The sequence below is a fragment of the Ptychodera flava genome, chromosome 5, assembly GCF_041260155.1.
Source record: "Ptychodera flava strain L36383 chromosome 5, AS_Pfla_20210202, whole genome shotgun sequence".
Taxonomy (NCBI): Eukaryota; Metazoa; Hemichordata; class Enteropneusta; family Ptychoderidae; genus Ptychodera; species Ptychodera flava.
In genome coordinates, this window is record NC_091932.1 from 396,519 (window position 1) to 885,437 (window position 488,919).

The 488,919-nt window shown below is 37.2% G+C and overlaps 2 protein-coding genes and 2 long non-coding RNA genes across 21 annotated transcripts; all 4 read left to right on the top strand.

Moving 5' to 3' along the window:
- The first annotated feature begins 22,855 nt into the window (after positions 1–22,855).
- On the top strand, positions 22,856–265,921 carry LOC139132396 (probable 3',5'-cyclic phosphodiesterase pde-5). 11 transcript variants are annotated; one of them, XM_070698724.1, is made up of 26 exons: positions 22,858–23,805; positions 68,531–68,623; positions 100,242–100,391; positions 114,983–115,020; positions 115,589–115,750; positions 120,853–120,884; positions 131,012–131,120; positions 131,790–131,883; positions 161,700–161,758; positions 170,023–170,073; positions 174,031–174,060; positions 186,306–186,364; positions 196,136–196,187; positions 197,094–197,236; positions 204,248–204,340; positions 205,184–205,252; positions 225,485–225,599; positions 235,063–235,202; positions 235,536–235,622; positions 235,757–235,907; positions 248,440–248,595; positions 249,026–249,198; positions 250,541–250,652; positions 254,869–254,949; positions 255,555–255,643; positions 260,728–265,921. In XM_070698724.1, exons 1-26 carry the CDS (start codon positions 23,640–23,642, stop codon positions 260,954–260,956), a joined length of 2,733 nt encoding a protein of 910 aa, XP_070554825.1. In that variant the 5' UTR covers positions 22,858–23,639; the 3' UTR covers positions 260,957–265,921. The 11 variants fall into 11 exon arrangements, 10 of the variants coding, with proteins under 10 accessions (XP_070554834.1, XP_070554825.1, XP_070554827.1 ...); XM_070698723.1 differs by lacking the exon at positions 250,541–250,652 and adding an exon at positions 251,030–251,141 and having other exon boundaries at positions 22,860–23,805; XM_070698726.1 differs by lacking the exon at positions 174,031–174,060 and having other exon boundaries at positions 22,859–23,805.
- Positions 63,146–64,921, top strand: LOC139132417 (uncharacterized). The gene is made up of 2 exons (XR_011552280.1): positions 63,146–63,976; positions 64,654–64,921. It is a non-coding gene; the product is annotated as an uncharacterized lncRNA (long non-coding RNA).
- A 67,330-nt stretch (positions 265,922–333,251) lies between the features above and the next one.
- On the top strand, positions 333,252–488,371 carry LOC139132398 (regulator of MON1-CCZ1 complex-like). Of its 8 annotated transcripts, XM_070698739.1 has the most exons (20): positions 333,255–333,485; positions 334,120–334,298; positions 362,982–363,262; positions 369,632–369,708; positions 387,254–387,395; positions 389,381–389,467; positions 392,725–392,796; positions 396,114–396,182; positions 398,054–398,157; positions 398,698–398,787; positions 401,920–401,989; positions 402,452–402,487; positions 440,443–440,602; positions 455,197–455,309; positions 465,077–465,253; positions 468,993–469,097; positions 477,472–477,549; positions 477,855–478,028; positions 487,255–487,480; positions 487,954–488,371. In XM_070698739.1, the coding sequence occupies exons 5-20, from the start codon at positions 387,255–387,257 to the stop codon at positions 488,031–488,033; spliced, it is 1,782 nt and encodes a 593-aa protein (XP_070554840.1). In that variant the 5' UTR covers positions 333,255–333,485; positions 334,120–334,298; positions 362,982–363,262; positions 369,632–369,708; position 387,254; the 3' UTR covers positions 488,034–488,371. The 8 variants fall into 8 exon arrangements, with proteins under 8 accessions (XP_070554841.1, XP_070554842.1, XP_070554837.1 ...); XM_070698734.1 differs by lacking the exon at positions 362,982–363,262; XM_070698735.1 differs by lacking the exons at positions 333,255–333,485; positions 362,982–363,262 and adding an exon at positions 333,705–333,939.
- LOC139132400 (uncharacterized) lies at positions 455,320–464,188 on the top strand. Its single transcript, XR_011552273.1, has 2 exons — positions 455,320–463,164; positions 463,347–464,188. It is a non-coding gene; the product is annotated as an uncharacterized lncRNA (long non-coding RNA).
- Positions 488,372–488,919: the final 548 nt, after the last annotated feature.

The window sequence follows — 488,919 nt, forward strand, 5'->3', positions numbered from 1 at the left end:
AACAACTTAAGTGTCAACTTTGAAAGCAAACAATGGCCAACATTTAGCCGTTGGTTTTGTTGTAAATAGATCCAGGAATGTCATTGCATGTATTTGTCTCATAATGGCCAACATCATTTCAACCCATGAATTTTGATGCAGGCAATGCTGTTAAGGTAATATGCACCTCGAAAGTGAAAGACTTAAACTTTTGCTCTTACTTTCCTCAAGGGATCTTTCAATCATTCTCTTTCAAAATCAAGAATAAAAATAGGGGGTCACCGTGCAAATTTTTGTACTAGAGAAACAAATTACCCAAGATTTACCGATATTAGAAATTCAAAATGGCCGCCATCCCTGTGTTAACTCTATGGAGAATTATAAAAATTTTCGAATTTCGAAAAACTAAGCCGGTGAAAAGTTTTCTTTCACCAAGAGCTTTAAAATGAACCCCCACATGTGGTATATCAGAAGAGAATTGTAAAAATTTGAGAGTCTGTATGTCTGTCCCTGAGGTACGTTCTACCTTAAGGCACACTTTTAAATGAAATTTCCTACATAACAAGATCACAAGAAATTGATAATTTTGATTTCATGAATTGTTCACAGACCTGTGTGCAGATAATAGCTTAAAAAACTTAAAAGTTCAGATATAGCTAAGTCTGATAAGCCAGTGTCAACCTAACTGTTGCCAAGAATGATAGCTTCTAATAAAGCTTTCAACAGAGGGTCAATAGTGATCAAAAGACAATGCTAGGTCTGTGTAATTACCAATTTTGCTTCCATTTCCATTTCATAAGGGTGCATAACAATGGTATGAGGAATTAGATAAAATGGTGAAACACAAGATATAATAGAAAACATTATCATACAATCAAAGGACTGAGAATACAAAAAGTGTAGCTATCCATGTTATTTATCATATTTTTGTCTCTAATACATGTGATTTGATTTCTTTTTTATATAAACTATTCTTTTACTGCGAATCATTGTGAAATACCAAAAGTAAAAATAAATTAGATTTTTTTTTTTCTTCTGCAGAATGAGTGCCTTATCTACAGCAATATTGTACCTTACAGAGAATCAATTTGTGTTGTAACCAATAATGAAAATATCAAATGCAAGATCAGGGAAAATTTCTGACAGGCTCCATAAATTCAAGTAGAATTACAGTCTTTGTGCTATACAGAATTTAATTGAACAAAACATCTGCAAAATTTTTACTGATGCTTGTTAAGAGGTTGCACTAAGAATATTGGACATGTTTATGCATAGCTTTCGTAAAACTCATTCCCTGGAGTATTAGACGTGCTAAATTTTTTTATGAACAAATGTCACCATTATGCATAGTATCTTCAAGAATGCATCATTTTAATTTATTCAAAGAGAGAAGTACATGGTTATATGCCCAGGCAGCTCTTCCATGATGACCCTTTTTTTGACAATTCCATGGTGTACATGAAGCATCATACTGAAAGTAAGAAGTATTGACATGCATGATCTGTTCTATGCAATACCCATGATGATTCCTGTGGTCAAGATTAATTCCGTTTTCTCAGTTATAGAAGCAACAAATTATCCTTGACAATTATAATCCAACAAAGAGATAACATAGTTCTGAAGGTGCAACGTCCAATTTGCATAATGTACTTGAACAACTTATTGAAAATGATTAACTTTGATAGATAAGAAAAGTTGTTAGTGTTTTATTGACCTGCATGTGAACATTATTAATTATAAAGGGGTTGAGAAATGGGTATGAATTGAGTAAATTGCTGTATCATTATCGTTACATTTATGTGGCCTCTATTAATTAATATCTACTGGTATGCAGCTTTTGATGTCCAAAAGCTTTTAGCAATCCCTGCAGACTCTATCACTCATATCCTAATTTGCAGTTTAGCTTCCTCCATTTATCCAATATACCACAGCAATTTACTGAGTATCTCAGAATGAATCATGACTAATAACTTAGATATTGTGCTAGACTTTTCAGAAATGTTTTCCCATCATCTGAAAACATTTTCTGGCGCGCATGTCGGTAAGTTTACATTGAACTATTTTTGAGCAGGTTTCATCGACATATCATGATGGTCAATAATTTTATCAAAGTAATTGAATTCCGCAACATATTTTCCAATATTTGTACATGCTACAGATTTCGTATTGCAACTTTTGGTCCCTATCGGAGGCACACAAAGGGGCCAATGTCATCACTGTATCGGTCTGTGAATGTGTCCTTCCATCCTTCTGTAGACCAAATTATGGAGCTCGTAACTCAAAAATTCTTGCACCTCTGTGACTTAATTATTAGTCCTCACGGGATGGTGAACGTTCGCGTCTGACGTAAACACAAAATTGGTCTGTCTTCGCTCTATGGGCAATCACATACACGATCCCTAAGACAGGAGACACTACAAAAGTTTTTGTGATCAGTTTATTGATTTCCATTTTCACAGATCACGGTTCGAGCGCCTGAATAACTATACCACTCCGGTCGGGAGCCGCCATATTGATTTAAGAAAGCGTGCGCAAAGGACTGTGGGATCGGCCGAAAATAATTCGAGCAAACACATATAATTAATTCGAGCAAACACATATAATTAATTCGAGCAAACACATATAATTAATTCGAGCGAACACACATAATTACTTCGACCGAACACAAAATTAATTCAAGACACTGGTAGAAATTAATTCTAGCACACATTAATTAAATTAATTGTAGCACACATTAATTAAATTAATTGCAGCACGTGAAAACATTTTGAACCCAAAATCAATTGAAGGAATTAATATATTAAATCTAGACTACATAAAATTAATTCCGGCACATAAAAAACATATAAATAATTTGAAATGTTAGCAAAATTAATTCTAGACTACATAAAATTAATTACAGCAAAGATAAGCTGAAATAATTAATTGGAACACATAAAATTCATTCGGCATGACTACACCAAATTAATTAAAGCATATAAAAATTAATTAAAAGAAACATACAATTAATTCGAGGTGCTAGTAAATTAATTCCAGTCTACATAAAATTAATTCTAACATACTAAAATTAATAAAACATAATTTTGACTAGAACGGGCCCCCATATAACCAGACTGGTGTAAATCAATTAAGTACCGGTATGTGGTCATATTTGAGTTTACCTGTGAGACGGGCTGCATCATCCTGGATAGACTGCAGGCAGTTGGTCATTTGCAATACCATATAACAGACTGTTAAGTTTTGAAGTTACAAATGCATGAATGACTTTTTCAGTAGTGGGCCTGTCGACATATCATGATGGTCATCTGTATTTTATTTCAGTTTGGTAAAATGACTCCATGACTGACAAGTCCAAGAGCATGATAAAAAGCTTTCCTTTATTACTTTATTATTATAACTATTACTTCATGGTTGAGACATATATTTTACAACATTTCAGTGTAAATGTTACCATCTAGTTGTCAAGAAAGAATGAGAACACATTGTGTTCAAACACAAAGCGACTAGTTTGGTTTGATATTTACAAAATGAGTACCGTGTAAAGCCTATGAAAATGTTGACAGCTGTGTCATTCTCAGCGAATATTTTTTATGCATTCAAAAGTACCATTTTTATGACCTTGTATGAATCTCAGAACTACTACATGCCAGTGTGACTTCAATTTTTAGCTAATATTATGGTATTTATATAAATACCAAAAAGAGCTTATATGGTGGGTCGATGGCGTCTGTATGTCTGTATGTATGTATGTATGTGGGTATTGTATGTGCGGATGTATGTCCGTCACACGCAAAGGCTGCCATACCACCAAAGCTACCATCTCAGTATTTGGTGTACAGGTAGATGCAGGGGTTGAGATGTGACGTTTTTAAAATGAACATGTCAGTGTCAAAAATATGCAAATGAGGTAAGAAAAAGGAGAAGTCCTGCAAATGTGCAGGAGTGGTGGCAGTAACTGAAACAGCCCACACATCTGAGTAAGACGTTTTTGACCTTTAACCTATTTGTATGCAGGGTACCTATTATGTGTGGGAGTGGTGGCAGTAACTGAAACAGCTTATTAGTCATTTCCTGTTATTGTTTATGAAATGACATATTAACAGACCTGCTGAAACCATGGATGTGTATTTTTGTACATCCATGGTTGAAACATTCTCTGCTATGCATGTTGCTAAAGTTGACCTCCAGTACCTAGTTTCAGACCTTATTTACTTCTGTCAATGTAGTCTATAGAAGCTATTGGGATGGGTATCCGTCCGGCGTCAGTCTGTATGTATGTATGTATGTATGTATGTATGTCCGTTTGTGAGGCGTCCGTCCACTCAAATATCTTGAGAACCGCAGTACTTACTGATTTGATATTTGTTGTGTAGATGAAAAATATGATTTTGAAAAACTATTTTTTTTAATTTTTTGATATTGTTGAAAATAGGCAAATAAATGCCAAAAAAGGTGTTTTTGGTAAAAAATCTTCTTCTTCATAAACGCTGGTCAGACAGCTTTGTTATTTGGTATACAGGTCCCTAGGGACAACCCAACTTAGATTTGTTCAAATGGTGATGAAATATGCCAATCTGTATTTTTAAGGAATTTTTTTTGTCATTTTTGATCAAAATTTGACTTACATTGTATGTAATTCTTGTACTGTATAAACCCTATCAATTCACCCAGAAAAAAATAATTAATATGATTTTAAATAATTGAATTACTTAGGGAATCATCAAAGCCAAAATAATTTTAGTGTAGAATTATTAGAAAGTTCAACTTTTTTTGACAGTTCATAGTGAAATGCTTACCATCTTGGAGGATCAAAACATGTAAAGGCAACTTTCCTGAATCCCAACTTTGACATATTCTGAACCATCATTTATTGTGCCCTGTATGTTATCTAAAAGAAATTGCTCAAAATAGTTTGTCATGATAGGGTGGTCAAATAAATAGAGATAGAGAAAGTTCTAATTTCCATTTATGGTTTACTTGGTAAGGGTAAAATAAAATTACTTTTTGAGGAAAAAAATAGAGTGGTCTATTAAAAGAGTGGTCAAAGTGATAGGGTTTGTATGGTAAAGCTGGGCTGTAAGATTCCTCATGTGCTATTTATAGCAATTATGCTATCTGTGTAAACAGTGTAATGAAAGTGTTACATGATGCTTTTGATGACCTTGAACTTCTTAAGTTTCAAACATTTGTCTCTTCAGTGTGCTTTCTCTGAGTAAGTACAGTCACAACTTATTCAACAGAACTTACTTACAATGTTAATTTGAAAGTTAAAATGAAAATACTGATAAAGGTAACCAGCTTAAGATTCTTTATAACCTGACAGATATGCTGTTTTTTATGACGAAAATCTTGATTTAAGCAAGTCTTGTTTACTTTAATTAGAATATAATTAACTCTTGTTTATTAGCTATTATAGACTAATATAGTCTATAGAAGCTATTGGGATGGGTATCTGTCCGGCGTGCACTGTCAGTATGCACCAGTATGTATGTATGTATGTATGTATTATGTCCATTTGTGAGGCGTCCGTCCTCTCAAATATCTTGAGAACTGCAGTACTTACTTATTTGATACTTGTTGTGTGGATAAAATATATGATTTTGAGAAACTATTTTTATTAGTTCCAGAGACCAGCTCTGGAACTGTTAGTTTTTGCTCTCTTTCCTTCTTTCTTTCTTTCTTCCTTTCTTTCTTTTTTTCTTTCTCTATTTCCGGTATAGTATTACTACCATAGAACATGCTATACACAAATTTTACCTTAATTACCCAGAATGCACGTCATCACTCAGCTCGGATGGGTTTTACGGGCATTTCTTGTTTGTTTATTTATTTATTTTTTATTTTTCATTGCTTAACTATCATATTGCGTTCAGCTATTAATAATTCTAGCTTTCTTTCGCTTTGTTGTTTGTTGCTTTTTGATTTTATTTTTCTCTAAATACTCGCCGTACGTGGCTATACTGTTTCGCCCGAATGCTCAATGGCGGATACGATCCGCTATCCGCTTCGCTCGCATAGAGAGAGAAAAGTAGGCTTTCCTTAAGTTTACAAGCGCGGCCGGGCACATCGTGTACCTAGGCGAGGTGGGTGTGCTCGAAAACGAAGATCAATGCAAAATTTGGATTCAAAATTGGCTGTTTTGGCGGAGAAACTGCCCGCTGTATTTCTGAGGAGCCACCAGCGTTTTTTCCTATATCAGTCTGCGGGGCTGTGGTGGGAGGCCGTTTAACGCCGGTAACACACAGCCAGGCCCTGGCCCTAAAAGCAACTCAACTTTCCAAGATCAAACGGTCAGTATCTTGTGAAAACAGCGACATAGCAATGAAAATTGTTTTAGTCTGTGCTTTTAATCAAATGAAAATGCATGTGGCCTCGGTTTTCAATTTCAACGGCCTAGGTCCGATGTTTCATCTCATCTTTGTTTGTTTTGTTGACTTTGCTAAGGCTTTCGACTCGGTATGGAGAGTTGGTCTTTTTCATAAACTTCTCAAAAATAACATTAATGGCAAATTATACAGACTTATAAAACACATGTACACCAACACAAAAATACACATCAAAACAAATAATTTTATCTTGCCCAGCCTGAAAGTTGAAAAAGGAGTAAAACAGGGCTGTGTTCTAAGTCCTAGTCTGTTCAATTTATATGTCAATGACTTGAAAACAAATCTAGACAAAGTAGATACTCAACCACCAGTGTTGAACAATACCCCAGTTAACTCATTATTTTACGCTGATGACCTGTCTTAATCTCTACTTCAAAAGAAGGTTTGCAGAGGGAGTTAAATACACTACACACATTTTGCTCCAATTGGAAACTTGATGTTAATTTACAGAAAACCCAAGCAATTAATTTTAGTAAATCTCCTTTGATAGATAAACACTTATTTAACTATGGTAGTACATGCATCAAATCTGTTAAGAGCTATACATACTTAGGACTGACAATTAAATCAAATGGCAGTTTTAGTGACACAATTACAAATTTGGCTGATAAAGCAGCAAAATCTTTGTATAGTTTAAAAAGGGTTTTATTGCACAACAAAAAGATAAAATTTTCCCTACATCTATTCAATATTTTCATTAAACCTGTTTTACTGTATGGCTCAGAGATTTGGGGACAAGATTTCATGGACTACAAGAAGTGGGATAAATCAGCAATTGAAAAAACTCACCTCAAATTTTGTAAGAACATTTTACAGTGTAATAGACAAGCTTGTAATGTCGCTGTGACGGGTGAACTAGGACAATTCCCACTTCTACTTGAGATCAAACTTAATATTGTTAAACACTGGCTTTATATCGTACAACTGCCACGTTGTAATCTCGCTAAAGAAGCTTTTCTGGAGCAAATGGTAAACAACACTAACAATAGATCCTGGTTTAACTGTTTAAGTGCTTTAATTAAAGACAATGGAATGGACTTTCTCCTTGATAAAGCTCCATCGCTTAAACACCACAAAGTTATAACTGGATTAATGAAAACAAATTTAACAAACAATTATGAGGTCTTTTGGAAAAAATTGATCACTGATGAAAATAGTAAACTAACAATGTATGCCAAAATAAAGCATAATTTTAGATTAGAACCCTACTTAACACAGTTACAAGGTGAGAAAAGAAAATTACTCACCAAATTTCGCATTTGCAATCATGATCTAGCAATTGAAAAAAGAAGACACACTGTTCCAAAAACCCCAATTACTGAAAGATACTGCAATCAGTGTAACACCAACAGTATTGAAGATGAAACACACTTTTTATTAGTCTGTCAGAAATACAAAGTCCAAAGAAAGAACTTTTTCAGTAAAATCAACTTCCCAAACGACAATACTGAAAACCAGCATATTTTTCTACTAACAACTCAGGAGTTATCCTTTAATGAACAACTTGCAGATTATATTATTACTTTATATAAACAAAGAAATACCTTAGTAGTAATATTTATTATTAGCTACCTTTATTATACTATATTATTTTACCTTTATATACTATATTATTTTATCTTTATTGGAGAAAAGTTTGAACTTATTTTTGTATTACACGTTTATTACCACATTGTTTCCTTCCCAAACTTGGTTATTACAGCATATAGCTTATGATGTCATGTGCAGCATGATAAAAATCTTCCAGTCCTGACACCTTACAAACAATGCCAATTCTGAGTATCTCTTGCTTTGGTCAATATCAAATAATAATGAATGATATATAAGAAATCACAGGCAAGGGAAATTCAGGGGTTAACATGAACATGGAAATTTGATTTTACTGAAAAGTTCTTCCTTTGGACTTTATATTTCTGACAGACTAATAAAAATGTGTTTCATCTTCAATACTGTTGGTGTTACACTGATTGCAGGATCTTTCAGTAATTGGGGTTTTTGGAACAGTGTGTCTCCCTTTTTCAATTGCTAGATCATGATTGCTTATACGAAGCTGTGATTTTCTTTTCTCACCCTGTAACTGTGACAAGGGTTCTAATCTAAAATGATGTTTTACTTTGGCGGACATTTGTACTATTTTCATCAGTGATCAAAGTTTTCCAAAAGATTTCATAATTATTTGTTAAATTTGTTTTCATTAATCCAGCTATAAAGCATAACTCTTTGGTGTTTACTGTTAATAAAGTGATGGAGTTTTATCAAGGCGAAATTTCATTTCATTTTCTTTAATTAAAGCACTTAAAACACTTAAACCAGTATTAATGTTAGTGTTGTTTACCATTTGCTCCTGGAAAGCTTCTTTAGCAAGATTATTATGTGGGAGTTGTTATATTATTTCTAAGTGAATTTTGAGGTTTTTTCCTTTCCCTCTGACTTGTTCAACTTGAAGTTGAATATCTATATTGTATGTACTAATATGCCAGACTGGCATGGTACGGTTTAATAAAGATCTATTCTATTCTATTCTGTTCTACTCAAATTTTTTTTCACAGGATCTAGGACAAAACTGAACTATAGTGAATTCATTATCAGAAACATATTTTAATTGACTTCAGACTTTCCATTAGAAGCTGGCAGCTGGAGAAATGGAACAAGAAGGTCAGCGATTTTCCATTCCTGCATAGTCTCTGTATAGTTTGGTTGTTCAATATTGTGACTCAAACACTGATCATGCAAAAATGTCATAAAAATACAGTTTTACTGAGTGCAAATTGAAACACCTCTCAGATTGCACCATTGCACACACAAATTTCTCAAAATTTTTGATGCAAGAGGGGGGACACCCCCACTTCGTGCCTCCCCTTGGGATGTTCTAACAGTTTTACTATAAGTAAAAGACAAACTGAAAACAAATCTCAGATTGCACCAGACTACACAACTGCACACATCAATTTCTCAAAATTTTCCACACAAGATAGGGGACACCCCGTCTGACACTTCCCCTTCAGCCTCTCGCGTGTTGTCCCCATGTACTTTCATATTCCGCCCTGTCAGATATCCTAGTGAAAACCCCGCCATTCACCCATCCCAAAGTTAACAATACTATATGGTTGGATACTGGTTTTAGTGTGAGCATTTATATCTGTATTTGTTGTCACTTTGAATTTCAATTTGATGGATTCTCCTTTCTCAACTGTCATGAGAAGATGATGATCTAGCTGCATTGGTATATCAGGATTTGCAAGGTCTTTACTTATTGCTGTACTTTTGTAAATTTTACAAATACATGTATTGGTATTTATAAGTCTTCATAGTGGGGGTGGTCATGTGCAGTCAAAATTTCTGAGTTAGAGAGGGGGGGTTACTCAAATTCATCATGGTTGGCAAGGGGTGGGGGCTACTTGAAATTTCGGAGTTTCCAATGAAATTCCTCCGACTCCCCAGGCTGTAAATAATGATGGCTCCCTTAGTGTCTCCTAGGCCTTTGTTTTCTATACTGAGTGACTGGGTGGAGAAATGATGTACATTCTGGGTGTCAAAATACAGTTTATTGGCAAATTGATTAATAGAAATGATATCAGTACTACATGGAGCATATGGAACCAACTTTCTATCCTATTAAATTTTGTTTTCTCATTTTTCATACTCTGACAATGTATCAAGTTTATCAATTTTGGAGCATCATAGTAGGCTCATGATATGTGATGAGAGAATGCTTGAGCATAATTATTACATGTATAAGGGAAGGAGACTCTGCACAATAGTGGATAATTTCCTCAATGAAAGAGGTGATGAAAGGATCATTTTGCCATATAAAATACATAGTAGTGAAGCATTATTGGCTATCAGATCATATTATGATTGTAATCCACTTTTCAAGCATATTAAAACCAGAAATCACACAACATCAAGTACTGAGCTGCCATAGTATATGTTTGTGCCTGTATTTTACTCTTATTGTAGCTGCATGACTCCTTTAATAAGGATAATGATTTTTGTTTCTGAAGGGAGCAAAATCCGTGGTACTTTACGGCCAGTCCATTTTCTAATTTAGGTATTCCATTAGAAAATGGAAATCAAGCTAATAATCAATTTTTAAACGTTTCTTCACGTTGATGAAGCGCATTTTGGTCCTTTTCGAAATAAACATTGTTTTCAATGCCGGTGAAAGTATGAGAAACCGTTGTGAGGAATGCGGCCAATCAGTATTTCATTTGTAAACGTCATCGTAAATGCTATAGTTCCATCTTAGAAAAGTGTCTATTTTCATTTATGTTAGGTAACTCTGTGCAGTGTGGTGTTCGCCTTTCATAACTGCACGTTGGAATTTGCGACTGCAAACTCACTTCCAATTCGCCATTTTCCGACTATTAGCGTGGTCTATGCTAAGGAGAGGCGAAGCATGAGATGAGTTGTCATGACATCTAGATTGATTATATATATATCTACATGTCTAAGAATTCCCGTGAATATTACAATTAGGCTTAGCCTAACTGTTACAACAATATAATTACGAATCAGCCTGTTCTTGTACTTTTTTTGGAATTATGACATAATTTAATTGCTCATTTTCTCCACCGTTATAGCATGGCATGCCCATACAACTACTCCGGTGGCAAATTAGATTTATTTAAATATTTGTATTCAGCCACAGGAAGTTGCCCTATCCTGAAATATCATGCTGGTCAAGATAGTCAACATCGAGATTGTTAAATGTTCAACCTCAGTTCAACGTTGAACCGTTGGCTGTCTAAATTGAGTTGCCAACATACAACTGTGATCATCTGCTGACTAACATCAGCCAACCACAAAAAAAAATCAACTCTACGAAAGTTCATGAAGTTGGAACATTGTCTGGCGGGAGACTTGTAGTCAATCAATCAATCTTTTTATTACTCAACACACACTGACAGAGAGTGTGATATGGTACATTTCAGATGAAAGAACAACATGTCCAAAACTGAACACCGAAACAAATGACACTGCCACCAGATCCAAACACTCGAATCCACGCATTCTCATGTTTAACCTCATGAAATAAAACATAATTCTCTGACGATCAACTTATCGCATTATAATTTAATTTACATGTAACATATGTACAGTGTCTCAGGGTGGTTGATTCCACAGGCTCTTGACTCCGGAATGCAGGCGAATGGCCAGCCGTCAGATGCAATAGCATCAGTGATGGTTGGCGGTTTGCCTGCAGAAAGTGCCTGTGGTTGATTGGCTTTATAACTTTATAACTTATGCTGTTGGGTGACTTTAATTTGCCATCTATTAACTGGTCGTTCCCTTCAGCACCTACTTCATCTAATAACATTGAGGTGTATTTCATTGACAGTATACTCAATAATTTTTCTTTAAATCAACATGTTTCTAAACCAACAAGGGGTAACAATATCCTTGACCTGGTTTTGTCTTCATTTGAGTGCATTCCAATTTATATTGGTGAGAACTTGCTTGATTCTGATCATTCTTCTCTTACATTGAGTATTCCCACGTATAACCATTCTACCATTGGCTTTCTGACACACCGTAAATTCTATAATTTCAAGAGGGCTAACTGGGATGACTTCAAAGCCGACCTCCATGCCATTCCATGGAGTTCTTTGTTGTCTGACTCTCTAAATAGCGCGTGTAATATATTCTATGACTTTTGTTTTTCTACTCTAAAAGATCATGTTTCTCTTATCCATGCGAAAAAACCAGTTCCACCATGGTTTGATGACGAGGTTTTTGACCTTTTGAAAACAAAGGAAGCATATTGGAGATCTTTAAAGAAAAATCCATCCTTGCACAACCGTGAAAGGTATTATAAATCAAATTAGGTCCTCCTTTAAAAAGAGGGTCAAAGACAACTATGCTCTTTACATTAACTCAATTGCAGATGATATACCAACCAATCCTAAGCGTTTTTGGACATTGCTGCAGTCACGTAAGCGTATAAAAGGTTTTCCATCAGTTCTTACGTACAATAATGATTTAAAGGCGAGCTCTGATTTTGAAAAGGCCAATTTGTTTTGTAAATTTTTCAATTCAGTTTTCAATAACAATATTGCTGCTGATATTCCCGATGTTGCTACTATAATTGACGACCAATTTTCTATTGACATTGATGTCGATGGTGTCAGAAAAGAGTTGCTTTGCATTAGCACCAGCAAAGCTATAGGAAGTGATGGCATTCCCAATATGTTTTTGAGGGAATGTGCACATGAACTTGCTATACCAATTACCATCTTATTCAATAGGTCTATTAAAGAGGGGATTTTTCCTGACATCTGGAAACGTGCAAACATTATCCCTATTTCCAAATTAGGAAGTCGTTCAAAAGTTGAACATTACCGGCCGATTTCCATTTTACCAAGTCTGTCTAAAATCTTTGAAAAGATAGTTCACAGACAACAGTCACATCATGTTTCCAATTCCATATCTACTAATCAGTATGGCTTTGTTTCAGGTAGATCTTGTATCACTAATTTATCTATTCTTATGAAAGATCTCCTCTCAGCAGTAAACAGCAAATCACAATGTGATATCATATATACCGATTTTGCTAAAGCATTCGATAGTATAAATCATAAACTTTTACTTCATAAGTTGACTTCTTGGTGTCCAGGGCACTTATCTGAAATGGTTTAATTCATATCTTGATAACAGGCTACACAGAGTGATTATAAAAAATGCTTTTTCTGAATGGACTCCCGTCCTTTTGGGCGTTCCTCAGGGTTCTCACCTTGGTCCACTTTTATTTATTCTTTTCATTAATGACATCTCTGATAATCTTGTGTCAGATTCGTTACTTTTTGCCGATGACATGAAGATTTATCGTATCATTGATTCGGATAATGACTCTTTAATGCTGCAATCTGATATCGATAGAATTGTCAGCTGGTCCGACACTTGGTTATTGAATCTTAATCCTACTAAATGTAAAGTTCTTACTGTTTCATTGAAAAGAAATATTCATATTTTCCCTTACAAACTCGACACTCATGCATTGAGTAGAGTCAGTAGCATGAGAGATCTCGGTGTTATTATTGACCAAAGATTATATATTTGTTACCATGTAAATAACATGATTCAAGGTGCTAGAAAAGCTCTCGGTTTTATTATGAGGAATAGCCATTGTATTAACAGTGAGCACGTTTTAAAATTATTGTACTTTACCTTGGTACGGTCTAAGCTTGAATATGCTTCTGTTATTTGGAACAGTATAAGTAAACACCAGTCTGATAGAATTGAAAGAGTACAGCATAAATTTTTAACATTTCTTCATAAAAGAATTACTGGTTTTTACAGTGATAACATTGACTCGTTGTGCAATATTTACAATTTACAGTCATTAAAATCAAGGAGGACTATTTTTGATCATATATTTTTATACAATGATACCTCGTTAATCTTCAGACCCTCCCCCCCTTGATATCAAATGGTCCATCCCCATGTCTTTGTGCACACATTTTACAATACACTGCATCTCAGTTGAAGATACTGTTACGTGCAGAGAAAACGAACAAAAGGGTGAACTCAGCAGTTTCCGTTTAAACAAAATATTACGAAAACAAAACTAATTGCTAAGTTAGGGACAGAGTACAAGCTTTAAAAGTGTACAGACTACTTATCTCAGCTGGGACGGCAAAGCTCCAGTCTCAGAGTTGTAACAGTCAGTTGGATGAATGAACAGTCCTTTGGCTTGCAGGCTTGAAGCTGCACAAAGACCACAATATAAATCCAGCGTTGACAGTGAAGGTCTTGAAAAGTCTTGAGAATGACTACTGCTGGAGTTTAGTAACACACAAGAGACACGATCCCAAAGTCTGACTGGAAGCTGTGCACGTCCCTTTTATAAAGGCATATAAGAACAATCTAGAACTTTTATTGACATGCTAATTACTGTTCTAAAATTATCTCCCTTACACAACTAATCAACTTTCCAGAACATTCCAAACATGACTAATTGAATTCAAGGTTGTGAGGTCATCAAGGGCAGTGACCTTGAGAATGTTCTAGACTAATTGAACTCAGGTCATGATGAGTGTGGGGGAAATGACCTACATAACACACCCCCTCTTCAAAAAAAGAAAATTTTTCAAAGAAAAATCTTTCTTTTACAAATGTAATCTTGAAAAAGATTTAAGTACTCAAAATTTTTTTACTCTAAAGTAAAATTTCTTGAAAGTGAACAACAATAAACTCTAAATACGAGAGAGACAGTCTGCAATTAAATTGTCTCTGCCTTTGATATGTCTAATGTCAAGATTAAACTCCTGTAACATTAAACTCCATCTTAGCAATCTCTGATTTTTGCCTTTAAATTTCTGCAGAAAAACAAGAGGGTTGTGATCAATATAAACCACTATTGGCTGATTTGAAGAAGTAACATAAACTTCAAAATGCTGTAAAGCTAATATCAAAGATAAACACTCTTTTTCAATTGTAGAGTAGTTTCTCTGGGATTTGTTAAATTTGCGTGAAAAATAGCAAACAGGATGATCTACACCATGACTATCCTCTTGCAATAAAACAGCACCAGCAGCCGTATCACTAGCATCTACAGCTAATTTGAATGGCAAAGTGAAATCTGGTGCAGACAACACTGGGGCACTTTGCAGTATGGCTTTAAGTGTATCAAATGCCTGTTGGCATTGCTCTGACCAAACAAACTTTACTTTCTTTTTAAGTAAGTTAGTCAAAGGCTCAGTAATTGTGGAGAAATTTGGACAGAATTTTCTGTAGTAACCAGCCATACCGAGAAAGCGCATCAGTTGTCGTTTGCAGTTTGGTATGGGAAAACTTGAAATGGCACTGATTTTGGCATCAACAGGTTTTACCTCACCCTGTCCTACAGTATGTCCGAGGTAAGTCACCCTCGCCCAACCAAACTCAGATTTTGCAAGGTTGACAGTCAACATTTGTTTTACTCAGTCTCTCAAAGAACTTCCGCATGAGCTTGATGTGTTCCTCCCAGGTGTCACTATACAGGACGACGTCGTCAACGTAGGCTGCACACCCATCTAGCCCGGATATGACGTCGTTGATCATCCGTTGGAACGTTGCCGGAGAGTTCTTCATTCCGAATGGCATCACCTTGTACTGGAACAATCCGTCTGGTGTAACAAAGGCGGATATTTCACGAGCACGATCCGTCAGAGGGACTTGCCAAAATCCCTTCAGTAGGTCAAATTTTGTCACATACTTGGCTTTTCCCACTCGGTCGATGCAGTCATCAATCCTCGGGATTGGGAAAGTGTCTGTCTTTGTTAAAGTGTTGACCTTCCTAAAGTCCGTGCACATACGATAACTGTGATCTGATTTGGGAACAAGTATGCACGGCGAACTCCAGTTACTTTTACTGGGTTCAATAAAGTCATTGTCCAGCAGGTATTTGACTTCTTCCTGGAGATATTTCGCTTTTGTTGGATTCAGTCTGTATGGATGCTGTTTTACAGGCTTACTGTCCCCAACATCAACGTCGTGATAGATGACGTTTGTCCTCGTTGGAACATCTTGAAACAGGTGTTTATATTCATGGAGCAGTTCTTTCACCTGTTGTTGTTGTTCTGGCTGGAGGTGTGCCAACTTTGTAGACTCCAGCTTCTCCAGGATTTCTGAGTTCTGAAGCTTGACCGAGCCCAGCTTTGAGTTTAGAGTATTTTCACTTAAGTCAGTTTCAGTATCACTATCTTCATAATGGTTTGAACTGACTGCACTGACAGGCAGAGTTATAGTAGGATTATCCCTATCAAAATATGGCTTAAGCATATTTATGTGACATAGCTGTTTTTGTTTTCGCCTGTCAGGTGTTATTATGATGTAATTTAAATCACTCATTTCTTATCGATTAGATATGGCCCAAAGTAACGAGCATGGAGTGGTTTGCCAGGAATTGGAAGTAGAACAAGAACTTTTTGACCTGGTTCAAACTTCCGTTTTGAGGTGCTTTTATCATATCTGGTTTTCATTGACTGCTGAGATGACTCAAGATTTTCTCTGGCTAATTCACATGCTTTAGAGAGTTTTGTACGAAAATCTGACACATATTGCAAAATATTCAGACAATCATCGTCGTCAGACAGGAATTTCTCTTTAACGAGCTTAAGTGGGCCACGGACTGTATGTCCAAATACAAGCTCAAATGGGCTAAAACCAAGAGACTCCTGAATTGACTCTCTAACAGCAAAGAGCAGAAAATGAATTCCTTCATCCCACTGCTTCTCTGTGTCAAAACAGTAGGTCCTAATCATGTTTTTCAAAGTTTGATGAAATCGCTCAAGAGCACCCTGACTTTCTGGATGATAGGCGGATGACCTATACTGTTTAATGCCTAGCTGATCCATTACTTGTTGAAAAATACCAGACATAAAGTTGGAGCCTTGATCGGACTGGACACATTTAGGGAGGCCAAATAAAGTGAAAAATTTGACTAAAGCTCTCACTATAGTCTTTGTCTTTATGTTTCTCAGTGGTATGGCTTCTGGGAACCGAGTTGATGTACACATAATTGTCAACATATACTCATTTCCTGATCTTGTTTTTGGTAGGGCCCAACACAGTCTATTAGTATCCTACTAAATGGTTCTTGAAATGCAGGAATTGGCTGTAAAGGGGCCTTTGGAATGGTCTGATTCGGCTTTCCTACCATTTGACATGTGTGACAAGTTTTACAGAAATGTGCTACATCCTGCCTGAGATTAGGCCAATAAAAGTGACTGAGAATTTTATGATAAGTTTTCCTGACTCCTAAGTGACCAGCCCAGGGCGTTTCATGGGCCAGGCGCAATATTTCAGCACGATAGGGCTTTGGAACCACAATTTGATGTTTTATAGCCAATCGTCATCAACCAAGACATCTGGAGGTCTCCATTTACGCATGAGAATACCAGATTTTGTATAATAGGAAACAGAGCTATCTGAAGTTTTACCTTCATCATCTACCCTGTCAAACAAAGACAAAATATATGGGTCTTTGTGTTGTTCTGCAATGAGATTTGATCTAGAAAATGTCTGACTTTGGTCAGCAGAAGTTTTACTGGAAGTTTCAAATCCACGAGGGATAACGGAATGATCCGTGTCAAACACCTGACTGAGAAAGGTGTCATTTAAGTCAACATCTGTGACATTATTTTTGAGAGTATTTTGATTCTCGGAAGTTTTCTTTGACATGGCTCGAGTAATGGCACATGAAGGAAATAAATCGGGTATCTCTTGTTCAATTGGCTCTGGATCCTGATCTAAACTAGGATTATCAGTCACAAGTGGATTAGTAATGACCTTGTCCCCAGCAGGTCGTTTCCAAGAAGAAGGTGAATCCCTTCAAAAGGCAAAAAAGGCCTAATACCTAAAGCCACAGGTCCAGAAACAAAGTCCGAAGACAAATAGACATTATGGAGAGGAACAGGAATGTAGTCATTACAATCTACCCCCTTAATAAGAACTTTAGAACCTGAAAATGACTTTTCAGAAAACGGCAGGGTATCTGCAACAAAAGAGACTGGGAAGCCCCGGTATCTCTTAAAATTTTGACAGGGGTAGCGGAAGAAAAATCACTAGAAAGTGATATAAAACCATCATGAATAAATGGTTCGAAAATACCCATAATGCTATCTTGAGAAGAATTGACCTTGACCTCATTAATTGGGGATAAGAGGGGTTTAACCTCAGAAAATGTGTTGCACACATTATTAGACTCTAATCGAGTTGATGAAGAAATAAAGCCGGTGGGCTTAGATCCACTTTGACTACTTTGACCTTCACGTTTTCTTTTCAATTTGAAACAATCTGACATTAAATGGCCGTCTTTCTTACAATAATTACAAGAAAGTGTACCGAACTGTCTGTCAGAAGGAGATTGAGACTTGGGATCTGATGATGTGGGAGTGTTACTTGAACTCTGTGAACTGTTGTCATTTGATTTTCTACTCTCCTTTGAAAAATTCTTGGATGAAAAGGAGGAGTTAAATTTACCTGCATTGTTTCTGTATGAAAAGGACTGGGATGGTTTGCTGAGAAATGAAGATTTATGGGTCAATGAATAATCATCGGCCAAACGTGCAGCAACCTCCAATGTATCTGCCTTTTGTTCATTGATAAACGTCTTGATGTCACTCCGGATGCACCTTTTAAATTCCTCAATCAAAACAAGTTGTCGTAATTTGTCATAATTCTGACTGACCTTTTCCGAAGAACACCAACGATCAAACAGTTGTTCTTTTGTTCGAGCAAATTCAACATAAGTTTGATCCTTCACCTTCTCACAATCCCTAAATTTCTGACGGTAAGCTTCAGGCACCAACTCATAGCCCTTGAGAATTAATTCCTTCACAGAATCATAATTTGAAGCCTGCTCTACTGACAACTGAATGTAAATTTCTCTGGCTTTACCCACCAAAGCACTCTGCAAAAGCATAGACCAGGACTCCTTAGGCCAGTTCAGACTCTGAGCAATTTTCTCAAAATGAAGGAAATATTTATCAACATCCTTTTCTTGGAAAGGGGGAACTAACCTGAAATGCTTAGTGATGTCAAACTTGTCTGAAGGGAAGAATTTTCCTGACTGTCCAAGCTCTAAACGTTTTATTTCTACCTGTAATCGCTGTTCTTCTAATCGCAATTCTTTTTCTCTCTGTCTTTCTTCCATTTCTAATCTTTCCTGCCTTTCCTTTTCTTTCTGTCTTTCTTCCATTTCTAACTGCATTCGTATTTTTTCTTTTTCTAATGCCTGTCTCTCTTTTTCCATTTGTAATTCTTTTTCTTTCTGTCTTTCTTCCATTTGTAATTCTAGTTTCTTAATCTCCAATTTGTCTGCAATTCTAATTCTAATTTCTGAGTTCAGGAAGACTCAGGCTCATAATCTTTTAAGGCAGACTCCTCAAAATGGCCAGAATTAACTAAATGTTTTGCAATCTTGAACTGTATTTCTCGCTTGCGCATAGATCTTTTGACATCTACTTTAAGGAAATTTGCCAGTGCTATGAGGTTGTCTTTTCTGAGGGAATTAAATGTGTCCTGATCAAGGTCATCCATAAATTCGTCTGGCTTGAATTCCACCATGATTGAATTTCGCTGAGTTCACAGTATACAGTAGTTTTGAAAAGGCTGTCAAAATGTTGTCAAACGGCTCAAAATATTCGTATCCCGGACAAGCCCCCAATTTTGTTACGTGCAGAGAAAACGAACAAAAGGGTGAACTCAGCAGTTTCCGTTTAAACAAAATTTATTACGAAAACAAAACTAATTGCTAAGTTAGGGACAGAGTACAAGCTTTAAAAGTGTACAGACTACTTATCTCAGCTGGGACGGCAAAGCTCCAGTCTCAGAGTTGTAACAGTCAGTTGGATGAATGAACAGTCCTTTGGCTTGCAGGCTTGAAGCTGCACAAAGACCACATATAAATCCAGCGTTGACAGTGAAGGTCTTGAAAAGTCTTGAGAATGACTACTGCTGGAGTTTAGTAACACACAAGAGACACGATCCCAAAAGTCTGACTGGAAGCTGTGCACGTCCTTTTATAAAGGCATATAAGAACAATCTAGAACTTTTATTGACATGCTAATTACTGTTCTAAAATTATCTCCCTTACACAACTAATCAACTTTCCAGAACATTCCAAACATGACTAATTGAATTCAAGGTTGTGAGGTCATCAAGGGCAGTGACCTTGAGAATGTTCTAGACTAATTGAACTCAGGTCATGATGAGTGTGGGGGAAATGACCTACATAACAATACCAAGTCAAGTCAGGATTTGAAAGGAATAGTCAAGTTCACCACGGTTAAAAATTCTTAAGTTAATCTCAGTGCCATCACCCTTGTGACATATTGGTTATAAATTATTCCACAAGTGGATGCACCAGTTGTACTGGTAGAAAACAATGTTTACTTTTCCCTGTAGGGTTTTTGAGTTAATGGTTGTATGTTGAAATCTCTCTGTGTATCTGGTGTATGAGGAAAATGTAAACATTGGTTGCATGTTGTTAAGCATTTCAGTCAAGGTTATCCGTTGTTCATGAAAATCAAGAAAAGGTAGGTGCTTGCCTGTATTTGCCAACTGTCTTCCAGGTTGATTGTCTTAAACATTATCACATACTAAGTAGAAAGAGGACAAGAAACTAATCAAATTGATGTATAATATTCACCCTGAGTGCCTGTATATATAACTAGTTTATACATCCAGCTGTTAGGTATACATTTATCACTCTCCATGGGCCAATTAAAGCACACTGAGAAGCCAATCCCACAATGTCATCACAGCCAGTCTGTGTATGTCAGTCTGTCTGTATGTCCATACATTTACCAGTCTTTCTGTAGACCAAGTTTGTGGAGCTCATAACTGAATAATCTCCATATTAAATGTGGCCAACTTCGGAATGCTTAGATGGTTATCTATAATCCAATGGAATCTTGTAGGTTGATACAAGAACAAGAAAAAAACATGATTTTTTTCATAATCTGCAATTTAGGTTGATAAGAGAGTGATTACTTTATTATTTGGTCTGTACGATAGGAGGAACAATGTATGCAATAGTTTGATTGAGAAGCATAAAATTCATATATATGTATTTTTGAATTTTTTACCGAATTTTTGTCAAAAGTCTTGTTTTTGAGAGTCACGCCATGTCAGATACCACGTATCAAATTTGGATTTTAAGTTCTAAGGATTATATGATTACCATATATCAAAATATTGATGAAATTTGTATAAGTAAATATGAGCGAATTGGAAGTTTGCAGTGCAGCTGCATACACACTGTTTTACAAACAAATTAGCATAGAGCTATCAATATGTTGTGTTTAAAAGAAGTTTTGAGGTACCATGTTTTGCATGTTTTATTTTTTCAAAAATGCCAAATATGATATTCTTGAAGTCCCTGGTGTAATTGCAAAAGATTGAGAATTGCAGCACATTTTACCTGTGTATTTGTGGTAGATACATGTCAACTGTAAAATAGTATTTGTTCAAACGAAGTCAGGGTTACTAAAATGCTACTGAGCAACAAAAGTGAAAACTTGGTGAATAAACATTGGTCAGATTATCTTGACAAGGCAGCTAACATACCACATTGTACAAAAAGTGTTGCATGGAAGTTGCTATGGACGAATCTAGAAGAAGTTATGGTGTACAGATCTTGTATAAAACCAGTCTTTCATTTTCAAGATGCAGGACAATATAAGTATATTCATGATAAGTGTCATCTGTATTAGTCAGTAAACTTTGCTGCTTAATCCAACAAGGTCAGGTTATTAGTTACAAACTCTTACAGCTGTGGATGCAAATATGACAATTTTGTGTGAAAAAAATGTTCCAACTTTGATTTGAAAGGATTTTGTTTTTTTCCATTGTCATATTGTATAATTAATGGAATTGCTTGTCTGTATAAGTCAAGTAATGGCTTCTACACATATCCCTGGTTTGATGCTTTGAAAATCGGTTTGAATAGCTTTAAACAGATGTACATATCTGATGCTTCAGGTTTCTTGCTAAATGTTTGTGTATGGAAATTTCCTCATTTGTCTATGTCACTGCAATGCTTGTTTAACTTGGTGGCAGGGAAATACCATTATCATTTAGGTGTGGCAGCTTCATTAACAGTGGAAGGTGAGAAATGCCCGTTATAGTCTTCGATTGTGCAACTACAGACTGTTACGAGAGACCAAATATTGTCTACATATGATTAATTTTATGTTTTCCAAATTTTAAAAGGGACACGTTTAGTTTGGTATGGCTGATTTTATCACTAGTTATGATGTACTAGGTTGCATGGTATTGTGTAAGTGTGTGTGATCAACATGCAGTTGCAATTTGCCAACCATTTCATACTTCAATGGACGGTGTATGAAAAAATTTGTTCAAATGCACTTGAATTTAAATATCACAAGCTAAGGTAAATAGAAGCGTGTTGAATATCATGTATATACACTCATTCTTGCTTGCCACATGTAACCAAATGTGAGCAGTGTCATTGACGCTATTTTTTTCTGTTACTTAATGCATAATTGCAACTTGAATATGTTCTGTAGAAATTTTGCTTTTAAAATACCATTAATCTAAATCCTTGTATCCCTGTACTTGTGTTGAATTTGGAGTGTGGAGCCATGGCCCAGCCCTTTTGATTATTTTACATGATTTGGGATTTACAGTCCCCCAAAATAAACCATATAGACACTGGATTCTCCTGAGATACCCGCAATGATATGTTTGGATTGCATGGGTCACATTTATCATGAAGCTAGTACCATAGATAGATATAATGAAATAGTGATTTTATTGATGAAATGACAGAGGAGCTTGAAAAGGTCAATTTAATCTGCACAGTTGGAAACTAATTTTATTGCACAAATGGTTGCCATAGAAACATTTGACAGGTCAATAAATGAAGGGCCAAAACTGTATGCTTTCATACAAACCCCAACCCACTCCCTTGGTTGCCACATTCCTTAATTGCGAGTACCGAACAGGAACTCTACCGTCACTGTCGTCAGTTCAAACTGACGACGCGACGCAACCAGGGCCTCTATCTGCCCCGAGTCCCTCCATAATAGTATTAGTCTGCCCATGAAGCTGCCAAAGACATCTCTATGCCATACGTACATACCGTACGTCTTCAGTACCGACTCTGCTCACCCCGTACGCGAATGGTACCGACCATAATCTCTGTCAGCGCAGCGATCCTATGTAAAGTGCAGTGACAGTGTGGCAACATCGTCAAGATATTCAGATACGTGTTCAAGCATAAACATTGAACGTTGAACGTGACCGTCCATCTTTTTGTTGGTGCATGCGGAGATTACAACTGCTTTGTGACAAATCGGGTTGACACTAACTTCTGAAACTAGTTGGACGACATTTCGGCTTGAGACATTCAGAATTTCCCGCGGGTTCACGGCAGGAGAACGTTCCAGTGGCAACACAGCGGCCGGCCGCAAACGCCAGCTCACGCTTCTGTTGTGGTGGGCGTGCGAGTGGCAGTTGGACCCGAGTGTGATAAACTTAAAATTATCATTTTATCAATTTTCTTCGAGGTCGTTATACTCTAGCATACGCTAAGAGGTTTGGCAGCCATCTGCAGGGACACATTATGGTGAGAGGCGTGGTGTAAACTTCAACGGAATTCTCGGCCTCAATACGACAGTAATAATGTTTGTGTCAAACGGCGGCGTGAAAGTATGTCATCGTTGAGGTTAATCTATTCATACGCAATAGAAATACGGGGATTAGAACCTCGCAAACTTGGGTTTCGCGAATCGTGTAAGTCGGGACAACATTGGAACAACAAATATGTCTAGTCCAGCTAGGCAAGTTGGAAACCGTAGATTACCACCGCTCCCTCTCAATAAAAGAGGGGCAAGTCCGCTGTCTAAACCGCTCAGGAGTCAGGCTGCAACATATGTGGGGACGTCATCACGATTCACTTCAGTACACCCGGATCATATGATCGTCACTGGTAAGTATCATATCAGTTCTCTTATTTTATGTGTGATGGACCTGATTTAGTTTCCGGGAACGTACCGATTTCAGAGTTGAGCACTCTCGCTGGACCAGAGCCCCGGTCGTATAGCAACGCTATCTTCATCTCGCCATCGAAAGAGCGCATGGCAACACTTTCATTCTCTGAGCATTCAGTATCAAAGTACCACGACAGCGCCAATATTATTGCCGCAATATATTTCGTGTAAGGCAACGCATTGTATCTTTCTCAACAACCGCTGTGTGTTTCTTAAGTCCATTTCATTGTGATTACGTCAAAGCGACACATTCCCCTTATCCTGAGAGAGAGAGAGAGAGAGAGAGAGAGAGAGAGAGAGAGAGTGAGTGAGTGTGTCGATGTCCTCGTACATACATGCATGCACGTACCATTTTAATGCTATATGTTTCGGTCGTTATGGAAGTTTGAAGGGCATCTCTGCCGAGTTGCTAGGTATGACCCAGGTAAATATGGCAATGTTACCATGGCTTTGATTTCTCTTGTTTTTTGTATAAAACCCAATAATGTAGCCAGAAGCATAAACTAATTTGTCAATGCCTACAGATGCTAAAAACCTATCTACAGTTTGTCAAGCAAGGATCTGGTAGTTGTTACCATGGTAATAGGATATACAAGCCTTTGAAGGGTTATTATGAATCATATCCTAGGGGAACCAGTACCAGTAGTGTTTACTTCACAGTGGACTGATTTAAAAACGTGGTTTTTTTTTATTGTGCTATTGAATTGGCTTCTAGAAAATATTAATACTATATTAACATATACAAGATGATGTGCAGAACAAAAAAATGATTAATTCACGTCCAAAAAATATGTACCAGTATCTCAACAGCGTTCCTTAGCGTTTCAATCATGAAAGGTCATGCCACAGATAGGTGATCATAGGGCTTGGGAACTGTCATGGTAGTGTCAACAAATTTAATGATAACATTGGACAAAGGCCACCATAAATTTTAAGCCTGGGTTTTTGATAAAACACAATTTTAAAACCTCAAAATATTAATGCTATGATCACACAATTTGTACTAACCCTATCAATAATTTATTGTCTCTCTTATAAAGTTCCAATATTGCTCATCAAAACTTTCACACCATTGTACTAGTTTACTGAGAAGTAAAAAATTGTGCAATGATATTGTCAGATTGCCATAGCAAAGCATGGTCACTGCTGAGTGTTTTAATTTGCACCCTTGGCTACTTTAAGGCAAAATGGTTTGTCTGAATTACTGTGAGATGCATTCAATCCTACCCTTTAAGCCCTATTGTTGTCCTGTACAGTTAGCTAAATAATAGATGCATGCTCAAGTACGTCATTGACGTTTGGTATTCATGTGTTGTGTGCCTTTGGACAGTTGGTTTGTCTGTCACATTTGTACAGCCAACGCAGTGATTAAATTGGTTCACACCTAGATCAACATCTTAGGTTTCAAAATATAATTGATATTTGTACAAAACTAAGAGTCAGTAATCATCTCGGATTGAAAGGTAAAGAAAATCAAACTTTTGATAGGAAAGCATTGTTAATCTAGTTAGCTATAAATACACTTTGGTCTTTGTTAGTGTTGTTGAGAAACCAGTCTTGCATTGATGCTGCACAAGTAATTGTTGAATTGACAATCAAATATTGACCATTCAAGTAGTCTGTTTGGCTCATTGGAGAAGGGCATCCAATTTCTTTTGCTGTCTTTAATTAGGTATAGCCAGCCTAGATACATATACCATACTGTGTTGTACATACCGTTGTCATTGCAAGTAGTGCAAATATGTCATTCTTGATAAAGTCTATTTGTTCTGGTAGTTTTTATCTTGACTCCTATAGGTACATTCTTGACATGAATTGACATACTTAAATCTTTGTCATTAATCAACACTTAAGGTTGTCAACTGGAACTTTGTGAAACATGCAAATTAATCTTTGTTGTATGTTTACCAAAAGAGTACATGTAGGTGACATTAAATCTATTTAAAATAAATGATACCAGTAAGAGTTCAGTGCCTGTTGGATGAAACCCAGTGTAGGGTCTGTAAATTTTGCTTCGTCTATTCATGTTCCACTGTGCCTTTATATATCATTTCTCAGACATGCCAGGGCTAATTTATAATGTTCAAACTTGGATATGATTTGGGAAGATGTCCGTGGTAATATTCTTTTGTAATATTGTATGGGTTCAATGTCAATAATATAGCCCATTTGACTATATTGATTTGTGAACCATATAGTGGAGTTATAATGTTATAGTTCTGTTGAAATGCTTGTGGATAGAGGGAGTGTGATTATGTAAATTATAATTTTGCATTTCCCTCTTAAATTATCAGACCACTTACAACATATACAAAGGCAGCCTTTGGACTGAAATGTACTAAGTTACGAGCGATCATGCAATTACAATATTTTCTGGCTTCAAGCTATGAAAAGATCTGGCTAGCTGTGAGCTAGATCAATGAAAGATTGTAAACCAAGGTGATTAGTCAGAGAAATTTGTGATTTCTGAAAAATTGATGCTACATTTAACTTATATGTGGGCACAAGTACATCCTACATTGTAGCTACCATATTCCAAGAAGGTCAAATCCATGTTGCCAATCGGCCCCCACCAATGTTTCACAGATTTTTTTTTTGTTTTTATGTGTTTAAAATTTACCGGTACTGCTTGAATAGTCCTCTTTCTAATTTCTAAGATCATTGATTCTTTTCTTCATGAAGGGAATGCAAAAATTAAGAGAAGTAATTTCATGCATCAGAAAGATCTTTTGTACTTCAGATGACAGTGGCTTGGCAAGAAACGTTTGGAACATATAACTGAATTTCACTTCTTAATTATACCCTCATCAGTTTATACATTGCATATCGAGCTTAACTTTTGCCTTTATAACCAAAAATTTATATCCCTCTTGCTCCAGAGTTTGTACTCAGTGCAAGGATAAATATACCATGATTTAAATTTTTATGGATTGATCCCATGACACCACACTTACTACAATTGCTTCAGTTGAAAATTTGCAAAGCCATGTGCCAAAACTGACTGTATAAAATTTTAGGACAATAAAATGTACTGTCATGCACATATGTATATAATTTATTTTTTGATTGATACAGATCAATTTTTCTGAGTTAGGAATTTTTTCGTTCTTCTTCATTGTGCTGTCATGTTTAACTGATTTGGTGATTTGACTCACAATAGTTTTTGTGTAAATTTGCTTGAATTTTTATCTGGCATAATCCTATACTACCATTAGCATTCAAGCATCCAAATTAAACTTTACTATTTTGCATTATATTACCATGCCCAGTTCATCACATTTTAATTGGTCGAGCTGAACCACATGACTGCCCACAAATACACAGTTGTTTACATGCCTGTGACAGTGCGGACACAGATATGCGATTTTTCCGTTGTTGCTAAGCATGCTTATGCCAAATTCCATCGTTGCCAAGGGGTCCTGGCGTGCGCTTCAGAGCAACATCAGACTGACTGGGTGACGGTTCAGGTAGGTGGAGCTCTCCAAATTTTCGTTTAATTTCGCCCGGTAAGTTTGAGATCGAATATTTTACGTAATCTTTTCTCAAGAATAATGGTCTCCGATCAAAATTGACCGTTCATGCAGTAATCCTCCTCTAAACAATGTAAATATGCCCAAAGAAAATTGACATTGCTGATGATAATGGATTGCATCGTTAGGAGAAAGTTGTGGGTAGTATGTCCTGCTTTCTGATGTGAACATCTTCGTCTCACGGCCTTATCTTGAACAATTTTAGTAATTTTCTTAACAGTCCATGTATAGGAATAGATTTTGTGAATATAGCTTCTGGAGGAGGTCATTTGACAGTATGATAGCGGTTGAAATGCAGACACCTGAAAACTGGAAGTACATCAACTTTCCAGGCGATATCAATGATGACAACTTCGTTCACAATATTTTCATTTAGTATCATGGTCGTTTAATCCAGTTATTTGTTAGGGTAGCATTAAGTTGACAATCTTCTGTTGCTTACTTAATGTATAGTCATGTAGAATAGTTATAAACGTCGCGGTATTTCAAAAACAATAAATAACATGCAAGTTATCCTCGAGCCACTGTCACTTGCGGTTTGATACACGGCGATGGCTGCTTTAGTATGCATTAGAAATATAGGAAGTTGGGAAATGGAATAGCCGCTGTACACACATATAGCCGAGTTCGGAGATGGATTTTCCTGGCAATAAGCTATAGTTTACTTAATGAACCAGCATTGATGGCTTCTAATACGTCTCTGAATCCATTGTTATAGTCTGTCGTCAATAACGATCTTCTGGCATGTTTTGGTACAATTTCCGATTCTTCTCTTGATTTTTCTCTGAGTGTCTCCAATGTGACATAGTAACATGAAGAAAAACAAAGTCCCCTTCCTATGACCCGCGTCTTTAGCCATAGCAGTGATTATAACACGCCACCTGCTCATTCCGTGTCGCGATTCGCCAGAATACGTCACGTGACGAGAAAATAGATACGGCTAGTCCCCACCAAATTGACAAAAGTGACGTCAGAGGGTATTTTTTGAAAAGCTATTTCCCTAAGGAAATAGTTCTGACCAAATTTGGAAAAGTGCCTGGTCACGTGACCGTAGTGTCGTCTGCGGCTTTGCAACAAAGGCGGATGACTAATAGGTGATGTGCGTCCGGGATAGGTGACGACACATTCTCTAAAGCAGATTTTCCAACATTTTCCAACATTCCAACAGCGTAGGAATTTGAATAGCTCATCGACGGAGAAGATTAAGATTAAGGATGTCGCTAGGTATGCTTAGAATATTTTTTGGAAAGAAAGTGGTACTGTGTACAACTGAAAGCGCTGTGGAAACATCGCCCAGTAAACTTGTCACAATGGATTGTTGCGGTGCAAAATATCAAAACACATTAAAAACTATATAACAATACAACATGAGCATGTGGTGTGTTATAAAACACCTATAGCCTGGTCTTTATTCGGGCTATAGCGCTCGTCTATTACCCCTCGTGGCCGTGTGTTACCAGAAACACATCGCTATACCCCTCGGCCTACGGCCTCGGGGAATAGCGATGTGTTTCTGGTAACACACGGCCCCTCGGGGTAATAGACGGTCGCTATAGCCCTCATGACCAGGCAATAGGTGTTTACTATTTACTTTAGAGTCACCTGTACACATTAGAGAAAATGATAGTCTAGAGGGCGATGCTGTACCGGTATACTAAGTAGGCTGAAGTTCATATCAAGTATAGGGAGTCTATTGGGAGTTCAGATGTGCATTAAGTTTGTGAGATGAGATCCTATCAGAAATAAATGAGAGCATGCTGACATTAAGTCGGGACGATTCCACAGAACAGCTGATAGGGAAGGATGTTTTGAGATAGAGAAAAATCCTTTGTTTTAAATAACAATATCTGCTACTGATATCTGTTAATATATCATGCATGTATATCCATCGAAGAGATAATTTTCAAAGAGTGTCATTCTTTATAAAATTCACGCACTAAAGTGTCCTAACAATTGACTGAGGACTTAATGAATAATCATTGACAAATACTTTTAAAACATATGTATAAAAAATGATAAATTTGCTGGTTTTTTGTATGCATGTATTAATAAATGGTGTGAACTTATTCTTTCAGATCAACACTACATGAACTGATGGCCAGTGAGCGTGATGCGTGACCAGACTGAAACATTTAAATTTCTTTTTGACATGTCATTACAACAAAGATTTATTGCCATTAAAGACATTAATCATTATTACAATCTAGATTTGCTGCAATTTTATGAATTTTGATTGAAAATGAACTCAAAGTTCCATCATAAGATGGCGACAATGATATTGAAAATGTAGAAAGCGAAAAGCTGCTTGGTGTGGAAGATTCAGAGTCATTTAACATGGACATCACGTGTTGATAGTATTGTGAAAAAATAAAGAGTAATCTGTATTTTCTTGCCAGAATTTAAGGATTTTTATCAGTTTCAGCAAGGTGTCAGTTTTATAACAGTTTCATTTTACCATATTTTGATTATGGTCTCGGTGTTTGGGGTTGTTGTAGTCAAAAGGATATGGATCACTTGAATTGTCTTTTAAAGCAGGCAATGAGACTGATTTTGAATTGTGACATCGGTACCTCATCCATTGAAATGTTTACATTTCTACAATGGTATAGACTGCTTGTGGCCAGTCTCCTCCATACATCCAGGATATGATAACATAGTACAAAGATCCACAAAGATCTTTAAGATCTGTTAGTAATAAAGCTCTACATGTTCAATTTGCTAGAACCGAATTGTTAAATCAGTCTTTTCGAGTAATTACCTGTATAACAATTTGCCTACAGCAATAAGAAGTTGTACAAGTGTTAGAGTTTTTAAGCAGGCTTGTTACAAATTTTATTGACAATGCTTTTTCGACACTTTTACATGAAACCTGTCTGTGTTGTAATGTTATTGTTATCCTGTACTTTGTCTTCTGTGTGTAAGTTTTCTTTGTGCTCGACCCTCGTGAAAAGAGGCGTATACCTATCAAGGCTATAGAGTTAAAATAAAGTTTATATTGTTGTTATATTGTTATAAGATACTTATTGCATCAAATTGTAATAGATTTATAAAAAATACGTATTTTAGTTAGGTAAATCGCATAACCTCATCATTAATTAAACCTGTACTTTTAGAACAATAATTGTTAAAATAATTGCACTCAGGTAAAGCCTTGATGCTGTGATTCTTGTAATTTTTTCCCCTTTACATGCAAGTGTGCATTTCAGAAAAATCAGTGACAATCAGTAATAGTTCATTTATGTTTATAGTAAATTTATATTGACCACTTCAGAGACAAGGCTTCAGTAAATCGCCTATTTTTTATGCTTAATTTTCTGCACTTTTATAGGGGAGATACTTTTCCAGCGCAAAAGTTCAGGATGAGATTCTTGGAGAAACGCTACAATGAGTGTCGTCGCTAGAGGGCAACCTTCACGCATGGGCTTTAGCTGTTGTTTTAGGGATTTGCAAGGACGACCTGTACAATCTTTCAATTTGCCTAGTTATAAGTAACATAAGTTGAATATTCGATGAACAATAGGCGATATTTCTTTACAATGTGTAGCTAGATTAAGTGATTTTTTTTTGAAATTTTCGTGTTCGATACCACCCACGAAGGAAAATCGATTTTGCGCGTCTCGGGTATCTGCGTCCGCACTGTGAATATGAATAATATCGTAAACATAGTACCTTTACTGCTAAAACGAAAATTGTGATTTGTACAAAGATCATAATGAATCACAAAATAAAATGGAGCACTTGTGGGCCAAGTTTAGACACTTTTTTCAAAAAAATCTCCGGATTTGCACATTTTTTGCAAGGCATGCACTACTCATTGACAAGTTCTGGGGCCCCGTTGTCGTTCGCATGGGAAATTGCATAAATTTTGACGTTTTTTTGGGGTTCGTTGATAATATAATAGAAATAACAGCTGACTCTGTGCTGACCATCAACATTTATTTATGGGCGCGGGCGAGAGGAAAGCCAAAATTAACGGGCTCGGGCAAGCCTTGCGCGTTAATCCTCTCGCCCGCGTCCATAAATAAACATTAATGGTCAGCGCACTGTCCATTATTTCTATAATATATGTGAGCTACTTATACTAATATTATGCTGCATGCTGCTAAATAACACAATTACTACAGCGCAGAAAATCTTTTAGGAGCTCTCAGTTAAGTAATTGTTTTAATTTTTCTTTGCCCGGAGCTGTAAACAGCCAGTGGAAACCTGTAGCAGCTAGATTGTTGACCAGGATAATATGAACATTGATGAGGGAATCATTTTAAGTTACAATACAATGCTAGCTGGAGCTGTCACCACAGATGTCCATGACCACATTGCTTTGAAAGATTGACGTCATGTCAGATTTTTTCAGTCACGTATAGGGAGCTGTGGTCAACACACTGACTCATGTATCAACGTCTAACCTTGTCAATTGTTCAAATTATGAATCTTGAGCACTTTGACAGCTTTTAGCTTAGTTTCAAGTACTGTATCTATTAAAAGATACTGAAATTTTGTATACTGAAGAGTGAGGACAAATTCTTTTTCAATAAATTTGTTGCAGCTGGTTAAATGTGCCTTTCACTCCTTTTAATCTAAGCAATATATTACTGTAATCTTCATAGTAAGTGTTACACTGGTACAAATCATGATTGTGATAAAATTTCAAAATCATGAATAGTAAAATGTACAAATCATGTGTGGTAAAATGTGGCAGTATTTATGCAAAGAAACTTACCAGGCTTGGGAAAAGTTGAGTGTTTGATAACTGAATTTTATTAGCTCATATTTAGTATGTACCGGTATGTACCAAAAAGAGTTTATATGGTGAGTCAGTGGTGTCTGTATGTTTATTTGTGTGTTTGTATGTATGTATGCATGTGCAGATGTATGTCCGTCCCACACAAAAGCTCCTAAACTGCCACACCTACCATTTTAGTATTTGATGTACAGGTAGACTCAAGGGTTGAGATGTGATGTTGTTCAAGTGAACATGTCAGTGTCAAACATATGCAAATGAGGTAAGAAAAAGGGGAAATCCTGCAAATGTTCAGGAGTCACTGATGGTAGTAACTGAAACAGCCTACACATCTGAGTCAGAGCTTCTATGATCTCTAACATTTTTGTATGCAGTGTACCTACTATGTGTAGTAGTGGTGGCAATAACTGAAACAGCTTATGAGCCATTCCTGTTATTGTTCATGAACTGTTACATATTGGTAGACCTGCTCAAACTAAGAGGGACTGTATTGAAACATTCCTCTGCTATTCATGTTGCTAAAGTTTACCTCCAGTACCTAAATTTTCAGACCTCATTTACTTTTGTCATTCTTGTTTTTCTGGTTTAAATATTTCTTGAATGGACTAATTCAAACCAAATATGAGCACACAGGGCTCGAAATTAGCGGTAGTCCCGCGTCCACAGACTACCAACTTTTCCCTGGGGCTACCAAAATCCATGAAATGGTAGCCCGCATGGACTACCAAAGCCTGGGACCTGCAATTCAGTCAATTCAGTACTTGGCATGCCATGTCCGGTCTGTCACTTTGGGACCAGCTAAATGCAGTCAAACCCAGCGGACACAGAAAGACCAGACTATGACTTTGTTATGCAAATTATGCAGACGACCGTGCTGCGAAAAGCAGTTTCAATATCTGAACTGCCGCACTTGAATGACAGGCACAGGAAATGATAGCCAGTGAAAATGCATCTTGTTGCATTTTGATCATAATATATCAATCACAATTACAGAGAAATTATATGCCTCCTCCCTAGAGGAAGCCCATGGTCTATTTTTAGCCCTGCTACAGTATGTCTCAGTGCTGAGCAGGTCGTATCGTTGTCATGACGACTATCAAAATTTGCATACAACTCTGACAGTGAAACCGTACCGGTTGTCAATAGATCACCAAACTTTTTGTATCACTAACGTTCATTATGCCTGTTTCCTTGGGTATTAAAGGTGTGCAAATGTCGCAACAAATGGCTAGAAAATTCATTTTATGGGCAGAATCGTAAAAAATAGCTTTTTATTGTCTGGTTGACAAAAATTGATATACTTGAACTAAAATATGCTTGGGCTACCAACCATTGTCCATGGGCTACCAACTTCGGAAAATGGTAGCCCAAGTGGACTACCAGGGGAAAAAGGTAATTTCGAGCCCTGGCACACTGTCCTTGACGGTATTTTTGTTGTGAATTACGGGTCCCCCATGTCAACCACTTAGACAAAAATTCAAAATTTCTGTCCAGCAATATAGCAATGAAAATATTCAACGATACAAATGCTGTTAACTTGGATTAGAAATCTCATTCAAAGCTGATCGATAAAGGTTTGGAAATGTAAATTCTAAGCAAAAGAAGCTGCCATAGGTACTGCAGTGTTTTGCCAAAAGACATAAAATTTCCAAACTGTTGAAAAGTTATCCGTTGACAAATGTGCCTGGAGTAGAATGCCAAGCAATGAAATAGGACATAAGAAACCTTCATGTACCTTGAAGGATACTTTAATGGGACATTGCAAATGTGTAAAGAAAATTCTCAAGAAAGTTGATTTTGATCTGATCACACCATGCACATCGGTTAAGATAAAAATATATCAAATATAGTATATCTAGGTCTTGTTTTCATCATTTGTGTCTGTAAAGTGACTCATATACAACAAGAGTTTGATATTCCAGAAATTACAAGAATATCTGTTGTACTTTACAGAGATTCAGTTTTGATACTGTGATGTGGCCGTACACGTGTATGGAAAGCCGTCACTGTCTTAGGCAGCTGTTTCCAACTCAACAATGTGCATTGGCATTATGATTAAACCATTAACATTATTATGATGTTCATTTACTCTATTGTGATGCCGATTTACACAATAGTGATGTCCATTTACATCGTGATGATGTCCATTTAGATTATGATGATGTCCATTATATTATGCTGATACTCTTCTACATTATGATGATGTCCATTTACATTATGATGATGTCCATTTACATTATGATGATACCCATTTACATTATGATGATGTCCATTTACATTATGATGATGTCCATTTACATTATGATGATGTCCATTTACATCATGATGATGCCCATTTATATCATGATGATGCCCATTTATATCATGATGATGCCCATTTGCATTATAATGATGTCCATTCACATTATGATGATGTCTATTTACATCGTGATGATGGGCATTTACATTATCGTGATACCATTTACATTGATGATGGTGTCCGTTTACATTGTGATGCTGTCCATTTTCATCTTGATGATACCAAATGACATTATGATTATGGGCATTTACATGGTGTTGATGTCCATTTACATTATGATGACGGCCATTCACATGTTTGTGATGTCCATTTATATCATGATGATCCATATTTGTGTCATGATGATACCTATTTACATTATGATAGTGCTCATAACTTTATGATGATGTCCGTACAATTTGTGGTGATGCTCTATCACATCGTTATGGGGGCCATTTACTTCGTTATGTGGGCCATTTACTTCGTTATGATGGTCAAATTTCCCAGAACCCCATGCGAAATCTTAGACATGCGCATTCGTTTAAACTAGTCTAGCTGAAACTTTTGTCGGAGATCGAGAGTAATACTCAACACAGTATCCAGTAAGAATGGATAGTATCTTGAGAGAGTTATCTCTGCAAACACTTACGCCAAGATTCCAACAACAGAGGCAGGTCCTGTTTCACTGTGACAGAGAAAAACCGCAATCGGAGAAGGAGATATGGCGGTCCGAAGACTACACGGAGTGATGGACTCATTTAGCGACGATGACATTGACTCCACTCTACGCGTAATAAGATACATACTCTAAAGACGACAAAGCCGAAAGGAAAGAGAAGAGAGAGAGAGAGAGAAAAAATCAATCAATTGCAAGCTATTAGGGTAGGGAGGGCGGGTGGGGAACGCTCTGGGGTTCTGATTAACTATTAGGTAGCCTCGTCCGTAGACCGTCCCACTCACAGCCTCGAACCCGGCCCATTTAAACCACAATAAAACAAGTATGTACTGATAAGATACAGACAGACAGACACAAGTGTTGGGGGTCAAGGTCAACAACTTTATTCCCATGTTGACTGGCTATGAGCCGATTTCCGCCAAAAGCCCCCAACATTAGTAGTAGGCGCTAGCCCTCCGGCGCCCTGGAAATAGCGTCAGGTAACTTTACAAGCACGGACACTCCATTTTATGAAAAGATCGTTTGTGATCTAAGTCGAGGGCTAACAAACACGAGAATACCCTCCGGGGTATCCATCGACTACCTCATATGTAACGTAGTAAAAAAAACCATGGATACATGGATCATTTCAACTATTATCTTTGTGTAAAAATATATTCATATTCTAACCATGGCTCTTACACGGAAACCATTGGGACAAAATAAACTTCATCAAAGTTTAGTGCCTGAAACCAATTAACCTATCAGATAGCGGTCCACTTTGACGTTGACGTAATGTAAATATACTCAAACCAGTAATCACATCCTCCCTTGCTACAAATAGAACAAGCTCAAACAGTCTGAGACGATCACAGATAGCGATGTCTCCGTATGTACGGCCTGCTCGCTTAAACTGAGCACATAAGGAAGGACTCACAGTCCCTTGGTGGGCTATTCAGCTCTGGGACTATTCGCCCCATAGACGAGTGTACTGAAGCGAGAAACACCTCAAGTCTGGAAACAGAATGGCTATAAAAACCACGCCATGTCACATTCCGTGTCAGATTTCACTGTGAAAATTAGCAAGTTCATCTATCATGTAACCGTCGATCGTTCCCTTTCATTCTCAAAATTCATACCTGGTACTTAATTTGCTTCAAAAACGCTCGTTTCGTGTGACTTTCGGCCGACTTCGACGGACACATCGTCAAAACATAAGCATGAATTTTGAGAATGATAGGGAACGGTCGACGGTTACATGATAGATGAACTTGCTACTTTTCACGGTAAAATCGAATGTCGAAGATGACATGGTGGCACAATCCCTATACGAAATAGCCATTTCATTTCCTGACTTGGGTTGTTTCTCGCTTCTGTACACTCGTCTATGGGGCGAATAGTCCCAGAGCTGAATAGCCCACCAAGCGACTGTGGGAGGACTCTATCAACACAGGAGAGTGAACTGAAAATCACTGCAGCTGAGCTTACTTCTGGGATCAACCCTCGAGTCGTTTTCTAACGACACTCCTCATGGTCTATAGGCCCTAAAACGAACATCTAAAACAAATCCTTCTTACAAAATCATAGCTCGTTATGTAACTTTGACCAACATGTGAAGGAGTAAGCATTCCGTCGATATCCGGAACGACAACCGAAAAGTCCGGTGAGTTAATTCAAACACACTTTGCCCATATCGCTCAAACAGTTAAAAGGTTTCACGATAGCGGTTTTAACAACGGGGAATCTGATTTTTTTTGTCTCCATTTTATGCCACAACTTATCGTATAAAACTAAGATGCAATCTGCCATCGAATTGGTACTGCACTCAACCAAGCTAAAAAGATTGCTGATCAATACAAAACAAGCATCTGGCAAAGAAAATCAAAAACTGAGAAAGCTGCCATATTACAGTAATCAAAGTTGGCGGCATGAATTAAATAAACCAATACTCTCCTCAGACCAAACCGATTTCAAAGGCCGTTTACAGCAAATATTGTTAACGAAACCATGAAACCTGGGAATGACTAAACACAGAGAAATAAGATTTATTTCTCGAAACAGCCTTTCACAACATGCTTTTCAAACACCGGAAAGCAGGCACCAATGTCGACCCGAAATCTATTATACAAAGTCCATGAACTTAAAATTGAGACAAAACCAAAAGTTCGGATGATCGATTTAATTGCCTAAAACAAACTAATCGTTGTCAAATTAGTACAACATGTACTGTTAACATAACGAGCACTAGCAACGCTCAAAATATGCCCTAAAACAAAAATCATTATGAGTGTCCAGGAACTCCGGTCGATGCTGGGTCATGTTAATTATAATATGACACCACACACCCGATCGCTCACTATAGAGTCAGTCAATAGTGGCTAACTCTCTCAATAACGAATCTGGCTTCTCCTCGAGGACGAAGATGACATCATCACACAACCAAGCGGAGGGGATACAAAACAAGAGAGCAACTGATGAAGGAACCCCATTTTTGGTTCCGAAACACTGTTAAGACGAATCACTTAATCAACAAACCGGTTTACCGGGGACCCAGATCACAAAGCACTATCGATTCACCGATTTCTCGCCATGTATCCAACACAAAATAAATGCAGTGATCCTTTTATTCACCATATCGTAATATTAAACAAACTTGGTAGAGCCGATGTGTGGAGTTGCCCTCATTTTCCTTTATATTGAAATTTAGAATAAACATAATGTTAATAATTATCATGGTTTGCAAATAGCCATCACGATAAAGTTAATGAGCATCATCATAATGTAAATGGGCGTCGTCATAATTTAAATGGGCATCATTACAATGTAAACCGGTATCATCATGATGTAAATGGGTATCATCATGATGTAAATGCCCATCATCATGATGTTAATGGGTAAAATCATGATGTAAAAGGGTATCACCATAAAGTTAATGAGCATCATCATATGTAAATGGTTATCATGATCATGTAAATGAACATCATTATAATGTAAATGGACATCATCATAATGTAAATGGACATCATCAAAATGTAAATGGACATCATCATAATGTAAATGCCCATCACAATAATGTAAACGGGTATCATCATAATGTAAATGAACATCAGTATAATGTAAATTGACATCATCAAAATGTAAATGACCATCATTATAATGTAAATGGACATCATCATAATGTAAATGGGCATTATCATAATGTAAATGGACATATTCATGATGTAAATGGACATCACCATAACGTAAATGCCCATCATCATAATGTAAATGAACATCATCATAATGTAAATGGACATCATCATAATGTAAATGAACATCATCATGATATAAATGGACATCACCATGGTGTAAATAGACATCATCATAATGAAAATGGACATCATCATAATGTAAATGGGTCTCATCATAATGTAAATGGGTATCATCATAATGTAAATGGGTATCATCATAATGTAAATGGACATCATCATAATGAAAATTGACATCATCATAATGTAAATGGACATCATCATGATATAAATGGACATCACCATAATGTAAATGGACATCATCAAAATGTAAATGCCCATCATCATAATGAAAATGGGCATCATCATAATGTAAATGGGTCTCATCATAATGTAAATGGGTATCATCATAATGTAAATGGGTATCATCATAATGTAAATGGACATCATAATGTAAATGGACATCATCATAATGTAAATGCCCATCATCATAATGAAAATGGACATCATCATAATGTAAATGCGTCTCATCATAATGTAAATGGGTGTCATCATAATGTAAATGGACATCATCATAATGTAAATGGACATCATCATAATGTAAATGGACATCATCATGATGTGAATGGACATCACTATTGTGTAAATCGGCATCACAATAGAGTAAATGAACATCATCATAATGTTAATGGTTTAATAATGATGCCAATGCACATTATTGAGTTGGAAACACCTCCCTAAGACAGTGACGGCTTTCCATACACGTGTATCACTATAAAGTGCCCTCAAACTTGTGTCAGTTACAAGAAGACTGTTCCTCAATCACCTTAATTATTTAGCACTACTGTACATTGGCCTTACAAGTTTCTATGCATGGCTACCATTGATTTCAAGTATCTGCTTCAAAATTTATGGATGAAGCTCTAAGGGGAGAACCATTTGATTTCTGGGGGGGGGGGTATGGAGGAAGTGGGTATGGGAGCAAATTTTTTTTTTCCTGTCAAAGTGACAGCAATTTCTTTTTTCTACTGTCAGATCTGCATCATTTTTTTTTTTCAAATGGAGTAGCAGTGCAAATTTTTTTATTGGTCATCAAGTTTGTAATGCGTTGTATATAAGGGAGCTGTCATTATTTACGGCCTGAAACTCCGAAATTTCGAGTGACCCCCCCCCCTCGCCAACCATGATGAATTTGAGTAACCTCCCTCTCTAACTCTGAAATTTTGACTGATCCCCCACTTAGAAAAGTTAAATACCAATACATGAAATTGTAAACTTTACAAAATACAGCAACAGTAAAGTCTTTTTTTAAGACCTTTCAAATCCTGATGTACCCTGCTAGACTATCATCAGTTATCTCATGATGGTTCAAAAAAGGTGAACACATCAAAATGAAATTCAAAGTCACAATAAAATAAAGATATAAAAGATCACGCAGTATCTAATCATATAGTATATTGTTTAATTTGGATGGGTATTATGACAGGGTTTTCACTAGGATATTGACCGGGTAGAATTTGAAAGTACAGGGGGAGAACACGCAAGAGGCTTAGGGGGAAAGTGTTACAGGGGCTTTCCCCTATCTTGCATGGAAATTTTTAAGATATTGATGTGTGCAATGGTGCAGTCTGGTGCAATCTGAGAGGTGTTTTTTAATTTTTTTACTAAGTGAAACTGTTAGAATACCCCAAGGGGGAGAGCACGAGAGGGGGTTTCCCCTCTCGTATTGGAAATTTTGAGAAATTGATGTGCGATCTGAGAGGAGTTTCAGTTTATTTTGCACTCGTTTATTTTGCACTCAGTAAAACTGTTTGAAAATGACATTGAACACTGCAATATTTTTTTACATTTTATGCATGATCAGTTTTTGAGTCACAATATTCAACAACCAAACAATGACAATACAATTTGTGAAAAACAGTTCTGTTTGCCAAAGACTGAAGACAAATGAATATACAGGAACAGAAAATCTGTGACCTTCTTGTGTCATTTCTCCAGCTGCCAGCTTCTAATGAAAACCTGAATATGGTATGTTTGCGATCCGGTGTTTGTGGTCAGAAAAACAAGGCTCACACATTGTATTTCATTATATTTGTTGTTCCTCAATTTTTCATTGTCAAGGTACATCTTTCTGACAAATTTATATTGAGAAAATAATATATTGGTTTTAACACTTAGTTTATTGACTCCTGTCTTGTGTTTTAAATTTTCACAATTTACAGAAGTCAAATAGTCCCCTTTAGATAGTGCCTATGCCATTGAAATATTGCAACAGAAATCCTGAAATATGATTTCTTGGGTCAGAAAAGGGAAGGAAAACATTGAGTGTACTGAGGTGTAAAGTAGACCTATGTAGTGCATGCTTATATCATAAGTGCTGGGAAAAGAAACATAAGAATTGCTTGTGGTAAAACATTTGCGCCGCCTATGACGGCGCGCCAGCAAAGAATACATGAGAATAAGGTTTCCAAATTTTGCTTATTTTCTGGTGCATTGTGACAATTTTTTTTTTCTCTTCTGTCTGTTATGACAATTTTTTTTTCTCAGGCCATGACAGGATCAATTTTTTCTTTCTTCTCTCTCACCTGGTGACAAATTTTTTTTTCTCAAAATCCTCCATATCCCCCCCCAGAAATCAAATGGTTCTCCCCTAAACAGCAAGAGTGTAAATCTAGATAGAGTTATGAATACAACAGCTGTTGGGTGGAAATGGATATAATAGATAACAGGTCTCAATGCAAACAGACAAGAGATCTAAGATAACAAAAGCTTTTGGGCAGTGTGAATATATGCCAGACATACCAATCACGGTACAACTGAAAACAGACTGTATAGATACATGCCTTTATCACAGAGCTTACAGGTTTTAGTCTCGTGCTAACTTTGGCACAGGGCCAGGCAGAATTTGAAGAATCTTTCCGTTGATGGTGATATTTTCTTGGCTACAATATTGAACAGTAGAGGGAAACTTCACTGGGAGCTATGGCCAGTAGTTGGTGAAAATGCATGATTCACATTTTTGAAACTAGCATGATTATAGAACCCAAACGTGTACGACAAACGTGCATGACTATAACGTGTACGACAAACGTGCATGACTATAAACAGTAAATATGACATTAAACTGGTCCAATAATCATTTTCATTCAAGGTAATACATTACCAGGTCCATGGGACATTTGAGATTTACAAATTTAAGTAGGACCATCCTGAACCACTGATAGTTAGTGGTGGTACCAGGTGTCCGTAATGGGTAAGCATACCCTGCTAGCATGCTACACCCGTCAGGATTGGACCCAAAATTGTCTAAATATTGTATGAAGTGATACAGTATATGAATTACTGTTATAAGTCAAAGCCGGGAATGCTGTCGCTAATCATTTGAGTGACCGAGGTGTCATATTTGGCCACAATGTCATCATATCGACGGTAGAACTTTTTGAAAGTCTTCACGAGTCTTTTGGATGTACGGTATATCCCTGTCTCACTAGTCTTGATACTAATAAGCTGTGTCTCATTTGAAAATCCGTGTAGGAATCACAAGCCCTACAATATCTGAGAAGTTGAGACACATACACATAGACATTTTAGACACATTAGCGCATGATTGAATTTGACTAACGTTGAGACGCAAAAATGATATATACAAACATACCGGTATGTTAGACATTTTAGACATGTTAAGTCCATACACGTTTGGTCGGCACAATTGGTATGATATAATTAGCTCTCATTTGGTATACCGAAGAGAGCTTATCGTATAAGGTGAATCATTTCATTTGCATCTCATTTACATGTTGTCTATGTGTATGTATGTATGTGTGTATGTATGTTAGTCCGTCCACATCAAAAACTACTAAACCGCAGCAGCTACCGTCTTAGTATTTGGTGTACAGGTGCACCCAGGGATGGAGATGTGAATTTGTTCAAATGAACGTGTCAGTGTCAAAAATATGCAAATGAGGCAAAAAAAGGAAAAATCATGCAAATTGCTAAAACTCAGTAACCATTGATCAGATTTAGTTGAAACTTGGTATGTAGGTTCCTTTAGGTAGCGTAAATTAGTTGTATACATGTATGGATGAAATTTGCATGTTTGTATTTTTTGGGGAATTTTTTTCAGTTTTTAGTCAAAATATCATCTTCTCTGAAACAGCTTGTCCGATTGCTTTGAAAGTTTGTATCCATGTTCCTTGGGATGACCTCAGTTAAATTTGTAAAAATTGTAGTGAATATTTAGGGGACAAAGCCCTATGGGGCTTGTCCCCTATTGTATTTACTCAGGATCACTTCTTCTTCTTCTTCTTCTTCTTCTTCTTCTTCTTTTTCCTCTTCTTTTTCCGTAAATTCTTTGCAAAGCTAGATCTCCAAACCCGTTGCGTACAGCCTTTTCAAACTTGCAGGGCATATTAGGCATACTTAGTACTGGTGCACCTGACCCTTCATATTTTGATTCGATACATGACCTGGCTGTTATTAATTATTAAATGTTTTTATTTCACCTAATTTGCATAAAAATTGAAAAATCGAAAAATCTGTTAAACAGGAACTTCCCCTATAAATGCCGGATTACTGTAATTCTATGCAAATGTCAAAAGCCACGCTACTGATCGGACGTGCCGTGTTTGGTCCAAGAATCGTGTCATTTTACCGTGTTCAAGCTGTTTGATGTCACCAAATGTCGCATATATTGTCTATGAATATACAGCAAATGCAGTCGGGTTGAAAATAAACTTTGAAAATGTCGTAATTTTTGTCAGAGCCGGCATATATTTTCAACAGCGTGTTCCGGAACGAGCATTTGACCCCCATTTGCAAATGTCACGACACTGTCAATCATGAGTATTCAAATTTATCACGTGGTCAGAGCGATGTTTACCCCACTTGCCGAGACAAATATAACGCACCGACTTATCAGAGCAATGCAATTAGATAAAGATTACAAACAACAAATACTAACACGCATACATACATCCAGGGAAGGAGTCAACGATACACGGTTTTCTCTTTTTGGAGCATGTAGTGGTCCTGAAAAGGACCGTTTGGCATTTGGTCCTGAGAAGGGCTGTTTTTGTGGTTATAATACCACCTGTGTCCCAAATAAGGAACGCCTTGGGGATTTGGGTATAAACCTTGAACTTTGGTAAGCACCCAGTCGCGCATTTCCCTGCGGGTAAAGACGTCGTTCTGTTAGTCAAGGCATGGCATATCTTCTTCAGATATCTTGGGTCTTTCCAGCCTTGCTATTTGTCTATCAACCGCCAAAAGTCTTTTACATGCTTCTTCTCAGGCCGGGGTTGTGATGCGAAGGAGCCATTTCTGCTCCCTTGCTGTGACGCATGGCTGGCGAAAACAATGTTGACATTCGGGCAGCCCTTCATCTCTCTGTACTTTTGGCGTTGGCACTTCCGGAGGAGGCAAAATCTCTGTCTGCACTACGTTTCCATCTGCCTGTCTCTGTACTTTACTTGACCGTTGATCAATAAGACAAAGCTCCCATCCTGATCGAGCAAAGAAAGCGCGGGTTGCTTCCTTTTGATCTTCGGATAGGAAAACTGTGTGTGGGATAGGCATAGCCGTAGTTGTTACCGTTGCAAACGACCAACAAGAAATGACGCTGAAACTACTTCCCAACGGCTAGCTAGTCATCAATATTCATGACAAAGACGACGCACAATAAATCACACTAAAGGTGCTAACAGCTGCGGCTTGGTCATGTCTACATACAAATAGGAAGCACTTTCTGCTCTGTCCACCTGCCCAATCGCTTTTTTTTTCATTTCTTATTTCGCTGATATCTGTGAACAAAAATGAGGTGTCGGCGTATTATAGATTACCCGACACTAAAATCACAGTCCCTAAACACATCCATGAGTTTGTCATGCGAACAATGCGTAAAATTTTCGCCTTTGGACGACGGCCCCAGGACCCCACCAGAATGTCGTCCGTTTTTTCACACTAACGGACAGCAAAGGGAGATGATGTACTGCGCAACTTTTCTATGCTTCTTCCTGTGACAAGACATTTGGGTGCTAAAAGGCTTGAAATATGTTCTGATATCACTCTCGTCATTTCCATCCACCAATGGCAAGTGCGAAACAAGTGTACAGTCTTAGTTCTGTCTAAGATCATATGTTCAAAATGATAGGAAATTATCCTAGCAGAGGTCGTATCACGGCTTCTTATCACACGGAGTTTGACAGTGTAAGCTTGATGATAGCGTAGATAATATTGAAATGAACAAAAATTGCCTATTTGAGAGTATGTGACGTCAGGGCTTGACCTAAAAGTTGCCAGTCTCGAGTCTTAGACGATGTCACCAAAATCACCCTGAATGGTCGATAAAATATGATCTCAGGGTCAAAGTTATGACCTTATTTAGGTCTCAGTCAGGTATACATCCGACATTGTAATCAAATAATGCTGATTAAAAGCCAACGGCGTCGTACCTCAATGGAATTTTCAAATGCACGCAATATTCAACATAGAAACGTGTTACTTTGCTGCAACAGGCTTTTAGATATTTGGCCATGTACTGCAAAAAACGGAGTCAGCTTGGACTCTTTGTTGTGCTGCGCAAGAAAAACGTATATAGCCACTGATATGACGTTTTTTTCAGACAGAACACCCAAGCTAAACCTCATTGAAGGTACAACGCATATTCAATCAATTCCACAAATAAAACAAAAGATTCAGTATGATTTCTTATTGTTACCATAACAAAAGTTGCTTATGATGAGTTAAGAATAAAAACCAAAAATACGGTAAATCCTGAAAGAGCTTGAACGGTGCGGTATCACATTTCCTACGTCTGCAGCTATACACACAAACTTCCTTGTTCAATCGAAGTGGTTGCTTCAACGAAGCTGGGGCAGCATTAGCCCTAATACGACGTTGTGTAGTGGGAGGCCGTATAACGCCGGGAACAAACAGCATGGTATGCAGGGATAGGACAGCATCAACCGAACAAACATGGCAGCATGTAGTTCAATATTAATCAGATAAATTGCTACCATCGTTATTGCCAGTCTACACCTCATCCTTATTATTCGGTGCCACCGTCATCACCGTACGTCTATTAGAAACGTCCGGATGAAATTCCGATGACAGCGAGCACACCGTCATCGACTGTATGACCGACTCCTCTGCCCCTCCCTCCCCAACACACACCCCCAGCGACTATCCATATTGTTTTTCAATAGACAATATCAGTGTGTAGCGTCAGAAAGACGGAAAACCATCACTTCAGTTTCTGAGTTACATGTAGATGAAACCACTGATAATATTTAAATTTCACTTTTTCAATTTTTTTTGTTCAAGAAATGGATATCTTTGTCTTACACGTCCATGATGAAATCAACACGTTCCAAAAAAAAGTCAGTCCCGGTAACGTCATCATACTGCAGTATCATCATGACATTTGTCTGTGTGTTTTGTCTGTAGAAAACGCCAGTGGCAGTAAAATGTGGACCATCTTTTCAAATTGGGTTGGAGTCGCCTCAGTTTACTCCTGTTGTCGTTCATTCATCAGAATAAACATTCAGGAAAAATTGTCCGGTTAGCAGAAAATTGGAAATCATGGCTCCACATCAGTCTTTGTTGCTCCATGCTCGCTGTTCATCAGCGTTTAGATTGCACACGTTTTATTAGCTACTATAGTCTATAGAAGCTATTGGGATGGGTATCCGTCCGGCATCCGTCATCAGTCTGTATGTATGTATGTATGTATGTATGTACCGGTATGTATGTATGTCCGTTTGTGAGGCGTCCGTCCACTCAAATATCTTGAGAACCGCATGACTTACTGCTTTGATATTTGTTGTGTAGATTAAAAATATGATTTTGAGAAACCATTTTTTTTAATTTTTTGATTTTGTCGAAAATAGGCAAATTAATGCCAAAAAAGGCGTTTTTGGTAAAAAATCTTCTTTTTCATAACCGCTGGTCAGACAGCTTTGTTATTTGGTATACAGGTCCCTAGGGATAACCCAACTTAGATTTGTTCAAATTGTGATGAAATATGCAAATGTGTATTTTTAAGGAATTTTTTTGTCATTTTTGGTCAAAATTTGACTTACATTGTATGTAATTCTTGTACTGTATAAACCCTATCAATTCACCCAGAAAAAAATAAGTAATATGATTTTAAATAATTGAATTAATTAGGAAATCATCAAAGCCAAAATAATTTTAGTGTAGAATTATCAGAAAGTTCAACTTTTTTTGACAGTTCATAGTGAAATGCTTACCATCTTGGAGGATTAAAACATGTAAAGGCAACTTTCCTGAATCCCAAGTTTGACATATTCTGAACCGTCATTTATTAGGCCCTGTATGTTATCTAAAAGAAATTGCTCAAAATAGTTTGTCATGATAGGGTGGTCAAATAAATAGAGATAGAGAAAGTTCTAATTTCCATTTATGGTTGACTTGGTAAGGATAAAATAAAATTACTTTTTGAGGAAAAAAATAGAGTGGTCAACTAAAAGAGTGGTCAAAGTGATAGGGTTTTTATGGTAAAGCTGGGCTGTAAGATTCCTCCTGTGCTATTTATAGCAATTATGCAATCTGTGTAAACAGTGCAATGAAAGTGTTACATGATGCTTTTGATGACCTTGAACTTCTTAAGTTTCAAACATTTGTCTCTTCAGTGTGCTTTCTCTGAGTACGTACAGTCTCAACTTATTCAACAGAACTTACTTACCATGTTAATTTGAAAGGTAAAATGTGCCTTGTTAATAGGATGAAAATACTGATAAAAAGATTTCCAGCTTAAGATTCTTTATAACCTAACAGATATGCTGTTTTTTTATGACGTAAATCTTGATAAGCAAGTCTTGTTTACTTTAATTAGAATGTAATTAACTCTCATTTATTAGCTACTACAGACTAATATAGTCTATAGCAGCTATTGGGATGGGTATCCGTCCGGCATCCACCGTCAGTCTGTATGTATGCATGTATGTATGTATGTCCGTTTGTGAGGCGTCCGTCCACTCAAATATCTTGAGAACTGCAGTACTTACTGATTTGATATTTGTTGTGTGGATAAAATATATGATTTTGAGAAACTCTTTTTATGAATTTTTGATATTGTTGAAAATATGCAAATTAGTGCCAAAGGCGTTTTGGTAAAAAATCTTCTTCTTCATAACCACTGGTCAAACAGCTTTGTTATTTGGTTTACAGGTCCCTAGGGATAACCCAAGTTAGATTTGTTAAAATTGTGATGAAATATGCAAATATGTATTTTTACGGAATTTTTTTTTCCATTTTTGGTCAGGCCACCCTGAAATGAGCTATCAAAGATATCCACCTTCTTCATCAATACATGTGTCACAAAATGTTATTCTCTACACAACACAGCAGAGCTCTGTCAACTGTTGAGTCGCTTTTTTTTTCAAAACTGCTGGTCAGACAGCTTTAATATTTGGTTTACAGGTCCCTAGGATGACCTTAGTGAGATAATTTCATACAGTCAGGAAATACTTAATTTTGTATCCATGTCTATAGTAGCTTCAGGGACTTTGGCTCTATGTTTGCAAGATGTGACAGCAAATCTTACCATGTCGTTACTAGATAAAAGTTATAGAGGTATAGCATGACAAAAACGTAAGGCCTAGAAATTAAAATAAAAAAAACAATATATAAGTGCCACTTCACTGTATTCTCGTACCATAACTTGAAATTATGGAGGACATTGCCAGCTGATGCTATTGGGCATTTGGCTTTTCCGTTCACGTCCAATTTTCTTACGGTCTATTAGTCTAAGACAACAAATTACACCTGTGTACCCTAATCAAGACACAGATGTAAACATGTGAGCTGTGGATACCCTACTCGTGACACAGGACATGTTCCAGAAACGATTCACACATTCTGCTTGCATCTATAGATTGCCAACTTGGAGGGACCGTGCTTCTTTGTACCGTTTATCAAACTTGATACCAATGCCAGTCGATCCGTGTCGACAAATGTTACTAGTGATTGAAGAAAAGCGGGCAAAGACGCATCTGTCTTTTCATTTTCGACAGTGTCGAAACGTTATCAGGCTTCAGAACTTAAATCACCAGATAAACGAAAAATGCAAAAACTGCATGGACAGACAAGCGTCATTCGCACGTATAGACAACTCTTGACGGCGATGTATCCGAACAAGCTTACTCGCGCGATCGCGGCGAACTACACCACAGCGTCATGAAAATTGAAATATCAATGCATGGATTTACAGTATTCCAAGTCTAAGTTTCAATGTCAATGGAAAACTTTAAGTTCTGTTTGTCACAAAATTTATGCATCGTGCGAATTCCTGTAGGCATATCGTATCGTATGCAGTCAAAGTTTACGTTACCTCAACGTACATTTCACCTCAATTACGTCACCCTGGGGTCAAAATCCTGCCAGTGACAGTCACGCTTCACTTCGTTACGGTCGATGTTGTGTCCCATTGTTTGTGAATTTGCGGCAGTTGTCGGACGCAGCCAGCGCTGTTTATGTTTTCAAATAGAAGGCGAAAATGTTGCCTTTGATTCATTCCTTATATGCTGTAGTATACAACCAAGTTTTAGTTGACGTTCACTCTGACTGCAGTTAGGCAGACCTCAAGCCCGGGACCTCAAGTTGGACGGGGTTTACTGCGGACATAAAATGATCACGTTCAGTTTATTTTACCCGTGGAGACAAATTTCTTGTTCAGGTTTCCATTACATTTAGACAGAAGGTGATAATTGAATGCTCTAAATCCCTCTTAATGGGTAACAGAAAGTGTTTACCCCTCCATTAACCATCGTCCACACGTGACTTCAAAAAATCCCGCCCAGTGTATGTAAATTATGAGCGTCACGAATAATCGCTCTATTGTGCGCCCACGGTCCTGTAAGTTCCTGTTTAAGAAATTTTTTAGACAGTACTACCTAGATGCTGCACGCCAAATTTCAAGAATTTTCACCTTGCCGTTTATGAGAAGATTTTTAAAGAATTATTTTTCTGATTTTTAGCTACTATAGACTATAGTCTATAGAAGCTATTGGGATGGGTATCCGTCCGGCGTCAGTCTGTAGTCTGTATGTATGTATGTATGTACCGGTATGTATGTATGTATGTCTGTTTGTGAGGCGTCCGTCCACTCAAATATCTTGAGAACCGCAGTACTTACTGATTTGATATTTGTTGTGTAGATGTAAAATATGATTTTGAGAAACTCTTCTTTAATTTTTTGATATTGTTGAAAATAGGCAAATTAATGCTAAAAAAAGGCGTTTTTGGTAAAAAATCTTCTTCTTCATAACCGCAGGTCAGACAGCTTTGTTATTTGGTATACAGGTCCCTAGGGATAACCCAACGTAGATTTGTTCAAATTGTGATGAAATATGCAAATGTGTATTTTTACACTTCCATATATGCATATGTATATATGCAAATGGGAGGTATTCGTATAAGGTGGCAAAATGGCGTCTGTGTGTTGTATGTATGTATGTCTGTTAGTCCGTCCACATCAAAAACTCCTAAACCGTAGCACCTACTGTCTTAGTATTTGGTGTACAGGTGCACCTAGGGGTGGAGATGTGAATTTGTTCAAATGAACATGTCAGTGCCAAAAATATGCAAATGAGGGGGATAAAAGGAAAAATCCTGCAAATGGCTAAAACTCAGTAAGCATCGGTCAGATTTGGTTGAAACTTGGTATGCAGATTTCTTTAGGTATTCTAAATTATGTGTGCAAAAATTAGGATGAAATTTGCATGTTTGTATTTTATGGGTATTTTTTCCGTTTTTAGTCAAAAAATCTTGTTCTCTGAAATCGCTCGTCTGATTGCTATGAAACTTAATATTCATGTTCCTCAGAATGACCTCAGTCATGCTTGTACAAATTGTATTGATATTGTCATATTTGTAATTTTGGGGCAATTTTCTGAATTTTTGATAAAACATTTTGATAGCTTTTATACATGTATTTGGTATACAGGTATCTAAGATTAATCTCAATATAATGTATTGAAGGTATGTTGAAACTGGCAATTTTTTTTTTATTTTGGGGGCAATTTTTGCCTTTTTTGGTCAAAAAATTTTTCTCCTAAAACTTGTGATCTGGTAGCTTTGATATCTAGTGTACAGGTTCCTAGGGTTTATGTTAATTAGATATATTTAAAATTAGGATGAAATCTGCAATTTTGTACTTTGGGGGGCAATTTTTCTCATTTTTGGTCAAAATATTTGTTTCTCAAAATTTACCAGTCTGATTGCTTTGATATTTAGTAAAGCGGTCCTTAGGGTTTTTGTTAATAAGATATATTAAAATTAAGTTGAAATCCAGAATTTTGAATTTTTGGGGCAACTTTGCGAAACTGTCAGTTTTACTGGGATATCTTTCATTTTGTATTTTTAAGATTTGTTTTGGTAATTTTATACCTACTGGAACTAAGAGTATATAATGTGGTGATTTAGTAAGCATTTGATATGGTAAAAACTGTATTTGGTGTTGAAATGCGGTAAAAAAATCCTGGCAGATTTTGAAAAAATTTCAAACAAATGCCAATAAAAAATTCAGCCAGAGAAGGTTTGACAAAAAGAAAAGGTGGGAGAGTGGGGAAAAAAGAATGTACAATGGATCGGATAAAAAAGATAATGTACCTCAACTATCTTCCAGACACCATCCGTTATCAAATGGTCCACCCGATGTATTTTTGTGCACAATTAACCATGCAGTGTATTTTAGTTTAAGATGTCAAGTTAGGTAAGGATTTGAAAGGAATAGTCAAGTTCACCACAGTTTAACTTTATCTCTTGTGTCATCATCCTTGTGTAATTGGTTAAGTTTGTAAGTTGTTCCAGATGTGGATGTACCAGCTGTTCTGGAAGAAAACAATATTTACTTTTCCCTGTAGGGTTTCTGAGTTGATGATTGTATGTTGAAATTTCTCCATGTATCTGGTGTATGGGCAAAGTGTAAACATTGGTTGCATGTTATGTATTTCAGTCTATGTCAAATATTGTAAATGAAAAATCATGAACAGTTTACTGTGTGCTTGTAAAAGATAACATATTTGTCAATACATAAACTGCCTTGCAGATTGATTGTCTTAAATATTATCACAGAAGTAGAAAAGGAAAAGAAACTAATCAAATTGCTGTAACATATTCACTCTCAGTGCCTGTATAGGCCTATACCGTACTTAACTATTTTATCATTACATTCAGCTGTTTGTTATATCTTAATCACTCTCCATGGGCCAAGGCACACTTGGCGTCAATGTCATCACTCTGTGCCAGTCTGTGTATGTCAGTCTGTCTGTATATGTATGTCCATGTTTCATACAATTGTTGACTTGTTTTGATAACTATATGGGAGCGAACAGTGATGTTGTCACTATTTGTTATGAGTACCTGGAATGTATAAAATCGTTTTATTTCTTAAAACAGCCTACAACAAATATTTCTAACATCGAGAACCACAGATGCGGGTTAGGGCTTCAGTGAAATATGTGCCAACACTGAAAAGTTTTTATTTGCGAATTTCACGTTTTGCAAATCTCTTGAAAGAATAAATTTTGTTCGGTTTCTTTACGTATAGGGAAAGTCACCACAGTCACTGGCTGCATGCCCTCATGTCTTTAGGAACAGCAGGACCTTCTTTCACGCACGAGTTACTGGCCCGGCCTGAAAATAGCTGGCCTTAGGCCCGGCATCAGGTTTGCGGATATGGAATCTACAACTACATCTCAAAAAAAAACGGGCGAGTTGGAATCGGGCGAGTTGGAATCTAGCTAGTTGGTTCTGGGCAGGTTTGAAAGGTGTGAGTTGACTGTAATTCTGCTGTGCACAGTCCCAAAATGAAAAGTTAATCCCAACAAAAAAATAAATGACGATCATCTGCAGCGTTTTAAAAGTATAACTGTCTCTGAGAAAACATAAGCAGGATCACCAGTCTCAGTTTCCTTACTTACTATAAATTTGCAGTTATAATGAGACAAAATTTGTGCGAAACCAGACTGCCAAATGTTCTGATCAGTGGTTGTTTAGAAGATTTTCCCTGGCGAGGAGTTGATGAACAGTTCATGAATAGTGCATGAATTTTGTTCATGCACTATTCATTAAATGAACATGAATAGTTCATGAATGTGCATGAACGTTAAATTGAACAGAACTTTTGATGAACAATGATGAATTTTGTAATTCATTAAAAATTCATCAAAATATGATTCATGAAATATTCATCAAACAGTAGTCTTCATCTATTCATGATATATTTATCACCAACATGTGCATGATGTTCATCAAAAATTCTGTTCAATTTAACGTTCATGCACATTCATGAACTATTCATGTCCATGTCATCTCATGAATTCATGCACTATTCCTGAACTATTCGTGAAATATTCATCACATGTTCATAACAATGTAGTGAATATTTGATGAATATTTCATGCAACAAGTTGATGAATAATTCATGAACCATGTCTATGAATTGTTCATAATTTATTCACTTACAAAGTGCATGAAATATTCATCACATGTTCCTCATGTTCATCAAAAATTCTGTTCAATTTAACGTTCATGCACATGCATGAACTATTCATGTCCATGCCATTCATGTATTATTCATAAAATAATCATCACATGTTCATAACAATGTTACTGAATATATCATGAATATTTCATGCAACAAGTTGGTGAATAATTCATGAACTATGTCTATGAATTGTTCATAATATTCACTAACTAATTGCATGAAATATTCATCATTATAACACCACTACTGAATATTTGATGAATATTTCATGGAATGTGTTGGTGAATTTATTGTGAATTATTCATAGACCTGATACATGAATTATTCACAGTATATTCACAAACAAACAACTTGAAATATCTATCAGAGATTCATCATCGTCAATGACCATGAGTTCATAAATTGTTCATGAATCATGTTCATAAATAAATTAATTATACATAAGCACAATTCATGAATTATTCATAATGTATTCATCTACAAATTGCATGAAATATTCCTGTTCATCAACAATGTCAGTGAATATTGATGAATATGTTATGTAGTGCTTTGGTGAACATATTCTGAATAATTAATGTATTATTCAGAAGTAGGATTTTGAATTTCTCAAGATATATTCACCTAAAAAAACTTCATAAAATAGTCATCACATGTTCATGAACGTAATGAATACCTCATGTAATATGCGGTAAATATAGCGGTACAGTGAATAATTCATGAAACATTTCAATGAAGACTGCATTCACAATAATTGTGGTATCCAAACTGATAAGAATAACTGAACCACGTAGTATGTGTAAATAAGACAAACATGCTTGTTTAAAATTAAAACAACACTGTTGCATGTGGATTTCTTGTTATCTAATATTTTATTCAAAGTCAATGGCCAGAGAATGAGCAAGCCTGAAAAGGCTCCACATTGAATGAACGGTCTATGATACTCCCGTTCTCCCAAGCTGCCCATTTAAAAGTCTTTAGTGTTTGACTGAATATTGTTAACAATGAATCTGAGGAAAGAAATCAAGATTTAATTTATTAATAAATCAAGATTTATTTGAAAGTGAGACAAAAACTATTTGAAAAATTGAAGCAAAGAAACCAAATGCACTGAATATATGTATGGGTCAGAGAATTCTGTACTTGGTGCATTAAGACATGCTCCAAATATAACAACGTTTAAGGTGAAAGTGAAACAATTCATAAAAGAAAATGTTCCTCTGCAATTATTTTTGTTCTTTGTATTGAGATTTTTGCTTTTTGTATTGATATTCTGCTGCCTTTTTTTCCTCTGTATTTTTGAGCCCTGATGAAAATTACTCTTTGAGTAGCTTGGTTGCTCAATAAAGGTGTAAATAAATAAAATAAACTAATAAATAAATGAATTAAAATAATTAATATTTTCCATTCAGATTGGTATTTACGTTCAGCACTTGTAAAATGCAAATGAATCAGTTCTTCTCGAAAACTTATTTTTGGTTCAATATAGGCTATATTTAGCGTTACAATGATTGTAGAGTAAATCATTTAATGATGATGTACAGATGTACGGTACACTGATTTACCGATCTAATTGATATCTTGAAATGGTAGAATTCAACCAGGCCAAAGCTCAGCCAAATTTATATCTCTAGCTGGACAAACTAGTTTAGTACTGGTTTAACCTATCTCAATTCATTTAGGCATAAAATAAGGAGCAACCACACAGTCGTACAACATAACACACAACATATATGTATTACTAGTTGCATCAAATCATCAACGGCTACATACAATGTAGCAATTCTATTCTTCAAAAACCACTAATTTTACTCTAAGATAACAATTACTGTTACAGTACTGATCGATCTCCAAATAGAGGGAGTTAAACTTGCTTTCAGTATAAATAACTCGGTTTTAAACTCTTTCAAAATACTCAACAGTTTCTATAAAAATTATTACATTACCACAGAGGTACGTCAGACTCGACCACGTAGCTCAGAAATACGGAGAATTCACACGCGACTTTAAACTCTTGACAGTGGGGATTTGGCCGGGCGGTTCTGTCTATTGCTTTTCCGCTAGGTGACTGGATAAAGGATACCGTATTTTGTGGGTTCGAACCCCGGTTGAAGACACCATATGTTGTCAATGTGAATCTTGTTCGTCAATGAACGCGACTGTCAGTCTGGTACAATGTCCGTGCGTAGAAATCGGCGACAACACACACTATCCACCGCAGACCCATGGCAATACCATGTGCGCAGCCGTTTTGAATTTTGTTTACTTCCGCTCGTATCCTGAGAAACACTCGTATATGAATTGATGAAGTGTTCACAACTCAAACTGTGTGCATCGGCAAATGCTCAGAGAAACAATCACAAAAAATGTTCTCTTGTTAATCAAAGACATCTGACCGTACTTATGCACTACGTAAAGTTTGTAGTCAGCACACACTTTGCTGTAGAAATACTAAATTTCAACTCACGGCAATACATCTCTGCGTACAGTACAACGCATATATATACTTGCACGGCTTTCACTTGCGAGCAATGCGATGTCCGTTCGATCAACTAAGTAGGATGGTTTTAGAGTTTACAAAATAGTCCGATCCACATAAAGTTCGATCTCTATCAATACATCAGTCTTCATGTATATTCATCGCCTTGAGAAAAACTCCAAACTGTAGACACTAGAAGGTTTCCGGTCTCGCTGTGCTGCACCGTGCACGATATGTAGACATCGTACTTCTCAGAAAGTATAGTCGGCATCCACTATCTTTTATACTGCTTTTCGCGTTCACAAATTTCGAACTCTGTCTTCTCCCTGGTACTGTGTACACATTTTTGCGACACCATGATGTCATTTGGCAAGCGATTCCACAGAGAGATCACAAAACTATCCGCAAAGAAACTCTTTTGGTCATAAATACCCAGCTGGCAGCCGACGGATACAGAAATCGTACTTCGCGCCGGTCAAGCCTTATGACGCCATGGAAAGGCGATCTACAAATCATTATGCGATTGATAACAAAGTCCTGTTTTTCAACGCTGGAATTGTCGATTCTGGTCTATCTGCTTCACACCATTAGTTTTCATACTACCGGTAGATATAGAATTCAATTTATTAGTTCAATAAAACTGGTTATATTTCTTATATTAAGACTCAAAAGAGAATAAATTATTTGAGCATGAAGAATTGATATCAATGCGCGAAGTGAACTTACTATTATAAGCGTGACCCGAGAGTAAACATGTTGGTTGCAAACAGCTGGGCTAGCCACGATAGCAAAGTAGCCGTACTCGATTTTCGTACGGCAGCTCAGGATGAAGTGTAATTCTAACCCTCTCATCTATGCTCGGCAATATAGCTGTCATGCTGAAAACATGTAGTACAAAAACCTTCACCTCAATGGGCTAGTGATACAGCTGACTATATATCCACCACGGGCATTCGAATCAATGCATGCAAACAGTCGCGACTGATGCAACCAGTAAGTACAAAGTACTGTAAGTAATGGTTGCATCAGTGACATTTTGCTAGTATTGAGTTGAATGCCTGTGATATCTATAGCCCTGCGTTACGATGCTGTGTCCGTACAACGCGCAGATCACGCAGGGCTATGGGATCTACATCTTATACAGTAGAAGTGACCATGGGTGTAAAACACGACCGGCATGCAGTATACTTATCTCCATCACCGGGGGCTTAATTGTACCAGACATTTATGCATTAACAGCAATTTCTGTTTCTACAAAGAAATAATCTCTTCTGTCGATATTTTAAAGGTAGAAATTTGCAGTAACAAAAGTCTGTGACCCCTTGTAGCTTGTTTTCAATGATGATATAAGGGCAAGACGTACGTTGCGTTCAAAACTACATAAGCTTACACTTTCACAGAAATTATAGGGATATATAAACTTGCAAGACTGACAGGTTCACCAGATATTCCTGAATTTGTTGTTTCATGCACTTCATTATTCATCGACATTCATTAGAAATTCATCATAATACTTCATGAGTTATTTATGAATTTTCATGAATACATCGAATTCATCAAAATTTCATAAAAATGTTGTTTTACGCACTTGATAGTTCATTGAAATTCATTATAAGGTTCATCATGTGTAATGCCTGAATTTTTAGCTCCCATAGCCATATGTATATATGGCAATGGAAGCTATTCTTATAGGCTAGGGAAATGTCTGTATGTCTGTATGTCTGTCCGTCAACATCAAAAACTCCAAAACCGCTGCACATTTCATCTTGATATTTGGTGTGTACATGGATGATGGGCTGTAGATGAGATTTTGTTCAAATGAAGTTGTCATTGCCAAAAATATGCAAATTAAGTGAAAAAATGTAAAAACAGTCAAAATTGAAAATCTCAATAACCACTGAGCAGATTACATAAAAAATTAGCATGTAAGTACTTTGGGCTGACCTGAAATAATTGTGCTTTTTTTGATTTTTTGATATTGTTGAAAATATACAAATTAGTGCCAAAAAAGGCGTTTTTGGTAAAAAATCTTCTTCTTCATGAACCGCTGGTCAGACAGCTTTGATATTTGGTATACAGGTCCCTAGGGATAACCCAAATTGGATTTGTTCAAATTGTGATGAAATATGCAAATCTGTATTTTTAAGGAATTTTTTTGTCATTTTTGGTCAAAAATTTATTTCATCAAAACCGCTCGTCTGACAGCTTTGATATTTGGTATACAGGTCCCTAGGGATAACCCAATTTGGATTTGTTCAAATTGTGATGAAATATGCAAATCTGTATTTTTAAGGAATTTTTTTGTCATTTTTGGTCAAAAATTTATTTCATCAAAACCGCTCGTCTGACAGCTTTGATATTTGGTATACAGGTCCCTAGGGATAACCCAATTTAGATTGTTCAAATTGTGATGAAATATGCAAATCTGTATTTTTAAGGAATTTTTTTGTCATTTTTGGTCAAAAATTTATTTCATCAAAACCGCTCGTCTGCAGTTTTGATATTTGGTATACAGGTTCCTACAGATAAACTAAATATGATATATTGAATATATGATGAAATCTGCAATTTTGTATTTTTGGTGCAATTTTTGACATTTTTGGTCAAAAAATGTGTTTCTCAAAAAACTACTTGTCTGATGCCTTTGATATTTGGTATACAGGTTCCTGGGGGTTCTCCTAGTGTGATATAGTGACATTTGATGAAATCTTCAATTTTTGTATTTTTGGGTCAATTTTGCCATTTTTGGTCAAAATATTTGTTTCTCAAAAGTACTCATGTGATAGCTTTGATATTTGTATACATTTTTATACATAATTATGATGAACTCATCAATTTCGTATATTTGCAGCTAATGTTGCCATTTTAGGTCAGGCCATCCTGAAATGAGCTATCAAAGATCTCAACCATCTTCATCAATACATATGTCACAAAAAGTTGCTCTCTACATAACACAGCAGAGCTCTGTCGACTATTGGGTCGCTTGTTTTTTTCAAAACCGCTGGTCAGACAGCTTTAATATTTGGTTAACAGGTCCCTAGGATGACCTTAGTGAGATGATTTCATACAGTCAGGAAATACTTAATTTTGTATCCATGTCTATAGTAGCTTCAGGGACATTGCCCTATGTTTAAGATAATGTTGTGATTCAGTAAGCATTTGAAATGGTAAACTGTATTTGGTGTTGAAATGCGGTAAAAAATAATGAGAAAACATAGCTGAGGTGATTTTAGCAGGTTTGGTTTCCAACAAATATATTCAAAGTTTTTTCAATGTTAAAGAGTGATGGAGGGGGGGGGGGGGGGTCCTGGCAGATTTTGAAAAAAATCCAAACAAATGTCAATAAAAAAATCAGCCACAGAAGGTTTGTCAAAAAGAAAAGGTGGGATAGTGGGAAAAAAAGAATGTACAGTGTATCGGATAAAAAAGATGTTCCTCATCAATCTTCCAGACAACCCCCTTTTATCAAATGGTACACCCCCTTTTATCAAATGGTACACCCTGATGTATTTTTGTGTGCCATTAAACATGCAGTGTATTTTAGTTAAGATGTCAATCAAGTTAGGTAAGGATTTGAAAGGAATAGTCAAGTTCACCACAGTTTAACTTTATCTCTTGTGTCATCATCCTTGTGTAATTGGTTAAGTTTGTAAGTTGCTCCAGATGTGGATATACCAGCTGTTCTGGAAGAAAACAATGTTTACTTTTCCCTATAGGGTTTCTGAGTTAATGATTGCATGTTGAAATCTCTCCATGTATCTGGTGCATGGGCAAAATGTAAATATTTGTTGCATGTTATGTATTTCAGTCTATGTCAAATATTGTAAATGAAAAATCAAGAACAGTTTGCTGTGTGCTTGTACAAGATAACATGTATGTCAATTAAATTATATAAAATAATTAAATATTAAATATTAAATTAAATTATGTCAATTAAATATTAAAACTGCCTTGCAGTTTGATTGTCTTAAAAATTATCACAGAAGTAGAAAATGAAAAGAAACTAATCAAATTGCTGTAACATATTCACCCTCAGTGTCTGTAGGCCTATACTTAACTATTTTATCATTACATTCAGCTTTTTGTTATATCTTTATCACTCTCCATGGGCCAAGGCACACTTGGGGTCAATGTCATCACTCTGTGCCAGTCTGTTAATGTCAGTCTGTCTGTATTTAGGCCCATGTTTCATACAATTGGTGGTTTGTTTTGATAACTATATTTGGTATATAGGGATAACCTAGCAATACAATTTTTTCGACAAAATGTGACATGACTTCGATGACCTTTGACCTCAAATATACATATTTGTCCATAACTCAGTAACCACAAGTGCTACACCCTTCATGTATAGTATGATGGGACACCTTGTGATGCCACATATTGTACCTCATTAATTATGTGCATATCTAATTTTGAGCAAGCCAATAGAGCCAGAGGTCTGATTTTTGATATATAGGGATAACTATAGGAGAGAATTTTTTTTTGACAAATGTAATGTGACCTCGGTGACCTTTGACCTCAAAATACATATTTGTCCATAACTCAGTAACCACAAGTGCTACACCCTTCATATCCGGTATGATTGGACACCTTATGATGCCACATATTGTAGCTCATTAATTATGCACATATCTCATTCTGAGCAAGCCAATAGAGCTGGATGTCTGATTTTTGGTATATAGGGATAACTATAGAAGAGAAATTGTTTGACCAAATGTCATGTTACCTTGATGACCTTTACCTAAAATATATGTTTATGTCAATAAATAAGTAACTACAAGTGCTATGTCCTTTGTATTTAGTAGGATGGGAGACCTTATGACAACACATGCTTTACCTCATTAATTTTGCACACATCTAATTCTGGGCAAGTGAATAGAGCTAGAGGTCTGATTTTTTGGCATATAGGGATTAATTAGCAATATAATTTTTTTTTCAAAATGTCATGTAACCTCAATGACCTTTGACCTTGATTATACATATATATGCTTATCTCAGTAGCCACAAGTTCTATACCCTCCAATTTTGATAGGATATTAGACCTTAAGATGTCACATCTTGTACCTCATTTATTATGTGCATATGTATTTCTTGGCTGGCCAATACTGCTAGAGGTCTGATCTTTTTTCCTGATTTAGAACCATAACTTAGACATGCCTCATGTGTTTCAAATTGGGAACAACGACATAGACCTATTTGCCCACAGATCTCAACATATACACTCCAGTGATACTTCTTAATGACCACATTTCCCTGCCCCATCAAGACTAATACTCCTATTACAAGTGGGGACTGTCATTGTCAATGACTTGTTTAGTTAATGGTTGTATCACAGTATACGATATTTCTAATTCTGTATTTTTTCCATTTTATATTCTGAATAAATACATTAAACATATTTCACTGTCTCCAGTACATTACATTTAAGTATTTTCACTTCATGCACTTTATCCCTTTCACACATGTTCAAATATCTGACCAGAGAACAAACACTAAATAGTCCAGGATGGGAGCTACAGTGTCATTGACGCTATTTTTTATGAACACATCTAGTCCGTGATTTATTCATGAAATCTCATTGTGATATTTTCTTGAACTTATTAAATTCATCAAAAGTCTTGAAATGTTCATCAATAATGACATTAATGGTTCAACAAATTGCAAGACTGACAGGTTCACCAGATATTCATGATCTTTTTGTTTCATGCACTTCGTTATTCATTAAACATTCATGAAAAATTCATCATTATACTTCATGTGCTATTTATGAATTTTCAAGAATAAATCAAATTCATCAAAATCTTATAAAACTTTTGCTGCATGCACTTGATAGTTCATTAAAATTCATCATAAGTTCATCTTTATGTGTGATGAATTTTTTATGAACACATCTAGTTCATGATTTATTCATTAAATTTCACTCTTGACCTTTGATTAGTTTAATAAGTTCATGAAAAATTCATAATGAAATTTCATGAATAAACCATGAACTTATTAAATTCATCAAAGGTCTGGAAATATCAATAATGAGATGAATGTTTCATGATTTTTTAATGTACTGAAGAGCAATTCACAAAATGTGCATCAAAGGTTCATGCACATATTTTCTTATTCATCAATGTTCATCAAATGTTCATGCACAGGAGTTTTGTGGTACAGGCCAAAATAATACATGAACTGACGGGTGAATTTTTAGCTCCGCTGTCAGCGACGCGGAGCTTATCAAATAGGTTGATTATCCGTCGTTGTCCGGCGTCCGTCGTCCGTCGTCGTCCGTCAACAATTGCCTTCTCCTCTGAAACCACAAGTCCAATTGCTTTGAAATTTTATATGCAGTTCACTTGGGGTGACCTCACTTCAGTTTGTTCAAATCATGGTGAAATTTGCATATTTGTATTTTTGGGGCATTTTTTGGTGTTTTTGGTAAAAAAATCTTCTTCTCTGAAACCGCTTGTCCGATTGCTTTGAAATTTGATATGCAGTTTGCTTAGGGTGACTGAAACCAGATTTGTAAAAATGGTGGTGAAATTTGCATATTTGTATTTGAAAGGCAATTTTTGTCATTTTTGGTAAAAAAATCTTTAAAAATCTTATTCTTCAAAACTACTGGTCAGATAGCTTTTATATTTGGTACATATGTCCCTAGGGATGATCTATTTCAGATTTGTTCAAATTGTGCAGAAATATGCAAATTTGCATTTTTAAGGCAATTTTTGCCATTTTTGGTCAAAAAATGTATTTCTCAAAAAGTACTGGTCTGATAGTTTTGAAATTTGGTATACAGGTTTCTATAGACAAACTAAGTAATATATATTGAATTTCTGATGAAATCTGTAATTTTGTATTTTTGGGGCAGTTTTTGCCATTTTTGGTCAAAAAATGTGTATTTCCAAAACTACTCATCTGATAGCTTTGAAATTTAGTATACAGGTTCCTACAGATGAACTAAATGATATTTGTGGAAATAATGATGAAATCTGCAATTTTGTAATTTTGGGGCAATTTTTGCCATTTTTGGTCAAAAAATGTGTTTCTCAAAAAGTACTGGTCTAACAGCTTTGAAATTTGGTACACAGGTTTCTACAGATAAGCTACGTAATATATTCTGAATTTCTGATGAAATCTGTAATTTTGTATTTTTTGGGCAATTTTTGCCATTTTTGGACAAAAAATGTGTATTTCCAAAACTACTTATCTGATAGCTTTGAAATTTGGTATACAGGTTTCCATAGATGAACTAAATGATATTTATTGAAATAATGATGACATCTGCAATTTTGAATTTTAGGGCAATTTTTCTCATTTTTGGTCAAAAAATTTTAGCCACTTTTTTCTGGCCACTGCATTGAGTTATCAAAGATTTCCACCTTCTTCATCAACATGTGTCAAAAATAGTTATTCTGTACATAAACACAGCGGAGCTATATCGGCCGCTAGGTCGCTTGTTTATGAATTACGATGAATAGTTCATGAATGTTCATAAAGTCATGAATTTTTCTTCGCCGGGGTTTACACTGATGAACATGGCATAATGACTGCAGCTACAGAGGCACCACCTAGTACCTATGGATGACATGCATACATTCAAAGTAACAGAGCTTTCAAAATATGAAAAACGGGGACAGATTTTCTGGCATCTAAAACTTGTGCAAATACATAATATTAATGACTATATATTAATTTAAATAATCATCAACCACTGACTAAACACACACAAAGGGAGTTACGATTTGTGTCACAATATACTTGAAAATGTTATGTTGTGTAATAAAGATCGATTAATTGAATAACATTCATAGGCTGGTTGACCAAAATGACACACTTTGTTGAGACAATGAAGAAAGTTCAATGTTACAAGCATTCATGACCCATGATGTACTGTGTTATTCACTGGATCTTTTGAAAATGCGTATCAAAATATGAGTGACGTTCATTGTCAAAAAAACTAAATTTAAGGAATTTTTCATTTTCTTTTGTCTATGATGAAATCATTCATCATTTCTATCCCCATCATTTCTTTCCCCTAAAAATCAATTATTGAGCACCAGAAGTGCTTGTTGAAAATGGGCGGGCTCAGCATTACATAATTTGTGCTTACTAATATTTTTTCAACTGAATTCGTAAATTTACTAACAATTTCGAAAGGCCATGCAGGGAGAGCACAGAGGGGAGAATGAATTGCGTTCCTCATGGGTTTCAAGTATGGCAAAAATACAAATTTTTGAGTGGATTTATGATTTTTTAAAAGCCAATTCGTAAAATTACGGGCGAAAATTTCAGCTTCCAATTTCATTGGTGCAATCAATTGTGCAAGAAACCCCAGTCTGTAAGCATTTCACACATGTAAAGGAGCCATATGAGACCCCCCTAGTCTCAGCCACGATAGAAAATTGCCATTGTTTGGTAACATCAAATTTGATTGGATAGGAGTGGATTTCTAGAAGTATTTTGGCAAATAGAAAATGCCCAAACAAAATTGCTATACCTCTGTGAGTTTATCATGGCTGTCAAGCATCAGGACATAAGGATCGGCTGGTCATTTTCTGTTCGAATTTTCCAAACGTAGACAGACTATAACTGTGTATAGCAAGTAAGACGAGAGATGAAAGAAAGAAGATAGCTTAGAAAACAAGATAACAGACACAAAGAAGCCCTGAGAAGATTGACAAAGTCCTTGAACTGAACATAAAGGTCAGTACACATATTAGTAGCACTTGTATTCATACTGTACAGTGTACATGTCAGCAGCGAGATGCGAGATGACTTTGAAAATCAAGCGGCTCAAATAGGTCACTCATCAAAGGTATCTGAGACATTTAGTGAACTATGTAATGAGACTGTAACGTGAACACCATTTTTGAACTAACACAACTACCGAGAGGTATTTCATGAGATTCAAGTGACACTATGGCAAGTGCATTGTAAATCAGAGTATGAGAGTGTAGCAATAGGAACACGAAATTATTTTTGGGCCGGGGACTGGCAAAGTCAATCAAAATTGTATTTATAATTTGTGCCATAATTTGGCCATGTCAGTGAATTTACATGAAAATTCTGCAGTCATTTATATTTCGTAATAGTAAATACAGTATTTTTGGCTTGGCATATCTACTTTAATATCACTGTTTATGGCCACTGTAAATGTTCACTTATTACTACCGAATGTTCGTAAGAGTGGGGGACAAGACTGGCACTTTCTATAACTAATAATTTTAATGAGTTTGCTAATTCATCTTTACAAGCTTTGCATTTGTATTTCTATGTCTCATATTTTCAAGACTGTTGAATTGATAAAGTTTATTTTGACATGCCATGTCTACTTTTCATGTTATATTGTTTGCTAAAATCAGATTTAATTTCTCTTTCAGATAACTCTTCTGTGGCATTAGCATGACAGAGAACGACATGTCATGATGTATGAATGGTGAAAAAGGGGAGAAGTTATATAGGTTGCTACTCTGTCACAAAAGACAACAGTTAGTGTTGAAATGTGCCCAAATCAAGAAGAGTGGCAACTGCTGCTTGCTTCAGCTAGAGACAGTGCACATTTGAAGATTTGTCTGAAATTTGTGAAAGGTCTGTTTGAACCTGAGATTTGATCAAAGGATGACAATAAAGGTGTTATTACATGAAGTATTAATTTGTGTTTGTACCATCATTCAGTGTAGTCCATACAAAATAGAAGTTGCTTTTTTGCTTGTACAATGTTTCACTTTGTAAATTCCCAGTTTACTAACAAATTTTGAAATTGACTTAAACTTTTGAGACTAAATTGTAAATTTACTAAGAATTTTCAGAAGCCAGAGGAAACACAGGCATACCAGTGCAATGGGCGACCAGAAAGTCCATTGAAATCAAGCAGGTTGTTTTTACATGAACATTGCTGTTTGGTGTGTTGATTTGTGACACACTGTTCTAACATGTTTCAACACCCAAAGAAACATTTGCAACTTTATAGTCAATGTGACATATTAATCACAATATTAAAATTTTGTATCGGAATATCACAAAACATATTGTGATCATCACGGTCCAGCCGTTATGAGTAAGCATGTGAACTTGGCTGGGCAGATCAAGTTTCTCAAAAAATCAATTCAGTGTCATGGACAAGCTAAAGTGATGTCTTTCATAAATATGTCCATTCAATATCCAAAGGAAGTCAAGGCTATCAATGACACGAAATTTTGTTTGAAATTATATTTTCTTCGTAAACTTAGTTCTTTGATGCAGTGTGGTTGCCTGGCAATCCATCATCACAGCAGATGTAGTGCATACAATAGAGTCCACATTGTCCTGTCATGCGTGCATGTTTTCCTAGTATAATTCAATCGGGTCAGAATTTTGTAGCAAGGAACGTACAAAATATTGCAGATCAATTAAGTTTGGCGGACATGTGAAAACAAAATTTTTTTTTCCTTCATGTACGAGATGGCACATTTACCAAGCTAGATTCTCACTGCTAACAAAACAATAGGTTTTATTAGTTTCACATTTCAACCCTTTCTGTGCATCTTTCTCAGCAACATTCTTAAAACCTCTCTCCTCGCATCCCTGCCGCTTAATGCACTGAGGAGCACAGTGTCATCATTGACGCTATTTTTGGTCCACAGGGACATGTATCAGTGTTAAGGTTTTTTAACAAAATGTCACATGACCAGCACATCCTCTACCTCATTGATTATGCACATATCTAATTCTGGGCAAGCCAATAGAGCTGGAGGTCTGATTTTTGGTATATAGGGATAAATATTAAAAAGAATTTTTTTCACAAAATGTCACATGACCTTGATGACCCTTCACCCCAAATATACATATTTGTCCTCAGTAACCGCAAGTGCTACACCGTTCATATTTGGTATGATGGGAGACCTTATGACGCAGCATCCTGTACCTTATTAATTATGCACATATCTAATTCTGAGTAAGCCAACAGAGCTAGAGGTCTGATTTTTGGTATGTAGGGATAACTATAGGATACAATTTTTTTCACAAAATGTCACGTGACCTCGATGACCTTTGACCTCAAATATTCATATTTGTCAATAACTAAGTAACCACAAGTGCTACACCCTTCATATTTTGTATGATGGGAGACCTTATGACGACACATCCTGAACCTCATTAATTATGCACATATCTAATTCTGGGCCAGCTGATAGAGCTTGAGGTCTGATTTTTGGTATATAGGGATAACTACGGAAAACAATTTTTTTTTCTCAAAATGTCATGTGACCTTGATGACCTTTGACCTCAAATATACATATTTGTCCATAACTCAGTAACCACAAGGGCTTCACCCTTAATATTTGGTATGATGGGAGACATTATGACGGCACATCCTGTACCTCATTAAATATGCACATATCTAATTATGGGCAAGCGAACAGAGCTGGAGGTCTGATTTTTGGTATATAGGGATTACTATGAGATACAATTTTTTTGACAAATGTCACGTGACCTCAATGACCTGTGACCTCAAATATACATATCTGTCCATAACTCAGTAACCACAAGGGCTACACCCTTCATATTTGGTATGATGGGAGACCTTATGACGCCACATCCTGAACCTCATTAATTATGCACATATCTAATTCTGGGCCAGCTGATAGAGCTTGAGGTCTGATTTTTGGTATATAGGGATAACTACAGAAAAGTTGATCCAGAAAACAAAGCTGAGGTAAATTTTTTCATTGCGAACCAATTTTTGCAACTTTTGCATGTAAGACACACAAGAACTGATGAGAAATTTGGATCCAGGATAATTCCATATGTCGTAATCCCCCCCACAGTGGAAGGCATTTCACTATATGTAACTGATTAAAGCGCTGTTTACATTCGAATGATAGCACTCATAGCATTAATTAAAACATCCCCAAAGTTGTAAATACATTTCCAACCAGCTGGTCTTATGTAAACATGGTTAACCAAGGGGTGGAACATTTGATATTCCGGAGGGGTAGGGGATAGAAAATTGATGAGGTAGCATTACTTTTTACCAGATCCCTTGTACATTTTTTACCATGTCTTTATTTTTTCCCCACTCTCCCACCTTTTCTTTTTGTCAAGCTTCTCTGGCTAATTTTTTTGTTGACATTTGCATATTTATGTAGGGTCTGCTTGTCCCATTGCTATAGAAGTCGATATGCATGTTCCTAAAGATGACCTCCAATACCTAAGTTGCAGACCTTATTTGCTTTTGTAATTCTTGTTTTTCTGGTTTAAATATTTCTTGAATTTACCAATTCAAACCGAATGTGAGCACACTGTCCTTGACGGTATTTTTTTATGTCTAGTGTGCACCCTTGTACCAAACACGAGACATTTTTATGAAATGACGAGTCAATGATCATTTGTGCTGTTAGCTGTGTTTTCACCCATTTTCGCATATGACTGTTGGCAATTTTTACATCCTCGATGTTTGACTTAGCTGGGTAAGCCGCCCGGAATGTGACAGTTATGACCCAAACAAGCCGCTGAAGCACTGTTCGTATGCTGTACAAGAACGAGACGTCCAGTCCATTACTGCTTAATGGGCGATCTGTCAGGTTGGCTTGTCACCGACTCATTCTCGGCCACTAAGCCCCATCTGTATCGCAGTATTTTTAATCACAGACCTAATTAATGAAGAGGACTATCCTCTCCGAGGACTTGTGATTAAAGTACCCATCAACAATTGGGACTGTGTCATTACCGATGACTTGTTAAATCAAAAGTATACATCTGTATGTCATAAAAAGTCCTTCTCATGCTACCCAAGTAGGGTATTGTTTGTTACAGATGCTGGCAGTATTAGAAATTGATGCTGTTAGAATATAATTAATGGATGTTGGTATCATCTACCTTGCTTTGAAAACACTGCTAGAACAGTGCCCTGAATGGCTTAATATGCATTTTTAGGGGCGCCATGACCACATTTGACTATCTATCATCATAGAATATAGAAATTTAATTACTCAATTTAACAAAAAAACAACCAAACAGCTGATGCATGGTATGGTATTAATTCTTGCTGCCTGCAGTGTACCGGTATAATGATTTATACCATAATAAAACAATATATTGATGTATATTTTTTGCCAATTTACTGAATGATATCATTGTATATATGACACATAAATAATGTTCATAAAACATTAAAAGTATTGAGAGATAAATGCTTTGTCACCTGTGACACATTCCTGAAGTGTAGCAATAATACCTTGGGCTGTCACTGCAGTTATTATTTTTCTCTGTTTAATAAAGGTCAGTCCACATCATTTTCAAATGGGTCATCCAGAACACATGTGTCTGCAAGGGGAAGTCAGCTAAGTACAGAATCCGCAGACCTTTTGTCTGGTATGTACGAATTCAAATATTTGTAGACTAGCTGACAAAATGTCAAGAAAATTATCCGATAGTTACACATATTGACTGGCCATGAGGGTAACAGCCTATGTTTGTTGCTTGGAGGCTTTAGAGTTATTCCAAAACAGACTGTTTCACAATCAGCCATAGACTGAGGGAAACCGACCGTGTTAGGGCAACTCCTAGGCCTGAGGGTAAAAAAACTTAATTATGCTCCATACCTGAATACTGCCAGTCAATATGTCTTTTGTAACACACCTCATCCTATTTTCTTGCCAAAGGATTGAGAAGTTCCTCAGCTATCATCACTTGTCTTGTTGCAGAAGACACTGCAATATTGTGCATGCATTCTAGAATGGCACTTTCAACCTTCCCTTGTCACAGATTTTCCTCAATGTTAACCGGAAAGTTTCAGAAAGTGGTGACTGATAAGTTGCCCTATGCGTGTATCAATGTCAAACTGATGCATACCAAGTGACTGTAAATTAGCAGATAATTTGGATGACTGTGTTACAAATTGAATTCTGAGGGAAATCAGTTGCTAAAAGGAATTAACCTTGTTAACAGTTTTGTGAGACATATTAAGGTGGCTGGAAAGGCTATTTTTGCACCAATTCTTTTCTCAGAGTTAATGTCAAGTTTCAAGTGTTAGAATCAAGATATTTAGTTCAAATTTTCAGGATAACTCCCTTAGTTAATATTTTCTCCAAAGAATATAAAAATAGTATATTTGCAGCCATGATTTTGAAATATGACACCAGTAAATATTAAAATTTAATTTTTCATATTTTTTTTACATATTTGAATTTAATAATAATTGGACAGTATTAATATTACCAAATTAGTTATAAATATGTTGACATTATTTATTGTAAGATTTGTACGGCAGGATTTGTAAATAAAATTTGTTTTTATGATTTTACATGGGTTTATGTATCAAAAAATTATTAAAAATTCTTTCAAATTTCAAAATGTGATTTTTCAAAAAGTACTTCAAATACAGGAAAATTGTGCCATACAAATCTTATCTGTAACCTTGTTAATAGGCTGTAAAAATTCCATGTCCATATCTCATTTCAAAGTTGGATTAAATTGGTATACAATTATGTAGGAAAAACTGTTATTCTGTCAAAAATGTTGAAAACAAGCCATATTTGCACCCCTCTTTTGAAGTCATAGAGCAGTTTTTTTTGGTTAATCTCACTTTTGACACCTCTTTGACACTCAAAGAATCTAAAAATGCATTTACAATAGCAGTCACTCACTCTGAATGCCAGCACCGCCTTGTCAAACTTTCCTGAAAAACAGCAAATAATGACTTTCCCTTTTCAAACATTTTATTAAAAGCTAGGGGACCTCTACCATAGTTAATACACTAAGGACTCCCCAACTTCTTCTTATTTGGTCAGTTTTTCAGAAGTTTCAACAGGCTATAACTCTGCAATGCCTTTGTGCCCAAATGTCTAGTTTTTTTTATTCCACAGAGAATGTTGACTACTTTTATATTTTAATAGTTTTGTTGAAATTTATAACTGACGCTCTAGCCTTTCCAACCACCTTAAAATGATGATAAAGCTCAGTTGATATTGTACATTGCAAAAAACATATGTATGATTCTTTGACTGAGCAAATGACATTTTACAGCTTAAGATAGGATGATAACTAAATCATCTCAAGTGGTTGGACATTACTTATACAAGCACATTTTAGATTGTCTAAATAGCAGTTGTTAACTGTTCTTTGAGTGGCACTGTGGATTTAATTAGTTCCCACGGACACCGTCCGAGGTTTGGTCATGTCCGTGCGTGCGTGTGTGCATGCGTGCGTGCGTCCATCCGTTCACGCAGATATCTCAGAGATGCAAGAAGCGATTTCATTCAAACTTGGTACAAGGATTACTTCATATGTCATACAGATGCACGTCGATGTGTTTTGTGATATGATCCAATATGGTCGCCAGGCGGCCATTTTATTACGATTTTTTCATGTACAGAGCCATAACTCAGACATGTTTCAACCGATTTTATTCAAAGTTGGTACAAGGATATTGACCAATGTCATAGATATGCACATCAATTTGTTTTGTGATACAATCCAATATGGCCGCTAGGCGGCCATTTTATTACGATTTTTTCATGTACAGAGCCATAATACTCTCAGGCATATCTCAACCGATTTTATTCAAAGTTGGTACAAGGACATTAACCTATGTCATACATATGTATGTCAATTTGTTTCATGATATGATCCAATATGGCTGCATGGCAGCCATTTTGTTACAATTTTTTCGTGTCCTTAGCCAAAACTTGGGTATGTCTCAACTAATCTTCCCTTACCAAAAACATAGCGCTATTTTTAGTAGGTGATAGCGCTATTTTACAGAGGTGACAAAGAGGTGACAAAGAGGTGAATGTTTTGTGTACAGAGCTTTATTTCCAACTAAAACAATGGATATCTGCTTGAAATCTACCTACACCTATTACAAAACTACAAGCGAACAGGTAGGTCTATCATAGGCGATAAGTAGTAATTTCAGCGAAATATTTATGAGATGCAAATTAAGTCATTTAAATATCTACGAAAATCTACTGCACACCTACCACTTGCCTCACCTGGAAAAAAAGGATTTCAACCTACATGATACCTACAGCAATCTACTAGTCACCTACTGAGACACCTACCTTGTACCTAGTACAGACCTACGACAGACCTACTAACATGCCTACATAAATCTGCAACACACCTACTAAGATACAACTAGCACCTATTAGTGAGCTATGATAGACCTATGTATGTGACCACAGTAACTACATTCTAAAAAGCACGGAAATGCACATTTGATCAAGTAACATTACAATTTATGAATTGAGAATTTTAGTAATCTGAGATTGGTTCGAAAATTTTACAAGAAATTTATTTTTTTTATGTGCTTGTGCTTAGACTCCAGTTAACTTACATGCTTGGCTTGTTTCTGTGGAATAATATCGTCCCTTGAACTTGACCATGGTTACATCCACAAACAAACATCGCTCAGAATTTTCTAAGATTATACCGGTGATCATGTTCCATGAATTCGACGAATTTTCCAAAGCTCACCTCTTTTATGTATTACTCTGTCACTGTCAACAAAATTAATTAACATGTCTCTCGCATAGTAGCACTGAAGGCAGGCACTGGATCAAGTTGGCCAGAAATTCAAGCTAAAATATTTGAAAAACATACATGCATATCAACCAGACCCATCTTGGTGTTACCAGTCCGAAACAAACTTGAAAATGTTCAATCAAAAATGTTCCGGTTTCTCAAGATGTTCTCAGGCCATTTTGACTTAGAATCATTTTGCTTCGCCTCCATGCTGTTCAGTTAGTACGCGTATCGTTCTATTCCTACATCCAACTCATTGTACCTCCATGGCTTCGGGTAACAATGTAGTTCAATATTACAACAGGTACTGTCATTCTCCGATTACTGATTCCCGCCATGACCAAACATCAATGTTCTTATCGTCAAACCATCTCTCGTTTCAAATTCATGACTCCACTCACCCGAATCTTCGTCAGAATTACCGCAACTTGGAGTTGTTGAAGCATACGATGTGGTCTTGAATCGATGTTAGCGTTATTTCCGGGTTGATCATTGCTGCACTGTCTTCGTCAACTTTCTTGTCAGTCGATTCATGGCGATCACATAGTCGAACCAGAGACTGAGAGTATATGTCATCCTCGATGTCGGGACTTGGTAAAACCATAAAATGACTCACTGCTGCTACCACAAAAAATGTCAGCAAAGCGATGTCCAACCTCCGTGCTATTGCTCAGATCGGCAAATTTTAACATTTGGGTCGAAAACTCGGTGCAATACGGAACCAAAACAAGCGCAAAGGTCACATAAATATTCACCAGCCTGCAGCCGACAAACTTTTATCATAAGAAAGGCCGGGAAATGCCCTAAGCAATGATCAATTGGGTGTACCCCTGTAGGCAGAATTCTTTATTCAAATAGGGTTTAAAGTTCAATCACGGCTTTTATGTTTGTTCGCCTGTGAGGGCGCCTCAATTTTCCTTTAGGTGCATGATAGGTCATGATAGGTCTATGTAGGTGTGCTTTACCTACACAAATCTATTTGTCACCTGCAGTTGATCTAATACAGAAGTAGGTGTAAGATAGGTGTTATTAGGTACTAAGGAGATGCATAACAAGACTTATTCCTGAAGACCTACAAGTAAACTGACACCTATTTAACACCTCTTGAGATATACCAAAAACTCCTAAGAACCTACAAAAATAGCGCTATATCTACTATAAATAGCGCTATCTTTTTGGTAAGGGTTATTCACCGATTTTATTCAAACTTAGTACAAGGACATTGACCTATGTCATACATATGCACATTGATTTGTTTTATGATACAATCCAATATTGCCGCCGTGTGGCCATTTTTTTTCCGATTTTTTCATGTCCGGAACCATAACTCAGACCGAGAGCCATAACTCTGGCAAGTCTCAACTGATCTTATTCAAAGTTGGTACATGTACATTGACTTACATCATACATATACACGTTGATTTTTTAAACAGTAAGATCAAATATCGCTGCATGGCGGTGATTTTGTTACAATTTTCAAATGTACAGAGCCATAACTCAGACATATTTCTACCAGTATCATTCAAAGTTGGTACAAGGACATTGACCTATTTCATACATATGCTCGTCAATTTGTTTCACGTCATGTAGCAGTAACATGTCAATTATTGAAGTTTCGTAAGTAGGCTGATATGTCAAGAAATATGTACTGCATCAAATTCATGAAACTTTATACAGCATCGATGTTAACTGATGTTAAGCTCACATTGCTTTAACATTGAAAAAGACATTTATCAGTGTCATTTTAATTAATTTGCAATTGCATAAGTAATGAACTTTCCAAATTAGGATGATATAGCCACAAATTAATACAACGTCAAATGTGATGAAACTTGATACAGATGTTGATCTCATAGTGTTGTAAATACTGCATCAAACTTTATGAAATATGGTACCAGTGATAATCTGTTAAGTGTTAGAATTGTATGCAAAAATGTTTTGCAACATCCTGTTGATTAATTCCTAATTGACTCATTTTATGAACTTTAGGATGGTGGCCTACATTGGTTTTATGTTTTCATCACCATGGAACTCATTCTTGGCCATTGAGCGCCATCTGTATCAAAGTATTTTTATCACAGACCTAATTAATGAAGAGGACTCTATCCTCTCTGAGGACATGTAATCAAAGTACCCAGTAACAAGTGGGGACTGTGTCATCAACGATGACTTGTTTTCACAAAAACAGAATTCCTGATTATATCAATGGGCTTTTCATAAAAAACACTTGAATGGTGGCAGCTGTAGCCATCTACGCCAGCTACATTGCGTAGTCAGCAGGGGGCTTTATTACATGCATGCCTCCATGTTAGTGCAAATATGTGCATTGATTTGAATAGGAACATCTGGGGAGTTAGCAGGTGTGTGAACAATGTACTGACCAGTTTGCCTAGTTACCCGGTCCGGTGAAGCCCTTTGACGTTTTGACATCAAAGTAGATGCTTAAGTTAAAATGTTTTATTTTATTTTATTTTATTATATTAAACCTTGTTTAACGAGGGTAGCCTGGTAAGCTTCAGTAAGGATGCTTATCTTCCCCAGGGCCCTCAGATGAACATACAAACTAATACAAAGCAGAACAACATGAAACATGACAAACAAAGCTAGAACAATACAATGCACAGAAAAAAGTGGCCAGGAGTGAACCTGCACACAGGAGAACAAAATGCACAATCACACTAGATAACAAAAACAAATTTGACAAGAAAACTTAAACTCACAAACACAAAAATTATAGCCAATAAGCTTTCAGGTAAGCAGTTTTAAAACTGCTCATGAGTTACTAGATCTTATATTTAAATCGACATTATTCCACCGATTGGCACTATTTACAGTAAACCCTTTTCGATAAAAATCCTTATTTGTTGCAGGAACCACTAACAATTTTTGCATCTTAGATCTTGTAACTCTTTTCTGATCAATTTCGGTAAAAAGACTTGTCATATATTGCGGTGCAAGATTATTTAAACATTTAAAAACCATACAAACATTCTTATAAACTATCCTATCAGGTAATGGCATTATATGCATTGTTGTAAATAAATGCTCGGTTGAAGCATTATACCTTGCATCACACATCACTCTGATAGCACATTTCTGAATCTTATGCAACCCTTTCGTAAACGGTGATGCTCCCCATAAATGACAACAGTAATCCAAGTGTGGTAAAATATAGCTATAATAATAAAGTATCAAAGTAAAAAATATCAGTGCTATTTTGACTTTCGTTAAAATCTGTTCGATGCTGGTCGATAATGGTAAAATTATTTGAGAATGCCCTGCATGTAACTAAATGTCATAAAGAGTTAACTGTAAAAGGCATGTAATAAAAATATTATTGCCTGAATACATGGGTTTATGTGCCCTCGCAACAGGAGACAATGTGTCCTCCTGGCGTCGAGCAACTAGCCACCAGCTCTCGGGCACGTTTTTGATCATTTTCCTCATTTGAAGCGGACACCATCTGGGGGGACTTATAGGTTTGGTCATGGCCGTGCGTGCATGTGTGCGTGCATCTGTCCGTCCGTCCGTTCACGCAGATATCTCAGAGACGCCTGGAGCCATTTCGTTCAAACTTGGTGCAAGGATTATTATGCACGTTGATTTGTTTTACGATCCGATCCAATATGGCCGTCTGGCGGCCATTTTGTGCGTCCGTCCGTCTGTCCGTCCGTCCGTCCGTCCGTTCACGCAGATATCTCAGAGACGCCTGGAGCCATTTCGTTCAAACTTGGTAGAAGGATTATTACCTATGCCATACATATGCACGTTGATTTGTTTACTATCCGATCCAATATGGCTGTCTGGCGGCCATTTTGTTTCCTGTATTTGATGTCTGTGCATATGCTCACACAAATTTCTCAGTGATGCTAGGAGCAATTCCATTCAAACTTGGTACATAGATTACTCTATATATTATACATACGCACATTGATTTTTGTTTTGATCCGGTCTAAAATGGCTGCCTGGCGGCCATTTTGTTTCCTATATTTGACGACTGTGCGTTCGTTCACGTAAATTTCTCAGCGATGCCGCTCGCGATTGCATTGAAAGTTAGTTCATATATTAATCCCTATCACATATATATGCACGCTGATTTTTGTAATGATTCAATCAAAAATGGCTGTGTGACGGCCGTTTTCTTTCCTGTATTTGATATCCATCCACAGGCTCCCCAGGTATGATCCATGGGAGTTTCAGGATGAAATTAATATTAATGCTGTGTCCATGCATAGGGGCTCATGAATGCAGATATCTGAAATATGCCTGTGCCAATTCTTTTTTAACTTGGTACAAGGATACTACACCATGGCATACCGATACATATGCAGGTCCATTTATATTGTTGTGGCATGCATAATTAGTGCTAATTTGCATAATTCTGGATTAGAGAGCTGTTTCTGGCACAACTGTGCCAAATTTGATGAAACTTTGTGCAAATGATTTTCACACAGAGTTCTAATATCAGTCAATGTCATATGTCAGTATTGCATCAATTAATTGCTAATTTGTATATTTGATGAATTTTTGCAATTAGGGTGATGTCTAGAATATACTGCAACAGATTTAATGAAACAAATGGTACAAATCTTAAACACATAGCCCTACAATTAGTGTACGAATACACTTCACACTATCATGTTAATTAATTGCTAATTTGCATATTCCTTTTCCTAATTAGTGGGCTATCTCCAGAAATACTGTTTTAAATTTTATGAAACGTGGTGCAGATGTTGATCTGTCAGCATTATAATACTATGTGAACACATTAAGGAGTATCATGTCAATTAATTGCTAATTTACATATTTAATGAACTTTCATAATTATTGTCATATGTCTAATAATGCTGCATCAAATTTAATGAAACATGGTACAGACTTTTTCTTTCCAGTAGTCAAATGGCATACAGATATGTAGCAGTTTCTTATCAATTAATTGCTTATTTGCATATTTAATGAGTTTTTGTAATTAGGCTGATATGTCAAGAAATAGTTCAACAAATTTCATGAAACTTGGTACAGATGTTGAGCTAAAATTGCTTTAACGATGAAAAAGACATCAGTGTATAGTTAATCAATTTGTAATTGCATATGTAATGAACTTTCCTAATTAGAGTGATATATCCACAAATACTGCGTTAAATTTGATGAAACTTGGTACAGATTTTGATCTCATAGTCTTGTAAATACAAATCAATGACACTTAGTGGTATCATATATATATATATATATATATATATAATATATATATATATATATATATATATATATATATATATATATATATATATATATAAATTAATTGGTAGTTTGCATTTACATAATGGATTTTTGTTTTTAGGGTGAATGTCCAAAGTACTGCATCAAACTTTATGAAATATGGTACCGGTGATAATCTGTCAGTGTTAGGATAGGATGCAAAAATATTTGGCAGGATTTTGTCGATTAACTACTAATTGATTCATTTTAATGACCTTTTGTAATTAGTATTAGCTTACAGTAGTCCTCTCAGAGGACTTGTAATTAACCCTTTTCCTGCCAGATAGTATCAATTCCCCATCAGCCAAGTCAGTAAAAAGCGGTTTTGGCCAAAACACGACATATTTTCACCCACTTGGCTTGGTCTGTTATAGCATCTTTAGTCCAAAAAAATCAAGTTAACAGTATTTATGTTTTCAACAGCCTTCAAATGTACAGTATTATGTTAAAATACACCATATGGAATATATTGTTTCATGAATTTTACTGTCGTATGCAGATAAGGATCGACAGTGAAATTGATCTAAATGTTATCACACTTGTGTAATTGGTTTTGTAAAGTTGCTCCAAAATTTAACAAAGAATCGGTAATTTTAGTTGAGTTGCGGCAAACAACAGACAGATGATAGTGTTGTTTCACAGTAGGCTTCCGCTGTAAATTGTTGAGATAAAGCAATAAAGTAGGAACTGATTAGTATCTGTGTTGTGTAGGGTAAAGATTTCCTGACTTTCTATCCACGTACATTTCGACAACTTTCTCACGTACTGCTTCTGCCATATGTACACCTCTTTTCCTATGGATCATGATTTTTTTGCCAAAGAACTTCATACAATGCAAAGGCAACAAGAGTCTATTAGACTCTGACTTGGCTGTGATACAATGTAACTCGGAGTGTGATATATAAGAAATGTAATATGATTCTGTGTATGTGCAGTGCACTGCCAAGTTTACTCCCTGGTGTGTTTATTATGGATCCATAAAAGCTCTTTGATTTTCACCGCAGTAATAACAAGCCAGTGCAACTTCTGAGGCAAGTTTTGGAGCAACTTTACAAACCAACTACACAAGTGTGATAACATTTAGATCAATTTCACTGTCCGTTCTTATCTGCATATCAGTGTAACCATCTTGACCTGGTGGTGAAATATGGACTTGGCAGGAAAAGAGTTAAAGAACCCATTAACAAGTGGGGACTGTGTCATTGTCAATGACTTGTTGAAATTATGACAAAATTGGGAAAATTACTATTTTGGGGCAATTTTGTCATTTTTGGTCAAAAAATCTTGAACAATATTTTCTTTTTAAGCCCCTGGACACACAGCTTTTATATTTGGTACACAGACGTACAGAGATGACAATAGTTAGATATGTGGAAATTGTCCTGAAATATACAAATTTGTATTTTTAAGACAATTTTGTCATTTTGTCATTTTTGGTCAAGAAAACTTATTCTCAAAATTACTTGTCTGATAGCTTGTAATTTGGTGTAAAAGTCCCGAGGGATGTTATTAGATAAACTTTCTGCTCAAAGTGTTGGGAAACCCCAAAATTTGTATATTTTCAGAGGTAATTTTCTCAGTTTGACCTACACCAATCCTGGATATGTTTTGAGACAGTTTTGAGGGTTGTGAACATAATTTTGTCATATTTTGTATCAATTTGTAGGAAAATTTGATCCAGAAAACAAAGCTGAGGTGAATTTTTTCATGGCATGTATCGCAGACCAATTTTTGCAACTTTTCTATGTAAGACACACAAGAACTGATGAGAAATTTGGATCCAGGATAATTCCAAATGTTGTAATCACCCTCACAGTGGAAGGCATTTCACCATGTGTAACTAACTTAAGTGCTGTTTACATTAGAATGATAGCACATAGCATTAATTAAAAAATCCCCAAGGTTGTAAATGCAATTCCTGCAATCTGGCCTTATGTAATACCAAGGGATGGAACATTTGATATTTAGGAGGGGGTAGGGTCTAGAAGATTGATGAGGTAGCATTACTGTTTTACCAGATCCCTTGTACATTTTTTCCCACTCACACCTTTTCTTTTTATCAAGCCTTCTCTGTCTATACCGGTATTTTGTTGTTGACATTTGCTTATGTATTTAGGATCTGCTTGTCCCATTGCTATAGAAGTTGGTATGCATGTTCCTAAAGATGACCTCCAGTACCTAAGTTGGAGACCTTATTTTCTTTTGTAATTCTTGTTTTTCTGGTTTAAATATTTCTTGAATAGACCAATTCAGACTGAATGTGAGCACATAGTGTCCTTGATGGTATTTTTGTTGTCAGGGTGAATGTCCAAAGTATTGCATCAAACTTTATGAAATATGGTACTGATGATAAGGCCAAAGTAATTAAATTCTTTCTTTTGCGTCCCCACCCGCTTAGGTTTTTTAAGGTTTTCATGAAAAACACACACAGTGTATTTCAATAGGAAATTTTAGGATATAACGGCTTAGCTTTTCTGAAATTACATTTTGTTACAATTTTTTATTTGCTGCAATCAAATTACATTTTGTTAATTTTCTTGTGTGTATTTTTCAGTCGCATAGATGTGTACCTTTTCCCATTTAGAGTGGACGCAAAACAAAGAATTTAATTACTTTGGCCTTATCTGTCAATGTTAGGATAGGATGCAAAAGTGTTTGGCAGCATCCTGTCGATTAATTACTAATTGATTCATTTTAATGACCTTTTGTATTTAGTATGGTGGCTTACATTGGTTTTATGTTTTCACCAGCATGGAACTCATTTCTGGCCATTAAGGCCCATCTGTATCGCAGTATTTTTAATCACAGACCTAATAAATGAAGACGACTCTATCCTCTCTGAGGACTTTGTAATTAAAGTACCCCTTACGAAAGATCAAAGCTTGCCACAAGTTCGCATTCCTAATTTGTTACAAACTTGATACAGATTCTGACGTCCAAACAAGCACCAATCTTGCCAGTCAGTTATATACACTTTGATTCAAACATAGGCTAAGTTTGCAGCAAGTATGTGTGGAGAGTGTGATGAACATTGCACCAAGTTTGCATGTTTTTGTTTTTATGGAGAGCGCTCCAAGCTTGTGGGTGTGGGGGGGATTTCATATCAAGGGCATGGTAACTGTTGCCTTAGCAACAGCTGAAATACTGTTGCCCTGGTAAAATTTAGGGGATTTAGATGATTGTAATTCCTGACAATGTCTTTTTCACAGCAATGTTTACACAGCATGTGGTACATGACATCGTGTTGCTGCTTCTCCCCACTGTATTGTATACAAATGATTTTTCTAAACTGGCTTAGAAATTTTCACTCCTTAGATATGTTTACCTTGTGAGCAGCAAATTTTAAAATTCACCTTAGAGTCATGTATCCAGATGCTAGATATTAACAGTTATGATAAAGCTGATAGGATATCACTACATCCAACATGCACTCATCCTAAAACGCATTCCACGTACTGTACTGTGATGTACTGCACTATACTGTAAAATAAAAAAAACTTCTCAGGCAATAAATTGTTCATTAACAAAAATAATGTATTACTGTAGAACAGAACAAAATATCTCTTCTATCATAAACATACAATAAAAGTACTTTCTCCATAAAATGAGCTGTAAAATATATGTATTCTTTATAAATATTGGTTTGATACAAAATATAAAACGTTTGTAGGTTGATCTATCATATTAGACAATAATTGCAAAATCAATTTGTTGGAAACATAACCAACAGTGTAGAAAATGAAGTGAACATGAAAATCTTTCAGTAAATTCTATCTGTTTAAAAACGCTTTGGCAAGATTATACAGATCCGTCATCTAGAGTTAAACATAACAAATTTTAATTAGTTCTTGTAACAGTTAGTAAAAATAAATGAATATTGAATTTTGTGTAAGAAAAATATCCATTATAAATTCTCAGTACTTTTGTTGATCTTCATTTTGGCGTACATGTATGTTGTACGGCACTTACTAAGAAATAATTAAAACTGTTCCCTGAGAATGGAACTAATTTTACTTACATTACAAAATAGTAAATTCTGTTGTTTTAAAGAGCTCTGGCAAAATCATACAGATCACGAATATTTAAAATGTATACCAAATAGAAACTGATTGGTGAAAAAATGTTATGTTAATTTGTCATATCTAAAGATGAATAAAAAACCTGGCATTTTTGTCACATGTATACCATATTGTTGACACATGAAATTCATTTCAAATATTTTGAAATGCCTTTCATGATAATGGAGTGTACATGGAAAACGAGATCTTTGACTACATGTTGAGTTTCAATCAAAAACAATTTCCATTGCTACAAACAGGATTGAAACTGTGATGACCTTGACTTGATTTACTGTAACAGCTGCAGTGATATATAAGACACATAGCAGTGAAACTTCAAAAACCAAATAACTAAAAACCTCCAAATCCAACACTACTTGGAGAGAGTAGTTCCGTCAAGTCCAAAAACTTTTATTCCACCATTAAGCATCGACAACTGAGACGACAATAAAACTGCATCATGTCCGATTTGCACTGTGTTATTCCTAGTATCCTACACACAGCATGCAGTATAGTTGCTATCGACGTAAGTACCAATGCAGTGATCTATAGGAAATGAGGTCACTTCTTGTCGCCATATGTTCTAAACTTTGGTTTGAAACAGTGCAGTCCTCTTTAGTGCGGAAAGTGTCAACGCAGCAAACTCTCGGTCGACGCCTCACTAAAAACCCGGAACTCAACGTATCCGCGGCCATTTAGAATGTACATAAAGGACATCCAGTGATCCACTGGTCGACGTATTTAACTTAATAATATGTGACCTCTCAGCGTCGCATGCAGGCAGTCTCCTTCAAACAATAGTTGTACTCTCGCATCTCTTCTTTGTTCCCTTAATCGTCCAATGAGAGAAATAATCGACAATTTCTCCCTAAACGGCGTTTTAAACTGTAGCAATTAAATTTGGCGGCTATCCTCACTCAGTCCGCACTTGAATTCGAATGATGATGGCGTTTGCAAAATTGACTAATCAAGTGTCTTGCTTTATGACACATGATGTTGTAAGGCCAAAGTTCGAATACATAATGATCTGTTTGACGTGTAACCTCGCTACTGTCATGCATCCAAGCGTCTGTTTCTCGTAAAAAAAAAACGGAGTACTTTTACTTTTCAGCCAACCTTCATTCTCTTGAAATCAATCACTTGAAGACATTTGGTGTCAGTGTACGTCCATGGTCATCTGACATGTGCAATAATGCAAGTAACCATCGTGATTAGCCTGGATTACCTTTCTGTGGGTTCTGTGGCATTAATCATGGTCCCTCCAACGAGGGGACCATGCAGTAATGTAGGCCGGACTTGCTTTCTGGCAGGCACATGAGAGGTACATTATTCAAAGAAAAAAGTCTAGTAACTAGAATATGTGTACCTAATTGTTTGAAATACGCCAAAGGAAATTGTTTGAATATACAGCTAAGTTGACTAATTGATGGATGTCATTCTTTTTTTTTAAATTTTTTTCATTATACATGTAGGCCTAAAGCAGAAAATGTTGCAAGTTAACAATACAACCAAAATAAAAACTTAAAACTCTACAAGAGAGTTAATTTTTGGACACCGTGGTGCGAAGCACCAAAGGTGTCCTATGCATAGGCGTAGGAACCGGGGGGGCAGGGGGGCGGCAGCCCGCCCCCCCAATGCTGAAGTTGGGGGGGCAAAGGTATACTTTTGCCCCCCCAACTTTTACAAATACACATTGACTACGGCTAGCTGTCCCAACTATTGCTGAGTGCTGTGTAGGGAGTTAAACAACTGGAGTTAAGGCGCCGTAAAATAAATTCTTTGTTTACCGTCCGCGTGCGAGTAGGTTTTTGGACGAAATCTGAAAAACAAACACCTGAAACACAGATCGTATGATCGAAATACAGCGGGATGTGCTCTCCTTTGTTCGCGATGTCGCAGTAATTTATTTTCATGTCGCAAAAACGCAAATGTCGTACGATCGTTTCCATACAAATCAGATTACCTATCTTAAAGGGGTACATCAACCGCTGTACGTAAAGTGTACATGTGCACCTCCTGTTGTAGCGGACTGCAGTGTACCATAAGTGAAGATCAATCGACCGTTTCACAAGTTGATTTCTCCCTCAAAGTTTTCAAATCGGCGGAAGTGCGTAAAATCTTTTTGGTCTCCATACAAGACGGATCGAAAACAATTCTTGACTGGTTTAGCTTCGAATAAGGAACGGAACTGAATTTCCATCAGCTTTTCCACGATCCGCGATTGATCACGATGTTGGTCTGCACCGTGGCAAGCAGGTACCGCCGGTGAAATGTTCTGAGTCGTTGTTGAATGCTCCAAATAGTTCGTACGCGGTGGAAGTTGCCCTTACTTTGAACATTTTTTTCTGCTAAAAAACGATTTGGACATTTTATAAGTCCGGATTAGATTTCAGTTTTCAAAATAGCAATGGCTATTCGGCATTGCTGTCTCGACAAGCAGGATATTTAGCATTTTAGTATGCAATAGCGTCAGTTTTCTGTCATTAATATGCAAAAATAACGATGATATCAAAACCTGCCAGTGTTATAATGAATACAAAAACTCACACTAATTCCTATGAATTTATGGCTCAGACTACAACTGAGCTGCAACAACGACCACGCATGAAAAGATTTGTCCGAATTTCAGGCAGCGGTTGTCTGAAGTCGCGCGTGCAGCTATATTTAGTAACAAACCTAACATCGCGATCAGCGCTATTGGAATTCGGCTGAAAAATAGTTGATACACAAAATTCAGAATAAATAGCCTTTAAAATTACAGCTTATGAAGCATTTAACTCAACAGAAACAGTGATCAGGACTAGTATTTATTTGACACTTAAAAAGGAGGATTGATTTGTACTCGAGGCTGTTATGATTTGTTCAGCTACCCACTCTTCTTACTGTAAAAATTGTAATTGTATGGAAGAGATAGTAGTTTCACCTTTTACCAAGATGTTTAGCATTTGTTTTCTGAGTGACAACTACATACTTTGTTATACTCAGTAACTTTTGCAGTTTTATATTTGGAATTTTCAGGTTTTGCAAGAACACCTTTTTGTTCTAAGCTTACCCCAACATGTTGAAATACATAGTGTACAGTTGTCAAAACAACTGTTACTACTCGTTTTTCTCCTATTATCTCATTACGTCATCTTGGCCTGCTTTTACTCATGGACTCGTCTTAGCTTGCTGAGCGGTGCTGGTTATCTTCGATTGACTACACGAGATGTTCAGAGTTCGTTGGTACTACATAGACTTTATTTCTCGTAGACAAGCTTGACAGCTGCCATCGCCCAAGATACGCTTCTCCAATTGTCTGTCCTCCTGCCCTGTCTGTTGTATTTTTCTCTCTTGTCCTTTGTATTCCCTTTCCCGTATTATTTTAGAATGGGATTTTAAACGTTATGTTTAAGGCTTGGTTTGGATCATATGATAGATATGAATTAAAGATGGAAATATACGTCCAATCGTAAACATCAATACAGATCTCGATCTTAAATGTACATGTCATAATTAATGTACAAATGTCACTTAGACACGTTGAAGCCATTGCGTAAACGGTGAAGTTCTTATGTTCCTTCATTAGGTGTTGATTCAAATATATTTTGTTTTCTTCAAAACTTCGTAAACATCGTCGTAATACGTAATTTGCATCTTTTACATTTGTCGCAAATATGCTTTTTATTCATAATTGAGATCTTGTTATTTTAATAGTTTTACTCTTGCCTATGACTACCTAGTGCATAAACCTCCGTCAGAGACAAACTATAGATCTGCGTAACACAACCAGTTGATTACTATCACACTGTACATGTGGTACACAGGGCCTATGTACTGGTATAGTGTTTATTGCCATTGTTTATTATGGGATTTTTGTTCAGACTCACAGTCACCTAACTCTAAGTATGCTTGTTGTACTTATACAAATATAACCAGTGTTTCCAAGCATTGCTTTCAACGTGCTTAATGAAGAGCATAAAAAACACTGCATTGTAAATGTAACAGATGATTTTTCATACTTGTGACCCATAAACCGATGGAAAGTTAAAGTTTATGCGATTGATCTATGTTGTGTGTTTGTTTTGTTTTTTTTTTTGCTGGCTGGCTGGTAGGTTTTTCAAAATTCCAAGGACGGCAAACAAAGAATTTTCTTTACACGGCCTAATACATAAAACACAAATATTGAGACATTGCCGTATGTGAAAGTAGTGGTGCTTTAATTACATTTTTTACTATTAAGATTGATTTTGGCCTGTTTTAATTATTTTAATTTATTCGTGTATGATTTAATATTTTAATTTATTCATATATGCAAATTTTAGATCGTAATTCATTCATCACCAGAATATAGGTTACCTTTGCCCCCCCAACCGTGAATTGCTTCCTACGCCCCTTGCTATGTCGCCACAATGTCTTGTGTGTGTCAGTCTGTCCGTCCGTCCGTCTGTCCCGTCCGTCCGTAGACAGATTTTGGTTCGACTCATAACTTAAGAACCCTTAGGTCCAATGTCATGCAATTTGGTATTTGGTATTATCATGATGAGACTTAGATCTGATTAGATTTTGGTGGGTGTGGCTTATCAATTAATTGCTCATTTGCATATTTTATGACTTTTTACGTTCACGCAGATATCTCAGAGACGCCTGGAGCGATTTGTTCAAACTGGTAAAAGGATAGTACTCATACCTCATACAGATGCATGTTGATTTGTTTCACAATGCGATCAAATTTGCCGTGTTAGAGGACTTTTTAGTTTTCACCTCCATAGACTCCCATGTATAAGGCAGTCCATAGACTCCCATGTTTAGGCAGTCCATAGACTCCCATGTATAAGGCAGTCCATAGACTCCCATGTATAAGGAAGTCCATAGACTCCCATGTATAAGGCAGTCCATAGACTCCCATGTATAAGGCAGTCCATAGACTCCCATGTAAGGCAGTCCATAGACTCCATGTATAAGGCAGTCCATAGACTCCCATGTATAAGGCAGTCCATAGACTCCATGTATAAGGCCAAGAAAAATAAAATTTAGTTTCTCATCGTATTCATATTGCAAAAAGGATGCAGTGACACAGTTTTTAGTCCCCACAGATAAAGTCCAGGGGGCTCATAGATTGGGTCATGTCAGTCCTTAGTCCATCCATGTGAGTCCATCCGTTCACGCAGATATCTCAGACGCTTTGACAAAATGTCACGTGACCTTTGACCTCAAATATACATATTTGTCCATAACTCGGTAACCACAAGTGCTAAACCTTTCATATATGGTATGATGGGACACCCTATGATGCCACATATTGTACCTCATTAATTATGTGCATATCTAATTTTGAGCAAGCCAATAGAGCTAGAGGTCTGATTTTTGGTATATATGGATAACTTAGCAATACAATTTTTTTGACAAAATGTCATGTGACCTTGGTGACCTCAAATATACATATTTGTCCATAACTCAGTAATCACTAATGCTACACCCTTCATATTTGGTATGATGGGACACCTTATGACGCCACATATTGTTCCTCATTAATTATGTGCATATCTAATTTTGAGCGAGCCAATAGAGCTAGAGGTCTGATTTTTGGTATATAGGGATAACTTAGCAATACAATTTTTTTGACAAAATGTCATGTGACCTTGGTGACCTTTGACCTCAAATATACATATTTGTCCATAACTCAGTAACCACAAGTGCTACACCCTTCATATTTGGTATGATGGGACACCTTATGACGCCACATATTGTTCCTCATTAATTATGCACATATCTAATTTTGAGCGAGCTAATAGAGCTAGAGGTCTGATTTTTGGTATATAGGGATAACTTAGCAATACAATTTTTTTGACAAAATGTCATGTGACCTCGGTGACCTTTGACCTCAAATATACATATTTGTCCATAACTCAGTAACCACAAGTGCTACACCCTTCATATTTGGTATGATGGGACACCTTATGACGCCACATATTGTACCTCATTTTAGCAATACAATTTTTTTTGAAAAAATGTCATGTGACCTCGGTGACCTTTGACCTCAAATATACATATTTGTCCATAACTCAGTAACCACAAGTGCTACACCCTTCATATTTGGTATGATGGGACACCTTATGACGCCACATATTGTACCTCATTAATTATGCACATATCTAATTTTGAGCGAGCTAATAGAGCTAGAGGTCTGATTTTTGGTATATAGGGATAACTAAGCAATACAATTATTTTGACAAAATGTCACGTGACCTCGGTGACCTTTGACCTCAAATATACATATTTGTCCAAAACTCAGTAACCACAAGTGCTACACCCTTCATATTTGGTATGATGGGACACCTTATGACGCCACATATTGTACCTCATTAATTATGCACATATCTAATTTTGAGCGAGCCAATAGAGCTAGAGGTCTGATTTTTGGTATATAGGGATAACTTAGCAATACAATTTTTTTGGAAAAATGTCACGTGACCTCAATGACCTTTGACCTCAAATATACATATTTGTCCGTAACTCAGGAACCACAAGTGCTACACCCTTCATATTTGGTATGATGGGAGACCTTATGACGCCACATATTTTACCTCATTAATTATGTGCATATCTAATTTTGAGCAAGCCAATAGAGGTAAATGTATGATTTTTAGTATATAGGGACAGACTATAGGATAGAAATTTTTTGACAAAATGTCATGTGACCTCGATAACCTTTTACCTAAAATACACGATTATGTCAATAAATAAGTAACCACAAGTGCTATGTCCTTTATATTTAGTAGGATGGGAGACCTTATGACAACACATGCTCGTTAATTATGCCCATATATAATTGTGGGCAAGCCAATAGAGCTAGAGGTCTGAATTTTGGCATATATGGATTAATTAGCAATACAATGGTTTTTGTTTTCAAAATGTCACGTGACCTTGATGACCTTTGACCTTGAATATGCATATATATGCATAACTCAGTAACCACAAGTTCTTTACGCTTCAATTTTGATAGGATAGTAGACCTTAAGATGTCACATCTTGTACCTCATTTATTATGCACATATGTATTTCTTGGCAGGCCAATACAGCTAGAGGTCTGATCTTTTTTCCCGATTTAGAACCATAACTTAGACATGCCTCTTGTTTTAAAATGGGAACAATGACATAGACCTATGTGTCCATAGATCTGAACATATACACTCCAGTGATACTTCTTAATGACCTCATTTCCCTGCCCCATCAAGACTAATACTCCTATTACAAGTGGGGACTATGTCATTGTCAATGACTTGTTACTTCTAGAATATACAGATTATTATCTCACATATTGAGTGTCTGAATATTATTCTGAATTGTATTCCAAAGCACATTCTGAAAGGACTCTTCTGGAATATACAGAATATTATCTCACATAGTGAGTGTCTGAATGTTATTCTGAATTGTATTCCTAAGCACATTCTGAAAGTAACTCTTCTGAAAATTTCACATTCTTTGCTACTGCACCATCTCCCTAATACATACTGATGACCCACGGTGTCCACTCAAGTCTCACTTTGATTCATTTTGTAAGAACACAAGGGTGTTTTAGCTGTCTTTCATTGTATCAATTCTGTACAACAGTGCCATTTGGGACAGCAAAAAAAGTCTGAAGTCAGTACCAAACTTGATGCATATTTCACATATCTCTACATGCTTGGTTTCAAATTCCACCACAATCACGGTGAAAATCCCATTAGTTTGTACCAAACTCGAGCAAACTTGGTGCATATTTCACATGTTCAATTAAAGTGTTTAGCAACTTTGTAACATATATGTACTAATATGTAGCAAGTTTTGATCTTTCGTACGGGAAGTGTGGACTGTGTCATCAACGATGACTTGTTGAATGTGCAGGTCCTATAGAATACATTTGTTTTACAAACTATCCTAAATAAGTGCATAAGAGGGCATTATTTTCAGAATTATTTTAAAGACAGTCGTACTAATCAAATTTAGTATAAATATAGTTCAGCAGAGGAGAATACATGAACATTGTGCAAATCTCTTTATGTGTAACTTTGTAACTATAATATATGCATCTAGGCAAGTTAAAGTACCTGTGTATGATTCCTCCCAAGTTATTGGTAACTTTACTGTCCAATGCAAGGTGTGATGGGTAATGAGAATAGTCAATTTCAATCAAAAAATGGGGTGTCCGGGTAGTAATAGCCTATTTTATTTTTAGCTCACCTGGTCACATACGTCGCAGTGATGTCTGTCTGTCTGTGTCTGTCTGTCTGTCTGTTGGTCCGTTATTCCAAAAACAGCTGATCAGATCAGAATCAAATCTGGTACTTAGATTCAGTAAGCGAATGGAAAGAACTACTTAGTTTTTGGCAGGTGTAGCTTGCATACTTTTTGCTCATTTTCATAATAAGGATTTTAGAAAAAAACGGATATACATTGAGAAGGACAGTACACAAGTTGATGAGATTGGCTACAAATGTTGGTCACATCAACATATATCAGCTGTGAACGAAATTAAGGGATGACATTAAATATAATTCCTAATTTGCATATTTAATTTGCATATTTAATGAAGTTTCCTAATTAGGGAAATTGACAGGACCAAAGTTGACGAAACTTGCAACGAAACTTGCTATATACCGTACATTGAAGATACTATGATACTATGATATAACATTAGAGGAAGTTATTAAAGGGCAAAGTCCAGTGTTGTTGGCGCACAATAGGCAACGTGTAGTGGGGTTGGTTGTTGGCAAACACTGGGCGGGATGGTTATACACTTGCTTAGTCGTTGGCTTATCAGAGAAACATAAACGAAACTATCTGTTACACTAAGGCCTACCGATTATCACCTTTGCCTGAATATTACGAAGTGTGCAGGGTTCACACAAATCAAGCCTAGCTTATAACTAGTTTTTGTGGAGTGGCCGAGGGCCTGTGATCTGGCCGACCTTCCTTGACTCTGATGTCTTCGCTAGGTGGCTGGATGCCGTACATTGTGAGTTCGAATCCTATCTAAACTTTACTGAATTCAAATCACAGTCATTTGTGGTGCAATAGACGGTGATGACCGCTGTGGTATGCAATAGAAATATAGGAAGTTTTGAAACAGAATGGCTGCGCACATATCAAGTCGTCGAGTTCCGAGACAAATTTCCCCTTACAATTTTAATACTCAATAAAACGGCAATGATGCATGGCTTTAATATATCTCTGAATTTCTGATAACTTTTTTGTGTCTAAGTAGATGTTTGCATATTCTGTTGCGATTTCCAAGGGGACCCTGTTTTCAACCCTCGGCTTTCAAGATTGAACGGCTACTTTTTTACAACAGCAGTGGGTGATTTGAATGTGAAGGCGCTATGATGGAAGCCAGTCATCGAAATGGGCAGGGCATACGGTATTACAAGTTTCGGAAGGAAGACACAAACGTCATGAGTCTTGACTTAGTTTAGGAGAGAATTTTCTCGGGCACTGAGTTCAAATCTAGCCCTGAGTGTCTCGTGTTTGGTACAAGGGTGCACACTAGACATAAACAATAAGGGTAAAGTCAAGGAAATAAAAATTATAGTCTCTAAGGACGGCAGCAGATTGTGATCATAAGCAATCGTAAGTTAGAACCTTTCTACTGTTTGTAGCTTTATGGCTTTTTTGTAGGCAGTGATATAGATAATTGCCGGTCGCCGGGAAAAATGCCGGGACATGCAGCTTGCAACTGGCTATAAGACGCATGGAAAAAAATAACATGAAGACATGCAAAAAAACTTTGCGAATTTGAAAAACAAATCTTCACCCATTCATATTGTCAGTGTTATAGTTTAGGTATTTTGAAACAAATCACAGAAAAGGGTGAAGAAATTTTGAGTAAAATCTAAAACGTTGCAATCTGCAGTTAGAGCTTGGTATACAGCAGCATGACCCGAAGTACAGTAAGCGCAGATCGCATATCCGGTTACCTAGGATAGGCAACCTCTGAAAACATCAACAACCATTTGCAATATACAAATGACATGTGACTGAGACTTAGTGGAAAAGTTGTCCGTAGTTCCGTAGATGAGCATGCATATATGAATACCATATATGCTGCTTTTCACGATATGTAAGCAAGAAAACTTCAACAAAAGGAACTACTAGTAATCTGTAGTAAATGGTCAGCCAAGTATTTGAAATACATTGGTAAAGAAAGTTAATGAGGCTGATGAGTTCCCCAGGAGCAGGGCCGTGGCCGTCGTGGATGAGTGGATGATCGATCAAACAATGCAATGTTAACGTAGCCAGTGACAGCTGTAACGATGTGGTTGATGCTGAAATTTCAAGTCAGATAAACAATGACCAAACTTGTCACAATGCCAAAGGGTAATTCCTCAAAATGTGAGAGAAAAGATTTAGTTTCGATGTCTGAAGGAAGAAATATAATTGGAAATAAATTAACGCTGTTCACACATCAATTTTCTTGAAATTTCGGAGCAAATCGAGTGCGTCTTACCCATAGCGTGGCTTTTTGACATTTGCATAATCTTACCATAATTCCCCTTTTGTAAGGGCCTTTGGCATTTAAAGGGACATTAGCTGTAAACTGTTGACTAATTTTTCACTTCTCTGTTTCAATGTGTCAACTACAGAATTTTACTATAATCCGATCATATGTACCCGGTGTCCTTCTTGCCAACACAGCCTGTATATATGAAATGACCATTTTTAGCTCCCATAGCCATATGTATATATGGCAATGGAAGCTATTCTTATAGGCTAGGGAAATGTCTGTATGTATGTATGTCTGTATGTCTGTATGTCTGTATGTCTGTCCGTCAACATCAAAAACTCCAAAACCGCTGCACATTTCATCTTGATATTTGGTGTGTACATGAATGATGGGCTGTAGATGAGATTTTGTTCAAATGAAGTTGTCATTGCCAAAAATATGCAAATTAGTGCCAAAAAAGGCGTTTTTGGTAAAAAATCTTCTTCTTCATAACCGCTGGTCAGACAGCTTTGATATTTGATATACAGATCCCTAGGGATAACCCAACTTGGATTTGTTCAAATTGTGATGAAATATGCAAATCTGTATTTTTAAGGAATTTTTTGTCATTTTTGGTCAAAAATTTATTTCATCAAAACCGCTCGTCTGACAGCTTTGATATTTGGTATACAGGTTCCTACAGATAAACTTAATATGATATATAGTATCAGGTATGTAAGCGGTCTGAAATCACCAAAGTGCGCCGGCAATCTGCGCCGGCGCATTTCAAACTGCGCCCCCATTTTGCGCCGGTATATTGCGCCGCCCAAACTGCGCCCTTAGGCCTACTCTGCGCCAAAACACTTCCGAGTGTCACAACATCGAGTAGTCGCACTTGCGTAGCAGGACGCTTTGGCAGTGCAGACTGTAGATATTAATATCCGTGCCCTAAAAAATGCAGCTCGAAAAATGATATGACATGTTTTCACGGAGTCTCGGAGGTACGAGACCATGTTATGTTTGTATGGGACGGATTACACTCACTTGGCGGTATCGTGGCTTGGCCTCAGCAGCAGTCAAAATTTGTGAATTTTGCATCTCCATAAAGGCCAGGGACTTGATACCGGGATCAAGTTAATCCCGTTCACCTTTGACATCCACGGACGGGATCGAATGTTTATGTCTGTGTAAATTACGGTCACGATTAGTGTGCACAGGAGGTTGTACACAGGCCAATGTGTTGACATGCAAACAACAGATTATACGACACTGAATATAACGGCAAGACCAGTAGGCCTATACATGTACAGAGAAACAACGTTTCATGAAGCCCACAATTCTTGTAGCAATAATAGGTGTACTTCAACAGAAATGACAAAGGTACAGTCAATCCACGACGCCGCTGCAACTGGCGTTATTACGTTCCGAATTCGGCTTACCCGGGGCTCTGGCTGCAACTGTACAATTATTGCAGCTAAACGATAGCGTAGACGTCGTGCCATATCCAAGATACTCTGCTGTTTCTGATCGTTTTGTCTACAGAACTACTAAAAACTCTCTCAATTCGACAAGAAAAAATAATTACGGTTTGAAATCGGTGCATTAATTTATATTTATAAAAATAATAAAATGTGACATCACCGATCATAAGAAACGTGGTGTTGAAGAACATATATTTTTTGAACAGAAGACTACGGCGTCCATTTTCTGTAAGTATACATGTAATCTAACTTTAGCAAACTTGCAAGTCAAACATCCGAAGAGTAACGTCAATAATTTTGGTTTTGTTCTACTCATGTTATAAAATAAGTCAAATTTCGGGAAAGTATCTGTACATTTTCGATATCTGTGCATCGCAAATGTGTAAACCGACCCTGCATTTATCCATCCTAAAGACCATGATCAGTTCGCGACTGCAGAAACCCCCCTCCCTCTCTCTCTCTCTCTCTCTTCTCTCTCTCTCTCTCTCTCTCTCTCTCTCTCTCTCTCTCTCTCTCTCTCTCTCTCTTCCTCTCTCTCTCCCCCAAAGTTTAGCCATTTGATGTTTTATTTTGCCGACATTATTTAACGGTTCACGATCACCGCTCAATGTTGATGTCGATTTTGATTTACGAAGTTTCTTCGTGACTAGAGACATGTCACGGCCTGGAGCTAGTTTTCACTATAAAAACATTCTGTGTAAACGTTTTTGCTTCCGAATGGAGGTGACAGGTGACTTCGTGTGTAAAATATTGAATGGCAATATGAATTTCACCTATAGAAAGTCTATGACTTTCAAACTAGTCGCACAAACAACAATAAACATGGCGGAGCAACGATACCGACATATTTATTTTCCTCGACCTCTGATGAGAGCGACTCGCTGAAATTTTCCAACCTGGTATTGGTAAGTATTTGGCTTTTCCCCGTGTGCTGGGTTATGTACACGTAAACTAATTATACAAAAGTTGTATTCACTGTAAATCAATAAGCCTTTCGAACACGAAAGATATTCGGATATCTGAACCTCAACATCGGTTACGCAGCTCGAAAGTTATCCTCCGAAACAGGACAGGAACATTGGTCAAAGCCGGATTTTGTATGGTATATAGATATGGAAACACGCAGCTCTTTGTTAGAAAGCATGCAATGCATGATGCTCCCTAGCTTGGTCCTTGGATTGTTTCTTTCCGTCTCGCCCCTACACACCATCAATTGTCTAACAATCACAGGATTTAGTCACATGTGTCTTCAAATTTTGATACAAAAATTCTACCGATCATCAAGCACGGAACACATCAAAAAACAATGGTCGTGGCTACGGGTTCAAGGACGTTCACGGGGAGAAACACCACGGATTTGTCGCAGAAGTGTTATGACTAGCTTTATCTGTTTATGGAGAATATGGGCGATCAGCGTATGGTTGCACATCGAATCGACGCCAAGATAAAAATATGATGTCCGAAAAGTTTAGTTTTGTTTTATGCAACTGAGTCATCGCCTTTGTTATCGCCTAAACATCCTCGGGTTTTGTTTTCGGGCAGACTGCAACATGAATATCTTTCCAATGCATAGAGTACGGCCGTTCACGCAATCATAGACCCATGTGCTTTGGCAAACGGGCCAATTTTTTGTACGTTGGTTAGAAACTAATGACAATATATAGGTGAAGATGTTACATCTGTCAAAGAGTATTGAAGATTAATTACTTTCATCGATCGACAAAGAAGAGAAAGAATGAGTCAGTGAATATCGAATCATAGACGGGAGAATCGAGGTTTATGATCAATTGGGAACAAAAATATTTCGATTAATTGACTAACACAACCAAAAAGGAAATTTTATTCAACTTTGAAAAAAGTCACCACCTTTCGTTGGCATAGGATTCCATGGCAATGGACCAACACATGATGTCGTTTAGGTCCTCACAAATCTTCTAAAACGGCACGACGATAGTAACTAAAATGAATGAACGATTAAAAGCCCGTATTTAAATGACACGATATCAGTTGTCGTTTCAATTTTTTTCCTTTCTGTTAGAAACTCCACGATGATGTTTTGGAAATCAAACGGGAAATGCATATTCTCGGTGCTCCGATTGATCCATCCATTGAGGTAAATTTCACTGCCATGATCCGCCCATGGATGTAAAAAAATAGATGATCTGCCTCAGTAAATATCTGAAGTTTCTACAGGAAATCTCTCGTCCGTTCATGGATCTTTTTTCGTCTTTCATTTTAGTTTCAAGTTGTTTATAGGGTAAGGAAGCTAGAAATCCATCAAAACATCGCTCCAGGGTCTATGATCAAAAGTATGAGCGTGTTTTGTCATCAGCTGTCAGCAGGTCGTTTTCCAAACCGCGACAGGGACTCGGAAACCCGCCATAGTGTCACAGGACTCTAGACCTAGATTGTATGTAATTGTGTGCTATCGTTTGGTCCGTTTCAAGGTTAATTGACTCTGAATAATCTAATCACGGTCGTGACTCCCGTTTTTGACATAACTATATAAATACCCATCGGGATTTAGTGTTCATGGCGTTCCCTTTCACTTTGACCAGCACTTTGAATCAGTCTGTGAATCGTACGTCCCAGCCCGATCAATCTCGCGCTGATTTTTAAAACCTGGTAAATAAAGTTCTTCGTAGTCAGATATAATATTCTATTCTCCATTATGTAAAGATGAATGTCTCATTCATATTTTTATTTAGACGAATATATCAACTTCTTGGTGTTTGGAAATAAGAGTGTTGCAATACTTTCCATCGGGGACTCCAATGATGAATTCACTCAGCTGTTCGCTCATGATACACAGCACTGTACTTCCATGGAGATCGTATCGCTGTTTTCAGCAATGACTTTGATCGTAAGTTTTCATTCGACCAAAGTGATGAATAAATGCTGACAAGCACTAACTATGTACAGTCCGAGTTCACTTCACATTCTCACTATCGCTCGCACTTTCAAAGTGAGCACGTACACTTCAAGCCCTCACATTCGCTCTCGTAACTTTAGCCTCGCACTTGTCGATTTCCGGTACCCTTTATACCTTACGTCAGGAAGTCAGTCGTAAGGACGGTCGCATTTGCTGTTTGCACGTTAAATGAGAGTCTCAGACCCGGTCTCAAATTCACTCGCAAATGTACATCACAAAGCGAAATGGGAGTCTCAAGTTCAGTCGCAAACGTGATCGCACTTTGACTCTTCTATGAACTGAGAGTCTCAGAATCAGTCGCATTCCTTATCATTTGGGGTCGTCATGAATTGGAAGTAGCAATTATTGGACGATTCAAAGGTCGCAGAATTAGAGCAAGAATTACGGTCCACGAGGTTCCGATGGGACACTGAGACAGCTAGGACACTCTCGCCATATACTGAGTATAGAGTAACCCTACGAAACTTATAATGGCAGAGATATTTGGCCATCGAAATAGTTTGAGAGTAAAATTTAGCGTCTTTTTTTACTTTGAAAGTATTTACCGTCAAGGTTCGGGTAGAAACTACAAACAGATTCAAAGGTCGATTTAAGATGCAAATGACACTCGACTGGTCGGAGTTACCTTCCCTCTCGGGTGATGTTATTACATACTTCACATACGTGTCGGAAAAAAATTACTCCCATCCTCCGCATTTTAGTGACACATTTCACCATATTTCCCACGAAAACATGAATTTTCTTTGAAATCGCCTGACTAAACCAAAATAGACTATTAATACCGTGCTTGACATTTAAACTTCGCAATGGCGCAGAGTAAGGGCGCAGTTTGGGCGGCGCAATATACCGGCGCAAAATGGGGGCGCAGTTTGAAATGCGCCGGCGCAGTTTGCAGGCGCACTTTGGTGATTTCAGACCGCTCACATAGCTCATAGAATATATGATGAAATCTGCAATTTTGTATTTTTGGTGCAATTTTTGCCGTTTTTGGTCAAAAAATGGGTTTCTCAAAAACTACTTGTCTGATGCCTTTGATATTTGGTATACAGGTTCCTAGGGGTTCTCTTAGTGTGATATAGTGAAATTTGATGAAATCTTCAATTTTTGTATTTTTGAGTCAATTTTTGCCGTTTTTGGTCAAAATATTTGTTTCTCAAAAGTTAGTCATGTGATAGCTTTGATATTTGGTATACATTTTTATACATAATTATGATGAAATCATCAATTTTGTATTTTTGCAGCTAATTTTGCCATTTTAGGTCAGGCCATCCTGCAATGAGCTATCAAAGATCTCAACCTTCTTCATCAATACATGTCACGAAAAGTTGCTCTCTACATAACACAGCAGAGCTCTGTCGACTATTGGGTCGCTTGTTTTTTTCAAAACCGCTGGTCAGACAGCTTTACTGTGAATTGCTTTGGAGCATTGGCATTAGACGAACTAGACACATAGTCTAAATCGAGGTGTTGCCAACACTGTCAGGTGTAATTATCAGCTGAGCAGTAATTCCAGTGGACCACAGAGAAATCAACTCTGCCAAAGTTGAAACATTGTCTGGCAGCAGGTCAGATGTAGTCAAAACAACTACACTGAAAGCAAGTGATAAGACTTAGACAGTACTCTAATAGACATATGTGGTGGTTTTGTTTAGACTATGTCTGACCTCCTGCTAAACAATGTTTCAACTTTTGCAGAGTTGATTTTTTATGATCGACTCATGTTACCGCTTAGCTTTTAATTGCACCCGGCAGTGTTGGCAACACCTCGATTTAGACAATATGTCTTGTTCGTCTAATGCCAATGCTTCAAAGCAATTCACAGTAATATTTGGCTAACAGGTCCCTAGGATGACCTTAGTGAGATGATTTCATACAGTCAGGAAATACTTAATTTTGTATCCATGTCTATAGTAGCTTCAGGGACATTGGCCCTATGTTCAAGATAATGCGGTGATTCAGTAAGCATTTGAAATGGTAAACTGTATTTGGTGTTGAAATGCGGTAAAAAATAATGAGAAAACATAGCTGAGGTGATTTCAGCAGGTTTGGTTTCCAACAAATATATTCAAAGTTTTTTTCAATGTTAAAGAGTCCTGGCAGATTTTGAAAAAAATCCAAACAAATGTCAATAAAAAAATCAGCCACAGAAGGTTTGTCAAAAAGAAAAGGTGGGATAGTGGGAAAAAAGAATGTACAATGTATCGGATAAAAAAGATAATGTTCCTCATCAATCTTCCAGACAACCCCCTTTTATCAAATGGTACACCCCTGATGTATTTTTGTGTGCAATTAACCATGCAGTGTATTTTAGTTTAAGATGTCAATCAAGTTAGGTAAGGATTTGAAAGGAATAGTCAAGTTCACCACAGTTAAATTTCTTAACTTTATCTCTTGTGTCATCATCCTTGTGTAATTGGTTAAGTTTGTATGTTGCTCCAGATGTGGATGTACCAGCTGTTCTGGAAGAAAACAATGTTTACTTTTCCCTGTAGGGTTTCTGAGTTGATGATTATATGTTGAAATCTCTCCATGTATCTGGTGCATGGGCAAAGTGTAAACATTGGTTGCATGTTATGTATTTCAGTCTATGTCAAATATTGTAAATGAAAAATCATGAACAGTTTGCTGTGTGCTTGTAAAAGATAACATGTTTGTCAATACATATTAAAACTGCCTTGCAGTTTGATTGTCTTAAAAATTATCACAGAAGTAGAAAACGAAAGAGAAACTAATCAAATTGCTGTAACATATTCACCCTCAGTGTCTGTAGGCCTATACTTAACTATTTAAACATTACATTCAGCTTTTTGTTATATCTTTATCACTCTTCATGGGCCAAGGCACACTTGGGGTCAATGTCATCACTCTGTGCCAGTCTGTGAATGTCAGTCTGTCTGTATGTTTATGTCCATGTTTCATACAATTGTTGGTTTGTTTTGATAACTGTATGGGAGCGAACAGTGATTATTGTCACTATTTTTATTGTTGTTAACGCAAAGGAACGACACGGAGACAAGTGTTTGGCCGAAATCCGGGGTTATGCATGCACTGCCATGGCAGGGGCGACGAGGCGTCATAGCGGCCTGGATGGCGGTACCGAGCTCTGGGTACCGTGCATCGGGCAACGTGTTACCGGTCGCCCACAGCAGACCCATGACAGTACCCCCCTGGAACTTTATTGTATAGAGCAAGCAGTATATAGACGTACAATATCTTTTATTGTGAGCTGCTAGCCTGCAGCGAGGCTTTATTTATTTATGTATTTATTTTTTCTTTTGCGGAGGGTGGGCGGGAATTTTGTGGTGTGAACTTGATCGTGGCAGAAGTTGAAATGGACGAGCTATAGATTTGCTCACACTGGTATGCGCATGAATAGTGACGTTGAGAGGGTGACGCAAATTGTTAAGATAACGGTAAAGGGGGCAGTTGGTAGATAAGGTTACGTCATAAGTGCATCCAGCCAGTGGTTGTAGGTGGCTCATGGTGACCCACACATGTCAAGGTCTAAACCCTTTTCCCCGTGTCCTCCCAGACGTTAACAATGATTATAGCAAAGCCATAATCACCCAATAAATGTATTCTAGTCCCGACCTGAATAAAAAAATTTAAACAATAACAATGCAGTTTATACTCATATAGGGTATATTTATGAGCTAAATGTTAGGAATTTCTCCATGGTTCAGGGATTCAAACCAGAAACTGCAGATGATACACTGAAACAAACAAAATAAAAAATGACCAAAGTTATGCTAATGGATCTTTAAGCATTTTTACTTCAGGTAGTTCCTAATTTGCATATTTAATGAACTTTCCTAATTAGGGATATTTATCTGAATTGAATTGACTAAAGTTGACGAAACATGCTGTATACATTGAAGATACTATGATATAACATTATTGGAAGTTGATAAGCATTTTTACTTCAGGCAATTCCTAATTTGCAAGACTCTTTCTTATTTATTATAGACATCAAAATGAATTATTATTTCTATCAGCTTATAAATTCTAATAAATATAAATAATGCAGTCCATATGTATGATGTCAATATTGTGCATTGAGCTGGGTAGAGATAATTTACATTTTGAAGGAAGATTTCAATTTTTTATGATATTACAGAATTTGTTCTCTGATATAAGTATTTTTCATTAGTAGAGAATGGTCTTATATGTCTGAGCATATTTTGATATGTTATTGGTACTGAACACAAATCTGAGGACTGAGTATTATTGTTACTGCCCTCAAAACCATAGATATCTTTTGAAAACAATATGTTGTTCTTTTCTGCTCTTCTAGATCATATTTATCCAGAACAAGTAAAAGTATTTTTAAATGAAAATCCTGCATTTTTAGAGGAGTATGTGTTGAACAATGTCAATCAAGAAGAGTTAGAAAGATGGTTAATAAGGCGGGCACAGCGAGGAACAGAGTCATACAAAGTGAACAGTAAGTATGTCTTTCAGTACTATCCATTATTGTGCCACTGTAAACTGTAATTCAGTTTAGTTAATGATGACATATCAGCAGTATAGTGGTTTATGTGAAAACACTGTGCTGTTTCTGCAAAACCTCTGAATCAAATGTGACTAGTTGTGGTAGGTCCATTATCTTTCTTTGATGATTTTGACTTTGTTGTGTGTACCGGTACATTATTGTCTGTTCTGTGCTGTTCTGTGTCTATGTTTACAGCTATTGTATTATGAATTTTGACCTAGGGTTTAAGATTATGGATGGGTATGTGTTTTCAATCATTTTCATGAATTTCTTGTAATCATTTGATTGCTTTGATGTCTGGGCATATGTGTTCCTTGAGTTGAAATGGAGTCAGATTCATTTTTTCACAATACATTTTTATCCATTGTTTGATAGTCAACTTTCACCTGGTTTGTCATGAACAATGATTGATGTTGGCATGCATGTATTTGTGGCACAGTTACGGTATGAAAAATTGTGTTATTACTCCAGCAATATAGCCAATGCCTTGCATTGTATCAGCATTCGTGTCATTGTACTGCATCAGACACTTTCCTTTTAGTCCAGTCAATTTAGGGTTTAACCTAGGACTAATTGCAACAGAAATTATTTCTTCACCATTACCTTTGGAAAGGTCTCACTAATGACATATTAAAAGTATAGAAAAATATAAAGGGTGCAAATTGGTTAAATTTGCATATATTCAAATTAGCTATATATCGCCTTTAAAATGACTGCTATACTCACATTTTGGGCATGTAAACTGTATTCAAGTGACTTTTTTCATTGCAACACGATTAAGTAAGGTTCAATAAGTTATTTTCTAAATGTCTTGAACAATAAAGAATATGCAAATTAAGTAATTTGCATATATTCACAGTTTTTCCACTATTTCAGACAAAATGAATGTTTAAGCTCAGATTTAAACAATTTTTTTTCTCTATGAAATTGTTAAGGTTTTGCAAGAATTACCTAAAAGAAAAGAGGTTGATCTAATTTGCATGCATAATTTGCATATTTTAATACAAAATGCCTAATTTGCATAATTGACACAAACGATCTTCTGTATACAATAAGCCTATAATAGCTTCCATTGACATTTCTGGTTATTCAGAAATGCAATGAATAAAGAGAAGAGTTTAAGAGAATAACTGTTTAAATAAAAGGAATCAGAATTCTTTCTTTGGATATCCTTCTTTCTTTTACGACAATAAGGTTATTCATAAAAATCATTGGACATGCTCAAGTTTTTGACATCAATTGTCATTTTAAGTCATTTTCTCCTACAACATGTTCGATTGCAGTAAAATTTTTGAAGGAATATATTATGCAATTGGTCATTATCTTCAATGACGATGGAAATATTCAGTTACTAATAAATGGTTCACCACACTTAACAGTTGTGCCTGTGAATCATCTTTCTCATTATTGAACTGTTATTAGTATAAATACGAACATCATTTGAATCACCATGGTGGTAGTGGTGATGACAATTATTATGATGGTCATTATCATATCAAAATTTCTTCCTCTTCCTCTCTGTTTACATCTTCCTCTAGGTGGTTCATTTGTTTACAGCCAGAATCCTTTCGTTGACAACAGAAAGTCTAGATTTTGCTTTCTGTCGGGGTTATTCATACTACTGCAGTTCATTGTAGAACCCATAAATATGGGGAAGGATAACTCAATGAAAAGATGTGAAGCATAGGATGATATAATTGTACTACGTATCATATTAGATCTTAGATGTGCAAGTATCACTCATGGGGCTGTTATGTAATGGACTTCCCATTTGCAGATTATTAGACTTTTGTATTATTACCAATAAGATCAATCACTCAAGGAATTGAGAGTCTGGCCAATCTGAGGTGAGACTTCCATAAGGTTCAAAATACAGGATAACCAATTTTATCATAATTTGATGTCAAAATTTGATATCCTAATTGATAAACTCGTTAACGGTAGCTTCTGTGATGCAAATCCCTTCACATCTTGGTTTTCTTGTTTCACGGTCATGAAAATTTGAAAGAGCAGCTAGACCATGTAACATTATGAAAAGTATCTAGATTTGCTTTTACCAGTGATTTAGATTATCATGATTCAGTCAACATATTTTTTTTCAGTTTTTCCTCAAATGCTATGGCTGTGTACGGTAAGATTTAACAGGAAATCTCTCTCTTCAGTTCACTATATGACTTTATATTAATTTTCAATTGTTGTCTTCAAGAAATTTCAAAATTTTGAGAAATGCAGTGTCCTTTGATTATTGTTATGTCTTTCAGCTGATAAAGGAAAAGCTTTCCTAATCCATATTTCATGATAATTGGCAGTATAGTATAACAATTGTACCTCTATATCATCATGATCATTATAATTTATTTATCATTATTATCATAAATTTCTGTATGTAGCATGAACAGGCAAGTTGCACACAGTCAAAAGTATATCTGATTTACCAGTGACCACACAACCTGGTCTTTAATTACATTTTATCAACACTTAATCTATATTAGTAATACGGGTAAGGGTGAAAATAAAATAAAATAGAGCTGAAACACAAATTTTCTTCAGCCTCCCTTAGTACAAAGTGTTGGTTATTTGGCCAAGCATTTTGGTATGCATTAAGAAAATCCAAATCTTCCAGTAAGTTCCCAATGTTATTGACATTATGCAAATTCTCTAGATAATTGAAATGAACTATACAAATCAATCATTGTTTATTCTTACAGGGCTTTTCATTTTGTAGGCCCTATTAGTATATAATCATTAAAATGAGTTAAAATACACAGAAAATAAATAACCATGTCAATTTCTTTGTACTGAGCAAAATGTTCATTCAAGTTATAAAATGGACATCTTTCGATAGGAAGAATTTAAAGTATTAAATAACTTAAACTAGTAGTGTCTCTTCATGTAACTTCTCATTTTACTGATAACATAATTAATTAAAATAAGTTGACGTCAATTTGAAAAATTAAAGAAATTATTTTAATGATCATCATATATGATTTATGCACATGAGGAATCGCTCAAAATTTGGTAAAATATATTTAGCAATGTCAGTAAAAACTTCCAATCTCTCTTTACGATATTGTAAAACCTTTCAAGTTTCAATTATTACATTAAGTACAGTGTAGGTATTTCCTATAAAATCTTTTAAAATTAGTCCTTTGCACACTGTAGATTGTATTAGGCTTTGAATATACCATTCTTGGACCTTTTAAGTATTTAAGGTGAAGAAATAATTCATGTTCCAATTAGAAAAAGAAAGTGACATGGTTGACTTATTGGACAAATGCAAATAAGAATTCTTTTATCGCTTTAAGATATATTTGAAAACATTCCCTGAACTAACACAGTCATTACAATGTCAGCTTATCTCTTAAATCACTTTCGTAAAAAGATTATCAGCACCAGGTTTGTATAGCATCTATGACCCGTTTAGCATTTGGGTAAATTAGCTGTTTTATGCACAACTTCATTAAATACACTTTTCGCGATCCCTGGGATCGCCTTTGTTCTAGTCTGTAAGAGAATGATTTAGATGTAAGAGCCTTTTGTTTTCCATTGAAATTGTAATCTGGTGGATAAATTTTCTGATGAGAAAATCTGGTGCCAACACAGGCCTTTAAACTTGCGATATGTAACTTCCATGACCCTACTAAAATGTAGTTCCAATGATCTCCGTTGTTTTTTAACATTATATATAGTCATTTATACTATAGGTCAAAAAAGGGAAAAGTAAAGTGGTAGGAGGGGCAAATTGCAGTTATATGTAAAATGAGGAATCTTAAATGATTTTATGCATTGCCTAGAAACACAAAAAATACATTAAATAATGAAATTGCTTGAATTAAATATCAATTTGCTGAATATATTTTTAAGAAATCTATTAACAGCAACGATTTTGTACCCTTTTCTAAGTTTTAAATTTATTCAAATTATGCACTGTCTCCCCTCTTAACACTCATTTTGTTTGTCATTCTATACATTCAATACAGAGTGGAAACAAAAACTACTTGTTGTGTAGATTAAATATAATTTTTAAGTGAAATGCAGTGGCAGCCATACTTGATTTAGGCAAATTAGGAATATTTCTCGGGCGATAAAATGTATTCAAAAATATTGCCTGGACAAAAATCAAGATAAATGCATACATTACTTGAACATAATGTCGCATTTTTCTCAATCCAATATGCTTATTTCTTTTATCAGTGAACGTATTGCTCCCATTATCCGTTTATATCTATACAAATAAGGTAATGTTATAAATCTTAGATTGTATTGGACTTTTAGTATGTCATTCCTCTCTAAAATACAGAGAAAATTTAATTCTATTGCAGTCAGAAGTAGCTTATATAGTTATTAATTAGGGACATACAAAGAAAAACGAAGTGTTGTGGCGGCCATATTGGATTTATGCAAATGAGGAATATTTCTATGACGACAAAATATTTTAATCAACATTGCCTGAACCAACAACAAGGCAACTAAGCCCAAAACCCGCATATATCATGTTTAGCCGAATATTTTTAGTAGCAACATTCTATCAGCACCTAGTTTGTAACCATAATCTTTTTACATATATGCAAATTAGGCATTGTTTACATTTGTAGATTGTATGAGGCTTTTAGTATGTCATTGTAGGGCTTCTCTGAAATACACAGTGGATAAATAATTCTATTGATGTCAGAAGTAGCATAAAAATAGTTATTAATTGGGAAAAATACAAAGAAAAGTGAAGGTTTTGGCGGCCATATTGGATTTATGCAAATTAGGAATATTTCTATGAAGACTAGATATTTCCATCAACATTACCTAAACCAAACACAAGGCAAATAAGCCAAAAATCTGCATAACATATCACATTTAGCCAATTATTTTTAGCAGAAACATTCTATCAGCACTTAGTTTGTACCCATAATCTTTTTACATCTATGCAAATTAGGCACTGTTTACAATTCTAGATTGTACTAGGCTTTGAGTATGTTATTCTAGGACTTGTCTAAAATACAATGTGAAAAAATTATTCTATTGCTGTCAGTAGTAGCTTAAAAATAGTTCTTAATTCAAGAAAAACTAAGAAAAGTGAAGTGTTGTGGCGGCCATATTGGATTTATGCAAATGAGGCATATTTGTATGACGACAAAATATTTTCAACAACATTGCCTAAACCAAAAGGAGGCAAATAAGCCAAAAAAACCTGATCAAAAGCATGTTTAGCCACATATTTTAAGTAGAAACCGTCTGTCAGCGACAATTTTATACCCATGAGACCCCTTTACATTTATGCAAATTAGGCACTGTTGCACCCCTTAGATTTTATTATACTTTTAGTATGTTATTTCTAGGACCTTTCCAAAATGCATGGTGAAGAAATAATTTCTGTTGCAATTAGTCCTAGGTTTACCCCTTTTTTGGCTTAGATTGACTGGACTATTTGTCTCCTGCCAGACACACCACAAATGATACTCATACTGATACAACCCAGGAACAGGGGATATTGGGTGACAACCTCTGAGTAAAAATTTTACAGGCTTTATCTCCTTCAAAAGATATTCCATAAATTTATAAATATCAAGCATCATCAAGGTTGTAAAATAATTCACATATACAGTACTGATACAGTTCCTGTTGTCTGGTCATTGTATCTTTATAAGTAAACATGGTCTATGCTTCCTGATGTGTCAATGAAGCCATACAAGTGTCTCACAGTTGCACGACTTCCTTTACAAAATTCTTTAATCAAGCGCTCAGTTCAGCATGCAAAGGTGGATCAAGAGATTTGAAAGATATATATATATATATATATATATATATATATATATATATATATATATATATATATATATATATATATATATATATATATATATATATATATATATATATATATATATCGAAGTATACAGATGTCCTCGAGGGAAATTACAGTGCTCAATGCAAAAAGCAGAGCGTTATAAATAAACAGATTACTTCAAGTACAAAGTAATGAAATCTATTACTTAAGTTTCATGCATCTTGCAATCCTCAGATAGAGTGAAAGGATTTCTAGCTCGACACTCTTACATATAGTATTGGGACGAACCATTCTATTTGTAGGTAGTGTTAAAATTCGATAAATAATATTTGTTTTGGTGGCGACATTTTGAAACCAACTCAGAGCGTTTGTTTAACAGTGTAGATTTGTCAGCATTGATAATGTGCAGCTTTTCTGATATACAAAGATTACATCGCTTGTTCATGTTAGAGTAGCTCAATGCTTTATCAATGATTGACCATGAAATGTCAAAGTCTTGTCCCTTATTTCTTAAGTTCCATACATATTTTGATAACTCGGTGTCGTTTTTGTATCTCTCGTTGCGGAACGACTTCATGTGATTAGCGTAGCGCGTCTTGAAGGTGTTATCAGTGAGGCCGATATAAACCCTCTCTCCGTTGTCCTCCGTTGATACGTTGGCCTTGTACACCACGCCTTTGACTTGACAGTTACCCTTCAGGGGGCATGCCGACTTAACCCTGCAATTGCAATCAGCTGGTTGTCCTTACGCTGTTCTCCGGAGATTACCCTCTTATTGTGCGATTTGATTATACTTGCCATATTCCTCATACAGCTATAACTCACTTTAATTGTGTTTCTGTTGAAGATCTTGTGAAGTTTAGACCCCTTTGGAAAATATTTATCGACAAGTTGGAGAAATTTCCTGCCGATGTTTGTTTCCACGCTCTTGCTGAAAGGGGGGTTGAACCACGTGATATGACGCTTCCTGTTATTGCTTCTCCTCGCTGATTGGTTGGTCTTGGTGAATTCAATTTGTTCGGTGTAGCCGCTTGCCTTTAGCGCTGTATTGTATCGCCCTTTATATTTATCAAAGATGCCCTTATCACTAGATATTGTTGAGATGCGTTTGCTTATTGCGTCAGGTATGTGATTAATAATGGTTGGCGGGTGATTAGACTGCTTATGGACATACATTGTTTGGTCGTTCGGTTTACGATACGGGTAGAACTTGCCGTCGTTCAGATTAAATGTCACATCCAAGAAGTTTGTAATCTTCTGGTTTGTCTCGATCGTGATTTACAGGCCAATGTCATGAAATATCTTTGTTATTTCCTTTCTGATCTTATCCGCCTTGCTGGCCGTGATATTTTTGAGTACACCAAGCCCGTCATCCCGGTATAAGCCGATATGATTCTTATCATACTTTTTGGCGAGTGTGTTAAGTATATACAGACCCACCAGCTCGCATATTTCAGCACCATCGAAGCTTCCCATCGCCACATCGAATAAATCCTTATTCTCTCTTTTAATCCAGGGTGTTATGTCGTCAAAAAGGAGGGTCTTTCTCGAGTGCATTATGATATCAACCACTTCATCAGAAACTGAAGTATATTCTCTCGCAAAATCAAGTGATTTACGTAAGAGATCTTCTGAGATAGATGGATAGAAGTTGACAATGTCAAATGTAATGAATCTACATTTTGATTTACCTCGTATCCCCTTGAACCAGTCAATGACAGCTGATGAATTCCTCCATTGGTTCACACACGTACGTAATCTAATATCATTGTTGATTGTGTCAAGTAATTGCTTACTTACTTTGCCCATCTCGCTCTTGGTCGGGTTAATAAGTCTACATGTTGGATTGTTCATGAAGTTGTCTTTGTGGTCTTTTAATGTAATGAAAGCCTGGCGCTTAGCGAGTGTGTCCATTCTTTCTGCAATATTGAGTTCACTTGCTATTTCCTTCGCTTCACTATTAATTTCGTTGTAAATGCTGTTGTTCGCTAACTTGTATGACTTTGTTATGTTGTCACGTAACATCTTCTGATAACAATCAGCACTAACCTTGTAGAAGTTACGTGTCTTGTCGGCAGGGACAAAAATCTTCCCTGATTTCTTGATTTCGCGGATGTCAGATTTGAGTTGTCTTTGGAAGCCGTCATTCACCTTCCTGAATTTGATATTATCCACCAAATTTAACACAGCCTCCTCAAATGGTCTCAACTCTTCGCCCTGAAGGGTAACTGTCAAGTCAAAGGCGTGGTGTACAAGGCCAACGTATCAACGGAGGACAACGGAGAGAGGGTTTATATCGGCCTCACTGATAACACCTTCAAGACGCGCTACGCTAATCACATGAAGTCGTTCCGCAACGAGAGATACAAAAACGACACCGAGTTATCAAAATATGTATGGAACTTAAGAAATAAGGGACAAGACTTTGACATTTCATGGTCAATCATTGATAAAGCATTGAGCTACTCTAACATGAACAAGCGATGTAATCTTTGTATATCAGAAAAGCTGCACATTATCAATGCTGACAAATCTACACTGTTAAACAAACGCTCTGAGTTGGTTTCAAAATGTCGCCACCAAAACAAATATTATTTATCGAATTTTAACACTACCTACAAATAGAATGGTTCGTCCCGATACTATATGTAAGAGTGTCGAGCTAGAAATCCTTTCACTCTATCTGAGGATTGCAAGATGCATGAAACTTAAGTAATAGATTTCATTACTTTGTACTTGAAGTAATCTGTTTATTTATTTATATATATATATATATATATATATATATATATATATATATATATATATATATATATATATATATATATATATACATATATATATATATATAAATAGAGGAATATAATATAATCATAAACTTTATCTAACTTTTAATTTAATATGTGTAATTGGTCAGGCAAGTATTGTTCCAAAAGTTGCTTCCCTGGTTGAAAATGTTAGTGGAGGTGAAGACTGAACAAAAACAGACAGTGTTTAACCCTTTTCCTGCCAAGTCGGTGAAAATCCGCTTGAAATTCGGTGTAGCTATAGAATCTGAGCAGCCACGGCCGTTATCCTGCCAAGGCGGTGGAAATCGGGCTACTTTTTGGTACCCCCTTTCCTGCCTAGTCGACGGAACTACGTGTAGCAAACCCTTGCTCACGCTAAGGGTCGTTCGAGGACAGGTTTTGGGCGAGGAACGGCGTTTGCTCTCGAAATGGGTTCACAGAGAGTCCAACGACAGGGAAAGGTGCAGAAGCTACCCAGCCAGTCCCCCACCCTGTTGGGGGACTGTTTTTTTGGGGGGGACGAGTAGCGTACTTGGCAGGTTAGCACGGTGACGTATCCTAGCGGAGTTTGGGCTAACTTGGCTCTGAGGCACTACATAGATTGCGGCCGAAATTGACCGTCTCGGTAACGCTAATCTGTAAGGCAACCGCCTAAGACCGCCTCAGCTGGCGGTGCAATTTTTGCCAATGGTGCGAGACGAAAATCACGGACTTAATCCTGATTGACGGGAAGTGCGGACGGATTTGACGGACTCGGCTTGATTAGTCCCTGACATGGAACTGATCCAAACAGACTTGAGCGACATTTGTGAAGGGTAACCACCGCTTTTAACCGACTTGTTACCTTCTCGAAAAGACTACCCACTCAGATGTCGGACGTTGTCGGCTGCACTTGGCTCTAGACGTTCAAGCCGTGCAACGAAACACACCGCCTCAGCCTTGCCATTCACGAACATGGCCTCAAAATTTGATACCATTGTTCACCGACTTGGCGGCTGCGGTTAGGTGCGTGAACCGTTGTTCACCGACTTGTTACGCCTATGTTGTCCCTGTGAAGTTCGGCTAACGGCCGAGTCTAACGGGAGTTGGCAGACCTGTGTTTGGTTTATACCGTAGTATGACCGACTCAGGTAGAGGTACCTGTCGGTATATTCCGGGTTTTACGCACTCAGGCGTCAATGACGGGTCGTCATCACCGCTGATGACGTAGACGTGCTGGCCACGTTATTTGAAGGAGCCATGTTTGCCCAACGGACGAGGCCGAGACATTTTGGCATCCTTCATCTTTGACCGCCTTAGTTGGGTAAGCCGCTCGGCAGGCGACGGTTATGACCTAAACAAGCCGCTGAAGCACTGTTCGTTGCCGTACAAGAACGAGACGGCCAGTCCATTACTGCTTAATGGGCGATCTGTCGGGTTGGCTTGTCACCGACTTGGATGACAATACGCCCTGCGCAGGCGTACTTAGAAGGGACATGAGGTTAACGGGTTTCCCACCGTACTAAACATGGGCTTGGGCCAACGTCCTTGGGTGGCAGGTGCGCATGCCACGTACCCAGCTGGACGGAATGTCAAGTTGAGATGCTAATGACATTGACTATGTTATGCTAAGTGCTCGAGGGATTTGCATTGCAAATGAGTATTATTAGCATATCAAATGGTACGGACAGGCAATTTACATGACGGGTAGGAATGTCAGCGCCGGTTGGTGGACTGATTGCCGTAGGTCCATTGTAATAACAGGTGGCTGCATATATAAACACCCCTGCGTCCAATCATGTCCAGGGCTTTGTTTCCCTGTGGCTTTAAAAGGGTGGGACCTGCTAGTCTGTGGACACTGTTCCAGACATGAGCTTGACGGACCGCAAAAGTTTTCTGAAGGCGAGCAGACGACTGAAGCAAAGATGCAGAGTCTCCGGGCGGTAGTGGTAGCGATCGTTGTGATGTCCCTAGTAAACGTTCTAAGAAGTCGGGCAAGAAACGCTCCCGTAAGGCGAAGCTATCTCCGGCTGAAAAACCCAGTGGTAAGCGTAAACGTAAGACTGATCGTTCTGCCGATGAGGATGATGATGGGTCACCGGTTGCCAGTGGTTCTCACCCGGCTGCTCCGGGAGAGACTACTTCACCTGCAGAGACTACATCTGCTCTTGTGGGAGATACTTCACCTGCACTGACTACGTCTGCTGCTGCTATTGAGACAGTTAGTAACGAGACAGCTGATGCCATTGGTTCTCCCCCGGCTGCTCCGGGAGAGACACCACCTGTTGCGTGCACCATGAGCCCTCATCCTGCGTCAGGAGAGGTTCCTGTGCCCAGTGCGAAAGAGCTTGAGTCCTCGTCATCAGCAGAGGCTGCCCAGCCCGCTCCTGCCATAGTTTCGTGTGCTGCGATGTCCCTGCTGAAAAAGATAGTGCGGAGGGTTCGTTATCAGGATAGCCCACCTGATTTTGAGCCAGATATGATCCTTGATGCCGCTACGGGCGAGTTCAGGCCCAGACGCCCAGACGACGGTGATATCACCGCTGAGTCCGACTCGGAGGTTGACGAGGATGCGGCAGAGGACGATGACTTTTATGACAGGCAGTATGTAGGTGAGGCAAGCTCTGACGACGATGATGACGTTGCTGCTGTGTTGGCGGAGGACGACACCCCTCCTGTCTGGCGTATGTCGGAAACTACCGATGCTAATATATTTGAGGAGACCGATTTTGACCATGAGAGAGGACCGACCTTCACCTTGCCCAGCCACTCCCGTGAGATCGATTACTTTTTAAAGTTTATTCCAGCTACACTGATCAGATTGGCAAAGGACGAGACTAATAAATACGCCAAATTCCACCAGTGATATATCGCTAGGAAGATCGATAAATACTGGCGTAACGCTGACTACCGAGAGGTGCAGGCGTTCAGTGGCGTCTTAGTCTGTATGGGTATCGACTGTAAATCATCAGTGGAGGATTATTGGTCTAGCGATCCATTTCTGAGAAACCAGGGTATTTCTACTGTGATTACCCGCAGTCGCTTTCAGCAGCTTATGCGATATTTTCATCTGGCAGACCCAGAGAACGATCCACGTTGTGATCCTGATGAGCACGCCGCCGACGTCGGTGTCAGGAGGATCCCCTTTATAAAATCAATCCATGGATGGAGCCCATAGTTGACAGGTGCGTAAATAATTATAAGATGGGTAGAGAGATCTCCATCGACGAGGGCATGGTGCGATTTAAGGGCCGTTCTAAATTTAAGCAGAGATTACCACATAAGCCTGACCGAGACGGTTTTAAGATATGGCAGCTGTGCGACTCCAGCACTGCATACATCGCTAACTTTGCACCGTACCTAGGTGTGAAATTTCGGGATCGGACTGATGGGAGACGGCAGGAGCAAGGTGTGGTGAAAAGAATTACGATGGAGCTGGTCCAGCCATTTTGTGGATATAATCACAGCCTATTTTGTGATAGCCTGTTTAGCACGGTCGTTACTGCTAGAGAGCTGATGGAGACCGGGATCTACATGGTCGGGAGTTTTAACCGCCGTAATCGTCGCACCATGCCCCTCAATTAATTCCGCCGGGTAAGAGGAAGCGCCTTCCTCTGTCTGTTGGGGATATGAAAGCCACGACCAGAACGGACTCTCGTCTTAACATCACTGCTTATCAGGATAGTAACGCTCAGGTGCTGATCTTGAATACGGTCTATCCACCTTGGAGTGCGTGCCAGTGGGGGAGGGAGACGAGCAGCGACAAGTGCCTCTGTCGCTGTATAATTATCGCCGGTACATGGGAGGTGTCGACCGAGCCAACCAGAAGCGCAAGTACTTTCACACTGGGCGCAAGAATCACAGATGGTGGACATATCTGGCATGTTACCTGATTGATGTTGCCCTGGTAAATGCATATATATGCTTCAAGCATGTACACCCTGATAGTAAGCTGACCCATAAGATGTTTCATCTGCGTGTCGGGAAACAACTCATTGGCGGTTATTGTGGGCGATCGCAGCCCAGTGTGAGAGAGGTCGAGGCCACCGTTTCTCTTGCCTCGTACATAAATCCACAAAATCAGCCGATGTACGTTGTCAGCCGTTTGGAGGGGCGGCAGAAATGCTGTAAAGTATGCAGCAGAGAGGGTAAGACCACTGCGAGCGGACGACTGTCTGAGACGTCCAAAGGATGTAGTCTGTGCGGGGTTCATCTTCACGAGGGCGAGTGTTTTGCGGCTTTTCATCATCGCATGATGCTACGAGGTAAGAGGAGCGTTGGCGTGCAGACCTCTACTCACACAGCCCCGACGACACCCATCAGCAAGAGAACCCGACGTAAATAACGGACAGGGGATAGCTTCGCCTCACAGTGGCTTGACTGTATTCTTAACACGGACCATGATCACATTTTGAGCACGGTTGTGCCGTTTGTTTGTGCTTTACGATCCCGCTGATTGTAAATTGAAACACGGATTATTTTGTACAATCCCCCGATTGTAATCTTTGTAACACGGACCATGCACTCGGACGTCGAGACAGACTCTGAGATTTATTATTCGGCATAATGTAAATTATTTCCCGAATAAAATACTATCTATGGATCGCATATTTTCGTTTGTTTTGTTTAGACGGATTATTTTGTACAATTCCCCCTATTATAATTTTTGTAACACGGATCTGTCACCCCGATTGTAATTTTTGAAACACGGACCATGCACTTGGACGTCGAGACAGACTCCGAGATTTATTGTTCGGCATAATGTAAATTATTCCTGAATAAAATACTATCTATGATCGCATATTTTCGTTTGTTTTGTTTTTACCCCCACTTTCGTTTTTGGCAGATCCGTAAGGACGCTATAGTAATGGATGAACGTGCGTTGTATCACGTGGGAGGGGCACAGCCCAACGGAGGCTGTGCTCGTGCGACGTACACGTTGTACCAACCATCTGTCGTTTGGGTTAGTGCATAGAGCAGTTGCACTGTCCAGAGCTAAGGTGGTACAAAACTGCACCTTAGTAACAACTGCACAACTAACCTGTTAGGAAACGGTAACACTAACGAGCTAAGTGTGCACTGAACTGGCCAAACTACGTACACGCTTCCCTTCAATGGCGAAGCTATGTCGTTGACACTACGTCAAAGCAGACTGCACTGTGCGACTCTTCCAAGTCGTTCAAAGTACATGGCCAAGTGACACAACCCAGGGGGAACAGGACAGGTTTGAGGGTGCTGCCGCACCCATAGCACTAACCCCTGGGTCTTCTACTAACTCACGAGCGAGGTGATGTTTCCCCGGTGTGGACGTGTGTGACGGCGAACGAGCTTTACTTCCGCAAAAGTAAGCTAGAAAAGGGCATAAAAGTGTACGTCCCCCGGGGCAAACAACGCCCAAGACCTCGTTATTTTCTCGACACAACCTCATCAGCGGTTGTCCCTCTATACGGGCATGCAAAAATTTTTGAAGTCTAACACGTATATGGTCGGTAATCGTACCCCGAAAATGTGGTATTTTCCCGCCAAATGCCTGGCAGGAAAGCGTGCAGGAGAGCCAATCTTCTGTAGACACGGAAAAGGGGGCTGGTTTTGACCGACTTGGCAGGATAACGGACAGGGGCGCTCGGCAGGAAAAGGGTTAACTTTCCAAATGCTTTCTAAGTGTGTATGTTGAAATCTGACTGTCAATGTGATGGATGGGCAAAAGTTAATCATTGTTTGAATGCTACATGTATTTCAGTCGCTGATTACTTTTCATGGAAAATCAGGCATAGATATTCTATGTGTCTGTGAAGAGTGACATATTTGTGAATACCGAAACCACTGAAAGCAGCAGCTTTTAAAATATTTCACAAAGTAATTACATAAGTTTGTTAGCATTAAGATTAATGTCAGTGTTCTCATTGTTTCATTGTCAATTGATGTCAAAATGCTGTATAAATTATGTGGAATATTAAAGTCAGCATTCTTCATCACTGAGGTTTACTTTCTTCCAGGAACAAACTCACCACCAAGGAGATTGTCAAGATGGAAGGTAAACATAAATACTGGTAGATAAAATGGAACAATAATAAAAAAGACTAAGCCTATTTATATTCTGATCATTGACTAAATTTGTGATTCTGTTTGCTGATAGGTTTAGTTTTGTACCAGTACAGTGTAAAATTTCATTGTACTGAGTTTTGATTTGCATTGCAAACATTAACATGTAAAATTTAATGTTTTCACAATTACAGATTACTTCGAAAATAATAGAAATTTCTCATTCATAGACACAAGAAATTATGAAGGGCACAAATTACAGAATTATCAGTTTTCTCTGATAAAAGGTATCATGCCAAACTGTGATTAAGTACTGGTACTTTGTAACCTGCTTGCAGAAAAAACCTATCTGGTACCAATACTGACATGGCAGTGTACCAAACTGTTGTTTAGTTCTGATACCTTGTAACTTGCTAGCAGAAAAACAGTTTGTACCAGTACTGACATGGTAGTATACCAAACTGTTGTTTAGTACTGGTATGTCTTCAGATAATATGTCAGTGTAATATTGACAAATCATACACTTGAATTGATATGAAATGTATCTTTGCATCTTCCAGTTTTGTGTGCATAAAGATAAAAGGAAAATGTTACAAGAGCTTACCAAGGATATTCACCAGCGGCCAAATAAAGCACAAGTCTTAAATGAACTCACAGACTGCATAAGCTCAGCTGTCAATGCAGACGGTAGTCATCTCTACTTACTAGCAGAAAATGCAAGTGTAAGTTCTTATTCCAGCTTTTTGATAGACACCTAAGAATATTGGGAAATGTTTAGTAGGTAGTATGCTATGTTTTGTTAGAACTTAGTATACCAAAAGGAAGTCTTGTCCATGAGGCTTACTAGTGTCAAAGTCAGGGCAGCATTTTGGCTCCTTACCAATATTTGTGGTACTTATTGTAATTATGTCATTGTTTTCTATATCAGTGCTGCCTTTGAGTTGGGTTAAAGGATGTTGCTGTTAACAATTCTGTCTGCATGCTTAGTGGAAATTTGGACTCAAATAAATGAAGAGCTGACAAAAATAAGATGCTTGAATGAGTCTATGTCAAGACAAACCAGTTGTCAAAACAATGTCAATTGTCTTTGTAAATCACAGCATATTTTTTAATCAACATAATTCTGTTTTCAGTTTTATTTGGAAGAATGTCATGATAATACACTTGCACTTTAACCCTTTACCTCCCAGACAGTATCATTTCTCACATTCATGGCCACTAGGAGTGTGGGATAGACAGTGTGGGATAAATAAACTAATTAAATTAAACAATCTGAAGGTCAAAGGTTTCTAGTTCCAGTTTCTGGTCTGACGGACCACATTGAGACACTGACTCCACGGCTTCGAACAGGGTTTGCAGCCCCAAGAAGCAACCGATGAACCCATATATTGCACTGTCCCCGTTTCAACATGTTAGAAAACTACTGGCGTTTGTAAAATTGGGAAGTGTTTATCATAAAGTAGGTTTCTGCGGAAATGGCTTTTGAGAGTTTCTCCCTTCCTTCTGTTATACCTTACTGGTGTGTTCGTTGTTGACTTTGTCAAAGTTAATGCGGTGATAATCTGGTGACAGTGTCCACAGATTAGTGATTTACCCGTGCTTACTTTGGCAAATTAGGCACTCAAACTCATCAGATAATAGAGGCAACACAGTGACAAAACTTCGGAGCATGGAGCTCCTTTTTAGCTCCATGGCGTAAGATTGTCAAACAACAAATATGTGGCACGGCGAAGGAGAAAAGAAATCGTTACAAAAACTAGTGCTGACATAAGACAATGCAACCAAAGCTGCAAAGAAAGATTGGTGGTATAAATCTGTATTGGCACTACATATCGCAGTTAAACATACTGAATGAAATAAACCATAGCAAGAAGAACCCTGTGCAGACACCCTTACTCCCACCCCAACCCCTGAGGATGGACTTTTGTGCTTTCCGTATGGATCTTCTTGATGGATATCTCAATTGGAGCCGAAGTAGAAGGATCAGGAGATCGTGCAAGAGGCTCCACCTGCTGTACCAGTTGCTGTACCGTCGTCGACTTCGAGCTCTATATTTGCTGCGTTGTCCTCAAATGACATTGACCAATTCGCAGTGGATCAGCAGAGCAGTGAAACAGTACGGAAGACTATTCAAACAGTATTTGCAAGAATTCGACGAACATCGCGAAATTGCCAATATTACGCCCTGTGAGCTCGACAGGCTTGTCAGAAATTTCCTGTGTGTTTGTAAGCAGGATGGAACTGGGTACGAAATGTATTACCTAAGACTGATGTTAAATACTTTAGAAAGACATCTACATTTGGCCAAGTATGAAGCATTGTTGATGCAAGTTTGGATTTTTTTTCTACTCGACAATTGAAAACAAAAGCCATAACAGAAAACCTAAGGAAACATAGTAAGGGAAATCTACCACATAAAGCTGATACTCTCACTGACAATGATGTAAATAAGTTGTGTGCAGACTACTAGGCAACTGTGCGCCAACGTGCACACAACCCATTTAGTCATTATAACGCTGTGGTTGAACAATATGTTGCATTTTGGAATGAGCGCAGTGAAAGAACATAGATTTCTATGTTGGGGCAATGTTAAACTTAAGCGAGATGCTGATGGCAGAGTTTTAAATGACAAATGAACACCAGGCGAAGACTAGAACAGGTGAAAATGTGAGCGATGTTAGACCTGTAAAACCACAGATGTATATTCATACCCGATGACAAAAATAGGTGCCCAGTTGCTCTATATTCATTCTACACATCATTGCGACCAAAGAACATCATGGGTCCAGAAACCCCTTTCTACTAATTAGCTATTAAAACAAACACACCGCAACAGTCCGATACCGTTTGGTTCAAGTGTCAGGCAATGGGTCCAAACACAATTGCCCAAACAATGAAGAACATGGCTGGGAAAAGTGGAATATCCTGTCATGGGAAATGGCTCAGCAATACAAGTGCCAGGAAATACTTGCTACTGCAGAAACTGAATGACAACAACATACCACCAACACACAATGCAGAAAAGTGCGCACAAAAATGTGTAGTCAGTTAACCCTTTGCACCCTGACCCCCTGGTACTCTATGACATCATCGGACATTTCTGTCCGAGCCGGGTTCAAAGGGTTAATAACTATTGCAAGTTGTCTGACAAACAGCAGTACACTATGTCCCATATCTTGCCTGACAAATCCCATCAACATGACTCTTCATGACTCTTCAACAGCCTCAGACATATACTGTACCATAAGCACACCAAAATCCTCAAAAACTTACATTGTCGAATCCACATCGATATTCGATAACTGCACTATAGCTGATGGTACATTCAATGTTACCTGTAGTATTTGTGAACCTCCATGCAAGCGAAAATATGTGATTTTAAATAGTCTGACACAAAAAGTGAAAATAGTCAGTAGGCACAGACATACAGTAAACTATGACTATACCAGTGTTTCTGAGCATTGATATTTATTGTTATTTATTTTAACTCAACGTTGAAATAACATCTTTTTGCATGTTATCAATTAAATAAATTGTATTAAGGTATTTATATGCGGTTTATTTGTGGCATGTGACCTGAGAGAAATTGGGGACTATATTTGGTGACGCAAAATAATACATGGCAACAAAGTAGGATAGTTACTGATATAGTTAAAATGAGCCAAAACTATATGTGTTTTCACTCACTTGGCTTGGTATGTTATAGCAGCTTTAGTCTGTAAACATCATGTTTACAGTATCTCTGTTTTCAGGGACCTTCAAATATTCAAGTTTTTAGCTACTATAGACTATGGTCTATAGAAGCTATTGGGATGGGTATCCGTCCGGCGTCAGTCTGTATGTATGTATGTATGTATGTATGTATGTATGTATGTATGTATGTATGTATGTATGTATGTATGTATGTATGTATGTCCGTTTGTGAGGCGTCCGTCCACTCAAATATCTTGAGAACCGCAGTACTTACTGATTTGATATTTGTTGTGTAGATGAAAAATATGATTTTGAGAAACTGTTTTTTTTAATTTTTTAATATTGTTGAAAATAGGCAAATTAATGCCAAAAAAGGCGTTTTTTGTAAAAAATCTTCTTCTTCATAACCGCTGGTCAGACAGCTTTGTTATTTGGTATACAGGTCCCTAGGGATAACCCAACTTGGATTTGTTCAAATTGTGATGAAATATGCAGATGTGTATTTTTAAGGAATTTTTTGTCATTTTTGGTCAAAAAAATTTAACTTACATTGTATGTAATTCTTGTACTGTATAAACCCTATCAATTCACCCAGAAAAAAATAATTAATATGATTTTAAATAATTGAATTAATTAGGAAATCATCGAAGCCAAAATAATTTTAGTGTGAAATTATCAGAAAGTTCAACTTTTTTTGACAGTTCATAGTGAAATGCTTACCATCTTGGAGGATTAAAACATGTAAAGGCAACTTTCCTGAATCCCAACTTTGATATATATTCTGAACCACCATTTATGTTATCTAAAAGAAATTGCTCATAATGGTTTGTCATGATAGGGTGGTCAAATAAATAGAGATAGAGAAAGTTCTAATTTCCATTTATGGTTGACTTGGTAAGGATAAAATAAGATTACTTTTTGAGGAAAAAAATAGAGTGGTCAATTAAAAGAGTGGTCAAAGTGATATGGTTTTTATGGTAAAACTGGGCTGTAAGATTCCTCATGTGCTATTTATAGCAATTATGTAATCTGTGTAAACAGTGCAATGAAAGTGTAACATGATTCCTTATAATGCTTTTGATGACCTTGAACTTCTTAAGTTTCAAACATTTGTCTCTTCAGTGTGCTTTCTCTGAGTACGTAGAGTCTCAACTTATTCAACAGAACTTACTTACAATGTTAATTTGAAAGTTAAAATGTGCTTGATTAATAGGATGAAAATACTGATATTGAAAGATAACCAGCTCAAGATTCTTTATAACCTGACAGATATGCTGTTTTTTTATGACGTAAATCTTGATTTAAGCAAGTCTTGTTTACTTTAATTAGAATGTAATTAACTCTCGTTTATTTGCTATTATAGACTAATATAGTCTGATGAAATATGCAAATCTGTATTTTTACGGAATTTTTTTCCGTTTTTGGTCAGGCCATCCTGAAATGAGCTATCAAAGATATCCACCTTCTTCATCAATACATGTGTCACAAAAGGTTATTCTCTACATAACACAGCAGAGCTCTGTCGACTGTTGAGTCGCTTGTTTTTTCAAAACCGCTGGTCAGACAGCTTTAATATTTGGTTTACATGTCCCTAGGATGACCTTAGTGAGATAATTTCATTCAGTCAGGAAATACTTAATTTTGTATCCATGTCTATAGTAGCGTCAGGGACTTTGGCCCTATGTTTTTAAAAATGCACCATATGGAATATTTTGTGTTTCATTAATTTTAACCATATTGACCTGTTGGTGAAATATGAACTTGGCAGGAAAAGGGTTAATGGTCACTTTGATCTCATAAAATGAAGGACTCATTTCCAATGTTTCAAAATAGCTGGTTCAGTAATATTTTCTACGTTGCAGCATGGGGAGCATAATGAAGGCTGATTTGGGGGGTGTCATGATGAAATATTAGTTTCACCAGCAATTTAATGGTCAATTTTGGGATTGTCCTGAACTAGTTTTTGCCGAGACGAGTCAAACTATTTTTACAAAATTTGGGGGAACATAAGGGAGATGGAGTTATCAATTGTTTTGTTTGACTTGTTTCTTTGGACACTGTATCTGCACCGGTACATGTGTAGTTTTGAGTCACATATCACTTATTTCTGTATTTTTCTATTTTTCTTCAGGAGCTTTATCTTTTCAAACCAAGCAATTTAATGTAAGTAACATTTATTAATACAATACTAATATAAAAGTCTGGAAATAATTTCCTGTGATGATCTGCATTAGAATTTCATAACTGCAATAGATCATTTACATAGAAGTGCATTGACTGCTAAGGTGATGATAGGTCTTTTTTTAGCTCACATTTGGTTATACCAATGTGAGTTTATCGTATAAGCTGAAGTCGATGGCGTTTGTATGTATACGTACGTACGTACAATATGTCCGTCAACATCAAAAACATGCAAACCGCTGCTCGTTTCAGCTTGGTATTTGGTGTGTGGATGCATCCTGGGCTATAGATGGGATTTTGTTCAAATGAAATCTGCATTGCCAAAATTATGCAAATGAGCTTATAAAATGTGAAAATGGTCAAGAATTAATAACTCAAGAACTGCTGTTTCGATTGCTTTGAAAATTTGTGTGCAAGTACCTTAGGTGAACCTTATACAGTTTTATGAATATTGTGAAGATATATTTAATTTTGTATTTTTACTGAATTTTTTGGTGATTTTTCTCATTTTCAGTAAAAATTATTCTTCTCTGAAACCGCCAGCCCAATCCATGCCAAGATTCCCCGGCACAAACGCTGTAGGTTCGAAATCATTTGCATATGAAAAGATACCTTACTTGAGGTGTGAACTGACTGTCAATCGGTGATTGCTCTACAAATATCACGGGTGATTTCATATTCATAAACATTGTGATCTTTTGTTATACTTGATCGGTAGTTTATTTACTCTCTGGGGAGTCATAAGCCGTTAATTCGGTAATGGGGAATTTTTCCGCTCTCAGGGGATTAGTCTACCTACATGGTTTGTGCCGGCCAATCCCCTCATGATCGCTCTCAAATTTGGGTGGGATCTTTGCGAGGGTGTTACTCTCCTAATTTGTTGAAATTATGACAAAATTGGGAAAATTACTATTTTTGAGCAATTTTGTCATTTTTGGTCAAAAAATCTTGAACAGTATTTTCTTTTTAAAACCTCTGGACAGACAGCTTTTATATTTGGTACACAGACGTACAGAGATTACAATAGTTAGATATGTGGAAATTGTCCTGAAATATACAAGTTTGATATTTGGTATACAGGTATCTAAGATTTATCTTGATATAATATATTGAAGTTAGGTTAAAACTGGCAATTTTTAGCTCCCATATATGCATATGTATATATGCAAAGGGGAAGTACTCTTATAAGGTAGCAAAATGGCGCGTGTGTGTGTGTGTGTGTATGTATGTACCGGTATGTATGTATGTATGTATGTATGTCTGTTAGTCCGTCCAGATCAAAAACTCCCAAACCGCAATAGCTGCTGTCTTAGTATTTGGTTTACAGGTGCACCTTGGGTTGGAGATGTGAATTTGTTCACCGAACATATTAGTGCCAAAATATGCAAATGAGGGGGAAAAGGAAAATCCTGCAAATGGCTAAAACTCAGTAAGAAGTGGTCAGATTGGGTTTCAAACTTAGTATGCAGGATCCTTTAGTATTCTAAATTATGTGTGCACAAATTTGGGTGAAATTTGCATGTTTGTATTTTTTAGTCAAAAAACCTTATTCTATGAAATCGCTTATCTGATCGCTCTGAAAGTTAATATTTATGTTCCTCAGGATGACCTCAGTCAAGTTTGTACAAATTTTATTGATATTATCATATTTGTAATTTTGGGGCTATTTTCCTAATTTTTGGTCAATAATTTTTTTATCCAAAAACTACTGATCTGATAGCTTTGATATTTTGTATACAGGTATCAATACAATTTATTGAAGTTAGGTTGAAACTGGCATTTTTTTTATTTTACGGGCAATTTTTGCCTTTTTTGGTCAAAAATTTTTTCTCCTAAAACTACTGATCTGGTAGCTTTGACATTAGGGTTTATGTTAATAAGAAATATTGAAATTAGGATGAAATCTGCAATTCTGTATGGGGGGGGGACAATTTTTCTAATTTTGGGCAACAAATTTGTTTCTCAAAATTTACCAATCTGATTGCTTTGATATTAAATAAAGAGGTTCCTAGGGTTTATGTTAATATGATATATTGAAATAAGGTTGAAATCTGGAATTTTGAATTTTGGGGCAATTTTTGCCCTTTTTGGTCAAAAATTTGTTTCTCCAAAAGCACTTGTCTGATAGCTTTGATGTGTAGTAGACATGTTCTTACAGATAATTTTATTCAATATGTTCAAATTATGAAAAAATCTTTAAATACATTAGGTATTTTTGCAGCTATTTTTGCCATTTTGGTCAGGTGGACCTTAAGTGGGCTTGTAAAGATTCCTCCTCCTTATTCTCTACATAACTGCTAGATTGCTCATTTTGAATTTTCAGAGAAATATCTAGAATTGTGTGCTTTGGTAAAATTTTATTAAATAAATCATTAGAAATTATACTGAGGTGATTTTAGCAGGTTCGATTTTCAACAGATATATTCCAAAATTTTTTCAATGTTTAAGAGTATCAAGATTGTAAATAGTTGACACACTTCCTCCCTCTGGTCATTGTATATCTCAAGCAAAGATGGTCAGTACAAAGGGGTGGACCATTTGATATCATGGGGAGGGGGTCCTGGCAGATTTTGAAAAAAATACCAAACAAATGTTAATAACAAATTCAGCCAGAGCAGGTGTGACGAAAAGAAAAGGTGGGAGAGTGGGAATAAAAGAATGTACAATGGATAGGATAAAAAAGATAATGTACCTCATCAATCTTCCAGACACCCCCCATATCAAATGGTCCACCCCTGATGTATTTATGCCCACAAGTAACCATACAGTTTATATTAGTTTAAGATGTCAAGTTAGGTAAGGATTTGAAAGGAATAGTCAAGTTCACCACAGATAATTTCGTAACTTTATCTCTTGTGTCATTGTCCTTGTGTAATTGGCTAAGTTTGTAAGCTGTTCCAGATGTGGATCGACCAGTTGTAAGGGAAGAAAACATGATGATGATGATGATGTTGAAATCTCTCCATGTATCTGGTGAATATGGGAAAAATGTAAACATTGGTTGCATGTTATGTATTTCACTTTCAGTCTATGTCAAATATTGTAAATGAAATATCATGAACAGTTTGCTGTGTGCTTGTAAAATAAAAGGTAACATATTTGTCAATACATAAACTGCCTTGCAGATTGATTGTCTTAAAAATTATCACAGAAGTAGAAAAGGAAAAGAAACTAATCAAATTGCTGTAACATATTCACCCTGAGTGCCTGTTTGCCTATATTTAACTATTTTATCATTACTTAAAAACTATCTTCTGTTGATTGACCAATCAGAGTGCTCAATTCAGGGTGTTTTATCTACTCGTAAAGCCTTGGTCACCAAATTCCAGAAACGAATGACTGCGCCGTAGTAAAGTACTGTTCAATCAAAAGTGAACATGTCATATTCTGTAGACATCTGGTACGTTTTAATATTCAAATTTGGTAACACAGCGGAAACCAGCTGCAACACAAAATCTGCTGTGCCCTAGGGCATTTATATAATGTGCCCTAGGGCATTTATAGGATGTTCCATTACATTGGAAGGCTATTTCACAAATAAAAGTTTTAATTCATATCCTAAACATGTTACATTGACAAAGGGGACGGTTGACATAAACACATTGAAAACAAAAATATATCAGTTAGGGGCGATAGTTTTTAAGTCTGATAAAACCCTCGTACTCGGGCTCTTCTGGTATATAAAGTCCAACCCTACGATAAAATGTCTCGGCCTGCAGCCTCGACATTTTATCGTTGGGTTGGACTTTATATACCAGAAGAGCCCTCGTACTCGGGCTTTATCCTATACATTCAGCTGTTTGTTATATCTTTATCACTCTCCATTGGCCAAGGCACACTTTGAGGCCAATGCCATCACTCTGTGCCAGTCTGTGTATGTCAGTCTGTCTGTATGTATGTCCATGTTTCATACAATTGTTGGCTTGTTTGATAACTATATGGGAGCGAACGGTGACATTGTCACTATTTTTAGCTACTTTAGACTATAATCTATAGAAGCTATTGGGATGGGTATCTGTCCAGCGTCCGTCGTCAGTCTGTATGTATGTATGTATGTATGTATGTATGTATGTATGTATGTCCGTTTGTGAGGCGTCCGTCTACTCAAATATCTTGAGAACCGCAGTACTTACTGATTTGATATTTGTTGTGTAGATGAAAAATATGATTTTTTTTTTTAATTTTTTGATATTGTTGAAAATATTTAAGTTAGTGCCAAAAAGGCATTTTTGGTAAAAAATCTTCTTCATAACCACTGGTCAGACAGCTTTGTTATTTGGTATACAGGTCCCTAGGGATAACCCAACTTAGATTTGTTCAAATTGTGATGAAATATGCAAATCTGTATTTTTAAGGAATTTTTTTGTCATTTTTGGTCAAAACTTTATTTCATCAAAACTGCTCGTCTGACAGCTTTGATATTTGGTATACAGGTTCCTACAGATAAACTAAATGCCTTGGTCAGAAATGTTCAAATTGTGGTGATGTATGCCTTTAAATAATACTTTTATCCAATTTAATTTACATTCAGTTGATTTTTAGTCGATTGTGCTAAAGCTACTGTCTGCGCATGCACACAATTGAAGGACAAAAAATGCAAGTTGAAGAATCGAAAGAGACGCCATCTTGTTTCTCGGACTAGTCCAATTTTTAGCTCATATTTGGTTTTATATATAAATACCAAAAAGAGCTTATATGATGAGTCTGAGTGGCGTCTGTATGTCTGTATATTTGTGGGTATGTGCGGATGTATGTCCGTCACACACAAAGGCTCCCATACCGCCAAAGCTACCATCTCAGTATTTGGTGTACAGGTAGATGTAGGGGTTGAGATGTGAATTTGTTCAAATGAACACATCAGTGTCAAAAATGTGCAAATGAGGTAAGAAAAGGGAAATACTGCAAGTGTGCAGGAGTGGTGGCAGTGAACTGAATCAGCCCACACATCTGAATAAGAGGATTTTGACCTTTAACCTATTTGTATGCAGGGTACCTATTATGTTTGGGAGTGGTAGCTGTAACTGAAACAGCTAATTGTTCATTTCCTGTCATTGTTTATGAACTGTGACATATTAACAGATCTGCTGAAACCATATGGATGTCTATTTTTGTACATCCATGGTAGAAAGATTCTCTGCTATGCATGTTGCTAAAGTTGACCTTCAGTATCTAAAGTTTCAGACCTTATTTACTTTTGTCATTCTTAATTTTCTGGTTTAAATATTTCTTGTTGTTTTTCTGGTTGTACTGTGCAGAAATTGTCATAACATCAACGTATAATTTTCCTGCACTGAACAGATAGAAATAACACTTATTGTTGATCTTTGGTATGTACCAATTCTGATCAAATTTGAGCGACACCGTATAATTGCGGTATTTTTTACGTTGGAAACGTTTCAGTGTAATGTTTCATAAATGTAAAGTTGACAGTGATGGTACTTTTAGTGATGTCGTGTATTTTATGGTACGAAAGTTGCCTTCGATCAACTGAACAATGATGGCCTCTGTAGGCGATAATCAACGGGTACCGGCAAATCTATTTGTTTTGCTGGCAAAGCGGTAAGATCTACCGAGGAAGGCAATCCACCGGCCTGTATGCATCTGGGTCCCGAGCGAGGCCATGCTTAGTGTGTGCACGTGCATATAACTTTTTAGCGTCATTGTGGAGTTGAAGATATGCTGTCCTCTCAACGCAGTGATAACTTATGTATTTTCTGTTGCTTATTTGGGTAATTTCATCAGTTGTGTGTTGATTTTGACATAATTGTTGACTTCGATCGCTAAAGACAGTGTGTGCTTATATGTTGATCGATTCACTTAGGAAGTACGCGCATATGTTGTTACCTAGATATTTCCATGAAAATACCCTCAGAATTTCCTCGTGGCTACTTGAAATCGTGCACTTGCATCCATGTAATTGTCAACATCACTATGCTTGAATGTAGTTGACTCTAAATTATTACATCGACTGCAGAGTGCACATATGTGTACTTGTGCAAGTCACCCCGTATCATAATCAAAACATTTTAGTATTGCAACGTTTGAGCTGCCTGAAGCCAGAATTTACAGTTTACGAGAAATTTATCTCACATGTAAAATTGAGTTCTACTGTGAAAAAATGCAAGCTATGTTAAATAACTATCGTGAATAGCAGCATATTATAAATATTTTGTACCTACTACCACTGTATCACTATCAGAAAATCAGAAGGAAACAAACCAGTCAGAGCATGGAGCTACACTCTATGGTCAGAGAAACTGTGGTCAGGATGATGCTGTCCAATTTTAACATTTGTCTCTTAGCACACACCAGATACTTATGACTGTCTCACAACATTTCCATATCATTCTATATTCAGTTTTTATGATATTTAGTTTGCTGTATGTCCTTCCCTGCATAACGTAATTCAAAATTAAATTTTGTTTTTGCCTACACACAGTTGAGGGGTAAACTTATTTAGTGTCATAGATTAAGATGTATGGTTGACTTCACAGTCTCCAAACTTTTTTCATTGAACATGTATTGTAGATAGGTGTACACTCAAAACACTAAGTACACTATCGAACATGTATTGTAGATAGGTGTACACTCCAAACACTAAGTACATGATAGTGTGGTGAGTGTAACAAGCAAATGTTTTTTAGTCAATGGCCCAAACTTATTTTCTATTTGATTGACAATAGATACATGTGTAATCAATGACAACAATCCAGTGTAAGTAATTTGGTTTAGATTAGCGATTGTCCACTTATGGTACAATACTTTGTTGCTAAATTTTTCTCCCGTTCTGCATTTCATAAGTTCACCATTTCCTGTTTTACAAATTTTTTATCCTTAGTTAGTTCCATGTCTTAATTCACTTTCACACATATCAAAGCTGTTGATACTTAAGATTCCATCCTTGAACTTATGCTGGAGCAGTAACCAACCAGTTCAAATAACTTTCATTTATGTCCAAACAATTTGAATTTTTGACGAACTTCACATTTTATCGCAAATGATAAACACTAAGGAGGTCCAAAGGACGTTGTTGCCACCAAGCCGCTGTTGAAATTATGATGGAATCTGCAATTTTGTATTTTTTGCGCAATTTTTGCCATTTTTTGGTCAATAAATGTGTTTCTCAAATTCAACCTGTCTGATAACTTTTATATTCGGTATTCAGGTTGCTAGGGGTTGTCTCAGTTTGATATATTAAAATTTGATGAAATCTTCAATTTTTTTTATTTCTGGGACAATTTTTGTCGTTTTTTAGTCAAAATCTTTGTTTCTCAAATGTTACTCATCTGATAGCTTTGATATTAGGTATACAGGTTCCTATATATACCAGTATATATATTGAAATTATGATGAAATCTTCAATTTCGTACTTTTGCAGCTAATTTTGCTATTTTTGGTGAGGCCATCCTGAAATGAGCTATCAAAGATATCCACCTTCCTCATCAACACATGTATCACAAAAAGTTATTCTCTACATAACATAGCAGAGCTCTGTCGACTGTTAGGTCACTCGTCATTTTGTTACAATTTTTTCATGTACGGAGCCATAACTCAGGCATATCTCAACTTATTTTATTCAAAGTTGGTACAAGGACATTGACCTATATCATACATATGCACTTCGATTTGTTTCACGATCTAATCGAATATGGCCGCGTTGCGGCCATTTTGTTACAATTTTTTCATGTACAGAGCCATAACTCAGGCAGATCTGAACAAATTTCATTCAAAGTTGGTACAAGGACATTGACCTGTATCATACATATGCATTTAATTTGTTTCACGATATGATCCAATATGGCCGCATGGCGGCCATTTTGTTACAATATTTTTATGTCCTTAGCCATAACTCAGGCACATCTCAACTTATTTTATTCAAAGTTTGTACAAGGACATTGACCTATATCATACATATGCACTTCGATTTGTTTCACGATCTAATCGAATATGGCCGCGTTGCGGCCATTTTGTTACAATATTTTTATGTCCTTAGCCATAACTCAGGCACATCTCAACTTATTTTATTCAAAGTTTGTACAAGGACATTGACCTATATAATACATATGCACTTCGATTTGTTTCACGATCTAATCGAATATGGCCGCGTTGCGGCCATTTTGTTACAATTTTTTCATGTACAGAGCCATAACTCAGGCAGGTCTGAACAAATTTTATTCAAAGTTGGTACAAGGACATTGACCTGTATCATACATATGCACTTTAATTTGTTTCACGATATGATCCAATATGGCCGCATGGCGGCCATTTTGTTACAATATTTTTATGTCCTTAGCCATAACTTAGGCACATCTCAACTAATTTTATTAAAAGTTTGTACAAAGACATTGACCTATGTCATGCATATCCACATTGATTTGTTTTGTGATACAATCCAATATGGCCGCATGGCGGCCATTTTGTTACGATTTTTTCATGTATGGGGCCATAACTAAGGCACATCTCAACTTATTTTATTCAAAGTTGGTACAAGGACATTGACCTATATCATACATATGCACTTCGATATGTTTCACGATCTAATCGAATATGGCCGCGTTGCGGCCATTTTGTTACAATTTTTTCATGTACGGAGCCATAACTCAGGCAGGTCTGAACAAATTTCATTCAAAGTTGGTACAAGGACATTGACCTATATCATACATATACACTTTAATTTGTTTCACGATGTGATCCAATATGGTTGCATGGCGGCCATTTTGTTACAATTTTTTCATGTCCTTAGCCATAACTCAGGTAGGTCTAAACAAATTGTACTGTATCAAACTTTACCGGTGATAATCTGTCAGTGTTAGGATAGGATGCAAAAATGTTTCGCATCATCCTGTTGATTAAGTACAAATTGATTCATTTTAATGACCTTTTGTAATTAGTATGCGGGCTTACATTGGTTTCATGTTTTTACCACCATGGAACTCATTTTTGACCATTAAGCCCCATCTTTAATGCAGTATTTTTCATCACAGACCTAATTAATGAAGAGGACTTTTTCCTCTCAGAGGACTTTTAATTAAAGTACAAGTGGGGACTGTGTCATTGTCAATGACTTGTTTTGATAAAAAAAATTTCTCCTAAAACTATCAAACTGGTAGCTTTGATACTTAGTGTACAGGTTCCTAGGGTTTATGTTAATAAGGTATATAGAAATTAGGATGAAACCTGCACTTTTGTATCTTTGGGGCAATTTTTCTCATTTTTAGTTAAAAACATTTGTTTGTCAAAATTTTCCAATCTGATTGCTTTGATATTTAGTAAACAGGTTCCTAGGGTATTATGTATTGAAATTAGGTTGAAATCTGGAATTTTGAATTTTTGGGGCAACTTTGCGGAACTGTCAATTTTACAGGGACATCTTTCATTTTGTATTTTTAAGACTTTTTTGGTAATTTTATACCGACTGGAACCAAGAGTATATAATGTGGTGATTTAGTAAGCATTTGATATGGTAAACTGTATTTGGTGTTGAAATGCGGTAAAAAATTATTAGAAAACATTATAGCTGAGGTGATTTTAGCAGGTTTGGTTTCCAACAAATATGTTCCAAAATGTTTTGAATGTTTAAGAGTATCAAGGTTGTAAATAGTTGGCACACTTCCTGCTATCTGGTCATTGTATATCTAATGCAAAGATGGTCATACAAAGGGGTGGACGATTTGATATCCTGGGGGGGGGAGTCAAGAATAGTTTGCTGTGTGCTAGTAAAAGATGACATATTTGTCAATACATAAACTACCTTGCAGATTGATTGTCTTAAAAATTATCACAGACGTAGAAAAGGAAAAGAAACTAATCAAATTGCTGTAACATACTCACCCTGAGTGCCTGTAGGCCTATATTTAACTATTTTATCATTACATTCAGCTGTTTGTTATATCTTTATCACTCTCCATGGGCTTTATCACTTTCCATGTTACATCTCTATCACTCTCCATGGGCACACTTGGGCCAATGTCATCACTCTGTGCCAGTCTGTTTATGTCAGTCTGTCAGTATGTATGTCCATGTTTCATGCAATTGTTGGCTTGCTTTGATAACTATATGGGAGTGAATAGTGACATTGTCACTACTTTTGTATCTTGTTATATTTTCAGTGATAACTCTGCAAGATGGAAAGTTGACAAAGGCTTGACAATCGCTGGTTTTGTTGCTCATTCTTTGCAGACAGTTTGCACATCAGAAAAAGATGTAAATCTTGAAAAGGTGAGATACTTTATCGACATTGTTGTCATTTAAGTTGATTTAGTAACAGTTGTGTGTAGCTATGGATACTACCTCCCCATACCTTTCGTCAAAGTCTTGAATGATGTCGTACACTTTCTTATAAATTTGACTTGGCTAATATAGGTATTTTTACTAGTGAGCTTTGACAGGAAGATTCATATCTTTCATTGCAGCTGTGGTATTTGCGCAGGTTTGATATTTTGTATCAGAAGGAGTCTATTGGATTGGGTTTTAGTGAATGAAGGTTGCATTATCTGTGAACTAGAAAATACTCAATGACATTCTCTATTGTATTTACTGTCATTTTGTAATTAATATTGAATGTCTTTGCTGCTACTAATGGCATCATTGCTTAAAGTACTTTTCATTGTTATTGTTAATGACACAACTTTTATACATAAATTTGTCCAAAAATTTGTCCAAATTCTAGTGGCAGTGTCTGGTGTTGCATGTGCAGCCATATTCAGTATAAACAAACCTCCAATCGCAAACAACCATATTGGAGTCACACTGACATGTGTTAAGTAAGACCTATGTATTTCTATAACAGAACACTTGTTTTCTCTGTGAGTTATTCAATACCAGAACTAGTTATTATCACAATTATTTTTACTGCATAACGGCAACCTTTGATTTGTGGTTTTCCAGGATTCTAGGTATCCTGATGGAATGGCTGTAAAAGTTCCGGATGTACACACAGTATTGGCATTACCAATTATGCAATCCAATGGAGAATGTATAGGTGCGTAATGATTCAGTAGATCAGTAACTTTTCTAACAATCCATCTCTTTGAAGTAGATGGTTATTGAGTGTACTTGTATTGTAAAGATAGCTTTTCGTACATGAAGGTATTACCAGCTTCAAAACCAAAAGATGTTTCATCCCTACAACCATCCTCAAGGAAACTTTAAACCAATTTCAGTACTAGACATTACAAATAAATTACCTGACATTTATCAACACTTGAAATTCAAAATGGCATCTACCCTCTGTTAACTCTATGAAAAAAAATCAAATTTTCAATTATCACAAAAGTGGTGGAAAACTTCATTTTCACAAATGGTTTCAAATCGAGCCAACAAGCACTAGACCAGCAAAATATTGTAAAAATTTGAGAGTCCTAATATCTGTCCCTGAAGCATGTATTACCTGCATGAAAAAAGAAAAGAAAAAAAGAAATATTCCTTTTCATTTGTCCATGGCAGCCTTGTCATCTCTGGTCACACTGACTGACTTTACCGGTACATTATTATCCTTTATCAGTACTGTACAGGTCATATATGAGCACATCAATTTTCATCAAATAGGAGTACAACTGTCAGTAATATTACATTTCTGCCCAGAGAATATTCCCATAGAGGAGTCTGTATGACGTCAAACAGGCTCCCACATGATTTTAGTCATTTCTCTATTGTACACACATGTTGTTTCTAGATGGCAGTGTCTTTGCCTTCTTATATGTTATTGAACCAAAGTGAATTTCTCTGTGCCTTCAACAACAAAGACATGCACTTTTACTTCCTGTTATTTTTCAACTAAATACTTAGTACTGTTATTAATCTTTGCCTCCAATTTTGGTTTCAAGCATTATTTGGAGGATTTGTAATGTGCTTCGTGTGTAGGCGCTGTCTGTCTAAAAAGTTAAACATCATGCATATTCCACCTACCGCATGGTAGTTGTTCTCTCAGTCCTTCATGTATTAGAATCTCTCTCTTTCTAAGCTTGGCTTTACCTTTGTCTTCTTGTATGGTATTTTATTTTACTGCAGATGGTGTTCCCTTGACAGCAGACTGCTAAGAAGTCTTAGTGTACCTGTAACACTCACATGATACCCATGTTTTGCTCAGCTGTTTATGTCAGCTTTTCAATCACAGTTACATAGGACTTCTCTTGATAGCAACCAACCGGTCTCCCATGTCTATGATTGATCATGAAATATCATATCATTCTTATTCTCTCCTTCTGCTAGCTCCTCTTTGAGCACAATCTGATCTTCATCTGCCCACAAGAATGAAGGAACAGATTGCTATCCAAGTCAGCCCCATCTCCTCATCGCAGGGGCATTATTGCATTGTACATGAACTGCTTCATATGTTATCCTCTACATTTAGGATGTGCTGGAATGTGCTGCAAGGCAGATAATCAGTCCCCGAGGACGCAGTCCGGTGGGGACTTATAGATTGGGTCCCGTCATCTGTTCATCCGTCAGCAGCCATTTCTCTGTTATCCCTGAGCCGATTTTTTTAAAACTGTGTGGAAGGATGAAGTACCGTGCAATGTTGTCCCACCTGTTTTGCATTTTTTCCCGGCTACTTTTAACGTAATTAGATTATTCTTATAGACCTATTAATTTCGGGATCGTACAGCCAGCTATTTGGTGGCACACGTACGATTAGCAGTTTCGTGACCCCTTTCCCCACTTGAACTGCACAAACATAAAACAGTTTCTAAGTACCCCATTTGTGGTTTTTTGAGCCCGATCTTTCACTTGTTAAATAGTGTGATTGGCTGATGGACGCGCCTATGGTGTTGCCTTTGTTATGAGCAGCGTGATTGGTTTGATTAGTATTCATCTCATGTGTTAACAACGGATAGCGTCAAAAAGAAACGGCATCGGCCACTGGCACCTTGCCGATGGAATGTTTTTTTTCCCTAAGAAAGCCTGTTCAAAAGGTATACTTGATCCCAACAATACATTTAATGTTTGAAAAACTTCAATTTCGCTGAATTTGTGAGAGAAAAGCACCGAAAAGATGTGATTTTGATCGCAGATTCAAAGTTCACAAGAGTGGCAAGCTAGTTTTCCGCCGCCGCGCTGGCTGCCAACGTTACTACAAGTATGATAATCTTCTAAACAAATCACAAGTTATTCTCAGAGCAATACATTTTCTAAATTTAAAAAAACTGAGCTAGAACAGAAATTTTTTTAGAACCAACTGTTTATTTGAATGCGTATCTTATTTTCATTGATTATTTTTACGTAATAGAATCCATGGTCACAGGCATGTGTGTTGCCGATCGTTAATTACACAGTCACAAGCAGTTGTGTGTTTCCGACCGTTTTACGCTGTTTTCTCTGACAGCCTCGTCCTGCTACTGATACTCTATAAGTGTCTGCGTGTATGGACGATACAACTATGTCTGAGTCTTTTCTTTGTCAAAGCTCCATGCAGGGGGCAGTAAATTACACAACTGAATGGTCAGAGGTAAATAACATGAAATTGAACCCAAACAAAACAAAAGACATGTTAATCTGTTTTAGGAAAGACAAACCAGACATTCCAAATATTGTCATAAATGGATTGGTCATAGAAAGGGTAAAGGTCCAAAAACTCCTTGGAGTTTTGATAAATGATACACTGTCTTGGTCTGATCACATTAATTACATTTACAACAAAGCTTCAAAACGTCTGTATTTTCTCAATCTCCTTAAAAGATTAGGGTTGAGCACAAAGCATTTACAAACATACTACATGTCAATCATAAGACCCGTGGTCGAGTATGCATGTCCCTTATGGCATAATGGCCTCACATCAGACCAAAGCACCCTTCTTGAATCAGTTCAAAAGAGAGCATTTCGAATCATATATCCAGGGAAGTCTTACCAAGAATCTATTACAAATGAATGCAACACATTGCATCAGAGAAGAGAGAAGTTATGTCATTCTTTTTTTCATAAAATTTGTATTGATACTTGTTACGTGCAGAGAAAACGAACAAAAGGGTGAACTCAGCAGTTCCGTTTAAACAAAATTTATTACGAAAACAAAACTAATTGCTAAGTTAGGGACAGAGTACAAGCTTTAAAAGTGTACAGACTACTTATCTCAGCTGGGACGGCAAAGCTCCAGTCTCAGAGTTGTAACAGTCAGTCGGATGAATGAACAGTCCTTTGGCTTGCAGGCTTGAAACTGCACAAAGTCCACAGTATAAATCCAGCGTTGGCAGTGAAGGTCTTGAAAGGTCTTGAGAATGACTACTGCTGGAGTTTAGTAACACACAAGAGACACGATCCCAAAAGTCTGACTGGAAGCTGTGCACGTCCCTTTTATAAAGGCATATAAGAACAATCTAGAACTTTTATTGACATGCTAATTACTGTTCTAAAATTATCTCTCTTACACAACTAATCAACTTTCCAGAACATTCCAAACATGACTAATTGAATTCAAGGTTGTGAGGTCATTAAGGGCAGTGACCTGAGAATGTTCTAGACTAATTGAACTCTGGTCATGATGAGTGTGGGGTAAATGACCTACATAACACACCCCCTCTTCAAAAAAGAAAATTTTTCAAAGAAAAATCTTTCTTTTACAAATGTAATCTTGAAAAGGATTTAAGTACTCAAATTTTGTTTTACTCTAAAGTAAAATTCCTTGAAAGTGAACAACAATAAAATTTCTTGAAAGTGAACAACAATAAACTCTAAATACGAGAGAGACAGTCTGCAATTAAATTGTCTCTGCCTTTGATATGTGTAATGTCAAGATTAAACTCCTGTAACATTAAACTCCACCTTAGCAATCTCTGATTTTTGCCTTTAAATTTCTGCAGAAAAACAAGAGGGTTGTGATCAATATAAACCACTATTGGCTGATTTGAAGAAGTAACATAAACTTCAAAATGCTGTAAAGCTAATATCAAAGATAAACACTCTTTTTCAATTGTAGAGTAGTTTCTCTGGGATTTGTTAAATTTGCGTGAAAAATAGCAAACAGGATGATCTATACCATGACTATCCTCTTGCAATAAAACAGCACCAGCAGCCGTATCACTAGCATCCACAGCTAATTTGAATGGCAAAGTGAAATCTGGTGCAGACAACACTGGGGCACTTTGCAGTATGGCTTTAAGTGTGTCAAAGCCTGTTGGCATTGCTCTGACCAAACAAACTTTACTTTCTTTTTAAGTAAGTTAGTCAAAGGCTCAGTAATTGTGGAGAAATTTGGACAGAATTTTCTGTAGTAACCAGCCATACCGAGAAAGCGCATCAGTTGTCGTTTGCAGTTTGGTATGGGAAAACTTGAAATGGCACTGATTTTGGCATCAACAGGTTTTACCTCACCCTGTCCTACAGTATGTCCGAGGTAAGTTACCCTCGCCCAACCAAACTCAGATTTGGCAAGGTTGACAGTCAACATTGCTTTACTCAGTCTCTCAAAGAACTTCCGCATGAGCTTGATGTGTTCCTCCCAGGTGTCACTATACAGGACGACGTCGTCAACGTAAGCTGCACATCCGTCTAGCCCGGATATGACGTCGTTGATCATCCGTTGGAACGTTGCCGGAGAGTTCTTCATTCCGAATGGCATCACCTTGTACTGGAACAATCCGTCTGGTGTAACAAAGGCGGATATTTCACGAGCACGATCCGTCAGAGGGACTTGCCAAAATCCCTTCAGTAGGTCAAATTTCGTCACATACTTGGCTTTTCCCACTCGGTCGATGCAGTCATCAATCCTCGGGATTGGGAAAGTGTCTGTCTTTGTTAAAGTGTTGACCTTCCTAAAGTCCGTGCACATACGATAACTGTGATCTGATTTGGGAACAAGTATGCACGGCGAACTCCAGTTACTTTTACTGGGTTCAATAAAGTCATTGTCCAGCAGGTATTTGACTTCTTCCTGGAGATATTTCGCTTTTGTTGGATTCAGTCTGTATGGATGTTGTTTTACAGGCTTACTGTCCCAACATCAACGTCGTGATAGATGACGTTCGTCCTCGTTGGAACATCTTGAAACAGGTGTTTATATTCGTGGAGCAGTTCTTTCACCTGTTGTTGTTGTTCTGGCTGGAGGTGTGCCAACTTTGTAGACTCCAGCTTCTCCAGGATTTCTGAGTTCTGAAGCTTGACCGAGCCCAGCTTTGAGTTTAGAGTATTTTCACTCAAGTCAGTTTCAGTATCACTATCTTCATAATGGCCAGAACTGACGGTACTGACAGGCTGAGTTATAGTAGGATTATCCCTATCCAAATATGGCTTAAGCATATTTATGTGACATAGCTGTTTTTGTTTCGCCTGTCAGGTGTTATTATGATGTAATTTAAATCACTCAATTTCTTATCAATTAGGTATGGCCCAAAGTAACGAGCATGGAGTGGTTTGCCAGGAACCGGAAGTAGAACAAGAACTTTTTGACCTGGTTCAAACTTCCGTTTTGAGGTGTTTTTATCATATTTGGTTTTCATTGACTGCTGAGATGACTCAAGATTTTCTCTGGCTAATTCACATGCTTTAGAGAGTTTTGTACGAAATCTGACACATATTGCAAAATATTCAGACAATCATCATCGTCTGATAGGAATTTCTCTTTGACGAGCTTAAGTGGGCCACGGACTGTATGTCCAAATACAAGCTCAAATGGGCTAAAACCAAGAGACTCTTGAATTGACTCTCTAACAGCAAAGAGCAGAAAATGAATTCCTTCATCCCACTGCTTCTCTGTGTCAAAACAGTAGGTCCTAATCATGTTTTTCAAAGTTTGATGAAATCGCTCAAGAGCACCCTGACTTTCTGGATGATAGGCGGAGGACCTATACTGTTTAATGCCTAGCTGATCCATTACTTGTTGAAAAATACCAGACATAAAGTTGGAGCCTTGATCGGACTGGACACATTTAGGGAGGCCAAATAAAGTGAAAAATTTGACTAAAGCTCTCACTATAGTCTTTGTCTTTATATTTCTCAGTGGTATGGCTTCTGGGAACCGAGTTGATGTACACATTATTGTCAGCATGTACTCATTTCCTGATCTTGTTTTTGGTAGGGGCCCAACACAGTCTATTAGTATCCTACTAAATGGTTCTTGAAATGCAGGAATTGGCTGTAAAGGGGCCTTTGGAATGGTCTGATTTGGCTTTCCTACCATTTGACATGTGTGACAAGTTTACAGAAATGTGCTACATCCTGCCTGAGATTAGGCCAATAAAAGTGACTGAGAATTTTATGATAAGTTTTCCTGACTCCTAAGTGACCAGCCCAGGGCGTTTCATGGGCCAGGCGCAATATTTCAGCATGGTAGGGCTTTGGAACCACAATTTGATGTTTTATAGCCCAATCGTCATCAACCAAAACATCTGGAGGTCTCCATTTACGCATGAGAATACCAGATTTTGTATAATAGGAAACAGAGCTATCTGAAGTTTTACCTTCATCATCTACCCTGTCAAACAAAGACAAAATATCTGGGTCCTTGTGTTGTTCTGCAATGAGATTTGATCTAGAAAATGTCTGACTTTGGTCAGCAGAAGTTTTACTGGAAGTTTCAAATCCACGAGGGATAACGGAATGATCCGTGTCAAACACCTGACTGAGAAAGGTGTCATTTAAGTCAACATCTGTGACATTATTTTTGAGAGTATTTTGATTCTCAGAAGTTTTCTTGGACATGGCTCGAGTAATGGCACATGAAGGAAATAAATCGGGTATCTCTTGTTCAATTGGCTCTGGATCCTGATCTAAACTAGGATTATCAGTCACAAGTGGATTAGTAATGACCTTGTCCCCAGCAAGGTCGTTTCCAAGAAGAAGGTGAATCCCTTCAAAAGGCAAAAAAGGCCTAATACCTAAAGTCACAGGTCCAGAAACAAAGTCCGAAGACAAATAGACATTATGGAGAGGAACAGGAATGTAGTCATTACAATCTACCCCCTTAATAAGAACTTTAGAACCTGAAAATGACTTTTCAGAAAACGGCAGGGTATCTGCCAACAAAAGAGACTGGGAAGCCCCGGTATCTCTTAAAATTTTGACAGGGGTAGCGGAAGAAAAATCACTAGAAAGTGATATAAAACCATCATGAATAAATGGTTCGAAAATACCCATAATGCTATCTTGAGAAGAATTGACCTTGACCTCATTAATTGGGGATAAGAGGGGTTTAACCTCAGAAAATGTGTTGCACACATTATTAGACTCTAATTGAGTTGATGAAGAATAAAGCCGGTGGGCTTAGATCCACTTTGACCACTTTGACCTTCACGTTTTCTTTTCAATTTGAAACACTCTGACATTAAATGGCCGTCTTTCTTACAATAATTACAAGAAAGTGTACCAAACTGTTTGTCAGAAGGAGATTGAGACTTGGGATCTGATGATGTGGGAGTGTTACTTGAACTCTGTGAACTGTTGTCATTTGATTTTCTACTGTCCTTTGAAAAATTCTTGGATGAAAAGGAGGAGTTAAATTTACCTGCATTGTTTCTGTATAAAAAGGACTGGGATGGTTTGCTGAGAAAGGAAGATTTGTGGGTCAATGAATATTCATCGGCCAAACGTGCAGCAACCTCCAATGTATCTGCCTTTTGTTCATTGATAAATGTCTTGATGTCACTCCGGATGCACCTTTTAAATTCCTCAATTAATACAAGTTGTCGTAATTTGTCATAATTCTGACTGACCTTTTATGAAGAACACCAACGATCAAACAGTTGTTCTTTTGTTCGAGCAAATTCAACATAAATGTGATCCTTCACCTTCTTACAATCCCTAAATTTGTGACGGTAAGCTTCAGGCACCAACTCATAGCCCTTGAGAATTAATTCCTTCACAGAATCATAATTTGAAGCCTGCTCTACTGACAACTGAATGTAAATTTCTCTGGCTTTACCCACCAAAGCACTCTGCAAAAGCATAGACCAGGACTCCTTAGGCCAATTCAGACTCTGAGCAATTTTCTCAAAATGAAGGAAATATTTATCAACATCCTTTTCTTGGAAAGGGGGAACTAACCTGAAATGCTTAGTGATGTCAAACTTGTCTGAAGGGAAGAATTTTCCTGACTGTCCAAGCTCTAAACGTTTTATTTCTACCTGTAATCGCTGTTCTTCTAATCGCAATTCTTTTTCTCTCTGTCTTTCTTCCATTTCTAATCTTTCCTGCCTTTCTTTTTCTTTCTGTCTTTCTTCCATTTCTAACTGCATTCGTATTTTTTCTTTTTCTAATGCCTGTCTCTCTTTTTCCATTTGTAATTCTTTTTCTTTCTGTCTTTCTTCCATTTGTAATTCTAGTTTCTTAATCTCCAAATTTGTCTGCAATTCTAATTCTAATTTTCTGAGTTCAGAGGAAGACTCAGGCTCATAATCTTTTAAGGCAGACTCCTCAAAATGGCCAAAATTAACTAAATGTTTTGCAATCTTGAACTGCATTTCTCGCTTGCGCATAGATCTTTTGACATCTACTTTAAGGAAATTTGCCAGTGCTATGAGGTTGTCTTTTCTGAGGGAATTAAATGTGTCCTGATCAAGGTCATCCATAAATTCGTCTGGCTTGAATTCCGCCATGATTGAATTTCGCTGAGTTCACAGTATACAGTAGTTTTGAAAAGGCTGTCAAAATGTTGTCAAACGGCTCAAAATATTCGTATCCCGGACAAGCCCCCAATTTGTTACGTGCAGAGAAAACGAACAAAAGGGTGAACTCAGCAGTTTCCGTTTAAACAAAATTTATTACGAAAACAAAACTAATTGCTAAGTTAGGGACAGAGTACAAGCTTTAAAAGTGTACAGACTACTTATCTCAGCTGGGACGGCAAAGCTCCAGTCTCAGAGTTGTAACAGTCAGTCGGATGAATGAACAGTCCTTTGGCTTGCAGGCTTGAAACTGCACAAAGTCCACAGTATAAATCCAGCGTTGGCAGTGAAGGTCTTGAAAGGTCTTGAGAATGACTACTGCTGGAGTTTAGTAACACACAAGAGACACGATCCCAAAAGTCTGACTGGAAGCTGTGCACGTCCCTTTATAAAGGCATATAAGAACAATCTAGAACTTTTATTGACATGCTAATTACTGTTCTAAAATTATCTCTCTTACACAACTAATCAACTTTCCAGAACATTCCAAACATGACTAATTGAATTCAAGGTTGTGAGGTCATTAAGGGCAGTGACCTTGAGAATGTTCTAGACTAATTGAACTCTGGTCATGATGAGTGTGGGGTAAATGACCTACATAACATACTGACAAGTTGAACTACTTAATCAATTCAGTCTCCACCAGAAAGACTCGTCACTCTAAACAATATGCTACCCCTAGGTGTCGTACACAAAGGTTTAAGAATAGTTTTATCCCCTACGCTCTTTACAATTATCAAAGATAGCTTTCCTTTTTATATGTATGTGCTTTTTGAACCACTTTTTGTGATTTTTATGACTTTTAACAATGCAATTTTAATATACACCTTTTAATCTGTTTAATTTTTTAATTGTAAGAATTCAACCTGTCTATACTTCTATGGATCTGGTTGCAAAACGTTTAATAAATAATATACGTGCTGTTGAAATTAAGGGAATGTCAGGATATTTCAAGGTTCATCGATAGAGTATGTTAAAAAATCTAAATTCTTTAAAAATAGTTTTTAATCAGACAGAAATGATATTCTAGTTTGATTTGGTTGAGAATTCTTAAGAAATGATGACGTAATTACATATTTTTGCTCCTTACATTGCTGTAATTGCAGCTGGAAAACAACTTTTTGTTATACTTGTCTGAAATAAACATTTTTATATTGGTGCATGTGTTTACATTACAGTGAATTATCTTACCGATAAGTTTTTCTTAACAAAAGTAAATATGTTTTTCATTAGAATACTGTTGTTATTTACAATTTTCCATCCTGATTGTGTTTTAAGTATGATTGGCATTATCACAGTAAAGAAATAATGGGAACATCTGATAAATATTCAAATAAGTTTCAAGGAGTGGCAGAAAGCTTAAAGAATTAAGTTTTTAATCAGACATCCATCTTTTGACGTGGTTCCTAAGTTAGGTCCCTAATTAAATTGAATATGAGCCACGTCTAAGACACACAACAAATTACTGTTTCAGTCTCAGCTAAATGTTCAATGAATTAGTCAAATGTCACCTCAGATGCCACCAGAGAACACCATTTCCACTCAAAAATATCATTTTTCGCCTTGTGGTGGGGTGACACCCCCCTCTCGCGCTCTCCCCCCTCGTTCACTACACTCACTCGTAGCTCAGCCGCTTCGTTCCCTCGCAGTCCATCCATCTACTTTCTTAAATTACCTGGCTACTTTTAAATATAAGGACAACACTGTGAACGTCAATTTATTTTGCAATATGATCCAATATGGCCACCTGGCGGCCATTTTCTTGTGATTTTTCATGTTTTTGAGCCATAACTCAATTATCCCTGAACCGATTTCATTCAATGTTGGTACACAGATAAAGTACTATGGCATATATACCATTTTGTTGCAAATTTTTCATGTTTTTGAACCATAACTCAACTATCCCTGACATATTTCATTCAAACTTGGCACACACTCATTGTATTGTAGTGTGCATGTGCATCACAATTAATGGTGTGAGCAGGGCCTGCGTCATCAGCAATGACTTGTTCATTGACAGAATTGCATAGCTGGTATACCAAGTCATTCTCAATGCGCAGGTAATAGTTCTGTATGTAGATACAATCACCATTGCCCCCTGATTGATGGTCAAAGACTAAACACAAGTTGAAGGACAGGTCCAAACCCCACACCAGCAAATATGTGGAGTACGTCCTACTTTAATACAGGGTACAGGGCTTTCATTAACAGCCGTCAGGCAGCGATTTTTTTGCCGCCTGACAACGGAGGATCGCCGGTTGAAAACATATATCGATATCCCTTCTTTCACCCTTGTTATTGGCGTTTACATAGAAAATGGAATGATCGTTGGTTGAAATCAACACTGATCCTTCCTTTTACCCTTTGTGATTGGCTTTTACACAGAATTATAAAAAGTTACACGTGAAAATGTGATTTACGCTTCTATTAAGGGCAAATTCTATAACGTGAACTTGCCTTGCTAACTTACTTCACTCGGAGTCAGATAATGCTATGATCTAACTGTCCAATCAAGTCAGTTGACATTGATGCGTTGCGTCATCTGATTGGTTTATGTCCACTATCCTCAAATGTTGGATCCTGTGATTTGTCTATTGTGTACTACTGGTACACCTTATACCATTTTAAGCAGCTGGCGACGACTTTGTTTGAATTATGGGGTTGGGAGGAAAGAAAAGAGGTAATTTTTAATTGTTTCAAATTTCTTGAAAGTCAAGAATTTATGCCACGATGAGGATTTACAATGGAATACGGACGTTTACGTAGTTGCAATCTCGGATTTACGAAGTCAACTGAATGAAACTGTATAATGCCATGAGGCTAGTTGGCATGATTCCACAGTAGTCAGCTCTGGAATAAACTTTTACCAATTTCAGCAACAGTAAGAAAACTAAATACATTATTAAATAGACGAGAGATACTGAAAACAAAAGAAGCAATACAATTAAGTGACTGCAAAATTTCTTGTATTGTACCAAAAGTTTCATCACTTTTTATCTTCTCCAACAATATAATAAGTTCAGTTCAGATATGTACATAGATGTTGTAAAATCACTTGTGTAGACATGGCAAATGTCAGTGACAGAGTTAGAATGAAAACCTGACAAATCTTTAAGGCCGATTGTGGACAGCACAAGATGTGTTTTATCCAACTAAGCTCTGAAATAATAGCTTCACAAGAAGCAATGGTCAGCGCAAATAAAGTTATTGTTTCATATAAAAAAGACAACATAGAAAAAAAGGTTAAATTCAAATTGTAGTATGATTAATTTTATATGCCATGTTCATTTTATGCCACATAAGTGTCTTCAAGAGATTTTCTTTTGACCCGAGAAGTTTCATGCAATGTTTACATTACTGTCAAAGGCTGCAATTTGGCTTTCTGTTCTCTGAATTTCTTGTCCCTTGAGAGCACCAGCAATGCATTCTGAAAAATGCAAATCATTTAGGGAAGAGTGTAAGTTTTTACCGTTTGACCAAACATTGTAAACATCGCAATTTGATGAAATAAATCAATAATTATTTGAAAATGAGACAAAAAAGTTGTAAAATTGAAGCAGAAAAATGCATAAATATTTATGATTGTTATTAAATTAATAATGATCAAAATGACCAACAGCGGACAGCTCGCAGTATGTTGTTGAATACACGACGGCGACAATCTGCAAAAATCTCAGCATCTCAGAGAGGTCACCGCTACGTCACTGTAGTGACGTTCTGCGAGAGCCTCGAACAACAGTTTTATGCCAGCAAAATGGCGATCTCTGGGTAGTCATGTCGGTTGAAGCTAGAAAAAAGGCAATATTTCAGTGAATTTTAAGCAGATTTCTGGTCGTGGTGAGTCCCTAATAACCAAGTTGTCGAGTGTTGGCAATTAGTAATTTGGATAAACTTTTCGAAATATCGCCGAACAAAGTTGCGACAAGGGTGCTGTCGGGCGTAACATGGACGCTATTCTACGCATTTTCCTATAGCTGTGGTGGCGGGGTTAAAATCATAAAAGTCAAAACCAGCCCGTAAAAGGCAGGAATCCCGTCTGAAAACACCACAGCTATGGACCCAAAGCTAGCATCTTTACTGCTGTTTGCATTCACAAATTTAGAACTCCGTCTGTCTCTGGTATTGTATACACTTTTTGCATCACTATATGACATCATTTGACTGGCGATTCCATAGAAAGATCACGAAATTGTCCATTAGATAACTCCCTGATCACAAGTACACAGCCGATGATACTAAAATCTAACTTCGCGCCGATCAAGCCTCATGACGTTCATGGAAGTGTGATCTATAAATTAATACGCGACTGATAATGTACTCCCGCTTTTGAAACGCTGGAGTTGACTCTACATCTGCGCCAATCCGTTATCTTTCATACTTGATTTAGCATTTAATTTATAAGTTTAATGAAAATGGATATTTTTACCATAGAAAGACACTAAAGAGAGTAAAATTTCTTTCAGCATGAAGAATCAATATCAATGCGCCAACTGAACTTGATGAACCGTGACCTCAGAATGTAAACATGTCGGCTGCTCACGCAATGCCTCGCTCGCTGCTCATAGCTTGCAGGGAAGAGCAAGGTAGCATTTTGTTGGATTTTTGTACAGCGGCTCGGGATGGAGTGCAATCCTAAACCTCAAATTTGTGCTCGGCAATATAACTCTAACGCTGAAACATGGACAAAAGCCTTTACATCAATCCATGTCATCAATAGGCGAGATTTTGTTCACGATGACGGGACACAGACTGTATACAGTGCTGGGCACTGTACGTACGTACCGTATTCTGAAGCATGGCCCTGCTCGGAGGTAGCAGCACATCCTTGTATACCATGGAGGTATGCTTGTACCAACATTGACATTTACTTTACTGTTTCTACAATGAAAAGTTCTCATCTCTCGTTATCACAACTGGAAGTTGTGATATAGGGTTAGTTTCAACCGGTGTCAGACGTCGTCCATTTTCCGTAAACGACAAAAAGTCAAAAACTGCTGAACAGACTGCATTGATATTTGGTACCGATATTCAGACTGGTTCCAAGGTTCCGATTCCGAAAAATGGAGCCAAACGGAGCAGCGGTTAGATAGTTTTGGGAAATTTCTAACCCCCCCCCCTTTTAACTAATTGATTTTAGGGGTCTTTCATATATGTAGTTTTGGAATGTACACCAATCCTGCATTGTGGACTATTTAATGAGTTGTGGAACAGAAATGAGGTTAAGATGAATGTTAGAAATATGCAGGATGGCTGATTCAAAGTATCAGAGATTTTCATGCGCTTTTGGTAATAAAATTGATAAAAAACAACATATTTAATGTTTTAGATTTCTCACATTTGTTATGACCCTTAACATTACAGACTTGATGACATAACTAGCTTCTGGACCTGTTTACTTGCGCATTGATTTAAAGACAAAGATCGTTTTATTTTGTGATAAGGACGTGTGATTTCGTAAAACATAGTCTATTAGCCTGGAAATGTGATTTTTGCGAATATTGTTTACCCCACTGACAACAGTGTGGTTTGAAAATGGCTGGAATTCGCTACTTCGGGACTTTGTTTTGTGTGTGCATTTGGATAAAAAACGTGTATGGTGTGATCAATCCGTTCAGTGAGAGAACAAAGGACTCTTACAACAGCACACAAATTAACCGCAGACCAACTTTGATAAGCCCCTATCACTTTCCCTCCAATCTTCCAATATCCCTTGAAAACTGGAAACTCCGAGGTACTTTGGTCAGAAAACATACACTGTGCCTGCTGTGCTATCTCCATTCGATCTCCCTATGCAAGCTTCTGCATGGATCAAACCATTTTGTGCCAGTTTACAGCTACCTGGCTGTTTGATATCAGTGTATTCAACGAAGCTAATGGCACACTTGTTATATATTACAAAACAATAGGACACTGGAGGTCCCGAGACAGTATGTATTTGTGTATGTATGTATGTACGTACGTACAGTATGTCCGTCAACATCAAAAACACGCAAACAGCTGCACGTTTCAGCTTGGCATTTGGTGTGTGGATGCATCCTGGGCTATAGATGGGATTTTGTTCAAATGAAGTTTGCATTGCCAAAATTATGCAAATGAGCTTACAAAAGGTGAAAATGGTCAAGAATTAATAACTCTAGAACCGCTGTTTTGATTGCTTTGAAAATTCGTGTGCAAGTACCTTAGGTGAACCTTATACAATTTTATGAATATTGTGAAGATATCTTTAATTTTGTATTTTTGCTGAATTTTTTGGTGATTTTTTGCTCACGTGTTGACACACGTGGGCATATGTCGCAGCGATGTCTGTCTGTCTGTGTGTCTGTCTGTCTGTCTGTCTGTCTGTCTGTCTGTCTGTCTGTGTACTCAATATCTCAAAAATGGCTCATCAGATCAGAATCAAATCTGGTACATAGATTCAGTTTGCAAATGGCAAGAACTGATTAGTTTTTGGTGGGTGTGGCTTGCTTACTTTTTGCTCATTTTCATAATTAATGATTTTAGAAAAAACTGATATATATTGACAACGACTGCACACAATTCAATGAGATTCGCTACAAATGTTGATCACACCAAGATATATCAGCTTTGAAAGATATTAAGGGGTGACGTGAAAGATAACTACTAATTTGCATGTTTAATGAAATTTCCTAATTTAATAGGTGTATATATCTGAATTTACTCGATCAAAATTGACGAAACTTGGTATGCATATTGAAGATACTATGATTTAACCTTACTGAAAGTCATTAAGCATTTTTACTTCATCCAAATCCTAATTTGCATATTTAATGAATTTTTGAAATTAATGATTTAAATTTGAAGTTACATGACCGAAATTGATGAAACTTGCTATGTACATTAAAAATACTATGATAAAACATTATTAAATGTTATTCAGCATTTTTACATCAGCCAATTTCCTAATTTGCATATTTTATGAACTTTCCTAATTAGGGGTATTTATCTGAATTGACCGGACCAAAGTTGATGAAACTTGCTATGTACATTAAAGATACTATGATAGAACATTATTGAAAGTCACTGAGCATTTGAACTTTAGCCAATTCCTTATTTGCATATTTAATGAACTTTCATAATCAGGGATATTTATCTGAATTGACCTGACCAAAGTTGATGAAACTTGCTATGTACATTAAAGATACTATGATAGAACATTATTGAAAGTCACTGAGCATTTGAACTTTAGCCAATTCCTTATTTGCATATTTAATGAACTTTCATAATTAGGGATATTTATCTGAATTGACCTGACCAAAGTTGATGAAACTTGCTATGTACATTAAAGATACTATGATAGAACATTATTGAAAGTCACTGAGCATTTGAACTTTAGCCAATTCCTAATTTGCATATTTTATGAACTTTCCTAATTAGGGGTATTTATCTGAATTGACCGGACCAAAGTTGATGAAACTTGCTATGTACATTAAAGATACTATGATAGAACATTATTGAAAGTCACTGAGCATTTGAACTTTAGCCAATTCCTTATTTGCATATTAATGAACTTTCATAATCAGGGATATTTATCTGAATTGACCTGACCAAAGTTGATGAAACTTGCTATGTACATTAAAGATACTATGATAGAACATTATTGAAAGTCACTGAGCATTTGAACTTTAGCCAATTCCTTATTTGCATATTTAATGAACTTTCATAATCAGGGATATTTATCTGAATTGACCTGACCAAAGTTGATGAAACTTGCTATGTACATTAAAGATACTATGATAGAACATTATTGAAAGTCACTGAGCATTTGAACTTTAGCCAATTCCTTATTTGCATATTTAATGAACTTTCATAATCAGGGATATTTATCTGAATTGACCTGACCAAAGTTGATGAAACTTGCTATGTACATTAAAGATACTATGATAGAACATTATTGAAAGTCTCTGAGCATTTGAACTTTAGCCAATTCCTTATTTGCATATTTAATGAATTTTTAGCTCCCATATAATATGCATATGTATATATGCAAATGGGAGGTATTCGTATAAGGTGGAAAAATGTCGTCTGTATGTATGTATGTATGTATGTCCGTCCACATCAAAAACTCCTAAACTGTAGCACCTACTGTCTTAGTATTTGGTGTACAGGTGAACCTAGGGGTGGAGATGTGAATTTGTTCAAATGAACATGTCAGTGCCCAAAATATGCAAATAAGGGGGAAAAAAGGAAAAATCCTGCAAATGGCTAAAACTCAGTAAGCAGTGGTCAGATTTGGTTGAAACTTGGTATGCAGATTTCTTTAGGTATTCTAAAGTATGTGTGCAAAAATTGGGATGAAATTTGCATGTTTGTATTTTTAGGGTATTTTTTCAGTTTTTAGTCAAAAAATCTTGTTCTCTGAAATCGCTCGTCTGATTGCTATGAAACTTCATATTCATGTTCCTCAGAATGACCTCAGTCATGCTTGTACAAATTGTATTGATATTGTCATATTTGTAATTTTGGGGCAATTTTCCCAATTTTTGATATAAAAAATTTTTATCCAAAAACTACTGATTTGATAGCTTCGATATTTGGTATACAGGTATCTAAGATTAATCTCAATATAATGTATTGAAGGTATGTTGAAACTGGCAATTTTTTTTTTTATTTTGGGGCAATTTTTGCCTTTTTTGGTCAAAAATTTTTTCTCCTAAAACTTGTGATCTGGTAGCTTTGATATCTAGTGTACAGGTTCCTAGGATTTATGTTAATTAGATATATTTAAAATTAGGATGAAATCTGCAATTTTGTATTTTGGGGGGCAATTTTTCTCATTTTGGTCAAAAAATTTGTTTCTCAAAATTTACCAGTCTGATTGCTTGATATTCAGTAAACCGGTTCTTAGGGTTTTTGTTAATAAGATATATTGAAATTAAGTTGAAATCCGGAATTTTGAATTTTTGGGGCAACTTTGCGAAACTGTCAGTTTTACTGGGATATCTTTCATTTTGTATTTTAAAGATTTTTTTTGGTAATTTTATACCTACTGGAACTAAGAGTATATAATGTGGTGATTTAGTAAGCATTTGATATGGTTAACTTTATTGGGTGTTGAAATGCGGTAAAAAAATCCTGGCAGATTTTGAAAAAATTCCAAACAAATGCCAATAAAAAATTCAGGCAGAGAAGATTTGATAAAAAGAAAAGGTGGGAGAGTGGGGAAAAAAGAATGTACAATGGATCGGATAAAAAAGATAATGTACCTCATCAATCTTCCAGACACCATCCCTCATCGAATGGTCCACCCCGATGTATTTTTGTGCGCAATTAACCATGCAGTGTATTTTTTTAAGATGTCAAGTTAGGTAAGGATTTGAAAGGAATAGTCAAGTTCACCACAGTTTAACTTTATCTCTTGTGTCATCATCCTTGTGTACTTGGTTAAGTTTGTAAGTTGTTCCAGATGTGGATGCACCAGCTGTTCTGGAAGAAACCAATGTTTACTTTTCCCTGTATAGGGTTTTCTGTGTAATGATTTTATGTTGAAATTTCTCCATTTATCTGGTGTATGGGCAAAGTGTAAACATTGGTTGCATGTTATGTATTTCAGTCCATGTCAAATATTGTAAATGAAAAATCAAGAACAGTTTACTGTGTACTTGTAAAAGATAACATATTTGTCAATACATAAACTGCCTTGCAGATTGATTGTCTTAAAGATTATCACAGAAGTAGAAAAGGAAAAGAAACTAATCAAATTGCTGTAACATATTCACTCTCAGTGCCTATATAGGCCTATACTTAACTATTTTATCATTACATTCAGCTGTTTGTTATATCACTCTCCATGGGCCAAGGCACACTTGGGGTCAATGTCATCACTCTGTGCCAGTCTGTGTATGTCAGTCTGTCTGTACATGTATGTCCATGTTTCATACAATTGTTAACTTTATTGATAACTATGTGGGAGCGAACAGTGATGTTGTCACTATTTTTGAAGTTAGGGATATATATTTGAATTTACATGACCAAAATTGATGAAAATTGCTATGTACATTAAAGATACTATTATGTAGGCTAACATTATAAAGCATTTTTGCTTCAGCCAATTCCTAATGTGTATATTTAATGAACTTTCCTAATTAGGGATACATACTTTATGATTTATTTGATCAAAGTTGGCATAACATGCTATGTATATTGATGATTATACCAGGTTATACCAATATTGAAAGTCATTTCGCACTTAAGTTTTCATGTCAGCTAATTAATAGTTTGCATATCTAATGAGCTTTCAAAGTTTGGAATATATAGTTTGAAGGACTTGACCAAAGGCAATTACACTTGCTATATAAAGTGGTGATACAGTGACAGCAGTCAAAGAAATTAATTATTTCTATTTCAGCTAATTGCGTATTTGAATACTTAATGACCGATAGAGTGTAATCTGTGGTGAATATTGTTCATTATGTTGATCATAATACTTTCAATGAAGTTGCAAACATGTGGCAAAGGTTCAAATTTACACATAACTGCAATATACATGTACAATGAAACACGTGAGCATTTACAGTTCATATCTGGTTCTCATTTTCAGTAAAAATTCTTCTCTGAAACTGCCAGCCCAATCGCTTTCAAATTTGGGTTGGATCTTTGCGCAGGTGTTACTCTTCTAATTTGTTGAAATTATGGCAAAATTTGGAAAATTACTATTTTGGAGCAATTTTGTCATTTTTGGTCAAAAAATTTTAAACAGTATTTTCTTTTTAAAACCCCTGGACAGGCAGCTTTTATATTTGGTACACAGATGTACAGAGATGACAATAGTTAGATATGTGGAAATTGTCCTGAAATATACAAATTTGTATTTTTAAGACAATATTGTCATTTTTGGTCAAGAAAACTTGTTCTCAAAATAACTTGTTTGATAGCTTTGTAATTTGGTATAAAGTCCCGAGGGATGTTATTAGATAAATTTTCTGCTCAAAGTGATGGGAACCCCCTATATTTGTATAGTTTAGGTAATTTTCTCAGTTTGTGACCTTAAATGACCTACACCAACCCAGGATATATTATGAGACAGTTTTGAAGGCTGTGAACATAATTTTGTCATATTTAGTATCAATTTGTAGGAAAACTTGATTGAGAAAACAAAGCTGAGGTAAATTTTTTCATTGCGGACCAATTTTTGCAACTTTTCTATGTAAGACATACAAGAACTGATGAGAAATTTGGATCCAGGATAATTCCAGATGTTGTAATCACTGCCCACAGCGGAAGGAATTTCACTATCTGTAACTAACTTAAGTGCTATTTACATTAGAATAATAACGCTCATCCATTAATACCAAGGGATGGAACATTTGATATTCAGGAGGGGGTAGGGTCTAGAAGATTGATGAGTTAGCATTACATTTTTACCAGATCCCTTGTACATTTTTCTACACCCACCTTTTCTTTTTATTGAGCCTTCTCTGTCTATTTTTTGTTGTTGACATTTGCTTATGCGTTTAGAATCTGCTTGTCCCATTGCTATTGGAGTCGATATGCATGTTTCCAAAGATGACCTCCAGTACCTACCTTTCAGACCTTATTTGCTTTTGTCATTCTTGTTTTTCCTGGTTTAAATATTTCTCAAATAGACCAGTTCAAACTGAATGTGAGCACAGTGTCCTTGACGGTATTTTTTACAAAATACTACCTGCTTGATTTTTTAATACTGTTCAGTGTTTATATATTGAATAAAATTTGTTTACAGTTAAAATCCATTCTTGTCCCATGTCACTTTTTCCCCAGCTGTCAGCTACAAATACCAGGTGGTTATTCTTTACATTTGAAGTGCAGGCACAATCAACAACTTCTCCTCTACATGTATGTCAGTATGTAGAGCTAACCCATTCAAACTCCCATATGGCCAAGAGTATATGTGCCAGTGAAAACTCTTCTTATAGGTTTGAGATTGTCTGTCTTTAAGTTTGTCTGTATGTATATGATATGATTGTGTGGGTGTGTGTACTGACAAACTCCAAACCCACAGCAACTACCCATTCAGTATTTCATGTACAGGTGTACCCAGAGATAGAGTAGTTTCACAATGTGCCAGTTGTGATCAAGTGACATTGGCGCTATTTTTATTTTTATGGTACAGATTTGCAGTAGCAAAAGTCTTCAACGCTTCCTTACAGACGATCAGACACACATTTCGTTCAGAACTGCTTGCATTTTGGTATCATTCACAGAAAATACAGAGTTTAACTTGCAAGACAGACAAGTCCCTGTTTTAAAAATTTGTTTTCCTAAAAATTCAGCTGTCAATCCAACCATGATTTACCCAACCAGATTGTCACTTTCACCAGCCGAACTGTGCTTTAAAAGCTGTTCATTGTCTACCAGTTATAATAATTTAAAAAAGTGGATTGTCTGTTATAAAAATACATAAATATGAAATATAAATGAAAGGTCAGTTTTGTTTTCTTGAGTATGAACTATCATGAACTCCAGTGGTTCACTGTACTTCCTGGGAATGCAATAGTTGGCAATATGTCCAGCATGTGTTGCTGCATATTTACAGCAATAACCTTGTTTGCAGCAAATTTGCAGCAACTTAGCCGTTTACTGCAAATTTGCAGCAACTTAGCCGTTTACTGCAAATTTGCTGCAAACTGATTTAAGGGTTTGCCGGAGGGTCATAGCTAGCTGTAAACTTCTGCAAGCTACCGTATGCTTGCTGTAGATTTGCAGTAGAAATAATCTTTAGCAAGGGAAAATATTCAAATTTTATTTCATTTGAAAACCAGGTGCAAAGCAGTCATCTACATGTAATCAGAGTCAAATTCCATTTAATTTCCCAGGCATTCCCAAATGGTCAAATTCAATTTCATTCACAAACCAGGCACAAACTGGTCATAAAAAATGAAGAAATTCAATTTCATTTGCAATCCAGGCATAAACTGGGCATAAATGTTGGTTAAGAAAAATTAAGTCATAATGCGGGTCGCTTTCCAGTCATAAAAGTTGGTTAAAAAAACTAAGACCTAATGCTGGTCGCGTTCTGGTCAAAAACGTGCAGTTTAGGCCAGGAAGAAAAAATAAATTGTTCATCGGAATCGCCGCTTCTACTTTGGCATATTTGGAATTTTTTTTTTTTTGATTCCGGCAAATTCTTACTTCCGCATTACAAATATTTTTAGTACTGCCGCTGGTGGCGCCCTACACTGTGTCGGGTTTTCGCGGGCACGGGATCATTCTTCTGAATGAGACTTCATTCGTGTTCGGACTTAGTTGACCGCCAACACGTTGTTGTTACGTCTGAATTTGGCGAATCACGACGCAAAGTGGGTCGATTTGGCCAGAAATTTGCTCGTTTTGTAAAGGTTAGTACATGTCACATGAGTATTAATTTGATCGCCAACATTCGACGTGATGGCCAACAGTTAGTTCCAGAGACGCTATTCAGTGCAGTGTTTGTCCTGATATTACGTTCGGCGAATTGTTCAACAAGATCGTGACAGCAGATGGACGGTGCATCCGATTGAATGAAAATTGCATCGAAAGTATAAAAATTTACGGCAATGACAAAACACATGGTTGCGTCGATGTTAAAGTACGATCTGAATGATGACTGTATAACTTCACTCCGATCACAGTACAGTGTTGTTAGACCATTATCATGTAAAATGTGTATATATAGACAGTGGTAAAGAGGCCAAAACATGGGGCCAAAGTAAAGTGAAAAAACTCAGATGCTAGGTCCCACCAGAACAATATTAAAGGACAATACTGAATTGTTGAATTTCAGTGATTTGCTGTACATTTCAGTTTTATTCTGAGAGAATGTTGAAATGCTCAGAATATGTTGTGCAAACACTAACTGTGAATGTAATGGCCTATGTTATTGTTGGGAAATATAGTATTGAATTCAGTTGCCAGTATCAGTGTTTCTTGTCTGAGATATTTCTGGTGAAAAGGGAAACAATTATCTTGCCTTGTCTGCATCTGTGCAAAAATGCCACCCCGTTTACCTTCGGCCTAAAAAAAATAAAAAAAAATTTTTTCGCTCGCCGCTCCTGGGACTTGGTCCAAATAATCCGATGAACAAGATTTTTTTTTTCTCTGGCCTTACGGTCACTTGTGTTTGCTTAAAAATCAAAGTAAACACTAAAACAGGCACTTTCCAGGCACTGAAAAGGGGCACCAGGCACAAACCAGACACAAACCAGGCACAAACTAGGCACATACCAGGCACTTTCCGGTCAACAGATTTGGTAAGGGGAATGAGCCATAAAATACTCATATTTTTAATGTCATCTGGAAAGCCACAAATAGCTGTAAAAAAAAGCCATTAAATCTCAAAATTTTCTAGGTGAGGCCCGCTAAAACCCCCTTCGAGAGGGGAGCACATCCCCCCTCTTGAACTCTTCCCCTTGCTGATGACCTTCAGTCATCAGCCGCAGTAACCTTTGGTCGCTGCCTAAACTAGCGACCCGATAAATGCTTTCAGCGTGTTGATAAAAATGTAATAAAAGCCCTGAGGGTATATCAAGGCATAATGTACCTTTGGTGGTAGTATGGCTTCTACTAATGCTGATTATCTCAGCTTGGCGAGTGGAACAACGTCACTCTCCAGGGCACCATCATATGCCTATCTTCCAGTCTTTCACACATCTGTCACTTCAATTCTGCTTCCAGCAGTGCTAAGTTGTGAATCTGAGCAAATTCCATGGCTTACCAGGTCAAACTCGTGTACAGCATGTCTACTATCAGACGGAATGCTCTTGATGAAAGTATCTTTACCAGCTTGCCTTCTGCTGGTATATGTTGTCAGGTCCCCTCATGTAAAACTAGCCATGTCAAACAACCGAAAAATTGTTCTGTCGAGTGAATTTCACATAAAAAGTCCCAACTTTAAAGGCATATTTTTCCTAAATAAATTATGTTTTTTTCACTTTTGATACTTCATTTTGATTGTCATAAACTTTTTCTTTCATTTGTAAAGAAATAAAATCGAAAAAATAAAACTAATAAAAAGTTGTAAAAACTTGAAAATTGGGTTTCGTCCTCTTGCGCGGATCGCCAGAAAAGGGTGATTTTGCAACCCCTATATTAAATGGAACATTCCACTGAAACGTATGGGCCGATTTCAATGTATGACCCCTTGTTGGAAACGTCAGTAATTTTCTAATGCGTCAGAGCCCCAATGTTGCGATATTCACATGTTGTCATCGTTTGAAATTGAAAGAAGAACTTTGATCGAAAATCTCAACCTCAAGACAGCAAAATTTTGTATGAGTAGCTATCTGATGATAAAATTTAGTGTATATTTAGTAAGATTCGAAGGTTTCATGAAATTTTGTTGAGCGGTTTCGATGGAAATTGATCGACAAATACGTTGAGCGTCTTCGAGAGGTAGCATGAGTGCCACTATCGACATTTCCGCTGCAAAAATTTTAGCCCATGGGCCTTTGTTTGCCGTGTTGGCTGTCGACATAGCTGCAATAATTGTAGTCCACGTGTCTTTGTTTTGCCGTGTTGGCTATTCAGCCACTGGCATGGCCTGGGCTGAATAGCCTACATGGTAAACAAAGGCACGTGGGCTACAGTTATTGCAGCTACCGACATTGTGACTTGAGTGAGGCCAGTGTGTACGCTATCGCGTACTGCGTAGACAGTTTGGATGAGTGTATATTCGCGTAAAAACAAAAATATTTACTCGTAGTTTTTTAAAGTTTGAAACCACTGTGATTCAGGATTTACTTCAGAAGATGCTTTAAAAATGGAACTTGTAATTTTTTTCTGAACGAATGGACTATATGGCTTTATTGTTAACAAATGCTAATAAACATCGGGTGGCAGCGCGCAGTACAAAACGAACAAACTTTGATGGGAATTTTTGACCTCAAGACAGCAAAATTGGGGGTAACTGACTTTCTGATGATAAAGTTTAGTTCATAATTAGTAAGATTGTGAAGTGTCATGAAAATTTGACAAGCGATTTTGATGGAAATTGATCGACGAGTGCGTTGAGTCAATTAGAAGCCCGAGCGCCACTGACGTTATGACCGAGCAAGGCCGGGTACGTGTGCTCATAGATTGTATATATTCACGTAAAACAAAGTATTTACTCATATCCTTGGAAAGTTTGAAACCACTGCGATTCAGAATTTACTTCAGAAGATGCTTTGGGACTGGTAAATTTTCGTAAACTGAACAAAATGTTACTTTCTTTAATTTTAACAAATGCAAACAAATTTTAGTGGCAGAATGCATACATCGCACACCATGAATGGTTTTTATGGGCTAGTCTGGCACCAATGATTGTAGTTACCCATTTAGCTGACATATTGCTAATTACAGAAACTTACAATGAATGTAATAATTTGCATAAATTAGCATACCTGAAAGGCTGATCAGGGAAACTACATAGGATATGGTCAGACATCATTTTGAATGATTTCATTGAATTCAGCATGTTTGAAAACCTACAAATTGAAAATTCTCTGTCTCTATGTGGAAGAATAATCGAGATATTTAATTTTTGCATATTTAATTAGGTGGACTTAGTTTTAAGCTACTATAGACTATAGTCTATAGAAGCTATTGGGATGGGTATCCGTCAGGCGTCCGTCGTCAGTCTGTATGTATTTATGTATGTATATATGTCCGTTTGTGAGGCGTCTGTCCACTCAAATATCTTGAGAACCGCAGTACTTACTGATTTGATATTTGTTGTGTAGATGAAAAATATGATTTTGAGAAACTAGTTTTTTTAATTTTTTGATATTGTTGAAAATAGGAAAATTAATGCCAAAAAAGGTGTTTTTTGGTAAAAAATCTTCTTCTTCATAACCGCTGGTCAGACAGCTTTGTTATTTGGTATACAGGTCCCTAGGGATAACCCAACTTAGATTTGTTCAAATTGTGATGAAATATGCAAATGTGGATTTTTAAGGAATTTTTTTGTCATTTTTGGTCAAATTTGACTTACATTGTATGTAATTCTTGTACTGTATAAACCCTATCAATTCACCCAGAAAAAAATAATTAATATGATTTTAAATAAATGAATTAATTAGGAAATCATCAAAGCCAAAATAATTTGTGTGTGGAATTATCAGAAAGTTCAACTTTTTTTGACAGTTCATAGTGAAATGCTTACCATCTTGGAAGATTAAAACATGTAAAGGCAACTTTCCTGTATCCCAACTTTGATATATTCTGAACCGTCATTTATTGTGCTCTGTATGTTATCTAAAAGAAATTGCTCATAATAGTTTGTCATGATAGGGTGGTCAAATAAATAGAGATAGAGAAAGTTCTACTTTCCATTTATGGTTGACTTGGTAAGGATAAAATAAAATTACTTTTTGAGGAAAAAGAGAGAGTGGTCAATTAAAAGAGTGGTCAAAGTGATAGGGTTTTTATGGTAAAGCTGGGCTGTAAGATTCCTCATGTGCTATTTATAGCAATTATGCAATCTGTGTAAACAGTGCAATGAAAGTGTTACATGATTCCTTATAATGCTTTTGATGACCTTGAACTTCTCAAGTTTCAAACATTTGTCTCTTCAGTGTGCTTTCTATGAGTACGTACAGTCTCAACTTATTTAACAGAACTTACTTACGATGTTAATTTGAAAGTTAAAATGTGCTTGGTTAATAGGATGAAAATACTGATATTAGTCCCCACGGACACCGTCCGGGGGGACTTATAGGTTTGGTCATGTCCGTGCGTGCGTGCGTGCGTGCGTGGGTGTGTGCGTCCGTCCGTCCGTTCACACAGATATCTCAGAGATGCAAGAAGCGATTTCATTCAAACTTGGTACAAGGATTACTTCATATGTCATACAGATGCACGTCGATTTGTTTTGGGATACGATCCAATATGGCCGCCAGGCGGCCATTTTATTACGATTTTTTCATGTACAGAGCCATAACTCAGACATGTTTCAACCAATTTTATTCAAACTTGGTACAAGGACATTGACCAATGTCATAGATATGCACGTCAATTTTTTTGGTGATACGATCCAATATGGCCGCCAGGCGGCCATTTTATTATGATTTTTTCATGTACAGAGCCACAACTCAGACATGTTTCAACCGATTTTATTCAACATTGCTACAAGGACATTGACCAATTTCATAGATATGCACGTCGATTTGTTTTGTGATACAATCCAATATGGCCGCTAGGCGGCCATTTTATTACAATTTTTTCATATACAGAGGCATAACTCAGGCATATCTCAACCGATTTTATTCAAAGTTGGTACAAGGACATTGACCAATGTCATAGATATGCACGTCAATTTGTTTTGTGATACAATCCAATATGGCTGCTGTGTGGTCATTTTGTTACGATTTTTTCATATACAGAGGCATAACTCAGGCATATCTCAACTGATTTTATTCAAAGTTGGTACAAGGACATTGACCTATGTCATACATATGTACGTTGATTTTTTATGTGATACGATCCAATATGTTTGCTAGGCAGCCATTTTATTACGATGTTTTCATGTACAGAGCCATAACTCAGACATATTTCCACCAGTATCATTCAAAGTTGACATTGACCTATTTCATACATATGCTCGTCAATTTGTTTCACGTCATGTAGCAGTAACATGTCAATTATTGAAGTTTCATAAGTAGGCTGATATGTCAAGAAATATGTACCGGTACTGCATCAAATTCATGAAACTTTTTACAGATGTTAACCGATGTTAAGCTCACATTGCTTTAACATTGAAAAAGACATTTATCAGTGTCATTTTAATTAATTTGTAATTGCATAAGTAATGAACTTTCCTAATTAGGGTGATATAGCCACAAATTAATACAACGTCAAATGTGATGAAACTTGATACAGAAGTTGATCTCATAGTGTTGTAAATACTGCATCAAACTTTATGAAATATGGTACCAGTGATAATCTGTTAAGTGTTAGAATTGTATGCAAAAATGTTTTGCAACATCCTGTTGATTAATTCCTAGTTGACTCATTTTATGAACTTTAGGATGGTGGCTTACATTGGTTTTATATTTTCATCACCATGGAACTCATTCTTGGCCATTGAGCGCCATCTGTATCAAAGTATTTTTATCACAGACCTAATTAATGAAGAGGACTCTATCCTCTCTGATTACATGTAATCAAAGTACCCATTATTAACAAGTGGGGACTGTGTCATCAACGATGACTTGTTAAAAGATAAGATAACCAGCTCAAGATTCTTTATAACCTGACAGATATGCTGTTTTTTTATGACGTAAATCTTGATTAAAGAAAGGCTTGTTTACTTTAATTCTTTAATTAGAATGTAATTAACTCTCGTTTATTAGCTACTATAGACTAATATAGTCTATAGAAGCTATTGGGATGGGTATCCGTCCAGCGTCCACCGTCAGTCTGTATGTAATGTATGTATGTCCGTTTGTGAGGCGTCGGTCAACTCAAATATCTTGAGAGCTACAGTACTTACTGATTTGATATTTGTTGGATGGATAAAATACGATTTTGAGAAACTATTTTTATTAATTTTTTGATATTGTTGAAAATAGGCAAATTGGTGCCAAAGAAGGCGTTTTTGGTAAAAAATCCTCTTCTTCATAACCACTGGTCAGACAGCTTTGTTATTTGGTATACAGGTCCCTAGGGATAACCCAACTTAGATTTGTTAAAATAGTGATGAAATATGCAAATGTGTATTTTTAAGGAATTTTTTTCCATTTTTGGTCAGGCCATCCTGAAATGAGCTATTAAAGATATCCACCTTCTTCATCAATACATGTGTCAGAAAAGGTTATTCTCTAAATAACACAGCAGAGCTCTGTCAACTGTTGAGTCGCTTGTTTTTTCAAAACCGCTGGTCAGACAGCTTTAATATTTGGTTTACAAGTCCCTAGGATGACCTTAGGGTGATAATTTCATACAGTCAGGAAATACTTAATTTTGTATCCGTGTCTATAGTAGCTTCAGGGACTTTGGCCCTATGTTTACTATTTTTCTGTGAACGCACTGTTTTTACGGTCGGTGAAATTAGATAATATTCAAATTTTAACCGCATATAATTTGTAGTTGAATACGCTTTTTCAGAGTGAATGGCCACAGTTGGTTTCAAAAGGAATATTGCAACAGGTTTTAAGCTTTCATAAAAGTTATTTATGTATTATTTCTGATATATTGACATCAAAACTTCATTAAAATTAAAAACGTCAAAAACTTTTTTTGAACGGCAGAAAAAAATATGAAAATTTATCATTTTAAAAATCTGTATCTCCGGAACTACTCATCCAATCTTGATCATTCAAGGCTTGTTTTGTTTCCCTCAGTGAGATCTTTAGATTGAAGTACTTTCCAATTCTCTTTTCCCAATATTTAAAATTGGCCTGACATGGCTAGTAAAACATGCAGTGATGATGTTATATCACTTGCTACTGTCCACAGTCAAACTATATGTCAGTATTATCAAACCAACCTCATGAACTCCCATGAGGTGCATGACTTATAAAATGAGAAGGCAAAAGTACCCTTCAGTAAATCCACCTAAGGTGTGTGATGGGCAGTGGTGATGCCGTCGTGTTCAGTCAATCAATGTTTATTAAAAGTGATCTTATTCATGGTCAGTGCTACATGTCACAAAAATTGTCAGTGCTATATGTCACAAAAATTGTCAGTGTTACATGTCACAATAATTGTCAGTGGTACATGTCACAAAAATTGTTAGTGCCACATGTCACAATAATTGTCAGTGCTACATGTCACAAAAATTGTCAGTGCTACTTGTCACGTGACAATAAATGTCAGTACTGCATATCACAATAATTGTCAGTGCTACATTGTCACAAAAATTGTCAGTGCTACATGTCACAATAATTGTCAGTGCTAAATGTCACATTAATTGTCAGTGGTACTTGTCACATTTTGTCAGTGCTACATGTCACAATAATTGTCAGTGCTAAATGTCACAAAAATTGTCAGTGCTGCATGTCACAATAATTGTCAGTGCTGCATGTCACAAAAATTGTCCGTGCTACATGTCACAATAATTGTCAGTGCTACTTGTCACAATAATTGTCAGTACTGCTTCATGTCACAATAATACATTTCAGTACTGCTACATGTCACAATAATTGTCAGTGCTACATTTCACAGTAATTGTCAACTGTTGACATTAACATATCTCACTCAAAAATAATAATATTTTATTGCATCATATTAATGACAAGGATTTTTTCAATAGGTGTGATGGAAATGTATAAATTCCATGGAAACAGTGTCTTTGGAGAAGAAGATGAAGAGGTACGTATGTACAGGACTAAAGTTAGAATGCAATTCCTTGATAGATCATGAGACTTGTAGGGGTAGGGGCTTATTTTGAAGCTCGTGAGTAACTTAAGTTTTCAACCCCTTATTTTTTAGCTCCGCTGTCAACAACCCGGAGCTTATCAAATAGGTTGATTTTTTGTCGTTGTCCATCATCGTCCATCATCGTCGTGTTCCGTCGTCGTCGTCCGTCAACAATAGCCTTCTCCTCTGAAACCGCAAGTCCAATTGCCTTGAAATTTTGTATGCAGTTCACTTAGGGTGACCTCACTTAAGTTTGTTCAAATCGTGGTGAAATTTGCATATTTGTATTTTTGGGGCATTTTTTGCTGTTTTTGTTAAAAAAAATTTCTTCTCTGAATTGCTTGTCCGATTGCTTTGAAATTTGATGTGCAGTTTACTTAGGGTGACTTCAGTCAGATTTGTTCAAATCGTGGTGAAATTTGCATATTTGTATTTTTAAGGCAATTTTTGTCGTTTTGGTTAAAAAAATCTTTAAACATCTTGTTCTTCAAAACTACCGTCAGACAGCTTTGATATTTGGTACATAGGTCCCTTATAGGGATGATGTATTTCAAATTTGTACAAATTGTGCAGAAATATTCAAATTTGCATTTTTAAGGCAATTTTTGCCATTTTTGGTCAAAAAATGTATTTCTCAAAAAGTACTGGTCTGATAGATTTGAAATTTGGTATACAGGTTCCAATAGATGAACTAAGTAATATGTATTGAATTTCTGTTGAAATCTGTAATTTTGTATTTTTAGGGCATTTTTTGCCATTTTTGGTCAAATAATGTGCATTTCCAAAACTACTTATCTGATAGCTTTGAAATGTGATATACAGGTTCCTATAAATGAACTAAATTGTGAAATCTGCAATTTTGTATTTTTGGGCAATTTTTGCCATTTTTGGTCAAAAAACGTGTTTCTCAAAAAGTACTGGTCTGATAGCCTTGAAATTCTATATCAGGTTCCTACAGATAAACTAAATAATATTTATTGAAATTATGATGAAATCTGTAATTTTGAGTTTTTGGGGCAATTTTTTCCATTTTTGGTCAAAAATTTTTTTCTCAAAAAATACTGGTCTACTAGCTTTGAAATTTGGTATACAGGTTCCTACAGATGAACTAAATGTGATATTTTGAAATTATGATGAAATCTGCAATTTTGTATTTTGGGGCAATTTTTGCCATTTTTGGTCAAAAAATGTGTTTCTCAAAAATTGCAAGTTGATAGCTTTGATATTTGGTATACAGTTTCCAAGGTATTATTGTAATATATGATGTATTAAAATTATGGTGAAATCTGCAATTTTCATTTTGGGGGCAATTTTTGCCATTTTTTGGTCAGAAAATTTTATTCTCAAAAAACTACTCGTGAGATAGCTTTGGTTGACATGTTCTTAGGGATGATCAGATGTGATATATTCAAATTATGATGAAATCTTCAATTGTGTATTTTTGCAGCTATTTTAGCCTCTTTTTTCTGGTCACTGAAATGAGCTATCAAAGATTTCCACCTTTTTCATCAACATGTGTCAAAAATAGTTATTCTCTACATAAACACAGCGGAGCTATATCGGCCGCTAGGTCGCTTGTTTGAAAATTGAAAATGAAATTTTCCCGTTGAGTGAACACACTGATGTGGCATATTGAATTTCAAGTGTCTATCAACATTAGGTTATGAGATATGCATATGTATATCCAAGTGGGAGGTATTCTTATAAGGTGGCAAAATGGCATCTGCGTGTATGTGTGTATGTATGTATGTATGTATGTCTGTTAGTCCATCCAGATCAAAAACTCCTAAACCGCTACAGCTGCAGTCTTAGTATATGGTGTACAGGTGCACATAGGGGTGGAGATGTGAATTCGTTCAAATGAACACGTTAGTGCCAAAAATATGCAAATGAGGGGAAAAAAGGAAAAATCCTGCAAATGGCTAAAACTCAGTAAGCATTGGTCAGATTAGGTTGAAACTTAGTATGCAGATTCCTTTGGGTATCCTAAATTATGTGTGTACAAAATTAGGTAAAAATTGGCATGTTTGTATTTTAAGGGTATTTTTTCCGTTTTTAGTCAAAAAATCTTGTTCCCTGAAGTCACTGGTCTGATCACTCTGAAAGTTGATATTCATGTTCCTCAGGATGACCTCAGTTAAGTTTGTACAAATTGTATTGATATTATCATATTTGTAATTTGGGGGCAATTTTCCCATTTTGTGGTCAAAAATTTTGTTAACCAAAAAAGTTCTGATCTGATAACTTTGATATTTGGTTGATATGTATCTAAGCTCTTAAGGAAAGGACATCTTATCTGAACTATACCAGGGCAGCACACCAAGGAGAGATTTCTGACGTGTTTGTAGTGATGTGTACCAACCTACAGTGGTATTTGTACTGCCTTTCTCTAGAAGAAGCTGGTGTTATTGTAGCCTGTGAGATTAATCTTGATATAATGTATTGAAGTTAAGTTGAAACTGGTAAGGTTGAAACTGGCAATTTTTTAGCTACTATAGACTATAGTCTATAGAAGCTATTGGGATGGGTATCCGTCCGGCGTCCGTCATCAGTCTGTATGTATGTATGTATTGTGTATGTATGTATGTATGTATGTCCGTTTGTGAGGCGTCCGTCCACTCAAATATCTTGAGAACCGCAGTACTTACTGATTTGATATTTGTTGTTTAGATGAAAAATATGATTTTGAGAAACTTTTTTTTTTTAATTTTTTGATATTGTTGAAAATAGGCAAATTAATGCCAAAAAAGGTGTTTTTGGTAAAAAATCTTCTTCTTCATAACCGCTGGTCAGACAGCTTTGTTATTTGGTATACAGGTCCCTAGGGATAACCCAACTTAGATTTGTTCAAATCGTGATGAAATATGCGAATGTGTATTTTTAAGGAATTTTTTTGTCATATTTGGTCAAAGTTTGACTTACATTGTATGTAATTCTTGTACTGTATAAACCCTATCAATTCACCCTGAAAAAAAATAATTAATATGATTTTAAATAATTGAATTAATTAGGAAATCATCAAAGCCAAAATAAATTTAGTGTGGAATTATCAGAAAGTTCAAAGGCAACTTTCCTGAATCTCAACTTTGATATATTTTGAACCACCATTTATGTTATCTAAAAGAAACTGCTCACAATAGTTTGTCATGATAGGGTGGTCAAATAAATAGAGATAGAGAAAGTTCTAATTTCCATTTATGGTTGACTTGGTAAGGACAAAATAAGATTACTTTTTGAGGAAAAAAATAGAGTGGTCAATTAAAAGAGTGGTCAAAGTGATAGGGTTTTTATGGTAAAGCTGGGCTGTAAGATTCCTCGTGCTATTTTTAGCAATTATGCAATCTGTGTAAACAGTGCAATGAAAGTGTAACATGATTCCTTATAATGCTTTTGATGACCTTGAACTTCTTAAGTTTCTAACATTTGTCTCTTCAGTGTGCTTTCTCTGAGTAGTACAGTCTCAACTTATTCAACAGAACTTACTTACAATGTTAATTTGAAAGTTAAAATGTGCTTGGTTAATAGGATGAAAATACTGATATTAAAAGATAACCAGCGCAAGATTCTTTATAACCTGACAGATATGCTGTTTTTTTATGACGTAAATCTTGATTCAAGCAAGTCTTGTTTACTTTAATTAGAATGTAATTAACTCTCGTTTATTTGCTATAATAGACTAATATAGTCTGATGAAATATGCAAATCTGTATTTTTACGGAAGTTTTTTCCATTTTTGGTCAGGCCATCCTGAAATGAGCTATCAAAGATATCCACCTTCTTCATCAATACATGTGTCATCAAAGGTTATTCTCTACATAACACAGCAGAGCTCTGTCAACTGTTGAGTCGCTTGTTTTTTCAAAACCGCAGGTCAGACAGCTTTAATATTTGGTTTACATGTCCCTAGGATGACCTTAGTGAGATAATTTCATACAGTCAGGAAATACTTAATTTTGTATCCATGTCTATAGTAGCTTCAGAGACTTTGGCCCTCTGTTTTATTTCTGGGGCAAGTTTTGCCTCTTTTGGTCAAAATTTTTTTTCTCCTAAAACTACTAATCTGGTAGCTTTGATATTTACTCTACAGGTTCCTAGGGTTTATGTTAATGAGATATATTGAAATTAGGTTGAAATCTGGAATTTTGAACTTTGGTGGGCAACTTTGCGAAACTGTCAATTTTACAGGGATATCTTTCATTTTGTATTTTTAGGATTTTTTATGGTAATTTTATACCTACTGGAACTAAGAGTATATAATGTGGTGATTTAGTAAGCATTACGGGGAAAGCTCCATTAACTTAGGAATACCCTACTTCCCTACTTAGTTATCAGAGGATCAATTTCACAGACCTGCCTTTCCTTCAATGGTACTACAGTTGCACCAGCTGGATAGGATAAACATAACAATGGAACATTCACACCTTGGGGGATTAAAAGTCTTCTGTTTGTCACCCAAGTTGGTCAGGCAAGGACTCAGGTTTCAGGTACCAGGCAAGTTAAAGCAGTCTTTCCCTAATGGCATTTGATATGGTAAACTGTATTTTGTGTTGAAATGTAGTAAAAAATCATTAGAAAACATAGCTGAGTTGATTTTAGCAGGTTTTGTTTCCAATAAATATATTCCAAAATGTTTTCAATGTTTTAGAGTATCAAGGTTGTAAATAGTTGATACACTTCCTGCCATCTGGTCATTGTATATCTCATGCAAAGATGGTCAATACAAAGGGGTGGACCATTTGATATCCTGGGGGGGGTTCCTGCCAGATTTCGAAAAATTTTAAAAAAACTTTCTTTTTAAAGCCCCCGGACAGACAGCTTTTATGTTTGGTATACAGATGTCCAGGGATGACAAAAGTTAGATATGTGGAAATTGTCCTGAAATATACAATTTTGTATTTTCAAGACAATTTTGTCATTTTTGGTCAAGAAAACTTGTTCTCAAAATTACTTGTCTGATAGATTTGTAATTTGGTACAAAAGTCCCGAGTTATGTTATAGGATAAATTTTCTGCTCAAAGTGTTTGGAAACCCCTAACTTTTTATATTTTAGGTAATTTTCTCAGTTTGTAACCTTAAATGACCTTAAATGACCCAGGATATGTTGTGAGACAGTTTCGAAGGCTGTGAACATAATTTTGTCATATTTGGTATCAATTTGTAATAAATTTGATCCAGAAAACAAAGCTGAGGTAAATTTTTTTCATTGCGAACCAATTTTTGCAACTTTTCCATATAAGACAGACAAAAATTGATGAGAAATTTGGATCCAGGATAATTCAAGATGTCGTAATCACCCCCACAGTGGAAGGCATTTCACTATCTGTAACTAATGTAAGTGCTGTTTACATTAAAATGATAGCACTCGTTGCATTAATTAAAAAATCCCCAGGTTGTAAATACATTTCCTGCCATCTGGCTTTATGTAAATATGGTCAACCAAGGCGTGGAACATTTGATATTCAGGAGGGGGTAGGGTCTAGAAGATTGATGACATAGCATTACTTTTTACCAGATCCCTTGTACATTTTTTCCCACTCTTTATTTTTTCCCCACTCTTCCAACCTTTTCTTTTTGTCAAGCCTTCTCTGGCTAAATTTTTTGTTGATATTTGCTTATGTATGTAGGATCTGCTTGTCCCATTGCTATTAGAAATTAATATGCATGTTCCGAAAGATGACCTCCAGTACCTAAGTTGCAGACCTTATTTGCTTTTGTCATTCTTGTTTTTCTGGTTTAAATATTTCTTGAATAGATCAGGTTTAACCGAATGTGAGCACACTGTCCTGGACAGTATTTTTGTTATTTTTGGTCAAAAAATCATAAAAAATCTTTTGTCTTTTAAACTGCTGGACAGACAACTTTAAATTTATATTTGGTGTACAGATGCCCAGGGATGACAATAGTTGGATATGTGAAAATTGTCCTGAAATATGCAAATTTGTATTTTTAGCCCAATTTTGTCATTTTTAGTCGCCACGGACACCGTCCGGGGGGACTTATAGGTTTGGTCATGTCCATGCATCCGTCCGTCCGTCCGTCCGTTCACGCAGATATCTCAGAGATGCCCTGGCCAATTTCTTTCAAACTTTGCAAAAGAATAGTACCATACCTCATACAGATGCAATGCGATCAAATTTGGCCATGTTAGAGGACTTTTTAGTTTACACCTCCATAGACTCCCATGTATAAGCAGCTCTCCATAGACTTCCATGTATAAGGCCAAGAAAAATAAAAATTTAGTTTCTCATCGTATTCATATTGCAAAAAGGATGCAGTGATACAGTTTTTAGTCCCCACAAATAAAGTCCATGGGGCTTATAGATTGGGTCATGTCCGTCCGTGAGTCCATCCGTTCACGCAGATATCTCAGACACTTTGACAAAATGTCATGTGACCTTGGTGACCTTTGACCTCAAATATACATATTAGTCCACAACTCAGTAACCTCAAGTGCCAAACCTTTCATATATGATATGATGGGACGCCTTATGACGCCACATATTATACCTCATTAATTATGTGCATATCTAATTTTGAGCAAGCCAATAGAGCTGGATGTCTGATTTTTGGTATATAGGGATAACTATAGGATAGAAATTTTTTGACCAAATGTCATGTGACCTCGATGACCTTTTACCTAAAATATACGTTTATGTCAATAAATAATTAACCACAAGTGCTATGTCCTTTATATTTAGTAGGATGGGAGACCTTATGACAACACATGCTTTACCTCATTAATTATGCACATATTTAATTCTGGGCAAGTGAATAGAGCTAGAGGTCTAATTTTTTGCATATAGGGATTAATTAGCAATGCAATTTTTTTTTTCAAAATGTCACGTGACCTTGATGACCTTTGACCTTGATTATACATATATATGCATAACTCAGTAACCACAAGTTCTATACCCTCCAATTAGCCGGCTATTGAACCACTCTTTATTGGGAGTGGAGATTTAGCCGAGCGGTTCTCTCTGTGGCCTCTTCGCTAGGCGACTGATGCCGTTTGTTGTGGGTTCGAACCCGATTGAAAACTAGCCGTATTTTCTACCCTGGGTTGGTAACTCTGCTGGTGGACAGAATTGTCCCCGAGGTTATCGTTCGCCCAGTTAAAGCGATGAAATTCGTTTCTTCGCTTCGATAAAGTTTGTACGTGCGATGTATGATAGTGATCATGCGTGCGTGAGTGCTTCACGAACTCTACAACGTGTGGAGCGGTCTCAGTCAGAAAAATGTAACAACTTAGCCGGCTATTGAACCACTCTTTATCGGGAGTGGAGATTTAGCCGAGCGGTTCTCTCTGTGGCCTCTCCGCTAGGCGACTGATGCCGTATTTTGTGGGTTCGAACCTGATTGAAAACTAGCCGTATTTTCTACCCTGGGTTGGTAACTCTGCTGGTGGACAGAATTGTGCCCGAGGTTATCGTTCGCCTAGTTAAAGCGATGAAATTCGTTTCTTCGCTTCGATAAAGTTTGTATGTGCGATGTATGATAGTGAGCATGCGTGCGTGAGTGCTTCATGAACTCTACAACGTGTGGAGCGGTCTCAGTCAGAAAAATGTAACAACTTAGCCGGCTATTGAACCACTCTTTATCGGGAGTGGAGATTTAGCCGAGCGGTTCTCTCTGTGGCCTCTCCGCTAGGCGACTGATGCCGTATGTTGTGGGTTCGAACCCGATTGAAAACTAGCCGTATTTGATAGGATATTAGACCTCAAGATGTCACATCTTGTACCTCATTTATTACGCACATATGTATTTCTTGGCTGGCCAATACAGCTAGAGGTCTGATCTTTTTTCCCGATTTAGAACCATAACTTAGACATGCCTCATGTGTTTCAAATTGGGAACAACAACATAGACCTATGTGCCCATAGAACTCAACATATATACTCCAGTGATACTTCTTAATGACCACATTTCCCTGGGCCATCAAGACTAATACTCCTATTAGAAGTGGGGACTATGTCATTGTCAATGACTTGTGTTAATAATGTGATCAAGAACTTGGAAAAACTAGTAGCGACCAATTCTTTTCTTTTTGATGATGTAATTATAATCAACAATTTGTTTTTCTCTTGTAGGTCTAACATCTGTTGCTACTTTGACAAAGAATTATTCTTTCAACATAGAACTATTCCTTGCAGTCAGAAAATTATCACATTTAATCGCCTTTATCATACATTGATGTAATTTCTGTTTGATTCCAACAGATTGCTAGTAGTTATCTGGTGTGGGGTGGTATTGGTCTTTACTATGCTGAGGTAAATTATTTCATATTCACCCAAAAACCCCAAATTACCATATATTAGCTCTAATTAACAAGTGTATTAATCTATTTATTCTTGCAAAATATTGATAATTTTGATTATTTTACTGTTCTGTTTTCAGGTATATATATATATATATATATATATATATATATATATATATATATATATATATATATATATATATATATATATATATATATATATATATATATATATATATATATATGTATATATACCTTTTCCTGCCAGACAGTATCACTTCCCCATCAGCCAAGTCAGTAAAAAGGGTATTTAGCCAAAACAAGACATATTTTCACCCACTTGGCTTGGGCTGTTATAGCATCTTTAGTCCAAAAAAATCAAGTTTACATTTATGTTTTAAACAGCCTTCAAATGTACAGTATTATGTTAAAATGCACCACATGGAATATGTTGTGTTTCATTGATTTTAACCATCTTGACCTGATGGTGAAATATGGACTTGGCAGGAAAAGGGTTACACATATACATATAAATATAAATATATATATATATATATATATATATATATATATATATATATATATATATATATATATATTATATTATATATATATATATATATATATATATATATATATATATATATATATGCAATGTCAGAGTTGTTGTGATAGAATGACTTGATCAACTCTGTGTATTTTTGCAGAAAAGTGAATTAATGCCTTGCATCTATGATCAGAAATCATTATGAAGATCAAAGTAATGTTTATTTATGCTCAACAAGAATTTCAACGATATACAATGCTTTGAGTCAATCAAAAGATGCATTAATCTAAAATTTTTGATATTTCTTAGTTTGAATTAATCCGGGTAAGCCTAATTCAAGCACCACATGCCACATGCCAAAATTCATGATTCACAGTTTGCATTTTAAGCTAGAAATAGATACATTTCACTTTAATTCACTTTATCGATTCATCTTCACTGTTAAATCACATTTAATTGATGCCTTGTATGTGCATGAAGTGGTGACCTGCGATATGTGTGTTCACGACTTCAACATGTGCTGGCCAGTAAGGGACTGGTAAAAAAATTACAGAGAGTGAGGGCGAATTTTCAAAATGATGCTGAGAAAAGTGACTCTCCCCATTTGTTATGTCCAACAAACATTGACTGTCCCTGTACGTCCCATAGTCAACACAATAATATTCTATTTGACAAAAAACCAGTTCATAATGTGACGCCTCATTCCACCAAATGAGGAGGCTGTTGAACTAATTTACTGGCAAATATGTTAAACTCAGGTCAAAGGTTATCCTAGCACATAATATTTTTGCTGTTATCTTTCCTCACATGATGGCCGTCCGGCAAAAATCAGACCTGTAGCCATATTGGCTAACCATGAATTAGACGTGTGCATAATTCACAAGATACAGGATGTTGCACCATTGGTTGCCTCATGTCCATAAATATCAATGGTGTAGTAAATGATTAATCGGAATATTCGTTAAATTGAGGTCAAATGTCATCCTGGTCGCTTGACATTTTAGCAGAAATCTTAGTTAACATAATCATCTCCTTCCACTTAACTTCAGACCTCTACCTCTGATAGCTAGCCTATAATTTATAGATGTGCATAATTAGTGAGGTACAGGATGATTTGAGGGTCGAAGGTTGGTGTCCCATACCAGTCACAGTTCGATAGACACCAGCCGTCTTTGACTCTTACATAGGATAAGCCACAGCTTAGTTGCAGAGGGGGGATAGGGCAGGTCAAAGGTCAAAAATCCTCAAAAATAATATTGTAAAAATCTTCTTAATGTTATCATGGCTTAAGACCTAGATATTAGAAATATAGCAACCTTACCAGATGATCTACTAAATTAATGTACAGAATTTTGATTAATCAATTTTTAATGTTACCATTTTACGCGCAGTGTGATTTTAAAAAATACTGGCCCTCCCTCCCTCCCTCCCTATAGTTTCTCTCAAGTCCCTTTCTGCATATGCCCGTTGATGTAGAATTCGTAAACACACATTTGCTGGTCACCAGTTCATGCATTTAGAAGGTGGCGTTGAAGCGCAAATGTTAATTTATCCATGAAAATGAATCAATGAATTAAACTAGCTTGACATGCTAAGCTTTGGCTCACAGCACGTGGCTTGTGGCTCGTGGGTCATGGCCCTTGAATTAGGCTTACCCAATTAATCCAGTGCTGCATTTCACAGGAGATCTAAAGCAACTACCTCATGACAAATAAAAAAATAACAACAATGACCCACATGCTCTGATAAGTAGTAAAATAGAGCTATCTTGCATTGCTTAAATAGCTTAACAGTGCACCATGGAACATCTTGGAATCTGTTATTTCAATAGTCATTATGAATATACTGATTAAGCTAAGGTTACTTTGGTTAGTTTTCAGAAATTGCTTCAGTATAATTATTGTGTGCTTTGAATGGTAAGGAAATACAACCATTTTCAGTATTAAACAGCGAAACTGCACCAGTGAACTGCAATATTAAAAACTTCTTACACCAATTAGTTTCAGCTGTAGCTAGCTGGCAAAGTCGACAACATTAAGGGAGTCATATGACACAAGATCAGCATGTGGGCAGTCAAAATAAACTAACAGAAACTGCCCAGTTATATAACACACTACACTGACATGGCATGCCAAAGCATGTGTTAGCTGTCTATTTTCATAGGCAAGTAGGTGCCCATTTGCTTGCCAACATTGTTATATTGATATAATTTTAAACGTTTGTTTAAGTGGTAATTTGTTTTCCCGCAATAAAATGTTTCAAACCAGATTGGGGTGTCTGTGTAGTGCGTTATAACTGGGCAGTTTCTGTTCATTTATTGTGACTGCCCACATGCAGAGTTTATGCCGATGTTGTGTCATCTGACTCCGCTAATGTTGTCGACTTGGCCAGCCATGTACAGCTGAAACTAATTAGTGTTAGCAGTTTTATTGCAGTTCACTGCAGTAGCTTTGCTGTTTAATACTGAAAATGGTTGCCAAATGGTGTCAGACTTTCATATTTTCACTGATTTTTAACCTTACCTGAAATAGTAGTATGATCAATGGTGAGTGTTTGGGGGTAGACACACAAGTTTATCTGAGTGTTTGAATTTTTACTGTATTTTCTGAAATTGTGTTCTATTCAAATTCATCAAACTTTATGCAGCTGGGTTTGTTTGAGCAATCTTTTAAAATTTGCAATGTTTTACAAAAAATACATGACATCGTATCATTTCATGCATATTGTCTATTCATTTGTTATGAGACAGTCATTCATTATCATTCATTCGTTCAGAGACATATTTCTGCTTACCTTTGCAGTGCCAATTTGCAACATTAAACATCTTTCCTTACTTGCAAGCTTTTTTGTTAACTTTTGAATGTAAACTGTTCACTTTACTCATATTTCAAGTAATGACTAGCTAATAAACTTCAAAATTAACGCACCCTTTTTGCAGGCATATGTCAGTGAACAGGTAACTCTTGAGGCAAGTTTTGCTCTTCAAGCCCCTCAGAGTGTTGGTACAAAATATAAATATCTGTTATCCTCATATTATCACTTTTCATTTAACATTTCTGTGATGAATAAAAAGATCTTGAGTCTTCATTGTGTCATATTCCCTCCTGGACCAAAATTTTAAAATAGAGACATTTTTTGAAACTGATTACAAAGGTCAATGTCAATGATTTGATTTTGTACCAACACCATAGCCTTAGTGTTTTACTAGTTCTTTAGCAAGTACTTATTGTTAAAAAAGTCAAGTGTAGAGTATAATAATTTAGTTTGGCACTGGAAAGGTCAAAGGTCAGATATTGTTATGGTAATCATAATGCGTACATGTATTCCTAAGTTCCCAAACTAATTTTTTTTTCCCATATCCTTTTTTATATGCACCTTACTACTCTCCCTGCATGCATGTGCTGTGTTATGTGAATGTAGCATTACAATACCAAACTCATGGAAAGCCAGGTTTGTTGATTTGCACCTGTGTGGTTACTTTCCCCAACCTCTCACTCTCCCTCTCTCTGGACTATTTGGGAATATGGGGGGAAAAGAAGGCTATATTGCATGAAAATTCTGAGAATTGCATGCCAATCAAAAGATTTAATTTTTTTTTAAAAGGACTTTTTAATGCCCATGTTAGTTTTTTTATCAAATATCTAATTTGTCTGCATTGTGTTGACTCTATGGTAGCTGTACCAGTACATGTATCTTGACAACTTACTTTTGCACCAGAAAAAGTGGATACCAAAGTTAATAAGTCCCTTGGAATTTCCTCACAATTTTGTACTCTGCTGTAACTTGAAAACCGTAAGGAACTTTATCAGTGTTTTGAGAGTAATTTTACTTGATGAGTGTTATCTTAGATCTGATCTCTCTGGATTACTGTCTAGGAAAGTGCCATAATAATGGATGCAAATCTAACAGACAGTGAAGGTTCCACACTGTTATTGTTGAGGAGATAGGAAAATTGGGAGGGAACTTGATAGGGACTTGTCCATTGTATTCAAGCATCCACAGTGAAAATGATTTGATTGATTTGAATTTTTTGTGTCATTTGGAGGTCAGAGGTCAGTTAGAATGATCAAAATACATTCAGTTAAACAAGATAGACTGTGTCCTTCCCTACAAGTTCCTTGAATGTTCTTGATGGGCAATTCTCAGAATTTCAATGGTTTTGCTGTTTCTTTTTGCAATAATTTTTATTTGTTTGCAGATTATTCTCTCATTGATTTTTCTTTAATTTTGCAACAAATGCTTTCTGTCTATTATCATTCAAAGAAAATTCATTTTTTATATGTTGTTCACTGTCTTCGTTTTTTGTTAAAGTCTGTAATGTCAACACATCTTAATGTCACATCAACAGTAACATGTTCATTTCAAGCAATAAACTCTTGCTAATAGCTTGACATTTCAGATATTCAATCAGAACTGAATGTGTAAACTACTCAACTCCAACAGTAATTTTAATTAGTGATCTCTGATAAAATTATTTAAGTAAAAAATCCTTGCCACTTTTAATCAACACCATAATAATTTGCTGTTAATGTCATGCACTTCAAGTAAAAGATATATTTTCCTCTTGCACTTTATGCACTGAGCATTTACAACCAGAAAATACATAATTTGGTATTCATAGGTATAATTTGGCAATTAAGGCTTATCAAGGGTTGATGTAAGGGACCATTTTAGTATTTGTCTAATTTTAAATGTGATTTTCACTGACTTTTATAATTGGTGATTATGGCTTTGCTGTAATCATTGTTAACGTCTGGAGGGACACGGGGGGAAGGGTTTAGACCATGACATGTATGGGTCACCATGCGTCACCAACCCTACCACTTCCTGGATGCATTTGAGACGTAACCTAATCTACCAACTGCCCTCATTTACCGTTATGTAAAAAAAATTGCATCACCCTTTCCACGTCATTATCCATGCGCACATCAGTGTGATCAAAGCTATATATCGTCCATTTCAACTTCTGCCACGCTCAAGTTCACACCGCAAATTCACCATGCCAAAAACGAAGAAAAGCAAGGGCCGCGCCCGGGTGGCCACCCGTACATCGACGAGGTCGAAGAGACGCCCAGCGCACCTCGACAAATACCTACTCAGTCAGTACCGATGGAAACCACACCAACCAACCCTGCCGTCGACATGCCGACAACCGCCGCAGCGGCAGCCGACCCAAGTTTGTCAGACCACATCGCCAAACTGATAGAAACCGGCATTTCAAGCGCAATTGACTCAATCCGAAGTGAACTACGGCAGCCAACTACCAGCAACGCCACAGCAACGGCGCCCATCCTGATGTCCAACTTGCAAGTCCAGCCAACTGATACAGTCGTTGGTGCATTATCACCTGCTTCAGTCGTCGTCGCTGGGCCGGCGTCGCTCACCGCTCCGTACAGCTCGCTACCTACTCAAGCCCACCCAAGTAGTCATCTCGCTAATCATGTTAATGAATACCAACCCACCATTACAGCTACCCCACCCGACTTGACCACAAGTGGTGGCGCTGCGCACATCCGGGATAACTCCACCGCTGGCGGCGCACCTCATAACAACAACACGAGCAATATGGCCGCACCCTACGGTCAACCCGCTCAGCCAGCTGGTCACATCGCACCGCCATGGCGCCCACCACCTAGAGCCGGGCCAACGGGCAACACTCCAGCAGCAATATCCCCAGACGACCTGCTCCTGCCATACGTCGACCAGTCAACACTCAACGCCATGGCTAACCTCGGTAAATTCATCGAATTTGGTGACTTGCACCCTGATGCCCTAGCTCCCAACTCATCCCAGGCTACCAAGACACAAGTAGCTTTCGACCCAGACAACCGTGGCATAGCCACGTTCACAACCGAGGTGAAGCGGAAAACCATCGGCGACTTTGACACCTGGTTACAGTGCTTCCTCGTCTTTTTCTCCTATCGAACATTCTACTACCCACATCTGGCGATCCCCATGGCCACCTTCCTTCGTTTCCTCGCCTCCAAAGCTGTTGCTTACAAGCCGGAGGCCTGGCTTGCGTACGACAAATTCTTCCGCCTGAACGCTGCCCGCTACCCAGATAGGGCCAACTGGAGCCAGCCAAACCAAGACCTCAACTTCCAGTACTTCCAAAACCAGCCACACCTCCTGCGTCCTTTCTGCTTCGCCTGTGGTCAATATGGTCATGTGAAGACTGATTGCCCAAACCGACGCAGCAGCACCACCAACCCATTCTACTGGGAGAGCCCAGCAAACAAGAAACAGTCTGACCAACCTCAGGTATGTCGATCTTTCAACCGAGGCTCATGCAAGACCCCCTGCCACTATGGCAGGCTACACAAGTGCTCCGTGTGTAATGCGACCGACCACAGTGCTCAGCAACACCACCAACGCGTCAAACAAGAGACCCCCCAGCCCTTTCAAGGGAGTGACCGTCCACACAGCGACAATCGCAACGCTACAGCCACAACGCCAATCAACCTCATTAAGCTCTCAGCTGCCCTGCACGACCACCCGCACAAACAATTCACAGCCAGCCTCATCCACAACCTCATTCATGGTGCCGACATCGGATTCAGTGGGAACCGCGCACCATGCTACACTCGCAACGCCTAGTCAGCAATGATTGATCCGGATGCCGTCACCACCGCCATAACAAAAGAACTGCACCTAGGCCACACAATGGGCCCATTTGCCGTGCCACCTCTGCCAAAATTTGTTGTAAACTCGCTTGGACTTCGGCTAAAAAATCAGGCGGCCACCGCATAATAATGGACCTATCCCAACCAAGAAATGATAGCGTCAACCACTACATCAACAAGGAAGACTACACCCTCACCTACTCCCGCGTTGACGATGCCGTCGCGATATTACAGAGACTTGGCCAAAGTGCACTCATCACAAAAGTGGACATTAAGCACGCGTTCCGACTGTGCCCGGTACGGAAAGCAGACTGGCACCTCCTCGGCTTTAAATGGCAAGGACTGTTCTTCTTCGATCGTGTGCTCCCCTTCGGCCTTCGCTCTGCACCATTCTTATTCAACCGCCTGGCTGAAGCACTCCTCTGGATTGTCAAACACAGAGCAAACTCTCAGGACTTATTGCATTACCTGGACAACTACTTTGGCACTGGCCCCCCCCCCAACTCCCCACGATGCCAGTGCCTCCTCGACACTATGCTCAACACATGCGGCGACCTAGCAATACCCATTGCCCCAGAAAAAGTCGAAGGCCCATCACCCACCATGACGTTCCTGGGCATCACATTGGACACACTTACCATGACACTACGCTTGCCAGACGATAAGCTACAGGACCTGATTCAAACACTTCCCACTTGGCTCCACCGACCGACACTCATGCACTAAACTGGAGTTGCTATCCCTCATCGGCACCCTCAGTTTTGCATGCAAGTGCATCCCCGCAGGTCGCATCTTCCTCCGCCGCATGATCGACTTAAGCACAACCATGCGCAAGTTGCGCGACACGATCAAACTATCTGACGCCTTCCGCCTTGACATGAAATGGTGGTGTGACTTCCTACCTACATGGCACGGCACGGCCTCATTTCTCGAACGAAGTGGACCCTATCTCGCGACCTTGTCCTCTACACCGACGCCTCGGGCACTGTAGGCTCTGGTGGCTACCACCCAGGGCATTGGTTCACTGTTGCATGGCCTGCCTCTCTCCAAGCCTCAATCGAATGGAAGGAGATGTACCCAATACTAGTCGCCTGTTCAATTTGGGGGCATTGCTGGCATGGCCGCCGAGTGCTGTTTCATTGTGACAATCAAACGGTCGTGCACATCTGGAAAAAAGGCACAACGAGATGCCCGGACATCATGAAACTAGTAAGGAGCATCTTTTATGAGGCAGCCAAAGGAAATTTCCATGTCATGATTGCCCACGTCAGTGGAATTGATAACTCAATTGCTGATGCACTTTCTTGTTTACAGATGGAGAGGTTCTGAGCATTGGTGCCCGAAGCAGATGCCGGCCCCACACCTGTACCAATGCAACTATGTCCATCCCGCTTGCTACACAACAACTGACGGAACTAGCAACTGCCTACATCCATAACAGTGTGGCAGGGAACACGCGACGCACATACCAGGTAGGACAAAAGTGTAACATGGATTTCTGCATAGCACATGGACTAGTGGCCTTACCTGTCACGACCAGGACAGCCATACTCTTCATTACGAACCTGACAAATCGAGGACTAGCATACCGAACCATCAAGGTGTACCTAGCCGGGGTGATGCATCACCACGTTGAACGTGGTATGCTGACGACGTAACAACGCACGCTCTCCTGCAACGGACACTGCAAGGGATCAGGAGAAGCATTGGAGAAGTGCGCCGGCCGCGACTACCAATCACCATTGACCTGCTCCGTCGCCTCAAGGAATGCCTGCGTCAGCGTGCCGACATGTGCAGCAACGACAAGCTCATGGTATGGGCAAGCTTCATGCTGGCATTCTACGGCTTTCTGAGGGTAAGTGAGTTCACCGCGCGATCACCTACGGAATTCAACGTAAACGCCACATTGCTAGCCCGGGACATAGTGCTAACGGACGTGATCGAAATCAGGATAAAGTCATCAAAGACTGACCCATACGCTCGTGGGCACACCATCCGTATCGCTCCGACCGGGACCTCTGTGTGTGCGGTCCGCACCTATGGGAAATATACCGGGAACCGCGGCTACATGTGCCCTGAGGAACCGGCGTTCCAATTTACGGATGGCACATGGCTTACGCGACAAAGACTGAACCAGTGCCTGCGGGAACTGCTTACCCAGGCAGGAATTTCCGATGCTAAAATGTATGCGACACATAGTTTCCACAGTGGTGCAGCCACAACTGCTGCCGAAGCCGGCTTGCCTGACTGGCTCATAAAGACACTGGGCAGATGGAAAAGTGACGCGTACCAGATCTACATCAAGACACCGAGGGAGACCCTTGACATAGTACCGAAGGTACTCGCAACATGCCAGCAATTCGATGTAGGACTCGGTTCGCAGTGGACAATGCCAACGTTGTAATAACACTACACGAACTGTAGAGACATGAAATGTAGGAACAATAAACATATATTAGGAGACATCTCCCAGTGGCGCATGGTCACCAAGGGGGGGGGACTGTATCGTTGCCTCACCGCAGCCGTGCACGTCCGCGGCTTGGCCATAATTTTGGGGGGTACTGTCATGGGCCTGTAGCGGGCGCCCGGTAGCATGTTGCCTGACGCACGGTGCCAGGAGTCCGGTACCGCCGTCCAGGCCGCCATGACGCCTCGACGCCCCCGCCGTGACAGTACATGCATAACCCCGGATTTCGGCCAAACACCTGTCTCTGTGTCATTCCTTTGCGTTAATGGGTGATTATGGCTTTGCTATAATCATTGTTAACGTCTGGAGGGACACGGGGGGAAGGGTTTAGACCATGACATGTATGGGTCACCATGCGTCACCAACCCTACCACTTCCTCAATGCATTTGAGACGTAACCTAATCTACCAGCTGCCCTCATTTACCGTTATCTAAACAAATTGCATCACCCTTTCCACGTCATTATCCATGCGCACTGTATCAGTGTGATCAAAGCTATATATCATCCATTTCAACTTCTGCAACGCTCAAGTTCACACCGCAAAATTCCCACCCACCCTCCGCAAAAAAAAAAAAAAAAAAAAAGGTGCCTCGCTGCAGGGTAGCAGCTCACAATAAAAGAGTACTGTATGTCACTATTTTGATAGCTTATCCATAATAAAATTCCATTGGGGTACTGTCATGGGCCTGTAGCGGGCGCCCGGACGCACGGTGCCAGGAGTCCGGTACCGCCGTCCAGGCCGCCATGACACCTCGACGCCCCCGCCGTGACAGTACATGCATAACCCCGGATTTCGGCCAAACACTTGTCTCCGTGTCGTTCCTTTGCGTTAACCAGATAGTTATGCATGAAGTTTGCATATGTATGAATCTGCAGGAACCCTTAAGAACACAGGACAAACTTTCTCAATGGGTGACAAATTTTATCAGTGGAAAATTTCTAAAACCTGGCATTTTCAATGATACCTTCTGGTCTTTGTCTATATTTCATGCTCAAAATTCCAAACTTTCCCATTTTGATATCTGAGTTTGAAATAATATCCGAAAAGTGGTTTCCATGTGTGCAATTATTGTAATCCAACGCTTCATTCCATGTTTTCTGACATGTCACAATACAATGCTCACTCTTGCATGTATTGTCAATAATTGTCAAACTGCAGGAAAGAGAACAAGACCAATGTTACCAGACTGGTGTGTGTTAATCTTTGACACGTTAAAGAACCAGTATCTGTGACTTTCAATGATTTGGAATCCTTTGGATTGAAGGTCCAAACGACTGATATGCCATGGATTTTTGTATGCCGTAGATGTAAGAGAGATCTCTCAAAACCATTCAGTAACTTTTTCTTAAACTTGGCAGAATGGTCACTCAGGCCAGATGACTTTATATATATATATATATATATATATATATATATATATATATATATATATATATATATATATATATATATATATATATATATATATATAATTGTCAATTTCCTGGATGTGACGCTAGACCTGAAGAGTGGTAAGCACACGCCATACATGAAACCGGGTAATGTGCCATTGTATGTACACCGCAAATCTAATCATCCATCCTGAAAAATATCCCTGAATCGATCAACAGGAGACTGTCAAAAATATCATCAGACAAAGAATCTTTCGACAACACCAAATCTGCATACCAGGATGCCTTGGATAAGAGTGGATACCATTACAATCTTACATACAAGGTAGAACCACCTAAAAGGAAAAGAAATAGACAAAGAAACATTACGTGGTACAACCCCCCTTACAGCAAAAGCGTGGATACTAATATAGGAAAATGCTTCCTTAGTCTGATCGATAAGCATTTCACCAAATCAAATCCTTTGCACAAAATCTTTTCGAGAAATACACTAAAAATTAGTTATAGTTGCATGAGTAATATTGGTACAATAATAACAAACAACAACAAGGCTAAATTAAACAACTTAAACCCCAGTGAAGAGAATAAGACAAACTGCAACTGCAATAATAAATGCCCGATGAATGGTAGTTGCTATGATGAACACATAATATACCAAGCGGAAGTCATTACATCAGACACAAAACAAACTTACATCGGACTATGTGATACAACATTTAAATTTAGATATAGAAACCATATTTGCTCGTTCAAAAACCAACGCTATAAAAATGCAACTGAGTTAAGTAAATATATTTGGAACTTAAAAGACCAGAACATTGAGTATGAAATCAAATGGAGAAAGGTAAAACAAGCTAAGCCATACTCCAATACCAACAAGAAGTGCAACTTGTGTTTGTGGGAAAAGTTTTTTATCATATGTAGACCAACCATGGCAACGCTCAACAAAAGAAATGAGCTAATTTCGTGCTGCAGGCACTCTAAAAAATTTCTGCTATCCCACATAAATTAAACACGTATACGCGCGCGTAAACACGCGCATCACGATATGTTCCATTCAGAATGCCTTTGTTCTATTTTCTCATTACTCTAGAATGTATTGGTTTGTATTTGGCAGTTGCCTGATGACTGCATCGCAAGATGCACGAAACTCTGAGTAGCGAATAAATGTTTTAATCTAATAATCCAGCTCCGGACTTTCATCCATCTATATATATATATATATATATATATATATATATATATATATATATATATATATATATATATATATATATATATATATATATATATATATATATATATATATATATATATATATCCATCTATATATATATATATATATATATATATATATATATATATATATATATATCATATATCTATATATATATATATATATATATATATATATATATATATATATATATATATATATATATATATATATATATATATATATATATATATATATATATATAACATTTCACTGTTTTTTTGTTTAGTATATCCATTGCAAGTTGTTGTTCTGCTGCCAAAAGCATGCTAAAACACCTACCCGGTACTATTTTACTAAGCTTGCCAACACAGTGTCTATCATTCAATTGTCCACAATAATGAATTCAATTTAGACATGAACAGGCCGAATACTGTGTATCTCAAATACTTTGGAGAGTACAACTTTAAAATGTAGGTGACATTAAAAACAAAAATAGTGAAAAATCGTCAAAAGTTACAGCTACTTTCTCTTTATGTAGCAGTTGACCTCTTAGGTCAGTCATTAAAAAGTGTTGCTGTCAACTATAGTTAGTTGACCTCCTAGGTCTGTCATTAAAAAGTGTTGCTGTCAACTATATTTAGTTGACCTCCTAGGTCTGTCATCAAAAAGTGTTGCTGTCAACTATAGTGACTGATACTAGTAAATACACTCACTCAAAAGAGCAGTGAAAGATACCATAGAGGTAGACTAATCACTAGTCGCTTGGTGTTTCATAGGCCTTGAGGGATAGATTCTGGCTCCCCAAGCATAGGTTTTGTGGCATGCTACAGTCTGATTTAGTATCTATCTTCAATGTACACACCATATGTCATCAGAGTGATGGTCTGCTGAAGTTTATTCCTTAAATTGACTCTGTTATGGTATTGATTTAAAGCCCACAGACCTGGGGCAAGTCTCTGTAGAGGATACATGAACATGCTTACATTAAATTCTTTCCTGCAGCTGGCTATCATTAAAATGCAAAAACAGCTAATGTACGTATCATGCTTTGTCAGATTTCAAAATAATATTCAGATACATATTTCTTTCTCCAAGGGTTTCTTTCCATTATCATTGGCCCTCTATGATTAATTTGGCAGCTTGTGAAGCTAAATTGTTGCAAAATTATTTTTCTCTGTCTAACTAAGTATATCACATTGACATGGATATTTCTTTAAAGTGCCACCTTTTTTTTCACTTGAAGGTATCATTCTGCAGAAACTATTTATACAGTGAGTGATGTTGGAGTCGTACTGATCAACAGAGTATAATAAATTGGATGGGAAATTCAAAATAACATCTGAAAAAGAGTTGACTTTTATCCATTAAACATTTCTGTATCTTGTGAACTTTACAATCTTTTACTGTTAGTTTCAAGGAAAAACCATATACTGGTAATACTTTATGAAACACATTAGTCAGTAAAGTCCTGTGAACTGAGTTTCTCGGACAATAAATATCAATAGCCATAATTACAGTAAATGTATGACCACAGCTACAGTTCCATTTGATAGTCATATGCATTTGCCAATGTAATAATAAAGATAGCTAACCAAAGAGAGATGGATAATTTGAGTTTCTTGGACAATAAATATCAATAGCCATAATTGCAGTAAATGTATGACCATAGCTCTTTCCATTTGATAGTCATATGCATTTGCCAATGTAATAATAAAGATAGCTAACCAAATAGAGATGGATAATTTGAGACATGAAGGTAAAAACTGATTGACAAGCTATTAACAACTTGTGATGAAACTACAGTGGGCAAAATTGACATGGTGGAAGCTAGTTGATATAATATGGCTTTAATATGGAGCACAAACCATGTCAAGCCTCTGTGTCTCAAATGTTAAGAGTCATCAAAAACTTGCAGAATGGTTAGAATAGCAAAACATTATAATTGCAGGGTGACAACCATTTTCTATATAATGATGATTCATTTAGCTATACCGTGGTTTTTCAGTGTGAAGTTATCTCCACTCTAATATTGAGTGTGAAACTCTGTTTGTGTACTACATGTATTGATATTTCTGATTTTCTGAAGTCTAAATACTGGGCCTTGTAACATAAGTTGTCTTACTACAGGGTTTTGTTGTGTATCCTCAAGACTAATGTAGCTTCTACCATCATGCAGTTACATCTTATAGCTAGCAAGTTGCATATCGAATGAAGCTTTGCAATAGCATTTCACAATGTCTGTCATAACTTGTCTGCAGCTAGGTCACAGTGTTGAGGCCAGGAATTTTACATCAGGGGACACTGTATCCCACTACCATTTATATTTGGGGACATTTTGTACATTTTGGGGACAACAAGCAGTTGTCAATCAAATTTTGCATTATTTCGTAACGCATTAGTTTGACTGAACAAAATTCAAGCTACCGGGACCGCGTCTCTATGCTTGAATTTCAGGCAATTAAAGCAGTATACCATATCTGCCGCAAATCAGAGCTCAGGCGGACTACAGTCAAGCAAATTATGATATCAAGTGCAGCGTTTTAATTAATTTTAATCATATAGCTAGCTCCTAAAGTATGTAAGTGTAAGCCTCAAAATAATTATGAAAAACAAAGATCATCGTCAGTAACAGATATTATTTGTAGACTACACCCATCACAGTCGACTCACGAGTGCGCCCGAGGTGACCCGCAGTACGCAAGAGTGCGGGACAACGGCTTCCGTTTTGGGGACATTGTCGCAAGGGCGCGTCCTGGCGGCAACACTGAGGTCATACAAATTAGCATATGGAATAATTATGGAAGTTTTAGATTAGCTTAAGATTGGTAGCTACTTGCATATCAACAATCATGATCAAATATAAACATTCTCACTCTAACTGTGGACACATTTGTCAATGATAGTTTTAAGCCTCTTCTTCTTATATTCTAATTCTACGATGTTGCTTAGACTTACATGTGATCCTATGTCATTGTAAAAATACTAACTGGCCAAAACACTAAGATGCAGTATGCTAATAAAATCATACTTGTGTGTTCTCAAGAAACCCTCATTTTATCAATTCCTTATTGCTTATTGTATCGATATTTTATCCTAACATTAAGTTTATCAATGAACTTATAATGTAAGATGCTGGTTACGTAATGCTGCCACAATGATAAAAGTTTACAGATTCTTTAAAGAACAGACACACCTCAATGGTATTTTTGTCAGTGGAATTTTCAATTACTTTAGTGGCCAGTTCAGTATGAACATTTCTATGAGAAGTCATTTCAATATTGAGATGTGAAATAATCCTGTATTATAACCATTCAGTACAGCAATGTTGTATTGTTTGCTGATCTGTTATTTTGTTCTTTCTTGGTTTTTTTTGTCTTTTTATTCTAATTGTATGCTTTTAATATGAGTTCCGGACTTTTGATCAAGATATTGAGATTACTTAACTGTATATTTAAATTGGCTGTTTGCATGCAACTTTTTGACCTATCCTTAGAGTGTTTGAGATTAAAGAATAGATGAGGGAGTGGTTTATTCTTACAAAAACCCTTGTCCATCCCTGAATATTAAATTATTGAAAACAAACTCCTTTCACATTTTGTAGGTGCACTGATGCTGTGTGCTTTGAATTTTACAAATGTTGACACATGTAGTGATAGTTTTCCCAAAAGAAAAATATAAACAAAAAAATTATCAAAAACTAGTTACATTGTATTCAGACAAATTTGCTGGTACCTTAGTAACAAATTATAGTTTGATTTTTACCATGATATCATATGGCATACACTTTATCATGTGATATTGAAAATCAAAATTGATGTCAGCTATCAGCATTGTGCATATCTATAAGTTTCTACCTTATTTATTCACTGTTTAGATTATAGCCCAATTTAATGCTGATACAATGTTAAGTTAATTCAACTTACGAAGTTTGAAAGTTTACCTTTATCTGAAAGAACATTTAGAAAATTTTATAATCTTTTTTATTTTCTATAGATGTACCAAAACATGCAAAAACAGAGGAAATTGAATGAATTCCTTCTGGCAGTGACAAAGTAAGTAAAATTTTATCCTTTCCCATCATAAAAAATCAGCAATTGCTAAAAAGGATGATATTCTCTCCAGAACATGTACCTGTAGAAATATTATTTTGACAAATGTTCTACCAGATGTAATGCAAAGACTTGATAATGTTGTGAATGCATTAACATCCAACATGGGTTTGAATGGCTTGGTAGATTATACATGATGCCCTGAAATTATTAAATCATCCTTGTGAATGGACACTACAGGTGATGATGATTAGTAAAGTTGTGTGTATTGATCCATGATAATGATTTCTGGAGATAATTCTATTATTGAGTAGGAAATGAGAATATTGCACCTGCCACATTAATGTTGACCATTGGAGTATCATTTATTCTACAATTTATGTCAGTTTGGAAAACAGAGAATGATACCATGGCATCATATACATGTAGTATCAATTTGTCTTACCGTATATATGCTGCAGATGGTGTATTGACAGAGAAAATGCTGGTTTGATCTGCAATCCAATTGTAAAATAACATGTTTTGCTCAACATCGAGAACATTAGCTCATGACACTTATATATCCATGCCTTGTTGTGGTTAGAACAATTCTAGTGTCTCCATTCAGTAAAGAAACTTATAAAATAGAAAGTAAATTAGCAAAGACTTTCTTGATAATTTAGATGTGAGGCTATTTATTTAGCCAACGTGCTTTGTTGATTTGGATATCAACACGTACTTTTATCTTTGTCCTATGAGTCCATAAAAACACAGTTTTTACACAGTTTTAATAGACAGATTTTCCTTTCACTGCGGTCCAAAAAGGCACTACAATTTTAGCAATAATAGCATCCCAACTTTTCGCCACACATACGTTGAGTACGTGTAGAGAGAGTCAACTCCACCTCCCACATAATGTTGAAAATTTCGCTGAATTTCCTCGCTGCACAGCTAAATATCGATACAAGAGTTACAGATTCTATTTCCCTTATATGTTGCTCTTTCCATTGTGATATTTTGGCAAGAATTTCATGAAGGAAATCAAAAAATTCCTCAGTGATATTAGTCGTATGCAAAAATGGGTGAAAACACTGCTAACAGCACAAATGATCACTGACTCGTCATTTCATTAAAATGAGAGGGAAGCCTAAAAAAATAAAATGATAGAGTTTAAGTTACCCTTCATGAGATGTGTAATCTCAAATATTATAAAAAATAACAGCAAAATGAAAAAGTTAACCAACAGTTGTTCGCATATGTATTTTTCATTTTACGATGTGGCGAATAAACTCAACGAGTTCCCATAGAAAACGATGACCTCTAATGTACTGAACAGATTGCACATTTCTCTCGGGTTCAAATTCCTCAATGATACAAAATTACTATGGTTTTTGATTATTGAATTTCTTGACAAAACTTATTTTATTTGCATTATATTTATTCCGGTCACTAAAATATGCTCCTGCCCTCAACAAAATGGCGATCTTATGCCGTTTACATGTGCAGAACAAGGGTTTTAAATTGACACTTTTAATTAGTAAGCATCTCCTAAGTTGAACAGACCAAATACCTGTTAGGTTTTTAGTCCCCACGGACACCGTCCGGGGGGACTTATAGGTTTGGTCATGTCCGTGCGTGCGTGTGTCTGTGCGTGTGTCCGTGCGTGCATGCGTGCGTCCGTCCGTCCGTTCACGCAGATATCTCAGACATGCCCCGGTCAATTTCTTTCAAACTTTGCACAAGGATAGTACCCTACCCCATACAGATGCACGTCGATTTGTTTCACAATGTGATCAAATTTGGCCATGTTAGCGGACTTTTTAGTTTACACGTCCATAGACTCCCATGTATAAGGCAGTTAACCATAGCCTCCCATGTATAAGGCCAAGCAAAATAAAAATTTAGTTTCTCATCGTATTCATATTGCAAAAAGGATGCAGTCACACAGTTTTTAGTCCCCACGGATGAAGTCCAGGGGGCTTATAGATTGGGTCATGTCCGTCCGTTCGTCCATCCGTTCGTCCATCAGTTCATGCAGATATCGCAGATATTTGACAACATGTCATGTGACCTCAGTGACCTTTGACCTCAAATATACATATTTGTCCATAACTCAGTAACCACAAGTGCTACACCCTTCATATATGGTATGATGGGACACCTTATGACGCCACATATTGTACCTCATTAATTATGTGCATATCTAATTTTGAGCGAGCCAATAGAGCTAGAGGTCTGATTTTCGGTACATACGGATAACTTAGCAATACAATTTTTTTGACAAAATGTCACATAACCTCGGTGACCTTTGACCTCAAATATACATATTTGTCCATAACTCAGGAACCACAAGTGCTACACCCTTCATATATGGTATGATGGGACACCTTATGACGCCACATATTGTACCTCATTAATTATGTGCATATCTAATTTTGAGCGAGCCAATAGAGCTAAAGGTCTGATTTTTGGTATATAGGGATAACTTAGCAATACAATTTTTTTGACAAAATGTCACGTAACCTCGGTGACCTTTGACCTCAAATATACATATTTGTCCATAACTCAGTAACCACAAGTGCTACACCCTTCATATATGGTATGATGGGACACCTTATGACGCCACATATTGTTCCTCATTAATTATACGCATATCTAATTTTGAGCAAGCCAATAGAGCTAAAGGGCTGATTTTTGGTATATAGGGATAACTTAGCAATACAATTTTTTTTTGACAAAATGTCATGTGACCTCGGTGACCTTTGACCTCAAATATACATATTTGTCCATAACTCAGTAACCACAAGTGCTACACCCTTCATATATGGTATGATGGGACACTTTATGACGCCACATATTGTACCTCATTAATTATGTGCATATCTAATTTTGAGCGAGCCAATAGAGCTAAAGGTCTGATTTTTAGCTACTATAGACTATAGTCTATAGAAGCTATTGGGATGGGTATCCGTCCGGCGTCCGTCGTCAGTCTGTATGTATGTATGTATGTATGTCCGTTTGTGAGGCGTCCGTCCACTCAAATATCTTGAGAACCGCAGTACTTACTGATTTGATATTTGTTGTGTAGATGAAAAATATGATTTATAGAAACTATTTTTTTTAATTTTTTGATAATGTTGAAAATAGGCAAATTAATGCCAAAAAAGGCGTTTTTGGTAAAAAATCTTCTTCTTCATAACCGCTGGTCAGACAGCTTTGTTATTTGGTATACAGGTCCCTAGGGACAACCCAACTTAGATTTGTTCAAATTGTGATGAAATATGCAAATGTGTATTTTTAAAGAATTTTTTTGTCATTTTTGTTCAAAATTTGACTTACATTGTATGTAATTCTTGTACTGTATAAATCCTATCAATTCACCCTGAAAAAATAATTAATATGATTTTAAATAATTGAATAATCATCAAAGCAAAAATAATTTTAGTGTAGAATTATCAGAAAGTTCAACTTTTTTGACAGTACATAGTGAAATGCTTACCATCTTAGAGGATTAAAACATGTAAAGGTAACTTTCCTGAATCCCAACTTTGACATATCTGAACCGTCATTTATTGTGCCCTGTATGTTATCTCAAAGAAATTGCTCGCAATAGTTTGTCATGATAGGGTGGTCAAATAAATAGAGATAGAGAAAGTTCTAATTTTCATGTATGGTTGACTTGCTGAGGATAAAATAAAATTACTTTTTGAGGAAAAAAATAGAGTGGTCAAAGTGATACGGTATTTATGGTAAAGCTGGGCTGTAAGACGACTCATGTGCTATTTATAGCAATTATGCAATCTGTGTAAACAGTGCAATGAAAGTGTTACATGACTCCATACAATGCTTTTGATGACCTTGAACTTCTTAAGTTTCAAACATTTGCCTCTTCAGTGTGCTTTCTCTGAGTAGGTACAGTCTCAACTTTATCAACAGAACTTACTTACAATGTTAATTTGAAAGTTAAAATGTGGTTGGTTAGGATGAAAATAACCAGCTTAAGATTATTTATAACCTGACAGATATGCTGTATTTTTATGACGTAAAGCTTGACCTTAGTGAGATAATTTCATACAGTTAGGGAATACTTAATTTTGTATCCATGTCTATAGTAGCTTCAGGGACTTTGGCCCTATGTTTGGTATATTGGGATAACTTAGCAATACAATTTTTTTGACAAAATGTCACGTGACCTCGGTGACCTTTGACCTCAAATATACATATTTGTCCATAACTCAGTAACCACAAGTGCTACACCCTTCATATATGGTATGATGGGACACCTTATGACGCCACATATTGTTCCTTATTAATTATACGCATATCTAATTTTGAGCAAGCCAATAGAGCTAAAGGGCTGATTTTTGGTATATAGGGATAACTTAGCAATACAATTTTTTTTTGACAAAATGTCATGTGACCTCGGTGACCTTTGACCTCAAATATACATATTTGTCCGTAACTCAGTAACCACAAGTGCTACACCCTTCTTATATGGAATGATGGGACACCTTATGACGCCACATATTGTTCCTCATTAATTATATGCATATCTAATTTTGAGCGAGCCAATAGGGCTAAAGGTCTGATTTTTGGTATATAGGGATAACTTAGCAATACAATTTTTTTGACAAAATGTTATGTGACCTCGGTGACCTTTGACCTCAAATATACATATTTGTCCATAACTCTGTAACCACTAGTGCTACACCCTTCATATATGGTATGATGCTTATGACGCCACATAATTTACCTCATTAATTATGCACATATCTAATTTTGAGCGAGCCAATAGAGCTAGAGGTCTGATTTTTGGTATATAGGGATGACTTAGCAATATAATTTTTTTGACAAAATGTTACATGACCTCGGTGACCTTTGACTTCAAATATTTATATTTGTCCATAACTCAGTAACCCCAAGTGGTACAACCTTCATAATTGGTATGATGGAAGACCTTATGACACCATATACGGTACCTCATTAATTATGTGCATATCTAATTCTGAGCAAGCCAATAGAGCTGGATTTCTGATTTTTGGTATATAGGGATAACTATAGGATAGAAATTTTTTGACCAAATGTCATGTGACCTCGATGACCTTTTACCTAAAATATAGGTTTATGTCAATAAATAAGTAACCACAAGTGCTATGTCCTTTATATTTAGTAGGATGGTAGACTTTATGACAACACACGCTTTACTTCATTAATTATGCACATATCTAATTCTTGGCAAGCAAATTGAGCTAGAGGTCTGATTTTTGGCTTATAGGGATTTATTAGCAATACAATTTTTTTTTCAAAATGTCGCGTGACCTTGATGACCTTTGACCTTGATTATACAAATATATGCATAACTCAGTAACCACAAATTCTATACCCTCCAATTTTGATAGGGTATTAGACCTGAAGATGTCACATCTTGTACCTCATTTATTATGCGCATATGTATTTCTTTGCTGGCCAATACAGCTAGAGGTCTGATCTTTTTTTCCGATTTAGAACCATAACTTAGACATGCCTCATGTGTTTCAAATTGGGAACAACGACATAGACCTATGTGCCCATAGATCTCAACATATACACTCCAGTGATACTTCTTAATGACCACATTTCCCTGCCCTATCAAGACTAATACTCCTATTACAAGTGGGGACTATGTCATTGTCAATGACTTGTTGTAATTTAAACAAACTCTGGGTGAATATGAACGACAAAAATTGCAATAAATTGAAAACATAACATAGAACGGAGGCAAGGGGCGCAGAGTTTCAACTGTATTTGTGTAGTGAACAATTTATCCATCGATTCTTTTATCAGAAATTGATATATTGTTGTCTTGCTCAGTCGCATGTTGTTCCCAGCTCACAAAAGGCATCGAACTTGGGCAAAGTGCGCGAAAATATGCTGAAACATAAAGGTATCACCAAAACTGAAAATAGTGTCGTTGATTTCATTTCGGTACTGGAAACCAACGGATACATTGATGTTATCGTATATAAGTCAGTATATATAGGTGTTATTGTGGAAATATTCATGACATATATGACCTGAACACACGAGCGGCATGCATGCAGCTTTTGATATCAGTTGGTGTATTCATCAGAAAACTCTCAAACCTTTACGTAGAGCCTGTCTAGTGAAAGTCACTGATTTAGTTTGCTCAGCTTTCCATACACATGATCATTATGTAAGGTCACATAGGGTTTGAAACACTATAGTGTTTGCGTGGCTCCTTTCTGTTCATTGCATCAAAAAATCTGTTCATGTGTACATGTATTGAATAACATAACACTTATAACAAGCATTTAATTTAAAACAGATTACTCTAGCTTGATGTTTCATTACATTGCTAATGATGCAATAATTGAATACCAAAATGATATTTCCATCACGGCATTTAATCCGATAGCATTAGTGACATTGACCAAATCAAGTAAACTCAACTTCACTGATTCAAGTTCCCAAATATGTAAGGGAATATCATATGAATTAAATTGTTTAATTGTTGAAAATCAATATTGGATGAATATTCACAGATTACACATTATGCAGTTGACTTTCCTGTCAAAGAGTAACAAACAAATATTTTCCTTGATTGTCTATGTCAGCCTCATGTTGCCTGAAACCTGAAAGTGTCATGTACTTTTATAAAGTTAAAGTGTCACTCCTTAGTATAAATCATCAACGCTACATGTAATGTTGTTTCTGTTAATTTGTGTGTATCTAGTTGGACAGGCATATTATCTCTTGAAATGCTAATTGAATGTCAACCGTGCATGGCTTCAATTAAAGATGTAATTCAGATTGAATCTGGATGGCAAATTACACAAAATGAAAAAAAACTGAATGAAACATATATATCAATGACACTATTTAGTTGTTTAAGTACCCTTGTTGCAGCTGTACCAACTATATGACAGCTTAAGTTCTGTATACGGATACCTGTATCGACAGTTGTCATAGAAAGATCTACAACATGCAATTTCCACTAGGGATTGTGAGAAATTCCATTTATCAACCTAAATGCCCCATTGATTATTTGTTATAATTCTACCTAGTCACTTGGCCAGAATCTTGGGTGTATGACTTAACATGTTCTCAACCACTGTTCTCTATGCAAATTTTCTGATGATGAATTAAAACACAAAACCACCATTTTACCATAAAAAATTTGATGATATTGCTCATAACATTTGAACCATTGAAAAATCTGTTAACAGTACTTTCAAATCTGAATAATGCATCAAAGTGTCAAGCTGATGACCAAGAGCCACAGTTACAGTGAATGCTGATAATGCTCAGCACTGAATACATTGCTCATCGAAATCACAGTTATCATGGAATTTGTGTCTCCTTCAAAGTTCATCATTTTTGTCAATGAAGTTCTGTAATACCAGCCTAAAGTATTTGAATTCTTTAATGTCACAAGATAGTTTAATTTTCATGACAGTATTTGCTGATGGATATAGCTATAGTAGTTCACATTTTATGGCAATGTAATGCAATTTTTGATAATATCTCAATACACTGGATTTGGGCTACTTCTGGCATTATTCAAAACCGTCCACTTTCCATCGTACATATAACAAGTAAAGTAATATTTTATGGTTTAAGAGAATGTACAGAATGTAATAAAAATGTTATCCAAATATGGGTAGTTGTGAAGGTTATATGTAATTGCACGCCCACTGGCATGTCGTCAGGAAGTCAAGTGCGTGATCACTTTATACCTGTTAACATTTACAGCATTTCGTTCATTCTTCATGAAATACGGTATCAATTGAAATTAAACCCTGGCTTACGTGTACAACACATGAATTTTTGTACATTTTAATTTAAGTTTATTTAAAAGCAAGTTAGAAAACCACGATCATTTTAATCGTTGACTATCTGTGTTACATTTTGAGCTACTATAGACTATAGTCTATAGAAGCTATTGGGATGGGTATCCGTCCAGCGTCCGTCGTCAGTCTGTATGTATGTATGTATGTATGTATGTATGTATGTATGTCCGTTTGTGAGGCGTCCGTCCACTCAAATATCTTGAGAACCGCAGTACTTACTGATTTGATATTTGTTGTGTAGATGAAAAATATGATTTTGAGAAACTATATTTTTAATTTTTTGATATTGTTGAAAATAGGCAAATTAATGCCAAAAAAGGTGTTTTTGGTAAAAAATCTTCTTCTTCATAACCGCTGGTCAGACAGCTTTGTTATTTGTTATACAGGTCCCTAGGGATAACCCAACTTAGATTTGGTCAAATTGTGATGAAATATGCAAATGTGTATTTTTAAGGAATTTTTTTGTCATTTTTGGTCAAAGTTTGACTTACATTGTATGTAATTCTTGTACTGTATAGACCCTATCAATTCACCCAGAAAAAAATAATTAATATGATTTTAAATAATTGAATTAATTAGGAAATCATCAAAGCCAAAATAATTTTAGTGTGAAATTATCAGAAAGTTCAACTTTTTTTGACAGTTCATAGTGAAATGCTTACCATCTTGGAGGATTAAAACATGTAAAGGCAACTTTCCTGAATCCCAACTTTGATATATATTCTGAACCACCATTTATGTTATCTAAAAGAAATTGCTCATAATGGTTTGTCATGATAGGGTGGTCAAATAAATAGAGATAGAGAAAGTTCTAATTTCCATTTATGGTTGACTTGGTAAGGATAAAATAAGATTACTTTTTGAGGAAAAAAATAGAGTGGTCAATTAAAAGAGTGGTCAAAGTGATATGGTTTTTATGGTAAAGCTGGGCTGTAAGATTCCTCATGTGCTATTTATAGCAATTATGCAATCTGTGTAAACCGTGCAATGAAAGTGTAACATGATTCCTTATAATGCTTTTGATGACCTTGAACTTCTTAAGTTTCAAAGATTTGTCTCTTCAGTGTGCTTTCTCTGAGTACGTACGGTCTCAACTTATTCAACAGAACTTACGTACAATGTTAATTTGAAAGTTAAAATGTGCTTGGTTAATAGGATGAAACTACTGATATTAAAAGATAACCAGCTCAAGATTCTTTATAACCTGACAGATATGCTGTTTTTTTTATGACGTAAATCTTGATTTAAGCAAGTCTTGTTTACTTTAATTAGAATGTAATTAACTCTCGTTTATTTGCTATTATAGACTAATATAGTCTGATGAAATATGCAAATCTGTATTTTTACAGAATTTTTTTCCATTTTTGGTCAGGCCATCCTGAAATGAGCTATCAAAGATATCCACCTTGTTCATCAATACATGTGTCACAAAAGGTTATTCTCTTCATAACACAGCAGAGCTCTGTCAACTGTTGAGTCGCTTGTTTTTTCAAAACCGCTGGTCAGACAGCTTTAATATTTGGTTTACATGTCCCTAGGGTGACCTTAGTGAGATAATTTCATACAGTCAGGAAATACTTAATTTTGTATCCATGTCTATAGTAGCTTCAGGGACTTTGGCCCTATGTTTTAAGCATTGCTGTACCTATCACAAACCTCCACCCAACTAAGTGATATAATTAGCATCTGATATTAGCTGATAGTGTGACATCATTTGATGGATAAAGCAGGTTAGCTTTTTGATTACAGGTACTTTTGTAAAGCTGTTGATATCCATATTTCATAGGCCTATAAAGAGGTTCTTTTGTAGCAGAACTGTTTGATATATTATAATGAGGTACTTCGGATTCACTTATGAAATATCAAGCATGCATATATGTGTGTACATTTGCAAATTTTTTTGTTCAGGTTTTTAAGTGTTTTAATTGTGATATCCAAATTTTAGGTCGATATTTCAAGATATTGTTAGTATGGACACTGTCATTATGAAAATTATGGTGAGTATATTATATACACTAAACATAAATCCGTCTTTGTACTAGTACCAGTGCTGAATGTACATGTACCAGGAATGGCAGGTTTAGAGTTAAACATCTTTCTTATGACAGTAAATTACCCATAAGTCTCCTTGATTTGTACCAAATAGACATTTGAATCTGTCTGAGATTTTCTACTTTACAAATCCTGGATAAGATAGTATGTTTTTGTTAACATTATCATCAGACAATGTTTGACAGAAGTACATTCTCAAAACCCTGATGCTGCTAAAAATGAAAGTATAACTTCTTTGATGAGCAGGATTTTGAGATACTATAAATATTAAGCTATTTGTAAAACTTGCAATGAAAAGTTAGGTGATCATTTGCATGTAAAGCTGATGAATAAACATCTGTGGTTATGTCTATTCAGAAACATGGTGTATATTTTGACAAAAACAGGTGCAACTTGTTTCCCTGTACATGTTCAAACTATTTTGTATGCCCATCTACAAAACTACTTGAAACTTTCACAAAATTGGTGTCTCTACCCACAGACACTTACCAATTTCCATTTCTTTCATAATGAAACACTAGAATTGCTAATGCTTAATTATTCTTTGTATTAAAAAGAACACAGTTGAGGCGATTGACAAAGCAGCAATTAACTGCTGCAAATGTTATTTTGTCATATCACAGTCTGTGTGTAATAAATTCACCCATAGATATAGTTATTGCTGCTTACTTTTACAGATTATAGTGATGATGTCCAAGACAACTTATGAAAGTTGAATGCCATAAATGATATGCTCTATGAATATTACAAATTATTTGAAAAGTGCAAAAGCATACAATGTGCGACAATTAATGTATCTGAACCCTGCAGCTGAATATTGGATTGTGTGACTGTCTTTTGATTTTTTTCAGAACTATGCACAGAAGTTAGTCAATGCAGATAGAGCATCCTTGTTTTTGTGTGATACCAAAACGAGAGAACTATATGCAAGAATTTTTGATGTTGGAAATGGAGAGGGACCCCAACCAGCAAATAAAACACAGAAAGAGATCAGGTAACAGCTTAGTGTTTTTACACTTTAGAGTTGAACTTCACAGTGATACATTTCCATTGCAGTTCTTCTTACTAGTTGAAGGTTGTCATATGAAATCCTAATACAGTGTATGTATTCAACTATAACCACACAGACTTGAGGCATGGCCCTTTCCTTTGTGCTGTGCTATCTGTATTAGCTGTACGTATTATCTCCATAATAGCAATTCCTGGTGTAAATAATTGTCAGCCATCATGTATAAAGGAGTTCATACTAAAGTATGAAGATTTGTATGAGAATTAGGCATAAGGTACTGTTCTGAAGTCTCAGTCTAATGTTTCATCAAAATTTCAAAGTTTAACATGAATCAACACAAAGGACAGGTTTCTGTTTCTGTTTGTTATTGTGTATGACTTGCAATATAACAGAGGCAATGATATTTTCCAAAATAAGTTTGCAAATTTTTACAAGATTGTAACTTTACTCTAAATTAGTGTAAAGCCCCTTGAGAACAGCTTGGTTTGTAGCCATCAATGTACAAAATGCACAGTGTGTTTGACTTTAAATGATGCCTATACTGACAACATACAAACAGACACAAGTGTTGGGGTCAAGGTCAACCACTTATTATTACAATGTTGACTGGCTACAAGCCAATTTCTGCCACTCTAGGCATATTAAGATACAGATTATAAAGACGAAAGAGCAAAAGTAAAAAACATTCAATTTCGAAGCTAGTACAATTGGGAGGAAGGGTGGGGAACGCTCTGAGGTCAAAGCCAATTGTGATTAACTGTTAGGTAGCCTCGTCCTAGGACCGTCCCACTCACAGCCTCAAACCTGGCCCATTTAAACTACAATAATTAAAACAAGTATTATTGTGATGCCTTTACTGACAACATACTGATCAGACACAAGTGTTGGGGGTCAAGGTCAACAACTTTATTACAATGGTGACTGTCTTCGAGCCGATTTCCGCAAAAGACCCCCAAAACTAGTGGTAGGCACTAGTCCTCCAGCGCCCTGGAAGTAGCGTCATTGTCACTAAGAGAGGCCATGGTTTTTAATAGGTTTGGAAAGTTCTTACTGCAAAGGTCCTGGAGCAATGTGGATTAAGTGGAAACACGTATATGATAGTGCTATTCCTGTAAAGGGTGTGTCTCACGAGTTAGCAGGGTGTCTAAAGTTCTGAAGTAGTGTTTAATTTCCTGCAGGTGCGATAAGGAGTCCGCGTCGTCATCATTAGTTTTGACGTATCTGATGGTAATCTGAAAGTTCCAGATTGCTGACAGCCAAAAGAGTTCGCGCAGCCACTCCATGGCTGTTGTATTATGTTACATGCCAGAGTTTATTATATACATGGTGGTGGTATTGTCCATGTATACCACTTTGTGGCGTTTATCCAAGAAGCAATGCCGCCGCCTGCACACAAGCAGGACAGTATAAAGTTCCTTGAGGTTGATATGCGCATCTGCAGTACTTGGATGGTCCGCTGACCATCGCGTCTAGAACCAATCATTCGCATAAATGTCAACTCCCGCTGCTGAGCATGCGTCATTGGTGAAAATCTGCAAGGGCAACGGAGTTTCCTCTATGAAGAATGTTGTACCATTAAAAGTTTTGCTGAGATTCGCCCACCAGCTGATGTCTGCTCTCGCTTGCCTTTTAAGGCGTATGTGATGAGACTGCCGTGAGACCGAGTTTGTCATATTGATGAGTCACCGCAAAAATGTGCGCCTGCCGCAAAGAACTCTTGCCGCCCAGTTGAGTTTACCAAGTAGTTGCTGAAGCTCGCGTTTTGTCACTCGCCACTTCAGAAGCCAATATTCCAGGAGGTCGCTTAGCTCTTGTAACTTGTTACCGTCTAAGGACAAAGTCTGTGTGTTCGCGTTTATCTCGATCCCTAGGAATGTTAAGCATTGTTTAGGCTCGACCACCTTCTCCCAGTGTATGAAAAATCCAAGTCGCTGAAGTAGTTGTAGCAAAGCCTTAAAAGCTTGTTTGCATGCTAATTTAGAGTCCGCGGTGATTAGGAAATCGTTGAGATACACGATTACGACAAAATCGTTGAGATACACGATTACGACATCATAACTTTTCCTGTGCATCATTCTGGAATACTTCCTGTAATGCGAGTGAAAATTTCCGGGCTCTTCGCTGCAACAAATATCATATACGTCCAAGTTTGACGCTGCGGGAATTTGCAGTGTAGGCCTGTAGCATGCTGTGAGTCAACACGTATGGGTATACAGAGCAATTAGCGGATTTCAGGTCGACTTTGGCCAGGTACGATCCTGGCTTGCACAGAGTGACAGCGTGATTGATAGTTTCTTATTTGAACAAGTTTGTAGATGCATATTAGTTCACAATTTTGCCGGCAGGTTGACTGCAATCGTGAATGTGTCTAACCTTGTTTGATTGCTTCTTGGGTATAGCACCAAGGCCGCTTATAATGTGCGGTTTACTGTTCGTGATCTTGTAATTTCCTGCTGATATTTTGTGCAAAATTTATTGTTATACTGCCTTGCAGTAAGCTGGATCGGTGTATGATGCATAGTTCGTTTGTGACACATTTTGAAGAGGGTGCCAGGGTCGATGATGTCGAAACTGTATTTTATGCCACTTAATACGTAGTGGTAATCAATGTCGCATTTGAGTTCGTTTTCGCATTTTTCCAGGCAATCAATCAGAAGGCTAGCTACCTTATGCTAGTACTGACCACCCCGTACTTGGATGAGTAGTGAATTGTGGCGGTATTGTGGGTTGTCTTGGCGGCAGCCATCCTCTATGCACACGTGCATGAAACGGCAGGAAGTGCAGTTGCAGCTGACTTTTGAAAATCAAAGCAGATTCCGGTTTCTTGTGTGACAAAGCTGTGGCGCCTGACGTCCTTCGTTAGTGTTTTTCTTGGGAGCATTTCCGTTTGCCTGGTGAATAGTTTGTGGTTTATCCAGGTGATACAGCAATAAATGGAGTTCTATGTATCCCCATGTGACAGAGTCTGTCGTCTCTTTCTCGTGATACTCATGATCATACGATAAAACTGATGACGTTGTAAATGATTGTGCGTAATCCCCGATAGTAATGTGTCTTTCGTGGACAGGCCGCTGTTAATGAATGTCTTTAAGATTCGGGCTTGGCTGATATCTACTGTGGAAGACAAACTTGGTCAGGTTTATGTCTACACTTGCCAGGTGGTCCACATAATTAGCTTCATGTCCCCTTCGAGATTAAGGGTGCATGTAACAACATAAGTGTCTTTACAAAAATCATCAGAAACTTCCTTTTATCGTGATCATCATAAATTACACTATAAAATGTAAAATTTTGTAAACAAAGAATTGTAGGCAGTAAAATCCTATTCAAACCCTTGGCAGTAGGAAAAAACCTAGTATGTGCTGTGCACACAGATGCAAAACAAAGAATAAATTATTTTGGCCTTAGTTGGGATCTGTTAAATGTGGCGTATACCTATAATTATGTCAGAGTAAAAAAATGAAAACATTAACAGATTGTTAGTACGAAGTACCAGTAACTGGGTTTTATCATAGTGGTCCCAGTTCACAGTTATATGTGTTCCTGAAGTGTACTGGGACTGATCCTGGAGGCCAACTGGGACTGGTCCCAGAGTTAATTTTGAAGCCAACTGGGACCAGTCCTGGAAATCAACTGGGACTGGTCCTGGAGGCCAACTGGGACCGGTCCCAGAGTGCATTTTGAGCCAATTGGGAGTCCCAGTTGGCGGTCCCAGTTAGGGGTTTGAGCTACCCTTACATACCTGCCCCTTCAGCTGCAAGCTCCGTCTCGTTGGTAGAGTCCAGCGAAGCAATCTTTGCGGTTATATACAGAAGTCCAGAATCAGTAACGCTTTACCCTCATCCCTCGCTGGATTCTGGGCAGTGATGTGCTGGTCTGATACAATGTCTTTTAGCACATCGTTGCTAAACACTTTGAGGAGTTGGATCAGCTCTGCATTTTTGGCTAGGGACTTTCTTGTCACCCCTGATGTTTCTCTTCCGTGTGCAGGTTGGTCTTGAGGTGCCTGTTGTTTTGCTGGTTTTGTGTTCCATGCCCATGAGCGGAGCAGTCCGCGTTGGCCAATAGGCAGGTTAAGTCCAATGTCTTGATTGTTGAGGCACTTCAGGACATCGGTTGATTGGATGCCTTGTGCAGTTAGCATGTCGTGTGTATCCTCCGTCTGCCATTGCTGCTATTCGTTTGAGGGAACAATAGCTTTGTGGACGAAGGCTATCCGTATGCGAACGCTCTAAGGTTGAAGCTAATTGTGATTAACTGTTATTTGGCTTCATCCCAGGACCGTCCCACTCACAGCCTCAAACCGGGCCCATTTGAACTACAATAAAACAAGTATTATTGTTCACTGCATTGACAATCCCTAAAAAAAAAGAACTAAATGTTGCTGAAATTGCTTGATTAGAAATCATCAGAAAATGCACAGATGAACTTCTAGACAGTCAGCCTACACATCAACAAGCTCGTTTACATCGTAGACAACATACATTTCTAGTCATGTTTGGTAGTTGTTTGAGATGAACTGCAGAAAGTTATGCAAAAACTTCATAATTTTAGTTGGAGTGAGACTTCTATGTTGTGAGTACAAGTGGCAGATATTTGCCAAAATATTCCCACAGTCAAAACTTATAAGACTAACTCCAAATATTATAGTGTTAGTTTTCAACCTACTTCATCAAACACTTCAGACTAGAAGGAAAAAATAATGGGCACTTTACAGATGTGTTTATGTAAAGCTTGAAAGTAGGTTCTTAATTCATCCATTGTCCTGATTATATCTTTAGTTAGTTTACATTTTAAGTTGTGAATGTGAATATCAGAAGACAATTTACAACTTCCTATTCTTTTTAATGTTAATGTATCATGCAAAACTTTATTGCATTGGAAACAAAGAAAGGATGATCGCAGAAATAAACATTTTGGTGCGACCAAAGTTGTCTGACTGTTCAGAAGAGACAAAATGGCCAGGTGTAGTTAGTCTTGGCCGTTCTTAAAAGTGTTTCAGTATACCAGTAGGAAAATGTTTAATCAATAGAGTATTTATATGCCAATAGTCTTTAATAGGCTAGTATTCAATAATATGACAGAACCCCATGGCCTTGGAGGGCACTCTGTGGCGTTCCAAAGGTATTTCCCGAGGGATATGGTGTATTCTGCCGCCAGTACTTTTCCGAGCGAAGCGAGGAAAAGTACAGGCAGAATACACCGTATCCCTCGGGAAATACCTTCGGAACGCCACAGAGTGCCCTCCAAGGCCATGGGGTTCTGTTATTATTACATAGTTACGTTCCCCAACTTTGTCGATCGCCGTCGAAAAAAACAGGTTATCATGACACGGCCTGTTTGCATATAGATTCTCTATAGTGCGCATTGATATGTTGTCAATGAACTTTTCATCAGCTGTGAGCTCACTGATTGGCTAAGGGAAACTTTCTACCATTCATATGCAAATGTTTGATGCAGGGTACTGAGTTCACTATGTCACTGTATTTCCATCTCGACTAAGACAACAAAAACATACGCACACAAAGACGTTTTCGGACAGAAATCTTAAATATTTTAAATACATGTGAACAAAATTGGTATTTAGAGTAACAAGATCAATTGTAATAAAAATTACAATGACTGAAACTTCAAAATTGTACGCGAAATTAGACTAATCAGAGTCCGAGTACGGCTGTCAGATCTACGGTGAATGAAACACGGTGGTGCACGGACATCTGGCGAAGAAAGACGCTGTAAAAGTAGTTTTCTGAGGCCGCGATGTTGAATGTGAAGTTGGAGACTCCTCCGGTGATTTGATAATAGCACGGGTAACTGGTTTTGAACTTGCTGGCTACACCATTGCAAGGATTGCGTAGTACTGATTGCCGCGTTATTGCAGGAGCCGATCTATCACATTTGTCTTTGCCATGGCCGACACGGGTATTGCACTATCGCTTGTCGATGTGCTCGATCACGGCACGGTCCGGTCCCTCTCTCACGGACCGAGGTCACGGGTTGAATTTGTCATCAACCCCACTCAATATTACTCATTTGCCGTTGTTGATCTTCATATGCGAGTGATTTATTGTAACTGGATACCGATCACGAATCTAGATCATATTCTTCGTCGCTGTTTCTGTACGCCAGCTGACGTAAACTGGCAAGCTTTACGTCACGGTCGTGGGTCTGAGTTTGGAAACTCTCCAGTATACAAGTTTGCGCTGGTATTGCCCAAAGTCAGTCGTTGAAAACAGCAACTTCGGGACGCGTTTTCATAAGGGTGTTTCCGTTTATTTTTTGCAACCTGACGAGAGCTAGAGCTTTGACGTCTTCGGTCGAGACCGCAGCAAATCTTGCAGATGTCAATGGCTTCGCCAGTACACCGCTTCCAGCGTAGTCACAGTATTTTGCTCCGTCCGTGCCAAGATATTAGTTTCACTTCGATAATAAAATTCTGATTCCAAATGTTCGAAATTAATACAGTTCTGCCAATCGTAATATGACTTTTCTTCCACAGATACACAATCCGCTTCAGTATTTATTGTTGTTCAGGACCCGGCGACAATATTTACCAATAGGAAGTAGTACGGGATAATAGCTAATTTGCATAATTTAGCGTGAAATAATTTCTTAACCATGGTTTTTTATGTAAACATTATTTAATGGCACGTGACCTGTTTCTGAAATGCATTGAAGTTGATAAAACACGTGAAATACTTTGTTGAAAGCAAGCAATTAGTAAAATATTTAAAAGAAGTGGTAATTAACTCAATCAAAAGCTAAAATACTAAGAAAAGTGTCACAGTTTTTTAGAAAATGCAAAAAATATAGAGGGACTATATTATCTCTGTCTGTGAAAATACCAACTTTATTTCGCTGCCAACAAATTGGTAATCTGTGGTACATATGTAATAATTGCTTCTATGACGGTTGACATGGCATTAGACGTGCTAACTTTGACATGCAACAACCTTCCAGTTAAATTGAAACTGTCAATGTGTTTACTGTTACTAGGTTTCCAATGGAAAAGGGAATAGCTGGGCATGTAGCATCAACTGGTGAAACGTTAAACATACCTGATGCATACCTTGATGACAGGTTTAACAGGTAAGCAAAGGAAAGCATGTGAAAATTTTTACACAGTCAGCCATATTGAACTGAAAACTTTTTCACAGTCTGCCATTTGAAATGTGAAAATTTTACACAGTTAACTGTAGTAAATGGAAAATTGTACACAGTCAGCCATATTGAATTGTGAAACTTGTACACAGTCAGCCATATTAAATTGAAAATTGTATACAGTCAGGCACATTGAATTGAGAAAATATTTGTACAGTCAACCATATCAAATTGTGAAAATTTTGCAAAGTCAGCCAAGGTGAAATGTGACAATTTTACACAGTCAGCCATATTTGATTATGAAGACCGGCTGAATCTGTTCTTGGAAACAATCATTGATCAGTCAGTTTCAAGATGACCCATTCAGCTTACATTATTGCAGTATTGAAACCAAAAATATATTTGCATGAAAAAAATGCAACATGTTTTGTTTTTTATTCCAGCAAGACTATGAGATTGGCATCAAAGAGAAAGAGATACCGAAATCAAATGTTATCCAAAAGAGTCTGTCTGTTCAGTGTTCCTTTGTACCACTAGTGGTATAGAGTGAAATGTACCACTAGTAGTATAGGGCTAAATTGACTACTAGTGGTACAGGGCTAAATGTACTAGTGGTATAGGGCTGATGCAAAGAAATTCTGGAAATTCCTAAATTGATCCAGTTTAGAAATGTCATCAGTTAGAAGGCACACTGTTTACTAAAAAGTATTACCAATGTTAGTAATCTGAAAATATATTATTTGATTTTGTTTTCAACTATTGTCTGCATATTTCTTAAAGGCAACACGATAGTCCTTTGGTAACCTGAGATCATTTTCTGTTTGTTTGCAGGGATGTTGATGTACAAACAGGTTATGTTACCAAGACAATACTATGTATGCCAATTTATATTAGAGGAAAGTAAGTAAAACAAAAGCTCTATCTCTGGTATCACAATATGGAACCTAACAAATAGATGGTTTTTCAATATTCTATTTCATGGTCTGTCACGTATCACCTTGCCCATAACTTCTTACAATTTTTTAATTGCACTGATAGTTAAGTAACTGGTATGTGGTTTCCTTAAGAATGTTTTGTTCTGCATCTCATTAAACATTTTCTGATAGTTTTCAATAAGGTTCTAGGTTCATCAAATTGACTTAATCCAAATTTATTAGTCCCCACGGACACCGTCCAGGGGGACTTATAGGTTTGGTCATGTCCATGCATCTGTCCGTCCGTTCACACAGATATCTCAGAGATGCCTGGAGTGATTTCATTCAAACTTGGTACACGGCTTACTTCATATGCCATACAGATGCACGTCGATTTGTTTTCTGATACGATCCAATATGGCCGCCAGGCAGCCATTTTGTTACGATTTTTTCATGTACAGAGCCATTACTCAGACATGTTTCAACCGATTTTATTCAAAGTTGGTACAAGGACATTGACCAATGTCATAGATATGCATGTCAATTTTTTTGGTGATACGATCCAATACAGCCGCAAGGCGGCCATTTCGTTACGATTTTTACCTCCCATTTGCCATACATATATGGCAATTGGGAGGTTATATGGTTGAAAAAAGTCTGTATGTGAGATGTCTGTCTGTATGTATGTATGTATGTTAGTATGTATGTATGTATGTATGGATGTCTGTCCGTCCAATGCAAAAACTCACGAACCGCTGCACGTATTAAGCTGATTTTTGGTGTAGAGATGCCATATATGGTGTAGATGTGCTGTTGTTAAAATGAACTCTTTAGTCACATAGATATGCAAATGTGGTAGAAAAAACAGAGAAAATGGTCAAAAATCAATAACTCAGGAACTACTCATTTGATCATTGTCATATTTGGGTTTTAGGTACCTTAGGCCCAACTCATTCAAACATATAGATTTGATGTCAATATTTGATGCTTTCTATTTTAAATGATTTTTTTCTTTCTTTTTTTTTGCCATTTTAGTAAAAAATCTTTTTCTCTTAAACAAATGGTCGGATGGCTTTAAAATTTGGCGTGCAGGTGCCTTGTGATAACTCAAAATAGAATTCATCAAAATTATGACAAAATTTACATATTTGTATTTTTTGGCAATTTTCGCCATTTTTGGTTAAAAAAATCTTCTTTGAAACTGTGTATGCCATTACTTTCTAATTGGGTGTTCAGGTTCCTAGGAGTGATCTGAAGATGACTCTGTGAGCTCAAGCTGAAATTTGAAAATTTTTTGGTACTTTTTGTCATGCTTTCAAATTTGGTACATAGGTGAACTGTCGTAGATCGTTCATTCAAAGTCAAGTACTGCCTGTGTGATGAGCAGATTATGATTGTGCTGTTCCAGGCTGAGGTGCTATTTATAGGAATGATGCAACGTTAGACGGTAATTGATGTTTTAACTGAATTTGACTGACATTGTATGTAACTCTTGTACTGTATAAACCCTATCAATTCACCCCCCCCCCCAATAATTAATATGATTTTAAATAATTGAATTAATTAGGAAATCAACAAAGCCAAAATAATTTTAGTGTAGAATTATTAGAAAGTTCAACGTTTTTTACTGTTCATAGTGAAATGCCTACCAACTTGGAGGATTAAAACATGTAAAGGCAACTTTCCTGAATCCCAACTTTGACATATTCTGAACCATCATATATTGTGCTCTGTATGTTGTCTAAAAGAAATTGCTGATAATAGCTTGTCGTGATAGGTTGGTCAAATAAATAGAGATAGAGAAAGTTCCAATTTCCATTTATGGTTGACTTGGTAAGGATAAAATAAAATTACGTTTTGAGGAAAAAAATAAGAGTGGTCAATTAAAAGAGTGGTCAAAGTGATAGGGTTTTTATGGTAAAGCTTGGCTGTAAGATTCCTCATGTGCTATTTATAGCAATTATGCAATCTGTGTAAACAGTGCAATGAAAGTGTTACATGATTCCTTATAATGCTTTTGATGACCTTGAACTTCTTAAGTTTCAAACATTTGTCTCTTCAGTGTGCTTTCTCTGAGTACCTACAGGCTCAACGTATTCAACAGAACTTACTTGCAATGTTAATTTGAAAGTTAAAATGTGCTTGGTTAATAGGATGAAAATACTGATAAAGATAACCAGGTGAAGATTCTTTATAACCTGACTGATATGCTGTTTTTTATGACGTAAATCTTGATAAGCAAGTCTTGTTTACTTTAATTAGAATGTAATTAACTCTCGTTTATATTATTACAAGCAGTAGTATTAAGTTGAACAATCTGATATTGACAAGTTGGTCGGCTGTTGGAGGTTAAAAGCTGTAAAAATAAATGTCTGCATGTATGCATGTCTATCTGTTTGTCTGTCTGTCTGTCTGTCTGTCTGTCTGTCTGTATGTATGTATGTTAGTTAGTATGTGCGGATGTATGTCTGTCCACATTAAAAACTCCTAAATCGCAGCACCTACCATCTTAGTATTTGGTGGACAGATGCACCCAGGGGTGGAGATGTGAATTTGTTGAAATAAACATGTCAAAGTCAAAAATATGCAAATGAAGGGGAAAAAAGGAAAACTCCTGCAAATTGCTAAAACTCTGTAACCACTGGCCAGATTTGGTTGAAACTTGGTTTGTAGGCTCTTTATAGTGACTTTACTTACATTTCTTCAAATTGTGGTGAAATTTTGAAAGTTGTATTTTTTGGGCGATTTTCCCGTTTTTGTGTCAAAATTTTTTTTTTCTGTAAGCGCTCATCCCATTGCCTTGAAAACTTGTATGTATGATCCTAGGGTTGGCCTTTGTCAGATTTGTTCAAATTGTGGTGAAATTTTCATATTTTTATTTTTGGGGCAATTTTCCCCATTTTTTGTCAAAAAATCATTTTCTCCCAAAGTATTTGTTGGATTGCTTTAAAACATGATAGTCTCCAGTCCTAAGGGTTGTTTTCTGTCAGATATGTAAAAGTCATTATGAGATGGAGCATTTCATATTGCTGGGGTATAAGATTAATTTGGACTTGCAATGGAATTTTCTTAGTCAAGCATGTGTGTAACTAGTAGTTAGTATCTCTGTAAAATGGGAGGACAGTGTCATTGACACTATTTTTTCATGTACAGAGCCATAACTCAGGCATATCTAAACCGATTTTATTCAAACTTGGTACAAGGACATTGACCTATGTCATACATATGCATGTCGATTTGTTTTGTGGTACGATCCAATATGGCCGCATGGTGGCCATTTTGTTACAATTTTTTCATGTACAGAGCTATAACTCAGGCACATGTGAACCGATTTTATTCAAACTTGGTACAAGGACATTGACCTATGTTATATATATGCACTTTGATTTGTTTTGTGATACAATCCAATATGGCCGTCAGGCGGCCATTTTATTACGATTTTTTCATGTACAGAGCCATAACACAGACATGTTTCAACCAATTTTATTCAAAGTTGGTACAAGGACATTGACCAATGTCATAGATATGCACCTCAATTTGTTTTGTGATACGATCCATTATGGCTGCCGTGTGGCCATTTTTTTACGATTTTCCATGTTCTGAACCATAAGTCAGACATGTATATAGCAAATTATTCAAAGTTGGTACAAGGACATTGACTTATAGTATACATATGTACATCGATTTGTTTCTCGATATGGTCCGATATGGTCCGATATGGTCACATGGTGGCAATTTCGTTCTTATTTTTTCCATGTCGAGAGCCATAACTCTGGCAAGTCTCAACTGACTTTATTCAAAGTTTGTACATGGACATCGACTTATGTCATACATAAAGGTGTTGATTTTTTAAACAGTAAGATCAAATATTGCTGCGTGGCGGCGATTTTGTTACGATTTTCTCATGTACTGAGCCATAACTCAGACATATTTCCTCAAGTATCATTCAAAGATGGTACAAGGACATTGACTTATAGTATACATATGTACATCGATTTGTTTCTTGATATGGTCTAGAGATATGGCCACATGGTGGCAATTTTGTTATGGTTTTTAGCTCCCATAGCCATATGTATATATGGCAATGGAAGCTATTCTTATAGGCTAGGGAACTGTCTGTGTGTCTGTATGTCTGTGTGTCTGTATGTCTGTATGTCTGTATGTCTGTATGTCTGTCCGTCAACATCAAAAACTCCAAAACCGCTGCACATTTCATCTTGATATTTGGTGTGTACATGGATGATGGGCTGTAGATGAGATTTTGTTCAAATGAAGTTGTCATTGCCAAAAATATGCAAATTAAGTGAAAAAATATAAAAACAGTCAAAATTGAAATAACTCAATAACCACTAAGCAGATTACATGAAAAATTAGCATGTAAGTACTTTGGGCTGACCTGAAATGATTGTGCACATCTTGGGTCAGTATCTTGGACTTGCTATTTTTCATGAATTTTTTTGTAATTTTCTCCCATTTTTGGTCAAAAAATCTTCTTCTCTGAAACCACAAGTCCGATTGATTTGAAACTTGGTATGGAAGTGCATAGGAGTGACCTTTCCCAAATTTGGGCAAATCGTGGTGAAATTTGCATATTTTTAGTTTACACGTCCATAGACTGCCATGTATAACGCAGATCTCCATAGACTCCCATGTATAAGGCCACGAAAAATAAAAATTTAGTTTCTCATCGTATTCATATTGCAAAAAGGATGCAGTGACACAATTTTTAGTCCCCACAGATGAAGTCCAGTGGGCTTATAGATTAGGTCATGTCCGTCTGTTCGTCCATCCGTGAGTCCATCCGTTCACGCAGATATCTCGGATATTTTGACAAAATGTCATGTGACCTCGATGACCTTTGACCTCAAATATACATATTTGTCCATAACTCAGTAACCACAAGTGCTACCACCCTTCATATATGGTATGATGGGACACCTTATGACGCCACATATTGTACCTCATTAATTATGCACATATCTAATTTTGAGCGAGCCAATAGAGCTAGAGGTCTGATTTTTTGGTATATAAGGATAACTTAGCAATACAATTTTTTTGACAAAATGTCACATGATCTCGGTGACCTTTGACCTCAAATATACATATTTGTCCATAACTCAGTAACCACAAGTGCTACACCCTTCATATTTGGTATGATTGGACACCTTATGACACCACATACTGTACCTCATTAATTATGCACATATATCATTCTGAGCAAGCCAAAAGAGCTGGAAGTCTGATTTTTGGTATATAGGGATAACTATAGGAGAGAAATTTTTTGACCAACTGTCATGTGACCTCGATGTATGCACACATCTAATTCTGGGCAAGCGAATAGAGCTAGAGGTCTGATTTTTTGGCATATAGGGATTAATTAGCAATATAGTTTTTTTTTCAAAATGTCATGTGACCTCGATGACCTTTGACCTTGATTATACATATATATGCGTATCTCAGTAACCACAAGTTCTATACCCTCCAATTTTGATAGGATATTAGACCTTAAGATGTCACATCTTTTACCTCATTTATTATGCGCATATGTATTTCTTGGCTGGCCAATACTGCTGCAGGTCTGATCTTTTTTCCCGATTTAGAACCATAACGTAGACATGCCTCATGTGTTTCAAATTGGGAACAACGACATAGACCTATGTGCCCATAGATCTCAACATACACACTCCAGTGATACTTCTTAATGACCACATTTCCCTGCCCCATCAAGACTAATACTCCTATTACAAGTGGGGACTATGTCATTGTCAATGACTTGTTGAGTTAATGGTTGTATCACAGTATTCGATATTTCTAATTCTGTATTTTCTCCATTTTATATTCTGAATAAATACATTAAACATATTTCACTGTCTCCAGTTCATTACATTTAAGGTGGTTGGAAAGGCTATTTTTGCACCAATTCTTTTCTCAGAGTTAATGTCAAGTTTCAAGTGTTAGAATCAAGATATTTAGTTCAAATTTTCAGGATAACTCCCTTAGTTAATATTATCTCCAAAGAATATAAAAATTGTATATTTGCAGCCATGATTTTGAAATATGACACCAGTAAATATTAAAATTTAATTTTTCATATTTTTTTTACATATTTGAATTTAATAGTAATTGGATGGTATTAATATTACCAAATTAGTTATAAATATGTTGACACTATTTATTGTAAGATTTGTACGGCAGGATTTGTAAATAAAATTTGTTTTTATGATTTTACATGGGTTTATATATCAAAAAATTATCAAAAATTCTTTCAAATTTCAAAATGTGATTTTTCAAAAAGTACTTTAAATACAGGAAAATTGTGCCGCACAAATTTTATCTGTAACCTTGTTAATAGGCTGTAAAAATTCCATGTCCATATCTCATTTCAAAGTTGGATTAAATTGGTATACAATTATGTAGGAAAACTGTTATTCTGTCAAAAATGTTGAAAATAAGCCATATTTGCACCCCTCTTTTGAAGTCATAGAGCAGGGATTTTTTTTGTTAATCTCACTTTTGACACCTCTTTGACACTCAAAGAATCTAAAAATGCATTTACAATAGTAGTCACTCACTCTGAATGCTAGCACCACCTTGTCAAACTTTCCTGAAAAACAGCAAATAATGACTTTCCCTTTTCAAACATTTTATTAACAGCTAGGGGACCTCTACCATAGTTAATACACTAAGGACTCCCCAACTTCTTCTTATTTGGTCAGTTTTTCAGAAGTTTTAACAGGCTATAACTCTGCAATGCCTTTGTGCCCAAATGTCTAGTTTTTTTTATTCCACAGAGAATGTTGACTACTTTTATATTTTAATACTTTTGTTGAAATTTATAACTGACGCTCTAGCCTTTCCAACCACCTTAAGTATTTTCACTTCATGCACTTTATCCCTTTCACACATGTTCAAATATCTGACCAGAGAACAAACACTAAATAGTCCAGGATGGAGCTACAGTGTCATTGACGCTATTTTTTTCCATGTCGAGAGGCATAACTCTGGCAAGTCTCAACTGATTTTATTCAAAGTTAGTACATGGACATCGACTTATGTCATACATATACATCTTGATTTTTTAGCTCCCATATATGCAAATGGGAGGTATTCGTATAAGGTGGAAAAATGTCGTCTGTATGTATTTATGTATGTATGTATGTATGTATGTATGTATGTCCGTCCACATCAAAAACTCCTAAACCGTAGCACCTACTGTCTTAGTATTTGGTGTACAGGTGCACCTAGGGGTGGAGATGTGAATTTGTTCAAATGAACATGTCAGTGCCAAAAATATGCAAATGAGGGGAAAAAAGGAAAAATCCTGTAAATGGCTAAAACTCAGTAAGCATTGGTCAGATTTGGTTGAAACTTGGTATGCAGATTTCTTTAGATATTCTAAATTATGTGTGCAAAAATTGGGATGAAATTTGCATGTTTGTATTTTTAGGGTATTTTTTCTGTTTTTAGTCAGAAATCTTGTTCTCTGAAATCACTCGTCTGATTGCTATGAAACTTAATATTCATGTTCCTCAGGATGACCTCAGTCATGCTTGTACAAATTGTATTGATATTGTCATATTTGTAATTTTGGGGCAATTTTCCCAATTTTTGATAAAAAAAATTTTTATCCAAAAACTGCTGATTTGATAGCTTTGGTATTTGGTATACAGGTATCTAAGATTAATCTCAATATAATGTATTGAAGGTATGTTGAAACTGGATATTTTTTTCTTATTTTTGGGGCAATTTTGCCTTTTTGGTCAAAAAATTTTTCTCCTAAAACTTCTGATCTGGTAGCTTTGATATCTAGTGTACAGGTTCCTAGGGTTTATGTTAATTAGATATATTTAAAATTAGGATGAAATCTGCAATTTTGTATTTTGGGGGGCAATTTTTCTCATTTTTGGTCAAAAAATTTGTTTCTCAAAATTTACCAGTCTGATTGCTTTGATATTTAGTAAACCGGTTCTTAGGGTTTTTGTTAATAAGATATATTGAAATTAAATTGAAATCCGGAATTTTGAATTTTTGGGGCAACTTTGCGAAACTGTCAGTTTTACTGGGATATCTTTCATTTTGTATTTTTAAGATTTTTTTGGTAATTTTATACCTACTGGAACTAAGAGTATATAATGTGGTGATTTAGTAAGCATTTGATATGGTAAACTGTATTTGGTGTTGAAATGCGGTAAACAAATCCTGGCAGATTTTGAAAAAATTCCAAACAAATGCCAATAAAAAATTCAGCCAGAGAAGGTTTGACAAAAAGAAAAGGTGGGAAAGTGGGGAAAAAAGAATGTACAATGGATCGGATAAAAAAGATAATTTTCCTCATCGATCTTCCAGACACCGTCCCTTATCAATTGGTCCACCCCGATGTATTTTTGTGCGCAATTAACCATGCAATGTATTTTAGTTTAAGATGTCAAGTTAGGTAAGGATTTGAAAGGAATAGTCAAGTTCACAGTTTAACTTTATCTCTTGTGTCATCATCCTTGTGTAATTGGTTAAGTTTGTAAGTTGTTCCAGATGTGGATGCACCAGCTGTTCTGGAAGAAAACAATATTTACTTTTCCCTGTAGGGTTTCTGAGTTGATGATTGTATGTTGAAATTTCTCCATGTATCTGGTGTATGGGCAAAGTGTAAACATTGGTTGCATGTTATGTATTTCAGTCTATGTCAAATATTGTGAATGAAAAATCAAGAACAGTTTACTGTGTGCTTGTAAATGATAACATATTTGTCAATACATATACTGCCTTGCAGATTTATTGTCTTAAAGATTATCACAGAAGTAGAAAAGGAAAAGAAACTAATCAAATTGCTGTAACATATTGTTATGTAGGTCATTTACCCCACACTCATCATGACCTGAGTTCAATTAGTCTAGAACATTCTCAAGGTCACTGCCCTTGATGACCTCACAACCTTGAATTCAATTAGTCATGTTTGGAATGTTCTGGAAAGTTGATTAGTTGTGTAAGAGAGATAATTTTAGAACAGTAATTAGCATGTCAATAAAAGTTCTAGATTGTTCTTATATGCCTTTATAAAAGGGACGTGCTCAGCTTCCAGTCAGACTTTTGGGATCGTGTCTCTTGTGTGTTACTAAACTCCAGCAGTAGTCATTCTCAAGACTTTTCAAGACCTTCACTGCCAACGCTGGATTTATACTGTGGACTTTGTGCAGCTTCAAGCCTGCAAGGACTGTTCATTCATCCAACTGACTGTTACAACTCTGAGACTGGAGCTTTGCCGTCCCAGCTGAGATAAGTAGTCTGTACACTTTTAAAGCTTGTACTCTATCCCTGACTTAGCAATTAGTTTTATTTTCGTAATAAATTTTTGTTTAAACGTAACTGCTGAGTTCACCCTTTTGTTCGTTTTCTCTGCACGTAACAAAATTGGGGCTCGTCCGGGATACGAATATTTGAGCCGTTTGACAACATTTTGACAGCCTTTTCAAAACTACTGTATACTGTGAACTCAGCGAAATTCAATCATGGCGGAATTCAAGCCAGACGAATTTATGGATGACCTTGATCAGGACGCATTTGATTCCCTCAAAAAGGACAACCTCATTGCACTGGCCAATTTCCTTAAAGTAGAAGTCAAAAGATCTATGCGCAAGCGAGAAATTCAATTCAAGATTGCAAAACATTTAGTTAATTCTGGCCATTTTGAAGAGTCTGCCTTAAAAGATTATGAGCCTGAGTCTTCCTTCGAACTCAAAAAATTAGAATTAGAAATTCAGGCAGATTTGGAGCTTAAAAAATTGGCATTAGAAAAAGAAAAATACAAATGCAATTACAAATGAAAAAAAAGAATTGCAAATGGAAGAAAGACAGAAAGAAAAAGAAAGGCAGGAAAGATTAGAAATGGAAGAAAGACAGAAAGAGAGGGAATTGGAAATGAAAGAAAAGAATTGCAAATGGAAGAAAGACAAAGGGAGAAAGAAAGAGAGGAAAAAGAAAAGGAAAGAGAATTAGCAGAACACCAACTGCAGTTAGAAATGAGACGTTTAGAGCTTAGGAAAGTCAGGAAAATTCTCCCTTCAGACAATTTTGACATCACTAAGCATTTCAGGTTAGTTCCCCCTTTCCAAGAAAAGGATGTTGATAAATATTTTCTCCATTTTGAGAAAATTGCTCAGAGTCTGAATTGGCCTAAGGAGTCCTGGTCTATGCTTTTGCAGAGTGCTTTGGTGGGTAAAGCCAGAGAAATTTACATTCATTGTCAGTAGAGCGGGCTTCAAATTATGATTCTGTGAAGGAATTAATTCTCAAGGGCTATGAGTTGGTGCCTGAAGCTTACCGTCAGAAATTTAGGGATTGTGAGAAGGTGAAGGATCAAACTTATGTTGAATTTGCTCGAACAAAAGAACAACTGTTTGATCGTTGGTGTTCTTCGGAAAAGGTCAGTCAGAATTATGACAAATTACGACAACTTGTTTTGATTGAGGAATTTAAAAGGTGCATCCGGAGTGACATCAAGACGTTTATCAATGAACAAAAGGCAGATACATTAGAGGTTGCTGCACGTTTGGCCGATGATTATTCATTGACCCACAAATCTTCATTTCTCAGCAAACCATCCCAGTCCTTTCCTACAGAAACAATGCAGGTAAATTTAACTCGTCCTTTTCATCCAAGAATTTTTCAAAGGAGAGTAGAAAATCAAATGACAACAGTTCACAGAATTCAAGTAACACTCCCACATCATCAGATCCCAAGTCTCAATCTCCTTCTGACAAACAGTTCGGTACACTTTCTTGTAATTATTGCAAGAAAGACGGCCATTTAATGTCAGAGTGTTTCAAATTGAAAAGAAAACGTGAAGGTCAAAGTGGTCAAAGTGGATCTAAGCCAACCGGCTTATTTCTTCATCAACTCAATTAGAGTCTAATAATGTGTGTAACACATTTTCTGAGGTTAAACCCCTCTATCCCCAATTAATGAGGTCAAGGTCAATTCTTCTCAAGATAGCATTATGGGTATTTTCGAACCATTTATTCACGATGGTTTTATATCACTTTCTAGTGATTTCTCTTCCGCTACCCCTGTCAAAATTTTAAGAGATACCGGGGCTTCCCAGTCTCTTTTGTTGGCAGATACCCTGCCATTTTCTGAAAAGTCATTTTCAGGTTCTAAAGTTCTTATTAAGGGGGTAGATTGCAATGACTTTATTCCTGTTCCTCTCCATAATGTCTATTTGTCTTCGGACTTTGTTTCTGGACCTGTGGCTTTAGGTATTAGGCCTTTTTTGCCTTTTGAAGGGATTCACCTTCTTCTCGGAAACGACCTTGCTGGGGACAAGGTCATTACTAATCCACTTGTGACTGATAATCCTAGTTTAGATCAAATCCAGAGCCAATAGAGGAAGACATTCCCGGCCTTTTCCCTTCATGTGCCATTACTCGAGCCATGTCAAAGAAAACTTCTGAGAATCAAAATACTCTCAAAATAATGTCACAGATGTTGACTTAATGACACCTTTCTCAGTCAGGTGTTTGACACGGAGCATTCCGTTATCCCTCGTGGATTTGAAATTCCAGTAAAACTTCTGCTGACCAAAGTCAGACATTTTCTAGATCAAATCTCATTGCAGAACAACACAAAGACCCAGATATTTTGTGTTTGTTTGACAGGGTAGATGATGAAGATAAACTTCAGATAGCTCTGTTTCCTATTATACAAAATCTGGTATTCTCATGCGTAAATGGAGACCTCCAGATGTCTTGGTTGATGACGACTTGGGCTATAAAACATCAAATTGTGGTTCCAAAGCCCTATCGTGCTGAAATATTGCGCCTGGCCCATGAAACGCCCTGGGCTGGTCATTTGGGAGTAGGAAAACTTATCATAAAATTCTCAGTCACTTTTATTGGCCTAATCTCAGGCAGGATGTAACACATTTCTGTAAAACTTGTCACACATGTCAGATGGTAGGAAAGCCGAATCAGACCATTCCAAAGGCCCCTTTACAGCCAATTCCTGCATTTCAAGAACCATTTAGTAGGATTCTAATAGACTGTGTTGGGCCCCTACCAAAAACAAGATCAGGAAATGAGTACATGCTGACAATAATGTGTACATCAACTCGGTTCCCAGAAGCCATACCACTGAGAAATATAAAGACAAAGACTATAGTGAGAGCTTTAGTCAAATTTTTCACTTTATTTGGCCTCCCTAAATGTGTCCAGTCCGATCAAGGCTCCAACTTTATGTCTGGTATTTTTCAACAAGTAATGGATCAGCTAGGCATTAAACAGTATAGGTCATCCGCCTATCATCCAGAAAGTCAGGGTGCTCTTGAGCGATTTCATCAAACTTTGAAAAACATGATTAGGACCTACTGTTTTGACACAGAGAAGCAGTGGGATGAAGGAATTCATTTTCTGCTCTTTGCTGTTAGAGAGTCAATTCAAGAGTCTCTTGGTTTTAGCCCATTTGAGCTTGTATTTGGACATACAGTCCGTGGCCCACTTAAGCTCGTTAAAGAGAAATTCCTATCAGACGATGATGATTGTCTGAATATTTTGCAATATGTGTCAGATTTTCGTACAAAACTCTCTAAAGCATGTGAATTAGCCAGAGAAAATCTTGAGTCATCTCAGCAGTCAATGAAACCAAATATGATAAAAGCACCTCAAAACGGAAGTTTGAACCAGGTCAAAAAGTTCTTGTTCTACTTCCAATTCCTGGCAAACCACTCCATGCTCGTTACTTTGGGCCATACCTAATTGATAAGAAATTGAGTGATTTAAATTACATCATAATAACACCTGACAGGCGAAAACAAAAACAGCTATGTCACATAAATATGCTTAAGCCATATTTGGATAGGGATAATCCTACTATAACTCAGCCTGTCAGTGCAGTCAGTTCAAACCATTATGAAGATAGTGATACTGAAACTGACTTGAGTGATAATACTCTAAACTCAAAGCTGGGCTCGGTCAAGCTTCAGAACTCAGAAATCCTGGAGAAGCTGGAGTCTACAAAGTTGGCACACCTCCAGCCAGAACAACAACAACAGGTGAAAGAACTGCTCCACGAATATAAACACCTATTTCAAGATATTCCAACGAGGACAAACATCATCTACCACCACGAAGATGTCTGCGACAGTAATCCAGTGGAACAACATCCAGACAGACTGAATCCTGCGAAAGCGGAATCTCCAGGAGGAAGCCAAGTATTTGCCGAACAATGACTTTATCGAACTCAGTAAAAATAACCAGACTTTGCCGTGCATACTTTATGCCAAATTCAGTGCCATTTCAAGTTTTCCAACAACAAATTGCAAGAAGATAGTCATGGGACATCCTGTTTGCTACTTTTCACACAAATTTAACAAATCCCAGAGAAACTACTCTACAATTGAAAAAGAGTGTTTATCTTTGATATTAGCTTTACAGCATTTTGAAGTTTATGTTACTTCTTCAAATCAGCCAATAGTGGTTTATATTGATCACAACCCTCTTGTTTTTCTGCAGAAATTTAAAGGCAAAAATCAGAGATTGCTAAGATGGAGTTTAATGTTACAGGAGTTTAATCTTGACATTAGACATATCAAAGGCAGAGACAATTTAATTGCAGACTGTCTCTCTCGTATTTAGAAATTATTGTTGTTCACTTTCAAGAAATTTTATTGTTGTTCACTTTCAAGAAATTTTACTTTAGAGTAAAACAAAATTTGAGTACTTAAATCCTTGTCAAGATTACATTTGTAAAAGAAAGATTTTTCTTTGAAAAATTTTCTTTTTTTGAAGAAGGGGTGTGTTATGTAGGTCATTTACCCCACACTCATCATGACCTGAGTTCAATTAGTCTAGAACATTCTCAAGGTCACTGCCCTTGATGACCTCACAACCTTGAATTCAATTAGTCATGTTTGGAATGTTCTGGAAAGTTGATTAGTTGTGTAAGAGAGATAATTTTAGAACAGTAATTAGCATGTCAATAAAGTTCTAGATTGTTCTTATATGCCTTTATAAAAGGGACGTGCTCAGCTTCCAGTCAGACTTTTGGGATCGTGTCCTCTTGTGTGTTACTAAACTCCAGCAGTAGTCATTCTCAAGACTTTTCAAGACCTTCACTGCCAACGCTGGATTTATACTGTGGACTTTGTGCAGCTTCAAGCCTGCAAGGACTGTTCATTCATCCAACTGACTGTTACAACTCTGAGACTGGAGCTTTGCCGTCCCAGCTGAGATAAGTAGTCTGTACACTTTTAAAGCTTGTACTCTATCCCTGACTTAGCAATTAGTTTTATTTTCGTAATAAATTTTGTTTAAACGTTAACTGCTGAGTTCACCCTTTTGTTCGTTTTCTCTGCACGTAACATATTCACCTCTCAGTGCCTGTATAGGCCTATACTTAACTATTTTATCATTACATTCAACTGTTTGTTATATCTTTATCACTCTCCATGGGCCAAGGCACACTTGGGGTCAATGTCATCACTCTGTGCCGGTCTGTGTATGTCAGTGTGTCTGTATATGTATGTCCATGTTTCATACAATTGTTGACTTGTTTTGATAACTATATGGGAGCGAACAGTGATGTTGTCACTATTTTTAAACAGTAAGATCAAATATTGCTGCGTGGCGGCGATTTTGATACGATTTTCGCATGTACTGAGCCATAACTCAGACATATTTCCACCAGTATCATTCAAAGTTGGTACAAGGACATTGACCTATTTCATACATGCTCGTGAATTTGTTTCACGTCATGTAGCAGTATCATGTCAATTATTGAAGTTTCGTAATTAGGCTGATATGTCAAGAAATACTGCATCAAATTTCATGAAACTTTGTACAGATGTTAAGCTCACATTGCTTTAACAGTGAAAAAGACATTTATCAGTGTCATTTTATTATTAATTTGTAATTGCATATGTAATGAACTTTCCTAATTAGAGTGATATATCCACAAATACAACGTCAAATTTGATGAAACTTGATACAGATGTTGATCTCATAGTGTTGTAAATACTGCATCAAACTTTATGAAATATGGTACCGGTGATAATCTATTAGTGTTAGGATAGTATGAAAAAAAGTTTTGCAATATCCTGTCGACTAATTCTCAGTTGACTCATTTAATGACCTGTAGGATAGTGGCCTAAATTGGTTTTGTGTTTTCATCACCATGGAACTCATTCTTGGCCATTGAGTGCCATCTGTATCAAAGTATTTTTATCACAGACCTAATGAAGAGGACTCTATCCTCTCTGAGGACCTGTAATCAAAGTACCCATTAACAAGTGGGGACTGTGTCATCAACGATGACTTGTTTGTTTAAAGGGCCTGTGACATCATTTCCAAAGTTTTTATTTTTTCCCTTCAAATACTCAGCTAGGGGACCTGTCTATGGATTGCATATAGTGTCAGTTCGGAAAGATGTATACGAAGGGCGAAATTTGACTCCTCTTTCATGCTTGGTGATCAGGGAGCCACTTTGCACCCGAGCCAGGCAGCAGTATTTGCATATTGACCAACAGTATACACATATTGACTGGCCATGAGGGCAACAGCATACGTCTGTACCCCGAGGGACTGTGAGTCACCCCAAAAAACAGACTGTTTCCCGAGGCCGTAGGCCGAGGGAAACAGTCTGTTTTTGGGGGTGACTCACAGGCCCGAGGGGTTAAAGACGTATGCTGTTGCCCCCATGGCCAGTCAATATGTGTTTTGTAACACACCTCCTCCGTAGCCATGCATAAGAACGTACTATACACAAAACTTGTCGCATGTAGGCCTACGATGTAATATGTTGGAGTGGTTCTGAGAAAAAGTTTTTCCCAAAAGAATCTGCAAAACCTTCAATACACCGTTGATTATTATAGTTTTTGTCCGTATCGAGTCCTTGTTGGAAACCAAAGCATTGAATTCTTCTTCAGAAAGTAGGATAAACCAAGAAATTTCTCGACTATCGTTTCGATCGGCCGCAGACGACATCTTTGTTTACATTCCGGTCCGCGTTCGCGTCAATGTCGTTTTTGACGTCAGCGGGCATCATTTTTCGGAACTGATGCCTGGCAGGCAACAGTTCAAACAAATGATGCCTGATGACGTCGTTTACGTGGATCAGCACAAAAAGAATGCATCCCACGTGACTATCAATTGGCGAATTAGAATACAGACTGCGGATGAGGTGTGTTACAATTACAATTGACGTCATTTGTCAAGTTAAGATAAGATAAGTTGACGGCTGAACTTCGAAAAGCCAAAAAAAGTCAAACGAGTTGGGCTAGGGGTACACGCCCACCCGTAACTTTTACTTGCCTTCTATCTGGACAAAGTGGGCGATACACAATTCAAGGCAGTGATGTAAGCTAACTTCGAGACATAAAGAGTGATTTTACGTTCAGTTGTATGGGCATGTCATAGGCACTTTAAAACATTATGAAGAATTGACAGAATATATACTACCATTTACTGTCAGAAGAAATTAGCTACCAGCTTTCAAATTTTCAGTTTTTTGGGTCAAGTAGGGCCAGCTAGCCAATTAAGTTCATGAAAAACCAATACATCATAGTACCATAGAAAAGGTTGAATGTCAGGAAAACTGCCAAAAATCACAATTACAATATTTCATATACGAAGCTTACAGGCTGTACCCTGTTGTATTGACATCTATACTGAATCCCTTTTTTAAGTACAGCCAGAGGGGAGTTCAAGGATTATCAAAGAATAACATAATTCATAATACTCATGTTAACATGAAAATATGCTGCTTCAGGGGTACTTTTTATGAAGCTTTAAATATAGGTGCCCCCAAAAGAGAGCAGACAACAGACACAGGCCACGTATACTCAAGTGTCTTGGTACAATAGGGGATAATTTTATTCAAGAAACTTAAACTACAAAAAACCCCGAAAGTTTAACAATGAGGGACCAAGTTCTATTGTAATGCAAATGCATAATGAATATGCAAAATAAATGGCTTGATTCAGGGAGAATGCTGGAACCCTTCTAACCTACACACTAAAGTGTACAATAAATGACTAACTAAAATCTATCCCCTGAAAACACTACTTATTGAACTAATCAAGGCAAACTTAAAGAAATACAAAAGTTTAAAAGGATTACATCCTGCAAAAAGCGAAAAGCCACAACCACACTTTGGGAAACAGGCAAAAGGGTGGTGGGTGAGGAAAACAGGCTGTTTGCACACTGGCCAGAAGCAGCACACTAAAATATTTTGTAAAAACTCCCCATAAGAAACTTCTGTCCATTATGCAAAAATACAGCGTGACCAAACAGCATATCACAGCTGTGGCATACCTATGATACAGCATATCACAGCTGTGGCATACTTATGATCTCTGACATTGAATCGAGCTGCCCTGCATTTAAAATCAGTTAAAAGAATTTAACTTTACCATATTATCTTAGACAGAGAACTGAAAAACAACAGTGTTCATACAAAACTGAACTCATTTGTTTAAAAGTATAACAGCACAGGTATTTTATTTTTATTTTTTTTTTATTTTTTTATTTAGACTTCATTTAATCTCGATAAACTGTTGAGCCAGTGGCTCTTCTCACACAGTGTCGAGAAATAATTAAAATATACAATATATACATTAAAAATTGCACACATCCATGAAGACATGAAAGGCAAAAATACAATAGGTACAAAAATCAAACGGACAATAATCAACATTACTGAACATCTGTATCACATAAAAAATGAAATTTACATTTGTCTTTAAAAGCCTGCAGTGAGGAACATGACTTTAAGTCAACTGGTCAACTGTTCCATATTTTTACACCACTGTATATAAAACTTTTCTTAAAAAACTGTGTTCTGTGTTTTGGAATGTATAAATCTTCCCTGGCAGCAGATCTTGTATTCCGACTGTGAACATTATGTATCCTTTTAAAAATATTCAAATAGCCTGGTGCTAAATTGTTTTTAGCTCCTCAGTTTTATATACTGAGGAGCTATTAGAATTGAAAACCAGGATGGCGGCGTCAACTTTTACTTCCAGCTGTCAAGATTTGGCGTCAACTTCCTTCTGTCAAGATTTGGCGACAACTTTTACTTCCTTCTGTCAAGATTTGGCAAATTAATTTCCGTCTGTGTGTCCATGTGTCATGTGATAAACTGGTGGTGGCCAATTACAGTGAAATTTGATCAAGCTGCAGAACTTCATTAACCAAGGTGTTGTTTTAATAGATGTGTATCAGCAATTTTTAGGACATTAACACAGCTGGGCTTTATGTGGTCTTGTTTACATCTTTAATCAGCTACATGCTCTCAGTTACACAACACACCAGGGCCACGTCCATGAATGTCAGACAGAGAAACATAAACAAATCACCACACTTTGCAATGTCATGTATCTGTCATTTTTATCTGTGATGAACAAGTGAGCGTGAAAGTTCAGGTAGCTTTGGGAATTGACCGGCTAGACCAGCATCATATAAACTTGCATGTTCAAAATACATTTGTAAATGTATTCGTGGAGTTCCTGATTGGACTCAATGGTGCACTGCAAGAACCTTTTCAACATAACGATTCTAATAAAACGTAAAAAAAGACAGTTTGTTACAAGGCATCCTTTTCACTGAAACACTTGCAAACATGATTATGATGTGTTCTATTACTTGTAGCTCATTTCATTTATACCATTTAGACAAATTTTTCACTATTATTTCTACTTTTAGCTGTAAGGTATTTTTAAAGTTGTAACAGCTCTAGTACTTTCTCTTTTGTTCTGTTTTTGAGGTATATAGGGATAACTATGAGATACAATTTTTTTTGACAAAATATTATGTGACCTGGATGACCTTTGAACCCAAATATACATATATGGCCATAACTCAATAACCACAAGTGCTACACCCTTCACATTTGGTATGATGGGAGACCGTATGGTGCCATATCCTGTACCTTATTAATTATGCACATATCTAATTCTGGGCAAGCCAATAGAGCTAGAGGTCTGATTTTTGGTATATAGGGATAACTAAACTATGGGATACAATTTTTTTTGACAAAATGTCACATGACTTCAATGACCTTTGAGCTCGATTTCACAAATACTACTGTAGCCTTTCATCTTTTTTGCATATTTATTTCTCTATTGCGCCTGTGCAGACAGAAAGATGGTAAACATTTTGCAGAATTACTTAATCATCTCAGAGTTGGCCAATATACACAAGAAGATATAAACCTACTTAAGCAAAAGGCTGATGCATTTTCTGGTCAAGCAGATCAATGTGAAAATGCAATTCACTTGTATACTACAAATTTAAATGTTGAAAAACACAATGAAGCAATTTTCACTAGAGTGCTGACAGAGAAATTACGGTGGCTCTCCTGCATTCCAATGCAGTAAATGGCGCTTACTCACTTTACTAGTCGCCTAATAATAAACCGCCACATACTCCATCAGGATAGATTGGTGTTAATGTATGCAACTTATTTTTATATTAATGCGCCAAATCATGCCGTATATACAATTCTATGTATCTAACACAAATCTTGTGTATCCCGTATCCAAACCCCACGCCTCCAAGTCAATTACTGCTTACCAACAACCAATTACTTCAACTGGCCTCACACTTGAGGAGCTTCAGTGTCCTTGACGCTATTTTGTATTTTATACATTAAAATTAATTCATGATATAAAACCCGTTTTCTGAATAGCATCCAATGCAATGTACGGAATAAAACGTCACTAGAAGTATTAAAATCACAATCTAAAAGAACTCTCGCAACAGCTTACTTGAGTCGCTCAATGCGCACGAAAAGTTTGATAGAACAGTGACCCCATATGTTGGAACAGTAATCAAAATGGCGTGAAATTAAACAATTATAGAAACTCATCATGGCCCTTTTAGTTATAAAGGGGCGAATACACTTGAGTTGAAGTAACTGAAAGGTGATACTTTAACAAACAGAGTTGACGTGTTTTCCCAGCTAGGTATCATCAATAATTATACCCAATAATTTATCATGTGTAACACACTCCAGTTGATCTCCATTACATAACCCATGAATTGATTCATCTATTCTAGCTTTTCTCTGAGAAGTTCCAAGGACCATTACTTTTGTTTCCTGTGAGTTAATACACATGTTATTAGGTGACACCAGTGCGTGATGTGATGCATGTCTTGATTAAGCTTATCATAAGGTTATTGTTTAAGGTATTAAATAAGGTATCATAAAGTTTTCTGTTTTGTTATTCCCACAGTATCATTGGAGTCATGCAAATGGTGAACAAGAAAAATGGAAAGTTTACAAGGAGTGATGAAGAGTCATTTGAAACATTTGCCATCTACTGTGGTTTAGCATTACATCACGCAAAGGTATGTGCTGTGATATGGCCAGTAACCATCTACTGTGGTTTACCATTACACCATGCAATGGTATGTGTTTTGTGATATGGCCAGTAACCATCTACTGTGGTTTACCATTACACCATGCAAAGGTATGTGTTGTGATATGGCCAGTAACCATCACTGTGGTTTACCATTACACCATGCAAAGGTATGTGTTTTGTGATATGGCCAGTAACCATCTACAGTGGTTTACCATTACACCATGCAAAGGTATGTGTTGTGATATGGCCAGTAACCATCACTGTGGTTTACCATTACACCATGCAATGGTATGTGTTGTGATATGGCCAGTAACCATCTACTGTGGTTTACCATTACACCATGCAAAGGTATGTGTTGTGATATGGCCAGTAACCATCTACTGTGGTTTACCATTACACCACACAAAGGTATGTGTTGTGATATGGCCAGTAACCATCTACAGTGGTTTACCATTACACCATGCAAAGGTATGTGTTGTGATATGGCCAGTAACCATCACTGTAGTTTACCATTACACCATGCAATGGTATGTGTTGTGATATGGCCAGTAACCATCACTGTGGTTTACCATTACACCATGCAAAGGTATGTGTTGTGATATGGCCAGTAACCATCTACTGTGGTTTACCATTACACCATGCAAAGGTATGTGTTGTGATATGGCCAGTAACCATCTACTGTGGTTTACCATTACACCATGCAAAGGTATGTGTTGTGATATGGCCAGTAACCATCACTGTGGTTTACCATTACACCATGCAAAGGTATGTGTTGTGATATGGCCAGTAACCATCTACTGTGGTTTATTACACCATGCAATGGTATGTGTTGTGATATGGCCAGTAACCATCTACTGTGGTTTACCATTACACCATGCAATGGTATGTGTTGTGATATGGCCAGTAACCATCTACTGTGGTTTACCATTACACCATGCAATGGTATGTGTTGTGATATGGCCAGTAACCATCACTGTGGTTTACCATTACACCATGCAAAGGTATGTGTTGTGATATGGCCAGTAACCATCACTGTGGTTTACCATTACACCATGCAAAGGTATGTGTTGTGATATGGCCAGTAACCATCTACTGTGGTTTACCATTACACCATGCAATGGTATGTGTTGTGATATGGCCAGTAACCATCTACTGTGGTTTACCATTACACCATGCAAAGGTATGTGTTGTGATATGGCCAGTAACCATCACTGTAGTTTAGCATACACCATGCAATGGTATGTATTGTGATTCTGTTGTGATACCACATACTGTGGATTACAATTTGCACAATCTGGTATACTGGTATGTCGTGATACGGCCACTAAAATGGAATTAGCTCATTGTTAAACAATGACGTATACACCATTACTCCCAGAGGATGAAAGCATAATTTGGTGTGACCTGGTGTTGGAGACCACAGCTGAACGAATTTGAACCAGAAGTGTACGTCAGTCCATTAGGGCGACATTTTTTATTTTAATTTGTGATTCTCATCTTCCAACCGACCGTAAATTTCAGCTCTGACATGAAAATTAAAAAAAACTTTTTTATTTGCGCCGCCTCTGAGGCGATCATCCTAGCAACAGCACCACCGTCATCAAATTGTGAGATTGCAGCGACTCAGACTGAAAGGACAGAGAGTACAGAACACTGAACTGAAAGACAAGCAATTGCAGTGACAGTGAATGGACAAAACATTAAACTGAAACAAATATACAGTTTTTTTGTACTTAAAAATTGTAGAGACTTAAATGACAGAACATTGAACTGAAACAAATAGATTTTTTTTTTGGTACTTGTTTTTTTTTTTAATTTCGACCACCCTCCCTGCCCGAGTATTCCTCTGGAGATGAGAAACAAAAAAATAAAAAGGTCACCCTTATGGATGAACTAATGTAGCAAACAGTCTCTTTGTTAAGCTTTCTCAATACCCAGGGAATATATAAGCCCTCACACTCATTAACTACATAAAAGATCTTAAAATGCATTTCACAAGGAACAGGTACACCATATGTACACTGGCTCTATACTGAATAAATCAGTAAGTAAAAATGCATGAAGAAATCAATAATTTCAACTGAAAGACCTCAAATTTCCTGAAATGAATTTGCAGTAATGATAATGATACTAACCAGTGCAGACAACTGAAATTTAATCCAAGAATGATATTCATTATTAAGTGACGAATTTTCTCAAATCCCATGTGAAAAGGGAAATATAAATTTTCATATCCTTGGAATTGACTAAAAGGCAGTTCTGATAACACTTCAGCTATTCAGTGTGGGAAAAAATGGAATTTTTAAGTTACAGTTAAATATTTTGATATACTCTTGGAATTTGCAAAGAATTAGTCTTGAAACTTTTATACCATTGTGGTATGAAGTTTTACACAAAGAACCAAGTTTATAAATTAAAACAAACAACAAGTACATGGTTGTTGTTGGAAATTGTACTGGCATTAGGATAGTAAGATTATCACACCGTGGCAATCCATTTCATACCGTACATGCTACCATTGTGCCTTTGTGTCATGTTGGTCTTGAGAATAATTAGACCATAATCAGATGAAGACAGTGTCAAGGTTGATCAACTTGGCTGTTTAAATGTGGCAGGCAGTTCTTTAGATATATGCTTTGTATGGACTATTGCACACATGCACAATACACAATATCATCTCTTATCATTACACCAATGCACTGTTTCACTTTCAAATTGTTGTTTTTAGCTACTATAGACAATAGTCTATAGAAGCTATTGGGATGGGTATCCGTCCGGCGTCAGTTTGTATGTTCGTATGTATGTCCGTTTGTGAGGATGTCCATCTACTCAAATATCTTGAGAACCGCAGTACTTACAGATTTAATATTTCTTGTGTAGGTGCAAAATATGATTATGAGAAAGTAGTTTGTTTTGTTCTTTGATATTGCTGAAAATATGCAAATTAGTTCAAAAAAGGCGTTTTTGGTAAAAAATCTTTTTCTTCATAACCGCCAGTCAGATAGCTTTGATATTTGGTATACTGGTCCCTAGAGATGACCAAACTTAGATTTGTTCACATTGTGATGAAATATGGAAATTTGTATTTTTAAGAAATTTTTTTGTCATTTTTGGTCAAAAATTTATTTTATCAAAACTGGTTGTCTGACAGCTTTGATATTTGGTATACAGGTCCCTAGGGATGACCTTACTTCGTAGGGATGATCAAAATACGATATATTCAAATTATGATGAAATATACAATTTGGTATTTTGGGGGCAATTTTGGCCATTTTTGGTCAAAAAAATTATTTCTCACAAAACTTGTCTGATAGCTTTGACATTTGGTATACAGGCTCCTAGAGATGAACTAAATATGATATATCGAACTTATGATACCTTTAAAGGGACAAAGTCGCCCATTTTTTCATGAATTTTGTTTGATACGAGATACTACTTATATTGTCTCACGTGATGAAAGATACTGATTGAATGGGTGACCATGCATATATTCTACCCAGGTTTTAGACAGCATACATGGAACCATGGCGAAAATGAATTAATAGTCATGACCATTAATTCATTTTCGCCATGGTTTCATTTAATTTGTCTAAAATCAGGGTCGAATATATGCATGGTCACCCATTCAATCAGTATCTTTCAACATGTGAGACAATATAAGTAGTATCTCGAATCAAACAAAATTCATGAAAAAATGGGCGACTTTGTCCCTTTAAGACCTTCAAAATTGCTGATCAGACAGATTCGATATTTTGTATGCAAGTAGGTCCATAGGGGTGAAATATTTTTGATTTGTTCAAATTTTGGAAAATTTGCCATTTTTGGTCAAAATTTTTGTTTCCACATATTTGTCAGAAGTTCTTGTCTGATACTCTTGACATTTATTAAAAATTCAAAAAGTTCTTTTATCTAGCATATTCACAGCTTCTCTGAAACGCTTCTCCAATTGGCTTCAAATTTTTATGCACAAGTTCAACCATCGAAACCACAAAAAACTATCTACAGCATGTTCTGAAATTTCTTTCAAATATTCATATATGTACCGTGTTCATCATTATTCCTTTATTTAAAAACCAGTCACACTTTTTACATCAATTGCTTTCATTACTACACATGGTGATATCAGCCCCTTATAAGTTGCTTTTACATCCACATGTATGATTGTATATTTTATGTTAGAGGCTGATGGCTAGGAAATTATGGACCTACAAGACAGTTCTCTCCTGGCTATCGTTTCTAGTCTGAGTACATGTTATCTAATATTATACTTTGTACGTCTTCAAGTCTATAGTAGCTACAGGAACATTGGCCCTATGTTTTGTCTTTCTTTTGCATTTTTAGCTCACATTTGGTATACCAATGTGAGGTTATTGTATAAGCTGAAGTCGGTGGCGTCTGTATGTATGTGTGTATGTATGTATGTATGTATGTATGTATTTATGTATGTATGTATGTATGTGTGTATGTACAGTATGTCCGTCAACATCAAAAACTCGCAAACCACTGCTTTTTTCAGCTTGGTATTTGGTGTGTTGATGCTGTAACCTCCACAAATGTAATAATCTCCATAAATGTAACATCAACCATAATTGTAATAAAGTGCACCCATAAATGTAATATCACCCATAAATGTAACAAAAATCAACCATAAATGTAATAAAAACACCAACCACAATTGTAATAAATGGTAACCATAAATGTAATAAAAAAATCACCCATGAATGTAATACTTGTCAACCTTAAATGTAGTAAATCTATTTTGGCGTTGCAATTGAGGAGTTAGCCCTTAAATATTTATCTTTATAATAAGGAAAGCAACTCCACACATTATTCATATCTTAATTGTTTGCGTTTAGTGTGTTTTGTATATTTGAAAGTGTATTTTACGTTTCGCTGTTTTGTGTACAAAAGTGATTGGCCATGGCTAGACACAGCTGAACGTCAGTGCAGTCTCTACTCCAGAGTGGAGGAGACTGTATAACACTACAATTCTTTAACGCTGTTTTTTAGCTACGCTGTCAGCAACGCGGAGCTTATCAAATAGGTTTATTTTCCGTCATCGTTGTCCGTCGTCATCGTCCGTCAACAATTGCCTTCTCCTCTGAAACCACAAGTCCAATTGCTTTGAAATTTTAAATGCAGTTCACTAGGGGTGACCTCACTTCAGTTTGTTCAAATCATGGTGAAATTTGCATATTTGTATTTTTGGGGCATTTTTTGCTGTTTTTGGTAAAAAAATCTTCTTCTCTGAAACCGCTCGTCCGATTCCTTTGAAATTTGATATGCAGTATACTTAGGATGACTTCAGTCAGATTTGTTCAAATCGAGGTGAAATTTGCTTATTTGTATTTTTAAAGTTCCATTAGCTGTATCTTCTGGCAATTTTTCCGTTAGTTTTGATTGAAATGATCACTGGCTCATGTTGAATAGTCCGTCAAATAACAGAGAATCGCACATTATTCGGAAACATTACGTGCCCTACAACTAAATAACATGTGATTTTACCACGAAAATTTCAATTTTTGTCCGGACAGAAATACAAACTCTGTTGACACGCGGATTGCAACGTTGGCATTCTTCTGCACCTGCGCAAGCCATTTACAGCAATTTCAAAATAAATATTCATTACTTATGCCCGGTACTTACGTCGTAGTCCATTGTCCGAGCACGTAGCCAGATGTCTGGCAATCCACGACGCAATGTTGTTTTGATCCCGCAATAAACGTGAGCTTGTACATCTCGCGTGATCGCGGCGTCACCATATCTGCGTTCTCCACAGCACGCTGAGCATGCCAGATGTCAACAAACGAGCTCGGAAAGGCAACACGTTTGAACAAAAATTAGCAGTTTTATGTGGCTATAACATCACTAATCATGTTTGTTTCTTCATAAAACAAAATTTTGCAACAAATATGAGCGTCCAACATGGAATTTTCCAAGGTATAAAATGGTCAAAAGTTACAAATAATGGCCCTTTAAGGTGAAGTACTACGAATTACATCAAAATTAAGTTGTGGTGTCATTTTCTTGAAACTTTGCACAAATATTCTTGGAAGTTGTGCAAGTGCAAAAATGAAATAAAAAATGGGGGTCACCATGCTTGTTTCCATGGAAACGGACGTTAAAATGGCGTCGTTAGAAATAAATAAAAATGATATAATTCACTAAAACTAAAGAAAGCAATTATAAAACGCTTAGCAAATGAGTTAATTTTAATAAATACCAAGACTTAAGATCCATATCTATCGAATGTATAGTTTTCATGATGTTTGTGAAGAAATTTTAACATAAGTATCGATTACAAAATGACGATATCGAAATTATGTCACTACGTAATTTTCGAACTTTCTTCCTGTCGCCTTGAATGGTGTCATTTTGACCAAACTTGGCGAATAAACTCCTGACATAATACCATTTAGTTTACACTTTTAATAAAAGGGTGTCACCACGCTACTTTTTACAATATCTCCAGGTGAATGGGTAATTTGCGCCATGTAAATGGGAGAGAAATGTTAATTTTTCGCTCATATTGAATAAAAACCAGCTTCCTAGGGGGTCAAAATATGACAAGGTTATAGGTCACATGTATTTCTAAGACACTGGGTCAAAAAATTAGGTAAAAGCGCAATTTCAACAATGACAGGTGATGTTAAATACATGCGCTACAAAATAACCCATTTGCGGCAGGCTGGAGTTAAATCTGCGCAGAAACGTTCTAAAGCGTGTGCGCGTCCGAATTCGTCGCCCTTTACCTTAAGGCAATTTATGTCGTTTTTGGTAAAAAGATCTTTAAAATTCTTCTTCAAAACTACCGGTCAGATAGCTTTGATATTTGGTACATAGGTCCCCAGGGATGATCTATTTCATATTTGTTCAAATTGTGGAGAAATATGCAAATTTGCATTTTTAAGGCAATTTTTGCCATATTTGGTCAAAAAATGTATTTCTCAAAAAGTACTGGTCTGATAGCTTTGAAATTTGGTATACAGGTTCCCATAGATGAACTAAGTAATATTTATTGAATTTCTGATGAAATCTGTAATTTTGTATTTTTTGGGCAATTTTTGCCATTTTTGGTCAAAAATGTGTATTTCCAAAACTATACATCTGATAGCTTTGAAATTTGGTATACAGGTTCCTATAGATGAACTTCGCCTGTCCGATTGCTTTGAAATTTGATATGCAGTTTACTTAGGGTGACTTCAGTCAGATTTGTTCAAATCGAGGTGAAATTTGCATATTTGTATTTTTGGGGCAATTTCTGTCGTTTTTGGTAAAAAAAATCTTTAAAATTCTTCTTCAAAACTACCGGTCAGAATTTTTGGGGCAATTTTTGCCATTTTTTGTCAAAAAATGTGTATTTCCAAAACTACTCATCTGATAGCTTTGAAATTTGGTATACAGGTTCCTAAAGATGAAGTAAATTATATTTACTGAAATTATGATGAAATCTGCAATTTTGTATTTTTTGAGCAATTTTTCCATTTTTGGTCTTAAAATGTATTTCTCAAAAAGTACTGGTCTGATAGCTCTGAAATCGGGTGAACAAGTTTCTGTAGATGAACTAAGTAATATGTATTGAATTTCTGATGAAATCTGTAATTTTGTATTTTTGGGGCAATTTTTCCATTTTTGGTCTTAAAATGTATTTCTCAAAAAGTACTGGTCTGATAGCTCTGAAATCGGGTGAACAAGTTTCTGTAGATGAACCTAAGTAATATATATGAATTTCTGATGAAATCTGTAATTTTGTATTTTTCGGGCATTTTTTGCCATTTTTGGTCAAAAAATGAGTATTTCCAAAATTACTCATGTTATAGCTTTGAAATTTGGTATACAGGTTTCTATGGATAAACTAAATGATATTTATTGAAATTATGACGAAATCTGCAATTTTTAATTTTTGGGGCATTTTTTTCCATTTTTGGTCACAAATGTGTTTCTCAAAAAATACTTGTCTACTAGCTTTGGAATTTGGTATACAGTTTTCTACAGATAAACTAAGAAATATATATTGAATTTCCGATGAAATCTGCATTTTTGGGGCAATTTTTGCCATTTTTGGTCAAAAAATTTGTTTCTCAAAAACTGCAAGTCGATAGCTTTGATATTTGGTATACAGGTTCCAAGGGATTATTGTAATATATGCTTTATTAAAATTATGGTGAAATCTGCAATTTTTATTTTGGGGGGCTATTTTTGCCATTTTTTGGTCAGAAAATTTTATTCTCAAAAAAACTACTCATCAGATAGCTTTGGTTGACATGTTGTTAGGGATGATCCGATGTGATATATTCAAATTATGATGAAATCTTCAATTGTGTATTTTTGCAGCTATTTTAGCCACTTTTTTCTGGTCACTGAAATGAGCTATCAAAGATTTCCACCTTCTTCATCAACATGTGTCAAAAATAGTTATTCTCTACATAAACACAGCGGAGCTATATCAGCCGCTAGGTCGCTTGTTAAGACAATTTTTTCAATTTTGGTCAAGAAAACTTGTTCTCAAAATTACTTGTCTGATAGCTTTGTAATTTTGTATAAAAGTTCTGAGGGATGATGTTAGATAAATTTTCTGCTCAAAGTGTTGGGAAACTCCCAAATTTGTATATTTTAAGTAATTTTCTCAGTTTGTGATGACTTACACCAACCCAGGATATATTGTTCGAGAGTTTCGAAGGCTGTGAACATAATTTTGTCATATTTGGTATCAAATTGTAGGAAAATTTGATTCAGAGTACAAAACTGAGGTGAATTTTTTTATTGCGGACCAATTTTTGCAACTTTTCTATGTAAGACACTCAAGAACTGATGAGAAATTTGGATCCAGGATAATTCAGATATCGTAATCACCCCCACAGTGGAAGACATTTCACTATCTGTAACTAACTTAATTAAGTGCTGTTTACATTAGAATGATAGCACTCATAGCATTAATTAAAAAATGCCCAAGGTTGTAAATACATTTCCTGCCATCTGGCCTTATGTAATACCAAAGGGGTGGAACATTCGATATTCAGGAGGGGGTAGAGTCTAGAAGGTTGATGAGGTAGCATTACTTTTTTACCAGATCCCTTGTACATTTTTTTCCCCACTCCCACCTTTCCTTTTTATCAAGCCTTCTCTGGCTATTTTTGTTGTTGACATTTACTTATGTATTTAGGATCTGCTTGTCCCATTGCTATGGAAGTTGATATGCATGTTCCTAAAGATGACCTCCAGTACCTAAGTTGGAGACCTTATTTGCTTTTGTAATTCTTGTTTTTGTGGTTTAAATATTTCTCAAATGGACCAATTCAAACCGAATGTGAGCACATAGTGTCCTTGACGGTATTTTTTAATTCCATGTAGGGATAGTTTTGTCAGAGTATAAATTCTTCTGATATGTTTCGAGTTGCCATCTCAAGGTACTGTCAGTTAGAATAAAATGGTAATTTTCTGTCTTCCAGCTTTATGACAAAATTAGACGATCAGAACAGAAATACAAGGTTGCATTGGAGGTGTTATCATATCACAGTCAATGCACAGACAATGAGTACGATGAACTACGGAACAAGCCATTGCCACAATCGACTCCTGAACTTGCAAGGTAAAACCAGTGTCATCTTGTCATGACTTTTTGTACATCAACTACAGAAATCATATTTTTACTGAGATTTGTCATTATACTTTTGACAATTTACATGACTGAGTATAATTATACTGTTTTACTTATATTTGGAGACACTTCAAAAGTCAAGCACCACACTGATATTATAGTTTATTCCAGTATTTCAGAAAATTTCAACCATATGAACTTTTTTTTTTTAAGTGGATGCCAGTTTTTCATGTAAAACTCAATCAAAATGTATGATTAACTGAAAATTAATGAGAATTTATAAGATTTATTGATGTGCATATAATTGTTCTCCTGTTCACTTAGGTATGAGTTTTCACCATGGCATTTAGAAGAGGAAGCTAAGCCACTCTATGTATTGTGTATGTTCAGGGATTTGTTTGGTTTAACCAGGTATGTTAAATCAAACATTCTTTACTTGCCTGACATTTCAACACTTTGAAACATAGATGTGTTGCCAAGTATCATGAGTGAAGATCCTTCTGAAAATGACAACGGTAAAATTTGCCAAACTTTTACTGTTGCAGATTTGACTATGATGAATTATGCAGATTTACACTCAGTGTACGGAAGAACTATCGCAAAGTACCATATCACAACTGGACACATGCTTTCTCAGTGGCCCATGCAATTTATACTGTTGTCAAATCTTCACCAGGAATATTTTCTGACTTAGAGGTGAGTATTTCCAACTATAAATTGCAGGCAATTATAAATGGAATAGTTCTCATCTCATCACTCATCTCATCACTGCCTTTGACAATATTGCAATGTCATAGATGTAATTGGAAAACAGCTCAGTACCTTACATATAAAGTCCTATTGGATGGTAATAAATGGTTTATGAGTCCACGGACACCATCCAGGAGGACTTATAGGTTTGGTCATGTCCGTGCGTGCATGTGTGCATCTGTTCACGCAGATATCTCAGAGATTCCTTGAGCAATTTCATTCAAACTTGGTAGAAGGATTACTCCTTATGTCATATGCACGTCGATTTGTTCTGTGATACAATCCATTTTGTTACAATTTTTTCATGTCCTTCGCCATAACTCAGGTACGTCTCAACCAATTTTATTCAAAGTTGGTACAAGGCTATTGACCTATGTCATACATACATGTATGCACTTTGATTTATTTTAGGATAAGATTGAATATGGCTGTGTGGTGGCCATTTTGTTACTATTTTTAGCTACTATAGACTATAGTCTATAGAAGCTATTGGGATGGGTATCCGTCCGGCGTCAGTCTGTATGTATGTATGTATGTGTGTATGTATGTATGTATGTATGTCCGTTTGTGAGGCGTCCGTCCACTCAAATATCTTGAGAACCGCAGTACTTACTGATTTGATATTTGTTGTGTAGATGAAAAATATGATTTTGAGAAACTATTTTTTTTAATTTTTTGATATTGTTGAAAATAGGCAAATTAATGCCAAAAAAGGCGTTTTTGGTAAAAAATATTCTTCTTTATAACCGCTGGTCAGACAGCTTTGTTATTTGGTATACAGGTCCCTAGGGACAACCCAACTTGGATTTGTTCAAATTGTGATGAAATATGCAAATCTGTATTTTTAAGGAATTTTTTTGGTCATTTTTGATTATAGTTTGACTTACATTGTATGTAATTCTTGTACTGTATAAACCCTATCAATTCACCCAGAAAAAAATAAGTAATATGATTTTAAATAATTGAATTAATTAGGAAATCATCAAAGCCGAAGTAATTTTAGTGTAGAATTATCAGAAAGTTCAACTTTTTTTGACAGTTCATAGTGAAATGCTTACCATCTTGGAGGATTAAAACATGTATGGCAACTTTCCTGAATCCCAACTTTGACATATTCTGAACCGTCATTTATTGTGCCCTGTATGTTATCTTAAAGAAATTGCTCAAAATAGTTTGTCATGATAGGGTGGTCAAATAAATAGAGATAGAGAAAGTTCTAATTTCAATTTATGGTTGACTTGGTAAGGATAAAATAAAATTACTTTTTGAGGAAAAAAATAGAGTGGTCAATTAAAAGAGTGGTCAAAGTGATAGGGTTTTTATGGTAAAGCTGGGCTGTAAGATTCCTCCTGTGCTATTTATAGCAATTATGCAATCTGTGTAAACAGTGCAATGAAAGCCTTACATGATGCTTTTGATGACCTTGAACTTCTTAAGTTTCAAACATTTGTCTCTTCAGCGTGCTTTCTCTAAGTACGTACAGTCTCAATTTATTCAACAGAACTTACTTACAATGTTAATTTGAAAGTTAAAATGTGCTTGGTTGATAGGATGAAAATACTGATAAAAAGATTCTTTATAACCTGACAGATATGCTGTTTTCTTATGACGAAAATACTGATAAAAAGATTCTTTATAACCTGACAGATATGCTGTTTTCTTATGACGAAAATCTTGATTTAAGCAAGTCTTGTTTACTTTAATTAGAATGTAATTAACTCTCGTTTATTAGCTACTATAGACTAATATAGTCTATAGAAGCTATTGGGATGGGTATCCATCCGGCGTGCACTGTATGTATGTATGCATGTATGTATGTCCGTTTGTGGGGCGTCCGTCCACTCAAATATCTTGAGAACTGCAGTACTTACTTTACTTTAATATTTGTTGTGTGGATAAAATATATGATTTTGAGAAACTCATTTTTTTAATATTTGATATTGTTGAAAATATGCAAATTAGCACCAAAAAAGGCGTTTTTGGTAAAAAATCTTCTTCATAACCACTGGTCAGACAGCTTTGTTATTTGGTATACAGGTCCCTAGGGATAACCCAACTTAGATTTGTTAACATTGTGATGAAATATGCAAATCTGTATTTTTACGGAATTTTTTTTTCCATTTTGGTCAGGCCATCCTGAAATGAGCTATCAAAGATATCCACCCTCTTCATCAATACATGTGTCACAAAAGGTTATTCTCTTCATAACACAGCAGAGCTCTGTCAACTGTTGAGTCGCTTGTTTTTTCAAAACCGCTGGTCAGACAGCTTTAATATTTGGTTTACAGGTCCCTAGGATGACCTTAGTGAGATAATTTCATACAGTCCGGAAATACTTAATTTTGTATCCATGTCTATAGTAGCTTCAGGGACTTTGGCCCTATGTTTTCATATCTGGAACCATAACTCAGACATATATTAACCGAGTTTATTCAAAGTTGGTAGAAGGACATTGACTTATGTCATTCATATCTACGTCAATTTGTTTCACGATATGATCCAATATGACCACGTTGCAGCCATTTTGTTAAAATTTTTTCATGTCCAGAACTTGGGCACATCTCATTTGATTTTTAGCTCACATTTGGTATACCAATGTGAGGTAATCGTATAAGCTGAATCAGTTCATTTGCATGCCATTTGCATGTCTGTATGTATGTATGTATGTATGTATGTATGTATGTATGTATGTATGTATGTATGTCCGTCCACGTCAAAAACAGCTAAACCGCAGCACCTACTGTCTTAGTATTTGGTGTACAGGTGCACCTAGGGGTGGAGATGTGAATTTGTTCAAATAAACATGTCAGTGCCAAAAATATGCAAATGCAGGCAAAAAAAGGAAAAACCCTGCAAATTGCTAAAACTCTGTAACCGTTGGTCAGATTGGGTTGAAACTTGGTGTGCAGGTTCCTTTAGGCATTTTAAAGTAGGTGTTTAAAATTTGGGATGAAATTTGCATGTTTCTATTTTTAGGGTAATTTTTTCAGTTTTTAGTCAAAAAATATTTTTCTCTGAAACCACTCATCTGATTGCTTTGAAAGTTGGTATACATGTTCCTCAGGATGACCTAAGTCAAGTGTATACAAATTGAAATGAAATTTTTATATTTGTAATTTTGGGGCAATTTTCCAAATTTTTGGTCAAAAATTTTTTTATTGAAAAATTACTTATCTGATAGCTTTGATATTTGATATACAGGTTCGTTCCTAAGGTAGACCAAAATCAATTTAATGAATATCGTGAAGATATCTTGAATTTTGTATTTTTGCTGAATTTTTTGGTTACTTTTCTCATTTTAAGTAAAATTTCTTCTTCTCTGAAACCGCTAGCCCAATTGCTCTCAAATTTAGATTGGATGTTTGCAAGGGTGTTACCCTTCGAATTGTTGAAATTACAACAAAATTTGAAATATTACTGTTTGGGGGCAATTTTTGTCATTTTTGGTCAAAAAATCTTAAAAAATATATTCTTTTTAAAGCCCCTGGACAGACAGCTTTTATATTTGGTGTACAGATGTCCAGAGATGACAATAGTTTGGTATGTGGAGATTGTCCTGAAATATACAAATTTGTATTTTTAAGACAATTTTGTCATTTTGGTCAAGAAAACTTGTTCTCAAAATTACTTGTCTGATAGCTTTGTAATTTGGTACAACAGTCCTGTAGGATGTTATTAGATAAATTTTCTGCTCAAACTGTTGGGAAACCCCCAAATTTTTATATTTTAGGTAATTTTCTTTTGTGACCTTAAATGACCTACACCAACCCAGGATATGTTGTGAGAGAGTTTTGAAGGCTGTGAACATAATTTTGTCATATTTAAAATCAATTTGTAGTAAAATTTGATCCAGAAACAAAGCTGAGGTAAATTTTTTCATTGCGAACCAATTTTTGCAACTTTTCTATGTAAGACACACAAGAACTGATGAGAAATTTGGATCCAGGATAATTCCAGATGTCATAATCCCCCCCCCCCCCCCAAGTGGAAGGAATTTCACTATCTGTAACTGATTTAAGTGCTGTTTACATTTGATTAATAGCACTCATAGCATTAATTAAAACATCCCCAAAGTTGTAAATATACTGCCAGCTGGTCTTATGTAAACATGGTCAACCAAGGGGTGGAACATTTGATATTCAGGAGGGGGTAGGGGATAGAAGATTGATGAGGTAGCTTTCCTTTTTAAAAGATCCCTTTTATATTTTTTCCCACTCTTTTTCCCCCCCTCTCCAACCTTTTCTTTTTGTCAAGCTTCTCTAGCTAATTTTTTGTTGACATTTGCTTATGTATGTAGGATCTGCTTGTCCCATTGCTATAGAAGTTGGTATGCAAGTTTCTAAAGTTTACCTCCAGTACCTAAGTTGCAGACCTTACTTGCTTTTGTCATTCTTGTTTTTCTGGTTGATCTTTGGTACCCATACTGGTATGTACCAATTCTGATAAAATGTGAGCGACACCGTATAATTGCGGTATTTTTATTCTAAGTTGGTACAAGGACATTGACCTATGTCATACATATGCAGGTGGATTGGTTTCACAATCTGATGCAATGTGGCTGCCTAGCGGCCATTTTGTTACATGTTTTTTCATGTGCAGAGCCATAACTCAGGCAAGTCCCAACTGATTTTTTTTCAAAGTTTCAAGGACATTGACTTATATATGTCATACATTTTTTTTAGACAGTAAGATCAAATATGGCTGCGTGGCAACCATTATGTTACAATTCTTTCATGTCTGCTGCCATAACTCAGACATGTATCAACCGATTTTATTCAAAGTTATAAATATGCGCGTCTATTGCTTTCACAATCCAATGCAATATGGCTGTCTGGTGGCCATTTTGTTACGTTGTTTTTATGTACAGAGCCATAACTCAGACAGATTTCTACCAATATCATTCAAAGTTGGTAAAAGGACATTGACCTGTGTCATACATATGCACATCAATTTGTTTCACGTCATGTAGGAGTATCATGTCAATTATTGAAGTTTCATAATTAGGCTGATATGTCAAGAAATACTGCATCAAATTTCATGAAACTTGGTACAGATGTTATGCTCACATTGCTTTAACAGTGAATAAAGACATTTATCAGTGTCAAGTTAAAGGGACATTATTTGTATCTTTTGACCTCATATTGTTGCAAACAAGCAGTTGATAAAGTTATTCGACTTACTGAAAGATGTCTAAAAAACGGTCAACAATAGACAACTTCCATCCCGTTTGCGTACACCGTATAGAAAAACCTTGGGTCTGAGGTTTATGGTGGGCTACTTTTAACCTCAGGCAGGTTGACCTGCGATCAGACCGCACTGCTAACTGCTATCTAGGCCGCTGTAAGCATCCGCGTGTAAAAAAAATAAAACCATAAGAAGTGACAGTCAAAAGCGCAGTATTGCAGTTTTGGGATTCCCTATTACCGATCCCGTTTGCTCAGTTACATTTTGATGGTCAGTTTTTCATGGAGATCTTGATGGCCAATCCTGCTCTTAGATACACTATTCTTTGCTGCTAAAGAGCACATTTTAGAATGGGCATTTCAAATGCCTACCAGCTAGCTGCAAGAAGCCGACGACAAGGCCTATAATTGCGGATTTTTTTCGTCTCGTTTGTTCCTCCATATGCATATGTAGACTTGCCCAAAGCCTTTGGGCATAGAAATGTGAAAACAGAGTAAAATGAAGGGATATTTAACTTCAGTAGACAGTCACGTTATTGTCGAGGTGATCGCGAAATTGAAGCAATGTACTTTGGCAACTGACACGTACATCATGTACATTGTTGGATGAAAGCTAACTCTGCGTGGCAGGGCTGTGCCAAACCGCTTGCAGCACCTTGGTTGCGGCGTGCAGTTTCTCCACCAAAAACAACCCATTTTTAATCCCAAACTTGCATTGAGTTTCATTTTCAAGCACACCCACCTTGCCTGGGTACACGATTAGCCCTTGGTACAGGTCTGTATGTTCCCAGCGTTATACGGCGTGGAAGCCGTACGCAGGGCTTTAGGTACACGATGTGCTGAGCTGCGCTTCTAAACTTACGTAAAGCCCACTTTTTGGAGTGGGTCGGAGGCGTGGAGGCCGTAAGTGATCGGGTCTAGGCAACTGTCATTGCGATGTACTCACTTTTAGTTCGAAATGCGATTCAACTGATACAAATAATTACAGGATGCACAGAGAATAACAACATTCAAACAGATATTGTGTGTCGAGAGGTGACTCCAATCGCGAGCAGTATCAATGACAGTACTCGCCCGGCGCGGTGTCACAATGTCACCGATGCTACACAGTGCACTGTTCAGTCCGAGTGTGATGTTTCCAGGTTCAACAAGTGATCATGTCGTGTTTGTAAAACGAACCAACGTAATGGCAAGAAAATGCCCTAAAAATCTTAAAAGTTGACGAAGATTTGCTAACGATCAAATGCACAGGAAATGCATTACTCTGTCTGTACCGGTTTCACTATCACCACAGCAATCTGACATCCTTTTAGTTTTACCATAAAAAAAAAATTTGACCCAATTGCATCTATGGTTTTATTTGTTTCACAGTCCGTGTCATCCATACTAAAATCAAACTTACAAGCATATGCCCTGCTTAGTTTCACTATTTGACAGTAGTTTGTGAGACGTGCATTTGTGTATGCGCCGTGTGCTCCTCGATATCCATTGTGCTGAAGTTAGTGTAGGTCACAGGCCTTTCACGTTCCAGCTGTACTTTGATGGTTGACGTATGCATAGTAATATTGGTCATGTGCAGGGGTTCAATCATGGTGGTTGGTTCAAATCGTGCAGACGCCCTTACCAACATTGAACCTTGCCGTAAAGAGCAAGAAGGTGGTTTTACATATCCTTGAAGCCGTCCATAATCACAATTTAGGTCTCCCATTGATTTGACCGGGGATTTCAGTCATCGAAAAAATGAAAAAAAAGTCAAAAGATACAAATAATGTAATTGCATATGTAATGAACTTTCCTAATTAGAGTGATATATGTACTGCATCAAATTTGATGAAACTTTGTACAGATGCTGATCTCATAGTGTTGTAAATACAATTCAATGACACTTAGCAGTATCATTTAAATTAATTGCTAATTTGCATTTGCATAAATGAATTTTTGTTTTTAGGGTGAATGTCCAGAAGCACTGCATCAAACTTTATAAAATATGGTACCGGTGATAATCTATCAGTGTTATGATAGAATGCAAACCATCCTGTCAATAAATACTAATTGACTCATTTATCCCTTTGTAGTCCAGAGGGCCCTCAAACGCCCTATAGGGGTGCGGCTAAAGCGCCCGAAAGCGCCCGAACGTTCCAGACTTCCAGGTCGATTTGAAAATGCAGGAAACGTAACGGTTATCCGTGATGTATCACCATTTTCCTATGACGTACTAAGCAAATGTTAGGCTGTATTTTTCCGCTCATAAATATACAGGTTACCATTAAAAGTTTTTGCACAAAATCGATCAATGTTTTCTTTGCTGCGTTGCTTAGTGTGAATGTTAAATTTTTGTTTACGTCCTTCTGTAGCGTTGAACCCTCACTGAAAAATTGTGGATGCCGAAATCATAAGAATTTTCCTTCACAATGACAAAAAGGAGGAATTTGAAGGTTTTCCAGACATAGAACAGTGAGTAACATCGACATTGGCAAGAAAGATGTAGCGCTACAGCAAATACTCCAGTTTGAGGACTTCAAACTCTAACTGGAAGTGCCCGATAACTTGCGTGAGATCCATGGTCGTCCCATGGTATAAAATTTTGATCTTCCAAATTTTCTGGTCGCTTAATCTGGTCTTGATCATTGTTTAGGCGTCGGAGCTCAGCCGTTACATTATTTTTTCTGTTGATTCCGCTTCCAAGACGTAGAAACAGTGAGTGACATCGACGTAGGTGAGATAGCGATACAGAGCTACAGCAAGATATTACATGTACATGCTGCAAACTACAACCGGAAGCGCCCAATAGTTGTGTGAGATCCCATGGTAGGAAATTTCAATCTTCTGAATTTTCTAGTCTCTGAATCTGGTTCTTGTCATAGTTTAGGCGTTGCAGCTCAGCCATTAGATTATTATTTTCGGTTTATTCCGCCGCCTTTCTGTCAAGAAGTTGTCGATGAAATCAACCACTACGCAACTGTTTCAATGGCGTGGCGCTGGTGTGACCCGTACTGGTATGAGATGAAGGTTGATGAAATGCAGGCGTTCATAGCAGTGAATATTTTGATCAAAATTCACATAATGCCAGATGTAAACGACTACTGGTCAACCGACGACAGATTACAAGTACCGGGGATCGCAAAAATAATGCCAAAGAACCGATTTTAGAAGTATTTTCATGTCAATGATAATGAACTTGATGTGCCCAGCGGTGACCCCAACCATACATGATCATGTGTTCAAAGTTCAACCTCATCTTGACCTTGGGCGTTCAATTTTCTTTTCCCGCAAATTATGTGTCATTTCACCAGCTGTCGATTGATTAGGCTATGGTCAAATTCAAAGGCCATATGATCCAGTATATGCAAGCCAAGCCAGTCAAGTAGTATTTCAAAGTTTAGATGCTGACTTGTCCCCTTAGCGGATACTGTCTGAACTTCGATCCCTATAATTTATTGGAAAGAAAGGCGGACGTACAGGCACCAAAAAGAGAACTACCATACCCTCATTTTTAGCTCCCATAGCCATATGTATATATGGCAATGGAAGCTATTTTTATAGGCTAGGGAACTGTATGTATGTCTGTATGTCTGTGTGTCTGTATGTCTGTATGTCTGTCCGTCAACATCAAAAACTCCAAAACCGCTGCACATTTCATCTTGATATTTGGTGTGTACATAGATGATGGGCTGTAGATGAGATTTTGTTCAAATGAAGTTGTCATTGCCAAAAATATGCAAATTAAATGAAAAAATGTAAAAACAGACAAAATTGAAAAAACTCAATAACCACTGAGCAGATTACATGAAAAAATTAGCATGTAAGTACTTTGGGCTGACCTGAAATGATTGTGCATATCTTGGGTCAGTATCTTGGACTTGCTATTTTTCATGAATTTTTTTGTAATTTTCTCCCATTTTTGGTCAAAAAATCTTCTTCTCTGAAACCACAAGTCCGATTGATTTGTAACTTGGTATGGAAGTGCATAGGAGTGACCTTTCCCAAATTTGGGCCAATCTTGGTGAAATTTGCATATTTTTAGTTTACACGTCCATAGACTCCCATGTATAAGGCAGATCTCCATAGACTCCCATGTATAAGGCCATGAAAAATAAAAATTTAGTTTCTCATCGTATTCATATTGCAAAAAGGATGCAGTGACACAATTTTTAGCCACCACAGATGAAGTCCAGTGGGCTTATAGATTGGGTCATGTCCGTCTGTTCGTCCATCCGTGAGTTCATCTGTTCACGCAGATATCTCGGATATTTTGACAAAATGTCATGTGACCTCAATGACCTTTGACCTCAAATATACATATTTGTCCATAACTCAGTAACCACAAGTGCTACACCCTTCATATTTGGTTTGATTGGACACCTTATGACACCACATACTGTACCTCATTAATTATGCACATATCTAATTCTGAGCAAGCCAATAGAGCTGGATGTCTGATTTTTGGTATATAGGGATAACTATAGGAGAAAAATTTTTTGACCAAATGTCATGTGACCTCGATGACCTTTTACCTAAAATATATGTTTATGTCAATAAATAAGTAACCACAAGTGCTATGTCCTTTGTAATTAGTAGGATTGGAGACCTTATGACAACACACGCTGTACCTCATTAATTATGCACACATCTAATTCTGGGCAAACGAATAGAGCTAGAGGCCTGATTTTTTGGCATATAGGGATTAATGAGCAATATAATTTTGTTTTCAAAATGTCATGTGACCTCGATGACCTTTGACCTTGATTATACATATATATGCATATCTCAGTAACCACAAGTTCTATACCCTCCAATTTTGATAGGATATTAGACCTTAAGATGTCACATCTTGTACCTCATTTATTATGCGCATATGTATTTCTTGGCTGGCCAATACTGCTAGAGGTCTGATCTTTTTTCCCGATGTAGAACCATAACTTAGACATGCCTCATGTGTTTCAAATTGGGAACAACGACATAGACCTATGTGCCCATAGATCTCAACATATACACTCCAGTGATACTTATTAATGACCACATTTCCCTGCCCCATCAAGACTAATACTCCTATTACAAGTGGGGACTATGTCATTGTCAATGACTTGTTGAGTTAATGGTTGTATCACTGTATTCGATATTTCTAATTCTGTATTTTTTCCATTTTATATTCTGAATAAATACATTAAACATATTTCACTGTCTCCAGTACATTACATTTAAGTATTTTCACTTCATGCACTTTATCCCTTTCACACATGTTCAAATATCTGACCAGAGAACAAACACTAAATAGTCCAGGATGGGAGCTACAGTGTCATTGACGCTATTTTTTTGAAATAAAGACCCCTTTATAAATAAATACTTTTATTTTCTTGTAAATTTGAAACTTTTGTGTTCAATATTACCTTTACTTTATTATAAGTTTAAAAATGATGCAAACATTTCCTCAATGTGCCATGAACACAGGTTAGTTGATGATATATAATAATATGTACAGCAAAATCTCGGTTCTATGATGCTACAAAAATTGCAAAATTAGGAAAACATTGATCTTCAAAATAACATCATGTAAAAAACTGAAGAAACACACTCAAATGATGTGTTTTATTTATTTTTGTTTCATCTGGGACTTGTTACCAGAAAAGGAAAGTGTAAAACTGCACAATAAATCAGCTGCCAGCTTCATTTGATGAGGAAAAGGGTAGAGAAAATTTCTTGAATTCCCCATGAGCAATAATATCAATCATTGGAAAGGAAATTTCACAAGCTTTAAAATGATTTCAGGTTGCTCTAGTCAGTTTTGAGCCACTTTTTACGAATTCAGAATAAATGATACACTGTTACAGAATATATTAATTGTGGAGTGGGGAGTTCTGGTGTCCACTGTGCATTGTTATGCAGATGAGCTGGGCTGCAAAGGGTTAATGACCTTTTGTAATTAGGATGGCGGCCTACATTGGTTTTATGTTTTCGCCACTATGGTCCACATTCTCTGCCATTACGCCCAATCCGTATCACAGTAATTTTAATCACAGACCTAATTAATGAAGAGGACTGTATCTTTTCTGAGGATTTGTAATTAAAGTACCCATTAACAAGTGGGGACTGTGTCATCAACAGTGACTTGTTAGTCCCCACGGACACCGTCCGGGGGGACTTATAGGTTTGGTCATGTCCGTGCGTGCGTGCGTCAGTGCCGTCCGTCCGTCCGTGCGTCCGTCCGTTCACGCAGATATCTCAGAGATGCCTGGACCGATTTCATTCAAACTTGGTACAAGGATTACTTCATATGTCATACAGATGCACGTCGATTTGTTTTGTGATATGATCCGATATGGCTGCCAGGCGGCCATTTTATTACAATTTTTTCATGTACAGAGCCATAACTCAGGCATGTTTCAACTGATTGTATTCAAAGATGGTACAAGGACATTGACCAATGTCATAGATATGCACTTCAATTTTTTTGGTGATACGATCCAATATGGCTGCCGTGCAGCCATTTTGTTATGATTTTTTCATATACAGAGCCATAACTCAGGCATATCTCAACCGATTTTATTCAAACTTGGTACAAGGACATTGACCTATGTCATACACATGCACATTGATTTGTTTTGTGATACGATCCAGTATGGCCACTGTGTGGCCATTTTATTACGTTTTTTCATGTTCAGAACCATAACTCAGACATGTATCAAGCGAATTTATTCAAAGTTGATACAAGAAGATTGACCAATGTCATTCATATGCATGTTAATTTGTTTTGTGATATGATCCAGTATGGCTACTGTGCGGCTATTTTGTTATGATTTTTTCATTTACAAAGCCATAACTCAGGCATATCTCAATCGGTTTTAATCAAAGTTGGTACAAGGACATTGACCTATGTCATACATATGCACTTCAATTTGTTTTGTGATACGATCCAATATGGCTGCCAGGCGGCCATTTTATTACGATTTTTTCATGTCCTGAACTACAACTCAGACATATATCAAACGAATTTATTCAAAAGTATTTTTATCACAGACCTAATGAAGAGGACTCTATCCTCTCTCAGGACCTGTAATCAAAGTACCCATTAACAAGTGGGGACTGTGTCATCAACGATGACTTGTTTCAAATACTATTGACAATCATACCTGATTAAGTGGGATGAAATATGAAGTATGTGCATGCAGTACCTTTATGACAGATTACCAAGTACTTGCTGTACTATATCTGAATATTTTTCCTTGTTCCTCTGTTGTATGCCTGTATCATCATTATATGAAAACCAAGATCACAAATACTTTCTTATTATTCTGCAGTGCCTAGCATTGTTTGTGGCCTGTCTTTGTCATGACCTTGATCATCGAGGTAAAAATAATGCTTTCATGATCAACAATGCGACACCATTAGCTTCTGTATACAGTACATCCACTATGGAACATCATCATTTCAACCAAACAGTCACAATCCTTCAGGTAAGACCAATCTTAACACCAGTTTGTACATTATCAGTCTGAACATATTGTCTTTTGTTCATCAAAATGACGAGGCATTGAAAGTCAGTTTTCATTCGTGATTGTTGATATGGGTATTTTTGACAATTTGCTCTCTAATGCCTTAGTTACAGCAGTGTCAGTGACTATTTGGAGTATTGGGTATTTCAGATTTTCTTTAACCTGTAATTTTCCTGCAAGCATGTTACAAAGAATCATCAGTGGAAGTTCTTCGGATCCTTTTCAGGATATGATATTTTATGTTTATGTCCTAAAAAAAAAAAATCTGATGTGCTTTACAGTCTTCAGTGTATATAGTTGGTATTTGCAGGGATGAATAATATTCAATTTGGCAAATACAAAGGCATTTGCATCATGCTACTACACTTTATTGATATTTTTCTCTCCATAGCATGATGGCCACAACATTTTTAGAAATTTCACGGCTGAAGAATACAAACAGGTGATTGGTGATATTAAACATGCAATCTTGGCAACAGATTTAGCCCTCTTCTTTGGAAACAAAGATAGACTTAAAACCATAGTAGATGAAGGAAAGTACAGCTGGCAGGATGCAGAGCACAGGTTAGTGACAGATACTTTGTGTGAGATGACATCTTTCTTATCATCTTTGTCCACATCTGGTCTAGTTCACAATCACGGTGATGCATTGTAGCAACAACCTCTCTCATCATGTATGAGATCAATAGACTATTCAATTTCCAAACTTTTGTGTGTGACATTTTGATTCAGCGAGTTTTACTTATTATAATTTGTTATCTCAAAAGTACATTTAAAAGGTCACTGATTTCAATGTAGTAAGTACTGACTGCGATGACAAAAAGGAACTCAGTACCAAGAGGGAATTGAAATTTCCAGATATTAGTTTTCCAGAGTTGTACAGTGACAGACAGATTCAGAATCCTTGCATAAAAATTTATTATGTGGAAAAATTTCCAGAATTTTGAAGAGTAATCTTGTATGTCATCTTGTTTTTTCCTTCTTTGAATTTTTTTGTTTTTCATCATAAAGCCAAACATTTTTCAAATCTCGATGCAAATCTCAGGCAGAAGATAAGTAGTATGCATGTGAAGCTGGAACACAGAACATTAATTGGTTACTGATGGTATGGCCTCATTTAGGCCATACTTTGTGAAGTGCTGCATGAAAACTGAAATCATTCAGTTGTGCATGTGTCTGTTTTCCATCTGGAACCTTCTGTCAAGTGCATGCACTCATGCTTCATTAAAATTTGACAAAATATGACAACTTGATCTGTGAGACACATTGCATGCTATCTGAATCCATAATATGGAGTGTAATTCAACCGTGGCTGCCAAAACTGTTAAGATCAAGATCTGCTTGAACTGATTCCCATGATACTTTGCATGACACTATAATATTATTTACATTTGCCAATCAATAAGTCATGTAGTATGATACAATATGGCTAACTAACAGCAATTTAGTAAAAACATATGTTTACAAGGCCCTTGACTCACTATCATCCATTTATTTTTCATACAAATCTAGCATTTTAGAGTGGGTGTACTTTCAAAAAAATGTCATTTTTGTAATCCTTGAGTATATAATTCTTAGGCAAAATGAATCATTACGTTCCATACTCACTTATTAAAAGTTGCAAACTTGTTTTATTTTCACAAAAATAAAAATTAATGAAAACTGTTGGCAGGCCATTGTGTTTATAAATGTGATGTCAGCAAAGACAAAGCAACCATGACTTTTATTTGAATTTTTGAGCATAAAGTAGTTGAGTGCTATAGTAGCCATATTGGAACATAATATTGCCTAATGCTAACAACTGAAAATTTTCTTCATTTCCTCATGCTACAATGTCGGATTTCTACTGTCACAATAATAATCTATATCACCATGACAACCATGTTGTCTTACTAAAAACACTCAGAATGCGTGTGAGGGCGCTGTGCATGACAGCATGTGATCTGTCAGCTGTCATGAAACCTTGGGATGTCCAACAACAAACTGTGAAAGTCATATTTGATGAATTTTATGCTCAGGTATCTTTGTTTTAAATTATATCATAGCATTATGCCTATTTGGAAACATTTATATTTTAATTAGAGTTAAATAATGACTTCAATCACACGAACAATTCCTCATCAAAACTGTGAATGCTGAAATAAATGATTTTGACAAATGATACCTATATATATTATATTTGGTTTGCTGTATGGTAGATAAATTTATGAAGCATGCCCCTCAATTTATCAATGTACAGGTTTTGTCTCATTTGATATGACCCTCTTGTTTAGTTGATCATTGACTCTAATTAATCTATAATGTTCCATGTATTGGTTTGTTGTTATTGTCACCAGTGTTGATGTAGTGTAATGCATGTTGTGTGTTTGTATTTTGTACTTCCTTGTGCCCTTAGATATCTTATCAAGGCAATATCTATGACAGCCGCTGATCTCTGTGCTACATCTAAACCCTTTGATATTTCCCAGCTCGTCGTCAATAATATTTTTGAAGAATTCTGGCAACAGGTGAAGTAGTGTTCTTGAAAACTTACTATCTTCCCATTGAACTGTCAATATATGCAAATTGTAGTATGACTTTACAAAACTTGCCACAGCTCTGAACAATGGATGGTATCGGTAGATTCACAATCATCCTTTCTGTCCGACGTTTTTGATTAATGTAAATCTGCACATTAAGGTTCCAAGACAAGAAATCGACCTTTTTAATCTAACAATTCTCTGGTGCTTAATAAGCTCAGAACCCCTGTAAAGTATACATTTTCTGCAAGCCTAGATATAGGGGAACATTTTTGTTACCATAGTGTTGCCATTCTTTACATAACTATCATGTGATAGGTACTTTGCATAACCTTTCAAAAATCTGAGTGCAAGCTGTCACAAAGATCTTTCAAACTGTGTCTAAGAATTTTTATATCTCATTTAGTATATTTTGGAGCACAATTTAAAAAAAAACCAAAATCAACTAGGGTTAAATTCACTGCACTAGAAGTTTTTCTGGCATAAAAATTATGACAGCTTGCATTCCAGAAAGTTTTAGTATGATATTTTGGAGTGTTGAGACAAAACAAAGGGAAAACTGATCTTTGAAAGGTTATGCAAATTACCTGTCACGTGATAGCTATGTAAATAATGATGACACTATGGTTACCAAAAATGTTCCCCTATATCTAGGCTTTCAGAAAATGTATAATTTACCGCGGTTCTGAGCTTATTAAGCACCAGAGAATTGTTAGATTAAAAAGGTCAATTTCTTGTCTTGGAACCTTAATGGATGTAAAATGCCACAAGCAAATAGTAAAATTTTTCAAACAATTCAGTTTTGTGAAATTCTGTCAATGAAAGATTCCCCAAGATAGCTAAATTAGAGTCAATTGTCAGAAATGTGAATAAACATTGGACAGTGCATTGTAAGGTACTAAGAACCGGTCAAAAAACCAGGATCAAGTATTTTACACTGTGTCATGTAAACATTGAACATTGTGTCATGTAAACATTGAACATGGCTTGATTATCAACATATCAATGTTAAAGAAACTATATCTGTGAGTGTACCTTCTCAAAAATTTCCATCTTCCATTGTTTATAAGGCTATAAATAACCACAAGGACATTTTTAAGAGGTTGAACTAGACTTGCTTCAGCAATTTACAGCACTGTCATTTTGAAGTTTCCATTCTCTTTCTGATCACACATACATCTTTGCTTTCTGCTTTCTATGTCATTTTACGTAAAGTAAAGCTAGTTTGTTGACTTTTGGAGACTTGCATGTGTTCCAGAATAGCTGTCCAGTTAAATGCCTTCAAAAGACATTACATACTCAACTACCATTATTATTATGCATTGGAATAAATAATAAACAAATAAACATAAACCCACATATACAAGGACTCATTTCACATGAAATTCTCAACATTTATTTAACCCTTTGGGCACCAAAGTCAATTTTTGTCACCTTTACAGAATATACCTCAGTCAAATTTTTCAAGTTTTTGCCAAATTTTTGATAAAGAACTGTAGCCAAGGAAATGTGATTTCCATTTGGTCCAAAATTGTCAAAATAATTACAGAAAAATTCATAAAATTTGGTAAAATGTTGCCCTAAAATTTTGATGGGAAAAATTACAGCGCTCAAAGGGTTAAGTACACTTATTTAAGTTTCTTATTTGTAGGCAATGAACATTTTTGATGAAATTTGCCTTTATTAGTCTACACGGACACCGTCCGGGGGACTTACATGAATAGGTTTGGTCATGTCTGTGTGTGCATGCGTGCGTGTGTGCTTACGTGTGTCCGTCCGTTCACGCAGATGTCTCAGAGATGCCTGGAGCGATTTCATTCAAACTTGGTACAAGGATTACTCCTTATGTGCATACATATGTACATCAATTTTTTTTGCGTGATCTGATCTAATATGGCCATGTGACGGACATTTTAATAAAAAAGCGGGGACTATGTCATTAACAATGACTTTTTGAAAAAGAGCTCTCTGTGACTGCACTAAATTTGATGAACTTTGTAAAGATGTTCGTCACACAGCTCTGATAGCACACAGTCAGTATTGCACAATTATTAATGAATTTTTGTAATTAGGGTGATAAGCCTAGAAATACTGCAGCAAATTTGATGAAATTTGGTTCAGATCTTTAGCACACAGTCTCATATAAGTGTACAAAGACACTTAGCAGTGTCATGGGAACTAATTGCTAATTTGCATATCTAATGGACTTTTCTAATTAGTGAACCACTGCATCAAATCTGATGAAACATGGTTCAGATGTTGATCTCTCAGAACTGTAATACTGTGTGAAGACATTAAGCAGTATCATGTCAATTAATTGCTTATTTGCATATTTAATGAATTCTTATAATTAGGCTAATATGTCAAGAAATGGTTCATCAAATTTCATGAAACTTGGTACAGATGTTGAGCTCACATTGCTTTAACATTTGAATGAAGACATTTATCAGTGTCATTCAAATAAATTGCTAATTTGCATATTTAATGAACTTTCCTAATTAGTGGGCTATGTCCAAGAATACTGCATCAAATTTGATGAAACTTGGTACAGATGTCGATCTTTCAGTACTGAAATACTTTGTGCAAAGACATTAAGTAGTATCATGTCAATTGATTGCTAATTTACACATTTGATGAACATTAAAATTAGTGTGATATGTCTAGAAATGCTGCATCAAATTTGATGAAACGTGGTACAGATGTTGATCTTCTAGTACTGAAATACTTTGTGCAAAGACATTAAGTAGTATCATGTCAATTGATTGCTAATTTACACATTTGATGAACTTTAAAAGTAGTGTGATATGTCTAGAAATGCTGAATCAAATTTGATGAAACGTGGTACAGATGTTGATCTTCCAGTAGTGTTATGGCATGCAAAGATAAGTAGCAGTATTATGTCAGTTAACTGCTGTTTGCATATTTAATGAATTTTCGTATTTAGGCTGATGTGGCAAGAACGATAGATCAAATTTCATGAAACTTGGTACAGATGTTGAGCTCACATTGTTTTAACATTGAATAAAGACAATATGTTAATCAATTTTTAATTTACATATTTAATGAACTTTCCTAATTAAAGTGCTTTGTCCATAAATACATCATTAAATTTGATTAAACTTTGTTCAGATGTTGATCTAACGGTGCTGTAATACAATTCATTGATACTTATAATAGTGGTATCACTTATGAAATGTGGTACACGTGATAATCTTTCAGTGTTATGATAGAATGGAAAAATGTTTGGCAACATCCTGTCGATTGATTACTAATTGACTTATTTAATGACCTTTTGTAATTAGGATGGCTTTACGTTTCACCACCATTCAACTCATCTTTAATCACTGATCCAATTAATGAACCGGAATCTATCGTCTCCAAGGACTTGTAAACAAAGTACCCATTAACAAGTTGGGGCTGTGTCATCAACACTGACTTGTTCACTTGATATCTGCTCTAAGTTTATTACATTATTTCACCACCAAACTGAGACACATATCTGTAGTGTTATGCTATGACAATCAGTTACCAATATGTCATCATGATGATTTAAAAGTGGTATAAAATTGCTCAAATATGTGTTTAATAGGACGGCCATTTTGCAGTATTTTGTAGTTCTTGTATGGTTTGCTTTGTAAATTGTACTTTTTTTATCTGAATTCATCCCTTTAATTGTTGTTTTGTTTCTTTTGATGAAATTGCAACATGGACACAGGGAGATGAAGAAAAAGCTCAAGGTAGACAACCAATACCAATGATGGATAGAACCAGAGCACATGAACTTCCAGCCAATCAGGTAATGCTGAATTTCATTAAGGATCAACTGCTGCTTAAACTGTCATCCACATTTTAGAGAATATTTTTTCGCCTTTTCCTCACTTGATATCGTAACCTTGCCAGTTGTCATTTTCAATGGATATATTGTTGCCAGCAGTCATTTTTAGCTCCCTTGTTCACACACGTGAGCTAGTTTCATAGCAGTGTCTTTCTGTCTGTCCGTGTGTGTATGTGTATGTGTTTGTCTGTCTGTCTGTCTATCTGTTTACATGATAACTCAAAAACACCTGAACAGATACAAGTCAGATTTGGTAGACAGGTACCATATGCTAATTGCAAGAACTGATTAGATTTTCGTTAGTTTGACTTGCATATTAATGAAGTTATGACATATATAGGGCTATTTCATTAATTTTCTACCAATATTTCATAAGTAAAAGGCCATTTTTCATCTATGATTATTTCAGCAAAACCTTTGTATAGGGTAAATGCATTGATGTAGTCCCAAAGTCTTTCAGTTCATTTTACAAGGAATGATAACAGTGACATTGCTGTGTAACAGTAGTTTTCAAAGACTTATCTTTCTTATCACATTACACACTGGTTTCTCTCTCTGTTCCACAGGTTGGCTTTATTGTTGGCATTTGCATGCCCTGTTATGAACTACTCTACAGAGTTCTACCAGGGTCGAAACCAATGATGGATGGAACGGCGTAAGTCATCTTATGTCAAATGCATGCATACTGCTCTGCACATTTCCAGATTACCGTAACTGTAAAACATCAAATGAAGTGTAGCTAATAGTAGAACACACTCTCAGGGCTTGTTAGCACTTGTTAAATTAAGTTATTTTAAGTCCTGTGCATGCATACATACATTTATATTTGTATGCAGTGTGCGAAATTACGTCGGTCCGACGGTCCGAGACCGACAGATTTCTCGTCGGGCCGAAAGTTTTTAGTACCATGTCGGTCCTGATGACCGACTGAAATTTGGAATAAATGATGAAAATTTCTCCGTCAAGACCTGTAACAGATGCAGATGATGACTGACTCTGAATCATGTGATTCAGACTTGAATGTCATGCACCTATCAATGTTTTCCACCGTGGGAGTGCGGGGCAACAGGGGATATTGATCGCACTTCGTGTCCTAATAATTGGGAATTCGATCTCAATAGTAAGCCAGACGGGGAGCGGGTGGGGTTGAAAATGTCGCAACATAGTAATTTTTGTCTGGCGATTTTTTGCATTTACAAGTGTTGATAATTGCCTTGAAAGTCTTTGTATATCATATCTCAAGTTTATTTTAGGAGTAAGTAAACGCACCCCTTTTGAGGGTATTAGATCTGAGCTAGGTAAATTCCCTTGTAAAATTAAGATATTGGTGTAGATTAAATAATTTACCAGGAGACCATATTTTGAAAAATGCACTTACAGAAAATATACAAATCTATTCTCCATAGGTAAAATTTGTTCATCACATTTTGGGAAGTTACAATCACAGTCGTGTTTTCAGTGCATCTAGAGTAAATTCTTATTCTCAGTTATGTAAGAAGTTAAAACACGAATATGAAAATCAATACTTAGAAACTTGGAAGAGAACCCTTTTAAAGGATTCAAGGAAGAATGGAAGTGGTAACAAATTGCGCACTTATAGAATCTACAAGACCAAGTTTGGTTTTGAAAAATATTTAAGAGATATTTCAGATTTCGGGTTACGTAGAAGTTTACCAAACTTTGACTGAGTGATCATAATTTACGTGTTGACATCGGTAGGAAATGTAAACCTCATTTACCTTTAAATGAAAGAATTTGCTTGAGATGTGATAGTAATGTTATAGACGATGAGTTTCACTTTTTATTTACATGCTAGTGTCATATTTCTGAGAGATCAATTTTGTGCCAGAAAAGCGGAAGAGATTTTTCTATCACTATGAGTGTTGAAGAAAAAGTAGAAAACATGAAAAAGATTATGGAACATAATTTTCTGAACCTTGATATATTTATAAGGAATTCTGGTGTTTGCTGACCCCTCCAGTAGCTACCTACAGTTAGCTGGTTACAGTTAGAGTTATATGTGTACTTCAATTCAATTTACGTGGATTTTTAAATCCATTTGATGGTGTTCAGTTTTGGACATGTTGTTCTTTCATCTGAAATGAACCATACCACACTCTCTGTCAGTGTGTGTGTTGAGTAATAAAAGATGGATTGATTGATTGATTTTACGAAGAGTCTAATCCCTCCGATCGATGCGCATAGCATGGTGCAGTTGATTACATTCAGATCATTATGAATTACGTCCGTGCATGCAGATTCTAGCAATGGAATGAATTGATTTTGGTGCAATAATGCAATATTGTAATAATACAATATTATAATAATACTCGTCTAGTAAGTGTAACCCTGATAATGATAGCATATCTGTGTCATATGACAACAACACCCAGTATCACTTCACTAGTTCCACACTTTAAGTGTTCGGAATTTACATGTACACAAATGTACATAATACAGCCCTTCATTTTATCAAACTGACTCCGTTTTCTTTGCTTTGATTTTCCATTGAAGCGTTCAAAACATAAACGGTTCATAGAAGAGTTTAAGACAAAAACCTACTAAGAGAACAGTGCTGTTGACTAATCATATTTGGTTTTGAACATGGAGGTATTTTTTTACCTCTATGGTTTTGAACTACGCCCGATACAATTTTATTTTTTTTATTTTATTTTTATTTTATTTGATACACAGATCAACGGGCAAACCCACTAACAGATCTGCGAAACAAAAAAGTCACACAATCACAAGACAAATGTACAAGACAACCATAAAAGTAGCACGATACATTAAATTGAAAAAAAAACATACACGAATCAAAAAGGAGAACTGTTAAAATGACTGGATAAAATAGTTTTAAAACTACACAGCGTAGAAAAAATATCTATATTACATTTGAAAGAGATATCATGACATGCATCTGGGCACTGTCAGAAATTTCTACAATTAACAGAACACAAGTCTGGTTTAAAAAGGGGTTTCCTGCGTAAATTTCTACTGGGGGCATAAAAGCAGATTTGATTTAGAATATCTGGAGCATCATAATGTGAATGAATTATTTTGTACAAAAAGCACATGTCAAGGGTTAGTCTTCTATTGTGTAACTTAGGAATGTTCAGAATTCTGCAATAAAATGGGTAGCTGGATTTACTGCAGTGAACATTGAGTTTGCGACAAATGTATTTCACAAATTTAATTTGTACTCTCTCGATTTTTTCTGACCGGCCCTTCTGGTGGGGTGACCACACAACAGAGCCATACTCTAGAATAGATCTTACATAAACAAAATACAGAGAAATAATTGCTGAAATGTCATTGAATGGCTGGCAGAGACGCTTAATAAAACCAAGAGATTTGAAGGCTCTAGAAACAATGTTATTGATGTGAAAAGAATAATTAAGGTTGAAAGTAAGGTAAATGCCCAAATCCTTGACAACAGAGACCCGTTGAAGAGGGTACCATTGATGGAGTAATCAAGAGAGGAAATGATTCTTTTCTTAAGTGTAAAACTGATAAATTTACATTTACTGATATAAGGTGACAGTTTCCAGTTGTTAACACCATTGTGCAAATTTGTCAAGATCTTGCTGTAACATGACACAGTCAGCGAGGGATGTGATGGTGCAATAGATCTTGGCATCGTCGGCATACAAGCTGAGCTTTGCAGAGGACTAGATGTGACACGACAGCCCAATTGTGCTACCTGCAGTCGACAGTCAAGTTCACGTTTCGCTGCGTTTGTTTGTGGACCGCCAGAACATCTTGCTTGCTTGTTGGTCTTTAACCAAAGTTCACAAGGCCGACTGTTACCACGATATATCGATGTGATAATAAGTGTACATTTTATAAAACAGAGCAGCCTTATCATAACAGTTTTGTTGAGTTGCACGATCCGTCGTGTATACTCTCTGAGGCCGAGATTAGGGCTTCAAATTGTTTCGATGTATACCGGTACCGTTTTACGACAGGCATGCAAAACTCTCCGTCATGGACTGTAGGTCTAAATGTCGCAAAAAATACGTCTTTTAAGATTTTACGGTATCATTATCTGATCGTGCCGATGGTTTTCAGCAGTATCGAGTGTCCGTCAAACTTTTCAGAGTCATTTTAATAACTTTAAGCTTTCAAAGGGCGATGAGACCCAGCAATCGTTCAGGCAAAACTTTTTGATCAGAAAATATGCATTCATTTCCGCGAGTGGCGTTTACCATTCATGTTGTCTGCAATTTCTATAATCAAGAAAAAGTTAAGATACTTTTCCTTTTAATTAAAAATATAACTTCATCTGTTTCTTCATGAATGCAACAGAGGCCACATTTAAGCATATTTATTTTTTCAAAATGTTGAAAGTAATCCATACCAAGTATTTTCTCCCTTCTGTTTAAAAAAGACTTAGTAATCAATGGTTGCATAAAAAATATTCATACACTTATGACTGTTTTCAAGGTACTAAGTTATTCACTCACTCTTCTACCACTCGCGTTGGCTAATTTCAGTGATTTTCAGCTCGCCAACCATTTTCTTATCACAATATCACATGCCCTGGTGTAGTGTACATTTGTACACAGCAATGTAGAGAACACCATTTCCCATAGGAAGTCATGAGAGACAAATTTTCTCGCTTTCATCAGCCACATGTAGCCAGTGTATGAGCCTGTATTCCCCGGCCCCTGGGTGTGTGACATCATTTTATAGTCCGAGTGTGGGGATTTGACATGGCTAGAAAAAATGTCAAATTCTCCTGTTAGTCCCATAGTCCCCCCCCACCCCCCGTGGTGGAAAACATTGATAAATGTGTGCACATGACAATGAGGAAGATGAGGGCTGTGATCTTTTTCAGATTCCAGATCATGTAGATTAATGATTCATGATCATTCACCTACACTATTCTGCAATCTATGTGAACAACAGTCCTTTGGAGTGAATACTTACTGACTCTATTGATAAAAGGACATGAAAAATTAAATATTACAACATTCAAAAGCATAGTATTGGTGGAGAAGTTGACTTTAATGGTTGTTAACAACTGCATTTATTGAGGACCGGCAGTTTTCTGTAAGGACCTAAAGCTTTGGCTTGGTGCAGGCCCTAATATGACCTGAAGCTATTTTCTCTTAATTTCGCACACTGTTTGTATGAATATAATTATTTATTATACATCTACCATCGCGAACAATAGAATTTTGCATGTGCTAAAATAACTGTTCCCTATAGCTTTTACTGTTTCAAGGCACCCACACACCTGCGGCTGAATCTGCGCGTTCACTGTTCTGAACGGTTTTAGGGGACCGGGTCATTTGACAAGTGCCAGAAGATGTCTCGCACTCTGTATGTGTAATGCACAGGCTATCCAGAAGTGCGTCCAAGATAGCGTTCCACACTTGCTATAAATCTGAAGAAAAATTGGTGGCATTGCATGAAAATGGTCAATACTTCGGCAATTTGATGCCCAAGTCACGTATGAAAGAAGGTTATAACGAAAATACCGCAAAGGATGCACTCAGACATTGGCACAGGGCATTGCCAGATGCGAAGTGGAGGGCGATATGTTGCGTCAATGTCCTCGTTCATCCTTTGCAGTGTTTTCGTAATAACCTCATAGTATGTCCACATCCAGGCATATATGTACACACATATGTAGCTATTTTAGCATTTATTTATCTGTTAAGCAAATGCCAATACATTTTACATTTTAATGCTGTCAGTAATTGTCTGGATTATCTTTATTTCTGTTTCCAGAAAAAATTTGCAAAATTGGTCAGCATTGGTTGCCAAACAGAAAGCAGACGAAGAAGATAAAAAGGAAAGGGAAGGAAGAGAAGCAAATGAGAAGAAGAAAAAATCAAGTGATGGTGCAAGAATTGGTTCCAAAACAAGTAAAACCAAAATAACAGAGAAAGCACCATCCAAAGATGTAGATGGTACAATTTCATCAGATCTTCTAGAAAGTGACGATGAAAACACCTAGGAAAAGTTGTGGTGTGTTTGTTTTAGAAAGGGCAGGGTTTAATGTAAATCATATCGCTCTATTAAACTCATTTCATCTCCAATGGAAAAATAATATTGTTTTTAGTCTCCTAGACCACGGAATATTTACAGAAATGTACACTACACACACAGTAGCAGGCATCACAGATCAAACTGAATTCTAAAAATGGATGTCATTATATTAAATTGAATTTATGTATTTTTTATTCCTAGGGTCTTTTGTGGAAGCACCTAAGTCCTATTAATTTTAAATCTGACCAAAGAAATAGTTGATATCAGTGAGCTGGAGTGATCTGAAATTTCAAACTTAGATTATAAGTAAAAAAGTTTGTTAATGACCACAAAAAATTTACATTATGCAATCAGCAGTCAGTTAAAAGCCATTAAAATTAAATGTTGAACTATGTCAGAGGTCATAAATTGATACTTTGTGGTCCCATTCTGCACCCACACATATCAATCTGCACTCTTGACCTGCAACCCCCATTGTGTGTCCTATTTATTACATGTCTCGTATATCGAATGTCGCATGCTCCATAGAATTCAATGGTAACTTGTTGATGACATCATGGGCTGAGTAGTCATCATTTTACTGAAAGTGAACCGGAACTGTTTTCAACTTGACAACTTTGGGATTTAAAAATGATCAGAAATGACATGTTTTATATAGAAAATACTATTTTTACAACATTTTGCAGGAAAAAATTGGATAAATTGTATAATACTAGTTCAAATATATCAATGCGCCATTCAATGATGAAAATTATTATATTTTCAGCAGATTTTTGACAAAATATAGAAATAAAGTATATAATTGTCATTTGTATATAAACCAAAAGAAGTGGAATGAAAACTAAGTTCAGGTGACATGAAATAAAAACATTGCCAGCCAAACAAGAGGCAGGAGATCATTTGCCCTGAGCTCTTATGTCGGGCTAATGATCACCTACCCTCGGGCACATAGTCCCATGTTTGGGCTATAATATATATTTGTGCACTCTTTAAAGTTTCCAAACCAAATGTTCACAATATTGTTGTGGAGTTGACACTAGTTCAAGATAATATCATGTGGCTACATAGTGCAAATGTTCATTGTTGACTGATTGTGTGTGTCATGTACATACACCCATGGAAAGTTTGAATTGCCCAACTCCTGGACATTTTGTGCCTCAAAAACTGTCCAATCATTCCATGTTATATCTTCTATGAACTTTTAGAAGAAAGTAAACAAGAAAATAAAATCAGTAACCTTTGATTTACCATAAGCTGAGTGCAAAGGCCATTTTAACTTATAAACATATAGCAATTTTTGCCACATGTATGTACCAGTAGAACCTTGAGCTTCTGTGAAGTACAGTGGTAACACGAACTCAACATTGATAGAAATGCTTGAAATAAAATGTGGAATCTACTAATTTGAAAAGATTTGCTTGTGGAGTCAGCGTTCTCTACTGAATATTGAAATATTGAAATGTTTGATGATGGGCATCTTTTTGAAGTGTTTTTCAGACTGGAAACCCAAATACTTAAGAGTGGGAAGAGATGTCTGTGATAGTTCATTGAGGACACTCTGTTCAATGACTTGCAATGTCATACTCACAAGTTCAAGGGCCAAGACGTTTCTCATGAGTTATTGGTTACCTCTAAATTCTATGAAATAGCTGACAATTGGTTTTATTCTCAGTGTGGCATTACCTTAAAGGGACAAAGTCAACCATTTTTCATGAATTTTATACGAGATACTACTTATATTGTTTGACCATTTATTCATTTTCGCGATGGTTTCATGTATCGTGTCTAAAACCGGGGTCGAATATATGCATGGTCACCCATTCATTCAGTATCTTTCAACATATAAACCAATATAAATACTGTCTCATATCAAACAAAGTTCCTGAATGGCCAACTTTGTCCCTTTAACAATTTGCAAAAAAAGGAGTTGCAGAAACTTACAATGTAATGATTTGTACTGCTACTAGATGGCCACGAACTGAATGTGTTAGACCCTGAACAGTTTATTGGCCTCTATTAATTATAACCTGGCTGGCATCTGTATCGCCATAATGTCCTACATGCTGCATTTACAATACTTAATCAGATCAATCATAGATCAAAAGCATCAGCATCATAGGAGTGATAGGGGTGGGAGATTGAAATGCACTGACATAGAATGGTAGAAAAGGAGTGGAAATTGAAATGTGTAGAATAGAGACAGAGACTATCAATTCCTGACCTCTGACCTCTGACCTAACTGAAACATTAGGAGTAGGAGACTGATTGTATACTGCACAGAACTGTCAAAATAATGTTACATTGAGTGGAATGTTTTTCAAACTATCTGACTTAAAACAGTTTTGCATATTTAGCAAGTTGCATTACAGGTAATCATTAGTATTCATTACTTTACCCGTCTATTCTCTTTGCCATAATTCTTAAGATATTAACAAGTTTTGTCATCGTTCAGAAGTTGTCATGGCAGTTTAAATCTAAAGTGCAATTTCTCACAACAACATGTAAAGCATTTCAAACAAAGTCTTATATGAATTTATTGCTCCAAGCATTCATCGAACATCAAGGAAAACTTGTGAATTTTCTACTTTTTTATTTTTAATTTATTCTTGTTCAGTTAGCGTTAATGTCATTTGGAAATGCTAGCATAATTTTGCCATAAAGTAGTTTTTGGCAGATGTTGTCGGATAGAAGAAGTCAACATGTATCTTTCCCTCGAAAACCTCAGACCCCAATATTTTGTTAGGAGGGTTGTAAACTCCCAGGGATGACCTCAGTCAGTTGTATTTGTATAATAACTTTTTATAGATCAGGTTTTCTGGTTGTGCAATACAGTTATTGATTATTCTCTGTTTTAAATCTTTATGTATTACATATATTTCATTGGACTAGTACAATATAGTGTTCCATCACTTCCTCCAGAATTATCATTGACATCAAGATTTTGCAAGACATTAATTCTGTATGCAAATGTTGTCTTATCTTCTTTATGGAAGAAAATCATGATATGGTTCACTATGATAAGCTGTTCTATTCAAGTCTGTAATTTTTGTCATATTAGGATTAAAAAAGCCAAGTATAGGTGTGTTGAGATCTAACAGACTTCATTAAGTTATTTTGTCAGTCAAGACAAAGTAGAGATAGGCAGGGATGTCTATCCAGCTGTATTAGTCAAATGTTCATACCTGAACTAACAATATTCAAACTTGATGCAAATGACAATTGACCATAGTGTATATATCAATTTAGATTTTCATATGATTTAACATGGCTGTCAGGTAGCCTTTTTGTCAAAATATTTTACATTTAATGAGATATGATCGGTAAGCATGACTAACATTGTTGCCTTGTTGTTTTTAACATAATTACACATTCATTACTCAGAAATACCTGAACCTCGATCTTTTTTCAAAACATTTTGTTCAAAGGACTGTGTACTTTGATGTCATTATAATGTTTCTCAATTCAATGCAATATTGTCACCAGTTAGGTAGTAATGATCTAACTGTTAGGTACATTTTAGTTTAATTCACTTGTCAGGAGCAATTATCAGTCATGCCAGTATAATAACTTACTTTCAATGTTATCACAAGAATATAGTAAAGCAACAACATACACACGCATGCACATCTATTCATGATACACACAATACGATGACTCCATTTCAATTTTGTACATTTCAGGTCTAATATTTAGACATCCCTCAAATCCATATCATACAAAGTTCGAACTTGGACTCTTATTTTACTCTGTTGTCAGTGTCATTTACAAAGACTTTGTGCAATGATGCTGCTGTCACTGAGTTTGATGATAGCTTGGTTGTAATGTTTTGTGAAATTACAGCTGCTAACTCACTTCTGATACTTTGTTATATCAAGTTTGTTATTTCAGTAAATTTTCAGAGAGACTGTTCATGAAAAACATCTGTCGTGAGCTATACTAATTTGCATTCTGCATATTTTCATCCTGTTTTTTACAATCTTGGGGAAAAAATGAATTTTATTGTAAAAGGATACAGTGTGGACCATAAATTATGTCTGTTGCTTTCTTGCCTTTCTCTCTTGACTATTTTATAAAAACATTAGCTCCCACTTTCTGTACATGGGATCAGTTAGTGTTCATCAGCTGTAGATGTCAATTTGTAAGTTGTGTACCGGTATATGACCATCAACTGCCAAAACTGTACAGCTGCCATGCATGCAGATTGGAACATTGTGTGATATGTGACACTGTTGTAAAATGTAATGAAAAACTTATTGCTCTATTAGGCATATTAAGATCTTGTGTACATCTATTTCTCTCTCTTCAAGGTTTTGTAAAAACTGGTTAAAATGACTTTTTCAGCCTTCTGTTATTCCACTTTGTTGACAGCTTGGCAGAAACAATTCATGTGGCATGATGACATGAACACTATGTGAAATTCATAGAAAGGATTCATCTTTGTTCATGTCTCCCATATGTTTTATTATGCATTCTATAAGTATACCTTATGTAGACTATCTTCCCATCACATGCAAAATGAAACAATGAAATTTGGTGCAAAGATTGAAATGGCTTAGTTTTACTCGATCTCCATTGAATTGTTCATATCTGATACTGTCATGCCTGTTTCACTGATACTGTTTTACAGTGAATTTCATCCATACATTGTTAAGTCAGCAGTATAATATTTATAATGTATCAGCCAAGTATGTTTTATTGTCACTATTTATCCATAATGTATATGTTTTAATGTAAATTAAAAAAAATAGTGCAGTGTAACATAGTTTTACCTTGTAAGCATGTATATACAATCTTTGCATTTTTAGATTGTGAACTTTTATCTTAGGAATGCATGTAAATATCAAGTAGAGAACATCTGATAGGCAAATCAGTGTTTCTTGTAATTTCAATCACCTATTTTCAGTTATACAAATAAAAACATAATAGTAAACAAGATACTGTTTAGCTGTTCAAACACTTAGGCTGAACAAAAAAATTGTGCTGTTCCAATAACCCGACCTACCCTATATTTTACCTACCAACCCTAGACTTTTTAGAGCTACGTAAAACACGGAAGTAAAAAAAGAAAGAAAGAAAAAACCCGTAAAATCATGTGTTCGTTACTTGGCATTTGATTTTTGCTTGAATGAGGATGTCTTTGTTTTTTTTCCTTTTAAATGTATGATACATTTTTCTGGAAATGTTGTGGCCAGTGTTTGACTGCCCTACACCCCTGAAAAATGCATGTTTAAAAATAAATTAAAAATATTTTGGAAAAAATTCCCTGCTGACCTACCTTCCCTATTTTTAAAACCATGTTATCGGAACAGCACAATTTTTTTTTTTTTTTATTTATTTTTTTTTCCTCCTCCTTATTCATGAAAGTGCTCTGTGACTTCAACTTTTAATACCATATATCCACATGTTGAAGGCATTGTGAAAATAATTATTATCAAAGTATCCAGAAAGATGGGACTGTCACCCTCTTTTGATCATTGCAATCACTGAGAAGTATCACTGAATTTTTTGTTCAATTTATTCTGGTAATATATTGCATTGATTTGGTGAGAAGACCCATCAGTTTCTTATACAAAGCCCCTTTTTTCACACTATGCTAAACTACTGTTCACCCTTTCACCACAGGAGGTAGCAGGAAGGATCCTGGGAAATCTGAATGTTCTCTGTCCCTTTTCAATTCATGATATTTCTAATAAAAACTTGTATTATGGATGGCTTGCTCTCCCTTTACATACGCTTTATATACTACTCTATTATTAACATTGACCTAAACCAAAAGGAGACATGTAGAATGAGCGCTGTGCATCTGTCTTTAGCCGTTTCTAAGCCGGAAAAGCCTTGACTGATTTGGTTGAAACTTTGCACAAGTATTAATATCCTGTGGCATACGAATGCAAGTCAAGCTGTTTCGCAGTGTGATCCAATACAGTCAATTGAATGTCATTTTATTATGATAAATTGTATGATCAGAGCTCTGACTCAGACACACCTTGACCAATATGACTCAAACTATGGAAATGTATGCAATAAACTATCACTCTCATGTATGTTAAACCTGTGTTTTTCTTCCGACAGCACCAAAAATTGATGTGCAGTGACTTTTTGAGTCCTTTTTTGGTATTGAAAGTAATTAGGAGAGCCCAATTTCATTGTTACTGTTTCTGTTCTTTTCTGTTCCAGTAAGTTATAGTACCAACCAAGAGGTTTAATGGCTCAAAGGGGAAATATAAAAACAACATCGTCCATCCAAAAATGTCTCCAATCCACCATCCAAATCTTGAAATTTAATGGTTTCACCAACTGACAAGCTTAGAGTGAACTGCTGATTCATCCAAACAACCCACTTTATTAGCTACTATAGACTATAGAAGCTATTGGGATGGGTATCCGTCCGGCGTGCACCATCAGTCTGTATGTATGTATGTATGTGTGTATGTATGTATGTATGTATGTATGTATGTCCGTTTGTGAGGCGTCCGTCCACTCAAATATCTTGAGAATCGCAGTACTTACTGATTTGATGTTTGTTGAGTGGATGAAAAATATGATTTTGAGAAACTTTTTTTTTTAATTTTTACGCTCCCATATATGCATATGTATATATGCAAATGGGAGGTATTCGTATAAGATGGCAAAATGGCGTCTGTGTGTATGTATGTATATCTGTTAGTCCGTCCACATCAAAAACTCCTAAACCGTAGCACCTACTGTCCTAGTATTTGGTGTACAGGTGCACCTAGGGATGGAGATGTGAATTTGTTCAAATGAACATGTCAGTGCCAAAAATATGCAAATAAGGGGAAAAAAGGAAAAATCCTGCAAATGGCTAAAACTCAGTAAGCATTGGTCAGATTTGGTTGAAACTTGGTATGCAGATTTCTTTAGGTATTCTAAATTATGTGTGCAAAAATTAGGATGAAATTTGCATGTTTGTATTTTTAGGGTATTTTTTCCTTTTTTAGTCAAAAAATCTTGTTCTCTGAAATCGCTTGTCTGATTGCTATGAAACTTAATATTCATGTTCCTCAGAATGACCTCAGTCATGCTTGTACAAACTGTATTGATATTGTCATATTTGTAATTTTGGGGCAATTTTCCCAATTTTTGATAAAAAAATTTTTAATCCAAAAACTGCTGATTTGATAGCTTTGATACATGTATTTGGTATACAGGTATCTAAGATTAATCTCAATATAATGTATTGAAGGTATGTTGAAACTGGCAATTTTTTTTTAATTTTGGGGGCAATTTTTGTCTTTTTTGGTCAAAAAAATTTTTCTCCTAAAACTTCTGATCTGGTAGCTTTGATATCTAGTGTACAGGTTCCTAGGGTTTATGTTAATTAGATATATTTAAAATTAGGATGAAATCTGCAATTTTGTATTTTGGGGGCAATTTTTCTCATTTTTGGTCAAAAAATTTGTTTCTCAAAATTTACCAGTCTGATTGCTTTGATATTTAGTAAACCAGTTCTTAGGGTTTTTGTTAATAAGATATATTGAAATTAAGTTGAAATCGGGAATTTTGAATTTTTGGGGCAACTTTGCGAAACTTTCAGTTTTACTTGGATATCTTTCATTTTGTATTTTTAAGATTTTTTTTGGTAATTTTATACCTACTGGAACTAAGAGTATATAATGTGGTGATTTAGTAAGCATTTGATGTTGTATTTGGTGTGAAATGTGGTAAAAAAATCCTGGCAGATTTTGAAAAAATTCCAAACAAATGTCAAAAAAAATTCAGCCAGAGAAGGTTTTACAAAAAGGAAAGGTGGGAGAGTGGGGAAAAAAGAATGTACAATGGATCGGATAAAAAAGATAATGTACCTCATCAATCTTTCAGACACCCCCCTTTATCAAATGGTCCACCCCGATGTATTTTTGTGCACAATTAACCATGCAGTGTATTTTAGTTTAAGATGTCAAGTTAGGTAAAGATTTGAAAGGAATAGTCAAGTTCACCACAGTTTAACTTTATCTCTTGTGTCATCATCCTTGTGTAATTGTTTAAGTTTGTAAGTTGTTCCAGATGTGGATGTACCAGCTGTTCTGGAAGAAAACAATGTTTACTTTTTCCTGTAGGGTTTCTGAGTTGATGATTGTATGTTGAAATTTCTCCATGTATCTGGTGTATGGGCAAAGTGTAAACATTGGTTGCATGTTATGTATTTCAGTCTATGTCAAATATTGTAAATGAAAAATCAAGAACAGTTTACTGTGTGCTTGTAAAAGATAACATATTTGTCAATACATAAACTGCCTTGCAGATTGATTGTCTTAAATATTATCACAGAAGTAGAAAAGGAAAAGAAACTAATCAAATTGCTGTAACATATTCACCTTCAGTGCCTGTATAGGACTATACTTAACTATTTTATCATTACATTCAGCAGTTTATTATATCTTTATCACTCTCCATGGGCCAAGGCACACTTGGGGTCAATGTGATCACTCTGTGCCAGTCTGTGTATGTCAGTCTGTCTGTATATGTATGTCCATGTTTCATACAATTGTTGACTTGTTTTGATAACTATATGGGAGCGAACAGTGATGTTGTCACTATTTTTTGATATTGTTGAAAATAGGCAAATTAATGCCAAAAAAGGCGTATTTGGTAAAAAATCTTCTTCTTCATAACCGCTGGTCAGACAGCTTTGTTATTTGGTATACAGGTCCCTAGGGGTAACCCAACTTAGATTTGTTCAAATTGTGATGAAATATGCAAATCTGTATTTTTAAGGAATTTTTTTGTCATTTTTGGTCAAAATTTGACTCACATTGTATGTAATTCTTGTACTGTATAAACCCTATCAATTCACCTAGAAAAAAATAATTAATATGATTTTAAATAATTAATTAGGAAATCATCAAAGCCAAAATAATTTTAGTGTAGAATTATCAGAAAGTTCAACTTTTTTTGACAGTTCATAGTGAAATGCTTACCATCTTGGAGGATTAAAACATGTAAAGGCAACTTTCCTGAATCCCAACTTTGACATATTCTGAACCGTCATTTATTAGGCCCTGTATGTTATCGAAAAGAAATTGCTCATAATAGTTTGTCATGATAGGGTGGTCAAATAAATAGAGATAGAGAAAGTTCTACTTTCCATTTATGGTTGACTTGGTAAGGATAAAATAAATAGGAAAAAAATAGAGTGGTCAATTAAAAGAGTGGTCAAAGTGATAGGGTTTTTATGGTAAAGCTGGGCTGTAAGATTCCTCATGTTCTATTTATAGCAATTATGCAATCTGTGTAAACAGTGCAATGAAAGTGTTACATGATTCCTTATAATGCTTTTGATGACCTTGAACTTCTTAAGTTTCAAACATTTGTCTCTTCAGTGTGCTTTCTCTGATTAAGTACAGTCTCAACTTATTCAACAGAACTTACTTACAATGTTAATTTGAAAGTTAAAATGAAAATACTGATAAAGGTAACCAGCTTAAGATTCTTTATAACCTGACAGATATGCTGTTCTCTTAAGACGTAAATCATGATTTAAGCAAGTCTTGTTTACTTTAATTAGAATGTAATTAACTCTCGTTTATTAGCTACTATAGACTAATATAGTCTATAGAAGCTATTGGGATGGGTATCCGTCCGGCGTGCACCATCAGTCTGTATGTATGTACGTATGTATGTATGTATGTATGTATGTATGTATGTATGTCCGTTTGTGAGGCGTCCGTCCACTCAAATATCTTGAGAACTGCAGTACTTACTGATTTGATATTTGTTGTGTGGATAAAATATATGATTTTGATAAACTGTTTTTATTAATTTTTAATATTGTTGAAAATATGCAAATTAGCACCAAAAAAGGCGTTTTTGGTTAAAAAATCTTCATAACCACTGGTCAGACAGCTTTGTTATTTGGTATACAGGTCCGTAGGGATAACCCAACGTAGATTTGTTAAATTATGCAAATCTGTATTTTTACGGATTTTTTTTTCCATTTTTGGTCAGGCCATCCTGAAATGAGCTATCAAAGATATCCACCTTCTTCATCAATACATGTGTCACGAAAGGTTCTTCTCTACTTAACACAGCAGAGCTCTGTCAACTGTTGATTCGCTTGTTTTTTCAAACAAACAAACTGGTCAGACAGCTTTAATATTTGGTTTACAAGTCCCTAGGATGACCTTAGTGAGATAATTTCATACAGTCAGGAAATACTTAAGTTTGTATCCATGTCTATAGTAGCTTCAGGGACTTTGGCCCTATGTTCATATATTGGTATGATCCTGACATTCCTGATACAATGATCCTGACATTCCTGATAAGCTTTGACCTTTAGACATTCTATGATTGGATGAGTGTTAAATGACCTGTGACCCCAAACATTTAACAAGATTAGACCATAGACATTCAGTCAACTTGTCTTTGATCATTGCTGGGCATGCATGTCTTGTTCAAAATATATTAAGACAAGTTTGTAATAATAATAATAATAATAATAATAATAATAACCTTTATTTCGAGAACCAGCTCATAGAAAAATGCAAAGTTAAAAAAAAACAGACAAATACGAAGACAAAAAATTACATGTTTCCGTTAAAAAAAATGTCTCAATAATACAATACAGAGATTCTACAAGCACAGTAAAACTTTAAAAACAATCTGTCATAAAATATTTCCACCATCTACTCCCTTTAATAACATAACCAGACAAGGCTGAGCAGTCTAAAGTATTTGTACTTCTGGTCAATCTAAGATAAAAACCAGCCCTAGCCGCACGAAGTTTACTGTCAAAGGTCAAAATGTGATTATGTACAAATTTTTATTATTATTATTTATTTCTTAAAAGCGCACTCCACTTCGTCTCAGTGCTCTGTACATTCTACAATAAAAGGAGGTAATTAAAATCACAGATCACAAAACATACTATAACAATCTCTAAAAAGACAAGTTTTCAAGTATCGTTTAAATGTGTCAATTGAAAACTCTAGGACAGAAACATCTAAAGACAGATCATTCCATAAAATCGGGGAAGCCACTGAAAAAGCCCTAAGACCATAGTTTGTAGTAGTGTACCTTGTATCATGCCTAGTTAAAAGAACTTTATTCGACGAGCGAAGATTGCGATGAGGTACTTGGATATCTATCAATGACTTAAGGTAATCTGGACAGTTGCCAATGAGTATTTTGAAAGTAAGGAGGTTAATTTTGAACTTAATCCTTTCCCTTACTGGCAACCAATGAAGTCTAAATAATACAGGTGTAATATGTTCAAATTTCTTTGTACGAGTAACCAGTCGTGCTGCAGCATTTTGTACAGACTGAATTTTGTCGAGGTGATAATTTTGAATACCATAAAGAAGGCCGTTACAATAGTCTAATTTCGATGTGACAAAAGCATGGACCAATTTCTCTGTCGTATTTGCATCAATCAAGGAACGAATTTTACCTAATTTATACAAGGCAAAAAAGGCCGATTTACATAAGTTATTTACATGACTAGACATAAAACCGTCAGAGTCAAGTAACACTCCTAGGTTTCTAACTGATGTTGATGGAATGATATCACATGAGCCGACGCTCAAAGATTCAAGTTTTGTGCTATCCTTGCGAAAACGTGATGAAAATTGTATGACTTCGGTCTTATTATCATTTAAAAACAACATATTTGACGTCATCCATTGACGAATATTCGCTACACACTGTTCAAGATCTAACCTAACGTCCTCAGGACTCTTACAAACAACATAAATCTGGGAATCGTCTGCGTAAAACATATACTCTAAACCCTGAGCGGAAATAATGTCATCTAAAGGAGTTGTGTACAAAGTGAAAAGGATGGGCCCCAGTACAGAACCTTGGGGAACACCATACCTTAAAACAGCACATTCTGAAATAGTTGAATTAACAGAAATACGCTGAACCCGGTCTGTCAAATATGATCTCAGCCACTGAATCACTAGACCGGATATTCCAAACTGACATTGTAATCTATGGAGCAATATCTCATGGTCTAGAGTATCAAAGGCGGCTGATAGATCTAGCATGACCATAATGACATCCCTACGAGAGTCTAAGGCAATCATGACATCGTTATGAACACGAAGAAGGGCTGTTTCTGTACTATGATACCTACGATATGCTGACTGATACTTTGAATACAGATTATTTTCTGACAAATAGCTCTTTAACTGATCTGCGACAATACGTTCCAGACATTTCGATAGAAAACACAAATTTGAAACCGGTCTGTAATTTCTGAGGTTATTTTGATCGAGAGCTGGATTTTTTATCAAAGGTCGTACGATTGCCAATTTAAACATGTCTGGAACAATGCCGCTTGACAGCGAAATGTTAAAAAGATGTGTAATAAAAGGTAAAAGCTCGTTAATGTATAGTATAAAAATCTCTGTGGGTAAAACATCTAAAATACAGGACTTCATAGATGAATGCGAAATTAGCTTTAAAAGATCATTGACATTTACAGGTTTAAAAGATAAAAGTGAACAACCTGGCGGAGGATAATCTGAGCTAATGGTATCAGTACAAGAATTGAGACTTTCCCTAAGTTTATCAATTTTCTGAGTAAAAAAGTTCATAAAATTACTACTCAATTGATCAGCCGGGATATTGGTGGGCTGTATTTTGGTACTCGCTTTCTTCGTACCAGTCATCTCATCAATTATGGCAAACAGTTCTTTGGAATCCGCAGCTTCAATGCGCGAGCGATGATAGTCCGATTTTATCTCATCAACACGTCTGTAGTACTCTGATCGTTTTGCAACAAACATTTCGCGATGGATGACTAATCGACTTCGGCGCCATTTTCGCTCATATTGTCGAACAGTTCTCCTTAGATCCATAAGATCCTCGTTGTACCATGGCGCTCTTGGTTTTACAGTCACCGTTTTAGATTTTATCGGAGCTAGTTCATCAAGAATATTAGTAACTTCTCTCTCATACAGAGTACACAGATCATTCACGTCATGGATGCTGTGGTAACCCGACAACGATGCACTAATCATAGCTTTGAATGATTCTTGATCAATCGATCGAAAGTTACGTTTAAACCGAGTAACTCTCGAATTCGGTGACCTTTCCACATTCATATTGAAATGAACCAAGCTGTGATCAGAAGAGAGTACATCTGAGACGGTGATGTTATCCAATAACTGATCAGAGGCATGTGTTATGAGAAGATCTAATGTATGTCCGAACACATGGGTTGGTTGAGTTACGTGTTGCTTGAGATTCTTCGAATTCAACACATCTAGAAGTTTAGAGGCATCGCGAGATTCACTATCATTCATATGGAAATTAAAGTCACCAATAATCAATAAGTGTCCAGGTGATGCAATGACCATTTCGAGCAAACTTGAAAATTCCGATAGAAAAATGTTAGTCGAACTCGCATTTTTCTTCGACTTTGGGGGTCGATATACGATGATGATACGCAGAATTTCACTGCGAAAACGTAAAGAGTTTCACTTACGCTCAATCTTTGCTTAATATTCAAAAGAATTCTATAACTATTATTGTAAGCAACACGAATGTCGCTCATACTTATTTTGGAGAAGACACTTCATAAATGGGAACAGTACATCGAAGAACAGAAAGTTTGAAAAAGCCTGGTTTTGACCTGAGTTGAACAGCTATGAAATTTACGAATAAGTGAATTCGCCTGAGAATACAGTGATCTCATTTGGCGCATTATGTCGTCATTGTCATTTCCAAAATGGTTGAAGATGACTCCCAAATATTTATGTTTCTCAACAAATTTCAACACAGTATCATTAAGAAGAATGTGAAGTAAACGTGAAATTTTGTACCTTGGTGATTTCACAAACAAGCACTTCGATTTCTTATCATTAAAGATAATATCGTGGACAGCAGCATAACTACAACACTTTTTAACTAACTTATTAAGACCCTTAACTGAGGGACATATAAGGACAATATCGTCTGCATACATGAGATGATTAACACATTTTCCTGCAAGAAAACAACCAATTTGTGTTCCATCAAGGTCATACTTAGCTTATCTACATATACTGCAAAAAGCCATGGGGAAAGAATTCCCCCTGTCTGACACCATTTTTGACTGGAAAGCTGTCTGACAGCACTGAACCCCATCTGACACCATTTTTGACCGGAAAGCTGTCTGACAGCACTGAACCCCATCTGACACCATTTTTGACTGGAAAGCTGTCTGACAGCACTGAACCCCATCTGACAAGAAAACCTTGGTGTCTGTACCAGAAAACTAAAATTTTAACAATAAAAAATGGAACAGATCTGTCAATCAATTTACGAAACAAGGTCCAGTGATTAATCCTGTCAAATGCTTTTGTCGCATCAAGAAAGCATAAAAATACAGTAGTGTTATATCGATTGTAAAAATCAATGACCTCTTTCAAAATAAAGATACACATATCAGTTGAGTGGTTTTCTTTAAAACCAAACTGGTGATCACTGGTGCTGAGAAATTGCTTACATCTTTCTAAGATAATTATTTCGTACAGTTTGGAGATGGGAGTAGTAATTGCAATTGGACGGTAATTGTTGGAATTAGTAACATCACCGTTTTTATCTTTCACAAGTGGAACTAAAGTAGTGTCCATCATATGAGATGGTAAATAACTGTGGACATGAATTGCAGAGAACAGGATCGATAACAAAATGGATAAACGGTAATGCGCATATTTCATATGCTCTGAAGTTATATCGTCAGGTCCTGCAGCCTTGCCAACAGTAAGCTTGTGAAGACCATGAATTATTTCAGCAGGTGTAACGATCATATGACCATTTGATATCCTGGGGGGTCTGGAAGATTTTCAAAAAGAAAAAAAAATTCCCAGCGAATGTCAATGAAAAAAAAATTCAGCCAGAGGGGGCTTAGGATAAAAAAAGATGACTATAAGGTAAAAGAAAAAAAATCCATCAAATGTTGCTTTCTGGAACACATTTTTCTTATTTTTAGGGCACCCTTTGGGCCCAAATTGAAGACTGTGTCAGATACACAATGGTTCTTTGGCCAAATACATTTTGGGAGTGCATAGTAATTATTTAAATTTTAATGTCTTCTTCATATAGCTCGATCCCAAGGGTATAATTATGGTCAGTACATGTAGCAACTTTTGATTTTTTTATAACTTGAATATAAAGGAAAGTGAGGGCAACTTAAAACATTGTTTTCTACCTTTGTTAACGATGCAGTATATTGAATCGATCAATGTGGTTTTATGATATGGAGAAAAAGCGAGACACCGGTGAATTGATGGTGTGCTTTGACCCTTGGGTCATGTAATCTGGGTTCACGGGAGAGTGGTTATATGTTAGAATGATACATCTTACGGGAGTCGTAATTATTTACGGCCCCGGGGGGGTCACTCAAAATCTTGAAAATTTCAAGGGAGTTACTCAAGATGCAGAGAGGAAGAAGGGGAGTTACTCAAATTTTTGTGTGAAAAAAATTGAAACACCTCAGATTGCACCATTGAACATATCAATTTCTCAAAATTTTCGATGTGCAACACTTAGACGAACGTTTAAGTCAAATTTGATTTTAACATTTGAATTATTTTAGGAAAGTCAATATTTTATCAATTCAATATATTTATATAATAATTCTGTTTTCGAATTTTTTGTGGAAGTCATGGAAACAATGGCTATTCGGACTAAAATCATGGGTTCTAAGTTTTTTTTTTGTTTTTTGTTTTTTAAGTTTTAACAAAAATCACAAGAAGCGATTTCAAACCAACAGTTTCTGTAATAAGGATAATACATACTAACTTTGTTTAAATAAATATTCCGTTTATAGTCAAACAATTGAACAATGGCCTGTTGTTTTCTTCTTTTATATGACAAAAACAAAACTAGTTAAGAACAATATAAGCTTAAGTGGAATTTGGCCGCAAAAGAGAAAGCGGTGACATATTGCTTGTGACAGTTGGAGACACAATCGCCGAAACTTGTCCCAGAGAATATTCACAGCGTCATGCGATTCGGAACGGCCAAGCAACACGACTGTACTGGTTCCATAAGCTGAAATCATTTGATTACAAAATTGGGCTATTCAATGGATTTTTCTTTTTCTTTTTTTTTTTCGTCCGACCGATTGACTATTGAACACAAAATAGATTTTAAAAACTCTCCATTATAGCAATGAAGAAATACATCTTATGTTTTTAAATTTCAAGTGATAGATATGCAACGTAATTTTCCGAGACTAAAGGCGCCGTGAATGTATCAAGGGGTGACTCGAGTTAAGGGACCGTTCAGTTTTTACGGCCGGGGGGCCGGCTAAATCCAGGGGGGGGTTCATCATAATTTTGGAATCCGCGAAGGGGGGGGGGTCATCGCTTTTTCACTGGTAGGAAAGGGGAGGTCACCACATTTTCAAAAACATAATACCTCCAATAAAGTTCACTTTATGCCATGGCCATGATCGACCCTCTTTACCGGCGGGCCGCCTTCGGCGGCCCACTACAATAAATATACTTTATGACCCATGACCCTCTTAACGGGCAGACGCCTTTGGCGGCCCACTCCAATTACATTTACTTCTTGCAATGGCCATGATCGACCCTCTTTACCGGCGGGCCGCCTTTGGCGGCCCCCTACAATAAATTGACTTTATTGTAATACCCCATGACCATCTTAACGGCCGGACGCCTTCAGCGGCCCTGTCAGTAAAGTTTACTAGCTGCTAGTAAAGGTCTATACGCGGTATGGTTTTATTTTTCATTTTCAATTTTATTTGGCTATGGTACTTGTCATTTTTATTTGATTTACGGATGTGTGGTGTTCTATAAAGTACCCGGATCAGGCAGAAATCCGACCGGTCGCTTGCATGAACGTCCAGACCCTGGGATTCGCGTCGCGTCTCTGAAGGGCGCGCGCGTGTTCCAACAGCATGAACAGGGGAAGAACGCGAATCGCAGGGTCTCTGCCAGACTAATGTGTGTGTTACAAGTATTGTAGGCTGCGCAACCTGTTTAGGGACCGTTCAGTTTGTACGGCCTGGGCAGTATATATTCTCTCCGCCCAGTTAGATAGGTGTTTCTTTTGAAGTCACAACCCTAATGAATATTCATATACTTGCAAAAAACCGACAGTCGCTGTGTCTGGCAGCGCGTAGCCTTCGAATGCAGTCCCATCGTGGGCGCGCACAAAACAAGGCACAGTGACTGTGGAGGTCTACACACACATGTGACAAATTCCTAGAATTACAGGAACACGATAACAGGTGTGCATTTATATCGACACTCATTCACTGTCCTGCCATCCATGTACCATACGCGAAGCTATTCTCTGATTGGAAGGCATGAATCAAGCGCTACCGTGGCGGCAACACAGAGCAGCGTCTGAATATTAAAATGGACGAGAGACGACGAAAGGAACGGACGAGTCCTCGTCGGCTACCAATTAATGAGGCTACTGTCCAACCGGGTTACAGCATTTGCGACGAGACATGCAAATGTGACGAAAGTGGGCAATGGCATGCTTGGAAACACGACGTTCTCGTCTGTTTTTCACGTTCGTTTAGTGAAAGATCGCTAGAGCGACGGCAAACACGGCAACAGTGACCAATGCGCCGGTGAGTGAGTGTCCAATAATAGGGCAGAACAGTCCATGTAGCCGACAGTGAGATGCTAATGATATGCAGAATGTACAAGTTTCAGGTTTCGTCGACCAACTTCCCCCTCTTGGGTACAACTTCAAACTTCTGAAAATACCAAGTCGGTGGCTATTGTCCAACTTCCACCCATGAAAGTTGGCAAGTAAGTAAGTTGGCAAGTTGGCAGAGGCCCCCGCCAACTTCCACCAATGAAAGTTGGCAAGTAAGTAAGTTGGCAAGTTGGCACAGGCCCCCGCCAACTTCCACCCATTAAAGTTGGCAAGTAAGTAAGTTGGCAGAGGCCCCTGCCAACTTCCACCATGAAAGTTGGCAAGTAAGTTGGCAAGTTGGCACAGGCCCGGCCCGCCAACTTCCGGCAGACAGTCCATGTAGCTGACAATGAGATGCTAATGATATGCAGAATGTACAAGTTTCAGGTTTTGTCGACCAACTTCCCCCTCTTGGGTACAACTTCAAACTCTGAAATACCAAGTCGGTGGCTATCGTCTGTTACATAATCAAATAGCAAACTTGTGGAATTTTCCAAGTTCGTGGGACCCTCTGCCAACTTGCTAACTTACTTGCCAACTTTCAATTGGGAAGTTGGCGGGGGCCTGTCCCGGGGGGCCTCTGCCAACTTGCCAACTTACTTACTTGCCAACTTTCATGCGTGGAAGTTGGTGGCGCCCTTTGCCAAGTTGTGGAAGTTAGCAAGTTCGTGGGACCCTCTGCCAACTTGCCAACTTACTTGCCAACTTTCAATGGGGAAGTTGGCGGGGGCCTCTGCCAACTTGCCAACTTACTTGCCAACTTTCAATGGGGAAGTTGGCGGAGGCCTCTGCCAACTTCCACCCATTAAAGTTGGCAAGTAAGTAAGTTGGCAAGTTGGCACAGGCTTCCGCCAACTTCCACCCATGAAAGTTGGCAAGTAAGTTGGCAAGCTGGCACAGGCCTCCACCAACTTCCACCCATGAAAGTTGGCAAGAAAGTAAGTTGGCAAGTTGGCACAGGCCCCGCCAACTTAAACCCATGAAAGTTGTCAAGTAAGTTGGCAAGTTGGCAGAGGCCCCCGCCAACTTCCACCCATGAAAGTTGGCAAGTAAGTAAGTTGGCAAGTTGGCAGAGGCCCCCGCCAACTTCCACCCATTAAAGTTGGCAAGTAAGTTGGCAAGTTGGCAGAGGCCCCCGCCAACTTCCACCCATGAAAGTTGGCAAGTAAGTAAGTTGGCAAGTTGGCACAGGCCCCCGCCAACTTCCACCCATGAAAGTTGGCAAGTAAGTTGGCAAGTTGGCACAGGCCTCTGCCAACTTCCACCCATGAAAGTTTGCAAGTAAGTAAGTTGGCAAGTTGGCAGAGGCCCCCGCCAACTTCCACCCATGAAAGTTGGCAAGTAAGTAAGTTGGCAAGTTGGCACAGGCCCCCGCCAACTTCCACCCATGAAAGTTGGCAAGTAAGTTGGCAAGTTGGCACAGGCCTCCGCCAACTTCCACCCATGAAAGTTGGCAAGTAAGTAAGTTGGCAAGTTGGCACAGGCCCCCGCCAACTTCCACCCATGAAATTTGGCAAGTAAGTAAGTTGGCAAGTTGGCACAGGCCCCGCAACTTCCACCCATTAAAGTTGGCAAGTAAGTTAGCAAGTTGGGAGAGGCCCCCGCCAACTTCCACCCATTAAAGTTGGCAAGTAAGTAAGTTGGCAAGTTGGCAGAGGCCCCCGCCAACTTCCCTGTATGAAAGTTGGCAAGTAAGTTGGCAAGTTGGCACAGGCCCCCGCCAACTTCCGGCAGACAGTCCATGTAGCTGACAATGAGATGCTAATGATATGCAGAATGTACAAGTTTCAGGTTTTGTCGACCAACTTCCCCCTCTTGGGTACAACTTCAAACTCTGAAATACCAAGTCGGTGGCTATCGTCTGTTACATAATTCAATTGCAAACTTGTGGAAGTTTCCAAGTTCGTGGGACCCTCTGCCAACTTGCCAACTTACTTGCCAACTTTCAATGGGGAAGTTGGCGGGGGCCTCTGCCAACTTGCCAACTTACTTACTTGCCAACTTTCATGCGTGGAAGTTGGTGGCGCCCTTTACCAAGTTGTGGAAGTTAGCAAGTTCGTGGGACCCTCTGCCAACTTGCCAACTTACTTGCCAACTTTCAATGGGGAAGTTGGCGGGGGCTCTGCCAACTTGCCAACTTACTTACTTGCCAACTTTCATGGGCCGAAGTTGGCGGGGGCCTTTGCCAACTTGCCAACTTACTTGCCAACTTTCAATGGGGAAGTTGGCGGAGGCCTCTGCCAACTTCCATTCATTAAAGTTGGCAAGTAAGTAAGTTGGCAAGTTGGCACAGGCTTCCGCCAACTTCCACCCATGAAATTTGGCAAGTAAGTTGGCAAGCTGGCACAGGCCTCCGCCAACTTCCACCCATGAAAGTTGCCAAGAAAGTAAGTTGGCAGAGGCCCCCGCCAACTTAAACCCATGAAAGTTGTCAAGTAAGTTGGCAAGTTGGCAGAGGCCTCCGCCAACTTCCACCCATGAAAGTTGGCAAGTAAGTAAGTTGGCAAGTTGGCAGAGGCCCCCGCCAACTTCCACCCATGAAAGTTGGCAAGTAAGTTGGCAAGTTGGCACAGGCCTCTGCCAACTTCCACCCATGAAAGTTGTCAAGTAAGTTAGTTGTCAAGTTGGCAGAGGCCCCCACCAACTTCCACCCATTAAAGTTGGCAAGTAAGTAAGTTGGCAAGTTGGCACAGGCCTCTGCCAACTTTCACCCATTAAAGTTGGCAAGTAAGCAAGTTGGCAGAGGCCCCCCCCCCAACTTCCACCCATGAAAGTTGTCAAGTAAATAAGTTGGCAAGTTGGTACAGGCCCCCGCCAACTTCCCTGTATGAAAGTTGGCAAGTAAGTTGGCAAGTTGGCACATGCCCCCGCCAACTTCCACCCATGAAAGTTGGCAAGTAAGTAAGTAAGCAAGTTGGGATAGGCCCCCGCCAACTTCCACCCATTAAAGTTGGCAAGTAGTAAGTTGGGAAGTTGGCAGAGGCCCCGGGCAGACAGTCCATGTAGCCGACAATGAGATGCTAATGATATGCACAATGTACAAGTTTCAGGTTTCGTCGACCAACTTTCCCCCTCTTGGGTACAACTTCAAACTCTGAAATACCAAGTCGGTGGCTATCGTCCAACTTCCACCCATGAAAGTTGGCAAGTAAGTAAGTTGGCAAGTTGGCAGAGGCCCCCGCCAACTTCCACCAATGAAAGTTGGCAAGTAAGTAAGTTGGCAAGTTGGCACAGGCCCCCGCCAACTTCCACCCATTAAAGTTGGCAAGTAAGTTAGCAAGTTGGCAGAGGCCCCCGCCAACTTCCACCCATGAAAGTTGGCAAGTAAGTAAGTTGGCAAGTTGGCAGAGGCCCCTGCCAACTTCCACCCATGAAAGTTGGCAAGTAAGTTGGCAAGTTGGCACAGGCCCCCGCCAACTTCCGGCAGACAGTCCATGTAGCTGACAATGAGATGCTAATGATATGCAGAATGTACAAGTTTCAGGTTTTGTCGACCAACTTCCCCCTCTTGGGTACAACTTCAAACTCTGAAATACCAAGTCGGTGGCTATCGTCTGTTACATAATTCAATAGCAAACTTGTGGAAGTTTTCAAGTTTGTGGGACCCTCTGCCAACTTGCCAACTTACTTGCCAACTTCCAATTGGGAAGTTGGCGGGGGCCTCTGCCAACTTGCCAACTTACTTACTTGCCAACTTTCATGCGTGGAAGTTGGTGGCGCCCTTTGCCAAGTTGTGGAAGTTAGCAAGTTCGTGGGACCCTCTGCAACTTGCCAACTTACTTGCCAACTTTCAATGGGGAAGTTGGCGGGGGCCTCTGCCAATTTGCCAACTTACTTACTTGCCAACTTTCAATGGGGAAGTTGGCGGAGGCCTCTGCCAACTTCCACCCATTAAAGTTGGCAAGTAAGTAAGTTGGCAAGTTGGCACAGGCTTCCGCCAACTTCCACCCATGAAAGTTGGCAAGAAAGTTGGCAAGCTGCCACAGGCCTCCACCAACTTCCACCCATGAAAGTTGGCAAGAAAGTAAGTTGGCAAGTTGGCAGAGGCCCCGCCAACTTAAACCCAAGAAGTTGTCAAGGAAGTTGGCAAGTTGGCAGAGGCCCCCGCCAACTTCCACCCATGAAAGTTGGCAAGTAAGTAAGTTGGCAAGTTGGCAGAGGCCCCCGCCAACTTCCACCCATGAAAGTTGGCAAGTAAGTTGGCAAGTTGGCAGAGGCCCCTGCCAACTTCCCTGTATGAAAGTTGACAAGTAAGTTGGCAAGTTGGCACAGGCCTCTGCAAACTTCCACCCATGAAAGTTGGCAAGTAAGTAAGTTGGCAAGTTGGCAGAGGCCCCCGCCAACTTCCACCCATGAAAGTTGGCAAGTAAGTAAGTTGGCAAGTTGGCAGAGGCCCCCGCCAACTTCCCTGTATGAAAGTTGGCAAGTAAGTTGGCAAGTTGGTACAGGACTCCGCCAACTTCCACCCATTAAAGTTGGCAAGTAAGTAAGTTGGCAAGTTGGCAGAGGCCCCCGCCAACTTCGGCCCATGAAAGTTGGCAAGTAAGTTGGCAAGTTGGCAGAGGCCCCCGCCAACTTCCACCCATGAAAGTTGGCAAGTAAGTAAGTTGGCAAGTTGGCAGAGGTCCCTGCCAACTTCCACCCCTGAAAGTTGGCAAGTAAGTTGCCAAGTTGGCACAGGCCTCTGCCAACTTCCACCCATGAAAGGTGGCAAGTAAGTAAGTTGGCAAGTTGGCACAGGCCCCGCCAAGTTCCACCCATGAAAGTTGTCAAGTAAGTAAGTTGGCAAGTTGGCACAGGCCCCAGCCAACTTCCCTGTATGAAAGTTGGCAAGTAAGTTGGCAAGTTGGCACAGGCCCCCGCCAACTTCCACCCATTAAAGTTGGCAAGTAAGTTAGTTGGCAAGTTGGCAGAGGTCCCCGCCAACTTCCACCCCTGAAAGTTGGCAAGTAAGTTGCCAAGTTGGCGGGGGCCTGTGCCAACTTAGACTCATGAAAGTTGGCAAGTAAGTAAGTTGGCAAGCTGTCAGGGGGCCTCACCAACTTTCCAGTTATCAAGTAAGTTGCCAAGAGGGCAGAGGCCCGTGTCATCTATTATTGTCTTCTCATTTACATATTTTTCGTGTAACCCCATGTTCGTGTCGGCTACATAGACTATCTGCCAATAATAGAGGAAATGCATGGTTTTCTTAGATTCCAATATGTCCATCGTAAGGTACATTGCGTTCTGCTTTTTTCTCCATTTCGTGTCTTTATAATAAAGTAATGATATTTGATTAGTGAAAAATCATTCATGTCTTGTACATATGGCAGAATTGTGAAATTGGTTTTTGGCCTTTTTAACGTTTTAACGCCGCGGCGTTAAAATCGTAAAAGTCAAAACTAGCCCGTAAAAGGCAGGAATCCCGTCTGAAAACACCACAGCTATGGACCCACAGCTATGTATTACTAAGATAACTGTATATGAGTAACAAGAAGTGAGACGTCCCTATAGTAATCAGGTTTTGACGTAATTTGTGGGAAGAAACCGGATAAAATGTAGATATATCTGCCTGAGCAGGTGTGCCGGTGTGACGAATAATTATGGGCTGAAAATGCAAATGAATGGAGTGAATAATACGACGTTATTCTTGTGGTTATTGTCGCAAGTAACACTGGTGGCATACGCGAATGATTGGGCTCAGCAGAAAGAAGCTAAAGACAGATTCAGAAATCCAAAATGTTTTATTGCTGGCGGGCTTCACAAACACTTGGAGCAATAGCAAAACATCCTTGCGGGTCAGGAAAACGAGAAAATGGTTGGAAATTGGATAAAACCACAGTCGCTTGGTGGGCTATTCAGCTCTGGGACTATTCCACCCATAGACGAGTGTACAGAAGCGAGAAACACCTCTTCTGTACACTCGTATGGGTGGAATATTCCCAGAGCTGAATAGCCCACCAAGCGACTGTGATAAAACACGGCGTTTCAATCTTTGATTTTATTATTCAATTCAAAGGCGTGTATATGGGAAAAAACTACCATACGGAATTTCCACCAAGTGTATATCTCCCTAATAATAAAAATTGTCGGCGATATGTCAACTTCATAAGTGAGACTATACGGGAAAGAGTTCGTTCCGGGGCAACTGAAATATGGGGAGAGGTCGGAAAGGTGAAACCCCAATACATAGTCATGCCATTGACGGTTGAACCAACAAAACCTAGGTTATGTCATGACGAGAGATTTTTGAACTGTTGGATAAGGACCTTCCCTTTTCTTTAGATCAGGTCACTGACGTACCAAGATATATGGAGAAAGGGCATTTCCAAACTAAACTTGATGATAAAAGTGGTTATGACCACGTGATGATCACTCTAACGAGTAGAGCGCTGTTAGGTATTCAGTGGGGTGGGTGGTGGTTTGTATGTGCAACGCTTCCTTTCGGCTGGAAGTGCTCACCTACGTACATCAGACCATAGGTTCAGCAGCAATGAATGAGGTCAGGAAACATGGTGTCCCCTCCTCCTTGTATGGGCATGCATGTCAGCTACGATCCCAGTCTACTCATACATGGTCTGACCTAGAAAAGGCCCATGCAGCATGTTTCATCATGTCTTTTATAGATAGATAGATAGATAGTTAGTTATTATAGTGACATGAGGTCAAAATTACATATTCTTTACAACAAACGTAACAATGTGAACAAGAAAACCTCCCAGCCCAATGGACTTATATGTCACTTTGAAAACAAAAACAAAGGATAAAAGGGTGTACAATACACAATAGCAAAGGTATAAATTACCCTAAGTGAGCCTATACAAACTTTCTTTTCTTCGCAGAAATGCTTTTTCAATATATTTTGCTGTGTTTCTAACATTATATTGTTGAAATATTAGCTTTAACTTTTCTGTGTCTGAAATATAACTAACTTGAACTTCTGTAAGACATTTCATATAAATTGACCTTAGATCATCATAAAATGAACAATACAATAGAAAGTGAGTCTCGTTTTCAATAGAATGACTCTGACAAAATTCACAAAGCCTTCTATCTACACTCTCGTGACGAAATCTTCCACTTTCGATCCTAAGAGGCAATACACCGGCACGAATTTGTGCCGTCAACGACCGCTGTCGACGTGACAGATTCAATGTAACAAAGCTTTCTGCTCCATAATGAGATTTAAATAAAATATAGGTACGTAACTTGGCCTTTTGTCTAGCATTTTCTAGCCAATCAGATTCAAAAATTGACACCAACTTTCTCGTAACCATGGAAATGTCAAAGTACAATAGGTTTTCCACATCTAAATTTAAATTTAAAATATCAAAAATCTTACATATCTCATTTGACCAATTATTGTAATCATTTAGGGTAAAGTCCCACAAGAAGACCCTTTTTGTAAGTCTTTGTTCATCCATAGCAAGAAGTCTATTCCAATAACGAACCATATTAACAAGTCTGCGATTTCTACACGAGTTCCAACCAGTATCACCTGTAATAGCATGAGTTGGTGTAAACCTATGAACTTCCAAATAAAATCTCAAGGCACGGTTTTGGACTACATCACATTTATCATGCTTTCAAAGCCCCAGACTGAAGAACAGTAGTCAGGAACTGGGGTAACGCACGCATGATATAATTTTGTGCAAGAATCAAACCCAAAGTTTTTTCAAAACTCTCACTTTTGAATTCAAAGCACACAGTGCTCTATTTGCAGATTGAGACAAAGTTGCAGAGGTTTCAGAAAAATCTAAGAATTCATTTAATACAACCCCAACATACTCAATTGAATTAACACCGAGATGAAAATCAAATACACTTCTTATCATTGTTTCTTTCCTGAAATGGATAACTTTTGATTTACTACAATTAATCAGAAGACGCCACTTGGAGCACCACTTACTGACATGGTCAAGCATTGTTTGCATATCAACTTCATTATCAGAAATTAAAACTATGTCATCTGCATATAACAATATACAGACATTATACTCATCAATAGAAATACCTTTGTTCAGTGATTTAAGCTCAACTGCCAAGTCATTAATGAAGAATGAAAATAAAGAGGGTGACAAATTGTCTCCCTGTCTTACACCCATTTTTGTAGCAAACCAGTCTGTGTACATTTCATTTACCTTAACACATGATGACGTGTCGGAGTACATTGCCTTAATACTATTGTAAATTTTACCATCAACACCATGGATTAATAATTTATACAGAAGCGCAGATCTATCAACATAATCAAAGGCTTTCTTTAAATCTATAAAAGTAGCAAAAGTAGAAAGACCATTTGATAATCTATTTCTGATAATGGAAGTAAGGGAAAAAATGTGATCTTCACACGATCTGTCACTTCGAAATCCGTTCTGTTCATCTACCAAAATATTCTCCTTATCAAAATACTTTACAATTCTATTATTTAATATTGAGCTATATAATTTCGCTATAACTGATTGCAAGCTTATACCCGTGGATCGTCAGTTGTACTTTTGGGAATGGGAACTATAATGGCTTTTCTCCAGTCAGAGGGGATTTTGCCGGAATCGAAACAAATTTGAAAGAGCTTATGTAACACGTTTAGGGATTCTTCATTCTGTAATACTCCATAATAATAATACTCCAATATACAAGGTATATTGTCAATACCAACAGCTTTACCCCTCTTCGTTTTCATAACAACTTTTCGCACTTCTTCAAAGGTAAAATTACTATTTAAATCGGCATTGCAAATATATAAAGGGTCATCCATATGTTGTTCAAGGACTTCCTTATGATGTAGCATTCTTACATAGAACTCGTCATCAAGATTTTCATTTTCTAACTTACGATACAAAGCAGATATATCTCTAGACCAAACATTTAAAATATCTTTACTGTTATTACTTACAGAACCTGAATTAACATAAACCTCATGAGGGATATTTGACTTACGAGCTGGACCAAGTTTACCCACATAGTTCCAGAAATCATTAGGATTACTAAAACAACACGAGTCAATCTCAGAAATAACATCCATCCTAAATTTACGTTCGTAATACCTCAACTTTTTGTCAAATGCAAGTCTTGCACTTTTGTAGTTCATCCGCAACCTGCGCATTTCAGCTTTACGCCCGTGAAACCGAGTGAAATGTTTTTCTTTTTCCTTCATTGTATTCCATAAAACAGTTAACTCCTCATTCCAAAACGGTTTACGGGGACGCATCGGTTTCTTCACTTTACTGTTACTTATAACAAAAGAAGGAAGTGTATTCTTATCAACTATACACGCACATAAATGTCTATAAAGACAATCGATTTCTTGCTGAGACTCTACAATATCAAACCTTGGCTATTTTTCTAGAATAGCATGTCTGGCAATATCCGACGACAGAAAATTAGCAAGGATATTGTCCAGTTTGAAACGACATTTTGCATCCATCACATTTGCATTTGAAGCTGTGGAATGTTGACTCTGATTACAGGAAACATTACAAAGAATGGGACGATCGCAAAAATCGAAATACAAAAGCGAATGGTCAGGAACTTTACATCTGTCATTCAGCATTCCTTGCAAATTATTTTCATTGATCAATGACAGCATATCAACGACACAGAAGTTTTCACAAAATTGAAACCGTTCATGAGGAACACATATGTAGTCCACTACTGCTTTACCCCTTCCCGATACGGAGGTAAAATTGTCTCCCTGAATATTACATCTACCATTCAATGTACATAATTTTGCGTCTTGTAAAAAATCGCAAAAGCTACGACCATGCTGGTTCAAAACTTTATCAATGACCTTCCTCTTTGGAATGTCATCAATATGCTCAATATTGTCATTCAAATTACCAAGACGCGAATTTAAATCACCACAGATGAAAATAGAATCGACATCATTATCATATAAATACAATTGACTCAACATGTGTCCGAAAAATGCATCTGCATCTCTTCCCCAAGGGGAATTTTCAGGGGGTAGATAACAAGAAAATAATATAAAGGAGTAACCAGATACTTTGTTCGTAAAACGAACACCAAGAATACCATCAAAGGATTTATCAATAACTGAAACAGCGTAATCATTATACACAGAATATTTCACAAAGCATCCAACTCAACCAAAACTTCTCCGTGCATTATGATGCACAAGTGATCTATTAAATCCTATCCAGCGATAACCATTTAACTGTATACAATCATTTCCAGACAAATGTGTCTCATTTATTGAGATAATGTCCGCGTTTATACTAAATAAAATTTCACTTCTGAAGTCACTGTTCCACTTTGTCCACCCGCCGACGTTGTGATGAGCGATTCTAAGTCCTCGATTCAGTCCATTGAGCGATGTGTCCTATTCCGATCTATCTTCTGCATTGCCTTCGTCTTGATGTGTATTTACCTTTCTGACAATCCTTCCGCTAGCCGTAATTCTATACTCTTTCCCATTTGGCAGCTCACTAAGTATTGTTTTCATGTTTAACTCGACCAACCGTTCAATATGGGTCTTGCTAGAACGAAGATAGACTTTTTTATACAGCGCATTATCTTTAAGGCGTTGTTTCGCCTGAAGTACGAGTTTCTTTTGGTCAACATTTTCTAGTGCAAATTTGACAAGACCTGGCGATCCTATCCGACGACTTCGTAGTCGAACGGATTCTACAACCTTTACCTTTGTACAGATATCTTCACCCAGTGCATTTAACAGCGCTTTGACTTTATCATTTACGTTCTCTCCTCTTTCTTCCTTCAAGCCTGCAGCGATAACACTGACTTCAGCCACGTCGACAGAGTTGACAACTCGGTCATTACCCTGGGCCGGTAGAGTGTTCAATTTTTGCTCAAGCTCAATGAGTTTAGCATCAATTCTTCCAATATCAAGCAAAAAGTCATCTCTCAGGCTTTTTATCTTCAAATCAATCATGCTACACAGATCATTTTTCAATTTGTCAATCTTGCTATCGATAGAGCTACGAATACCTTGTTGGCCATCCTTCAACTGACGCAACAAAACCATTACGTCAGAGTCAGCTCCAGTCGCCATGTTCAGCTCACTGTCTGTCTCAGACCCTGTCGAGCCTGGTCGTGGTCTTTTCTCTTTGTTCGACGACATTCTGACCAAATGCCAACCTGAGAAGTTAGTAGATATCTTCACAAACACTTTAGGCAGCAAACTGCTCACCGACTACTGTTCTATGTAAAACGTAGAACAGTTTTTGCGAGACCGATATGCTCACTACTCCGTCCTTTGTGTCAGCACGCCCTCAGTCTTTTTAACGATTTCACTTGGTTACTACCTTGGGATAGAAAAGTGCATTTTGACACCAGTTCAACGTCTTGAGTTTCTAGAATTTATGCTCGATTCGGTTGATAGGATATTTAGCATAACTATCACAGAAAAAAGATCAAAGTTAGCATACTTGCGAGAACATATTCTAAGTCAAAATGCCGTCTCGGTGAAATCCATTCAGCGAATGATGGGGAAATGTGTATACCTGTCCGTGGCGATCCCGTCTGCAAAAGTATACATTCGTTAAATGGCATTCGCATTGTCAATGGCCGAGTAATATGAAATAAGTGTCTATCTTTGTCAGCCATTATGAGACGAAATAAAAAGTTGGAGAAGAGTAGATAGAGGTACAGGATATTCTCCATGGAAAGAGGAAAAACACGTCAGAGTTGTTATTTACTTTACTTTACTTTACTTTATTGCTCAACAACACACTCAAGGAGTGCGGTAAGGCAAAAATTACAAAACTCAGCAAACACTGGATGAAGCTGCTGCTGGGGGAGGAACTAACGTACAAGAAATAAATTTGGCAAGAGGTAGTTTGTTTTCGTGAGTAAAGATATACATGAACTTTTCTCTATCATTCAAATCAAGAAAGCCAGGATTATACAAACTAGTGGATGAAAATAGACTATCTCGATAAGCTCTGTATTTTGGACATTCTATTACAAAGTGAAATTCATCCTCAACTAAAGACTTACAATACTTGCAGAATCTTTCATTTGCAGGAACTTTTGGAATTGACCTTCTACCCAGTTCTATTTGTAGGTTGTGATCCGAAATTCTTAGTTTTGTCAGCCACCTCCTATAGGTAAAAGATCTTATATCTAGCAAGTAACTTTCAAATTCAAATTTTGTCTTAAATAGTCTGTAAGTTCGGAGCTTATTCCTCTGCATTCCACACTTCCTTGTATCATTATGAATGTTTCTCAACCATGTTTGATCATAAGTTTCACATAAACTATCATATACATTATTAACTGTGGAATTGATATTGCAAACACAAGACCATATATCACTCCCACTGTAAGAGTTCAAATGCTTTGTATATAATTAGACCAATCTGAATTCAACCTGGATGTAAAACACTGATTCTCAGTTAACAGGGACAAATTGGTGTGAGCGGTGTCGTATGGCTGTAAAAAATGAACAGTGCGTAGGAAAGTCTTATCGGATTTTAAAACTTTAAACAAAATAGGTATTTTACACTAGAAACATCTACATGTACCATTTAAACGCATTATTTAAATAATTTTGCCCTATTTTGAATTTGTTTTTCTCATCAAATTCGCAGTAAAACGAATGTCGCATTCAGTATACTCTTTACGTTCACTCTGTTCTCGGGAAAATTTGCAGTGGTATCGAAATATTTCGTTCCTTCTTTCTTTGTAGTAATATGTCACGCATTTAGTAAAGCACATTTTATGCTGAAGAATTACTGCCTTCACGGTTCCTTCATGAACTTTCGTTGTCGTATAATCTAGGTAATTTACGTTATCATTCATTAAGCAATTTTTGTCCATTGTTGATGTACGCAATTAATTTGGATATATTTCCTTATTCTGTTATAAAAAGAAATGGTACATGGACATGATTGTTCTAGTTCTGTTCGGTAGTAAGGAAACAATCTTTTTCTTACAACATGAAGTTGCTCATTTGCCATATTTGCCCATTATAACCGTATAGATAATCATGTAATAAACGTTACCGTAGTAGTAAAGAAAACGTGGGCAACTGTGATTAATAAGAATTTTACACCCCATTTTATTCATTTATCTACATGAAGCGAAGGAAAAATTAACCATCCATGTAACTAAAGTATAACCCTGACCTATATACGAACTCACGCACGCGCAGCAGTGCATTGTCCTGAACTAAGCGGGAAATTCCCTGCTGAGCATGTTTATACATGTACGGGAAATTCCGTGTGAGTCATCACCATCAAACTAGCCTATATAAAGGACCCCCGTTGTCAGTCCGGCCGGCCGGTCGCGGAGTCTAGCTGATGTTGAACACGAAGTTCCTATCGGTACGAACTAACTTTCATATCCATTCAATCCATAATATCGTAGATATCGCTCCAGAGGTGGACTAAATCCTTCTTGTTTTTGAATTTCTAGCGCCTGATGAAATATGTTCTGAATAAGTTCTGACCCCGGAGCCTCTGTTGTTGCGCCTTTTTCTTGTATTTGTGTAAGCAGCTGTTTATATTGCACATAATAATGTTTATATTTCTCTCGTCTCTTTGCTACACCCGTTTTCCCTTGTATTACATCAATAACAACACCTGGTATAGGAGTTAAGGCTAACAGTACCGGAACTGTTGGAATTGCTGCTATTACAGCAGAGCTTACAAGAATTCCCTTAGTAATATTAAGAGCCATATCAATTCGACCCATTAATTTATAACTGCGACGATATGCAGCGCTAGTTCTTTCGATATAGTCGGCCAATTGTTCAACGCTTTCAACAACTGAGATGTGCATTTTTTTTTACTGTATATGTAAGGGATGATAAAAAATAATTGTAGTAATATAGAAAGACAATATGGCAGAAGGAGGAGAAGATATACCAATCCAGGATTTCGATGTTGCAAATGTAAATGACGATGATGATGACGCTACTGCTGAAACATCATTTATAGAAGATGATAATACCATTGCAGAAGCTGATCCTTCCCTGGCTAGCCCACAGGTTGATCGTTTGATTGGACAGAGAAGAGAACTACACAAGATATGGCTGAACAACTCTTAGACAAATATAAATTACTGATCAGTATGCACGAGACGAATTGATTATGAATGCTGATATTATTGGTAATGATCTGTATTATAAAAAAATCAGAGTTACAACAGATAAAGGAAGTAGATTTTTAGAGAAATCCACATTAAAAAGTTTAAAAGGAGGTTCTGAATTTGTAAACAAAGTATATAAATATAGTGAGCCCGAATATGTGAGTCGTACATTGTATTCTGAAGATGTGAAAAATGATAAAATACCGGCTGAGAAGATGACGCCAGAAGACATGGGTATATACAAAGATGAACTGACAGAGTTACGGCAAGATGCTTCTGGTAATGCAGATAAAATACAAGCTTTTGAAAATAAAATCGAACAATGGAACAATCTAAACCCAGAATATAGAGCTATTAATGATGAATTAAGGATTGCGAATATGCGTATTAGCGACCTTAACAACGAAAAAGTTAAAATAAGGCTATTGAAAAGAGAAGCTGAAAAACAGTTAAAGGAAATTCCTGAAGATCACACCCAAGGAAAAGAAAAAGCCAAGAAACTACTAGCTGAACTCATAACAAGAGAAGCTAAAGTTGACAATCGAATTGAATACGAAAATGGTAAGATCAGTGAGGCACGTGAAAGTCTAGCTACGACTAGGTCTCTTCGTGATGTAATTTCCGATCCAGAATTATCACTGAGACTGAAGCTGACAGAATTATTTAAACGAAATGGTATAACAATCGCTGCAATACTGACTGCCCTTGGAATGACAATATCAACAATTGCCCTGGCTGTGACTAAAGGAGGAGGGGGAGCAGGGGGAGCAGGGGGAGGAGGAGCAGGAACTGGCGGGTCTGGTTCAGGTCCGCCAAAGTGTATACAAAAGCGAAAGAAATTGTAAAGCAATTTGGCGAATGGTTAAAAACATTGGCCGCAAAAAGTGCTGCTGCAATACCAGTTTAATCGGTTCCCTCGTCAGTTTCTATTAAAAACAGCAGGATCGGTGGTTGGATTTGTTGGAGAACAGCTATGGATATTTTTAACTGGATTAACATTAGTCATTATAAATAAAATTATGTATTAATACGGCATCAACATGTTTGGTGAAAAGAATATTGCAAAGTTTCTTTCTAAAAATAAAGACCTGTTTGGTTTCTCCGTCGAATTGGAATGGTGCAAACTCCGACGAGTAAATCGACATATCAGTAGTAAAGAAAGGGTGGTCAACTGGGATTAAGTAAGAATTTTACACCCATTTTATTCATTTATCTACATGAAGCGAAGGAAAAATTAACCATCCATGTAACTAAAGTATAACCCTGACCTATATACGAACTCACGCACGCGCAGCAGTGCATTGTCCTGAACTAAGCGGGGAAATTCCCTGCTGAGCATGTTTATACACGTTCCGAAGGTGTACGGGAAATTCCGTGTGAGTCATCACCATCAAACTAGCCTATATAAAGGACCCCGTTGTCAGTCCGGCCGGCCGGTCGCGGAGTCTAGCTGATGTTGAACACGAGAGTTCCTATCGGTGCGAACTTGTTCACCCGATAGATAAAATTTTAGTAATTTCCTCTGAACTTAAAATATGACGAAAGACCATTACTTCAAACAAAATGAGTCGTTTCAGATGAATGGTACTGATATCTAAAGTGTTCACTCTTTTATCTTTACGTACAAATGTAGTTCCTAAGTCGTTCTCTATTCTATTCCCACCAACAAAACATTCAATACTCATTTCCCCTCCCCAATCTTTATCAATACTTATGATAATATCACAAGTTGTTCTGTTATCTGTTTTCATAGCATAATATCCAACCAAATCGTCAAATTCATCTCCAGTAGCTAACTTTACACATCTAATGAGAACTGTACCATGTTGAAGTATTTTCATATTATCGTCATCTGTTGATTTACTGTCTGTAAAGTGAGAACAGCTGCCTCATCACCGACACTTTTCAGACCCAGTTTCTTTAAAGTTGTGTCCCAAAATAATCTAACTGGAACTCCGCTAGCTGTATACGAGCAATAATTCTCCCCCTCGTTTATCCACCTTCTTAGTGTATTATCTGCCTTCATTATTGTATTAAGAGGACTTATTTTAAGATGAATTGGTATACCAAGAAGTGCAATGTATGGATTCGTAGGAGTAAGCCAACTACGAAAATCTAGCAACTTGTATTTGTTTACATTGCTATCAAAAAAATCACATTCGGAGTTCCTGGTGGTTCAGCAACACCTCCTGCAATTTCACTATCCAATATATCTAAGATGTTACGCGGCACATTATAAGGCATGAATTTCTGACTAGCCGAATCCCATGTCAGAGCAAAAGGAGTAGAATCATTCGAAGCCTTTGTGGCGTCAATTACAGTTTCATCAATGTCTTTAAGTTCGGAAAATTCTACAGCATGCTCGTGGGATTGCACCGCGGCATTGGCTAAAACGAAATATTTTTCGCGGTCCTTGAAACGAAGGACGTAATCCTTATTATGATTAGCAGCCATCTTAGTATTATTGTTAACTTTAACATCACTCAGATCTTCAAGCTCAAGATTTTGCATACGAATTGTACCTAGACCGAAGCCACTTGGATCAGACATACTCCGTAGGGACCTATATACAGTGAAAATTAAAATAATACCTTGTAATATACACAGTCATGGCTTCAGCTATAGGAATGACAGTTCTTGGTGCTGTATTAAATGCAACGGCATTCACAGGAGGAAATATTATCGGACAAAAGCTTTCGGGAATGGTGACGCTCTTATTGAAGAGAAAGTCCGACATGATAAAGCATTAGAAAAATTTGAACATGATCGCAACGTCTGGTCAGAAAAAAGATTACTACAGGCTGACTGGGAAAGAGAAAATCAAGCAAAGGACGCACATGCTGCGGCAGAATTAAGAGATACAGATGCAGAAATCCTGGAAGAAGCAGAAGCGGTGCAAAGCAACTCTACGTCAGGTCGTTCCGAAGGGGCAGTTCAATTCTCAGATTATTATCAACCCAGTCCTGAGCAAAAGAAATATGAGATGATCTATATTGCTGGAGGATTGGTCGTGGGATGGTTTATCTTCCGATAGGGTTCCTTCGGAACGCACCGGTAGGGGCCCCGCTTCGGGACTACAATAATTCAATACAAAAGCTAATGGCCAGTTATTGAAATCGATCATGTTCCCATCCTGATCTGTTATCCAGATACGCATTGAATTCATGTAATCTCCCCCTTTTCTCAATGGCATAGAAATTGCTCCGTTTTTAAAATCGTAAGTAACCTTTTCACTTATTTCTCTCGTATCCCGGATGGGAAGTATTTGTAAACAGTTCGATACTTTCCCCTGTATGTATCCTCCGGAGGCACCCGAACCAAATGAAACATAATTTCCAGTAACATCGACTACATCTGAATGAACTATATATTTAGTGACTGTTAAGAAATCCACTTTCTTCGGACTAATAGTACTTTTTATAACTGGGTTGTCCTCAGGTTTATCTGAAAAACCAACTACGTTGGCGAAGCTACCTGTGGCATTGAAATAGACTTTAATATCTTTAGCCAAAGTTAGATAAACATGGTTTGTCGGCAGATGTTTTTCAAAATTAATTTTTTGCTTCAACCCGATTGCTTTGTTTAACGTATCGATATTGTAGTTACCTGGACGTATTGATTTAGTCTTCTTCGGTTGGTCACCTTCTTGATATTTTATTACATTATTTGTCGATGTTATGTTATGCCATGAATTATATAGTCCGCACTCTAGCAGTCTTATCTTCGTAAACTGTGTCGTGTCAATAGCAAGGGTAAAAATTAACAGTGACTGGTTCACCTGTTTGGCTTTCAATCCAAATGATCATTGTTGTGCGCTGTATTATATTACTAAGTATAAATGTTCGATGAATATTATTATTACGAAGTATAAGGTTCTGCAGGAATAATATTTTCTGTTCAAGGAGATCTTTGGTTGCTACCGCGGCAGCAGTCGCACCGCCTAATTTTGCCAATCGAGTTAAATTTGGTCGACTTGGATCGCCAACCTCTATTTTCAGAAATTTGCTGGAGATCATAAGATATCCCATCGCAAGTCCTGCGATTACAATACCATCGTACATTGTGTTTACAACTGTTTTAGTATCCATGATTGCTGACTAGTATATAAAATAAAAATAAAAATAAAAAATATGGGAGTTAATCCATCTCATACAATGTAGAGGAGCTGGGAACACCCCCTCCCCCTCCCCCTCCCCTCCTCTCGGAACCCCTGTCGGAACTGTTCCGGATGGAGCTGCTACGTGCTCTGTTTTTTTCGCTTTCTGTGGAGGATCTTTCCGGACGGAACAGGGGTATGCGAGCACGCCCCCAATATAGCCCTAATGCAGTCAATGAAACTCCCACAATTCCTAAAACAAGATAACATTTATTATACCAGCGTGAATTATTATCACACTGTTCTTTCATTGTAGGCGGTAGGTCTGCTTCAGTCGCTACCGCATCGTCCCCCCCTCTCCCCCCCTCCATTGCTTTTAGTTTCTTCTCCCTGTTTTGCCTGTTCCATTCCGCTAGTCGCTTCCCTGAAGCAACTCTCCCTGGATGCTTCGGCGGTAACGTCACTTTCTCTATGTTGCGCTGTGTCGGAGTCGGGAAGGTCGTCGTTTGCGGTGTGGGGGTCGTCGGCGGGGTTCTGACGGAGTCCCTGGCGGAGCCGTTTGCTGAGTCGGCGAAGTTGAATCCATTTATTTCAGGTACTATATTAAACCCGATTTTTTTAAAATTTAAATGTTTACCCGTAATTAAACCGGTGGAAATTAGAGCAATCAGGGGCCCCCATGTGTACGCTATTCGCCCTGATAATCGTTTTATTTCACTGTTTAGAATAAAATCCTTTTTAAGATCAGTGGCATAGTTATCTCGATCATCGATTGGAACTACCTGACTGATTGCACGGGCTCCTAGATCTATGAAACTTTGAGTGATGGTATCACTTATAAGAGAACTGTATTTCGCTTCGTACATTTTGAAGGCTTTAACCACCGTTTCATCTTTCCATTTTTCTACATCCACAACTGTAATCTCCTTACCAAAAAGTAACTTGCTTTGACCACTTGCGATGACACAGAGTATTTTTTCACGTTTTGTCTCTATTATGGATTGAGCGTCCGACGCTGCGGTGGTCCTTCGGAATGCGCTGCCATATTTGCCGCTGCTGATGACTTTATTAAATTCTCCATTGTTTGCAGTATGTTATCTATTCTTAGTAAAAAATAAAAATTCGTTTAAACCTGAATCCGAAATAAAGTATAACATAGTCTGGAATGTTAGTACCCCTAAAGAAATCGTTCCGACAGGGATTCCGAGAAAATTCTCCTCCATTTAAATCTATCTGTATATAGAAACACGAATAATGAGTACAGACCTATTCCCAGTTGCTTTTCAATTGAATAAGACGAGCGTACCGACAGTACAGCATGCTGATACCCCCCTTCCAAACCGAATGGGGAATAAAACCTATTCTCATGGACTTAGAAATATATGTAACGCCGACAGATAAATTTACTTTCATCCTCGGGATGTGTTCAAAGATAAGTAATCACTCATCGATCAGCGAAAGAAAGTAATGTCTGGCTGGGCGGACCAAAGATGAAATACTGGGACCAGCAACTGAATTTCGCTGTATGGTGCAGCACTACTGGTTGTGGTATATCATTCGCCCATCTCTTTGATAAGAAATTTCCTCCGCAAATACGATCATTCTGCCGTTTCCATGTATACTTTACAATACGTCGGATCCTTCACGAAATGGGCGTTGCACTTCCAGACGATACCCCCACCTTCAAAGCGGGCGACAATCCATACAATCTCGTCCAATATGAACTTCTATGTACAGAATTTGGAAATATAAGTCCAACGAAGTCCGACTTTCGTTATCGAAAAGGTCAAAATAAGGTCTTGGTTATGGTTATGAATATTACACTAATCGTGGTCCCGTTCGACAGCCAAAAGCGATATACAACGGTCATGACTTTTTCCTCTCCGCCGACGGAGGCGTTTTCTATACACATACCATTTTTGGAAAGAAAAAACATGTACTGCCCGACAAAGACAGACCACACTATTATTTCTTCCGAAATGATGGATCGGAGGGACAATACAATAGTTTCATTCCTCTGAAGGGAGACTCGGGACTAACAAAGGCCGGTCTCGCCCGCCTCAATGAAAGCCTTGAAGCCTACGTATATTGCATACTTGGCGCACAAGCAAATATTCGTAGTACCATAGTGGGTGATACTGGCAGTGCACAGCAAGTCCGAAAAGAATTCGGTGTTCTCCTCGAAGATGAAATTCGTAATACCGACAAAGTAATTAGTTATAGGCGATATCAAGACACAATAATGAATACTGGTGTCAAACTTGATATGGCAGTCTCACCAAATTTACTTCTCTTACCGTCTGAGATGGTCATTCTTTCGGGCCCGGCAATCTCGGGTTATAATAATGAATTGCAATACGCAACAGAATCTATGTCCTTCGGGGTGAATGGTGATATAAACACGGAAGTTCGAGAAAGTGCTGTACACGAGATGGAAGGAGGAGGGGATCCCGTGAAGTGGCAAGACGAGCCCGGAGAGTCACCTCACAATGACACGACTCGGATTCGGTCCCCTCCCCTCCCCTCCCCGGAACGGGCAGCATCTACGACCAGCGTAGACCCTATTCACGAATTTGGTAAAATTGGTTTGTTATCTTTAGCAATATTCATTACTATTGTAGGTACTGGAATAAAGTCACTAACTATATAGTTCATTCAGATGCTGTCGATGTGACTGGGTTTCATCTAACTCGAACCAGTAACTTAAAAGAACTAGAAGAGATTCATTAATTTACAGTATATAGATCCAGAGGAAATGTCAATATACGTAACCCCACCATTCAACATGATTATAACTGGACCGACATATTCTGGCAAAACAGAATTTATGTTGGACCTCCTCACCGGTCCGTACTTAAGGAAATTCGAATATGTGATATTCATTTGCCCAACATTCATGAATAATAAAGCGTATAATAGAAGATTCATTTTCACCGATGATAATGTGTTTATATTTCCAGTCGGACTCGATGCAGTGGATGATACATTAACCTACGTGCATAAAGAATGGGCTGGAACGAACACTTTAATAATCCTCGATGACTGCGCCTCGTCCAAAGATATGAAGAAGCGCAGTAACGTTTTAGTCCAACTTGGTTTCAGCGCAAGACACGATGGATTATCTGTCTGGGTTCTGACTCAACAATATACTAGTATTAGTAAACCATTTAGGGAAAACATACAAATGTTAGTACTATTTTACACACCGAACAAGATAGACAACAAAACTATTATAAAAGAATATGGAATGGAGGTGTCAGAACGGGAAGCCGTGGGCCTAATCAAGCAATTGAAAAGTAGGCCATTCAGTAAACTAGTATTTCGTTTACGGCATCCGTATAGTATGAGATTTATAGAGGGTCCGGTGGCCGCCGATTTTGGTACTATATAGATGCCCTCCGTACGACATAAAATTATTCGTATAATATAGCAATTATGGAAGCTGAAGCCGAAGGTTCTACCGAAGGCACTCTTAGAGAATTATATTACAACCCGAAAACTGGTTTTGGAGGTGTGCAAAAATTGTATGACGCAGCACGGGCCAGCGGACTTAAAGTGACCAAGAAAGAGGTGCAGGAGTGGTTAAAAACTCAGCTAACTTATAATCTACATAAACCGGTACCTCGTTCTCATGCTACGGGCGGCCGGCGCGTTTTTGTAACATCGATAGACTCTCAATGGCAAGCGGATCTCGTGGAATTCCCTCCCCCGTTCGCAAAAGAGAACCGTAACATTCGATACATGCTAACAGTAATCGATGTACTCAGTAAATACGCATGGGCTAGGCCGATACAGTCAAAAACGGCTGATGATACATTAGAGGCGCTACAAGACGTGATTAAGAAATCTGGGAGAAGGCCCGACAAACTTCAGACAGATGAGGGGCGGGAATTTACAAACCGAAAAAGTGCAGAAATGGTTGGAGGAGGCGGGAATTCACTGGTTTCACACCTACAGTGACAAAAAAGCTAGCGTCATTGAACGTTTTAATCGGACTCTTAAGACGATGATGTGGAAATACTTCACATACAGACAGACACGTGAATGGCTTTCTATTCTACCAGAACTTCTCGAGAATTACAATAACACCGTTCACGGAAGTATCAAAATGAAACCCAGGGACGTAACAGAGGAGAACGATTGGCAGGCATTTTATACACTATTCGGTCCTGAGTTGGCAGCCGGGGGAGCCAACCCTGATTCAAGCCGGGAGAACGGGTTCGAATTACAAAATACAAGACCACTTTTAAGAAAGGGTATTTACCAAATTGGACAGAGGAGATTTTCGTGGTTTCAAAAGTTGTGTACGCAGCTGGACTAGGAACGCCACCAGTTTACAAAATAAAAGATCTGAATGGAGAGGAAATACTTGGCACTTTCTACTCCGATGAACTTCAGAGCGCACCTTCAGAACGCGACGAGCTGTACAGAGTAGAACGAATTTTGAAGACGAAAAAAATTAGAGGAAAGAAATATTATCTGATAAAATGAAAGGTTATCCAGAAAGTTTCAATAGTTGGGAGCCGGAGGAAAATGTTATTAGTACTACGTAAGTACTTCGTAAGTTCCTGTCCATGGTACTTGTCAAGTACTACGTAAGTTCCTGTCCATGGTACTTGTCAAGTACTACGTAAGTACTAACGTAAGTATTTACGAAAGTTATTCAATAAGTACCATGGAAAAAGTCTTAATTTCTTGAAAGCCGAAAGTGTCAGTTTACCACCCCACTTCCACCCCCCACCTGGCCAAGTATTTATCATGTACTGTCGTAAGTAATGTTCACTTACTGCATCTTTTTCGGCCGTATGTGGATGAGGTGGGGGCCCCTCAGTTCCTGAACATATTAAGTTTGCAAGATCTTCAAAACGACTTCTCATGTTGCCATAGTCCGTTCTTTCGAGTCCCCTTTTTCAGCTTTATCTATAAGTTCTGGTTGAAGTATAATGTACACAACTGACATGAGCCATAGACAAGTAACTTCAAAGTCCTTTCAGAACCGTAGGTTTCATAATGTCAAGTGCTCGTAGGTCAAACGAAGCATTATAAGCACACACAGATTCACAAGCGTTAAGAAGTTTGTGTAGGTTCTTTAGTGAGACTCGAGGTTGTTCTAGTTGTTCTTGACCAGGTGGGAAGTACGCTTTTTCAAGTTCCTCCTCCTTGAAACCGTCTATTAAAATCCCTGGCTGCCGCCGCTCCATGCAATTCCAAAGTCAAAAGCTGTGGGAAATCTACTGGCCCGACTGTCTCAGTATCAATTGTTGGATTAAGTATATTCTTGAGAACGAGGGGGGTAAGAGCGTTCCGAATTACCAAACATGGAAGCCTGTAGTCGTGGCAAATTTCTAAGAAAGTCTGTTTGAACTTGTTGTGAATCTCTTCTAGTTCTTCTAAGGCGGCTATTTCGTACGACCTGGCTCGAGTCAACACATTCCGCCTGCAATAATCCCAAGGCATATCTTTGAATATGATAATGAAACTGGGTAAATGGTCCAAATGCTCTAGAAACAATCTTTTTTTCTTCCCACTCCGTGGAAACGCCCCGGATTCGAGAAAAAGTCAGATGTTGAATTATGGAAGAGTCACAAATAATGTAGTGTTCTGAAGGGAGGCCCCCCTCCCCCTCCCTCCTCCTCCCAGCCTGACATTGTAAACTAAGCGTATGTTCTATAAACTGGTTCTGAAAATCAGCAATCGAAACGTGGGTGACACGCCCATTATAAAAGTCGGCAATGTTGCTGGAAAAACTAGTGTCAAATTCTGGTACGTGATACGGATCCAAATTTACTGCATCGTAACTCTTACCACTTCCAGTTGGTCCATTTATGAATATGTATGACATTTTGGGATACTATATCATAGAAATTTTTTAAAATTTTTTTTATTAAGATATATACGATAAGACAATGACAATCCTTTCTATTTCAGATGCAATAAAAATACTTGAAACCGGAGAAAACATCAAAATTGATGATGGAGGCAAATTAGTATTTGGTGAATATGTAGATCTTTCATATACGTAGACAGTGAGCTAGAAGTAGTTTTCAACATCGGACCTAAATATGGTTCTAAAGATCCAGCTACATGTGATGGGGTGTGTGTCCGTTGGCAACCGAGTCTTCAAAAGTTTACTGATTTAATAATATTCCGTACCCTAGGTGAAAGTTTCGATGCAAGCACTGCTAAAAGTTATGCTGCAAGCCTGGACGCTCACTCCAAGAATACTACCGGGATTTTACAATCCATCTAAAGTGTATCAGAAGCGAGGGAGCGAGGGGCCTCAGCCAGTGGCGTATTTTAAATTTCAGTTTAAAAGAGGGAGAGGGAGAGGGAGAAATCACGATTTCGCTACATGTATTGATATGGTTCAAGAAATTGACTGCGGTTTTAAAACAGTGAGTCCATTGCCAGTCCGAGAAAATCCTGCTATTGTACCTCGTAATATCCGAAAAGGTAGTAAGATAGAATTCTTAGCATTTAAACCGCGCTTAAGTAAGCGTGCTCTTTCTTTCACTGTTGAGAGATTAATATTTTGTGCTGCGCCTAATAAACCAGAAATTCAAGATGCGGAAGAACTAGTCGACTTAGAAAGATTAGGCGAGATATATAAACAAATAAATGCTGCCAAAAATATTATAGTGGAATTTTGATGACCTATCATAGAATAATTATTTTTCATTTTAAAAATTTTAGGATAGTATATATCATAAAGATTATTATGGCCCGTCGATTACATACAGCATTCAAGGGAGCAGTTTTACGAAAAGAATTTCCTGAAGTCAAGCGAGTCAAGGATATCGGGGAGCTGGTGGATATTGAAGGTATGGTCCATTCGGAACGAAAGATGTACTCTGTTTATACCGAAATGGAAGTCAAATTATCGGATCCGAAAACTGGTAATACACAAAATCGTACATTGCCTGTTAAATTAAAATATACATACACAAAAGATGTAAGAGGATCAGGATTGGATGTGGGGCAACAATTAATAGATCGCTACGATCGTATGCTTGATACAATTGAAAATGTTGAGGGTTCTGGTCTCGTTCTCGAGGAGATACTTAATTTTGAAGTAATTCTAGTAGAAGTTTTACTCGGGGCTGGCGCAGTCCAACTTCCCAGATGGTTAAAAAATAAGCATTGTGTTAGCGATCTGGTGCTACCTTCGGGCAGCGAGAACTGTTTTCAATACGCCATCGTAGCAAGTTTAAAGTTGGCCGACCCCGAGTTTCGTGAAAAGAAATGTGGTCAGGTAAGGAGAAAATGGAATACGTACGCCCCATTTATGGCTGACTACTGTTGGGAAGGTATTCCCACGCCCACGCCCGCTGATCTGACTGTATTCAGGCGCTTCGAGCAGCAAAATCCGGGAGTCCAACTTCAAGTGTTTCAGATCTACGAGAATGATCCCGCTCCCCCGTCCGACATAACTGTGTTATATAGTAGCTGTAGCGGAGCCCCTGACGGAACGGAAGGCGGAGCCCATTCCGAAGGTGAAGCCGATAGGAATCAAATAGCAAATATCTTACTGATAGTTGGCGAAGACGGCGGCCGTTCTCACTTCGTACCAATTACTGCGGAAAATCGCCTTCGTAATTCTCGTACTAATCGAAAGAATGAGCGCAGACGGAAGTGTATTTGCCCGGTTTGTAAAAGAGGTTTTAAGTCAACAGAAGAATTAGAAAACATCAGGTATACTGTGGAACAGACACTGCCCAGCCAGATTTTCCTAAGGAAGTGTGTCAATTTGAAGGACATCGAAGAAGGTCCCCTCCCCCTACGTCGTCTATGCAGATACTGAGGCAATTATTGAGAAGGGGACCGGCCGGCACATTCCAATTTGTCTTTCGTATGTTATGGTGGAACGGGGGTGGGGACCTTCGGAACGAGGCCCGGGCCGACCCACTGTTTATGGTAAAAGAACATTCACAGGTCTCTCCTGTGTTACAGAATTTCTAAAGGATATGAAAGAACGGGCCGAGTATTATTCGAAATCGTATTATTGGAAAATAATACCGATGAGGGATCCTTCTAATTACCGGCGCGACGGATGTGATCCAGTCTGTATTGCATGTGGAGAGCCGGCAGGATACCGAGTAGTGAAGGAGGAGGCGACCTTCTATTGCGAAGGATGCCGGCCGTCGAGAACCATTCCTATCTACTTTCACAACCTCAAGGGATACGATGGTTCTTTTATTTTGAAAGAATTACATGAAATCGTTACCGAAGGAGATGCTGAGCGAGGGGGTTCCGGACCAGAGCCTAAAATCATAGCTAAGACGAGCAATGGTGGAATTATGGGTCTCTCGAAAACATTTATTTTTCACGCCTCAATTGTTGTTGCCGGAGGGAAGAGGGAGATAAAGAAACGTTTCTTTTCTATAAAGTTTATGGATAGTGCTCAGTTGATGATGGGGTCATTGGCGAAGTTGGCAAAAACTGTGCCGGAGGATGGGTGGACGGCGGCCCCACTTTCGTACCCGGACATTCAAAGGGCGAAAGGTTTCTTCCCGTACGAATATTTAGACTCGGTTGACAGACTGAAGAGGGGGAGCTCCCGGAAAGGGACAAATTTTATAGCGAATTAACGGAAGAGGGATTTCGGAGTCTGATTACGAACATGCATTGAAGGTATGGGACGAAGTTGGATGTAAGACGATTCGTGATTATATGGAATTCTATTGTGAGACGGATGTTCTCCTTCTTGCTAATATATTCGAAAATTTTCGCGACACATGTTTAGAAGCATATAAGTTAGATCCGGCCCATTACAGTCAGCGCCTGGCTTGACATGGGATGCTATGTTACTTTACACGGGTAATAAGTTTAAACTCATTCAAGATGCTGAGCAGATGACTTTCGTACAACGGGGAATACGAGGAGGTATCAGCCAGTGTAATATTCATTATTTACAGACAAATCATCCTGCTTACGGGAATTACGATCCAGAGAAGCCGGTGACCGAAATAAAATATCTCGATGCAAACAATCTATACGGCTGGGCAATGAGTCAACCAATGCCTACGGGCGGACTTCATTGGATGACGATGGAAGAGTGGGAGGAATGGGCCGCCGAGGGGGGAGTGGGGGGCGGAGCTGGCGGAGCGTGGGGACCTGGTTCCACCTTTCCACCAAGTTTTCTAGAAGTAGACTTAGAATACCCAGCCGAATTACATGAAGAACACAGCGATTTCCATTAGCACCGCATCACTATGAATTTCCGAGGCAGGGCGGTCGACTGATTACAAGTGTGATGGATAGAGAGAGATACGTCTTACACTACAAGTTGCTGGAATTCTATCTTCGGATGGGAATGAGATTGAAAAAGATTTATCGGGTGCTTGCTTTCGATGAAGCTCCATGTCTCGCGAAATATATTGACTTTAACACTAAAATGAGGGCAAAGGGAGGACAGATTTCGAAAAGAATTTCTATAAGCTGATGAATAATGCAATGTTCGGTAAGACAATAGAAGATGTTCGAAAGTACAGAGACTTTAAATTTGTTTCGGACTGGAACGGCACGGATAGTGGACGTAAAAAGATTCAGAAGTATAATCCAAAGATGAAACATATAACTTTCATAACTTCCGAAGAGGATGGCGATTCCTGCGACAGTGCCCTACTGGAACTGAAAACGGATGAGCATAGATATGTAAAACCAGTTTTCATCGGCGCCCGCAGTACTGGAACTTTCTAAGCTGCTTATGTATGAGACGCATTACAATTACTTTCGGCCCAGTTCCCTGGAATACGATTAGCCTACATGGATACTGACAGTTTGTTTACAGTGTGCCGATCCCGGACCCGGACGTAACTTTCAATGATATAGTCCGAGAAGATGTTGAAAAGAATGGTGAGAAGTCTATATATGATACTAGTGGGATGAGTTGGCCGCCGCCCAACTTTCCGAAGATTAATAAAAAAGTGATAGGTAAATTTAAAGATGAGTTGAATGGTGAACCTATTCTTGATTTTGTCGGCATACGCTCGAAAGTGTATGCTTTTCGAACTCCAACTTCGGAGACGAAAAAAAATAAAGGGGTGAAAGATGTTTGTGTTAGAAAACATTTAAACTTTGAAGATTATAAAGATCTATTTGAAACTGGGAAGAAGCCCGAGCCGGCACAATTTGTACAGTTTGTACGGAAAAAGGCTGGAGAAATCCGTAGTGAAAAGCGTAGTAAAATTATGATGGCGCCAAATGATATCAAACGTGTGCAGTTATACAATCCAGACACGGCGAATGGCTGGCAGAAACATGGCCGATAGGACGGACGACGGTTTAAAATTGTAAAGACTTTAATCTACTATTTTCAATAGAGACCAGGGCATCACTGATAACATAAATGTGGGCAAATATATTATCATTGTGAGCGTCATCGCCACCCCACGCGGTATCTTTCTTCAGGATCTCAAGTTGAATTCCGTCCTTTGTGTTCATTACTTTTAAACCATTTCCATGAAACTCAATATCTTTAAAACTACGCAGATCGATAAACAGACAGAATTTATTCTTCAAATAATCGGCCTCATCTATATCAATTTCACACCAATCTTTATCTTCAGCAAAATACCGTCGCACCTCTCGCCAAAATTGTCTTGGTATCATCTTCTGAGCGTACACTTTATTTGCAATGCCTTCAATCATTACAGACACAGATTCAATGGAGGGGTTAAAGAAAAGTTCACTGTTCAGTTCTGACTGATTCTGATTTTTAGTGAAGAGTATAGCGATACCTCTAATGCTACGTCGTGGTACATTTATATTTTCATTGATAACCGTGTCCGATTCTTTGAATGGGATTGTTCTAAAATAATGTATATGCTCGTAAAGGTAACTTTTTCCACCGTTGTAATAACCAGCAGTTGACCTCGCGAGATCGAGGTCAGAAATTGTCTCGTATTCCATTTGAATGTTTTTTAATTTATAATTGGTTGTAATCAGTTTATTACTGACAAGTAATTGGGGGGCGGGTGCCAACGTAATTTCCCATTCAATATGACTCCCTAACGCTTTTGGATATGCAACTCCATGGCCTGTTATGAGGGGATGAGTGAGACGAATAGCATATTTTGTTTTATATGTGTCGAAAAGTAAATTATCGCCCACGACGGCGGCATCTGCATCGGCCGCGCCACTTCTCAATTTTCTTAGATTTTCGTTCTGAATTCCGTACAGTGTCATGTTCGATCTCTCCTTTTTATGTTTGAAGAGATCACGATAGCATTCAATGAGGTTATATTTACTCAAATCGGAAAGTGCCTGCCCTCAAATGTGAGTTTCATACTCTCCACCAAATTTTTTGCAACATTTTGTACTACACGGGTAGTTCCACCTCCCATTACTTCGAGATCAAAAACCAGGTCGAAAGTATCTGGAACTAAGAGTACTCCGCTTTCTAACTTCGGACATCGTATGATAAGTGTCTGGCCTGGATCTGCCTCACTTGGATTATGAGCAATCACATGATGAGTTCTTTCTGACTTCGTTCCATTCGGTATTCGGTTGGTGAAAGTCGGTGATAATGTTCTATCGTACCCCATTTTCGTGTAATGTATATAGTAGAAGAAAAAAAGAAAATAAATCACATCTTACATTTCACTTCGTGTATATAATAACTTAGAAGAAAAAATCACATCTTTACATAAATATTTCCGTCTGCCTGAAAGATAAATCGATTGCCTGTGTCGCGAATCAATCGAAGGACCCAATATTCTTGGAGATGATGGACTCCATATCATCATGTCAATCTCCTGAAATACGGCTATGAATTCTAGTCGCTTAAAGAAGTTAGTCTTTTGACATTCCTTCACGAAAGCTAATATGTTATGATATAGATTATCATCTTTGAGTCGGACACCTGGATTTGCTCGAAGGATATGTCGATTTACCCGCCGGAGTTTGCACCATTCCAATTCGACAGAGAAACCAAACAGGTCTTATTTTTAGAAAGAAACTTTGCAATATTCTTTTCACCAAACATGTTGATGCCGTAGGGGTGTCATATATTAATACATAATTTTATTTATAATGACTAATGTTAAACCAGTTAAAAATATCCATAGCTGTTCTCCAACAAATCCGACAACCGATCCTGCTGTTTTTAATAGAAAACTGACGAGGGAACCGATTAAACCTGGTATTGCAGCAGCACTTTTTGCGGCCAATGTTTTTAACCATTCACCAAATTGCTTTACAATTTCTTTCGCTTTTGTATATACTTTGGGTGGACCTGAACCAGACCCGCCAGTTCCTGCTCCCGCTCCCCCTCCTCCTCTAGTCACAGCCAGGGCAATTGTTGATATTGTCATTCCAAGGGCAGTCAGTATTGCAGCGATTGTAATACCATTCGTTTAAATAACTCTGTCAGCTTCAGCCTGAGTGACAATTCTGGATCGGAAATTACATCACGAAGAGACCTAGTCGTAGCCAGACTTTCACGTGCCTCACTGATCTTACCATGTTCGTATTCAATTCGATTGTCAACTTTAGCTTCTCTTGTTATGAGTTCAGCTAGTAGTTTCTTGGCTTTTTCTTTTCCTTGGGTGCTCGTTTCAGGATCCTTTAACTGTTTTTCAACTTCTCTTTTCTCTAGCCTTATTTTAACTTTTTCATTGTTAAGCTCGCCAAGACGCATATTCGCAATCCTCAATTCATCATTAATAGCTCTATACTCAGGGTTTTCATTATTCCATTTTTCGATTTTATTTTCGATAGTATGTATTTCATCGGCATTATCGCTAAAATTTTCTCGTAAATCTGTTATTCTATCTCTGAGTCGTCCAATGTCGTAGGGTTTGAGTTATCGGCCGGCCTTTTCAATAACATTTTTGCTTCATTATCAGTCAATTCTGTTACAAAATCTGGATCTATTCCTAATATATCTTTTTTAAATTCTGCAGCTCCCTTACCTTTTATTGAGGAGGGCATTAAAGATTTCGTGCTTTTATTTGATGTCAGCCTAGCGTCTCGATAATACAGCTCTCCATCCCTAATACTAGCATTCGTATGCATTAATTCTCGTTTATGCGCATCAGTAATCCTATTACTATCTAAGTATTGGTTAGCCGTTATATCTGTAATTTCTCCTCTCTGTCTAATCAACGACTCACCTGCGGGTCTGTCGCTTGAGCCGGCCTGGAAAGGCTCGGCTTCTGCAAGGGCATTATCGTTGTTTATGAAGGATGTTTCAGCAGTAGCGTCATCATCATCATTTAAATTTGCATCAACGAAATCCTGGATTGGTATATCTTCTCCTCCTTCTGCCATATTGTATTTCTATATTACTACAATTATTTTTTATCATCCCTTACATATACAGTAAAAATGCACATCTCAGTTGTTGAAAGCGTTGAACAATTGGCTGATTACATAGAAAGAACAAGTGCTGCATATCGACGAAGTTACAAATTAATGGGTCGAATTGATATGGCTCTCAATATTACTAAGGGAATTCTTGTAAGCTCTGCTGTATAGCAGCAATTCCAACAGTTCCGGTACTGTTAGCCTTAACTCCTATACCAGGTGTTGTTATTGATGTAATACAAGGGAAAACGGTGTAGCAAAGAGACGAGAGAAATATAAACATTATTATGTTCAATATAAACAGCTGCTTACACAAATACAAGAAAAAGGCGCAACCCTTCGGAACGAGGAGGCTCCGGGGTCAGAACTTATTCAGGACATATTTCATCAGGCGCTAGAAATTCAAAAACAAGAAGGATTTAGTCCGCCGCTGGAGCGATATCTACGATATTATGGATTGAATGGATATGAAAGTTAGTTCGCCCCGATAGGAACTCTCGTGTTCAACATCAGCTAGACTCCGCGACCGGCCGGCCGGACTGACAACGGGGCTCCTTTATATAGGCTAGTTTGATGGTGATGACTCACACGGAATTTCCCGTACACCTTCGGAACGTGTATAAACATGCTCAGCAGGGAATTTCCCGCTTAGTTCAGGACAATGCACTGCTGCGCGTGCATGAGTTCGTATATAGGTCAGGGTTATACTTTAGTTACATGGATGGTTAATTTTTCTTCGCTTCATGTAGATAAATGAATAAAATGGGTGTAAAATTCTTACTTAATCCCAGTTGACCACCTTTCTTTACTACTCATATCCTTCGAGCAAATCCAGGTGTCCGACTCAAAGATGATAATCTATATCATAACATTTTAGCTTTCGTGAAGGAATGTCAAAAGACTAACTTCTTTAAGCGACTAGAATTCATAGCTGTATTCCAGGATACTGAGGATGACCAAGAGGCTCATCATCTCCAAGAATATTGGGTTCTTCGATTGATTCGCGACACAGGCAATCGATTTATCTTTCAGGCAGACGGAAATATTTACGTAAAGATGTGATTTATTTTCTTTTTTTCTTCTACTATATACATTACACGAAAATGGGGTACGATAGAACATTATCACCGACTTTCACCAACCGAATACCGAATGGAACGAAGTCAGAAAGAACTCATCACGTGATTGCTCATAATCCAAGTGAGGCAGATCCAGGCCAGACACTTATCATACGATGTCCGAAGTTAGAAAGCGGAGTACTCTTAGTTCCAGATACTTTCGACCTGGTTTTGATCTCGAAGTAATGGGAGATGAATATAACCGAGTAGTACAAAATGTTGCAAAAAATTTGGTGGAGCGTATGAAACTCACATTTGAGGGTCAGACACTTTTCGATTTGAATAAATATAACCTTATTGAATGTTATCGCGATCTCTTCAAACATAAAAAGGAGAGAACGAACATGACACTGTACGGAATTCAGAACGAAAATCTAAGAAAATTAAGAAGCGGTCGACCGATGCAGATCAAAACGTCGTGGGCGATAAGTTACTTTTCGACACATATAAAACAAATATGCTATTCGTCTCACTCATCCCCTAATAACAGGTCATTGGAGTTGCATATCCAAAAGCGTTAGGGAGTCATATTGAATGGGAAATTACGTTGGCACCCGCCCCCCAATACTTGTCATAGTCAGTAATCAGGTTGTTACAACCAATTATAAATTAAAAAACATTCAAATGGAATACGAGACAATTTCTGACCTCGATCTCGCGAGGTCAACTGCTGGTTATTACAACGGTGGAAAAGTTACCTTTACGAGCATATACATTATTTAGAACAATCCCATTCAAAGAATCGGACACGGTTATCAATGAAAATATAAATGTACCACGACGTAGCATTAGAGGTATCGCTATACTCTTCACTAAAAATCAGAATCAGACAGAAATGAACAGTGAACTTTTCTTTAACCCATCCATTGAATCTGTGTCTGTATCAATCGAAGGCATTGCAAATAAAGTGTACGCTCAGAAGATGATACCAAGACAATTTTGGCGAGAGGTGCGACGGTATTTTGCTGAAGATAAAGATTGGTGTGAAATTGATATAGATGAGGCCGATTATTTGAAGAATAAATTCTGTCTGTTTATCGATCTGCGTAGTTTTAAAGATATTGAGTTTCATGGAAATGGTTTAAAAGTAATGAACACAAAGGACGGAATTCAACTTGAAATTCTGAAGAAAGACACCTCAGTAAGGTTGGCGATGTCGCTCGCGATGATAATATATTTGCCCACATTTATGTTATCAGTGATGCCCTAGTCTCTATTGAAAATAGTAGATTAATGTCTTTACAATATTAACCATGACCCGTCGTCCGTCCTATCGGCCATGTTTCTGCCAGCCATTCGCCCGTGTCTGGATTGTATAGCTGCACACGTTTGATATCATTTGGCGCCATCATGATTTTACTACGCTTTTCACTACGGATTTCTCCAGCCTTTTTCCGTACAAACTGTACAAATTGTGCCGGCTCCGGCTTCTTCCCAGTTTCAAACAGATCTTTATAATCTTCAAAGTTCAAATGTTTTCTAACACAAACATCTTTCACCCCTTTATTTTTTTTCGTCTCCGAAGTTGGAGTTCGAAAAGCATACACTTTCGAGGCGTATGCCGACAAAATCAAGAATAGGTTCACCATTCAACTCATCTTTAAATTTACCTATCACTTTTTATTAATCTTCGGAAAGTTGGGGGCCGCTCATCCCACTAGTATCATATATAGACTTCTCACCATTCTTTTCAACATCTTCTCGGACTATATCATTGAAAGTTACGTCCGGGTCCGGGATCGGTACACTGTAAACAAAACTGTCAGTATCCATGTAGGCTAATCGTATTCCAGGGAACTGGCCCGAAAGTAATTGTAATGCGTCTCATACATAAGCAGCTTAGAAAGTTCCAGTACTGCGGCGCCGATGAAAACTGGTTTTACATATCTATGCTCATCCGTTTTCAGTTCCAGTAGGGCACTGTCGCAGGAATCGCCATCCTCTTCGGAAGTTATGAAAGTTATATGTTTCATCTTTGGATTATACTTCTGAATCTTTTTACGTCCACTATCCGTACCGTTCCAGTCCGAAACAAATTTAAAGTCTCTGTACTTTCGAACATCTTCTATTGTCTTACCGAACATTGCATTATTCATCAGCTTATAGAAATTCTTTTCGAAATCTGTCCTCCCCTTTGTCCTCATTTTAGTGTTAAAGTCAATATATTTCGCGAGACATGGAGCTTCATCGAAAGCAAGCACCCGATAAATCTTTTTCAATCTCATTCCCATCCGAAGATAGAATTCCAGCAACTTGTAGTGTAAGACGTATCTCTCTCTATCCATCACACTTGTAATCAGTCGACCGCCCTGCCTCGGAAATTCATAGTGATGCGGTGCTAATGGCAAATCGCTGTGTTCTTCATGTAATTCGGGGGATATTCTAAGTCTACTTCTAGAAAACTTGGTGGAAAGGTGGCGTCGGGTCCCCACGCCCCGCCAGCTCCGCCCCCGCCTCCCCCCTCGGCGGCCCATTCCTCCCACTCTTCCATCGTCATCCAATGAAGTCCGCCCGTAGGCATTGCTGACTCATTGCCCAGCCGTAGAGATTGTTTGCATCGAGATATTTTATTTCGGTCACCGGCTTCTCTGGATCGTAATTCCCGTAAGCAGGATGATTTGTCTGTAAATAATGAATATTACACTGGCTGATGCCGCCTCGAATTCCCCGTTGTACGAAAGTCATCTGCTCAGCATCTTGAATGAGTTTAAACTTATTACCCGTGTAAAGTAACATAGCATCCCATGTCAAGCCAGGCGCTGACATATAAGTGGGCCGGATCTAACTTATATGCTTCTAAACATGTGTCGCGAAAATTTTCGAATATATTAGCAAGAAGGAGAACTCCGTCTCACAATAGAATTCCATATAATCACGAATCGTCTTACATCCAACTTCGTCCCATACTCGCAAAGCATGTTCGTAATCGGACTCTGAAATCCCCTCTTCCGTCAATTCGCTATAAAATTCCCCTCTCTCCGGGAGCTCACCCTCTCCCAGTCTGTCAACCGAGTCTAAATATTCGTAGGGGAAGAAACCTTTCGCCCTTTGAATGTCCGGGTACGAAAGTGGCGCCGCCGTCCACCCATCCTCCGGCACAGTTTTTGCCAACTTCGCCAATGACCCCATCATCAGCTGAGCACTGTCCATAAACTTTATAGAAAAGAAACGTCTCTTTATCTCCCTCTTCCCTCCGGCAACAACAATTGAGGCGTGAAAAATAAATGTTTTCGAGAGACCCATAATTCCTCCATTGCTCGTCTTAGCTATGATTTTAGGCTCTGGTCCGGAACCCCCATCATCTCCTTCGGTAACGATTTCATGTAATTCTTTCAAAATAAAAGAACCATCGTATCCCTTGAGGTTGTGAAAGTAGATAGGAATGGTTCTCGACGGCCGGCATCCTTCGCAATAGAAGGTCGCCTCCTCCTTCACTACTCGGTATCCTGCCGGCTCTCCACATGCAATACAGACTGGATCACATCCGTCGCGCCGGTAATTAGAAGGATCCCTCATCGGTATTATTTTCCAATAATACGATTTAGAATAATACTCGGCCCGTTCTTTCATATCCTTTAGAAAGTCTGTAACACAGGAGAGACCTGTGAATGTTCTTTTACAATAAACGGTGGGTCGGCCCGGGCCTCGTTCCGAAGGTCCCACCCCCCCGTTCCACCATAACATACGAAAGACAAATTGGAATGTGCCGGCCGGTCCCCTTCTCAATAATTGCCTCAGTATCTGCATAGACGACGTAGGGGGCGGGGACCTTCTTCCGATGTCCTTCAAATTGACACACTTCCTTAGGAAAATCTGGCTGGGCAGTGTCTGTTCCACAGTATACCTGATGTTTTTCTAATTCTTCTGTTGACTTAAAACCTCTTTTACAAACCATACAAATACACTTCCGTCTGCGCTCATTCTTTCGATTAGTACGAGAATTACGAAGGCGATTTTCCGCAGTAATTGGTACGAAGTGAGAACGGCCGCCGTCTTCGCCAACTATCAGTAAGATATTTGCTATTTGATTCCTATCGGCTTCACCTTCGGCTCCGCCAGGGGCACTATATAACACAGTTATGTCGGACGGGGGAGCGGGATCATTTTCGTAGATCTGAAATACTTGAAGTTGATGCCTGGATTTTGCTGCTCGAAGCGCCTGAATACAGTCAGATCGGCGGGCGTAGGAAAGGGAATACCTTCCCAACAGTAGTCAGCCATAAATGGGGCGTACGTATTCCATTTTCTCCTTACCTGACCACATTTCTTTTCACGAAACTCGGGGTCGGCCAACTTTAAACTTGCTACGATGGCGTATTGAAAACAGTTCTCGCTGCCCGAAGGTAGCACCAGATCGCTCACACAATGCTTATTTTTAACCATCTGGGAAGTTGGACTGCGCCAGCCCCAGCCCCGAGTAAAACTTCTACTAGAATTACTTCAAAATAAGTATCTCCTCGAGAACGAGACCAGAACCCTCAACATTTTCAATTGTATCAAGCATACGATCGTAGCGATCTATTAATTGTTGCCCCACATCCGATCCCGATCCTCTTACATCTTTTGTGTATGTATCTTTTAATTTAACAGGCAATGTACGATTTTGTGTATTACCAGTTTTCGGATCCGATAATTTGACTTCCATTTCAGTATAAACAGAGTACATCTTTCGTTCCGAATGGACCATACCTTCAATATCCACCAGCTCCCCGATATCCTTGACTCGCTTGACTTCAGGAAATTTTTTTGTAAAACTGCTCCCTTGAATGCTGTATGTAATCGACGGGCCATAATAATCTTTATGATATATACTATCCTAAAATTTTTAAAATGAAAAATAATTATTCTATGATAGGTCATCAAAATCCACTATAATATTTTTGTCAGCATTTATTTGTTTATATATCTCACCTAATCTTTCTAAGTCGACTAGTTCTTCCACATCTTGAATTTCTGGTTTATTAGGCGCAGCACAAAATATTAATCTCTCAACAGTGAAAGAAAGGCCACGCTTACTTAAGCGCGGTTTAAATGCTAAGAATTCTATCTTACTACCTTTTCGGATATTACGAGGTACAATAGCAGGATTTTCTCGGACTGGTAGTAACGGACTCACTGTTTTAAAACCGCAGTCAATTTCTTGAACCATATCAATACATGTAGCGAAATCGTGATTTCTCCCTCTCCCTCTCCCTCTTTTAAACTGAAATTTAAAATACCTCATGCCCGGCTGTGCCTCGCTCCCTCGCTTCTGATACACTTTAGATGGATTGTAAAATCCAGTAGTATTCTTGGAGTGAGCGGCCAGGCTTAGAGCATAACTTTTAGCAGTAGATGCATCGAAACTTTCACCTAGGGTACGGAATATTATTAAATCAGTAAACTTTTGAAGACTCAGTTGCCAACTGACACACACCCCATCGCATGTAGCAGGATCTCCTCCCGAACCATATTTAGGTCCGATGTTGAAAACTACTTCTAGCTCACTGTCTACGTATATGAAAGGATCTACATATTCACCAAATACTAATTTGCCTCCATCATCAATTTTGATGTTTTCTCCGGTTTCAAGTATTTTATTGCAGTTGAAATAGAAAGGATTGTCATTGTCTTATCGTATATATCTTAATAAAAAAAATTTTTAAAAAAATTTTTTTCTATGATATAGTATCCTAAAATGTCATACATATTCATAAATGGACCAACTGGAAGTGGTAAGAGTTACGATGCAATAAATTTGGATCCGTATCACGTACCAGAATTTGACACTAGTTTTTCCAGCAACATTGCCGACTTTTATAATGGGCGTGTCACCCACGTTTCGATTGCCGATTTTCAGAACCAGTTTATAGAACATACGCTTAGTTTACAATGTCAGGCTGGGAGGAGGAGGGAGGAAACCCCCTCCCTTCAGAACACTACATTATTTGTGACTCTTCCATAATTCAACATCTGACTTTTTCTCGAATCCGGGGCGTTTCCGTGGCAGCGGAAGAAAAAAAGATTGTTTCTAGAGCATTTGACCATTTACCCAGTTTCATTATCATATTCAAAGATATGCCTTGGGATTATTGCAGGCGGAATGTGTTGACTCGAGCCAGGTCGTACGAAATAGCCGCCTTAGAAGAACTAGAAGAGATTCACAATAAGTTCAAACAGACTTTCTTAGAAATTTGCCACGACTACAGACTTCCATGTTTGGTAATTCGGAACGCTCTTACCCCCCTCGTTCTCAAGAATATACTTAATCCAACAATTGATACCGAGACAGTCGGACCAGTAGAATATCCACGAGCTTTTGACTTTGGAATTGCATGGAGCGGCGGCAGCCAGGGATTTTTAATAGACGGTTTCAAGGAGGAGGAACTTGAAAAAGCGTACTTCCCACCTGGTCAAGAACAACTAGAACAACCTCGAGTCTCACTAAAGAACCTACACAAACTTCTTAACGCTTGTGAATCTGTGTGTGCTTATAATGCTTCGTTTGACCTACGAGCACTTGACATTATGAAACCCTACGGTTCTGTAACACCGGACTTTGAAGTTACTTGTCTATGGCTTATGTCAGTTGTGTACATTATACTTCAACCAGAACTTATCGATAAAGCTGAACAAGGGGGACTCGAAAGAACGGACTGTGGTAACATGAGAAGTCGTTTTGAAGATCTTGCAAACTTAATATGTTCAGGAACCGAGGGGGTACCACCTCATCCACATACGGCCGAAAAAGATGCAGTAAGTGAACATTACTTACGACAGTACATGATAAATACTTGGCCAGGTGGGGGGTGGAAGTGGGGTGGTAAACTGACACTTTCGGCTTTCAAGAAATTAAGACTTTTTCCATGGTACTTATTGAATAACTTTCGTAAATACTTACGTTAGTACTTACGTAGTACTTGACAAGTACCATGGACAGGAACTTACGAAGTACTTACGTAGTACCATGGACAGGAACTTACGAAGTACTTACGTAGTACTAATAACATTTTCCTCCGGCTCCCAACTATTGAAACTTTCTGGATAACCTTTCCATTTTATCAGATAATATTTCTTTTCTCTAATTTTTTTCGTCTTCAAAATTCGTTCTACTCTGTACAGCTCGTCCGAAAGGGCGCTCTGAAGTTCATCAGAATAGAAAGTGCCGAGTATTTCCTCTCCATTCAGATCTTTTATTTTGTAAACTGGTGGTGTTCCCAAGCCAGCTGCGTACACAACTTTTGAAACTACGAAAATCTCCTCTGTCCAATTTGGTAAATATCCTTTCTTAAAAGTGGTCTTGTATTTTGTAATTCGGACACGTTCTCCGGCTTGAATTCAGGGTCAACTCCCCCGGCTGCCAACTCAGGACCGAATAGTGTATAAAATGCCTGCCAATCGTTCTCCTCTGTTACGTCCCTGGGTTTCATTTTGATACTTCCGTGAACGGTGTTATTGTAATTCTCGAGAAGGTGGGGTAGAATAGAAAGCCATTCACGTGTCTGTCTGTATGTAAAGTATTTCCACATCATCGTCTTGAGGGTCCGATTAAAACGTTCAACGACGCTAGCTTTTTTGTCACTGTAGGTGTGAAACCAATGAATGCCTGACTCCTGGAGCCACCCCTGCATTTTTCGATTAGTAAATTCCCGCCCCTCATCTGTCTGAAGTTTGTCGGGTCTTCTCTCAGATTTCTTAATCACATCTTGTAGTGCCTTCAGAGTGTCATCGGCCGTTTTTGACTGTATTGGCCTAGCCCAGGCATATTTACTGAGTACATCGATTACTGTTAGCATGTATCGAATGTTATGATTCTCTTTTGCGAATGCTGCAGGGAATTCCACAAGGTCTGCTTGCCACTGTGAGTCTATCGATGTTACAAAAACGCGTCGGCCGCCCGAACCACCCCCCGAGAAACGAGGTACCGGTTTATGTAGATTATAAGTTAGCTGAGTTTTTAGCCAGTCCTTCACCTCTTTCTTAGTGACGTGGAGTCCGCTGGCCCGTGCTGCATCATACAATTTTTGTACACCTCCAAAACCAGTTTTCGGGTTGTAATATAATTCTCTAAGAGTACCTTCGGTAGAACCTTCGGCTTCAGCTTCCATAATTGCTATATTATACGAATAATTTTATGTCGTACGGTTGCCGTAAACGAAATACTAGTTTACTGAATGGTCTACTTTTCAATTGCTTGATTAGGCCCACGGCTTCCTGTTCTGACAACTCCATTCCATATTCTTTTATAATAGTTTTGTTGTCTATCTTGTTCGGTGTGTAAAATAGTACTAACATCTGTATGTTTTCCCTGAATGGTTTACTAATACTAGTATATTGTTGAGTCAGAACCCAGACAGATAATCCGTCGTGCCTTGCGCTGAAACCAAGTTGGACTAAAACGTTACTGCGCTTCTTCATATCTTTGGACGAGGCGCAGTCATCGAGGATTATTAAAGTGTTCGTCCGGCCCATTCTTTATGCACGTAGGTTAATGTATCATCCACTGCATCGAGTCCGACTGGAAATATAAACACATTATCATCGGTGAAAATGAATCTTCTATTATACGCTTTATTATTCATGAATGTTGGGCAAATGAATATCACATATTCGAATTTCCTTAAGTACGGACCGGTGAGGAGGTCCAACATAAATTCTGTTTTGCCAGAATATGTCGGTCCAGTTATAATCATGTTGAATGGTGGGGTTACGTATATTGACATTTCCTCTGGATCTATATACTGTAAATTAATGAATCTCTTCTAGTTCTTTTAAGTTACTGGTTCGAGTTAGATGAAACCCAGTCACATCGACAGCATCTGAATGAACTATATAGTTAGTGACTTTATTCCAGTACCTACAATAGTAATGAATATTGCTAAAGATAACAAACCAATTTTACCATATTCGTGAATAGGGTCTGCAGATGCTGCCCGTTCCGGGGAGGGGAGGGGAGGCCCCCGAGTCGTGTCATTGTGAGGTGACTCTCTGGGCTCGTCCTGCCACTTCACAGGATCCCTCCCCTCCATCTCGTGTACAGCACTTTCTCGAACTTCCGTGTTTATATCACCGTTCACCCCGAAGGTCATAGATTCTGTTGCGTATTGCAATTCATTATTATAACCTGAGATCGCCGGGCCCGAAAGAATGACCATCTCAGACGGTAAGAGAAGTAATTTGGTGAGACTGCCATATCAAGTTTTACACCAGTATTCATTATTGTGTCTTGATATCGCCTATAACTAATTACTTTGTCGGTATTGCGAATTTCATCTTCGAGGAGAACGCCGAATTCTTTTCGGACTTGCTGTGCACTGCCAGTATCGCCCACTATGGTACTACGAATATTTGCTTGTGCGCCAAGTATGCAATATACGTAGGCTTCAAGGCTTTCATTGAGGCGGGCGAGACCGGCCTTTGTTAGTCCCGAGTCTCCCTTCAGAGGAATGAAACTATTGTATTGTCCCTCCGATCCATCATTTCGGAAGAAATAGTAGTGCGGTCGTTCTTTGTCGGGTAGTACATGTTTTTTCTTTCCAAAAATGGTATGTGTATAGAAAACGCCTCCGTCGGAGGAGAGGAAAAAGTCATGACCGTTGTATATCGCTTTTGGCTGTCGAACAGGGCCACGATTAGTGTAATATTCATATCCATAACCAAGACCTTTATTTTGACCTTTTCGATAACGAAAGTCGGACTTCGTTGGACTTATATTTCCAAATTCTGTACATAGAAGTTCATATTGGACGAGATTGTACGGATTGTCGCCCGCTTTGAAGGTGGGGGTATCGTCTGGAAGTGCAACTCCCATTTCGTGAAGGATACGACGTATTGTAAAATATACATGGAAACGGCAGAATGATCGTATTTGGGGCGGAAATTTCTTATCAAAGAGATGGGCGAATGATATACCACAACCAGTAGTGCTACACCATACAGCGAAATTCAGTTGCTGGTCCCAGTATTTCATCTTTGGGCTGCCCAGCCAGACATTACTTTCTTTTGCTGTTCTATGAGTGATTACATTATCTTTGAACACATCCGTGGATGAAAAGTAAATTTATCTGTCGGCGTTACATATATTTCTAAGTCCATGAGAATAGGTTTTATTCCCCGTCCGGTTTGGAAGGAATATCAGCATGCTGTACTGTCGGTACGCTCGTCTTATTCAATTGAAAAGCAACTGGGAATAGGTCTGTACTCATTATTCGTGTTTCTATATACAGATAGATTTAAATGGAGGAGAATTTTCCCGGAATCCCTGTCGGAATCCCTGTCGGTACGGTTCTGTTAGGGGTACTAACATTCCAGACTATGTTAATACTTTATTTCGGATTCAGGTTTAAACGAATTTTTTATTTTTTACTAAGAATAGATAACATACTGCAAACAATGGAGAATTTAATAAAGTCATCGGCAGCGGCAAATATGACAGCGCATTCCGAAGGGCTTCGGCACCTTCGGCGCCTTCGGACAATAATCAATCCATAATAGAGACAAAACGTGAAAAAATACTCTGTGTCATCGCAAGTGGTCAAAGTAAGTTATTTTTTGGTAAGGAGTTTACAGTTAGAGAAGTGGAAACGTGGAAAGATGAATTCATAACACGAGCCTTCAAAATGTACGAAGCGAAATACAGTTCTCTTATAAGTGATACCATCACTCAAAGTTTCATAGATCTAGGAGCCCGCGCAATAAGTCAGGTAGTTCCAATCGATGACCGAGATAACTATGCCACTGATCTTAAAAAGGATTTTATTCTAAACAGTGAAATAAAACGATTATCAGGGCGGATAGGGTACACGTGGGGGCCCCTGATTGCTCTAATTTCCACCGGTTTAATTACGGGTAAACATTTAAATTTTAAAAAAATCGGGTTTAATATAGTACCTGAAATAAATGGATTCAACTTCGACGACTCAGCAAACGGCTCCGCCAGGGACTCCGTCAGGGACGATCCTAACACCAACACCGGCACCTCCGACACAGCGCAACATAGAGAAAGTGTCGTTACCGACGAAGCATCCAGGGAGAGTTGCTGCGGGCAAGAAATTAGCGGAATGGAACAGGCAAAACAGGGAGAAGAAACTAAAAGCAATGGAGAGGGAGGGGGGGAGGGGATCGATGCGGTAGCAGACCTACCGCCTACAATGAAAGAACAGTGTGATAATAATTCACGCTGGTATAATAAATGTTATCTTGTTTTAGGAATTGTGGGAGTTTCATTGACTGCATTAGGGCTATATTGGGGGCGTGCTCGGCATACCCCCTGTCCCGTTAATCGATCGAGTCCAGATCGGAAAGATCCTCCCCAAAATAAGAAAGCGGAAAAAACAGAGCCAGTAGCGGCTCCCTCCAGAACAGTTCCGACGGGAGGGGAGGGGGAGGGGGAGGGAGGACCCAGCTCCTCTACATTGTATGAGATGGATTAACTCCCCATATTTTTTATTTTTATTTTTTATTTTATATACTAGTCAGCAATCATGGATATTAAAACAGTTGTAAACACAATGTACGATGGTATTGTAATCGCAGGACTTGCGATGGGATATCTTATGATCTCCAGCAAATTTCTGAAAATAGAGGTTGGCGATCCAAGTCGTCCAAATTGACTCGATTGGCAAAATTAGGCGGTGCGACTGCTGCCGCGGTTGCAACCAAAGATCTTCTTGAACAGAAAAATATTATTCCTGCAGAACCTTATACTTCGTAATGGGCACCTTCGGAATAATAATAATATTCATCGAACATTTATACTTAGTAATATATACAGCGCACAACAATGATCATTTGGATTGAAAGCCAAACAGGTGAACCAGTCACTGTTAATTTTTACCCTTGCATTGACACGACACAGTTTACGAAGATAAGACTGCTAGAGTGCGGACTATATAATTCATGGCATAACATAACATCAACGAATAATGTAATAAAATATCAAGAAGGTGACCAACCGAAGAAGACTAAATCAATACGTCCAGGTAACTACAATATCGATACGTTAAACAAAGCAATCGGGTTGAAGCAAAAAATTAATTTTGAAAAACATCTGCTGACAAACCACGTTCTTCTAACTTTGGCTAAAGATGTTAAAGTTTATTTCAATGCTACAGGTAGCTTCGCCAACGTCGTTGGCTTTTCAGATAACCAGAGGACAACCCAGTTATAAAAAGTACTATGAGTCCGAAGAAAGTGGATTTCTTAACAGTCACTAAATATATAGTTCATTCAGATGTAGTCGATGTTACTGGAAATTATGTTTCATTTGGTTCGGGTGCCTCCGGAGGATACATACAGGGGAAAGTATCGAACTGTTTACAAATACTTCCCATCCGGGATACGAGAGAAATAAGTGAAAAGGTTACTTACGATTTTAAAAACGGAGCAATTTCTATGCCATTGAGAAAAGGGGGAGATTACATGAATTCAATGCGTATCTGGATAACAGATCAGGATGGGAACATGATCGATTTCAATAACTGGCCAATTAGCTTTTGTATTGAATTATTGTAGTCCCGAAGCGGGGCCGGTGTAACCCTATCGGAAGATAAACCATCCCACGACCAATCCTCCAGCAATATAGATCATCTCATATTTCTTTTGCTCAGGACTGGGCTGATAATAATCTGAGAATTGAACTTCTTTGCCTGACGTAGAGTTGCTTTGCACCGCTTCTGCTTCTTCCAGGATTTCTGCATCTGTATCTCTTAACTCTGCCGCAGCATGTGCATCCTTTGCCTGATTTCTCTTTCCCAGTCAGCCTGTAGTAATCTTTTTTCTGACCAGACGTTGCGATCATGTTCAAATTTTTCTAATGCTTTATCATGTCGGACCTTTTCTTCAATAAGAGCGTCACCATTCCCCGAAAGCTTTTGTCCGATAATATTTCCTCCTGTGAATGCCGTTGCATTTAATACAGCACCGAGAACTGTCATTCCTATAGCTGAAGCCATGATTGTGTATATTACAAGGTATTATTTTAATTTTCACTGTATATAGGTCCCTACGGAGTATGTCTGATCCAAGTGGCTTCGGTCTAGGTACAATTCGTATGCAAAATCTTGAGCTTGAAGATCTGAGTGATGTTAAAGTTAACAATAATACTAAGATGGCTGCTAATCATAATAAGGATTACGTCCTTCGTTATAAGACCGCGAAAAATATTTCGTTTTAGCCAATGCCGCGGCGCCACCCCACGAACATGCTGTAGAATTTTCCGAACTTAAAGACATTGATGAAACTGTAATTGACGCCACAAAGGCTTCGAATGATCCTACTCCTTTTGCTCTGACATGGGATTCGGCTAGTCAGAAATTCATGCCTTATAATGTGCCGCGTAACATCTTAGATATATTGGATAGTGAAATTGCAGGAGGTGTTGCTGAACCACCAGGAACTCCGAATGTGATTTATTTTGATAGCAATGTAAACAAATATAAATTGTTAGATTTTCGTAGTTGGCTTACTCCTACGAATCCATACATTGCACTTCTTGGTATACCAATTCATCTTAAAATTAGTCCTCTTAATACAATAATGAAGGCAGATAATACACTAAGAAGGTGGATAAACGAGGGGGAGAATTATTGCTCGTATACAGCTAGCGGAGTCCAGTTAGATTATTTTGGGACACAACTTTAAAGAAACTGGGTCTTAAAAGTGTCGGTGATGAGGCAGCTGAATTAACTTTACAGACAGTAAATCAACAGATGACTGATAATATGAAAATACTTCAACATGGTACAGTTCTCATTAGATGTGTAAAGTTAGCTACTGGAGATGAATTTGACGATTTGGTTGGATATTATGCTATGAAAACAGATAACAGAACAACTTGTGATATTATCATAAGTATTGATAAAGATCGGGGAGGGGAAATGAGTATTGAATGTTTTGTTGGTGGGAATAGAATAGAGAACGACTTAGGAACTACATTTGTACGTAGAGATAAAAGAGTGAACACTTTAGATATCAGTACCATTCATCTGAAACGTCTCATATTATTTGAAGTAATGGTCTTCCGTCACATTTTAAGTCAGAGGAAATTACTAAAATTTTATCTATCAGGTGAACAAGTTCGCACCGATAGGAACTTCGTGTTCAACATCAGCTAGACTCCGCAACCGGCCGGCCGGACTGACAACGGGGGTCCTTTATATAGGCTAGTTTGATGGTGATGACTCACACGGAATTTCCCGTACATGTATAAACATGCTCAGCAGGGAATTTCCCCGCTTAGTTCAGGACAATGCACTGCTGCGCAGCTGCTGCGCGTGAGTTCGTATATAGGTCAGGGTTATACTTTAGTTACATGGATGGTTAATTTTTCCTTCGCTTCATGTAGATAAATGAATAAAATGGGGTGTAAAATTCTTACTTCATCCCAGTTGCCCAGTTTACTTTACTACTTACCGTAAATTTTCTGATTGCTCAAGTAGATAAGTTTAGCAATTCACATGATTTATTTTTTGAACAAGGTCATCTTTCATATGAAACAGATATTTGTTTTCAATAGGGTGAATTTATGCAGAAATAGTGTGAAAAGGTTTTAAAATGTAATGAACGTTATGTAAACTACGTTACTAGTAAAAAACGTTACCAGCGTATTACCCTAAAGGAGGCCACCGCACACTGACTTTGTGTTAACCCCAATACTATTCACAACGAAGCCGACACGCTGTCCGGTAGCTGACAACAGCAGACTACTCAATCGCCATTCAGACAGACCAAAATGTGAGGAAATGATTCTAAAAGACAGACCCTGTAAATATTTTACTCACGTACGGTGTAGCCTCATCTTGACGCGTCCAGGATACAGTAACGATACGTGTCATTATATGATTTGTTATCTTTCGGTCTTGCTGTTCGGGTACATTACAACTTGAGAATCAACTTCATTTGGCAACACTGTATATAAATCTGGATCATATGACTGACCATGTTTGCAGGTTGGCATTGTAACGTAAATTACTTAAGTTTTAAAAAGCAAACTGAATAGGGCTAAATCTGATTTTCAGTAAAAGTTTGGTATTTTGAAATAATATCCAAATTAACGAAGCAAACTAATAATCAGCAAAGGCAAAGAAATATATATAATCACATATCTATTGAAAATATTAACAAATTTCAAAGTAGCGGTAACGTAAGTTACATTTGCGAAGAAGCACTCGTTATAAAATCACATTTGATATTTTAAAGCTTGTAAAAGTACTAAATAGTAAACAACAAAGTTGTGACTTCCTCAAAACGCCATATTCAAACATACTGTAATTTTCTAATAGATAATATTTAGTTGCAATAACCGTAACGTAGATTACAATTAATGTGACAACAATGTGTTCTTGTTTTTTTCAACATCGTCATGGGCAATATGTCTACTATTTGCAGAATGGGGAAAGCTAGAGTAGAAATTCATAGAGCCTAAAGCGAATGAAAAGTGACTTAAACTGGGGAGAGTTTTTTAGAGGAAGGATAGGGAGCGTGTCAAGAAGTACGTATACTACAACCCAGTAAAATAGTTATAGTAAGAGGGCAGCACAGCAAAGACAAAAGGAAATTCCAAAGTCAATGCAGTTGTTGTCGGAGAAGACAAAAAGTCAAAAAAGCACTCAGTAATTTGTCAGTCACAGAATACGACACGGGAAAAATGCCCAGGTCAAGGCTCTCATTGAAAGATGTATTGTGTTGTATTGAGCAAAAGTAAAAATATAAAAGTGAAAGAATTCTGCGTGTAAGCTCATTAACAGATGAACTAGCACGAGAAGAAGTTTTGCGATGGAAAAGGATGAGACAGTTCGTTAAAATACCATCTAAGTTTCCTTAAGTCCGATTGATCAATATTTTAAACAAGGGTGACTTCTTAATGTAATGAAGCTGCTACAATACTGACATTGTTAATAGAATGATATTTCTGAATTCTCAGACAATTTACCGCATGTTGCGTTTCGAAATGTGTTCGGTAGCATTTGCCTTTCTTGTAAGTATGATGGATTATAGTCCTTTACTCTGTATCTATATAAAAATGACGATTAAACTTTGTATTCCTACATTTATTTCCCCAAGCGAAGTCGGTGACTTTTCAACTTTACATTTCTATGAGGCAATCGGAATTAATATGTAATTTACGTTATTATCATTCAAGATCGACTTTATCGTGAATATCAATGTGGCAGATAGCTGAAAACTGCTGCAGAGGACTACAAAGATGTTAGTTCATCCAATATTTATGATTTTTTGATGTCATTTGAAACGCAAAGTGTTTTACAGAAATGTTGGAATTTCGATGGATGAAACGTTCCATTTGATGGATAAAATATTCCATAATCCTTCCTAAGAGAGATTAGATAACAACGTAGTTTTGAATCAAAGTGACTTAGTTGTTAACAGAAAGATTGTTATTGATAAAGTCAATTTGTTCCTTTGATATTAATTATGACAAAACAAAATGTTTAAAAGATGACAAGAGCCATGTAACTTGTAATAGTTTCTTTAATTTACGTTACCACCGACAATATTGACGTAATCTACGTTACAACTTTTCAGGACCATATAATGTTTTTATTGACAACGTAGCGCAGTTGTTAATCTCAGTGTTCCTATTTCGCACTCAACACAAGTAAACAAACAAACAATTTAAAGCGAAACTATAGTCACTTTTATATATCATAAAAGATGATATCAGAGTTCATGAAAATTTTGTTAAGATTGATGGCATCACAAACTGGCAGTATTTTTTGTCTATCAACATTGTGTTATAAGCGTTAATTACCTATTTATGAAGGCTATGGGTAACTTGCTCTTAAATGAAAACATTACTTTCCGAATATCTGTGGCTACTTTAATGGGTATAACTATTTCAAAAACATTCCTCGGTAACGTAAATTACGTGTTAAATTTGAATACTTATAATTAAATTGCACGAAAAATAATAACTTAGTTGATTTATGTGTGGAAAATTTGCACATTAGCGCAAAGTCATGTCCCTAATACTCAGGATAAAAAAATTATACTGATTAGCCGACATCAAATACAAAACCATTTTAGCCTCCACTTTGTCCACTTTAACTGAGAATCAGTGATAAGCAAATCTCAGTAAGATGTCATCTGATAAAACTAATCTATGCCAGTATTTGAGCATGTGCTTTATCACCATAAAGTGAATTGGATATCTACCCAGCTCTCCAACAACACCATCAGACGGTGCATGTTTAGAGACTCCTAGGATAAATCTATAAAAAGATATACTAACATCATTGAGAAAGTTACATTTGTCATTAATTTCATGTCCCCATATTTCACAGCCATATGTCATAATAGGAACAATTAAACTATCAAAGAGTGATAATGCAACTTTTACAGAAAGTGAACCATTCTGAAGGCCCTTACGAAGGCTGAAAAGAGCTTTCATTGCCTTCAATTTAAGATTATGAAAATTACCTTTGAATTTACCATTTGGGGGTAATGACAAAACCAAGGTAACAGTACTCTTTCACTAAGTCAAGAGTCACTCCATTGTAAGTGAGTGTAACTCCTTTTACAAGATGATTACTTTTGTTAAACACAATAACTTTCGTCTTCTTTATATTAATAGACAATTTCCATTCACGACAAAAACTATGAAGTTTATCTAAGCAGCTTTGTAAGCCTGTTTCAGATTCTGAAATCAATAAAAGATCATCAGCATACATTAGACAATTGATAAGGAGTTTACCAAGTTTGATAGGACAGTCCTGACTGGAACCATATGTACTGGGAAGATCATTTATAAAATATTAAACAAAGTTGGACTTAAGTTACACCCTTGCTTAACTCCTAAATTGGAGTCAAATTCTTCAGTAAAGCAGTTGTTACTTTTCACACAATACTTAATGTTGTCGTACATGGACTTAATTAAGCTATAAAAATTACCATTAATGCCATATTTCTGTAATTTCCAAAGTAAACCTGTACGCCAAACCCTGTCAAATGCTTTCTGAAAATCTACAAAACAACAATAAAGGTACCTACGACTGGGACTACAGCTGACTGAGAAAATTTCGCATAGACATGTTGATCGATAGCAGAACGCAAAACAAGAAGATTATCTGCAGTTCTCCTCTTTGCTCTGAAACCAGACTGAAATGGTGAAAGAATACCATTGCTATTAAGAAAGTTTATAAGCCTATTATTCAACACAGAGGTAAACAGTTTTGCAAGGCAACTATTTATAGAAATCCCTCTGTAATTTGATGGATCACATGTATCACCTGATTTGAACACAGGGACCAAATATGCTTTTTTCCAAGCATTAGGAAATGTTCCTGATCTGAGGATGACATTGAATAATGAACACAATGGAGTAAGTATGGAAGAACCACCATATTTTAGCATTTCATTCAAAATACCATCGACACCTGGGGATTTCCCTGATTTTAATTTACGCAAAGCCTTAAATATTTCTGATTCTCTTAATGTGGAATTAAGAATAAAATTCACATCATATTCATTGGCAGCTTCCATTTTTGTTAATTCAGATATGATACGTTTAGAAACATTATCAGTTTCTTCACAAGAAAAATCACCTAACTGCTTAAAGTGATAAAACCATTCAGCAGGAGAGATAGATGAGTCCATTTTCTTACACACACGACTCCCTGAAATATCCTTCCACAATTTCCAGTAATCATTACGGTCTTCGGAATAAACCCTTTCTAATTTCCTTAATTGACTCTCTCTGAAAGTTGACCGTTTATATTTTAACAATTATTACTAGTGATGCGTCACAATATGGGTGGGGCGGAACTCTCATGTCTGGAAAAAAGAAAGGAGAAATACGAAATTACTGGGGGAGGGAGCTGCAGGGGAAACCGATCGTATATAAGGAGAGTAGGTCACTGGAGAAAAAATTGCTGTCATTTTAGGGGGGATATTTGTGACAAAAGAGTAATAGCTTATAGTGATAATCAAACTCTGTTACATGGTTGGAAAAATAGGAGGAGTGGGAGCAGGGATATGAATAATGCATTGAAATGCCTGTATGAAGTCTTGATACCAGCCTTGATATGACAGATACATCCCATCCAGAGAAAACCCTGCTGACTCTCCCTCCAGAAAACTTACACCTCTGGATGCTAGATTACTCTTAGAATACTGGGGGAAAATTGATCGGAAATTTGGGGGCAACAACGGTCATTCAATAGATTTAATGGCACTCTATTTTAACGCTCAGTGGGGCAGAAACGACACCCGATCGCGGCATTTCACACCGTGGGAAACGCCGGACACCGCCGGAGTACATGTATTCGCACAAGATATAACTGATGAGAATTGCTACGTGTTCCCTCCTTTTCATATGGTAGGAACTATAATGAAATTTATTAGAGACCAGAAGGCGCTAGCTACAATAGTTGTACCTAAAACGTCACCAATCAAATATTGGTGGCCAATCCTACAGGGTGAAGAAACAAAGCAAAATGGAATTAGCTCATGCAGGGAAGTCGCCAGTGGCAATGGTTTGGATGAAGGTACCGTCCTTCTATGACATGTGGGCATTCAGGCAATGTAGGGCAAAGAATTCATTCGAATCAAATTTATAACAGATAGGGTAAATTGAATAATACCGCTATAATACATAAAATTAATAATTTGAAATTATGAGGAGTCTATTGAGCCATTCGTTGACAGACAGTCTTTGTCCTTTTACAGCTAGTGACATATGGCTCCCCCAGACTATGAATGCCAGCAGTTCAGTGTCCAGAATGTCATTACCCAAATGACGTTGGTTATAACTTTTGCCAGAGATGTGTTAATAGTAATCAACAAGTGTCTAATAAACCTAGAGAATGTAGGGGATTCCCAAATATTGATATTCAAGCTATCGACAAACGTCTGAATGAGATAATCTCAGGGGTGGAAAACTCTACATACAACAAACGGAAATCCCGTCTCAAGGCAGAATTAGAAGATTTCCTGACAAGTCTGATTCCACCAAAAACACTCGATTCCGCTTCTCCAAGGGATGTTATCAGGTTCCTAATCTGAAAAGATAAGGATGGACGGACTATTATACATGTAGCACCATGTGGAAAAGACGAAGATTGTCGGTGCCCAACAAGACTGGCAATTTCAAGACTGTTGATTCGTACATTGGACAGCTAAGAGCGATATTTGAAAGGGCAGATAGAGGAGGGGATTGGGATACCAGGTTAGGTTTAGGGAACCATGCATCAGATAAATTAGTGAAAGAATACTTAAAAGTTGTAACAGAAGAACAAAAGAAAACCTAGCACCAAAGCAGGCAAAGCCAATTACATTAGAAAAAATAATTAATGACATAGATACCAAGTTAGGTAAATTTCCAAATATTAACCCTCTTCAACTGTTTACCCTGGCCAGGGACAAGGCGTTATTTCTCTGTTTGGCATTTACTGGCGATAGAGCTAGTGATCTGTTGAATATTCAAACGAAAAATATAACAAGCCTTGAAAATGGAGGTTTATTACTAAACCATGTATGGGGTAAGACATGAAGAGACGGTAACATTCGAAGTTGCCCTATAATGAGAAATGACGATGAGAAGATTTGTCCAGTGAGAGCCGTCTTATGTTACATACATTTAGCAAGCTAAGTGAACATCAGTCTTGATCCAGGTGTCTTCTTGCGTTCTACCACAAAAGAACGAAAGGACCTCACCAAACACTTTAGGCCTAGTCAACAAATACAGCAAATGCTAGATTGAAAGAACATGTGACTAAGTTACAGATTTTTGACGGGGAGACAATCCACAGCTTCCAAAGTGCGTGTGCCATAACACTGGCTTTATCTGGGTCGACAATGCCAGAGATAATGCAGCACATTGGAGGGAAAACTGAGTCTACGGCGTCACACTACTTGCTGTTATCAAAAGTTCTCTTACCAACAGCACCAGCTATCAAACTAAAGGAAAGGGCTATATCTGAAGCACAGAAAATATACGAGAACATTTATTTTCTAACTAATTATCAGGAGCACACAAGATTTGCAAGGAAACTTCTAAGCATGGTGAAGACGAGACATAACTGCATTATGCTATCTACACTGTGTGGTGATTGGTTGAACATAAGATTAATATTACTAAAGGGAATCATGAATATGCATATATAAGCTTATAAATAAAGAGAAAGTAGTACACCTGGTGACATCTCGCGGCAGGCTGATACACCAAGCTCCCACCCACCCACCCACCCGTATCTGGTTGATTTATCAATTACAGATTGGCAGTCATCAGAGCAAAACACACACAACAACGTAGAGACACAACGACTCCAAGGGACTCCGACCACCCCACACTTAATCATATAACCTACCATTACGCAGTGTTGATAGGAAACTGTCTCTACACCCCCCCCCCCCCAGCCGTGCACCCTCATTTGCTCACACTTGACTTGGGCATATATTAAATCCATACATTAAATCAGTAATTGGCTCAAAACTGCAAATTTTGAGAGAAGAGAAAACTACATTACTCTGTAAACGTGTATGACTATACACGGGATTGTTAAAACTTTAATACACAGAAACAAAGCCAAGGAACAGCCTCACGGAAAGCAATAAATTAAAAAATGAAATGAAAAACACTGAATAGCATTCTCCACTTGGTCACATTTTTCTACCCTGTGTAAGTCAAAAAAGGGTAGAAAAGGCACTGATTAGCGATGATACCATTGTCGGTTAGTTTATATGTTTGGCCGCCGTTTTATCGCATACTCCTGCCAAACTGCGTGTACGCGTGCACGCTTACGCAAAACATATCTAGGTACAAAAGATCTAAGGGACGAACCTTTAGATATTGGGAGAGGGTGATCAGAAACGGAAAAGAAATTCAGAACAGAAAGTTTGGGGGAAAAAATCTTCACACTACAATGCAAAATAAACAATATTTAGAACACAATTGAGTAAAATAAATCTGTAAGACTCAGAAAAATAATTTGCACATCTGTTCTTATTTGAAAAAAATTAAAATTTGAAATTTTGAGTTGTACAAAAGTTTTTTTCACAATCCGATCGTGACTACCCCCTTCCAAGATCTAATGGTCTGTACCTAAGCCTTAGATGTATACATGGTTTTGTGCGCTGTCAACTTCCGGGTTCGTGATCGCGCGATTTCGCCGAATTTATCGTACTTTCGGTGCTAAACTTCGATGTTGAGAATCAAAACATATGCAGACTCACTGAATTTGACTTTATTCAGATGAAACTCAGCAGATTTTCTTATAAATTTCCAACCTGCACGGCACCACGGTTTTGGAATCCACAGAGCACGCGCAGATTGCAGTGTGCACCCGGGTATTTCGTAGCAGGTAATTTCTCTATGTGTACTATCTTCATTTTGCAATTTGAAAAAAAGTCGTGATTTGGTCATTTCGCTATTTCGCAGAGTACCATTCGCCCGTGCCTTTGGCTATAATATAAGGAAGACAAGTGCGCCGATACACATTAAAGTAAATTGCTTGCCCTTTGAGGCATCAGCATGCTGCGTCTTGACGACATACAGTGGCTGCGTTTGGTCATTCACAGGCGCCAGTGGGCTGAGTTAGTCTGCTAGATCTATCGATTTCCGTACTCAAGCTGTTCGCTACTTGGGTATTTAGTTGCAGTGGCGGGCAGATTGAGTACGGGATCGATAAATCGAGCAGGAAATCGACTACCTTGGCCCACTGGCGCCTGTGAGGTCATTCCAGGGTCATGCTAAGGGAACGGCGTGGCCTAGTGTGGAAGACTCAACTACTCAAGGCATCCGAAGACTAAGGCAAGGTGTGTGGGTAACAAAGAGTACCACAAGTACACAGTTCAGGAGAACGGTCGGAAATTTTTCTTAGAGAATCAAATGGGCGTAGAATTTAGCAGGCCTTTTGAATCGCAAATTAGCAGTAGCGCCAGATTTAATTTTTATAAACATTCTGACTCCGAATGCGATTCTAATTCTGATTTTAGCGCCATCATTTCACTCTGTCGCCCAGCTGTTGAGTATACGTACACACTGGTAAATGTGTCTAACACTACTCAAAATGGCTGATGAAGAGTCCTATTACATTGAGTTAAGTCAGAACCCGACCCGGTTTGAACCAATAAGCAAGGTGACAAATGTCTTCTTTGACGAAGTCAACAAGCAGGTGAGTTTTGTTATTGTTCTGCACACTGCAATGTCTTATGGTGCGATTACTATTGCAATGCAGCGTCTGTTTGTCAATGTCTTTCTTATTTACACCAATTATTCCCACTGCCAATCTGAGTGATCTCGGAACTGCGCTTCCGTTTTTCCAGATGAACTTACTGGTTGCAGTTCTTTGTCTGATTTAGAACCTGTGTAGTCAGTCATTCATGTTTGTCGCCGGCATTAGTATCTATTAGTACCTGTAAAGTGGGCATAAACATTACCAATTCTCATGTACAGCGTGATCTTTTGGCGTGATTCTACCCTTCGCTCATAATAAACAAAATAATTACCACGTTCACCATTTCCTCCGTAAGCCTTAGAGCCCCGCTCGACAAGAAATGCACAATGCAATTAGGTATTTCTAAAGTGACATTTGATATTACTTTCTTGGTTCTACCATGAAGGTAGTAGAGAGCATCTTTTATTTAATTAATACAGAGGCCAAGCCAAAACAGCTTATCGTCCAAACACCTGTGCGACTTCCTATGTAAGTACTTGTTAGTTGTGGCAAGTCTTCTACAAACAATTTATTTTGTTCAGCTTCAAACTGACATGCATATTTAATAAGTCTTTGAGCAAAAGACAATGCAAAACCCGTCACAGGTATTTAATAAAGCCTCTGCGTGAATGTCGGTACTTGTAATCACGTGAAACTGTTTCAGACACAAGCAATCACCTGAAACCTTTTCAAACAGAGACTAACTGACCATAACTACTCCACCGCTCAACCAATCATGTGACGTAATATATTTTCTTGGTTCTACAAATCGCAAGATTCTCCTAATCATTTTGTTTTCCTCGTAACTTCCTTAGTAGTTGTCAGGCCTTTTCAGACGTGTCCACTGCTTAGCTGGTAGCCAGCTAATAGCTGGCTAATAACAGCTGATAGCGGCTAAAAATGGCTAATAGCTTGAATAGCTCAATAGCCAGCCCATTTTAGACCTTGGGAGTTGTTAGCTGGTAGCCAGCTAATAGCTAGCTAAGAGTGGATACTAGCGGCTAAAACCGGCTAATAGCTTGAATAGCTCAATAGCCAGCCCTACAATAACCATTATTTTAGCTGAATAGCTACCTACTATGTTTATTAGCAGCTAAAAGTGTCCTGTGGAAATTAAAAATAGCTCAAATAACCACAAACAGCTAATAAACTATTCTTATGTCTAACGTAGCTATTAGCTACCTAGCTATTTAGGGGGCTATTCAGCTATCCAGCAATCCCACACCCCACTCTGCGCCTGGCTTGTAAGTTTCGATCCCAATGGCTGTGTCTACTGCTTTCCATGCCTGGAAGTCCAATTGCTGATCATTTCGTGAACCTGTTGACTGATACCAGTAATTCGGTGACATGGAGTGTTCAGTCATAGACCCTGCTCCGGGGCCTATGGTTCAGTCACGGTCCCTCCACAAAGCTAAGTGGAGGAACTGTGGTTCAGTGTATATTGGCAACTCCAAGCACGTATTGTGACCTCTCTAGACTCTATGTTCAGCCAGAGTCCCTTCACACACGTTGTGGGACTGTGGTTCAGCTGTAGTGTTGAAGACATTGCATTTGCCACACTCTTATTGTTTGCACTACTGATGATATACTACTAATGGCACATTATGCACCATGCATTGGTAAAGCCATAGAGGTATTCGCTAGCATAAGTTGTTTGTGGATTATAGCATGGAGGTAGAAAGAGAGACAAGGTGAAGGGCCAGAAAAATGTGGGTCAAAGAGCTGGCCATCCGCCATGTACACTGAAGTGTAGGTATACATATACCTATCCAGAAGCGACTGTGCTTGCTTGTAAAGTTCAGGCCTGAATCCCCATTTCTGCAATCCATAGCCTTACCACTCCCTTACCACTCCCTTCACCTGTGTTGGAGACGGAACCCTTACATAGCTCAATTGGTGGTGGATGGCAGGTATCAATGGTCCCCAGTAAAGATGTGTAAATAATATCAGGTGGCGATCGACAAGAAGGCCAATCATGTCAGCCAACTCATGACCAAATGGCTGCCATAATTGCAGTCAGGTTTGGTATTGACCTTTTTTGTACAAACGATTTATTGTGAACAGAGAGGAATAAAGAACATTTATATATGAATATGAAATATGTAATGACACTGGTGTTAATTATAATTAAGGCCAGTTAATTAACATCACACAGTACTCTCCCATAAATAATAAAAAGGCTCAAACTCAACAGATATGAGTCAATCTGTGCAGAGATTGGGAAAGATTTTTCAATCTTATACTGAATTATGTCTTTTGACTTTGAACCTTTGATTATTTATGGAAGAGTAGTTACTGTATGTGGTGTTGGGAATGATAGAGACCACTGATCTACTGTATTCAATGCTTCATATGTAAAATATTATTACACCAGAGGCATTTTCTTATGGTAAACAATCATATTCAATTTGAATAAACTATTCCTAAACTAAATTTGATACATACATGTCAACAAACATTTAAACGCCAAAGTCCCCTACAAAAGGGGGATTATAGTAAGACTATGCAGATGTGAAAAAGCCACGCTATGGGTAAGACGCACTCGATTTGCTCCGAGATTTCCAGAAATTCGATGTGTGAACGGCGTTAATTTCCGTCCAATCTCATACATGACACCTGTGAATGTATAGCGACTGCCTTTATGTCGAGAAAACGTTGAAAAACACTGTTATTTAATACAGAGAACGCATATTTTCACAAAGCGTGGCTCCAGAATGTCCATTTGACCTCTGTTGTAAATGCTAATGTATGCTGCCAATCATGATTACTAAAATTCAAATTGCGGCCTGGGCGATCTTGTACCCTGCAGAGCACAACTAACAAAGCGTACAGATTTATCACTAAAATCACCGTTATGTACCTAAACATACGCATACACAACCACATACAACGTACACACATGTAATGAACACGCAAGAAACGGCATTTTCTCTTTGGAGTGAGTGGCGGTCCTAAAAAAACGTTTTGTATGTGGACCTGTAAACAGTTTGTAAAAGTTATGAACATTGAAAGTCTTCACACACGCCGTTTGGAAGGCAATCAAAATTTCATTTCTTCCTTCAAACATCGAAACTGTATCTTTTCTCTCACATTTTGAGGAATTACCTTTGGCATTGTGACAAGTTTGGTCATTGTTTATATCAGTTGATTCAATCCAGTTGAGCTGAGTGGACTTGAAATTTCAGCGTTGATCACATCATTACCACTGTCCCATGGCTACGTAAACATTGCGTTGTTTGATTGATCATCCACACTCATCGACGACGGCCACGGCCCTGTACAGCTGTCCTGCAGGACTCATTACCAATGTACCGGTATTTCAAAATACTTGACTGACCATTGACTACAGATTACTTGTTGTTTCCTATTGTTGAAGTTTTCTGGCTTACATATCGTGAAAAACAGCGTACATGTATATATTCAAATATGCAGGGTCATCTATGGAACTACGGACAACTTTTCCACTGCGTCTCAGTCACATGTCATTTGCAAATTACAAATGGTTGTCGATGTTTTCCGAGGTTATCTAGGTACGGTAACTGGATATATGCAACCTGCGCTTACTATACTTTTGGTCATGCCATTACATACCAAGCTCTAACTGGGGATTGTAACGTTTTAGATCAGTTTTCTCAAAATTTCTTCACCCTTTTCTGTGATTTGTTTCGAAATACCTAAACTTTCACTGAAAATACGAATTGGTGAAGATTTGTTTCTCAAATTCATAATTTTTTTTGCATTTCTTCTTGTTATTTTTTTCCATGCATCTTATAGCCGGTACCGGTTGCAAGCTGCGTGTAATCTGGCGTTCTTTATCGGTGACCGGCTATTATCTAAAACATTGCCTACTAAAAAGCCATAAAGCTACAAACAGTAGAAGGTTGGCTATTACGATCACAATCTGCTGCCGTTCTAAGTTAGAGTCTATAATTTATTTGCCAGACTTTCCCTTATTGTTTATTTCTAGTGAGCGCGCTTGTACCGAACATGAGACACTCAGCTAGATTTAAACTCAATACAGTGCTTGAGGAAATTCTCTCCTGAACTAAGTCTAGACCTTCGTTTTGTATCTTCCTTCCGAAGCTCGGATATGTCCATTTCGACGAACGGTTTCCACCACAGAGCCTTCACATTCAAATTACCCGCTGTTCCATGTTGAAAGCCGGGGTTGAAAACCGGGTCCCGTTGGAAATCACAACACAATATGCACACCTCAGACGCAAAAAAGTTGGCAGAAATTCATGCATCGTAGCTGTTTTATTGAGTAAATTGTATGAGGGAAATTCGTGTCCGAATTCGGCGATATATGCGCGGCCATTCTTTTTCCCAACTCCCAATATTTCTATTGCATGCACAGCAGCCATTGCTGTCTATCCAACTACAAACGACTGTGATTTGAATTCAGTAAATTTTTGATCGGATTCGAACTCACAACGTACGGCATCCAGTTACCTAGCGAAGACATCACAGTCGAGAGGTAGGTCTGTCGGCCAGACCAACAGCCCTTCGGCCACTCCACAAACCCTAGTTATAAGGTAGGCTAGAATATTGTATGAACCTAAATCTACATGACATTCTTAAGGGAAATATGGAATATGATTGTTCTGTGTCACAGTGTCTGACTAGGAATTGCAAGACATGTGATATTCTGATCACTGACACTGTGACACGGAGTAATCTGTCCAAAAAGTCGTACCACACAAAGGCATTTGAACCCCTTTCATGCCAATCTAAGAACATCATTTATGGCATAGAGTGCACTTTGTGTGGTCTTCTATATGTTGGAGAGACCGGGAAAAACTTTCTAAGAGGATGTGTGGGCATAGGTCAGGCATTAACAACAATCTGCCAACCTGCCTTTACACTCACTTCAATGGTCCTCTTCACTCAGTATTGAACATGAAAGTAAGAATATTAGAAAAAATTTACCACCCTTCTAATAGTTCAATACTGAGTAGGAGTTATCGCAAACAACGTGAACACCACTGGATCAGTGAACTTGGCACAGCTATGCCTTATGGCTGTAATGATAACATACTAGGTGTGGGTAACCTATCTAGCCCCAGAGGAAAGACTGTCAATGTCATGGGTTTGTTTAATTCTCATCAGAGAAGACGACGAAGCCATGGCCATCGACACAGCAATAACACCAGTAATCCTCAGTTCAGTGATCTACTACCCATGTTAAATCAACCTTTGGGTGTTCACAAGGTAAGAACTGCATTGTTTGTATGCTCCTTGCAGAAGTTAAGATCACTTCTCCTGACTGTTGAAGCTATGAATGTATACGACCCTCTGCTGCCCGAATACCGGTTAATCGCCATTATTATGGACAGAAAGCATCAACAGTCAGCAGAGATTGTTTTTCCCCTTGAGGTTTGTTAACAAAGGGATTGACATGATTAACATCAGCAATATCTTACACAACAAGGACGTTATGGACAAAGTACCACCTTATTTTACATTTCAAGACCCTCCTATAGTGTCCTATACCTATTCTAAGACCATAGGTAGGAAATTGTTTAATTACAATAGGGTCTTGAAAGAAATTGATATTAGGAACAATGTTCATGATGGTACTTGTGATTGTATGTCATCTCCCTTTTGTTACAAACCTCACGGTCATATAATAACAGGTGACATGAAAATAGTTCCACATCCTAAGCTTCGGCAGCTGTTCCAGTTTGGCCCAAAATATCGCGAGCCACCCAAAGTAAACTGGAACTTTAACTTTAAGTTAATCATGGATGCTGCTGAGGCTTATGCTAAGAAGTGGGCTGCCCTTGAAGACGAAGACGTTGGATGTCTTTCGGACTGGCTTCGCACAGTCCATGATAAGGTAAAATCTCGCATTTCACGTCTTCGTTCTTTACACACTGTCATCAACACTACATCTGCCTTCGATGACCCTTCTGTACGGGAATGTCTAGATGCTTTACACGATAAATATGTTGTTGTGCCTGCAGACAAAGCATCAAACAACATCATTTTTGTCTGCAAAAGCAATATTACATTCAATGTTTAAAGAACGAACTTCAGATTAACTCAGATGATGAGAGTAGCACAACATACTCTCTTTCAACCTTATCTGAAGAGGAAATATTGCAGAACCATTCAACAGGTTTGAGTGAGTTTGGCATCGAGTCAGCGCAAGATGACAAGGTATTACCTAATCTATATTGGATTCCTAAGATCCATAAGAATCCCTATAAACAACGTTTCATAGCTGGTTCCAGTAAGTGTCAACAAAACGCTTGTCACAACTTTTAACCGTCATTTTATCAACCATTAAATCTGGTTTGGTATGGTATTGTGACAAAATTTATGAAACTAGTGGGGTCAATCAAATGTGGATATTAAAGAACTCCAAAGAATTGTTACATATTTTACAAAATAACGAAAACATGTACAATTCAATCCACACATTTGATTTTTCAACGTTGTACACAACCATCCCACATAACAAACTTAGCCCTTTTCCTGCCAGACAGTATCACTTCCACATCAGCCAAGTCAGTAAAAAGTGGTATTGAGCCAAAACATGATGTATTTTCACCCACTTGGCTTGGTCTGTTATAGCATCTTTAGTCTAAAAATATCAAGTTTACAGTATTTTTGTTTTCAACAGCCTTCAAATGTACAGTATTATGGTAAAATACAACATATGGAATATGTTGTGTTTCATCAATTTTAACCATCTTTACCTGATGGTGAAATATGGACTTGGCAGGAAAAGGGTTAAAGACAGGCTATCATCTCTCGTGAAGAAAGCCTTCTTTTACAAGAATGGTAGTCGTAGGTATGAATACATTGCCATCAAGCGCAACTTAGGCTATTTCACCAACAACTAGCATCGTCCGCTCGCACGGCTCGTTAGCCAGACAGGAGTCTTCCACTAACCACGCCGTGCGGGATACCCCCACTATTTTGCGTTAAGGAGTTTGATGGAATTAGAACATCAGGCGGACCAATTAGAGCACGCGTTACACTCAAAGAGAAAACCACGCCTACCTTCCAAACGCCGATCACCGCACTGTTTGTGCACAGCTTTTCTCTCGATTTACTTACTGGTTTACTAGACTTGGTTCAAGTGCGTGATTGTGAGCATGTGAGTTGTGTGAACGTCTGGAATGCAATGATCTGTGTTCTGTTTTCATGTGAAATGTGTGAGTAGGATTATGTGAACGCGCTGAGTGGGGTGAACGCGATACAGGGGAGTTTTACCCGGCACAAACTAACTCACTACTGCTATAGCTGCACAGACTAAATAAAAACGCGTTCGATCGCTACCAAATTTTACACGAGGAACTTTTACAAATCATTTTATTTTTTGAAAATTCACCGACTTGAACCAAGTCTCTGGTTTACCTTCGTCCTGTGACACCCTAATGGCTCAAAACGGAGATTTAGGAGTGGGAAGGCAATCTTGCCCGAGTTTAATACAGGATTTGATTGTCATGCATGGGGCGAAATCTTACTGCGTGGTGGGATAAAGTTACGGGCGATTTTGTCGTCATTCAGAGAGGTGGCGAAAAGTTCCGTTTCAGTGATCGTGGGTTACAAAATGTATGGCAACGCTTTGTATCGTGTGAAGCGTTAGATATCTCCCAAAGAAAAAAAATCGACGAAAAATATGGCGATAGTGCAGAAGATGACTTTGAAAAAACTGACGCTTGTAGTCTATGAAAAATTCACCGATGAGTATATTGCTTGCTGTGATGACAAGGTCAATTTTGTTTTTGAACAACACCCAAACAAAATCCGGTTCTTTGATTTCCAGTTCTAGCATATTTCACAAAGTCCTAGTCCATGATTTCGAGCCATGCTTGTAGTTTTTTAACCCACGGCGTGTCGATGTTCTGTTCTGGTAAATCCTGTTCATCGTCTCACAATGTTTACAATTTTCCAAAGATATGAACAACAGAATAGCTGCCGGCCGCGCCAGTTGACAGGACCACAATGTCTGAACAACGTCTGAGTAATGGGTTTATCGTGAAATTTTGAGGTCAAAATTGGAGGAGTGGTTTAACAGATTTACTTCGGCGGGTAGAACTTTTCTATTTCGCGCCGCGATCTTTTGAGTTTGGCGGGTTGATGTTTTCACCTTACAAGTTGAGCGACAGCTGGGAATATCTTGCGGTACGACGCGCTGGCGGCTTGGCCTTTGTTTTGACGTTTTGAACACATCATTTCAGCGGTAGATTTCAGTAGCATGAAATGTAAACAGCGACCACGAATACTTGTAAATGTAACACCGAGAAAAAAAAGTGGGAAAAGACCTATACTACTACATTCGTAGTAACCGATTATCTGATTGGCTATTTACTGGTCACATACAGTCGTGTGGTGGCGCTTTAAAAACACGATTTAGGGGGTCTATCAGCCAAGGTCTGATTTCAGGAGCATCCAGCTGCCCGGAGCGGAGACCTTGGCAAGCGAAGATGCAACAACAGTGATGCCAAACTCAAATACAGTGATGTTGAGGTGATTCAAATGCTATATTTCCTAATTGACAACATATTTATCAAGTTTGCTGGCATGACATTCAGGCAAACCATAGGCATTCCCATGGGCACAAACTGCGCCCCACTTCTTGCAGACTTATTTTTGTATTCGTATGAAGCAGAGTTCATGCAATCACTTCAGAAATCTGGGTGTAAAAGGATTGCCAAGCGATTTAACAACACCCACAGATATATTGATGATCTCATCAGTTTAAACAATCTTGGTATCTCCAATTATATACACTACATCTACCCAGATGATTTAGAAATAAAAGAAACAACTGAAAGTGTGGACTCGGCATCATACCTAGATGTATTGTTTGAAATTAGACATAATACACTATATACTAAGCTGTATGACAAAAGAGACGATTTCAATTTTGAAATCATAAACTTTCCCTTTTTGTCGAGCAATATACCATCATCTCCAGCTTATGGTGTGTATATTTCACAACTCCTCAGATACAGTAGAGCATGCCATTCATATGAAGACTTTCGAGTTAGACACAGCCTATTAGCTCAAAAGTTAGTGAGGCAAGGATTCTCAGAAAGTAGATTAGTGAAATCATTTAAGAAGTTCTACGGTAGATACGGAGATGTTGTATCAAAATATGACCTGTCTGTTTCTCAAATGATGAGTGACAGCATACCAAATTTTGACTCACAAAACTAATTTGGTGAATTCACCAAATAACAATGAATTTGTCGCTTTGGGTCAATCTTGACGGGTGCGGCTAGCTGGCAGGGTACGCTTACCCATTCCGGACACCTGGTACCACCACTATTTCGTGGTTCAAGATGGCCCCATTGCCTTTGTCATCATCTATATGTTCCTTGGACCTGGTAAATTTCATAGTTTACCTTGAATGATAACGATTATTGGACCTGATTTGATGTCTATTCCCTAATATTCAGGCGAAGGTGATAATCGGTAGTCCCTGGTGTAACAGATAGTTTGTATTTCTCTGATAAGCCAACGACTGAGCAAGTGTTTAACCATCCCGCCCAGTGTTTGCCAACAACCAACGTCACTACCACGTTGCCTATTGTGCGCCCACGGCGCTGGACTTTGCCCTTTAAAACTTTGATAAGCATTGCTATTAGACAAGCCTATTAGTTGCAAAGGTTTTTTTGTTTTTGATGTTTAAATAACGATTTTCAACTTATTCAGCCATTCCATGTCTCCTATTTCTATAAACTGGTTTTAGCTACTATAGACTATTCTATAGAAGCTATTGGGATGGGTATCCGTCCGGCATCAGTCTGTATATGTGTATGTATGCAGGGCTCGAAATTAACTTTTTTCCCTTGTAGTCCACTTGAGCTACCATTTTCTGAAGTTGGTAGCCCAGTGACAATGGCTGGTAGCCCATGCATTTTTGCATTTTAGTTTGGGGATACCTGTTTTTCAAGATTCTACCCAGGAAGTGAATTTTCTAGTCATTTGATGTGAAAATTGCACACCTTTAATACCTTAGGAAACTGGTAAAATGGTCGTTATGCAAATGTTGGTAGTAGTCATGACAACAACACGACCTTCTCTACACTAAGACATACTGTAGCAGGGCTAAAAATAGACCATGGGCTTTCTGCAGGGACAAGGCATAATTTCTATGTATAGTAATTGTGACTGATTATGATGAAAATGCAACGAAAATACATTTTCATTGACCATCATTTCCTCTGCCTGTCATTCAAGTACAGCAGTTCAGATATAGAAACTTTGTAAGTTCCCCCACATGGTCGTCTTTGTTATTGCATAACTAAGTCATAGTCTGGCCCTTCTGTGTGTAGCTTGGATTGACTGCATTTAGCTGGTCCCAAAGTGACAGGCTGGACAGGTCATGCCAAGTACTGACTGAATTTCAGGTCCCAGGCTATTGGTAGTCCGTGTGGGCTACCATTTCATGGATTTTGGTAGCCCCAGAGAAAAGTAGGTAGTCTGTGGACGTAGGACTACCGCTAATTTCGAGCCCTGGAATGTATGTCTGTTTGTGAGGATGTCCATCCACTCATGGTATTTTGAGAACCGCAGAACTTACAAACTTTATATTTGTCGTGTAGATGCAAAATATGATTATGACAAACTGTCTTTTTTTAGTTTTTTGATATTCTTGAAAATATGCAAATTAGCTCAAAAAAGCCGTTTTTTGGTAATAAATCTTCCTCATAACTGCTGGTCATGCTGGTTGACATTTGGGATATAGGTCCCTAAAGATGACGTATTTCAGTTTGTTCAAATTGTGTAGAAATATGCAAATTTGTTATTTTAAGGCAATTTTTGTCATTTTTAGTCAAAAATTGCTTTTGATATTTGGTATACAGGTTCATAGGGGTGATCAAAACATAATATATTCAAATTATGATGAAATCTACAATTTTTACCTCGCATTTGGTATACCGGTATGTATATATACCAAAGAGAGGTAATTGCATGAGATGAAAGTCTCATTTGCATCTCATTTGCATACTGTATGTATGTATGTATGTATATATGTATGTATGTATGTCCGTCCAGATCAAATACTCCTAAACCGCAGCACCTACCATCTTAGTATTTGGTGTACAGGTGCACCTAGGGGTGGAGATGTGAATTTATTAAAGGTATACTGTCACCTGTTCCAATTTTGCCACAGTTACCATGGAAAGAAAATCTAACCAATCACAAATTTTAAGCGGGTGCCCACATTTTAAAAACAGCGCCCTCACATAGGCATTTTGAATACCAAGGAATGCACCTTTTACCTTATATGGGCATATTTTGATTACAGGTGACTGTATACCTTTAAAATGAACATGTCAGTGTCAAAACTATGCAAATGTAGCGAAAAAAGGTAAAATCCTGCAAATTGCTAAAACTCCGTAACTGTAAGTCAGATTGGATTGAAACTTGGCATGCAGGTTTCTTTCGGTATTCTAAGTTAGGTATATACAAATTGGGGTGAAATTTGCATGTTTGTATTTTTAGTGTATTTTTTTTCCATTTTTAGTGAAAAGATGTTGTTCTATGAAAATGCTTGTCTGATCTCTGAAAGTTAATATTCATGTTCCTCAGGATAACATCAGTCAAGTTTGTACAAATTGTATTGATATTATCATATTTGTAATTTTGGGGCAATTTTCCCAAATTTTGGTCAAAAATTTTTTTATCCAAAAACTACTGATCTGATAGCTTTGATATTTGGTATACAGGTATCGAAGATTAATCTTGATATAAAATATTGAAGTTAGGTTGAAGCTAGCAATTTTTAGCTACTATAGACTAAAGTCTATAGAAGCTATTGGGATGGGTATCCGTCCGGCGTCCGTCGTCAGTCTGTATGTATGTATGTATGTATGTATGTCCGTTTGTGAGGCGTCCGTCCACTCAAATATCTTGAGAACAGCAGTACTTACTGATTTGATACTTGTTGTGTAGATGAAAAATATGATTTTGAGAAACTATTTTTTTTTAATTTTTTGATATTGTTGAAAATAGGAAAATTAATGCCAAAAAAGGCGTTTTTGGTAAAAAATCTTCTTCTTCATAACCGCTGGTCAGACAGCTTTGTTATTTGGTATACAGGTCCCTAGGGATAACCCAACTTAGATTTGTTAAAATTGTGATGAAATATGCAAATGTGTATTTTTAAGGAATTTTTTTTGTCATTTTTGGTCAAAATTTCACTTACATTGTATGTAATTCTTGTACTGTATAAACCCTATCAATTCACCCAGAAAAAATAATTAATATGATTTTAAAGAATTGAATTAATTAGGAAATCATCAAAGCCAAAATAATTTTAGTGTAGAATTATCAGAAAGTTCAACTTTTTTGACAGTTCATAGTGAAATGCTTACCATCTTGGAGGATTAAAACATGTAAAGGCAACTTTCCTGAATCCCAACTTTGACATATTCTGAACTGTCATTTATTGTGCCCTGTATGTTATCTAAAAGAAATTGCTCATAATAGTTTGTCATGATAGGGTGGTCAAATAAATAGAGATAGAGAAAGTTCTAATTTCCATAAATTTTATGGTTTACTTGGTGAGGATAAAATAAAATTACTTTTTGAGGAAAAAAATAGAGTGGTCAATTAAAAGAGTGGTCAAAGTGATAGGGTTTTTATGGTAAAGCTGGGCTGTAAGATTCCTCATGTGCTATTTATAGCAATTATGCAATCTGTGTAAACAGTGCAATGAAAGTGTTACATGATTCCTTATAATGCTTTTGATGACCTTGAACTTCTTAAGTTTCAAACATTTGTCTCTTCAGTGTGCTTTCTCTGAGTACGTACAGTCTCAACTTATTCAACAGAACTTGCAATGTTAATTTGAGAGTTAAAATGTGCTTGGTTAATGTACATATATGTATGTATGTATGTATGTATGTATGTATGTATGTATGTATGTATGTATGTATGTATGTATGAATGAATGAATGAATGAATGAATGAATGGCAGCTTTGTTATTTGGTATACAGGTCCCTAGGGATAACCCAACCTAGATTTGTTAAAATTGTGATGAAATATGCAAATCTGTATTTTTACGAATTTTTTTTTTCCATTTTCGGTCAGGCCATCCTGAAATGAGCTATCAAAGATATCCACCTTCTTCATCAATACATGTGTCACAAAAGGTTATTCTCTACATAATACAGCAGAGCTCTGTCAACTATTGAGTCGCTTGTTTTTTTCAAAAACACTGGTCAGACAGCTTTAATATTTGGTTTACAAGTCCCTAGGATGACCTTAGTGAGATAATTTCATACTGTCAGGAAATACTTAATTTTGTATCCATGTCTATAGTAGCTTCACACTGTAGATCAACTTTTTTAGTATGACATAAGCTTTCGGAGACAACAGTCTCCTTCATCAGATGTACTTGCAGAATGGACAAAGAAGCAAAAGGCCAAATGCATCGTGGGTAATGGACAATGCCTAAAGGAGGTGTCAATGTGAAACAAAGAGTTTGAGCAAAGGTGCGGTATTGATGAGAGGGCACAGTTTGCATCTTACTTTATTACAGGGTTTTGTTCCATGGGATTGGATGGTCATAGGAAGTTTACTGGTGACAATGCGTTGTTTGAGGTTAGGAGGCTGCCTATACGCTACGATCGGTTTTTCCGGAAGACTTCTCGGAGTATAGGCGTATAGGCAGCCTCCTAACCTCAAACAACGCATTGTCACCAGTAAACTTCCTATGACCATCCAATCCCATGGAACAAAACCCTGTAATAAAGTAAGATGCAAACTGTGCCCTCTCATCAATACCGCCACCACTGTAGTCGGACCCAATCAGAAGAATTTCACAATCAAAGGATCATATAACTGTGACTCCAGTAACGTCATCTATGCTATCACCTGTATAAGATGTCCTTCCGCTGTATACATTGGCCAAACGGGACAGCCACTGCGGAAACGCATCAACAATCACAAGTTCGATATACAGAGCAACAAACATATAAACCTGTTGCCGAACACTTTAACCTGGCCGGACATTCTATCAATGATTTCCGTGTGGCTGTACTTAGAAAGATTCGTAGTAGAAGCACCATCCGCAGAGAGACTGAAGAACTCAAAATTATACAATATTTCGACTGTGTCAAAGAAGGACTCAATCGAGATTACGGATTTTTAACACATTACAAATAACTATTTTGGCTGTATTTTGCCCCAGTTGTTCCAACCATTGTCCTCATTCAACAGTGTTTTTACACCTTTGCTCAAACTCTTTGTTTCACATTGACACCTCCTTTAGGCATTGTCCATTACCCACGATGCATTTGGCCTTTTGCTTCTTTGTCCATTCTGCAAGTACATCTGATGAAGGAGACTGTTGTCTCCGAAAGCTTATGTCATACTAAAAAAGTTGATCTACAGTGTGCTACCCTCAACAATATTCACAAGATTTAGTCAAGATCAACACGGCTCTATTGAAACTTTATATAGTAGCTTCAGGGACTTTGGCCCTATGTTTATATTTTGGGGCAATTTTTGCCTTTTTTGGTCAAAAATTTTTTTCTCCTAAAACTACTGTCATGCCCCTTGGGGGAAAGCCGAGTCTTACTGACTTGGAGAAAAAACGGAAAACAACGTTTGCTGATTCCACCAGAATTCGCATAGGTGACTAGCACAGATACGTGCGGTTTGTATAGTGGCCGCCGCGTGGTGTGCATGCATACCACGCAGCAGCTGCTATGTATCGAACCACGCGTAACTGTTTGGAAAACGACAAAATGTACTCATCAGAGGCGGCTAATATTTTACACGTAAAAACTGATATCTATGTGGTATTGGTTAAAAATATAATAGAACTGACTGAGAATAATAAGAACGACAAAAAACTAAGGAGAAGTTACGAAAAAAACTTACCTGAAGTGAAGGCATAATGCTGTATATAAAATCTTCACAGTGGGAGGTAAAATTGCGTCGTTCGAACTTATTATGGACTCCCTAGAATATCGTCAATCAGCACAACAACAAACCTTCGGGGGGATTTCGGGTCATAATCAGAAACGATTGTAAAACTTCGCGATGTGAAAAATACGCTTGGGAAATGACATGTTTTTATCGATATCTCGCGATCCGCGCACAGTCGCCACGTCAAATATTGACCATTGGCATTCAAAAAACATGTTTTAAAAATGTTACCAAGCGGGAGTGCCTCTTTAATATGATGTATTGAAATTAGAATGGAATTTTGAATTTTTGGGGCAACTTTGCGAAACTGTCAATTTTACAGGGATATCTTTCATTTTGTTTTTTAAGATTTTTTTTGGTAATTTTATACCTAATGGAACTAAGAGTATATAATTTGGTGATTTAGTAAGCATTTGATATGGTAAGTTGAAATGCGGTAAAAAACATTAGAAAACATAGCTGAGGTGATTTTAGCAGGTTTGGTTTCCAACAAATATATTCCAAAATTTTTTCAATGTTTAGGAGTATCAAGGTTGTAAATGCTAGTTGACACACTTCCTGCCATCTGGTCATTGTTTATCTCATGCAAAGATGGTCAATACAAAGGGGTGAACCATTTGATATCTATGGGGGGTGGTTCCTGACAGATTTTAAAAAAATTCCAAACAAATGTCCTTAAAAAACATCAGCCGGAGAAGGTTTGACAAAAAGGAAAGGTGGGAGAATGGGAAAAAAGAATGTACAATGGATCGGATAAAAAAGATAATGTACCTCATCAATCTTTCAGACACCCCCCTTTATCAAATGGTCCACCCCTGATGTATTTTTGTGTGCAATTAACCATGCAGTGTATATTAGTTTAAGATGTCAAGTTAGGTAAGGATTTGAAAGGAATAGTCAAGTTCACCACAGTTAAATTTTTAAACTTTATCTCTTGTGTCATCATCCTTGTGTAATTGGTTAAGTTTGTAAGTTGTTCCAGATGTGGATGCACCAGTTGTTCTGGAAACAATGTTTACTTTTCCCTGTAGGGTTTCTGAGTTAATGATTGTATGTTGAAATCTCTCCATGGATCTGGTGTATGGGCAAAATGTATACATTGGTTGCATGTTATGTATTTCAGTCTATGTCAAATATTGTAAATGAAAAATCAAGAACAGTTTGCTGTGTGCTTGTAAAAGATAACATATTTGTCAATACATAACCTGCATTGTAGATTGATTGTCTTAAAAATTATCACAGAAGTTGAAAAGGAAAAGAAGCTAATCGAATTGCTGTAACGTATTCACCCTGAGTGCCTGTTTGCCTATATTTAACTATTTTATCATTACATTCAGCTGCTGGGCAGAAGCAATATATTGTTATGCAACAACTGTCAATCTCAACCAAAATTCCATCACCTGCGTAACCAGCAATGTAGATTCACTCCAGTGTAGTCTCCTGATGAGTGAGTCTCGCGACTCACGAAACAACGTTGTAGAGATGAAATTGTGAAATCAATTCTCCAGCATCCCTTATATATATATATATATATATATATATATATATATATATATATATATATATATATATATATATATATATATATATATATATATATATATATATATATATATATGTGTGTGTGTGTGTATATATATATATATATATATATATATATATATATATATATATATATATATATATATATATATGTATATATATATATATATATATATATATACAGGAAAAGACACTTATTTTTTTATCCACTTGCCCCTTGGGCAAGTAGGGGCTAAGTTCACTTGCCCGAATTGGAGAACCACTTGCCCAGTAAAATTATGTGTTTTGAAAAAAGCAAAAGCAGTGATTTTTTATTTCACACACTTTATTTCAAAAACTTTATCATGTTATTCATCAAACTTCATGATGTAGTGAAAAATGTCATTCTCTCACTATTCTCCCCAGACTTCCAAGAGTGCTGAACAGCTCATTAATATTCATGATCATTAATATTCATGAAAAAAAAAAAATATTTGATATGCTTGTACGTTTACTTTCTTAGGGCTATAATAATGTACAAATAATAACAGCCACTTCCACTGTACCTTCAAGGTATTTTTTCAGTTTTAAATGAACTATACAGAAAGAAAAAATCTTTAGAAGTTATAAAGGAATGTTTTGAAGCTTCTGAAAATAATGTACTTCTTTGTCATGTTTTTACACTGCGTATATCATCCCTCACCACTATGAAGTTATCTTTACATAACACTATACCAGTATCCTGTTTTTCTGATGCTCATGCACAGATTCAGTAACTTTAAATCAACATCTTAAGGGTGTCAGTGAGTTTGCGATCTGTTTTGAAAGCTGAATTTCTCGATGTGAAATTCGGTTCGATTGCTTCTTGACAGTCATTTTAGATTTGCTGTGAATGAGTATATTATACTCCAAACAAAAGGAATGTTTGGAGAAACACTCTATAAAAACTAGACATTGGTGTCAGATAATATTGCAGACAAGAAGAGGTATTCATATGTTTTGAAACATACATTAAACGAACAAAATATTCATTTTCAGAACTCATTTCAGCTGTTTGTTCTCCATGTTCTATGCACTTTTTGCACATCATAATATGACAGAACCCCATGGCCGGTGAGTGCAAGCGCGCTGTACTAGCGGTATTTGCACGAGTGCTGCGGTGTATTCGGCGGCAGTCCTTTCACGAGCGAAGCGAGTGAAAGGACAGCCGAATACACCGCAGCACGAGTGCAAATACCGCTAGTACGGCACGCTTGCACTCACAGGCCATGGGGTTCTGTTATTATTACATATGTTCTATCTTTTATTTGCATCATTTATCGAGAGAATCGACGATTAGTCGTGCGGACTACTTGTCTGTCAAAGCTTCAGGGCGACCCTGCGGAGTTATATAACATTGACATACTGTAATGAGGCATCGAATCAGCTTTCACTTTTCATTGGTCAGCGCCGTCACACCCTCTATTTTGATTGGCTAAACTATTGTTTACTTGTTTATCAAGGTGACGTAAGAGGAACGTCGGAGGGCTCGAACTCTGCTTGCGATCGCTCACACATACATACATATGTAGCCACAGATAGCCAAACGAAGAGAACTTTGAACATGGAACGCTTTTGATTTTTTCACATTTTGAGCTTGAAATTCTTCTAAATGATCGATACAAATAACAGTTCGAAGATTTTTACGGGAAATTTAAGAGTAAGATACGGCAAACGTAACTTGTCGAACGATCAAATTTCAGTGTTTACCGTGCACAGTGATCACTGTTATCATTAGCGTGTAGGACACACAAGCACAGAGTAAACTGCATGCAAAAGTGACTTTCGATTGTAAACAGGGAATGTCCGGTGAGAAAACTACTGGCAAAAACGTCTCTGAAAATGTTAACTGTTTAATTGGCTCCGCTGCGTCCGCAGTTATGTGTGTTTCGATGTATGTGATGGCCGCCGTGGTATGGCGGCCACCGTGTATCCATGGAACTAGAAACGGACGTCGCCAGTTGTCAATGTTTTTGCTTCGCTGACAAACAAACTGCTCTTCCGGATAGTAAAAATCATCCTCACACTATAATAAGTACAGACAATTTTCTTTGTCGTAGATTTTCATCGGTAATGTCATGCATTTTACTATAACTAGCATCGAACCAAAGTGAAATGAAATCTTGTAGATGACATTTTTTGTGTTTACAAACAAAAATAGTTCCGGGTCAAAATTGGTAAATACTCATTAACCCTTTTCCTGCCGAGCGCCCTTGTCCGTTATTCTCCCAAGTCAGTAGAAAACCGCCCCATAATATGTGCCTGCAAAAGATTGGCTCTCCTGCATGTTATCCTGCCAGGCATTTTGGCAGAAATCGCCCATTTTCAGGGTAGTTTTAGCCGTACTTATACGTGTTAGACTTCGATAATTTCTACATGCCCGTAGACAGGGGAAGGAGCTCAAGGGTTGCTGCAGAAAAAAATTGAGGTCACCGGCTTTGTTTGCCCCTGGGAGTGCGTCATTTTATTGCCGTTTCATGTTTATTTTTTCGGAAATAAACTCCTTCAGTATTACGCACGTCCGCTAGGCACAAACATCACCTCACTCGTCTGTTAGTCAGAGACCCTGAGGGTCGTGCTAGGGGTGCAGAAGCACCGTCAAACCTGTCCTGTTTCCCCAGGGTAGGGTCAATTGAATACGTACCTTAAACGACTTGGCAGTGTAGCGCAAAAACTACGTTTTTGCCGTTGTATTAACGACATGGCTGAGCCATTGAAGCACAGCTCAACGTAGTTTAGCCAGCTCAGTTGGGAGTTGGCTTACGAGTGTTACCGTTCATTACTGACTTAATCGAGTGGTCCTCAGTCAGGTACGGGTTTGTACCGACATGGCTTGGGCTGCAGCTAACCAGTGATAACCAGTCACTACACCCAAGTCTTCAGTTCACTTTTGCGATGCACGGGTGCAATGCAATATGCTTCCATTGTTCTAGCCATCGACGTGTCCACATGCCTGGCAGCCATATTGTACTGCTAGCTGGTTTGCATAACAAAAGCAGTCCCTGCTAACTGCAGACGGTATCCCCGTAGCATATTGACCTTATGTCACCTTTTGAATTCTCTGTACGCAAACAGCGTACGTAGTTACTAATGCGTCGGCAAGAGGATACGTTTGCCTGCAAACCAGAGCCAATACTTCGGACGATGGAATAAATAAAAAATCCAAAGCTACGTCCATTGAATGGCACAGCCAAGGCGGTGAAGGACGTTGCCTGGCTTGAACTTGCAGAGCTGAAGCCCAGCTTAGTACGTCGGACACCAGTTTGTGATGGTATTTCTGAGTCGTTCATATCCGTTCCATCGGAGGAACAAGTCGAGCCGTCCCGTCAAAAATACGTTCTCATTTTCAGTCACGCACAACTGAATAAGTGACTTTCGTCTCGCACCATTGGCATATCTGCCAAGTCGTTTGCAAGAGGTAGCCTTCTAGATTAGCATTGCCGAGTTGGTCAAGTTCGGCAGCAATCTCTATAGTGCCAGGCAGCCAAGTACGTCCAACTCCGCCAGAAAACGTCACCATGCTATCCTGCCAAGTCCGCTAAAAAGCGGTAAAAAAAAACCAGCCCCCCTCGGGTGTGGGGGACTGGCGGACAGGTTTCTGCACCTTTCCCTGTCTATCGACTCCCTGCGAACCCATTTCGAGGGGAAAAGGCGTTCCTTGTCAGAAAACCTCTCCTCGGATGACCCCTAAACGCACAGGGGATAGCAAAACGTAGTGCCGTCGACTTGGCAGGAAAGGGGGTACCCAAAAAGGGCCCAATTTCCACCGGGTTGGGAGAATAACGGTCACCAGTGCTTAGATTCTGGCTACACCGAATTTCAAGCGGATTTTCACCGACTTGGCAGGAAAAGGGTTAACATAAAGGAATGGCATAATGTTTTTGGTATTGCACTACAGTGCAAATACCGGTAGTACGCGTGCGCTTCGATGCGAATAAACTGTGGTACATATGTAATAATGCATGTGGTTGCATTGATACTACTGTTAAAATTTTTAAAATACGGTTATTCAATAGGGGAAAATAACTTTTTTCACTACAAATATGAAAATATTTAAGTAAAATCACTTATATATATTTGGATATCAATTTTGTTTTTTACATGCAAATACTCTTCATTTGATATATCAATCGATAATTTAGAAGTATGTGTAGAATAGTTAATGAATTTTCTAATTTTATATTGCATTTATGTAAATTGCTTACCTGTGTAAATTATTCAAATTTAGGGGCACGGCCTTACTTGATAGTTCAACATTATAAATTTTTTTGAATTAGATATAATAAGCTTTCAAATGACGTATGATGTGGCTGTATGATATGGCTGTATGTGATAAAATATTTACAATAATGTTATTCAAAAGGGGAAAATATTTTTTATATATAAATATAAAAATATTACAGTGTAACCAATTTAAGGGCGAGCTGCACCCAACACAGCATATTTTGCTCAAAAATAACTTTTTTGCAAATATTTATTCAATTTTAATTAATTTGTCAACCCAAGATTAAAATATTGGTTGGGTTCACCTCATAGCTTGTCAAGCAGTTGAAAGTTGCGTGATAAAGAAGTGTTAATTTATGCAAATTTATGCAAATCACCCAATTTCCTGGCTTCTTTTTCCTCCCAATTTCAAAATTTCCAAAGAATTTAACTCCACTCTGTATGTTCTGTAAATGCTATATAACAAAATGAATATTTTGTTTGGCAATAAAGTTCTAATTACATTTTGAATAAGAGGGATTTTAATTTTGCCTATCATGATTTTAATCAATTTTTTAGAGTGTCAGTTTTTAAACCTCTACCATTTTAGAATGAGGATAGATAATGCCAAATAAAATAGTCGTTTTTTTCTACATATACTCTTCTTTCAAGTGAAATATTACACATCAGAAAACAATGTCAAGTTTTTTACTTAAATTCATTTTATCATTAATACCAAAATTGAGGTTTTTTGCCCCAAATATACACCCACTTCATCCTTTGAGTAAATTACTGCTACCATACTAAACTTTAGAGTCTCTGCTTTTTTAAAACATATGGTATGAGGGGATTTCTTTGTCATCTTTGATGAGAAATATTGCTTTAAAAAAAACTGTGTTGGTAACAATAACATGCAGCTCCACCTTAAATATCTCTTTCGATACCAATTTCGTATCCTACATGCAAATACCTATCATTTGATATATCACTTGATAGTTGATAAGTATGTTTAGAGCAGTGATCGAAATAATCGGTGGCAATGGTGGCATTTGCCACCAAAAACTGTCAATCTGCCACCAAAATTTTTTTCTGGTGGTATTTTTCTGCCACTAAATTTTGGGTCATCATGTCATCGATCCTACAGCTTGAATGAGGGAACACTAGTCTGAAGGAACACGTGTTGTCTGACGGCGGAAAAACTCATTAGCCAAAAAAAACCCCAAAATAATTGCGGCATTTTGGCGTGAATGAAAACACAGCGTGAATCCAAACTTGTGATTGGCTAATCTCCATATCGATGACAGCAGCTTTTGTACACTGGACATGTTGTTGCCCTCTGTAGCTGTGATAGCCGCATATGCAGTCATACGGCACAAGATAAAAGCATGTTGTGACATTTTGAAAACAAAGCCAAACTGCAGCCTGCATGAAAATAACAATAAATACTTGCAGTTCATTAGCCAGTACAGGGCTCAAAAATTCCTATCGCCCGACGCCCGTGGCTAGTGAATTTTGCGTTCGGGCAAGTAAAATCAATATGCTTCCCGTCCGACGGGCAAGTGCACCAGCGGTTGAATTAACTAAGCTCTGGACAATTCAAGCTTGAAAACGTATTTCATTAGGTCTGTACACGCCTACAATCATTGTAAGTCCTTCAACTCTCAAAAGTTTTTACTGAAAACCCTTGAAAATCCGCCCGACATCGCGTAATAATCGTTCTTGCTGTTGTAAAACACAAAAAGTCGTAAAAATACAGTTTTGCGACATGTTCTCCCCGACGACACGGAGTGAACTTACTGTTTTGTATGTGTGCCGTAAAGTGGTATGCTCTTGACAGTGGTTGCCATTCTCTTTGTGCAAGTGCTGTATGAGTCGTATGACAGTCGATCGGCTTCACGCGATAGTGTAATTGCACCCTGTGCTTGGTAAATGGATGTAAACTTATTCGAAGCCATGGATCTCGGCAATGCTTACTGTTCAACGTAAATCAACACCCAGATGAAAAAGTACAAGTTTACATCGTAGTCATATTGCAGCTACGTAGTGCGTGAGATGCAGACAGTTTCAAATTACGTGACCTTGGTTGTTAGGGATCGGCTCTCACTTACAGAAAACAGATCTGCACTGAAGAGTAACGAAAACGAAACTTGAATCTGCTCTCTTGACGAGTATATTTATCAAAATAAAACTTTGAAAGACGGCTGTGCTCAGTGAGTAAACATGTAAACAGGTAATAGGGTTGCAGATGTACATGTGCGTATGCATTGGCAGATAAACACTAGCAGAGCAGTTGCTTGTGATCTCAGCTTGATAATAAAGAGCAGCAGCCAGCCATGCACATTGTAAATCACACAATCTTATTACTCTTATGCAAAGATTTTAATTTGATTAGGTTGTGGAAAATTCCAATTCAAGGATGTTTTCTAGATGGCCAAATCTACAGAAAAAAACTAAAGTATTCTCACATTTCTTCTGCGACATTTCAGATTTGGTAATAGTCCTTCATTTTAACAAGAATGTAGTTCATGTTTGAATCTGTTTTTTCCCTCTATGAATTCACTTCATATGGCCAAACTCTTGCTTTCTGTTACAAATTACTAGTACAGTTATTAGAAATTTAGGGCAAGTAATTTTTCCTGTCGGGCAAGTAAAAATGAAATTCACGTGTCCCACGGTTAGTAAGTTTGAAAATTTTTTTTTGAGGCCTGCAGTATGGGTTGATTTTTTGTGACGTGTACTCACCATATTTTCAACAATTTATAAATTAGAATGAGTATGTGGCAATGACAAAATGTTGTATGATACCGATCACAAACTGCCACCAGATTTTTCATAATTGCCACCTGATTTTATATCCGGTGGCAAACTTTTGCCACAAGAAATAAAAAAGCATTTCTATCCCTGAGTATGTTTAGAGTAGTGAACAATAACTTTCTAATTTTATATTGCATGTATGCAAATTGGATACCCTTGTGAATTATGCTAATTAGGGGCTACGGCCATACTTACTTGACAGTTTAACATTGTCAATTTTCTTGTAGTAGAGATAATAAGCTTTCAAATGATGTATGATGTAGCTCTATGTTGTGGCTGTATGTGTTAAAATTTTTAAAATATTGTTATTCAAGAGGGGAAAATATTATTTTCAATATAAATATGAAAATATTTTAGTGAAATCAATTTAAATATCTCTTTGGATATCCCTGTTGTATTCTACATGCAAATACCTTTCATTTGATATATCACTCGATAGTTTAAAGGTATGTTTACAGTAGTTAACAATTAATTTTCTAATTTTATATGGCACCTATGCAAATTGGGTACCCTTATGAATTATGCAAATTAGGGGGTATGGCCCTAATTGGCAGCTCCATGTCGTCAATATTCTTAAAGTAGAGATAATAAGCTTTCAATGACGTATGATGTGGCCGTATGTAAGGTGGGTACATTAAACTCCTAAAATATAAAGGCCCTTTTTGTGGATTTGCCGCTCGCCTAAGGGCCAATGTCATCACTCTGTGCAAGTCTGTGTATGTTAGTCCGTGCGTATGTATGTCCTTATTTCATATAATTGTTGGCTTGTTTTGTTTACTATATGGGAGCGAACAGTGACATTGTCACTATTTTTGTCATTTTTGGTCAAAAATATTTTTTTCTCAAAAACTACTCGTTTGATAGCTTTGATATTTGGTATACACGTTCCTTGGGTTTATCGCAGTATGAGATATTAAAAAAAAGATAAAATCTGAAATTTTGTATTTTTAGCTCACATTTGGTATACCAATATGAGGTAATCGTATAAGCTGAATGAGTTCATTTGCATGCCATTTGCATGTCTGTATGTATGTATGTATGTATGTATGTATGTATGTATGTATGTATGTCCATCCACGTCAAAAACAGCTAAACCAAAGCACCTACTGTCTTAGTATTTGGTGTAGAGGTGCACCTAGGGGTGGAGATGTGAATTTGTTGAAATGAACATGTCAGTGCCCAAAATATGCAAATGAGGGGAGAAAAGGAAAAACCCTGCAAATTGCTAAAACTCTGTAACCGTTGGTCAGATTGGGTTGAAACTTGGTGTGCAGGTTCCTTTAGGCATTCTAAAGTAGGTGTTTAAAATTTGGGATGAAATTTGCATGTTTCTATTTTTAGGGTAATTTTTTCAGTTTTTAGTCAAAAAATGTTTTTCTCTGAAACCACTCATCTGATTGCTTTGAAAGTTGGTATACATGTTCCTCAGGATGACCTCAGTCAAGTGTATACAAATTGAATTGAAATTTTAATATTTGTAATTTTGGGGCAATTTTCCAAATTTTTGGTCAAAACTTTTTTTATTGAAAAATTACTAATCTGATAGCTTTGATATTTGGTATACAGGTCTCTAAGGTTGATCAAACTCAGTTTAATGAATATCGTGAAGATATCTTGAATTTTGTATTTTTGCTGAATTTTTGGGTTACTTTTCTCATTTAAAGTAAAATTTCTTCTTCTCTGAAACCGCTAGCCCAATTGCTCTCAAATTTGGATTGGATGTTTGCAAGGGTGTTACCCTTCTAATTGTTGAAATTACGACAAAAGTGGAAATATTACTGTTTTGGGCAATTTTTGTCATTTTTGGTCAAAAATCTTAAAAGATATATTCTTTTTAAAGCCCCTGGACAGACAGCTTTTATATTTGGTGTACAGATGTCCAGAGGTGACAATAGTTAGATATGTGGAAATTGTCCTGAAATATACAAATTTGTATTTTTAAGACAATTTTGTCATTTTTGGTCAAGAAAACTTGTTCTCAAAATTACTTGTCTGATAGCTTTGTAATTTGGTACAAAAGTCCTGAGGGATGTTATGAGATAAATTTTCTGCTCAAAGTGTTGGGAAACCCCCAAATTTTTGTATTCGAGGTAATTTTCTTTTGTGACCTCAAATGACCTACACAAACCCAGGATATGTTCTGGGAGACTTTTGAAGGCTGTAAACATAATTTTGTCATATTTAATATCAATTTGTAGTAAAATTTGATCCAGAAAACAAAGCTGAGGTAATTTTTTTCATTGCGAACCAATTTTTGCAACTTTTGCATGTAAGACACACAAGAACTGATGAGAAATTTGGATCCAGGATAATTCCAGATGTCGTAATCCCCCCCACAGTGGAAGGCATTTCACTATCTGTAACTGATTTAAGTGCTGTTTACATTCGAATGATAGCACTCATAGCATTAATTATAAACATCCCCAAGGTTGTAAATACATTTCATGCCATACCAGCTGGTCTTATGTAAGGGATGGAACATTTGATATTCAGGAGGGGGTAGGGGATAGAAGATTGATGAGGTAGTGTTACTTTTTACCAGATCCCTTGTACATTTTTTCCCACTCTTTATTTTTTCCCCACTCTCCCACCTTTCCTTTTTGTCAAGCTTCTCTGGCTAATTTTTTTGTTGACATTTGCTTATGTATGTAGGATCTGCTTGTCCCATTGCTATAGAAGTTGATATGCATGTTCCTGTACCTAAGTTGCAGACCTTATTTGCTTTTGTCATTCTTGTTTTTCTGGTTTAAATATTTCTTGAATTTACCAATTCAAACCGAATGTGAGCACACTGTCCTTGACGGTATTTTTTAATGTTTAAAATTACGATGAAATCTTCAATTACATATTTTTGCAGCTATTTTTAGCAACTATAGACTATAGTTTATAGAAGCTATTGGGATGGGTATCCGTCCGGCGTCAGTCTGTATGTATGTATGTATGTATGTATGTATGTATGTCCATGTATGTATGTATGTATGTATGTATGTATGTATGTATGTATGTATGTATGTATGTATGTATGTATGTATGTCCATTTGTGAGGCGTCCGTCCACCCAAATATCTTGAGAACCACAGCACTTGATGATTTGATATTTGTCGTGTAGATGAAAAATATGATTTTGAGAGACTGTTTTTTTTTTTAATTTTTGATATTACATTGAAAATTGCAAATTAGTGCAAAAAAAGGCGTTTTTGGTAAAAAATCTTCTTCTTCATAACCGCTGGTCAGACAGCTTTGTTATTTGGTATACAGGTCCCTAGGGATAACCCAACTTAGATTTGTTCAAATTGTGATTAAATATGCAAATCTGTATTTTTAAGGAATTTTTTGGTCATTTTTGGTCAAAACTTTATTTTATCAAAACCGCTCATTTGACAGCTTTGATATTTGGTATACAGGTTCCTACAGATGAACTAAATATGATATATTGAATTTATGACGTTTTTTCCTAATTTTTAACAGAAAAAATTACAGAAATAGTGCACTGTATTGATTTGAAATTTGGTTTGTAAATCCCTATAAATGTTCTCATATATATATTGCCAGTTCAGAATGAGATGAACAATTGTAATATTTTTTTTTAAATTTTTCTTTGTTGTTCTTTGTAAAATATATCTGTACAACAACCACTTCCAATGCTGGTTTGAAATTTGGCATGGAGGTTCCATTGAGTGGTACATAACTTATTCAGATTGTGTTGATGTTAACAACGTTAATAAATATTGTGAAAAGATTTTCTTATTTTTGGCAATTTTATACCTGCAGGAACTTGGAGTACATAATGTGGTGATTTAATAAGCATTTGACATGGTAAACTGTATTTGGTGTTGAAATTCATGGAATAGTCAAGTTCACCACAGTTAAAATTATTATGTCAGTCTCAATGTCATCACTCTTGTGTAGTTGATTTTGTAAGTTGTTCCAAAACTGTATGCACCAGTTGTACTGGAAGAAAACAATTTTACTTTTTCCTGTAGGGTTTCTGAGTTAATGGTTGTATGTTGAAATTTCTCCCTGTATCTGGTGCATAGGCAAATGTAAACACTGGTTGCATGTTGTGTATTTCAGTTAGTGTCATCTATTGTTCATGAAAAATCAAGAAAAGTTTGCTGTGTGCCTGTAAAAGATGATATATTTGTCAAGACATAAACTGCCTTGCGGGTTTAATTGTCTTAAAAATTATCCCATATTATTAGCAGAAAGAGGACAAGAAACTAATCAAATTGATGTAACATATTCAACCTGAGTTCCTAATAACTATTTTATAATCCAGATGTTTATCTTTAGTACTCTCCATAGGCCACAAGACACTGGGGTGAGGGTAATGTCATCACTCTGCCAGTCTGTGTATGTCAGTCAGTCTATATGGCCATCCATCTGCCAGTCTTTCTGTAGACCAAGTTTGTTGAGCTCATACCTGAATAATTTCGACATTAAATGTGGTCAGCTTCGAAATGTGGAATGCCTAGATGGTGATCTATAATAGGGTGGAATCTTGTAGATGTTGACAAAAGAATAAGAAATATGACTTTCATAATTGCAATATTTCTATTAATGGTATCATCATGGTGTCAAGAAATGGGAGTTCTTTACTGCTGAATTCCATGGTGAATTGAAAACTAGGGTGAATGGAATAGCAAAGCTGATAAAATTCTTGAAGATGATGCATAGTATGACTCCACTGAAAACGTATGTCATCGATTAATCTTTTCCATCGATCAGGTTGACGTGTGTTCCACTTGACTTGACTATGTTCCACTTTACCCATTGTAATATTTGCGTGCGAAGGTGCAACTTAACTACCCATAGCGGTATCATCGGTCTGAAGATGAAATTTACCGTTGAAAGTGATTAAAGCGCAGTGGTCATCACGCTGCGCATGCTCCTAAGGGGGTCCCCCCTGTTGTCAACATATCCAAGAATGCCGCACTATACATTACGGGTTGATTATAATGTTTGCGATATTGCCGCTTGTTAAAATGGCGGCTGATCTGTCACAAGCATACCAACTTACCAAATCTAGTAATTACACGCTTGGTTGAGATCACATTTGATCATGAATTTCTTGAATCAGTTGAATGGGGTTCGGCTACTGTTATCGCTCAAGCCATGGAGCTAAACACTTACTAGTACGCGTGTATATGCCAACAGACTATCAATGACCGGGCTCTAGTCTACGACATCACTAGCAAGAACGAGAGTTTTCATTTCAAGAGGCCCAACAGGAGTACAATTGACAATTACGCAAGCAACAGAAATCTACAGCTCGCAGAGCAATGCCCGCTGCAGCAAGAAGCATATGTTCTGTGGTCAGCATGAACCTCCGTGTCAAGAGAACCGGGTATATGGTGCGCTACACTCGGCTGTAAAGAATCCAACTCCACTACGAAGTTTACAACGTTGGGGGATGCAAACGAGAATTCCGAGCACAGGTATGAAGTCAAGCGAAGGACCTTTCATAGGTCTTCTTGCTATGTAGGGTTTATCTCATTTGAAAGGGGATTCAGACCTACCCGGCAATCAGGAGGTACAACAACGAAGTTTCCGTAGCACCGGTAGACCAACATTAGCTAGCGGTTGGATCACTGCCATGACCGTGCACAGGATCTCTCGATACGTCCCCATGTGTAGCCAAGCAATTTTCCTGCCAAATGCCGCGAAAACCCGCTCGTTTTGTCAATTGTTTCCTGTCATTTGACTATTTCTTGCAACGTATTACTAGAAGAAGTTAGAAATGGTGATCAACAGTGGGTCGTGGGCCAAGTCGTCGCGGGGCCGGTAGGTTGTGGGACCGGATTCTCTTATATCCGTGTATGTCGACGCGGTGACCGTCTCCGTTATCGAAGCAACAGCATCTCCCGTGCCCTGCTCCACAGGTTATCGTACGTTGCTTTGATAGTCGTTCTGGGCGGGCGGCCGCAGGTCGCCGTTTACTTGGAAAAAAGAGATCACTTCTCTTTTTTCCAAGTAAACGGCGACCTGCGGCCGCCCGCCCCGAACGACTATCCAAGCAACGTTACGATAACCTGTGCCCTGCTCTGGCTTGCCGATCATGCTCTTGAGTGTAATTTTTGTGTTAGACGTATTGTGCTTGTTGCTAGTCTACATATATATACAATGTTGATCATTTTAGTGATGTATTTTTACTGTACTGTACATAGCATTGTGTACAACCAGCGTGACCGCGCGCGATCAAACCCATTTGTTCACTGTGACTGCATGCAGTAAACTCAGCCACAGAATTGCCAAGTGTAGTGTCTCAATGTTTGTAGCCTTACATGAGTTTATAAATAGAAATACACCACGAAGTTCGTTTCCGATCTTAATATTTTACTATTGCATGATGTTGAGTCTTACAAAGGCGTTAACAAAGTGGGGGACCGCTCCCATCTCACTCAGATTGAAGTTGAGAAGACTTTACAAAAATTCATGTTTATCAACAAAAAAATCGCGCACGCGCAGCGCGACGACCACTGCGCTTTAAGTTCCTGGTGATAATAAATCTTAACATATCTTCAATAAGATCTGGTGATGGTTGATTGATGTTGTGTTTGATCATCAGTTCTTTAACTGCTGTTATGCCAAAGTCACGAGGGATATTGATGTAGAGAGAGACGACATCAAGAGTGACTAAAGTAGTGTTGTTCAGTGATCTGGGCATCCTGTAGATGATTGAGATGATGATTGGTGTCTTTAATGCAGGATGGCAAAGTTTCAACCAAAGTTTTGAGATTGTAATCGAGAAATTGGGATAGTGGTGTGGTAAGGGCTTGACATTGAGGTATGATAGGTCGTAGAGGAGTGCTCCTTTTTGCGGAGTTTGGGTAAACCCTAAAAATGCCCCGGTTTTGCTTCCACAGGGATGGTTTTTTGGCAATATCTGCTGAAATCCACCCCTTTTGCTTGCATTTGTTGACCTTCTTGTTTAGTTCTTAGAGGTTAAATCTTCGGTGGGGTCACATTCAAGGGCTTTGTAATATCTTTCATCCTTCAAGTGAGACTCGCACTGTTCAATGTACCAGTCCTTGTCCATCATGACCACATCTCCTCCTTTATCAGCTGACTTGATAGTGATGTCATTATTATCACGCAGGCCTTGTAACGCCTTATTAGTCCCACGGACATCGTCCGAGGGGACTTATAGGTTTGGTCAGGTCGTGCGTGCGTGCGTCCGTCCGTGCGTCCGTGCGTCCGTCCGTTCACGCAGATATCTCAGAGACGCCTGCAGCGATTTCATTCAAACTTGGTACAAGGATTACATCATATGTCATACAGATGCACATTGATTTGTTTCCTGATACGATCCAATATGGCTGCCAGGCGGCCATTTTATTACGATTTTTTCATGTACAGAGCAAAACTCAGGCATGTTTCAACTGATTTTATTCAAAGTTGATACAAGGACATTGACCAATGTCATAGATATGCACTTTAATTTTTTTTGTGATACGATCCAATATGGCTGCCGTGCGGCCATTTTGTTACGATTTTTTCATGTACAGAGCCATAACTCAGGCATATCTCAACTGATTTTTTCAAAGTTGGTACAAGGACATTGACCTATGTCATACATATACACGTAATTTGTTTTGTGATACGATCCAATATGGCCGCCAGGCGGCCATTTTATTATGATTTTTTCATGTACAGAGCCATTACTCAGGCATGTTTCAACAGATTTTATTCAAAGTTGGTACAAGGACATTGATCAATGTCATAGCCATGCACATCAATTGTTTTGTGATACCAATCCAATATGGCCACTGTGCGGCCATTTTGTTACGATTTTTTAATATACAGAGCCATAACTCAGGCATATCTCAACCGATTTTATTCAAAATTGGTACAAGGACATTGACCTATGTCATACACATGCAAATTGATTTGTTTTGTAATACGATCCAATATGGCCGCCGTGTGGCCATTTTATTACGTTTTTTCATGTCCAGGACCATAACTCAGACATGTAACAAGCGATTTTATTCAAAGTTGGTAAAAGGAGATTGACCAATGTCATACATATGCACGTTAATTTGTTTTGTGATACGATTCAATATGGCTGCTGTGCGGCCATTTTGTTATGAGTTTTTCATGTACAAAGCCATAACTCAGGCATATCTCAACCGATTTTAATCAAAGTTGGTACAAGGACATTGACCTAAGTCATACATATGCACATTGATTTGTTTTGTGATACGATCCAATATGGCCACCATGTGGCCATTTTCTACCATTTTTTCATGTCCTGAACTACAACTCAGACATGTATCAAGCGAATTTATTCAAAAGTATTTTTATCACAGACCTAATGAAGAGGACTCTATCCTCTCTGAGGACCTGTAATCAAAGTACCTATTAACAAGTGGGGACTGTGTCATCAACGATGACTTGTGTTCTGCATGTTGTAGATTGCTGCATATTTTGTTCCAGTTGGACTTGCTTAAAATATCTTCCTCAACTGCATCAAGACAAGCCGTTAGTGTGTAGCTTTCATCAGGACATGGGTTAAACATGGATTTCACTTTAGGAAATGGGCAATTTAGGAGTAACGTTGTTTGTATTGGCGTCACTGGTCGAGTCTTGTTTCCTGAACTTGTATGCTAGTCTGCACTTTGTTTGAATTCTGAAATATCCGCCTGTAATTCAGTAATATTAATATGAAGTGGTGTGGGACTGAAAGATAAGCCCCTGGCAAGTATCTGGGTTTGAGCGTCTTGGAGTTGACCCATTTAGATGATATCCACATCTACAATTCCCTTTAAGACCTTGTGGTGCCAAAACTATACATAAGCCACTACTTTTGTTACTGTTTTTGGATTACTTATTTTTGCTGTAAACATCCACTTACAAATATATCATCTGCTTGTTTTTGCAATACCATTCTCTATTTATCATAATCAATAAATGTTATTTGAATTTCACTTGTCTCCTGTCACATTTCTTACTTATCTATTCAACATTTCAATATGCCAATAGCAGCAATCATCAAGTTTCAGCATCTTTGGCACGAAAATGGGTGAATATTTCATATTGTGAAAAATGCCTTTCAGCTTGATGCAAATTAACTCATTGGTCATTCTTGATCACAGAGACTTAGTTTGTATATGTCGTAAATAAGCCTTATATGCCAGTTGTGTTCCAGTGTCATTGGCACTAATTGGCTCATTTTGTATGTTTGTGCTCGCCAAGCACGGCCATAATGCGATTACACCACTCACGTAAAACTAAATTGAGACAAATTTTGCTGAAATGTATTTATTTTATTATGACATAATTAAGCCCACAAACTATGGGCAAGATGACACTGCAAATTCTCCACAAGCTTTCTTTTCTTTGATATAGCCATCTGTCAGTTATCATCCCAGTACACTACCACAATCACCATTTGGCTTTTTGTTTCAGCTGTAGTGATCATCCTTCTAGTACTTTCATCAAGAAATAAATCCTCATTTGCCTTGGGGCCAGGGTTGTACTCAGAAAAAATTAAAATCAAAATGTGGCCCAATGTTTGATGAATTTGCAGTTCAAAACAATTATCTGGCCTTTCTATATGTACCACTTTATGTGATATGTCATCCAGCCAAGATGGTGTTCACTTTTATAATTGAAAAGAACATGGCAGTACTTAAAGTGTTTTAGTTTTCTTACTTCCCATTGGTGCCAGCAACACTTTGATTTTTTTAGCTACTATAGACTATAGTCTATAGAAGCTATTGGGATGGGTATCCGTCCGGCGTCCGTCGTCAGTCTGTATGTATGTATGTATGTATGTATGTCCGTTTGTGAGGCGTCCGTCCACTCAAATATCTTGAGAACCGCAGTACTTACTGATTTGATATTTGTTGTGTAGATGAAAAATATGATTTTGAGAAACTATTTTTTTTTATTTTTTTGATATTGTTGAAAATAGGCAAATTAATGCCAAAAAAGGTGTTTTTTGGTAAAAAATCTTCTTCTTCATAACCGCTGGTCAGACAGCTTTGTTATTTGGTATACAGGTCCCTAAGGATAACCCAACTTAGATTTGTTCAAATTGTGATGAAATATGCAAATGTGTATTTTTAAGGAATTTTTTTGTCATTTTTTGGTTAAAGTTTGACTTACATTGTATGTAATTCTTGTACTGTATAAACCCTATCAATTCACCCAGAAAAAAATAATTAATATGATTTTAAATAATTGAATTAATTAGGAAATCATCAAAGCCAAAATAATTTTAGTGTGGAATTATCAGAAAGTTCAACTTTTTTTGACAGTTCATAGTGAATTGAGGATTAAACATGTAAAGGCAACTTTCCTGAATCCCAACTTTGATATATTCTGAACCACCATTTATGTTATCTAAAAGAAATTGTTCATAATAGTTTGTCATGATAGGGTGGTCAAATAAATAGAGATAGAGAAAGTTCTAATTTCCATTTATGGTTGACTTGGTAAGGATAAAATAAGATTACTTTTTGAGGAAAAAATAGAGTGGTCAATAAAAGAGTTGTCAAAGTGATAGGGTTTTATGGTAAAACTGGGCTGTAAGATTCCTCATGTGCTATTTATAGCAATTATGCAATCTGTGTAAACAGTGCAATGAAAGTGTAACATGATTCCTTATGATGCTTTTGATGACCTTGAACTTCTTAAGTTTCAAACATTTGTCTCTTCAGTGTGCTTTCTCTGAGTACGTAAAGTCTCAACTTATTCAACAGAACTTACAATGTTAATTTGAAAGTTAAAATGTGCTTGGTTAATAGCATGAAAATACTGATATTAAAAGATAACCAGCTCAAGATTCTTTATAAACTGACAGATATGCTGGTTTTTTATGACGTAAATCTTGATTTAAGCAAGTCTTGTTTACTTTAATTAGAATGTAATTAACTCTCGTTTATTTGCTATTATAGACTAATATACTGGTAGTCTGTTGAAATATGCAAGTCTGTATTTTTACGGAATTTTTTTTCCATTTTTGGTCAGGTCATCCTGAAATGAGCTATCAAAGATATATCCACCTTCTTCATCAATACATGTGTCACAAAAGGTTATTCTCTACATAACACAGCAGAGCTCTGTCAACTGTTGAGTCGCTTGTTTTTTCAAAACTGCTGGTCAGACAGCTTTAATATTTGGTTTACATGTCCCTAGGATGACCTTAGTGAGATAATTTCATAGAGTCAGGAAATACTTAATTTTGTATCCATGTCTATAGTAGCTTCAGGGACTTTGGCCCTATGTTTATTTTTTTGTGTTGATATAATATGATTTTTCAACATTGATTTCATGTGTATGTTGAAATCTCAATGGTATTCATTCAAATCATCCTTTTATTAAGACAGTATGTTCATGACATATCAGTTTGTTTTGCAAATACAGCATTTTGTAATATGTATAATACTATGGTATGCATTAACCTTTGGGGCACTTTTATACATGTCAGAATTCATCATTGACAGTAAAACTTGATCTCAATTTGTCAAAACTTGGCATGAAGTTGTGCTGTATTTGCTGGTGAAAGTTCGTGATTTGATCCAATATGACTGCCATATAGCCATTTGATGTGTCAGAAACTATCACTAAATTGTATCTGCTTTCAAGCTTTTGTAGAAGTACAGTGTACAATTGTTATCACGCACACACACTGGCAACATTGATTTGTTTCAAGTACAAAAACCAATGCAGCAGCCAGGTACTGAGCATAGCTCTGTGACATAGAGCTATGCTTTAATGACTTGTTTAAAACTACTTTTGGTTTTAGGTTTTCTTTTTAAGATAACCTATGCTTTTGAATTAAATTTACTAAAATTTGACAGGTGTTTGCAGTGAGATCCAGAGGTGCAACAGGAGTTGTTGTTAAAGGCTCAGATGAAAAGTCAACCACAAGTTTCAGGTGAGAGCTCACTTTTCACAGATGAATTCATAAATTCAGTACAGTATTGAAAAATGTTTCAATGCAGTTGTTATGCAACCTCTCTAAACTGTTATAAAAGAGTACATAAGTTGAAGGTAGGAGCCAAAAGGTATAGTACTGCCATCAAAGATAGGTTTGTGATGAGGGCCATATATTGTCTCAAAGGACAAATTATTGAAGTTAATGCTGTGAAAAGGTTCCACCATATGCAGGGGTGTTTGTATCTATATACTGGTACTTAACAAGAAGAAGTATTATTATCAGTATATTGTTTTATTGTAGCTTCACTATCCAAGTTGAAATGAAAACTTTAAATGAGAACTCAAGAGATACCTAGCATTGTGGGTTTTCATCAGTGATGTCATTAAATTCCATGCAAGTTGGATTTTCAGCTCACATTTGGTTATACCAATGCACGGTACGAGAAAATTCCAACAATGCAATACGATCTGTCCACACGAAGGTTGAGATGCGCAGATCGTAATAGAGTTCTCTTCTTCTGCGCATAGTTCACAACTTTTTCAGTGAGCGATCAGATCTCGACCAGAAAGCATCGACTATATATCGTACGCGTACTCTCATCGCAAAAAACGTCAGAAATATCAGCAAATTAGCAAGTTTTTCCTTCATTTCTAACTGCTGACTACTCTAACCGTTCTCCGATGCTGAAATTTGGTAAAAGATGGAGGCAGAGTGTAGCTGCTTTGAGCAGGGCGCAATCGAGCAATGCCGCGGCCATGCCGCGCTCGAGCCCCCGCCAACGTGGTGAAAATGACGACGTAGCGATCAGTGACGTCGACGGCAATTTAAACCTTTCTATCTGTCCTTAGTCTCCTTCTATTCTTGATCTTTCCTCCGAAGTTTTACTTCAAATATTTGGCTTTTGTTGTTATTTTAACTCAAAAGATAGTCAAGCCGATCAATATGAAAAGGTCAAAACCATGTGTTCACTCCGGATGGTTTCTTCTCGGTTTTATGCAATTGGCAGTAGTGACCTCTTTTTAGTAAATATGAAACGTGGCCGTTATCTGCGGCTAGTGATGTTGATTTGTTGTCCCGACAATTTTTTAGAAAGTTCAAACTTATGAAGGCACGGGTAACTATTGCAAATGAGCTAGGCAGCCATGTGGAAAACATCATAAGCATGGGGCCAGGTCAAATTAAATCAGCAATACGAAAACTGTTGGACCATCTCAAAGTAGCTGAAAATAATGAACACATTGATGCTGCCACTGCAGTTCTGTTTAGTTCAAACCGTGCGCAGTTTTCAAAAAGCCGCAGTAGGACAAACACTGGCCGAATACTTAGCCAACACAAAGTCATAGGTGTTAAATTGTCGGGCAATGATGAAACAGCCCTTTGGAAAGCATGTTTAAAAAATGATTAAGAGTTTGCCAGGAACCTGTTAACACCTGATTTCTTTAAGGTAGCTAAATACCTTTTAGACACTTTCAGATTTTTATTTTTTTCTCAATTGAACACGTCCCAAACCCCAATAAAGTATACATTTCCTGAAAGCCCTGATATAGAGCTATCCGACCAAGCACAGTACACGTCATTATTTGCATAAAAGTCACGTGACAAGCGTTTTGCTGAAGCTTCAAAAAAACAGTTTTCCCCCGCCTTATGCGAACACGCTGCAAGATTTCCGGTTATTATTTCTTCATTGACAAGCCTTGACAATATCCTTCAAAACCGTGTCTGCGTTTTTTTCCCGGAGGCTCCATTCAAATTATATGGCGCGATAATTAAAATTCCTTGAAAAGCACCTTCATCTAAAACCTTTAAGAGCGCATTAAAAAAAAAACAAAGGCATATAAGAAAATCCCAGACACGGTTTTGAAGGATATTGTTAAGGCTTGTCAATGAAGAAATTCCAACCGGAAATCTTGCAGCGTGTTCGCATAAGGCGGGAAAAACGGTTTTTGGAAGGTTCAGCAAAACGCTTGTCACGTGACTCCTATGCAAATAATGACCGTGTACTGTGCTTGGTCGGATAGCTCTATATCAGGGCTTTCAGAAAATGTATACTTTATTGGGGTTTAGGACGTGTTCAATTGAGAAAAAAATAAAAATCTGAAAGTGTCTAAAAGGTATGTAGCTACCTTAAGAGGCCACTACTGCTACAGACTTTGAATTACTGCCCCTTTCTATTAAAACCTGTCTGCAAAGAGGCACCACTAAATTTGGCAAAACTGATGAAATTGGGAGTGAAAATAAAAATATGAAACTATGGTCAGATCTACAGGCAGAACATATGTACATACATCTGGATGGTGGTCTGTCTGAGGCTGATTATGACGGTCTGGAAAAATCACTTAGATCTGATGAAAATGTATCCCGCATTCCAAGGTTGACTGCGGTTAAAGGCCACCTCCGCAGATTTCATGATCAAGTTGTCAAAACAAGCAGTGAAAATAAGAAGGGGTGGCGGATTGCTTGCATTGAAGATGCCATTTGGCTCAATTAAATGAGATAATCAAAGAAAATCAATTAGACATGATTGATCTGGAGAGGCCTGAAGATGCCAACAAGGTAGAAATTGTTGGGGAGGGTGGTGATACCTTCGCGGACAGTAAAGGGATCTCTCAAAATTTTGAAGTATTTGCCATCAGTGGTGCAATTAGACTGATCAGGTTTGAGGGGCAGGAAGTGTGGCATGACCAAAATCCCTAGTCAGAAGATAGTCGTATCCCTTTTGCTGTGATAAATGCTGCAGAGTCAGATACAATGATTAAAAAGGAGATACTTCCTATTCTAAAAATAACTGAGACATTGTTAGAGTCTGGTCTCAAAGGCATAACATACAAGAGAGGACTTGAAGGTGATGAAAAGTATAAATGTCTTGTATTGCAAAGAAAAAGCAACAAATTTTTTTGCAATTTGTGTGTTGTTTCAGCTGATCAGTGTGTCACAATATCAGTCATAGCTGGGAGATGACAATAAAATCTGACGATATGACAACATGGGCTGAATCTAATGCTAATGGTCAGAAAGCTGTTCCAATTGTGAACTATAATCCAAAAACTGAATATACAATGGATCATCTGCATGCTAAATTGAGGAACATCGGAAAATTTATAGATGAGCTTTTTACAGAAGCTGAAATACTAGATAAGAAAACAGAGTATCTGTTAAAGTATGCAGGGTTACCAGAAAGTAATCAAATGGATATTGATAAATTCAAGGATCAGCTGTCTGACCAATTTAAGCTGAAGATGGAGGTTAACAACGAAGCCTTCCAAATTCAGTTGGGGCAAGCTAGAGAGCAGGACCAGATTAAAAAATTAGATATGCAGCTGAAAGCAGCCACTGTGGCATTTTCATGTGATATAAATGAAGAAAGTACACAAGACATGGATGACTGTGTGGAACAATACATTAAAGCTTTATTTAACACAGAGGGATCAGGAGATAAAAATATAACAAAGTATGAGTGCATCATTTTCAAGGCTCCATACAAATCCAAGGTCTGGTGTATTCAGCCATATTGAGCACAGCCATCACAAGTTGTCCCACAAAAATCTGTTGAAGGAGAAAAAACAACATGATGATAATATCTCTCAGCACAAACAGGCCATCGTTAATGATATCAAGAACATTATATCTGGTAATTCAGACTCGGGTCAGACTGTAAAAATTAAATGCCCCAAAAATATCCAGACGTCATTTCTAAGTTTGACCTTATTGACATTGAAATGAAGAAAGGGGGCCAAGAAGCAGATTTGGTGACGCATTTTGCAGAGCACACCAATTAAAGCTATTCTAAAATGCTGGTTGCAAGGTGTGCAGCTCTGTGATTGTATATTAATCACGCATTGGTCATCTAAACATGGGTAATTGTCTTTGTAGTTACATTTGATTACTTGTAAAGTATTAATACTTAAAATCCTGAAAAAATAATAAAAAATAAAAATACAGAAAAAAAAATGAGCAAAGCCAGCGGTAAAAGGTCATGGACTGCCAAATAATTTTGCTTGCGTCAGTATACCACCACCATTCCACAAAGTCTGAAGACAAATAAAAACCTGTGAAACTGAACTAAATACAAAGGTCCATGAAACTAGGTTGCAGGATCACTGGATATTTGGAATATCATGGATTTGCTTGATGCTCAGCCCCTATAAAGAAAAAAATGATTAACAGTCAGTTCTATAGACATTTATTCAAAGAATTGAATTAAAAATTTAACTGTACTGCAGTTTGTAATTGAAAAATTCAAGAACACACTGCCATGGTATTGAACATGATTATTCGTACATTTTAGTGGGCTTTGAACTCAGCGGGATTCTGTATGTTGGAATGGCTGATCATCTGCGTTCATACCACATACATTACAATACAGAGAGGGGGGTGTTTGAGGTATGGGGATAGAGTGTAGATGTATAGCAGGAAGAGGGCACACAGTCCATGTAGCCGACATTAGATGCAAATGATATGCAGTTAAGGTCTCCTCACTAACTTTCAGCTGGTTGTTCACTTTCTACTATTTTTATAGTATTTTATACAAAGGCACAGACTTATTCTACCTGCAACTTAAAACTGATAGGATTTTGTAGCTCATTCTTTACCATTTTTCATAGTTTTCGGTAGCCGGTAACAGACACTTCGTGTTCGTGTCGGCTACATGGACGATCTGCCAGGAGAGATATGAACTTACAAGGATGATAGGTTGTGGTCGCAGCAGAGACGGGAAGATAGGGTAGAGAACTTGAGCCGGGAAGATAGCGTAGATAACTTGACCTTTGCATCTGGAAAATATTATATAAAACACATATATTGTAACTATTTTTTAACCCAAAAATATCTCAAAATATGTGTTGATGATGCTACAGACACACATGGCTACAGCGTGTATTGTTTTAAACAAAATAATTGTATGAATGATGTTGAAATATGCAGCAGCACAACGTGAGCGGGTCGTACGTACACCATAACCATGCATTTCTGAGTAGTTTCACGATGCTATAATTATATCTCTGCTTAAAAATTACATTGCATAGCTAAATTTGTATCTAGTTTTAGCAAACAAGGGCGCTTCTATACTCATAATATATCGTTGGAAAGCTTGAGACGTACGCTAGAAAAGTACGTTCTTATTTTTGTCTTACTCATCCACCCACAGCAGAAATGGCGCCAAAAGTTTAAGGAGGACACCAAAATTACAAAAATTCACGATTTTTTTGCAGAAAACCGGAGAGTAAACAGAAAACGAGAACGTACCTTTGCAGCCATGCTTGTCAACACAGCCAAGGTCAACCTCATATGCCGATGATTTTGAAAATGGTGAAGGAAATACAGAAAAACCTCTAAAATCTGACGTTTTCTGTAGCTGATTTGCATATTTACTAAAACAAAACGGCTGGGAGTGTAAAAAAAATTCAAAAAACATCAAAATCGCGAAGAATGTGAGCTTTACTCCATATACATGGGAACGAGGTTACAACTAAGACCCTCTAGATAACCGGTGTTAAAGTTATACACTAGATATCGGCGAAAATGGTCAAGCGCCCCCACTCGGCCAAAATTTTACATTCGTGTGGACAGAATCTGTTGCATCTTGGGATTTTATATGTGCTGTGCAATGTGAGGATATCGTATAAGCTTAAGTTGGTGGCGTCTGTATGTGTGTATGTACCACAGGGTACCCAGACATCTGGTTGTTGTTGTTGTTTGTATTGTTGTTTATGTTTATTAGTCGTGTTGTTGTTGTTTTGTTGTTGTTGACCAATAAAATTCAACGAACATAACTGTTGTGTTGTTGTTAATGTTTCAAAGGTAACGTAGATGTCATAAGAAACGCTACAAGGACACTATCATTACTTACACTATCATTACATTACACGTGTATGAAGAGAGTGTACGTTAGCAGACAGTTGAATCGGGCCAAGTAACAACAACACAAGAGTTATGTTCGTTGAATTTTATTGGTCAGCAACAAAACAACAACAACAACAAACACGACTTATAAACATAGACAACAATACAAACAACAAGTTGAACAACACGAACAACCAGATGTCTGGGTACCCTGTGGTATGTACGTATGCAGCGTTTCTGTTACAATTTCAAAACTTGCGTACGATTTTATGCAACTGGGTTTTTATTTGCGTAACGTGTATCAAAAATGCGTACGGTAGGAATTGGTATCTGAAGTGAATTGGGCAGTCTTTTCTGTAGAACTTGGGGGGATTTTCCTTTAATGTGCATGCTCTACTAACTAAAAACAAGAACCTATTGGGTCTTCAAGGAATATGTGTATAGCTGAATGCTTGTAATGCTGTGATGCATGTCTCATATGTGATCGTTGAGCAGCCTAATGACTTCATGTTCAATGAAAATACTTTCTGACTACGAAATTATGTTTTCAAAGGGCCAACAATAAGATACTGGTCAAAGTCCAGCAGGACCTCTCAAGAATGCAACCTGACAGTCTAAATTGTCACCCGTAAACACTTTCCAAATAACATGCAGTGTAATGACACTGTATTGTGTTACCAACAACGTAGACTCGATCTTCTCAAGTTGTTTTCATCTGTAGTGTTATTGTTTGTACAGAACTGATTGACATGACGCTTTGTGATGATGAAATACAATGTTGCATAAAGAGTTGCAGTCCGCTAAAGTCTAAAATGTTGCAATATCATGATAAATGTCACTTGCAAGTAGGTGCATATGTTCTATTTATGTCTTGCATTGAACCACGTTCAGGCAATGTAGTGCGGGCCAAGTACGTCCCTGTCATGGGGTGGCATTTCTCAATGCATATTAGTTTACGCAGTCATGATTTTTTTTGCATATTTCAGAACAATTTTGCATAAAATACGCAGGATTTTGCATTAACGGAAACACTGTATATGTATGTATGTGTGTATGTATAGTATGTCTGTCAACATCAAAAACTCACAAACCGCTGCACTTTTCAGCTTGGTATTTGGTTTGTTCATGCATCCTGGGCTACAGATAGGATTTTGTTCAAATGAAGTTTGCATCGCCAAAATTATGCAAATGAGCGTACAATATGTTAAAATGGTCATGAATTAATAACTCAAGAACCGCTGTTTTGATTGCTTTGAAAATTTGTGTGCAGGTACCTTAGGTGAACCTTATACAGTTTTATGAAGATATCTTGAATTTTGTATTTTTGCTGAATTTTTTGGTTATTTTATCTCATTTTAAGTAAAAACTATTCTTCTCTGAAACCGCCAGCCCAATTGCTCTCAAATTTAGGTTGGATATTTGCCAGGGTGTTACTCTTCTAATTTGTTGAAATTATGACAAAAGCGGGAAAATTACTATTTTGGGGCAATTTTTGTCATTTTTGGTCAAAAAATTGTAAAAAATATTTTCTTTTTAAAGCTGTTGGACAGACAGCTTTATATTTGGTGTAGAGATGTCCAGAGATGACAATAGTTAGATATGTGGAAGTTGCCCTGAAATATACAAATTTGTATTTTTAAGACAATTTTGTCATTTTTGGTCAAGAAAACTTGTTCTCAAAATTACTTGTCTTGTAGCTTTGTATTTTGGCGTAAAAGTCCCGAGGGATGTTAATAGATAAATTTTAGGCTCAAAGTGTTGGGAAACCCCCAAATTTGTATATTTTAGGTAATTTTCTCAGTTTGTGACCTTAAATGACCTACACCAAACCAGGATATGTTGTGAGACAGTTTTGAAGGCTGTGAACATAATTTTGTCATATTTGGTATCAATTTGTAGGAAACTTTGATCCAGAAATAAAGCTGAGTCGAATTTGTTCATTGCGGACCAATTTTTGCAACTTTTGCATGTAAGACACACAAGAACTGATGAGAAATTTGGATCCAGGATAATTCCAGATGTCGTAATCACCCCCAACAGTGGAAGGCATTTCACTGTCTGTAACTAACTTCAGTGCTGTTTACATTCGAATGATAGCACTCATAGCATTAATTAAAATATACCATCAAGGACACTATGTGCTCACATTTGGTTTGAATTGGTCCATTCAAGAAATATTTAAACCATTGCCAAATATACGCTAAATATCTGCGTATTTGTTCCCGTATTCATTGACCGAGTAGAACAAAATGTAATTTTCATTAGCGACGAAGTTACGTAACTGAGGAAGCTTATAGAGTTGGGAGAAGCAAAATTGACGTCATTTCCGTCAACAACTTCCGTAAAACTATTTTGTCACACCACGTGATCACAACTTCCGTAAAACTATTTTGTCACACCACGTGATCAGTGTCATCTAACGACTATAGCATTGATGTACCATTCACGCTGCACACTCACTATCAGCGAAAATACCAGATCATGTTGAATTGACATTATAATTGAACTTAGAGCGTACGTGTGAGTGCATGTATTGGCTTACATGAAAATGCGATAGACAATGATGCATTTACCGTTAGAACGTCCATGTCGATCAAATTGTTTTTGTTCTGTCAGTGTAAATTACGAGATTGGTTGATGTTGACGGACATCTTGCAAGCGTTTGGTTCTGACATGCATGTCGTTTCGATCTCCTTTTTACTGTGCAGGGGAGAATGAATTACGTTCCTCATGGGTTTCAAATATGTCAAAAAATACGAAGTTTTGAGTGGATTTACGATTTCGTTTGTAAAATTACGAGCGAAAATTTCAGCTTCCCATTTCATCGGCGCGACCGTGCAAGAAACTTCAGTCTCCTACTACCTCCATGATCACATGTTGTACCACACGAACTAGCTGCAGTACAGTAGCTCGAGGTTTTGCCTGGGTATTTGGGTCGGACGGCAAAACATGAAAGGCCGGCCTCTGAAACACTCAGTGTGTAAGCGTGTGGAAATTTGCGTAGTGTTTTTTCTCATTTAATTTGGCAAATTATCAGCCAAAAACCTCAATAATTCAAGGTAACCCTTTCTTCTCAATCTCTTCCTGGAGTTTCAAAGTCATACCAACGAAAATGAGTGAAAAATTTCGATGCAAAAATCGTGCATCGGCGAGAGTAATAAGTGTAAGCGTAAAGAGACTGAGAGTATTCATACAGATATAGCCCATGATTCGAGCTTGGTATTCCTATTTTTCGTTTGAATTTTGGCCAAATGGTCGCTTTTTAGCGGGTTTTGAAATTTTTAAAGCATCTAAAAATATTAAAATGACTTTTCATTAACAAACAAAATAAAAAAGTAAGAAATTCAATTATTTATCTACAAAATAAAAATATTTTGGCAGGCTGAATCATACAGCTAAAAAGTGGACAATCAATGTTTTGGACGAGTACATACGTGTGAGTGATTTTTCGCGGGGATTCCCCGACCGTTCATTGCTGTGGCGCTCGAATACGCAGTCAGTTTCTGTGAAACTGGATGAAATTTTCTTTCAGGCGAGGCGTTTCAAGTTACTCTTGAGAAAAGTTACTTATTTATCAGTTGTTGTTTTACTGTTTCATGACACATGTTTCTGATTCAAGAACTTATTGACCTGAAAAACAACGATATTTAATACTCTTTTTCAACAGACTTTTTATCACAACTGGAAGTTGTGATATAGAGGTGGTTTCAACCGGTGTTTGATGTCGTCCATTTCCGTAAACGACAAAAAGTCAAAAACTGCTGAACAGACTGCGTTGATATTTGGTACCAATACATAGACTGGTTCCAAGGTTCCAATTCAGAAAAATGGAGCCAAACGGAGCGGAGGTTATATAGTTTGGGAAATTTCTAACCCCCTTTTTAACTAATTGATTTTAGGGGTCTTTCATATATGTAGTTTTGGAATGTACACCAATCCTGCATTGTGGACTGTTTTATGAGTTGAGGAACAGAAATGAGGTTTTGATGAATGTTAGAAATATGCAGGATGGCTGATTCAAAGTATAAGAGATTTCTATGCTCTTTTGGATATCAAAAGCATAAAAAAAAACCTATTTCATAGTTTAGATTCTCACTTTTGAGATGACCCTAAGCATTTGTTATGTAAACATCCTTGAGTCAATATACAGACTTTGACATTCCTGAGATTAAGTATCCACGACCTCACATGTTACAGTCTTTCACTACCATGGTATGGCCCAAACCCATTGTTATCAATGGTGAGTGTGGACCTGTCTAAGGAAATTGGGGTGAACAGGTTAGACAATGCCGTTACAAGTTGTAGGTTAGTTATCAAGGTAGCACCAGCATAGAGTCCTAAGCATGTCCATGTGTTCTCAGGAAATTACAGGGAAAAAAATTATTTGAGAAGTTTCTCTCCTTTAAATAGAAGTATATTACAATTTAAACCTGTCATGGATGGATTGCTCTCAAATGATCTGAAACACAGTTATTGCCCATTAGCAACAAATCTATAGCAAGATTTATGTAAAGTTCATGAACTTACACAAGGTATTAGACAAAAGATGACCATGACTTTGCTACTTTTCAACATTTATTTCATTCAGATTTCCTCAGCTTAGTGTATAATTTTGTAATCTTAATTACTGTCAACTTAGCTTTACTAACTTATTCTAACCTCATTATTCTTACACTACTGTTATACCTTATAACCACAAAATTTCAAGAGATGTCTTCAGTTTTTTTCTCCATATACATATACATGTCCCTTTTCTCATAAAAATGGGCTTAAAATCGCAATGTGAAAAATAGTCTTTCAGCTGTATGTTGCTCATTGACTTCGTGGTCTGTCTAATTAGTCCCCACGGACACCGTCCGGGGGGACTTATAGGTTTGGTCATGTCCGTGTGTGCGTGCCTGCGTCCGTGTGTGCATCCGTCCGTCTGTTCACGCAGATATCTCAGACATGCCCTGGTCAATTTCTTTCAAACTTTGCACAAGGATAGTACCCTACCCCATACAGATGCACATCGATTTGTTTCACAATGCGATCAAATTTGGCCATGTTAGAGGACTTTTTAGTTTACACCACCATAGACTACCAAGTCTAAAGTCAGCTGTCTATAGAATCCCATGTATAAGGCCAAGTAAAATAAAAATTTAGTTTCTCATCATATTCATATTGCAAAAAGGATTCAGTGACACAGTTTTTAGTCCCCATGGATGAAGTCCAGGGCCTTATAGATTGGGTCATGTCCCTCCGGTCACGCAGATATATCAGATATTTTGACAAAATCTCCCGTGACCTCGGTGACCTTTGACCTCAAATATACATATTTGTCCATAACTCAGTAACCACAAGTGCTACACCCTTCATATATGGTATGATGGGACACCTTATGACACCACATATTGTACCTCATTAATTATGTGCATATCTATTTTGAGCGAGCCAATAGAGCTAGGTCTGATTTTTGGTATATAGGGATGACTTAGCCATTCAATTTTTTTTGACAAAATGTCACATGACCTCAGTGACATTTGACCTGAAATATACATATTTGTCCATAACTCAGTAACCACAAGTGCTACACCCTTCATGTATGGTATGATGGGACACCGCATGACGCCACATATTGTACCTCATTAATTATGAGTAGTTTCACAATGTGCCAGTTGTGATCAAGTGCCATTGGCGCTATTTTTTAGTAAGTAGCCGCGGTACAGCTGTCAAAATACTATCGTTTTCAAAGTACATTGTTGAGTGAACTTTGTAAATGAACATTCTGAACCATCGTGTAATGTTATGCTTGGAATTTTGTTGCTTTTGAGGTTTATTCGTGGTTTTTTAGCTCACATTTGGTATACCAATGTGAGGTTATCGTATAAGCTGAATCAGTTCATTTGCATCTGATTTGCATGTCTATATATTTGTGGGTATGTGCGGATGTATGTCCGTCACACACAAAGACTCCCATACCGCCAAAGCTATTTGGTGTACAGGTAGATGTAGGGGTTGAGATGTGAATTTCTTCAAATGAACACATCAGTGTCAAAAATGTGCAAATGAGGTAAGAAAAAGTGAAATCCTGCAAATGTGCAGGCCAGTAAGAAACAGGCCAACTCCACTGATCTTGAATCATTTCCTGTCATTGTTTATGAACTGTTACATATTAACAGACCTGATGAAACCATAGACAGTAGAGGGGGCGAAGACCGTCTATACTCAAACTTAGAGGGGCTTGTTTCTGCTATGCATGTTGCTAAAGTTGACCTCCAGTACCTAAAGTTTCAGACCTTAATTACTTTTGTCATTCCTGTTTTTCTGGTTTAAATATTTCTTGTTGTTTTTCTGGTTGTACTGTGCAGAAATCATTGTCATAACATCAACATAGAATTTTCCTCCACTGAACAGATAGAAACAACATTTATTGTTGATCATTGGTAACCCATACTGGTATATACCAATTCTGATCAAATTTGAGCGACACCGTATAATTGCAGTATTTTTGTTTCTTTCCATCATCAAACATTGACAAGTAAGCTTGTAAAACTAGCCTTAAAGTGTATGTCCCGCATAAATTCAAAGTTAATTTTGCTTAAAATGAGCCATGCTATATGATTTTGCCACCCTTACTTTATCAAATAAATGCATCACCCCAATGAAACGACGCGGTTAAATATTATTATTATGCAATATGTTGTGCGACTTTGAAGTTAGCTGCCATTCGGGTCGTTTCGGAATTCGCGGGCATTGCCACCGGAAATGACGTAACTAATAGAATGTACGAGTGAGTGTGTTCACCTCGGCCATAGCGAATGCTTACCGCTGTGGCTTCAACATGGTGAGAAGTTACGCCTTTGGTGGCTGAAGTAACTGCAGCCATTGTCAGTTTATTGCATTTTAGGATGATGTATTAGCCGCATTTGACAAAATTACAAGAAAGGGTCGGAAAAGAGGCATTCAGACAAGTGTTTTCTGCGGTGCACATTTTCGAGTGCCGTGACTTAACACGGTTCGGAAGCCAGATGTACGGTAAGATAGACTTTAATTCCTGGAGTTACTACATCGATTATGTAATCGCAATGCCGTACCAGTACGACCATTGTCACCAGAAAGCTTCGCGTGTATCATCATCAACTGTGGACAAGAGCGAGAACAGCAGCAAGACTGCGACAGGTTGCCCAAAACATGTCAAGGATGCGGGGGCCGCGGAGAAGTATGGCCGTGTTTACATCCCCCAAGACTGATCGCCGATTCAGATGCTTTACGAAAGTGATTGTAAATAAATAAATGAATACAAGTACTAGATCTCATGCATGTGTGACTCTATAATTAGTAACGTTAGGAGATATCTAATTTTATATTCCTAAAAAGTTTACGTATTGATTGACTGACTCTTTGCGAGACTGAACGATAGGTTGTGTATAATACAGCACGGCGCTGCGCTGCCAGTAACAGTGACAGACACAACGTGTAGCAAAGAAGTTTATACTGTTGACGAAGCAGTCGCGTTGTCGTCATCTGTTCCCTTCTGCTCGACTAAGTCTCCCCTAAAATATTTTAGCTTCTTTGAGAATTTCGCAGTCATGAAACAATGAACACTGTGCTTTATATCGCTGACACTTAATCAAGAAAAAAAAACTGCGGAAGCGTAGCTCATCACTCCGACACAGAAATGGCCGGCTGAGCCGCCCGGCCTCGGGTGCCAGTGTGCCCGATATTTACATCATGTCAATTTTAATTTATCTCTTCCCGAGAATTTGGCTAGACATGTCTTTACGGTCACATATTTTTAAAAGTGCCAATGTTCATGTGAGGTTTTATAGCACCAAACTGAAGATTTTGCGGCGAGAATACTACCTTTGGTGTTTATGCTAACATGACCCTCAGCCTGTTCCGGTCCCAGACACTTCGCACCAAAACCACTTCGCACCATACCATCTCGTCCCATACCATTTCGCACCAAAACCACTTCGCACCAAAACAACCTCGTACCAAAACCTCTTCGCCCCAAAAATCACGTCGCCCAAAACCATTGCGACCCGAAAAAAACACGACTTACCTCCCCAATTTATCTGTAACCGTTAAAAAATGAAAATAACCAACCACTGCCAGTGAAGTTTTAATCACCTTTCTACCATCCCAGGACTGAAATCTTGAAATTGTACACATTTCGAGAAAATGACATCGCATCGTGCAATACCGCGCACGGCACCTGAAATGTACCATTTAGTAGTTTGTGTGTTTCTTTTATCTAATATATGGTATGGTTTCATGGAAGAATAAATGGTTCGTGGTAGCCAAGTTGCAGGTAAAAACAACGTTATGATACATCGTGACATCAATGTTTTAGGACGAGTTGACGGAACTATACGGTAAGCGAAGTGGTTTTAGTACGAGGTGGTACTTGGGGCGAAGTGGCGTTGGACGAGGTAGTACTTGGGACGAGGTGGTTTTGGTGCGAAATGGTTTTGGGACGAAGTTGTGTGGGGCGAACTGGTTTTGGTGCGAAGTGTCTGGACCCCGCCTGTTCCACTTCCAGCTGTTGATAGGAAAGGTGTGTGTTATGAACGGTTGACAATTTTCAACTTGATCTCTACTACATTTATCACGCGTCATGGTGTAATTCAAATTTTTATATACAGATTTTGAACGAGACAATTTGTGTTGAGAAGTAATAATAAGGTGGGATGGCAACTCCAGACATATTTATATTTTGTTAGCTTGCGGTTGTGTGTACGGTAGTGCACTGGTGTGTTTGACTGTGGTCACGGTGGTGGGCTTGTCACTGACGCGACGCGACGGTCAACAAGAGTTTCGCTCTTGTTCTCGTTTAGGTTAAGGTTCTGACTGTTAAAATTTGCAGGCCTGTAAATTCTGAACAGCTTTGTCATATCTTCTGTGACGATGATATTCTCAGTTGCACTGCTTTCACTCATGAAATTATCACTATCTCCATAGTCAATGTACGAAGTCACCATCACCCATTCTATTAGTGACGTCACAGCCACTTGCGCCAAAACGGGGCGAGCTCGGCAATTTCCGGAAAATGTCGCCATGATGGAAATCGAAAAGTGCAACTTTTCCCGTGTTTTCGTCGAAATAACATAATACAACCTTCTAAAACCGCTCAAATAAGCTTCAGTTGTGTGTAAATGTTTGTTTTATTAATACCAATTTCATTGACTACCAGAACTATAGTATATACCCCAAGTCAAACGAAAAAGTCTCAAAATGTGGCAGGACTCACACTTTAAATCACTTAAATTATAATTATTTGTTACTTTCTGGTTTTGTAATATGTAAAGAAATACATAAGTTGATTTCTTTTGATCCTTTCCATTTATTGGTATTTTTTCCTGGTTTAAAGCTACTAATATCTTCAACCCTTAGTCTCTACAATCTTAGAAAAAATGAAACGATTGATTTAAAGCCCCAATAGCTGCAAATGTTTAATAAACCAATTTCAAAATATCCTTAGTTTTCCAAGAGGTTTCTTTGAATAAGACCCATTAGAGAGAAAAAGTGTATAACGCTGCCATGAGTGTCATGAGTGGCATGTAAATGTAAAGGTTTGAAGGTCATTTTAGATTTCCCGCCATTTTCAAAAACTTGTCATATGACAGAGAAAATAAAGATAACAACAACAGGATGTTAGCAACCGTGTGATGCATTCAAAGTAAATGGCATCATACTTGTTTCTGTTATGATCGCGATGTATATGAGCAGGAAAATACTGTTTTTTGTATTTTCCCGCGGGGGCGCCATTTTATGGGTGCGGCACCATTTATTATTAAACCTGTTAAAACGTGTAGGCATGGTCCAAATCAGCGAGCAGTGATACTTCAATACACGTCCTTCAGCAAGTAGAACCAATTCTAGTTTGAATATAAAATCATGAAAATAATGCATAAAATTAGCAGCTATTGGGGCTTTAATAAAAGAAACTCATTGTGACACAGTTCAGTCATTTTCATAACTCTGGTTCAAAATTCAGTGTGCTATACTCATATCTTGGCAGTGCTGAACTCTTCTGTCATAATATCTGCAATTGAAGAATTACTTCACATGGAATAATTTGTAAATGTAAATCAGTGCTGTTGAAAATTAATTGTTTATTTGTCAGGGTGTTGCCAAATCTTGTGTGTATATAGGTATGTCCGGTTCTGAGATGAGCTGTATTGGCATACAAAAGGAATTTGTTGATAACTGACAATTTAATTAATACAATCAATTTTGAAATTTACTCAAAATTTTTGAGATTGAATTTGTAACTTTACTAATAATTTTCGGAAGCTAGAGGGGAAACAGACATACCAGTGTGATGGGCGGACCAGAAAGTCCATGGAAATCAAGCAGGTTGTTCTTACATGAACATTGCTGTTTGGTGTGTTGATTTGTAACACACTATTCTAATATGTTTCAATACCCAAGGAAACATTTGCAACTTTATAGTCAATGCGACATATTAATAAAATTATTTTAATTTTGTATCGGAATATCACAAAACAATGTTGTGATCATCGCAGTCCAGCTAGCTGTTATGAGTAAGCATGTGTACTTGGCTGGACCGATCAAGTTTCTGCAAAAAAATCATTTCACCATCAATGACAAGCTAAAGTGACGTCTGTAATAAATGTGTCCATTCAATATCCAAAGAAAATCAAGGCTATCAATGACACGAAGAAAGTTTGTTTAGAATGATATTTTCGTTTTCAACTACAGTTCTTTGATGCAGTGTGGTCGTCTGGCAATCCATCATCACGGCAGATGTAGTGCATGCAATACACAGTCCACACTGTCCAATCATGCGCGCTTGTTTTCCTGTTATAATTCAATCGGGTCAGAATTTTGTAGCAAGGAACATACAAAATCTTGCAGATAAATCAATTTGGATGATCTATGTTGATCTATGCAAATTCCAAGTTTGGTGGACATGTGAAAATTATGTTTTTTGCCTTCATGGACAAGATGGCATGTTTACCAAGCTGGACGCTCACTGCTAAAAAAAACAATAGGTTTTATTACAGTTTCACATTTCAACCCTTCCTTTGCATCTTTCTCAGCAACATTCCCCAAACCTCTCTCCTTGCATCCCTACCGCTAAATTACTAAATGCACTGAGGAGCACAGTGTCATATCATTGACGCTATTTTTCCCTTTTTCCATTGTGTCTGTATAGCCTCTGATGAAGGTCGTCCGTGTATGTCCGAAACGTTAGGAAGAATAAACATCTATTGTATAGTAGCAGATGGGTCTTGTCAACTATTTTTCACACCTCATTTGCTTATGTTAGAATCTGCTTGTCCCATTGCTGTAGAAGTTGATGTGCATGTTCCTAAAGATGACCTCAGTCCAGTACCTAAGTTTGAGATCTTACAGTCATTCTTGTTTTTCTGGTTTAAATATTTCTTGAGTGGACCAATTCAAACCGAACGTGAGCACATAGTGTCCTTGACGGTATTTTTTCATGGATTTGAACAATTTAATCACCGTACGGTTTCATAGTTTAAAAATGTTTGCATTTTATGACATGTACATGTAGTTTGTGACAGGAAATCAGGGATTGAAATTGGTACAAGGTGCAATGTATTTTTCAGTCTAGAACATATTTTTGTGTTGCAGTATAAAATATTTCTAGTAATATTAATTCTTTCAATGATTCTTTGTTAATGATCCTTTTGGAGATAACTTGATTAATTTTGTTTAATCTGATCAGAATGGAGGACAAAGGTGATGTGATTTCAATCAAGTTTTCATATGACATGAAAGTGTTAGCTGTACAGAGATCACACAAAACTGTTGAATTTATCAACTTTTTAGATGGTTGTGATTCAAAGGAGTACTCACAAAGCTGCAAGGTATGTTTGTTGATTTCTTGTATCAAGTGGCAGATATATATACTGTAACCAAGTAGTTTATTTACTGTATTCTAAGTGGAAGATGAAATACATGCATTAGTGTACTGTGCATGATGATTATTTACACAGAGTGAAAGATGACATCATGTATCAATGTACTGTGCATGATGAAATTCACTTTGATTCTACTACATGGAAGGCTGTCCAAGTCAGCTTAGATCCATTCAAGGAAAAATCATTGTGATTTCAATGTGTTATAAAAACTGAATTCCACAAGTTTTATTTGAAATCTTCTCTTCAATTATCTTTCAATTTGTTGATTTCCGTCAGGGTCTTTGATTTTATTCAGAGAGACATTAATTTGGCAATTTCAGTTTTCCATCATTGCCATTCAACCCAAGAGTTGATTACCCCTTCAAAGTCCAATTAAAATGCACTTCAGTGTTTAAGTTTAAGGCAGTTTCCTTTGCAGAAGGTTCGTTTCTCAACTTTACTAAAAATGAATGTTTCATCTTTAGTCATAAATTTTTCTGACGAATGAGCACAGTGATCATTGAAAGCTCTGTTAGCTGTAAATACAATTGGAACTGTTAGCTGTAAATACAATTGGAACTGTTAGCTGTAACTACAATTGGAACTGTTAGCTGTAAATACAATTGGAACTGTTAGCTGTAATACAATTGGAACTGTTAGCTGTAAATACAATTGGAACTGTTAGCTGTAAATACAATTGGAACTGTTAGCTGTAAATACAATTGGAACTGTTAGCTGTAAATACAATTGGAACTGTTAGCTGTAAATACAATTGGAACTGTTAGCTGTAACTACAATTGGAACTGTTAGCTGTAAATACAATTGGAACTGTTAGCTGTAACTACAATTGGAACTGTAGCTGTAAATACAATTGGAACTGTTAGCTGTAATACAATTGGAACTGTTAGCTGTAACTACAATTGGAACTGTTAGCTGTAAATGCAATTGGAACTGTTAGCTGTAAATACAATTGGAACTGTTAGCTGTAAATACAATTGGAACTGTTAGCTGTAACTACAATTGGAACTGTTAGCTGTAAATACAATTGGAACTGTTAGCTGTAAATACAATTGGAACTGTTAGCTGTAAATGCAATTGGAACTGTTAGCTGTAAATACAATTGGAACTGTTAGCTGTAAATGCAATTGGAACTGTTAGCTGTAACTACAATTGGAACTGTTAGCTGTAAATACAATTGGAACTGTTAGCTGTAAATACAATTGGAACTGTTAGCTGTAAATACAATTGGAACTGTTAGCTGTAAATACAATGTTAGCTGTAACTACAATTGGAACTGTTAGCTGTAACTACAATTGGAACTGTTAGCTGTAAATACAATTGGAACTGTTAGCTGTAAATACAATTGGAACTGTTAGCTGTAAATACAATTGGAACTGTTAGCTGTAAATACAATTGGAACTGTTAGCTGTAAATACAATTGGAACTGTTAGCTGTAAATACAATGTTAGCTGTAAATACAATTGGAACTGTTAGCTGTAACTACAATTGGAACTGTTAGCTGTAAATACAATTGGAACTGTTTGCTGTAAATGCAATTGGAACTAATTTAGGAGAATAAGATATTGTAATTATCAAACTATTAAAATCTAAGTTGTATATTTGTTGCCAGCGTTTTAAAAAGTTTGTGATCATATTTCAGTAGGTATTTATACATGCATGTAAGTAGCTTTTGATTTCAAATCATCTTATCAAAAAAATTCAAAAACATATAGCGAATAGGACTTAATAATATATATTAAGGCAATGAAAACAGTGTCAGAAACCTAAAGGAGCGATAGGTATTGGTGTAGGTTTGTTAGACAGGTACATTGATTTGCATTAGAATTTTACCATATTTTTGCATTTGTAACAAGTTATCCGTACTGTACAACATGTATATTGAACTGTGTGCATCAGCTTCTCAAGTTAATTGTTTTTGTTATTAATTTTAGGGAAAGTCAACCAGGATAATTGGATTTAATTGGACCAATATTAATGAAATCGTATTCATAACAGATCATGGACTGGAATTTTATCAGGTATTTGCCTCATCTTTCTTAAGGCAGTGCGCTTCTCAAAACTAAAAGACTGAAACTTTTGTCGAACTTTCTATGAGGGAACTTAACCCTTTGGCGCCGGTAGGCGCCTGAGGGCGCCCCACCTATCAGACTCCCTTGCAGCCTGCAGGCACATGAAAGCGTATTATTTCTGTAGGCGACCTTTGACTAGTTGTTATAATGTCATCGCTTCAAATAGGGGGCGGGGGGTACCCCAATTCAAATGTCTAGAAATTCGCACCATAATGTATAGTCTTACATCATTCACTGTTTACCAAGTACGGAAGTCAGGTCAGCGGTCAGAATTCGAAGTTCGCCGAAACCTTTGTGAATGAAAATTTAAATATGGTGGTTGAAGACAACAACTACATCGTGTTAGGTAATGTTATTGCTGATATACTTTATTCTTTGTCTGATTCCGACTCCGAATTTGAAGGATTTACAGAGTCTGATATTGAGGACAACATACCATTAGCAAAGTTAGCTAGATGTAGCTCTGATGATGAAGCAGAGTTATACTTTTTAGCCGACAGTGAAGTAGCGAAGGTAGCTCTTGTACCAGTAGTAGTAGCGATAGTGAGGACTACTTGATCGAGTGGACACACGATCTTACTGAAGTTGATGACTTTGAATTTAGTGAAGATTCGGGAATAAATTATGATTTCAATGATAAATCAGCGAAAGATATTTTTGAGTTTTCTTTTAGTCCAGAGTTTCTGACGAAAATAGTAACCAAAACTAACTGCTATGCTGATCAATGTCGTCGTGATCCTAACAACCAGAAGTCTGCATGGGAGGCTGTAACTGTTGATTATTTTGAAGTGCTTCTAGGTGTTATGTTAGCTATGGGTCTCGTTGACAAAAAAGGATTGTTCAAGGAGTATTGGTCTGAATACTGGCTTACACAGACTCCAGCCTTTGGAAAACACATGCCCCGTGACCTTTACTGTCAAATTCTCCGATACCTACACTTTGTTGATAATGAATCCCTACCGATTGATAGAAATGACCCTAACGTCAGAAAATCAAACCCGTAATCGATGCCGTGGTACACAAATTTAGAGATGTCTATACTCCTGAGAGGCAACTAGCTTTGGATGAGAGTATGATTAAGTTCAAAGGAAGGCTAGGAATTAAGCAATTCATCAAAAATAAACCCACTAAATGGGGGATCAAGGTGTTCAACTTGGCTTAATCTACCTCTGGCCATGTCCTGAATTTTGAAGGTCTATCAAGGTCGAGAGTCACAGCCGTCTCCTGAAACATCAGTAACTGACGATGTTGTCATGACACTCATTAGCCCGTACTACAACAAAGGCTATGAGTTGTATTGTGACAACTACTACACATCCCCCACTTTGTTCGACAAATTGAAGAATAAGAAAAGTTTGGCTTGTGGTACTGTCAGGCCATATAGAAAGGGCTTGCCATCCGATATGAAGCCAGGTAGTCCCAAAGTGAAAAATCTCTCTAGTGGACAATTTATTCATTAGCAGAAAAGCAGACAGAAGGCTGTTTCATGGAAAGACTCTAGAGTAGTCAATGTTCTAACTACACTACCCATCAATGCTTAGAGTGATACCGTAATAAGGGCAGTAAAAGTCAGTGGTAGGTGGGAATGGCAGGAAGTACATCGACCTGTAGTAGTTGCTAGATACAATAGGTACATGGGAGGTGTTGGCTTGGCCGATCAGCGTCTTTCCACCTATAAGCGTCACATGAAGGGACTTACCTGGTACCTACAAATATTCTGGTATCTACTTGAAGTATGTGTGGTGAATTCCTTCATTCTTTTCAAGAAAGCAAACCCCCGGGAAAGAATCACTCTACAGATGTTCCGTGGTAAGCTTTGCGAGGAGCTGATAGGTGGGCGCTCATTTGTGAAAAGGCCAGGGAGAAAACCCACAACCACAAAGCAATGACATCAGGTTTGACAGAAATTTGCAGCATGCACCAGCTTTAGCAGAAACCAAGTCAAAATGTCAGGTGCATATTCACAGGAAAAACATAAAATACATTTGTTGGAGCATGCAAGGTTATGATAAGCCCAGTGCCATGTTTCCATCAATACCACTATATGAAAGATTATCAGTACAATGATCCAGAATGTGTAGGTAGAGACATAGCTAGAAAAAGGAAGAAACTATAGAGTAGGATAGGAGTAGGATAGTAGCAGGAAAAAAACACACACTGGAGGTGAGTAAAATAAACTTTTATAAATGATATTGTAATGGTTTTGGTTGAAAAAGGTAGGGAGTCAAGAGATTATCAATACTGTAATTTGCATAATAATATGCTGATTTGCATAACACTGCACAAACATACACTGTAGCCACTTATCATTACATACACTCCGTTTAGGTTTTGACAGTTGTCATAGAAACAAAGTTTACATCACCTTACACTTGCTGTATCTCTCAGCAAGTGGCTCCCTCAGAATAATTCAGGCCTTAGGGGGTCCTTTAAAGGCCACCAACATAGGAGTTGAAGGGTTAAACTTCGCTTTGGAAATCAAGAATAAAAATCTGGTGTTACCATGTTAGAGTTTTTACTACAAACACAAAATTACAAGTACCCAAATCAAATATTGTGAACATTCTTATATTCAAAATGGCTGCCACCCTATGTTAACTCTATGGGAGAAAAATTTAATTTTCAATTTTCATGCACAAAAATAAGCACGTCAAATGAAAACTATCTACACCATGAGCTTCAAAATGAGCCATCACAAGTGGCAGACAAAAAATGTTGTAAAAGTTTTAGAGTCTGAATATGTGTTCCCAAGGTACATTCTAACTATTTTTAAAATTGAAATGCAGTTTACAGTATTTTGAGCCCTTTAATAGCATCAGTATTACAGACAATCTAAATTTATGAATCGTACACAGTCACCATTGAAAGAGGACACAACATTGAAACACCAGCTCTTACAATTCAAAAGGCTTGTGACTGTTTAGAATTTTATCAGGTATTAACTTTGCAAAATACTAAACTGTAATTTTAGGAAAAAGTGACAACCAGGTTAGTTTGCTATATGAAGTAATTACATAATAAATTTTTATAATAATAATAATAATAATAGCTAAATCTTTTGAAGGTGATTAACATTAATTAATAATACAGAACTTTCAATAAATTCTGCACTGGTGACACTTGCTATGAACGTACAATTTGTTGGCAACACAAAAGAATGATACCTGAGATTGGACTTTCTGTCAATCATACTCAATTATTTGCAGGTCATTCCTGAAAAGAAGACTCTAAAGTCTTTAAAGACCATAAGTGTAGGTGTAAACTGGTTTGTGTTTTTGGTAAGTGTGTTTTATTAGCTCTATGTTCAGTGCCTTGTAAATAATATGAGAATAAACTAATTGATATAAGCAAACCTTAAGGTGGCGGTAAAGGCTAGAGCGTCAGTTATAAACTTCAATAAAACTATTGAAATATAAAATTAGTCAACATTCTCTGTGGAATAAAAAAACTAGACATTTGGGGTCAAAGGCATTGCAGAGTTGAACTTCTGAAAAACTGACCAAATAAGAGGAAGTTGGGGAGTCCTTAGTGTATTAACTATGGTAGAGGTCCCCTAGCTTTTAAAAAATGTTTGAAAAAGGAAAGTCATTTTTTTGCTGTTTTTAAGGAAAGTTTGACAAGGCAGTGCTTGCATTCAGAATGCGTGACTGCTATTGTAAATGCGTTTTTAGATTCTTTGAGTGTCAAAGAGGTGTCAAAAGTGAGATTAACCAAAAAGACTGCTCTGTGACTTCAAAAGAGGGGTGCAAATATCCCTTGTTTTCAACATTTTTGACAGAATAACAGTTTTCCTACATAATTTTATGCCAATTTAATCCAACCTTTGAAATGAGATATGGACATGGAATTTTTACAGCCTATTAACAAGGTTACAGACAAGATGACTATGACACAATTTTCCTGTATTTGAAGTACTTTTTGAAAAATCACATTTTGAAATTTGAAAGAATTTTTAAATAATTTTTGATATGAAACCCATGTAAAATTATAAAAACAAATTTTATTTACAAATCCTGCCGTACAAATCTTACAATTAATAGTGTCAATATATTTATAACTAATTTGGTAGTATTAAGTACTATCCAATTATTATTAAATTCAAATATGTAAAACAATATGAAAAATTAAATTTTAATATTTACTGGTGTCATATTTCAAAACCATGGCTGCAAATATACCAGTTTTATATTCTCTGGAGAAAGTATTAAGTAAGGGAGTTATCCTGAAAATTTGAACTTAATATCTTGATTCTAACACTTGAAACTTGACATTAACTCTGAGAAAAGAATTGGTGCAAAAATAGCCTTTACCGCTACCTTAAATTAGTTCTAGTGCTGCCACACATCAAGTATTGTAAAGTGACAAAACTCTTTTAAAATAATAGTCTTCAAAGCATTAACCTTAGGGGCCGTCGATAATAAAAGCTGACGCACGACAAACGTAATTCTTTCGTTTAGGGGGGGAGGGGGTAAAAGCTACATGTAATTTTGTTTTGTGTGCGTCAAAATTGCATAAGGATTTTCTATTGTTTTGCGACTATGCAGAGAGAACACAAACTACTTTCACATTCATCGAGAACAGAATGACTACAAAATGCGGAGACAGAAAATACAATGAAAAGACATGAAGGTGAAATAAAAACTTGTATGGTTTTTCAATGTGAAACATGTATGTGAAGCATTTTCCTACGTGCGTAATACATGTGCCCTTCCGGTATTTTTTCACGGGAGTGCGGATCAGAGAGGTGCGTGTGGGTTTGTCAGAAACGTCATCATAATACAAAATTGATTTCGCATAAGAACTTTCGTTTTGAGGGGGGAGGGAGGGGGTTTCAAGTAAAACGAAGGAATTACGTTTCTTGTGCGTCAGTTTTTATTATTGACGGCACTTTAGTTGTCGCTGTGCCAATTTCTATGGCCATGGGCAACTTTGAACAGCCATTCAACATTTCGTTACGCTCTACCAAAGGAACCAGTCTATGCAGTAGTACTACATTGTACACAATGTAAAACAGTGCATGCTGCAGTACTGTAATGTTTGCAACTGTACTGCAGTTTACACAGCAGTACAATAGTGTATGCAGCAGTACTATGTTTGCAACTGTACTGCAGTATGCACAGCAGTACAATAGTGTCTGCAGCAGTACTATAGTGTTTGCAACTGTACTGCAGTATGCACAGCAGTACAAAAGTATGCAGCAGTACTACAGTGTACACAATGTACTACATTGCATGCAGGGGTACTATAGTGTTTGCAACTGTACTGCAGTTTGCACAGCAGTACAATAGTGTATGCAGCAGTACTATAGTGTTTGCAACTGTACTGCAGTATGCACAGCAGTACAATAGTGTATGTAGCAGTACTACAGTGTACACAATGTACAACAGTGTATGCAGCAGTACTATAGTGTTTGCAACTGTACTGCAGTATGCACAGCAGTACCATAGTGTACAGTATGCAGCAGTACTACAGTGTACACAGTGTACTACAGTGCATGCAGGGGTACTATGGTGTTTGCAACTGTACTGCAGTATGCACAGCAGTATAAGAGTGTATGCAGCAGTACTATAGTGTTTGCAACTGTACTGCAGTATGCACAGCAGTACAAAAGTATGCAGCAGTACTACAGTGTACACAGTGTACTACAGTGCATGCAGGGGTACTATGGTGTTTGCAACTGTACTGCAGTATGCACAGCAGTATAATAGTGTATGCAGCAGTACTATAGTGTTTGCAACTGTATGCAGTACGCACAGCAGTACCATAGTATATGCGGCAGTACTACAGTGTGCACAATGTACTACAGTGCATGCAGGGGTACTGTAGTGTTTGCAACTGTACTGCAGTATGCACAGCAGTACAACAGTGTATGCAGCAGTACTATAGTGTTTGCAACTGTATGCAGTACGCACAGCAGTACCATAGTATATACGGCAGTACTACAGTGTGCACAATGTACTACAGTGTATGTAGCAGTACTATAGTGTTTGCAACTGTACTGCAGTATGCACAGCAGTACAAAAGTATGCAGCAGTACTACAGTGTACACAATGTACTACAGTGTATGCAGGGGTACTATAGTGTTTGCAAGTGTACTGCAGTATGCACAGCAGTATAATAGTGTATGCAGCAGTACTATAGTGTTTGCAACTGTACTGCAGTACGCTCAGCAGTATAATAGTGTATGCAGCAGTACTATAGTGTTTGCAACTGTACCGCAGTACGCACGGCAGTACAAGTGTATGCAGTAGTACTGCAGTGCATGTAGCAGTACTATAGTGTTTGCAACTGTACTGCAGTATCCATAGCAGTGCAAGTGTATGCAGCAGTACTACAGTGCATATAGCAGTACTATAGTGTTCGCAACTCATCACTCTCAAAGATTACAAAGATAGTCATCTGCAGAGCTGACTGCATATAGCTGAATGCGTGAATGCAACAAACAGCAGCAAGGCATGAAAATATATAAAATCGTAACCGTACTGTTCCCAAATTTGAATCTGACTTTTCTAAAGAGTAGGCATATTACCAACAATATTTGCCTCAAGGTTTTTGGCTCCAATCACTTTCCTACCTTCTTTTATTTTTATTATAGCCAGAGAGTTCATTACTACTGTTGTCCTCCACAACACTTGGTAATGTTCTTCATCCGGTTTATTTTAAGGTGAGTGGAACGGTATGTTTTATTGATGTTAATATTCCTGATTGGTGAACTGGTATTTCTGACATGCACTTACTGAAGTACATGTATAGCTGTAAATGAGCTATCAAAGATATCCACCTTCTTCATCAATACATGTGTCACAAAAGGTTATTCTCTACATAACACAGCAGACCTCTGTCAACTGTTGAGTTGCTTGTTTTTTCAAAACCGCTGGTCAGACAGCTTTAAAATTTGGTTTGCACGTCCCTAGGATGACCCTAGTGAGATAATTTCATACAGTTAGGCAATACTTAATTTTGTATCCATGTCTATAGTAGCTTCAGGGACTTTGGCCCTATGTTTTAAGAATATTATTATTTTATTATTTATTATTATTATTATTAGCTCACATTTGGTGTACCAATGTGAGGTTATCGAATAAGCTGAATCAGTTCATTTGCATCTGATTTGCATGTCTGTATGTCTGTATATTTGTGGGTATGTGCGGATGTATGTCCGTCACACACAAAGGCTCCCATACCGCCAAAGCTACCATCTCAGTATTTGGTGTACAGGTAGATGCAGGGGTTGAGATGTGAATTTGTTCAAATGAACACATCAGTGTCAAAAATGTGCAAATGAGGTAAGAAAAAGTGAAATCCTGCAAATGTGCAGGAGGCATGCCAGTGAGAAACAGGCAAACTCCACTGATCTTGACTCATTTCCTGTCATTGTTTATGAACTGTTACATATTAACAGACCAACTGCAACCATAGACAGTAGATGGGGGAAGACCGTTTATACTAAACTAAGAGGGGCTTGTTTCTGCTATGCATGTTGCTAAAGTTGACCTCCAGTACCTAAAGTTAGACCTTAATTACTTTTGTCATTCTTGTTTTTCTGGTTTAAATATTTCTTGTTGTTTTTCTGGTTGTACTGTGCAGAAATCATTGCCATAACATCAACGTAGAATTTTCCTCCACTGAACAGATAGAAACAACATTTATTGTTGATCATTGGTAACCCATACTGGTATATACCAATTCTGATCAAATTTGAGTGACACCGTATAATTGCGGTATTTTTATTATTATTAGTGTCGAATATCATTAGATTTCTTTTTCCCAGTTCAATTGCTCGAACTTCGTTGCCATTGCGTCAGCAGTTTGAGAAAATTGACATATGACCCCATAGGCATGTTAGAGGGCCTGTAAACACTTCTGCCAATTACTGCAATCATTACATCTAATGAAATTTTTATGTAAATTCCCATGTGTTTGGAAAGCCTACGCAAGAACGCTCAATCTGATTGGGCATGATACATACGTATATGCAAGGTCAAATGTAGGTTCTTTTGTTTATGGAAGTACAATGTCTGGGTTTTATTGTCACATGTTTTAGCAATACTTCAGACATTTTATGGCCAAGTATACAAGGCTTCAGTGAAAATACGAGATTTAGTACTTTACATCTGTGAAACCAGCTGGCAGGTCATGTGTTTTTGGGACTCCCCAGGTGGCTATTTTTGCCAGCTGCCGGCTTTTAGCGATAATACTGTAGGTGTTCAATTTCCAATCACCTCATCTGTACCTGAGAGGGTACACTGCTGTTTAACAGGCTGTCATCATGTGTACTTCCTGCTTTTCTGACCCATCATCCCCATAGCTTATTGATTTAACTTTTTATCAAAGATCACCAATAGTGTGGTTCAATGAAATGGAAAAAAGAATTACTTAAACCATGCTGAATTTGTTTAAAAAGTCAATTTCATAATTGGAAACAATTAGCTTGTTTCAAACAAACTATTGTGGGATCAATATTGTTCAAAAAATCAAAGTTACATTTCATTATGAATTGTGTAAATACAATGTAATGTGATGAATTTTCCATAGGGTGGTACTTTGCTGAGATTACCAAAGTTTGAGGTAGATGTTCCAGTGGTACCCAAACCACCAAAACTCTGTCTTCTAGAGAGGGATGTCACTATGTCCAACATGTAAGTACTTATGATAAAATTCAAATAAATGATACACTTTGATTTACCATTTATTTTCAATGAAGGAATCAGGTATGTTATTCTGGTGACAATTTATTCACAATTTGAACATATCCAAATATATCATTCAGACACACTTGGACTTATTTGCTGCATAATCTTAAAAGGACAACAAATTATGACATGCGTAATCAGCTAGTAAATATTTTGTAATTAAAGGGAAATTTCATCTATCAAGCATGTCTTCATTTGATTTTAGCTTTTAGCTTGTAAAATAAAAAGGTGTTTCAGGCTGGAATATTTGGTTAAGTGACAACTTATCACTACATTTTATGTCTACATATCATTTTACTTGAAGAATAATTTGCAAAAAAGGGGTATTGTACCAATGTTTAATTGTTTGGGATGACATGAAAGTACACAATGGCAATCTTCAGTGTAATGTCATTACTTTTAAAATTTCTCTTATGATCCAATTCAAAAGCAACGCAAAAGGTGAATAAGAATATAGAATAATGATTGTGTTGCTGTATTTGGCAGCTATGGCCAAGTGTACATAATTGTTCTCAGACATCAACAGAGAGGTCTTGCTAACATGGGAGCTGAAGTTGTATTATATCAATTGCAAAGGTAAGTCAATGTTGCTAGTTGTTGTCATAGTGTTTTCATACATCAATGTCTACTTTTTAGCTCATATTTGGTATTTTTATAAATACCAAAAAGAGCTTATACATGTATGGTGAGTCGGTGGTGTCTGTATGTCTGTATGTATGTTGGTATGTATGTGCAGATGTATGTCCGTCACACGCAAAAGCTCCCCTACCGCCAAAACTTCCATCTCAGTATTTGGAGTACAGGTAGATGCAGGGGTTAAGATGTGACGTTGTTCAAATGAACACGTCAGTGTCAAAAATGTGCAAATGAGGTAAGAAAAAGGGAAATTCTGCAAATGTTCAGGAGTGGTGGCATGCCAATGACTGAAACACGATACTCCACTGACCTTGAGTCATTTCCTGTCATTATTTATGAACTGTTACATATTAACAGACCTGCTCAAACTAAAGGACAGACCATTAGATCTTGGGAGGGGGGTGGTCACAATGAAATTGTGAACAATTTTTTTTACAAATGTAAATTTCTAAAAAAAAAATTTTCCAAACGAGAAAAGCTGTGCTAATTTTTTTTTCTGAGTAAATTTTCAGATTTATAATTTTTTTTAGTTCGAAGCAGTCTGAGGATACAATGTACAACCATATCACTAGCGCAAATAAGATTGCATGCTGTAACTACAACATACATATGGCCTAGTGATTTATATTGCTGATAGATTCCGTGAAATGCTGCAGATAATCTTTTGACAAGCTGAGAAGCTGGTTGCAAAAAATGTGGTGAAATTTCAATATTTGTGTTTTTAGGACAATTTTCGCCCTTTTTTAGCTCCGCTGTCAGCGACGCGGAGCTTATCAAATAGGTTGATTTGTCGTCGTCGTCCATCGTCGTCCGTCAACAATGGCCTTCTCCTCTGAAACCGCAAGTCCAATTGCTTTGAAATTTTATATGCAGTTCACTTTGGGTGACCTCACTTAAGTTTCTTCAAATCGTGGTGAAATTTACATATTTGTATTTTTGGGGCATTTTTTGCTGTTTTTGGTAAAAAAATCTTCTTCTCTGAAAACGCTTATCCGATTGCTTTGAAATTGGATATGCAGTTTACTTAGGGTGACTTCAGTCAGATTTGTTCAAATTCTGGTGAAATTTGCATATTTGTATTTTTAGGGCAATTTTTGTCATTTTTGGTAAAAAAATCTTTAAAAATCTTCTTCTTCAAAACTACCAGTCAGATAGCTTTGATATTTGGTACATATGTCTCTAGGGATGATCTATTTCAGATTTGTTCAAATTTTGCAGAAATATGGAAATTTGCATTTTTAAGGCAATTTTTGCGATTTTTGGGCAAAAAATGTATTTCTCAAAAAGTACTGGTCTGATAGTTTTGAAATTTGGTATACAGGTTTCTATAGATGAACTAAATAATATATATTGAATTACTGATGAAATCTGTAATTTTGTATTTTTGGGGCAATTTTTACCATTTTTGGTCAAAAAATGTGTATTTCCAAAACTACTCATCTGATAGCTTTGCAATTTGGTATAGAGGTTCCTACAGATGAACTAAATGATATTTATTGAAATCATGATGAAATCTGCAATTTTGTATTTTTGGGCATTTTTTTCCCATTTTTGGTCAAAAAATGTGTATTTCCAAACCACTCATCTGATAGCTTTGCAATTTAGTATACAGGTTTCTACAGATCACCTTAATGATATTTATTGAAATTATGATGAAATCTGCAATTTTGTAAGTTTGGGGCAATTTTGCCATTTTCGGTCAAAAAATGTATTTCTCAAAAAGTACTGGTTTGATAGCTTTGAAATGTGGTATACAGGTTGCTACAGATGAGCTTAGTAATATATATTGAATTTCTGATGAAATCTGTAATTTTGTTTTTTTGGGGGCAATTTTTCCCATTTTTGGTAAAAAAATGTGTTTCTCAAAAAGTACTGGTCTAACAGCTTTATAATTTGGTATACAGGTTTCTATAGATGAACTATATTTGATCTTTTGAAATTATGATTAAATCTGCAATTTTTATTTTTGGGGGCAATTGTTGCCATTTTTGGGCGGAAAATTTTATTCTCAAAAAAACTACTAATCAGATAGCTTTGGTTGACATGTTCTTAGGGATGATCCGATGTGATGTATTCAAAGTATGATGAAATCTTCAATTGTGTATTTTTGCAGCTTATTTTAGCCACTTTTTTCTGGCCACTGTATTGAGCTATCAAAGATTTCCTCGTTCTTCATCAACATGTGTCAAAAATAGTTATTCTCTACATAAACACAGCGGAGCTATATCGGCTGCTAGGTCGCTTGTTGATCAAAACATCATTTTCTCTTTAGCAGCATGTCCAACTTTTGTCATTCTTGTTTTTCTGGTTTAAATATTTCTTGTTGTTTTTCTGGTTGTACTGTGCAGAAATCATTGTCATAACATCAACGTTGAATTTTCCTGCACTGAACAGACAGAAACATTTATCGTTGATCTTTGGTACCCATATTGGTAGGTACCAATTCTTGTCAAATGTGAGCAACACTGTATAATTGCGGTATTTTTTGCCATTATCGTGAGGTCATCAGCCATAGTAAGTTTCTTTTAATCAAAGATGATCATTAACTATTAGGGTTACATGTTCATTTTATTTTCAGCACTGTTTTAATCGTGACTTGTACTTAACACATTTGATATGATTTAAAGAACTGTATTGTGAACCATTAACATCTCCCAAACTTGCAATGAGGCATAATTAAATTCTCAGATGATGTATGATATTTATATTGCACATTTGAAGTGATGTGTATTTTCATGCAAATTTGCCAGGACATGGGTACCCCACTCTACCCATGCATATTTCCCAGGACAGAGACACTAGCCATGCAAATTTGCCAGGACAGAGACTCTACCCATATAAATTTGCTAGCACAGAGACATTACCCAAATGTGATCACTGATACTTGTTCACGAATCATGATCTTGATTATCAATAAGCAATCAAAGACCACTTTTCATGGTTCCATGCATATTTTACATTTATTTATAAGTCAATTTGTAAAACAATTCACCTCTGAAACCCTGGCAAGTCCTGTAGAAATCTATAAATTTTTGAAGTTTTTTTTCTACTCATTGTTTTTCTCCAATACAGAGAATCTCCAGCAAAGAGAACTGATGTTCTTAGGCTAAACATGAGTGGAAGATTTGCTTTGAATGTTGTTGTAAGTTTATTTTGACCCTATTATTTCCGTCTTCAAGTTTCATAAATTGTTGTCCTTCTGCCAGTAAATTCACCTATCACTACGTCATGTATGGGTGATGGGTGTAACAAAATTTTGACCCTGTGTCCTTCAATCTGTACTGCTAAAATTACAGTCATCAAGCTCGTTCAAAAGAGGATCCTAGCACGCATATTAAACATATTACTATGTATATTGGACATGCTTTCTAGAAAAGTTTGATTCTTATAAAATATATTCAAGTAGAAAGATGAGTTTGGTGTGTACACATGATAGTTGATACTTTGACAATGCAGAATGACATACAAACACATCATTATCTGTGTACAGTCATTACACTTACAACTATATACTGCAATCGAACACCTTATCATATGTAATATACAAAATCAAACTATCATGTGAATTTTAATTCATATTTCATGTAAGTTTGGTTATTTTCAGGATAATCTTATTGTTGTCCATCATCAGGCTTCAAAGGTATAGTATGTTTTAGTTTTCTAGTCACATTTGCACAAATTTACCCTCCTCATCACAAGTGTGATATCTGCCTTTAGATGGTCTGTCTGCATCATTTTGTTAAGATTGTTTGTCTATGTCATTTTCTTAAGATAAGTCTGTCTGCTGTCATTTTGTTAAGATAACGATAGTTGTACCCCAACAGGTACCTATCATTTAGCCATAGAGGGAGAATAATAGAATCTCACACCCCAAGGACCTGGGATCAGATTTCTCACACGAGTCTCACACGAGCCGCAGGCTCGTGTGAGACAAAATATCCCCAACTCGTGTGAGAAATCTGATCCCAGGTCCTTGGGGTGTGAGATTCTTTTTCTCACATGACCACAAAATGCGTTAAATTCACATGGTGCACGTACAACATTATCTAAAATCGCGACAACTCTGTCATCTGCCACTGTACTTTGACCTGCTTACTTTGTAGTTCCGGCCTGTGTGTTACTCGTCATGCCATTGGATAACATTTTGCGCGCGGAACGAAACAGGCTGTTTATCATCAAATCAGAGCTCATGTAATATTTACTGCAGAGTGTGGGACGATTTCTGAGAGTGTGAGATCGATTTTTCCCACACCGTTGATCCCGCACTCCCAGCGGCCAGGAATGTGAGAATTTCAACTTCTGTGTGGCAGTTTGTGTATCTTAGATTTAATAGTCTGTTATCCCATGCCTAGGATGCTGGAGTCATCCCTGAGTTTTCGTTACCTTGCATTTGGTATATATTTTGTTACGTGTAGAAAATGAACAAAAGGGTGAACTCAGCAGTTTCCATATAAAATGAAATTTATTACAAAAAATAAAACTAATTGCTAAGTCAGGGATAGAATACAAACTGTAAAAGTGTGCAGACTACTTACCTCAGCTGGGACGGCAAAGTTTCAGTCTGAGAGTTGTAACAGTCAGTCGGATGAATGAACAGTCTTTTGGCTTGCAGGCTTGAAGTTGCACAAAGTCCACAGTATAAATCCAGCATGGCAGTGAAGGTCTTGAACAAGTCTTGAATTTAATACTGCTGGAGTTTCCAAAGACTTGAAGTAACACGCAAGAGACACGATCCCAAAAGTCTGACTGCAAGCTGTGCACGTCCCTATTTATACCCATGTGCTTACGTATGAGCATATAAGAACAATCTAGAACTTTTATTGACATGCTAATTACTGTTCTAAAATTATCTCTCTTACACAACTCATTAAATTTCCAGATCATTCCAAACACTACTAATTGAATTCAAGGTTGTGAGGTCGTTAAGGGCCGTGACCTTGAGAATGTTCTAGATTAATTAAGTCAGGTCATGATGAGTGTGGGGGAAAATGACATACATAACAGTATATATACCAAAGAGAGGTTATCGTATTAGGTAAATCAGTTCATTTACATACCATTTGCCTGTCTGTCTGTATGTATGTATGTATGTCTGTCTGTCTGTCTGTCTGTTTGTATGTTTGTATGTTTGTTTGTATGTATGTATGTACATTGTATGTATGTATGTCCGTCAAGATCAAAAACTCCTAAACCGCAGCATCTATCATCGTAGTATTTGGTGTACAGGTGCTCCGAGGGGTGGAGATGTGAATTATTCAAATGAGCATGTCAGTGTCAAAAATATGCAAATGAGGTAGAAAAGGTAAATTCCTGCAAATTGCTATAACTCTGTAACCATTGGTCAGATAGGGTTGAAACTTGGTATGCAGGTTCCTTTAGGTCTCTAAGTTAGGTGTGTACAAATTAGGGAGAAATTTGCATGTTTGTATTTTTGGGTAATTTTTACCTTCTCGTCTATTTATAGATAGAGAAGGTATTAGAATTGAAAACCAGTATGAGTCCTGTCAACTTCTACTTCCTTTTGTCAAGATCAGTTGACGTCATGCCATTGTGATGGGTCAAATCATAAACTGCTGGGGCTGTTCATGGTTTGGGTTGAGGTGTAGGAGAACGATTTTGAGTTGTGACAAAAATCAAAAGGGACTTAGCCACAATGTTAAGCCTTTCACCAAGGTTACTCAGTTGACTTAGATCTATTACAGACTACTGAGCTGATGTTAGGGGTACTCACTTTGTGTTTGCTCACTCTATGTGCGCTAGGTGTGTTTGGTACTGCGTTACGTGGATATCCCCTCATAGCCTCATGTGATGTGGGCCTGTATGTTGCATAATCTGCAGATAATCATATGCCTCGGAGTCTGAAAACGGTCATTGTGTAAGCCTGTTGGCATTTTTGTAGCATTTTTTCTCATGTAATTTTGCAAAATATCGGTAAGTACCTCAATACTTCTTCACAATCGTTTCCTGGAGTTTCAGAGTCATATGAACGAAAATGAGTGAAAGTTTTAGACAGGAAAATCGGACGTTGGCCATGTTCAATGTTTACAGTACAATCAGAAGTTTATGTGGAGGAAATAACTAACAAACATCGTTCATGATGAGGGAGACCTTCCTATGTGAAGTACCATATTTGATGCTTGTGGAAAGCTTGACCAACACAAAGAAGCATTTAACTTTTAGAAAATGACAAATTGAATAAGAAGATATTCTGAAAATTTCAAATACTGAGGAAAAATGCACAAATATTCAGGCCCCCCCCCCCAAAAAAAAAATTGTGCTGTTCCGATTACATGGTTTTCAAAAATAGGGTAGGTAGGTAGGGAATTTTTTTTTTAATTTTTTTTTTATTTCTCAATGTGCATTTTGTACGCGTTCAAACAAACTACCAGTGAACAATTTCCTCATGAAATGCACTCAAATTGAATACCAATTTATTAAAATAAAATATTCATCAGTAGAATTGAAGTGTGTGGTTTATTAGACTCCCATGGAAATTGATATGGCAGAATTACAATTCTTTGACAGGAAAGTGATCTGTTTATCCACAGGTAAATCTTGTAAGAACTGACACAACACAATATTTACTATCATCAATGCAGTGTTTCATCTAGGATACTATACCAGGGGGGATTGGTCCCCCTCTCCTGGAATTGTTGAGGGGGATTTTAAAATTTTTGGAGGGATTTAACTGAAACATTTAATGACATCCTATATGTAAGTTTTAATGTTGCAGTGATGTCACTTGTGATATACATACTACAAGCCATAAATCACTTGCTTACACAATCCAAGCTGCTGGCTTCAAACACCATCCTCTACAAGATTTTTAGCGACGAAGTTACGTAACTGAGGAAGCTTATAGAGTTGGGAGAAGCAAAGTTGACGTCACTTCCATCAACAACTTCCGTAAAACTATTTTGTCACACCACGTGATCAGTGTTATCTAACGACTGCAGCATACCACTCACGCTGCACACTCACTATCAGCGAAAATAGTATCGTGTTGGATTGACATTATAATTGAACTTAGAGCGTACGTGTGAGTGTATTGGCTTACATGAAAATGCGATAGACAATGATGCATTTACGTTAGAACGTCCATGCTCGATCAAATTGTTTTTGTTCTGTCGGTGTAAATTACGAGATTGGTGGATGTGGATGGACATCTTGCGTGCGTTTGGTCTTTGTCTGACATGCATGTCGTTTCGATCTCCTTTTTACTTTGCAGGGGAGAATGAATTACGTTCCTCATGGGTTTCAAATATGTAAAAAAAAATACGAAGTTTTGAGTGGATTTACGATTTCGTTTGCAAAATTACGAGCGAAAATTTCAGCTTCCCATTTCATCGGCGCGACCGTGCTTTCTAAAGAAACCTCAGTCTCCTACTACCTCCATGATCACATGTTGTACTAGCCCTGCGTACGATGCTGTGTGTTCCGCTACAGCTAATCGCCCCGCTCACCACAGCCCTGCAAAGACCCGTACGTAGGGTCGGTGACTTCAAATCCATTTTGGGACTTGACGTAAAAAGCCAAATTACTGCCGAAATTCAGCATTCTTGGGCCCAAGTCGTATCCCAGGCTACCTCAGCTACTCGATCGCTTCCAAAAATGCCAGTCTTTATTCACTTCTCGTAAATAACCGTCGATGTCGGCAACTCTCTCGCTAGCCCTGCGTACGATGCTGTGTGTGAACTACACCTAACAATAAAATGTTGTGAGATGTTGAAACAGTTTACCCTCCTTCCTACAAAGTTGCAATGTATTGAAACACTTTACTCTCCTTTCTACAAAGTTATAAATTCCCTGGTACGTAAAACAAACACTGTTGCTGTTCGATACTACAATACATCATGAACGTATAATAAACGTCCATGAATACACTGAGGCTGCTTTGCCTCTGTGAGTCCTGGGTCGTCCTTGAGTCTATCAAAAGTGTTACATACTTTGCTGTATCAAAATTTGGCCTGCAACTACTCAGTTTGATAGTAAAAACCATTATTTCAAAGGAGACTTTCACAAATGGAGTCATAATACAAAGGAAAAGGAGAAAAACTGAGGTTATCTGAAAGGTCAAGTCTAGGTCATCTCATCATGTGATGTCAGGCATGAAGACCCCCTAATTACGCAATTATGGTTCACAAGAAACTACCTAGGGTGGTCCAATAGGTGAAAGGTAATTTTGCTGCCTTCCAATTTAAATGGCATTTTGCTGCCTTCCAATTTAAAGGCATTCAGCTTGATTGACTCCCATTCGGCCTACTTTCAAACTGCTATAACTTAAACAAGAAATTATGTGATCTGAATGATTTTAATATTATTGTAGATTCCACCAGTTTAATGATCTAGAAGTGAACATCACCAGACATTTCTTGATGATATCAAAATATCAAATGAAAATATATCTGGGCTAAAACTTTTGAGACTGAATTTGTAAATTTACCAAGAATTTTCGGAAGCTAGAGGGGAAACAGACATAACAGTGAGATGGGCGGACCAGAAAGTCCATGGAAATCAAGCAGGTTGTTCTTACATGAACATTGCTGTTTGGTGTGTTGATTTGTAACACGTACACTATGCTAACATGTTTCAACACCCAAGGAAACATTTGCAACTTTATAGTCAATGCGACATATTAATAAATTATTTTATTTTGTATCGAAATATCACAAAACAATGTTGTGATCATCGCAGTCCAGCTGTTATGAGTAAGCATGTGTACTTGGCTGGACCGATCAAGTTTCTGCAAAAAATCATTTCACTGTCATTGACAAGCTAAAGTGACGTCTTTAATAAATGTGTCCAGTCAATATCCAAAGAAAACCAAGGCATCAATGACACGAAGAAAGTTTGTCAGTCCCCACGGACGAAGTCTGGGGGGACTTATAGATCGGGTCATGTCCGTCCGTCCGTCCGTTCACGCAGACATCAGACTGAGACATGCCCTGGTCAGTTTCTTTCAAACTTTGCACAAGGATAGTACCCTACCCCATACAGATGCACGTCGGTTTGTTTCACAATGCGATCAAATTTGGCCGTGTTAGACTTGGAGGACTTTTTAGTTTACACCTCCATAGACTCCCATGTATAAGGCAGTTCTCCATAGACTCCCAGTTATAAGGCAGTCCTCCATAGACTCCCATGTAAAGGCAGTTCTCCATAGACGCCCATGTATAAGGCCAAGAAAAATAAAAATTTAGTTTCTCATCGTATTCTAGTGCAAAAAGGATGCAGTGACACAGTTTTTAGTCCCCACGGATGAAGTCCAAGGGGCTTATAGATTGGGTCATGGTGTCTGGGTCATTGTGTCCGTTCGTCCATCCGTTCGTCCATCCTTTCACACAGATATCTCAGACATTTTGACAAAATGTCACGTCACTTTGACCTCAAATATACATATTTGTCCATAACTCAGTAACCACAAGTGCTACACCCTTCATATATGGTATGATGGGATGACGCCACATATTATACCTCATTAATTATGCACATATCTAATTTTGAGCGAGCCAATAGAGCTAGAGGTCTGATTTTTGGTATATAGGGATAACTTAGCAATACATTTTTTTTGATAACATGTCACGTGACCTCAATGACCTTTAACCTCAAATATACATATTTGTCCATAACTCAGTAACCACAAGTGCCACACCCTTCATATCTGGTATGATGGGAGACGACATGACGCCACATACTGTACCTCATTAATTATGTGCATATCTAATTCTGAGCAAGCCAATAAAGCTGTATGTCTGATTTTTTCGTATATAGGGATATATGGAAAAGTTTTGACAAAATGTCATGTGAACTTGATTATTTACCTAAAATATACGTTTATGTCAATAAATAAGTCCCACAAGTGCTATGTCCTTTATATTTAGTAGGATGGGAGACCTTATGACAACACACGCTTTACCTCATTTATTATGCACATATCTAATTCTGGGCAAGCGAATAGAGGTAGAGGTCTGATTTTTGGCATATAGGGATTTATTAGCAATACATTTTTTTTTTCAAAATGTCACGTGACCTCAATGACCTTTGACCTTGATTATACATATATATATATATGCATATCTCAGTAAGTTCTATACCCTTCAATTTTGATAGGATATTAGACCTTAAGATGTCACATCTTGTACCTCATTTATTATGCGCATATGTATTTCTTGGCTGGCCAATACAGCTACAGGTCTGATCTTTTTTCCCAATTTAGAACAATAACTTAGACATGCCTCATGTGTTTCAAATTGGGAACAACGACATAGACCTATGTGCCCATAGATCTCAACATATCAATCCAGTGATACTTCTTAATGACCACATTTCCCTGCCCCATCAAGACTAATACTCCTATTACTTTGTCATTGTCAATGACTTGTTTAGAATTATATTTTCGTTTTAAACTACAGTTCTTTGATGCAGTGTGGTCGTCTGGCAATCCATCATCACGGCGGATGTAGTGCATCCAATACACAGTCCACACTGTCCAATCATGCGTGCATGTTTTCCTGTTATAATTCAATAGGGTCAGAATTTTGTAGCAAGGAACATACAAAATCTTGCAGATAAATCAATTTGGATGATCTATGTACATCTATGCAAATTCCAAGTTTGGTGGACATGTGAAAATTATGTTTTTTACCTTCATGTACAAGATGGCATGTTTACCAAGCTGGACGCTCACTCCTAAAAAACCAATAGGTTTATTACAGTTTCACATTTCAACCCTTTCTTTGCATCTTTCTCAGCAACATTCCCCAAACCTCTCTCCTTGCATCCCTACCGCTAATGCACTGAGGAGCACAGTGTCATCATTGACGCTATTTTTTCAAAAGTCAACAAATTTGGGTATCACTGTTGTGAATGTATAGGGCTTCCAAGAGTGGCGGAAGGCTCATTAATATTCACAAGCTTTAATATCCCTAAAAATTGTAGCATATTCCCTCATGCTTAAATATTCTGTATGTTTGTTTGCACATATTCTGTAAGTTTGCTTTCATAGGGCTTAATGTACATTCAAACATCAAAATTAACAACAGCCAGCCATTCCCACTGTACCTTCAAGGGATTTTTTCATTTTTAGCTCCCATATATGCATATGTATATATGCAAATGGAAGGTATTCTTATAAGGTGGCAAAATGGCGTCTGTGTGTATGTATGTATGTATGTATGTATGTATGTATGTCTGTTAGTCCGTCCAGATCAAAAACTCCTAAACCGCAATGGCTGCCGTCTTAGTATTTGGTGTAAAGATGCACCTAGGGGTGGAGATGTGAATTTGTTCAAATGAACATGTCAGTGCCAAAAATATGCAAATGAGGGGAAAAAAGGAAAAATCCTGCAAATGGCTAAAACTCAGTAAGCATTGGCCAGATTGGGTTGAAACTTAGTATGCAGATTCCTTTAGGTATCCTAAATTATTTGTGCACAAATTAGGATGAAATTTGCATGTTTGTAATTTTAGGGTATTTTTTTCCGTTTTTAGTCAAAAAATCTTGTTCTCTAAAATCGCTCGTCTGATTGCTCTGAAAGTTAATATTCATGTTCCTCAGGATGACCTCAGTCAAGTTTGTACAAATTATATTGATATTATCATATTTGTAATTTTGGGGCAATTTTCCCAATTTTTGGTAATTTTTTTTTATCCAAAAACTACTGATCTGATAGCTTTGATATTTGGTATACAGGTATCTAAGATTTATCTCGATATAATATATTGAAGTTAGGTTGAAACTGGCAATTTTTTTTATTTCATGGGGCAATTTTTGCCTTTTTTTGGTCAAAAATTGTTTTCTCCTAAAACTACTGATCTGATTCCTGGCAGATTTTGAAAAAAATTCCAAACAAATGTCAATAAAAAAATCAGCCAGAGAAGTTTTGACGAAAAGAAAAGGTGGGAGAGTGGGAAAAAAGAATGTACAATGGATCGGATAAAAAAGATAATGTATCTCATCAATCTTCCAGACATCCCCCTTTATCAAATGGTCCATCCCTGATGTATTTTCGCGTGCAATTAACCATGCAGTGTGTATTAGTTTAAGATGTCAAGTTAGGTAAGGATTTGAAAGGAATAGTCAAGTTCACCACAGTTAAATTTCTTAAGTTTATCTCTTGTGTCATCGTCCTTGTGTAATTGGTTAAGTTTGTAAGTTGTTCCAGATGTGGATATACCAGTTGTTCTGGAAGAAAATAATGTTTACTTTTCCCTGTCAGGTTTCTGAGTTTATGATTGTATGCTGAAATCTCTCCATGTATCTAGTGTATGGGTAAAATGTAAACATTGGTTGCATGTTATGTATGTCAGTCCATATCAAATATTGTAAATGAAAAATCAAGAACAGTTTGCTGTGAGCTTGTAAAAGATAACATATTTGTCAATACATAAACTGCCTTGCAGATTGATTGTCTAAAAAATTATCACAGCAGAAGAGAAGGAAAAGAAACTAATTAAATTGCTGTAACATATTCACCCTGAGTGCCTGTAGGCAATATTTAACTATTTTATCATTACATTCAGCTGTTTATTATATCTTTATCATTCTCCATGGGCCAAGGCACACTTGAGGGCCAATGTCATCACTCTGTATGTGCCAGTCTGTGTATGTCAGTTTGTCTGTCTGTATGTCCATGTTTCATACTATTGTTGGCTTGTTTTGATAACTATATGGGAGCGAACAGTGACATTGCCACTATTTTTTACTGAACTGTCTGCACTACACAAACCAAGAAAAAAATCTATTGTAGTTATAAAAGAATGTTTGGTAGCTTCTGAAAAAAATAATGTGCTTGTTTGTCACGTTTTTACTGTGCGCATATCATCCCTCACTACTGTAAGTTTGGATCAACATTGCCCTTTGCAAACCAGTGAGCTGTATTTTTCTAGTGACCTAGCTGGTCTTGTAGTTTTGTGCGCAGACTCAGTAGAGCTAAAATGAACAACTAAGAGGGTCAGATCCCTTGTTTTGATTTGAATGCAGAGTCGAGGTTTTCTCGATGTCAGATTTGCTCCAGTTGCTTTTTTTCAGTCATTTTAGAACGGGGAAAATAACAAACAGAAAGGTTGGTTGTCACCGACAGTTAATTTTAGGGTGTATTTGCTCCGAAAAATGAGTCAGTGTCTGTTCACTGAATTCAAAAAACCGGGCCCATTGACACCACAGCTTGTGCTTGTGCAGTCTGCACTGAACACGTTTCTGTGACCGTAAAGTCCAATTTTTCGTGTCAATTTTGCTATCAGAATTATTTTTAGAGTGTTATGGACATTCATATGATGCACAAAACCTTCAGTTTGTCTCCTTTTCTCAATCGTACAGAGATGATGTGACACAGAAACCTTATCGGGCTAGCTAGGGCAATGAACTTTTGTGAACGTGACTCTCAACTGGCTGATGGGCTTTCATATGCAAAATCAGCGTACGGAAATTTACGCGTGGTATTGTTTCAACAGTATTTTAGAAGTAGTTCAAAAAGTATCAAAATCGAACTAAAATTAGTTTCATGGTATGGGTTTCACGTTTTTTCATATCATTATTTTTACTTCCGGGTTTACAAAGCTCTAAAAAGTCTAGGGTCAGGGGGATAAAATTGAGGTAGGTCGGGTAATCGGAACAGCACATATTTTTTTTTTTGGCCTCAGAGTAAACAGGTTAACTGACTGGTCAGCCATAATGAGGGAAAATACAATGAAAATTTTTTATGATCAAAAGTTTTTGAGATGCGCACATTTTAACAAATACAGAAATTATTAGCATTATAAATATAAGACCAAACTATTTTTAGCTCCGCTGTCAGCGACGCGGGGCTTATCAAATAGGTTGATTTTCCGTCGTCGTCCGTCAACAATTGCCTTCTCTAAAACTGCAAGTCCAATTGCTTTGAAATTTTATATGCAGTTCACTTGGGGTGACCTCACTTAAGTTTGTTGAAATCGTGGTGAAATTTGCATATTTGTATTTTTGGGGCATTTTTTGCTGTTTTTGGTAAAAAAATCTTCTACTCTGAAACCACTTGTCCGATTGCTTTGAAATTGGATATGCAGTTTACTTAGGGTGACCTCAGTCAGATTTGTTCAAATCATGGTGAAATTTACATATTTGTATTTTTAGGGCATTTTTAGCTCATATTTGGTTTTATATATAAATACCAAAAAGAGCTTTTATGATGAGTCGGTGGCGTCTGTATGTCTGTATATTTGTGGGTATGTATATGCGGATGTATGTCCGTCACACACAAAGGCTCCCATACCGCCAAAGCTACCGTCTCAGTATTTGGTGTACAGGTAGATGTAGGGGTTGAGATGTGAATTTGTTCAAATGAACACGTCAGTGTCAAAAATGTGCAAATGAGGAAAGAAAAAGGGAAATCCTGCAAATGTGCAGGAGTGGTGGCAGTGAACTGAATCAGCCCACACATCTGAATAAGAGGATTTTGACCTTTAACCTATTTGTATGCAGGGTACCTATTATGTTTGGGAGTGGTAGCAGTAACTGAAACAGCTAATTGGTCATTTCCCGTCATTGTTTGTGAACTGTGACATATTAACAGATCTGCTGAAACCATGGATGTCTATTTTTGTACAGCCATGGTTGAAAGATTCTCTGCTATGCATGTTGCTAAAGTTGACCTAAAGTTTCAGACCTTATTTACTTTTGTCATTCTTAATTTTCTGGTTTAAATATTTCTTGTTGTTTTTCTGGTTGTACTGTGTAGACATTGCCATATACATCAACATATAATTTTCCTGCACTGAACAGATAGAAATAACACTTATTGTTGATCTTTGGTATGTACCAATTCTGATCAAATTTGAGCGACACCGTATAATTGCAGTATTTATTGTTGTTTTTGGTAAAAAAATCTTTAAACATCTTCTTCTTCAAAACTACCGGTCAGACAGCTTTGATATTTGGTACATAGGTCCCTAGGGATGATCTATTAATTTCAGATTTGTTAAAATTGTGCAGAAATATGCAAATTTGCATTTTTAAGGCAATTTTTGCCATTTTTTGTCAAAAAATGTGTATTTCAAAAACTACTCATCTGATAGCTTTGAAATTTGGTATACAGGTTCTTATAGATGAACTAAATTATATTTATTGAAATTATGATGAAATCTGTAATTTTATATTTTTGGGGCAATTTTTTCCATTTTTAGTCCCCACGGACACCGTCCGGGGGGACTTATAGGTTTGGTCATGTCCGTGCGTGCATGCGTGCGTCCGTCCGTTCACGCAGATATCTCAGACATGCCCAGGTCAATTTCTTTCAAACTTTGCACAAGGATAGTACCCTACCCCATACAGATGCACGTCGATTTGTTTCACAATGCAATCAAATTTGGCTGTGTTAGAGGACTTTTTAGTTTTCACCTCCATAGACTCCCATGTATAAGGCAGTCTCCATAGACTCCCATGTATAAGGCAGTCCATAGATTCCCATGTATAAGGCAGTCCATAGACTCCCATGTATAAGGCCAAGGAAAATAAAAATTTAGTTTCTCATCGTATTCATATTGCAAAAAGGATGCAGTGACACAGTTTTTAGTCCCAACGGATGAAGTCCAGGGGGCTTATAGATTGGGTCATGTCCGTCCGTGAGTCCATCCGTTCACGCAGATATCTCAGGTATTTTGACAAAATGTCACGTGACCTTGGTGACCTCTGACCTCAAATATATATATTTGTCCATTACTCGGTAACCACAAGTGCTACACCCTTCATATATGGTATTATTATACATCTACCATCGAGAACAATAGAATTTAGCGTGCGCTAAGAAAGCCGTACGGAACGCGCGCCCGTTCCGTAACACATACAGTTTCAAGGCGCCCCATTCCCTGCGGCTGTATCTGCGCGTTCACTGTAGAACAGTTTCAAAGGACCCCTTGGACGAGTGCCAGAACAAGTCTCGAGCGCGCTCTGTACGTATGTATGTGTGTAGTGCACACACTCCAAACCTTGCAGAAGCGCGTCCGAGGTAGTGTTCCACACTGGCGCGATAAAATCGGAATAAAATTTGTTGACATTGCACAAAAACGGTCACTACTCAGGACTGTAAGATGTAAGATGTATAATAATAAGGTTTCGCGTCGGGCGATACGCTGCGCCAATGTCCTCGTGCATCCTTTGCGGTATTTTCGTAATAACCTCATATGATGGGACAGCTTATGACGCCACATATTGTACCTCATTAATTATGCACATATCTAATTTTGAGCGAGCCAATAGAGCTAGAGGTCTGATTTTTGGTATATAGGGATAACTTAGCAATACAATTTTTTTGACAAGATGTCACGTGACCTCGGTGACCTTTGACCTCAAATATACATATTTGTCCATAACTCAGTAACCACAAGTGCTACACCCTTCATATATGGTATGATTGGACACCTTATGACGCCACATATTGAACCTCATTAATTATGTGCATATCTAATTTTGAGCGAGTCAATAGAGCTAGAGGTCTGATTTTTGGTATATAGCGATAACTTAGCAATACAATTATTTTGACAAAATGTCACATGACCTCGATGACCTTTGACCTCAAATATACATATTTGTCCATAACTCAGTAACCACAAGTGGTACATCCTTCATATATGGTATGATGGGAGACCTTATGATGCTTCATACTGTACCTCATTAATTATGCATATATCTAATTCTGAGCAAACCCATAGAGCTGGATGTCTGATTTTTGGTATATAGGGATAACTATAGGATAGAAATTTTTTGACCAAATGTCATGTGACCTCGATGACCTTTGACCTGAAATATACGTTTATGTCGTAAATACGTAACCGCAAGTGCTATGTCCTTTATATTTAGTAGGATGGGAGACCTTATGACAACACACGCTTTACCTCATTAATTATGCACACATCTAATTCTGGGCAAGGGAATAGAGCTAGAGGTCTGATTTTTGGCATATAGGGATTAATTAGCAATACAATTTTTTTTCAAATGTCACGTGACCTTATGACCTTTGACCTTGATTATACATATATATGCATAACTCAGTAACCACAAGTTCTATACCCTCCAATTCTGATAGGATATTAGACCTTAAGATGTCACATCTTGTACCTCATTATTATGCGCATATGTATTTCTTGGCTGGCCAATACAGCTAGAGGTCTGATCTTTTTTCCCGATTTAGAACCATAACTTAGACATGCCTCATGTGTTTCAAATTGGAAACAACGACATAGACCTATGTGCCCATAGATCTCAACATATACACTCCAGTGATACTTCTTAATGACCACATTTCCCTGCCCCATCAAGACTAATACTCCTATTACAAGTGGGGACTATGTCATTGTCAATGACTTGTTGGTCAAAAAATGTGTTTCTCAAAAAGTACTGGTCTGATAGCTTTGAATTTTGGTAAACAAGTTTCTACAGTTGAACTAAGTAATATACATGTGACAGGGTTTTGTGGAATGTTAATTTGAGTGCATATTTGATTTGGAATAATTTCTGTTTAAAGATTTCCAGATATACTCATTTACGTAATAAATAAAAAGTGCCAAACATTCCGACGTTGGTGGCGCCACATACTCATTTACGTAATGAATAAAAAGTGCCAAACATTCCGACGTTGGCGGCGCCCTATTCGTGTATATATATAGGGTTTCCACGTGTCAACCCTTAGCCTTGCCCACCATTTTGTGTCTTGTAGGTGAGTCACTTTTGTACTCTTGTAATCCGACTTTGTCAGGTATGTAATCTTTGCCATCCAAAGATTTTGACACTGAGCATTTGTACATTGAACATTCATCTTTAGGACTATGCAGTTTTATTTCATTTTGATAAGTAATTTCTGTGTTTCTGAGTTATTTGAAAATGTGTGGCAATGTCAGCCATGTGCATGTGTATTACTTGGACAGTATACTTTCACCGTGCCACACCTCAGTTTCTTTACTAGTTTGTGATATTTAAACTGTGAGCCTTGCCCACCATTTTGTGTCTTGTAGTGTTTTGGCGGCCGTCTGTAATAAATGTAATGTGTGACAGCTGACAACCACAATTTACGAACTCTTGGTGTGTTTTTCAAGACGCCCATCTCAATGCAGTTCCCAACTTGCACCCTCACCCTGAATGCTTGTTGGCGACCTTCACATACATATTGAATTTCTGATGAAATCTGTAATTTTGTATTTTTGGGGCAATTTTTGCCATTTTTGGTCAAAAAATGTGTATTTCCAAAATTACTCATCTGATAGCTTTGAAATTTGGTATACAGGTTTCTACAGATAAAGTATTATGATATTTATTGAAATTATGATGAATCTGCAATTTTGAATTTTTAGGACAATTTTTTCCATTTTTGGTCAAAAATGTGTTTCTGAATAAATACTGGTAAATTTGGTATACAGGTTTCTACAGATAAACTTAGTAATAGATATTGAATTTCTGATGACATCTGTAATTTTGTATTTTTCTGGCATTTTTTTCCATTTTTGGTCAAAAAATGTGTTTCTCAAAAAGTACTGGTCTGATAGCTTTGAAATTCGATAGGCAGGTTCCTACAGATGAACGTAATGTGATATTTTGAAATTATGATGAAATCTGCAATTTTGTATTTTGGGGGCAATTTTTGCCATTTTTGGTCAAAAACTTTGTTTCTCAAAAACTGCAAGTTGATAGCTTTGATATATTGTATACAGTTTCCAAGGGATTATTGTAATATATGATATATTAAAATTATGATGAAATCTGCAGTTTTTATTTTGAGGCAATTTTGCCATTTTTGGTCAGAAAATTTTATTCTAAAAAAAACTACTCTTAAGATAGCTTTGGTTGACATGTTTTTAGGGATGATCCGATGTGATATATTCTAATTATGATGAAATCTTCAATTGTGTATTTTTGCAGCTATTTTAGCTACTTTTTTCTGGCCACTTAAATGAGCTATCAAAGATTTCCACCTTCTTCATCAACATGTCAAAATAGTTATTCTCTACATAAACACAGCGGAGCTATATCGGCCGCTAGGTCGCTTGTTTCAGGGATGGGACAGGTTTGAAATGAGGGGTGAGAGACAAAGGCATGTGGATGCAGCCATACCATTCCATTTACAGCATACTTATTTACTGTGTTGTGTTCAAGTTCCATATTGTACTGACTGTCATACAAGGATAACATAAGCAAGTCAAATCAAATTAGAAAAGGATCAATGTTGTTATGTGGATTTTGCTGAATATGACTGATTTTGATATTTCGCCCTGTATATTTGGTATCCGGTAAAGGCATTTTTGACATAAAGTCAAAATTAGGTTAATAAAGAAGGCAGTTCAACCAGTACTCCTTGTCTTCTAATGATCTTTATTTAAAAAATACCGACGTTTCGGCAACACACAAGTTGCCTTCTTCAGGGCAAAAGCTGACAAATAAAAATGAGCACAAACAGAAGTAAAAATCGGGCTGGTAAAAAGTAAACTGAGATTAAAAACGAAATAAAATGAGAATTACAATACTTATGAAAACTGGAATTACAGTGAGTGAAAAAACCACAACTACAGTAAGGAACGAAATTTAAAAACCAGTAGTGATAAAAAGTGAAAAGCGCTATGACTAAAAATTAAAGATCAATAAGCCATTTGAAACAAGAAGGGTGGTTGAAACAAAGGTACAATGGAATGAAACTGACCTGGGTGCGGAGAGTGGAACTATACCAGCTGAAGTGGAGGATCGGAATGAGCAAGTTCATGGTGAAGGGACTCCTAAGACGGCAAAAAATAGTCTGAACTAAGGGGTTCCCTAAGTGGTTGGAAAAGGGGAAGAGTTGAAACGCGGGAAAGTAGCTTTATCCTTCTCTTTGGTTAATGCCCTTGGGTGTGAGTGTGTCAATTTCTACAATGTATTTTTGTTCACATAGTCTTCTTTTTCGGGTATTTGTGGTGTGTACTTTGTGTAAACCAGTAGCTTGGAAGTGTGATGGACTGTGGTCGAGTTGATTGAAATGTTCTGAGACTGGGGTGGGTTTACGACTGCGGATTGTGTATATGTGTTTGTATATTCGTCTTTTGAGTTCCCTTTGAGTTCCTTTGTTCCCCAATGTATTGTTTTGAACATTTTTGGCAGGTGATAATGTAAATGAGGTTACGGGTGTTGCATGAGATTTTGCCGATGATGTTGTGGGTTTTACCTGTTGTGGAGCTGGTGATTGTGTTGGTTTCTGTAATGAATTGGCATTGATTGCAGTTGCCGCAGCGTTTAGTTTCACGTGTTGTGGGTTGATGTGGTAGTTTTTTTAGGTCTTCTGCTCTTATGAGAATTTTTCTAAGATTTGGAGGTTGTCTGAAGGCTGTGATGGGTATGTACGGAATAGCTTTGATTATTTCTTTGTCCGCTGAAAGGATACCCCAGTGTCTGCGGATAATGTTGGAAATCTTGGGAAGAGTGAGGTTGAATGTGGAGACAAAGGGGATTCTCTTGTGTTGGGGCTTATAAGTTGGTTTATAGTAAGTAAGTCGCTTCTTTCTATGTTTCTGGCTCTTTCAATGTAAGTTTTGACTGTTTGGGTTTTGTAGCCTCATTTTAAAAATGATGTGTCATTTCTTTGGTTGCTTTGTCATATATACATCTACCAATGTAAGAGTAGGTGATTGATAACCTGACCTTGCTGTTTACTGTCTACAGATGACACTTTTTGTGAATATACTTGTGTTATCCTGCATCTTGTAAATAAAAGGCTGGTTGTTCACAAGATCTGTATTCCACAACTTCTTTTAGATTCACTCATGGCAACTTCAATGCAACACTGTTTGTAGAGTATGGTATGTTGGGTGCCTTGCTTAGACAATCCGACCAATGTTTATTGAGATTTTCACTCAGTTTACACTTTTGTTGCTTATTATTTTGAAGTAATGTTGACTCAATTGGAACAAATTCTCATTTACAGTTAAGCATGTATCTACCACAAATACACACGTAAAATGTGCAGCTATTCTCAAGTTTTTGCAATTGGACCAGGGACTTCAAGAATATCATATTTGGCATTTCTTTTACAAAAAACTAGATATGAACTGAAAATGCTAACATCTTTCATTATATATTGCAGTTATGTGTAAATTTTTAACGTTTGCCACATGTTTGCAACTTCATTGAAAGTATTATGATCAACATAATGAACAATAATCACCACCGAGTATATGTAATTAGCTGAAATAAAAATATTAAAGTTCTTTTACTGCTGTCATTGTATCACCACTTTATATAGCAAGTGTAATTACCGTTGGCCAAGTCCTTCAAGCCATATATGCCGAGCTGTGAAAGCTCATTAGACATGCAAATTATAAATTAACTGACATGAAAATGTGAAATGACTTTTGATATTGTTTTAACCTGGTATAATCATCAATGTACATAGCATATTTTGCCAACTTTGATCAAGTAAATCCCAGTATATATCCCTAATAAGCAAAGTTCATTAAATATGTAAATTAGGAATTGGCTTAAGTAAAAATGCTTAATGATTTTCAATGTTGTATCATGGTATCTGCAATATATGTAGCAAGTTTTGTCAACTTTGGTTAAGTTGATTCAGCATTTTCTCTTCAGCCAATTCCTAACTTGCATATTTAATGAACTTTCCTAATTAGAGATATATATATATATTGACTTGCCTATGTTATCCTTGTATGACATACCAATATCATGTAGGTGTAGCAGCATCGCTAACAATGGAAACACTAATTATTACATATCACCTTAGTCTTCGATTGTGCAACCATAGACTGTAGAGAGACCAATATTGTGTACATTAAAACAATACTATAAGAGGACAACTTTACTTTGGTATGGCAGATTGTATTACTAATTATGATATTCTAGGTTGCATGTTATTGTGTAAGTGTGTGTGATTAACGGTTGCAACCATTTGCATACTTAAATGGAAGGTGCATTGTTCAAATGCACTTGACTATGAATATCACAAGCTAAGGTAAATAGAAGCTGTTAAATATCATGTATACACTCATTCTAGCTTAATATGTGTAACAAAATGCGAGGAAAGTGTCATTGACGCTATTTTTACCTTCTCGTGTCTATTTATAGACGGAGAAGGTATTAGATTTGAAAACCAGTATGCTGGCGTCAACTTCTACTTCCGTCTGTCAACTTCTTCCGTCTGTCAAGATCCGTTGACGGCATGCCATTGTGATGGGTTATATCATAAACTGGTGGGGGTGTTCATGGTTCAGGTTGAGATGTGGGAGAACGATTTTGAGCTGTGACAAAAATCAAGGGACTTAGCGGCATAGCCACAGTGTTAAGCCTTTCTCCAAGGTTTCTTAGCTGACTACGATCTATTACAGAATACTGAGCTGACGTCAGGGATACTCTGTTTTGCTCACTCTGTGTGCGCTAGTGTTTGGTACTGCGTTGCGTGGATATCCCTCATGGCCTCACGTGATATGGGCCTGTTGCATAGCCTGCATAATCATATGCTACGCCTCTGTGTCTGAAAACGATCATTGTGTAAGCCTTTCAGCATTTTCGTAGCATTTTTTCTCATTTAATTTTGCAAAATATTGGCGAGTACCTCAATATTTCAAGATAACTCTTTCTTCCCAATTGTTTCCTGGAGTTTCAGAGTCATATGAACGAAAATGAGTGAGTTTTAGACAGGAAAATCGGACGTCAGCCATGTTCAATGTTTACAGTACAATCAGAAGTTTTAATATGTGGAGAAAATAACTAACAAACACCATTCATGATGCCTGCCCTCTAGAGGCAGACCTTCCTATATGAAATACACATTTGATGCTTGTGGGAAGCTTGACCACACAAAGGAGCATTTTAACTTTTGGAAAATGACAAATTGAATAAGAAGGTATTCTGAAAATGTCAAATACTGAGGAAAAATGCGTAAATATTCAAAATAACAGGTTAACGGACTGGTCAGCCATAAAAAACAATGAAAATGTTTATGATCAAAAGTTTTTGAGATATGCACATTTTAACAAATACAGAAATTATTAACATTATAAAGATAAGACCGTGAATTTGGCCGTGTTAGAGGACTTTTTAGTTTTCACCTCCATAGACTCCTATGTATAAGGCAGTCTCCCTAGACTCCCATGTATAAGGCAGTCCATAGACTCCCATGTATAAGGCAGTCCACAGACTCCCGTGTATAAGGCCAAGAAAAATAAAAATTTAGTTTCTCATCGTATTCATATTGCAAAAAGAATGCAGTGACACAGTTTTTAGTCCCCACAGATAAGTCCAGGGGCTTATAGATTGAAGCATTTCTGTCCATGAGTCCATCCGTGAGTCCATCCGTTCACACAGATATCTCAGATATTTTGACAAAATATCACGTGACCTTGGTGACCTTTGACCTCAAATATATATATTTGTCAATAACTCTGTAACCACAAGTGCTACACACTTCATAAATGGTATGATGGGACAGCTTATGACGCCACATATTGTACCTCATTAATTATGTGCATATCTAATTTTGAGCGAGCCACTAGAGCTAGAGGTCTGATTTTTGGTATATAGGGATAACTTAGCAATACTAATTTTTTTTCAAAATGTCAAGTGACCTCGGTGACCTTTGACCTCAAATATACATATTTGTCCATAACTCAGTAACAACAAGTGCTACACCCTTCATGTATGGTATGATGGGACAGCTTATGACGCCACATATTGTACCTCATTAATTATGCGCATATCTAATTTTGAGCAAGCCAATAGAGCTAGAGGTCTGATTTTTGGTATATAGGGATAACTTAGCAATACAATTTTTTTGACAAAATGTCACGTGACCTCGGTGACCTTTGACCTCAAATATACATATTTATCCATAACTCAGTAACCACAAGTGCTACACCCTTCATGTATGGGTATGATGGGACACCTTATGACGCCACATATTGTACCTCATTAATTATACGCATATCTAATTTTGAGCGAACCAATAGAGCTAGAGGTCTGATTTTTGGTATATAGGGATAACTTAGCACTACAATTTTTTTGACAAAATGTCATGTGACCTTGGTGACCTTTGACCTCAATATATATATATTTGTCCATAACTCAGTAGCCACAAGTGCTACACCATATATAGTATAATGGGACAGCTTGTGATGCCACATATTGTACCTCATTAATTATGTGCACATCTAATTTTGAGCGAGCCAATAGAGCTAGAGGTCTGATTTTTGGTATATAGGGATAACTTAGCAATACAATTTTTTTGACAAAATGTCATGTGACCTTGGTGACCTTTGACTTCAAATATACATATTTGTCTATAACTGAGTAACCACAGGTGCTACACCCTTCATATATGGTATGATGGGACAGCTTATGACGCCACATATTGTACCTCATTAATTATGCGCATATCTAATTTTGAGTGAGCCAATAGAGCTAGAGGTCTGATTTTTGGTATATAGGGATAACTTAGCACTACAATTTTTTTTGACAAAATGTCATGTGACCTTGGTGACCTTTGACCTCAAATATACATATTTGTCCATAACTCAGTAAACACAAGTGCTACACCCTTCATGTATGGTATGATGGGACACTTTATGACGCCACATATTGTACCTCATTAATTATGCACATATCTAATTTTGAGCGAGTCAATAGAGCTAGAGGTCTGATTTTTGGTATATAGGGATAACTTAGCAATACAATTTTTTGACAAAATGTCACATGACTCGTGACCTTTGACCTCAAATATACATATTTGTCCATTACTCAGTAACCACAAGTGGTACAACCTTCATATATGGTATGATGGGAGACCTTATGATGCTTCATACTGTACCTTATTAATTATGCGTATATCTCATTCTGAGCAAACCCATAGAGGTGGCTGTCTGATTTTTAGCTACTATAGACTATAGTCAATAGAAGCTATTGGGATGGGTATCCGTCCGGCGTCCGTCGTCAGTCTGTATGTATGTATGTATGTATGTATGTATGTATGTATGTATGTCCGTTTGTGAGGCGTCCGTCCACTCAAATATCTTGAGAACCGCAGTACTTACTGATTTGATATTTGTTGTGTAGATGAAAAATATAATTTTGAGAATTTTTGTTTTTATTTTTTGATAATGTTGAAAATAGGCAAATTAATGCCAAAAAAGGCGTTTTTGGTAAAAAATCTTCTTCTTCATAACCGCTGGTCAGACAGCTTTGTTATTTGGTATACAGGTCCCTAGAGACAACCCAACTTAGATTTGTTCAAATTGTGATGAAATATGCAAATGTGTATTTTTAAGGAATTTTTTGGTCATTTTTGGTCAAAATTTGACTTACATTGTATGTAATTCTTGTACTGTATAAACCCTATCAATTCACCCAGAAAAAATAATTAATATGATTTTAAATAATTGAATAATCATCAAAGCCAAAATAATTTTAGTGTAGAATTATCAGAAAGTTCAACTTTTTTTGACAGTTCATAGTGAAATGCTTACCATCTTAGAGGATTAAAACATGTAAAGGCAACTTTCCTGAATCCCAACTTTGACATATTCTGAACCATCATTTATTGTGCTCTGTATGTTATCTCAAAGAAATTGCTCGTAATAGTTTGTCATGATAGGGTGGTCAAATAAATAGAGATAGAGAAAGTTCTAATCTTCATGTATGGTTGACTTGCTGAGGATAAAATAAAATTCCTTTTTGAGGAAAAAATAGAGTGGTCAATTAAAAGAGTGGTCAAAGTGATAGGGTTTTTATGGTAAAGCTGGGCTGTAAGATTCCTCATGTGCTATTTATAGCAATTATGCAATCTGTGTAAACAGTGCAATGAAAGTGTTACATGATTCCTTACAATGCTTTTGATGACCTTGAACTTCTTAAGTTTCAAACATTTGTCTCTTCAGTGCGCTTTCTCTGAGTACGTACAGTCTCAACTTATTCAACAGAACTTACTTACAATGGTCAGGCCATCCTGAAATGAGCTATCAAAGATATCCACCTTCTCCATCAATACATGTGTCACAAAAGGTTATTCTCTACATAACACAGCAAAACTCTGTCAACTGTTGAGTCACTTGTTTTTTCAAAACCGCTGGTCAGACAGCTTTAATATTTGGTTTACAAGTCCCAAGGATGACCTTAGTGAGATAATATCGTACAGTTAGGAAATACTTAATTTTGTATCCATGTCTATAGTCTGTCCGGCGTCCGTCGTCAGTCTGTATGTATGTATATATGTATGTATGTCCGTTTGTGAGGCGTCTGTCCACTCAAATATCTTGAGAACCCCAGTACTTACTGATTTGATATTTGTTGTGTAGATGAAAAATATGATTTGAGAAACTTTTTTTTTTAATTTTTTGATATTGTTGAAAATAGGCAAATTAATGCCAAAAAAGGCGTTTTTGGTAAAAAATCTTCTTCTTCATAACCGCTGGTCAGACAGCTTTGTTATTTGGTATACAGGTCCCTAGGGACAACCCAACTTAGATTTGTTCAAATTGTGATGAAATATGCAAATCTGTATTTTTAAGGAATTTTTTTTGGTCATTTTTGATCAAAATTTGACTTACATTGTATGTAATTCTTGTACTGTATAAACCCTATCAATTCACCCAGAAAAAAATAATTAATATGATTTTAAATAATTGAATTAATTAGGAAATCATCAAAGCCAAAATAATTTTAGTGTAGAATTATCAGAAAGTTCAACTTTTTTGACAGTTCACAGTGAAATGCTTACCATCTTGGAGGATTAAAACATGTAAAGGCAACTTTCCTGAATCCCAACTTTGACATATTCTGAACCATCATTTATTGTGCCCTGTATGTTATCTAAAAGAAATTGCTCAAAATAGTTTGTCATGATAGGGTGGTCAAATAAATAGAGATAGAGAAAGTTCTAATTTCCATTTATGGTTGACTTGGTAAGGATAAAATAAAATTACTTTTTGAGGAAAAAATAGAGTGGTCAATTAAAAGAGTGGTCAAAGTGATAGGGTTTTTATGGTAAAGCTGGGCTGTAAGATTCCTCATGTGCTATTTATAGCAATTATGCAATCTGTGTAAACAGTGCAATGAAAGTGTTACATGATGCTTTTGATGACCTTGAACTTCTTAAGTTTCAAACATTTGTCTCTTCAGTGTGCTTTCTCTGAGTACCTACAGTCTCAACTTATTCAACAGAACTTACTTACAATGTTAATTTGAAAGTTAAAATGTGCTTGGTTAATTGGATGAAAATACTGATAAGATAACCAGCTTAAGATTCATTATAACCTGACAGATATGCTGTTTTTTTATGATGAAAATCTTGATTTAAGCAAGTCTTGTTTACTTTAATTAGAATGTAATTAACTCTTGTTTATTAGCTACTATAGACTAATATAGTCTATAGAAGCTATTGGGATGGGTATCTGTCCGGCGTGCACTGTCAGTATGTATGTATGTATATGTATGTCCGTTTGTGAGGCGTCCGTCCACTCAAATATCTTGAGAACTGCAGTACTTACTGATTTGATATTTGTTGTGTGGATAAAATGTATGATTTTGAGAAACTCTTTTTATTAATTTTTGATATTGTTGAAAATATGCAAATTAGCACCAAAAAAGGCATTTTTGGTAAAAAATCTTCTTCTTCTTCATAACCACTGGTCAGACAGCTTTGTTATTTGGTATACAGGTCCCTAGGGATAACCCAACTTAGATTTGTTAAAATTGTGATGAAATATGCAAATCTGTATTTTTACGGAATTTTTTTTCCATTTTTGGTCAGGCCATCCTGAAATGAGCTATCAAAGATATCCACCTTCTTCATCAATACATGTGTCACAAAAGGTTATTCTCTACATAACACAGCAGAGCTCTGTCAACTGTTGAGACAATGGTTTTTTCAAAACGCTGGTCAGACAGCTTTAATATTTGGTTTACAGGTCCCTAGGATGACCTTAGTGAGATAATTTCATACAATCCGGAAACACTTAATTTTCTTTCCATGTCTATAGTAGCTTCAGAGACTTTGGCCCTATGTTTGGTATATAGGGATAACAATAGGATAGAAATTTTTTGACCAAATGTCATGTGACCTTGATGACCTTTGACCTGAAATATACGTTTATGTCGATAAATACGTAACCACAAGTGCTATGTCCTTTACATTTAGTAGGGTGGGAGACCTTATGACAACACGCTTTACCTCATTAATTATGCACACATCTAATTCTGGGCAAGGGAATAGAGCTAGAGGTCTGATTTTTGGCATATAGGGATTAATTAGCAATACAATTTTTTTTCAAAATGTCACGTGACCTCTATGACCTTTGACCTTGATTATACATATACAGTCGCCGCCACTTAAACGGGACACCTTGGGAGCAGACAATTTATCCCGATTAACCGGCAGTCCCGATTATGCGGCAGGTTTATAAATGGGTCGACCACACCCACACACATTCACCATACACTATCGTGAATACACAGACTACATCGCACGCACATTGATACATTAAATTTCTGTTTATTGCAACGTATTTCACCTTTCACAAAATGTGGAATGCATGAATTACTGACAGAAAATAAACTTTGAAGAATAAAAGAAAATGTATGTATGAAAGATATACATAAAAAGGTCGGAGAGGCATGTACACACAAAAAATACATGTACCGGAAAACAAAAAACTGCAAGACGTACATTCAATAAAGTCAGCTGACAGCAAGTTTCAGGCAGTTTTTCTGTTGTCTCTGTGTTTTTTAAGCTACTGAAGGCTGGTGCAAATTTTTGGGTGAGAGTGTCTACTTAATTGAAAAACGAATCGATCGTACGCTGTTTCTTCACTTCTGCAACGTTAGCATAGACGGCGTTCTCGATCTGGCGAAGCATTGGTAGGGCAGAAATCATGCCCTTTCTCTGCGTGAACCGGCGAAGGTAGTCGACCATGTCCATCTGTTCTTTCACGGTGAGTGGCGGTGGTTCGTTCTCGATGTCGGAGTCGGGATCTTCCAGCCTCGACCATTTCGCTTCGCGGACGGACTCAAGAAGCTCCACGTCGGAAAGCTCACCGGTGACCTCAATCGCGTTGTCCATCTCGATGTAATCGTTGAATTCTTCTGACGTCATGTTTCCTGGAGTCGGCACATCCGCCAGCGGATCGACATCAACTGCAGCATCGGTAGCCTCAGAGTCTGACAAACCAGCTTTACGAAAACACCCAACGACTGTTTGCGGCTTGACAGCATCCCACGACTCCTTCGCTAGGTAGATTGCATCCAAGACGGTGAATAGCTTCGCGACATCAACAGCTCGTCGGTCAGGATCGGCGTCAAGCGCGGCGATGACACGAGAGTTCAGTCGGCTTCTCTATAGTGACCCATCCAGTTTTTGATAACGCCCATGTCAAGAGGTTGAATCAAACTGGTCGTGTTCGGTGGCAGGAACTTCAGCTCAATGTTCGTCAGTGCAATGTTTGACGGATGAGCTGAACAGTTGATCACCAGCAGACAGATACGGCATGTTTGCAGCGCAGTTCACCGTCCCACTTCTTCAGCCACTTTGCAAACCATTCGCCTGTCATCCAAGCATTTTTGGAATGACCGTAGTCGACTGGAAGCCGGGACGGGTCCCTTGGAAAACAACGCGGTTGCCTACTTTTGCCGATGATGAAAAGTGGGCGTTTCTCCGTCCCCGACATGTTTGCACATACGAGGGTGGTGATTCTCTCCATTGCCTTCTTTCCACCCACCAGTTCGTCACCTTTGAGGCAGTGTCCCTTATCTGGAAGGCCGCGATAATACAGGCCAGTTTCGTCTGCATTAAAGATGTCATCCTTGTTGTACGCTTGCAAAATGGCCGGTATGATGTGTTGTCTCCAGTGTTGGGCCGCTGGGAAGTCTGCATTCTGCTTTTCACCTTGCTCCTTCTTGTAGGCGATGTTGTGGCGACTTTTCCAACGTGACAGCCAACCATCGGATAGAGTGAATTCGCTCCCCTCTGCCGCAGCGAGCTCAGTTGCCTTCTGCTTCAGCAACGGCCCAGAGAGTCGCGCGCCCTGGCTAATTTTCTGCTGAAACCATAGGAACAGTGCACTGCCGACTTCTTCTTCCTTGCCAGCTCTCTGTCGCTTACGGTTGTGATTGCCGGTGTCAAACTGATCGAAGATCTGTTGCTTGGCTTTCACTAACTGCGAAACTTGCGAGGTTGAAACACCAAACTTCTTGGCGGCTGATGCCTGGCTAACACCGGGTAGCTGTAAATGCTTGAGCAACTGCACTTTATCAGCGAGAGACAGATCGATGCGTTTCTTAGACGAAGCCATGTTCACTTTCACGAAGAAAATTTCGAACTGAAGAGAGTGAAAAGCTATCCAGTCTTATAAGGCCTGCATGGCAACCACTTTCGCTATCGACACCTTTCGCAAATTCACACATTAATGTCACCGATAAAATGAAACAATTTAAACCCACTGCCATCGCTTGCCGCGATTGGTTGCCCATGAACAAAAAGTGCCGCCATGTCTCTCTGTGAAAAGCTGCGTACGCGTTTGAAACGACGGTGAACGACGGTTTGTTCGATCTCAGTTTAGCTGAAACTTTCCGACGGTCAAAGTCAATCATGCTGATACGTCTTGAAGTTGAAAATGTTTCACCTGTAACATTTTCGACATGATGTAAACAGCAACAGTGATTGACCGTTCTGCGTTTAACGTTTCCTGTTTTGTTTTGAATGCTGTTGCCGGTCGACTTTCAGCTAAAAAAATTAGATGTCAAGTTAAATCACGAGCAAGTCAGACGTCGATCTATCGTTACGTGTAGCGGGTTAAAGGTCAATGAAACAGATTCGCAATCTTGATTGACAAGGAAAGGCGAAGGCAGCCGCGTTGCCATAAGCAACAGACTACGTCTTTTTAGGGGCGGAGCCAACCTCACTGCCAACTTTGAACTCAGGATGAGTTCGCTCTATTGCAGAGTTCCATGGTAAACGACGGTCATCACGTCAAAATTGTTCCCCCCCCTGTTGTTTTTGTTCGTTTTCGTTTTCACACTGGGGACTTTTTACATGAAAATTAACTTCTTTGTAAGCGAAACACTAACGTAAACCCGCCATTGTTTTGAGACCGCCTTTTTGTCGGTTCCTACTGCTCGGTTGTTCACACTTACAGCTTTTAACACACGCGGTAAGGGTCGTCTGATAGGTCGTTTACATAGTCGCTAATCGTCGGTCAGTAAAATAAAGGACACATTGTTGACACAATTCTTTGTTTACTTGTCGAAATCACAACTTTATTGTTCTGATCGACATCAAAATGTCCCAATTAAACGGCAGGATGTCCCGTTTAACCATACAACTTTACATGTAAAAATTCTGTTACACAGTGAAATGTCCCATTTAAACGGAAATCCCGTTTATCAGGATCCCGTTAAAGCGGCGGCGACTGTATATGCATAACTCAGTAACCACAAGTTCTATACCCTCCAATTCTGATAGGATATTAGACCTTAAGATGTCACCTCTTGTACCTCATTATTATGCGCATATGTATTTCTTGGCTGGCCAATACAGCTAGAGGTCTGATCTTTTTTCCTGATTTAGAACCATAACTTAGACATGCCTCATGTGTTTCAAATTGGGAACAACGACATAGATCTCAACATATACACTCCAGTGATACTTCTTAATGACCACATTTCCCTGCCCCATCAAGACTAATACTCCTATTACAAGTGGGGACTATGTCATTGTCAATGACTTGTTGAAAAGAAATTTACTTTTAAACACTTTTTGCATATATTCTTTACACGGTCATGTATTTCAAGTAAAATATGCCTATTAAAAACAGTAATTTCTTCACTTTTAATTTTTTTTCAATACTATTACAATTATCAGCCATGAGGTTTTACAAACACAAGACCAGATAAGCGTTTTTCATCATTTCCATAGGACTCTTTGGAAATTCCATTAAAAACAGTTAAAAGTGACTTAAAATGTTCACTTGGTATACATTTAATTTACAGATGCCAGGTTGTGTATTTCACATACACTCAGGTCAGCAGGGAAGTTTGTCATTACTATTTTGGACTTAATTCTTATTTCTGAATTATTTAACTTTTTTTCCACATTGAAATATCTTTAGGCAGTTTATACATGTTCTGTAGCTTAGAATTTTTTGATTGATATATTTAATCATCTTTTGGGTTCTTTGGGTCCATATCCCACCTCATGCCCCTACATCATCAACCATTTGCCAACAACTCCATGCCAACAACCAATTACCTGACCTGGCCACACATTAGAGAAGGTACAGCGTCATTGACGATATTTTTATTTCATGTATTCATGTTTTGCAACTGGTTATAATTCTGCCAATTTTATTGGATAAACCTGGCCAATCCTGTGGACTCTTATACATACAGTTCTGATCTTTCTCTGTGAAGGGGTTTACTTTATTAGTCCCCACTGACACCGTCCAGGGGGCAGTGTTCTCCCCAGGCCGTTTAACAGGATCGGCCCCGATCCTTTATTTTTTTCGCCCGATCCTTTATTTTTTCGCCCGATCCTTTATTTTTCATGCCGACCCTGTTTCATGTCCGCTTATTCTCTTTAAATGTGGCTGAAGACCTATTGTTTCTCGGCGGCGATTTTGTCACTTTTATTTCAGCGAGCGTATCAAGTGTGAAACGGTTCTAATGTGGCGATAACATGACATGCCAGATGATTAAAAGGTTTATTCCATCGCCAAAATGTGTGAAATGGTTAGACTGTTCTCCTTTCATGTCGATGCTTTAGGTGTTTTACACATAATAAGGCAGGATTATCGGGTGCAAAGCACCCAAAGTCGCGCTTGTCCGCGAGGAGAATAAATAGGCCGGCCGTATTGCAAATGAACATCGGCTAAGACGGATGAAACTTAAATTCAAAAAGCATGGAATGTGTTACGCTGCCGATCGTACAGATAACGGCCATTTTATACAACGGACATCGAGTATACTCAACGAAAGGCTCGGTGTTGCATCTTTGCCAGCGGGCACTCAATCAAAGCATGGAGGTAGATCCATGGTCAAAACATCTATACTATAGGCAACTGGTTGAACTGCCGTTGCCACCAATGTCTCGCACTGGTAAGAATCCGAAGGTCAGGAAAAGTGATTTCGATCAGAAGTGGCTGAAATCGTACGATTGATTGAGACAAAAATCAGATGCAAAAATGTATGGTACTGCCGCGTGTTCAGATCGTTGTGTGTCCGAGTTAGCCATTTCGAGATCTGTGTAGCAGTACGTCAACATGACGTTGAAGCCATGTGTGTGACCTCGTGTCACGCATTCGTAACTTGCATGGATTTGTTCGATTGACTTTATGAAACAATTGCACTTGATCCAGTTTCAAAACCCATGACCCGTTTTACAATATTCAAGGCAGCATGAAATGAAATAAAAAGGAACTACATGAGCTAAAATAATCTGCGTGTGATCATCTGAATACAGCAGCTATGTACGTACGGTTAGGGTATACAGTATAGGTTCAAAGGTCGCGTGTGTTCAAGTGTGCTCCACACAATGCATGGCCGCGGCCGACGCTACGCAGTTGTCAAAGTTTCGTACGTTTGTCGAAGTAGAAGTCTATGCAATTTCAAATCTTGTTCTTTAAAATACCCGGTATCAATATTTTCGGGCTTCTATTTATTATGAATTGAGTTTTAAAGTCAACATATTTCTCAGCAGGCATGCTTCTCTGACTCAGAATTGTAAGTGCAATATTCAGTCCCGTATGATCTTGTCCGTGTGACTGTTTTGCCATGGACGTTTAAAAAAGACGTCCGTGGTTTTAGAATAGCAATCTGGCTACAGACAAACATGTACCGGTATTTACAGAGGATTCACATAAAACGTGTGATTTTGAATGTTATTCTAGAAAGAACTGGAAGACTTTGAATGAAAATATGGATGTAATATATGAAGTGCTTAAAGTGCATGAAAGATGTTACTTTATCCTTTTATTGTGGGATTTTTTCTGATGCCATGGAGTGATGTGTGTATTGCATAATTAACATAAATTTACATAGTTATTGTTATGCAAATTAGCCGATCCTGTTTCAGAATTTCTGGGGAGAACACTGCCAGGGGGACTTATAGGTTTGGTCATGTCAGTGCGTGCGTGCGTCCGTCCGTGTGTGCGTCCGTCCGTCCGTTCACGCAGATATCTCAGAGATGCCTTGAGTGATTTCATTCAAACTTGGTACAAGGATTACTTCATATGTCATACAGATGCACGTCCATTTGTTTTCTGATACCATCCAATATGGCCACCAGGCAGCCATTTTATTACAATTTTTTTCATGTACAAAGCCATAACTCAGGCGTATATCAACCGATTTTATTCAAACTTGCTACAAGGACATTGACCTATGTCATACATATGACATAGTATGTATGTCATACTATGACATGTTTCAACTGATTTTATTCAAACTTGGTACAAGGACATTGACCAATGTTATACATGTAGATATGCACGTCAATTTGTTTTGTGATAGGATCCAATATAGCTGCCGTGCGGCCATTTTATTAGGATGTTTTTATGTACAGAGACCTAACCTAGACATGTTTCAACCAATTTTATTCAAAGTTGGTACAAGGACATTGACCAATGTCATAGATATGCACGTCAATTTGTTTTGTGATACGATCCAATATGGCTGCTGTGTGGCCATTTTGTTACGATTTTTTCATGTACAGAGCCATAACTCAGGCATATCTCAACTGATTTTATTCAAAGTTTGTACAAGGACATTGACCTATCATACATATGCACGTCGATTTGTTTTGTGATACGATCCAATGAATTAAATTAATTGCTAATTTGCATTATCATGATGAACTTTTGTTTTTAGGGTGAATGTCCAGAAGCACTGCATTAAATTTTATAAAATATGGTACCAGTGATAATCTATTAGTGTCATGATAGGATGCAAAAATGTTTTGCAACATCTTGTTGATTAATTCCTAGTTGACTCATTTAATGACCTTTAGGATGGTGGCCTACATTGGTTTTATGTTTTCATCACCATGGAACTCATTCTTGGCCATTGAGCGCCATCTGTATCAAAGTATTTTTATCACAGACCTAATTAATGAAGAGGACTCTATCCTCTCTGAGGATTTGTAATCAAAGTACCCATTAACAAGTGGGGACTGTGTCATCAACGATGACTTGTTGTACTGTGTAGCAGTATCATGTCAATTATTGAAGTTTCATAATTAGGCTGATATGTCAAGAAATACTGCATCAAATTTCATGAAACTTTGTACAGATGTTAAGCTCACATTGCTTTAACAATGAAAAAGATATTTATCAGTGTCATTTTAATTAATTTGTAATTGCATATGTAATGAACTTTCCTAATTAGAGTGATATATCCACAAATACAACGTCGAATTTGATGAAACTTTATACAGATGTTTATCTCATAGTGTTGTAAATACTGCATTAAACTTTATGAAACATGGTACCGGTGATAATCTATCAGTGTTAGAATAGAATGAAAAAATGTTTTGCAACATCCTGTCAACTAGTTCCCAGTTGACTCATTTAATGACCTTTAGGATAGTGGCCTAAATTGGTTTTATGTTTTCATCACCATGGAACTCATTCTTGGCCATTGAGTGCCATCTGTATCAAAATATTTTTATCACAGACCTAATAAAGAGGACTCTATCCTCTCTGAGGACCTGTAATCATAGTACCCATTAACAAGTGGGGACTGTGTCATCAACGATGACTTGTCAAAAGTAATATTTGATTTTAAACAAAGCTGTGGATCAAACTAGATACGTATTCTTATTGAATCATGAACATCTCTTCAATGCCAGTAGTTTGAATTCATTAGTCATTTTGAACTTGAATTTTTAATCTTTTTGGAGTTCCATGGGCTTTCAAAAAAAGGGGCATTCAAGAAAGTTTAGTTTGTAAGACATTTTTAAAACAACATGTATTAGTATGTGTCAAAAGCAGCCTAACACTTAAATTGGCAATTTTTTTTTAACAACAAGTCTTACTTCAGATACCCACACAATATTTACACAATATTTTGTTGCATGCCTTTCACCATACAAATTAAGATGAACTAAAAGCTGGACGGTTTCATTTTACAAAAGAAATGAGTCAATATCTGATGTACTGAACTTTTTACCACAAAGGTGCTTACATTTGCATTTCAAGTATACAGCAATGTGACTGGTAAAGAACTGCTAGAATGTGCGTAACTAAAGAATTCCAATATTTAATATTCATGCAGTTTTGTAGTGTTCAAGCATAGACAGTTGAGAAACAGGATGGGAAGCTGCAGCATTTCCTTTGAACAAACTGTGCTGGAATAAATTACATTGGATTTGCATACCCATTGATAAAACAATGCAATTGCCATCCAACTGTCGTACAATCTCGCAAAACATACTTACAGGCCTTACATTCAGTGTGTCCTAAACACACCTTTTTCGTAGCAGAGAATTAATGCCATTCAGAAGGAAAGCAATGTTTCTTTGTCGCTTCTAGGAATAAATCAGTCTTTAGGATAAGGGAATCCGACTTCAATCGGAAAGACAACTTTATGCTGCAAATAAGTTCAATGAAGTTTTTTTCACTGCGAACTACCGGATGTCGAGCAACGGCTATCGCCCAGCTGATAATTATGCAAAAATCGATTCACACGTTCTAATTATTCCAAAAGATATCGCTCGTCGCCTCTTCACATTTCTTTTGTTCTTTGTGATAATTTCCCATCCTCTTTCTCGACTGTCTATGGTTCAAGTTTCATGATCAAAGAAAGATTTACTGATTTTGAAATTTGTACAGACTGACGTCATTCTCTGTTATCCAGGTTTGTCTAGCTGTCTGTCTGTCTGTCTAGCTGTCTGTCTATCTCTCTAGGTGTCTCTGTCTGTCTTTCTGTCTGTCAATGTTAACATTACTTCCATCAGGAGCTCATACAATACATGCAGACATTACCCATCTGACTGCCACTTATAGGGTTCGATTTAATTTTTTCTGCTAAATTGCAAACTGTTTGCTGTGTAAAATTTAGGAATACTCCTACCCTATCCAAGATAATCTCATGCACCAATGGTGAAAGAGTCTAAACTTAGTAAATAATATGAATTATTTCCTGAATGTGAAGCAACACTAATTAGTAAAGTCACAAATTGTAATTGCTTATTGTGCAAGTAATGATACTTTAGTTTTTAGCTCACATGTTCACACACATGGGCTAATGCTGCATCGATGTCTGTCTGTGTGTCTGTCCATCTGAGTGTGCCCTCGATATCTCAAAAACGGCTTATTAGATCAGAATCAAATCTGGTACATAGATTCAGTTTACAAATTGCAAGAACTGATTAGTTTTTGGTGGGTGTGGCTTGCTTACTTTTTGCTCATTTTATATAATTAATGATTTTAGAAAATACAGCTATACATTGAGAACGACTGCACACAATTTGATGAGATTTGCTACAAATGTTCATCACACCAAGATATATCAGCAATGGGAACCATTAAGGGGTGACATGAAAGAAAGTTGATAATTTGCATATTTAATGAACTTTCCTAATTAGGGATATATATCTGATATATATATATATTTGACTTGATCAAATTGACCAAACTTGGTATGTATATTGAAGATACTATGATTTAACATTATTGAAGGTCATTAAGCATTTTCACTTCAGCCAATTCCTAATTTGCATATTTAATGAACTTTCCTCATTAGGGATATATATATCTGAATTGACTGGACTAACATTGATGAAACTTGCTACATATATTGAAGCTACTATGATACAACATTCTTGAAAGTTATTGAATATTTTCACTTCAGCCAATTCCTAATTTGCATATTTAATGAACTTTCTTAATTAGGGATATATATATCTGAACTCGATTGCTGTTGTTGAATCTTGTTGTGTACAACAAAGATACTATGATATAACATTATTGAAAGTCAAAAGACATTTTTACATCAGCCAATTCCTAATTTGCATATTAAATGAATTTTCCTAATTAGGAATATATATCTGAATTGATCAAAATTGATGAAACTTCCTATGTACATTAAAGACACTATAACACAATGTTATTGAAAGTCATTCAGCATTTTTTCTTCAGACAATTCCTAATTTGCATATTTAATGAACTTTGCTAATTAGTGATATATACCTGAATTACCTTGGCCAATGTTGATGAAACTTGTAATGTATATTAAAGATACTGTGATACAACATTATTATAAGTCATTAAGCACTTTTTCTTCAGCTAATTCCTAATTTGCATTTTCAATGATCATTTCTAATTACGGATATATACTGGGATTGCTTAATCAAAGTTGGCAAAACATGCGATGGACATTGATGATCATACCACGTTATAACAATATTGAAAGTCATTTCACATTTTCATTGAGATAATTTATAATTTGCATATCTAATGAGCTGTCACAGTTTGGCATATATGGCACGAAGGTCTTGGCCAAAGGTAATTACACTTGCTCTATAAAGTGGTGATACAATGACAGCAATGAAAGAAATTTAATATTTTTATTTCAGCTAATTACATGTTTGTATACTTCATGACCTTTAAGAATTAATCTTCGGTGAATATTGTTCATTATATCGATCATAATTCAATGAAGTTGCAAACATGTGGCAAAGGTTCAAATTTACACATATCTGGTTAGCCCGCATGTTCACACACGTGAGCTAATGTCATAGTGATGTCTGTCTGTCTGTCTGTGTGCGTGATATCGTGAAAAACGGCTCGTCAGATCAGAATCAAATCTGGTACATGGATTCAGTCTGTAAATGCAAGAACTGATTAGTTTCTGGTGGGTGTGGCTTGCTTATTTTGTGCTCATTTGTATAATTAATGATTGTAGAAAAAACGGATATACATTGAGAATGACTGCACACAATTTGATGAGATTTGCTACAAATGTTGATCACACCAAGATGTATCAGCTGTGAAAGACATTAAAGGGTGACATGAAAGATAATTGCTAATTTGCATGTTTGATGAACTTTTCTAATTAGGGATATATATCTCAATTTACTTTATCGAAATTGATGAAACTTTGTATGCATATTGAATATACTTAACTATGATTGATTACTTCAGCCAATTCCTTATTTGCATATTTAATGAACTCTCCTAATTATAGATTTATATCTGAATTGACTCGACCAAAGTTCATGAAACTTGCTATGTACATTGAAGATACATGATATAACATTGTTGAAAGTCATTAAAGAGTTTTACTTCAGCCAATTCCTTATTTATATATTTAATGAACTTTCTTAATTAGGGATATATATCTGAATAGACTTGACTAAAGTTGATGAATCTTAATTTGAAAATGTGCTCATAATACCAGAGGTAAGCATTTTTACTTCAGCCAATTCCTAATTTGCATATTGAAAGAACTTTCCCAAAATGGAGATATACTGAATTGACTTGACCAAAGTTGACAAAACTTGCTATGTACATTAAAGATACTATGATACAACATTATTGAAAGTAATTAAGCATTTTTTCTTTAGCCAATTCTTCATTTGCATATTTAATGAACTTTCCTAATTAGTGATATTTGTCTGTATTGACGACACCAAAGTGGATGAAACTTGCTTATGTACATTAAAGATAATTTGATTCAACATAACTAAAAGTAATTTAACGTTTTTAATTCAGCAAAGTCTAACGCATTTTTTATGAGAACATTTCAGTTAATTCCTAATTTGCATATTTCATGAAATTTCCTAATTAGGAATATATACTTTGATTTACTTGATCAAAGTTGGCAAAACATGCTATGTACGTTCATTAGGGAAAGACTGCATTAACTTTCATGGTACCTGAAACCCAGGTCCTTGCCTGACCAACTCGGGTGACAAACAGAAGACTTTTAATCCCCCAAGGTGTGAATGTTCCATTATGATGTTTATCTTATTCAGCTGGTGCCATTGTAATGCCATTGTAGGAAAGGCAGGTCTGTGAAATTGATCCTCTAATAACTAAGTAGGGAAATAGGGTATTCCTAAGTTAATTGAGCTTTCCCGTAATGTGATGATTATACCAGGTTAAAACTATTGAAAGTCATTTTGCATTTTAATGTCAGCTGATTTATAATTTACATATCTAATGAGCTTTCACAGTTTGGCATATATAGCTCGAAGGACTTGACCAAAGGCAATTACACTTGAAGTGGTGATACAATGACAGCAGTCAAAGAAATTAATTATTTTTATTTCAGCTAATTGCATATTTGAATACTTAAGGCGATACTGAAGGATTCAAATTGCTAAGCAACGGTTGCTAGGGGTAATTTCCAAAATCAATCAAATGGCAAAGTTTTCATGGTTTTCTTTGCATAATAAAGATTTACACAACCATACTATTCCAAAAGACGCAGGTTTGTGGTGCGATTGGTCAGTGACGTCACAGATATGCAAATTTTACAGCTCTATTTAAAACGTTTCAGAATGTAACACATGAGATACCTGTTTAGAGCCCCTAGCATGGATTAGATTATCTGTTCAAGTACAAACAATTTTTGAACAGGAAAATATCTACTGTCATTTTGTGAAGTGAAATTTTGAAGGGTTTTACGATGATATCTCACAAACAGTCCTGAATTTTTAGAAACGCATGCTTATCTATATTCTCATCTGTGACTTCAATAATCCTACAAAAAATCAGCTAAATTGGTTTACAATCGAGAGAGTTGAAAGATTTTTGAGCATTTTAAAAATACCAGGAGTCGAAAATCCATAGAAAACAATGGAACGGTAAGATTTTGCATGTGCAAAAGTGCGCACTTGGAACGTTGCCAGCGATAGCAACCAACATGCACTTTGAATCCTTCAGTATCACCCTAATGACCTTTAGAGTTAATCTGTGGTGAATATTGTTCATTATGTTGATCATAACACTTTCAATGAAGTTGCAAGCATGTGGCAAAGGTTCAAATTTACACATAACTGCAATATATAATGAAACACCTGAGCATTTCCAGTTCATATCTGGTTGTCATGAAGGTTTTGAAGAGGGACCATAATTTTATATCTTTGCTTCAAGTAATGAGCCAGATTTCATATGGCCAAAGCAGTTACTGGCCATAGGCACTAACCAAAATGTGCCCTAGCAGTAATTTAGCAGGATAGGTCATTTGCAGTAATCTTATATGGACTCATAATACTAACATCTCAATCAGTAACCTCTTTGATAAATAGCTTTTCAGCTGATGTATAATAGTTGGTTACTACTCACAATTTGATGGCAAACATCAGATTTGAAAATAATTTGTTTATTTTTATTTATTATTTCTTTAATTTGAACATGTGCTCATAAAATCAGAGGAAAAAAACACAAAACTTACTCAACAAGACAGTAAAAAAAATAGCTAGACATACTCTTCACTTGGAACACAAGTACATAAAGTTTAAAAACAGTCTGAGAGAATCTTGCGTCAAAAGTTGCTGTGATGAATTATATCAAAAGATATAATAAGTCATCGCATAGGTGGAAAGCTATATTAAATCTTGTATCATCACTACCATATTATAATCACCATCATATTTATTTTTTTCTTCACAGACAACAATGATATTTGACATAAAGCTAGGTGGTGAGTCACATGACAGCTATGTAACCTATCATCATCCAGTATTGTCGCCGTTGCCAATCAAACCATTTAGACTGAAAGTGACAGGACTTCCTAATACGGCACAAGCAACACAAATCACCTGTGAATTGTGTATCCTTAATACTTTAAACTTGTACATACTTGTACATCTGCATAGATACTCTTAAGCATATGTTAAATTATGTGTTTGTGTATACAGGTAGTGTGTATGGCACTGAGTAATTTGTGTACTGTGTGTATGACACAATGATTTGTGTATTCAGTGCCTGACATAATAATTTATGTATATACATAATGCGTATGACACTGAGTAATTTGTGTATACTGTGTATTGCACAGAGTATTACCGTGTATGATACAGTACTTTGTGTATACTGTGTATTGCACAGAGTATTACTGTGTATGATACAGTACTTTGTGTATACTGTGTATTGCACAGAGTATTACGTATACTGTGTATGATACAGTACTTTGTGTATACTGTGTATTGCACAAAGTATTACTGTGTATGATACAGTACTTTGTGTATACTGTGTATTGCACAGAGTATTTACGTGTATGATACAGTACTTTGTGTGTACTGTGTATTGCACAGAGTATTACTGTGTATGATACAGTACTTTGTGTATACTGTGTATTGCACAGAGTATTACTGTGTATGATACAGTACTTTGTGTATACTGTGTATTGCACAGAGTATTACTGTGTATGATACAGTACTTTGTGTATACTGTGTATTGCACAGAGTATTACGTATACTGTGTATGATACAGTACTTTGTGTATACTGTGTGTTGCACAGAGTATTACTGTGTATGATACAGTACTTTGTGTATACTGTGTATTGCACAGAGTATTACCGTGTATGATACAGTACTTTGTGTATACTGTGTATTGCACGGAGTATTACTGTGTATGATACAGTACTTTGTGTATACTGTGTATTGCACAGAGTATTACCGTGTATTATACAGTACTTTGTGTATACTGTGTATTGCACAGAGTATTACCGTGTATGATACAGTACTTTGTGTATACTGTGTATTGCACAGAGTATTACCGTGTATGATACAGTACTTTGTGTATACTGTGTATTGCACAGAGTATTACCGTGTACGATACAGTACTTTGTGTATACTGTGTATTGCACAGAGTATTACTGTGTATGATACAGTACTTTGTGTATACTGTGTATTGCACAGAGTATTACTGTGTATGATACAGTACTTTGTGTATACTGTGTATTGCACAGAGTATTACTGTGTATGATACAGTACTTTGTGTATACTGTGTATTGCACAGAGTATTACTGTGTATGATACAGTACTTTGTGTATACTGTGTATTGCACAGAGTATTACTGTGTATGATACAGAGTAATTTGTATCTCACTGTTGGCAGACTTACTAGTGTGTCAATACCTACATTTGTAATTGGCATAATAGTGTATGAATTTATTAAGACTGTCATAATTTTATCACCATATATAATAATAATTATATATATATATATGAGAGCTGTTCATATTGCAATTGATATCTCGTTCATTTTCATAAATATTCACACCTACCGGTATAACATATATGTAAGTATTCTTGCTGAAATGGCTGAGGGACGTACATAAGCTGCAATAAACAGTTGTCTTGTTCATGTGCTTGAATGCATCTTCCTCTGGCAATGTATCATGTTGATCATTTTTTGCTCACATGTTTACACACGTGAGCATATGTTGCAGCGATGTCTGTGTGTCTGTGTGTCTGTCTGTCTGTGTGCTCAATATCTCAAAAACGGCTAATCAGATCAGAATCAAATCTGGTAAATAGATTCAGTGTAAAAATGGCAAGAAGTGATTAGTTTTTGGTGGGTGTGGCTTGCTTACTTTTTGCTCATTTGCATAATTAATGATTTTAGAAAAACCGGACATACATGGAGAACGACTGCACACAATTTGATGAGATTTGCTACAAATGTTGATCACATCAAGATATATCAGCTGTAAAAGTTATTAAGGGGTGACGTGAAAGATAATTACTAATTTGCATATTTAATGAAATTTACTAATTAGGCATATATATCTGAATTTACTCTATCAAAATTTACGAAACTTGGTATGCATATTGAGGATACTATGATTTAACATTACTTAAAGTCATTGAGCATTTTTACTTCATCCAAATCGTAATTTGCATATTTAATGACCTTTCAAAATTAAGGATATATATTTGAATTTACATGACCAAAATTGATGAAACTTGCTATGTACATTAAAGATACTATGATAGAACATTATTAAATGTCATTAAACATTTTTACTTCAGCCAATTCCTAATTTGCATATTTTATGAACTTTCCTAATTAGGGGTATTTATCTGAATTGACTGGACCAAAGTTGACGAAACTGGCCATGTACATTAAAGATACTATGATAGAACATTATCGAAAGTCATTAAGCATTTGAACTTTAACCAATTCCTTATTTGCATAGTTAAAGAACTTTCATAATCAGGGATATTTATCTGTATTGACTAGACCAAAGTTGACGAAACTTGTTATGTACATAAAGATACTATGATACGACGTTACTGAAAGTCATAAAGCATTTTACTTCATCCAGCTCCTAATTTGCATATTTAATGAATTTTTGAAATTAGAGATATATATTTGAATGTACATGACCAAAATTGATGAAACTTGCTGTGTACATTAAAGATACTATTATGTAGGCTAACATTGTTGAAAGGCATTAAGCATTTTTGCTTTAGCCAATTCCTAATTTGTGTATTTAATGAATTTTTCTAATTAGGGATATATACTTGGATTTATTTGATCAAAGTTGGCATAACATGCTATGTACATTGATGATTATACCAGGTTATACCAATATTGGAAGTCATTTCGCACTTAAGTTTTCGTGTCAGCTAATTTATAGTTTGCATATCTAATAAGCTTTCAAAGTTTGGAATATATAGTTGGAAGGACTTGACCAAAGGCAATTACACTTGCTATATAAAGTGGTGATACAATGACAGCAGTCAAAGAAATTAACTATTGTATTTCAGCTAATTGCGTATTTGAATACTCAATGACCTATAAAGTTAATATTGTTCATTATGTTGATCATAATACTTTCAATGAGTTGCAAACATGTGGTAAAGGTTCAAATTTACACATAACTTCAAAATATAATGAAATGAGAGGATTTACAGTTCATATCTGGTACAGTGATATCAGTAATATCTGCAGGTTATTGATTGGCCCATAAAATGTGATGAATCTCCCTCTATCAACTCAACAACTTACTTTTTAATATTATTAATAATTAGAATTTCATATAATGCTTTGCTTGTGATGATTGAAATTGAAATCAAAAACATTTTTTGCTCACGGCATATGTCGCAGCGATGTCTGTCTGTCTGTCTGTCTGTCTGTCTGTGTACTCAATATCTCAAAAACGGTTCATCAGATCAGAATCAAATATGGTACATAGATTCAGTTTGCAAATGGCGAGAACTGATTAGTATTTTGCTCACGTGTTGACACACGTGAGCATATGTCGCAGCGATGTCTGTGTGTCTGTGTGTCTGTCTGTCTGGCTGTCTGTCTGTTGGTCCAATATCTCAAAAACGGCTCATCAGATCAAAATCAAATCTGGTACATAGATTCAGTTTGCAAATGGCAAGAACTGATTAGTTTTTGGTGGGTGTGGCTTGCTTACTCTTTGCTCATTTGCATAATTAATGATTTTAGAAAAAACTGTTATATATTGACAACGACTGCACACAATTTGATGAGATTCGCTACAACTGTTGATCACACCAAGATATATCAGCTTTGAAAGATATTAAGGGGTGACGTGAAAGATAATTACTAATATGCATGTTTAATGAAATTTCCTTAGTAGGAGTATATATCTGAATTTAATCGATCAAAATTGACGAAACTTGGTATGCATATTGAAGATACTATGATTTAACCATATTGAAAGTCATTAAGCATTTTTTACTTCATCCAAATCCTAATTTGCATATTTAATGAATTTTTGAAATTAAGGATATATATTTGAAGTTACATGACCAAAATTGATGAGACTTGCTATGTACATTTAAGATACTATGATAGAACATTATTTAATGTCATTCAGCATTTTTACATCAGCCAATTCCTAATTTGCATATTTTATGAACTTTACTAATTAGGGGTATTTATCTGAATTGACGAGACCAAAGTGATGAAACTGGCCATGTACATTAAAGATACTATGATAGAACGTTATTGAAAGTCATTAAGCATTTGAACTTTAGCCAATTCCTTATTTTCATACTTAATGAACTTTCATAATCAGGGATATTTATCTGTATTGACTAAACCAAAGTTGACAAAACTTGCTATGTACATTAAAGATGCTACGATAAGACATTATTGAAAGTCATTAAGCATTTTTACTTCATCCAGCTCCCAATTTGCATATTAAATGAATTTTTGAAATTGGGGATATATATTTGAATTTACATGACCAAAATTGATGGAACTTGCTATGTACATTAAAGATACTATTATATAGTGTTACGTGCAGAGAAAACGAACAAAAGGGTGAACTCAGCAGTTAACGTTTAAACAAAATTTATTACGAAAATAAAACTAATTGCTAAGTCAGGGATAGAGTACAAGCTTTAAAAGTGTACAGACTACTTATCTCAGCTGGGACGGCAGAGCTCCAGTCTCAGAGTTGTAACAGTCAGTCGGATGAATGAACAGTCCTTTGGCTTGCAGGCTTGAAACTGCACAAAGTCCACAGTATAAATCCAGCGTTGGCAGTGAAGGTCTTGAAAAGTCTTGAGAATGACTACTGCTGGAGTTTAGTAACACACAAGAGACACGATCCCAAAAGTCTGACTGGAAGCTGTGCACGTCCCTTTTATAAAGGCATGTAAGAACAATCTAGAACTTTTATTGACATGCTAATTACTGTTCTAAAATTATCTCCCTTACACAACTAATCAACTTTCCAGAACATTCCAAACATGACTAATTGAATTCAAGGTTGTGAGGTCATCAAGGGCAGTGACCTTGGGAATGTTCTAGACTAATTGAACTCAGGTCATGATGAGTGTGGGGGGAAATGACCTACATAACACACCCCCTCTTCAAAAAAAGAAAATTTTTCAAAGAAAAATCTTTCTTTTACAAATGTAATCTTGAAAAGGATTTAAGTACTCAAATTTTGTTTTACTCTAAAGTAAAATTTCTTGAAAGTGAACAACAATAAAATTTCTGAAAGTGAACAACAATAATTTCTAATACGAGAGAGACAGTCTGCAATTAAATTGTCTCTGCCTTTGATATGTCTAATGTCAAGATTAAACTCCTGTAACATTAAACTCCATCTTAGCAATCTCTGATTTTTGCCTTTAAATTTCTGCAGAAAAACAAGAGGGTTGTGATCAATATAAACCACTATTGGCTGATTTGAAGAAGTAACATAAACTTCAAAATGCTGTAAAGCTAATATCAAAGATAAACACTCTTTTTCGATTGTAGAGTAGTTTCTCTGGGATTTGTTAAATTTGCGTGAAAAATAGCAAACAGGATGATCTATACCATGACTATCCTCTTGCAATAAAACAGCACCAGCAGCCGTATCACTAGCATCTACAGCTAATTTGAATGGCAAAATGAAATCTGGTGCAGACAACACTGGAGCACTTTGCAGTATGGCTTTAAGTGTATCAAATGCCTGTTGGCATTGCTCTGACCAAACAAACTTTACTTTCTTTTTAAGTAAGTTAGTCAAAGGCTCAGTAATTGTGGAGAAATTTGGACAGAATTTTCTGTAGTAACCAGCCATACCGAGAAAGCGCATCAGTTGTCGTTTGCAGTTTGGTATGGGAAAACTTGAAATGGCACTGATTTTGGCATCAACAGGTTTTACCTCACCCTGTCCTACAGTATGTCCGAGGTAAGTTACCCTTGCCCATACAAACTCAGATTTGGCAAGGTTGACAGTCAACATTGCTTTACTCAGTCTCTCAAAGAACTTCCGCATGAGCTTGATGTGTTCCTCCCAGGTGTCACTATACAGGACGACGTCGTCAACGTAGGCTGCACACCCGTCTAGCCCGGATATGACGTCGTTGATCATCCGTTGGAACGTTGCCGGAGAGTTCTTCATTCCGAATGGCATCACCTTGTACTGGAACAATCCGTCTGGTGTAACAAAGGCGGATATTTCACGAGCACGATCCGTCAGAGGGACTTGCCAAAATCCCTTCAGTAGGTCAAATTTCGTCACATACTTGGCTTTTCCCACTCGGTCGATGCAGTCATCAATCCTCGGGATTGGGAAAGTGTCTGTCTTTGTTAAAGTGTTGACCTTCCTAAAGTCCGTGCACATACGATAACTGTGATCTGATTTGGGAACAAGTATGCACGGCGAACTCCAGTTACTTTTACTGGGTTCAATAAAGTCATTGTCCAGCAGGTATTTGACTTCTTCCTGGAGATATTTCGCTTTTGTTGGATTCAGTCTGTATGGATGTTGTTTTACAGGCTTACTGTCCCCAACATCAACGTCGTGATAGATGACGTTTGTCCTCGTTGGAACATCTTGAAACAGGTGTTTATATTCGTGGAGCAGTTCTTTCACCTGTTGTTGTTGTTCTGGCTGGAGGTGTGCCAACTTTGTAGACTTCCAGCTTCTCCAGGATTTCTGAGTTCTGAAGCTTGACCGAGCCCAGCTTTGAGTTTAGAGTATTTTCACTCAAGTCAGTTTCAGTATCACTATCTTCATAATGGCCAGAACTGACTGCACTGACAGGCTGAGTTATAGTAGGATTATCCCTATCCAAATATGGCTAAGCATATTTATGTGACATAGCTGTTTTTGTTTACGCCTGTCAGGTGTTATTATGATGTAATTTAAATCACTCAATTTCTTATCAATTAGATATGGCCCAAAGTAACGAGCATGGAGTGGTTTTCCAGGAATTGGAAGTAGAACAAGAACCTTTTGACCGGGTTCAAACTTCCGTTTTGAGGTGCTTTTATCATATTTGGTTTTCATTGACTGCTGAGATGACTTAAGATTTTCTCTGGCTAATTCACATGCTTTAGAGAGTTTTGTACGAAAATCTGAGACATATTGCAAAATATTCAGACAATCATCATCGTCTGATAGGAATTTCTCTTTAACGAGCTTGAGTGGGCCACGGACTGTATGTCCAAATACAAGCTCAAATGGGCTAAAACCAAGAGACTCCTGAATTGACTCTCTAACAGCAAAGAGCAAAAAATGAATTCCTTCATCCCACTGCTTCTCTGTGTCAAAACAGTAGGTCCTAATCATGTTTTTCAAAGTTTGATGAAATCGCTCAAGAGCACCCTGACTTTCTGGATGATAGGCGGATGACCTATACTGTTTAATGCCTAGCTGATCCATTACTTGTTGAAAAATTCCAGACATAAAGTTGGAGCCTTGATCGGACTGGACACATTTAGGGAGGCCAAATAAAGTGAAAAATTTGACTAAAGCTCTCACTATAGTCTTTGTCTTTATATTTCTCAGTGGTATGGCTTCTGGGAACCGAGTTGATGTACACATAATTGTCAACATGTACTCATTTCCTGATCTTGTTTTTGGTAGGGGCCCAACACAGTCTATTAGTATCCTACTAAATGGTTCTTGAAATGCAGGAATTGGCTGTAAAGGGGCCTTTGGAATAGTCTGATTTGGCTTTCCTACCATTTGACATGTGTGACAAGTTTTACAGAAATGTGCTACATCCTGCCTGAGATTAGGCCAATAAAAGTGACTGAGAATTTTATGATAAGTTTTCCTGACTCCTAAGTGACCAGCCCAGGGGGTTTCATGGGCCAGGCGCAATATTTCAGCATGGTAGGGCTTTGGAACCACAATTTGATGTTTTATAGCCCAGTCGTCATCAACCAAGACATCTGGAGGTCTCCATTTACGCATGAGAATACCAGATTTTGTATAATAGGAAACAGAGCTATCCGAAGTTTTACCTTCATCATCTACCCTGTCAAACAAAGACAAAATATCTGGGTCTTTGTGTTGTTCTGCAATGAGATTTGATCTAGAAAATGTCTGACTTTGGTCAGCAGAAGTTTTACTGGAAGTTTCAAATCCACGAGGGATAACGGAATGATCCGTGTCAAACACCTGACTGAGAAAGGTGTCATTTAAGTCAACATCTGTGACATTATTCTTGAGAGTATTTTGATTCTCGGAAGTTTTCTTTGACATGGCTCGAGTAATTGCACACGAAGGAAATAAATCGGGTATCTCTTGTTCAATTGGCTCTGGATCTTGATCTAAACTAGGATTATCAGTCACAAGTGGATTAGTAATGACCTTGTCCCCAGCAAGGTCGTTTCCAAGAAGAAGGTGAATCCCTTCAAAAGGCAAAAAAGGCCTAATACCTAAAGTCACAGGTCCAGAAACAAAGTCCGAAGACAAATAGACATTATGGAGAGGAACAGGAATGTAGTCATTACAATCTACCCCCTTAATAAGAACTTTAGAACCTGAAAATGACTTTTCAGAAAACGGCAGGGTATCTGCCAACAAAAGAGACTGGGAAGCCCCGGTATCTCTTAAAATTTTGACAGGGGTAGCGGAAGAGAAATCACTAGAAAGTGATATAAAACCATCATGAATAAATGGTTCGAAAATACCCATAATGCTATCTTGAGAAGAATTGACCTTGACCTCATTAATTGGGGATGAGAGGGGTTTAACCTCAGAAAATGTGTTACACACATTATTAGACTCTAATTGAGTTGATGAAGAAATAAAGCCGGTTGGCTTAGATCCACTTTGACCACTTTGACCTTCACGTTTTCTTTTCAATTTGAAACAATCTGACATTAAATGGCCGTCTTTCTTACAATAATTACAAGAAAGTGTACCAAACTGTTTGTCAGAAGGAGATTGAGACTTGGGATATGATGTGGGAGTGTTACTTGAATTTTGTGAACTGTTGTCATTTGATTTCCTACTCTCCTTTGAAAATTTCTTGGGTGAAAAGGAGGAGTTAAATTTACCTGCATTGTTTCTGTAGGAAAAGGACTGGGATGGTTTGCTGAGAAATGAAGATTGTGGGTCAATGAATAATCATCGGCCAAACGTGCAGCAACCTCTAATGTATCTGCCTTTTGTTCATTGATAAACGTCTTGATGTCACTCCGGATGCACCTTTTAAATTCCTCAATCAAAACGAGCTGTCGTAATTTGTCATAATTCTGACTGACCTTTTCAGAAGAAACACCAACGATCAAACAGTTGTTCTTTTGTTCGAGCAAATTCAACATAAGTTTGATCCTTCACCTTCTCACAATCCCTAAATTTCTGACGGTAAGCTTCAGGCACCAACTCATAGCCCTTGAGAATTAATTCCTTCACAGAATCATAATCTGAAGCCTGCTCTACTGACAACTGAATGTAAATTTCTCTGGCTTTACCCACCAAAGCACTCTGCAAAAGCATAGACCAGGACTCCTTAGGCCAATCCAGACTCTGAGCAATTTTCTCAAAATGAAGGAAATATTTATCAACATCCTTTTCTTGGAAAGGGGGAACTAACCTGAAATGCTTAGTGATGTCAAAATTGTCTGAAGGGAAGAATTTTCCTGACTTTCTAAGCTCTAACGTCTCATTTCTAATTGCAGTCGGTGTTCTGCTAATTCTCTTTCCTTTTCTTTTTCCTCTCTTTCTTTCTCTCTTTGTCTTTCTTCCATTTCTAATTCTTTCTCTCTCATTTGTAATTCTAGTTTCTTGATCTCCAAATTTGTCTGCATTTCTAATTCTAATTTTCTGAGTTCAGAGGTAGACTCGGGCTCATAATCTTTTAAGGCAGACTCCTCAAAATGGCCTGATTTAACTAAATGTTTTGCAATCTTGAACTGTTATTCTCGCTTGCGCATAGATCGTTTAACTTCTACCTTAAGGAAATTGGCCAGTGTTATGAGGTCGTCTTTTCTGAGGGAATCAAATGTGTCCTGATCAAGGTCATCCATTAATTCGTCTGGCTTGAATCCGCCATGATTGAATTTTGCTGAGTTCACAGTATACAGTAGTTTTGAAAAGGCAGGCAAAATGTTGTCAAACGGCTCAAAATATTCGGCTCCCGGACGAGCCCCCAATTTTGTTACGTGCAGAGAAAACGAACAAAAGGGTGAACTCAGCAGTTAACGTTTAAACAAAATTTATTACGAAAATAAAACTAATTGCTAAGTCAGGGATAGAGTACAAGCTTTAAAAGTGTACAGACTACTTATCTCAGCTGGGACGGCAGAGCTCCAGTCTCAGAGTTGTAACAGTCAGTCGGATGAATGAACAGTCCTTTGGCTTGCAGGCTTGAAACTGCACAAAGTCCACAGTATAAATCCAGCGTTGGCAGTGAAGGTCTTGAAAAGTCTTGAGAATGACTACTGCTGGAGTTTAGTAACACACAAGAGACACGATCCCAAAAGTCTGACTGGAAGCTGTGCACGTCCCTTTTATAAAGGCATGTAAGAACAATCTAGAACTTTTATTGACATGCTAATTACTGTTCTAAAATTATCTCCCTTACACAACTAATCAACTTTCCAGAACATTCCAAACATGACTAATTGAATTCAAGGTTGTGAGGTCATCAAGGGCAGTGACCTTGGGAATGTTCTAGACTAATTGAACTCAGGTCATGATGAGTGTGGGGGGAAATGACCTACATAACAGTAGGCTAACATTATTGAAAGGCGTTAAGCATTTTTGCTTCAGCCAATTCCTAATATGTGTATTTAATTAACTTTCCTAATTAGGGATATATACTTGGATTTATTTGATCAAAGTTGGCATAACATGCTATGTACATTGATGATTATACCAGGTTATACCAATATTGGAAGTCATTTCGCACTTAAGTTTTCATGTCAGCTAATTTATAGTTTTCATATCTAATGAACATTCAAAGTTTGGAATATATAGTTTGAAGGATTTGAACAAAGGCAATTACACTTGCTATATAAAGTGGTGATACAATGATAGCAGTCAAAGAAATTAATTATTTTTATTTCAGCTAATTACATATTTGAATACTTAATGACCTATTGAGTTAATCTGTGGTGAATATTGTTTATTATGTTGATCATAATACTTTCAATGAAGTTGCAAACATGTGGCAAAGGTTCAAATTTACACATAACTGCAATATATAATGAAACACGTGAGCATTTACAGTTCATATCTGGTTGGTTGGTGTGGCTTGCTTAATTTTTGCTCATTTGCATAATTAATGATTTTAGAAAAAATGTATATATATATATATATCAATTTGTAGAGATTCGCTACAAATGTTGATCACACCAAGATATATCAGCTGTGAAAGATATTAAGGGGTGACATAAAAGATAATAGATAATTTGCATATTTAATGAACTTTCCTTATTAGGGATATATATCTGATTCAACTTGATCAAAATTTAAACTTGGTATGTATATTGAAGATACTATGATTTAACATTATTGAAAGTCATTAAGCATTTTTTGCTCACGTGTTCACACACGTGAGCGTATGTCGCAGCGATGTCTGTCTGTCTGTGTGTGTGTCTGTGTGTGTGTGTGTCTGTCTGTCTGTCTGTGTGCTCGATATCTCAAAAACGGCTCATCAGATCAGAATCAAATCTGGTACATAGTTTCAGTTTGCAAATGGCAAGAACTGATTAGTTTTTGGTGGGTGTGGCTTGCTTTCTTTTTGCTCATTTGCATAATTAATGATTTTAGGAAAAACAGGTATATATTGACAACGAGTGCACACAATTTGATGAGATTTGCTACAAATGTTGATCATACCAAGATATATCAGCTGTGAAAGATATTAAGGGATGACGTAAAAGGTAATGGATAATTTGCATATTTAATGATCTTTCCTAATTAGGGATATATATCTGATTTGACTTGATCAAAATTGACAAAACTTGGTATGTATATTGAAGATACTATGATTTAACATTATTGAAAGTCATTATTAAAGCATTTCTACTTCATCAAACTCTTAATTTGCATATTTAATGAACTTTTGAATTTAGGGATATTTATTTGAATTGACTTGACCAAATATGATGAATCTTGCTATGTACATTAAAGATACTATGATATAACATTGTTGAAAGTCATTAAAGATGTTTACTTCAGCCAACTCCTTATTTGCATATTTAATAAACTTTCCTAATTAGATATACATATCTGAATAGACTTGACCAAAGTTGATGAAACTTGCTATGTATATTGAAGATACTATGGTAAAACATTATTGAAAATCATTAAGCAGTTTTACTTCAGTCAATTACTTATTTACATATTTAATGAACTTCACTAATTAGGGATATATATCTGAATTGACTCGACCGAAGTTAATGAATCTTCAACCTCTATTGAAGATACTATAAAACAACATTATTGAAAGTCATTAAACTTTTTTACTTCAGCCAATTCCTAATTTACATATTTAATGAACTTTTCTAATTAGGGATATTTATCTTTATTGACTAGACCAAATTTGATGAAACTTGCTATGTACATTAAAGATACTATGATACAACATTGAAAGTCATTAAGCATTTTTACTTTAGCCAATTCCTTATTTGCAAATTTAATGAACTTGCCTAATGAAGGATATTTATCTGTCTTGACTAGACCAAAGTTGACGCATTGCTTTGTACATTGAAGATACTATGATACAATATTATTTAAAGTCATTTAGCATTTTTACTTCAGCCATTTCCTAATTTGCATATTTAATGAGAACATTTCAGTCAATTCCTTATTTGCATATTTTAATGAACTTTCCTGATTTGGGATGTATACTTGGATTTAGAATTAATCTGTGGTGAATATTATTCATTATGTTGATCATAACACTTTCAATGAAGTTGCAAACATGTGACAAAGGTTCAAATTTACACATAACTGCAATATATAATTAAACATGTGAGCATTTTCAGTTCATATCTGGTTACTTCATCAAACTCTTAATTTGCATATTTTAATGAACTTTTGAAATTAGGGATATTTATTTGAATTGACTTGACCGAAGTTGATGAAACTTGCTGTGTACATTGAAGATACTATGATATAACATTATTGAAAATCATTAAGCAGTTTTACTTCAGCCAATTCTATATTTACATATGTAATGAACTTCACTAATTATGGATATATATCTGAATTGACTAGACTGAAGTTGATGAATCTTGCTACATATATTGAAGATCCTATAAAACAACATTATTGAAAGTCATTAAACTATTTTACTTCAGCCAATTCCCAATTTGCATATTTAATGAACTTTCCTAATTTATTTATCTGTATTGACTTGACGAAATTTGACGAAACTTGCTATGTACATTAAAGATACTATGATACAACATTGAAAATCATTAAGCATTTTTACTTTAGCCAATTCCTTATTTGCAAATTTAAGGTGGTTGGAAAGGCTAGAGCGTCAGTTATAAACTTCAACAAAACTATTAAAATATAAAAGTAGTCAACATTCTCTGTGGAATAAAAAAAACTAGACATTTGGGCACAAAGGCATTGCAGAGTTACAGCCTGTTGAAACTTCTGAAAAATTGACCAAATAAGAAGAAGTTGGGGAGTCCTTAGTGTATTAACTATGGTAGAGGTCCCCTAGCTTTTAATAAAATGTTTAAAAAGGGAAAGTCATTATTTGCTGTTTTTCAGGAAAGTTTGACAAGGCGGTGCTTGCATTCAGAGTGAGTGACTGCTATTGTAAATGCATTTTTAGATTCTTTGAGTGTCAAAGAGGTGTCAAAAGTGAGATTTACCAAAAAGACTCCTCTGTGACTTCAAAAGAGGGGTGCAAATATGGCTTTTTTTCAACATTTTTGACAGAATAACAGTTTTCCTACATAATTATATATCAATTTAATCCAACCTTTGAAATGAGATATGGACATGGAATTTTTACAGCCTATTAACAAGGTTACAGATAAGATATGTATGGCATAATTTTCCTGTATTTGAAGTACTTTTTGAAAAATCATATTTTGAAATTTGAAAGAATTTTTAATAATTTTTTGATATGTAAACCCATGTAAAATCATAAAAACAAATTTATTTACAAATCCTGCCGTACAAATCTTACAATTAATAGTGTCAACATATTTATAACTAATTTGGTAATATTAATACTATCCAATTATTATTAAATTCAAATATGTAAAAAAATATGAAAAATTAAATTTTAATATTTACTGGTGTCATATTTCAAAATCATGGCTGCAAATATACAATTATTATAGTCTTTGGAGAAAGTATTAACTAAGAGAGTTATCCTGAAAATTTGAACTAAATATCTTGATTCTAACACTTGAAACTTGACATTAACTCTGAGAAAAGCATTGGTGCAAAAATAGCCTTTCCAGCCACCTTAATGAACTTTCCTGATTGGGGATATATACTTGGATTTAGAATTAATCTGATGTGAATATTATTCATTATGTTGATATGACACTTTCAATGAAGTTGCAAACATGTGGCAAAGGTTCAAATTTACACATAACTGCAATATTATGAAACACGTGAGCATTTCCAGTTCATATCTGGTTGTGAATTCCTATTAAAAGTTGATTTAATTTGGGAATATTGACTGTATGTGATCAGATAAAGTCCTTAATAAAATTTTAGATTCACCAAACTGGATTGTTTTCCAACCCAACATAGTAATAGATGCCAAACTAGGATGCATGTGGCATGTACTTCTACGACTGGAACCAATGATTACAATGATACCAGACAAGGTAAGACGTAACGTGGCTGCCATTTGTAAATCTGTTGTCTGTTTCATTAGTCCGGGGGGACTTATAGGTTTGGTCATGTCCGTGCGTGTCCGTGCGTGCGTCCGTACGTGTGTCCGTCCGTTCAAGCAGATGTCTCAGAGATGCCTGGAGCGATTTCATTCAAACTTGGTACAAGGATTACTCCTTATGTCATACATATGCACATTGATTTATTTTGTGATATGAGTCAGTATGGCCGCGTGGCAGCCATTTTGTTACGATTTTTAGCTCATATTTGGTATGTATATAAATACCAAAAAGAGCTTATATGATGAGTTGTTGGTGTCTGTATGTCTCTATGTATGTATGTATGTATGTGGGTATGTACGTGCGGATGTATGTCTGTCACACACAAAGGCTCCCATACCGCCAAAGCTACCATCTCAGTATTTGGAATACGGGCTGATGCAGGGGTTGAGATGTGACGTTGTTCAAATGAACTCATCAGTCACGTCAAAAATGTGCAAATGGGGTAAGAAAAAGGGAAATCCTGCAAATGTGCAGGAGAAGTGGCATGCCAGTGACTGAAACAGGCTAGTCCACTGACCTTGAGTCATTTTCTGTCATTGTTTATGAACTGTTACATACAGACCTGCTCAAACCATAGACAGTAGAGGGGGAAGACTGTCTATGCTCAAACTAAGAGGGGCTAGCTGTTTCTGCTATGCATGTTGCTAAAGTTGACCTCCAGTACCTAAAGTTTCAGACCTTATTTACTTTTGTCATTCTTGTTTTTCTGGTTTAAATATTTCTTGTTGTTTTTCTGGTTGTACTGTGCAGAAATCATTGTCATAACATCAACATAGAATTTTCCTCCACTGAACAGATAGAACCAACATTTATTTTTGATCTGTGGAACCCATACTGGTATGTACCAATTCTGATCAAATTTGAGTGACACCGTATAATTGCGGTATTTTTTCTTGTATGGAGCCATAACTCAGGCACATCTCAACCAATTTTATCGTAAGTTGGACCAGGGACATCAACCTTTATCATACATATGCATGCTAATTTGTTTCAGTATACGATTCAATATGGTTGTGTTGCGGCTATTTTGTTACGATTTTTTTCATGTACGGAGCAGTGTTCTGCCGAGGCCGCGGCATTGCGCCATTGCCGCAAAAATAAAATTGAAGACCCCAAACAAATCAATCATCGGGTCCCCAAGGCGCAGCGTGCCGTCAGTCCCACTTAATTGTCAGTAAAATAAATACACTTATTTACGTGCTATACGCGAAAGGCCAAACGCGGAAGTAGACATTCCACGCTTCTCACGCGTGCTCGTGAGAACATGAGACGTGTTGCTTCCATAGAAACCTTCAGTGATTTTTTATTTGCATAATCATGAACTAGGTTTTCATTGGCTAGATTCAAGTCAGCCAGTCAGCGTCTATTAAATTCAATGCCCCACAGTACTCTCTGCAAAGGAGAATGGCTTCCGTGAATAAATCAAAACACCGAGGCAGAACAATTCTTAGTTTCTTTGAACCATCCGCCCCTAAAAAGGCAAATCCAACAGCTGGACGAGTGAAGACAATACATTAGAACATGACATAGTGTGTCAGCTGTCTACATCCTCGGAAACTGTAAACCCATGCACGCTGCAGCCATCTACATCTGAAACGCATCAGTTAGAAACAGTGCAGTCTCAAAACATCGAGCAGCCATCATCGGAAACTCAGCCTTCATTGAGGCAATGTTTGACGTTTTCATGAAAAATGGTTACGTGATTTCAGTTCCACTATGATGTCGCGCAGTGAACTTCGAAACAACAACACGGGTATGGCACGTAATAAAAGTGTATAATTGTCTTGAGAATGACCCCCTTTTTTCAACAGTGACCCACTTTTTGAGCTTCCATGGGCCCTCAGACACCAATGATGCCAAAGCTTGGCAGAACACTGATGGAGCCATAACTCAGGCACATCTCAACCAATTTATTATAAGTTTACCTTTACTTGTCCAGTTATGATTCACTGCATTGCAAGTGTTGCTTAGATACCCAAACAATGATGAAATATGTTATTCGAGTGAGAACTGTTGCAAAATATGTCTATAAAGTTGCACATGGGTATAATGTAAATTCACGTAAAACTATTATATGACATTGTCTCCCACTAAATATTTCAAATGTAGAAATTAATGCAGTACTGTGTAAAGAGTTGTAAAAATTGCATTACTATAAAACAAGACAGCATGGAAAATCATTTTTTAGCTACTTTAGACTATAGTCTGTAGAAGCTATTGGGATGGGTATCCGTCCCGCGTCCGTAGATCGGTCTGTATGTATGTATGTACGGTATGTATGTATGTATGTATGTATGTCCGTTTATGAGGCGTCCGTCCACTCAAATATCTTGAGAACCCCATTACTTACTGATTTGCTATTTGTTGTATAGATGAAAAATATGATTTTGAGAAACCATTTTTTTTAATTTTTTGATATTGTTGAAAATATGCAAATTAGTGTCAAAAAAGGCGTTTTTGGTAAAAGTAGTGAGATAATTTCATACAGTCAGGATATACTTAATTTTGTATCCATATCTATAGTAGCTTCAGGGACTTTGGCCCTATATTTAAAGTTCATAACATGATCTACACAAAGTTAAAAAGTAACAGTGCTTGCTATACTTAAGTGCAAACCTAAAAAATTAAAAAAACTACATATGCATAAGATTTGATAGATAAGTGTGTTTCTTGCAACCACAGACCCCATACAACCTGTCCATCCAAAAGAGTTTTAAATGTGAATTTATGAATTTTTCATTTTTTGGTGTGTAGCCAAAAGATATAAAAATATTGCGTCACAAAGTGTTACAAACTCATCTTACTTCGATTAAAATCAAGTGTTACGTGCAGAGAAAACGAACAAAAGGGTGAACTCAGCAGTTAACGTTTAAACAAAATTTATTACGAAAATAAAACTAATTGCTAAGTCAGGGATAGAGTACAAGCTTTAAAAGTGTACAGACTACTTATCTCAGCTGGGACGGCAAAGCTCCAGTCTCAGAGTTGTAACAGTCAGTTGGATGAATGAACAGTCCTTGCAGGCTTGAAGCTGCACAAAGTCCACAGTATAAATCCAGCGTTGGCAGTGAAGGTCTTGAAAAGTCTTGAGAATGACTACTGCTGGAGTTTAGTAACACACAAGAGACACGATCCCAAAAGTCTGACTGGAAGCTGAGCGCGTCCCTTTTATAAAGGCATATCAAGAACAATCTAGAACTTTTATTGACATGCTAATTACTGTTCTAAAATTATCTCTCTTACACAACTAATCAACCAAAACATCTGGAGGTCTCCATTTACGCATGAGAATACCAGATTTTGTATAATAGGAAACAGAGCTATCATCATCTACCCTGTCAAACAAAGACACAAGGAAAATAAGCTTGTTCTTATACATTCAATTCACCATTGACCGGAAAGCACTACTGATTTTGATGTGTCTGTGTGTATGATGTGTGTGGACACAGGGACAGACACTGTTGTAGGCTTGATGTCTAAACTAGAACTGCTTACTTTATTGTCTAAGAGTAAAGACTGTGACATATCACATCATGGATATTTAACCTGTGGAATGTGATTGTCAAGTCAGTATATTGACTCAAGGATGTGTACTTGAGGGAAGTGAACAGATGTGAGATAGTGTTGAAACACTACATCCCTCCTTTAATTAAAATTGGATTATTTGTGATAGTTCCAAAATGTTGAATGATCGGATGTTGATGTATTGACTGTTTGATAGAGTTCATAATAGAGTTCATATTGTCCGTTGATAAATGAGTCAAAAGATTATAATTGAAATTCTAAAAATAATAAAATGAAAGTAAATATATTGCTATTCTATTGCATGTGTTCTAATTCTATTTCTAATCTTAACTAAGAGATAGGGGTGGACTATCCGGTCGCCACAGTACAATAAATTACCCAGAATGCTCTTTGATTTGTATCCTTGAAGGTAACTTTTCTTATAACTTTTTCAGTTCTTTATGCAAACAATAATGTGCAGCATCAGAATAATTGATAGATAATATCAAGTAAAAGTACATTTAGAAATTTCAGCAAAAGTTTCCAAATAACCATTAAACAACCATGGAAGTCACATTTTGTAGGTACGACAAATGCCATACTTTTTAGGCAGCAAGTTATGACGAACTGAAGGGGTCATTCTCTGAGAAAACTTACAATGCAACTAGTCTATTAATTTGTCTACACATGGGACATTACAGGAAAGCTCCATTAACTTAGGAATACCCTACTTCGCTACTTAGTTATCAGAGGATCAATTTCACAGACCTGCCTTTCCTACAATGGCACCAGCTGGATAAGATAAAAGTAACAATGGAACATTCACACCTTGGGGGGATTAAGTCTTCTGTTTGTCTCCTGAGTTGGTCAGGTAAGGACTCGGATTTCAGGTACCATGCAAGTTAATGCAGTCTTTACCCTAATGAGACCTGGTAGACTTCTCTGGGGAATCTCTGAGGATACAAATCATTATGCATTATGTGAAATTTACAGTACTGTGGTCTTTGTATATATCTAGTCAGGAGATTATTCTGCTACCCAACAGGACTAGTGTATTTCTGGCTGACTAAATCTTTTCTCACTTAGTCATGTAATCCTCGAGGTATTTTGGTGCACATCTTTCTCGTTCCGGATGTCTCTTTTCTTTGTCTTGGGTCGATGTCAGTTCTGATGTTGGCACATGTGTTTCTTCTGTTTGCTCGTCCTTGTTCAGCGATGTCGTATTTATTTCTCTTTCCTCTTCCTCTTCATTGTCGGCATTTTCTTGTTTGATGTTTCTCTTTGGGATTTTCTTTACTTGGGATGAGTTGCAAGTGATGGTGTGTGAGCATCTTTTAGCTGTAACCATACTTCCTTTCTTCTGAACGACTTCGTACGGATGTATTTTGTACGGAGTTTCAAGTTTTCCTTTCTCGGTGTTTTTAATGAGAACAGTGTTGCCTTGTTTGATGTCACATGGTTTGGTGTTTCGGCATTTGTCAGCGTATTTCTTCATTTTGTCTTTGGCTTTCTTGTCTCGTTGTTGCAATTTCTGTTGAGGTTTTCATCTGATGAAAGTTGGAATCTTGATGTTGAGTGGTCGCTGGAATATTTCTGTCGCTGGAGGTAGACCTGTTGTACTGTGTGGTGTTGATCGGTAATTCCTCAGGAAAGTGTACAGTTCTTGTTTCCATGATTTATTTTCTGCTTGTGCTGTACGTATTGCCTTCTCAACTGTGTGCATGAAGCGTTCAGCTTCACCATTTGCTTCTGGCCAATATGGTGTGATCTTACGGTGTTTAAATCCTAGATAATTTGCAAATTGCTTGAATTCTTTACTGTTGAATGGAGGTCCGTTGTCAGATGTTAGCCTTTTTGGTATGCCGTATTTGGAAATATCTTGTCGAGCTTTGGTATTACTGCTCTTGCTGATGTTGATTTTATAATTTCTACCACTGGATATCTGGAGTATTGGTCTAATATGAAGAGTAACTAGTCACCTGATGGAAATGGTCCACAGAAGTCGATGCTTACTTCTTCCCAGGGATTGTCCGGTGTTTCCGTCATCTGTAATGTTTCACGACTTGTACTGTGCGTCCCTGCTTGACACGGTAGACAATTTTGTACTTTCTCTTCTACCAGCTTGTTGATGTTTGGAAACCATATTTTCTCTTGTAGTAATTTCTTTGTCTTGACAACTCCTTGGTGTCCTTCATGAGCGAGTTTGATGGCTCTGTTTTGTAGTGATGCTGGAATCACGATTTGTGTCCCATGCAGAAGTAAGTCTTCTGTCGTTGTTAGAGTCAGCTTGTCTCAGACTTTGTGTAGTGCTTGTATTTTTTTCCGGTCAATGTTTTCTTCGTCGCTTGGGTCGATGACCTTGTAACATTGTCCTGTCTTGATTGCTGTTGCCACTGCCTGTAGCGTTGGATGAGCTATCGTTTCAGCCTTGATTTCCTCTAGCGTTAAAGCTTTGGGTGTGGCGTGCATAACAACAAAGTTTATGTATACTTCAGCTACTTTCTCTTGTCTGCTGCTCGGCTTTGATTTATAGTCAGGGTGTCTTGACATGTAATCAGCTGGGGTGTCTTTTCCTGGCTGGTATATTACAGTGAAGTCGTAGTCTTGTAACTTCAATTTCCATTGTTCAATTCAAGCAGGTGGTTTCGAATTTGGATTGTTGTATATTTGGAGGAATGGCTTGTGATCTGTGATAATGTCGAATTTCTGGCCGTACACATACAAATGAAATTGTTCGCAGGCCCATACTACTGCGAGTGCTTCTCGTTCGGTCTGCGAGTATCGTTGTTCGACTGGTGTAAGTCATCTGCTTGCATAGAAAAGTACTTGTGGAGCGTCATGTCGTTTGCTCTTTTGTGTCAACATGGCTACTAAACCAACTGGGCTTGCATCTACCACTATTTCGGTCTCTTTCTTTGGATCGAAATATGCCATAATTGTATCACTTGTCAGTCTTTCTTTGATAGTTTTCATTGCATCTTGTTTTCCCGTCCATTCCCACGGTTCGTCTTTTACCGTTAGCTGTCTTAACAGTTGTATAATTGTCGCTAAGTCGGGGATGAATCGACTGAAGTAATTAACCATACCAAGTAAGCTTCTTACCTCACTTGGGTTTGTTGGCGGTGCTGCATTGCAGTTACCTTCTCAGGATCTGGTGATATTCCTTCGTCTGAGAATTTCGTTCCGTAGAATAGAACCGAAAATATATGTTTATGTCAATAAATAAGTAACCACAAGTGCCTTGTCCTTTGTATTTTGTAGGATGGGAGACCTTATGACAACACACGCTTTACCTCATTAATTATGTACACATCAAAATCTGGGCAAGCGAATAGAGCTAGAGATCTGATTTTTTGGCATATAGGGATTAATTAGCAATATAATTTTTTTTTTCAAAATGTCATGTGACCTCGATGACCTTTGACCTTGATTATACATATATATGCATATCTCAGTAACCACAAGTTCTATACCCTCCAATTTTGATAGGATATTAGACCTTAAGATGATACTACTATTACAAGTGGGGACTATGTCATTGTAAATGACTTGTTGAGTTAATTGTTGTATCACAGTATTCGATATATCTAATTCTGTATTTTTTCCATTTTATATTCTGAATAAATACATTAAACATATTTCACCGTCTCCAGTACATTACATTTAAGTATTTTCACTTCATGCACTTTATCCCTTTCACACATGTCTGTGCTCTCGCTGTCGCTCGTAACTTTCGTAAATTACGAACAAAAATGAAAATTTACGAAAAAAAATGAATGCCCGATCGGCCATTTACGAACGATTTTGTTATTTTAGAAGCCTGATTTTCGGTCAAGATTGTGAATTCCGGGGAAATACTGTCATATCTCGTCTTTCAAAACCTACGCTGCCCCTATCATCAGCGCATCGACACATGGTGATAGCTGGCTTTGGACTTTGACCTGTAATAACATGAGCATGCGCGAAAAGGTTTCGAGATCCCCGGGTCTTGTAATCTCATAGTGGTGTGTCATGCATTACCACCCATTACGGTAGTTTCGAGACACCCAAACACTCACATGCTGTCAACTCTCCGAGTGGACTGCTGAAGCGGATCGAGGGAAGCGGGCAGTTACAAAACTTTGGATTGATAGTATCCAGTTGGGAAAGAAAGTTGGGCATAAAAACGGCAACTGATATGAAAAAAATACGAAACAATGAAACCGACGAGCTAGAGAGATCAAGAACAGTCAGCCTGAAAGACAGTCGAACTACAGCAGAACTGCAGTCCGGGCCGCGCATGGTTGAACATTAGCTGTGGGTCCATAGCTGTGGTGTTTTCAGACGGGATTCTGCCTTTTACGGGCTGGTTTTGACTTTTCGATTTTTAACCCCGCCACGGGTTTAAAAATCGGAAAAGTCAAACCAGCCCTTAAAAGGCAGGAATCCCGTCTGAAAACACCACAGCTATGGACCCACAGCTAGGTTGAACATGTACTGCACAGTGTTTTTCTGTGCATGGAGGTGGAAGCCAGCCGGAAATCTTAGATGTCACAGATTTGTCATTTTACGATCTGCAAATTGAATTTTTCAGTCAGCTTGCCAATTTTAATAGGTTTCCTTCAAAAATTTTACAAGAAACTGTCTCAGCAAATGTTATGAATACTGATAGTTTTCTATGATCCAGAGAAAATGCTGTGCACAGTCCCATGACCAAAAAGTTTATCCAGACAAAAAAATAAATGACGATCATCTGCAGCGTTTTAAAAGTATAACTGTCTCTAAGAAAACATTAGCAGGATCACCAGTCTCAGTTTGCGTACTTAAATTTGATTGAGATGAGACAAAATTTGTGCGAAACCACAGACTGCCAAATGTTCTGATCAGTGGTTGTTTAAAGAATTTTAGAGATGAACATGGCATAATGACTGCAGCTATAGAGGCACCACCTAGTACCTATGGGATGACATGCATACTTTAAAAGTAACAGAGCTTTCCAAATATGAAAAACAGGGGACAGATTTTCTAGCATCTAAAACTTGTGCAAACACTGATAATATTTGATAATATTAATGACCGCTTCATAAATTAATATATATAATCATCAACCACTGACTACACACACAAAGGGAGTTATGATTTGTGTCACAATATACTTGAACATGTTATGTTGTGTACTAAAGATAGAGTGATTGAATAACATTCATTGGCCGTTGACAAAAATTACACACTTTATTGAGACAAGGAAGAAATTTCAATGTTACAAGCATTCATGACCCATGATGTACTGTGTTATTCAATAAATCTTTTGAAAATGCGTATCAAAATATGAGTTTTCATTGTCAAAAAAACTAAAAAGGGATTTTTCATTTTCTTTTGTCTTTAATGAAATCATTCATCATTTCTATCCCCTTAAAATCATCTATTGAGTACCAGAAGTGCTTGTTGAAAGTTGGTGGGTTCAGAATAACATAATTTGTGCTTACTAATATTTTTTGAACCCAATTCGTAAATTTACTAACAATTTCGAAAGGCCAGGGAGAGCACAGCATGTTCAAATATCTGACCAGAGAACAAACACTAAATAGTCCAGGATGGGAGCTACAGTGTCATTGACGCTATTTTTTTCTTTTATCTTTTTGTAGTCACTCTCTTCAATGACATTAATTGCTGCACCAGTATCGATCATAAAATGTTTCTTCTTACCTTTTATTTCGATGTCCACTGTCGGATTCTTGACAGTAGTTGTGCTCTGGCTCGCCAGGTGTAACCAAATGTGAGCACAGTGTCATTTTGATGCTATTTTTGTTATTATATATTGCAAAGGAATAACGCTACTACTTTCATACTTGATATATTTTGCAATTGGCAATAACTTACTGAAATTTGGATAACATGAATAATTATGTATATTATCTTACAGATTGAAGAATATCCCTGTCATTTTTGGTCAATATATCTTGTTCTGCAAGTGGCAGAACCAATACAGTAGCTCTAGTCTATGGTTTGTTGTTTCCAACAGATTATGAAATATTCAAATTTGTCAAAATTGGTTTGATATAAACCGATGTTTTGAGATTTTTATGAACTTTTGCTTCATTGAAACAATCTTCAAAATAATTGTTCATTGCATTCATGTTTGCTAATTGGGTGAGAGAGGAGAGGCTACTTGTTTAATCAAAAGTGCTGACAGCTTGCCTTTATTACTATTTCAGTGTCGACTGATAGATTTTCTCCTTCTGAGAAGTGAATGCAAGATGGTAATATTGTCTGTATGCAAGCAAGCTTTGGTACCAGGTCATCAGTGCAATCTTTCTACAATATCTGCCATATTTGATAAACTCAATCAGGTGTATCGCAATTATCTTGAACAGGAATCACAAGGATTTCAGGTAAATTGTTTAAAATAAAAATCTGTTGTTAGATGTCTGATGTGCAGTCAAACCTGTCATAGAGCGGTCACTTCTTTGTTATTGTCACTCTATGGCAGTCCCGTAACAATTTACAAGTCAAAGGCGCGAAACAACAGCTTCTTATATGATCAGTGGCCACATGTATTTGCTCCAATTTGGTAAACTAAAAAACTCTGTATAATGGTCAGCATATGCAATTTTAAATGACCTTTGTCAAAAAATGCTCAGACTAGAAAGAGGGAAATGAGTCTGTTTTGACCAATTTTACATCTGCATTACAGGCTTTCAGAAACTAAATGGATCTATCATGATTTTCAACAAATTTATATCATGGAATTACTGTTATCCTTTCGTAGATTCAACACTCAGTGCACCACATACTCTGAAAGTAATGCCGCACCCACCCTCGATAGAAAGGCCACCTCAATATAGTGGTCACTTTTTCTTGGCCCCTTGAGTGTCCATCATATGCACATTTGACTGTACTTTTCATGGTAAGAATAGTAATAACAGTCAGTAATACCAATTCAAATAGTCATGAGAAATGGTGAAGCAATACAAAAGGGAAGAGTCATGGAAACATCAACTAGTTTCATACTCTATCAAAATATTGAGACCAACATCAGGAAAATGTCTATCAATCTTGTTGAGAATCATTGCAGTCAGTCGTCAATGTGTTGAAAATATTCATCACAGGCACATGCAAGGTTACAGAGATATACAACAGAAATGATAACACATGCAAGGTTACAGAGATATACCGTACAACTGAAATGATTGCACATGCAAGGTTACAGAGATATACAACTGAAATGATAACACATGCAAGGTTACAGAGATATACAACTAAAATGATAACACATGCAAGGTTACAGAGATATACAACTGAAATGATAACACATGCAAGGTTACAGAGATATACAACTGAAATGATAACACATGCAAGGTTACAGAGATATACAACTGAAATGATAACACATGCAAGGTTACAGAGATATACAACTGAAATGATAACACATGCAAGGTTACAGAGATATACAACTGAATGATAACACATGCAAGGTTACAGAGATATACATGATAACACATGCAAGGTTACAGAGATATACAACTGAAATGGTAACACATGCAAGGTTACAGAGATATACATGATAACACATGCAAGGTTACAGAGATATACAACTGAAATGATAGCGTAAGCCATGTTTTGACTTGTGTTATCATATTTCTCGTTAAAAGAGTCCTCCAATACAACACAGAGAAATTCCAGGATGTGCATTATGAGCTGCTCTAAGACATTCACTTTAATCTCCTTGAAAGGAAAAATCCAAGGGGATCGTTAGCAGTGCTGTCAACAACATAGAACTCATCAGATAGGTTTATTGTCTGTCAGCAGTCACCTGTCATCCAGCATTCTCGTCAACCTTGCACATTTTCTATGAAAGCATAGCTACTCAACACTTCAGTGCCTGAGAGGAACTCTTTCAATCATGAATCTAGAAAACTCTTCTGTATAAACTGTAATTATAATATGCTTGGCTGGAATCTGGCAATCTGATTGACTGGAGCCGGGGTTTATATTCTCAACAAGAAGACCTGCGCGCCGCGTAACATTTTTGAGCTCGCACAAATTTTGAACGCCAACTTTAGAGCTCAACACGCCATGATGTTGAACAAGTCTATGGCTTCAGATTGATTTTAATTGTTAAATTTTAGTCTAGTGCAGCTTGACGAACCAACAAATGAAGAGTTTCTGTAAGCAGCAGAGGCTATGTAGCAACATCATAAGTTTTTTTTTTGAAGTAAAATTCTTCAAGTTCGATGTCTAATCGCGATATCGATGCGTTGTGTAACCGTATTTTATGAATTCAACAGTGCACGCGCGCGCGTTCTGAAACGTTCTTTTTTAGAGTTTGTATGAGGCTGGGCGCTCCTGAACTCTCATTCCAACTTTGGCCCTAAATAACGAAATTGTCCTCTTGTTATAACTTAAACAGTGGATTGCTTTGAAGAATTGGCATTAGACAAACTAGAGATATTGTCTAAATCGAGGTGTTGCTAACACTGTCAGGTGCAATTATCAGCTAAGCGGTAATATGAGTCGATCATAGAGGAACCAACTCTGCAAAAGTTGAAACATTGTCTAGCAGGAGGTCAGACGCAGTCAAAACAACACCACCGTCTGTCCAAATCATATCACTTGCTTTGAGGTATTGTTTTGTCTACGTCTGACCTCTTGCAAGACAATGTTCCAACTTTGGCAGAGTTGATTTCTCTGTGATCGACTTGAATTACTGCTCAGCTGATAATTACACCTGACATTGTCGGCAACACCTCAATTTAGACGATATGTCTACTTCGCGTAATGCCAATGCTTCAAAGCAATTCACTGTAACTTAAACATATTATAATGAGGTTATAACAGTGTGCTCGGGCATTTGGTTGCGGATTTCAGACCTCTTGGTTGAAAATTTACATATTTGGGTGAAATAATCACTTCGCTTCACTCGTTGATTATTTCCTGCCAAATATGCTAATTTTCACCCCAGAGGTCTTATATCCACAACCAAATACCCTCGCTTGCCGTTTATAACCTCTAAATAACAGGTCTTCAAATTTCACCTACGACTCCATGTTAAGCTATTGCAACCTTAAATACTGTCAACATATATATTCTGGAAAAATTCTTTGAGAAGTTCACCAAAACTTGAGCCGTACTATATGGATATGATGATTCAAGTGGCAATAAAGCAAAACCCAGTATAATAACTTTTGTGGTTTCTGCCTTTCACTAGTGTATGCTGGCATGGTACATGTGTGTGTGTGTGTGTCTCTCTCTCTCTCTCTCTCTCTCTCTCTCTCTCTCTCTCTCTCAGGTCTCATGATCACTATGATGCAAAAAGATGTTTTCATGGAAATCATCGCTTTTTATTCATGGTTGTTATCCAATGTGGCTATGGCACTGTGTTGAATTATTGAAAAGCTTGTTCTGTTGGTTTAGTGATACTCATTTGTGTGTACAGTTTGGAAGTGATTTGTTCTCACTCTCTGTATTGTTGCACTATGAAATGTATTTTAATTTTAACAAATGATCATTAGTAATTTGCTGTACCACCCAATTTTGTGCCAATTTTGTGCATATTATTTGACAAATAGGAAGTACCGTACTGTGTGGTATGGTGTGGGCAGATGACACACTTCAAAGTTAACAGGTTTTGTGTACTTCCTAGATGTTGTCAAATATATGAAATTATACCGAAGTATGATGTGATATGTTTATTTTGACTAATGCATGGCCACTGTACATACACTGTAATGCTATTAGAAGTGCAGTAGTGAGAAGAAAACAATGTTGCAGAGCATATGATTCTAATGATTGTGGACAGTACTTTGTGGAAGGTAATGATATAGACTAGAGTAATTCATTGATGACATCAGTGTTTACTACAATATGATATAAAAACTGCAATTTTTTGTGAGAAAAATAAATCACATGCAATGGACTGAGTTAGAATGTATCATACTGGTTTTGGAATTTCTGTTTCACACTAGCTGTGAGACAGATATTCCCATCATGTGAGACATTCCATCTCACCCCTTTGGAGTAGGGGACTCTGTTAATCCAGACATAATTAATAGAGAATTTACCACAACCATAATCTATATCAGTCTATGTAACTAACTCCATTGTATACATTGTCAATTTCATTGCCCTAAGGCAGGAGAACCTGGTGTTGTACGAAGTGGTCGGAAGAGAAACCAGGCTGTAGTGGATCAATCTGATATGTACACTCATGTCTTTTCAGTCTTTGTGGATAATAAGGTACTGTAATCCATGTGAACACATTGAAATCAATCAAGAGTTTCTATTCAGTCGTCAATGTACAAATAGTGAAATGTAGGAATCAGTTTACAAAAACTGTTTTTGTTTCAGACCATACTGCAGAACGTGTTGAACATGAAAATGTTTTCATTATAGTAACTGTTAGCTCTGGTTAGCTACTATAGACTATAGTCTATAGAAGCTAAAAGCTGTATTAACCGCCATCTTGGAATTCGCAAAGGATTATGGGGCGACCACAGTGCTATTGGAGGGGCAAACCCAAAATCATATCACTCAAGCCATAGAGTTCTAACATAAACATCGTATCAGATACTCCGCTATTTCCGATCATTTCTTCTACAGAACTGCTATAACAGCTCTAAATTCCACCAGAAAAAATATTTTCGATTTGAAATCGTTTAATTAATCGGAAATTAACACCGCTGAAACAATTCAATCGTCAAATTAATAGAAAGGACCATAATCATGAAATTTACGCGAAACATGGGTTTTTTTAGTGATGACAGATTTATAGCATGAACGGTAACATTTTTGAGATCGACAAATTTGTCATTCAAACTACGAGTAAGTGGAAATATATAATTGTATATAATGTAGTATTGACAAGCAGGTAAGAATCCAAAGGCGTTTAGTGCATTAGTCTGTACTTACGAAAATAATAAAATCTGACATCATCGATCATAAGAAACGTGGTGTTGAAGAACATATTTTTTTAACAGAAGACTACGGCGACCATTTTCGGTAAGTATAATTCTAACTTTAGCAAACTTCTGAAACAAACATATGAAAAGTAACTTCAACAGTCTTGGTTTTGTTCTACTCTCGTTATAAAATTAATCAAATGTCGGGAAAGCATGTACATTTTCGATATTTGCGAATGCTGGTAACATCGCATCTTTTAGCGGGAAAACGTCAACTGGAGACATTTCACAGCCTGGAGCAAGTCATCACTATCAAAAGTCTGTAAAATTTTAAGTTTTTTGCTTCCGAATGGACGTATTTAAATGCAGATGCAACTTCGTGCGTAAAATATTGAATGGCAATATAAATTTTATCGTTTAGAAAATATCTGACTGTCAAACTAGTCGTACAACCAACAGTAAACATGACGGAGCAATGATACCGACTTCAGAGACACTGTGTAATTTTTTTCATCGCGACCGCTGATGAGAGCAAACTCGTAAAATATACAACCTGGCCAAGTATTTGGCTTTGAATTGTCAATTGAGAGATGTAATCAAGAAGGCTTTTCGAACACAAAAAAGAGAAAGAATGAGTCAGTAAATATCGAATGATAGACGGAAGAATCGAGACTGTCTATGATTTACTAATTGGAAACATGATATTTCGATTAATTGACTAACACAAACAAAAGGAACATTTTATTCAACTAAAAAAAGTAAGTCGGCGCCTTTCCTTCATCCCTGGCAATGGAGCAACACACGATGTCGTTTGGGTCTTCAAAAATCTTCTAAAACGGCTGGACGGTAATAATAATACTTTTCACGACAGAAAACAAGTAAAAGAACTTAAATCTGAACTTTAAGTAATAGTTCTGCAGACGATATGATCGGAAATAGCGGAGTATCTGACACGATGTGTATGCTAGAACTCTATGGCTTGAGTGACATGTTTCCGGGTTTGCCCCTCCAACAGGATTGCGGTCGCCCCATAATCCTTTGGCGATTTCCAAGATGGCCGTTAATACAGCTTTGAGCTATAGAAGCTATTGGGATGGTATCTGTCCGGCGTCCGTCGTCAGTCTGTATGTATGTATGTATGTATGTATGTCCGTTTGTGAGGCGTCCGTCCACTCAAATATCTTGAGAACCGCAGTACTTACTGATTTGATATTTGTTGTGTAGATGAAAAATATGATTTTGAGAAACTATTTTTTTTAATTTTTTGATATTGTTGAAAATAGGCAAATTAATGCCAAAAAAGGCGTTTTTGGTAAAACATCTTCCTTATAACCGCTGGTCAGACAGCTTTGTTATTTGGTATACAGGTCCCTAGGGATAACCCAACTTAGATTTGTTCAAATTGTGATGAAATATGCAAATGTGTATTTTTAAGGAATTTATTTGTCATTTTTGGTCAAAATTTGAGTTACATTGTATGTAATTCTTGTACTGTATAAACCCTATCAATTCACCCAGAAAAAAATAATTAACATGATTTTAAATAATTGAATTAATTAGGAAATCATCAAAGCCAAAATAATTTTAGTGTAGAATTATCAGAAAGTTCAACTTTTTTGACAGTTCATAGTGAAATGCCTACCATCTTGGATGATTAAAACATGTAAAGGCAACTTTCCTGAATCCCAACTTTGACATATTCTGAACCGTCATTTATTGTGCCATGTATGTTATCTAAAAGAAATTGCTCATAATAGTTTGTCATGATAGGGTGGTCAAATAAATAGAGATAGAGAAAGTTCTAATTTCCATTTATGGTTGACTTGGTAAGGATAAAATTACTTTTTGAGGAAAAAAATAGAGTGGTCAATTAAAAGAGTGGTCAAAGTGATAGGGTTTTTATGGTAAAGCTGGGCTGTAAGATTCCTCATGTGCTATTTATAGCAATTATGCAATCTGTGTAAACAGTGCAATGAAAGTGTTACATGATTCCTTATAATGCTGTTGATGACCTTGAACTTCTTAAGTTTCAAACATTTGTCTCTTCAGTGTGCTTTCTCTGAGTACGTACAGTCTCAACTTATTCAACAGAACTTACTTACAATGTTAATTTGAAAGTTAAAATGTGCTTGGTTTAGAGCTAGGATGAAAATACTGATAAAGTATGTAATTAACTCTCGTTTATTAGCTACTATAGACTAATATAGTCTATATATGCTGTTTTTTATGACGTAAATCTTGATTTAAGCAAGTCTTGTTGACTTTAATTAGAATGTAATTAACTCTCATTTATTAGCTACTATAGACTAATATAGTCTATAGCAGCTATTGGGTGGGTATCCGTCCGGCGTCCACCATCAGTCTGTATGTATGTATGTATGTATGTATGTCTGTTTGTGAGGCGTCCGTCCACTCAAATATCTTGAGAACTGCAGTACTTACTGATTTTATATTTGTTGTGTGGATGAAATATATGATTTTGAGAAACTATATTTATTAATTTTTTTATATTGTTGAAAATATGCAAATTAGCGCCAAAAAAGACGTTTTTGGTAAAAAATCTTTTTCTTCATAACCACTGGTCAGACAGCTTTGTTATTTGGTATACAGGTCCCTAGGGATAACCAACTTAGATTTGTAAAAATTGTGATGAAATATGCAAATCTGTATTTTTACGGAATTTTTTTTTCCATTTTTGGTCAGGCCATCCTGAAATGAGCTATCAAAGATATCCACCTTCTTCATCAATACATGTGTCTCAAAAAGTTATTGTCTACATAACACAGCAGAGCTCTGTCAACTGTTGGGTCACTTGTTAGCTCCCATAGCCATATGTACATATGGCAATGGAAGCTATTCTTATAGGCTAGGGAACTATCTGTATGTATGTATGTCTGTATGTCTGTATGTCTGTGTGTCTGTATGTCTGTATGTCTGTCCGTCAACATCAAAACTCCAAAACCGCTGTACATTTCATCTTGATATTTGGTGTGTACATGGATGATGGGCTGTAGATGAGATTTTGTTCAAATGAAGTTGTCATTGCCAAAAATATGCAAATTAAGTGAAAAAATGTAAAAACAGACAAAATTGAAAAAACTCAATAACCACTGAGCAGATTACATGAAAAATTAGCATGTAAGTACTTTGGGCTGACCTGAAATGATTGTGCACATCTTAGGTCAGTATCTTAGACTTGCTATTTTTCATGAATTTTTTTGTAATTTTCTCCCATTTTTGGTCAAAAAATCTTCTTCTCTGAAACCACAAGTCTGATTGATTTGAAACTTGGTATGGAAGTGCATAGGAGTGACCTTTCCAAAGTTTGGGCGAATCGTGATGAAATTTGCATATTTTTAGTTTACACGTCCATAGACTCCCATGTATAAGGCAGATCTCCATAGACTCCCATGTATAAGGTCATGAAAAATAAAAATTTAGTTTCTCATCGTATTCATATTGCAAAAAGGATGCAGTGACACAATTTTTAGTCCCCACGGATGAAGTCCAGTGGGCTTATAGATTGGGTCATGTCCGTCTGTTCGTCCATCCGTGAGTCCATCCGTTCACGCAGATATCTCAGATATTTTGACAAAATGTCATGTGACCTCGGTGACCTTTGACCTCAAATGTACATATTTGTCCATAACTCAGTAACCACAAGTGCTACCACCCTTCATATATGGTATGATGGGACACCTTATGACGCCACATATTGTACCTCATTAATTATGCACATATCTAATTTTGAGCAAGCCAATAGAGCTAGAGGTCTGATTTTTGGTATATAGGGATAACTTAGCAATACACTTTTTTAGACAAAATGTCACGTGACCTCGGTGACCTTTGACCTCAAATATACATATTTGTCCATTACTCAGTAACCACAAGTGCTACACCCTTCATGTATGGTATGATGGGACATCTCATGACGCCACATATTGTACCTCATTAATTATGTGCATATCTAATTTTGAGCAAGCCAATAGAGCTAGAGGTCTGATTTTTGGTATATAGGGATAACTTAGCAATACAAATTTTTTGACAAAATGTCACGTACCTTGGTGACCTTTGACCTCAAATATACATATTTGTCCATAACTCAGTAACCACAAGTGCTACACCCTTCATATTTGGTATGATTGGACACCTTATGACACCACATATTGTACCTCATTAATTATGCACATATCTCATTCTGAGCAAGCCAATAGAGCTGGATGTCTGTTTTTTGGTATATAGGGATAACTATAGGAGAGAAATTTTTTGACCAAATGTCATGTGACCTCGATGACCTTTTACCTAAAATATATGTTTATGTCAATAAATAAGTAGCCACAAGTGCTATGTCCTTTGTATTTAGTAGGATGGGAGACCTTATGACAACACACGCTTTACCTCATTAATTATGCACACATCTAATTCTGGGCAAGCGAATAGAGCTAGAGGTCTGATTTTTTGGCATATAGGGATTAATTAGCAATATAATTTTTTTTTCAAAATGTCATGTGACCTTGATGACCTTTGACCTTGATTATACATATATATGCATATCTCAATAACCACAAGTTCTATACCCTCCAATTTTGATAGGATATTAGACCTTAAGATACGGCTAGTTTTCAATCGGGTTCGAACCCACAACATACGGCATCAGTCGCCTAGCGGAGAGGCCACAGAGAGAACCGCTCGGCTAAATCTCCACCCCCGATAAAGAGTGGTTCAATAGCCGGCTAAGTTGTTACATTTTTCTGACTGAGACCACTCCACACGTTGTAGAGTTCGTAAAGCACTCACTCACGCATGCTCACTATCACAAATCGCACATACAAACTTTATCGAGGCGAAGAAACGAATTTCATCGCTTTAACTGGGCGAACGATAACCTCGGGGACAATTCTGTCCACCAGCAGAGCTATCAACCCAGGATAGAAAATACGGCTAGTTTTCAATCAGGTTCGAACCTACAACATACGGCATTAGTCGCATCTTGTACCTCATTTATTATGCGCATATGTATTGCTTGGCTGGCCAATACTGCTAGAGGTCTGATCTTTTTTCCCGATTTAGAACCATAACTTAGACATGCCTCATGAGTTTCAAATTGGGAACAACGACATAGACCTATGTGCCCATAGATCTCAACATATTCACTCCAGTGATACTTCTTAATGACCACATTTCCCTGCCCCATCAAGACTAATACTCCTATTACAAGTGGGGACTATGTCATTGTCAATGACTTGAGGTAATGGTTGTATCACAGTATTCGATATTTCTAATTCTGTATTTATTCCATTTTATATTCTGAATAAATACATTAAACATATTTCACTGTCTCCAGTACATTACATTTAAGTATTTTCACTTCATGCACTTTATCCCTTTCACACATGTTCAAATATCTGACCAGAGAACAAACACTAAATAGTCCAGGATGGGAGCTACAGTGTCATTGACGCTATTTAATTTTTTCAAAACCGCTGGTCAGACAGCTTTAATATTTGGTTTACAGGTCCCCAGGGTGACCTTAGTGAGATAATTTCATACAGTTAGGAAATACCTAATTTTGTATCCATGTCTATAGTAGCTTCAGGGACTTTGGCCCTATGTTTTATTCCAGTTCTTGTGGCTTGAAAGTGATACATTGAACTATCAAGATACTGATCAGTTGGTTTCTTCTGTCTTGGTGTCCACCCAGTGCAAAGTTTAAGAATCTGTATCACTGTTGTACCATACTTTTCAATGTACACATTAGTCTCAAAATATTAAAATCAGCCAAAACTGTAAGCAGAGTTCATGCAAAGTTCTTTTGAAATGAGCCTACATTGGAATAAAAAGTATGCACTGCAGTGTTCTATGGACACAGTATGCCCAAGAGGTCATGTGATTGCTGTAAAAATAAGCCCATGTGAACTGAAAATGCTCACGTGTTTCATTTTATATTGCATTTGTATGCAAATTTGAAAATTTGCGACATGTTTGCGACTTTATTGAAAGTATTATGATCAACATAATGAACAATATTCACCACAGATCAATTCTAAAGGTCATTAAGTATTCAAATATGTAATTAACTGAAATAAAAATAATTTTTTAAAGAACTGTCGTTGTATCACCACTTAATATAGGACATGTAATTGCCTTTGGTCAAGTCCTTGAAGTTATATATCCCAAACTGTGAAAGCTTATTAGATATGCAAATTATAAATTGGCTGACATGAAAATGCGAAATGAGTTTCAATATTGTTATAACCTGGTACAATCATCAATGTACATAGCATGTTTTATCAACTTTGATCAAGTAAATCCCAGTATATATCCGTAATTAGGAAAGTTCATTAAATATGCAAATTAGGAATTGGCTGAAGTAAAACTAATTTATGACTTTCAATAATGTTTTATCATAATATCTTCAATGTACATAGCAAGTTTCATCAACTTTGGTCAAGTCAATTCAGATATATATCACTAATGAGGAAAGTTCATTAAATATGCAGTTAAGGAATTGGCTGTAGTAAAAATGACTTTCGATAATGTTATATCATAGTATCTTTAAAGTACATAGCAAGTTTCATCGATTTTGGTCTTGTCAATTAAAATATAAATCCCTAATTTCAAAACTTTATTTAATATTGAAATTAGGAGTTGGATGAAGTAAAAATGCTTAAAGGCAGAGCCTCCCTTTAAAAGGACACCAATGTGTGGCGGCGTTCATTGTATGAGTGGACACCAAACAGGCAACAGGCGGGCACACGCTCCAGAAAATGCCACTTTTTAGTTTTCCCCGGCCCCAAAAACACAGACAGATTGCCAAGCGGTCAGCGTGAAGTTGCTAACCGATCGAACTCTGTGGTTATATTGAAAGTCTAACGCGACTGGAAGACAATCTTTTAGGAAATTCGAGCGTTTGTGGTGGGGAATCAATGACCGTTGGCGATTTGAACCGACTGTCAATCAAAAGCTTGCTTAAACTCTGTTTGCAGGATTCGCAAAATGTGACAAAAGGTTGAGATCAGTTTGTGTAATCAATGTTATAGATACTGGCCAAGCGTTTGACTGGGAGGAGAACTCCACTAATGCGAGAACCTGGGATTGAAAAGTGCGGCTTTAATAACTTTCAAGAATAATGTACCATAGTATCTTCAATATATGTAGAAAGTTTCATCGACTTTTGTCAAGTCAATTTAGATATATATCCCTAATTAGGAATTGGCTGAAGTAAAAATGCTTAATGACTTTCAATTATGTTAAAATCATAGCATCTTCAATATACATTAAGTTTTGTCAATTTTAATCCAGCCAATTCAGACATAAATCCCTAATTAGGAAAGTTAATTAAATATGCAAATAAGCAATTATCTTTCATGTCACCCCTTAACCCTTTGCACCCTGACCCCCTGGTACTCTATGACGTCATCGGACATTTCTGTCTGAGCCGGGTTCAAAGGGTTAATATCTTTCACGGCTGATACGTTTTGGTGTGATCAACATTTGTAGCAAATCTCATCAGATTGTATTCAGTCATTCTCAATGTATAGTCGTTTTTTCAAAAATCATTAATTATGCAAATGAGCAAAAAGTAAGCAAGCCAGACCTACCAAAAACTAATCAGTTCTTGCCATTTGCAAACTGACTGTATGTACCAGAATTGATTCTGATCTGATGAGACGTTTTTGAGATGTCAGGTTTTTCTCTCTTATCTCTTACAGGATGTGAAACATAAATTTATTGTTGCAGTATTGATGGAGTACATCAGATCACTCAACCAATATCAAATCCCTGTACAGGTTAGTTTCTATGTTTTTAGCTCACATTGGGTATATGTGTATATATACCAAAGAGAGCTTACATGGTCAGTCAGCAGCACCTCTGTGGTGTACCTAAAAGTGCACCTAAGGGTGGAGATGTGAATTTGCCCGGATGAGCATGTTCAGTGACACTTCAGTAGCTAGTATAAATCATGCACTAAATGCTGTTTAGTTCCAGTAGTTCTACTAACTTATGGTAATTCACAAAGCTATTGTAAGATTTATGAAAAGATGGAAGGTAAATTATATTCTTAATAATGATTTGTTTTTCCGGTTGCTTTCAGCACTATTTATATGAACTGGTGATCAATACACTGGTACAGAACAATTTTTTTTACCAGCTACACCAGTTTTTACAGTATCATGTACTGAGTGATTCCAAGCCACTAGCCTGCCTCATGTTGTCTCTAGAAAGTGTGTACCCACCAGCACATCAACTAGCATTGGATATGCTGAAGGTAATGTGCACCATTGGTTGGTTTAGAATTGTAAGCTTTCCGAAGGCTTTTTCAAAATATTTGTTGATTTTATGATAAAAGTATTATGATTAGATTAGAAGTGTATTATCAAGCTACAATTTTCTTCCATTCATACGATTATGAGAAACTATCTTTTTTATTTTTTGATATTGTTGAAAATATGCAAATTAGTGAAAAAAGGCGTTGTTGGTAAAAAATGTTCTTCTTCATAAACCCCTGGTCAGACAGCTTTGATATTTGGTATACATGTCCCTAGTGATGACCCAACTTACATTTGATCAAATTGTGATGGAAATATGCAAATTTGTATTTTTAAGGAATTTTTGTCATTTTTGGTCAAAAATTTATTTCATCAAAATAGCTTGTCTGACAGCTTTGATATTTGGTATACAGGTTCACAGGAATGATCAAAATATGATGTATTCAAATTATGATGAAATCTACAATTTTGTATTTTGGGGGCAATTTTTGTCATTTTATGGTAAAAAAATTATTGCTCAAAAAGGACTTATCTGATAGCTTTGATATTTGGTATACACATTCCTACAGATGAACTAAATATGATTTATTGAAATAATGATGAAATCTGCAATTTTGTATTTTTTGCGCAATTTTTGCCATTTTTGGTCAAAAAATTTGTTTCTCAAAAACTACTTATCTGATACCTATGATATTTGGTTCCTAGGGGTTGCCTCAGTGTGATATATTGAAAGTGTGATGAAATCTTGAATTTTTGTATGTTTGGGTCAATTTTTCCCATTTTTGGTCAAAATCTTTGTTTCTCAAAAGTTACTCATCTGATAGCTGTAATATTTGGTATACAGGTTCCTAGGGTTTATCTTAATGTAATATATGGAAATTATGATGAAATCTTCAATTTTGTATTTTTGTAGCTAATTTTGCCATTTTTGGTCATGCTCTCCTGAAATGAGCTATCAAAGATATCCACCTTTGTCATCAACACGTGTCACAAAAAGTTATTCTTTACATAACACAGCAGAGCTCTGTGGTCATAGGTCGCTTGGTTTTTCAAAACTGCTGGTCAGACAGCTTAAATATTTGGTATACAGGTCCATAGGATGACTTTGTGAGATAATTTCATACAGTCAGGAAGTACTTAATGTTGAATCATCTCTCTAGTAGTGTCAGGGACATTAGCAAGCCATGTAAGGGTCCAAAAATTGACAAAGTGAGCGTCAAAGTGCTTGATCGAGCACTTTGTGGAAAATGGCAAACTGAGGGTCAAAGTGCTCTATCGCACATTTTGTAGAGAGCAGCAAAGTGAGCGTAAAACTGAGCATCTCTGGATTGAGTGCGAGGGCACCTCCAACAACAGGTGAGGCCCATGCCATTAGCTTTGTCAGATAGCGTCGTCGACGTCGCTCCAGGCTATTTTCGCAATGGAGCCAGAGAACTTGTACACTTCCGCACTTTCATGTACGTGGTGCATTTTCATTGCCTCTACTGTTTATGATCAGCGAGATTGAATATTTTAGATCTTTTTTGCCATTGTTTGAGTGGTACTGGTAGTTTTGTCAATAGCGCCATGACTGAGTTCCAGTCGGCTTAGGGCAAATGTCACGTATTGCTTATAACAAACCAAAGCTGTTGTCAATGAATAATTCCTACAATGAATTGGAGACGTTTACTCAGTAATGATTATTTTGGTCAGCCTAACTTCATGGCACCTTTGCCTACTTGGTAAAATCGATCGTTCTAAACTATGTGTCACACTATTGATGTTCTTAGATAGTATCACCCCAATCTTGCATCTTATTAGTTGATTTTTTATTCAATCGGACACATTTCGCAGGTCCAAAATAGTGAACTTCAGTGTGATAGTGCCGAATACATCAATTAAGTTACGACAGTTAATATGACTCTTTAGTATTACGTTTTAGCTCTCACCTTTTGTATATATCTAATGAATGTAGTGAATGAATATTGTCTCATTTTGGATTTCGACATGTTCACAGCTAGCGCATTTGTGTTCGATGTCGGGACATTATCACATATTTGCCAATAATGCACAATTCCCATTTTCGTAAAGAAGCTATTTCTTCCTACCAGCTAGAGGCAAGATTGTCAGTATAACACAGCAATCCTGTTCATGTATTATGTCGGGATAAGTAAGGCTACATAGCTACTTTTTTAGCTGTGGTTGAAAGATGATCGTAACTTTAACCTTTCCCTTCTGTGTTCGATGTCGAAAAATTATAACTTTATGGTTTCATGCCGTTTCAGTTTGTACTTCACACTTGTTGATGAATTCCATAAGTTTAATTAATGCCTGTATGATGAATGCCGTGAATTTTTTCTTGGCCTCTTTTCTACATGTAAAAGTACGAAGTTTTAGGCTACAGCCTACTTCATATGCCAGATCAAATGCTAAGGGAAGAACACTTGCAAACTCTATCTCACGAAAAAGTTACATTCCCACACGCTAAATTGAAAGGTTAATTTCGGGTCATGGTCAGATGTTTCTTGGAATTAATTATCAATCTGTCGCACCGTAAAAGTGAGTTCGTTGAAAGTTCATACTCATTAATATCATATAAGACTTATTTGGTGGAGGTGGTAATAAATTTTGCATTATGAGATCTTCCATCATTTTATCAAAATGATATATTCCTTGTGTGTTACGTCGAAACATTATTCCAAAAGGACGTTTCAGAACCTCATAAAACGGTCATACTATAAATTATTAAATTCTTGGTAGGATTCAAACCTTCCATATACAGTATCTTACTTAGATAGAAATCAAATACTTTTGGTATCGCAAACAAAAAAACCAAACAAACAAATGAATTGAAGCAAATTTTAAAAATTCTTTGAGGAGTTCCTTTTTTCATAACAATATTTATTCATCGATTATTTTTGGGCACTAGGCTAGGCCTCTTGCTCTCATCATGGTGTTGTCCTAACACGCCAGCAAATTTCATATACCCCGTGGATGTACATTCATGAGAACCCCAACATGTACTCCACCATAAAGTATAAGCAATTTGTTGTTCACAAAAATTATCGTAATTTACAAGAATGCGTCTGAGTAATCATCACTTTGTGAATATCTGCTGTAAATCATATCAGTCAGTGAATGAAATATAGCCACCCTATTATGCAAGCCTTAGTATGGTGACGTCACAGGACCCACTTAAAAAGTCATCACACATGAGGTAGCTCCCATGATTTGGGAACAACGGCACGAGCGCCATGTTTCAAAACGGACTTTCATGAAAAAAGAATACAGACATAAATATTTAAAAAAATATTGTCAAAAGTTTGTGAAATAGTCGCCATGTCATTCGCAAACCGTGTACTCTACCGTACTTGCTGCATCATATTCAGCATCAGCCCTGTCCTTGCAAGCTTTGAATTTCCGTTACATATAAATTTCCCATACTCACTACATTTCAACACCCGTACTCACTTTGACACTCATTTTGCCGTTACAACGCCGAGTTTGTCATGCTCAATGCTCAGTTTATCATTTTCCACACCCTGCCTGATTCTCACTTTCGCATTTTCGACACTGCTCTCAGTTTGTTGTTTTCAGTGCTCACTTTAACCATAGACAGTGGAGCCTCCAGAAGGGAAGATTTGACGCCCACTTTGTCATTTTCGACGTTCAGTCCGATGCTCACTTTGTCATTTTCGACGTTCAGTCCGATGCTCACTTTGTCATTTTCGACGTTCAGTCCGATGCTCACTTTGTCATTATCAGCGCTCAGTTTGATGCTCACTTTGTTATTTCAACGTTCAGTTCAACGCTCACTTTGTCATTTTCAACGCTCAGTTCAATGCTCACTTTATCGATTTTTGGACCTTTACATACCTGCATTGGCCTTATGTTTTCCTGTTCTTGTTTTTGCCAAGGAAACCACACTGCAGATGCATATTCTAAAATACTTCTTATATAAGCTATGTACAGTGAATTTAGGGAGTTGATGTTAGAAAATGTATTACAACTCCGCTTAATAAAACCAAGCATGTGAAAAGCTTTACCAATAAATAAATGAGACATGTGCAGAAAAACTCAAAGCCCTAGAAAAGATTACCCCAGATCCTTAATTTTATCAACTCTTTCTAGGTGGGTATTATCTAATGAGTAGTGAAAGGTAATAGGGTTTTTCTTTCTAGTGAACGAGATGACTGAACACTTTGTGTTATCTACAGTTGTTTTCCATGTGAAACACCACTTGTTAAGTCGTGTAGTATCCTCTTGTAACAGTGTGCAGTCATCTCTTGAATTAATTATTTTGTAAATTTTGGCATCATCAGCGTACATAGAACATAAAGAATGTCTACACACTGAACCCATATCATTGATAAAAATCCGTTCAAGCCAGGGTCATCTTTGTCTGTCACATCAAGTTGTTCAGAATCATTAAAACCCCATGTCCCATGTAAGCTACCGTTTTGAGACTGATTTGAATATCAATATAACCATACTTGTATTGACTCGACTACATAAAGATCCCACAACCCATCCATGAAGCCATACATCTTGGTAGCCCATGTTCACATCAATTTAAGACACACTGCCAGTATTCAGAGAATGCATAGTGTGGCATACATAAACATGTTGTCATGCCTCTGTGATTGAGATGAAGTAATGTGCTATCATCATATTCAGGTTTGTACATTGGATTATACGTGCACATACATGAGTAGAAGCAGAAAATCTAATATCTGCAAATGAATATCAGAGGAATATGCATATAAAATAATCGTCATTGAAGTCCGTGAAAGTGTTTTACCATACTTGGAGAAATTGGTAGAACTGCTATCTTTATTTTGACATATTCAATGTATAAAGTGGTTGCTCATGGTATTATCTATGCCAAACGATAGAATTGTGAAATACTCATATATACTCTTAGTTAGAGAAGATTGACTCAGTACAATAAACTAGGCATCACACTAGGCGTAGTGATAAACTAGGCATCACACATCGTAAACGTACTAATTCATATGGCTTTTGCTTTGCATGGTGTAATCAAGGTTTGAGTTAAAGGCCTGTGGTGGCGTCAGATTGTCTCGCAGTGAAAGCTACTTGATTACAATTTCAATGGAAAACAAAAAGCTATGACACTCCATAATCCTCTGATAGACTAAAGCAAACTTGATCCGGGGATCAAGTCCCTGGCTTTTAAGGAATGAAGCTTTGTGTCATTGTTCACTGATACACTGAAAGACAACTGGCACCAAGTATGGTTGGGGAAACTTCCAGCGTCTGTCAATGAATACATTTCTTCTGTCATATTAAAAACAACCCAGGTCTTGCAAATTATCTTTTGAATGTCAAAGTCAATGGCAAATATTGGTAAGGCACTTGCTCAGATATGGTACACCACCCATAATCTTTTGAATGTCAAAGTCAATGACAAATATTGGTAAGGCACTTGCTCAGATATGGTGCACCACCCATTATCTTTTGAATGTCAAAGTCAATGACAAATATTGGTAAGGCACTTGCTCAGATATGGTGCACCACCCATTATCTGTTACCGTTGCCATAAAATGAATAACGCCGCAGAGCATCACTCCGGCAAGGACTGCCAAGTGGGGACCAAGAAAAACACGTCGGACACTGTCACTGCAGAAGATTGACCTGCCGCGGCTTCCGTTGCCATTATGCAACTTCCGACCTGGACCCTTCCAACAGGGCACCATAATGCAATTTCTCCACATAAGTCAGGGACATATGTCTCTTCTACGTCGGACTCTGTAACTGTTTGTACTGCATCTCAGACGTTATCGGTTGTAGAACAGCTACACAAATTACCTTACAAGTACCTTCGAATATGGGCTGTTGGGTCCCTTACACCCAATATTTCGTCCAACTACATTTGTGACATCCACAAAGTAGTGTTTACTTCAGGACTACTGAATTGCCATGGACTTCGTTTTCCAGTTCCGTCAAAATTCAACATTCCCTTGTGGAGATCCTTACTCGCTAATTTTGAAGACGCGATAATTTGTGATTACCTTCAATTCGGCTGGCCAGTCGGCTACATCGCAGAGACTTTGCCAGTTTTTAATATCCGTAACCACTCTTCAGCAGCACAGTTCGCTTCAGATGTGGAACATTTTATTGCAACGGAAACTGCTGCCCTCACCACCGCCAGCCCATTCACGGAGAACTCTTTCCCAGAACGCTTTGTTTTGTCACCACTTCAGACTGTTCCAAAGAAAGACTCTACCCGTCGCAGAGTTGTCATGGACTTGAGCTTCCCAGCAACTCGCTCTGTCAACGATGGTATACCACCAGACTTTTACAATGGCGCACCATTTAAACTCTCTTATCCTTCGGTGGATCAGTTCACCAAACTTATTCAAACTAAAGGGAAAGGATGTCTAATGTTCAAACGCGACTTACGTAGGGCGTACCGCCAAATTTACATAGACCCAAAAGATTACCATTTACTCGGCTATTCATGGAACGGTCTATTTTATTTTGATATTGTCTTTCCATTTGGTCTCCGATCAGCAGCTTTAGCATGCCAGCGCACTACCAACGCAGTCATGTATTTGTTTAGAGAATCAGTATACGCAGGTGTCAATTAACTTGACGATTTTGGAGGGGCAGACGTTCCCCACAGAGCTTCAGCGGCCTTTGCAACTCTCGGAAGACTGTTATCTCAACTTGGCTTTGAAGAAGCAGAGGACAAAGCAGTTCCCCCAACTACCTGTCTCGTATTCTTAGGCATAGAGTTTAATTCTATATCCATGACTATGTCTATTCCAACACACAAGTTGTCCACTTTACTTTTAGAATTAGATGACTGGCATCAGTCAGTTAACAGTTTTGTAAAGAAACAACAATTCCAATCCTTGCTTGGAAAACTAAATGCTGTATCCATTTGTGTTCGCTCAGGCAGAGTTTTCTTATCTCGAATGTTACAGTTACTCAGAACACAGCACAATTCACCTTGTATTTACTTAGATGAGCAATTTTATGCAGATCTAACATGGTGGAGAACATTTTTGCCATTATACAATGGGATATCGGTCATTCCACACCACAGGTGGTCTGCACCCGATGCAGTATTTTCGACAGACTCCTGTCTCACAGGTTGTGGGGCATATTTCAAGGGCTTATATTTTCATAGAATCTTCCCACAGCAAATTTTAGAGGATAACATACACATCAATGCATTAGAATTGTTAACCGTACTAGTAGCATGTAAGCTGTGGGCCTCTGCATGGAAGGGGCTGCGCATACAATTTCTTTGTGATAATCTTACTACTGTTCAAGTCATTAATTCAGGGCGTTCTCGAGACCCTCGTATTCTTCGTTTTTTACGTGAGCTTTGGCTCATTACAGCACTCAACAGCGTTGAAATTAGGGCTGTCCATATCCTAGGTCAGGACAATAGAATTGCCGACCATTTAAGCAGATAGCATCATCACAAAGCAGCTTTTGAAAATTTGACAAGTCATACTTTTGTATTAGCCATTGATGTACCAGACTCTTTTTTTGTAGACTTTCACTACGATTTGTAATCATTCTTATCGTCATTGTATGCTCGTTTTCTCTACAGGTTCCCAGTGGTCAGCACTTCAGTACGAAACGTCGATCACCCAAGCATCGGCCTATGCTTCAGGGACCATTGTAAATCTCAAGGCGCAATGGCGTGCCTATCTGCTGTTTTGTTACTTTTTCGGGATCCCTCCCATACCCACAACGGCACATACACTTTCTGCTTTTGTCACATTCTTAGCACGCTCTCTGACTTCAGTACAATCCCTGAAGAACTATTTAAACGGGGTGGCTAAACTCCACTCCTTGTTAGGCATTAATTGCCATGCCTTAGACAGTTTCCAGCTTAAACTCACCCTTCAAGGGATACGTCGTCTGCATTTACGCCCCTGTACCGAAAAACTCCCTATTACTCCTTCAATTTTACTGGCTTTGCACAAGCACTTGGATTTTTCCTCACCCTACCACGTTGTGTTATGGGCAGCCTTTTTACTAGGCTTCTTCACGTTCTTTCGCAAATCAAATTTAGTAGTCCCATCCAAATCCACCTTTTGTCCACAAAAACATTTATGCCGTCGCGACATTACCTTTTCCGATTTTGGGATGACTGTCCTCTCAAAGTGGTCAAAAACAAACCAGTTTCATGATTGAGTTCGCGCTATCCCGGTTGCTAGCATACCCGGATAAGTGTTATGCCCGGTGAGTGCCTTTCACAGGATGTGCACTTCAATCCCAGCACCACCGGATGCTCCTGCCTTCGTTTACCCCAGACAAGGGGTTCTGGTACCCCTCACCCATGCCAGTTTCGTTTCTTCTCTACGTTCTTTACTGGCTGCCGCAAACTATGATCCACACTTGTACTCTGGACATAGCTTCCACCGTGGGGGGGCCTCATTTGCATTTGAGGCAGGGGTTCCGGGCGAACTTATTAAACTACATGGTGACTGGAAATCTACGGCTACCTCTGTTGATGATGGCGTTGTAAAGTTTTCACTCTTCAGACTTCTCTCCCCCACCCACCTCTACCCACTCTGACACATTTTCACAGAGGCAGGTGGTATGGAGCTGGTTGTCAAATTCTTCTATTTCTTATGCATTAAAGTTTTGACAAGTTCCGCCAATCACGTGTGCTCTTGTATTTTGTTCCTCCCCATTGACCACACAGGACTAGAGGGCAGGCCACTAATTGGTTGTGGTAAGGGACTAGATAGGTCTGAAAGACTTTGTGAAATATGTAAGAAAGTGTACTGTGGAGGAAACAATTCATTTTCGTTTTGAATGTTTACTTTATCAAAATCTTAAGGACAAACATCAGCTAAAGAATGCATCAAGATGTAACCATCCAGGAAACTTAGTCAAACTCTGTACATCTAATGATATACCAAGTCCTTTAATTAAGAAAAGATAAACTATAATAATCTATGGTGGGTTCATTGAATATATATATATTATATATATATATATATATATATAATATACATATAATACATATATATATATATATATATATATATATATATATATATATATATATATATATATATATATATATATATATATATATATATATATATATATATATATATATATATATATATATATATATATATATATATATATATATATATATATGACAATCAGAAAGAAAAGTCTAGGAGTCCTAGCTAGTGCATGTTAGTACCTGTGAAACTAAAATTCTTATTTCTGCTTGTTACACAGAGGCTTTCAACTGCAAATGAGGAGATCATAGAAGTTTTACTCTCCAAACACCAAGTGCTGACAGCACTACGTTTTATACGTAGTATTGGACAAGTTGACACAGTGTCCGCCAGGAAATTCTTGGAAGCTGCTGTCACTACAGAAGACAAAATGCTTTTCTATACTGTCTTTAAATTCTTTGAAGAAAGAAATCTAAGGCTCAGAGGACACCCAAGATTTGTTTCAGGTATATAAATATTGATTACTTGTCCCTTGGTACAAGACCAAATGCTTCTCTATTCCCCAAAAGTTTTCAGTGTCTACTTCAACTAAACAAAAGTGTTAGCATAATCTTTTTGTATATATTAAAGGAGCATTTTTAATGTTATAATTGATTGATAACATATGTGTGTAAATATGTAAATTCAAGACTTTTAAACAAATCATGTTATTTAAGACAGATTAAAATCATATCCCTCATACACAACCACACAGCTTAGTTTACCGAATTAACTTTGCTTTGTATACAATGCAAGATCTGAGCGAGGTACATGAATATTCTACATTGATTAAGGGTCATTAGCATAGAATTTTAATACCGAAACAATGCTCATTAATGTAATCTGCATATTTGAATATCATTATACCTCGCATCTTGCACTAATAGTTGCTTTGTTTACTGGTGAAGTCTAGTTGAAATTTATTCTATTCCTTCTCTAGGTGAACACTGTGAACAGTATGCAAGACATTTTGAAGATCTGTTTGGATCAGAAAGCTTTATGATGCCAGCAGTGTTTTGAATTATTGATTCACACAGAAGAAAATTTTGATATAGCAGAACATAGTTTTACTCTGTGCGCTAATGAATGTAAATAGATGATTAAGACAAAATGGATTTTTAGCTCATATTTGATATGTCTATAAATACCAAAAAGAGCTTACATGGTGAGTCGATGGCGTCTGTATGTCTGTATGTATGTATGTATGTATGTGTATGTATGTCCATCCAGTGCAAAAGCTCCCAAACCGCCGCACCTACCATCTTAGTATTTGGTGTTCAGGTAGACCCAGGGGTTGAGATGTGACGTTGTTCAAATGAACATGTCAGTGTCAAAAATATGCAAATGAGGTAAGAAAAGAGGGAAATCCTGCAAATGTGCGGGGATGGTTCATGAACTGATACAAATTGGCAGACCTACTGAAACTATGAAAGACTGTGTTGAAACATTCCTCTGCTAAGCCTGTTCCTAAAGTCAACCTCCAGTACCTAAAGTTTCAGACCTTATTTACTTTTGTCATTCTTGTTTTTCTGGTTTAAATATTTCTTGATGGACCAATTCAAACCAAATATGAGCACACTGTCCTTGACGGTACTTTTGTTATTCTCACTAGCTTTCCTATGACAAACAAACATTGCTTAAATGTAAGAGAAAAGTGCTATTCTTATCTTTATGAAAGACAGTCCACCCATTTGGATTTCTTACCAAAAGCTTGCATGAGATCCAAACTTTTATGTAACAGTGTATGCTCAGCCGTGCATGGTGAGAGTTGTACACTTGAATGTGTGAACTTGATTTTTAGCTCGCATTTAGTATATGTATATATACCAAAGAGAGGTTATTGTATAAGGTGAATCAGTTCATTTGCGTCCATTTGCGTGTCTGTCTGTATGTATGTATATATATA

What these genes read in the sequence shown, in the direction of transcription:
- LOC139132396 (XM_070698724.1), top strand. Translation starts at nt 23,640, where the DNA reads ATGTCTAGTCCAGCTAGGCAAGTTGGAAACCGTAGATTACCACCGCTC. An exon ending in ATCCAATGGAGAATGTATAG is followed by an intron (nt 131,884 to 161,699) that starts GTGCGTAATGAT and finishes TTTTTTCAATAG; the next exon opens with GTGTGATGGAAATGTATAAA. An exon ending in TTGATGAATTTTATGCTCAG is followed by an intron (nt 250,653 to 254,868) that starts GTATCTTTGTTT and finishes ACATGGACACAG; the next exon opens with GGAGATGAAGAAAAAGCTCA.
- LOC139132398 (XM_070698734.1), top strand. Translation starts at nt 334,173, where the DNA reads ATGTGTCTAACACTACTCAAAATGGCTGATGAAGAGTCCTATTACATT. An exon ending in TTCATCCGGTTTATTTTAAG is followed by an intron (nt 396,183 to 398,053) that starts GTGAGTGGAACG and finishes AATTTTCCATAG; the next exon opens with GGTGGTACTTTGCTGAGATT. An exon ending in GTATTATATCAATTGCAAAG is followed by an intron (nt 398,788 to 401,919) that starts GTAAGTCAATGT and finishes TCTCCAATACAG; the next exon opens with AGAATCTCCAGCAAAGAGAA.